The sequence below is a fragment of the Rhinopithecus roxellana genome, chromosome 4 (assembly GCF_007565055.1).
Source record: "Rhinopithecus roxellana isolate Shanxi Qingling chromosome 4, ASM756505v1, whole genome shotgun sequence".
NCBI classification, from domain to species: domain Eukaryota; kingdom Metazoa; phylum Chordata; class Mammalia; order Primates; family Cercopithecidae; genus Rhinopithecus; species Rhinopithecus roxellana.
In genome coordinates this window covers 158,460,433-158,965,087 of record NC_044552.1, presented here as the reverse complement: position 1 = coordinate 158,965,087, position 504,655 = coordinate 158,460,433, and the positions used below count along the sequence as shown (strand labels likewise).

Sequence of the window (504,655 nt, the reverse complement as noted above, 5' to 3'; positions counted from 1 at the left end):
GTGGCCTTAGGTAAAGTGCCTTCAAAGGCTCATTTTAGCTTTGTAATTGTATGAAAAGTTGATATTCTACTCCCTAAGATATCCATCTTTGTCTTCAGATAAAAATTATTTTCCCAAGTCATCAAGTTGTGCCATGTTACCCAGCCTGTAGCTTGTAGTGTCCCTGACGCACCCTTGCATAAGGCAGGGAGCCCGTGTGCCCTGTGTGAGAAGTACAGAGTGAAGATGTTGTCCGTATTGTACATGGAAAAGGTAACATTAGCCCCCTTTAATGTGGACTCTCTCATCCGATTTCCTTTTTTCACCCAGCAAAGTGCCCAGTGACTGAGAATGAGACAGAAGATGAGGGCGTTTGATGATGAGAAGGAAGAGGAAAGCCATCAGAGCCACCTGGAAGTAGAGGTCTGGTCAGGTCGGCCTGCTTAACCAAGATGGCCGCCAGTGGGAGTAGGAAGGATGAAGACATTGCACACATTTGGAGGAAGAAACCAAAGCTGGCATGAGAGGAGTCCTTTCCAGGGCTGTTCAAGGCAACGGGATGCAGGTGGATATGACTGTAGATGGGTGTAAAAACTTACCATTCACTCCTCCAAACTTCCGTTGTATACTTACTATGGGCTAGGCCCTGTGCCTAGCCCCAGAAATTCAAAGAGAGACAATATCCACAGTCTAGTAAGGATGAAGACCCATAAAAATAGTTGCAATAAGCTCTCTTAGATTGAAGCACAGTTGTTAGCCAAGTAGTAACATCTAGCTCAGAATGGGGGTGTGCAGGGGAGGCTTCCTGGAAGAGGTGCTGCCTGACTCTCTTAAAGACAAATGGAAGTAGATTACATAGTGCTTAGTAGGGGCCTACTGCTCCTTGCCTTTGGATTTGTTTCCTTCTGATTTCTAGCCCCTGTTAGGGGTTACCTCATACTTTCAATACAGAAGACGTAAACAAATGGGTCTCAATGAAGAAAAACCAAAAGTACACACACAAGAATCTCAGTTGCTCTCTGTCTCTCTGTTTCTCTCCTCTCTCTCTCTGCCTCTCTCTCCTCTCCCCCGACCCCATTAACAGTGTATATAGGTACACCATTTATTCTGATTAGTGGCCACTAAATAGAGGAAGTGGTAGATAATAGCATTCAGGGACGGAGGAGGGTTTTAGCAGGTTGTTGGCTCCAGTGTCTCGATTAGGATATGGTCTGAAATATATTCATATTCATATTCTCATAAAGTATGAGAATAAAAGAATTGCTAGGAAGAAGCTTGGAATAACAATAGCTCCTCACTGCCTCTCAGTAACAGCTAGTGGGAGGCTTTCTCCTATTTACAAAGGCATTGTCATTTTTCCACTTACTAGCCAGGCTGTTTCTCTTGAATCATCATGCAGTGTGTACATTCATGATGGAAGGTATATTCATGATGGAAGGTATATTCATGATGGAAGGTACATTCATGATGGAAGGTATATTCATGATGGAAGGTACATTCATGATGGAAGGTACATTCATGATGGAAGGTATATTCTTGATGGAAGGTATATTCATGATGGAAGGTATATTCATGATGGAAGGTACATTCATGATGGAAGGTATAGTATATTCATGATGGAAGGTAAATTCATGATGGAAGGTATATTCATGATGGAAGGTACATTCATGATGGAAGGTACATTCATGATGGAAGGTATATTCTTGATGGAAGGTATATTCATGATGGAAGGTATATTCTTGATGGAAGGTATATTCATGATGGAAGGTACATTCATGATGGAAGGTATATTCATGATGGAAAGTACAATCATGATGGAAGGTACATTCATGATGGAAGGTACATTCATGATGGAAGGTATATTCTTGATGGAAGGTATATTCATGATGGAAGGTACATTCATGATGGAAGGTATATTCATGATGGAAAGTACAATCATGATGGAAGGTACATTCATGATGGAAGGTACATTCATGATGGAAGGTATATTCTTGATGGAAGGTATATTCATGATGGAAGGTACATTCATGATGGAAGGTATATTCATGATGGAAAGTACATTCATGATGGAAGGTATATTCATGATGGAAGGTATATTCATGATGGAAGGTATATTCATGATGGAAGGTACATTCATGATGGAAGGTATATTCATGATGGAAGGTATATATACTAGCAGTTGCCTGGTGTTCTGGTTGTTTTGTTCTGGATAGTTTTCCTTTAGTTAATTATCAAATGCTTACTATGTAATAATCAATGAGTAGCTAATTGGAAGCAAGAGAGAATGAAATGGGTATTATTCAGATAGTGTTTTTAATGAAACGCATAGACATAGTCCTGTGGGGAAATATCACTAAATAGCAAGAGATTTCATCTTTTTTTTTTCCCCCTTTGGTGTGTGTTTACAAAGGATTCATTGAAGCCACTCATCAACTAAATCCACGTATGTGAATCCGTTCATTTTTTTTAGACTCCTCCCAAGGGGTAAACATTGGAAGACACCAGGAGGGAAGCCAAGCCTCTGGAGATTGCTCAGGAACCCTAACCACCCCAATGGAGCCGGAAGGTCTGTCAATTCCCAGAGAGGGAGGAAATGGTAAGCAAATGGCAGCAGTTGCCTAGAGAATTAGGGAATGAATAACAATGCTTTCTGGTAAATTAACCATATTACATTGTGCAGAGGAAAGTGATAGGAAAACCCTGTTAAAAATTGAATAATAATTTGCCCACCTCATTTATGCAAAATGCATAATTTTCCTACTTCAGTGGACTTTAGTTTGATTTAAAAGATGAGCAGCTCTAGGACTATTCACCAAAGCATAATTTGTAAGATAATTGGGAAGGGGAAGAGAAATCAGACAGTAATCAGCACAATCTTTCCTAAGCCACTTCACCTTCCTCCTCTCACCTGCAAATTTGGGAAAATATTTGTTTACCCTTTCCTGAAGTTCTCTAAATGAAAGTGCAAAGCATTAATCATTGTCATTGCTACCACTAAACCATGACCTCACCATGAGAGGGGGGAAAGCAATGCTTCATTCTATTCAGTATTTTTCTGCTCTAATTCAAATAAGTACTTGTTTTGAATAGTGGGGGGAAAAAATGGAAATGTAGCAACGCTATAGTTAAAACAGCAAGCCGAGAACAAAAGCAACACGCATGCAGGCAAAGGAGACCTTGGAAGACACACAGATAAAACAAAAAGCTGTGCTTGGCTGGGATTCTGTTTCAGAATCAAATGCAAAATGGAGAATATTGTTCCAATTGTAAAGGTTTTGCAATCTACAATCAGTCGGAATGAAAAGATATCATGTAATCCACCTTGACAGTCAGAAGCTGCTCTGTTGCTATGAATTGTGATATTTGTTCATGACTAATGTAGATTTTCAGACCCAGAATGGTTGAAGGTGGGCAGGAATTTGTAGGTGTACCAGATACCCTTCACTTCAACAGGGCACAGCCATGTCAGCTGAGGTTCATATCTCTTCCTCTCCTCCTTTTCCCTACTCCTCTCCCCTTGCTCCGCAATCTCATTAGAATCATGACATTTTTACTTATATATTCATTAATTCTCTTCATCCCCATCTCTCCACAAAAGATCATTATCTACTTATTAAACTCAGCCCTTACACAGTGTCTCATGCCTGTAATCTCAGCTATTTGGAAGGCTGAGGCGGGAGGATGGCTTGAGGTCAGGGGTTCGAGAACAGCCTGGGCGACATAGCCAGATGTCTCTAAAAAAAATTAAAATCAAAAATGTAGTAGGGTATGGTGGCACACAACTATAGTTCCAGCTACTCAGGAGACTGAGGTGAGAGGGAATCATTGAGCCCTGGAGGTCAAGGCTGCAGCAGTGAGCTGTGATTATGCCACTGCACTCCAGCCTGGGCAAGAAAGCAAGACCCTGTCTCTGAAAAAAAAAAATTTTTTTTTTAATAAATTCAGCCCTTAGAGTTCTACCTTTCAGGGCAAACCTGTTTCCTTTGTTGGACTGATTCCTGTCTCTTCTACAAACTTGCTGGTCCCACAACACTGAACTTTGAACCCCACAAATCTCAACACTTCTTATCTGTTGGGTGCCCATTCTGGTTAAGCAAAAGGACCTTCCCTAATCCTAATACTCCTCCCCACTCCTTCCATCTCTATCCGCAACCACTGCTACTGGCTGAAGATTTATTAGATACTAGTTTTGTACCTATGCCTCCTGCCACTTGCTATAAATCGCCTTTATGCAAATCGAAAAGGCTACCCTGCCTCAAGACATTTTGCTGCCATCTGCCAGGAAATTGTTGTAATAAATATGCAAAAGGATAATGACTAGAATGTGAATATTGCCCCCTAGAATTGTGCAGTACGCAACTGGCACAACTAAATGTGACAACCTTGTTGTTTGAAATCACCTGAACTCTCCTGGAACCCTGTGTAAAAATCACAACCACCATAGGTCAGTCTTGCCTTTTCATGACAGTTTGCCATTTCAAAATCTAAATCTTCCGCCAAGGTCAGAAATTGCTGAGGGGCAGTTTCCGGGAGAGACAGAGTCCCCATGCAGCAGTCAGTACCTATAAGATTATAGGGCTCTTCCAGCATTCCGCCCAAGCTTTGACCTGCTACCTGGCAGATACAACCCACACCACACTTGGTTGATTTTCAGGAAGCATCCAAGTTAGAAAGCTGGTAAGGCTGAATGTTGGGGTGCAGGGGGAGGCGGACCCAGCTTACATTCAGGTCAGCCATTACCCCTCTCTGGCTTTGGCGGCTTCATTTCTTGTCGATTGCCCCATCTGTTCCCCTCCCTCCTTCCCATTCAGCACAACCTGCACATACTGGTGATCTCTCACTACATAACAAACCACTCCAAAACTTAGTAGCAGAAATAGAAACAGTCATTTATTTTGATCACGAATCTGCAATCTGAGCAGGACTCATTGAGGCCAGCCCACCCCTGTTCCATGCGGCCTCAGCTAGGGCAGCTGGGGTGTGGCTGGAGGAGCTGCTGTCACGATGGCTCTCGCATTTCACAATGGCTCTGCATCAACACGCTGCTACGCTGATGCCCGCTGTTGACCTCAGGAGCTCAGTTGGGGCTACCGATAGGGGCTTTGGTTCCTCTCCACTTGGGCTCCCATGTGTGCGTGGACTTGCTCACACGGTGGTGCCTATGTTGAACTACCCCAGCTGACTCATCATTAAGTAGAGACAAGCTGGACCCACCCAGCTCTGCCCAAATTTCAAATTTCTGAACAAAACAAATGACTGTGGCTTTAAGCCATTAAGGCTTGGGATAGTTTACTTTGTAGCAATCAATCACTAGAATGTATACTCCATGCTAAATGTTGCATGAATCCATTCCCACATCTTTCTAGGGTGCCTCCTGGTGCTGCAGAGTCTAGGAAGCTAAAAACTACACTGCCCAGAGTCTCTTTTCATTAGGATCATGATTATGAGTTAAGCTACACCAATTAGACATATTTGCCCAAAGCTTGGAAGGCAGAGGCCAATGTCTCGCAGCTTTTGGCTACTTTCTGCCGCAAAGCAAGATCATGGAGCTACTGATAGCCACTCTCCAGCTTCATGGGCATCAAAAATCTAGTGGATGTGGCAGTGGCTAGGTTCCTCTGCCTAGCAAATGTGGTGGTGGCAGTAATTCATGCTGTTCCTGGCTTTCTGACCACTTTCTGGCCTGGTCTTGCAGCCATGATGTTCTTGCAGTCAACAGTCCCCATGGCAGCTTCCTGAGTCCTCCTTCCTGATTGTGGCAGAGGTGACAGCTCCCCTGGCAGATTGATTTTACCACATTATGGGAGCCATCCTTGGAGGCCCAGCCTAGAGCCCTCTCTTCCAGCCCTTCCAACAAGTTTGCAATGCTTCATGTTATATTCTTTTTTGCTTAAAACCCCTAGCGTGGTTTCTATTTCCTACCCAGAACCCCGTAACAGATATCCACGTGATCCCAAAGTTTTGTCTCTTCTCAGTCTTTCTTTTGTTCTTGCTTGTTTGCTTTCTCTCATTTAATCATTCCTTTAATAAATATTTATGGAATGTCTGCTATGTGCCAGGCACTGCACTAGACCCTGGAGAAAAATCGATGAACTAAACAGACATGGCCTCGCTCTCATAAGATGAGGCAGGGCAAAGACCATGAGGCAGCAAAAGACAACCCTTGGGTCCAGTCGGCCCCTGCTTGTTTTTGTGTATAACATTTCCTTGGAACACAGCACACTCATTCATTTAGATCTTGTCCATCGCTGGTTTTGCCCAACAATGGTAAAGTTGAGTAGTTGCAACAGAGACTGTGTGACCTACAATGCCGAAAATACTTACTGGCCCTTTTCAGAAAAAGGTTGCCAGCTCCTGTATTAGATAAATAAAACGCCAAGTCATACTCCTGGAGTTCCCCACAGCCAGTCAATTGCTCTTTCTGTCAATTCTGCAGACACCAGGGGTCCCCAACCCTTGGGCCGTGGACTGGTACCAATCCGCGTCCTGTTAGGAACCGGGCTGTACAGCAGGAGGCGAGTGGCGGGTGGGTGAGCATTACCGCCTGAGCTCCACCTCCTGTCAGATCAGCAGTGACTTTAGATTCTCATAGGAGCCCGAACCCTATTGTGAACTGTGCATGCGAGGGATCTAGGTTGCAGGCTCCTTATGAGAAGCTAATGCCTGATGATCTGAGGTGGAATGGTTTCATCCCGAAACCCTCCCTCCACCCCCATGCCCACCCCAGGCCATGGAAAAATTGTCTTCCACGAAACTGGTGCTAGTGCCAAAAAGGTTGGGGGCAGCTGGCAACACCATAGCACCATGCGCAGTGCTAAGCACGCCATGAGAATCCTCTAAGTTAATTCTCACAACCACCTTTGTGATTCATTATTATCTCTGTTCTACAGACAAAGAGACTGAGATTTAGAGAGATTTGGGCTTAGGTGACTAAGAGGATGATGATACGGAAGAGGAATAAAAAAGAGGCAGAAGATGACAGGCTCAGTCCGAACTCACACCTCCTGCAGACAGGCACACGGGGCCATCCCAGTAGATTTCCTGCTTGGTGTGGATTTCAAGTCTGGACAGCTTCTAAGTTCAAATCACAATTCTACCATTGACTAACGAGCTGTGTGACTTTGGGCAAATTATTTCACTTTCCCTCCTGGCCTCTTTTATTTTTAATTTATTATTATTATTTTTTTGAGGTAGAGTTTCACTCTTGTTGCCCAGGCTGGAGTGTAATGGCGTGTTCTCAGCTCACTGCAACCTCTGCTTCCCCAGTTCGAGTGATCCTCCTGCCTCAGCCTCCCAAGTAGCTGGGATTACAGGCGCACACCACCACGCCTGGCTAATTTTTTGTATTTTTAGTAAAGACGGTGTTTCACTATGTTGGCCAGGTTGGTCTCGAACTCCTGACCTCAGGCGATCCACCCACCTTGGCCTCTCAAAGTGCTGGGATTACAGGCTTGAGCCACCACGCCTGGGCTATTTTTTAATTTTTTAAAGAGACAGGGTTGCTGTGTCACCCAGGGTGGAATAAAGTGGTACAATCATAGCTCATCACTGTAACCTCTAACTCCTGGGCTCAAGGCGTCCTTCCACCTCAGCCTCTCTGGGGCTAGGACTACAGGCATGCACCATCACACCCAGTGAACTGTGTGTGTGTGTGTGTGTGTGTGTGTGTGTGTGTGTTTTCTTTCTTTGGTCCAGGCAGGTCTCAAACTTCTGGACTCAAGTAATCCTCCCACCTGAACCTCCCAAAGCACTGGGATTACAGTTTTCTCATAAATAAAATGGGCTCTTGTGAAAACTAGGAAAAGTAATATGCAAACAGTATCTAGCATCATAGGGGCTAGGTATACAGTAGATACATGTGCCAAGTATGTGGTACATGGTAGATATTTGATACATGTTGGCAACTTCCCCTTCCCCTTCAGTCTTATCCTTCACATGGTAGAAAGTAATCTTCCAGAATTACAGCCTTAATTATGTTATTTTCCTCCTCAAAAAAAGTGATAGTTCCCACTGACTATCTGTAGTGGAAGGAGACCTGTTTGGAGGATCTGCCCAGCCATGCCTCTTTCTTTCAACTTCCACACACACTATCCCTTCTATTGAAGGGTGAGCCCAGTAGGTTATGTTTTCACTGTATAACACCCCTACCCTGCCCCCCAACCAGAACAGATGATATTCGAGGGGTAGACACCTAACCAGGGGACAGACAGTCCATTGGCCACTGGCTAATCAAATTGTCTCTGTCGAGTTGGAACCAAGAATCAAGAGACTGTGGTGACAGATGCTTGGCCTACAGGTTGGCTTGAGTCAGGGCCAGAGTTGCCCTATGGGGGATCAGAGGACACAGCGTGCAGAGAGAAGCAGTGGCAAGAAACCGTGGGCCACCAGAGAGAGTGACTGGGAACAGCTACTGTCCATACTCTAGCATCTGGAGGTCCAATTACGCTGCCCCGCACCATTTCCGTGAGATTCCTCTGAAGCATTGTGTACATCAGCTCTTTACTTAGCAAATCCGAGGGAGTCTGGCCCACTACAGTCTGGCTCCACTGTCTGGCCAGGCTCATCTGTCCCATCACCTCCACCATCACCCGTGCCTTATCGCCTGGCTACGCTGAGTTACCCACAACTCTGCAAGCATGCTCTGCACTACTCCATTCCTTCCTCCTACCTGGATTGTTCTTTTTCCCTCTCTTCTCCTCTTAAAAGCTTATCCACTCTTTGAGACCCAACTCATACGTCTAGCGATGGCCACCCTCGGAGAACTCCCCGCTCCTGGCTCTGGTCTTTTGAAGGCAGTCCCTGCATAGCACTGCTGGCTGTGGCTGTTAGTATATATACGTCCTTGAGTTTTGCTTCTTGCCACTAAGCTCACTGAGGGTAGGAACCTGGCACACATTAGGACCGATATGACACTGAATTTAATCCAAGGATTGGAATCCTGAAACACAAGCTGAGTTTCTTCCGTAAAGAGGATTGTGCCAGTAGAAGGCAGTGCTCGTTAAAATGGAAATGTGTTTAGAGAATACTTCAGATTGAAGGGATGAGATCAAAGGGCACATTTTTGGCCAGGAGTCCTGAGTCTCAGAGACCTAAATAAATTGTAGACTTTTTATTTCCTGACTTGACTGGAACCATAACACTGGATTTGGCGCTACAATATAAAACTTTCTGGAACTTTTAGCCTGATGGGAAGGCTCTTTGCTGTAAGTGTTAGGATTGCTCCTGTCTAAAATGAAAGCACTCACGCCTATTGCTGAAACTGGCTAGTACACTCAGAAGGCCTGATTTAGACTTCCACGGGTGATCAGGAAACCAGCAGAGCCCTACCTTAGCTGGAGTTACAGACATACCCTGCTTCAGACTTATCAGGAGAGGGAGTGTCTATATTACATGGACACATGTCCACTCCGGTTCGAGATCCTATGGCCCACGTCAAGAATAGAAAGCAGCTGCTCATGCAGACGGTGCGTGAAACATTAGCTGCGTTTTGCAAACATGTAAGAATTTCCCAGTAAGAATCTTGACTGCAGATGTGGGCCTGGCAGCCCCTCCTGGGCCTTGTGCCTGGGGCTCAGCCCTGGGGATGCTGTTCAAGCCGCACTTCCAGCCTGGCTCTGTACCAAGGGGCTGGTTTTGAGGTTCTAGGTCACACGGTGAATCAAGCTCTTGCCCCTTATCCCAGGGAGGGAAACTCCTAACAGCTGAAACAAAGTCTGCTTTCTCACACTGACCTCTGACCCTTCTCAAGCTTTCTGAACAAACCCCAACCAGGTTAACCTAAAATCACCATTCTCAAATCTGCCTGTGCATGATCTAAGAAAATCTTTCAGCCCAGGCTGGAGTGCAATGGCATGATCTCGGCTCACTGCGACCTCCGCCTCCCGTGTTCAAGCGATTCTCCTGCTTTAGCCTCCCAAGTAGCTGGGATTACAGGCAAACACCACCGTGCCCAGCTAATTATTGTATTTTTAGTAGAGATGGGGTTTTGTTATGTTGGCCAGGCTGGTCTCGAACTTCTGACCTCAGGTGATCCTCCCGTCTCAGCCTCCCAAAGTGCTGGGATTACAGGCACGAGCCACCACACCTGGACTAAGATAATCTTTTAAAATGCAGGTTTTGATCCTTTAGTTCTTGAACATGACAATTGGATGTTTATGCATATGTGTGAGATGTGTCACCCTTGAACCTTGTTACCATGTCTGCACATTACCTGTCTGACATGAAAAAAAAAAAGAAGAAAAATGCAGGTTTCTCAGCCCCTCCCAGACTTACTGAATAAGCTTTCTCAGGCAGAAGGTCATGAATTTGTCATTGAACATGTCTTAGTCCATTCGGCTGCTATAACAAAAATACCATAGACTGGGTGGCTTATAAACAACAGAATTTTTTGTTGTTGTTTTTATCTTTGTTTTGTTTTGTTTTTTCGAAGCAGAGTCTCACTTTGTTGCCCAGGCTAGAGTGCAGTGGAGCAATCTCAGCTCACTGCAACCTCCGTCTCCCAGGTTCAAGCAATTCTCCTGCCTCAGCCTCCCCAGTAGCTGGGATTACAGGCATGTGCCACCACACCTGGCTAATTTTTTGTATTTTTAGTAGAGACGAGATTTCACCATATTGGCCAGGCTGGTCTTGAACTCCTAACCTCAGGCTCCTTGAACACCCACCTCAGCCTCCCAAAGTGCTGGGATTACAGGTGTGAGCCACCACGCCTGGCCTGTTTTTACCTTTTTAGAGATGGGGTCTCTCTGTGTTGCCCAGGCTGGTCTCAAACTCCTGGCCTAAAATGATCCCCCTGCCTCAGCCTCACAAGTAGCTGGGATTATAGGTGTGAGCCATCATACCCAGCTAGAAATTTATTTCTTATAACTCTGGAGGCTGGGCAGTCCAAGGTCAAGGCACCAGCAGGTTTGGTGTCTGGTGTGGGCCTGCTTCCTGGTTCAGAGATGGTGGCTTCTTTCTGTGTCCTCACCTGGTGGAAGGGAAGAGGGAGCACTCTGGGGTCTCTTTTATAGGGGCTCTGCTCCCATTCGCAAGGGCTCTGCTCTCATGACCTAATCACCTCCCAAAGTCCCCACCTCCTAATACCGTCACACGGGGGGTTAGGATTCCAACTATGAATTTGGGGGAATAGAGCATTCAGTCATGTATGCCCTTTTCTCCTCTCCTTTGCCTCCTACTGGAAACTTCTGGCCGCAGAAAAATTGCATGGCATACTTTGGGTTCCTTTTCAGTCCCTCTTGCCCCAGCCCCAGTGGCCCAGCCATGGAAGGCTCCTGCCCTCAACTCTGATCTGGACATCCCTGTCAACCATCTCATAGTCTGCCCCTGCTGGCGAGGAGGGACACAGAAGGGGGCTGGTGAGCAGACACGTCAGGCCACAGCTGCAGATCCTCCCCTCCAGGCAGGGCAGCAGGGCAGCCTCAGCATGGGGCCTTCAGCTGTTGGAGAAGCAACCAGGCAGGTCAGGCGGACTTGGCATGACTCAACTGTTGTGAAAGCCAAGTCCCTGATCCAACAGGGACTTATGATCTGTGAGGAGTGTCCTGGGAACAACCATGAAGCTGGGCTGGGGATCTGGGGACCTGAATGCCATCACACTGGGTGAGTGTGCCCAGCTCACAGCTCTTCTCCTACTTGATTTGAGGCTGCAGGGCCTGGGCCTTCACACCAGCATTTCAAGGAGGTGCCATCCTGTTGGGTTTGATGAGCCTGGCCTCCAGCAGAGAGTCCCAGCAGATCACAGACTTACAGGGCACAAGGGACTGTTTTTCAGGGCAAGCCCCTGGTTTTATAGATGAAGCTGTTCAGAAAAGATACTGAAAACTCCCACTAGCTTTATTCCTGTGCCCTAACTCATCCTTGTCAGAATGTCTCCACGTGGAATGGTGGCCAGTGCCCTCTCCCTGGGCTGGCCACACTTCAGGATGCCCCACCTCAATTCTCATGCCCTCTTTTGATAAATGCAACTATCTCAAGTACCTCCTCTTACCCTTCCAAGATTCAGATAAACTCCCCCAGGGGTGGGATCGGACCAGGGTGAGATGGCGATGCCCTGTAGAGGGCATCCTAGACATTAACAGGAACTTTCTCCGGCCGCTGAACGGAGTCTTGCTCTGTCACCCAGACTGGAGTGCAGTGGTGTGATCTCAGCTCACTGCAACCTCCGCCTCCTGGATTCAAGCAATTCTCCTGCCTCAGCCTCCCAAGTAGCTGGGACCACAGGCACCCGCCACCACACCCAGCTAATTTTTTGTATTTTTAGTAGAGATGGGGTTTCACCATGTTAGCCAGGATGGTCTCCATCCCCTGACTTCATGATCTGCCTGCCTCAGCCTCCCAAAGTGCTGGGATTACAGGCATGAGCCACCGCAAAGTGCTGGGATTACAGGCATGAGCCACCGCGCCCGGCCTCGTTTGGCTTTCTTAAAACCGAAAACCCTTAGGCAGAATTCTCCACTGCCTCCCCGACACGGGAAGTCCTGCAGTGTGCCTTTTGCCCAGGCCACATCATGTTTCCAGCTCTTCCCCTGGTTGGCTGCTTCCTCCTGAGCTTGCTGCTGACTCAGGCAACTGAGAGGACAGGGACTGAAAATTTAGTTAAATGTCGATTCCTAGACTCTTCTGATTTGGGGTGAAACCTAAACATCTACATTTAAAATTTTTTTAAAAATTGTTTAGAGACAGGGTCTCACTCTGTCACCTAGGTTGGAGTGCAGTGGCACAATCACAGCTCATGGCAGCCTCAATCACCCGGGCTCAAGTGATCCTCCCACCTCAGCCTCCCTAGTAGCCAAGAATACAGGCGCACACAACTATGCCCGGCTAATTTTAATTTTTTTAATTTTTTGTAGAGACAGGGTCTCACTATGTTGCCCACGTTCGTCAAGCAATCTTCCCACCTCAGCCTCCCAAAGTGCTGGGATTACAGGCATGAGCCACCGTGTTCAGCTGCATTTAAAAATACATAATATTTTTCTTCTTAATGGCACAAATAGTATATGTGTACAGCCTAGTCAGTGTAAAAACAATAAACACTACAGATAAAGCAATGATGCCCCAACACACTTCTCAACAGCATACCTTCCCAAAGGTAATCACTTCTCAACTTGGTTTGTATCATTACAATCTTGTTTTTTTTTTTTTTTTTTTTTTTTTTTTTTTTTTTTTTTTTTTTTTTTTTTTTTTTTTTTGTTGAGATGGAGTCTCGCTCTGTCACCCAGGCTGGAGTGCTGTGGCCGGATCTCAGCTCACTGCAAGCTCCACCTCCCGGGTTCACGCCATTCTCCTGTCTCAGCCTCCCGAGTAGCTGGGACTACAGGCGCCCGCCACCTCGCCCGGCTAGTTTTTTGTAGTTTTTAGTAGAGACGGGGTTTCACCGTGTTAGCCAGGATGGTCTCGATCTCCTGACCTCGTGATCCGCCCGTCTCGGCCTCCCAAAGTGCTGGGATTACAGGCTTGAGCCACCGCGCCCGGCCTACAATCTTGTTTTAATACATTCACATAGACATGTTTTTTCTTTACATAAATGAAATCTTACTGCACATATTGTTCTGCACCTTGACTTTTCACCAAAGAGTATGACCCAGAGAATTTTTCTTACTTCTTTTTAACAAATAATATTTAGTAGTATGCCATAAGGTGGAAATGGCATCATTTAACCATTCTTCTGTTGATGGATATTTAGGTTATTTCCAGATTTTCAGTGTTACAAACAAAGTTACATCCTTGCCCTTTTTATAGACATCTGTAAGGATTTCCCTTGGATAAATATCTAGAAGTGGAATTGCTTCAATATTAATTTTAATATATTCTTAAATTTAGTATCTCCTGCTGACTTGTTCCATTAAACTCCTTAGTGTAAATAAGTAATCATCTTCCTATAATCTTCATTTTTAATAAGTGCCAGATGATTTTGATACCAGTGTCCAAGAACCACATTTTGAATATGTCAAGTAGTGGTATACCAGTTGACTATTGCTACAATAATGCTAAGCTTACAGAAATTACTCCAAACTTAATGGCTTAAAATGACAAGTTGGATTTTTTTTTTTTTTTTTTTTTTTTTTTTGAGACGGAGTCTCGCTCTGTCGCCCAGGCTGGAGTGCAGTGGCCGGATCTCAGCTCACTGCAAGCTCCGCCTCCCGGGTTTACGCCATTCTCCTGCCTCAGCCTCCCGAGTAGCTGGGACTACAGGCGCCCGCCGCCTCGCCCGGCTAGTTTGTTGTTGTTGTTGTCGTATTTTTTAGTAGCGACGGGGTTTCACCGTGTTAGCCAGGATGGTCTCCATCTCCTGACCTCGTGATCCGCCCGTCTCGGCCTCCCAAAGTGCTGGGATTACAGGCTTGAGCCACCGCGCCCGGCGGATTTTTTTTTTTCTCATGGGTCTGCAGGTAGACCAGGACCCTGCTATACTTGACTGGACTCTAGGTTCAGAGTTCTAATTTGCCCACTGCAGAACTTGGCTGTAGGCTTCAGGTCAAGTTCAGATCTGTTTCCCCGTGTTTATTCTGGGCCCAGGCTGAAGGGGGCAGTGGCTTCCTGGGAAATTCGTGTCTTATGCCTATCACAGAAGCCCTCAGAGCTAAGTCAAGCCTTTCAAACTCTTAAGACCTCAGAGTGCATCGCGATGTCTCCAGTTCCACTGGCCAGTCAAATCATGTGGCCAAGCACACATCAATAGGTCAGGACATAGTCCCTGTACTTGAAGGGTGGGCTCTGCAATGTTATGACGAAGGGGACTGAAGAGTCACGACCAAGTCTTTCAGGCCCATCTACTGTAGTGGTGAAGGGCACAGGCTTTGGTGCCAGAAAGAGTTGGTTTGAACCCCTGCTTCTGTGACATTGGGGAAATAACCAAATACAGGGTTACTCTTCCTCAGTGTTGTGTTGAGATGATCCTCACCAAAAATGATTTTTAGGAGTCAACTTTCATATTTGGTTTAGAGGAAACCAATGGAAGTCAAATGTCTTTTTTTTTTTTTTTTTTTTGGCACAGCTTCTCACTCTGTCACCCAAGCTGGAGTGCGGCGGTGTGATCTCGACTCACTGCAACCTCTGCCTACCGAGTACAAGTGATTCTCCTGCCTCAGCCTCCTGAGTAGCTGGGATTACAGGCAAGCACCACCACGCCCAGCTAATTTTTGTATTTTTAGTAGAGATGGGGTTTCACCATGTTGGCCAGGCTGGTCTCAAACTCCTGACCTCAAGTAATCCGCCCACCTTGGCCCCCCCAAAGTGCTGGGATTACAGGCGTGGGTCACTGCGCTCCACCAGAAATCAAATGTCTATTTATAATATGGAGTTTATTAAGCAGATTTCAAAACTGCTTTGCAGCAGCACAGCTCTTCATTTTTCCTGTGAAACACATTACCCTAAGTTAGAAAACCAAGTCATGAGTCCCTCACATGCTCTTGTTAATATGCCGTTCACACTTTCCTTCGTGTTCGTTCATAACCGGAATTTAAAGAGATTCACTTATTTCTCAGTGTTTCGTTCCAAAAGAAAAAAAATACAGTAATTACCATAGTTCCTTAAAAGATTTAGATTTTTAAAAGTACAACCTAAAAATAGATTCATGGTGTCTTCCACTAATTTTTATCTATTTTAATGTTATTTTTGAACTTTGTATTGAACTACAAAGCATTAATATACATAGAAACATGTTTTTTAATTAAACAGAATCAAAGATTTTTTATCATAATTATTTTATGAGATTTAGCTTGAGAATTTTTTTCTTGAGAATTACTGACAATACTGAGTATTTAAATCTTTTATTTTCTCAGTAATTATCCTTACCACCACCCCCACCCCCGCCAAATTTAGAGAATTTCATTTGTCTAGAAGTTTTTAAAGAAAAATACAACCTCAGGAATTCCGAAGTGCTGCTTACCATCAAAATATTTTCAAAAAAGACGACAAGGCTGGGCACAGTGGCTCACGTCTGTAATCCCAGCACTTTGGGAGGCCAAGGCAGGCAGATCACCTGACGTCAGGAGTTCGAGGCCAGCCTGACCAATATGATGAAACCCTGTCTCTACTAAAAATACAAAATTAACCAGGCGTAGTGGCATGCACCTGTAATCCCAGCTACTTGGGAGGCTGAGAGAGGAGAATCACTTGAACCCGGGAGGCGGAGGTTGTGGTTAGCCGAGATCATGTGATTATACTCCAGCCTGGGCAACAAGAGCAAAACTCCATCTCAAAAAAAAGAAAAAAAAAAAAAGACAACGCTTCATGTGCTGAAAACATAGCGTGGTCAGACTTCTCTGTAGACATGGGAAGTTTCTATACTGTTAGAGTTTTAGACTAAATGTGGCATTGAAGATTATAAAAATCAACATAGGGCCGGGCGCGGTGGCTCAAGCCTGTAATCCTAGCACTTTGGGAGGCCGAGACGGGCGGATCACGAGGTCAGGAGATCGAGACCATCCTGGCTAACATGGTGAAACCCCGTATCTACTAAAAAATACAAAAATCTAGCCGGGCGAGGTGGCGGGCGCCTGTAGTCCCAGCTACTCCGGAGGCTGAGGCAGGAAAATGGCGTAAACCCGGAAGGCGGAGCTTGCAGAGAGCTGAAATCCGGCCACTGCACTCCAGCCTGGGCGACAGAGCGAGACTCCGTCTCAAAATAAATAAATAAATAAATAAATAAATAAATAAATAAATAAATAAATAAAATTTTTTTAAAAATCAATATAAATGTATTAGTTTGCTGGGACTGCCATAACAAAGCACCACAGACTGGGTGGCTTAAACAACAGAAATTTCTCACAGTTCTGGAGGCTACAGGTCCAAGGTCAAAGTATCAGCCAGTCTGGTTCTCCTAAGGCCTCTCCTCCAGATTTGAAGCTTCACCATAAAACTGTAAGACAAAGTACTATTGGCCAGGCACAGTGGCTCATGCCTTATAATCCCAGCACTTTGGGAGGTCGAGGCGGACGGATCACCTGAGGTCAGGAGTTTGGTACCAGCCTGGCCAATATGGCGAAACCCCATCTCTACTAAAAATACAAAAAATTAGCCCGGTGTGGTGATGCATGCCTGTAATCCCAGCTACTGGGGAGGCTGAGGCAGGGAGAATTGCTTGAACCTGGGTGGCTGAGGTTGCAGTGAGTTGAGATTGTGCCACTGCACTTCAGCCTGGGTGACAGAGTGAGATTCCATTAAAAAAAAAAAATAGAAAGAAAGAAAGAAAAAGAATTATTGAGACAAGGATAAATACATAGACCAATGGAACAGAACAAAGGCTCCAGAAATAGACCCACACATATATATAGTCGTTTGATTTGCAACAAAGGGACCACGGCAATCCAACAGGAAAACAGTCTTTTCAATATATGGTGTCAAGTCATTTACATACCATGTTGAACAAAAATCTTTCACACTTATTTGACACCACCACAAAAATTAATTTGAGCTTAAGTCATATTCTTAAATGCAAAAGGTAAAACAATTGGCCTCTAGTGAAAAACAGTGGAATATCTTCATGTCTTTGGAGTAGGCAGAGATTTCTTTAAAATATTTCACAATAAAAGTAAAACATGGTAAATTGGACCTTTTCAAAAATAAGAATGTATGTTAATCTTTTTTTTTTTTTTTTTTTTTTTTTTTTTTTGTCGTGTCTCTGCCAGGCTTTGGTATCAGGATGATGCTGGCCTCATAAAATGAGTTAAGGAGGATTCCCTCTTTTTCTATTGATTGGAATAGTTTCAGAAGGAATGGTACCAGCTCCTCTTTGTACCTCTGGTAGAATTCCGCTGTGAATCCATCTGGTCCTGGACTTTTTTTGGTGGGTAGGCTATTAATTATTGCCTCAATTTCAGAGCCTGTTATTGGTCTATTCAGGGATTCAGCTTCTTCCTGGTTTACTCTTGGGAGGGTGTATGTATCCAGGAAATTATCCATTTCTTCTAGATTTTCTAGTTTACTTGGGTAGAGGTGCTTATAGTATTCTCTGATGGTAGTTTGTATTTCCGTGGGATCGGTAGTGATATCCCCTTTATCATTTTTTATTGCTTCTAATTTGATTTTTCTCTGTTTTCTTGTTTATTAGTCTTGGTAGCAGTCTATCAATTTTGTTGATCTTTTCAAAAAACCAGCTCCTGGATTCATTGATTTTTTGAAGGGTTTTTTTTGTGTCTCTATCTCCTTCAGTTCTGCTGTGATCTTAGTTATTTCTTGTCTTCTGCTAGATTTTGAATGTATTTGCTCTTGCTTCTCTCGTTCTTTTAATTGTGACGTTAGAGTGTCAATTTTAGATCTTTCCTGCTTTCTCCTGTGGGCATTTAGTGCTATAAATTTCCCTCTACACACTCCTTTAAATGTGTCCCAGAGATTCTGATATGTTGTGTCTTTGTTCTCATTGGTTTCAAAGAACATCTTTATTTCTGCCTTCTTTTCGTTACGTACCCAGTAGTCATTCAAGAGCAGGTTTGTTCAGTTTCCATGTAGTTGAGCAGTTTTGAATGAGTTTCTTAATCCTGAGTTCTAGTTTGATTACACTGTGGTCTGAGAGACAGTTATAATTTCTGTTCTTTTACATTTGCTGAGGAGTGCTTCACTTACGTAGAGAATTTTAGACCAATATCCCTGATGAACATCGATGCAAAAATCCTCAATATAATACTGGCAAACCGAGTCCGGCAGCACATCAAAAAGCTTATCCACCACGATCAAGTTGGCTTCATCCCTGGGATGCAAGGCTTGTTCAACATATGCAAATCAATAAATGTAATTCATCACATAAACAGAACCAAAGACAAAAACCACATGATTATCTCAATAGATGCAGAAAAGGCCTTCGACAAAATTCAACAGCCCTTCATGCTAAAAACTCTCAATAAATTAGGTATTGATGGGACGTGCCTCAAAATAGTAGGAGTTATTTATGACAAACCCACAGCCAATATCATACTGAATGGGCAAAAACTGGAAGCATTCCCTTTGAAAACTGGCACAAGACAGGGATGCCCTCTCTCACCACTCCTATTCAACATAGTGTTGGAAATTCTGGCCAGGGCAATCAGGCATGAGAAAGAAATAAAGGGTATTCAGTTAGGAAAAGGGGAAGTCAAATTGTCCCTGTTTGCAGATGACATGATTGTATATTTAGAAAACTCCATCGTCTCAGTCCAAAATCTCCTTAAGCTGATAAGCAACTTCAGCAAAGTCTCAGGATACAAAATCAATGTGCAAAAATCACAAGCATTCTTACACACCAATAACAGACAGAGAGCCAAATCATGAGTGAACTCCCATTCACAATTGCTTCAAAGAGAATAAAATACCTAGGAATCCAACTTACAAGGGATGTGAAGGAACTCTTCAAGGAGAAATACAAACCACTGCTCAATGAAATAAAAGAGGACACAAACAAATGGAAGAACATTCCATGCTCATGGATAGGAAGAATCAGTATCGTGAAAATGGCCATACTGCCCAAGATAATTTATAGATTCAATGCCATCCCCATCAAGCTACCAATGACTTTCTTCACAGAATTGGAAAAAACTACTTTAAAGTTCATATGGAACCAAAAAAGAGCCCACATTGCCAAGATAATCCTAAGCCAAAAGAACAAAGCTGGAGGCATTAAGCTACCTGACTTCAAGCTATACTACAAGGCTACAGTAACCAAAACAGCATGGTACTGGTACCAAAACAGAGATATAGACCAATGGAACAGAACAGAGCCCTCAGAAATAACACCAGACATCTACAACCATCTGATCTTTGACAAACCTAACAAAAACAAGAAATGGGGAAATGATTCCCTATTTAATAAATGGTGCTGGGAAAACTGGCTAGCCATAAGTAGAAAGCTGAAACTGGATCCCTTCCTTACACCTTATACAAACATTAATTCAAGATGGATTAAAGACTTACATGTTAGACCTAAAACCATAAAAACCCTAGAAGAAAACCTAGGCAATATCATCCAGGACATAGGCATGGGCAAGGACTTCATGTCTAAAACACCAAAAGCAATGGCAACAAAAGCCAAAATTGACAAATGGGATCTAATTAAACTAAAGAGCTTCTGCACAGCAAAAGAAACTACCATCAGAGTGAACAGGCAACCTACAGAATGGGAGAAAATTTTTACAATCTACCCATCTGACAAAGGGCTAATAATATCCAGAATCTACAAAGAACTTAAACAAATTTACAAGAAAAAATCAAACCCCATCAAAAAGTAAGTAAAGGATATGAACAGACACTTCTCAAAAGAAAGACATTTATGCAGCCAAGAGACACATGAAAAAATGCTCATCATCACTGGCCATCAGAGAAAAGCAAATCAAAACCACAATGAGATACCATCTCACACCAGTTAGAATGGTGATCATTAAAAAGTCAGGAAACAACAGGTACTGGAGAGGATGTGGAGAAATAAGAACACCTTTACACTGTTGGTGGGGCTGTAAACTAGTTCAACCATTGTAGAAGACAGTGTGGCGATTCCTCAAGGATCTAGAACTAAAAATACCATTTCACTCAGCCATCCCATTACTGGGTATACACCCAAAGATTTAAATCATGCTGCTATAAAGACACATGCATATGTAACAAACATGCACGTTGTGCACATGTACCCTAGAACTTAAAGTATAATTTAAAAAAAGAATGTATGTTAATCAAAAATATCATTAAGCAAGTGAATAGGTAAGTCACAGGCTTGGCAAGATATTTGCAATATATATTTCTTACAAAATACTCCTACCCAGAGTATATTAAGAGCTACAAATCTATAAGAAAAGGACAATTCATTTAAAAATTGGCAAAAGATGGGCTGGGCGTGGTGGCTCACGCCTGTAATCACAGTACTTTGGGAGGCTGAGGTGGGTGGATCACGAGGTCAGGAGATTGAGACCATCCTGGCTAACATGGTGAGACCCCGTCTCTACTAAAAATACAATTAGCCAGGTATAGTAGCGGGCACCTGTAGTCTCAGCTACTGGGGAGGCTGAGGCAGGAGAATGGTGTGAACTTGGGAAGCGGAGCTTGCATGAGCCGAGATCGCACCACAGCACTCCAGCCTGGGCAGCAGAGCGAGATTCCGTCTCAAACAAACAAACAGAAAACTTCAGCAAAAGACTTGAAAAGAGGCCCTTCACAAAAGAGGATCTCTTCATGGCCAATAAACATAGAAAAAGATGCTCAACAACGTTACTCACAGGGAAATGCAAATTAAAATCACACTGGGACAGCACTAAACGGCTCAGCAAAAGGAATGACCTTGCTTGGATAAGGATGTGGAGCAATAAAAGGTCATTCATTTTCAATGAGAGTATAAATTTCTCTCACCACTTTGGAAAACTGGCAGTAAAGGTAAGCATATACTTACTACCCTATATCCCATCAACTCCACTCCTAGGTATACATCCAAGAGAAAATTTTGTATACATATGCTTACAAAAAGACTTGTACATGAATATTCAGAACAAGTATATTCATTACAGTCCAAAACTGGAAACAATCCAAATGTTCGTCAACGGAAGAATGAGTCAATGAATTGTGCATAAATTCATACTGTGGAATATATTACACAGCAATAAAAAGGAACAAACTATTGATACAAGTCATAATGTGGATGAAATCTCAGAATTATAATTTGAGACACAGAAAGAAGGAGACACAGAAGAGTCCATTGCGTCTGATTCCATTTGTATGAAGTCCAAAAACAAACAATGCCACAATGGTGACAGAAGTTAAGCTAGTGATTATCTTAGGGTCCAGAGGTAGGCACTGGGAGGGGACACAGGGGAATCTTCTAGAAATGTTCTAAATCTTGATCAGATTAGTGGTTACATTGGTACATATGTAAGTAAAATTCCACTGAGCTATACATCTAAGACTAGTGTACAACTGGCCGGGCGTGTTGACTCACGCTTGTAATCCCAGCACTTTGGGAGGCCGAGGCGGGCAGATCACGAGGCAGGAGTTTGAGACCAGCCTGGCCAACATAGTGGAACCCTGTCTCTACTAAAAATACAAAAAATTAGCTGGGGGTGGTGGCAGGTGCCTGTAGTCCCAGCTACTCGGGAGGCTGAGGCAGGAGAATCGCTTGCAGCCGGGAGGCAGAGGTTGCAGTGAGCCGAGATCGTGCCAGTGCACTCCAGTCTGGGTGGCACTGCGAGACTCCATCTCAAAAAAAAAAAAAAGACTAGTGCACAATACTGATTATAAATTATTTCTCAACAAAAAATAACATAGAGACTACTCATATTAACAGAAAATGTATACAAACTTACATGTCAGTCTCCTCCCTCTTTAAGGGTCTGGTAGAATGTTTAACTTCTCTGAGCCTCAGTTTTTCATCTGTAAATTAAAATACCTATCTCATGTGTACTAATTTGATGAGATAATGTATATAAAATTTGGCATTTAACTTCTCTCTTCCTCAGTTTTCCCATCTGTAAAATGGCTGTAAGAGTACTAACTCATATCAGAAGTAACACTGAGCCACTTCTCATGAGGCACTTATAACATAGGTCTAGTGTCTGACACAAGAAACTCTTTTTTTTTTTTTTTTTTTTTTTTTGAGACGGAGTCTCGCTGTGTCGCCCAGGCTGGAGTGCAGTGGCTGGATCTTGGCTCACTGCAAGCTCCGCCTCCCGGGTTCATGCCATTCTCCTGCCTCAGCCTCCCGAGTAGCTGGGACTACAGGCGCCCACCACCTCGCCCAGCTAGTTTTTTTTTGTTTTTTTTTTTTTTGCATTTTTTAGTAGAGACGGGGTTTCACCGTGTTAGCCAGGATGGTCTCAATCTCCTGACCTCATGATCCGCCCGTCTCGGCCTCCCAAAGTGCTGGGATTACAGGCTTGAGCCACCGCGCCTGGCCCACAAGAAACTCTTAATAAATGCTGACACGGCGGTTGTTACTGCTATTATCCACATAATGAATATGGACTAGATTATCTTCAAGCTCTCACTCCGTTGCTGCAGGAGTCTATGCATAAATGGAAAGCTGGAAGATTGGGTGTGTGAGGTCTGTGGTCCCTGTGACAGGGCTGAGATAAAAGGCAAGTCCTTTGACTCCCTGCCCAGAGTTCTTCCCAGCATGAAAGGGAGGAATCCAGGGAAGTCTGGATTCTGCATTTCTGTCTATGTGCCTGGCCCTTGTGCCTGGCCTTAGCGTTTCTCTGTTTAGGAAGCATCCGGTAGCCACCAGCATGGGGGAGCAGAGGGACTTTCATCTCTTTTGTCCTCCTCTGTGTAGTGCTTAGACTACTAAGTTCCCCTGTATATGCCAGGTTCTGTTCTAACCAGTTACTCACATTAAAGCCTATTATCTTCATTTCATATTTGGGAGAACGGGGACAGGTGTCTGAGTGACTTGCCTAAGGTCACACAGCTAATAAGTGGAGAAGCCAGAAATTGAGCGCAGCCAGCCCAGTGCCAGAACCACCCTCCTCACCTCTGTACTGTGCTGCCTCCACTAACAGGGCGCGGTTTCTGCAGAAACCTTTCTTGGCCGTAAATCACTCCTTGAAGCACTTTGCCCGCTGTGTTCTCAAGATGGAAGGAGCCAAAGCAACATTAGTATTCCAGGACTTCACAAGAGCAGGGTCATTGCCCCAGTGGCCCTCAGCTTTCTCTGAGGCCGCATTGGGTCCACAGCACTCCCTTTATTGTGCTGGCTTCCCTGGGGACCCCTGCTGCCCTGGCTTTTTGACAGATGTTCCAGGTCGAACCCAGAAGTACCACTTTACATTTCTTCAAGATGACACTGCCTTCCTCCACACTCCACCCACCACCACCCCCACGCAGCCTCACCCTCAGGCTTCCAAGGCCAACATCCACTCTTTCCTGGAAAGAATGATTTATAACATGGTCAGCCTGGCAGGTGCCACAAGGAAACCTGTCAAGGCTCCTGTGGTTTGGGATTTCAGTGTGTGAGAAGTCCTTAACCCTGTAGACTTCAGGGTCCCTTTCGTGCACACACGTCAATGTGTGCAATCTCACTAAGACAAAGACGAAGCTGTAGGTGTGGAGCCTGTGGCACATCCTGGGGCACATAGAGAGTGGGGGCGCTGATACTGATTTCACTGTAAAAAGCCTCTAAAAACGTTTGATTTAGTGAGCTATTTTGGAGATTCTCCATCCCAAAACAGAATTTTAAAGTAGAACCATGTACTCATGTGTCAATAGACAGGAGAATAAAATTCTCTCTCTCTCTCTCTCGCTTCCCCCTCCAGCCTCCTTCTTTCTAACCCTGGTTTCTCTGAAATTCACTAAAACCTCCAAAAAGGTGTCTGCTTGGAGTTAGAGGGTGCTGCCTTCAGTGTAATAGGTTTCCTATGCTGAGCACATTCCATAGTAGGAAAAGCAGCTCCAAGTTTGGATTTGGGATGCTAGGTGCTAGCATGGGACTGGCTGTCTCTCTCTCAGATCCTTGTTTTGTGTGTTCTGTTAGGGGCTAGTAAGGCCTCCAGCTGATATCATTTGTGATCCAATAAAGGGGGTGTTTGAGCACCCCAACCCAGCTGCCTGTCACCACAGGGAACCATGCTTTTTCCAGGCCCAAATTTACGTCCATCCTCCATAAACTTTATACTGTGCCTGCCATGCTGCTGTTAAAAGTGATTTACTCACGAGGTGTTGGATCACAGGATGCAGACCTTCAGGAGATTCGTGCTAACTCCATGGGCGTCACATAAAGAAAGCACCTGAGGGTCAGGGCAGTTCTCCAGAGGGTCTTGAATCTCAGAGGTCAGGGGATAGCTTCTCCCCAGCTGAGGTCTTGGAGGCATTCTCCGGCTGGCTCTATAGCCTGACAGCCATGAAATTAGAGGAGGCCACAGAAGTATCTCACTTGGTTTGACCTGGAATGACACCTACTACATGCAATATCTTTCCTTTTCATCCATACATACCCCGAAAAAGTCCATATATACTGGGGGGTTATCTGAAGGGGAAAATGGAGGGAAATGTGTGTATATAGTCATTGAATATATATATTTAATATAAATATACATTTAATATAATTTAAATATGAAGAATAAAGCACTTTAAAAATATTTGTGCATTATATGTGACCAAGGCTATTTCTGCTCATCAGGGAACAATAGAGAGAAGAGTTGAGCCCAGACCTGGAAAGCTCCTCCAGTGGGCAAACGGTGTGGACCGGGGTGGAGCTACCTGAAAGAGCAGGGGCTGGGCTTTGGCAGGGGAAGTGGTCCCTTCTGTCACTTATGCATTCTATTTTGTGCCTCCATGTCAAGCCTCTTTATACAAATCACTAATTCCCAGAAGCGAGAGAAGAACATGTCCTGATGTTTTATTTTCATAGCATCACTGTCTATTCAATGCGGTGACCGGTTTGCCATACTTTGCCCTCCGCACTGGACCATGGTAAATTACTTTGGGACTCAGACATCCCACACTTAAGAGACATAGAACCAAAGAGAACATATGATCTAGCTTCCTCATTCTGACAAGCTCAAACTAAAGGAATAATGAGTACTATCTCTCTGCTATTTAAGCTTAAGAATGAGACTGTCGTAGCGCTCTTAATTTGCACAGGGTATCAGTCAGGGTAATTAACACTAGCTACAGTAACAAAAATTCCAGTTGTATCAGAGGCTTAACAATTCAGTCAGACTCTAGTGCAGTGTGATTTGGCAGCTCTCCAGAGAATCTCTCCTCTAAGCTGTCACTCAGGCTTTTTTCACCTTAGGGCGTCACCATCCTGAGAGCTCCTTTGGAGCCTTCTACTCGATCCCCTACCTTCATCTGGCCATCAGTGAACTGATGGTCTAATGGGATGTTTTAGGGGCCTGATCTGGAAATGACATTTATTACTTCTGCTCAAATTCAATTGACCAGAACTTGTTGCATGCCCCACCTAGAAGCAAGTCTGGGGAATATTTTCTCTTCATGTGCTTGAAAGCAGAAATGGAATTGGTGGCAAGTAGTCAGTCCTAGACACACCTAGGAATGGAGGTGAACTTGAACTAAGAGCTCAAGGCCTGACAGCATCCCTTTCCTGCCTTGAAGCAGCATTTAATAATCCCATCAGTTGTGATATACATTTATGTCATCTACATAGTGTGATTTGTGGACCATTAGAAAGCTGTTCTTCTCCAAAATACCTTCACTAGCCTGCTTATTCTGGAACTTTACCATTAGAAATTCATCCCATTGGGTTCAGCATTGCCTTGATCTTTTCTTTCTCCTTTACAGTGTGTGCTGGTTATAAATTTGTAGCCTCTTGACTTTAAATTCACCATTCATTGCATGATCTTCAAAAATGGAGCTGTGCCCTTCAAACATTTTTCTCGTGCAGTTGGCACAATGTTAAGCTGTGTGTATATATGTTTAGTCATTTAAACATATACTGTGGGTTGGGGCTTCAGTAGAGGGGTCTGGGGAGACACTGCAGGAGGAAGGGGTTTCTGTCCTGGCTCCCTTTTGCTTGCTTGGCAGACACCTGAAGCTTAGAAGACTCTTGTGGCACAAGCAACTTCTCCTATGCCTGGCTCCTATGCCTGGCTCCTATGCCTGGCTCCTATGGCTCCTGTGGTGACCAGAGTCACCCAGTGGCCAGCAGCTTCCTGGGCACTTCCCTCACCTTGGGTGGTTTTGTAGCAGAATGCATCTGGTACAATATCTTCCTGTGATCAGCTTTTCCTGACACCCTAGAGGATGGATTTCCAGGAAGTTTCACCTCTCTGTCCTCTCTGTCATCCCCTGTGCCACAGCTGAGCCTTCTTCAACAAAGTCTGGATCTCAGCCCTAGGGGGCCTCTTCCATGGCCTCTATCTCAGCTCTAAAGGTAGTAGCTGCTCCTTATAGCTGCCATTCTGATATTCTTTGGAGTTCTTTTTACATCTTACCAATCAGTTCTTTGTTACTTTAGTCTCCTGTTATAACGAGTAATTCTTTATGTTACAGTTTCCCTGTTCAAACTACTGTATAGTTTCTCTCTCTTGATTGCATACAGACTGATATGGAACACAAATGTCCTTGGGGTAGAACTCATACGGAGTCGATGACACTTTACTGTAAAATAGTTTGTTTTGTTTTCCTGGTACCTAGAGAGCAATAGTTGTCCTGGAGCTGAGTGAGGAGCAACACCCAGCCAGGGATGATGGGAAAATCCTAGTAAAAAAAACTTTGCCTATTTCACAATTTTGTCATGAGCTTGACTATAGCTATTAAGTGTTATTCTTTATTTCAGTGCAAAATGTCTTTGGCTCCCTAGGGTTAGCCTAACAGCGCTGGAAATAGAATGAAAGCACTAGTTTTTCTGGTGAGGCAGCAACTATTGTACTTTGATAAGCTTAGTACGTTCCTTACTTTGTTGTTTTGTTTATTAATCACACATAAAAATGTGTTGCCATATAAAACATAAAGAGGACAGCTGTGGACGTTTCATTTCATGGAACAGAGCTGGGCTACTCCTGGGTGTACATGATCACCTTCAGGCTGCAAGGAAAATGTGAATCCAAAACATGAGGATCATCAGACAATGAAACAGCTCAGTTCAGGAGAGAATTGTGTTGCCTTTCTCTGGGGGTTGTTATTAAAAATAGGATCTCAGATCATCTCTTTAGAATGGTGGAAATGTGGTCTTAATTAAAAGCTGGAGTAGGAAGAAGACAGCAAAGGTCCCTTCCAACTTAAAAATATTTTATATCAAAGTGATATATCTACATGATTAAAAAAACCAATGGTACAGGAGGACTTATTTGGAAAATCAACTGTCCTCTCTCTTATCTTCCTTCTCTCCCAGTCTACTGATTCCTGTTCCTCAATTCTCTTCATGTTATAGGGCTATACCCTTTTAAAATGCGCTTATTATCATTTCAATGGGGCCTTGGGAGGGAGTGGCAGAAACCCATGTGCCCAGTCCACCATCTTGAAAAATAAGCTTTCCTATTAAAATTGATTTTTTTTCTTAGGCAAGAACATAAGAAACAGAACCCAGTGTTCTGAAAATACCCTGCTTACTAAGTCAAATGCACATATCTGTGCCATTTAAGCCTGTAAAGGAAACATTCTTCTTCTAGCTAGTCCAGTCCTTTTTTCTGAGACAGAGTCTCACTCTGTCACCCAGGCTGGAGTGCAGCGGCACAATCTCCGCTCACTGCAGCCTCCGCCTCCTGGGTTCAAGTGATTCTCCTGCCTCAGCCTCCCAAGTAGCTGGGATTACAGGCGCCCACCACTATGCCTGGCTAATTTTTGTATCTTTAGTAGAGATGGGATTTTACCATGTTGGCCAGGCTGGTCTCAAACTCCTGACCTCAGGTGATCCACCTACCTCGGCCTCCCAAAGTGCTGGGATTATAGGCATGAGCCACTGTGCTCGGCCAGTCCACTCCTTTTGACCTTTTGGATAAGTTTCTCTGTCCTGCTGGCCACTTGGTGTTCTTCTCCTCACCCATCTGGTACTCTTTGGACAAACATTACCTTGAACATCTACATTTTTTTTTTCTTTTTTTGAGACAGAGTCTCGCTCTGTGACTCAGGCTGGAGTGCAGTGCCATGATCTCGGCTCACTGCAACCTCTGCCTCCCAGGTCCAAGTGATTCTCCAGCTTCAGCTCCCGAGTAGCTGGGATTACAGGCATGCACCACCACGCCCAGCTGAGTTTTGTATTTTTAGTAAAGAGGAGGTTTTGCCATGTTGTCCAGGCTGGTCTCGAACTCCCGGCCTTAAGTGATCCACCTGCTTCAGCCTCTCAAAGTGTTGAGACTGCAGGCATGAACACTTGCACCCTGTTGAACTTCTACATTTTAATTAAAACGTTCAATAGAAGTCAACCATTATAATAAGCAGCTTGTATTATTATTACCAAAATTAAAATAGCAGTATTGCAGATAGTGTAATGGCTACAACCCCAAAGTGCTATGTCCTACAAAAAGAGTCACAGCAACAAAGCAGCTAGGACCCAAGGGGCGTTAAGTGTGGAGTCGTCACACTGTGTCCTCCCACCCTCTTGAGTGAGGGTGGTTATCACGTCTCACAATCACTGACTTTTCTACTAGGACAGCTTGTTGTAATCCCCCTACCTCTGCCCTTTGTGACAAAAAAAAATGGAGGGCTGCATGGTACATAAAAGAGAGAAATGAGGCTAAATTGTTCTTCAATCTACTGCTGGTTAATCCATCTACACTTCATCCCAGTTTCTACTTTTCTCCCCAACTGCTGCAACACCACAGAAGGCCCTGCCCAGCAGCCCTGAATGAGCCAAAGCTGTGCTTTAATTAGCCGGCAGCACTTCACTTAAGCTCATGTAATCTCACGGCCATTAGTCTATCATGTTTGTTATTAAGAATTGTTTTCAAGAAGGTCACGTAGAAAACACTCATAGAATGCACGTTTTTCTGGGCTGAAGCACTGGTGTTAGTGTCAGGGAAAGCGCGGGGACATCTTCTTCTCCAAAAAATGCCATCAAAGCTCCTTAGCACATAATACATTTTAGCAATCAGAGCCAGAATCCAAAAGCATAATAAAAAAAGACAAGTGAAAATGCTCATAATCGTCATATTTTAAACGCCTTATTTCCTGCCAATCTTAGATCCGTTCCCAGAGAAGCGTAAGTTGCCCACTCTGCCAGCGCCTTTGTCAGCTGCCAGCTATTACTTCCCTGGAAAAGGGTCAGAAGGCTGCTGGTAGCTAATAGCCAGTCAGAAGCTGCAAGTCAGAGCCGTCCCTTGTGGGTTTTAGCTACTGGCTGATTGTCAGCCGAGAGCTACAAGTTCTGGTTTGATAAAAGCCAGCTATAGATTTCAAACCTTCTTTTTTTTTTTTTTTTTTCCATTTGTGCTCTGAAATTGTTGTGCACTCCAAATGGAACTCCATGAGCACGCGGGCCTTTGTTCTGCCTTGTTAGACACCAACAGTTGGAGCCCTCACTAAACAGTCCCTTTGCAGGGCGGGGGAGCAGGGCGGGGTGAAGCGAGGTGAGGTAGGAGGAGAGGGTTTGGGGTGGGATGAGCCGCACAATGCCGGGTAGCACACGTGCAACCCCGAATGTGGCTGAAGGCAGCTGAGAGTGTTTCATGCTCAATCTGAGAGACACTCAGCCTCTCTGGTTGTTCCTGTGGCAGGCGGCGAGTGGGGGTGGATGTGCTTGTAAGTTCCAGTCAGGTTTCATTGACTGAAGCCCCCTGAAATGAAATGAGTCATCAGTTCCATGAGTCAGGCATGAAACCAAAATCTTAAACTGGCTCTTGGATCCCAACTGTTCCTAGAGACTAGCAGTCAAGAATTGGTTTTTCTGAGTGAGACATGGTGTGGAACTTAGAGAGCTCTCTAGATTTCAGGGGGTCAGGTAAGAGGAACAGGAGGCGGGGGCAGGACCTCTGTAGCATGGTGTGCTTTCGACTCAGAGGCTTAGGGGCTGTCATCTGCAATGCATCAACAGTGAAAAATAAACACCCAGCAGAATTGGGCTTTGAGTTAAGGCGAAGGCACAATAAATTTCAACTGGTTAAATTAATCGCTTGCTGCTTGTTGTGAATATTAATCCCAGGGAGGGAACTGGCTTCCACTCCATCAAAAGACAGGTGAAAACTGAAAACAGCAAAACATTTGGGATCTTCAGAGGGAGGGCTTACCTGTGAGCCAAGTGTTGATGCTGAATCCCAAAGAGAAGCAGAATCTTCAAAACAACCTCTCCTGCTTTATAGGCACAGCTGCGCTGCAGTCACCAGCTCTCCCTGCCCTCAGCCCTCACCTGTCCCCCTCTAGGTCTCTCCAGGGACATGGACATGGAAGGGTGTTGCCTGAGGGTACACAAGATGAAAGAGCCAAGGCTCCTAATTTGTGGGATTTTTTTCATTGTGATAAAATGCACATAACATAAAATTTACCATTTTAACCATTTCCAAATGTACAATTCAGTGGCATTAAGTACATTCACATTGTTGTGCAACCTTCACTGCTATCCATCTCCAGAGCATTTTCATCCAGAACAGTACTGCGTATGCATTGAACAAGTAAATCCCCATTTCTCTCTCTCCCAGCCCCTGGTAGCCTCTATTCTACTTTCTGTCTCTATGAGTTTGACTACTCTAGGTATTTCATATAACTGGAATCATGCAATATCAGCCCTTTTGTGTCTGGCTTATTTACTTAGCATAATGTCTGCAAGGTTCATCCTTGTTGCAGCATGTGTCAAGACTAACTTCCTTTTTAAGGCTGAGTGATGGTCCACTGTATGTATAGACCACATTCTGTTTATCCACCCATCCTCTGATGGATATTTGGGTATTGCAAACAATGCTGCTATAAACACACTGCACAAATATCTGTCCAAGTCCCTGCTTTTAATTCTTTTGGGGACATACCCAGAGGTTGAATTGCTGAATCATGCGGTAATCCTATGTTTAACTTTCTGAGAAACTACCGAACTGTTTCCTAACTTTTTAATATTCCTGAAATTTACGATGTAACAAAGAAAACTATCACTACAAAAACATAAAATGATGGCTTATTTTGGCATTTAGGGAATAGTATTGATCTCAGCGGTAGATGGCTGCTTATGGAATTACCTTGATGGAACACGATCGGTTGAGATCACCAGCAATGGTCAGGAAGGAGACAATTGCTACCAAGGAAAGGAATTCGGTGGTACTGTCTGATAAAGCTACAAGAATCTTGTCTCCTCTGGGTGCTACTAAGACATGGGTCTAGAGCTATGAAAGGAGGGAGAGAAGTTTCTGGACAGAGGTGGCACCGTGGCACCCAGGGGCCCTAAGATGACTGTGAGATATTTGCCATGGCAAGGATGGTCAATGAAGCTTTGAACGTCTTGTAGTCCATTTAATATTTTTAGTAGAGATGGGTTTTCACTATGTTGGCTAGGCTGGTCTCGAACTCCTGACCTCAGGTGATCCATCTGCCTCAGCCTCCCAAAGTGCTGGGATGACAGGCGTGAGCCACGCGCCTGGCCTCATAGTCCATTTTAAATATTTACTTGGTGTGCCCTGAACTGTAATTCCCCTCCATTGTTCCTGTTATGTGGAACAGAATTGTGATAGTGACCCTTTGGGCGAATAGGAAGAATGGGAACAACAGGGAGGTGGGGGAGGGGCTCTCCAAATGGCGGGGAGGGAAGCAGCACCCATATTCAGTGAGAGCAGTAGTCAGAATGTGCGCTGGCTGTGAGGCACTTCAAAAATCCTGCCAGAAATGAGGTGGGACTTGGAGTGGCTGTGAAAGGAAAAGGCAGTTCCAGACAGTGGGAGGACTCGGGGCTTTCCATATTATCCTGAGAGTACCGTGCCTTTGCACAGGAACACGGGAGCCACTGGCTGACTTGAAGGAAGCCCCAGGACCATGTGCCAGGCAGGAAATCCCTGCTTAGTAAATGTTCCAACAGGCCCATAACCAAAACTCACCCCCTCTGAGACAAGTTCTGGCAAAGTACATGGCCCATGAAATAGAAGGCTGTGAGTTTCAGGGAGCTGGGAGACACCGGGACGGCTTAGATTAGATCTAACTTCCCATCACTGTGAGCAACACCCCCAAACGAGTCTCTCCTGAGGCAGGTCAGCCCTGAGCCACGCAGAGCAGAGACTGGCCTTGGAGTGTGGCCTTACTCAGACACAACCACCCCTCACTGCAACAGCAGCATGCCAACGGGCTGCCAGCCTCCGTAAGGCCATGTGGGCATCAGAGCCTTGATTCGGAGAGCAGGTAGGGTCACCTCTATCTGGGTATCCATCTGTATCAACACAGAGGAGGTTTCTTTAACTCAAGACTTTGAGCAACAAAAGATTTGTTAGCCAGGTGTGGTGGCTCATGCCTGTAATCCCAGCACTTTGGGAGGCCAAGGTGGGAGAATTGCTTGAATCCAAGAGTTCCAGGCTGGCCTGAGCAACACAGCAAGACCCTGCCTCTAAAAAATAGAAAATAAATAAATAAAAACCAAAAGATTTGTTGATGGTGACTGATCCCAATACTCTGTAGGAAGAATTGGGTATGATTTTATTAGTCTCTAGTTAGGCTTTTACACAACAATGAGAGGTTCACTATTGTTTTAGTTCTGAGGCGTCTTCTGCTTCTTTTGCCAACAGTCTGGTGGTAACTCTCAGCCTGTGTGACTGAGGGATTCACCACTAGGCTGCTCGGGTCTGGCGCCTCATTGCAGGTCCTCCCTCCTTGTCCCCACCCCACGGGGGCCACTCTATGGAGCTGCGGGTCATTCACACGTGCCTCAGGGCCCTCAGCACTAAGCTCCAGTCTTTACCAATGTAACAGGAAAGGAAAACAAACAACACAAAATAGAAATTATTGTAGTTGTGCATCTAAATTCTAGAGGCGTAAGATGGGTGGGCAGAGGGAGTAGAAGGAAAGGGGCTTGATTGTTTAAGAAAATACCTATTTGGTTATGAAAGCTGAGCCTCCTTTCCACCCTACCCATAGCCTGGCATTGTCTGCAAGGAAAATGGATCTACACAATGAGATGGCAAGAATTGGGGAATTTTCTTCAGGCTTCAAAGAAGACTGGTTTGCCATGACCTAGAATAGGGTAAAAGGGACCAGACTCTGCTCCAAAAAAATTGCTGAGGCCAGGGTTTAAGAAGAAAGATAACTCTGGCCAGGTGCCGTGGCTCACGCCTGTAATCCCAACACTTTGGGAGGCTGAGGTGGGCAGATCACTTGAGGTCAGGAGTTCAAGACCAGCCTGACCAACATGGTGAAACCCCGTCTCTACTAAAATACAGTAAAGCCAGGCATGGTGGCGCATGCCTGTAATCCCTGCTACTGGTGAGGCTGAAGCAGGAGAGAGAATCCCTTGAGCCCTGGAGGCGGATGTTGGAGTGAGCCGAGATTGCGTCACTGCACTCCAGATTCTGTCTCAAAAAAAAAAAAAAAAAGAAGAAAGATAACTCCAGAAATTCCCCATGAGCTGCAAAGCTGAGGTTCCTCAGAATAACAGTATCACCCTTAGGCCCTGTGCTTTAGACCCTTGTTACTCAGATTATGATCCAGAGACCAGCAGCATCAGTAGCACAAGAGAGCTTGTTAGCAATGCAGACTCCCAGGCCCCACCCAGACTTACAGACTAGAACCTGTCATTTAAAAGACCCCCTGGCAATTTATATGTATGCTAAATTTTTTGTTTGTTTGTTTGTTTTGTTTGAGATGGAGTCTCACTCTGTTCCCCAGGCTGGAGTGCAGTGGTGCAATCTCAGCTCACTGCAACCTCCGCCTTTAGGATTCAAACGATTCTCCTGCCTCAGCCTTCAGAGTAGCTGGCATTATAGGCACCTACCACAATGCCTGGTTAATTTTTGTATTCTAGTAGAGATGAGGTTTCACCATGTTGGCCAGGCTGGTCTCAAACTCCTGACCTCAAGCAATCCATCTGCCTCGGCCTCCTAAAGTGCTGGAATTACAGGCGTGCGCCACCACACCCGGCCTTTATGCTAAAGTTTGCTAAGAAATGTTTTAGAGCATTGGTCTGCAATTTGGCTGTGCATTGTGATTTCCTGGGAAGCTCCCTACAACACCGATTTCTCAATTGCCAGAACTCTCAGGTGATTCTATTATGCAGCAAAATCTGAGAACCACTGCCTTGGAGAACTTTGATCTGGCCTTTCTCTGGCTGTGCCCATGTGCATGGAGTGAGGCATCCATGGCACAGTGGTGTGCTGGCAAAATAGCTCCCCAGGAAAATAAAAATCTGATTTACAGTGTTTGTCAATTTCCATAATGTAAATATTCCCACCATCACTGATTTCAAGCTACCACCACGATGTGACTGAAAGTGGAGTTGGAAGATGTACAGAGTTGGTTCCCAAGGGCCTGTCCTAGCCAACACCACTGTGTGGGGCCAATGAGGTACGTCCGCTGGAGCCTCTCCCACTCCATGAGGACCAGGGAATGACCTGATCCCAAAATGGGCAGTAGAGAGTTCACATGTGAGGTCCCTCGTGTGCAGGATGGAGCTGTTGTTGGGACGAGAATGGGGGAGAAGGTGAGGGTTGACGTCTCCCTTTGTGCTCCTGTCCATCCCTGTGGATGTAGGGGTGGGCCTGCAGGACAGTGAGACCTCATTTGGAATTTTCAGTCCTTTCCTGATCACTGCTATGAATAGTGACCCTCTATTATTACGAAACCTCCTCAATCTTTAAGAACACGTTTCCAGGGATTGGCTTGGTTGAGGTATGCTTGGGGGAATGAAGGAAGATGGAGAATGCTCATGCCTTAGGTGAGGGAAGGGGAGAGAGGACAGCAGATGCTGGCAGCAATAAGACTTGAAGGGATGAAGAATTCGGATAGCAGTAACCAGGAGAATATAACCAACCCCCACCTCCCAGGATGCCTTAGAAAGGCTGAGGAGTCTGCTGGACTTCCCACAGGATGTAGGAGATGGACTTAAGACATTTTATCTGTTTGTTAAAGGAAGGGTGAGCCCTGAAGGCTGGAGGATTCAGGGCAAAGAGCCCAGACCCTGGAGTCAGGCTGCCTGGGTTAAAATCCCAGCTCCCCACCTGTAGCCTTGTGGCCTTGAGTAAGTTGCATAAGCTTCCATTTCGTACTCTGTATCTACCTCCTGAGCCTGCGGAGGGTGTGGGGCACCCAGTGTGCACTTGGAAGGCAGAGAGTTGGCCAGATCTGGGGCAGGAAAGGGCAAGGAGGGCAAAGGGCCTGGTGGCAGAGGCCTGGAGGAGGCTGGACAGAGCAGGAAGCCCCTCTGCAAGTGTGTCTTGGGAGGATGGTGTCCTACAGGAAGGGAGCCTGGAACTGCTAAAGGGAATTGATGAATGAAAAGGAGCCTGCCCGGGCGCGTTGGCTCACACCTGTAATCCCAGTGTTTTGGGAGGTTGAGGTGGGTGGTCATCAGAGGTCAGAAGTTCAAGACCAGCCTGGCCAATATGGTGAAACCCCGTCTCTACTAAAAATGCAAAATAAGTAGCTAGGTGTGGTGGTGGGTGCCTGTAATCCCAGCTACTCAGGAGGCTGAGGCAGGAGAATCACTTGAACCCAGGAGGTGGAGGTTGCAGTGAGCTGAGATTGCACCACTGCACTCCAGCCTGGGTTACAGAGCAAGACTCTGTCTCCACAAAAAAAAAAAAAAAAAAAAAAAAAAGAAAGAAAGAAAAGAAAAGAAAAGAAAGAAAGAAAAGAAAAGGAGCCTGAGACAAACACCACCTACTTCCCAGGGGTTAGTAACACAGCTTTGCCTCCCATCCAAATGCCAGGTAGTATTTCCTGTAAAATATTCAAAGTGTATTAGCTGGGCGTGGTGGTGGGTGCCTGTAATCCCAGCTACTTAGGAGGCTAAGGCAGGAGAATCACTTGAACCCGGGAGGTGGAGGTTGCAGTGAGTCGAGATCGTGCTACTGCACTTCAACCTGGGCAACAGAGCGAGACTCCACCTCAAAAAAATAAAAAAAATAAAAAAATAAAAAATATATATATCTATATATTCAGAGTGTGAGGGCTTGAGCTCCACCAATGATTGCCAGAAATTAAGCACTCTCAAAGGGCCTGAGAGCTCCCCAGATACTGACATTTTCCACTATTTGTGCGTGTGTGTGTGTGTGTGTGTGAGAGAGAGAGAGAGAGAGAGTTCCATGGCATCAGGGTCTCGGCTTCAGTCTCCTCATCAGCCCCGGATGCCAGTCGGAAGCAGGCTCCCCTGTGCCTGTCTACTCCCGAATTAGAAACAGCCCATCTTCAGGGAGTCCCAGTCTGTGACTTCCTTTACTCTCCCATTCTGGTCCAAAGCCTGTTTTTGTCTTCAAATCTTTTCTGTAGTTAAGCTTTTCCCAAAATTACTAATAAGAAAAATGCCCACAATCTTCAAGAAAAACCTATTTCCCACCTATAGTGGGAGGTAGTGGAAGGGGATGAGATGTCGTCTTAGTGGGAAAATCCCAATAAGACAAGCAAGTCAGAGTTAAATAGGAGTTTTGTGTGATATGATATACCTAGGATGTGGGTTTTGGTGTTTTCAGGGACCCAGGCTTCTATCCTGTTGCTCCATCATTTCTGGGGTATAACAGCATTATTTGCAATAACCAAGAGGTAGAAAAAATCCAAGTGTTTATCAACAGATGAATAGATACACAAAATGTGGTCCATACATACAATGGAATATTATTCCCAAACACGTGAACCTGACAGCTCACCAGCACCATTACCTCTACATTGGTGCCAACAAGAAAGGGGAAGGAGAAGAGGAAGGCATGCCCCTTTGCTTGAAGGGCATGACTTGAAAGTTGCACACATCACTTCTCATGTCTCATTGATCAGAACTTGGCCATGTGGCCATACTTACCCTACAGGGAAGGCTGGGTAATGGAGCCTTCATTCTAGGAAGCCACTTACCCAACTAAAAATGCTATTAGTATGGCAGGAGAGAATAAATACGAAGGTTCAACTCTCAGCCTCTGCTATAGACACCCACAACCACAACTGGGCTGAACTGCAACAAACTCGGTCCGGTTCCTTGAGATTCTCTGGGGAAGGTGAAGAACCTTACCCTGCCAGGACAGCTGAAGAGAAAAGGTAGAATTGTTATGGAAAAGAGGGTCGTGGGGTTTGGGGAGTTTTTTGTTTTTGTTTTTGTGTTGCATAACCTACAAGTAAAATCAGTCTCTCTCCTCTCTTTCACACACACACACACACACACACACACACGCACACGAGTAAACTTCCTGGCTTTATTGCTGCTATTGTTGTTTTTTGAGACAGAGTCTCACTCTGTCACCCAGGCTGGAGTGCAGTGGCATGATCTTGGCTTACTACAACCGCTACCTCCTGAGCGCAAGTGATTCTTATGCCTCAGCCTCCTGAGTAGCTGGGATTACAGACACGCGCCACCATGCCTGGCTAATTTTTGTATTTTTTTGTGGGGTTTCACCACGTTGGCCAGGCTGGTCTCAAACTCCTGGGCTCAAGTGATCCACCTGTCTCGGCCTCCCAAAGTGTTAGGATTACAGGCATGAGCCACCGTGCCCAGCCTGCTGTTGTTTTGAGACAGGGTCTCACTCTGTTACCCAGGCTGAAGTGCAGTGTGCACTCATGGCTCACTGTAGCCCCAAGCTCCCGGACTCAGGTGATCCTCCCACCTCAGCCTGTCGAGTAGCTGGGACTACAGGCGTATGTCACCACACCCAGCTAATTTTTTGTATTTTTTGCATTTTTTGTATTTTTTGTATTTTTTTTTTTTTTTTGAGATGGAGTCTCGCTCTGTCACCCAGGCTGGAGTGCAGTGGCGTGATCTCGGCTCACTGCAAGCTCCACCTCCTGGGTTCACGCCATTCTCCTGCCTCAGCCTCCGGAGTAGCTGGGACTACAGGCACTTGCCACCACGCGCGGCTATTTTTTTTGTATTTTTAATAGAGACGGGGTTTCACCGTGTTAGCCAGGATGGTCTTGGTCTCCTGACCTCATGATTCGCCCACCTCGGCCTCCCAAAGTGCTGGGATTACAGGCGTGAGCCACCACGCCCAGCTGATTTTTTGTAGACATGAGGTTTTACCATGTTGGCCAGGCTGGTCTTGAACTCCTGGGCTCAAGCAATCCACCTGCCTCAGCTCCCAAAGTGCTGGGATTACAGGTGCAAGCCACCTCACCCGGCCAGCTTAATTGTTTTTAAGATGCAATTCTAAGAACATATTTTCTATAGACAGAATTGCTATCCCCGTTTACTCTTACTTCTATATGCATTCTGCCAACCAGGCAGAGCTGAAAGGGAAAATATTTTAAATTAATAGAACACATAATTTTTCTCCTGCCAGGAAGGTGTGCGTATCCAGGCAGCAGGCTTCGAGAACAAGGACAGCTCTATTTATCCTGGAGCTTTCATGTGGTGGGAGAGGCGCAGTGCTGTGTCTGTCCCAGAGCAGAGCACAGAGCAGGGCAGGCAGCCCCTCTGGAGGTACGTGCTGCTGTCTTTGTTTTCTTCTCAACTGGATCCTCGTGTGTGATTGGGGTCTCTGATTTGTAGTACACTCTCTACCATACAACAATACTCCCTTATTCAATTGTCAGCATAAAAATTCATCTCATTACTACATATGAGTCTTTCTCTCTCTCTCTCTCTCTCTCTCTCTCTCTCTTTTGACAGAATCTTCCTCTGTCACCCAGGCTGGAGTGCAGTGGTGTGATCTTGGCTCACTGTAACCACCACCTCCTGGGTTCAAGCGATTCTCCTACCTCAGCCTCCTGAGTAGCTGGGATTACAGGCGCCCATCACCTCACCTGGTTAATTTTTGTATTTTTAGTAGAGAAGGGCTTTTGCCATGTTGGCCAGGCTGGTCTCAAACTACTGACCTCAGGTGATCCGCCTGCCTTGGCCTCCCAAAGCACTGGGATTACAGGCGTGAGCCACCGTGCCCGGCCCATGTGAGTATTTTCATATTCTTTACTATTTCGTTGAGTTTTTTTCCCCTACAGTATTGACTGATAACTGATTCTTGGTATACTGATTGAGTTATGCATTTATTTAATATTGATTATTATAGTAGCTGGTATTTATTGAGCCAAATGCTGGACGGAGCACGGAGGTCATTTTATCTAATCTTCATGACTATCCCACAGGCTGCTGTGTACAGCTGTGCAGTTTGTGCCTGGCTGAGGGAGGTACAGGAGACTTGGTGGGGCTAAAATCTACTCTGGTCCCCGCTCACGATGCTGTGTGCTTGGGAAGGAGACGTTTTCTTCTCATAAAGGAGGCATCCAGAAGTGGTCCATTCGGAGCCTTGGTTACTCATGAAATAGACATATTACTATCCCCATTAGGCAGATTAAGAAACTGAGATGCAAAGAAATTAAGAAACTTCCCTGGGTCACACAGCTGGCAGTAGATAGAAGGAGGAACTCAGACCAGGAAGCCTGATTAAGATACAGGGGCTTAGCCTGAATGCTGTTGGGAGGGTGTCTTTTCCACTCCCTGGGAACTTTCAGTCTTACTCTGTAAGCACCTGGAAGACAGGCATCAACGTCCGCAGGATTCGCCTTAGGTTCTGTACAGCACAATCTGCCAGTGAGTGTGTGGAATGTATTCTTGACACTAAAGGAATCATTGCTCAGATTCTATGGACAGAGAGCTCCAGCTACCACACCCAGCTGCTTGGCACTGCGATTTCACAGTGCAGAGAGGTGGCATTGAGAACGGTCAGAGAAGTGATCCGCTGAAGAAATCAAGCCCTGGATTCTCTTTTCTAGGATGCACATGGTCCTGGAGTCTGGAAACCAGGCAGCTACGCTTGCTCAGAGGGAGGATTTGAGCATCAACTGTCCATCCTCCCATCTCCCACACACCCACCTCTCACATCTTTGTGGAGCTCTGAAAGATCAGCATGTCCATAAAATCTATCTCCCTTCTAACTGTGTGACCAAAGTTTCACCATTTAATGCCTTTCCTTGGGTTGTCATTGCCCCACCTGCCACCATCACCCTCCCATTTCTCCCCACTTGTTCCTTGATGCCTGAAATTCCTTTAATATGAAACAAAGCCTTTCATTTCGTAAAGGGTGATGAGGCTTAACATGCAAGCACCCCTCAGAAAGGCAGTGCATTGATTTAAATTCACACCATGTAACTTAGGTATAAATGAGTGATCAGGTTTTTCTCTGAGAGAATGTTTTGATGGGGAAAGGCAGAGAAGGGAATAAGGACACTAGAAAATGCAGGGTTGGAGGAAGTACAGTCTAGAGAGAGAAATGCGCAGAAAGGAGAGGCTAGGCCTGCCCAAGATGAATCTCTGTGGCATCAGCTGACACCTAGCACCTCTGCCTCCATTGCTCCCTGAGTGGCTCCTGTGATGCCTGGTGCGGGAGACAGGCGTGGCCTTCATAGGGAGTCAGATCCTGATTTGATGCCCAGCTGTGTAGTCCTAGCAAGGCACCTAACTTCTCTGTGCCTGGATTTTCTCACCTGGGGAATAAGAGTAATAAAACGTATCTTGCACAGCTGCTTTGGGATTGTTTTTTAAACGTGATGAAATACACAGAAAATTTACCATCTTAACCATTTTAAGTTGTACAATTCAGTGGGATTAAGCACATTCCCATTGTTGCATAACCATCACCACAATCCATCTCCAGAACTCTTTTCATCCTGCAAACTGAAACTCCGTACCTGCTGAACAATAACTCCCCATTTTCCTCCTCCCCAGCCCCTGGCAACCACCGTTGACTTTCTGTCTGTGAATTTGACTACTCTAGGTACCTCATATAAGTGTATCATGCAGTATTTGTCCCTCGTCACTTATTTCACTTAGCATAATGTCAAGGTTCATCTGTGCTGTAGCATGTGTCAGAACTTCCTTCCTTTTTAAGGCTGAATAATATTCCATTGTATGTTGGGACCACATTTTGTGTATCCATTCATCTGATGATAAACACTTGGATTGGTTCCTACCTCTGGGTTGTTGCAAATAATGCTGTTATGAACATAGGTGTACAGAGAGCTGTTTGAGCCTCTGCTTTCCTTTCTTTGGGGTGTATATATACATGTATATTCAGAAGCAAAATTGTTGGATCCTATGGTAATTCTGGTTTTAATTTCTGAGGAACTGTCATTGTGTTTTCCGTAGCAGCTGGAGCATTTTACATTCCCACCAACGGTGCACAAGTGTGCCAGTTTCTTCATATCCTTTCCAACATTTGATATTTTCTGGGGTTTTTAATACTAAATATCCTAATTTTAAAATGAGAGCTAAATAAAGCTGTCCATGGACACATCCAAAAGTCATACTGGGTAAATCCAACTACAGAAAACTTGAAGAAGAATGTCGAACTTTATGATAGATTGTCCTGAAGGGCACAAGGATTAATGTAATGGGTCACGTAGCAAAGCATGTTAAAGTTCCTCCCTGTCCTTTCTACTGGTGCTGCCACCCTGTTCCACAAAGTCTGTCACTGCCACACTGCTGTGTCTCCTCCCCTCCTCTGCTGGCCCCATGCTACGTTGTCATTGCCCTTTATCCCTGTCCAAATACCCCCTCTCATCTGACCCACCTATTCACCTGATTTTTGAAGCAAAATTCTGGAATTCTGGTGAGCAAATTTCTCCACTTCATTATACAGATGGTGAAAATCATCTTGCACATATTAGATGTTCAGTGAAAGGTAGCTGATCTCATAGTACCTGCTTCATGGAGGTGTTGTCAACAGTAAACGAGTGACTGCATGCAAAGTGCTCAGAACCCTGCAGATGCTCACTAAGTGCTCTCTCGAGTTTAGTTACTTCTATTGTGCTGGAAATCATGGGGAGCCTAGTGTAGAGAACCTAATCACTTTTTAACAAGAAACGTTGCCAAAACCTTTGGGTCCAGATGACCACGGAGAGTCAGTCATCTCGGAACAGATCATCTTGAACTTTTCCCGAAACCTGAGAGTGCTCCCCGAGTAAGTATGCAAGTGTCAGGTGAACAGGCATCCGTTGCTTAACAGGACCTTTTGTGGGTTGACAAAGCCTGCTGTCCCCAGTATTCCCCTTAGTAGGGGAAGGAGGTTAATAAATTTGTACTGGGGGCTGGGCACAGTAGCTCACATCTGTACTCCCAGCACTTTGGGAGGCTAAGGCAGGTGAATCCCCTGAGGTCAGGAGTTCAAGACCAGCCATGGCAAAACACCATCTCTATTAAAAATACAAAAATTAGCCAGGCATGGTAGCGGGTGCCTGTATCTCAGCTACTCGGGAGGCTGAGGCAGGAGAATCTCTTGAACCCGGGAGGTGGTGGTTGCAGTGAGCCAAGATCATGCCACTGCACTCCAGCCTTGGCTACAGAGCGAGACTCTATCTCAAAATAAATAGATAGATAGATAGATAGATAGATAGATAGATAGATAGATAGATAGATAGATAGATTTGTACGGAGTCAAGGAACCTCGTGGACAGAGAAAACAAGTTGAGAGCTAACTCTTCCATTTTGAGACTCCATGCTGTCAGGACTTCTATTCAGAAGGTCCCCTGACTGAATCTGATGACAGAACAAGACCCCGTTCCAGAGAGGAGCTCACCCAAAGGGAAGGGTCACTAGGAAAGCAGAGCAGGGTCCAGGGGCTCAGCAGGAGATGAAGGAGGAGGGTGGCAGTCAGTTCTGGTATCTTTCAGGGCCCTGCAGAGCAGCCTCTCCGGACTGGAAGCAACCCACAAAAGCAGTGCAACAGAAGCAACTGGTGGATTCTCTAGCTTTGTCGAGTGGCCAGTTTGGAACTGCTTGCATCACCAGTTTTTGCTTCTGAAAGAGACATGTTGAGAATCTTTCCATTTACATGCCTAACACTAAGCACATGCCTGGAATAAGGCAGGTACTCACTGCAGTCTGTGGGACAAGAGTGGGTCTGGTGTGGAGGACCCGACACTGGGAGCCTGAGCATTTCTTCTCTTCCTGTCTCTGCCCCAGCAGCAACTCCTTTGTGGCTATCTCAGTCTGTTCTGGTTGCTATAACAAAATACTTTAAACAAGTAATTTATAAACAACAGAAATGTCGTGCTCACGGTTCTGGAGGTTGGGAAGTCCAAGATCAAGGTGCTAGCAGATCTGGTGTCTGGTGAGGGCCTGTTCCTTACAGATGGTGCCTTCTATGTGTCCTCACCTGGTAGAAGGGGCCAGGAGGCTCCCTTGGGATGTTTTAAAGGGCACTAATCCCATGCCTGAGGGCTCCACCCTCATGACCTAATCACCTCCTACAGGCCCCATGTCTTAATACCATCACATTGCAGATAGGGTTTTCAACATAGATTTTGGGGGGACACAGACATTCGGACCCTAGCAGTGACTGTCCACTGAAGGGCTGTGGGGAGAGTTTGCCTGTTGGTATTTGAGCACACCCGACCCTTTAGACAAGGGCCCTTCTCAGGGAAGAACACGATGGTAATTGTCTTCTCTTCCACATGAAATGTCATAGTTTCACTCTGCCTTTTTAGTGCTTGAAATTATAGTTTTTAAAAATGTAAAATCAAGGTTTGTCCAAGGAATGAATCCTTTCCCTTTTCATTTCTTTCCATATATTTATGCTATAGAATAGAGAGTTTCTAAGCATTAGATCCAAATGGTTTGGTCGGTTTTGTTTATGGGAGTGGGATAAGATATTCTCTATCTTCTTATGCCTTTTTAAAAAATGCTAAGTGATATGGTTTGGCTGTCTCCCCACCCAAATCTCATCTTGAATTTTCACGTGTTGTGGAAGGGACCTGGTGGGAAATTATTGAATCATGGAGGCAGGTTTTTCCCATGCCGTTCTCATGACAGTGAATAAGTCTCATGAGATCTGATGGTTTTAAATAGGGGAGTTTCCCTGCACAAGCCCTCTCTTTGCCAGTTGTCATCCACGTAAGATGTGATTTGCTCCTCGCCTTCTGCCATGATTGTGGGGCCGTCCCAGCCTCATGGAACTGTAAGTTCATTAAACCCTTTTCACTCTATAAATTACCCAGTGCTGGGTATATCTTTATCAGCAGTGTGAAAACGGACTAATACACCAAGTATTACAGACTGAATGTTTTATCCCCCCAAAATTCATCTATTGAAAACCCAACCCCCAATACAATGGTATCAGGAGGTAGGGCTTTTGGGAGGTAATTAAGTCATGAGGTGGAGACCTCATGAATGAGATCAGTGTCCTTATGAAAGAGACCTCAGAGAACTCTTCAGCCCCTTTTCTAACATGTGAGGACACAATGAGAAGACGGCCACTATGAACCAGGAGGTGACACTTCACCAGACACCAGATTTTCCAGTGCCTTGATCTTGGACTTTCCAGCCTCCTGAACTATGAGAAATAAATGTGCGCTGTTTAAGCCACCCAGTCTATGGTCTTCTGTTACAGCAGCTGGAATGGACAATGACACTGAGTGTGATGGTTAGGTATTAACTTGGCTGGATTAAGGAATGTTTGGAAACCTGGTAACGCATTCAATTTGGGTGTGCCTGTGAGGGTATTTCCAGAGGAGATTAGCATGCGAGTCTGAGTGGACCAAGTGGGGAAGAGCCACACTGAATGTGAGTGGATACTATTCAATCTGCTGGGGGTCCAGAGAGAACAAAATCAGAGAAAAGGTGAATGGGTCAATCTGTCTGCTGGAACTGAGTTATACTATTCCTCTCCTGTTATTGGACAAGGACTCCAGGCTCTCAAGCCTTTGGACTCCAGTATTTACACCAGTGGCCCCTGGGTTTTCAGGCCTTTGGCCTTGGCCTGAGAGTTATACCATCAACTCTCCTGGTCCTGAGGCCTTCAGACTGGGATTAAGCCACGCTACCAGCATCCTGGGGTATCTGGCTCGCAGACAGCCTGTCACAGTACTTCTCGGCCTCCATAATCACGGAGGTAATCCTATTGATTCTCTCTCTGCAGAACCCTGACGAATTCACTGCGTAAACTCTAGGACCTGGCAAACACACATGCTCCCCTTCTAGATTTCTAACAGCATGGAGAAGGCTGACCCACATCTTGACTATTCTATTTATGATCTGTACAGCAACCCTTACCATATAAACACAGCACCAGGCTGTGGCACAGTCACAACCCCATCCTTTTATTGTCTACACCGTTTTTTCCCTTCTTGAGAGTTGTCGAGAGTTGTCAAGAGTTGTGCAAAGAAAGCAAGTTACCTGTGTTTCCACCCAAGCATGTAGGAAGAACAGACGGCAACAGGGCAAAGGAGGGTAGGGGTTGGGGGGCTGTGGCGGGGCGCAGGGAGGGGGCAGTAATAACATCCACCTGGAAGGGAGATTGCTCTGGGCTTGACTCCTCCACAGATGAGCTGTGTGACCTTGCAGAAGTTACTCAGTATCTCTGAGCTTCAGAGTCCTCAAAGGTAAAGTGGGAACGACAGTAAACACACTTCACAGGACTGTTTGGAGGATGAGATGTGCTCAGAGGGAGTGTAGGGTAGGTCCTTAGTGAAGAGTTGCTCTCCTGTGACAGCAGCTCAAAAGCTGTATGTGTTCACCTGGGTCACCTGTATTTCACCGTAACTGCCTCAGGCAGGTTCAGAGGAGGTTTCTCCTGTCCAGGATACCTTCTCTAAACAGTGTCCATCCTCAGGCTGCTTTTCAGCCTGGGGCCCCAGCAGAGGCTTCTAGGAGGGAGCCATGAACGCATTCCCTGAAGTGCCTGCCTTTCTGCTCATGATAAATTTAGACAGGAGGCGAGTGGATCACCTGAGGTCAGGAGTTAGAGATCAGCCTGGCTAACATGGTGAAACCCTGTCTCTACTTAAAATACAGAAAATTAGCTGGGTGTGGTGGCGGGCACCTGTAATCCCAGCTATTTGGGAGGCTGAGGTGGGAGAATTGCTTGAACCTAGGAGGAAGAGGTTGCAGTGATCGTGCCACTGCACTCCAGCCTGGGTGACAAAGTGAGACTGTCTCAAAAAAAAAAAAAAAAAAAAAAGTAGACAAGAGGAAGGCCCAGCCAACAGCAATGAAAAGCAGCACTTCAGCACCTGGTGTTCTTCCTACAGGGCCCTCAGGTCGCACACCCAGGAAAACAGTTGGTGGAGAACTGGAGAAAAGTTTCCCTTCGTTCTGCCTGGCAGGCTGTATTTCAGAGGTGGTACTCGGCAGAGCATCTTCAGGCCTTTCCCAATCCATTTAAGGACAACAAAGAGAAATGAAACATATTTCCACTCCCGCTCCCCTTGCTCTCCCTCCTAGCTCCTCCCCTTGCCATTCTTCTTTGCTTTTCTGTTCCCATTTCCTAACTCCAGTAGCTCTTTCAAAGTATCCTGATACCAACTGGACCACAGAAAATGTTATTTTTTCCTACTCTCCAAAAGATGACTCTAATAATAATTTTAAAGCAGAAACTTCAAAGCCAAGGTAATACATTTTTTAAAACAGCTTCATTCTTTTAAATGAAAAAGTCCTATATGTTATTGTGAAAAAAGGAATCAAATAGTCCATATGTATATATCATAAAGCCCTCCATCCTCACTTATTTTCCTCAATTGCATTCCCTTGAAGTGAGCACCACTAAACAGTTTGGCGTACATCTTTCCAGATATTTCTAACTTGGTCACTGAACAGCTACACAGTGATTGCCTACAATGTTCTAGGCAGGGCAGTGTGCTAGGTCCCCTGGGGCCCAGTGGTGAGCAAACACAAATCTATATGTTGGGCTGGGTGCAATGATGCACACCTGTAATCCCAGCACTTTGGGAGGCTGAGGTAGGAGGATCCCTTGAGACCAGGAGTTCAAGACCAACCTCAGCAACACAGTGAGACACTGTCTCTAGAAAAAATTAAAAAATTAGCCAGGTGTGGAGGTGTGTACCTGTAGTCCCAGCTACCCAGGAGACTGAGGCAGGAGGATTGTTTGAGCCCAGGAGGTCAAGGCTGCAGTGAGCTATGATTGCACCACTGCACTCCAGCCTGGGCAACAGACTGAGACCCTGTCTCTTAAAAAAATCGATATACATATCTATGTGTGTGTGTGTCTGTCACATATATTAGCAAAAAATAAGATAATACTTTTCATTAAATAATATCTCAGAGTCACTTTTTCATGTTAGTGGCTCAGATAATACATATTGATGATTTTTAATAGCTGCATCATATTCTGTTGTAAGGATATACCAAAATGCAAACAACCTGTGTATACTGTGTTAACAACAAGCTGCATTTTCTCTGCTTGTGGAATGTTGAGCAACCTGCTTCCTGTATCCTGCTTGAGCAGGACCTGGTACAGTCTGAACAGGGATGCTTTGGGGCCTGTCCCCAGAGTAGAGAGATAGCCGGCTGAGTGGACTGACATTTGGACCCCTTCAACAGGCAGACAAGTCCAGCACCAGGAGCATGGTGTGCCTGCCCAGGGTGCCCAGCTGACCAGTGACATGGCTGAGTTCGTACCCAGGTCCTCCTGACTCCAGAGCTCCAGCTAACACCGCTCCCATCACCCCCTGCTGCCCGGAAAGGCAGTTGTGCGCTCTCTCTCTCTCTCTCTCTCTCTCTCTCTCTCTCTCTCTCTCTCTCTATCTCTTTCTTCACATCGCTGGGTGTCATCCTGCCTGCAGCGCTCCTTCATGCAATAAATTCTGCAGACTACTGATTAAACAAGGGGAAGGGAAGGGGAGAAAATAAACTGGAGGTCAGGAAAATGCAGCCAGAGGAGGTTAGAGTGCATGTGTGCATGTGTACGTATTATGTGTGTGTGTGTTCTTAAAATTAACCACTTTTTTTGTGCCTGACAATGGGGTGGCCTGCGCACAGGCCACAGGCATGTGTGTACACGTGTGTCCAGGGGCATGGTCAGTGAGCACCGCCCCCCCTCAGTGGTTATAGGCAGCAACTACTGATGTTTTAAGCAGTTAGAGGAGATGCAAGAAGCTCCGCTCCCTCTTCCTCCCCATTATCTGCCCCCAATCCCCTCTTTGATGCTGCTAATGATTAGTCATTCTTAGCCCTCAAGTTCAATCTCCTCCCGGAGATACCCTCCTAGGCGAGGGCACTGCGACTACACTGAGGTTCGGCCCACTCCTGGGCAGCTTCTTAGCTGGGTGGCGAAAACAAAAATGCCGCCTAATTGGTCACTGGCCCTTTCTCATGAATGAAGGAGGTTTCTGTTTTAAGAAATAGTGACTCCTCAGCCGTTGATTCACTGCCCACAGGGAGACTTTGAGCAGACGCTTCCTAGGCTCCGTAGAAATTTGCATACAGCTTCCACTTCCTGCTTCAGAGCCTGTTCTTCTACTTACCTGGGCCGGGAGAGGGGAGGGAGGCCCAGGGCGACCCAAGGTGGAGAGAGACGAGAAGCCGCCGAGAGCCGACCACTCTCCGGGCCCGGTCTGTCTGTCCGTGGTGGTTCTAAGGTAAGTTACTCGGAGTTACCACTTGCCTGGTCTTATTTCTTCACCTCTGACCTATTTTCCAAAGCACGCTGTTTCTCCTTTACTGAAACGTTCTGCCTCTCCTTTCCTCTGTCTTCCTCTCCCCTCCTTTAACTTGTTCGCACAGAGACCATCTTAGCTGAGAAAATGACAGCAAAGTTTGTGCTGCAAGGATGCGTTGCTGGTGTAGTATTTCAGGCCTGCGAGCCCCGCCGAGTTAACCCTTTGAGGAGAGGAGGCTCCACACGGGGACAGCTCGGAGCTGCCTGGGAACCATTCGTTTGGGTACTTCGTGTCCCCACACGTTTCTATCAAGAATTCAGGCCCCACTTCTCCAAGGAGAGAGCCAGGGATGGCAAAGATTAAGTAATTGGCTTTCAGCCCCAGAACACGTCAGTGGCAGAGTTTTCTCGATCCCTGTTTCGTGCAGGGGAAAAAGAAAATCAACAGCGCATTCTTGGGCCAGGAAGTTCTGCTGAGCTCTGTGCTGGCTCTGAGCCGCCTCCCGGCCCCTCTCCGCAGCCGCCCTCCAGCCCTCCCAGGCTGGCGCTGGACGGAGCCTTTGGGAACAAGGGGGAGAAATGCCAGAACTTGATCTTAGAAGCTAATCAAGCTTCTTGTGACTTTCAAGTTCAAGATGCTATCTTAGAATAGGGGGCCTTTTTTTTTTTTTTTTGTAAGGAATAGGAGAATAAGAGGCCATTTTTTTTTTAAAAGGACAAGAAACTTGGTTTCAAATTCTTCACGTCTTGTGGTTCCATGGCTTAGGCAATTCACTCTGACTCCACTAAGCCTGGATTTCTTCATCAGTAAATTGATGGGGGGTGGTGATCTAACACGAGTGTGTCAAATTCCCTTATAAAACAAAGCCAGGATAGTCCCAGAGGGGTAGTGGTAGTGGGTGGTCTTCAAGACTTGTTTTGTTTACCGATTATTCACATATTTTATTTTTACCTCCCACTACCAGTTGGTTACCCCCTTGAGGAAAGGACTTTTGTTGCCTGATATTTTTCTACCCCCCAGAATTCAGCATGCTACCAAATGCCTAGTAGCACCCCGCTTCCATGTCAACTGCTTTGATTTCTGTTTCACTCCTCTGCTCTCAAGGCAAAAGGTAAAGCAGCAGTCAGGGTGAAAGGCCGGGAGAGGCTGGGGGACACGTGTCTCTGCCGGAGGGCTGCCTGGAATTGAGGCCTTATTATTGGTTCTAGCCAAATAGGAGAAAACAGGGAGTTTCTCGAATTAGTTCATGTCCCATTTGGGTTACCCAGGAAGGACAGTCCGTGCTATTCCCAACAGAGTTAAGGCAGGCCAGAGAACTGGCAGACAAGCCCAGCTCCAGAAGCCAGAGTTACTGCTGTAGCTGGACCTGGAAACCACTCCTCAGTTGGACCACTCACTGTGTGTGGGGCCTTTAATGGGAGGGGAAGGGAAACTGTGAAACACATCCTAATACCATGTAAGGGTGATGACTGTGATTAGAGACATTATTAGATGGCGGATACACAGAATCCTTAACTTTTTCCAGACCGTGACTTAAAAAAAAAAGTTATTGTTTCTTTCTGGGAATTACTTGCCATCAATACAGTTCAAATAGGCCCTAGCTGACCAGGATGGGCTGGTGCAGAGCTTTTGGTATTGCTAATCTGTTTTTGTGGGATGTCCTGGTGTAGTCTATGTCATGTTTTTAGGCATTTCTGTCTATTCCCCTGGGATGAAAGGACAGGAATTTCAAGATAGTTCACCTGCAATGAGTTCCTGATTTTATTTTCAAACAATGATGCACCATTATCTGAAAGCAGGCTAACTGTTGTGCACTTGCCAGCCTCGCTCTAATCCTTAAAGGCCACACACCACAGTCATTCTTAATCTGCTGCTGCAGCTACCAGTCACTCCATGACGGAGCATCAAAAGATGGATAATGTAGTTACTCTGCTCTGTTCATTGTGTGGGGTGGGCTAAACAGGAGTGAGGTCTGGGTAATGTACCAACATGTCGGATAGAAAGGTTCTTAACTCAGGGTTACTCGTTTTTGGAGGGTGTAGAGACAGGAAATGTTAAAGCCTGCTTCTCCCGGGATTAAGGAGTTAGTGACTTTCAAATGCTCTGAAAATAAAAAGAAGAGGAGAAGACAGTCATATTTGCAGGCATTCTTCCAACAGGCATTCAGAAAGATTATGGTGGGGTAGTTTGTCTAAATTAAATCTATGTTTTACACATTGCAGAATGGAAATCTCAGGAATATCCTGAATTCAAATCATTTTTCTGCTGCAGGCAATTTTAGATGAGCTTCTAAAAACATATATGAATTGCAGGCAACTGCTGCAGGAAAAAAGAGAACACAGATGAGGCACATTCAACTTTAAATTCCTTTCAGAGCCAACGAAATGACCCCTAATGTTTGATCACATTTCCTTATCAAAACAATCCTGCAGTCTGAAGGATTTTTCCGTGAGAAAGTGTCTGAGGATTGGAATCAAGAAGCTGCCCCCCTGGGCCTCTCCTGTTTCTTCCGAATGCGTTGTCACCAAGATATATTTAGTTCATGAAACCCAGGCTGTCCTTTCTCCCACTGACAGTCTTTGCCTCCCGTGTCCAGCAGGCCTCCTAGGAGCACACATGTGCTTGGCCGTGACTAAGCTCACTCTGTAGCTGTGTGTGCACTCCTTGTGTGTGCACAGACTTTCCCGGATACCAGAAGTTGTAGACTGGCTGAAGAAGGGTGGGCTTCCATCCATCGGGTGATCCTTAGGTCTGTGCTGGTTTGGCTTGGCTCCCTGATAAGGCAGCTGAACTCACGCGGAGGGCCAGGACTGACCGAAGTTCCCAGCCTGTGCCCCTCTCCTCGCACCCCACAGACCGAGGCTGCCTGGGGTCTTGGCAGCTCCCTCAGCAATGAGGGATACTTGTCTCCGCTGCCTCATTGTTTCCCTGCAGTCAGGATGTCAATGTTTTTTCCCTTTCCCCTTCCCAGAGTCAACAGGTCTCCCTCCCAGCTCTTAACTTTCTTCCTACTCTGAGCTGTCTGTCCAAACTCTTCCTGGCCTCCCAGCTTACCCTATGATCCTCTTGCCTTTTACCTATATTCATTCTTTCCCTTCCCTTCCAGCTGCCCCTTCTCATACCCAGCACTACATACAAATTACAAGTTAATTAAGTGTCTCTCCTACACCAATAAAAGGCAAATACAAAAAAATCCTTCAGCATTTCCCCACTTTCCTTACTTCTCTTCCATTCTCCTTCCTTCCTTTCTCTCCCTTCCTCTTCCTCTCTTGATTTTTCCTTTCTGCCCCTTCCTCTCCTTCACTCCGTGGCTGGGGCTGAATTTGGGATCACACGTGTGCTTAGAGAAACCGTCTTATCTGAAGAAACAAAGAAAACAAAAACCAAAACAATGACAACGACAAAACAAAACAAAGCAAAACAAAAAACAAAGAAACAAAAAACATGGACTGGTTTGAGGTTGTTCTGTAAATGTTTATTATAACTTCTGATGTGATGGAGTCAGTGTGTTCCCATTAGTCCTTCTCCTCATTTAGTAGCTCAGAGGAGTCCCAGAGCAAACTTCCTCAAATTAGGTCGGTTCACACTGCACTGCCTTCAGCCTGATGTGAGTCTTACTGTGCTGGGTTCTATCCAAGGGCCAGTAAATGTTCCCTTCCTTCCAGGGCTCACCACTGTTTCAAGTCCTCTGGCAAGCCCAGTGGAAGAACTTCTCTGTCTGGGAAATTCTGCAAGTAAACTTGGAAGTATTTGTTCACTGGAGTTTGAATCTGAGCCAAACAGTTCACTCAAAACCAACCTTCCACTCAACAAAACAGCGTTATGAAAGTTTGCATGCATTTGGGCAGTAAACAAAGGACATTAATGAGTTTAGATGTATTTTTTTTTTTTTACAGTCCATGACTTTTGGACATTTATTAAAAAGATTACTCTCTGGGGAATGAAGTATGGCCTTGGGAATCTTGTAATTGAAAGTTTCTGATCCAAAGTAGATCTCAGGATCCTCCCAGCTGTAAATTTATAGATTTCTTTTTAATGTCCACCTGAAATATTCATGCTGTGCGTCTCTAGGACTCTTCAGACCTATTCCTGACTCAAAAAAACCTTAAGAAAAAATCCAAGCAGTTGTGATCACCAAGGCCTGATTATGGAAGAGCTGTTCATACGGTTTATTAATTACTCAGGCTGCTCACTCCTGCCCTTCCTCTGTTCCTTGCTGCGCGATTTGTCTTCTTGTGGGGACATAACACCTTCATTAAATCCCATCCGTCCTTGCCGTAGAGTTGTCCCCTGGAAGATAGCTCCTCTCTAGATGCATCACCATTTATCATCACCCTTTGTTGGTGCTCTGTCAACCAGTTTTCAATTTATTTTGAATTCAGTTTATGATTAAAATTTAATGAGATCCAATCAAATGCTTTTCTCAAATCAAGATGCCTCTGCAGCCTCATCTGTATCCTCTATTGTAATGGCTTGAAGGAAAGCCATGGCAGATTTCCAGCCTGGTGATGCTGTACAGAACACAGGTGGCCTGCTTCCATGCCTCCTCAGCTTCAAGGTGAATGGCTCTGAAGCATATTTATTTCAGAATCGGCTAGGGGTTATGTGAGTGGCTTCCCCATGCCCTTTTTTCCCTCCCAATAGCTGAACCAGTTAGTGCTCCCAACCGAGATGCAAGCAGTTAAGTGCACAGGCTCTGGTGCCAAACCGCTTAGATTTGAATCACAGCTCTGCTACGTAATAGCCATGTGACCTTGGAAAAGTTACTTACCTTCTCTATACCTCGCTTTTCCCTTTCCCCGTCTGTAAAATAAGTCTGACAATAGTACCTATGAAATTAGAGTGGGTGTGAGGATTAAGTAAATTAATACATCTATCACACTGGGAACAGCATTTCCCACATAGTAACCATTCAATAAATATTAGCAATGATTGCTAACAAAGAGTAAAGTTTCTTAAGTATATCAGTTTCATTAGGTTTGTATTCTGGCTTATCAGCATACAATCTATATCAACAGTAAACTACAACCCTAGAGCCAATGGTTACCATGACCTGGTTTTAGCACCAGCCTTTTGCTCAGAATGGTTTTTATATGTTTAAAAGGTGTTTTTTCTTAAAAAAAATAAAAAAGGAGCAGAATATGAAACAGAAACAGCATGTGGCCCATAAGGCGTAAGCTATTTATTATCTGTCCCCTTTGCAGAAAAAGTTTGCCAACCCCTGATTTATATGGTTTAATGGAAAGAGCTTGGAGATCTAAAGGCTTGATTTGGCTTCACTCATCACTTGTTAAGTGGCTATGGAAAAGCTTCTCAATGTGTCAGCCTCTGTACAACAGGAATGGCAAAGTGGTAACACTTACCCTGCTTATGGCCTAGGCGTGTTTTTTAAAATTTTTTAATTAATTATTTATTTATTTATTTATTTATTTATTTATTTATTTATTTATTTTGAGATGGAGTCTCGCTCTGTCACCCAGGCTGGAGTGCAGTGGCCGGATCTCAGCTCACTGCAAGCTCCGCCTCCCGGGTTTACGCCATTCTCCTGCCTCAGCCTCCCAAGTAGCTGGGACTACATTAGCTGGGACTACAGGCGCCCGCCACCTCGCCCGGCTAGTTTTTTGTATTTTTTAGTAGAGACGGGGTTTCACCGTGTTAGCCAGGATGGTCTTGATCTCCTGACCTTGTGATCCGCACGTCTCGGCCTCCCAAAGTGCTGGGATTACAGGCTTGAGCCACCGTGCCCGGCCGGCCTAGGCGTGTTTTAAGGACCAAAGGAGATGATGTGTATCAAATGTGCCGGAAATGACTCATGTATACACGTTTGTTAAAAAGATATGGTCTCTATACATTAGCTTCAAAGAATAGTATTAGCACCTGGGTGTATTAGCACCAGGGAATACTGTCTTTAAAAAGAGAGCTCCAAAGCCAGATAATAACTGCAGTTGTAGCTGCATTAAAAATAACAAAATGGCCATTGCTTTTTGAAAGCTTGATATGGGCCAGGCTCTACATTCAACACTTTATTTACATCTACTCTTTATCCTCACCACACCCCTAAGGAGAAGTGTCGCTCTTCTCCCTATTTTGCAGATGAGAAAAGTGAGGCCCAGAGACGTCAGATAACTTTGTCAGGATCACAAATCTAACCATGCAGCTAGCTGGCACAGGGAGAATTTAACCCTAGGGAGTCTGAACCCAGAGCCTTTGCATTTAAGTATTGCATATTTTCCCACATCCTAGGAATATGTGTTGATTTTGGGTAAGCCCATCTGGAAGGCAGAAGCTGCAGTTCACTGTGGATGTGGGCATGAGGCCTGTTCATGTGTGCCCTGGGAGAGACTTGCTTCCTACACAGGCCACGGTGGAGTCTAATGGACCTGAAGAAAGGGAGGCAGGCATGATGGGAGAAAAGATCAGAAAGGTAGCGCTGTGAAGACTAAGAGGCTCTGATTCAAAAAACTAGTAAGTTAAGGAAGATTGTGCTAGAAGAGGAAAAGATCGCTAGAAACAGACATGAGCAAAGAGTTGGAGGCAGCTCAGGGGGTTGACTGAGAGCTGTGTACAGAAATATAAAAAAAGAGAGAAGGTGAAGCATGGGAAAATCTGTCACTGGGACACCAAGGGAGCATTGTCACATGGACGTCAGGGCTGCTGACATCTGGATGTGATATTATTCGCAAAACTCGGCAGCTCGGGGCAGAGTAGAGGAGCCCAGAGAAAGGTCTCAGGCCCGAGGAGGCAAAAAGGAAGACAAAGCGAGGGACCTGGAGAGAGAAACTGACAGATGTGAGGAAAGATGCCTGTCCGATCCAAAAGCTAGAACCACAGCTCACAGTCCAAATGGTGATGAGAGTCCAGAGATGAAAAGCTCCTGTCGGGCTGGGTGCAGCGGCTCACGCCTGTAATCTCAGCACTTTGGAAGGCCGAGGCAGAAGGATTGCTTGAGTCCAGGAGTTCGAGACCAGCCTGGGCAACATGGCGAGACTCCGTCACTACAAAAAACAAAAAATTAACCAGGCGTGGTGGTGCATGCCCGTGGTCCCAGCAACATGGGAGGCTAAGGTGGGAGGAATACCTGATCCCAGCGGGGCAAGGTGGCAGTGAACTGTGATTGTGCCACTGGGCAACAAAACCTTGTCTCAAAAAAAAAAAAAAAAAAAAAAAGGCCAGAAAGAAAAGCTACTGTTGTCTTTGGGGTTTAGTTGTATGTCCCTGGGAATCACCTCTGTCCCCAGCTCATGCCCACTCATGCTTACCCCAGGCACGTGTTCTCAGCCTCTGCTGAATGGTTTTTGATATTTGAAGAGACTTGTTCACTCTCCTCTGGGCGGTCTCATGAGTTCCTCATTCACATTGGTTCTTAATCTTTGTGAGCATCAGAATCACGAGCAGAGCCTTTCCTTTTCATTTTTTATCTTTTAAGTCAATACAGGCGCCCTTGTGACAAAACTTAAATGGTATAAAATGTTCTGAAAAGCAAACCTCTTTCCAATACCGCATTCCTAGCCATCCAGTTCCCTTCCCAGAGGCAACCACTGTTCCTCATTTGAGATGGCAGATATACGACCTTTTATCATACAAAGGATGGCATACCCTACACACTGTGCTACTCTTGGATTTTTTTTTAACTTAATACATCTTAGAGATAGTTCCATTTCAGTTCACACAGCCCTTCCTCGTTCTTAAAGGATGTGGAGTGCTCATTGTACAGATATACTACAGTTTTAAACATCAGAACCTTTAGACATGTGGGTTGTGTCCGGTCTTTGCTATTTTAAACACTGCGGCGTTGGCTGTTTTCATAGCCTCTTCATTTCATACAAGATATACACACCTCTGCAGGGGAAATTCTTAGAAGTGAAATTACTAGGTCAAAGGGCATATGCTTTTAAAATTCTGATAGTTACTGCCAAATTGCACAGATTACATTTCCCTTGACAAAGTACGAGAGAACTTGTTTACCTGTGAGACTTAAACAAAAATACACTAGTCTTTTACATACGATAAACAAAAATACTCAGAGTCTCTGGGTGTGGGGCCTGGGCATCTGTATCGGGAGCCTCAGAGAGGGATTCTGAGCTAGGAACTCTCCTGGGTTTCCTCGCCCTCCAGCCCTGCTTTCCCCCGAAGATTTGCTGGTGAACCCGAGACGACGCAGGGCACTGCCAACATGGAGGCTCCCAGGGTCCTAGTTGGCAGGTCTCCTGTTCCCCTGAGGAGTCGGTGCTTGCTCCCTGGGTCATGGCTGGAAAACAGGGCTTTTCCACTTCAATCCAGGTGCCGCCCTCTGGTAGAGACTGGAGCAAAGGTCATGCCAGAGTTACAAGCACGTAAATATGGAGAAAGCCTGGAAAGAAAAATGGAAAAACAGAAAAATGGGTCAGGTCAGCCCAAGCAAGAACCAGGCTCACATGCACAGCTGTCCCATCCAGTTGTATGTCCTCAGGACTCACCTCTGTCCCCAGTTCATGCCCACCTGTGCCTACCCGGAATACACACTCTCACCCTCTGCTGAATGGTTTTTTGTATTTTAAAAACACAGTGGTGAGATACTGAGTGGTTTTTTTTTTTTTTTAATGTTTAGTATTTTTACACTATTGTCATTAAAGACAAAACAGATAAAACTGCCATCCCTGACATAACCCATTAATCTGTCTGTGGCCCCCTGATGTGGCATTTGTCATTGTTCTCTATGACTGCCTATGGAGAGTTGGCAGGGTTGCCCATTTTCTGCCAGTTCAGGCAGGGGTCTGAGACTGGAAGGGGCCGTGTAGTAGCGGCAGGCGTGCCCCACCCTTTTCTGTTCTGGGTGGAGCTCTGCAGAGGTACAAGACCAGCACCTCCCTGCCTGGAATCTAAGAGTAGATGTTCCCATCATGACTAATGGCATCACCTTTATTCTGCAAGTGAGGATTGTGGCCAATCCTGCCCATGGACAGGACCTTTGGGCATGGCCCAGACCTAACTTGGGTGCTTGACACATAGTGGGCATTTAATCAATGTTCTTGAGAGGGAAAAAAAAGAAGAGGGAAGTGTCACCCATGTGACATAATTTTAAGAACTCTGAGGACCAGGCCCACCAGATACTCCTTGCTACCCAACATTGTTGTTGACAACATTCTCATTGTCACTGATCCAGCTACATGAACCTGTCTGTCACCTCTCTGAAATAGGCATCAATTATTTATTCATTCAATGAATCTTTATTGAGCACCTACTATGTGCCAGGTGTAGTTCTAGGTGCTGAAAATATAGCTGTAAATAGAACAGTCAAAAATCATGCCCCCAAGCCAGATGTGGTGGCTCACTTACAATCCCAGCACTTTGGGAGGCTGAGGTAGGAGGACTGCTTGAGGTAAAGAGTTCAATACCAGTTGGGGTAGCAAAGTGAGACCTCATCTCTACAAAAAAATTTTAAAAGTCAGGCACGCTGACCAGCAGTGACTCACACCTGTAATCCCAGCACTTTGGGAGGCCGAGGTAGGTGGATCACCTGAGGTCAGGAGTTTGAGACCAGCCTGGCCAACATGGTGAAACTCTGTTTCTACTAAAAATACAAAAATTAGCCGGATGCAGTGGCGCACACCTGTAATCACAGCTACTCAGGAGGCTGAGGCACAAGAATCACTTGAACCTGGGAAGCAGAGGTTGCAGTGAGCCAAGATTGTGCCACTTTACTCCAGCCTGGGCGACAGAGCAAGACTCCATCTCAAAAATAAAAATAAAAAATAAAAAAAATTAGGCACAATGGTGTGCGCCTGTAGTCCTAGCTACTTGTGAGGCTGAGGTGGGAGGATCACTTGAGCTCAGGAGTTTGAGGCTGCAGTGAACCATGATCTAGGTACTGCACTCCAGCCTGGGTGACAGAGCAAGACCCCCATATCACAAATAAAAAGAGAAAACTGCACCCTTAGGAAGTGTATATTCTGGGAGAAGGGAGAGGTGATGAGCAAACAAAGAGATTATTACATATTTGTGTATATCATATACATTTGGGTGATATATGACAGTATGACAGTGATAACTGCTGGAGAAGAAGGTAAAGCAGGGAAGGGAGATGGGAATGAGAGGAGAGTGTAAACATTTTAGAGAGCATGACCAGGGAGACCTCCTTGAGGTGACAGTCAAGAAAAGACCTCACGGAGAAAGGAAGCCAGCCATGCAGCTGTGTGGGGGAAGGGTGCTCGGCCCAGTTTTTTGAAAAATTATTTTTATCTTTTGAGACAGGGTCGCTCTGTCACTCAGGCTGGAGTGCTGCGGCACGATCTCGGCTCCCTGCAGGCTGGACCTCCAGGGCTCAAGTGACCTCTCACCTCAGCCTCTCAAGTAGCTGGGGCTGCAGGTGCATGCCACCGCATCTGGCTAATTTGTTTAATTTTTTTGTACAGACAGGGTCTCATTATGTTGCCAAGGCTGGCCTTGAACTCTTGGGCTTAAGTAATCCTCCTGCCTCAGCCTCCAAAGTGCTGGGGTTACAGGTGTGAGCCACCACGCCCAGCCCCAGACCAGCTTTAACTGCAGAATTCCCACCAGAGGATGACCTCAGATTTCCAGTTATGTGAGATGACTGCCCTCATCGCTTTTTTTTTTTTAAAGCCTCCTCCAAGCCCCCTGATGGCTCCTCAGCTAGAAGAGTGGAATTTGCAACTTTTTTTTTTATTTGGGTGAAAAAGCACTTCTAAGGTATTCACATTGGAAAACCCAGGGAGAATGTAAATAGTTGTGCCTGCATGGGATTGAAAGGGAATCCCATGACAATAGAGTACAGGAATTAGTCCTGCTAGTCAGCTCACTTTTTGCGTCTCTTTGCCTCCCGTTCAGCTGTGGGCCCACAAGTGCATGCAAAAGACGACACTCAGCTAGGCCTTGAAAAAACACTTTTGTTTTCCGACCAGCTGAAGAGCATGTTGTGTGGCACATCCAGTTTCATAACTGTGGAAAAACTGCAAGAAAGAATGGGAAAAAATGGTGAACTTTTTTTTTTTTGAGATAGAGTCTCGCTCTTGTTGCCCAGGCTGGAGTGCAGTGGTGCAATCTCAGCTCACTGCAACCTCCACCTCCCAGGTTCAAGCGATTCTCCTGCCTCAGCCTCCTCAGTATGGGATTACAGCACGTCCCACCACGCCCAGCTAATTTTTGTACTTTTAGTAGAGACGGGGTTTTGCCATGTTGGCCAGGCTGGTCTCGAATACCTGACCTCAAGTGATCCACCCGCCTCAGCCTCCCAAAGCGCTGGGATTACAGGCCTGAGCCACTACGCTCAGCCGAATGTTTTTAAAATAATAAACAGTTGCGATATTGACTGGTGTTTTTGGTAGGCTCTTGTTCATTTTTATAAGGTCTGATCACTTTAGCTGATGAACCAATGAGCAGAGGACATACACAGCCTGAAAACGACAAGGATAGGGAAAGGGAGAGATGGAGGGAAGGAGGGAAGGCCAGCCCGAAATTAGAAGTTGAGTTTTCTGTTGTGTCGGAAAATGGAGCAGGGGTCGTCGTGCGGCAGGTGGGTAAGTTTCATACCAAGTACCAAGTGGGAGGAGAGTGTCAAAGAGCGTTCATTTGGCAGGGACTAGAGAGGTATCTTTCTGGAGGCCGTTAAGTACATTTGGTGGCAAACTGCTGGCCCCATCTGTGTGAAAGGGGAGCATTTCAAGATGCATGCTGTCATAATCGCATTGGATTGGGTACAAGGTGCAAGATAAAGTGAATTCATGCTCTCCGAAACTTGTCTTAGAACCGTAATTTGTGTAACCTGACTTTAGGCACAGTGCGCCCTCAGTGAATGTTTGTGGTTGAAATGCGACATGGATCCAAAGTAAGAATTTTTAAATCCAGACACAATCCCTTTTCTCCCTCTGGTATTTGAAGTATGCTAGGTACTAGCCTTGCATAGAATAACCCTCTGGGATTTCTTCTTTTTCACTTGCTTGCTCTTTTACAACACCTGCTCTTCAGCCTCCTGCAAACCCCCAGTTGCTCCTGTGCAGTCTTGTGGACTGCCTTCTTCCTCCCCCTCCAGTCAAGGCATCACCTCAACCAGTTTAATGATGAGAGAGGGCTGGTTTTCTTCCTCATTGTGTTAGGTTAATTAAGAGTTCTTCTTCTTACAGCTAAAAGCAGTATTGCCTGGACTGTGGGCTAAATGCTCTGCAGGCTAAGGTCTAGTTTAGCGAGCCTTGCTGGTTCAACTACATCACAAACCAGATGGTCATGGCTACCTTTGTTGCAGGCATAGTGCCCAGAGGGAATTAAGTCCTCCAAATGACCTAAAATTAGGTAGAAAATGTCACTCTGACCTTTTTTTGATGTGTTTTAAACTTGGGCTTTCTTTCTTTGCTTAAAAGAAAACACTTTTCTTTTTTAAAATTAGGCAATAGTCAAATGGAACAAAATTATAAAAGTTCAAAAGGTGAAAACTTCCTCCCACTGCTCTCCCCCAGCTTAATTCCATCCTCAAAGGCAACCAGTGTAGCAATGTCTGTGATTCCTCCACACGTTTTATACATATACAAGCAGATATGCACACACAAACACACACACATTCTCCTCTCATTTTTTACGCAAAATAGCAGCATAGTATGCACACTGCTCTGCGCGTGGCTTTTAGAAAAAACTCACTTAATACATCTTAGCCATCATTCCATATCAGTTACTAAGATTTATTTCATCATGTATTCCAAGCACACACGAAGCAGCCTACATTATGATAATTTCTCTTTCCTCAATACTTGGCAGTTGATTTTCATCTGTGTTTTCCCCTTGCTGGTGAATGATTTCTACCACAGGATGGTCCAATCATATTCTTTGAATTGCCTTCCAGATAAAATATCTTAATAAGCATTAGTGCTTTTGCCTGGAGGATAAGTAAACAATTTTATGGATTAGGGCTCTGCAGGCACATTGGTGTCTCAATGTTAATTTAAACCACATCCTGAATGAGGTCCCTTAAGGTCATAAAGTGAGGACTCCAAGAATTGATCTGTCTTCTAAGGCTATGGCATGTTTTCTCTTGTTCCAGAAACTAGAATGAACCGAAGCATTCCTGTGGAGGTTGATGAATCAGAACCATACCCAAGTCAGTTGCTGAAACCAATCCCAGAATATTCCCTAGAAGAGGAATCAGAACCACCTGCTCCAAATATAAGGAACATGGCACCCAACAGCTTGTCTGTACCCACAAAGCCTCACAATTCCTCCGGAGACTTTTCTCAAGCTCACGCAACCCTGAAACTTGCAAATCACCAGCGGCCTGTATCCCAGCAGGCCACCTGCCTGCGCCCTCAAGTTCTGGAGGACAGTGAAGACAGCTTCTGCAGGAGACACCCAGGCCCAGGCAAAGCTTTCCCCTCTGGGTGCTCTGCAGTCAGTGAGCCCGAGTCTGAGTCTGTGGTTGGAGCCCTCCCTGCAGAGCATCAGTTTTCATTTATGGAAAAACGTAATCAATGGCTAGGATCTCAGCTTTCAGCAGCTTCTCCTGACACTGGCCATGACTCAGACAAATCAGACCAAAGTTTACCTAATGCCTCAGCAGACTCCTCGGGCAGTAGCCAGGCAATGGTGCAACGACCCCAGCCTCACAGGAACCGAGCAGGCCTGGATCTGCCAACCATAGACACGGGATATGATTCTCAGCCTCAGGATGTCCTGGGCATCAGGCAGCTGGAAAGGCCCCTGCCCCTCACCTCCGTGTGTTACCCCCAGGACCTCCCCAGACCTCTCAGGTCCAGGGAGTTCCCTCAGTTTGAACCTCAGAGGTATCCAGCATGTGCACTGCCTCCCAATCTTTCCCCACATGCTCCATGGAACTGTCATTACCATTGTCCTGGAAGTCCCGATCAGCAGGTGCCATGTAAGTGATCTTTACCTCCTCTGGGCCTTCTGGGCTGGGTGACTGAAGAGACAAGGGCCTCACATCCATGCTTTGTGTCACTAGACAGGGATGAACAGGTCAGAATGCAGGGAGGGCATTCTGCTTCACCTAGGGGCTTTCCACGTGTGGTTGCATTTGCAAAGGGCCTTCAGAGAATGCTTTTTCTTTTTTTTTGAGACAGTGTCTCACTGTCACCCAGGCTGGAGTGCAGTGGCGCGATCTCGGCTCACTGCAGGCTCCGCCTCCCGGGTTCATGCCATTCTCCTGCCTCAGCCTCCTGAGTACCTGGGACTACAGGCGCCCGCCACCTCGCCCGGCTAATTTTTTTGTATTTTTAGTAGAGACGGGGTTTCACCATGTTAGCCAGGATGGTCTCGATCTCCTGACCTTGTGATCTGCCCACCTCGGCCTCCCAAAGTGCTGGGATTACAGGCTTGAGCCACCGCGCCTGGCCGAGAATGCTTTTTCTTAGCCTAAAGCCTGTCCCACTGGAGTCTTCTTCTCTAGGGACCTTTAAGGACAAAACAGCTTCCTCTGTCTGGATTAGTTTAACAAACCTGCCTAGAAGCAGAGAGATGACCCAAGTGATTTCTAGAAAATGTATTTTTTGTTCTGATCTTTGGGCATATGGGTTCTTCCTTCTCTTCATGTTTCTTCCCCATCTTAGATTTGGCAGAGAAAGGGCTTTGAGTCAAAAACAAAGCAAAACAAAACAAAAAACCAGAAGGTGCCCAGAATGTCATTGAGACTCTGGGATTCGGGCCATCACATGAAAATGAAGTTGCGTCTGTGATTTTGCTGCTTAAACCCTTTTGGACACTTGAGCCATCTACAGCTACCCTACATTCCAGCCACTCTAAAACTAGCAGTCCCCCTACTTGTCGTGATGGTTCACATCTCCATGCGTTTGCCAGGCTCTTCTCTCTATCCGGGATGTTCTTCCCCCTCTGGTGTGTCTGACCCAGTTTCAATACACCTTTTAAAAAACTGCTTTATCGAGATCTAATTTACATACTGTAAGGTTTATCCTTAACCCATTTTAAATACAAAGTTCAATAAATTTTAGTACTTTCACAGAGTTATGCAACCACCATCATACACATTTTTTGAGACTTAGCTCAAGTGTCCCTCTGGAAACCTCCCCAGATCACGTTCTCCTTCAGGTCCTCTCTCTCCCTCCTGCTCTGGTCCTGTTGGGACACCTAACACCAGCATGGCATCTGATTATGTACTTGTCTCCTCTCCTTCCAGACTGCAAGCTTTTGTGCATCTGCAGATGCAAACATGTACTTTCAATTCGTAATTCCTCAGCATTTAAGCACAGTGTCTGGCACATACTAGACTCTCAATAAACTACTTCTGAAATAATAATATGTACCAGTGCAGTAAGCATCTCTGAAAGTGATGAAGTCTTAGATTGAGATAAGAGATTCTATCACCTTTTTTTTTTCCCTACCACCATTCTTGATGTTAAATCTCCGCTGAGGCCCCTGGAACATAACAACAGGGCTTTACAGATGAAACACAGGGCTGTGAGATGTGATATTTTTCTTAGCAAATAAACACTGGACATAAAGTAGGTCAAAGAGTGTAAGAAGTGCCTGACCAAAGGTCTGGTGTGCAGCTTTAAAATAGGCCAGGTGCGGTGGCTCACGCCTGTAATCCCAGCACGTTGGGAGGCCGAGACGGGCGGATCACGAGGTCAGGAGATCGAGACCATCCTGGCTAACACGGTGAAACCCCGTCTCTACTGAAAAAAAAAAAAAAAAAAAAAAATACAAAAAAACTAGCCGGGCGAGGTGGCGGGCGCCTGTAGTCCCAGCTATTCGGGAGGCTGAGGCAGGAGAATGGCGTAAACCCGGGAGGCGGAGCTTGCAGTGAGCTGAGATCTGGCCACTGCACTCCAGCCCGGGCGACAGAGTGAGACTCTGTCTCAGAAAAAAAAAAAAAAAAAAAAATTATAGAAATAATTACAAATGCTGTAATCAACCATAATTTGCAAATTAGTACACGTATACTAAGTATAAAGCTTCCTAAAGTGAAGAGAGCAACGCAGTCATTCATAACTCAGAAAAAAACAACAAAGAGGAGATAGAGAAATGTAACTTGGAAGATGCTTGGAAGAAAGAGGTAAGAATGAGTGTGAGATCAGGAATGAGGGTGGGGGCTGGGGAAGCAGGAGGGTGTAAGGAGAATGGGGCCTTGGGTTGGAGAGGGAGAAAGAGCCCGTGATGCCTAAAACTGGGACGTGGTGTATAAATGTTGGGAAGTCAACAGGGTGGGAGCGCATGGATGCCACCGCCTGCTCTAAGCGCCCAGTCATAGGGTGGGTATGGTGGTGGATTCCCTTAAGTATGAATCACTGAGAACTGAATGTTGGCAAGGTCAGGGCTGTATTTCCCAGTGATTGCCAGGTTTAAAAGGAATAATTTGTGAGAATAATACCATAAACTACTTTTTAACATTCTGTTAATCTGTATTTAAAGGTAAGTTTTCACCAGGCATGGTGGCTCACGCCTGTAATCCCAGCGCTTTGGGAGGCCAAGGTGGGTGGATCACTTGAGGTCAGGAGTTCGAGACTAGCCTGGCCAACATGGTGACACCCTGTCTCTGCTAAAAATACAAAAAAAAAATTAGCCAGGTGTTGTGGCAGGTGCCTGTAATCCCAGCTACTCAGGAGACTGAGGCACGAGAATTGCCTGAACCCAGGAGGCAGAGGTTGCAGTGAGCCGAGATTGTGCCTGGGCGATGACAAAGTGAGACTCCATCTCAAAAAAAAAAAAAAATTTCTGATCATTATAATATTTGGTCACTCTTAAAATTGAAATAATGCCCAGAAGTTCAAAAAAGAAAATAAGAAGTTTTCATATTTCTGCCACCCAAATAGAATTCCCTATTAGGGTTTTGACATATTAATTTTCAGTGTTTTTTTTCTTTGCATATATTTTTAATCTGAAATTAAAATAATTTTCAGTGACATTGAGTGTACTTATTCCAGAATCATTTAAAACTGCTTCATCGTATTTCATCAGATGAATCTACCAAATTATTATTAACCTATTCTTTATTGTCAGACATTTAAAATAGTTTCCAGTTTTCTGATCCAGTAAGCAATGATGTGGCCAACACTGCATACATACGTTTTTAAGTGTACTTCGGATTAACCCCTTAGATTAATGCAAAGAAGTGTGAATACTTAAGTCAAGGCTTTGTGATATAGTCCCAAGCAGCTGACTTTGACTACTAGCAAGGGAAAGCCTCATTGTGATAGACAAAAACAGCACTGACTCATTGTTATAATGGACCCTCTGGAAAATACTTCCCACTGGAAAATACTTTTCCTGTTGTTGCAGCTGAAACGGCGCCATTGGCAATCCAGTCTTTGGAGGTGAGCATTGTCCCGTTGGGGCAGGTTCCTTTAAAAGGCAAACACTCCTGACTGGGAACACTTTTTGTCTCTATTGCCCCAGGACCCGCTTTCTTTCAGCATTTCACCATCCCCTTGCTCTCTGTATTATTTCCTTCTGTTAAGGGGTTGGGGAGAGACATGTAGGATCCTGGGGGCGAAAAGAGGTGTTGAAAGGCAGAGGGAAGAGAATGGGGATAGGAGAGGGGAATAATTCACAGAAGATATACAAATAGCCAATATGAGAATTAAACCAAGCTCAGCATCATTAGATTTAAGAAGTGCAAAATTCTTAAAGACACCTTTTCCCTGATTCGTTGTGCAAAAATTAAAAACTTTGGACAACATCCAGTGTTAGTGGAGTTACAGAGAAATGAATATTCCCAGTCACTCTTGATAGGAGTGTAAATTGGTACAATCTCCCAGAAGGCAATTTCACTATCAAGATTTTATATGTGCTTCCTCTTTGGTCCAGCAGTTTCACTTATAGGAATCTATCCTATAGAAACATTAAATAAGCACATACAAATACAAGAACAAGAATGTTTATGAAAGCATTGTTGCATTAGAGTAAAAACAAAAACAACTACAATACCTAGCAATAAGGGGCCAGATAAGTCATTTGTGATTTATGTATACAATGGACTACTAGGCCCATGTTGCACTGAATACACCTTCTGACATCAAAAAGATTAAAGGCAAGAGCTGCAGTGATGATCCCATCCATGTATTTTTTAATTTAAACTATGTATGTTTATATATACATATTAAGTCTAGCAGGATCTAGTGGTGATCTTGGTGGGGAGGGGAGCAGGGAATTAAGAGGAGATAGGTATAGTTTCCTTCTAATTTCATATACTTTTGTTGATTTTTAAAAATAGCAAATGGCTGGGTGTGGAGCCTCACACCTGTAATCCCGACACCTTGGGAGGCAGAGGAGGGCAGATCACTTGAGGTCAGGAGTTCGAGACCAGCCTGGCCAATATGATGAAATGTTGTCTACTAAAAATACAAAAATTAGCCGGGCATGGTGGCGTGCGCCTGTAATCTCAGCTACTCAGGGAGGCTGAGGCATGAGAATCACTTGAACCCAGAAGGTGGAGGTTGCAGTGAGCTGAGATTGTGCCACTGCACTCCAGCCTGGGCAACAGAATGAGAGTCAGTCTTAAAAACAAAAACAAAACCACATAAAAAATATAAAAATAAAAATAGCAAACAGGTATTACTTCTATAATTAAGAAATGAGTAAAGACTGAAAAGAACAAAGGAAAACTGAGCACATACAGAAGGCAAGCTTGCCCCAATTCACCTTGCATGTCCCTTGGCCTTGGCTCCCATCTAACCACAGAGAAGAGGGTCAGGGTTGCCTGTGCTGATGGCTTTTTTGCAGGGCATTGCAACCCTAGAATATTTATGAGGCCTCCAGCAGCAATGACTCCCATGAAGGTTACTGTGAGGATTAAATGAGATAATGTATTAAAGGCACTAGGAAAGTGGCTGGCTGGTGGTAAGCCCTCAATACTAACAGCTTTTAGTTATTATTGTTATTATTTAAATGCATCTTGCAGCCCAGTTCTGCAGGGTGCTCCTCTACTTCCAGATCCCACTCACTGGCACAGATTTTAAGCATTCAGGGCAGGTGTACAAATGCTTAGTTTCATGTCAGGGCTATAACTGCACTTAATTGCCAACAAAACCACTTCAAAAGAGCTGTTCACCTAAGGGATGCTTGTGCAGTTGGAAACCATGGCTACGTGGCTCTACTCAGCTTTAGAAGAGCATTACTTCCTTACCCATTAATGAATGTATAAATAAATAATAATCACCATGCAAATGGCATACCTAAGCTTTTTGCAAGTTAAAGCAAAAATGGTTATTGGTCACCCCTTTCATGTAAAAAAAAAAAAAAGTTTTCAAAGTAGGTGAAAATAAGAAAGGGAATAAGCCTGTGTTTTCTCCTCACCCCACCCCCTGGAAAAGTCGGCCTCCTGCTGCCTCCGAATCCTTCCACTGAAGGTCACCAGCATGGAGTTCATGGCTGTGCAATCAAATGAAACTCATGATGCAAATATTTGGAAAAAGAGAGGGAATTAAGTCGAGAGCCCTCGTTTTATTATAAAATTATTGCTTTCTCTACCAAGGAGACTGAATAGAATAAATTTCTGGGTACATGGGTACAATTGTACCTGTGGACCAAAAAAAAAAAAAAAAAAAAAAAAAGGGATGATTTGTATGCTAGAATGCATGCACAATTAAAGTGAGGAAAAAAAAGAAACCAGATGGAAGAAATGATAAAGAAGGAGTTGCCTTTCAGGAACCACAGCTGCTTACAGCTGTGGGAGTTCCTGCAACAGTTTATATTGGCCATTTTCTTTCCTGGCTAAACTGATTGCATTATATCACAACGTTTTTTTGACAAGTTGAAAATCAGATTTTATTTCTCTCTCATAAACTCTTTTAATACCATTCTTAATAAGGAAGAAAAATGTTGCATGTTGCGACTGATAAATGGAAAACCTCATTTAGGATTTGGTCTACACATTCCAAGTGGTAAAAGCTCAGTAACACAAAGATCGTGTGTACTCAGGCCAAGAAGATCACAGGATTGACAAATAACATACAGTCCTGGGCGCCCATTCGTGATTGTGCAAGATTTTCATTTCTGCTTTGTGATTAACACTGCCTCTGAACTGAGGAGTTACCATGCTAGCAAATAATTTGTCTATCACATCACCCACCTTCCCGCTCCTACAGAATAAACTCTCTTGATGGAATTGTAGGCACTGGGGACAAGTCCGCAGGGAAGCTATTTTTGAACAGGGATTCTCAAGTAGGTGGCTGTCGACTCATATGTCTCCCCTTCTCACACACTAACTAGTGTGGGTTTGTGTTTAAAAACAGACACCCACAGACACACAGATTTTCTTTCTCTCTCCTTTTATTTTGAGGTACTCCCAAGGGAACTGTATCCTATTTATCTTTGTTCACCAAGTGCCTGGCCATCGAGGTTCAATAAATATTTGTTGAATGAATAAAAAGAAATCTGTTCTCTACTTCCTGGGGAAAGGAGTGAGCCTTAATCATGAGTAGAGTCTTTGTGATATGAAGCCTTGGAAAAGCCATTTTTTTTTTTTTTGGTCTGGGAGGGAAGCAAAGAAGGGAGTCAGTGATATTTGGAAACAGAACCTGTCCATCCACTTATCAATTTATTCAGTAAATAGTCATACACGGTCCTTGTTTTCATGGAATTCACAGTCTACTGAAGAGATGGATAAGAAATAGAAGTCAAAAACAGAAGGACACATTATAAGTGCTATAAGGGAAGTAACTGTTGGAACAGACATTAATAGACAGGTTGGCCAGACAATGTCTCTTTAAGCAGACATCTGAGCTGAAACCTAAAGGATGAGAAGGTCAAGGAAGCAAGGAGCTAAGGAAGCAAGGAGCTTGATGTCATTAAGATATCAAAAGCAAGCCAGTGGGGCCTAGCAGAGTGAGCAAGGAGAGAATGGTGTGCTAGAAGATGAAGGCTACACAGGCCATGGTGAGGAATCTGGATTTGTATTCTGAGTTAAACTTCTTTACGGAAATGGAAAATTGAACTCTATAATTCTCAATACGGAACTTAGAACAGTACTTGACATGTAGCAAGTGATCAATAAATATTAACCCTTATTTTATATGTATAGTATCCAAGTAAATTAGCAAGCCTTCATCATAGTAATTGGAAAAAAATGATTAAAACTTGAGCAATGAAAAAGATGATCATTTACCTGATAAACATAGTTTTTATTTAGCAACTTTTCTTTTTGTGTGTGTGTGTGTTTCTTTTTTTGTAGAGATGGGATTTCACCTTGTTACTCAGGCTAGTCTTAAACTCTTGGGCTCAAGAGCTCCAGCCACCTAGGCCTCCCAAAGTGCTAGGATTACAGGCATGTCCAGCCTATTTAGGAACCTTTTCCATACAACCAGTCAAATTCCAGACAAAGCTGGTCAGATTCCACTTACAAAAGGGAACACTCATTTTTTATTGATGCATTGATATTCAGTTTTCCTTTGTTTTCAACAATAAAAGGACAGCATGGAGGACTATATTGTCAGTACCCTAATTTTAGAAATTGATGAGGTGTATCATTTTCATCTGCTCACATAAACTGGCATAACTTTTTACCACAGGTGGCCATTTCTGAAATGAAAGTTACAGCTAATCAAACACTTAGCCCCACATGCCTTGGTGATTTTAATGATATGATTTGTTGCTATGAGACAAAAACATGTTGTGCAGGAAATAATCTGTTAGAAATCATATGACCTTGATTCAAAGGCTTTTGATTAACAGCACTAACATCCGCTTTCTGGAAAAGAAATAAACCCTGTGATTAGAGCTTGGTAGTCCTTTTAAAGCAAATAAAACATATTAGCCATTCATTAATGGATATAGGAAGCAAAAATGGCTTCAAACATTAAAAACTTCCCAAGATACTTTCAGCTCTTTCCTCATAAAGGCTTTTAAGGCCACTGGCAAAGTTTCTCCTCTTTTACCTTGTCTTTCTCCTTCCTACTTCTGGAGGGAGACACCGATTAAACCAAAAAACCCCCAAAACAGATGGATAGCAGAAGAGAATTAAGACAGTCTAGAGCAGTGGTCCCCAACCTTTTTGGCACCAGGGACCAGTTTCATGGAAGACAATTTTTCCACAGACTGGGGAGGGGGATGGTTTGGGGATGATTCAAGTGCATTACCTTTATTGTGTACTTTATTTCTATTATTGTTACATTGTAATATATAATGAAATAATTATGCAACTCATCATAATGTAGAATCAGTGGGAGCCCTCAGCTTGTTTTCCAGCAGCTAGATCTGGGGGGATGGAAGACAGTGACAGATCATCAGGCCTTGGATTCTCATAAGGAGCATGCAGTCTAGATCCCTCATGTGCGCAGTTCACAAGAGGGTCTGTGCTCCTATGAGAATCTAATGCCGCTGCCGATCTGACAGGAGGCAGAGCTCAGATGGTAATGCAAGTGGTGGGGAGCTGCTGTAAATACAGACAGAGCTTCACTTGCTCACCCACTGCTCACCTCCTACCGTGTGGCCTGGTTCCTAACAGGCGACAGACTGATACCAGCCTGTGGCTTGGGAGTTGGGGGCTCCTAGTATAGGAGACCTGTGCCCCAGAAAGTATTAATAGATTGTGCAGTCCTAAATGGCTTCTCTTTTTCTGTAAGTTGGCTTTGTAACTATTGAGCCTTCATTCATTCATTTATTGAGCATCCCCTGGGTGCCACTGCTATCCTTGGAGACATGGTAGCAAGAGGACACAGTCTATGTTTTCACAGAGCTTATGTTCTAGTAGGGAAGGCAGGCAAGAAGTTAACAGGTAAAAGTCATGCTTACTTATGCAAGCCCATGAGAGGAACTATGAAGGAAGCAAAATAGGGAATGGAATAAAGTAACTGGGCGAAGAGGCAGGCCTCTTTGGACAGGGGATATCTGGGCTGAGCTCTGAATGGCAAGAAGTCAGTTTGAAAATCTAGGGCAAAAACATTCTGGACAAAGAGGGTGGCAAACTCAGGATCCTAAAGGAGAGGACAAGTTTGGGATATTCAAGATGAAGCCAGAGCTTACTGGGCCAGTGAGAGTGTCATGGGAGGCAAGATCTATAGGGGCTGGAACCTGATCAAGCAGGGTAGATTGTAAGTGCAGTCCACCAAGACAGTTCTATCTACAGCTGGGTTTGTAAAGGGTCTGCTCACACAAGGCTCATCAAAAAGCAGGGCTGAGCAGTGGCATTTTTTGCTTTTTTTTTTTTTTGAGATGGAATCTCGTCCTGTCGCCCAGGCTGGAGTGCCGTGGTGCCATCTCGGCTCACTGCACGCTCTGCCTCCTGGGTTCGTGCCATTCTCCTGCCTCAGCCTCCTGAGTACCTGGGACTACAGGCGCCCGCCACCACACCCAGCTAATTTTTTGTATTTTTAGTAGAGACAGGGTTTCACCGTGTTAGCCAGGATGGTCTCGATCTCCTGACCTCATGATCCACCTGCCTTGGTCTCCCAAAGTGCTGGGATTACAGGCGTGAGCCACCGCGCCTGGCCACTTTTTGCTAGTTTTTAAACTGAGGGAAAGGAGCAGTAGTGACCTGCCCTGTTGCCCTGAAACTACAACTGGTGATCTGGATCCCCTGGAATAGATCCGCCCTGCCCTGAGAAGGCTGCCAAGGTGAAGCCTGTGCAGTAGACCTTGTCCTAGACCATAGGAGTCCCTGTGGGCCTGTCTTCCATTCTGAGAGCGGTCCCTTCAAGTCCCGGTCTCGTTTGTCATCCAGGTGCAGGGATAGACCTACGTGGATCTGTTTCTCCTCCTCCCCCTCTTTAAACCCCTACTACTTGTCATGACCAGGCCTAAGCAATATCAGGGCAAGGGTCCTGGGGTGCTGCCAGGAGACAGTCTGGGTTGGAGGGGCATGGTCACTTTGGCCAGAAGCAGCATGATCGGAAGGACCCAGGTGGTGTCATGGGTCAAAGGAGACAATAATAGATTGAGTCCAGGGAATCTGACCACACTTGAGAGACTAGCTTGGGCACATCGCCAGGTCACCCAAACAGTTTTCTGAGTCTAGGCAATGAGAACCTGGAGGAGGCCACACTAGTGAACGTACACATTGTCTTTTGTTCTGTACTTGAGGCCGTCATTCCTCTGAATGTCCCTTTGAAAATGTAGATGGCTCCTGACTGCTTTACCAAACTAAGAATACAGTTCTTTTTTTTTTGTTTTTGAGACGGAGTCTTGCCCTTTTGCCCAGGTCGAGTGCAATGGCACAATCTCACCTCGCTGCAGCCTCTATCTCCCAAGTTCTAGGGATTCTCCTGCCTCAGCCTCCCAAGTAGCTGGGGTTACAGGTGCATGCCATGACGCCCAGCTAATTTTTGTATTTGTAGTAGAGGTGGGGTTTCACCATGTTGGCCTGGCTGGTCTCGAACTCCTGAACTCAGGTGATGTGTCCGCCTCGGCCACCCGAAGTACTGGGATTACAGGTGTGAGCCACCGTGCCTGGCCTTAAGAATCAATTCTTAGCCACATTCTCACCCTTCCCATTTTGGTTTCAACCTACCAGTCACTTTTTTGTTTACTTGCCAGTTTTATTTTGCTGTACATCCCTATATGTACCCTATCTACATGGCAGGCAAACTTGATTATTACTTTTATAATCAGCAAAAGAATTTTAAGATCAATGAGGGTTCATCTTAAAATAATCAAAAGAATTTTAAGATCAATGAGGGTTTTTTTAAGAAAATAAACAAAACAACTTCCTTCTTGTCCTAACTAGTTATGCCTCCTCCTGGATCGTCTTATGCTTATGTGGGTAGCAGGGGCAGTGCTTGGATCACTAGGAGGTGCTTGTTGTTCATCTTGCAGGGCTACCATTTGGCTCTTTTCAGTCCTCTTGCATCTCTCACATTTCCTAACACCTGACCCCCTTTGGGCCTGGGCCATTCCCTCAGAGCTCTTCCCTCTCACCCTTACTTGGTTCCCTGCATCTCTCCTCTGGGCTTTTAGTTCTATTCTTTTGCCTGGTCAGGCAGGCTGCCCTTCCCTGGGGACCCTGCTGCTCCTGGTCCTGGCTGGGACCCACTTTCTCCCAGGTTGCACATTCACATAAGTCACTGCCAGCTCTGGCTCTGCTCTGAGCCCAGCCCTCTTCAAACAGCCCTGGCTCCAGTTGCACGTAGGCTCTAGCAGGAGAGGACCAAGGAAGTTGGAGGGTGTTGCCAATTGGTTGGCTAGTTCCCAGGAGCATGAGCGAAGTTTTCATTCATTTACTTCTTCTTAAGAGGGAGTGGGGGCCGGGCGCGGTGGCTCAAGCCTGTAATCCCAGCACTTTGGGAGGCCGAGACGGGCGGATCACGAGGTCAGGAGATTGAGACCATCCTGGCTAACACGGTGAAAACCCGTCTCTACTAAAAAATACAAAAAACTAGCCGGGCGAGGTGGCGGGTGCCTGTAGTCCCAGCTACTCGGGAGGCTGAGGCAGGAGAATGGCGTGAACCCGGGAGGCGGAGCTTGCAGTGAGCCGAGATCCAGCCACTGCACTCCAGCCTAGGCGACAGAGCGAGACTCCGTCCAAAAAAAAAAAAAAGGGAGTGGGGTGTGTGTGTGTGTGCACATGCACGTGTGTGTCCACTTGGGGGAGGAAAGGACAGAGCAGTGATTCTATATCTATCATACAGATAATTTTTCCCAGCCTTGGGTTTGGGACATGAAGGAAATTATGGTAGGAATGGTGGTGTGAAAGAGGTTCTTCATGGTTGGATTTTCCTAAGTATCTTACGAAAAGAGGAGCCTGTGTAGAGTTTTTTGAAAAGGTTTTTGAGCTTTCCAGTTAGAATACCAAACTGGTGATTTCACATATGTTTTTATTTAGGACACAAAAAAGTGAATTTTGTGAAAACAGTTAAGTAATCAACAATAGAGAAATATGGCAAACATCATAGAGGTGGTAACTGATGTCTGGACCCCTCAGCTGGTATCAAGACACAAATGAGCATGGAGCTTACGACTCCTTTCACACGAAGGAGCTAGAGTTGATGTTCCCTGTTCTCTTTGTCGTCTTCATCTACAGATGGCCATGACTACCCTCGAGCAGCCTACCAGCAAGTGATCCAGCCGGCTCTGCCTGGGCAGCCACTGCCTGGAGCCAGTGCGAGAGGCCTGCACCCTGTGCAGAAGGTTATCCTGAATTATCCCAGCCCCTGGGACCAAGAAGAGAGGCCCGCACAGAGAGACTGCTCCTTTCTGGGGCTTCCAAGGCACCAGTAAGTACGACAGGCCCAATCTTCAGGCATTTTTAACATGGAAAGGAACTATGCCAATGCAAGGAAGATGTAACAGAATTCTCTATAGGTTTGCTAATCCACGTTAGTGAGCAAGTCACACAGTGGAACGCCCAATATAGACTTTTCAGGTCAGGAGGAAATGGAAGCTGATTGACAAGGATCTCTATCAGACACAGAAAGCCACTAGTGACTAGTCGAAATTCTGTTGAAGGAAAGGTTCGTCAGATGTTCTCCAAGTCACACCCCTTTCTTTTATTTTCAGATCATCTGAATTTTTAGTCCACAAAATAGATTTTTGTTTTTACTATGACTGACTTCCGCTGTAGCCAATTCTTTATATATCTAGTGTCTATTCCTGTTTAAGCCTATTTCTTACTTTAAAATGTTAAATTTAATTAATTTTTGGTCAAAATTTAAAATTACCCATTCTTTTCTTTTTTTGAGACAGCATCTTGCTCTGTCACCCAGGCTGGAGTGCAGTGGTGCAAACTTGACTCACTGCAACCTCTACCTTACAGGTTCAAGCGATCCTCCCACCTCAGCTTCCTAAGTAGCTGGGACTAGAAGCATGCGCCACCATGCCCAGCTAACTTTTGTATATTTTGTAGTGATGGGATCTCCCTATGTTGCCCAGCTGGACTTGAACTCCTGGGCTCAAGTGATCCACCCACCTTGGCCTTCCAAAGTGCTGGTATTCAGGCATGAGCCACTGCACCTGGCTTATTATTTTGTTTTGTAATAAAAACATTCATACATGTTGAGTACCATTATTAGGTCTCTCCTATGCTTCTTTAGAAAAACAACTCTGGGCCGGGCGCGGTGGCTCAAGCCTGTAATCCCAGCACTTTGGGAGGCCGAGACGGGCGGATCACGAGGTCAGGAGATCGAGACCATCCTGGCTAACACGGTGAAACCCCGTCTCTACTAAAAATACAAAAAAACTAGCCGGGCGAGGTGGCGAGCGCCTGTAGTCCCAGCTCCTCGGGAGGCTGAGGCAGGAGAATGGCGTGAACCTGGGAGGCGGAGCTTGCAGTGAGCTGAGATCCGGCCACTGCACTCCAGCCTGGGCGACAGAGTGAGACTCCGTCTCAAAAAAAAAAAAAAAAAAAAAGAAAAACAACTCTGTATTTTCATGATTTCAGTTGTATAACTCTTCAATCTTTTCTTTTTTTTTTTTTTTTGAGATGGAGCCTTGCTCTGTCACCCAGGCTGGAGTGCGGTGGCATGATCTTGGCTCACTGCAACCTTCACCTCCCGAGTTCAAGCTGTTCTCCTGCCTCAGCCTCCCAGGTAGCTGCATGCCACCACATCTGGCTAAATTTTGTATTTTTAGTAGAGATGGGATTTCACCATATTGGCCAGGCTAGTCTCGAACTCCTGACCTTGTGGTCTGCCCGCCTAGGCCTCCCAAAGTGCTAGGATTGCAGGCGTGAGCCACCGTGCCCTGCCTCTTTCATCATTTTTTCCCCTTATTCTCTTTGGATTTTCCTTTTCTCTTAATTTATGGATCTAAAATATACAGGTAAAACTCATGTAAATGGAGTGTCCTGATTTATGACAATATTTGGAAGAAAGTAGATTAAATGTTTACTTTTGCTTAAAAACAACTTTTGTATACCACTGTAAAACTAGATTCTGTTTTTACTGCATAGACTAAAATATGAAGTTACTATTAGAGTGGATTTTTCAGAAATACAGAAAGTGGTAATTAGTTTGAAAATTTCATTGAAAGAAAAAAAGTCCACTTTATTAACAATGGTGAAGAGGCACATGCCTGCTTTCTCTTTTGCTCAGAACCCCACCAACCCTCATATTTTCTTTCAAGACAGATCCCTTTTTTCTCTTTTTCTTTCTTTTTTTTTTTTTTTTTTTTTAGTAGAGACGGGGTTTCACCGTGTTAGCCAGGATGGTCTCGATCTCCTGACCTTGTGATCCGCCCGTCTCGGCCTCCCAAAGTGCTGGGATTACAGGCTTGAGCCACCGCGCCCGGCCTTTTTTTTTTTTTTTTTTTTTTTTTTTTTTTTTTTTTTTAGTAGAGACTCTTTTTCTTTTGAGACAGGATCTGGCCCTGTCACTCAGGGTGGAGTGCAGTGGTGCAATCTCGACTCATTGAAACCTCTGCCTCCTGGGCTCAAGCCATCTTCCAACCTCAGCCTCCCAAGAGTAGCTGGAACTACAGGTGCCCGCTACCATACCCAGCTAATTTTTTTATTTTTTGCAGAGAAGGGGTCTCACTTTGTTGCCCAGGCTGGTTTCAAACTCCTGGCCTCAAGTGATCCACCCACATCAGCCTCCCAAAGTGCTAGGATTATGGGTGTGAGCCACCATGCCGGGCCAGATCCCTTGTATTTCTAAACCATAAATACATGGAGTTTAAACAATAGAATTAGGTAAAATGTGATTTTACAGCAGGATAGGCACTCTTTTTTTTTTTTTTTTTTTTTTTTGAGACGGAGTCTCGCTCTGTCGCCCAGGCTGGAGTGCAGTGGCCGGATCTCAGCTCACTGCAAGCTCCGCCTCCCGGGTTCACGCCATTCTCCTGGCTCAGCCTCCCCAGTAGCTGGGACTACAGGCGCCCGCCAGGTCGCCCGGCTAGTTTTTTGTATTTTTAGTAGAGACGGGGTTTCACCATGTTAGCCAGGATGGTCTCGATCTCCTGACCTCGTGATCCGCCCGTCTCGGCCTCCCAAAGTGCTGGGATTACAGGCTTGAGCCACCGCGCCCGGCCAGGATAGGCACTCTTACAGAAGAAATATCTAAAATTCCAGGGAAATAAATAAAATGTTAGCATCTTTATGAAATAAGTTTGGTGTTGAATAGGAAAGAGAATAGTAATTTTTAAAATAAACTTTTATTTTGAAACAATTTTAGACTTATAAAAGAGTTGCAAAGATAATACAGAGTAATTGGTTTTGTAGCATCAATTTAAGCCTGCTCTGGTCTTCTTGATCTATTTTATCATTTTAGGATAATGAAAAATAAGTTCAGGTAAAGGAGCTAGGCTGGGCATGGTAGCTCACACCTGTAATCCCAGCACTTTGGGAGGCAGAGGTGGGTGGATTGTTTGAGCCCAGGAATTTGAGACCAGCTTGGGCAACATAGCGAAAACCCATCTCTACAAAAAAATACAAAAATTAGCCTGGTGTGGTGGCACATACCTGTGGTTCCAGGTACTCAGGAAGCTGAGGCAGAAGAATTGCCTGAACCCAAGAGATCAAGGCTGCAGTGAGCCATGATTGTGCCACTGCACTCCAGCCTGGGTGACAGAGTGAGACTCTGTCTCAAAAACTAACAAACAAACAAAACATACACACACATACCCACAAACCCATCCAACTGAGGCTGGGCATGGTGGCTCATGCCTGTAATCCCAGTACTTTGGGAGGCCAAGGCAGGAAGATCGCTTGAGGCCAGGAGTTCGTGACCAGCTTGGGCAACATGGTGAAACCCCATCTCTACCAAAATAATACAAAAATTAGCCAGGCGTGGTAGCTCATGCCTGTGGTCCCAGCTACTCAGGAGGCTGAGGTGGGAGAATCACCCAAGCCCAGGAGGTCAAGGCTGCAGTGAGCTGTGATTGAGCCTGGGTGACAGAGCAAGACCCTGTCTCAAAAAAAAAAAAAAAAAAAAAAAAAAAAAAAAAAGGTAGCTAAGTCTCCTCTTACTGATAGTTTGAAAGAGAACTTTAATTCGGAAAGTTTACTCTGTCATTAATTTCCACGGTATTGTTTTTATACAGAAGTTTTTGAACATTATCAAGGCCTTAACATTTCTTTATCATATAAGCAATCACCTTCTATAACAACTAAGCAACTTTTGAAACAGTTTTTTTGGTATAAAAGAATTTAATGCAAAATAACTGGAATGGGTTTTTCTTGGAGAAATAAAAAAAAGAAAAAGAGAAAAAAATATGGAATGGGATCCCCCCATTAGATGAAAGCTTATGTTATAGAAATTATTTTCTCTATATTAATAAAAATATAAAATAAAAATAATCTTAAGCATTCATATTTTCAAAATATAGTACAGTTGAGATTCTGTGTAATTTTATTTCAAATCCTGTTACATAAGACTTTTAGAATTCCCGATTACTCTTTGGGTAAAAATAGGAAAAGCATAAGCAACAATCTATAAAAACTGGGCATACACATAGAGATTTTGTAGTCAAAACATTTTTTAAAATTTATAATATGACACAATTTCAAACACACAACAAATAACAACATCCATGTTCCCACTACCCAGATTTTAAGAATGTTAACATATTGTCACATTTGCTTCAGAATTTTTTTAAAGAAATAAAACATTATAGAGACAGTTTTAGTCCTACCACTGGTTCGCACACCACCACACAACAGGGCCACTAAAGAGACTGCCTCCTCTGGCAGCCAGGAAGGTGGAGAATCAGAAAGCCAACACCGCTGTGACCACTGCAATGGTTGGATCAGTTCTGTGCCAGATAGATCTCCACTGGCGAACAATGGATGCCCATGCCCTGCCCTTGATGCTTGTGAAGCTGGTAACAGGACACTGGGAGGCTTTCTGGGGAAAACCCAGCACCTCATCACTGTGCTTACCAACAAAAACACAGAAGCAGCAGAAGCGTGCTCTCCGTTTCCTTCTGCCCTGCAAATCTCACACGAGGTCATCTGATTGTTCATCTCAGCAGAATGCTCGTGGGAATACTGGCAACCAAAATAATAAAGATGCTATCTAATATGGTAACAACTTCTTTAAAGGTTCTTCAAAATCAGATTTCCATTTATATGTCAACAGTACAAATACTTCTAAATCTACATGGTCCTCTTTACCTTTTGATACATAATTAAATGTTACCTATTATGAGCTAAAAGTCATGTCTTTTTATCTGAATGCCTATAACATCAACCATCTGTGTCACCTGTCATACTACTTTGTTTTGTTGGTGACCTTGTCTGCCCTGTGCATGAGACTTGTTTTTCCAATTAAACAAATCTTGAATAGAGAAATCAAATCCTGCTTCCCTCTTTGGAGTCAGAGCACAGGCCTTCACATGTGGCAGCCAGCTGAATTGCTTATTGACTAAAACTCCATGGAGCTCCCTTCTTCCTTCTGTCTCAGATAAGAAATAGAGGCAGAGGAGAGATAGCCCACTGGGATCTTCCCATAATTCTAAAAGGCTTCTGTCCCGGAAGGTTTGGCTTTGTAAAGAATGAAAATTGACTGTAAATGTATTCCTTTCTAGGGAACAGCCGCATCACCAGCCACCTAATAGAGCTGGCACTCCTGGGGAGTCCTTAGAGTGCCCTGCAGAGCTGAGACCACAGGTTCCCCAGCCTCCGTCCCCAGCTGCTGTGCCTAGACCTCCTAGCAACCCTCCAGCCAGAGGAACTCTAAAAACAAGCAATTTGCCAGAAGAATTGCGTAAGTTGTTTGCAACATTGTTCTCTCCTTCTTCTTGTGAGGTCTTGTACTTTGTGATGGCTGAATGATCACTCGTCCCTAATCTCAGATTTTTTTTTTTTTTTTTTTTTTTTAAGGCAGCCTCTCACTCCTGTTGCCTAGGCTGGAGTGCAGTGGTGTGATCATGGCTAACTGCAGCCTCAACCTCCTGGGCTCAGGTGATTCTCCCACCTCAGCCTCCTGAATAGCTGGGGTTACAGGTGCACACCACCACACCCAGCTAATTTGCTTATACTTTTACTAGAGATGGGGTTTTGCCATGTTGCCCAGGCTGGTCTCGAACTGCTGGACTCAAGCGATCCACCCCCGCTTGGCCTCCCAAAGTGCTAGGATTACAGGTGTGAGCTACTGTACCTGGCCTCATAACCTCAGCTATTTCTCATATACACAGTAAAATAAAATGTACTTTTTTTGCTTTTTGCTTAAAAAGTAACCAGCATTTTGTATGAATGTTTTTAGTGATTCTGACACCAGTAGTAACGCTCAAAAACTGCTTACCTCTAGATGTCCTTAAGCACATACTCCAAAAACAAATAACCCCAATGCCTTTTCCCTCTTCTAAATGATGCTTTTGAGTGGACTTGTCCCTGGGTAAATTGATCGGATGTCCATGTGGTATTGGACAGGGACCCAGCGTCTCACCATAAGTTAGCAGCAGCCATCAAGAACGAGGTCATTTCCTGTAGGAATGAGCAATCTCGTTTGGAAAAAACCGTCTCACATTCTCCATACTGCATCACAACCAAATGCAAAGTAAGCCTTTTATTTAAAGAAACATTCGACTAAGCGTAAGGTGATGATTCTTTTTCCACATTTTGCTGCCAGAACCAGAAATGTTGAAATATCACCAAAATGTTCTCATATTAAGGTCAATCAGGACAGTAATTTCCAGAAATCTTAAGAAAACAGCCACTATTTGTGAGATTATTATATGATGTGCTTGCTAGAGAAGCTCAGGTAATTCTAATATGTATTTTCCAAATCTGGGAACCTCTTTGAACCAAACCTGAAACAAAGCCTTTTGCATCTGCTAATTCCTTTTGGGGTTTCTGTGCTGTTTAGTCGTTGACAACTCTGAAAGGTTTCTATGACAATGATTCATTGCTGTTTTCATTCAAAACATTTTATTTCTGAACATTTTCTTTTTTTTTATTTTTTATTTTTTGAACATTTTCTTAAGATCGTAATCATTTTAATTTTGAGCATTTGTGGAGAACAGATGCTGCCCCGCATACGTTATAGTCCTGATATCGGTCTATAGATCATATATATCTTACCACAATCTGTAAAGGAAGTCCTAAAATATGTAAGAATTGGGTGAATGTTAGGTGTTCAGAAGAAAATGGAGTACCATCAATATATCTAGCTGCTTAAATGTATAATATGACCATTATACACACTTCCATTTGGAAGGTGTGTTTCAAAAAACCTCCGAGTAGATACAGATTCGTATTTTCTCTCCAGCCCCCCTTTCTTCTCCATCCTCTGCCCCAAGGGTTTCCTGAGATTTAACTGGTCCATTCCAGACTAAAAGCCAACACACAGAGATTATTCAGCTTTCACATTAAAATGCTAGTCAGACAATTTCCCTAAGACTTTAGCCTGAGAAAACACTGGTTCATCCTGACTGGGTTAAGCTTGTCCAAACGGTACTGTCTGCTGCTCTAAGCTGACCCAGGGATGAGTGATGGAGTCTGTGATGTTGGACTGTCCAGAGGCAGTGTCTCTCCTTCAAGCTGCTGAAGTTTTTTTTTTTTTTTACTAACATTTCTGAGCTGTGCTTTGGTCTACTCCAAACTTCCTGGCCTTTCTCCAAAAGTGAGTGGATTGCGGGGAAGAAGGGAGCGGGGGAACCACTTTCTCACTCTCCTCCCACTTGCTCTTGTCAGAAGAGCGAGCTTTCAGGGCAGCGGAGAGCATCAGGAGATCAAAAGGAGACGCTGCTGGGTGGCCCCTTAGCAAGTTTTAGCTTCTTTGCCTGCTGTGAGAGTATTCCTTGGGCACAGTGCCAAGTGTCTCTAAGAAACTAGGCGGTGCCTGATCTTAAGGGCTCGGGGATTCTGGGTGGTAGATTTCTTGTTAATGCCTCGCGGTTTTTCAGAAGCCCCTTTAGGCTTGTCTGAGCCTGCCAGTGCTCTTCCCTGTCGCTCTGATTTCCATTCTCACTGAGCAGTCTGCACTCCCTTGGACAGACCCGCTGGCATTTTGGGCCTGAGGAGCTGTGCCCTGAGGACAGCAACCCATACAATGCAGGCATAAGCTCTTAGAGCACCCCCAGCCTAAGGTTTCCCTTTATTATTCCAGAAGGACAAAAGATATTACATTTAGAAGTTTGTTTAGAATAGAAAAATTTGACCAGTTTCTAATAAATGTAAAAATTTTCTCTTAGGGAAAGTCTTTATCACTTATTCGATGGACACAGCTATGGAGGTGGTGAAATTCGTGAACTTTTTGTTGGTAAATGGCTTCCAAACTGCAGTAAGTATTTTGTCCAAATAGATAACTGAACAGTTATAGTGAGTACAATGGAGAGAAAAGCAGCAGAAGAAAAAGTGTAATAGCTTTTGGTGTTTTAAATGATATTGTTTGATTTATGTGATTATGCATTGAATGCTTATAGATTTAGGTAATAATTATTTTCTAGATTTTAAACTATCTGAAGTCTCCAGCATTTTTTTCCCTGTATGCTGTTTGAGTGACCCCACGTGCCTCTGAACAGCAAGATCAGCGCTAATGCGGACCACATATGCAGCTAGCCCCCGGCCTGAAGGAAACGCCGGGCTCTTGCTGCACTTTGTAGCTTTACCCTTTCTCACCAGTCATACCCACTTTGGTTGAGCTTCCCATAATCCAGGAAGCTGCAGGCTTCACTATGGTCACCTGCTTATTTAACAAAGTCCTTTTGTTCTGCACTGGGTTATGAAGTTTGAAGTAGAACCCTGCAGCCTGAATCCCCCACTGTGCACAGCTGCTGTTTCCGCACCTTGACACAGTGATGCTTCTGGATGGGCGATACTGGCCAGGTTTGGGGCTGGTCTAATCCAGTTCCAGGGGAGGCTGACCTAACCCAGCCCTGCAGGTCCACTGTGATCTTGGCCCCAGAAATCTCAGGAAACACACACTGCGCCTGTCGCCCGGCGGTCCCTTGACACAGTACAGCTTAAAGCCATGTAAATTTTTCTCTATGATAAATAAAATACCACACGATGCTACTCAGGGGACTGGCTTTCCTCAAACACTGAGATAACTTCTTTTCCTTTCCAGAGCCCTCTTCTAGGCCTCTTCTAGTGAATTCTAGAGAGTGGTGAAAAATTAAGGGAAATATGAATATAAATGTCTATGGGTAAAGAGGGATACTTAGTAACTAAATATCCATTTTTAAAGTTATTTAGTATTGTTTAACAGGAGTTTTTATTTGAAGTTTTCTTTATTCTATAAGATAATTTTTTTTTTCTTTTTGAGACAGAATCTCGAACTGTTGCTGGTGTGCAGTGGCGCAGTCTTGGCTCACTGCAACCTCCGCCTCCCAGGTTCAGCTTCCCAAGTAGCTAGGATTACAGGTGCCCACCACCATGCCTAGCTAATTTTTTTTAATTTTTTAATTTTTTATTTTTAGTAGAGATGGGGTTTCACTATCTTGGCCAGGCTGGTCTCAAACTCCTGACCTCATGATCTGCCCACCTCGGCCTCCTAAAGTGCTGGGAATACAGGTGTGAGCCACCGCACTCGGCCAAGACAATTTTTTTAAAAAAATGAAAATGAAAGTTCTTTTTTAAAAAAAGTATACAACTTATACAATCCAACTCCATAATTATATAGAGACTAATATTTCCCTTACTCATTTCTGGTATAAGAAAGCACTGTAGTGGCCAGGTGTGGCTCATGCCTGTTATCCTAGCACTTTGGGAGGCCAAGGTGGGCAAATTGCCTGAGCTCAGGAGTTCGAGACGAGCCTAGGCAACATGGAGAAACCCCATCTCTACTAAAATACAAAATATGGCCAGGTGCAGTGGCTCACACCTGTAATACTAGCACTCTGTAAGGCTGAGGCAGGCAGATCACCTGAGGTCAGGAGTTCAAGACCAGCCTGGACAACATAGTGAAACCCTATGTCTACAAAAAATACAAAAAAATTAGCCGAGTGTGGTGGCACACGCCTGTAGACCCAGCTACTTGGGAGGCTGAGGCAGGAGAATTGCTTGAATCCTGGAGGTGAAGGTTGTAGTGAGCTGAGATCTTTTCACTGCATTCCAGCCTGGGTGACAGAGCAAGGCTCTGTCTCCAAAAAAAAAAAAAAAAAAAAAAAAAGGCTGGCATGGTGGTGTGCACCTGTAGTCCCAGCTACTTGGGAGGCTGAGGCACAAGAATTGCTTGAATCTGGGAGGTGGAAGTTGCAGTGAGCCAGGATCACATCACTGCACTCCAATCCAGCCTGGGTGATAGAGCAAGACTCTGTCTCCAAAAAAAATAGAAAAAAAGAAAGCACTGTGGCAACTGTGACATAAAATCAAATTACACTGGGTGTGGTGGTGTGCGCCTGTAGTCCCAGCTACTTGGGAGGCAGAGGTAGGAGGATCACTTGAGTCCAGGAGTTGGAGGCCGGCCTGGGCCATATAGCAAGACCATGTCTGTAATATAAATAAATAACAAAACATAAGGCCAACATTTCAGAAAAGATATTACTTTTTGTCATTTCCAAAGGCACATACTGATTGCCCCTGGAGAAGAGCTTAGGTTTTGTTTGTTTGTTTATCTTAGCAACCAGGGGCTGCTTAGGCAGAATTTAAATCTGTCCCTGACCCTCATCTCTATGTAGACTTGTGGTAGAAATCACAGAGCCCGGTCTTGGACAGCTAAGTTATTATGGAAACATCCAGATCCCCTTAGTGGAAAGAAACACTTAATGAGTAATTTAAGGAGAGTGTAATAAAGGGCCTATTACAAAGCTTTGGGTAGGTTTTAGAGAATCCAATTTTATTGGGGATAGTGCAGTATGCTGGCACTAGCAAAAGCAGGGAGTTGTTACTGCCCCTAGTTCTAAAGACGCAAAGGAGGAATTCTTACTGGAACATGAAGAGGATGGCTATAGTAGTTTGCTAGGATTCCCATAAAGTACTACAGACTGGATGGCTTAAGCATAGAAATTTATTTTCACACAGTTCTGGAGGCTGGAAGTCCAAGATCAAAGTTTCAGCAGGGTTGATTTCATCCCGAGGCATTTCTCCTTGACTGGTAGCTGGCTGTCTTCTCCTTCTGTCCTCACATGGTCTGTCCTCTGTGTGGACACATGTCTGTTCTAACCCTGGACACCAGTCTTACTGGATTAGGGCCCACACATATCACCTCTTTTTACCCTAATTACTTCTCTAAAGGTCCTATCTCCAAATACAGTCACATTCTGAGGTACTGGGAGATAGGGCTTCAACATAGGAATTTTGGGAGCACAATTCAGCCCATAATAGTAGCTGTGTGGAGGAATGATCATGACAGAAGCTATGAACTTTGGGAGAGACTTGGAGAAACAAATGGAAGCTATCCAGCTCATTGCACTACCCAGGATGTCCACCTCAGTAGCTGGGAATAATTTAGAGTGCTTGGATAATAACAATAATCACCATTTTTTATTTATTTAATTTTTTGAGACGAGGTCTTGCTCTGTCGCCCAGGCTGGGGTGCAGTGGCATGATCTCAGCTCACTGCAACCTCTGCCTCCCAGGCTCAAGCAATTCTTCTGCCTCAGCCTCCTGCGTAACTGGGATTACAGGCGCCTGCCACCAAGCTCAGCTTATTTTTTTTTTTGTATTTTTAGTAGAGACGGGGTTTCACCATATTGGCCAGGCTGGTCTCACACTCCTAACCTCAAGTGATCTGCCCGCCTCAGCCTCCCAAAGTGCTGGGATTACAGGCGTGAGCCATCATGCCCGGCCAATTATCACCATTTATTGAGTGCTTATTTCCTGCCTGGCATTATGATAGGCCTTTTCCATGTTAACTCATTTAAGTCCTCACAACCACCCTAGGAAGTCAGTTTATTAACCACATATTACAAGTGAAGATAAAATTTAGCGAGTTCTAGTAACATTTCCAAAGTCATGCAGGTGGGAAGTGGCAAAGCCAAGATAGAACCCAAGCTGTCCATTTCTTCTCAACCCTAACACTATATTCCTTCTCTCCCATATAATATCAATGGATTAGCGACACAGTCACAGAAAGCTACAAGAGCGTTCTCAAGAGTAGTCATTGGCCATCACACATTTGAAAACAGGAGTCATCTAAACCAAAATAACAGCCATTCCATTTTTCATGTAAAGACACATATTCTGAACTCTGTACTCTACGTATGTGATAGTTTGGCGTACACAGGGCATAGTCTCTTTCCATAGGAAGCTTAGCATCAGGTTGAAGAGACACAGCAGACATAAATGAAACATGTCCTGAATAAAAGAATGTTATCATATGTGTTCATTGTCCGGTATCATTAGTGGTCACAATGGGGTAGAGTTAGGTGAAGTGAGGAAGAGGAGGAGATTGGCGTGTGGGAAGGATTCACAGAGCAGGGGACCTTGTGCTCTGCTTTTAGGATACAGGGGACACCAATGTGGGGAGTAAAGTAGACAGGATATGTGGGGAAAAGAGAGGCGAGGCTGGATCATGGATGGCACAGAAAGCCTGTTGAAGGGCTGGGACTTGACTTGATCAGTCCTGAACAGTGGAGTGACATTTACTTTTTATTTTTGAGACAGGGTCTTGTTCTTTTGCTCAGGCTGGAATACAGTGGCATGGCCACAGCTCACTGCAGCCTCTACCTCCCATGGTTAACCCATCTTCCTGCCTCACCCTCCCGGGTAGCTGGGACTACAGGTTCATGTCACCATGTCCGGCTAATTTTTTGTATTTTTTGTAGAGATGGAGTCTCACCATATTTCCTAGGCTGGTCTGGAACTCTTGGGTTCAAGTGATCTGCCTGCCACAGCCTCCCAAGTGCTGGGAATACAGGCATGAGCCACCGTGCCTGGCCTGGAGTGACATTTAGGACAAGTAATCTGGGAGCAGTGCAGCTGAATCACATAACCCCTCCCCAGGGACACTCTCGCTGAGTTACCCATTCCAGTATATAATCCCTCTTCCCATCAAGAGCACCTCGTAAAAACACACACACACACACACACACACACACACACACACACACACACACACACACACGCTGCAGTATAAGCCTGAGCCCAAGAAGGGCCTTCTTATTTGGTTTCTTATAAAATAAAAAATAACTGATTTTCTCCTTTTAAAATATCCCTTCAAAAACTTGAACACTGATAGTAAATATCAGCCTTTTCAAGGCCTAAGAGTTCTACTTCTGACTTTCATCATAAACCTCTTCCCTACCATTTCAGTAATTGTTTTTGTGACTATTCCTTGGCTCTGCTCCAAGTTTCATACAATCCTTTTGAAACATATAGATCGAAACTGGACATAATACCATAATAATGACCTCACTAATGCAAGTAAAGCACCACACTTGCATCTCAGTTACTTGTATGCCACACATCCATTAAAATGTTCCAGAATTGGCTGGGCGTGGTGGCTCAAGCCTGTAATCCCAGCACTTTGGGAGGCCGAGACAGGCGGATCACGAGGTCAGGAGATCGAGATCATCCTGGCTAACACAGTGAAACCTTGTCTCTACTGAAAAAATACAAAAAACTAGCCGGGCGAGGTGGCGGGCGCCTGTAGTCCCAGCTACTCGGGAGGCTGAGGCAGGAGAATGGCGTAAACCCGGGAGGCGGAGCTTGCAGTGAGCTGAGATCCGGCCACTGCACTCCAGCCTGGGCGACAGAGCGAGACTCCGTCTCAAAAAAAAAAAAAAAAAAAATAAATAAATAAATAAAAAAAAAAAGTTCCACAATTATGTTTGCCTTTCAAATGTCTAAATTACAGATGTATAATGTATGTATATTACTGGCTTATATCCAACTTAGTGGTATACTGTGTCACTCAGATTTTTAAAAACCTGATTATTGTGTAGTCATAGATATATTTTGATGTGTATCAGAATATCCTAATTATGAACATAATATTAACTACTTAAATGCCTACTAATGTTGAAATAGGGAATATTTTCAGAAAATTATATTTTGTTTTTTAGACCTATGTGCTCCTCCTGGCAAAAAGCATTAGTTAAGTTTTGGAGCTTGAAATGTATATAGTATCGTGTTTTCTTCTGTTCTGCATCTTGAGAGAACCTCTCAGTAAGGGCCAGCTCCCTCATCTTTTTCTTGCAGATTGACATATTTGAGGATAGAATCCGAGGCATTGATATCATTAAATGGATGGAGCGCTACCTTAGGGATGTAAGTACATTCCAAAAATCAGAGGTTGTTTTCTGGTGAGAAAGACAACGAGCTTACGAAGTTGTTTTATGAAAGAAACCCTGGCATACCCACCTAAGTCTGAAGCTGAGAAAGCCCCAACAAAGCCTCCCTTGTTGGAAGCTGTGCAGAGACTTGGAAAGGAAGGATGGGGTCGCCCTCTTGGACATGCACAGGCAGGAAATAACGGTCAAACCAGACACAGGTGGTTGATAACAATCAGAGGAAACAATCTTTTGATGAGAATAGGAAAGAAGGAAATGAAGGCGGAGAGTGGGGAGAGAGCAGCAGAATTCAATTTCATCTGAGGCCACCCCAAGTGTTTTGTAGAAATGGGCTGAAGAGGTTTCCCAGGCAGCCTCGCAGGCTGCACAGCACACCACCCCTGGGGTGCCCACGCGCAGCCCCGTGATTGTTCTCCACTGACAGAATCTATACCGGCCACTGGGACCCGTTGTGCTTTAACAAGATCGAAATTGATTGCTGCCAGCGTGTCCATGTCGGCCGCTTCTTTCGGAGGGAGCTGGTGGGGGACGGGAGTCTCAGCAGGCTGGGGTTTTGCACTTTTCCTTTTGTCTGCAGCCTGATGTTTGCTTTGTGCTGAACGGTCTGTTCCTACCGACTGTGCTAATGTGTACACGCAGAAGACAGGGCAGTCAAGAGTGCAGTGACTGGCAGCTCAGAAGCAGCTGAGGGGAGGAAGGGTGCTGCTCACCGTTGGTGTTGCAGTGCCTTTTTGCCACGACGCAGACTCCGTGATTCAGGCTTTCATTAGAGGTTCATTAATGATGGTTGTGGACAATGGTAGGCAAAAGCACATCTCTTTGGGAGAGCCCCTCTCTGAACGATTTGCTCTGCATGTTCGAGGTGGGGCTGGGCTGGAGACGGAGGGAGAAGCAGAGACAAGAGTCTGCCTGAGTGGGGGCCAGTGCTTCTCTTTCTATGGAGGATGAGCCTGGCCCTCTATCCCCGGTGTGTCAGAGAATCCCCGCAGTCCTGCTGGCCAGTTTCCAGCCCGCCTTCACCAAACAGACCACACTTTACACTTCCATAAACATGCCTTTCTCCCTCTCATTAACAGAAGACCGTGATGATAATCGTAGCAATCAGCCCCAAATACAAACAGGATGTGGAAGGCGCTGAGTCGCAGCTGGACGAGGATGAGCATGGCTTACATACTAAGTACATTCATCGAATGGTGAGTGAGGAGGGGATCACAGCACCTCACTGTCCCCTGGGGATGGATACCTTGTCCAGGGAAGTCCCATTCTTCCCCAGAGACCAACTGAAGGCAGCATGATGCTGGGTGAAGAGCACCAGGCCTGCAGTGTCAGGAGAGGGGCTGTTGTTTCTGGCTCCATCTACCTTAGGGACTGTGGGCAAGGTACTGCACCTCTGGGACTCAGTTGTTCCTATCAGTTGCAAGGGGAGCGCAATCTGTGATCTCTAGGATCCAAGATTCTGGAAAGATGTGCTCTGCTGGCTTAGCTGTTTACCAGCAACTATGAAGTCCTAGGAGGCGGGAGACAGGGCAGTGAGGAGGGCTGGCTCCTGCAGCTGTATCATGTTCTGTGCCCTACCTTTTCAGAAAGACAGGTGGCGTAGTGAAAGGGACACCTGCTGTTGCATCACATGGGCCTGGTTCAAGTTGGCTTCCTCACGTACAGGCTGTGTGATCATGGCTCTACTGCTTAAACTCTTCGTGCCTCAATGTCCCTATTCACAAAATGGGTTGCTAATACTTACAGGTTGTCGTGAAGATGAAATGAAATCATGTTTTCAAAATATCTGGTGCATATCAGATGCTCAGACAAGGGAAGGGAGTGTTCTTAGCTCATGACAGGTGGGAACTATGGGGCCTGGTTATATTCAAATCAGTGGGAGACATTTATGATATTCACCTTGCTCAGCATGGGATCAAACTAGAACATTCTGACCAAAACAATCACCCAGCTTTGGAACTGGCTGTTTTATGGGCTACCACTCCTCCTGCTCCCCGTGATTATAGAGATGCTGTGGAGACAGTTTCTGCTTGACTAGGATACATTGCTACACTTGTGATTTTCAAGCTGTCCTGTGGAGTTCCCAATGGGTGTCCATATGTGCTGGAGGAGGGGCTGGGTCTGTGCCTCCCACCCCCACCTCAGCCAGAGCTGGTTCGTACTTCTCTCAGGCTTGTTAGTTGACCAAGGATTCTGAGATTTTAAAAGGCTTGGAAAATCACTGGACTAGAACTGATAAGCTCCATTTCAGCTCTAACACTCCATGAGGCGGAAGGCACCTGGAATGGGCATAGAGTGTCACTAAGACGGGAAGATGGGGAGGACACAGTCAGGCTGTCTCGGGGCACACAGCTTTATCTCAGGGGAAGCAGACATAGGTCCCAGGTCTGTCCTGTGGATCAGCAGCGTGGGAAAGGAGCAGGGTGGGTGTTCCCATCTGAGTCTTCACGGTCTCTGTCTCCCTTTCCACCAAGTGCAGACCACTCATGTGAGCTCATACCCAAGCCGAAGGAAGAGCCGAGGCAAGGTGATGAGGTTAAAAAGGGAGGTGAGGGAGTCAGGAGATAAGGCTCCCTCCTCTTCTGGTCTCAACCAGTCTCACAGCCCTTGTGCAGTGCTCTGGAAAGGTATCATTTCTGGGAGTAAACTGCCTTAAAAGGTCATGGCTGGCTCTGGGTGCTGCCGGCCCTTGGTTGTCTGATGCACGACCGCATGGCTTCAGAGCACCTGATGTCCTGTCTGCATCTCTAGGAACCTGCCAGTCCCAGAAGCTGACAGCTGGTGCGTGGGAAGGGCTCGAGGTCTCAGCCAGTTCCTAAGGAAACCTGTCTAGCTCTGTGGGTGTGTGGTGTAGCCAGGCAGTAATACACAGCTTGGCCTCAGAGCTTGTCTGACTGTACCAACTGGAACCAGACTGTCTCCAAACTTGGTTTCTTCGGCCACAATGTCTTGGGCCCTTACTCATCACAGAAGGTGTCGAAGAGGTCAGATACAGAAGTGCCTTCCTGCCTGCTGGGCTGACTTCCTGGACCCCTCTAGGCAACAGAAAACCCTGGAACAATAAGAACTTGGCCATGACAGAGGTAGTGCAGAGGTACTGATGAGTAACTGCATCATAGAGTGAATTAGTTTACAGAAGCTCAGTATCTGGAAGGATGAGAGAAAATAAAAATGCACTGCTGCTGGCTGGCACCTCCACAGGCTGGGCAGCCTAGTGCACAAGCCAAACTTCACAGTATACGGAGTCCTTCACAGTATACGGAGTCCTAGAAGTCAGACAAAACTCAGCGCTTCACTCGTAACTAACTAACTTATGTACCCCATCCCCTTCCTTTCATGTGTACTTGGTGCTGGAGTGGTGGGTGCTTCTAGCTGCACAGTACTTGGGTCATTTTAAAATATGTTCTTGGTGTTATCGTCTGGTTTTTGGAGAGAGGTGATTCCGAGAAAACACCCTGTGGAGGATTTGTGTGTGTTGTGTGATCGTGTGTGTGTGTTTGTGTATGCGAGTATGTGAGAGTGTGTGTTTATGAGGGGTTTCTATGGTGATTTCAATAATGGCCATCACCACTGTCACTTTCTTCTCTGCTCTGTTATTTCCATGCACAAAGAAAACTTCTCAGTTATAAAAATGAATTGGAAGATGAAATGGTTGGAAACACATAATTCCTCGTCTCCTTCTCATCAGATGACCGAAAGCTTTGTGCTGATCACAGGATTTGGAAGACTCTAACTCCTATTGAAAATTCTGATTTTTGAGAGAGCTCTTGGTAGCTAAATCTTCTTGGGCTACCGCAGCGTCAGAGCATATTGGAACTGGTGTGAGGAACCTAAAGCCTGGCAGACAGAGCTCTTCACAATTGACAGCCCCTCTCTGCCAAGCCCATCTTGTGCTCTAGCCACAGTGCATTAGTAGCTGGTCCCAACCACATCAACACACTTTCACACCTCCAGACATTTGCTCATGCTGTTGCTTCTGCTATGAAGGTCCTTCCCCTTGCCTCTATTTTCCCTATTTGACCAAAATCTTTTCTTTCAGTGCCCGAATGAACCCTCTTTTGTAACTGTCCTTCCAGTCTCCAATGTGGAATGGATGGCCCCCGCTCTGGGCTTCCAGAGCAGTTGTTCATACTTTTCACCCTGCACTCTGGTTGGTCATTTCCCTTTCTGCCTGCCCACTAGACTGCTGGCTTTGTGAAGATAGGGACTGTATCTGTGGTGTTCTGCTAAGCTGGCTCTCCTGATTTATAGCACTTACCTATTTCCATGGTATAAATACTCTCCAATACCATTGCCAGTTTCAAGCTATCAGTGTAAAGTCACTGAACACAGAATTAGGAAGAGAGGCACACAACCAGCTTTTGTGAGCTGCTGCAAGCCAGTTCCAGCATACCCTGGAGGGTGTACCCTAATCCTTAAAACCCAAAGTCTGACATAGAATGTGACTTCTAATAGGCCCCCAATAATCGACTGATGAGTGAATGGAATAGATGTGTAATGGGGAGGCTTTAAAATGCTAAGTGTGTGGCACTCAAGTATGGAATCAGAAGAAAAATGCCATGGGACGTGCGTGATTATGGGTACCATTAACTCCTCATCCTCATTCCTGAAATTAAACCTTCACATTTGTTTGGTTTCAGATGCAGATTGAGTTCATAAAACAAGGAAGCATGAATTTCAGATTCATCCCTGTGCTCTTCCCAAATGCTAAGAAGGTAAGCAAACAGAGAAACAAAATCCTCATAATTCAATCTTCGGTTTGCTTTGCCATCTGGGATTTTAAGTGGAAAATCTTGTCCATTCTTTTTTTCTTTCTTTTCTTTTTTCTCTTTTTGATATGGAGTCTCGCTGTGTTGCCCAGCCTGGAGTGCAATGGCACGACCTTGACTCACTGCAACCTCTGCCTCCTGGGTTCAAGTGATCCTCCTGCTTCAGCTTCCCAAGTAGCTGGGATTACAGGTCCCCGCCATCACGCTTGGCTAATTTTTGTATTTTTAGTAGAGATGAGGTTTCACCATGTTAGCCAGGCTGGTCTTGAACTCCTGACCTCAGGTGATCTGCCTGCCTCAGCCTCCCAAAGTGCTGGGATTACAGGCGTGATCCACCGTGTCTGCCCTCGATTCTTTATCAATCCTTAAAGATAACAATGTTACCAGAAAGTTCAACAAGTTGTACCACTCAGTTCAGCAGCATGAATCTGAAAGGTTTTAAAGCTATCTGATAGGATCGCTGCTGTCCTAATTGTTCAAAGAACCATTGCACACAAAGTTTCTATTTTAACTCAAGAGAGAAAAAGAGAAGGTTCATGTGATACTTCTTATCTCTTGTACATAAAAGTTAAGATGTGTATGGTTTTTGCTGGCTGTTCCAGGGAGGCATTTCACTGCACATAGTTCAGCTCTCAAAGCTAATGATTACAGGAATTAAATCTACAGTTACCAGAGTGAACTTTGCTGTGATTCATATGAGGCTTTTCACACCAGAAGAGTCTGCCAGTCAGTTTGGAGAATGGGGGCAGAACCATCTGAGGCCACATTCCAGGTTTGGCAAAGGGAAGGTGGTGGTGGAGTAAACATGCTGAGAATCAGACCACAGCACCCTCAACTCAGACCCTGTTTCACCCTGGAGGGATCCTCAGATACCAAGACTGCACTGAGACCTCTGCCCTGGATGAGGGAGGCTCCAGTTTATGGGAATGGGACACTCAGGCTGCATGATGCACAGCCTGTACAATGGCACACCTTTCTATCCTCCCTGCGCTGCCTTTGCCCAGAGTTTCACTGCTCTCACTTACCTGAGTCTCCTTACTGGTCTCATCTCCACTTTGACCTTGTGCTAGCCATCCTCTGCTCTGCCATCAAAGACGAACATCCAAACTGTAGGTCTGATCTGTTTCTTGGTAGCTTAAAAATTGTGTGCTGTTTTCCCATTGACTACAAGATCGTATCTGCCTTTCTTAGCATGAGCTATGAGACCTCTCAGAAGAGGACTGTGTCCCCTTGCGTAGATTTCTCTTATCATTCTCTGTAGATGCTCTGTGCTCTGGTCACCCTGGACCACTTCAGCATGCTCTCACACATGCTGTGTTCTTTTGTATCTCTGTGACTTTGCCTTTTCTGTTCCATCTGCTTGCAATGCTCTTCCCTAACTCACCGGCCTAGTGAACTCTTACTTACCCTTATATCACCTAATCTCTCTAGCCTCCCCAACACCTCTTTTGCTTGTTTGTTTGTTTGTTTGTTTGTTTTGAGATGGGGTCTTGCTCTGTCCTCAGGCTGGAGTGCAGTGGTGTGATCTTGGCTCACTGCAACCTCCGCCTCCCGGATTCAAGCGATTCTCCTCTCACAGCCTCCCAAGTAGCTGGGACTACAGGGACATGCCACTACGCCCAGCTAATTTTTGTGTTTTTCGTGAAGACGGGGTTTCACCATGTTGGACAGGATGGTCTCGTTCTCTTGACGTCATGATCCACCCGCCTAGGCCTCCCAAAGTGTTTCTTTCTTTCTTTCTTTTTTTTTTTTTTTGAGAAAGGGTCTTGCTCTGTCACCCAGGCTGGAGTGCAATGGTGCAATATTGGCTCACTGCAACCTCCACCTCCCAGGTTCCAGCAATTCTCCTGCCTCAGCCTCCCAAGTAGCTGGGGTTATAGGCGCTCGCCACCATGCCTGGCTAATTTTTGTATGTTTAGTAGAGACAGGGTTTCACCATGTTGGCCAGGCTGGTCTTGAACTCCTGATCTCAGGTAATCTGCTTTCCTTAGCCTCCGAAGTGCTGGGATTACAGGCGTGAGCCACTGCGCCCTGCCCTGACACCTCTTTACCTCCATGCCGATATATTTCATCGTCCTTTTCTTTTTCTTTCTTTTTTTTTTTTTTCTGAGACGGAGTCTCGTGCCCAGGCTGGAGTGCAGTGGCCGGATCTCAGCTCACTGCAAGCTCCACCTCCTGGGTTCACGCCACTCTCCTGCCTCAGCCTCCCGAATAGCTGGGACTACAGGCGCCTGCCAAATCGCCCAGCTATTTTTTTTCTATTTTTTAGTAGAGACGGGGTTTCACCGTGTTAGCCAGGATGGTCTCGATCTCCTGACCTCGTGATCCGCCCGTCTTGGCCTCCCAAAGTGCTGGGATTACAGGCTTGAGCCAGCGCGCCCGGCCTGTCCTTTTCTTAAGAGCGCTTAATTCTAGCACCTTGGATCAATGGTATGCGTTTGGGTTGAGGGTACTGGGAATAATTGTTTAGAATTATTGGAGCATGGTGGTATAAAAAATAGACCAAATTTTCATTGGTTTTGCTATTTTTTTTTTTTTTTGAGACGGAGTCTTGCTCTGTCACCCAGGCTGGAGTGCTGTGGCCGGATCTCAGCTCACTGCAAGCTCCGCCTCCCGGGTTCACGCCATTCTCCTGTCTCAGCCTCCGGAGTAGCTGGGACTACAGGCGCCGCCACGTCGCCCGGCTAGTTTTTTGTAGTTTTTAGTAGAGACGGGGTTTCACCGTGTTAGCCAGGATGGTCTCGATCTCCTGACCTCGTGATCCGCCCGTCTCGGCCTCCCAAAGTGCTGGGATTACAGGCTTGAGCCACCGCGCCCGGCCTTGTTATTATTTTTAAATGTCCTTCAGAGAATGCCCATATTGCCTGAGCTCAGCACAGGCCGCTGTCACCACCTGTCCCCTTGGTACACTATTGACTAGAAAATCGTTTGTTGACATTTTGCTTTCATCCTAAGATTTGAAGTCCTTAAGGCAGTCCCTGCGTCCTTTTCATTTGGGCATCCTCAGTACTCAGCGTGATGCCTGCCATGCAGCAGGTGCTGCCTCTAAGCACATCCTATAGTACCTAGAGGAGTCCCGCCCTATAGTCCCTGGGAGTTAGACTCAAAAGCAAAGGCCTTACCGAGGCCTACAGGGCGCTATCTGATACAGCCCCTTCTACTTCCTCCGCACCTACTCACTCTGCTCTACTCACCGTAGCCTTGTTGCTTGTGACTAGGCCCAACACACTCCTCCACAGGGCCTTCGTGCTGGCTCTTCTAGCTGCCTGGACCCAGACAACCACAGAGCTTGCTTCTTCCACTCTTTTAGGTCTTTGCTCATTTTCTCAGTGAGACCTCTCCTAAGCACCCTATTTAAAACTGCAAAGCTTTCACCCTTGCCCCAGCACTCCCTGTCCCCTTTCTTGTTTAATTCTTCTCCACAGCATGCGTCACCGTTGAACACACTATCCATTTTACTTATGATCTGCCTCTCCCCACCAGAATATCCACTCCATGGGGGCAGTCTGACACTGCACCCCCAGGATCCCTGGCTAACAGTTTCTGCCTCTGCCTGATCACTGAGGTCTGATGGGCTCCCTCTACTGCAGGCCAGACCTGGGGCTGGAGTGAAAGGGCAATTAATTGATTTAAGCCTACAGCCCTGGCATACTTCTTCTGAAGTCACAGGGGAATTCACATCACTCTGTGTGACCTCTGTCCTACCCCTTTTATGTGAGGGTGGTGAAAAGCACGTTGAAATGCAAAGGGTAGGTAGCCTGGGAGACTGACAGAAAATGCTATGCACATGTGGTTTTTATAATGAGATATACAGCTTGTACCCAGAGCCAAGAACATTTCACATGCTAAACCTTTCCAAAAGCAAAACAGCACAACTCCCAGGATAGTTTGGTAGGAAACGCCCATGTAGGGAGAGCCAGCAATATTTGGGAACTGAGCCTGGGATCTGGAATCCAGGTTTTTCTCTAATGACCTTTGCTCCTGTCATTCTGTCTCCCATAGGAGCATGTGCCCACCTGGCTTCAGAACACTCACATCTACAGCTGGCCCAAGAATAAAAAAAACATCCTGCTGCGGCTGCTGAGAGAGGAAGAGTATGTGGCTCCTCCACGGGGGCCTCTGCCCACCCTTCAGGTGGTTCCCTTGTGACACTGTTCATCCCCAGATCACCGAGGCTAGGCCATGTTTGGGGCCCTGTTCTGACAGCATTCCAGCTGAGGCTGGTCGGTAGCACTCCTGGCTGGTTTTTAATCTGTTCCTCCCCGAGAGGCCCTCTGGCCCCCAGGAAATCTGCTGTGCAGAGTTCTTCCCCGGAGACCTCCACACACCCTGGCTTTGAAGTAGAGTCTGCGGCTGCTCTGCATTCTCTGCTTTTAAAAAACCCATTGCAGGTGCCAGGGTCCCACATGTTCCTCCTGACAGTTTGATGTGTCCATTCTGGGCTGCTCAGTGCTTAGCAAGTAGATAATGCAAGGAATGTGGCAGCCAATGGAAATGACTACAGTCTCCTGTCACTTCAGGCTACTTTTATGAGTTAGCCAGATGCTTGTGTATCCTCAGACCAAACTGATTCATGTACAAATAATAAAATGTTTACTCTTTTGTAAGATTATGTTTTACTTATCTCAAAGGAGATAGATACATATAATTTATAATGATATGGTTGCTTCCAGGGACATCAACAAAGCTGCTTAGATATAATATTAGATAAATATAACAGACCACTCTGTATTAAAGGATTAAAGCCAGCTAGTTAAACAACCCTTTTGAACCATAATCATGGAAGCTTTATTCTTGCAATAAAGATTTTTAGGCTGGGCGCAGTGGCTCACACCTGTAATCCCAACACTTTGGGAAGCTGAGGCAGGCGGATGATTTGAGGTCAGGAGTTTGAGACCAGCCTGGCCACCATGTTGAAACCCCATCTCTGCTAAAAATCCAAAAAAGTTAGCTGGGCATGATGGTGTGCACCTGTAATCCCAGCTACTTGGGAGGCTGAGGCAGGAGAATAGCTTGAACCTGGGAGGTAGAGGTTGCAGTGAGCCGAGATCATGCCACTGCACTCTAGCTTGGGAGACAGAGCGAGACTCCATCTCAAACAAACAAACAAACAAACAAAAACACCCATTTTTAACAAAACAACTTTATATAGCATATAACCATGATTCTAAATAGTATGATTACGGTTCTCAGATCTGACTACATAGGTAAAAATATTTGCATATGTGTATGAAGTGACGAGGGATGTAGGCCAGAATTATAGTCTGTGTTCTAATTTTGGTTCTACCACCAATTAGCTGTGTGACCTTTAGCAAGTCCTTTCACTTTTCTTAGATTCCAGGGATTCATTTATAAAATGACGTGGACAAAAGCATCTCTAATCACTCTAAAAGATTTGAATTCTAAATTCTAAATATTCTTTTGAGGTGTGACTGAGTTTTCATTTTCATAATTATGTCTTTCAGAGGATAAATTTACATTTTCTTAACAGAGACATTTTCCTCTTCTTCTTTTTTTTTGAGACAGTCTCGCTCTGTCGTTCAAGCTGGAGTGCAGGGGCGCCATCTCGGCTCACTGCAACCTGTGCCTCCTGGGTTCAAGTGATTCTTCTGCCTCAACCTCCCGAGTAGCTGGGCCTACAGGTGCCTGCCACCATGCCCGGCTAATTTTTGTATTTTTAGTAGAGACGGGGTTTCATACTGGCCAGACTGGTCTCGAACTCCTGACCTTGTGATCCGCCCGCCTCGGCCTCCCAAAGTGCTGGGATTATAGGTGTGAGACACCATGCCCAGCCAACATATTCCTCTTTTAAAAAATATCTTCTCACACCTGTAAGCCCAGCACTTTGGGAGGCCGAGGCAGGTGGATCACAAGGTCAGGAGATCAAGACCATCCTGGCTAACACGGTGAAACCCCGTCTCTACTAAAAATAGAAAAAAATTAGCCGGGCATAGTGGCGGGCACCTGTAGTCCCAGCTACTGGGGAGGCTCAGACAGGAGAATGGTGTGAACCCGGGAGGCGGAGCTTGCAGTGAGCCGAGATCATGCCGCTGCACTCCAGCCTGGGTGACAGAGCGAGACTCCGTCTCAAAATAAATAAATAAATAAATCTTCAACAATACCTCGGGTTGATAATTTTGGATATCTATCTGTATCTATGTATCCTGTTTATCTGGTCTCCAGAAAAAGAACACATATACATATCCATATATAAAATATGTATACATGTATCAAATCTACATAAACTATAAAGGTGGGATGGCTTTAATTATGGTCCAAGCTACTAACCCAGTGAAGACTTTTTGGGGCTGAAAGCTGCTGCTTCCCCTTCTTTATCTACTAGCCTCTTAACAAGGCTCACTTGTGCTATAAGACAGTCCACCTTTTCTTTTTCTTTTTTTTTTTGAGACAGGGTCTCACTCTTTCCCAGGCTGCAGTGCAGTGACACAGTCTCAGCTCACTGAAGCTTTGACCTTGCTGGGCTCAGGTGATCTTCCTACTTCAGCCTCCCAAGTAGCTGGGACTATAGGTGTGCATCAACATGCTTGGTTAAGTTTTGTATTTTTTGTAGAGACAGGGTTTTACCATGTTGTCCAGGCTAGCCTCGAACTCCTGGGCTCAAGTGATTCACCTGTGTCAGCCTCCCGAAGTGCTGGGATTACAGACGGGAGCCGCCACACCCAGCCCAGTCCAACTCTTACATGTCAGCACAGGGGAAGGACAAATACTTGTCAACTATAAATAAGAAACATTGCTAATGCGCTGCAAAGAACAATAGTTTCATTTACTTTATAACTTAGATGTCTACTGGGCGAGACGAATGTCTTTGTTCTTTAATAGGAAAAGAGAAGAAAAACCAGCATAACATAAGTACTCATTTGTAAGACTTTATGACATGTAACATAAGTTCCGTAGTGTTGAGACTGGGTAGAACTGACTTTCTTATTTGGATAACCTGGAAAACACCCCAAACACAAATTTCAAGTCTTCTTTCTCTTTTTTCATTATCTTTTGTAGTCTGAGGTGACACCATCATTAAGGATTCGACACACATTTGTAAATAAAATGACATCAGCAATTACTCTGAAATGTTTCTAGCTTGCAAAGATTTAGGAATGTGACGTTATTAACCCTTCCTCCCTTCAGAGACCTGTCCTAAGCTCTGAGCCACTCATTCCTTCCACTCTTCCTACCCCACGAGGTTGATGAACAGTGGTCCCTGGTGTTCCACAAAGAGTCATTAAAGTGTTACAGCTGGTAGCACCGGTAGCAAAAAAACAAACAAAAAGTACACACAGACACACACACACACACACATACATACACACACACGCACTTGGCCAGGTGATGAAAGCTTGGCCCCTGAAATTGCTATGAGATCCAATGACCACCAACATCAAAGCACTTTTTTTTTTTTTTTTTGAGATGGAGTCTCACTCTGTCACCCAGGCTGGAGTGCAGTGGCACAATCACAGCTCACTGCAACCTCTGCCTCCTGGGTTCAAGTGATTTTCCTGCCTCAGCCTCTCGAGTAGCTGGGACTACAGGTGACTGCCACCACGCCCAGCTAATTTGTCTGTATTTTTAGCAGAGACGGGGTTTCACCGTGTTAGCCAGGACGGTCTCCATCTCCTGAGCTCGTGATCTGCCCGCCTCGGTCTCCCAAAGTGCTGGAATTACAGGCGTGAGCCACCGCGACTGGCCCATCAAAGGAATTGTAACAACTATTTGAGAGCACTGACAGTAAGATTAACACTTGGTTGATTTAGATGTTATGCTGGTCCTCAGGCATTCATCTTTAGATACTTTTTGGGGTGGAAGTGGGGTAGGGCTGACTTAGTAAAAATAACCTCTTGGCCCCAAGGCTTTATTCAGACCTACACTGATAGGAGGGGTGGGTTTGTGGAATGAAAGGTTAGGTTCTTATTTAATATTTAATGACTAATTTAGAATTTTAAATGTAATTTTTAATTTTAGTGACTGGTTTCAAATCTATTTTGACTTCTAGATTGTTCAAAGAGGTCTCAGTACATGGCTACAATCATAGCTACGAATAGCTCTTAGACTAGCTGTTTCTCAGCTCAGTGCTCAGAAAAATTATTGCTGTTGATACCGTTTTCTTTGTTTCCTGTTAAATAAATCACCTCTTTAAAGACAGAATTTTTCTCGGAGTCATCTCAGCAAGGGATGCAAGTTCTCCATTTTGAACATTCCACCCTAGTTTCATGATGTTTTGCCAAGAGCATTTTTCTTTACCCCAGCTGCTTCGTCAACTACCTCATCCACTTTGCCAAACACCCCATTGTCACCACCACCTTTGCCAAGTGGATTGCAAAGTCCTATGATCATGGGAAATGATCCAGAAAGAGTCTCTGAAAACACAGGATCTTTCTGTTTCTTCTTAATGAACCAGGAAGAATCAGTGAGACCCACCTCCTAGTGGCAAATGAAAAGAGAAGGAAGGTTACACTGTGGGAAAATACCACAGAGAAGAAATGCCTCTCATCCCAGAGAATTACGCACTATTTTTCAAGATAAATAGTTCTACTTTAGCCTACTAACCAAATAAACAACCACCACCAAAGGGGGAAAAACAGGAAGAAAGCACAAAAATCGATTAAATTATCAGATCATTTATTTCTGTTATAGAACTTTCAGTCTAGAAAGAGACCCTAGAAATCATATACCCCTGCAGCTTTGTTTTATACACAAGGAAAGCAGGGCCCAGAGCAGCCATGGCTTGTCTAAGTTCATCCTAGGACTAGAACCCGGATGTTCTGATTTCCAGACTGCAGACATTTATTTGATGAATCTAGAAAGCTTTCTGGTTTATCACAGTAGATGTGTTCAACAAATGACCTGCCTCCTGAGGAGATACTTCCCTCTCCGAGGGAAGAAGTACCTCCTTTCTCTAGTGACTGGAGGATTAAATGATCATGTTGCAACTTGTTCCGTTGGAAATTCTTTGGGGAATTAATTATTGCTGTGATTATATGAAGTATGACTTTTCTTGAAGTGGCTTGGCATATTTATCTTATACTGGTATTATACGAAACGGAGGCACAATATAAAAGGTCTTGACACTTGCCTGATGCTTACAGGCAAAGTCTGCTATTGGTCAGATCAACTTATGTATTTAGAGCCATGGTCTTGCTCTGCCACGCAGGCTGGAGTGCAGTGGCACGATCACGGCTTACTGAAGCTTCGACCTCCTGGGCTCAAGTGATCCCCCTGCCTCAGCCTCTTGAGTAGCTAGGACCAAAGTGCATGCCACCACAGCCAGTTTATTTTTAAACATTTTTGACTGGGCATGGTGGCTCACACTTGTAATCCCAGCACTTTGGGAGGTCAAGGTGGGCAGGTTGCCTGAGGTCAGGAGTTCGAGACCAGTGAAACCCTGTCTCTACTGAAAATATGAAAAAAATTAGCTGGGCGTGGTGGCACATGCCTGTAATCCCAGCTACTTGGGAGGTTGAGGCAGGGGAATTGCTTGAACCAGGGAGGTGGAGGTTGCAGTGAGCAGAGATCATGCTACTGCACTCCAGCCTGGGCGACAGAGCAAGACTTCGTCTCAAGAAAAAAAAAAATTATTTTGTAGAGACGGGGTCTCATTGTATTGCCCAGGCTTGTCTTGACCCCCTAGCTCAAACAATCCTCCCACCTTGGTCTCCCAAAGTGCTAGGATTACAGATGTGAGCCACCTCACCTGGCCCAGATCAGTTTCTTTTACTTGTATCTGGCCAATCTCCAAAACAAAACATCAACAATGAAAAAGGTTTCTAAATACTGTGATATTCATCTTCCTGTCATCACCATTCTTTTTTTTTTTTTTTTTTTTTTTTAAGACAGTCTCACTCTGTCACCCAGGCTGGAGTACAATAGTGCCGCGATCTCAACTTACTGCAGCCTCTGCCTCCCAGGTTCAAACGATTCTCCTGCCTCAGCCTCCCTAGTAGCTGGGACTACAGGCACCCACCATAAGCCCAGCTAAGTTTTGTACTTTTAGTATAGACTGCATTTCACCATATTGGTCAGGCTAGTCTCGAAATCCTAACTCCTGACCTCAAGTGATCTGCCTGCCTCAGCCTCCCAAAGTGCTGGGATTATAGGTATGAGCCACTATGTCCAGCCCTTCCTATCACAATTCTGATTCCACAAAAATGGCACTTCTTGGAATAATACTTAGCTGTTTGGAACATCTGCATTACCTTTCGGATATAGACATGAGAAATGTATGGTCATGCTGGCTCGCCTTTGCGGGGAGGCTGCACGAGGCACTTTAGCACACAAAGGAGCCTTGCTCAGTCAACACAGCTGGCATGCTGGGAGGTCTTGTGCCCGGGCAGGATAGCATGTTCCTAACTGCATATGACTTCTTCCATTTTCTATTGGAAAATGCTTTAGGACAGGATCACTTTCGAATAGGGTACTTGGTGGCAGGTGAGTGGTTTTTGCAGACCCTGGCAGTCATGTGTTGCCAACTCACTGTGTATTTGCTCCCAAATTCTTAGCCTCAAGCAAGTAGGTGGGATCTGTAAGAGGGACACTCAGTTTACTTTAGTTTTCTACTTAACTTTTCAAGGAACATACGAGCATGGGTCCAGGTTATAGGTATTGGGTGATTAGGAAGTGATATTTGAGGCTTTGCTAAACAAAGAAAGTCTTGGACCAAAGTGTACCTGGGCAGAGGTGACCATGTTCTGAGCCTGCCTGCTTTTTTTCTAGAAACTCTCTTATGGAAGGAGTAACTGCAGCCCCCAGATCTCCTAGGGCTTGTAAACGAAAACCATAAGGGCACACATTTCTTGTCCCTTGCCTGACCTCCCTTTGCTCCCTTCACCAGGAAGGCGCTGATGGAAATCGGCAGCTGGGGAGAAAGGGGAGAGGGAGGGAGCTAGCGCGAGAGAACTCATGCCTGATGGATCCCATTAGGCTTAGTGTGCAAAGCAAGTTGAGATGAAGTAGCTGCTCTGGTATGTATCCAAAACTGCTGTTCTATTTTTAGTCCCTCCCGCGTGCTTCTTAGCCTCGCATTGTATGCGCCTGGGCACCTGGATCAGCAGCAAAACATGGAACTGAGCCACTCGTTTGTAAAAGTGGAAGGCAGGAGGCCATTGATGCAGGGCTTGTTTATTGCTGACAGGGAAGAGGGACCTGGAATGTTAATGAGGATGGCTCTCTGAAGCATGCCTTCATGCTTAGCAAGGAGTTCAAAGGAGACGGCAGACTCAGTCCTGTGCCGAACAAATGTGAACCGTTGATAGAGGGAAGGAGAAATCAATTATGCTGTCGCAGGCTTCCATGTCATTGTGTTGCAGTTGTTAGAAAAGGTAGGACAAGGACCAGATCCCAAAAGGAAACAAAGCCACATGGCCTTGAAGTATAACGAGTTTGCCATGGCAACTGATGGAAATGAGCCTCCCGGGCACCGAGCAGGTGTGTTATCTTACAGAATAAACATACTTCTCTCACTCCCTGGTTTTTATAATAAAACCTGTGTTTGGATTACTTTCCCCTCCTCTTTGTTACCCAGAGAAGTTGGCTGTTGCTCAATTAGCCCAAGGCTCCGGTGAGGGAAATGTAATCAGTGTTATCAAAAGGGCTGCTTTTGAAAAGGCTGGTGCTAGACTTGGCTGCCAGCCTCATCACCGAGCAGCAGCTGGGCCGCAGGTACCTGCCTGGCCTTTACCACCTTCCAGGCGATGCCCTCCACTGCAAGTCACTTGTTCTTGCCTTCATTGAGGCGTAACAGTGAGGCCGGCTCTCACACTGGGCAGTGGTCAAAAGCTGCATTCTTCTCAGGAGAGGAGAAACAGGTTTACGTGAGGCTGGGACCAGACCAATTTTCAGCATCCTGTATTGTCTGGGCTATGGGCCAAGGGTTCCTTGAGTTCAGGGATTAACTGATTCTATCTTCCAATCTGTTGTTATCTACAAGGTTCGGTTACTCAGAAACTTGAAGAGAGCTGCTACTTTCCTGAGCTTTAAATTCCTCTCCAATGGGTTCTGGGGTGGTAGAGTCTCATGTCTGAAATGTACACAAAATGGGGAGATTTTATAAAATCCTCTCGAGTTAAAAAAGTTTACTTTTAATTTTTACAAGGCCAAAATAACAACAGTAAAGTTCAATAGCTGTATTTTCATTGCTCTCCTTTGTAATTAAAAAGTCCACTTTAGCTTCAAATTGATTTTCAAAATAAGATGCCCGTTCCCCATGGGCTCCTAGAACACAGATGGTTTCCAAACAAGGCTGTGGTAAAACCAATGACCTGCGGAGAAATTCTCCAGCCAGGGCCAGCCAGCTGAGGGCCACACGTCAAGCAGCGGCCTGTGCTCGGTAGCACTAAGAGCCCTCCTCTGCTTCTGCCTGTGTTCCTACTTCCCTCCAACCAGATGCCCGGCACCACCCCCCTTATCCCTCCATCGAGCCCTAGCCTCCTGATGAGGCCTCGGCTGCCCCTTCACACGTCACCTTACCTTTGACCCTAAGAAGAAAAAAATGTCTGTCTGAAGAACTAATTCCACCTACGGTGTCAGTGGTGAAAAGGGTTTCATGGGATAATCTTCCAAGCCAAAATAGTATCCCAAGGCTTAGGCACTAAGCCTCCCCACTCTTCTTCCTAACACAACCATCAGACCCTCACCCAGATCACACTTGCTCTTACTTTATATCCATGGTTCTAACAAGTGCACTTTTCTGTTTTTCTAACGCTTGGTAGGTTAGAAGTTGCCAGTTTAGCAGGACAATAGGGGAGAAGGGTTAGAGGACCAGCATCTTGATGGAAATGACAGCCGGCATTTTGACAAAGTGGTTTTGTCATGAAAATATTAATATTTTGAAGCACCCTGAAAAGCACTAGTAAATATTCAGCTTTTAAAAAAAATCACTAAGTAATGTTTGTAAAAGCAACCTTACATCTAATTTTCACCCAGGTCAAATCAAAACAGCCACATTAAAATGTCCAGCTTCACTGATTCAGATCATGTACTATAGCAATAAACACCCCTCAGAAGTCACTGATAACATCACAGCTTTCACAGCAAGTGACTGGTTTTAAAAACAATGTCTTTAATCATCTGGAAAAGGTTACATCATGTTTTCTCTATTTTGTTTAAGAAGGTCATTGTTCATCTCATTTACAAGGTTTCCTTAAGGTGAAGCCATTTGCTCATTCCATTCCTGGATGATACCCCTAATCCAAGCCAGGGCTTGGCTCAGCCTGCCCTACACAGGCCTTGTCGGGCCCTCAGTTCAAAGGAGAAGCTTAAGACTGAGGTCCTCCAGGCACCAAGTAAGGGGAGTATTTAGGGCATTTCATATTGGATCTAATAGGTGGCTGCGGAGTTCACTTCTGATGCTGTAAGGTGAGCTTAACAGGGGCATTCCAAAGTGGGTGGGCAGGTTCTTTCCATATTCAGGTTTTTAAAATTCAAGACTCTAAACTGGTACCATATACTTCGGGTACCAGCGTATTGTTATTATTTCAAAAGACACATGAGGCAGAAGTCCCTGACACCACAGTGTGAGCATGGGAGGTCTGGTTCCATCATGCCTAATAAAACTGTCATTCAAAAGCTAATCCCAGAAAGGCCGCAAGGTGAGAGTTCAGCAGCACCCACAGCAACTAACACATAGCAACCAGACTCCAACTACTCATTAAATGCCTACTGTGTGCAAGGAAATATGCTTGGCACGAAGATGAGTGACACACGCTCTTGCTCTCTAATTGCTTAAAATCTAGCTGGGGTGATATAACATCAACATGTGAAAAGGCCGTTAACAACCCAAGGCAGCATATAGTAAATGATAAGGAAGTGGGTCAGCTGGTCCCTTTTCTCTGCCCCTCACTGAGCTCACATGGATGCAGCTTCAAGGTCAGATCTTTAAAGAAGCAGGGACTGCTGAATTTTCCTAATAAACAAACCTGCTCACTTCCTCCTTCCCACACATACCCTTTAGATTATAATATTCAAAATCTCCATAAATCACCATGTAAATGCAATCAGAGATTAAGAGACAGAATGTAAAAATTTGGAAAAGTATGTAAAAGCACCACAGAATGTGCATATTAAACCAACAGATGATAACGCAGCCCACAGGGCACACATCACATCTTTCTAAAGAGCAGCCTAGAACCATTTCTCAAGAACGGCCAGACAACACTGCAGCAAATGGAGTGGTAAGGATGTGTGTTTTACATTGCAGACCGCACATCTGGAAAGGCAGATGTGGTCAGTGTTAGAACCAGCTGGGAGACAGCAAATGGATTTCTGTACTCTGCTAAGTAGGGTGTGGGAAATGTGTGAAGTTGAGTCCATCAGCTAAGTATACAAATAACTGAGTAAGAAATCAGAAAATGATAATTTGCTGGAATGGGCAAAGAAACTCTATGAATGAATATTGGCATTGTCCAAGTTCCCCAGACAAAATCTGTGGCAGAAAACACTGCTAGTCTGTGAGGTGTTTTCACGTTTCTCACTCACTCAGTGTAGCTACGGAACCAGACAAAGGTGGGCTTGAACCTCAGTTTACTTATTACAAGTTGGGTGACCTTACGCAAATTACTTCTCAGAATTTCAGCCAATGAAATGGGGACGACAGAACTGATTCCCACGGAGATAGTTAGAATAAGTTAAGATGAAGAATAGAAAGCTTCTAGAATAGTGTCTGGCATCTAGTAAATACTCGGTAAACGTTCCTTTCTTTCGTGCTCTTTCCTTCTTGTTTTCTATCCCACAGTTAATGATTATGGGGACTTTGACTATTACCTTATTTCCAAAAAGTTAAATAGCAAATCCTAACAACAACAAAAAAACTTTCATTTTAAAAAGAAAGCCTAGGAGAGGTCAACAGTATCAGTTTTAAGCTGAAAACCTCCATCCAGGTTTCAGGGGAGCTCATCAGCATGGTTTATTTTCTCAATAAGGCCTGGGAGAGGCCACAGCTGACTCACAGAACATTCAGAGCACCTGGAGATGTCTTGCCTCTAACATCCTGCTAAGCAGCAAAGCTCCTAGCAGCACTGGCTAGAATAATTAAAGGTATAACATCAAAATCTGCCAATGATGTTTGACTTTAAAGGAAACTTACTTAAGAGATTCACAATGGGGCTTCAAAAATAGGATAATGGATTCGAAAGTATTTTAAAAAGTAACTTGACAGTATTGTGTTCATATTATACTTATTTTTAAAAAGGAAGATTTGACTTCGGGTGGAACACTGCTAACCTCTCCTCTGGTTCTGCTTTTCCAGGAAATGAGGTATCACTGTCATCTCCAACACAGCCCACTCTGTGAGCTAGCCAAGAAGGAAAAGCCAAGAGGGTTGGTTGAGCAAACACTGAGACTGAAAGAGAGCCACTATGTTGACTAGTGTGTCTCACATCTCTTTTTCTTTAAAGGAAGAAAGTTCTCTTGAAACCCCTCCCCATGTTGACTTAAATAATTTTCATTATATGGTTCCTTAAATATGTACAAATATGTAGTAATTAGGTATAACTGTTTTATGCTTGTAGCTAACTAAAAACTCTACAAACACCAAAGGAAACCGTTCTAGAGATCTGTTGAACAACTATGTGAATATACTTAACACTACTGAACTATATACTTAAATTATCTCAATAATTTACCATCTTAATGGTAAATTTTGTTTTATGTCTTTTTACCACAATTTAAAAAACCACAAGAACAAATCAAATTTATAGATTAAGTGAAAACAAATCATCAAATTCAAATAAAAAAACATTAATTCAGTGTGAAAGTGGTAACATTTGCTGAAACTAAATAACGAATATTGGGTTTAATTATGATTTATACATATAATTATAAAAATATAATATGATGCTTTTATAGATTTTATTTCAATTGTTGACATATATTTGACATATTTATCAAGCATGATAGTCATCTGACTCATAATCATTATCATTATAATTTTTTCCCTCCTACAAGGTTATTCATTGGAAACCATCAGTTCATTGTTTTAATTGGCCCACTTAATTTAAAAATGACATTCTCCAAAATATAATATTGATAAATAATTTTGTTTTATTTTATTTTAATTAATTAATTTTTTTTTTCGAGATGGAGTTTTGCTCTTTTTGCCCATGTTGGAGTGCAATAGTGGGGTCTAGGCTCACTGCAACCTCCGCCTCCAGGCTTTAAGCAGTTCTCCTCCCTCAGCCTCCCAAGTAGCTGGGATTACAGGCACCCACTACCATGCCCAGCTAATTTTAGTAGAGACAGGGTTTCACCATGTTGGCCAGGCTGTTCTCGAACTCCTGACCTCAGATGATCTGCCTGCCTCAGCCTCCCAGAGCGCTGGCATTACAGGCATGAGCCACTGCGCCTGGCCTGATCAATAATTTTAAAAGAACTTTTAACAAAAGTTCTTCATGGAGGATATTTGTAAGTCGGTGTGTCACATAAACACAGAATCAAACCCAATATCCTGCTTATAATCTGAATAAAGTGACTGCTTTGCCTGGCTTCTTTTGAGTTCAGCCTGTGCTACCATGAGCCCTGTAATATTTCAATTTTCTCACTATGTTTCTCTGTTTGAACTACTGTAAAACTTGATTGGTGCTGGGTACCATGACTCACTTGGCCTTCACTTTACATGAATGCATCATTTGTGTACTAAATCAGCCCTGTTCTTTTCTCATTAGTCTATGACAGATTAGCATGTTTATTTTTATAATGGAAAGTCAAAATCAATTTATTAAATAAATGAAGAGACTAAACTCAGTTGCATCTTATCACTGAAAAAGAACAGTTTTAACTTTAAAACTGGTAAGGTAACTCAATGATTCTCTTTAAACAAAAAGCAAGATAGTTATTGTTATTTTGATGACAGGACATGCCAACATAATGACTACCAGACACATTAAAAGTTGAATATTCCCACATAAGTGATCGCATGGTACCAATTCAATTTTAAACACAAAGCACCAATTCAAAAAGCATGCAGTTTTCAAATGAACATCTCAGGTGAGCCAGATAAGTTTATACATTTTTATATAAGTTTTTAAAACGTTGTTGAAATGAAAACACAATGATGTTGCTTACAGCCACAGTCTCCTCCAGTGTAAGGAAAAGCTGGTATTACATACATAGATAGTAGATAGTACTTTTTGTTTGTTTGTTTTTGAGACAGGGTCTCACTCTGTCACCCAGGATGGAGCTGCAAACTCCTGGGCTCCAGCAATCGTCCTGCCTCAGCCTCCAGGGTAGCTGGGACTATAGGTGTGTGCCACCATGCCTGGCTTTTTTTCCTTTTTTTTTTTTGAGACAAGATCTTACTCTGTTGCCCAGGCTGAGTACAGTGGCATGATCATGGCCCACTGCAGCCTCAACTTCCTGGGCTCCAGGGATCCTCCCATTGGAGCCTTCCGAGTAGCTGGGAAAACAGACGTGCGCCACCACACCCTGCTAATTTTTTATTACTTGTAGAGACTGAGTGTATTAGTCTGTTCTTGCACTGCTATAAAGAACTACCTGAGACTGGGTAATTTGTAAAGAAAAGAGGTGTAATTGACTCACAGTTCCACAGGCTGCACAGGAAGCATGGCTGGGGAGGCCTTGGAAAACTTACAATCATGGCAGAAGGCAAAGAGGGATCAAGCATGTCTTACCTGGCTGGAGAAGGAGTAAAAGAGTGAAGGGTGACGTGCCATACACTTTTAAACAACCAGATCTCATGAGAACTCACTATCATGAGAACAGCAAGGGAGAAATCTGCCCCCATGATCCAATCACTTCCCATCAGGCCCCTCCTCCAACATTGGGGATTACAATTCAATATGAGATTTGGGTGGGGACACAAATACAAACCATATCACTGGGTCTCAATATGTTGCTGAGGCTGGTCTCTAACTCCTGGATGTAAGCGATCCTCCTGTCTTATTAACCCAAAGTGTTGGGATTACAGGCATGAGCCACCACACCCGGCCATAATTTTTTTGTATTTTTTTTTGTAGAAACAGGAGCTTGCTCTGTTATCCAGGCTGGTCTTGAACTCTGAGCCTCAAGCAACCCTCCTGCCTCAGTCTCCCAAAGTGCTGAGATTACAGGCATGAGCCACTGTGCCCAAGAAGGATGAAAGGGGTGTCCCTGAAGAGGGTCAGCATGGCTCAGAGTGCCAGAACAAAAGAGGACTGAGAGGATGGCTCAGTACAGAGTACTGGGGCCAGGTGGGTTGAAGGTGGGAGTGCAGGCCGGTATGGGGTTTCAGGGTCCACATGGGGTGAGGACAGTGGTTCTTGCAAAGCAATAACCGAGTGTGGGTTGAAGAGGGGTGGCTTGATGTGGAATGTTAGAGCCTAGGTGGGGTGAGGTAGGTGTCTGTATAGGAAAATGGCACAGCATAGGCTGTTACAGCCAAAGCAGATGTTCCATCTAACGATACAATAAGAACCCATAGTGTCGATTTTGTGGTAGTCTTGATAAGGACATATAACTTAATCATGAGAACACATCAGACAAAAGCAAATGGAGGGATAGTCTACAAAGCGACTGATCCGTATTCTTGAAGTGTTAAGGATATGAAAGTAAAGGAAAGACTGAGGAACTATTTCAGACTAAAGGAAAGATGACAAATAATTGCAATGTGTGGTTCTGAACTGGAATCCTTTGCTATAAATTATACATTATTGAGCAATGGAGAAACTTGACTGTGGTATGAAGATTAGACCACAATGTATCAATGTTAATTTTCCAATTTTGCTGTTTGTACTGGAGTTATGTAGGGGAATGTCTCTGTTGAAGAAATACTAAGATATTTGGGGATGATGGGGAAATCAAATTAACATCTTCCTTTCAAATGGTTCAGGGGAAAAGAAGGTCTTTGTACTTCACTTGCAACTTTTCTGAAAAATTGAGATTGTCTCAAAATGGACATTTTTTAAGTTTAATAAGAAGGGAGTATCATTAAGAGAACTGTAGTATAGTCACATGAATAAACGTTATGCACATATTAAAAATGTTTTGCGAAAATATTAATGATGGAATGTGTTGGGTTTTTTTTGAGGATAAAAATGTATGTATAAAGTATGATCAACTTATGCAGAAATATCTTGTAAAATAGTGAGAGTTCCCATATTGAGTACTTAGTATGGGCCAGATACTGGACAAAGCAATTTGTATATTTTATCTCATTTAAACTTCACCACAATCTTACCAGGCAGGCATTATTAGTTTCACGTTACAGATAAGGAATTTGAGGCACAGAGAGGGTAAGCAGCTTGGCCAGACTCTTAACTAGCCTGTTGTACTGCTAAGAATAAAGACTGGAAAAAAATGCCCAAAATGTTAATAGCAGTAGTTTCTGGGCAGTGGGACTACAAATGACTTTTAGATTCCCCTTTTGTAGTTTTCAGTATTTTCCAAAATATCCATATGGTACGTTGCTTTTGTAATTTGGGAAAAGAGAAAGTTGTTATTTTTAAAGGAAATCATTTGTTGTGGAACAAAGGTGTAAAAATATTCCAATTATTCAAAACCATACTGAGCAACCCAAAGTACTAACAGCAATGGTATCTCTTAATAGTGATACTAGTGGTTATTTCCATTTAAAATTTTTTCCTTCTATGTAATCAAGTTCCTATAATTCATTCATTCATTCAATAAATAGTTAGTGAGCATCTGCTTTTTTTTTATAAGAAGAAAAAAATTTTAAAGCAAAAAATGTGTAAGTCCAGAGTTGTACATTTTAATCAGAAGAGCAGGGAGGAAGGATATTATCCTTAGAAAAGTCTAGGCACTAAAATGTTACTAGCTGCTATGTGTCAGTGGTGAGTTAGTAGAAATTTCATCTTTTCTTTATACTTTTCCATGCTTCTCCAGTCTTCGGCAATATGTATTACATATATATTCTATTCATAGCTGTGACTCCGTTGCCAAGAAGAGTATCTGGCACATCGTAGGAACTCAAGAATATTTATTGAGTAGATGAATGCTTTTGAGTACAAATAGCCTCAAAACACAGTTTTTAAAAACAGCATTGACCTTTATTCATTCCTTTATGATACTTGGCAAACTTTACATTCAACCTATGATCTGCTATGCTAGAGAAGATGTAAGAGAAGGTCTAAGTGTGGTAGGGAGTTCTAGTTACTATTTACTGGCTAATGGTGATGGGGAAAGCCATGTTACAGGAAGGCAGGGTAAGCAGAAAGAGGGACATGCTATTCAGACAAACACCACAGTGTTGTTTTATTGTATGTATTAAGATTTCTATTCAACCTCTTTCCAGGAGAACTGGAGGTGACACATTACTATATGATACATTACTGAGGACAGATCTCACGCTGGAGGAGCTGGGTTTCCTGATACTGATATCTGAGTTTCACAGAGAAATAGAAGGGTGGAGTGAAGTTGGGATGACCCAGGCATAAGCTCCTACTTTGCTTATAATTATGAGGCTAATTTCTCTGGTTTTATAAATTAACTTGAATCATAAACCCTAAGAGAGACTAGATATGAGGCCAATATGGGGGTAGAAGTTCTTAGCTGGTGGATGAATCAAGTCAACTGCCCAGAATCCACATCTGCACTTGGCTATTCAACTCTACTTATTTACAGGGGAGTTTACATGCTATAGCGATACTGCCAAATTTGAAGATTCCCCAAGACCACACGAGGTAGTCCTTACATACATTCAAGGATTACTAGAAAAAATAAACCTTTGAAGTCATCCCTGAATCCTCCCTTTCTCTTACATCCTACCATCTAATACATTGGCAAATTCTGTTGCTCTACCTTCAAACTATATCCAGAATCTGACCACTACTTTCCTCTTACCTGACTTGGGTTATTGAAAAGCCTCTTACTACCCCTTGTTTCACTCCTTCGCCCTCTAGCATGCTTCCCACTCAGCAACCACAGGATCCTTTTAAAAACTAACTCATATCATGTCTTTATACAAAAACCTACAATGGCCACAGCCCTTACAAAAAAGCTGTCTGTGTTCCACAACACTCTGAGCTCATTTTCTATAGCCTTCCCCTTGCTCACTTCTGCTCACTGCACTCTAGGCACTTTGACTTCCTTGCTGTTCCTCAAATATGACAGGTACACTTTGCTCTTGCAGTTTCCTTTGCAGGAAGTTGCCCCCACCTCCATCCAAATGGCTCTCTCTCTTAGAATCTCTCTTCAAATATCACCTTATCAGAGAGAACTTTCCTGATCATCTACGTCCAATAGAAACCTCCTACCCAGACACAGTCTCCTTTACCTTGCTTTTTTTCTTCATAGAACTCATCACTGGGGACAGTTCTGTCCACCAAGTCTGTCTGATTTTCTTGAGCGCATGATATGATTGCACTACCTCACCTTTTGAAGTTGGGTGTAGTTGTGTGACTTGCTTTGGCCAGTGAAATGTTATAGAAGTGCCATGTGTCACTTTCAGGCATAAGCTTTAAGAGGTGGTGTATAATTTATCACTCTGTCTTCTCCATCTCCCACAAAGACAAGCCATACACTAGATGGGGGTTCTCTAGGTGGGTTGGGTCCCAGAGGGAAGGTGCTCCCAGAGCAGAGCCCCCAGCTGACTGGCAACGAACATGCAGTGTAAGTGAGAAATAAACTTGGTTGTTTGAAGCCACTGAGATATTGAGTTGTTTATTGCCACAAAATAACCTAGCCTATCCTGACTGACACACTCTCTGACATATTACCTACTTGTTGACCATCTCCCCTTACCCACCTCTAGATTGTAATCTCTATGATGGTAGGACTCTGTATGTTTACGGCCATGTCTCCAGTGCCTGGAACAGTGCCTGGCACATGGTAGGCATCCAATCGTATTTGTTGGTTAACCGAATGAAATAGGAAGATTTAACAATGGCAAGTGAATCTAATTCTGGGCTTAGCTAAAAAACGTTTATTCCACCTGATCTGAACATGAACAAAATGGGTCCTAATTCAAGATCAGAAGTGTGTCCGTTTATCTCACCAGACACAGTTTGAAAGCATGAATCGCCTATGGGTACATAACGCAGCTAGTCATGAAAGCACATAAAGTAGCTAAAGTTACAACACAAATGGAAATCTGGCATACTGCTGAGGGGACTCAGTGACAATCCATAAATAAAAAGCATTAACAATGTTTGTGTCAATGCTGAATGCTGATGTGGTTTCCTTTCCCTGTGTGGACATTAGCATTTGAAATGAACCAAGCTTCACAGGCCTGGGATTTTATCTGCCGCTATCATAAATCGGTGTATGAGTCCCTCTAAGGACTTTTGCAAAAGCAATGTGTGCTTTTGTGAGCTGCTTTCTTTTCACGTGCTTCCTCCTGGTATGCCAGAATTTGGATGGGGATAATGCATTTCCTGTATCATGTGGCACAGTACAAGGAAACCCATTGTATCCCTACAGAGGAAGAGTACATCTGTAAGTAGTGTTTAAGAGTGTACTGAAGGATCTTGTTAGGGTGACTTATTCTCCCAGTTCCATTTGGTTGATGAAGTGGATCACGTGACAGATGTGCATAATGAACTGCTTCACTTGCTGCCAGTGGGAAGCTCAACCTATAAAATGCAAAATCTCATGGAATCATTGAGGGCATAGCAAGCTGATCACATTAAGGGAGAAGCTGGCCTCATTTGGAGTTGTCATTTCTTATTGCTGTATACAATGCACCAGTGTTACTAGACCGCATTTACTTCCCTTCACCCAAACCACCCTTACTCCCATACCCCCAAAGTAACTGCCTTTCCAATTTGTTCCTAATTCAAACTGGAAAGGCAGTTATTTCTGCATACATTTCCTAAAGAGCAAACATTATGAAGATGTGCAAGTCATCATCCATTAAATGCACTTGCAAGGAGTCTTTATATTTTGTCCCTAGAAAAAGGAAACATATTACATCAGAGAACAGGATTGCTGGTTTTTTTATTCTTTCTCATCTCTTTTCCTCTCACCCCCTTCTATATTTCTTTTCTTTCCCTGTTCCATTAGCACATATATATATATATATATATATACTTTTTTTTGCCTTTATACTAATTGGTGATTCTCTAATGACTGCAATTGTGAAGCATATAATGTGTCCCCTATTTTCCATGGGTGGTACAGAACAGTGATGTTCAAGCCAAAAAATACAAGTTGACCAACTATTCCAGGAGTGGTCCAACTTGCAACTCACTGTGGATGCTCCTGGGTCACTAAGGAACAGATAATGAATGGAAAAATAAAAAGAAATAATGCAAACCCTAGTCCTAGATATGCAAATTCAGGTAATGATGAAAAAGGGTATAAGCCAATTCGATCCACTTCTACCATGGAGCGTCCATCTGTACTAGGCACTACGCTAGGCACTGCAGGGGGAGCTGAAAAGGCAGAGCACATGGCCTTTGCCATGAAAAGTTAGGGAATAAATGGTGGCATATGATGACATACCCAAATGCCATAACAGCTTCACAGATCATAGGGCTTTAGGTGGTCCCAGAGGAAAGATGTCAGTAAGAACTTAAATTGTCAGGAAAGGTTTTGGGCAGGAGGAGAAACTGAGCTAGACCCTGAGGGAAAGGTAGGTTTTAGATGCTGTCAAAAGAGTAAAATACTCTATTAAAGAGGTCAGTTGTGCATGACATCTTGACTGAATTCAGCTCTTTGGGGCAACTCACTCCATAGCCCCAGTTTCCCACCTAACCACACAGTTCAGCCACACAGGTCACCTAAGGAACATTTTAAAAAATATTCATCAGGTGTTAGTATCAGGCAATTAATCACAACATAAAGTACCAAGACATCACAGCTGTACACCTTAAATTGATCATGAAGACAGCAGAATTATTTTTCTTGTATACCAATGAGTGTCATGGATTAAATGTTGCTAAATTTCAGGAAAATAGAAAATATAATCTGGGAAATTAGAGCTTAATCTTCTAACAGCAACAAGAAAGTTTATGAGACTTCCTTTGGAGACTTTAAAGTATGTTAGATTTGGCTTTAGTGAGTTTAGAGAATTCTCCTTTGCAGACAGAAAGCTGGCTTTCGAGCACTATAGAAAGTTCAGTGGCACTTCAGCTACCTCATTCTGACTCTAAGGCTGGCCAGCAGCCACTGGTGAAAAATCCCTGGATCTTTTCTGCAGAGGAATGGCAAGGCCTGGCAGCAACTGTTGAGCTCACACAGACAGGAGTGACTTGTTCTCAGGATCAGCAGGGGTAGAGGTGAGAGGCAGCTCAAGGCCAAGTATTTGACTTTCTGACCCTTCTAGGAAAGTATAGCATTCTCTAATTTATTCCTAATTGGCACACTTTGCTGTGGTTTTCCTGGCCACGAGATGTGCCCTTTTAACCATTTCCTCTCAAAAAACCTTTGTTAGATTTGATCCAGGTTTTTCAATATCAAAATAGCTGCCACCTAAAACTTATTACCAAAAATGTCTCGTATTCCTGTTACATACCTCAATAACACAGCTTCTGAGGTTTTCAGCTTGCGGTTATTAGTCCTTGTGGTTGTGACAGGTGGAAAGAAAAAATAAAAGAGTTTATGAAAAATAGGAACACTTTTGGATCATCTTATTATTATTTTTTTTTTCTTGAGACAGAGTCTCACTCTGTTGCCAGACTGGAGTGCAATGGCGGGATCTCAGCTCACTGCAACCTCTGCCTCCCAGGTTCAAGTGATTCTTCTGCCTCAGCCTCCCGAGTAGCTGGGACTACAGGCATGCGCCATCACACCCAGCTAATTTTTGTATTTTTAGTAGAGATGGAGTTTCACCATGTTGGCCAGGATGGTCTTGATCTCTTGATCTCGTGATCTGCCCACCTTGGCCTCCCAAAGTGTTGGGATTACAGGCGTGAGCCACTGCGCCAGACCGGATCATCTTATTTTGAATGCTGTGAATACTTGAATGTGGGTGCACAAGCACATGGTTTGCACGTGCACACACATGTTCTCACATATCACCTATTTTACTGAAAAATATTATGATAGAAAATTTGATTATTTTAGTTTAAGTCCTGGTTTTAGTCTTTCAATGATGAGCACCTAAAAAGCATATGTTTGCAACTAGCTGAAAGTACAGCTAAGTGGTCTGCTTGAAATCTAAAATTGGACTGAGTCGATGATTCTACTAAGAGATGTTTTTCCCTCTGTTTTTATTCCCAAACATTGCTACCTTCACTTCCTGCAGGGGCTGAAGTCAAGGTAGACACTAGTCAAAGGTTAAGAACTCTTGAGGGATTCCTTCTGAAAAATCAGCACGTGAAAGGCAGCTGGTCCAGAAGTCAAAGACTCTTGGCTACAGCAATAGAATGTTAAAATCACAGAATAGTAAGAGAAATCTGGTTTCCTATCATTTAAAATGTCTATTGTTTCAACCTTAGCATTAGGGAAATCCAAAGAAATGAGTTAATAATTTTGCTTTTACAGCCTTTATATAAAGAAGAGAGTTTTGCTGGTATTCCTAGAAAGATGATGAAAATTAGGTGCTGAAATTTAGATGCCCTCTAAAAATGACTTAAAATAATTATATTTGTTAAATTGGGCAGCCCTGATTTTTTTTTTTGTTTTTTTTTGAGACGGAGTCTCGCTCTGTCTCCCAGGCTGGAGTGCAGTGGCGCGATCTCGGCTCACTGCAAGCTCCGCCTTCCGGGTTCACGCCATTCTCCTGCCTCAGCCTCCTGAGTAGCTGGGACTACAGGCGCCCGCCACTGCGCCCGGCTTTTTGTATTTTTAGTAGAGACGGGGTTTCACCGTGGTCTCGATCTCCTGACCTTGTGATCCGCCCGCCTCGGCCTCCCAAAGTGCTGGGATTACAGGCGTGAGCCACCGCGCCCAGCCTATGCAGCCCTGATACTGTATGCTGTATCAATCAACTTTCATTATTCTTTAATGACTTTTTGCAATTATTTTTTCTAAAACTTTGCAAACTTGACTTGTGTTCACCTTGCTTTGGAATGCTTTAAAGGGCATTTCGTCAAATAGCAGAGGGAAATGATAAATTATAAATGCCAAATCATATAGTAGTGATTTAGATAGCACCAGGGTAAAGTCGTAAGCAATAAAATAAAAAATTTCTCAATCAACCTCTGCGTTAGGAGCAAAAAATAAATAGCTGTCTGCATAATTAAAGAGAGACACATCAACAGGCTTCTTAATGTGCTAATGTGAGGGCTTTTTAAAAAACTTGAAATCATAAAGCCAAATACTGGAAATCGTTATCAGTTTAAGTAAAGAAGTTTTGTATTTATGAATGAGTATGAATTAATTTTATTCTAAGTGTCCTCTGGAAATACAGAAAGAAAAAAAAAAAAAAAACACCTCAGTCTCGATCTCTTAAGCATTTTGGGGGGTCAGGACAATGAATGAGATGAGTAAGTTTGCCTGGGTCTAAATTCTGCCTAAGTCCTTCCTAGCCATGTGCTCTCAGGCAAGTTACTTAACCTCTTTGGACCCGTTTCCTCAGTGTAAAATGGGGAATATAGTGGTTCCTATCGCATACGATTATTGTGAGGATTACAAATAAAGTGCTGAAAATAGAATCTAACAGAGTGAGCGCTCAATAAAAATGGGTGATATAATATCTTACAATTTCTCTGCCCCAACCTCTCTGGTGATTTCTCTTCTTCCTCTGAGTAAATGCCTTAGTCCTTATCAGGTCCTTTAAGGCCTCACACAAGCAGCCCTGTTTTCTCTGTCCTGATCTCGGACCACTTTCCCTGTCTCCCTCAGCTCTGGCACTCTGGCCTCCTTTCTGGGTGTTCCTCTGACACACTAGGCAATATGTGCAATAGCCCCTGCATCCAACCACCAGACAATGTTAGGGCAGGAAGAAATCAGCCAGTTCAACTTCCTAAAATTATAAACAGGGAGACGAACGCCTAGGAGGGATACAGGACTTGTCCATGGTCACAAAACTGGGACCAGGACCCTGGTTTTCTTGGTTCCTTAGTTCTTCATTATACCACACTATCTCTCTTGTCTTTGTCCAGAGTATGTGGATTAAGAAAAAAGCCATCTAGTAAAAGTTGTGAAGGCAACACAGGGGCCTGTAAAGACTGCAGGTGGGCCAGGTACAGTGACTCAGACCTGTAATCCTAGCACTTTGGGAGCCTGAGGCAGGTGAATCGCTTAAGCTCAGGAGTTCAAGGCCAGCCTGGGCAACATGGCAAAACTGTCTCTACAAAAAATACAAAAACTGGCCAGGCATGGTGGCATGCGCCTGTGATCCCAGCTACTTGAGAGGCTTGAGCCTGGGAGGTCGAGGCTGCAGTGAGCTGAGATCGTGGCACTGCACTCCAGCCTGGACTAGAGTGAGACCCTCTCTCTCAAAAAAAGACTGAAGGTTGGGAAAGGACAGCAACAGAAATAAATAGCAATCAGTTTAATGAGGTTGTTAGTAGCAGATATAGAAAAAATGTCAAAGGCACAAAAGATTATGATAATGGATTTGATAGGGCTCACAACTGATTTGGGGGATGAATTTTAAGTCAAAGCTGAAGTGAGAACAAGTATTCATATGCAATATGAATTGAAGGAATTACGGATAACAATAGGTGCTATAATTGAACACTTACTATGCCATAGGTACTGTACTGTACTTTACATGACTTAATCTTCTAACAACCCTACACTAAACTCTTTTTTATTTTATTTATTTTTTGAGATGGAGTCTCACTTTGTTGCCCAGGCTGGAGTGTAGCGGCGTGATCTCAGCTCACTGCAACCTCCGCCTCCCGGGTTCAGGCCATTCTCTGCCTCAGTCTCCTAAGAAGCTGGGATTACAGGCGCCCGCTACCACGCCCAGCTAAATTTTTAGTATTTTTTTAGTAGAGATGGGGTTTCACCATGTTAGCCAGGATGGTCTCAATCTTTTGACCTCGTGATCCCCCGGCCTCAGCCTCCCAAAGAGCTGGGATTACAGGCGTGAGCCACCGTGCCTGGCCCCTACACTCTTATTATCCCATTTTACAGATGAAAATATTGAAGCTCAGACAGGTTCAACCTGGAGTCTGAGCCCAATTAGACTCCAGAGCCAAAGTTTTAATTACTATGTCACTGGTCCTCAACATTAGAATCTTTATGAGAATGTTCACAAAATATTCATGCTTGGGTCCCACTCGCAGAGATTCTGAATTAATTAGTCTGAAGTAGGGTCCAGGGAGGGATACGTTGTAGAAGCATCCAGGTGATTCCACTGCAACTAGTCTGAGAACCAGTTCCATACACAACAGTCTCCATGCTTAAGTATACTATCTAAGGTCAGCTGCTAGTAGGCAGTGAAGCTGGGTTCCAAACTCAAATCTGTATGGGTTTGAAGTCTGGTGCAGTTATCACCATCACCTTGACCACTACTTCCACCATTTCCATTCCAATACCTTTACATTTGAAGAAGATTTACATCTTACATAGCATGCTCAAAGACAGAAAAATAAGGATTCTTCAGCCAGTGAATCTTATGAAAAGTGCTGCTTTCAAGAAATATTTTCAGCTGGGCGCGGTGGCTCACACCTGTAATCCCAGCACTTTCAGAGGCTGAGGCGGGGAAATCACAAGGTCAGGAGATCAGGACCATCCTGGCTGACACGGTGAAACCCCGTCTCTACTAAAAATACAAAAAATTAGCCGGGCGTTGTGGTGGGTGCCGGTAGTACCAGCTACTCCGGAGGCTGAGACAAGAGAATCACTTGAACCCAGGGGGTGGAAGTTGCAGTGAGCGGAGATTGTGCCACCACACTCCAGCCTGGGCGACGGAGCGAGATTCTGTCTCAAAATAAATAAATAAATAAATAAATAAATAGGTACATGGTTTGTAGCTATTAAAATGCAGAAGATAAAGAAAAAATTTTATAACTTCTTAAATAATCTAATGTCTTCTTTCTTTTCTTTTTTTTTTTTTTTAAAGGGTTTGGCTTCTGAAAAGTATTCCAAGTATAACGGTAAAATACTTAATTTTTCTATGAGTTTATAAATTGAAGTGGTTCTTCAGGACAAACAAAAACCCTTTTCATCTAAAATTTTAATTGAGACCAATTTCAGTGCCCTGGGAATTAGTTCCAATGTTTGGCTCAAGTTTTCTGGCACTGAGCACAGGGCTCTGGCCTCAGGCCTGCACTGGGTCACCTTACAGCTGCACCTCAGGGCTACTTGCCAAGAAGCTGGTCTCATGGCAACACTCCCCTATGGCTTAACACCAGAACATTGAGCCTGGATACTCAACCTGGCTGAAAGCAATTCACATGACTGCAACTCTATCTAGCAAGCAACTTGCAGGCATCATCTCGTGTAGCATTGTAACACCCTCTGACATTTCTGGGAGAAAACTAAGACTAATGTTCATTAGTTTGTCTAGGAGTGGAGATAGGTGTTTCTCAAGGTTTAATTTATAGCTAGAAAGTTGTATATTGCTATAACCATCACATAAATGGAGTAAGGTGTCACTTAAAGTTTGTAACCAAGTTTTTAGCAGCTCTTTCAAAAACAGGGAAGATTACAGTCCAGCTATCCTGGTTCAGGAACCAGAAAGATCAGGGTTTGAAATGTGATTTTCCCACTAACCAGGTGGAAGAGTTTGGTTAGTTAACTTAGTCTTAGTGTGCCTCAGTTTCCTCATATATAAAATACAATTTGGGCTCATTAAATGAATTCTAAGTTTCAGTCTTAACATTTTGCTCTATGTATGAATATATATTTATAGTTTTCCTATTTTGGTATACTCACTTGAAACCCATTCTCTTACTAGAGAAATCTAAATTTCCAAAAATCTCAGGTTGCCATTAAATATAGCACCTAAGAACAAAGAATTATAGAGTTTTAGCTGTAAGAGGTACTTAGATAATTTAGTCCAACTTCCTAATTTTATCATCTCTCTTCCTCTTCACTTTCCTTCTTCCTTTTTGCCACACATTTTTTTCTGAGTTCTGGTATATGCAAAGCATTGAGTTAAGTGCTGGGGACTAAGACTGAGTCCTCAGCGTTAAAGAACTTCCAGTACGATAGACACAGACAAGTAAATAGCTGATTAAAATACAATGAAGTAAGTGAACAGAGGTGAGCATAGGGTGCATCGGAAGACAGAGGCCAGTCTTGGGGTGAGGGGAGAAATGACATCTTAGCTGAGACCAGGGGAGGGGGGGCAGTTTTCTAGGCAGAAAAGTAGCATGTCCTTTGTATATCAGAGAGGGACCCAGGGAGCAGTGAGGAGGATTGACCAAGGGTATGCATCTGGCCAGTAGCAGAGCTGGCAGTAAAATGGAGCTCAAGGCCCTAACTAGAAAATCACAGACTTAGATGAATGTCAGTGACACAGATTAAAAGTTCTTGGTTTTGTTTTTTGGTGCAGGTAAAACATCATGGTCCCTGCCTTTGCTGCCACCAACTGAATTCAGATCTGTGGCTCTTGCCTGGGCTCTAGGCTTAGGATTTCCTCTCTGGCTCTAGTGTCTTCAGCAGTAACACATCAACACAACAGAACCACATCACAGGCTTGTGATCTGAGAAGTACCACCACCAATCTACTCTAGGGATGAGGATCTTTCAGTTGCTGAATGGCAAGGATGATAAACTTCCTGGCTCTGATAGGCTCAGGAGACAAGTCTTTGTTAGTGATGGCTCAGTTATAGGACAGTTATGACATGATGATTGTCTTCACATACCTGAAGGATTGTAGGAGGGATTAGTTTATTCTGTGTAGGATGGAGGGGAAGAATGAGAACCAAATGGATACATAGATTACACGATTACAGGTAAATATATTTTCCCTTAATAAGAACTTGAGGGCCAGGTGTGGTGGCTCACACCTGTAATCCCAGCTACTCAGAAGGCTGAAGTGGGGGGTCATTTGAGCGCGGGAGTTTGAGTCTGGGCAACATGGTGAAACCCTGTCGCTATAAAAAATACAAAAATTAACCAGTGTGGTGGCTCGTACTTGTAGTCCTGGCTACTAGGAAGGCTGAAGTGGGAGGATTGCTTGAGCCCAGGAGGTCGAGGCTGCAGTGAGCCATCATCGCACCACTGCACTCAAGCCTGGGCAACAGAGGGAAACCCTGCTTCAATTAAGAAAAAAAAAAAAAAAAAAAAAAAAAAGGACCTGAAGATGGCTGTGTTGGTAAGCACTGAGTATCCCTACACCAAAAGTATAACAAGAAAAGTCTAACAAGTGCAGAATGACCACTTTACTGGGATGCTGCAAAGGCAATTCATGCCTTTAATAAGATTTAGATTGTAGAGGCCCTGATCAAATCCTTCCAGCTCAGAGCTTCTGTGACTTTATATTTTTACAGTTGCCCAGGCTAACTGAGGTCTAATTGTTCTCGTTTTTTATCTATTCCTCACAAAGTATGTACTCTCCAATCTAATTAATTAGCATTTCAAGCACATTATTTTTATATTTATAACAAATATATGCTTATTGTATATTGTAATATTTAAGGAGACAAATTCTTTTTCTCATAATGCATTAACATTTACTGGTAGGTATTGAAACTGCTGTACTTACGTGAGAAAACCAGCAGTTTGGCACGTACACATCTGCGTACACCACACCCGCATATTCAGTCTGACACACACACTTCACCTTATTTTAGGTATATTTCACCTGTGTATTGATATGCTGTGGATGCTAGCATCTATATGCTCACATGCCCAAAGTTAATTTAATACATTCCTTTCCTTTCTTTCAACCTTTGTTTTTTATTGTGTAAACTGTGTGGCTGAAATATCTGTTCCATTTGTCTAAATATATGGAGGGAGTGAAAGGAAAGTCAAGTCAGTGAAAACTGAAGATATTACTGGCAGTTCTGGCAGGTGCAATTTGGATTTTGTAAACTCCAAATTATTTCTGGAGAGCAGCGGTAAAGATGATCTATATTGTTTTGTAAGGCAGGCTACCCTGTTGCCAACATAGTAAAATAAAACTTATAATTTGTTTTTACTTGCTTTCCATGCATGGTGCATGTAATGCGTCATAAATCAAATATATTAAGTAATACTTTGTTTTAAATTAGAATTTGAATAATATATTACCTAAAACCTAAAATATGTATGTTTTAAAACAACATAATAGCTTTTTCAAAAAGAGAAAAAGAATGCAAGCCCATTTTCTAAGTGTACAAAATCAAACAACATTAAAAGGACCAGTCTAAAATGAGTTGGCTCTTCCCCAGGTGCCATGGAGCATAAATTCCTTTATCATATTACGCAAAGGAATTTATCCTGCACTACCTCCTATATTCTACCTTACAGAAAAGTTTATGCTTGACTCTGCTTTTTTGAAGAAAGGTATTCCATAGCTGCTGGTTATAACAGTTTATTGTGCACTGAGAGAAATGCTGGGAGTGGCTTGGCCAGTCCTAAGCACTTTGTGGAAAGTTAGAGAACTGACTCTGGGACAGTGGTTGACTACCCTACGTGCACAGGATGAATAAGCCATTTCTCGCAACGCAATCCTGTGGAGGCCTTCTCCTCAAAGACCATAATCATTGGTCCTCTGCATGTAAATGTAAAATTCTAGCTTTCTGTTGTACTGATAGGGTAGAGCCCATCACCAAAATCAACAGGCAGGACTTGTGGACGCAGCAGCAGCAAGCCGCTGAATATTAGCTGATAAACGCTTTTTTCTTTTCAGTTTTTAAAAATAAGATACAAATGTTTTCACTAATGATCTTTTTACCATACAGAATGCTAAAAGTAAGAGGACACCAGGCAAAATCCCCTGAAATCACTGCAGGGACACAGCCAGACCCCAGGTGGGGCACTGAACAGAAAAGGGCAGCGGGCCATTTTGAAAGCAGGAAAAGGGCGACTGGGCGCGGAAGATGTGGAGCGTAGGAGCAGATGACGCAGAAGATGCTGCAGCTGCTTAGTGCAGCTGCTCTCATGGTCGCCTCTACTTCAGAGTAGGGGCAAATGTGTTTAGAGATGAAAGGCAAGAGAGGGTAAGAAAAATGTACCTTCCATTTCTAACCAACTGCAATATAATCTTCACAAAACTCATTCTGTTCTTATGAAGTGGTTATTTTCAGGATTCAAATATAGGCAAAATACTAACCAGCAAACCCTATGTGTTTCTTAGCTGCAAGCGCAATTGGATACACCCAAATTACTGACAGCACATTGTAATTTCTAAGACAACTTCTAAGGACAAGCTTGTAGTTGGAACCTTGAACATTAGAAATGGCAGTAATTTAGTAATGTGATAGTTTATGGCCTTGCCCAACTGTTTGTGAACTCAAAAAGTGCTTTGTCACATATAACCTTAATGTTTATATGCTTTAGGCCATATAATGACTTTCAGTAGTTATTTCTTGTTTTAGACTCAGTACACGTAAGGGTAGTTGATCCACCCACTCTGAGATGATTTCCTGGAACTCCGAATCCTACTGAATTTTGTACTATCCTAAGGACTGGCTCTGATTGACTTGAAATTCTACCCTGAGGAAATAAATACATGAGTGGGGATCCACAGGGATCCTAAAGAGTAGTTTTCAGCTCCTTGACAGTAGAGGTCATTTACGATTGGACTAAGATGTTCTTCCAAAATGTCAGGAACTGAGAGAAGTCACAAAAGGAAAAAAAGAAAGTTAACAATAACTGCATAGTTATTAGGCTGTTATACAGATTAAAAAATACAACAGACTCATACACATTTGATAATTTGCCTGAAGTCACACAGACTTCAGATTAAGGTCTGTGAGGCTCCAAAGCTGCTTTCTACTATCACAAAATGGCATGGGGATCTGATAATTCTATGGGGTTCTTCCCTTTTAAGATTTATAAAATGCAGAGATTGCACATATCACTGATTTAAAAAAGTTTAAGCCATTTCTTTCTTTCTTCTTCTTTTTTTTTTTTTTCTGAGATGGACTCTTGCTCTGTTGCCCAGGCTGGAGTGCAGTGCCATGATCTCAGCTCACTGCAATCTCCACCTCCCAGGTTCAAGCAATTCTCACGCCTCAGCCTCCCAAGTAGCTGGGACTAAAGGTGTGCACCACCACACCCAGCTAATTTTTGTATTTTTTAGTAAAGGTGGGGTTTTACCACGTTTGTAAGGCTGGTCTCGAACTCCCAGCCTCAAGTGATCTGTCCGCCTTGGCCTCCCAAAGTGCTGGAATTACAGGTGTGAGCCACCGTGCCCAGCCAAGTTTAAGCCATTTCTTAGGCTATATGCCTTCACAGGGCAGTGGCACTCTCCTGCCAACTCTAGTCAGCCACTTAGAATCACTTTAAGCTTGTTCCAAGGCCTCTGGCCAGGGGTGAGTGAAGGCATAGGACTGCATGATCTCCTAGCCTAATTAGGCATGACAGAACTTTGAGTAGAGAATCAGGAAGGGCCAGTGGTCCATAGAGTATGTTGTGATCCAACCAGACTAAAGGATAACAAACATACTACTTAATCCAAAATGCTAAGTTCTGTTGAGATGTATTCTTACAAGCATGTTTAGAGAATTGAGATAATTTCACTGAGCAATTCAATTAATAGAATAATGATGCCAGCCTTCAGCATGCAGCCATATTAATAATCTGACCCCACTCTATCTACTTATAAAGTATATCCCATTACTCCCCCAAACCTATCTGTTCCAGAGGTGAGGTCTCCTCATTGCTTCCACATGCTTCCCTCGTTCCTGCCTTCATGCCCAGCTGATGTTGAATCCTGTCTCAGATGCCTCTTCTTTCCACCACAAACCCTATCCCATCTTTCAAGGTCCATCTTAAAACCCATCTTTTCTACATCATTTGTCTTGATAACTCCAGCCATAGTGGCCTCCAAAATCCTGACCAGCCATAACAATGTCTCCACTCAACATTTTCATATTTGACTATTTTCAACTTAGAACTTGACTGTGAGCTCTGTTAATTCTCATTATCTCATCTTTGTAAATCTCCCCAGTCACCAGACTTCACGCATCTTGAAGGCAGAGGCTTCGCTGACGCTAAAATGAGTGGCAAAAAGGGAGCACCATAGCAGTGTTTCCTACCCCCGAATCTGTTTCTTTACTTTGGTTTTAAACCAGATAGGAGGTGAGGAATGCTGTCCTTTGACACTCAATTAAAGTGGTTCAAATCCTGTTTGTGTAGAGGGGGCTCTATATTCCTTCCTCACGGTTTGGGGGTCCAGGGAGGGAATATGGATGGTTTACAGTTTCTTTTCTAGTCACTGTTAGGTCCAGGCTCTTTGCTTTTGTAGGCTTAGTTCAGAGACTGGACTATTGCTGTCCCTGAGCCCTGTATCTCCCAGACGTGAAACTCAGCTCTTTTTTCTGCTTCAGTAAAATGGGCTGAAGCTGGAGTGATATCAACTTCGACAAAAAGCCAGAAGTAAGGCATGTGTGTACTAGGTCTTGAAATACTAAAACTTTATTGTGGGTACTATTTGCTTTTGAAATTTTAGAAGAATATTTTGTATTAATTAACCCTTTATTATATAGAGTAGCATACCAGAAATTTACTTGGAGTTTTCTTTCCTATTTTTTAAATGACTCTGACTTATTACTTGTGCTACGGTATTACATTGGTGCAAAAGTAATTGCGGTTTTTGCCATGATTTTCAATGGCAAAGAAGAATGAATGAAGCTGCTTCTTTATTTCTCACATATGACAACCTAGTAACTGCTAATTAAACATATGCAGAATTTTCAAGCTAATCATAATTTTATCTCAAATAGATATTACTGTGTCTTCTGTTTCTTTGCTCCAAACTGAATATTTCTTGTTTTTGTGAGGGGCAGTATATATACTGCATAAAAGTTCAGATTCTGGAGTCAGACTGCAGAGCTTCAAATCCTGTTTCACTTACTAGTAATGTGACCCTGGACAGACTACCTAGCCTCCCAGTAACAAATGAGGATAAGGATAGTACCTATCCTCATACGGGTTAAATACACATGTATAGAGTGTTTTGAACACTGTCGCACACATAGTAAACACACATTGAAGGTTAGGTGCTCTTATTTTCACATGCTTTATGCTACATATGCATTGTTATGGGCTGAATATGTCCTCCCCAAATTCCCATGTTGAAGCCCTAACCTGCGATACTTCAGAGACAGGGCCTTTAAAGACGTAATTAAGAGAAATGGAATTGTTACAGTGAGCTGTAATCCAATAGGACTGGTGTCTACATAGAAAGAGGAGATGAGGACACAGACAACACACACAGAAGGACAACCATATGAAGGCACAGCAAGAAGGCAGCTGTCTTAGCCTGCTCAGGCTGCCATAACAAAATGCCATAAACTGGACAACTTAAAAAAACACACAATTACTTCTCACAGTTTGGAGGCCAGAAAATCCAAGACCATGGTGCTGGCAGATTCAGTGTCTGCTAAGGACCCATTTCCTCATAGGCGGTGCCTTCTTGCCCTGTCTTCACGTGGTGGAAAGCGTGAGGGGTCGCTTTGGGCATATCTTATAAGGGAACAAATCTCACTCATGAGGGCTTTGACTTCATGACATAATCACCTCCCAAGGTCCCCATTTCCTAATATCATCACCTTGAGGTTAGGATTTCAACATATGCATTTGTGGCGACATAAATACTCAGACCATAGCAGCAGTCATCTGAAAGTCAAGAAGAGAGATCTCAGAAAAAACCAAACCTGTCAACAGTTTTAACTGGGACTTCTTGCCTCCAGAATTATGAGAAAATAATTTTCTGCAGCTTAAGCCACCCAGTCTGTGGTACTTGGTTATGGCAGCTCTAGCAAATACATGCATCAAAATTAAATATGGACAGAAAAAAATAAATATGATGAGAAACACTAGTGGTTTGTTATTACATTTTCCTTTCTTTTTTATTTATTTATTTATTTTTTATTATACTTTAAGTTCTAGGGTACATGTGCACAACGTGCAGGTTTGTTACATATGTATACATGTGCCATGTTGGTGTGCTTGAGACAGAGTCTCGCTCTGTCGCCCAGGCTGGAGTGTAGTGGTGCACTCTCAGCTCACTACAACTCCGCCTCCTGGGTTCACGCCATTCTCCTGTCCCAGCCTCCCAAGTAGCTGGGATTACAGGTGCCTGCTACCATGCCTGGCAATTTCTTATGCATTTTTAGTAGAGACGGGGTTTCACCGTGTTAGCCAGGATGGTCTTGATTTCCTGACCTCGTGATCCACCCGCCTTGGCCTCCCAAACTGCTGGGATTACAGGTGTGAGCCACTGCGCCCGGCTGTCATTACATTTTCTAACAGCATTAAACTGGTAGGATATCTCTAAGAGATTTTAAATATTGTGAGGCTAAAATCGCAGTAGTTAAGAGCACTGTGCTGTACAGTAGTTTGGCTCTACTACTTCCTACTTACGTAATTTTAGGCAAGTCAAACCCGAAGACATACACAAAGGCTGTGTGAGCTCCAGTACTTCGTATGTGTGTTAGGACTAAATGAGATGTGGAGCACAATGCCTGGCACATAATAAGCATTCAGTTAATAAAATTCCATCTGTCTGTCTAGCTGTCTATCTAAATGTGTTCTGAGAAGGGTAGGGGCAGTGAAGTAACATTTTCTCAGCATCTAACATTTTCTCCCTTCTTTTTTAAAACCAGATAAGGAAGCTGAGACCCACAGAAACTAAGCAATTTTGCTAAGGTTCTACAGAGAGTATGGTGGAGCTGGATTCACAAGTGGGTTTGCCTGACTCCAAGACTCATTCTCTTTTCACTATACCACATTAACTTTCTCATTAATTTCCTAAAACCTATGGGTTCTAGTATGCTGTTCACAGTACGCTCATGCAATACCTGCTTCCTAGTACATTCATCTATTTTATAGGCGAGGGATGACAGAGGCCAGGGCATTAGAAAATTAAATATCATTTTAAAAGAGTCTTCCCATATATGAAAGAAAACAAAAAGAAAAAAAATAAAGCTCAAATGTTACACAGAGGAAATTCTTGCTTTGGTAATTCTACAGAAACTGTGACAACTATGGTTTAATGACCTCGTAAGAATGTGGCATAAGTGATTTATATTCACACTGCGGTGTCCTGATTTGAACTAACAGACTACAGTTTCTAAAGAATAACGTGTGCAGCTATTGGACCAACCTCAATGTCTAATGTTAGCACAAAACTTGCTCCTGAAGTACTTAATCCTAGTTAAATAAACAAAGTGTGTTCTTAATTGCTAAATAATAGCTCTCTGTTTCATTTTGTAACTTTTCCACACCCTAAGTCAGCAATCACAGAACAGCTACCTATGGAGTTATTTTAAGATATCCGAACAAGGCATTTTCCTAACTAGTTTCTTTAACAAAACAAATAACCAAAACATGAAGGTAGTCATTTCTTGAATCATCTGATTTTTATTAAATTACCTCCCAGAAAATGTTTATTTCCTTCATGTGAGCTGTTAACTCACATGTTTATTTTATTTTTGTGAAAAACAGAGTGGCTTAAAGAGGATGATACCATATGCAATACCAGTTTCTAAATGTCTCAACGAGGATGGTCATGTACACATTTCTACCACTTCAATTAAAAACAGAAGACCAAAGCTGAATGATAAGAAAGTATTTTCTAAGCAGAGCTAAGCTGGTTGGTGTGAACTACTTTGCTCCAGCAAGTATACCGACAGGAGCATAGTGTGCAATTTTATTTAGGTATTTGGGCTTGAAATGTGAAACCCCCTATGTTCAAAAACTCTTTAATCCATTGGAAATATTTTAAATCCTACTGTAAATCACAATGCAGTTCACTAGACAGTTCCCTAGATTGTTATTGGCAACAGCATGAAAGAGCAAAAGATTGAAAATTATTTTTTAAAATCTTTGCATCTAAAAGAACATAGATAGAGCAGAGTTCGAGGCAAATGAACAAGTAGAAAGGCTTTTCTTCCTCCTCTTGCCCAAGTTCAGAGGCAGTAACACTCTGGAAAGGCTAGAAAGTTATGACAAAAGGTCTGAAAATCCACACATTCTCCAAGAACAGATTGAGGGTTGCATAAAATAAGGACCCATATCTTCTAAGAGGTTGGAAACCACTGCCCTATCCCCTCTTTAACTTTGTTCCTGCTGCCTCTTCAGGAATGGAGGAATAGGAAAAGGAACGAGAGCAGCTCGAAGCAGAGATGGGGAGGAGATAGGGACACAGAGCACTGTCTGATACCATTCTCATCAACCAGACGTAGGAGGGAGCAAAGCTGGGATGCTATCCCTGTTCTATTCTAACTCAAGCACTGAGTTATGATGCCCTCAAAGAAACAATGAAACCACTATATGGAAAATGACTATATTTCACCTGAATTTCTGGATTTGAGATCCCTCGAAATGACAGGGAGAGTTGGGAGCGTTTCTCAATAAAGCAGGCTGTTAAATTACATTATTTTCTAAATCAAGACAATATCAAATTGAAAAAGAATCAGTAGAATTTCCAATCAAGGTGGCACAGTAAATTCATGTTTCAGCTTATCTTCTATGCTCTAAACACATGGTAATGAGAGATAAAATAGAAAAAAAAGAGAACTAAAAGGCCATTGTTGGGTTCAAAAAACAAAACTAATATCTTTGTGGACCAGAAACACAATAGAAATGCAAAGCAGTAAGCTGGGCTAGAGCCGCAGTTGATCAGGGTCTGGGTCTTGAGGCAGCTAGTGGCAACTGGAAACTCAGCTCTTGTGGAATACGCAGACTAAAATGCTCTGCTCAAGATGAAGACCAATGCCAGCCACGTTACTGGAAGTCAGAAACTGGGGCATGACTGAGGTGATCAGCCATCCTGGTTTTCCCAGGACTCTTCCTGTTGTAGCACTGATCATCCCAAATCCCAAGAAACCCTTTAGTTCCAGGCAAAGAGTGGTTTGTCACCCGGTTTTCCCCAGCCTCATGAAAAGAGGCTGAATAAAACGGCTTCTGATACTGCCTGGGGCTGTGTATTTATGGGAAGCTTTGGACCCAAGAGGGCAAAATGACAAAAGAAAAACATCACCACAGCAACCGAGCCGAGCTAACAGCTGGTTCAGTTACTGAATTGGCCATATTCCCGATATCAGTAAGGAGTAGGAGCCCTCTAAAGCGATTCTAAGAACTGGTTCTGGAATGGGGTATGGAATGGGGAAAAGGGCAGATAGAAATATTCATCAAACTTGAAGACAGGCCAAGAAAGGGTGACAACAAAAATATCTCCCACTCAGAGTGATTATGCTAATCAAAATCCTAAAACTTATAAAGAAGTAAATGCTAAAAAGACAGAATCAGGCCGGGCACAGTGGCTCACGCCTGTAATCCCAGCATTTAGTGAGGCTGAGGCGGGCAGATCATGAGGCCAGGAGATTGAGACCATCCTGGATATCGTGGTGAAACCCTGTCTCTACTAAAAATACAAAAATTAGCCAGGCATGGTGGTGCATGCCTGTAGTCCCAACTACTAGGGAGGCTGAGGCAGGAGGATCGCTTGAACCTGGGAAGTGGAGGTTCCAGTGAGCTGAGATCTCGCCACTGCACTCCAGCCTGGCGACAGAGCGAGACTATGTTTAGAAAAAAAAAAAAGAAAAGAATCAATGATGGAGTAACTAATATGGGACTAGCATCCTGCTATAAAAAATGGTAAAAATAGACAAAATATGTAAAATAACCAGTTCGAAAATCTGAACAACAGGTAGTACAGGACTGTGATCTCTTGGGAAAGAAAAATGAAGTGAGTTCCAGTCTTCTTCCTGGAGGCACTCTGTGGATTGATATACAAAGAAGGAGAACCTAAGCAGAGTACAGTGGTTTTGTTGAGCTTAAGAGAGAGACAGGAACTTAGGAGGGCGACCACAATTTGAGAAAGAGAGCACCACAAGAGACGAGAAAGCTGTCAAGAGACAGAGCTCCAGAAATCTGCATAAAAATCATCTTGAGTCTACATGAATACTAAGATGTACATCCATAAAATGGGACTATGTAAGGCCAGGCAGAGAACAACTACTAGAAGAACAACTCTCAGAGGAAGAACTACTGGGGCACAGAGACCTCAGCAACACTTTCACAGGGCTGACAAGCATTTGAGTTACAACCAGTGGAAATGCCTCTTGAACATATGGGTGCTAAACAACAATCCTCCAAGGCATTTCTGTGTGTCTTGTGACAACTTTTGACCTAGACTGTCTTTCGAAGGGTGTTTGTCTAGCCAATAGCCTTCGGAAGGCATAGTGTCATCCTCCAGCACAGAGGACAGACTTGTTTCCTGACCAGAAAAATAAAGTGAATGGCTCCTTCCAGGACAAAATGTGGCAGATTTACTAGTGGTTACCTTATAAGATGAGAGGTTTCCTAAGCCTGGGGCTCTTCAGATGTGACACAAACCAACTGTATGTATAGCATTTACCTGGACCTACTCACATTGTCCCCATTGTCTTGGTTTGGAGAACAAGGAAAACTAAGAGAACATAAAGCCCATGCTATTTGCTGTAACTGTGAATAATAAGGTTGTCTCTTTCTGACCTGGGAGTCTCATGTCTTCTGCCAGCATCTGTGCAACTGTGGCAAGCTCATTTACTGGCTTTGAAGTAGGGTAAAATCCCAGACCCTGAATAGTCTCTGACTTGACAGAAGAGTATTTAATAACAAAAGTATGGCTAAAGTAGCCCTAAAGAATTCTTTACAACAGCAATTGGTGGCTCCAGCCCACAGGACAAATCCAACCCAAAGCCTGGTTTTGTATGGTTCACAAGCAAAAGATGTTTTTTACATTTTTAAGGTGTTGTACAAACAAATATGCAAAAGGAACTGTAGAAGCTACAATACTATCTGGTTCTTTAAATAAAAACCTTGTCGTCTTTTACTTTAGAACCATCTTAAGAAAGCATATAAACAACCTTGAGGCTGGGTGCAGCAGCTCACGCCTCTAATCCCAATAATTCTTTGGGAGGCCTAGGCAGGCGAATCACCTGAGGTCAGGAGTTCGAGACCAGCCTGACCAATATGTAGAAACCCTGCCTCTACTAATAATACAAAATTATCCTGGCATGGTGGTGCATGCCTGTAATCCCAGCTACTCAGGAGGCTGAGGCAGGAGAACTGCTTGAACCTGGGAGGTGGAGGCTGCAGTGAGCTGAGATTGTGCCATTGCACTCCCGTCTGGGCAACTAGAGCAAAACTCTGTCTCAAAAAATAAACAAAACAACAACAACAACAAAAAACAAGCTTGAAAGGATCAAGTTGACCTTCAACTACCTGCTGGAAGTGAATGTTCTTGGAAAAAAGATAAAATGCAGACACACAACTACATGGTAATCACAGTGTCCAACACCAATAAAAAATTATTAGACATAAAAAGTAGCAAGGAAACATATCCCATAACTAGGATAAAATCAGTCAGCAGAAACAGACTCAGAATTGACAAAGATGACGGAATAGGAAAAGCCTTAAAATAGCTAGTATAAATATGTTCAACATATGATGGAAAACACGAAAAGACAATGGTCTTTCTTGTTGTCTCATGTGCATTGGGGAAAAAAAATGTGTCTCTGACAGTTGTCAGAGTGTCAGTTGCCATTAAGCAAGTCTCAAAAACTTTAAAAGAATTGGCATTATAAAAACATGGGTTCTGAGTATAAAATAAAATTAAATTAGAAATCAATAGAAAATAAATCTGCAAAATTCCCAAATATTTGGAAATTAAGTAACTTAAAATATATAAATTGCAAGGAAAACTATAGAAAAATATTTTGAATTGAATGATAATGAAAAGACAACATATCAAAATGTGTGTAATGCAGTTAAAACAGCACTTAGAGGCAAATGCATAGCAGATCATCTCTAAAGAAGGACCATAGGAAGAATAACTATAAATAGGCTGAATGTCTACATTGAACCAAAGTAATTTTTAACAGCAACCTATTGAAAGTGTAAAAGTTCAGAAAGTATTAAAATACATACTTTTCTCATGGTATACTTCTTTTAAAGTACAGTTGACCCTTGAACAATGCGGGGGTCCCCACACGATGCAGCTCAAAATCTGTATATAACTTTTGACTTTCCTGAAACTTAACTACTAATAGTTTACCACTGACCTGAAGCCTTACCCATAACATAAATAGTCCATTAACACATACTTTGTATTTTGCAAAAAGTGTAAAGTTTTCATGCCCACTGGCATAGTTGCAGTAATGGCTTCACAAGTTCCCTTTTCTTTTATTTAAGAGACAGGGTCTTGCTCTGTTGTCCAGGCTGGAGTGCAGTGGTGCAATCACAGTTCACTGGAGGACAGCCTCTTGAATAGCTGGAACTATAAGTACAAGTGCACACCTCCATGCCTGGCTTTTTTTTTTTTTTTTAACATGAGACTTATTTTATTTAATTTTTTTTCCCATAAAGACAGGAGTCTTGCTATGTTGCTCAGGCTGGTCTTGAACTCCTGGACTCAAGTGATCCTCCCACCTCAGTCTTCCAAAGCATGGGATTACAGTCATGAGCCACTGTGTCTTCTTACAGTGGTCTTTAGGCTGAATTCATTCATCTAGAAATGGCAGGCAGTTGCAGCTGCAGACCTCGATCTCTGGTACGTATCAAGGAATTCAACCTTTTCTCGTAATGTCTTAACTTTTCTCTGCTTATTGGGAGCACTTCCAGCATCACTAGTGGTACTTCATATGGGCCCCATGGTCCCATACATCCAAGGTTTATAGCATTTAACTAAACACGATAAAAAAAAATACTTGAGAACTCCTAGAGATCACTTTTTACTGAGATACGCAATTTACTGGAGGCGAACTGTTCACTCAAAGATGATTGATTAGCATCACATAGAGTTTTAAGTGGATACTCCCAACACATAAGCTCATTGCAACAGCAACAGGAGGTTGCTATAAAACTATTAGAGTAGTACAGTTACTTTTATGCAGTTATGACTTAATACTGTATCTTTCTTTGTTTACATTTCTTTCCACTAGGAATCTTCCATAGTCTGTGTGTAACGTCTGATAAATTTTAAATTTGATAGTGGACTTGTATATACTTTATGTTAGTAAATTATAAAATAGACTAGTATGTACATATATTTTATGCATTCATAACACACTTTTTTCTTAATTTCTTCAATATTTCTGGGTTACACATTCACCTGCAAGTTTTTTCAAATTGTCAAAAATCTCCAAAGAATTTTCCAAGGTATTTATTGAAAAAAAAATCTGTGGGCTGGGCATCGTGGTGTACATGTGTAAATCCCAGCAATTTGGGAGGACAAGGCAGGAGGATCCCTTGAGGCCAAGAGTTTGAGACCAGGTTAGGCAACATAGCGAGACACTATCTCTACAAAATAAAAAAGAAAAATTTAGCTGGGCATGGTGGCGTGAACCTGTAGTCCCAGCTACTCAGGAGGCTGAGGCAGGAGGATCCTTGATCCCAGGAGATCGAGGCTGTAGTGAGCTATGATGGCGCCACTGTACTCCAGGTTGGGTAACAAAGGGAGACTTTGTCTCTAAAAAAAAAAAAAAAAAGAAAGAAAGAAATTTGCATGTAAGTGAACCCATATAGTTCAAACACGTGTTGTTCAAGGGTCAACTGCATATAAGAGGGAGAGTCCCGCAATTCCTAGAAAGAGGAATGCCCATAGTGACTCAACTGAAGCTGAAACTGTATTTAAATTATGTTTATAAAGCAGAATTGGATCCAGCGCGGTGGCTCACGCCTGTAATCCCAGCAGTTTGGGAGGCTGAGGTAGGCGGATCACTTGAGGCTAGGAGTTCAAGACCAACCTGGACAACATGGGAAAAACCTGTCTCTACCAAAAATACAAAAATCAGCTGGGAGTGATGGTGCACGTCTATAGTCCCAGCCACTTGGGGGGCTAAGACAGAAGAATCGTTTGAACCTGGGAGGTGGAGGTTGCAGTGAGCTGAGATCACGCCACTGCTACAGCCTGGGCAACAGAATGAGACCCTATCTTCAAAACAAAACAAACAAACAAACAAAACAGAATTGGTGAAACAGATTAAAAAAAATTCAGTCTGCATGACTGATACTCCTAGGTCATTTTCCAGTTATACTCTTACTGATTCACTCTTTCAAATATTTATAAGTACCTACCATGTTCTAGGAATACACCAGTAATATGGGACAGGAGTAAAAAGGAAAAAAAAATCCCAACCACTCAAGCACCTTACCTGGGGTAGGGTTGAGGGGGGTGACAGACGATAAACAACAATTAACAAGTAAAAAGATATAGTATTTCACAACACGGAGATAAGTGTAACTGAGAAAAATAGAGTAGGGGAGGTGGGGGCAGTTATACTTCTAAAGAGTGGGCAGGAAAGGCCTCATTGATGATATGAAAGATGAAAGGTCAAAAAAGGGTAAGGGAACCAGCTAGATGAAAATCTAGGGCAAGTAGTGGGGGTTCTAGGAAAACTAAAAAATCTGGGGCTAGGTGGAAGTTCTAGCCAGGGTGTTCTAGGAAAAATAAAATCAGTGTGGCTGGTGCAGAAACAGCTGAGGGAGAGGAGTAAGATATAAGGTTAGAGAAGTAAGAAAAGGCAGAGGGCAGGGAAGACCAACTAGGGTTGGGTTTTTTTTTTTTTCTTTAAAGATTTTAACTTTTACACTCAGTGAATGAGAAGCCTCTGGAGGGTTTTGAGCAAGAGTGGATTTTATGGAATCATTCTGGCTATTGCGATGAAAACAGAGTGAAAGGGAGCAGGGGCTAAAAGGAGACCAGGCAGGAGGCTACTGCAAGAATCTGGGAGTGGGCTGATCATTGCTTCCACCAAGCTGGTTGTGGGAATGATCCAATAGAGAGGGTGGGAGTGATGCTGCAGGGGAGAGGAGAAAGTTGCTGAATCACTCTTTGAGTAGGGGAAGGAATGGGATCTAGTGCACAAGTTGCAAGGATACAGCTTGGAACATTTCATTCGTAAGAACAGATGGAAGACAGAGAATACAAGGCACAGTTACAAGTAGGTGACTCTATATGGTGGTGGGGGGAGGTGGTCTGTGGAAGTCTTTCTCTGATTACTCCTGTTTCTCAGGGAAATAGTAAGTAAAACGGAAAAGGAAGATAGGAGAAAAAGTACTGGTGGCTTGAGGATGAGAAGGTATGAAGCAGTGGATGAGGAGAGTAGGAGTATGAGTAGATTAGATTTGATATAGTTGGTATTTTTAACCAAGGCACTTTTGAAACAATTTTCTAACATTTTGTTCCTAAATTTAGGTACACAAAGAAAGCATCATTTTGATGCAAGTAATTATCAATGTCTATCCATCTTTATTATGCATCTGCTACTCCAGAGAGATAGCAAATCCTGCCCTCTAGTAAAGATAGATGTGTCTCAGAAATGTGTAGCTAAATGTGAATGGAACATTGGCAGGTTTGTAGTTTTCTTGCACATTTGCAGAGCTGAAAACAAGTTCTGTTTTGAATTCCTTCCTCATTACAAGACTACCTTCACAAGAGAATCAGTGCATTATACATTTAAATGCGCTTATGTCTATTTCCCATTTACCCTAAGATTACAGCTGAAGAGAAAACTTTAAGGAGTAAATTAATGTCATAGAGGAAAAAATGCTTATTGTTAGAGGCTGGAATATTAGAAATGTTTTCAAAAATACCATGAAGCATTATAATGACCGCCTCATACAGAAAGCTTAGAAAAGATTTTTTTTTCATAGCCTGCAGGTATCACCTAATAAAACCATCTCAAATAAATAAGGGTGGAAGTTATGTCATGAATGTGCTATACATGAAAATTACAAATCCATAAAACCTCTGATGAAGTGACAGGGAGACCAATTGTCATTTTATGTTTTCTCTATTGATGTAACTCAGGAAAATAGAAAAACAATCTTGGTGTATTACGAGACATGAATAGTGTGTTGATTCTCCTAAATTGTCTTATTCTCCTAAAACTTTGTATTTGAGAAACAAAATTACATTGGACTCCTTAGAGGTGTGTGTGTGTGTGTGTGTCTATTTTCCCGCCTAGGAAAAGACTTGTATATATTTTTCCAGAATCCAAACCTTTTGCAAATATCTCATCATACAAAATTCCCTTGTTAAATGGAATCTTTAGGCAGGTGTTCCAAGGCAGGAATCTCCTGCATCTCCCAACATGCTGATTCAAAGGACAGGTATCTCTACAACTGACATACTTTTAACAATAATGATTTTTTTCCGTGTGTGTGTGTGTGTGTGTGTGTGTGTGTGTGTGTGTGTTATCATAGATTATTATTTAAGAAAATTAGGCCACTTCCCATAAGTAATTACTATTCATGTATGGGAACAAGATGTCAAAAAATAATCATTGGGAATATTCAAAACCAACCAAAGACTTAATACTCTCTTTTTTTGTTTTGTTTTGTTTTGGTATGAATGAAGCAAAATTAACCAAACTAAGTCACTGGTTCCTAGAAAACATTTAAGGGTTTAAAAATGTTGTTCTGATTCCTCTTAAGAACAGAGGAAAATGTTATAATTCTTAGGTAGAACTGTTTATTCTGCTTAGTTCAAGTTTTGTTTTTGAATGGCTGTAGGCAGTTTTCACTTTTGGACAAAGTCCATGATGCCATTCTCAGGTAGGTTTGACTGTTTTCAAATCTAGATAATTTTTTAAATATTGGCTGAGAGTGAATAATACAAATGTTCAAATTACGGCCGATCCATGATTACGAGGGCCAGGAGTCTGCACATGTAATGAGCAAGGCTTGTACTCTGAAGTAATTTCCCTACAAGTTAAGAATACATGCCAGGTCAGGCACGGTGGCTCACGCCTATAATCCCAGGACTCTGGGAGGCTGAGGCAGGCAGATCATTTGAAGCCAGGAGTTCAAGGCCAACCTGGCCAACATGGCGAAAACCTGTCTCTACTAAAAATACAAAAATTTGCCAGGTGTGGTGGTGCGCCTGTAATCCCAGCTACTTGGGAAGCTGAGGCAGGAGGAAGCTGAGGCAGGATAATCGCTTGAACTTGGGAGGTGAATTGCAGTGAGCTGAGATGGCACCATTGTACTCCAGCCTGGGCAACAGAGCAAGACTGTCTCAGAAAAAAAAGAAAAAAGAAAAGAAAAAAAGGACACACACCAAAGAAACCTGGATCCCTTTACTAATATATTATAAATGAATGAAATATTATGAGAGGGACCCAGATTTTAACTAAAAAAAAAAAAAAAAAAATCAAAGGGCTATTCATATTTTCAGCCCATTCTACCTCAAAGTAATAAGAATTTTCATAATCACGTTATTATTTATCCCAAATTTGTCTCTTCAATCTTTCACAGAAGGAAAATGTAACTCAAGAACAAATTTCTGTCATAAAGCCTCTGGTATAAGATATTCCTGATGAATAAGTCTTTTAAAATAATAGCTAAAATAAGCATTTTGTTTTATTCATGCTTTTAATCATCTCAGCAATTCTTGTCCCTCATTTGCACATATAATTGAAGGTTGACTATGCTACTGCTACACTCCAAATTTCATTCTGGTACCATCTGTACCATCAACCCTGTTCAAACTTTCAAAGTGTCTCAGGTCTAAATTTCTTTGCTTTCTGATAATAGACGGCATATCTATTTTATGTGGGAAAAGACAGGGAAGAGCATGTTCTACATTGATTTATAAGTAAATAATCCTAAAGCCTTGTTTTTACCATTAATTTAAAACAGAAGCTATAAAGCCTGGGGAAACTTAAAAGTTCTCTTGAGTGGAGCTTCTCTGATTTTTTTTTTCTTTTCTTTTCTTTTTTTTTTTTTGAGAGGGAGTCTTGCTCTGTCGTCCAGGCTGGAGAGCAATGGTATGATCTCAGCTCACCACAACCTCCACCTCACAGGTTCCAGCAACTCTCCTGCCTCAGCCTCCCTAGTAGCTGGGACTACTACAGGCGCCCAACACCACGCCTGGCTAATTTTTTGTATTTTTAGTAGAGACAGGGTTTCACCATGTTAGCCAGGACGGTCTCGATCTCCTGACCTCGTGATCCACCTGCCTTTGCCTCCCAAAGTGCTGGAGCTTCTCTGATTCTTCCTAAAAAAAATTAATCTGGCCGGGCATGGTGGTTCACGCCTGTAATCCCAGCCAAGTTGGGGGGATCACTTGAGGTCAGGAATTCGAAACCAGCCTGGCCAACATGGAGAAACCCCATTTCTACTAAAAATACAAAAATTAGCCAGGTGTGGTGATGGGTGCCTGTAATCCCAGCTACTTGGGAGGGTGGGGCAGGAAAATCGCTTCAATCCAGGAAGCGGAGGTTGCAGTGAGCAGAGATTGTGTCATTGCATTCCAGCCTGGGCGACAAAGTGAGGCTCTGTATCAAAACAAAACAAAAATTTGAGCCCGTATTTGCCTCTGCCTCTGTGTTTGAGGGCACGCCTGTCAGCATGCCTTATAAGTGCTGTTACAGTCTAATACAATCCTTCTTAGCTTCTCCAGGGTAGGCACCTCACCTTACTATCACAGACGTACCTATTCAATACTTACCTAGAATGCATTAAGTACCAAATACATCTTTGCCAGGTTGATAAATAATTCTGTAAGACAAGGGATTTGAACTTGATGACATCAAAGTTCCTTTCCAGGTCAAAATTCTATTATTTCCATTTGTCTCAACTTCCACCTATAGATTTTGAGAATTCCTAGGTATGTTCATATTAATACACAGAAGTTGTCAATTTGGTCTTTAATGGGGTGCTAATCCTTTTCCTGCATTATGTTGGTGATTTAAAACCCAATGTGAAGCTAATACAAGTAAAATCCTATTAACAGTTATTCTAGACCAGCGCTGTCCAATAGCAATAACACAAGCCAAAAATACAAACCACAAATAAAATTTTAAATTTTCTAGTAACTACATTAAAATAGTAAAAAAAAAAAAGTGAAATTAATTTTAATATTCTATTTAACACAATGTGTCAAAAATAGTTTCAATATGTAATCAGTATAAAATAATGATTAAGATATGTTATTCTTTTGTAAAAATTGTCTTCAAAATCCAATGTGTATTTACACTTATAGTACATCTCAATTTAGACTAGCCACATTTCAAGTGCTTAACAGCCTTACGTGGCTAGTTAGTGGCTGCTGTATTGACAGCACAGCCTTGATATTCAAAGTGTGGTCCATGGACCAGCAGCACTGGAATCAAGAGGAAGCTTGTCAAAAATGCAAATCCTTGGAATCATAATCTGCATTTCAACAAGCACTCCAGGTGATGTGTATGGACATCATGTTTGAGAAGCACTATTCTAGGAGTATTCAAATTCTTTTTCAGTGAAACTTTGTTTGGAATATTTTTATAACATCTACATTTCTAATATGTATCAGTTTTTAATATGTATATGCTTGCTGGGTTCCCTCACCCCTGTATTTTAAGATAACTAAGTTTTTTTAGTTACAAAAGTGGAACTTGTTTATACTATAGAAACATTAGAAAATACAAATAAGCAAAAATAAAATAGGCCAGGTGGGGTGGCTCACGCCTGTAATCGCAGCCCTTTGGGAGGCTGAGGCAGGTGGATTGCTTGAGCTCAAGAGCTCAAGACTAGCCTGGGCAAGATGGCAAAACCCCATCTCTACAAAAAATACAAAAAATTAGCCAGGCATGGTGATATGGGCCTATAGTCCCAACTACTCAGGAAGATGATGCAAGAGGATAGCTTGAGCATGGGAGGTCGAGGCTGCAGTGAGCTGAGATTGTGCCACTGCACTCCAGCCTGGGCGATAGACACTGTCTCAGACAAAAAAAAAAAAAAAAAAAAAGAAAGAAAGAAAGAAAAAAATAGAATAAAAGACACTTCTAGCTCCACCAGCCAGAGACAAGTACTATTGACATTTTTGGCGTTTATCCTTCTATTCCCTAAAATGTTGTTTACTTCTTAATTATACAAAACAGAAATATATTCTTATAAATAATTCAAACAGCAACCCATAAACTAAGGTCTCCTTAAATCACTTCCCCAAATTTAGTACCCTCTTAGAGGTAATTGCCATTGTAAGTTTGAAGTATATTCTTTCACATCTTGTTCTAGGCATTTAAATAAATTTATATAATCCAGAGATACATATGAACTTACACACATGTATATGGATGACATTTGTTTTGTTTTTAGAAAAACATTTAACTTGCCTTTTCACTTACGTATGTATCAAGGTACATTTATTCAAGATCACTTTTTAAAAACGTTAGTATATATTTTTAAAAAGTATATTGAGTATACACAGTATATTGTATATTGAGTATGTACAGTAAAATTAACCTTTTTTTAGCATTCAGTCCCATGAGTTTTGATGAATGCATACAATAATGTAACCATCATGATCAAGATATAGAACAGGTCCATCACTCTCAAACTGTCTTTATGCCTGATTGTAGTTTAGAGGCACTTGCTCCTTCTCTAGCAATCACTGAACTATTTTCAATCCCTAGTTTCGCCTTTTTTGCTTTTTTGGAGGCAGAGTCTCACTCTGTCGGCCAGGCTGGAGTGCAGTGGCATGATCTCAGCTCACTGCAACCTCCATCTCCCAGGCTCAAGCAATTCTCCTGTCACAGCCTCCAGAGTAGCTGCAATTACAGGCGCATGTATTTTTAGTAGAGATGGGGTTTCACCATGTTGGCCAGGCTGATCTCAAACTCCTGACCTCAGGTGATCTGCCCACCTTGGCCCCCCCAAAAAGTGCTGGGATTACATGCGTGAGCCACTGGGCCCAGTCCAGTTTTGCCTTTTCTACAATGCTACATAAATGGAATCATACATTTGCCTTTTGAGCCTGGCTTCTTTCACTTAGCCTAATGCCCCTGCAATTCATCCATGTTTTCTGCATATATTTGTAGTTTAGTCCTTTTTATTGCTCAGTAGTATTCTATTCTATGGATGTACATTATATGAATGTTTGTTGATCTGTTTACCAGTTGATAGACAATAGGGTTGTTTCCAGTTTTTGGTAATTATGAATAAAGTTGCTATAAACATTGAATTTCAGGTTTTTGAGTAAATACATAGGAGTGAGATTGCTAATAGAAGACATCTTTTTTAATGGCTGCATTTTACTTCAGGACTGAAATGTATATGTACATTTATTCATTCAATCAACAAATATAAAATACTTACACTATAATAGATAATGAGAGTTCAGTGAACATAGCGTTGGTCGGTGTTAGTCCTAATCCTCATGGAATTTGCTTTTAGGCAAACTCCTATAAATAGGCATGTAAATTACTTCCAATTTCCCCTATCGTATACAATTAATTTTTTTTAACCTTAATTCAATCATTACCAATCATCTGCCATTCTGCCAAATATTTTCCTAGGAGTATTCAAGGAAACAAATGAGGTTCTAGGCAGTAGTCTTGGTTGAGAGAGCTGCATATCTCTAGCAATGGCACTATATTGGAGATGGAGCGGTCGTCTAGCCCCAGGAAACTGTTGCAGTTTAATGCTGTTGCAGTTTAATGTAGGGAACCTGGGATCATTGTTCATAGTCCTAGGACACTTGTTTTCAAAATTTAGTGTACATCAGAATCTTGTTGAAACACAGATTTCTGGGCTCCACTTCTCATTCAGTAGGTCTGGGATGGAGTCCAAGAGCCTGTGTGTGTGTGTGTGTGTGTGTGTGTGTGTGTGTGTGTGTGTATATATATTTTTTTTTTTTGAGATGGAGTCTCGCTCTGTTGCCCAGACTGGACTGCAGTGGCGCGATCTTGACTCACTGCAAACTCCGCCTCTGGGTTCAAGACATTCTCCTGCCTCAGCCTCCCGAGTAGCTGGGACTACAGGTGCCCGTCACCATGCCCAACTAATTTCATTTCTGTATTTTTAGTAGAGACAGGGTTTCACCGTGTTAGCCAGGATGATCTCGATCTCCTGACCTCGTGATCCACCTGCCTCGGCCTCCCAAAGCGCTGGGATTACAGGTGTGAGCCACCGCACCCGGCCAAGAGTCTGTATTTTCAACAAGTTCCCAGGTAAGGCTAATGCTGCTTGTCCCAGGAACATACTTTTGAGATCTAAATTATTCCTGGCAGTGTCTGAGCCTGATAATCTTCAACTTGGATGCTCATCTCCTGTTAGGAATTCGTAGATCTAGGAGTATTAACAGCTATCTTCGAAGTTATTGATGTAGATAAAAACTCCTGTGGGCCAGGGACTCCTCTGCAGGATCACCTGACAACTGTAGTTCTTCAAGATTTTATTTTCATTTCTCTTATCATCTTCAGGTAGGTTTTTCCCTGAGTTGTACTAGTTGGCAGGGTAGCATGTTATCTGGCACCTCTCAGCACCACCAATAGCACAGAAGGGCTTCCTGCTTGGAAGGATTCTACTAGAGCAGGGTCTTAACATCAAACTTAAAGAGTTACATCCTCTAGGTTAGAGGTGCCTAGATTTCCTAGATGGGAAGCCTTGTGAAAGTTCTGGGGTATTCACCTGAAACTTCAGAAGGGCTAGGGGGAACATGCTTATCCCGGATTTAGGGGTAGGGGGAGTCTTGGGCACATGAGTTGGCTGCAGGGGCCAGGTCCCACAGGCAGAGGAGCCAGAGTTGAGTTGCTTGTAGTTGTTGGTGAGTATAAAGCTAACTGCAGGAAAAGGCTTTTTGGTTTCCCTCCCTTAGCTAGTTTGATGGGCAGGTTTAATGAAGGGATCCCTGGTTTCATTCCCTTCATAGGAGGTTTCAAATCAGTTTTACCCTTCACTAGCTCCACCACCAACTAGTTAGTTCTTAGGAAATTTCCTCATCTGTAAAATGAGAACAATCCCCCTACCTCTCAGGGTTATTGTGAAGAATAATGAATAAATGAATAATGAATATAGCAACATATGTAAAGGAGTGTGGTAACTGACATACAGTAGGCCCTTCTTTATCTAATGGGAACAGGGATCCCAGGTGGGAAAGCTGCAGTACGCCATTCGGTGGGAACTCTAGTTGCCTCATCACAAAGTATGCCTAATTCTCCCATATAAGGGTACTGACATTACTGCCTTTGAAAAATGAGGCTAACTAGCTTTGGGGGCCTGCTGTGAAGTCACTCACAAGCACATGCATTCTCTGGAGGACATGTAAAATTGGAGCCTATATTAGCTGACAGGATAAGAGCCACACCACATTAGCACTTGAAGACTTGCAGGATCTAGGACAACTATTCATAATATGGAACTTTCATTTTTGAGCTAGAAGGAACAGAGCTGATTTATTTCAATCACTCATTCTACAGATTATCCAGGGAGGTTAAGTGACCTGCTCAGGGTCACAGAACATTGTAATATTTAGGGTTCCTCCAAGTGGGTCTTGTTTTCGGCCACTGCATTCTTTCGGAATCTTGCCCCTTTTGTCAACAAAGCACTTCCTCTACTACCTTTTTTATTTTATATATACATATACAAAATGAGGAGAAATTCATTAGCACCATTTTGTGGCTCCATAATCTTGCTTAGAAAAGGATTTTGGAAGAGTAGAAATGTAAGGTAAATTGGAAGAGAATGTAGGTTGGTGAGACAGAAGCAGTGGCACTCCTCTCTGCTCCCATCTGTCATTCCCAGATACTAAAAGGTTATACTACTTATAGGCTGACTATAAGCATTATTCCAACAACCTGATTTTAGCTGGCTGGCAGTTTAGTACCTATGCATATATTCCAGTTTTATGTTTTAAGTCAGGAATCTTTTCTTGTTGTCTTAGGCATGTCTTAGCCTGTGAAAATGATTTTTCCCCATATCAGAAACTTAAGACAATCAGCCCTCTTTTTAAAAAGTCTATGAAACATAAGCTTTAGGTATATCACACAGTATTTGTTTTATAAAGGGAGGTTTCCTTTCTGTTCTTTTAAAAAATAGGCTTTTAAAAAAAAAGCACAAACTAACTCTGTCAGCAGAGAAAGTGGTAAATAATTTCAGAATGGTACGGGAGAGTACACTCTTGTCCTCCAACACTCAGTGTTCCTGCTACATTTGCTGAGGGCTAAGGAGCCCTCACAGACAAGACACTTGTTACAGGAGAGCTTGACTCCTCAACTCCCCCTAGCAGAGGAATAATTTCGGAAGGGTATACACGAAGTATACTCTGTCCCTCAACTGTTTACTCTGAGTTCCTGCTACTTTTGCTGAGAGCGCTAAGGACCCATCACAGACAAAATCCCTATTACAAGATCATTTGACTACTCATTTTCCCATCCCCCTTTCTTAACAGAGAGGAAGATGAGTGGTGGTATTCCCTAGTATTCTAATTGCAAAAGAGGCATTTTCTGGCCGAGTGTGGTGGCTCACACCTATAATCCCAGCACTTTGGAAGGTAAAAAGCAAACTTGAGGCCAGGAGTTTGAGACCAACCTGGGCAACAAAGCAAGAGCCCTCCTCTAAAAAACTAAAGAAAAAAAATTTTTTTTAATTAGCCAGGCATTGTGGTGTGCACCTGTAGCCCTAGCTACTCAGCAGGCTGAGGCAAGAGGATCACTTGAGCCTAGGCGTTAGAGGCTGCAGTGAGCTATGATTGTGCCACTGTATTCCAGCCTGGGCGACAGAATGAGAGTCTAATTTAAAAAAAAAAGAAAAAGAAAAAAATTCTTTTTTTTGAGACGTACTTTCACTCTTGTTGCCCAGGCTAGACTGGCGTGATCTTGGCTCAATGCAACCTCCGCCTCCTGGGTTCAAGCAAATCTCCTGCCTCAGCCTCCCAAGTAGCTGGGATTACAGGCATGTACCACCACGCCTGGCTAATTTTGTATTTTTAGTAGAGATGGGGTTTCTGCATGTTGATCAGGCTGGTCTCGAACTCCCAACCTCAGGTGATTACAAAGTGCTTGGATTACAGGCGTGAGTCACTGCGCCCTGCCAGAAAAAAATTTTTTGAAGGAGGCATTTTCTCACTGAAACAATGTTAAAAACGATGGGTAAATTTCCCTGAACTATGAATTAGATAAGTTATGGAGAGCTGGCCTGAAAACCTAATAGCCATTTTAAGATTGTTTCTATGAAAAACACATTTATAGGTCCAAAAATTGGCTTACCACCACATTTTTGCAATATATTCTGTCATAGATTGGGAAATGGAGGGAATTTTAAAAATGTTGATATACACAAATTCTTTCAAGTGGGGGTTTCTGTTCCAAGATGGCCGAATAGGAACAGCTCTGGTCTGCAGCTCCCAGCATGATCGACGTAGAAGTTGCATTTCCAACTGAGGTACCTGGTTCATCTCATTGGGACTGGTTGGACAGTGGGTGCAGCCCACGGAGGGCAAGTCGAAGCAGGGTGGGGTATTGCCTCACCTGGGAAGCACAAGGGGTTGGAGGATTTCCCTTTCCTAGCCAAGGGAAGCAGTGACAGACTGTACCTGGAAAAACGGGACACTCCTACCCTAATACTGCACTTTGCCCACAGTCTTAGCAACCGGCAGACCAGGAGATTTTCTCCTGTGCCTGGCTCAGTGGGTCCCATGCCCACAGAACCTTGCTTACTGCTAGTGCAGCAGTCTGAATCAACCCTGCAAGGCTGCAGCCTGGCTGGGGGAGGGGCGTCTGCCATTACTGAGGCTTGAGCAGGTAAACAAAGCGGCAGGAAGCTCGAACTGGGCAGAGCCCACTGCAGCTCAGCACGGCCTACAGCCTCGGTAGACTCCACCTTTGTGGGCAGGGCATAGCTGAACAAAAGGTAGCAGAAACTTCTGCAGACTTAAATGTCTCTGACAGCTCTGAAGAGAGCAGTGGTTATCCCAGCATGGTGTTTGAACTCTGAGAACGGACAGACTGCCTCCTCAAGTGGGTCTCCGACCCCCGTGTAGCCTAACTGTGAGACACCTCCAGTAGGGGCCAACAGAGACCTCATACAGGTGGGTGGCCCTCTGGGATGAAGCTTCCAGAGGAAGGATCAGGAAGCAATATTTGCTGTTCTGCAATATTTGCTGTTCTGTGGCCTCTGCTGGATACCCAGGCAAATAGGGTCTGGAGTGGACCTCCAGCAAACTCCAACGGTCCTGCAGCTGAGGGACCTAACTGTTAGAAGGAAAACTAACAAACAGAAAGGAATAGCATCAACATAAACAAAAAGGACATCCACACCAAAATGCCATCTGTAGGTCACCAACATCAAAGACCAAAGGTAGATAAAACCACAAAGATGGGGAGAAACCAGAGCAGAAAAGCTGGAAATTCTAAAAACCAGAGCACCTCTTCTCCTCCAAAGGATCACAGCTCCTTGCCAGCAACAGAACAAAGCTGGAGAGAGAATGACTTTGACAAGTTGACAGAAATAGGCTTCAGAAGGTCAGTAATAATAAGCTTCTCCAAGCTAAAGGAGCATGGTCTAACCCATCGCAAGGAAGCTAAAAACATTCAAAAAAGGTTAAACGAATGGCTAACTAGAATAAACAGTGCAGAGAAGACCTTAAATGATCTGATGGAGCTAAAAACCATGGCACGAGAACTTCGTGACACATGCACAAGCTTCAATAGCCGATTCGATGAAGTGGAAGAAAGGGTATCAGTGATTGAAGATCAAATTAATGAAATAAAGCGAGAAGACAAGTTTAGAGAAAAAAGAGTAAAATGAAACAAAGCCTCCAAGAAATATGGGACTATGTGAAAAGACCAAATCTAAGTTTGATTGGTGTACCTGAAAGTGATAGGGAGAATGGAACCACATGGAAAGGAACAACCGGTACCAGCCACTGCAAAAACATGCCAAATTGTAAAGACCATCAATGCTATGAAGAAATTGCATCAATCAATGGGGCAAAATAACCAGCTAACATCATAATGACAGGATCAAATTCAAACATAACAATATTAATCTTAAATGTAAATGGGCCAAATGCCACAGTTAAAAGACACAGACTGGCAAATTGGATAAAGAGTCAAGACCCATCAGCGTGCTGTATTCAGGAGACCCATCTCACGTGCAGAGACACACATAGGCTCAAAATAAAGGGATGGAGGAAGATCTACCAAGCAAATGGAAAGCAAAAAAAAGCAGAAGTTGCAATCCTAGTCTCTGACAAATTCTTTCAAGTGTGCATTAAGCAACGAGCATTTTTTGAGTTCCTGAACATCTGTTGTATCAACAATCACAGTACCTGTAGTAACATATTACTAAAAACTCAAACATAACTTGGAGGTTCATGTTATTTGCTTTATCTTTGTATATGTTTAAAATTTTTCATTAAAAAATTTTTTAAAACCCTTCAAACATAAATTCCACAAATCCCCAAAAGATCAAATTAGGCTGAAATTGGGTGGCAATGTAAAGAACCTCTAATAAAAAGAAAAATCTTGAATTTTGAATTGCATCCACAATATAGACAGCAAACCAACTATCAAAATATTGAAAACATTTGAAATAATGTATCTATATTGGATCTTCCAAAATCTCACATAACTATTGTTCATAATTAAGAATGCCTTTCAAATGCTTACACGACTTTTTTTTTTTTTTTTTTTTTTTTTTTTTTGAGACAGAGTCTCACTCTGTTGCCCAGGCTGGAGTGCAGTGGCATGATCTTGGCTCACTGCAACCACCATCTTCCAGGTTCAAGCGATTCTCCCGCCTCAGCCTCCCAAGTAGCTGGGATTATAGGTGCTTGCCACAACACCCGGCTAAGTTTTGTATTTTTAGTAGAGACGGGGTTTCGCCATGTTGGCCAGGCTGGTCTCAAACTCCTGACCTCAGGTGATCCGCCTGCCTCGGCCTCCCAAAGTGCTGGGATTACAGGCATGAGCCACCACACCTGACCTATTTTTGTATTTTTAGTAGAGAAGGGGTTTCACCGTGTTAGCCAGGATGGTCTTGATCTCCTGACCTCGTGATCCACCCGCCTCAGCCTCCCAAAGTGCTGGGATTACAGGCATAAGCCACCGTACACGTGACATTTTAAAAAATCAATATACACCACAAATAAAACTGAATTGAGGCAAATCTTACTAAATTTGGCACAAATGAAAGATCTCTTAAGTTTCTGAAGAGATTATTTAATTTTAGCTCTTTATTTTAATCTCAACTCCGATCTTTTAATTCAGTTACCAATTAGTACTTTTAGAACCATACAGCAAAATATATATTCCCATTAATTTTTTAAATGTCTCAACACTACTTTTATATATTTCTATATTATTTTAAAGTATCTAAAAATCCACTGCAATTAATATAGAAAGGAAAATTCTTCTTTTTAAGTATCTCTTTTTAGTATATTTATCTTTTTAAGATGTAGGTTAATAAAAGTCTACTGGGCTTCCTAGGATATAATGTTATTAAATTCAGAGTTGAAACTTTTACTCTTTAGATATCTACAGTTAACTAATAAATTTTCTATAACATATTTTACATCTTTTATAAACAGAATATTTTTAAAACCCACAACTGCATGATATAAAACATTAAGTAGACAAAATAATAAATGAAATATGATATGGCTTCTGCTAGGTACCTATGAGTTTTACAGAATAATCATTACAACAGATGTCCTTAGAGAACAAAGGAGAATGAGAAAATGTAAAAGTCGGGGTGGCACGGAAGATATTTTGTTATCTTCTACTGTGTGGTCTTTCATTGCATTATTCTTTAAACAGAAAGAGGCCTCCTCAAGGGCAAGTCCTGTTTCAAACGTCCCCTTCCCCTCCTGACTACAGAATAATGTGTTTGTGTAGTATATGATTACACCAGACAAGACTGTGAACACATGTGATTTACTCAATGATCCTATTCTGCTTCCTTTTAAAGATAAAGAATGCATTTAAGTCGATTGTGTATGAGACTGTGGTAATTCCTTAGAAGGCTCCTTTCAAACAGAGAATAATATTACCTTATTTTAAAACATTAAGAGCATAGCTATTTTCCTGGTCTTCATTTTCCTTCCAGACAACATGAATACTTTCATTTATTTTAGAACAGACAAGTGTAACACATGAGTGATTATTTTAAAAGTTTTAATTTTTCTTTGTATAAGCAAGATGACCCCATAAAACATTCACTTTTCAAAAATCTTTATATGCAAATAACTTACAAAAATCTGTGTAAAAGAAACAACTAAAACAAGACAGCCACCACCACCACAGATCCTAATAGCAGGCCAGATCAAGGTGCAGATCTCATGAAAACAAGCTGCTCACATTCCCAGAACCACAACCCCCTGGGGGTGGAATCTTGTCTTCTTTCACTTGCTGGGTGGTAGAGCCCATAGGAATTACTCAAACTATGAAAATCCCAAAGCATGGTCACCTACAGGGAAATGAGACAGATATGACTTGAGCATAATTATTTTCTTGTAATAACAGTAAAGAAAACAACTTTAAATAGTAAAAGTTGTGTGAGCTTCAACTTCAACAGATAGATAATTGTGCTTGTTTTTACCAAACATAGCATTTGTTAGCTAAGGAGGAAAATATACAATGTACACTTGCCATTTTTTCTTTAAAATAATATTCTCTAAGGCAGTCATATATAGTGATTATAGATACACTTAACCAGACATAGTGTTCTTGGTATTTCACATGGTTTATTTCATTTAATCCTCACAATAACCTTATGGGGTAAGAACCTTTTTTTTTTTTTTTGGAGACAGAGTCTTGCCCTGTCGCCCAGGCTCGAGTGTAATGGCGCGATCTCGGCTCACTGCAACCTCCGCCTCCCAGGTTCAAGTGATTCTCCTGCCTCAGCCTCCCAAGTACCTGGGATTACAGGTGCATGCCACCACACCTGCCTAATTTTTGTATTTTTAGTGGAGACGGGGTTTCACCATGTTGGCCAGGCTAGTCTTGAACTCCTGACCTCAAGTGATCTGCCTGCCTTAGCCTCCCAAAGTGCTGGGATTACAGACATGAGCCACCGTGCCTGGCCCCAAGAACCATTATTATTACTATTTTTCAGATAAAGAGCTAAGACACAGGGAACTTAAATTACTTGGCCAAGATCACACAACCAGAATTCAAAACCAAGTATCTTGTCTCCAGAGCTCTTACTTTCAATTTAGTAAAAGTAAATGTGAAATTGCATTTTTAACCCCATTATCATACAGAACCATTCCTCTAAGACTGTAAATTCTGAGTTTCTTCCCTGTGAACTTCTACTTCTTTGACTCATTGTGACTGCCAAACTCTCAGTCCCTTCTAATTCATCTTCTGGTTTCACTTGCTTTCCTTTACAGCCTGGACTCTAGTCATTTCAATTATGCCCAAATCTCCTGCTCAGGCCTCACAAGCTAGAGTCAAACCAAAGTGGTCCCTTGTACCACAATCTCTGCTATTACTCTTCTTAGCAGTGATTTAATCCAAGAAAAGTCATGCTGCTTCTTTTTAAGTGAGTTCACTACTGCTCAGCAATCCTTTCACTGACACTACACAGCATCTATAGCAGTGGTTCCAAACTTTTTCTAGGACTAAATCCCTGAATATACCCATCTATCCCTTTATAGATTACTGTACCATGGATTTATTTAAAATTCATCCAAAGTAGGGTTGCCAAATACAGGATGCCTAGTTAAATTTGAAATTACAATAATCAAAGAAAATTTTAGTTTAAGTATGTCCCAAATAGAGAAATACATATAGTATTTAAGATAGTAAAAAATACCAAATGTACTGAGCCAAATATTGCATGAGACATACTTTAATACTAAAAAACTGTTTACCTAAAATTCAATTTTAACTGGGCATCTTGGATTTTAATTTGTTAAATTTAATCCAATCAAATTCCTTTCTTTCCATTCTCAGAAGTATCTTTTCTGTTTTCAAAGGTTAATTCTCTGAACTTTTATTTGTCTTTCTCCTTACTTCTCTTTCTTCCTCATTCTACATATTCCTTCTCTGTACTTTCAAGCATGTTTGGGTCATCTCTCCTGTGTTTTATTTTGTTTTGAGACAGGGTCTTGCTTTGCTGTCTCCTATGCTGGAGTGCAATGGTGCAATCACAGCTCACTGAAGCCTCAAATTCCTGGGCTCAAACCATCCTCTCGCCTCAGCCTCCCTAGAAGCTGGGACTACAAGCATGTGCCATCATGCCTGGCTAATTTTAATTGTTTTTGGTAGAGACAGGTTCTCCTTTTGTTGCCCAGACTGGTCTCGAACTCCTGGGCTCAAAGGACCCTCCCACTTTGGCCTCCCAAAGTGCTGGGATTATAGGCAAGGGCCACTACTCCCGGCCTCCTACTGTGGTGTTAAGGGTCCCAATTCTTCATCCCTCTATGAATCCATGCCCTTTGCCACATCACTTTGCAAGTTCTCTAAAGAGGATAATTCTGTTTCTCTGTTCTTTGAATATGGGGTTGGGCACATAAATTGCTTTGGTTATCAGAATGAGGGAGAAGTGCCAGTGTCAGTTTGGAGTCCATGTGTTTCTGTTTGCCCTTTTTCTTTTTTTTTTTTTTTTTGAGACAGAGTCTCACTCTGTCGCCCAGGCTGGAGTGCAGTGGCGCGAATGGGTTCAAGTGATTCTCCTGCCTCAGCCTCCCAAGTAGCTGGGACTACAGGCACGTGCCACCACACCCGGCTAAGTTTTGTATTTTTAGTAGAGACAGGATTTTACCACGTTGGCCAGGTTGGTCTCGAACTCCTGACTTCAGGTGATCTGCCTGCCTCAGCCTCCCAAAGTGCTGGGATTATAGGTGTGAGCCACTGCGCCCGGCCTCTGTTTGCCCTCTTCAACACTTCTTCCATCTTCATAAGATATGCCTAAGTGAGCTGGACAGTCACAGGAGGATGATGATAAGTGTCCAGCCTACAGTAAAGCTCCCAGTAGGTTTGCTGATGTATGAGGAAGCCCAGCTGGGAGGAGCCAATCCTCAGACATGTGAGCTATAATAATAATTATTGTCTTAAGCCACTTTAGAGTGTTTGTTATACAGCAAAAGCTAAATGATGCATCTACCCTGAAAAAACCTCATCCTGACCATACTATTCCAATTCCCTTTGCTGTATTCCCAAACTGCTGCAAAAAGTATCCTTTAGTTTTTGCTTGTATTCCTTTGCCATTTATTCTTATCTGTACCACTTCTCTTTTAACTGATACCAAAATTCTCTTAATGGTCAGTCTTATAGCTCTGGCACTATCCTCATCCATGCTGGCCTCTGTACAGCACCTGACAGTATAGGTCATTTCATACCACTGTTAAATTTCTCCCTCTTTTATTGTACTCTACTAGTTTTTATTTCTTTGATTGCTCCATATACTTCAAGCGCTCATCTTCTCTCTTCCATTCTTCTGGGGAGTTTATTCATTTTCTCAAGAGGGACTGTTATATATCTGACTTACACATCTTTATTTCTACTCCTAATCTCTATTTCAAGCTGTAGTTCAACAGGTCCTCAAACTGCAGTGTGCATCAAAATCACTTGGACAGCTTGTTAATATTCGTATTGCTGGGGCCTTACTCCCAGTTACCTATTCAGGGTAAGTCTGGGGTGGGACCTGATAATTTTCATTTTTTTTTTTTTTCTTTTGAGACGGAATCTCGCTCTGTCGCCCAGGCTGGAGTGCAGTGGCCAGATTTCAGCTCACTGCAAGCTCCGCCTCCCGGGTTTACGTCATTCTCCTGCCTCAACCTCCCTAGTAGCTGGGACTACAGGCGCCCGCCACCTCGCCTGGCTAGCTTTTTTGTATTTTTTAGTAGAGACGGGGTTTCACCATGTTAGCCAGGATGGTCTCGATCTCCTGACCTCGTGATCCACCCGTCTCGGCCTCCCTAAGTGCTGGGATTACAGGCTTGAGCCTCCGCGCCCGGCCTAATTTTCATTTTTAATAAGTTTTCAGGTGATGCTGATGCTGTAGCAGTGACCACACCTTGAGAACCACACTTCTAGTTCCATATTTCCAACTCTCTTAACAGTTTTCTCCTGGTTATCCATAGGTGCTTCAAATATCACATACAATGTCAATTAGAGTGGTTTTTGTTTTGTGTTGTTTTTAATATTGTAACCACTAGTAACTAATGGTCTATGTAATGCAAAATAAAGATTTTTCAGGAAGCTCACTAAAGGCTGCAGAACCATGTTCCAAATAAAAATAGAACCAGAAACTAGACTACGTGACAGTAGGAGCATTACCCCTAAGTCTGAAGTAAACTGAGTGTTTCTTGTTTTTGAATCCCTCAGTCCAAGAGTCAATTCCAAATGAAAGTCACCTATTTATCCCTTAGTTTGTACCAAGAGAGAGACAGAAAGGATTATGGTGGAAGTAGCCACCAAGGACTCCTCTTCTTTTCTTTCACATTGTCTTAGTTCAGGCTCTCTTAATTAAGCAGGTAGATTACTACAACAGCCTCTTAACTAGTTTTCTTGCCCCTAACATAACCTCCAATTCATTCTTCACATCATCTTCAGTTATCTCTTTAAGACACATGTCATTTTCTTCTTTGCCTTACCTGGTGTAGTATTCATGTCTTATCTTAAGTAATAAATTGCTTTTCTCCATATACAAGTGGTTGCAATATTTTTGCCTTAGCTGACACAAAAAATGCAAAAGCAGTTTGAGAGGGTAGGAAACACAACCATTGTAAACTGAGGATCTAATCGCATTGTAAACTGAGGATCTAATCAGGCAAGAGTCAGAAGCAGAGTACCAAATTTTGGATAGAGACCCCTCAAGAAGCCTTTAAGATATCAATGTCTCTGACTAGACTGAAAACTCCCTCATGGCAAGGACCTAGTCCTTGTTCTATCCCCAACACCTAGCTCAGTGCCTCACAAATAATAGGATTTAATGATATGAAGAAAGTCATCTCCAGACCCTCCCCTACTTTAAATTACTAGTTTACAGTCTCTGCTGGCTTATTGCCTCATCACCAAATCCTTCCTACATACCACTGCTAAATCAAGCCAATTATCGTTTCATTTCCTGCTCAAAACCTTCTGACTGTCCAATACATGCTCGCCAACTCTAAACTCTTCACCATTCAAAGCCTTCCAGAACTTGGTTCTAACCAATTTTCCTAAGCTTTCTTCTACTCCTCATTACACTGTCAAACAGTCTGGATAAAAAAGATTTAACATAACATTTTTTCGGAAGGCCGAGATGGGCGGATCACAAGGTCAGGAGATAGAGATCATCCTGACTAACACGGTGAAACCCTGTCTCCACTAAAAATACAAAAAAAATCACACGCCGGGGCCTATTGTCGGTGGGGGGGAGGGATAGCATTAGGAGATGTACCTAATGTAAATGACGAGTTAATGGGTGCAGCACACCAACATGGTACATGTATACATATGTAACAAACTTGCACGTTGTGCACATGTACCCTAGAACTTAAAGTATAATAATTTAAAAAAAAAAGCAATTTGATAAAGTAAAAGAGCTTGTTTCTTAAAAAAAAAAAAAAAAAAAAAAAAAATACAAAAAAAAAATTAGCCAGGCATGGTGGCGGGCGCCTGTAGTCCCAGCTACTCAGGAGGCTGAGGCAGGAAAATGGCATGAACCTGGGAGACAGAGCTTGCAGTGAGTCGAGATCACACCACTGCACTCCAGCCTGGGCAACTGAGCGAGACTCCGACTCCAAACCAAACCAAACAAAACAAAAAACAACAACAAAAAATATTTTTTCTGTTCTTTTTTATAATATTGTAAAATATATTACAAAATATATTTTGGAATATCTGTCTTCCATGATCTCTCCCCTATCTTACCTTCAAAGTCTAGTTAAGATGCCACCTGTCAGTAACCTACCACTCTAGGTTATTGGTAATGTATCCTCGTACCCTATGCTCCTTAATTACTTAAGATCTATTTGAAGCTTTTGTTAATTACTGTCCTGTTTCTATATATAACTTCTAGTAGTTGCACACATACTATCTTAAATTATCATTATGTAGTTGTATTATTTGTCCTATCCGATTTTAAGAGACTTAAGAGCTTTCTGCCGCTAATCTTTTATATCCCCAGAAACTTCTGTAGTGCCTTACACACAGTGGGCAACAAGTAAAATCTGTTAAAAAGATGAATAAATGGATGTTTATAATATAACACTAGTGTTTGGGGCTTGTCCCCTTGAGGTAGCCAGCCTGTGACTGTGCCAGGGATTTCTGAGCTGCTGAGATCAGAGGGTAATAAATCCTAGCAGCTTGGAACTGGATGTTGAGTCTAAATCAAAGATCATCAGGTTGAATGGAGATTCAAATGCCAGGAACAAGCATCAAGTGAAAATGTCCAGAAAACAGAACCTGAGATGAAATGTAGAGCCAAGGGTATGGAATCAGGCAGAGACACAGTAAAGGCAAAAGTAGTCACAACATATTGATGAAGATCTGGAATGGTGGATTTTGGAGGGAAGGCTGTGCAGTGCATTCATCAAGGTGAGTGGTTTGTTATAAAATAATCACCTAAAAATTGGAAGTCAGGTTGGCACCCAATTATCACCTCTAGCAAAGAAACACATACATGAAAATAGAAAATTTATAATAGCAAATATAGAGAAATTAAATAGAACCTGCTTTGAGAGGTAGATTTCATTTGAGCTTCATTTTCTTTTTTTTTTTTTTTTTTTTTTTGAGACGGAGTCTTGCTCTGCCACCCAGGCTGGAGTGCAGTGGCCGGATCTCAGCTCACTGCAAGCTCCGCCTCCCGGGTTTACGCCATTCTCCTGCCTCAGCCTCCCGAGTAGCTGGGACTACAGGCGCCCGCCTCGTCGCCCGGCTAGTTTTTTGTATTTTTAAGTAGAGACAGGGTTTCACCGTATTAGCCAGGATGGTCTCGATCTCCTGACCTCGTGATCCGCCCGTCTCGGCCTCCCAAAGTGCTGGGATTACAGGCTTGAGCCACCGCGCCCGGCCTTGAGCTTCATTTTCTTGCTTCTGCCCTGTCACCTTAATTTGTTTCACACATTTGCACAAGTTCACATACAAGTTGTAATGTATTTTTTGATTCCTCTATATTATGGAAAATGAAAAACATATTTTAAGAGAGAGAATATCACAACACCCAACATCAATACAAAAATCTCAGAACTTATTTTTACTGTATTTTTTAGATTTTTAATCTTTCAGTGAAGCTGCAATAGCAGTGTACATAATAACCACTGATTTTTCTACATGAACTGTTCACAGACTAGAAAATTCTGAGATTATTTTACAAAGTTTTAAAAATCCTTAAAAATGTTTAAGAAACTCTAATCATGAGAAGTACATATTCTGTTATCGAAAGTTCTAAAAAGTTTAATTCCTACAGCTACCTTGCCCTATAAAACATTTGTTTGCCTGTCAATCTGTGAGGTTGGATCAAGCAACTCTGTCCCACACAGTGTTTTCTTGGACTCATTAGTAGTAAGCATTGTGGCAAAGACTAACGTCCTCATGAAAAGGACAGTAAAATTCACTTTAAGTTCTACTATAAAGGTGCAATAGTCCTCTGTATAAATTGTAAATTTCAAAAAAAAAAAAAAAAAATTTTTTTTTTTTTGACACTATCTCACCCTGTTTCCCAGGCTGGAGTGCAGTAGTGTGATCATGGCTCACTGCAGCCTTGATCTCCTGGGCTCAAGCAATCCTTCCAGCTCAGCCTCTCTAGTAGCTGGGAACACAGGTGCACACCACCACACCTGGCTAGTTTTTTTTATTATTTATGGAGATAAAGTCTCACTATGTTGTCCAGGCTAGTCTCAAACTTCTGGCTCCAAGGGATTCTCCCACCTCAGCCTCCCAAAGTGCTGAGATTACAGATGCAAGTCACCATGTCTGGCCAGAAATTTGTTATTTTGATTTAAATGCTGAATAAAGTACGTTTTAAAGCCTATATTATTCTTCCTGATATAACTGACAGAAGGATAAGTTCTCATATTAGGTCCTTTAAAAGTTAATGTATTTGGTGGCAACACAGAAGAATAGGAAGATCGCTTACCAAGGAGGTAGGTAACCTGGATCTCACTTACCCTATGGGATCTTCGGCAAGTCATTTACTTTCTCTGAGTCTCAATTTCATCATCATAAAATCTAAAGACTTGGATTATTTCAATGGTCTTGACAGGAAGACTGCACTGGAATTGCCTGTGGGCATTCTGACTTGGTAGATATGAGAAGAAAGGGCCTAGATAAATGTATCTTTACAACACCTCATAAATGATTCTGATGCATATTACTGGTTAAGAACCAATGGTATAAATAATTTCTTGGGTTATTTGAAATTCTAAGAATCTACTTTTTACATCCAATCAATGGAATTTTAAAAACTCCTACCTTTCACTATTGTATCATTCCTCTTGATGAATAAGTGTATTTTAGGAAATGGAGAAGCTGCCTCTAAATTGTGAATAGCTTACAGTTATTGAGTGCTTAGCAGTCTAAAGTGTTAACTCATTTAATATATGTAATTCAATCTTCACAACGACACTATGAAATAGGTACTACTATTATTATCTGTTTATTACAGACAGAAAAAATGGGGCACAGAAAGTAATTTGCCCAAGTTATGGAGCAGGTAAGTAGGGAAATTGGGCTGCAGAGTTTAAACACTTACCGGAATGCTCTACTATCATTCAATAAATGACCTATACATACCAATAGGCCCCATCACTATTCCCCACCCAAATAGTGCTGTTTTCCCTGCTACTACAGGGGAAAAAAGGGGTATGTTTTTAGAAAATCTTTGAGAGCAGAAGGGGGAAGCTGGGAAACTCAAGAATGAAAAAACTCAAGGGACCTGGGCCTAAGACCTCTGGCCCTGAATTACAACTAGAGATTACTTTGATTTACAAAAGCCTCTTTAAATAGGGTAAGTATTTTTAGGAGTTATTTTCCTTCAGTCATCATTTCATCCCATGATGTCTAAGACATGCTCTTTTTGACTGAATAAATATCAATTTAAAAAAATATTAGAAATGTACCCTATCAGATGAACTAGACCCAAAACTGTAAAGTAAAACAGGAAAGGACAAAAGCTACATTAGAGTCAGAGGGAATGATGATCAAATGATTCAGCCTATTGTTAATTTTGGGTATGCAAAGGAGAATTGTAACACCATACTTTAGCATAAGGTAGAGACTAATACGTAACACGGTATAACCTTCCCTTCCCAATCGTTATTAGATGGGCTGTCTACTTGGGTGATGAATTCACTCAGGATGAGGGCAGGAATTCAGGTGAAGGAGGAAGACTGTAAGCCAAGTGCCAAAGTCTTCAACATCTTTAATAAATTAAGTCTTGAAAGACTATGAATATGCTAAGTACAGGGGAGCAGATATTCTAGAATGAGGATCCTTCCCCTTTCTCTGTGAGTTTTCAGTCTAAAAACATTTTATACAAATGCAGAAGTAAGCAGCTGCTTAAGAAAAATGAGTAGTGTTTTCCTTCATTCATAAAACTAATCTTTGTACTGCTTTGCAGACTTGGCAAGAACCTCTGGTTCACATTTTCATCCTAAGGCCAGATTTTCCCTGCTAAAGAGGAATGGAGAATGAAATTACCTGCTAATTCAAGTAAGAAAAATATCAGCTCTTGTTCTCATAAATTTGTGAAAATAAATTACAACTAGATTACCCCAGTTCTGATTTGAAAACAGCTGGTGAGACTACTAGGTGTAGTTTCTCACTACTTTTTTTTTTTTTTTTTTTTTAAAGCGTAAAAACACACATATACAAAGGTTTTTAAAAATAATCTTAAAAGAACAGAGTAGCATGCTATTTCCTGACAGGCCGACCTTTACACAAAGAATGTTTACTTTCAACAAACTGAAAATTACTCTTACCTATGGCTTCAGAATATCACCATCTACCTCAGAAAGCAGAATGTTTTGTACAAGTCATAAATAAGTGGCTAGACGGACACTATTTGGTCATCAAATGATCAATGTAGAGGGCAGGGGGAAATTATTTCTGCAGTACCAACCATATATCCGGTACTGTGCAAAGGGAAAAAGGAAACAGGCCGGGAATGGTGGTTCATGCCTATCATCCCAGCACTTTGGGAGGCCCAGCTGGGAGGATCCCTTAAGCCTAGGAGTTTAAGACCAGCCTGGGCAACATTGGGAGACTCCATCTCTACAAAAATAAAAAAAACTGGTGGTGGGCGCCTGTAGTCCCAGCTACTCAGGAGGCTGAGGCAGAAGAATGGCATGAACCCAGGAGGTGGAGCTTGCAGTGAGCCGAGATCACGCCACTGCACTCCAGCCTGGGTGACAGAGCAAGACTCAGTCTCAAAAAAAAAAAAGAAAAAAAAAATTGCCAGGAGCAGTAGCACATACCTGTGGCCCCAGTTACTTAGCAGGCTGAGGTGGGAGAATCGTTTAGGCCCAGGAGGTCAAGGCTGCAGTGAAGTGTGATTGCATCACTGCATTCCAGCCTGGGCAACAGAGCAAGACCCTGTCTTAAAAGAAAAAAGGAACTGTAGAATATGATTCCTAATGTCAAGAAACTTACAGCTTATTGGTCAATTATATAACACTGGAGTCTAGGACCATGTCTTACTCTTGAAAAAAAAAAAAAAAAATCAACCACATCATTTAACATAGGATTTTATAAATATCAGTGAGTTAATAAAAAGTTATAACAATACAAAAAACTTAGAACTGAGCAATAAAATGCATGTTTAATATAGGCGACAGGGCCAGGCACAGTGGCTCACACCTGCAATCCCAGCACTTTGGGAGGCTGAGGGAGGCAGATCACCTGAGGTCAGGAATTTGAGATCACACTGGCCAAACACAGCAAAACCCCGTCTCTACTAAAAATACAAAAATTAGCTGGGTGTGGTGTCGGGCACCTGTAATCCCAGCTATCTGGGAGGCTGAGGCAGGAGAATTGCTTGAACTCGGGAGGCAGAGGTTGCAGTGAGCCAAGAATGTGCAACTGCAGTCCAGCCTGTGTGACAGAGTGAGACTCTGGCTCAAAAATAAAATGAAATAAAATAAAATAAAATAAATAGGTGACTGAGTGAAGAGATAACAGTTAAGTTGATGTAATTATAATCTATGAAACCTCTATTAACAATGAGAACACATGGACACAGGGAGGGGAACAACAAACACTGGGGCCTGTTGAGGGGTGGGGGACAAGGGGAGGGAGAGCATTAGGACAAATACTTAATGCAAGCGGGGCTTAAAACCCAGATGATGGATTGATAGGTGCAGCAAACCACCATGGCACATGTATACCTATGTAACAAACCTGCACATTGTGCACATGTACCCCAGAATTTCAAGTAAAAACAGCAAACGAACAACAAAAAAAACTCTACTAAAAAATCTTTTTCCTATTCCAATTTTATAATATTTTGAGTAAGTACTGTCACAGGAAGATCCCTACTCCTACTTACTGAAATCTTTAAGAAAGAAAAGAGTGGGTTAACTGGGCAAAAAGAGACAGGGAAAGGAAGAGCAAACTAGGCAGAATGAGTACCACATGCAATTCTCTCTTCTGTGGAGAAAGAACATGCCATGTACCAAGAACTGGTGATATCAAACAGTGAACTATAAAGTAAGTTCCTTGAAAAATTCAGGATAGGATCCAAAATGGAGCAAAATTTTCAGCCTAAAAATGCTCAGTGTGATATATATGATAATATAAAATTTGAATGATTCTGTTGTTGGCCAACAGTGGGAAAATGGTTAGGTAAATTATCATATGTCCACAACACAGCATATTTTGCAGCCATTAAAACAATGTATATGTAGAGTTTTAATTTACTTGGAAAATGCTTGTTATAATGCAAAGTCAAAAAACTAGGACATTACTTTCTCTATGTAATATATTTACAGAAACATTTTCTAGAAACAGAATGGACTAGAATGTTAATCATGACTTCCACTGGGTGAGACTGAATGTTCTCTATTTTTCTTTATTGTCTTCCATATTTTCCATGCTATGCATTTAAAACTTTTAAAATTGGAAAAATACATTTTATTGAGAAAATGAAGAAATAGGACATCTATATTTACACATCTGAGAATAAGTAGTCTTTTCTGGCTTCTGGAAGGAGGATGTAAAATAAGGCATCTAGGAGAATCCAGTGTCAATAACAAAGTTTTCTGTGTTTGTTTGTTTGTTTTTTGAGACAGGGTCTTGCTCTGTGACCCAGGCTGGAGTGCAGTGGTGATCACGGCTCACTGTGGCCTCAAATTCCTGGGCTCCAGCAATCTTCCTGCCTCAGCCTCCTGAATAGCTGGGACTACAGGCATACATTACCATGCCTGGCTAATTTTTAATTTTTTGTAGAGACAAAGTCTCACTATGTTGCCCAAGCTGGTCTCAAACTTCTGGGCTCAAGTAATTATCTCACCTTGGTCTTCCAAAGTACTGGGATTACAGGGATGAGCCACCCTGCCCAGTCTCAGTAAAAAGCTTTCTAGTGGGAGTTTTTCTGGAATGTGATTTACACTGTGAATATTAAAATGCAATAAACTTTGGGGCCAGGGGAAACTACCCTGAGATATGTTGATCCAAATAGATACCTTGCTTCTGAGATTTTGCATCTTAATTATTTAAATTGGGAATTTTATCTATCCTTACTCTATGTGTGTTTGGTCTCCTCCTGCCTATCTATAATATAATCCATTGGAAATGCTCCGGTATCAATTCCAGATATGTAATTTAAATGAGGGTCCTGGAAAGCTCAGGCATCAGTTCTAATATTACTCTATTCTGAAAGTTTTAAAAATTTTTTGTTCCTCAAACATCATCTTTAATTTATAGGCTCACCGGTCCCTTCCTTAAGACTATTACTGCTAATTTACAGAAGTGGAAGAGTTGTTTCAGAAAAGTTTTGCTTCTCTGAGTAACCGAGCAAATTAATTGGTTAAAACGAATAGAGAGATCCCTGTTCAGGAAATTCATCTCTCACCACATGATAAATCTGACTTTCCTTTAGTTTAAAGAGAAAAAAATAAATGACATGAAATATGACTTTTGGCCAAGAATTATTTTATTACTATTCATTTAGGCAACAAATATTTATGTGCCTACCTTGTACCCAGGAAGGTTCTATGGATAAATTGCAGAAACATGCATAAAGCCTTTTGGGACTTTGTATGGTTGACAGCAATTGCCTCTAACGTTTGCCATACTTATTTAGGCCTTCCAAATCCCTCTGAAAGGGAATGAGTTTCTTTTCCATCATGGTTTTATAAAGGCAAGAGACTGGATGAAGGGGCTGGGTAAAAATTTACTTTAAACTAGGCCAGGGTTTTTCAACACCTGCAATATTGACACTTTGGACCTGATAATTCTTTGTGCTGTAGGGGCTGCCCTATGCATTTTAAGATGTGATAATAAAAAATGCCTCCAGATATTTTGCCAAATGTCCCCTAGGGAGGCAAAAATCACCCCTGGTTGAGGACCACTGGACCAAATGATTCAGACATTTGACCCTACAGTAGTTAAGAAAACTGAGTTATCTAAGAGTGAAGGAAAGAGAAGGGATGACACAAAGAATAATTTAGCTTGAGGCCAGGTGCCATGGCTCACACCTGTAATCCCAGCACTTTGGGAGGCCAAGGCAGGTGGATCACTTGGGCTCAGAAGTTCAAGACCAGCCTGGGCAACATAGTGAAACCCTGTCTCTAAAAACATACGAAAATTAGCTGGGTGTAGAGGTGCACGCCTGTAGTCCCAGCTACTCAGGAGGCTGAGGTGGGAGGATTGCTTGAGCCTGGGAAGTCAAGACTGCAGTGAGTTGAGATTGGGTCACTGCATACCAGCCTGGGTGACAGAGTGAGACCCTGTCTCAAAAAGAATAATTTAGCAGGGCATGGTGGCTCACACCTGTTATCTCAGCACTTTGGGAGGCTGAGACAGGAGGATCGCTTGAGCCCAGGAGTTTGAGACCAGCTTGGACAATATAGTGAGACCTCATCTCTATTAAAATAATTTCTAAAAAAAAAAAAAATTTAGCTTGAACTCAACCAAATTTACTAGAAAACAAAGTATCTAAATGATTGAGTAAGAAAGAAAATACTGCCACTCTTGTCAAGTCACTATGGCCTTCTACCTACTCCTTAAAGATGAATGAAAAAACAGTGATAAGACAAGTCTTTCTGACAACAGAAATGACTACTTATATAGACGTTGCTCAGAAGATTCCCTAAGTATGGGAGTAAAAGTAACAAATCTGGAGTTTGGAGGCATGTGTTCTCACTAAACAGCTTTATTTCTTTGGGTCTTAGCTTACTGCTATGTAATGGAGGGCTGTTGGGCAGGCAGTAGAGAGAGTTGTAAACAGATTTTTAAATTTTTTTAATTCAATAAATGCTGATAACTTATATTCTAGGCATTATACTTGGATCTAGTATATAAAAGATGAAAAGACATGGTCTGCTCCTTCAAGAAGATAACAGTCTATTAGAATGACAGACTAACAAACAACGACAATAATGTAAGCATTATAATAGAAGCATGTACAAAAATAAGTGGAAGGCTGGAAATAACACCTAAATCTGTTTGAGGAAATCAAGGAAACCTTTACATGGAAGTGGCATTTGAGCTAAAACTTGAAAGATAAATAAGAATTTTGCCAGGAAACAAGAAGGGAGAATGTACTAAGGGAGAATGCCAGCTAGAAAGGCAAATGCACAGAGATTTGATAGTTTTTCAAAAAGAATGGCAAGTTTACGAAGCTATAATACCTCAGTGGTACTAGAAGATAAATGGAAAAGGTGAAAAGGTATGAAGCCGAATATCTATCTAGGCCAAATCATGAAGGTGGTATGCCATAAACACTGTGTTCAAGGCAACAGATGATAATTTGACATAGATGATAACTTAAAATTTATGTGGTAGACAGATCACCCTTGCAGTACAGTAGAAAATAAAATTAGTGGGGAATAAGCCAAGAGACCAAACAAGTGACTACTGCAATAGTATACCTAAAGCTAGTGAAAGGCTACAAAAGGACAATGATTATGTGGACAGAAATGGGGAATATTCAGGAGAAAGAATAGGCAGGACTTGAATTATGAATGTTGGCGGGGGGATTACAGCTAAGGTGTATTCAGAATTATGCTAAGTATTTTTGGCAATACTTCATTTAATCCTTATAATATCCCTAATAGGAATGGAAAGCAGTCCAATTTGCTAAAAGGTAATTTGCCAATGAATATGTTTGCTATATTTACCAAATACTTGTTTTAGAGAATATTCACCCTGAATATATTTAATAAATGTATTCTTTTTTTTGAGACATGATCTTGCTCTACCACCCAGGCTGGAGTCCAGTGGTACAGCAACCTCGACCTCTTGGGCTCAAGTGATCCCCCCACCTCTCAACCAAGCAGCCTCTCAGTCCCACAGGGTTTCACCACATTGCCTAGGCTGGTCTCAAACTCTTGGGCTCAAGCAATCCTCCCACCTCTGCCTCCCATCGTGTGAGCCATCATGCCTGGCCAATGAATGTATTCTTGGTAAACTTACTTTTTTAATGAATTCACTTTTGATGAAATGATTTAGAACCTAAGGTAAGTATACTTTTGCCTCTGTTTTATTGCAGAGAAAACTGAGGTTCATAGAAACCAACGTTCATAGTTAGCAAAGGCAGAATCAGGTCTATAGAACTAGAACTTTTTTTTTTGAGACAGGGTCTCCCTCTGTTGCCCAGGCTACAGTACAGTGGCAACACTATGACTCCAGTAACTCAGCCACAGATGTAACATGTTTGTCTTATATTAACTTTATTACTCTTTTGAGTTCTTGCACCTCGTAAGTCCACCAGAATCCTTTGCTCATGAGGCTCAAGGTTCACTGCAGCCTTGACCTCCCCAAGCTCAAGCTATCCTCCTACCTCAGCCCCCACGTAGCTGGAACTACAGGCATGCACCATCACACCCAGCTAAATTTTGTATTTCTTGTAAAGATGGATTTTCGCCATGTTGCCCAGCCTGGTCTCAAACTTCCAGGCTTGGGCAATCCTCCCGCCTTGGCCTCCCAAAGTGCTGTGATTACAGGGTTCAGCCACTGTACCGGCCCTGACAATGTTAATATTCTTAAATGAAGAACTATACCTTAAAAAAAAAATAGACATGACGACACTAAATTCCAAATCCAATGTAGTAAAAGTAGCATATCTCATTATGACAACTTTCTTAGTTTTTCCTGGGGGCTACCTGATGAAGATAATAAAGGTAAGATGGTTCTCTTTGCTTTTCTGTGGTACTCTGCTTTTTTTTTTAAACTATCAGAAATTGCCATCTACCTGGAGTCAACTACCATTTATATGTGACACACAGAACCCACTAACCACCTTTAAATTGTTATCTCAAATATTTGTTTCATCATCAATGAAGGTGGTATTATTTTTCTGACAATAGGAAAAAGTCATCATAATTCTGCTGTCCAGGGTATGAAAATTTGAAATCCTTTTTAACTCCAAATCCTTTTTAACTCAACTCTGTAGTGGCTCATGGTTCATAGCTATACACAGTGGAGTCCACTCTAGGATTTCAGTGGAGAGTGGCAACTTCTCTTTGGGGACATTTAGAAATATATGGGGAATTTTTCATTGTTACAGTGGCATGTAGTGCACAGGGGCCAGGGATGTTAAATGTCCTGCACAATGAAAAACTGTTTCACCCAAATGCCAGAAGTCCCATTTGAGAAACCCAAGAGCTCAGAGTCATCAACTTCATGAACATGCGACATGTGTAGTTACATAGGGCCCAGTGCTTGGTTTAATGCTCTGCAGTCACTGTCTTGAAAATTATAATACTTTTATGTTTGACTACCTGTTTTGTAAGTCCAGTGGTACAGCAGAGCATAACATGCAAGCAGAGGTATGTATGCTTTCTTCCTTGCCATTCTATTTGCATATGGTCTCCATGATGCCTCATGACAAAGGATTCTGGTGGACCTATGAGGTGCAGGAACTCAAGAGAGTAACAAAGTTAATACAAAACAAGCATATAACATCTATGACTGAGTTAGTGGAGGCACAGACAGTTCCAAGAGGCTACAGTTTTCATTCAAATCAGAACTTGCTTCAGGTGCAGAAAGAAGGCAACAGCATCTTTAAGAAACACAAGTGACTACATCACATCCTTCCTTACTCATGTGTTACTTCCCACTATTAGTCAACCATTTATACGAAAAATGATGATACAGAATGAAAGGAAAGTAGGGCAACTCAGCGCTCCCTTTCCTTTCATCCTTCCTTACTCATCAGTAAGCAGAAGACAGAGAATATTGGTAGAATGTGTGCACATCAAGAAGCAAAATAAAAATAGTTGAGTTAGTTTTGTGCAGAGTTTACACTGTTCTGATAGCACAAAATACATACGCATTTACAAGCTATGAATTGTGTAATTTTGGTGATTCCAAATACAATTGAAATGCTTATACTTGCATTTTAAAATGGCATTACATAATATAAGGATGAATGGTAAAATTCATCCTAAGAATTAAAAAATTTAATTTTTTTTCTTGTAGAATGACATTAAAAAGTAAATTTAAAAACACTATGACAAGTGGAGAGAGCAAAGACAGAAGAAAGAAAAAGCTTTATATTTTAGTACGGATAACAGCACATTTTCCCCTGTATTGGAACAAGAGGCCTTACGTTTTCATTTTGCTCTGGGCCCCACAAATTATGTAGCTGGCTGTGACTGGGCTGGTTGAAGCAAAAAGGCATTAAAAGATACTATTTAGCTCACAGATCTCTCAGAGGGCCAGAGAATCAGACTTGGATAAACATAGCTAGAAACAACATCCAAGAAAAACCAAACCACAAAGAACATCCATCCCACATTACAAAGCTATTCTAGTGGAAACCCATCCCAGCACTGCCTGCCAGTCAGCACCTATGACTCTAAAACAGATGCCACAACTCCTCCCTACCTACCCAGAAGAACCTGATACCTCCTTCATGGTATTTGTCAGAAGATACTATCTCCCTGAGTGCAGCTGAAGCATCACGTTGCTTGCTGTCACATCCATGTCCTGAATGGGTACATATGATTGCTGGAAACTAGGTCATTTACTGAAGCCAGCTTCTGACTGTCAGCATCCTTTCCAACTAACTCCACATTTACTGAAGTCACTCTGGTAGGGGGCATATTTGTACCACATAGTCCCAGCTAGTTGGGAGGTTGAAGTGGGAGGAGCCTAGCAGTTCAAGACCAGCCTGGGCAACACCGTAAGACCCTGTTCCTAAAAAAGAAAGCAGGGCCGGGCGCAGTGGCTCAAGCCTGTAATCCCAGCACTTTGGGAGGCTGAGATGGGCGGATCACGAGGTCAGGAGATCGAGACCATCCTGGCTAACACGGTGAAACCCCATCTCTACCAAAAAATACAAAAAACTAGCCGGGCGGTGAAACCCCATCTCTACCAAAAAAATACAAAAAACTAGCCGGGCGTGGTGGCGGGCACCTGTAGTCCCAGCTACTCGGGAGGCTGAGGCAGGAGAATGGCGTAAACCTGGGAGGCGGAGCTTGCAGTGAGCTGAGATCCGGCCACTGCACTCCAGCCTGGGCAACAGAGCGAGACTCCGCCTCAAAAAAAAAAAAAAAAAAAGAAAGCAAACTGAATTGGCCAATGCTACAAATTAGGGCCTTCCCTCTTCTCAAGCCATTGTTAAACATTTACTGATCACACCATTGATCTCACTCCAGCAATCTAGCTGCAAGGGAGTCTGAGAACTGTAGTTTGTTTTCCATCTTTTAAAGTACAGAAAAATAAGCAAAAAGAGGGTTTGATGAATACTGAATAAGCCATCTTATAGTATCTGCCACAAAAGTATGGTAGCTACTACTGTCTATTCTAGATTATAAACTGCTAACAGGCAGATGTTAACAGATATTGAACAGTATCAGTAAAGGAGACTTGGTAGGCTTTTACTAAAGGCAGACATGGTAAGTATACATCAGTGAACTAGAAGAGATGATTAAATGTTAATTGATATAATTAAAACACATTTTTAGGATGCTAGACTATAAACCTTATAAGGGAAGGGACTATGTCTGTTTTGTTTCCCACCATATCTCAAATCTCCTGGCAAGAAATAGCCACTTAAAAAAAAAAAATGCACAGTCGGGCGCGGTGGCTCTCACCTGTAATCCCAGCACTTTGGAAGGCCAAGGTGGGTAGATCACAAGGTCAGGAGTTCGAGACCAGCCTGGCCAACATGGTGAAACCCCCTCTCTACTAATAATACAAAAATTAGCTGGGCATGGTGGCACATGCCTGTAGTACCAGCTCCTCAGGAGGCTGAGGCAGGAGAATTACTCGAACCTGCGGGGGAAGGTTGCGGTGGGCCAAGATTGCGCCACTGGACACCAGCCTGGGCGACAGAGCAAGACTCTGTCTCAAAAAAAAAAGAAAAAGCATTAAGGATATTAAGTATAGAGTTCAATTTTTGCATTTCTCATACTGTATGTAGATAAGGCAATTCCAAGTGATTTTACTGTTTCTCGATGAATCAGACTTCTGGATATGAACACTTTACCGTATTTTCACATACATTATCTTGTTTGAGCCTTATAACATCCCTGAGAAGTTAAAACAGGAATTACTACCCATTTCACAGATGAGGAAAAAAATTCCAAAAAGTAAGTGATCACTTAGCTAAATGATGGTTTAAAGTTCACATTCTCTGACTCAAAATTCCAGAACATTTTCTTACTTCAGGAAGAATATATTTATAAAACCTATTTGATAGTGGTTAATTAGGGGGTTATTGTCAGGTTTTCAATTTGAGCATCAACTTAAAACTAAATTATATGCAATGAACACAACATTCCTAATTCCATGCTGCAAATGTTTTTCTTCAAGAGTGAACATTCTTGGAGTTCTAGAAGGATTTGACTTGTGGTTGCAACTGCCTTTTCTTCTTCTTTTTTTTTTTTTTTGAGATGGAGTCTCGCTCTGTCGCCCGGGCTGGAGTGCAGTGGCCGGATCTCAGCTCACTGCAAGCTCCGCTTCCCGGGTTTACGCCATTCTCCTGCCTCAGCCTCCCAAGTAGCTGGGACTACAGGCGCCCGCCACCTCGCCCGGCTAACAACTGCCTTTTCTTAAAGTAAATAATGTTGATTCAAGAGGTAAGGGGAAAGAAACCCTTTTCTAGAAATAGCAAATCTGTTAATTTGATGCTTTTACCATTTTCTAGTTAGGAATATTATAATTTAAAAGTTATGAATACACTGATTATAACATAGTACAAAGATCCTCAATTTTATTTTGCTTAAGAATCACGGGGTGGCAGGTAGTGTTGCTAACAATACAGATTCCCAGGCCCCATACCCAAAAATGTAATTCAGTAAGAGCCAAAATATTAAGATTTAAAGAATGCTAGGTGTCATGGAACACTGAGAATCACTGGTATTGTGTATCTGACATTCGGCATATACAAAATATTTATTTTACCAAAAATACATTTTAGCATGGTAGTCATATTTTAAAATCACTTCTATAGCCTTCTAAAATTTCAAATTAAGAGATTTTGCCTCTTAAAAATATTAGCTAACTTGCAGCATATTAGTAGAAATCTTGCCACCTATGTTTATAATCATGCTCTGAGGTCAAAAACTACAAGGTAATTTACTGTAGTAATCAGTCTCAAATCCCTCAGAGCGTAAGTTCTTACTAGCATTTATATATTAGGGAATTTATAGACAGCTTCTTACCAGTGACCTGTCCCTTTGGGCCTTTTGATTTTCCTATTTGAAAATCCACAACACTTCCAAACGAGTAGCTCTCACACCACTTCAAATACATGGCAACCTGGTAACTATTCAAAAGCTCCTGTATAAAACATAAATGTAAAAGAACGATCTCTACTTTGGATGGGTTACGAATGTGTCAAGGGTCCTAATTCAGGGGCAAATTTCGAACTTGAACCCACGCTTTCCGCCTCCTACAGCTTACATCTTTTTGTTGAGAAGAAATCCTTCAGGATTAGTTTTTAAGAGAAACCTTCTCGTTTTACATATGTAGAAACTGAGCCCAAAGAAACAAAATTATTTGTCCAAGGTCACGCCCAATATCAGTAGCCAAGTCAGAGAGGAATCCCTTGGTTCCAATGTAATAGCCAAGCCAGTTGCATGTTACTACTGTTTAAAACAAAAATTCCCTAACTGCATCGCTTCACCCTCTCTGGATTTTTGAATAAAGTTGTTTATTCAAAACGGCCCTTCCCCACGGTGGTGCTTTTACGCCTTCGGGTAGTAAAACCCTGCACAACCTGTTAGTGAAAAACACGAGCAGGCCACGTCTAACGCGGTGACTTTCACAGGCCTTTTTCTTTGGCCAAAATTTTCTCGGAAAGGCTGTTAATCCTACATTCCGCTGGGGGAGGAGCGACGAGGGAGGAGGGAGGAGGGAGGTCACCGGGAGCTGACAAGTCCTTACATGTACTTGCGCGTGCCCGGGACGCAGCCTGTGGGGCCGAAGAAACCAACGAAGGCTGTATTAGGGCGAGAGCGAAGGAAGGGGGCGGGAGAAAAACACGGTAGTGGGAAATCCCTGCGCACTGGATATGCCAACCCCTTGCAAAGCTAAGAGCCGTGCGTGAACAAATCTCATTAAATGGACCCGCGCAGACACTGCAGCAGCAGGGAGGAGCGGGCACAGCCGCTCGCGCTGCACGTTCGGGAAGGGAGAGCGCCAGGGCGGCCCTTTTATAGGCCGAAGCCCGCGCCCGCGCGCCCCCACCTTTCGCACCGCCTCCGGGCCACGCGCGGAGCCGCGGCGTTACCTGAGAAGGGCCGGCTGCGTCCGCACCCGGCCCCTCCCGTTCCGCCGCCCGCCCGCCCTTCCCTCCCGCGAGGCCGCAGCGGCACGAGATCTGCGCCTCGCCTCCCTCCTCCCGCGGGCGGGTTTTCTTACCTTGTGAAAAACCGTCTCCGCGGCTGCCCCCGCCTCCTCTGCTGGATGTGAAATGGCGGTCGGCGAGGCAAGTGTGAGCACCGCAGCTCCTGCCAATCCCGCATAGCCGCCAAAACGGCCCCGAACACTGGCGCCCCCCTCCCGCAAGCCCCTCGAAGCCCATCCATGAGATCGGTGCTCTGCCACCCCTTCCGCTGCCCCTCACCCAGGTGACCGTGCCCGCCGGCCGAGTCATCGATCCCGCGCGGGCCCTGTCGGACGCCGGCCGCCTCCCTCACTGCGTGCCCCGGGGGCGGGGGAGAAAGCACCTTCTTGGCCCCCGCCCTCCGTGTTCCGCCCGGGCGCCCGCCCGCTCGCTGCCTTTCCCGCCGAGCCCCCTCCCCCGCACTACTCGCAGCCCTCCCTTCGCCACACACACCCCCCTCTCCCCTCCCCCAGTGGTTGCGTCCGTGACATCATCATCATGGCAACAAGAGCTGCAGCCTGGGACCGAGGAGCCCGTGTGATTCCCGGCGGCCGCGGCAGTGGCGGTAGCACCAGCACCGACGAAAGCTCGAGGGCTTCTCTCCTGCGGCCTCTTGCCGGGTGCTCCTGAGGAGGCAGCGGCAGCAGCGCCTACACCGCCCCGCCCGCCGCCGCTCCTCGAGGTGTCTGTGTGTGAGGGGAGGGGGCCGAGCCGAGAAGGGGAGGGGGCGCCGCCGCCGCTGCGGAGGGAGCCGCCGCCGCTGCTGCTGCCGCTGCCGGGTCGCCAGTGAAGGGAGGCAGTGGCGGCGGCGGCTAACATGTTTTCAGTGAGGATAGTGACTGCAGACTACTACATGGCCAGCCCGCTGCAGGGGCTGGATACCTGCCAATCCCCCCTCACCCAGGCCCCTGTCAAGAAGGTGCCGGTGGTGCGAATCTTCGGAGCGACCCCGGCAGGTAAGCGGGCGCCGGGCGCGGGGCGGGAGCGGGAGTCGGCGGGGCGCCGGGGCCGCCCTCCCCGCCGCGCACACGCGCGCACGCCGCCGGCGCCTGCCGTCTCCGTGGATCGCTGCCGCGTCTTCCCTCCCTTACGCCCTCCTCGCCTTTTCTCTCGCGCGTGACAAGAGGCGCAAAAATGTGGGTCCGCGCGATAGCTGCGCGGCGCCCCCACCCCCGGGCAGGGAGGCGGCGAGCGCCGAGTGTTTACACTGCGTGTGGCGGCCGGGAGCTAGAGCCGCACTCCAGGGCGCGGGCCGGGGGAGCGAAAGCCGCGAGCGCCCCGGACGGCGGGCCAGGTGGCCGCACCATGCCCATCGGTGGACGGGTTCGTAGGGTCCGCTCTGAGGTCGGTCGCTAGTGGGATCCCGGACATCCCTTGTGTCCCTGAAGTGCCGCTTTCTGGAAACGGGGAAGTGTCAGCCTTGTTGTCAGTCGCTCCCCATGGCCTCTTTTCACCCTCGCTCTCCTCTGCCCCTTCCGGAGATGCAGTGGGCCGAAGAGAGTGGCGCCTGGGGCCAGATAATCTTTCTCACTGGGGTGACCGTGTGACTCTGCTGTGAGTGCAGGTCTGACTCCTTAGAGTTTAGTGCCAGAGCGTCTGGGGACAGGGCAGCATCCTCAGGTGCAGTGCTTTCAGGAAATACTCATCTATGGAAGTAGGAAATGCGTGTTTATGTTGCCCAACGTAAAATATCACACTTAACGGGGTGAATTTATTAGGAACCACAGCCAGACTCAGCAGCACAGACATTTTGAAAGGCTCCTAGGCTGGGCTGTAGGCTTGCGTTTTAAGTACAGGTGTATTTTTTAAACACAACTATGTTGAAGAAGGGGTGGGAAGGGGAGAGACAGCAGTGACACAAGGTACGTTCTCAAAAACTCTTGGGGTTTATGATAATTTAAAAAAGATAGAGGGTCAATTTACTAGGTGTTTTAAAATGGTTTTGCTTTTTTGTATGCTTTGAACTGCTTCCATGAAATAATGGAGTTCTAGGAAATAATGCCTCCTAGGAAAGGATGCTCTTCCCTCTAGCTATGAATTGCCCTATGGGATTTTAGATAGCATTTCCCACTTGATGCTCCTTGCCCTCATCACCATTCATCTTGTTACTACAGTCAGTTTCTGTGGACTACCAAGATAATAGCGCTTTCCCAAACACAAGCACTTATTCTAAGCTGTTATCTTTTAATGTGAATTCTCTTTGTTAAAATGTCAATGTCGTGAGATTTGGTAGCATATTCCTTTTTAAACTAGTGAATATGATTTTGATATGAACCTTGAAAGATGGGGAATTTGAGTGCTTTTAACATGTTTAAAGTGTAACACTTGAAACTTTGGAGGCTGGGAAATCGAGGAGATGAAGTGTTCTATAAAACAGGTTTTCTGCCCTTTTAAATGTAGTGGTGCTGTCTTTGTTTCCAGTTGGAATTTCACTGTAATGCTCTGTTCTCACTTCAGATGCAGAGGAAGGATAAGATAGTGAAGTTGATATGGCTCTGTTCAGCCAGATTTCCGAATCATAAAGGGACATACTAATAGGATATACTGTGGCATTTCTGTGTATTACAGCTTGTATGGTTTGAATTACTTTTCCACACATAATTTTTTCTCCTTCACACAAGTCATTAAATATGTTTACCTGAGAGATAGTCAAGCTTTGTTTTATAGGAAAGTTTCATTTGTGGAAATAAATGAGTTTCACTATAAGCTAACTAATTCTATTACGTGAGAAATTGCTCCCTAAAAATATAGAATATTAAATGCTTTTGTTTTTCTGAATATTTTTAAAAAGACACATTAACTATTTCCTATTTCATCCTTCATGGACATCCCACAATAGATTACCAGCCCCTTATTTAAAAAAAAAAAAAAAAAGCACCGAAAAAAAACAAAGACTAAAAAACCCCCACTGTGGTTTTTTTTGTTTTTTTGGTATATACTTTGAAATTTATATTTTAAATGAATTAAAAAGTGACACTTTTTGTATGTACATTGAAAGACATCAAACTTGATACAGAGAAAGTCAAATTTTAAATTAAGGATTATCAAATTTGCTAAATAGTTCACAGTTTGCAACAAAAATGTTTGTTTCAACAAGAAAAACTTTGAAGTCATTGGCATACATTTAGAGTTTACACTTTTCATAAACCAAGCCAGCATTTTTATTAGTACGTCAGAAACTCCCAGTGAGATTAATATTAATTAAACATAATCAAAAACTGCAGAACTATCTGCTTTTGAATTATCTCCCCACGGAAAACTAGTCCAATAAAATAAAACGTGAAAATTATTAATATAAAAGAGAGGCCAGTCTGACTTAGTAAAACTCTGAATGCTGGAATTTTTAATGAAGACAGATTTGTTTAAAAGTAAAGATGTAAACATAATGCAAAGATATAAACGTAGTTTATATTATATTCTTATAGTTTATATCTTTACTAACAAGTAAAATAAGGAAAAAATGTGTAACACATGATAAACCTGTGCTACATAAAATACCATAAACATACTTTTTTCATATATAGGAATTAATTTGGGAGGTCCTTAATGCTTTACCTTGGTTTGGAGAGAAAATGTTTTAAAATTGAGTTTGCCTTACAAATGAGATACTGAAAAATAGCAACCAAAGATATTTTTTCTCAAATGAAGTGGCCATTTCAAAATTATATTACAAATTCTGAACTGATTGGATTAATACCCTTTTACTAGTTTAGTTTTTCTATTACTGCATGAAAAGCATTTTTCTGCTTTAGAAAACAGTCCAGTTGACTTTTGATTGTTCTGTGTTTTGAGGACCTATCTTGAGTAATTTAAGAAATAAAGTGTTTGGGGTTTAAAAACTCCCATGTCTTAAGTTAGTGAAATTTGAAAAGGTATTTTTAAAAAGAGGGATATTCAGGGCTGGGTGCTGTGGCTCATGCCACTAATCCCAACACTTTGGAAGGCAGAGGCAGGAGGATCCCTTGAACCCAGGAGTGGGAGACCAGCCTGGGCAACATAGTCTCTACAAAACGAACAGACAAAGAAACAAAAATTGGCTGGGCGTGGTGGTGTGCACCTGTAGTACTAGCTATTTGGGAAGCTGAGACAGGAGAATCGCTTGAGCCCAGAAGGTTGAGGCTGCAATGAGCCAAGATCCCGCCCCCGCACTCCAGCCTGGGCAACAGCCAGACCCTGCCTTTAAAAAAAAAAAAAAAAAAAGTGGGATATTCAGATTTGAATTGTAAATCCTGAGTGATTTAATCCCTTGCCAACTGAGGATATTGATTCCTAAGGGAATCACGTAAAGTTTCTTCATCTGAGTTATGGAATTTTTTAAAAAACAAAAACAAACTTCCTCTCCATTTCTTTAACTAGTTTTTTAAATGTCTTGAGCATTATTTTGACATAATCAAATTGAGCAATATCATTTGTAGAAGAAATTGTTAATTTTTTCTTTTATAACAACATTTTGGTAACGTATTAATGGAGGGAAGAAAGGTTATGAATAAAGTATAGGACAATGTTTTTTCATTTAGATTTGAATATAGGTGTGAACACTCAGAGAATTCACTGCAGATAAAATCATCAGGCTTCATTTGAGAATTTGACTTAGGTAGACTTGGGAAGCTGTCCATTTTCCACATCTCGACTCTTGCTTAGTTGCTTGATGTAACTCACTTCATGCTGAGTTTAGACAGCTCTCACAGTTTCCTCAGCACCAGGTTAAACAGAACTATCCTTTCAAAGAGCTTCCCTGCTGAGATGCAGAGTAGGAGTAAATAGAAGAGTGTGAGATGTTCACAAAGCAAGTAATTAAACAAAGTAGGCCAGACAGACTATAGAGGGAGCTGCTTGTCTTTAAGATTACTCTAAGGAACTCTACCACTTCCTTTAGCTTAGAGAATATTTTGATAGATCTTTCTAGATGCTGCTAGCCATGAAATCAAACTTTTCAACGTAAGAAATGGATAATTCTGAAATGCTATATAAGTTTACATAGATGCTGATTCAAATTATAAATATATTCTCATTGTTTATATTTTATAAAGTTAAATATAAGAAACTACCAGAATAACCTCTTTTTTTTTTTTTTTTTTGGTAAATTGGAGTTACATTTACAATAAGAATAATTTTAAAAACTAGCGTGTATCAACAACTCAGGTTCAAAAATTTCTCTAATAGAATCTGCTTTGTTCATGCTCTGTTTTTTACTAAGTTATTTAAAAATATTTTAAGATTGTATAACACCTATTTGATTACAATTATTGGAGAGATTTTCAGGAACACTATGGAGATTTGATGACTCTTCACAAGCAAATTAGTCACTTTTTTTTAGTGTGTATTTGAAGCCCTGAGTAGCAGGTTATTTTAGCTTTAAGTGCCTTAAGAACAGCTTTACCCTCCAGAAGCTCACAATGTAGTAGAGATGATGGGCATGTAAACTTAAGTCAAATGCAGTGTGACTGGACTATAGAAATGTGTGTAAGACAGAGCAAGGATTCAGTGGGAGACACGTTCTATATCCAGGCAAAAAGGGGAGTCAGGGAAGACTTCGTGAAGGAAATATGGATTAGTCATGTTAAAGGAATTTTTAAGGAACTTAAAATTTCAGATAGAGGAACAGCTACAAGGTAATTGACAGATTAAGAAAACTGCTCTTTGCAGGGCAGTTTGGCAATGTATATTAGAATCCTTGAAATGTTCTTTTTTGACCCAATAATTATAGTTTTAGGGATTTTAATCTATGAACATAAATCTTTTGGCAAATCTCATTGTCTTTTGAATCCATCTGCTGCTTTTCATAATCATCACCACCCTAAACTACTAGCATTTTTGGTCAGGTTTAGTACAGTAGCCTCCTAATCTTGATTTATCCCAATCTACTTTGTCCCCTTCTGATCTGTTTCCTGTGATCAGAAGGATCTTTTAAAAATGCAAACCTGATTGCATCACCCTACTGTTTGATATGCTTCAGTAACTTTCCATTGCATTCAGGATATGGACAAAACTCTGTGTCTTATATGGTGGCATCTACCTGTCTTACAAGGTCTTGCATAGTCTGGCCATTACCTTTCTGTCTAGTCATGATTTGAGCCATGTTCTTGACTTACTCTTTTTGTTCCAGCCATATTGGCCTTATCTCAGTCCCTTGTTCTTGCCATGCTCCTTCCCACAGTGAGGGCTTTGCTTTGTACCTGCCGTTGCCCCTGCCTAGAATGTTTTTACTTGTCTTTCACCTAAACTTCGATTTATCTTTCCTCAGGGAAGCCTTCCCTATCGTAGACTCTCAAAGCACCATGAACTCTTCTCACAGCACTTGCTGTCATTGTAATTTTATGTCTTAGAGAATAACATGTTTTTCCAAATAGATTGTAAGCTCCAGAAATCCTGATAATGTGTTTCTTTTTCCTCACCATTATAGAGTTAATGTTTACTACAGACCTTGAAACTCATTTGTTGCAAGGATTAATAAATAGATGATAATCATCACAGAGAACAACTCTAAAGGTTCAACAGTTGGTAAATGGTTACATAAACTGGGTATATTCATTTGGCAGGATGTGTTTAAGACATGTTTTAGAAGTATGTGTAATAACATGGGAAAGTGCTGTCATTGTATTATGTGAAAAAAATTACAAAATAGTCACTTATTAAAAGTGTGGAAAAAAATACACGAAAGTATAAAAGTTGGTTATCTCTGGAAGGTATGTTTTATATTTTCAGATTTTTCACAGAGAACATGTACTGATTTTATAATTTAAAAAAATCCATGTGCAAAATTAAGGAAAAATTGGTTTTCTAGATAGGGTTCCAGAAATGTACTAAGAGACATGAGATTCGTAATGGTCTCCAAAACATGTGTCAACCAAAATGTATGATTGCATGATGATTATATTGAACTTAATTATATAAATTGCATTTAGGAACTGCAAAATGATTCATATATTAAAGCAAGCCAGTAATTTCTGGTTTTATTATTCTTACTTGTATGTAAAGTACTTTTTAAAATGTTTTGAAAAGTAACATGGTTTTGGCACATGACAGCACTAAAACAGTAAAGACTAGAATTAACTCAAATATATATGAGAACTTAATACAGGTTGAGCATCCCTTATCCAAAACTCTATAATCTGAAATCCTTCAAAATCTGAAATGTTTTGAGCACTAACATGATGCCACAAGTAGAAAATTCCACACCTGACCTTGTTGTGATGGGTCGCAGTCAAAACTTGGTTTCAGGCTGGATATAGTGGCTCATGTCTGTAATCTCAACACTTTGGGAGGCTAAGGTAGGAGGATTGCTTGAGCCCAGGAATTCGAGACCAGCCTGGGCAACATGGAAAGACCCTATCTCTACAAAAAAATACAAAAATTAGCCAGGCAACTTGGTACACGTTTGTGGTTCCAGGAGGCTGAGGCAGGAGGATCGCTTGAGCCCAGGAGGTGAAGTCCGCAGTGAGTCATGATTGTACGACTGCATTCCAGCCTGGGTGACAGAGCAAGTTCCTGTCTCAAGAACAACCAAAACAGCTTTGTTTCATGTGTAACATTATTTAAAATTATATAAAATTACATTCGGCCGGGCGCGGTGGCTCAAGCCTGTAATCCCAGCACTTTGGGAGGCCGAGACGGGCGGATCACGAGGTCAGGAGATCGAGACCATCCTGGCTAACACGGTGAAACCCCGTCTCTACTAAAAATACAAAAACTAGCCAGGCGAGGTGGCGGGCGCCTGTAGTTCCAGCTACTCCGGAGGCTGAGGCAGGAGAATGGCGTAAACCCGGGAGGCGGAGCTTGCAGTGAGCTGAGATCCGGCCACTGCACTCCAGTCCGGGCGACAGAGCGAGACTCCGCCTCAAAAAAAAAAAAAAAAAAAAAAAAAATTACATTCAGGTTTCGTCCCATCCTCAGGATATCTCATGTATGTGCAAATATTCTAAAATCTGAAAAAATCTGAAACACTTCTAGTCCCAAGCATTTCAGATAAGAGATATTCAACTTGTATATGAAAATGGATCCCACCTTCATTTATGAGTAGGGAAAAGAATAATTATTTAATAAACAGTGTTGGGATAGCCAGTTAGTCATCTGGAAAAATAATGTTGGCTTCCAGAGGAGTTAAAGATTTAAATATGAAACAACGAAACAAAAAATGTAGGGTAATTATTTTTTACATAATCCAGGATTCGTGAAGTCCTTTAATAGCATACTAGATTGCTGGATTTTAGGACATAAAAATAAAATTCTGTATAGGGGAAAAAATCAAACAAAGTTAAAGAGAAACAGACTAGTAAAACTTATTTGTATACTTCACAAAGGGCTAAGTTCCTCTTAATACAAAGAACTAGAAAATAATCCAGTAGAAAAATTAGCAAAGAGAATTCATATGAAAAGATGTACAATTTTATTTATAATATAATAAAGATGTAAATTAAAGCTTCAACATACTCTTTGTCACCTATCAAATGAGCAAAGGTTATGTATAGTATAACTTGGGAAGGGTGAGAAGAAGAGAGAAAATGGTCAGCCTCATACATTGCTGGTGGGATTGTAAAGTGTTCATATTCTATAGAAAGCAGTTTGAAAATGATTTCCAAAATTTAAAACACAGATATATTTTGTTCTGGTAATTCCATTATAGGATTTTATTCTCTAGAAGATTTTGCATATATGTCAAATAAATATGTAAGAATATTTGTGGCAGCATTATTTGTTACTGCAAAAGATTGGAAACAAGCTAAACATATATCAGTAGGGAAGTAGTTGGGTGAATTATGGTATTTGTATTCTACAAAATACTAGTCAGCCTTTAAAAGTAGTGAGAGAATATTATGTGTACTGCTGTGGTGCCATGTCTAAGATACGAGGAAAAAAAGCAAGAGGCATGACTGCATGGGCAGTTTGCTGCCATTTGTGTGGTTAAAATATGTATTTTTTGTATACTATATATGCCTATGTGTTAGAATAAAATTCTTTATTATAATAAAATCCATATATATATATATATGTATATATATATATATATGGGCAGATATAGAATGTAATGTGCATGGGAAGATACAGGAGAGTCTGATGACAGTAGTTGCCTCCAGTGTGTAGACGTGGTTGCCTAGAGGACAAAAGTGGACTAACTTTTTAAGTACACGATTTGGTAATTTTTCAGTATTTTAAAATCACGTGCATGTAATACTATTCAAAGTTAATATTTTTAAGTTATGTTTTGCTTACAGGAATTGGTAAGAAATTAAAAATAAAAGACCATTAATAGTTATTACAAACGAATGATTACTGCAATACTGTTTTTAACTTTAGGTATTGTTAGAAATCTTCTTATTCAAAGTTTTCAGTTGCTGTTACATGGCTCACAGAAGGGTAGTCCTAGTGGAATGGGGGCTGAAGGAAGTCATTGGGGTTCCTGTGAACAGATAGCATGGTGAGTGACAACCAGCAGTTACTGCTCCTTTTGATATTTTAAGTGCATTAAATGAGGTGTGCCTTACTACTTGGAATCTACTTCAGCAGCCAGCCACAGTGTACAGCTGCCTCTTGTGGGAAAGGGATCATGGAATTGTTACTGGAGTTTGTATTCACGGTGCCAAAGGAACATGCCACCTACCACAAGGTGCAACCCACTTACAGTGAGAGGAGAAGGAAGCAGGGAGGGTGTCCCTGGTGGCCCAGCTCCAGGCCTCACTATCTGTATTCACCTCTATTGGATGCTGCTCATCATGTGTGTTTGATGTGCTCTGCAAGGTGACTGCCTAATAGTGCATGTATGTTTGTCAGAAATAAAGCATGATTTTAATTTTGAAATATTCTTGATGGGAAAAAGTTTGGTTTTGAAATTCATATTAAAATTTTCAGCATTACATATGTCAAAAAATATCTACCGTAATACTTTAAATTTTATCTTCTGTAATTAGAAAATATGATAATTTTTTTTCACCAGGCACTATGTAGATGCCTCCAGATGCCCTCCTGTTGTCCCAGTGTGCTAAAATTTTTTTTGCTAACAGGTTTTATTTGCAATGTTAAAAGGGATGAGAAACATCATTCTAGTCAAATGTACTCGTTTTACATAAAGAAAACAAATCTACATAGCAGGCTCAGGGATTTGTCCAGTGTCCTAGTGTTGGTTGGTGTGAGGCTGGATTTGAAAATTGGGGATCTTGGATCTTGACTCTTGAGCTCTCATCTCCTCACACTGACCTCCTCTCCCCGCAAAACATGAGGGAATGTTGGAGGAAGGCATTGATGATAATTGAAAGACAAAAATACAGAACCTCAGAGGAATTATTAAAAGAACTGCACATATGTAGTTTAGAAATCTTTGAGACCCTACGGTGTCTAATAGTGCTTAGAATCTTCTTATATAATAATATATAATATATATTATTATATATAATATTAATCTTCTATAATCTAGAATAGATTACAGTAGGATTTGTTTTATGATGATTTGGCTGTATCTTTAAGAAAACAAGATTATAGCAAAAGGAGTTTAGGGCAAACATAAACAAAAATTGATACTAAAATTGTACGTATGCAATTTCCAAAAAAGGAAGGAGGGAATATATGAGACCTTTCAAGTTCCTCTGGTGCTATAATTAAATTTTCTCTCATCTTGCTTTTGATTGGATTAGAATTCACTCAAAGATAATCTAGGGCTGGGCACCTATAATCCCAGCACTTTGGGAGGCAGAGGCAGGAAGATTGCCTGAGCCCAGGAGTTTGAGACCAGTCTGGGCAACATGGCAAGACCCTGTCTCTTTAAGAAAAAAAAAAAAAGAAAAGATAATCTAAGTGAAAAATGATTCAAGTTTAAATAGGTTGGGTTAAAGTAGGTTTTAGAGGATATTGTCATTGGCGCTGGATATTTCAAAGAAATATAACTTACTTATAAAGTGAGAAATGGGCTGTGGTATGGGGTATGTCACTTTGGTATCTGGCTGCCATTTTAACATCATAGTGATAATAAGAGGAAATAATGGGAGTTAAGGAACAGTGAACTTCGGGTGAAATTGTGTTAACTTGTGGTTTCCATGTAAATACAGATACAGCAGGAATGAGTGTCTTAGGCAATTAGAAAGAACTCTGTCTACTGTCCAAACATAAGTATTTTAAGTAAAAGTAAGACCCTCTTAATGACAGCCTATTTAACCTTTTTAGTGTTTTTGTTTGGGGTGTGTGTGTGTTTTCTGTCGTTCCTTCTAAGTTTTCCAGATGATCTTGTGTTTCTTCCAGCTCTCTGTAGGTTTTTAAATATTTCATTTTATAAATGAAAAATACTTTGTTGCTTAATTAGGATTGGTAAACTGGACTGTTTTCTGTAGCAGAAATTGAATACACACCTAGCAAAGTAAATTCTGAGGAAAATGAGTAGTAATTGTCAATGGAAAATTTCGTGGTTTTTTTTTTTTTTTTTTTTTTGGTCAATTCTATTTTCTTTTTAGATGATAGTTCTGGGAAATACTAAGAATTTGAGCTCAATTTACTTTGGGGCAGTTATTTTCTTTGGGTTCAAAGATCATTACTATATAAACAATTCAAATAATAAAAGAAAGTGTGTTACCTCAAAAATGCCTTGTGTAATATGTAACAGTTCACAAGATTTCTATTTTTCTTCCATTTATTACAATTACCAAGGAAGTATAACAAGAATTAAAATAAATAATATTGTTTTGCATATATATTTTTATACTTCAAAGTAATTTATATACTAAATTAGGTTTTATTTGAGATGGTGAAATGAAAGACTTTGTAAATAAGAATACATGTTGATAAATGAAAAATGTACAGTTAAAACATGTTGGCATACTCCTAGTTTCTCAGAACAAGAAAATGACTAATCTAAATTTCATTTCAGAATAAAACCCAAGACAAGCCACATAAAAGCAACCTAAAAATTAAACTGTCATCATATTATTTGTTTTAAAACTATGGAATAATATATCTGAGGAAGATTTCTCTCAAAATTGTTTTTCTCAATTTCAAGTAAGTAATTTATTTTGGTTAATATATTGGGGGTGAGGGGGGTGGGGGTGAGCCTTGGCATTGAAGTTGGTAAATCCTACTCATCCTGAAGTAACAACTTAAATATCAACCTCTAAAGTCTTCTGTGACTCCTTTGCCCATTCCCAAAGATTATCTCCTTGGTTTTCCAAGTCTTCGTCCCCTTCCACATTGCTGTTAAAGGATCTATTACAATGAATATTGTGTTTGTCTCTAATAATAGTCATGTGGCGCTATCTTCATGGGCCCCACCTCATACTTCTCAACCCCACTGCCTTCTGTTGCTGAGAGATCCCGAGCAGGTTATTATACTTATGTTAGCCTTAATTTCCTCCTCTGTAAAGTGAGTTTTAATCATTTCTACAGCACAGTGTTATTATGATTGAGTAAGATAACCAGCAAATGTCTGGCATATATAGTAACATAAATGTTACTTTCTTTACCTGTCTTATCTCCAGAATCTGCTACATTACCTCATATACTGAATGCTCTTTAAAATGTTTGAATGGAAATGAAAGATGGAATTTTTCCTCACGTTGGGAGAAACTAAAACATGCGCACATTGTGGTGTGAGACTTTTTACATTTGGTTAGTGACATATCTACAGGTTAGGTAATTGCCTGTTTAAAAATACTTTTTTAAAATGTGGCTATATTTTATAAGTGGTCCATCAGGGCCTGAAAAGAACCTTATTTTCCAAAGCCATCAGTAATGCCTTAAAAAAAAAAAAAAAAAAAGTGATTGAACATGTTGAAAGTATGTATGCTAGATGTCACATAAAAGTGACATTGTCAATAGGATTTATTGCTCTCTTCTTGTAAATTTGTAACACACACAAAAATGGAAGCCTTTGTATTTTAAACCTACTTAGGATTGTGGAATGTGGACTAAATGATTTATTATTGCCCAGAGCTTCACCTCTCATCATCATATATTTTCTACATACATTCCTAGGTTTTGTTTAATAACATTGTCTTTTAATTTTTTTTTTTTTTTTTTTGAGATGAAGTCTCACTCTGTCACCCACGCTGGAGTGTAGAGGCGCAATCTCAGCTCCATGCAACCTCCACCTCCCAAGTTCAAATGATTCTCCTGCCTCAGCCTCTCAAGTAGCTGGATTTACAGCCACGTGCCACCACATCCAGCTAATTTTTGTATTTTTAGTAGAGGTGGAATTTCACCATGGACCATGTTGGTCAGGCTGGTTTCAAACTCCTGACCTCAGGTGATCTGCCCACCTCGGCCTCCCAAAGTTCTGGGATTACAGGCGTGAGCCATCACCACACCCCGGCATATCTTTTAATTTTTAAATGAAGTCATTAGAAAGGTATCTAGATTAATTATGATGTCTCACACCTTAGTTGATAATGCTTAATGTTTTGAAAATAGAAACCATGTTATTATACTTAAAAGACCTTAATTTTACATTATTTTACTAAAAGAGGTGGTAAACCATTTATTGAGTAAGGACTGTGTGCCCTGTTCTAAGCTATTTAGTCTTCACAACAGTTCTATAAAATAGGACTGTTATCCCCATTTTACAGTTGAGGAAATGAGGCATAGAGAGGTTAATTTGCCTAAAGTGTTGTAGCATAATGTTTACCTCATACCATGTGAGGATTAAATGAGAAAACATGTATTAGGCCATTACCCACTTAAACAGAAGAAAGAGTGAAGCAAAATCTGAGATGAGTGTCTTCTAACACTTCCAGAATTTGATAATAACCATTATTGAGATGTGACAGTGACCATGAATATACTCTTACTCACATTCGTGTGTGTGTGTGTGTGTGTGTGTGTGTGTTATAGTAAACCCTGGTACTCTATTAACCCATTTTTTTTCTGATGCAATATTAATGTCTCCTCTCAAATTCATGCTCCCATTTGGACTGAATTAATATATATGTGTTTACAAGGTGATAGTAGAATTTTAATATCAATCTGATATGCAATTTTTATGAGTTCAGTGTAATTAAATAGTATGTAGATATATTCTTCATTGTGAAATTTAAAAAGCAGAACAGGTTAGGGAAAAATCTTCTTTGACCACCTATTCCCCTCTCTACTTAGATTAGCTTTTGCTGTATGATAACCCTCCCCAAAACATAGTGCTGTGAAACAATAGGCATTTGTTAGCCTGATTCTGGGCTGGGCTCAGTTAAGCGATTCTGCTGCAGCTTATGTCTGGCCTTGCTGATGTGGCCACAGTCAGCTGATGGGTCAGCTGGGAGCTGGTTGGTCTAGGATGGCTATGTCTGGATAATTCATACCGGTTGTTGGCTTGGGTGATGGGGGCCATGTGTCTCCAACAGGCTAGGCATGGCTCTTTCACCTGGAGGCAGTAGTAAGGTTTACAGAAGTAACTAGTGATGGCAAGCCTCATATATTTTCTCTTGTCCATAGGCCAAAGCAGATCAACATGGCCAATTCCACAGTAGGTATGGGAGGGGTTTCCTAATGGAGTGGGGTTAATTAGGGGGCCATTACTGCAACAATCTATTATCCAACTGTTGCTGGCTAACTCATTTTTCGGGAAGCATGTGCCAGCGTGGCATTGCTCCTTTCTTAAAGTAGTGATTATGTAAGCAATTTATTCAGCAGTTCAGATAAATTTAGCTAATTCCTTATTCTTACTCATTTTTATTCCATTTTCATCAACCTTCAGCATTATTCTTAGTTTCATTCAACTCAACAAATATTTATTGAGCACCCATTAAGTGTACAATAAGGTATCAAGAGGTGAGCAGCAGATGGAGCAAGACTACTCTGTTAATCCAAGTTTTTTTTGTTTTGTTTTGTTTTGTTGTTTGAAACGGAGTCTCCCTCTGTTGCCCAGGCTGGAGTACAATAGTGTGATCTTGGCTCACTGCAACCTCCACCTCCCGGGTTCAAGCTGTTCTCCCACCTCAGCCTCCTGAGTGGCTGGGATTACAGGCATGCACCACACCACCCAGCTAATTTTTTGTATTTTTAGTAGAGATGGGGTTTTACCATATTGGCCAGGCTCGTTTGGAACTCCTGACCTCAAATGATTCACCCACCTCAACCTCCCAAAGTGCTGGGATTACAAGCATGAGCCACTACGCCTGACCAGTCATCCAAGTTTTTAAAAGTGGCCTACCTGTCTGCTTCATCATGTGAACAGAATTCTATAAAAGTAGAAAACTATAACAATTTTTTGAGAATGACCAACAGCCCACACCAGGCTAAATGTACCTTACTTGCTACATTTTTAAACATCTTACAAGGATTTCTTCGAATGAGAAAAACTAATACAGAGGTTGTTTTGATCTGTACTCCCACCAGCAATAGGAGACTTTTTCCATATTTTCATCAAGATTATGTTCTCAAATGTTTTGATCATTGCCAATCTAATAGATACGAAATTGATCTCAGTGTAGTTTTAATTTGCATTCCTTTTATTATGAGTGAGATTGAGTGTTTTTTCATATGCTTGAGAGACCCTTACGGTATTTCCTTATCAGCGTACTGTTTATCTTTTACACATTTTCCTGTCGAGACTCTTGGTCTTTTCCTTACTGATTCCAAAGAGCCTTCATATATTAGGAAAGTTCATCTCCATCTGTAAATTGAGTTCCATATGTTTTCCTCAGTTAGTTCTCTGGTTGATAACTTTTTATTTAAGTAGTATCTTTTTTTTCTTTTCATAAATAATCTTTATATCTGAATTAGGCTTTTAAATCACATTTTAATGAAGCTGGGTTTAAGTATTAGGCATGGGAATGGAAGGAAAAGATCCTGACATTATCAGATCTTCTGTAGAGAACTTTATAAAACTCTTGATAGTTAAAATGAAAAACTTCAAAAGGATCCTGTCTTTGATTTATTTTTTTCCTCTTCTAGATTTGGTTTTATTATGACATCAGTCCTTTTGACCAGGCAGTTCAAGCAGTAGGATCATACCCTCTGGAGGGCTGTTTTTAGATGACGAGATTGTATAGGATAGATGGAAAATACTCTGTGTCACTTAGAATAAATTGTTAATAATGTTGCTTTGAGTCTTGTTAATTTCATTTCGTGTGTGTGTGTTTGTATGTGTGATGTGTATAAAACATACATAGATCATGGTAGTGGTTCTAGCAATGCTCTATGCTTACGTACAGTCTTCCCTCGGTATCCATCCCTTAGTATCTGGGGGATTCGTTGCAGGAACCCCTGAGGATACAAAAATCTACAGATGCTCAAATCCCTTATATAAAATGGTGTAGTATTTGCATAAAATAACCTAAGCTTATTCTCCTGTATAGGACTTGAAATTATCACTTACACCTAATACATTGTAAATGCTGTGTAATAATTGTGATACTGTATTGTTTAAGGTAATAATAACGAGGAAAAAATGTTTGTGCGCATTCAGTACAGATGCAACTATTTCCCTGAATATTTTTGATCCTTGGTTGGTTGAATCCACAGATGTGGAACCCACAGATATGGAGGGCCAGCTATATAATTTTCAATCTGTTCAGCCAACCTTGACCTCATCAACCACATGTTAGGATGGCTATATTAGAGTAGCCCTTAGCAGTGGACCACATAGAAGAAAAACACACAGAATGTAGACTTTTTTGAGAATGCAGTAATGCTACCTACTTCCCAAATAATATCCTAGCTTTTTCTGAGATTGTGGGGAGCCAGGAAGAAGGTGGCAGAGACACCTGTGACCTCTTGTGCCACATCTGACATTATGAAGTACTTTGACCTTTTCCCTTGACTTTTGTATAAAAAGATATTAGAACTGTGAGGCTGGACAGTTAATCATGTTTTGAGTAATTTAATACAGTTTTAAACATTTTAAAGTTGTCAAACCCTTTCTTATATAATTTTACCCAGCAGCATCAAAAACAAATAGGAATCCTTAAGTGATTGGTGGAGCATGACAGAAAGCCAGTATTTTTAACCATGCTTTACATAGTTTTTAGTTTTTAAAAGTTATTGAGGTATTCTTTAGTGTCTGCTTTATTATTAACATCTTTATACATGTTTCACTGAAAATTGAAAGGAAGTTTTTCATTTAATACCAAATTATTGACTTACTGTTATTTTCTTGATTAATCCTTTTTAAACAATTTTAACATTTCTTTTTTCTAATTTTATTTTATTTTTTGAGACAGAGTCTCACTGTGTCTCCCAGGCTAGAGTGCTGTGGTGCGATCTCGACTCACTGCAACCTCCATATCCTGGGTTCAGGCAATTCTTGTGCTTCAGCCTCCCAAGTAGCTGGGACTACAGGCATGTGCCACCACACCTGTTTAATTTTTGTATGTTTCATGGAGATGGGGTTTCGCCATGTTGGCCAGGCTGGTCTTGAACGCCTGACCTCAGGTGATCTGCCTGTCTCAGCCCCTCAAAGTGCTGGGCTTAACAGGCATGAGCCACCTCACCTGGCCCAATTTTAACATTTCTGAGGTTGTAATGTATCTCACAGTATGCACATTTAATTTTCCCTCCTGAAAAGCTGATATTAAACTGATAGGACGTTTATAATCAGTGACTTCTTAGAGAAAACATGACATTTTAAAATTATGTGCTTTTTAAAAAAAAAATCTAATCTAATGTGTCATGGCATGGGTTTGCTTCCCAAATAAACATTTGTCCTTCATTTTTGCCTTGCATCTGTAATTGTTTTAAATTTGTATGTTTTGATGTGTTGTTTGGCACATCCAGCTTCATGACTGATAAGTCTTTTATCACAGTGCTTTTCAAATTATTTGTGGTGAAGAATCAGGTTTTTTTTTAACCCCGATACTTCGTTATAATACATTAAAAAGGAATTACTGGAAAATGAAATAAATGAAATGAGAATAACTGACAAAATAGTAATACAACCTCCATTTTAAAAAATTATTTTATTTAACAGGTATAAAATTTCCCTCTCAGACTGCTGTAAGAGTTCTAAATGCTAAGTTTTGAGCTTTGTACTTGTCTTGTTGCATAGCTGTAGCAAACAGCTAGTTCATAGATGGCATTTGAGTAGCACTGTAGAGATCTTTTTAGTAATATAGAGAGACAAATTCATTTCTTCTTAAAATCTTTTTGTGCTGTGTCAAAATTATTATTCCTATTTCCTTTCAGTTTGACTGTTTCTATGATATATGGTATGTTATTTTTCGTCACTATTTTTAATCATTTTATGTCACTTCAGTTTTAAACCCATCTCAAGATGTTTTAAAAGGGAGATTTTAAAGTTTTTTTTGCTTGTTTGTTTGTTTGTTTGTCTTTTGGTTTTGGTTTTTGAGACGGAGTCTTGCTTTGTTGCCTGGGCTGGAGTGCTCTGGGGTGATCTCAGCTTACTGCGACCTCCTTCTCCCTGGTTCAAGCGATTCTCCTGCCTCAGCCTGCCGAGTAACTGGGATTATAGGCACGCACCACCATGCCCAGCTAATTTTGTATTTTTAGAAGAGACGGGGTTTCACCAATTTGGTCTGGCTCGTCTCAAACTCCTCCGCCTCCTGAGTTCAAGCAGTTCTCCTGCCTCAGCCTCCCGAGTAGCTGGGACTACAAGTGCACACTGCCATGCCCCGTTAGTTTTTTGTATTTTAGTAGAGATGAGGTTTCACTGTGTTGCCCAGGCTGGTCTTGAACTCCTGAGCTCAGGCAGTCCGCCTGCCTAGGCCTCCCAAAGTGCTAGGGTTACAGGCGTGAACTACCACGCCTGGCCATGCTTTCCTTTTTGGAAAACATAGGTAACAGAACTCATTTTAAAAAGTGTATGTACCAAAATGTAGTTTTTATTGTTGTTGTTTCTATTCTTTTTTCTTGTCTCTTAGAGTTCCATTTATATCTTAGAATATAAGTCTGTCTTTTTATTTCTTCCTATAGTATGTTATTGAGAATACACAGCATATACTTTCCACATTTCTTCTGTTTTTAAATATAAATTATCACAGATGCTTTTCTTTGGCATTTTTAAGAAGATGTTTTATCTATGCTGCTGAATATTTGTTTAGGTCCCATTCCATAAGTATCTATGAACAAGGGCTATTTTTCCAAGCCTAGAGTTTGCCAGTAGGTAGGGTGTGGCAAGTTCACTTTAATCATATTTATTTTCTGCTTATAAAATGATAGAATTGCCTTCCTTCGCAAAAAGAACTAATGATCGTATACAACCCACTTAGATGAAAACATTCATTTAGTGTACCTCTACTGGATTGAGGTTTAAGGTTTTCTCCGCTTTTCTCATTGCACAGTTCTCTGGTATATGTCAACTAACATATATATGGGTAACCTGAGACAGTGTTTTTTTTTTTGTTTTTTGTTTTTGTTTTAATTTTGTTATTTATTTATTTATTTATTTTACCAGAGCATTGCATGAAAGCCTCCAGGTTGTAAAGGCCCTTAGGACTTTTAGTGATTTAATCAGTGATGAGAGCTAATTCATTTATTTAGATTTTGGATGCTATTGAACATGCCAGGAAGAAGACAGCTATGCTGCGTCAATTATGTTGATATTGGGTGTTTTGTTTTTAGAGTAGACGAACAGAGGTATTAAGTGAGAGAGTATGACCTTAGTAGATGTCTTAGAAAATTTTTAGTAGGGTACTGGTTTCTGTTGCAGCAGACCGTGTCCCCAAGGTAGAGAATAGAGTTATACAGTAAGTCCTCACTTAATGTCTGTGACAGGTTCTTGGAAACTGTGACTTTAAGTGAAATGACATATAATGAAACCACTTTTTTCTCATTGTTATAATAAAATGAAGTTGAACAAAATGTTATTTGAAGATCTACTATAAAGTTTTGCTTAAAGTTTAGGTTTCCAAGAACCTGTCGACAAAGTTAAATAAAGATTTACTGTATGTCTTAAATATTTTAGTGAAAAATTGGGAGAAGGATTATTCTGTATTTCATCAATTCTAAGAAGTATATTTTCCCTCCATTTGTGCATCTAGGTAATTGGGATATGTCTTACAATTACTAGTGCACCATATTTAATAGCACTTTTCTTAGTAGTAGAAAAATTAATGATGTCATAATCACTGGCATCTTGGATTCAGTGAAATATATTAATAGTTGTTTAGCTTAGTGCCATTCTTAAATGAATCTCTTTATTTGTTGTAACATTAACCTTTCTTCTCTTTGGACAGTTTTGGCCTTGGGTTAACTTCCTAGCTTTGTTCACTTGGAAGCTTGTTAAGGTAGAATGTCAGTTATATAACCAAACACCATTGCTTGTGGTAATAATGATTCATGATTACTAAATTGCATACGGACCAGAGGAAGACTGTGAATGAATTGTAAATACTGGTAGCTATACTGTTAACAGCTTTGGACTTCTCTGAGTGTAATAACTCTTGTAACTAAGCAAATCTGTTGCTGAAGCTCAGGAAGCTATGCCTGTGAGACTGGAGATATTGGTTGCTGTTTGGTACCTGTAAGCTAGAGTAGCTACTGCAAGGGTCTTGTGCTGTCATTCTCTTACACTTGATCTGCCACCTGAGAGGGCCAAAGAGGCTAGCCCCTGAACTGCACTGAGCACTCCTGCCTGACATGTTAAGTACAACCAAGCTGTTTGGGTTATGTGAGTCTCGGTGTCTAGTTAGGCCTAACAGGAGGTGTTGTACTTACATTTTGTGGCTTTATTTATTTTGTTTTTAATATTTACTGAGTGAATCTATATTTACTATTTATTCTTCATAAGAATTTTAAATTATAAATATGAGCACATCTCTACTAAGTAATGCCAGATTGTTTTCCAAAGTGATCATACCAACCTATACTCCCACCAGAAGTATATGAGTTTCTGATGTTCCACATCTTCACCAATATTTAGGATTGTCAGACTCAAGTTTTAAATTAGGAATTAATTTAAAACATCTCATTGTGGGTTTGTATATTTTTCATCACTAGTGAGAAATTGAGTTTCTCCATGTTTATAGCCTACTTGTTCTGTAAAATACTGAGAGATGTGTTGAAGTCTCCAACTTAATAGGTTTGTCTATTTCTCTTTCCAGTTCTATCAGTTTTTGCTTCATGTATTTTGAAAGTTTGTTAGATCCATACATATTTAAGATTGGTATGCCTTTCTGGTGGAACAGCCTCTTTATCTCTGGTAATATTCCTTGTTCTGAAATCTTCTTTGCCTTGTATTAATATAACCACTTCAGCTTTCTTTTGATTAGTATTTACATGGTATATCATGTCAAAAACTGAAGTTTGCCATGAATTTCATAGATGCTAGCAATAGACATGAGATTTCCATCTTTCCATTTTATCACTTATTAATAAGTAGCAACTGCAGAGATGGTTGCAGGCCAGATACTGAGAAGTAGGTTCAAAGGCAGCTACCTCAACAGAGACCCATGGAGAATTGTCTCCCAACATATCTTTTTTTGTTTTTGTTTTTGTTTTTTGTTTTATTTTCACTTTCTTTTTTTTTTTAATTAATTAATTAATTAATTTATTTATTTATTTATTTTATTATACTTTAAGTTCTAGGGTACATGTGCATAACGTGCAGGTTTGTTACATATGTATACTTATGCCATATTGGTGTGCTGCACCCATCAACTCGTCAGCACCCATCAATTCATCATTTATATCATGTATAACTCCCCAATGCAATCCCTCCCTCCTCCCCCCTCCCCCCTCCCCATGATAGGCCCCAGTGCGTGATGTTCCCCTTCCCGAGTCCAAGTGATCTCATTGTTCAGTTCCCACCTATGAGTGAGAACATGCGGTGTTTGGTTTTCTGTTCTTGTGATAGTTTGCTAAGAATGATGGTTTCCAGCTGCATCCATGTCCCTACAAAGGACGCAAACTCATCCTTTTTTATGGCTGCATAGTATTCCATGGTGTATATGTGCCACATTTTCTTAATCCAGTCTGTCACAGATGGATATTTGGGTTGATTCCAAGTCTTTGCTATTGTGAATAGTGCTGCAATAAACATACGTGTGCATGTGTCTTTATAGCAGCATGATTTATAATCCTTTGGGTATATACCCAGTAGTGGGATGGCTGGGTCATATGGTACATCTAGTTCTAGATCCTTGAGGAATTGCCATACTGTTTTCCATAATGGTTGAACTAGTTTACAATCCCACCAACAGTGTAAAAGTGTTCCTATTTCTCCACATCCTCTCCAACACCTGTTGTTTCCTGACTTCTTAATGATTGCCATTCTAACTGGTGTGAGATGGTATCTCATTGTGGTTTTGATTTGCATTTCTCTGATGGCGAGTGACGATGAGCATTTTTTCATGTGTCTGTTGGCTGTATGAATATCTTCTTTTGAGAAATGTCTGTTCATATCCTTTCCCCACTTTTTGATGGGGTTGTTTGTTTTTTTCGTGTAAATTTGTTTGAGTTCTTTGTAGATTCTGGATATTAGCCCTTTGTCAGATGAGTAGGTTGCAAAAATTTTCTCCCATTCTGTAGGTTGCCTGTTCACTCTGATGGTAGTTTCTTTTGCTGTGCAAAAGCTCTTTAGTTTAATGAGATCCCATTTGTCAATTTTGGCTTTTGCTGCCGTTGCTTTTGGTGTTTTAGACATGAAGTCCTTGCCCATGCCTATGTCCTGAATGGTACTACCTAGATTTTCTTCTAGGGTTTTTATGGTATTAGGTCTAACATTTAAGTCTCTAATCCATCTTGAATTAATCTTCGTATAAGGGGTAAGGAAAGGATCCAGTTTCAGCTTTCTACTTATGGCTAGCCAATTTTCCCAGCACCATTTATTAAATAGGGAATCCTTTCCCCATTTCTTGTTTCTCTCAGGTTTGTCAAAGATCAGATGGCTGTAGATGTGCGGTATTATTTCTGAGGACTCTGTTCTGTTCCATTGGTCTATATCTCTGTTTTGGTACCAGTACCATGCTGTTTTGGTTACTGTAGCCTTGTAGTATAGTTTGAAGTCAGGTAGCGTGACGCCTCCAGCTTTATCCTTTTGACGTAGGATTGTCTTGGCAATGCGGGCTCTTTTTTGGTTCCATATGAACTTTAAAGCAGTTTTTTCCAATTCTGTGAAGAAACTCATTGGTAGCTTGATGGGGATGGCATTGAATCTATAAATAACCTTGGGGAGTATGGCCATTTTCACGATATTGATTCTTCCTATCCATGAGCATGATATGTTCTTCCATTTGTTTGTGTCCTCTTTTATTTCACTGAGCAGTGGTTTGTAGTTCTCCTCGAAGAGGTCCTTTACATCCCTTGTAAGTTGGATTCCTAGGTATTTTATTCTCTTTGAAGCAATTGTGAATGGAAGTTCATTCCTGATTTGGCTCTCTGCTTGTCTGTTACTGGTGTATAAGAATGCTTGTGATTTTTGCACATTAATTTTGTATCCTGAGACTTTGCTGAAGTTGCTTATCAGCTTAAGGAGATTTTGGGCTGAGACAATGGGGTTTTCTAAATATACAATCATGTCATCTGCAAACAGGGACAATTTGACTTCTTCTTTTCCCAACTGGATACCCTTGATTTCTTTCTCTTGCCTGATTGCCCTAGCCAGAACTTCCAACAGTATGTTGAATAGGAGTGGTGAGAGAGGGCATCCCTGTCTTGTGCCAGTTTTCAAAGGGAATTTTTCCAGTTTTTGCCCATTCAGTATGATATTAGCTGTGGGTTTGTCATAAATAGCTCTTATTATTTTGAGATACGTTCCATCAATACCGAATTTATTGAGCGTTTTTAGCATGAAGGGCTGTTGAATTTTGTCAAAAGCCTTTTCTGCATCTATTGAGACAATCATGTGGTTCTTGTCTTTGGTTCTGTTTATATGCTGGATTACGTTTATTGATTTGCGAATGTTGAACCAGCCTTGCATCCCAGGGATGAAGCCCACTTGATCATGGTGGATAAGCTTTTTGATGTGCTACTGAATCCGGTTTGCCAGTATTTTATTGAGAATTTTTGCATCAATGTTCATCAGGGATATTGGTCTAAAATTCTCTTTTTTTGTTGTGTCTCTGCCAGGCTTTGGTATCAGGATGATGTTGGCCTCATAAAATGAGTTAGGGAGGATTCCCTCTTTTTCTATTGATTGGAATAGTTTCAGAAGGAATGGTACCAGCTCCTCCTTGTACCTCTGGTAGAATTCAGCTGTGAATCCATCTGGTCCTGGACTTTTTTTGGTGGGTAGGCTATTAATTGTTGCCTCAATTTCAGAGCCTGCTATTGGTCTATTCAGGGATTCAACTTCTTCCTGGTTTAGCCTTGGGAGAGTGTAAGTGTCCAGGAAATTATCCATTTCTTCTAGATTTTCTAGTTGATTTGCATAGAGGCGTTTATAGTATTCTCTGATGGTAGTTTGTATTTCTGTGGGGTCAGTGGTGATATCCCCTTTATCATTTTTTATTGCATCTATTTGATTCCTCTCTCTTTTCTTTTTTATTAGCCTTGCTAGCGGTCTGTCAATTTTGTTGATCTTTTCAAAAAACCAACTCCTGGATTCATTGATTTTTTGGAGGGTTTTTTGTGTCTCTATCTCCTTCAGTTCGGCTCTGATCTTAGTTATTTCTTGCCTTCTGCTAGCTTTTGAATGTGTTTGCTCTTGCCTCTCTAGTTCTTTTAATTGTGATGTTAGAGTGTCAATTTTAGATCTTTCCTGCTTTCTCTTGTGGGCATTTAGTGCTATAAATTTCCCTCTACACACTGCTTTAAATGTGTCCCAGAGATTCTGGTATGTTGTATCTTTGTTCTCATTGGTTTCAAAGAACATCTTTATTTCCGCTTTCATTTCGTTATGTACCCAGTAGTCATTCAGGAGCAGGTTGTTCAGTTTCCATGTAGTTGAGCGGTTTTGATTGAGTTTCTTAGTCCTGAGTTCTAGTTTGATTGCACTGTGGTCTGAGAGACAGTTTGTTATAATTTCTGTTCTTTTACATTTGCTGAGGAGTGCTTTACTTCCAATTATGTGGTCAATTTTGGAATAAGTGCAATGTGGTGCTGAGAAGAATGTATATTCTGTTGAGTTGGGGTGGAGAGTTCTATAGATGTCTATTAGGTCCGCTTGGTGCAGAGATGAGTTCAATTCCTGGATATCCTTGTTAACTTTCTGTCTCGTTGATCTGTCTAATGTTGACAGCGGAGTGTTGAAGTCTCCCATTATTATTGTATGGGAGTCTAAGTCTCTTTGTAAGTCTCTAAGGACTTGCTTTATGAATCTGGGTGCTCCTGTATTGGGTGCATATATATTTAGGAGAGTTAGCTCTTCCTGTTGAATTGATCCCTTTACCATTATGTAATGGCCTTCTTTGTCTCTTTTGATCTTTGATGGTTTAAAGTCTGTTTTATCAGAGACAAGGATTGCAACCCCTGCTTTTTTTTGTTCTCCATTTGCTTGGTAGATCTTCCTCCATCCCTTTATTTTGAGCCTATGTATGTCTCTGCATGTGAGATGGGTCTCCTGAATACAGCAGACTGATGGGTTTTGACTCTTTATCCAGTTTGACAGTCTGTGTCTTTTAATTGGAGCATTTAGTCCATTAACATTTAAGGTTAATATTGTTATGTGTGAACTTGATCCTGCCATTATGATATTAACTGGTTATTTTGCTCATTAGTTGATGCAGTTTCTTCCTAGCCTCGATGGTCTTTACATTTTGGCATGTTTTTGCGATGGCTGGTACCGGTTGTTCCTTTCCATGTTTAGGGCTTCCTTCAGGGTCTCTTGTAAGGCAGGCCTGGTGGTGACAAAATCTCTAAGCATTTGCTTATCTGTAAAGGATTTTATTTCTCCTTCACTTATGAAACTTAGTTTGGCTGGATATGAAATTCTGGGTTTAAAATTCTTTTCTTTAAGAACGTTGAATATTGGCCCCCACTCTCTTCTGGCTTGTCCTTTTCTCCACAGCCCCACTGAGATCTGTTATTTATTGACTTTTTAACAAAAGCTATCCTGACTGGTATGAGATGGTATTTCAATTGTGGTTTTGATTTGCATTTCTCTGATGATTAGTGATGGGCATTTTTTCAATATGTTTTTTGGCCACTTGTATGTCTTCTTTGGAAAGTGTCTGTTCGTGTTCTTTGCTTACGTTTTAATGGGGTTATTTGTTTTTTACTTGTTAAGTTCCTTATAAATTCTGGATATTAGGCCTTTATCAGATACATAGTTTATGAATTTTTTTCTCCCATTCTGTAGATTATCTGTTTACTCTGTTAATAGTTTCTCTTGCTGTATGGAAGCTGTTAGGTCCTACTTCTCAGTTTTTGGTTTTGTCGCAATTGTTTTTGAGGACTTAGCCATAAATTCTTGGACAGGGCTGATGTCGAGAAAAGTATTTCCTGGGTTTTCTTCTAGGATTTTTGTAGTTTTAGGTCTTACAGTTACATCTTTAATGCATCTTCAGTTAATTTTTGTATATGGTGATAGATAAGAGTCCAGTTTCATTCTTCTGCATATGGCTATCCAGTTATCCCAGCACCATATATTGAATAGGGAGTTTTTTCCTTAGTGCTTATTTTTATCAACTTTGTTGAACATCAGATGGTTGTAGGTGTGTAGCTTTATTTCTGGGTTCTCTCTTCTGTTTTATTGGTCCGTGTATCTCTTTTTGTGCCAGTACCATGCTGTTTTGGTTACTCTAACTTTGTGTGTAGTCTGAAGTTGAGTAATGTGATGCCTCCAGGTTTTTTCTTTTTGCTTAGGATTGCTTTGGCTGTTTGGGCTCTTTTTTGGTTCCATATGAATTTTAGAATTGTTTTTTCTGATTCTGTGAAAAATGATATTGGTAGTTTGATAGGAATAATGCTGAATCTGCAAATTACTTTGGGCAGTATGGTCATTTTAATGATACTGATTCTTCCAATCCATGAGCATGAAACATGTTTTCATTTGTGTGTGTCATCTCTGATTCTTTCAGCAGTGTTTCATATTTCTCCTTGTAGAGGTCTTTCATCACTTTCATTAGATGTATTCCTAGGTATTTTATTGTTTTTGTGGCTCTTGTAAATGGGATTGTATTCTTGATGTGACCCTTAGCCTAAGGTTATTGTTATATAGAAATGCTACTGATTTTTGTACATTAATTTTTGTATCCTGAAACTTGACTGAAGTTGTTTATCAGTTCAAGGAGGCTTTTGGTGGCGTCTTTAGAGTTTTCTGGTATAGAATCATACCATTAGCAAAGAAAGATAGTTTGACTTCTTCTTTTCCTATTTGGATACCTTTTATTTCTTTTTCTTGCCTGATTACTCTGTCTAGGACTTCCGTTACTATCTTAAGAGTGGTGAAAGTGAGCATCATTGTCTTCTTCTGTTTCTCAAGGAGAATGTTTCTAGGCTTTGCCTATCCAGTGTGATGTTGGCTGTGGGTGTGTCTTAAATGTCTCTTAGATGTCCTTCGATACCTTAAATGTCCTTCGATATCTTAGTTTGTTGAGGGGTTTTATCATGAAGGGATGTTGGATTTTATCAAAAGTGTTTTCTGCATCTATTGAGATGATCATATGGTTTTTCTTTTTAATTCTGTTTATGTGGTGAATCACAATGATTGATTTTAATATGTTGAACCAACCTTGCATCCCAGGAATAAAGTATACTTGAATATGGTGAATTAAGTTTTAGATGTGCTAATGGGTTTGGTTTGCTGGTATTTTGTTGAGATTTTTTGCATCTGTTACATATTTTTGTCATTTGTCTTTGATTTTCTGCATATAGTATCCTTTGGTCATTTAATTTATTTTTTCTTTGGCTGTCTTTAAGATTTTCTCTGTCTTTAGATATGATGTATCTTAATTTTGAATATGATATGTCTGTTTTCTTTTGTTGGTTTGTTTGGTCTTCACTGAGCTTTTTGGTTCTGTGGTTTGGCATCTTTTACTTAATTTGAAAAATTCTCAGCCATTATCTCTTCATGTATTTCATTTGACCTGTTCTCTCTTCTTCTCTTTCTGTGATTTCAATTACATGTATATGGGCCATTTAATAATTGTCTCATTGCTCTTGTATGCTTTGTTCTGCTTTCATTTTTGTTTTTTTAATACTAGTTTTTTTCCTAATGTGATGAGATTTTTCAGGGAGATTACCTTGATGATAACAGTTATTGTTGCTGTTCCTGAAGCATCAATTATTTCAAAAGATGAAGCTATATTTTAGAGACATAGGCTTCTTGGCATATTTGAGATCTTTCAGATTATTAGTAAAATGTAAGTTTATGTTAATCTTTTTCCCAACTAAAAGCAATCTGCTTAGATTTAGGGAGCGTGAGATATATTATGAACTAAGCTATGTTTTTCATTTTCTGTATCAAAATGTTTTCTTATTTTTCTGTAAGATCACTTGAATGTCGTTTGATTGTCTTCTGAATTATGCTCTAGTTATTATACTGTTATATATTTAATTTGGAATAAAGACTTTACCTGTTATCAAGTAGCTATACCTAGATGTTTTTATTTTTCTCTCCTATAACTATATAGAATTAAATAGACTTGAGGTACAATACAATTAAGGAATTAACAATAATTTTTTTTTTCTGGAGTGTGTTAATTTGCGTTTGTGTTAAGAAAGCAGTTTGGAGGGATAAATGGGATGCCTTTTAAAGAAAGATTTTTGTAATGCATAAAATATTTAAGACCCCTGAAAGGTAATAAACTTGAATTAGTGTAAATAAAACAAACTTAAAACTTGGAAATTTCAAAGCGTGGAGATTTTTTTGAGTAGATTCAGACTTTTCGAACTACTAAAAGTGATGAATGAGAGTTATTCTGATTTCTTTTTAAAATTATATGGTAGTCAAGTGAAAAGGAATATTACCTGAAAAGGAAAACAAGATATGCTTCTATTAAATTTACATCAATTCAGGTATGTCACATTTACCAAAGATTCTTTGGATATGTCTGATTCCAGTGTCTGAAAGTTTAATCATAGAAAACCTTACATTTTAAATCTGAAATTTAATATTGTAGAATGAGTATTAGTATCTGAGAAAAGATTGTTTTCGGGAACTAGTTATTTTATGCATTTTTAAAATGTGATCTCTGCTTTACCTAATAGGATTCATTGTCAAGATGCATAAAACTCTACAGAGAGGAAAGTGTTTTTGTTTGACCCATGTTTCAGTAGCTGGCAGATTTTGAGATGGGGACATCTCCAAGTTGATATTGGAGAACAGCCACAAGAAAAGACAAGGAGCCAAATCCATGAAGCATTTGCTTTTTTGGCAGAAAGCCTCAGTATTTATATACAGATTCTTCTTAAAAATTGAAGTAAACTGGATTATGGACAGTTTCTTGTTTAGTGTGTTAAATTCCCACTACATCCCCAGCACATACTTGAGAACAGAGGGTCAAGCTTCTGTTGACAACTGTAACTCTTTCTGGTACTCCTTTTGCAATTGTAGAACAGAAACAAGGAATTGGTTTTCCTCTGGTAAAAAGGAAGACTCTTTCTAAAATTACTTAAAGTAATTTTACTTGTATGTTGCTTAACGACAAGGATATGTTCTGAGAAATGCATTGGTAGGCGATTTTGTCATTGTGTGAACGTCATAGAGTATATTACACAAACCTAGAAAAAATATATGTGAATAGAAATATATTTGTATGTTACATTAGAAAACTAAATGTCTCAGCACCATTACTGAATATCAGCCATTTCCTCTACTTGATCTGCAGTGTCAATATCAAGTGCCATATATGAGGTTTCGATATTATGCTCTGTTATAATCTTAAGGGACCACCATTACATGTGCAGTCCATCTTGACTGAAACATTGTTATGTGGCACATGATTGTAATTGGAGCCCTGATTCTACACACCCACACATATATAAAAGAAAAGTGAAAATGCATTGTGTTCTTTTATTCTAATATGTTTTTCTCAATAATTTTTAATATATTATGGGGCTTTGATAGATATTTATTGAAGAAGAGAAATTATTTCTTTGTGTTTAATCATAAACAGGTGACAATCATTTACATGTAGATTGTGGACTTTCAGATCCATTCTCTGTCCATTTCCATGGTTACTGCTTTAATTGAGGTGTCATTATTTTTTGCATGGATCATCATAATGACCTCCCAGTTTGTCTCTAACTTTACCTGTTTTCAAATTTAGCCCTTATATATTTTAGATTATAGCCCTGGCCTATAACCTAAAATAAAACTCTAGACAACATAAAGGTTTTTCATGATCGAGCACCTGCCTACCTTTTCAGCCTCATCTTCTGCTTCTTCCCCAAGCACTTTGTTTTTCAGTCTGAACTGCTTGCTCTTGCTCAAATGTATATACCTCATGACTTTGCATGTGATGTTAGCTTAATGAAAGCAGGTACGTTGGCTGTCCTAGGTGTTCAGTGTCTGGTGTGGTGTCATCCCTTATGAAACCACTGAATGCCATTCCTCTGGATGGAATGGCCTTTTCTGTTGGTGAATTCTTCATACTTCAAGACTGTCCTGAGATATAATCTATACTGTGAAGCCTCTCCCGACTTCCCTTAGTCATATCAGTCCTTTGTGCCACCATTGTTCTTTGTACCCCTGTTAAAGCAGTTATCACATTAACTTGCAAGACTTTTTTTTTTTTAACATGTCTGACTTGCCTGTTAGAGTGTGTGTTTCATGAGGGCAGATTCAGTATGCTGCCAGTCTTTGTGTCCTTAGTGCTTATTGCCTACACGTGCTTTAAAAATTAGAAAAAATGGCCGAGCATGTTGACTCACGCCTGTGATCGCAACACTTTGGGAGGCTGAGGTGGGTCTATCACCTGAGGTTGGGAGTTCGAGACCAGCCTGACCAACATGGAGAAACCTTGTCTCTACTAAAAATACAAAGTTAGCCAGGCGTGGTGGTGCATGTCTGTAATCCCAGCTACTCAGGAGGCAGGAGAATCGCTTGAACCTGGGAGGCAGAGGTTGCGGTGAGCTGAGATCGGGCCGTTGCACTCCAGCCTGGGCAACAAGAGGGAAACTCTGTCTCAAAAAAAATTAGAAAAAACTGAGGAAGGAAGGACAAATACATGATTCCACTTATATGAGATACCAAAATAGTCAAATTTATAGAGAAGAAACAATAGTGTTTACCGGGGGTGGGATGGAGGAGGAATGGGGATTTATTATTATTTAATGGATATAGAGTTTGTTTGGGATGATGGAGGAGTTCTGGAGATGAACAGTGGTGATGGTTATACAATAATATGAATGTCCTTAATGCCACTGAATTGTGTACCCAAAAAGGGTTAAAATGGTAAATTTTATGTATATTTTACCACATTTTTTAAAAAGACAAAATTCATGACGGTAAGGACCTTGGCCTGTTTACTCAGCTTTGTTTTCTGTAGTTCCCAACATTGTTTTGTTTTATTGTTAAATTGTTTTCTTTTGACACGGTAGTACTTTATTTCTTTAAATGTTTGAAATTAGGTCCAACATAGTCGCTCAGGCCTGTAATCCCTGCACTTCAGGAAGCTAAGGCGAGAGGATTGCTTCAGGCCAGGTGTTTGACACCCGCCTGGACAACATAGTGAGACCCTGTCTCTATTATTAAAAAAAAAAGTTTGAAATTAAATTGAGTGTAAGCCCATGGGAAACTGTCTAAGAAACCAACTGAATTTGTAAAGTAAAGGAGGAAAGATAGCACATAACTTTTTGTTTGTTGTTTTGAGACTGAGTCTTGCCCTGTAGCCCAGGCTGGAGTGCAATGGCATGATCTTGGCTCACTGCAACCTCTGCCTCCTGGGTTCAAGTCATTCTCTTGCCTCAGCCTCTCAGGTAGCTGGGACTACAAGAATGCGCCACCACACCCGGCTAATTTTTTTGTATTTTTAGTAGAGATGGGGTTTCACTGTGCTGACCAGGCTGTTGTCAGACTCCTGACCTCAAGTGATCACCTGCCTCAACCTCCCAAAGTGCTGGGATTATAGACGTGAGCCACCGTACCCAGCCATAGCACATAACTTTAAAATATCACATATTTAAAGGAAATATTCTTGTGATAGTATAAATATTAACTAAAATTAATAACTAAAGTGGTTGTCACCTGCTACTAAGCAGTATATAGCGGTAAAACAGAGGCAGTATGGCATTGTGGGACTTCAGGCTTGGTAAGATCAAAAAGTCTTTTTTACCTACTTAGAATGATCTTCCTATCCAAGTTGTACTGGGGAGCAGTACAACCTTGAGTATCTCTCATGTTCTAGATAATCCCATTTGAGCCCCCTGCGTCTCCATGAAATGGAGATACCTCTGTTTTCCTATAAGGAGAGCATATGTGCTATTGAATACTATCAACCTGGCATAATTGCAAACCCAGTTGATATGTATGTGTGAGTACACACGTGTACATTAGAACTTCTAATAAAGTCATTCTGTCAGATTAAATTTGCAAAATAATTTATTTGGAAACAGCTTAAAATGGGGTCTTATTTTTACCTAAGAGTGTGTGATGGATGGCGTAGGTCTGGGGTGGTGCCCAGAAATATGTTCATGCCTGTAATTTAGGTAACCCTTAGAATCTACTGTAAGAAATACTGTTTTGATAAAGTAGGTGGTATTTTGGATTGATCAGGGTCTCTTTTAGAATCAGATCGTTATTATTGAATGGTTAAAATATATATATATAACATTAATATATATTAAAATATGTAAAGAATGACTTTTTTTGTCTTGACTGCATAATTTTTATCAATTTCTTGTTCTTTCCAGTGATTTCCACATTTTTACTTTCCTCCCTATTGCTGTTTTCTGTCAGGTGTTGATAAATTCTGGTGAGTGACAGGTAATATGAGGGGCAAATATGTTTATTCCCCTATTCTCTTTAATCACTTTTATTGAGGTGTAATTTACATATAATAAAATGCACCAATTAGACGAGTTATGACAAGCTTATGCTGTCATATAACCATCATCACCACAGTCATGGTATATAAAATATGTCTGTCACCCTAAAAAGTTCCCTTGTGCTCCTTTAAGTAAAACCTCTCTCGCTATTCCTGGTCTCTCACAACCACTTATCTGCTATATCACTGTAATCACTTATAGTTTTGCCATTTTTAGAATTTCATATAAGTGGAACCATATGTTATGTAGTTATGTGTCTTCATCCACATTGTCGTAGGAATTAATGCTTTTTTTTTAATTGCAGAGTAGTATTCCATTATATGGATATACCATTCACTAGGTGCTGAACATTTGGATTGTTTCCAGTTTGGGCTATTATGAATGAAGCATTTATGTACAAGTCTGTGTGATTATATACTTTCATTTCTCTTATAAATACTTAGGAGTGGGATTGTTGGGTTAAATGGTAAGTTTATAAGTTTATTTCATAAGAAACAACCAGACTTTTTTCCCAGTGTAGTTGTACCGTTTTGCATTAGCTCCAACAACTTATGGGAGGTTCAGTTTCTCCTACCCTCTCCAACATTTGTTTATATTTAGTCTTTTAAAATTCTGTCTTTTCTAGTGAAAGTGTAATGATATCTCGTGGTTTTAATTTTCATTTCCCTAAGGTCTAAGAATCTGAACATCTTTTTATGTGCATATTTGCCATTCACGTATCTTCTTTGGTGACGTATCCAAATCTTTTTTACAAAATTGAGTTGGTTTTCTTCTTATTGAGTTGAAAGTGTTCTTTATTCATTCTGGACTCAAGTCCTTTATCAGATATATGTTTTGCAGATATTTTCTCTCAGTCTATGGCTTGCATTCTTATTTTTCTAGTGGTATCTTTTGAAGAGTAAAGTTTTTAAACTGTGATAAAGTCCAATTTCTCTCTTTCTTTTTTCCTTTCGTGATTCATTCTTTTTGGTGACCTAAGAAATCTTTGCCTAATCTAAAATATCAAATGTTTTCTATTTTCTTGTAGAAGTTTTATGTCCTCTGTTCTTACCAGATTGTGGTTTGATTTCTAAGTTATCATTAGGTACTTCTTTTTAGAAGTATTAATGGAGATTATTTTGATCATTTGATTATTTTAAGCTGTGAGGTAGCTTTATAAAAATTCCCTTCAGTATTTGGCCCAAAATTTACTTTAGATATGGGCAGAGTATCAGTAGAAGGCAACACAGAGCTATTCTGTGCCCTAGGATTTTAATTTCTGATCTCCTGGTTATAGTTGGTATCTGCCCGGGGAAAATTGCTCTTAGGGTAACACTTTTAACATGTAAGCCAGCCTGTCAAAAGTGTACCTAAAAATTAGCTTTCAGTCATTTTCTGAGTTACTGATATGAACATAGGTTCTGTGTGAATCAGACCTGAGAGGATTATGAATGTTATAGAATGCCTTTTGTTAGGGAATTTAAGCCTAGAAGAAGTTGGGAAAGTGACAGGTTTATATAAATACGAGTGACAAAACCAGTTAAAATGTTCTGACTCAACTTGAAGTATGTTGGTTTATATAATAAATATAATATTGTGAGATATTCTGAACTAGACTCAACTTTGCTCTGGCTTTTTCTCCTTTGTAATTCCATTACTTGGTCCCTTTCCCCCTTTTCTTCTGTGACCTCTGGCAATTTGGCTTCTTACACTTAGAACTTAACTAACACCCAGCTCAGACCGAGGGTATCCCCTTACACTTCAGGAAGAACTGTGAACCTATAATGTTTTTCATGGAAACTCATTATGATTCTGTCTCCTTTCTGCCTTATCACCTGTGTGGGATAAATTTAATAAACAAATAGCTTCTCTGATTCTTTCTGTTGTGAGCTGACTAGGGTAGTTTATAGGTAATATCTCATTCCACTTTTCCGCATAACACAGACTGGTTGGTTGTCTTTCCCAGCCAAAACAGCATAAGCAACAGATTGGACAAAAGCAGATATGAGAACCCAGATTTCTCTTCTGAAACCCAGACGTTAGAGTGATTTACAAAAATGTAAAACGATTTCTGTCTTTTCACAGTTTTTTTCTTTAATGGTCCAAATGTACAGCTTTTCTCATTACTTTCTTCCTCTCCATAATATGTAATAGTTTGCTCTGTGTACCATTTTAAGCCCATACTTTTCTACCTTTTTTTTTTTTTGGTAATTGTATATAGCACTTAGCTGCCACTGCAGGAATTTAAATTATACATATATAAGCCTGCTTAAAGTTGTAACATAGGAAACTAATGTTTTGTTCTTTTTTTTTTTTTTTTTTTTTTTTCCCAGACAGGGTCTTGCTCTGTCACCCAGGCTGGAGTACAATGGCACAAGCATGGCTCACTGCAGCCTCGAATTCCTGGGCTCAAGCAGTCCTCTTATCTCAGCCTCCTGAGTAGCTGGAACAACAGGTGCGCACCACCGTGCCTGGCCAATTTTTAAATTTTTAATTTTTAGTAGAAATGGGGTCTCACAATGTTGCCCAGGCTGGGCTCTAACTCCTGGCCTCAAGCATTTCTCCTGCCTCAGCCTCCCAAAGTGCTGGGATTACAGGCATGAGCCACCACACCTGCACCCAGCCTTGTTCATGTATTTTCAGGCTTTTTCTGTGCTTCATTTTGGATGGTTTATATGACTTTGTCTTCAAGTTTATTAATCTTTAATTCTGGCATTTCTGATATATTCTTAATTCTACTCATATTTTTCCTCTTCATTTATTTTTCATCCTTCATGAGATGAAAATTTTGATTTTTTTTATTGTCTGCGTCTCTAATACATTTAGGCATTCTTCTACTTCTTGAACATATAGATTACAGTTGCAATAACTATTTTAATATTTTTGCTTACTAATTCCATCATCTGTGTCATTTCCTGGCTTGTTTCTATTGCTACATTTTTTTCCTCATTATGGCTCATATTGTTCTGCTTATTACATGCCTAGATTTTTTCACTGGATGCCAGACGTGGATTTCACCTTGTGTTCTGGATATCATTGTATTTTTAGAAATATTCTTGAGCTTTATTCTGGGACACTGTTAAGTTATTTGGAAATAGTGTAATCCTTCCAAGTCTTTTTATGCTTAGTTGGGTGGGAACAGAGCAAACTTAACTAGAGCTAATTTTGCCCAACTACTGAGTCAGTAATCTTATGATTATTCTACTCAATGTCTTGTGAAGTACGTTTCCTTGCTAGATGAAACATAAATTACTCCTGCTACTGTGTGAGCCCTTGGGATTGTTCCCTCTGCCCATTTTAGTTACTTATTTTTCTACTTTAGGTACATTCCTCACAAAGCACATGCTGATACTTTCAGTAAAAACTTGAGGGAACCCTCTGCAGATCTACTCCTATCTGCCTCTTTGCAATTCTCTTCTCCCGGTACTCTACCAGGCAAATTCTAACAAGCTTGGCCTTCAACTTTGTTTCCTCCACTCAGGGAGATTATAGGCTTCCACCCGGGTTTCTTATCCTTCTGCTCCGTGGAAGCTCTAAGTGAGGAACTATTGAAGAAGGACTTACAATGTTTGTTTCCTGTCTCTCAGGGATTACTGTCCTATGCTGGCCAATGTCTACTGTGTAAAGATCATTGATTTACATGCTTTTCTGTTTGTTAGTTATTTCAGGCAGTGGGCAAATTTATTCCCTGTTACCTCACCTTGACTCAAAACCCTGCCTGCTTATTTTTAAAGTTTAAGCTCAAGCATTAAATCCTCTCCAAAGTGTTTCATATTCCGTTTTCTATTCAGGAATGATTTGTTTGCAAAGACCACAAGCTCTTTCAAAAAAGCTGTAATTGGCCAGGTGTGGTGGCTCACGCCTGTAATCTCAGTCAGCACTTTGGGAGGCTGGGGGAGGAAGATTGCTTGAGGAGTCTCTAACTAACTCCTCAAGCAGGAGTTAGAGACCAGCCTGGGCAACATACCAAGACCTCATCTTTATTAAAAATTAAAAAGAAAAAAAAATGCCAAGTGTGGTGGTGTGCTCCTGTAGTCCCAGCCACTCAGGGGGGCTGAGGTGAGAGGATCATTTAATCCTGGGAGGTTGAGGCTACAGTGAGCCGTGATTGTGCCACGGCACTCCAGCCTGGGTGACAGAGTGAGACCCTGTCTCAGAAAGAAAAGAAAATGACCAGGCACGGTGGCTCACGCCTGTAATCCCAGTACTTTGGGAGGCCGAAGCAGGTGGATCAGTTGAGCCCAGAATTTCAAGACCAGCCTGGGCAACATGGCGAAACCCTGTCTTTCCAAAAAATACAAAAATTAGCTGGGTGTGGTGGCACATGCCTGTGGTCCCAGCTACTCAGGAGGCTGAGGTGGATCATCTGAGCCCAGGAGGCAGAGGTTGCAGTCAGCCAAGATTACCCTATTACACTCCAGCCTGGGCAACAGAGCGAGACCTTGTCTCAAAAAAAAAAAAAAAAAAAAAAAAAAAACCTCTAATAAAAAGGGGATTTATTATTACAATATAGGGAAATCTCACAGATTTTCATTGCATGGTATAAACAAGTCTCACTTCTCTTCCATTGTTTTCTCTGCAGACCAGTTTCCACACAGTTCTTCCCATTTTTCTTTGGCTCTCACTTGCCTGTTAGGGTATTAACTGTGGCCTTAACTCAACATGACCATTCAGCTCTAGTCCTTACACTAGACTGTTGGATTGCTTATTTATAGAAACAGCCCCAAGGAGCCAGAAAATTCATATCTTGGGTGAACAGAGTTCAATACTGACATGATAGTGTTCCATGATTCATAATACAATTAAAATAAAAATTTTAATTAAAAAAATTTTAAAGTAAGGATTTTGTGTGGGAAATAACCTATAAATTCTAACTTAGGAAGTTAAGTCTCAATACTCAATGAACACAGTGTTTGTATAGTAGTGGAGACAATTGGTTAAGTTTTTTGCTTACTAAATAATATGATTAATCAATAAACATTTACAGAGCATCTAGTATGTGTCAAGTACTGCCCAAGGCACTGGGAATACAAAGGAGCTTATATTCTGAAAGAGGGCTTGACCAGCTACAGTCTGTGAGCCAAATCCAGTCCAACCACCTATTTTTCTAAGTAAAACTTTATTGGATCACAGCCCTTCACATTGATTACTTATAATGGCTGTTGTCATGCTTCAGCAGGAGGTCGTTGTACCATAGATTCACTGTGAACCACAGAGCCTAAAATATTTGCCATTTGTCCTGTTACTCCTGATGCCAACCCCTGACATAAGGTGAATTTTTTTTAATGTGAAAAGGTTAACAATTTTTTACAGGGTAAAAACCATCTTAAATTAGGCCTTAGACTTTGACAAAAATTAATAGAGGTTAAATTACTTTCCTCGAGTCCTGACGTTTGAAGTTTTTGGATTCATTTGCTCATTAAGACCATGGGTTTGTTTTGTCTCTTTATTAATTGCTGGTTAGTGAGATTGCATTTTTCTCTATAAGTGTTTTCTGATAGCAAGCATTTGAAAGTTGGATTTGAAATAATCTTACATGAGGGCATCCAGGTTTGCTGGTGATTCAGAACACATGTGGTATGGTATTTGGCAAGAGGCTAAAGGCTAAGTTTTACAACCATCTGTGTTAAGTCTTTTGCAAACCATCAAGTGTATTCTGTAATTTTAGCAATAAACAGATTTTTTTCCCTCAGCATGCTAAAACAAAGATTAATATATTTTGGAATGGTAGGTATATTTGAAAATTAACTGTTTTCAAATATAAAAATTAAACACAAGCTCAGGAAATACCATCTGAATCATTGTACTTGTGAGATTAGTGATCAGTAGTTCTTGTGTCTTCATGGTTGTCATTAGTTAAGGTAAAGAAGTCTCATATAGATTTACACGAAGTTATTCATCCTTCAAGTCTCTGCTACTATACAAAGAGTAGATTTGTTCATGTTTAATATATGCCTATCTCTTTAAAATGCCATAGCCACTAATCTCAGTATTACATACTAGATTCTCCTAAGGCTTTACAAAAGGAGATTCCCACTGGAGGGAATTTGTGGAAGAAAAGTAGAGTCCCTGTGATTTGGGAGTTTTTCGTTTGTTTTGAGACAGAGTCTCGCTCCGTTGCCCAGGCTGGAGCGCAGTGGCGTGGTCTTGGCTCACTGCAACCTCTGCCTCCCGGGTTCAAGCAATTCTCCTGTCTCAACCTCCCGAGTAGCTGGGACTGCAGGTGCCTGCCAACTCACCCGGCTAATTTTTGTATTTTTAGTAGAGATGGAGTTTCACCTTGTTGGTCAGGTTGGTCTCAAACTCCTGACCTCAGGTGATCCACCCACCTCGGCCTCCCAAAGTGCTGGGATTACAGGCGTGAGCCACCATGCCCAGCTGATTTGGGTGTTTTTATAACTAAGGTCACTTCATCCCAGTGTGTTGGGATGTTCCTAATTTACACTAGCATTATTATTAATAGAAACCACCTTTATTCTCAATAATCCAGTTTGTGCAAGAAATTATATTGTCACTCTATTAACAGAATCATATTGACTATAGAGCAACTGGATCTGTTTTAAAATTTAGCATTTAACCAACCTCAGCATTTATTCCGATTAACTGTTAATTCTCATGGGAGTTGGTGGATTGATGACCACAAGACAGCACAAGTTAAAATGAAACTTAACTCATACACAGGCCCATCTGAGAGTAAAGGGCTACGTTATGTATGTCTGTACAGCACAAAATCATTTGAATCCCCACAGCTGAAAATGAACTTTTTATGTTGTGGTAAGGGACTTCCTCAGTCTGTCTCCATTGTTCTTTTCTAGGCTTATTTCCCATTTTTCTTTCTCTTTACCATGAATCTTATATTTCAGCCCCACTCATATGCTTGGCATTTCCTGAATATATCCTATGCTTTTTCTAACTCCCATACCTTTGCTTAAACTGTTCTCTCTGTTTTTTTTGTATACTCTACCTTCTCCAGTCTCCTTTTCCTATGTCTGTTGAATTCCTACCCATCCTTTAAAGACTGGTGTAAATAACACTTCTATGAAGCCTTTCTTGCCACATCCATTCCAGTTAGTTTCTGTTTTTTGGGGGAGCTCCCTAAGCATTTTGTTTCCATCTCTGTCTTGCAGTATAACTTTTTGCACCAACCCCATCCCCAGCTCTTTAAAGTTAGATGTCATACTTAATTCATTTTGAAATCCACATTACCTTTATAAAGCCTTGTACACACTTAGGTGTTCAGTAAAAACATATAGTGAATTGTTGGTATACCCCCCAATTCATTTAGAATAACCAGACAGAAAATATTTTAAAAATGGTTTTCTTTGTAAGGTTTTAAGAGTAACTTTAATACTCCAATTCCTAAATATATTTAATAATTTTAATTTTCTTTATTTTACCTGTTTTTTTTAAAAAAATTGCAATTTATATTTTAGATTCAGGGGTACGTATACAGGTTTGTTACATGGGTATATTGCGTGATGCTGAGGCTTGGGACAAGACTGACCCCCATTACCCAGGTAGTGAGCATAGCACCCAGTGGTTACTTAATCCTTGCCCCACTCCCTACCTTTCCTTTCTAGTAGTTCCCACTGTCTGTTGTTGCCACCTGCATTCTTGTTAACACTTTTTCTTCAGAGAGAAGTATATTCTCAGTGAGTTTTTAAATCCAGCTCAAAAGTTTCTGTTTCTCTTTCCCTTCCAAGGCAGTTTGCCACATGCCAAGAGCTTCCTATATTTCTCTCCTGCTGCCATCTTATTATCTGCAGTTGATTCTTGAAAACAATGAGGTGATCGGTTGCTTGACTGCCTAGGTTAGTTCACTGGGTTAATTATTGCCTTCCATAAATCTCCTTTGCTTTGGCCTCTATACTTCTGGGGAAGTAGTATGAACAGTATTCAGTTCTCTTTGCCTGTTGAGGAAAATATACCTTAAACATTAACTGCTGTGTGAAATTTTTCTAATGACAAAAAGGAAATATTAGCAGATGATATTATCCCTGGCATTTTTTTCCTTTCAAATAAGTCTAATTTTATTGTACTGGAGTAGAGAAAGCCTACACGAAGCAACTAACCTTACGTTAGGCATTTTATCTTGGCTGTATCAAAAAGTTTTGTTCTGAGTGAAGGAAGTTTGTAGGAATTTTCAGAACCTAAAACCTAAAGGTTGATTATCATTTGATATATTATCAGTCATTCTACTTTCCTTTTCTTCCTTTTCTGTGGAAATGGCCCCATCATATTCTTTGACCATTTTTCTTTTGGGTTGCTATCTTTCTTACTGATTTGTAGGAGTTCTTTATATATTCTGGATACTGATCATTTGTGGTTAACTGTATTGGAAACATCTCTTTCAGGTGTTTGTCTTTTAATTTCTGGTATTCGTGTCCATTTTAATTTAAAGTCATAGCTTTTTCTTTTGTAGTTTAAGCCTTTTATGCCTATTTTTAAAAATCTCCTCTAGACAGAGACTTTAAAAATGTTTTGTGTATACTTGGATTTGAATCTATCTGGATTGATTTCTTGGGCAGTATGATTTTGGAAATCTAACCCTACCTTTTTTCCCAGCTTGATAACCAATTGGTCTAGCACTATGCAATGGGCAGTCGATTCCTTTTCTGCTGATCTATAGTTTCATGAACCTGTGTTTTTATCCAGTACTTCCTAATCTGCCAGTAGATGTTTGAAGGCCTGTCTACATGATACACTTCCATGTCAGTTACCATTGCTATACACACTTTGTTAATTCTCTGTTGTTTGCCCATATTTTATAGAGGGAATGGAACATGGACAATAATGGTACTCTGTTTTCTGTTTGGTTTGGAATGTTTCAAATCAGTTCTCTGACCTCAGAGCTTTGGGAAATAGAATTAACTCCTTTTTATAAAACAATTAAGAATTTCTGGCCTACACCATTAAGGTCATGTATCAGACTGAAGGATAGAGTCTCTTCTAAATTCCTTCATGAAATGAATAAGTGAACAGCCTTTGGCTGAATGTTAAGCTGTATATGGACAGGTTAAGACCTTGTGAGGCCAGACAGTTTTCAGTGAAAGGATAACTACTGAAAAACCATAAATTAAGCAACTACCAAAGTTTGCAGACATCTGCAAAATATGAACATTTTGTCTATTCAGAGTATTGAGACCTTCTTGAATACACCAGCCATTCAGTAGAAATTCCAGAAAGGCCGTATCTTATGAGTAGGGCTAATATAGTCCTAGCATAAAGGCTTTCCTGGACCTGCACTCACAAAATTTAAAAACAAGGCTGAAAACAATCACATTGATCTGCAAGTAAATTAGTTGCCTGCTGGGACAAAACTTTCTTGAAAGGAAGACCATAAAATCCACATATAAGCAGGTATCTACACTGCTCACCATCTATTTAAAAATTACTAGATATGGTCAGGCGCGGTGGCTCACGCCTGTAATCCCAGCACTTTGGGAGGCCGAGGCGGGTGGATCGCAAGGTCAGGAGTTGGAGACCAGCCTGGCCAATATGGTGAAACCTCGTCTCTACTAAAAATACAAAAATTAGCTGGGCAAGGTGGCGGCGCCTGTAGTCCCAGCTACTCAGGAGGCTGAGGCAGGAGAATGGCTTGAACCCAGGAAGTAGAGGTTGCAGCGAGCCACTGCACTCCAGCCTGCGCAACAGAGAGAGAGAGACTCTGTCTTAAAAAAACAAAAAACAAACAAACAAAAAAACTAGATATATAAAGAAGTAGGCAAGTGTAATCTGTAAAAAGGAGAAAGTCTTGTGAATAAAAACAGATCCAGAAGTGCAATATATGATCAAATTCAAGGAAAAGGACTTTAAGATAGGTATTATAAGTATGTTTAGTAATTTTAATGAAAGCACACTATAACAAAATCTGTAAATAACAACACAGCCAGCCTGGGCGACAAGGTGAAATCCTGTCCCGGAAACAAAAAACACCACCACATACCCTAAACAAGACACACACACACACACGGACACCACATCATAATTGAATTGTTGAAAATTAATAAAAATCTTTAAAGCAGCCGAGAAAAATCCCTCAAACCATATACAGAGAAACCATCATAAGAATTACTGATGACTTACTAGAAATAAAACATGCCATTTCTGAAAGAAAAACCCTAGAATTCTATATTCAATTAAAATATGCTTCAAAACTTAAGGCAAATTAAAAACATTTTTAAAAGCTGCAAAAATTCATTATTAGCAGATTTGAACTATGAGAAATGTTAAGATGCTCTTCAGGCAAAAGGAAGGATACTATATGGAAACTCAGATCTGCACGAAGAAATGAAGATCACCAGAAATGGTAAATATGTAGGCAAATTTAAAAATCTTATTTTTCTTCTTAATTTCCTTGATAGTTATTTAAAGCAAAAATAATGTCAATGTATTATGTGGCTTATAACATGTAGAAGTAAACTTTATGGGAGCAAAAAACACAAAAGATGGGGGAAAATGGAAGCATATTGTAAATCCTGCAACAACTACTTAAAGACAACCGATAAGGTAGAATTGAATCTAAAATTTTATCAGGCCAAAAGAGAGCAGGTTAGGGAAAAAAGTGATCAATGAATAAGCAGGAAAAATAGAAAACAAAATGGCAAGACATAACTTCAAACCTTACTACTTAAATAATTGGATTAGTTTTACGTGGACTTATTATTCTAACTTAAAATGCAAAGCACTACTATAAGCAGCTCATAAGAATCATACTTAATATATAGACAGTTTAAAAGTAAAACAATGGAGAAATGTACTCTGCAAGGAAAAGTCACTAGGAGCACTGGAGTATCTAAAAATCAGGCAAAGTAGACTTCATGGTAAGATGTATTATCAGAATTAAAGAGGAATATTTAAAAATGATAAGAAGTTCAAGTTTTCAAAAAGACAAAAAGTTCAAAAAACTTGATGAAATACTGACTCAAGGGAGAGACATAGGGGAGAACAAAAGATAGACAAAGATAAAGCCAGTGTTACAGTTGGAGACTTCAACACTGCTCTTTCAGCATTTGATAAAACAAGTAGGTAGAAAATCAGTAAGTATATGAAACACTTGAACAACACTGTGTCAAGGAACTCAGTCTAATTGACATTTTTAGAACCTTACACCTACCTGTTAACTTCAGAATACACATTGTTTACAAGGTCACATGTAACATTCGCCAAGGGAAACCACCAGAGCCTTAACCAACTCAGGGAAAGGGAAGTGTCTAACTCCAGCCTCCTTTTTTCTTCCTGTTTCACCTAAGTGGGGGGAAAAGCTGAAAATCACTTGTGACGGTTACACCCCAGGGGCACAGGCCCCCTTAAAGACTGAAACGTAATCATAGGGCTATAGAACACTTTATCTTCTCATATCCCACATCAGCTTCCCCTCCCCTCATGTCAATAGGCTCCTGTATAATAACAGAAGATTTACCGCTGAAAGAACTGCAAGGCTTAGACTCACACTATGTAAAGAGTTTATAGGGAAACCCAAAGACAGTATGAGACAAAAACAAGGACAGTAGAGAAAATATTAGCCTCTAACACCTGTAACTACAGCAGATAGTAAACATGACAGCCTTAACTCCTAGCTAGATATGGCACAGATTTTAGAATTGTCAGATTGATAGTTTAAAATAATTATGAGTAACATGGTAAGTAAGGTCTGTAATAAAAAATGTAGACAACATACAAGAACAGATGAGTGGCTGGACATGGTGGCTCGCACCTGTAATCTCAGCACTTTGGGAAGCAAGGTGGGAGAATCACTTGAGCCCAGGGGTTCAAGACCAGCCTGGGCGACATAGTGAGACCTCATCTCTACAAGAAATAAAATTAGCTGAGTGTGGTGGTATATGCCCTTGTAGCCCCAGCCATTTGGGAGGCTGAGGTGGGAGAATTGCCTGAGCCCATGAGGTCAAGACTGCATGAGCCAAGATCGCGCCACTGCACTCCAGCCTGAATGACAGAGCGAGACCCTGTCTCAAAAACAATGACAACATCACCACCAATAACAAAAAGAACAGATGGATAATGGAGGCATAGGGATTGTAATTGTAAGAAAAAGAAGTACTAAAAATAAAATCTATAACAGAAATGAAGAATACCTTTGTCTCTTCAGAAGAACAAAATAAATATTTGAAGTAATAATGATTGAGAACTTTCCAAAAGTAAACACCTACACATATCATATTCAAACTGTAGGAAACCAAAGATAAAGAGAAAATTTTGAAAGAAACCAGAGGTGAAAAAACCCACCTTACTTACATGTGAAGAAAGCAAAAATTTCATTGGACTTCTGTTCACAACCCATGCAAGCAAGAAGAGAGGAGTGAAATGTTTAAAGTGTTGAAAGAAAAACACCACCAACCTCGAATTCTGTGTGCAGTGAAATTATCCTTCAAAATGAAGGGGAAATAAAATACTTTCTCAGATGAATAAACATTGAGGGAATCTGTTGCCAGTAAGAAATGTTACTTGCCTTATAAGAAATGTTAGAAGTTCTCCAGAGAAAAGGAAAATGATATAGGTGAGAAACTTGGATCTACATAAAGAAAGGAAGAGTATTAGAGAAGGAATAAGTAAAGTAAAATCTTTTGTTTTCTTGTTCTTAATTGATAGGTAACTGTTCAAAATAATAATAGCAGTAATACATTCAGTTATAGGTTAGGGATAAGTGAAATTAATGGCAGCAATTTTACAAGGGATAGGACGGCTGGTGCAAAAGTCATCACGATTTTGGACCAGGAATTTTAAATCATTGTAACTAGGTTCAGACACATCTTTATTAATCAAAATAGGAACCATTATAATCAACACATTTTTGCCAACAAGAAATAAGGTTGTTTATTTCTGTAGCATAAAAATCTGTGCTTCAGGGCTTGGCACGGTGGCTCACGCCTGTAATCCCAGCACTTTGGGAGGCCAAGGTGGGTGGATCACCTGAGGTCAGGAGTTCGAGACCAGCCTGACCAACATGGAGAAACCCCATCTCTACTAAAAATACAAAATTAGCCAGGCGTGGTAGTGCGTGCCTGTAATCCCAGCTACTCGGAGGGAGACTGAGGTAGGAAAATCACTTTAACCCCAGAGGCAGTGGTTGCAGTGAGCCGAGATTGTGCCATTGTACTCCAGCCTGGGCAACAAGAGCGAAACTCTGTCTCAAAAAAAAAGTTGTGCTTCGGGATTCAGTGAACTCTTGGAAAGCATTTTCTGCATCCTGTGGGTTGTGGAAGCATTTTCCCAGCCAAAAGTTATCCAGATGCTTGAAGAAATTGTAGTCCGCTGGCAGGAGGTCAGATGAATATGGTGGCTGAAGCAAAACTTCATAGCCCAATTTCTTCAACTTTTGAAGCGCTGGTTGCGCAGTCGGGCATTGTCTTGGAGAAGAATTGGGCCCTTTCTGTTTTCAGTGCATCTCATCGATTTGCTGAGCGTACTTTTCAGATATATGGGTTTTTGCCTGGATTCAGAAAGCTGTAGTGGGTCAAACGGGCAGCAGACCACCAAACAGTGACCATGACCTTTTTTTGGTGCAAATTTGGCTTTAGGAAGTGCTTTGGAGCTGCTTCTTGGTCCAGCCACTGAGCTGGTCATCACTGGTTGTCATATAAAATCCATTTTCTGTCACATATTACAATCCAATCGAGAAATGGTTCGTTGTTATTGTGTAGAATAAGAGAAGATGATACTTCAAAACGATTCTTTTTTTTATTTTCATGCAGCTCATAAGGCACCCACTTATTTAGCTTTTTCACTTTTCCAATGTGCTTCAAATGTTGAACAACTGTAGAATGCTCTACATTGAGTTCTTTGGCAACTTTTCATGTAGTTGTAAGAGGATCACCTTTGATGATTGCTCTCAATTGGTTGTTGTCTATTTCTGATGGCCAGCCACCAGGCTCTTTATCTTCAAGATTCTTGTTCCCCTTGCACAACTTCTTGAACCATCACTGCACTGTACATTTGTTAGCAGTTCCTGGGCCAAATGCATTGTTGATGTTGTGAGTTGTCTCTGCTACTTTACAACCCATTTTGAACTCAAATAAGAAAATCATTCAAATTTGCTTTTTGTCTAACATCATTTCCATAGCCTAAAATAAACATAAAATGAACAGCAACTAATAAGTCATTAGCAAAAAAAAAAAGTGAGAAATGCCCATTAAAAGGATGTATAACATAATCACATTTATTTAAGAATGTATTCCAATCAAATGGCAAATTCCAACAATGCAAAAACCACAGTTATGTTTGCACCAATCTAATATAAGCTACCTTTGGGGCAGTATAGTATTATTTGAAAGTGGATTTAGAATAGTCAGACTCCAGGGTAACCACTAAAAAAATTGACTTTTTTTTTCTTTTAATACATTAAAGATGTTGCTCCACTGACTTCTGGTTTGCATTGTTTTTGACAAGTTTAGTTAATATGTTTTTGCCCAAAGCTTTGGTCTTCGGATTTTTATGATTTATCATTTTGCCTTATTCAGGACCCCGTGAGACCAACTGTATGCTTAGTAGAACTCGCTTGCCATATCAATCCAGTACTCTAAGTAATTAAACATAGTCCTAAGAAAACCTTTCTTTAATTCATGTATGAAAGTTACAGGATATCAGGTTGGGATACAGGATTTTGAGGGATATGAGGAGCCTGTGCAAATATTAAGTTGTTTTATTGCCATTTAGTTTTATTGTCTAAGAAGACTTTCTTACATTAACAGTTCTTTCTTAATCTTTAGTTTCTTTGTTTATTTTTTGGTAATGATCACTTTACCTCTCTTTTTTTTTTTAAATCTTAATATGATTCGGGGTTTAAAGCTAGTTGCACTGGTGCACACTTACAGTCCCAGCCTGGGCAGCACAGCAAGATTCTGTCTAAAAAAAATTTAAAATAAAAATACTATATTTAGTGCATCATGAAATAAAAATAAAGATATGTAAGTGGTTTTAGTGGCAAATGATTATATTTCTGTATATTCATAATTCCTATGATATGTTGAATAATTTATTTTAACGAGTGCATTTTCTCTAATGGTATATTCAGAATTAGGTCTTCTCATTAGCATCTGCTAAAGAAAACAGTGAGTATAGATAGGTTTAAAAGATTATATAACAGGTGGGGTGAGGTGGCTGATACCTGTAATCCCAGCACTTTGAGGCAGGGCAGCTACTTAGGAGGCTGAGGCAGGAGGATCACTTGAGCCCAGGAGTTTGAGACCAGCCTAAGCATGTAGTGAGACCCTGTCTCTACAAAAAATAAAACTAAAAGTAAAAAAATTAGGCAGGTGTCACATACCTGTAGTTCCAGCTATTCAAGAAGCTGAGGCAGGAAGATCACTAGAGCCCAGGTTGTCAGACCTGCAGTGAGCTGTGATCCTGCCATTATGCTCCAGCCTGAGTGATAGAGGACGACCTTGTCTCAAAAAAATTACGTAACTTTATTGAGATGTAGTTCACATACTACACATTTTACCTATTTAAAGTATACAATTCATTGATCTTTATTCACAAAGTTGTGCAACCGTAAGTACAATCAATTTTAGAACATTGTCACCCTAAAAAGAAACACCATATCAAATAGCAGTCACTGCTCATTTCCCACCAATTCCCTAAGCCCCAGCAACCATTAATCTCCTTTCTGTCTCTATAAATTTGCTGATTTTGGACATTTCATATAAATGGAGTCATATAATATGTGATTTTTTTGTGTCTGGCTTCTTTAACTTAGCATAATATTTTACAATTTTCTCCATATTTATAATATAAGATTAAAATATTTTAATTAAAAATTGTATACTAAAAATTTTAATACTAAAAGATTAATAAAATACTAAATTAATAAAAATGTTTAGTATACAATTTTTAATTGAAATATTTTAAATATATATAGTATAGCATTTATCAGCACTTCATTCCTTTTTGTGGCTGAATAATATTCTATTCTTTGGATATGCTGTGTTGTATTTATCCATTCATCAACTGGTGGACATCTGAGTTGTTTTTACCTTTTGACCATTATGAATAATGCTGCTATGAATATTGATGTACAAGTATTTGTGTGGACATGTATTTTTATTTCTCTTAGACATATACCTAGAAGTAGAATTGCTGGTCATATAACTCTATTTTTTTAACTTTTCGAGGAACTACCAGACTATTCTATGAAGCACCTACACCATTTAACATTCCTAGAAGTAGTGTATGAAATTTCCAGTTTCTCTACAACACTAGTTATTGTCTGACTTTTTAGTTATAGCTGTCCTAGTGAGCGTGTTGTTCCGATTTGCATTTTGCTGATGGCTGTTGATGTTGAGAATCTTTTAATGTGCTTATTTGCCATTTGATATATCCTCGGGAAAATGTTTATTCACATCCTTTGCCCATTTAAAATATTTAATATTTTTTATTGAGACATAGTAGATATACATATGTTTGGGGTACATGTGATAATTTAATACATTCATATAATTTATAAAGATCAAATCAATGTTATTGGGATATTCATCTCACCTTAAATATTTGTCTTTTCTTTATGCTAGAAATATTTTATTTATGCTCTTCTAGCTATTTTGAAATATACAGCATATTATTATTGTAAACTATAGTCACCCTGCTGATCTACCAAACACTAGGTCTTGTTTCTTCTATCGAACTCTATATTTGTACCCTTAATCAACCTCTCTTCATCCCTCCACCACCACCCTTCTCAGCTTCTGGTAACTACCAGTCTACTCTCTATCTGCATGAGATCCACTTTTTTAGCTGCCGCATATGAATGAGAACATGTGATAATGTCTTTCTGTACTTGGCTTTTTTCACTTAACGTATAATGACTTACAGTTTCACTCATGTTGCTGCAAATGACAGGATTTCATTTTTTTATATGGCTGGATAATATTCCATTATGTATATATACCATATTTTCTTTGTCCATTCGTCCATTGATGGGCACTTATATTGATTCTAGTAACTTTGGTTATTGTGAATATAGTGCTTCAATAAACATGGGAGTACGAAATATCTTCAATATATTGATTTTCTTTTAGGTTTATATTCAAAAATGGAATTGTTGGATTTATGATAGTTCTGTTTTTAGTTTTTTGAGGAATCTCCACAGTTTTCCATAGTCACTGTACTAATTTACATTCCCAACAGTGGTGTACGAGGATTCTCCTTTATCCGCATCCTCACCAGCATCCATTATTTATTGTCTTTTTGATAAAAACCATTCTAACTGGGGTGAGATGATATCTCATTATGATTTTGATTTGTATTTCTCTGATGATTAGTGATGTTGAGCATCTTTTCATGTGTCTGTTGGCCGTAATGTCTTCTTTTGAGAAATATCTATTCAGACCTTTTGCCTGTTTAAAAATCAGATTATTTGTTTTCTTGTTATTGAGTTGTTTGAGCTCCTTATATATTCTGGTTGTTAATCTCTTGTCAGATGAATAGTGTGTGAATATTTTCTTCCATTTTATGAGTTGTCTTTATCACTTCATTGATTGTTTCCTTTGCTCTACAGAAGCTTGATGTGATCCTTTTGTCTATTTTTGGCTTTGTTGCCTGTGCTTTTGAGGTCTTACCCAAAAAAAATCTTTGCACAGACCAATGTCCTGGAGCATTTCCCCATTGTTTTCTTCTGGTAGTTTCATAGTTTCAGGTGTTAAAGTCTTTAATCCATTTTGACTTTTGTATATGGTGAGAGATAAGGTTCAATTTTTAGTTTCATTCTTCTGCATGTGGTTATTCAGTTTTCCCAGCACCATTTGTTAGACTGGTTTTTTCCCCCATTGTATGTTTTGATACCTTTGTTGAAAATGAGTTAGCTGTTAATGTCTGGATTTATATGTAGGTTCTCTGTTCTGTTTCATTGGTCTGTATGTCTGCTTTTATGCCAATAGCATGCTGATTTGGTTTCTATAGCTTTGTAGTATATTCTGAAGTCAGGTAGTGTGATGCCTCCAGCTTTCTTTTTGCTCAAGATTGATTTGGTTTTTCAGGGTCTTTTATGGTTCCATATATATTTTAGGATTGTTTTTTCTATTTCTGTGAAGAATGTCGTTTATACATTGATAGGGATTCCATTGACTTTGTAAATTGCTTTGGGTAGAATTGTTTTGTTCTGTTTTGTTTTGAGACAGGGTCTTGCTGTGTCTTACAGGCTGTAGTACAGTGGTGCAATTATAGTTCACTGCAGCCTTGACTTCTGGTCTCAGGCAATCCTTCCACCTCTCAGCCTCCCCAATAGCTGGGACTACAGGTGTGTGCTAACATGTCCAGCCAATTTTTGTATTTTTTGTAGAGACAGAGTTTCACCATGTTGCCCAGGCTTATCTTGAACTACTGGGCTTAAGCGATCCTTCCGTCTCAGCCTCCCAAAGTGCTGGGATAAGGTGTGAGTTACCATATCAGTCAAAACTGTTGCTTTAACAATATTGGTTCTTCTGATCTGTGAACATGGAATATCTTTTCATTTTTCTGTGTCCTCTTTAATTTCTTTCATCAGTGTTCTATCATTTTTCTAGCAAGATATTTTACCTGTTTGGTTAGATTGATTCTTAGATATTTTCTATTCTTTGTAGTTATTGTAAGTGGGGTTGCCTTCTTGTTTTTTTTTTTTTTTTTTTTTTTCAGATTGTTTGCTGTTGGCATATATAAATGTTACTGATTTTTGTATGTTGATTTTGTATCCTACAACTTTACTGAATTCATTAATCTTTTTTTGTTTTGTTTTGTTTTCTTGAGGCGGAGTCTCGCTCTGTCGCCCAGGGCTGGAGTGCGGTGGCCGGATCTCAGCTCACTGCAAGCTCCGCCTCCCAGATTTACGCCATTCTCCTGCCTCAGCCTCCCAAGCAGCTGGGACTACAGGCGCCCGCCACCCTCGCCCGGCTAGTTTTTTTTTGTATTTTTAGTAGAGATGGGGTTTCACCGTGTTAGCCAGGATGGTCTCGATCTCCTGACCTCGTGATCCGCCCGTCTCGGCCTCCCAAAGTGCTGGGATTACAGGCTTGAGCCACCGCGCCGGCCTGTTTTGTTTTGTTTTTTTGAGACAGAGTCTTGCTCTGTCACCCAGGCTAGAGTGCAGTGGTACGATCTTGGCTTACTGCAAGCTCTGCTACCCGGGTTCACACCATTTTCCTGCCTCAGCCTCCTGAGTAGCTGGGACTACAGGCGCACCATGCCCGGCTAATTGTTTTTTTTGTTTGTTTGTTTGTTTTTGTTTTTTTTTGTATTTTTAGTAGAGACGGGGTTTCACCGTGTTAGCCAGGATGGTCTCGATCTCCTGACCTTGTGATCCGCCCACCTCGGCCTCCCAAAGTGCTGGAATTACAGACGTGAGCCACTGTGCCCGGCCCATTAATCATTTTTAACAGTTTTTTTTGGTTGAGTTCCTGAGGCTTTTCTAAGTATAAGACCATGTCATCTGCAAGCAAGGCTAGTTTGACTTCTTCCTTTCCAATTTGGATGCCCTTTATTTCTCACTCTTGCCTCATTGCTCTGGACAAGACTTCCAGTATTACGTTGAATAAAAGTAGTGAAAGTGGGCATCCTGGTCTTGCTCCAGATCTTAGAGGAAAGGCTTTTAATATTTCCCCATTAAGTACAGTGTTAGCTGTGGGTTTGTAATATATATTCTTTATTATTTCGAGGGATGTTCCTTTGTTGAGGGTTTTTTCATGAAGTGATGTTGAATTTTATTTAATGCTTTTCCAGTATCTGTTGAAAGAGTAATAGGCTTTTTTGTTCATGATTCTGTTAATGTGATGTATCATGTTCACTGATTTGCTTATGTTGAACAATCTGCATCCCTGGGATGAATTCCACTTGATCATGGTGAATGATCTTTCTAATGTGATATTGAATTTGGTTTGCTAGAATTTCGTTGAGGATTTTTGCATCTGTGTTCATCAGGGATGTTGGCCTATAGTCTTCTTTTTTGGTTGTGTCCTTGTCTGGTTTTGGTATCAGGGTAATGCTGGTCTCATAGAATGAGTTTTAAAGTATTCCTTCTGCTTCAATTTTGTTTGCAGAGTTTGAGTAGAATTGGTATTAGTTCTTTATATGTTTGATGGAATTTAGGAATGAAGCCATTAGGTCCTGGGCTCTTCTTTTATGGGAGACTATTATGGCTTCAGTCTCCTTACTCATTATTGGTGTATTAAGATTTCTCTTTCTTCTTGGTTCGATCTTGGTAGGCTGTGTCCAGGAAAGTATCCATTTATTCTAGGTTTTCCAGTTTGTTGGTGTATAGTTCTTCATAATAGTCTGTCACGTATTATCTTCTTCATAATAGTCTCTTTGCATTTCTGTGGTCTCAGTTGTTTTATTTCCTCTTTTGTTTCTGGTTTTATTTGTTTGGATCTTCCCTCTTATTTCTAGCCTAGCTAAAGGTTTGTTAGTTAATTTTGTTTATCTTTTTTAAAAAAACCAACCTTTCATTTTCTTGATGTTCTGTATTGGTTTTTAGTCCCAATTTCATTTATTTCTGATTTGATCTGTACTATTTATTTCCTTCCACTAATTTTGGGTTTGTTTTGTTCTTTTTGTAGTTCTTTCAGGTATATCATTAGGTTGTTTATTTGAAGTCTTTCTACTTTTTGATATAGGTGTTTATTGTTATAAACTTCCTTCTTAGTACCACTTTTGCTGTATCCCATAGGTTTGGGTATGTTGTGTTTTCATTTCCACTGGTTTCAATAAATTTTTAAATTTCCTTCTTAATTTCTTTATTGATCCATTTGTCATCCAGGAGCATGTTGTTTAATTTTCATCTGTTGGTGTATTTTTCGAGCTTCCTTTTGTTACTGATTTCTAGTTTTATTCCATTGTGGCCAGATAAGATACTTGGTATGATTTATACTTTTTTGAATTTGCTGAGACTTGTTTTTTGTCTCAGATATGATCTGTTTCGGAGAATGTTCCATGTGCTGATGAAAAGAACGTGTTTTCTGCAGCATGGGTAAAATGTTCCATAATGTTGATTAGGCCTGTTTGTGTACTGTATAGCTTAACTCCAGTGTTTTCCTTTGTGGTTAGGAGATTTCCTCTGGTAGTATGTTTTAATTCATTGCTTTTTAGTTTTAATGAATCTATTATAGGTTTTTGCATTGTGGTAACCATGAGACTTACAAAAACATCTTAGATTACAGAACAAAGAATAGAAATTTTTTTTAAAAAACTCTTCCCCCCGCCCCCCCACCTCAGGTCCAGCTTTATTACCTAATACAAGTCCAACCTCTGGAACATTCAAATTCACTGTTGCAAAGTTTAATTAAAAACACAATTTACAAATATTTAGTATATTCTAAAAAGCATTTCTAAGTTAAGAATGAAGAAGTATGTACACAATATATAATCAAATACCAGGCGGCCTCAACTTCCACCAGGCCACGTTCGTCTTTTTAAGTTCTTCAGTATCTTCTGTCAAATCCACAAAGTTGTTTGCCATTACGGGGTTAGGAATGGAAGTCCCCATTTTTTTTCAAACTCCATACGTGCTTACAATATCGCCTGTGGAGTTACTTGCTGTGCAAGTTCTTTAAGATTATTGGTCGCTTGTTCAGTGAGATGCATTTCTCTGTATGAGGGACCCAAGAGACAGATTATGTTGGGAGGGGGTCTGGTGTTGAAACGTTCATTCTGGGCTTCCTGGAGCTAGCTCCCTGAGCAATCTGGTGGTCTCATCAAGTTTCTTCTGGAATATTTCAGCTTCTTCAGAGTCAAAAACTTCAACTGGAATGCCAAAGTTTGTTACTGCTTTCAGCGCTATGAGCCTGTCTTGAGTATTGGGTGGCTCTACTTCTATAATCCCCATTTCTTCTGCTGTGTCAAGTGTCCTAGTATGGCCTTCCACCTTCAGGCAATGACATCTACATCTCTTGCAGGGTCCTGGAATGCCCTCCTTTTGTTAAAACATCCAGTAAACTATCTGCTATGACATACGGATAATCTTGGCACGTGGCCAAAAACGCATGGATGCTGAAATCGCTTGGAAGATCAGGGTCTTCCCCATAGGTTGAATAGATTAGAATCATCCTTGCTGATACTTGCATACATGGAGTCATAATGCGGTGCATAAGAACTGTAGGACCCATAATTCAAATACAACACTGGAGTGACTTTGTTCCTTTTATCCTCTTTGAACCCTGGCGGAGTATTCACTCCATATTGAAGTCTTCCAGTTGTCATTCCCAGTCTCACAGAGCAGTAAGCCTGGCTCTCCTACAGTGGGATCCACAGGATGGAGAAGTCCCAACATCGTTGTTCTGTCGGTTTTCTTCTTTCAAATTCGCACTGGCTTCACAAGCCGCCTGGTCAGCTTTCCTCCAGATTTCTTCACGATGCAGTCAAGCTGCTCCTACTATCTGTCTAAATTATTGCTTTTAAACTTATCTTCAAGCATATCTTTATCTTTCTTTTTATTTTCTTTGCTAGGACTCTTGAAAGCGTGTATTTCGGTATCTCCAGAGGCCTCTCTTGGCTAGCAGCCTCTGTCCTCCCCACTCTGCAAGGTGTCTGTTCTTTCTGCTTTCGAGTTTTCTGCAAGTCAGCCATGAAGTCTGTGCTCTGCTTCAGGCTCTGAATTCTTTCCTGGCTAAGAATTTTCATCCCTGAGTGCAACAGTTTCTTTGCAGCTTTGTAATAAATGGTCTCTGGTTTATTGTAAATCATGGCATTAGTACACATTAGTTTGAAGTTATCCTTTAGTTCTTCTATGGACTGGTAGTCATTGTTCTTTTTTTTTATTATTATACTTTAAGTTCTAGGGTACATGTGGATAATGTTCAGGTTTGTTACATATGTATACTTGTGCCATGTTGGTGTGCTGCACCCATCAACCGTCAGCACCCATCAACTCGTCCTTTACATCAGGTGTAACTCCCAATGCAATCCCTCCCCCATCCCCCCTCCCCGTAATAGGCCCCGGTGTGTGATGTTCCCCTTCCCGAGTCCAAGTGATCTCATTGTTCAGTTCCCACCTATGAGTGAGAACATGCAGTGTTTGGTTTTCTGTTCTTGCAATAGTTTGCTGAGAATGATGGTTTCCAGCTGCATCCATGTCCCTACAAAGGACATAAACTCATCCTTTTTTATGGCTGCATAGTATTCCATGGTGTATATGTGCCACGTTTTCTTAATCCAGTCTGTCACTGATGGACATTTGGGTTGATTCCAAGTCTTTGCTATTGTGAATAATGCCGCAATGAACATACGTGTGCATGTGTCTTTATAGCAGCGTGATTTATAATCCTTTGGGTATATACCCAGTAATGGGATGGCTGGGTCATATGGTACTTCTAGTTCTAGATCCTTGAGGAATCGCTATACTGTTTTCCATAATGGTTGAACTAGTTTACAATCCCACTAACAGTGTAAAAGTGTTCGTATTTCTCCACAACCTCTCCAGCACCTGTTGTTTCCTGACTTTTTAATGATTGCCATTCTAACTGGTATGAGATAGTATCTCATTGTGGTTTTGATTTACATTTCTCTGATGGACAGTGATGACGGGCATTTTTTCATGTGTCTGTTGGCTGTATGCATGTCTTCTTTTGAGAAATGTCTGTTCATATCCCTTGCCCACTTCTTGATGGGGTTGTTTGTTTTTTTTCTTGTAAATTTGTTTGAGTTCTTTGTAGGTTCTGGATATTAGCCCTTTGTCAGATGAGTAGATTGCAAAAATTTTCTCCCATTCTGTAGGTTGCCTGTTCACTCTGATGGTAGTTTCTTTTGCTGTGCGGAAGCTCTTTAGTTTACTTAGATCCCATTTGTCAATTTTGGCTTTTGTTGCTGTTGCTTTTGGTGTTTTAGACATGAAGTCCTTGCCCATGCCTATGTCCTGAATGGTATTACCTGGGTTTTCTTTTAGGGTTTTTATGGTATTAGGTCTAACATTTAAGTCTCTAATCCATCTTGAATTAATTTTCGTATAAGGAGTAAGGAAAGATCCAATTTCAGCTTTCTGCTTATGGCTAGCCAATTTTCCCAGCACCATTTATTAAATAGGGAATCCTTTCCCCATTTCTTGTTTTTCTCAGGTTTATCAAAGATCAGATGGCTGTAGATGTATGGTATTATTTCTGAGGACTCTGTTCTGTTCCATTGGTCTGTATCTCTGTTTTGGTACCAGTACCATGCTGTTTTGGTTACTGTAGCCTTGTAGTATAGTTTGAAGTCAGGTAGCGTGATGCCTCCAGCTTTGTTCTTTTGACTTAGGATTGTCTTGGCAATGCGGGCTCTTTTTTGGTTCCATATGAACTTTAAAGCAGTTTTTTCCAATTCTGTGAAGAAACTCATTAGTAGCTTGATGGGGATGGCACTGAATCTATAAATTACCTTGGGCAATATGGCCATTTTCACGATATTGATTCTTCCTGTCCATGTATGTTCTTCTATTTGTTTGTGTCCTCTTTTATTTCACTGAGCAGTGGTTTGTAGTTCTCCTTGAAGAGGTCCTTGATATCCCTTGTGAGTTGGATTCCTAGGTATTTTATTCTCTTTGAAGCAATTGTGAATGGAAGTTCATTCATGATTTGGCTCTCTGTCTGTTACTGGTGTATAAGAATGCTTGTGATTTTTGCACATTAATTTTGTATCCTGAGACTTTGCTAAAGTTGCTTATCAGCTTAAGGAGATTTTGGGCTGAGATGATGGGGTTTTCTAAATGTACAATCACGTCATCTGCAAACAGGGACAATTTGACTTCTTCTTTTCCTAACTGAATACCCTGCTTTAAATGTGTCCCAGAGATTCTGGTATGTTGTATCTTTGTTCTCATTGGTTTCAAAGAACATCTTTATTTCTGCCTTCATTTCGTTATGTACCCAGTAGTCATTCAGGAGCAGGTTGTTCAGTTTCCATGTAGTTGAGCGGTTTTGATTGAGTTTCTTAATCCTCAGTTCTAGTTTGACTGCACTGTGGTCTGAGAGACAGTTTGTTATAATTTCTGGTCTTGTACATTTGCTGAGGAGTGCTTTACTTCCAATTATGTGGTCAGTTTTGGAATAAGTGCGATGTGGTGCTGAGAAGAATGTATATTCTGTTGATTTGGGGTGGAGAGTTCTGTAGGTGTCTATTAGGTCTGCTTGGTGCAGAGATGAGTTCAATTCCTGGATATCCTTGTTAACTTTCTGTCTCGTTGATCTGTCTAATGTTAACAGTGGGGTGTTGAAGTCTCCCATTATTATTGTATGGGAGTCTAAGTCTCTTTGTAAGTCTCTAAGGACTTGCTTTATGAATCTGGGTGCTCCTGTATTGGGTGCATATATGTTTAGATACTGGTTGAATTGATCCCTTTACCATTATGTAATGGCCTTCTTTGTCTCTCTTGATCTTTGGTGGTTTAAAGTCTGTTTTATCAGAGACCAGGATTGCAACCCCTGCTTTTTTTTGTTCTCCATTTGCTTGGTAGATCTTCCTCCATCCCTTTATTTTGAGCCTGTGTGTGTCTCTGCATGTGAGATGGGTCTCTTGAATACAGCAAACTGATGGGTCTTGACTCTTTATCCAGTTTGCCAGTCTGTGTCTTTTAATTGGACCATTTAGTCCATTTACATTTAAGGTTAATATTGTTATGTGTGAACTTGATCCTGTCATTATGATATTAACTGGTTATTTTGCTCGTTAGTTGATGCAGTTTCTTCTTAGCATCGATGGTCTTTACATTTTGGCACGTTTTTGCAATGGCTGGTACCGGTTGTTCCTTTCCATGTTTAGGGCTTCCTTCAGGGTCTCTTGTAAGGCAGGCCTGGTGGTGACAAAATCTCTAAGCATTTGCTTATCTGTGAAGGATTTTATTTCTCCTTCATTTATGAAACTTAGTTTGGCTGGATATGAAATTCTGGGTTGAAAATTCTTTTCTTTAAGAATGTTGAATATTGGCCCCCACTCTCTTCTGGCTTGTAGAGTTTCTGCTGAGAGATCTGCTGTTAGTCTGATGGGCTTCCCTTTGTGGGTAACCCGACCTTTCTCTCTGGCTGCCCTTAAGATTCTTTCCTTCATTTCAACTTTGATGAATCTGAGAATTATGTGTCTTGTATTGCTCTTCTCGAGGAGTATCTTTGTGGCGTTCTCTGTATTTCCTGAATTTGAATGTTGGCCTGCCCTACTAGGTTGGGGAAGTTCTCCTGGATGATATCCTGAAGAGTGTTTTCCAACTTGGTTCCATTTTCCCCCTCACTTTCAGGCACCCCAATCAGACGTAGATTTGGTCTTTTCACATAATCCCATACTTCTTGAAGGCTTTGTTCATTTCTTTTTCCTCTTTTTTCTTTTTCTTTTTTTTTTTTTTTTTGAGACAGAGATTCGCTCTGTCGCCCGGGCTGGAGTGCAGTGGCCGGATCTCAGCTCACTGCAAGCTCCGCCTCCAGGGTTTACACCATTCTCCTGCCTCAGCCTCCCGAGTAGCTGGACTACAGGCGCCCGCAACCTTGCCCGGCTAGTTTTTTGTATTTTTTAGTGGAGACGGGGTTTCACCGTGTTAGCCAGGATGGTCTCAATCTCCTGACCTCGTGATCCGCCCGTCTCGGCCTCCCAAAGTGCTGGGATTACAGGCTTGAGCCACCGCGCCTGGCCCTCTTTTTTCTTTCGACTTCTCTTCTCGCTTCATTTCATTCATTTGATCCTCAGTCGCTGATACTCTTTCTTCCAGTTGCTCGAGTCGGTTACTGAAGCTTGTGCATTTGTCAGGTATTTCTCGTGTCGTGGTTTTTATCTCTGTCAGTTTGTTTATGTCCTTCTCTGCATTGATTATTCTAGTTATCCATTCTTCCATTCTTTTTTCAAGATTTTTAGTTTCTTTGTGCTGGGTACGTAATTCCTCCTTTAGCTCTGAGAAGTTTGATGGACTGAAGCCTTCTTCTCTCAACTCGTCAAAGTTATTCTCCGTCCAGCTTTGATCCGTTGCTGGCAATGAGCTGCGTTCCTTTGGAGGTGGAGATGCACTGTTACCTTTTCAATTTCCAGCTTTTCTGCCCTGCTTTTTCCCCATCTTTATGGTTTTATCTGTCTTTGTTCTTTGGTGATGGTGATGTACTGATGGGGTTTTGGTGTGGATGTCCTTCCTGTTTCTTAGTTTTCCTTCTAACAGTCAGGACCCTTAGCTGTAGGTCTGTTGGAGATTGCTTGAGGTCCACTCCAGACCCTGTTTGCCTGGATATCAGCAACAGAGGCTGCAGAAGATAGAATATTGCTGAACAGCGAGTGTGCCTGTCTGATTCTTGTTTTGGAGTCTTCATCTCAGGGGTGTACCCTGCCGTGTGAGGTGTGGGGTGTCGGTCTACCCCTAGTTGGGGATGTCTCCCATTTAGGCTACTCAGGGATCAGGGACCCACTTGAGCAGGCAGTCTGTCCGTTCTCAGATCTCAGCCTCCGTGTTCGGAGATCCACTACTCTCTTCAAAGCTGTAAGACAGGGTCATTTGCGTCTGCAGAGGTTTCTGCTGCTTTTGTTGTTGTTGTTGTTGTTGTTGTTTAGCTGTGCCCTGTCCCCAGAGGTGGAGTCTAGAGACAGGCATGCCTCCTTGAGCTGCTGTGGGCTCCACCCAGTTCGAACTTCCCAGCGGCTTTTTTTACCTACTTAAGCCTCAGCAATGGCAGGCGCCCCTCCCCCAGCCTCGCTGCTGCCTTGCCGTTAGATCACAGACTGCTCTGCTAGCAAGGAGGGAGGCTCCCCTGACGTGGGACCCTCCCGGCCTGGTGTGGGATATAATCTCCTGGTGTGCCCTTTGCTAAGACCCTTGGTAAAGCGCAGTATTGGAGTGGGAGTTGCCGGATTTTCCAGGTGTTGTGTGTCTCAGTTCCCCTGGCTAGGAAAAGGGATTCCCTTCCCCCTTGTGCTTCCCAGGTGAGGCAATGCTTTCACTCGTCGGGCTGCAGCAGCTGACCAGCACCGATTGTCCGGCACTCCCTAGTGAGATGAACCCAGTGCCTCAGTTGAAAATGCAGAAATCACCTGTCTTCTGTGTCGCTGGCGCTGGGAGCTGGAGACTGGAGCTGTTCCTATTCGGCCATTTTGCTTCTATTCCGTAGTCATTGTTCTTGATCTTTTCTTTCTTTCTTTCATTTAAAATCCACTGGGCGTTTAATGATCATGAAGTAACCAGGGGCAGTAAAATCGGTCACAGGAAATGAAAAGAAAGCACTTGAATCTTTTCTCTGCAATTGTCTTGCCAGTTGATTCAAAGCTTCTTGAAGGGGTGTCTGTTCTTGTTTGGCTAAAGTGCTTGTGAGAGGCTTCTCATGCGGCAAGTCTAATCTCACAGGGGCGTGACACTGGAGGTCTTTTTCCGCCTCATTCTCCACCCTGTCTTGATCTCGCTTCTTTTTATCTTCCTTAACTCTTATATTTTCTCCCCTTTTCTTCCCCTGGAACCTGCTTCTCTCCTTCCTTTCTCTTTTTCTGCTTTCTGTCCTTGTGTTTGTCATGATCGGTTTTTGTCTTTGAAGAGGCTGGAGTCGTGCCCTGAGCTGCTCATGGAGAGTTCGGTGGCTTCGTTCCCTCCTACGTTGAGGACCAGCTTCAAGGGCTTCTCTACATACTCCTCGTAGAGGTGTTTGTCCGACTTGTGCTTCTTGTGCTTCTTGCTCATGTCCGACTGAGCCCCAGTGCCTGCCAGCCGCGCCAGGCCCAGGCCCGCCACTTCCGGTCCGGGAGCAGGGCCTGGGAAGCCCCTCCTGAGAAGCTGAGAAATCCTCTTTACTATAATTCCACCACCCTCCCCTACATTTTGACACTATGTTGTGTTAATTTTTATATTTTTAAATTGCCTCTCTCTTAAGGTTGCTGTAAGTATTGTCTTTGGTAGATTTGTCTTTTGGACTTCATAACAACTAGAGTTACAAATGGATTGTACACCACAAATTACAGTAATAGAGTATTCTGGTTTGTTTGTGTACTTAATTTTACCAGTGGTTTTTATAGCTTTACAAGCTTTCTTTTTGTAAGTTAGTGTTTTTTTCTGTCTGGTGGAAGAACTCCCATGAGCATTTTTTGTAAGATGGTTCTGGTAGTGGTGAATTCTCTTAGCTTAAGTTTGTCTGGGAAAGACTATATATTTGGCTGGGCACAATGGCTCACACCTATAATCCCAGCACTTTGGGAGGCACAGATGGGAGGATTGCTTGAGCTCAGGAGTTCACAACCAGCCTGGTCAACATAGTGTGATCCCATCACTACAAAAGTAGTTTTAAAAAATGAAAAGACAAAACAAAAACCCTCTTTTTTATATTTGAAAGATAGCATTGCTCAATACTTTATTCTTAAGTGGCATTTTTTAAAAGCATGTTGAAGACAGCATTCTACTCTCCTGGCCTTTATAGTTTCTGTTAAGCTGTCTGTTGCCAGACAAGTTAGAGCACTTGTATACATCATTTACTTCTTTTCTCTTGCTGCTTTCTTTGTCCTTGACCTTTGAGTGTTCGATTATTGTATAACTTGTGAGTAGTCTTATTTGTGTCAGATCTACTTGGTGTTGTCTCACCTTTATTCCTGTACCTGAATATTTATCTTTTTCTCAAGTTTTGGGATTATTTTCTGTTATTTCTTGAAATAAGCTTTACCCCTTGCCCTTACTTAACAAGAGCACTTGCTCTTAAATACCAATAAATTTCTTTGATTTTGTCTTTAGAGGTAATTTTCTATGTATTAAAGGCAACCTTCATTCCTTTTCATTGTTTTTTTTCTTTTTTCTCCTCATGTATTTTCAGATAGCCTGTCTTTGAGCTCACTGACTTTTTTTTGTTTCATATATCCTGTGATTGAGAGACTCTAATGAATTTTTCAGTTCACCAAATATATTTCTCAGTTTCAATTTGTTTGTTTTCTTTGTATTGTTTCACTCTCCTTGTTAAATTTCTCTAGTAAATTTCTGTATTACTTTTCTGTGTTGTCTTGTAGGTTATTGAGTTTCCATTGTGCTGTTGAGAGCATCTAATGAATTTTTCTGTTCACCAAATGTGTTTCTCAGTTTTGATTTCTGTTTGATTTTTTTGGTATTATTTCGATCTCCTTGCTAAATTTCTCTAATAAATTTCTTAGTTACTCTTCTGCGTTGTCTTGTAGGTTATTGAATTTCCTTATACCTGGTATTTTAAATTCTTGGTCAGAAAGCTCATGTCACCATCTTTTTAGGGTCAGTCACTGGTTCCTTGGTTTGTCTGTTTGCGGTCATAGTTCCCTGTTTTTGGTTGGTTGTTGTGGATATACATCTGTGTCTTTACATTCAAGGATTACTTATTTATTCTAGTCTTCTCTGTCTGGCTTGTTTTGGTTTTTATTGAATATGCTTGCTTAGAGATTCTTTGAAGTTTACCTGTTAATTTTCTTTTTTTTTATTCTTAAATCTGCTAAGTTGCTGCCTCCTTTTCAGCACTAGGTAGTGCCTTAAGCCCAGGTTTGCATACATTCTAGTAAACAATCAGAATGCTGCCCATCCTGAATGAGGGAGGTCCCAAAGGGGATATCCTGGTAGTGTGTGAAGGCTGGGTAGAGATTCGTGTCCAATGAACCTGTGAAATGAACTTCTTACATTGTGGTACTGCTGAACACCCACTCCAACCTGGCATCTCTTTTGGCTGAGTTACAAAGCAGAGTTTCCAGGACTAGGGATAGTAGTCCCACCTCCCACCTCCTCTCTTTATTTCTGGCTGTTTTCAGGGATATTTCTCCCTGAGGTATTTCCACTGCTCCCGATTATTAGGACAGGGACAGTTCTGTTGCCAACAAACCTAAGATGGTGGAGAAGCCAGTTGTCCACCTCAGTTATACTTTTTCCAGTTTAGCAACTCTGAGTTGGGAAATGCATGCTTGGTGCTGGACAGATTGAGGGGAGGGGCACTGTGATTATGAAAGTCTAATTTGCTTTCTTTTGCTCAGAGTGTTTTTACTTCTTTGTGGTCTTGGGAACTGTCTCCTTCTCATATTTGAGTTCTGGGATATTGCTCATGATCGTGTCAGCACTGTATATGTGGTTTTGGTTTTCTGTGGCAGTGAGTGAAGCCAGCTTACTTCTATACCACCGTTTTAGAACCAGAAGTCTCTGTCCATTTTTAAATTGTATTGTCTTTTTATTATTGAGTTGTAAGAGTTGTTTGTTCTAGATACAAGTCCCTTATCAAATATACAATTCACAATTGTTTTTCAATCTGTGCGTTGTCTTTTCAACTTTCTTTTAGACAGGTAAAAGCTTAAGGTCCTTCAGTATTCAGCTACCATAAAATATGGTTGAATAATTTACTTGACTTGCATATAATGTTGATTACCGATAGTATTTTATTTATTTGCATTTGAAGGAGGATTTAGATATTTATATACAAATTTGACCAGACAGTAAGTTTATCTTAACTTTTAATATTGCTTTAAATTGTCTGAGATGAATTTTCATGTCATAATCAGAATTTTTTTTTGAGACTTTGGTTTATTTACGTTTCAGTTAAAATACCACAAAAATTAATGTGTGTGACCATTCTGGCTAAATTATCTGAAACTAAAAAGTATTTGTCTTAGAAGCCAGAATTTTATTTTTCACTAAGATTAATAATACTAGTTACTTTTATGACATTTAGTCTGAAAGGTGCACATTTTCTTGGAGATTTGTGCTTGAAACTACTATTAGAAGCTTTGTTTTTTAACACTGAGCATTTTAGAAAAAGTTATACCGTGGTGTGTGCCTTTGAGTAGTACCCATATAGTTTCATAGTCATTGAAAATCAAGAGAATTACTGATTTACTTTCTATAACAATAATTGCAGATTAAATTGCTTATGAACTTTGGATGCAGCATTTCATCAGATTTCTGACATATTAATCTTAAAAGAATTATATTAATCATAAAATTACTGTTGTTCAGTTTGGAGGTTGACCCTTAACCCATTTATGGCTAGTGTTCCATTATTGGGCTGCTAAGCTTGTGGGAGTTCTTTATATGCTACTCAAGGTCATCACCAAAGTCTGATTTTTCACACACAAAAAATTGCAATCTCTGGTATAAATAGGTTAATTGATTCCCTTCTAGTTCCCTTACATAAAGGGGAGATGTTAGGACATGATACATATCTTCATTGTTTATAAGGAGAAAAAAATACTTTATAAGGAGAAAGTGAGATTTAAATCCATCAAAATTTCTACTAGACTCAGTTGAAAGCCTTCTTAGAGGCCACCCAATTTGAAAAAGACATCCTGTGCATCAGTTTTACAGTAACAAATTCTTGGTTCTCCGACATCAACTGTGGGTGCTCTACAATTCTATTCAGTTCTGACACTAGCTACTACTAATGCGTACGCTACAGGGTAAGGGTTCTGTCTGATAGTACTGCTCACTTCAGACACCAGCCACAAATGGAGTCCCTAGGCTCCCTGCACTTCTGCCCTACCTGAGGCTATCCAGGAGCCCCTAGCTACCAGCCTTCTCATTGGTACACAGATAAACATTTAACACTTAAAAGAGTCCAAACGTTTTAGGAGCTGTGTATCAGGAACAGGGCAAAGACCAAATATATTTTTCTTCTTTTATCATAGTATCACACCCCCTCTTGTAAATTTTTCATTTTAGTTATTGAACTTTTCAACTCTGGAATTTCCATTTGGTTCTTTTTTATAATTTCTATCTCTTCATTGGTATTCTCTATTTGGTAAGATGTTGGTCTCATACTCTCCTTTAACTCTTTTGACATGGTTTCCTTTAGTTTTTTAAAATACTAATAATAGCTGGCTTGAAATCTTTGTCCAGTAAGTCTGACATCTTGGCTTCTTCATGAACAGTTTCTGTTGTCTGCTTTTATATATATATATGTATGTGTGTGTGTGTATATATATATATATGGCGCCATATTTTCCTGTTTGTGTGTTTTATAATTTTATTTTTGTTGAAAACCAGACATTTTAAATTATGTATCATTTCTGGAAGTTAGATTCCTCCCAACCCCCCCCCCCCCCCCAGTTTGTTTTTGTTGTTGCTGTGGTTTATTTCTTTAGTGATTTTCATGGGCTAATTTTTGTATAGTCCCTATTCTTTGAAGTCTCTGCTCAGCTAGCATAGTGGTCAGTTAATGGTTGTCCAGAGATTGCTTTAAATGCCTCTTTTCTCAGCTTTTGCTGAGGGGCTCTGTGAGTATGTTGGGCCAGAGCCTCGAGATCAACAAGAGGCAAAATATTAGTCATCCTGAGGTCTTTCCTGGGCATGTACATAGCCCTACACATGCTTATGGCCTCCTAAATTCCCTTGACTGTATCAAAGTTTTTCCAAGCCCCGGTGGACATTTCCTTCCTCCATTCCTCAGTTTGTACTTGTGAATTTTTTGGTCAGCCTCTTGTTAGACCCAGCTGGTAAATTCCTCCATGCAGCTACAGTGTTAAATAGTTGCTGTTGATTGTTTTCCACAATGACCCTGCGGCATATAGGGCTCTTCACGTAGAGTGAGCCCTTAGTCAAATCAAACAAAGGCAATGCTGGGAATGGAGTGTTGTTCAGCAAGCTGCCAGACAAGTCCAACAGTGGCAGTTTTCTGAGGGTAGCTACGGCTTTGGAGGAGCTCCAAATGGGTTCCGGCTCGTCCAGTGACTGCCTGGCTGCTAGTTTTTACAGCTACTGTGGATGCAAGGCTTTTACTTTCAAAACTGTTTTGTAGCTGCAGAGGGAGGGATCAGATTAGAACAAGTTAAATGCCACAAAGCTTGCTGTTTTAGCATTCATCTGGTGTTCCTGAATAAATACTCCTTGGATTGTTGCAAACCTTTAATTTCCAGAGTTCTGAAAAAGTTGCTTTTGACAGTTTTTGCCAGTGTTCTTGTTGCTTTTATGGAGGAACAGATATTGAAAGGTCCTTACTCAGCAATTTTGTAAATGCCTCTTTTCAGTCCTATGTACTTTTATCTACATCCTGCCTCCAATCTCTGATCCAGCCTCTTGTTACTTGCCTGTCGCTTATGTTTCTACTGGATCCTTGGAACACTGGTTCCATGGCTAATATGCTTATATTATCAAATTTTCACTATTAGCCTCCCCTTCTTGCCTGGTAGCCCACTCAGGGCTCTGTCTCTCACATCTCACGTAAATGAAAATACTCACGGCCTCTCTTCAATATCAGTATTCCTCAGGATTCTTGCTTAGGTCCCTTCACTTGTATATCCATTCTCCCTGAGAAATCTTACCCAATTATTGCGCATACTGGCAAATCTATCTTCTTCTCTAGTCCAGATCTCTTTCTTAAGCTCCATATCTATATGTGTTTCATTTAAATATCCATTTGGAAATTCTATAGACATGTAAAATTCTATAAATGCAAAACAGAAGTCAACCTGCCCCTCTTTTACAGTTTTCTTTGAATGACATTATCATCCATCCGGTTGCCTAAGCCAAAAATGTAAGAGTCATCTTTGATTCCTTCTGCCTTATCCTACTCTCAAATTCCAGTTACCATAGCCTCTTGATTCACCTCCCTATATCCTTGACCTTTTCTCCAACTCCGCTGACATCTCGACTGAATTCCTCCAGCAGCCTCCTAAACAGATTTTCCTTTCTGTAGTTCTGTTGCCAGTGTCCCCACAATGTGTCCACGGAGAATTTTATAAAATGCGAATCTATACAGGTCATTAGTACATGCATGTGCTCACGCACACAAACACAAGACACACACACACACACACACACATACACACACACACACACACTGTTCCTCTCTCTCATACTCTTTTTTTTTTTGTTTGAGCCGGAGTCTCGCTCTGTCGCCCAGGCTGGAGTGCAGTGGCACGATCTTGGCTCACTGCAAGCTCTGTCTCCCAGATTCATGCCAGTCTCCTGCCTCAGCCTCCCAAGTAGCTGGAACTACAGGCGCCCACCAGCACGCCCAGCTCATTTTTTGTATTTTTTCTTTTTTTAGTAGAGTCGGGGTTTCACTGTGTTAGCCAGGATGATCTTGATCTCCTGACCTCGTGATCCACCCGCCTCGACCTCCCAAAGCGCTGGGATTACAGGCTTGAGCCACTGCACCCGGCCTCATACTCCTTTTCTTTCTCTTCATTGCACTGCTTGTTTCATCCCACCTACACTTTTCCTATTCCCAGATGCCATGTTTCTCTTGCTGTCAGGTTTCTGTACATACTGAAAACATTCTTCTTCATTTGCTTGGCTTAATCTGATTCATAGTTCAGATATCAGCTCAAAAGTCACTTCCTCTGATAAGCCTTCCTAGATGCTCACAAGTCTGAGTTAGATACTTGTGGATATAGCCATAGGATTTTGTACTTACTGAGCACCTGTCATACCATACTGTAATTGCCTATTAATTCATCATTTTCTCCAAGTAAACTGTAAAGTCCATGAAGTCAGTGGCTATTTTATAAGCAGCCTGTAGTTTAGCACTGAACATTGGGTCTCCACAAATTACTTGAGTAGAGAAATCATGACTACATTTATGAATAAAGGAATCAACTATACCCAGCACTATATATACAAAAATACATTAGACAAATTATGAATAAAGTAGACTTTTGAAACATCTGGTATTATTTCAGGGATATAGTTTCTCTTAGTAATGTGGGATTAATCATTTAAAGCCAATGATTCTAGATAAAGTTCTGTATATTTTATTTGAAGAAATAAAATGGCATAAATAAATGTGAAACTCCTAAGTATTATTTACAAATAAAAGGAGAAAATGAAAGGAAACTGTTACATATTATGCTTTGTTTTGCCTTTAAGGCAAAATATATATATATATTTATAGTATAAATATATATATAAAACAATCGGCTATCACCTGGTCTCGTACTATGTTATTTTATAACTAATTTTCATCTGACTATAAATACATCATAAACATTTTCTTATGCTAGGAAATACACTTAAACATCTCCTGTTGCTGAGGTTAGCAAACTTTTTCTATAAAGAACCAGATAGCACATATTTTAGGTTTTGAGGGTTGTAGGGTGTCTGTTGCTGCTACTCAACTCTCTATAGCAGAAGCAGCCATAGACCATTCTAAATGGCTGTGGTGTATTCTAATAAAACTTTATTTACAAAATCAGGCAGCAAGCAGCATTTGCTATAGAGCCACAGAGCTATTATATAGATATAACATAATTTACTTATTTCCCTATTTTTGGAAATTTAGATTATCTTCATTTTTTTTTTCACTATTGTTAGTCATACTTGCCTCACATCTTAGTATCTGAATCTTTGTGTACATTTTGAAGTTTTTCCTTAGGATAAATTCTGAAAGTCTAATTTCTGAGGCTGAGTACATCCTTATGACTTTTTTTTTTTTTCCATGAGAATAGGTAATTTAACACTTTCTGTGACTGAGTTTTGTTTAGTTTGTTTTGTGGTTTTGTGGAGATGGGATAAGAAAGATGGAGTAAAATTTAGAAAGACAGAAGCAAAGAAAGACTGGAAGGAAACAGATTGAGTTAATGATAGTGATATAAAACTTGAGATGTTCCAGGAATAAGAAAATATGAAAATTTTTATAAACATAAATTTTCTTGCTCACATGCCAAGTTTTTCTGTTTTACAGCTCTGTTGAAGTTTGTTTAAAACCTTGTTTAGATTGAATTTGAGATTTGGGAGATGGGATATGCAAATTACACAGTAAATATTTCTTATTCTCCTAAGATACTCTTAGGCTATCACTATTTTGATTTTAATTATACATCAGCTTAAAAAAAAAAAACTTTTCTATTCCAGATGATGATGGAGAAAGAAGTCTAATTAATTAGAGCAGAGATTGGCAAACTACTATCCATGGGCCAAATCCTTCTTGTTGCCTATTTTTGTAAATGAAGTTTTATTTTAACTCAGTCATGCCCATTCACTTAAGTATTGCTTACAGCTGCTTCCAGGCTACAACAGCAGAGTTATGTAATTGTGTCAGATACAGCATGCCCCATAAAACCTAAAATATTTACTGTCACCTTCCAGAAAAAGTTTGCAGACCCCCAAATTAGAGGAATGGTACATTTAGTCTTTGTGTTTATTGAAACTGAATCTACACAAATACCCCAAGTAATTTTGCTACAAATAGGCTAACAAGATTTTAGATGGGCAGTTTAGAGACCAAATCAAGACACCTAAATTGCAGAATAAAATGTTGAAAAATGACATAAGAAATGTTGGGATATAGAGGACTTAATGTTTTGCTTTGTTTTGTTTTTGTTTTTTTGAAACAGAGTCTTGCTCTGTCGCCCAGGCTGGAGTGCAGTGGCGAGATCTCAGCTCACTGCAACCTCCACCTCCTGGGTTCATGCCATTCTCCTGCCTCAGCCTCCCGAGTAGCTGGGACTACAGGCACCCCCCCCCCCGCCCACCACCACACCCAGCTAATTTTTTGTGTTTTTAGTGGAGAGGGGTTTCACCGTGTTAGCCAGGATGGTCTCGATCTCCTGACCTCGTGATCCACCTGCCTCAGCCCCTCAAAGTGCTGGGATTACAAGCGTGAGCCACCATGCCCAGTAGATGACTTAATGTTTAGAATAATTCTGGGTTCTGTGAAAGATGAAATTCAGAGCACCTACATACTTCCTGTTGAAGAGGCATCTGCCTTTTGTTATGTACTTACACACAATGGGAAGTAGCCAACACTACAGAGTTTGTTATGTACTTACACACAGTGGGAAGTAGCCGGCTCCACAGTTTTGCCATGGTGTCAAGTTTTGATGGCGCTTTTTAAAAAAACTTTTGTAGTTCCTGAATTAGGGAACATCAATCAAATTGGAAAATTCAAACTCTTAAATTTTTGAAACCTGTGTACATGGGCTTATTCTCCCAAAGACGATCTTATTTCTGTTGGACTTGTCTCACTTCAGTTTGCCATAATAATAAGAGGGAACCTTCAGAGGAGGTGAAAGGGAGTTGTTGCTTAAAGGGTATGAAGTTCCAGTTAGACGTGATGAATAAGTTCTGGACATCAGTTGTACTGCATGGTGACTATAGTTAATAATGTATTATATACTTGAAAATCGCTAAGAGATTAGATTTTAAATATTCTTACCACAAAATAATAAGTATGTGAGGTAATGGATATGTTAGCTCGATTTATTCATGGTGTGTACATATCAAAGTGTCATGTTGTATACCATATATATGTACAATTTTTATGTATCAGTTTACCTTAATAGAGTTGAGGGAGTAGGGATATTTTCTTTCCTTAAATCTATATGTTACCTAGAAATACCTAATATCCTGAATTCTTTAAGAATCCAAAATCATTTAGTAGAAGGTTTCAAAATACCGTAACTTTCACTAATTTTATAAAAACATTCTTGAAAGCATCTTGTATATGGAACTTCTAGAAGTATAGTGGAAAAGTGCCTGAACTGAAGTCACAAGTTCTTAACTAGACCACTAACTAGATGTTGAAAAAAGCTGGGTTTCTAGTACCAGCTACCTATCTCTGGACTTCTTTTAGGAGAAAAGCCACTAATTTTAATGCTAAATCCACTAATTTGGGGACATTTTCTCACGGTTTAACCTAATCCTTACTAACGAGAGTTGTAGACTAGTTTATCTCTAAGGACTTTACAGTTCTGTATCTCCACACATTTGTGTGAGGTAGAGCTAGTGGAGGGAAATAAATAGAAGTAGTGTGTAGCTTGTCAAGATAAAGCAATGCTATTACAGAACTACAAATTTTATGGTAATAAAAGACATACTATTTCCAAAAAGCAATTGACTCTCATGTTCATTTTTACACATTTCTCTTTCCTTATTTAACTTTTGAGTTTCTTATTTTATCCTGTTTCTTTCATTTTCTCTTTATATCATTCTTATTCTGTATTAGAGCTGTTAGTGCTGTGCCAAGAATTTCTTGTGTTGTGGTTGTTCTTCAGGAGGTTGTTCCTGAGGAAGGTTGATGAGTAAGGCACTGAGCCATCTCTAGCTGCAGGAGGACTGGAGAGACAAGTGTGTCTTTGTTGACAGAGTGACTACAGATTTGGATGGCACTTCAGGTCGTTCAGGGTAGGAAAGTGCAATAAGCTGGGGACCCTTCTCAACCCCACACACCCATGTCCTCCTGTATCCCTGATGGTAGTTATATTAACTGTATCAGAGTCTCTCTTTTTTCATGGATGTGTTTTTTCAGATATTCAAAGGCTTTCACATCATTCCTTTCTCCTTAAGCAGTTATTCTGTTTTGTTGTGGGTTCTTTAATTCATTTAATAAATATTTGTTAAGCACATGCCATGTGTTTTTTGTTGAGTTCTGGGGACATAATGTTCATCACCTCCCTGAGAATTTGCCATCAAATGGGAAAGTCAGATAAGGAAACAGGCAATTTTAATACAAAATAAAAACTGAGGAATTAAGGAAGCCAACATTGACTTTTTTAAAACATTGAACCAGCATGGTTAATGGAAAGAGTATTGGTTTTCGGTTTTGTTGATCTGGATTCTATTGCTTAATAGTTATGTGACTTTGGGAACATTAACCTCCATCAATACTGCAAGATTATCCTAAGTTTTAGAAATTCTTAGGTAAAGCACTTACCCTAGTACCTGCTGAGTACATAATTTCTTCCTTTTTCCTAAGTTGTACATCCCAAAATTGTTGTAATTCTGAAGCCTATAAATGGAAAGGTAATTCCTCTGGCCCCTACTTCATAGGCGATGTGAAAAGTGGATATAAAATTATTTTTAAGACACTTTGTGAACACTCTGCCCATAAAGAAACTGTTAGTACAGTCCAGTTTTATAATTGTTTCTTATAAAATTTATCCAAAATTCCATTATTGAGATATATTGACTATAAACAAATGTCTTAGGAATTTACAGTATTGCTTGTAAAATATGGTGTTGCACTAGTAATTCTGTAATCACTGGTCTTGAATTTGTCAACTTAAGAGGAAATACTTCACTGTCGTCCCACCTCCCTCAACCTGTAGTTTAGCATACCAGTTACTCTTAGTCAAATTGTGATTTTTGTCCAGAAGGGTAATGGTTATAACATTTATTCTTGAGATATTTAAAAAGCAGTCAAGTAAGTCATCAGTAAATTGATTAAATCTATTTTCTTAAGATTCATCAATATAGTTTGGTCTATTTGAAGAATTGAAAAACTATAGAATTTAGGGATTAATACCACGTTGTATTTAGAAATGAAATAGCCAAACTAGAAACTGAAATTGGTATAACAACAACACAGTTTGTAATTTTTCAAAAGTATGACAGTTGGTAGTTCACATCAGAATATTACAGTTTGGAGAATCAAATCTTGTTTCATTATGTGACTGATCTTTCCAATTTTGCTATGCTTTATGTAATAACTGTTCCAGATTTATTTTTCTGTCATAAATATACCTTAAAAATAAGAGAAGCTAATGTTATTCTTTATAAGAAATGTAAACATTAAGATATCAACACAATGTAGAACTATTTTCTATATATTTTGTATAAATCATTCTAAATCATAAATGGGAAATAGTGATCAAACAAATATTTACGTTCCTACCAAAAGAAAAGGCCCAGTGAAGCAGAGTGAGGAGGGATAAGGGGTGGGGAAGAAACCCGAGGCTTGTGTTGGTAGGAGCAGTACAGTGAGAGTGGGTGAGAGAAATGGATGTGTTCTTCCATCACTGCTGTTCTCTCTGTTTGAATTAGACAAATGGCACATACCCAAGGGGAACTAGGGACAATGCTCTGAGGACAGTAACCACTTCCATACAGCCCTGCCAGATTCATGAGAGCAATGGTGCATCTGCTTTTTGTTGCCATTGTTGTTACTTAACCTTGTCATGGACACATTATTGTTTCTGTGGCATTTCTTTTGTGGGTTCTCACTCATATTACTTTCTTTATCATGGCTGTGCTGGATTGTCTGTTGGCAAGTCAGTACCATTTACCCCTTCTGCACCTTGACTGATACACTGGTTTCTGAGAAGTGTGCATGTTGGCTTTTTTCCCCTCATTTTGTCTCCCCTTGTTCCATACCACCAAATATAAAATTTAGATACCCCGAAATCCATTACAGATAATTGATCTGTAGAGATTTTGTTTTGATTTGGTTTTGTCTTTTTTTTTTTTCCTTTTAATGGCAAAATTTCATTTTTACCCTCCTTCCCACTGCAATAGCAAAATTCCACACACTGGAACTGCTTTTACATCCCCCTTTCTCCCAGAGCTGCCTCTCTTTTAAGGAAGACTCTTGTTTGAAAACATTAATGCCAAGAAAGGCATTCATTGATTTATTTAGTAAACTTTTTTGTGAATTTTTGTAACCTTCATAACACTGTGCTAAGTGGTATTTATAGATGATTCAGTGAAGTACACAAAACTAGTTGGATTATGAGGGTTAAATAGTCAAAATAAATTCATCAAAACGACTGTTTAAATCATACTATTATACAAAGCTTGTATTTACAGAATGTTTCCAAATGTTCTCTTGTAAAATGTAGTTAATACTGGTTACTTTCAACTATGGGTTAATTTTTTTCAACTCTTCCCTTAGATAAGCTGTGTTGCCATTATAACATTTAAATGAGTTTCATGCTGAGTTTTGTACTGTTAAACTGTGTCTGGAAACTAAACTTTATAATGTGTTACATTTTAGGTCAGAAGACATGTCTTCATCTACATGGCATCTTTCCTTACCTCTATGTGCCATACGATGGTTATGGACAGCAGCCAGAAAGCTATCTTTCTCAGATGGCATTCAGTATCGACAGAGCACTTAATGTGGCTTTAGGCAATCCATCTTCCACTGCTCAGCATGTGTTCAAAGTGTCATTAGTATCAGGAATGTAAGTATATGATAATATATTTTATAATTTCTGTTTATGTTGCTATTTAGAGGAAAACACATTCCGTTGATATACTCTATTTCTTTTACTTCTTGTCTAATGCAACTGCAGTGAATTTCTTACTCTAACTTTTTAACATGAATTTTTATGTCAGTGGAAGGTAGAGAGGCAACAGTGATTTTTGTTGTTTCCTTTTCCGTTTCTCTGCTTCCTAGAACTGTAGAAATTCATGTAATTTATTCAGCAAATATTTATTAAGTACTTTTTATATGCTAAGCACTGTTCTAGGCACTTGGGATATATTGCTGAACAAAACAAAGATCCCTGCCCATGTGGAAGTTACATTCTACTATGAGAAACAGATAATAACCAATAAATACAACATTACATTAATTTATTTGCTATATGATAATTAGAACTGTGTAAGGAAAGAATCTATACAAGCAGGATAAGAAGGATCAGTAGTGTGGGGTAGGGAAGTAGACCAGTGACAATTTTAGAGTAATCAGGGAATGTGTCATTGACAAAGTAACAACATCTGAACAAAGACCTGACAAAGTAAGGTAGTAGGAACAGCATGGAAGCCAGGTGACTGAAATGGAAGAGTAAAGGAGAGTTGGACTAAATGAGGTAAGAGATATGAGAGGATAGAGATTGTGAGGACCAGTGATTCTCAAAGTGTGGTTTTCATAATTTGGTTTCCTAGTATCACCTACTATCATTACCTTTACCTAGTTTGACAGCCATGAGAATATACCTCTCAGATCTCCAGATACATAGAGAATGAGTGAATGGCCCCAGCTACTATACACCCAATTCCAGTCTCACTCCACATGACCTGCTTTCCATAGGCTACTCTTACCCTGCGACTGAGCATGGCAAAGATACTAAAGCAGGTCTGTAAGACATCCCTCTGTCCACTTGAGATGAGACTGGTATCTAGGTCTGGTGGCTATGCCAGCTTCTTCTGGCTCCCGTCTCATTTTCTCTCACATTTGGCATTTACTTCTTGGAGGACTAACACTCCTGGGAACTTGGTAAAACTACATTCTTGGGGCCCAGCAATTTGTGTTTTAATAAGCCTTTCTGATGATTCTTATGCCTGCTTAAACATTTGGTAATCACTCAGTAGGCTAACATAAGGACTTTGACTTTTACTCTAAGTTATTACGTAATTTCGAGCAGCCAAGATCTGGCTTAAACTGGAAAGGATTACTTTAGCAACTGTATTAATAATAGATTGTAGGGGGACAAGAATAAGAGCAGGGAGAGAATTAGGACATTAATCTGGGTAAGAAAATATGGTGGCTTGATATTAAGGTAGAAAAGACCTAGGAATTAAAATTAAAACAAAAAAGAAAATAGTGTGGCTTTGAACTAGGGTGGTAGCAGGAAAGTAATGTGGAGTCATCAGCTTCTGGATCTATTCTGAAGGTTGAGTTAATATACTAGATTTGCTGTTTGATTGGGTAAGGATTGTGAGAGAGGAATCAAGGTTGACTGCAAAAATTTAAGTGTGTTCTGCTAGTAAGACGGAAGGTGGAGGTGGAGCCAACTGACAGGAAAGATCTGGAGCTCATACAGGAACATTTGAGTTGTTTTATCTCTGTATGAAATCCAAGTGGAGACCTTAAATCTCTGCTTTCTTCCACCGTAATCTAGGCTTTCCTCTGGACCATGATAGTATCATTTTAATTGAATTTTGTTCTATTTTTATCTCATTCCAGAGCAGCAGAAGTACTCTTCTTATACTGTAAATTTAAAATCATTTAAAAATTCTTGAGTGGCTTCATATTGTTAATAGAATACAATTTAAACTTCTAACCATAACCTATGTGACCTCACCCCTGTCTACCTCTGAAACTTTGCTTTCTGTATTCCATTCAGAAACAGTGATCTTCTCTCAGTTACTCTGCTATCCAAGTTGTTTCTCACCTAAGTTCTTTGTATATACAATTTTCTTTCCTTGAGTGTGTTACCCTTCCCCAAGCATTCAGATCATTGACCTCTTCAGAGAAGTTTTCTTTGACTATCCCACTTAAAATAAGGTATTTTAAGTAGAGCATTATTGTTGTTGTTTTTATTATTCTGTATCTCAGCCCATTATTTGTTTTCTTTAGCCCTTAATACAATTTGCAGGTATTTTAATTTTCATTTATTTACTTAATTTTTATGTGTTTCTTCCACTAGCATGTAAACTGCATGCTCGTGCACTAGCATGTTATGAGATGGCTCAATAACTATTTGGTTGGATAAATGAATGAGGTGAAAGTTCACACTCATCCTATAACAGAAGCAATAATTATGTTAGCGATAATTATCTACTTTATCTTTTAGTTTTGTTTATTCTTGATAGTTTCTAATAACTTTCCTGTATATATCCTCATTTCAAAGTTGAGTCTCCAAACAGCCCAGTGAAATGCATAGTCACTAATCTTCCTGTATTTTTGTATTTGTTAAAGACATTGCCACATTTTTGAGAGAAGTTGAATTACAAATCTGGATACATAGGGCAAAAGATGAGCTGCTCGCTCTAATTTTTCATTGCAGTTTTCTTTTTTCTTCTAATTTTTGGTCATTTTCTTCCCTAGATCCCCTTTTTCTTTCTCATTCATTCTACCTTCTCTAATTCCTTTACTCCTTCAATTTTTCCTATTTCTTTAAGTTACATAAAGTTGCATCTAGCTACCAAATTAACATTTATATGAGGTTTAACTCTATTCATTTTAGACTATCACTATCCTGAGGCTGAGTTAAGAGATAGGATCATGACCTTGGGCTAATTTCTGGGCTTTCTTCTCACTCATGATTTTAGAGAATCTTCTATAAAGAGATTCTCAATCCATCAAAATTAATTAGGTGAGATTTTTCACTATCCACACTCATTTTCCTTCCTATTGATATACTTAAAAAACTAACTCTAATTACGAGATACAATTTTTTTAAACATGAAAACAGCTACTTTCAGACTCCTCCATTCTACTTTTTTTCCCCCCAAAGAGTCTCCCTGATAAGGAATTCTTTTGGTAAAACCATTCGTCTGGCTGAAGATAACCCATATTTCCAGAGAGCTACCTTTTTATATATGAAACATACCATAGCAGGAAAGGGCTGTAATTAAGGCTGAATTTGCTAATGAGAGAGAATGATATCATTTATGTAATGTGTCTTTCTTTAACCCATTCTTCATGGCAACAAAATAGGGTGAACAGCAGCAAACTAGACAGGAAGTGGTATTATAAAAAGTTAAGAAAAGGGTGAAGGGTGAGAGGGAGGGACGGTCAGGTGAGACTTTTCTAAGAAGGCAAATTAAGCAGAGTTCTGAATGAAGATTAAACAAGCCATGCGGAAGTCCAGAGCAGAGCTTTCCACTTGAGGGATCGAGTTAGAGGGCCTGAAATGTTAAGAGTGGCTGGAGGAGAAGGAAGAATGGTATGACTTGAGATTGCAGTGAGAGGCAAGGATGAGATGAGGAACCCTTTAGACCTTGGTAAATAGTTGGATTTTTTTTTTTTTTAACAGAGATTACTTTATAGCAATAATACAGATGGCTTAAAACAACTAAAAAAATTGTTTATACCCAAAATAATGACTCTGCTACCACATTAGTCCTTTATTTGATGTCCACTACACTATTAGACATCACAGAGAGGTGGTGTCCTAATGAGAGTAAATTCTATTATCTACTGCCTGTCATAAGGGAACAATGTTTTTAAATGAAGAGTGATTGTGTTTATCCACCTAAAGATTTAACTATGTATTAACAGACCACTTTTAAGCCAATACAAAGCCTTTTATTTCATTCACAAATTTATACCTGTTTATGTATTGTTTCTAATTACATCATCTTTGAAAATAGTGTTCTGTATATCAGCAGTTGTAGTGTAGTTTCAAATCCTCTTGAAATGATGTGAAAGTTCAACTTATTTCATCTTGCACCGAGGATTTCTCTCCCTGTTATGTAGTCTTTTGTTTCCCCCTTTCCTCATTCCAGCTGATACCCTGAGAAAAAACTCAGCCATAACATGATTAGGTTGCTTAAGTAAGTTCATGGTCTTTTTCAGTCTCTTAAGTTCCTGTCTACACAGTTTTTTCACAGGCTTCTCTTGATATGGTTGTGTGTTACAGTTTTACTCGTATCAGCTACTGAAATATATGCTGTGTGTACATATAATAGGTAAATTGTCTCTGCCTGTTGAACTTATAAAATTAATAATAAACAGCTATAGGAAAGTAGTATAAGTGTTGTTAATTAAAGGACTTTGTTGATAAAGAACTTCAGTTTTTGTTTTTCTTTTTGTTTGTTTGTTTATTTTTGAGATGGAGTCTTGCTCTGTTGCCCAGGCTGGAGTGCAGTGGCGCAATCTTGGCTTACTGCAAGCTCTGCCTCCTGGGTTCACGCCATTCTCCTGCCTCAGCCTCCCGAGTAACTGGGACTACAGGCGCCCGCCACTGCGCCCGGCTAATTTTTTATATTTTTAGTAGAGACGGGGTTTCCCCGTGTTAGCCATGATGGTCTCGATCTCCTGACCTTGTGATCCGCTTGCCTCGGCCTCCCAAAGTGCTGGGATTACAGGCGTGAGCCTCTGCGCCCGGCCAGAACTTCAGTTTTTAACAAAAAAATGAGAGCCAGAAGAAGGTGACTGAAAGGTCTGTTTCTCTCATATGTAGAGTAAAGCAAACAAAAATATGTTTTCTTATATGTGGAGTAAAGAAAACAAAAAACCACTTAAAAAGTCTTAATGTTTGAGATTCAGGGTTGGATCGTTTGCTCTTCCTTTTTGTCCGTAGTTTTTTCAGAGTGATAATTTTTAATTCCCATCATCAGTAATGCAAAGAAAGTGATATTTTTTACACTTTTTTAAAAAGCTTCAGTATTTCATATGTTAACCTGTGCTAGGTTTAACTGAAAGGTTTGGTTTTTTTTTAATTGTTTTTTGCGGGGGTGGATAATATTAAACGTAAGACTGAATTTGGCCAGCTGAATCTAATTAGGGCAGTAAGTTGCATTATTTCATCTCTGAATTATGAAAATCATTTGTGTATCTTTTTCTTATATTTCAGGCCTTTTTATGGTTATCATGAGAAGGAAAGACACTTTATGAAGATCTATCTTTACAATCCTGCAGTGGTGAAAAGGTACAAAGATAAATGAAACCAAAACATGAATAACTATCATTTAAGTATTTTAATAATAAAATAATCTAGAAAGAAGGCCTCTATAGTTTGTAGTCTTATTAAAGACAGAGACCGTAAAACACACATGTATGTGTATAGGGAGAGACCAGTGGCTTGAACTCTATGAAGGATATTTTAGAGGTGGAGGCTCCCAACTGCTTCTTTCCTGTTACAGATTAGAGAGTTCATAGAAGTAAGTAAGGAGAGATTATGCTGCCGTGTATGATGTTAGCCCTCTTCTGGCCAGACCTTAGTTCAGCATTAAGGGAAAGTTGCTCTTTAGCTTCAAAGCAAGGAGAAATGTGTAGGGGTGAGTCCAGAGCGAGAGGGCTTCTGAGATCTCAGAAACCTGTTGACTCTACTAGATGTTGGTAAAATTTTATATTCCAGGTTTTTTGTTGGTTTTGGTTTGGGTTGTTTTTTCTTCTCTCAGTTAGTCTCCCTGCCTCTAGTTTATCCTCTCAATCATCTTGGAGCCCAGGTTATTGAGGACAGGGAAGGGCACATATATGGAAGATTTTAATCATCCTTTTAGATTCAAAACAAGGATTTTCACTATGTATAGTAGCAAGCTAGGGTAAAAGTGGCCTTGGAGGTGTACTCAGTACTGTTTTTTCAGGAGGTCTTGGATGTTTTCAAGAATCTCTCCCATCTATTGGCTATTCCATCTTTCTTTCCAATTCTATTTTAATATTAATAAAACTTTGCTAATTATACACACACGTTCATACTCATAGAAACACCTTTCTCTTATAGCCATTCTCCTTGAAAGATTTATCTATACTTTGTGTATCCAACTTCTTACCTCCCATTCATTGTTTGTTTGTTTGTTTTTTGAAACGGAATCTTGCCCTATTGCTCAGGCTGGAGGGCAATGGCACAATCTCAGCTCACTGTAATCTCAGCCTCCCGGGTTCGTGCAATTCTCCTGCCTCAGCCTCCTGAGTAGTTAGGATTACAGGCACCACCACCACGTCCAACTAATTTTTTTGTATTTTTAGTAAAGACAGGGTTTCTCCGTGTTGGCCAGGCTGGTCTAGAACTCCTGACCTCAAGTGATCCGCCTGCCTCAGCCTCCCGAAGTGCTGGGATTACAGGAACGAGCCACTCTTCTCGGTTTTCCCATTCACTCTTTAATTTACTCCAATATGGCTTCTACCCCAACCATTTACTGAAAATTGCTTTCACTAATGACCTCTGTGTCGCGAAATCCAATTTTAGGTCCTTACTTTTTGAACTCATGGTGATGCTTATGATGCCTTAAAACAATCCTAAATGTCAGCTTCTGTGATATATACCACCTCTTGTTTTTCTCATACCAGTCTGATTATTTGTATTTCTGCCATTTTGTTGGTTTCCCTTTTAACATCTATGGTTCCTTAGAATTCTGCCTTAGACTTTCATCTTTTCTCTGCATATTTTCTCTTCCCTCTACAGACTTATCTACTCCCATGGGTTTGTTTGGTTTTGGTTTTTGTTTATCTTTATGCTTTTGACTTCCAAATGAATATGAATAGCCTAATTTCTCTCTAGAGCTTCTAAACAATATATCAAACCACCTACTGGGTAGATGGAATAGCCCAATGGTTATGAGTGAGGGCTCACAAGGCAGAGAAAATTTGATTTGAATTTTAGCCCCTTTGTTTTTTTAAGAGACAGGATCTTGCTCTGTTGCTCAGGATGGAGTGTAGTGGCGCCATCATACCTCACTGTAACCTGGAACTCCTAGGCTCAAGTGAGGTCCTCCCACCTCAGAGCTCTTCTGCCTTTATTTGTGTGATTTTTAAATCTGAGATAATTTCTTTATTTGTAAAATGGAGATGATTGTACCACAGACTTGTAATAAACGTTACTTGTAATAAAGTACTTTAACACAGTATCCAATATATAGTGATCAGAAATATGTTAGTTACCTCTGCTATGTTAATAAAATGATTATTATTTTCTTTGTGATTCTTTTCCAATATTATTATTGGATCCCCACTATACCTAAATGCCCTTGTGTCTAACTTGAGTTTATCCTTATTCCCCTTCCAAAAAATCCCAAACCAATTTTTCTTGCAGTTCTTCCCCTTTCAAATAATTGCAACACCACTAACCAGCTGCTTAAGCCGGAAATCTAGGCATCACCCTCAGCCCCTTTTCTGTCTCACCCTTCACATCTAGTTAGTCATCAAGGCCTGATCATTTCACCTCTTATGTGTTTCCTGAATCAATACATTTCTATGATCCTTGTTGTAGCCACCATCCTTAGTTTTTCCACAACAGCCTATTTACTCCTTACCTGTAGTCTTCTGTGTTCTATAGCTAGTCTGGTGATGTCACTTTTCTGCTATTCACCTCTCAGACAAATTTCACTACCTCTTCAAATGTCTTAACAGGCTCTGCATGCTCACTCTTCTCATTACTTCTCTATCCCTGCCTCTGACACTAGGTCACAGTCTTACTCAGTGGTTTCAGTTCCTGAATAAGCCATGTTTTCTCGTGACCCTTTACATGTGCAGTTTTATTTACATGAATACTCTTCCCTCTCTTTAGAGAAAAAAGTGCCTCTTTTTTAGTCTCTTGCTTAGAGACTTTCTCTAAGGTTTTGCAGAAACATCCTCTGCACCTCTATCTGATTAGTATCTTTTCTAGATGTTTAATATATTTCCCCACGTAGTACTTAACTATGCTGTGTATAATTGTCTGTTGTTTGTATTCGTCATCGTGAAAGAAAAAAAAAACTCAGGAAACAAAAATATCAAAATGGCAATACCTTTGAGTGGTGGGATTATAAGTAATGATTTCTTTCCCTTTTTGAATATTTAATCTTTTCAAAATTATTTGTTATTTTTAAAAGAAAAATTTTATTTTAAAAACCTTTTGGTATTTTAATTTTTAAACATAGTATCAAATTGGCTTAAGACAAAATATTCTTCATCCATGCAGTTTTTGTTATTCAGAACATGTTGTTTACTTTAAAACTTGATTGAAACTTTTAATTTCTAACAAAATACAAATTTCCAGTAAAATTGAGATGAAAATTTTGTGTGCTAATAAGTATTTTGTTCTCTATATTTCTATATTTAACATTTTAGGGAACATAATTTTATGATAAAACTTTTTTTTTTCTAATTTAGGATATGTGAACTTTTGCAAAGTGGAGCCATAATGAATAAATTTTACCAGCCTCATGAAGCGCATATTCCCTACCTCCTACAGCTCTTCATTGACTACAATCTTTATGGCATGAATTTAATAAATCTGGCTGCTGTCAAGTTCCGAAAAGCAAGAAGGAAAAGTAAGGTTAATTTTCAATCAAAGTTTGAAACAAGTGTTGTGTAGTCAGTGATTTATAAAATAATATATATTTAGAAAATAAATATTGAGTGACTAAAGAATGAAAAGAAATATATGCAAAGTGGAATTAGAGATTGTCAGAAAAAGCATCTCAGAAAAACATTTTTTTAGTAGCAGCTTTATTGAGTTATAATTTATATCCATTTAAAGAAGACGGTTTGATGGTTTTTAGTATACAGGCTACCTAAAAGGTATTGTGGGTTTAGTTCCAGACCACTGCAAAAGTGAACCCTTTACATTGCTTAGCAATTGATATGTATTGTGATTCTTTTTTTTTTTTTTAACCTCAGACCTTATGTTACTTTTTATATTTTAGGAATAGTGTATGATATACAATTCTAGAAATCCCTGGAGTTGTTAGAGCCTTGTTACTTTAGTCCAGCACTTCCCTGATGAGGTGAATAGCTGTAAGTTAGTGGAGGTGTTGGTCTCTCAGCATTCCAGACGGATTCCTAAGTCCCTTGAGCCCTCACCTCCACTAATGAACATCCTTGTCCATTTTATCTCAGTGGGCTGTGCAAGCGTTATTATATTTCTTTGTGTGACATGACCTGAAAAATATTGCAAGCAGAGCTTTCTCTGGGTGAATTTGGTTCTGCTTTAAAGTTCTTTATTTATAGAGCCTTTGATATTATGAACAAAACAGAATAACATAGTTATTTCAATAAGTTGATTTCCTCTCAAAACAAATTTATTTCTCCTTTTACATTTGTAATTTTCTGAGGTGAAAATTAGGAGATTCCCAGATTTTTTACTGTTGGAATGAAAAGTTACAGACGAGAGAAGGCTAGTGCATCTTGAATGGTGAATCCTTTCTGGAAGGTTTTCAATATATTTTGCCCAGATCCATCAGTGGAATCACTTTCAGTGACAGCTATAGCCTTATGAAATGCACTTCTTAAATAATAAGACTTGAAAGTCAAAATTACTCTTTGACCCATGGGATGCAGAATGGATGTTGTGTCAGCAGGCAGGGAACCAACATTAGTCTTCTTGTACATCTCCATCAGACCTATTGGGTGACCAGGTACATTGTCAGTGAGCAGAAATAGTTTGAAAAGAATCGTTTTTTGAGCAGTAGGTCTCAACAATGGGCTTAAAATATTCAGTAAACCGTGCTACAACTGCTATACTGTCATCCATGCTTTTTTGATGCACTTATAGAACACAGGCAGAGTAGATTTAGCATAATTTTTAAGGGCCCTAGGATTTTCAGAATGGCAAATGAGCATTGGCTTCAACTTCAAGTTACCAGCAGCATTAACTAACCCTGCCAAGAGAATCCTTTGAAGCTTTGAAATCAGGCATTGACAGCTCTCTAGCAATGAAAGTTCTAAAGAGCGTCTTCTTCACAGATAAGGTTGTTTTCATCTACATTGAAAATCTGTTATTTAGTGTATCCACCTTCATCAGTTATCTTAGCTAGGTATTCCGGAGAACTTGCTGCAGCTTCTGCATCAGCCCTTGCTGTTTCACCTATCTGCAGTAAGGCTGTTTCATATGTTTGTGTGTTCCATTGGAGTAGCACTATTCATTTCCTTCAAGAACTTTTCCTTTGCATTCACTTCTTGGCTAACTGGCACAAGAGACCTAGCCTTTGGCTTATTTTGGCTTCTGATGTGCCTTCGTTGGTAAGCTTAATCATTTCTAGTTTTTTATTTAAAGTGAGAGACCTGTGACTCTTCCTTTCATTTGAACATTTAGAGGCCATCGTAGGGTTACTAATTGGTTACTAATTTTATATTTGAAATCCATAATTGACCCATATAGTCATCTTAACTTTGACAAAGACATAATGGTAATTCAATGGAGGAAACATAGCTTTTTCAACAAATAGTGCTGATATAATTGGATGTCCATATGCCAGAAAATAAAAATAAAAACATATTTTTATATGGTCTTCACACCTTATACATCACATATACTTCACACCTTAAATAATAATTAAAATGCTTCAGAAACTTAAATGTAAATTATGAACATATCAGACTTCTAGCAGAAAATGAAGGGAAAATGTGTCCAATCTTGAGTTTGGCAATGAAGTTGCAGATATGACACCGAAAGCATGATCCAAGAAAAGATAAATTAATGTTAGATTTCATCAAAATTAAAAACTTTTACTTTGTGAAAAACAGTGTTAAAAAAATGAAAAGACAAGTCATGGACTGGGAGAAAATGTTTGCAAATTACCTGTCTGATAGAGGACTTGTGTATAAAATATGTAAGAATTATTAAAAATCAACAATAAGAAAGCAAACAGTCCAATTAAAAATGGTGAAAAGACCTAAACAGACACTTCATCAAAGAAGATATAAGGATGGCAAACACGTGAAAAGATGATATTCACCATTATATGTCATTAGGGAAATGCAGATTAAAGCTACAAAGAACTACCACTATATACCTGTTAGAATGACTACAGTTCACAAGACTAACAATAACAAATATTGACCAGAGGTGAAACAGCAGCACTGACATTCTTTGCTGGTGGGAATGCAAAATAGTACAGTCGCTTTGGAAGACAGATAGTTTCTCAGAACACTAAACATAGAGTACGACCCAGTGATGGCACTCCTAGGTATGTTTACCTAAGTGATTTAGGTCCACCCAAACCTGTATGCAAATGTTTATAGCAACTTTATTCATAATTGCCAAAAATATAAAGCAACCGAGATGTCCACTCAACAGGGAAATGGATAAACTTTGATAACATTTAGTGATAAAAGGGAACAAACAATTGATTCACATAACATGGATGAATCTTTAAAGCATTTTACTAAGTGAAAGAAGCCAGACCTAAAAGGATCCAAACTGTGTGACTTCATTCACATGACATTCTGGAAAAGACAAAACTATAGAAGTAGAAAATGGACTATTGGTTGTTAGGGTTTAGGAGAGAGGGAAGTATTGACTGCAAAGGGGATGTACAGGGGAACTTTTTAAGAGTGAAGGAATTTCTCTGTACAGTTCTGGGTTGGTGGATACATGACTATTCATTCTTCAAACTCTATAACCAAGTGATATACCTTAACCGAGTGATGAAGTTTTAATGTCACCAGTTATTACGTCATGTGGGTGTCATGTGCCCCCTCATTTGATGTGATAACAAAAGTACTTCGCCTCTGTGATATTCTTGCCAAAAACTCATAATCCCATTATACTCATGAGAAAAACATCAGACAAACCCAAATTGTGAGTTGTCCTACAGGTTATCTCATCAGTACTCATGACTGCGAAGGTCATGAAAAGCAAGGAAAGACAGATAAATAGACCAGAGGAGCCTGGGAAGACATGGCAACTGAATGCAGTGTGGTGTCCTAGATTGGATCCTGGAACAGAGAGAGTACATTAGCTGGGTGTGGTGGCATGCACCTGTAGTCCCACCTGCTTGGGAGGCTTAGGTAGGAGGATGGCTTGAGCCCGGGAGGTGGAGGTTACAGTAAGCCGAGATCATGCCACTGTACTCGAGCCTGGGTGGCAGAGTGAGACCCTGTCTCAAAAAAAAACTTATTTCAGGAGTGCCAGGATTGTTCATTATATGCAAATCAATAAATGTGATATATCACATCAACAGAATGAAAGACAAAAACCATATGATCATCTCAGCTAACACAGAAAAGTTATTTGATAAAATTCAATGTCCCTTCATGATAAAAACTCTTGACAAATTAATCACAGAAGGACCATACCTCAAAAGACAAGGATGCCCATTTTTACCACTCCTGCTCAACATAGTACAGAAAGTTCTAGCCATAACAATCAGGCAAGGTAAAGAAAGAAAAGGCACCAAATTGGGAAAAAAGAGGTCAAGTTGTCCCTTTTTTGCAGATGACATGATATGTATGTGGAAAAACCTGAAGACTCCAGCAAAAAAAACTGTTAGAACTGATAAACAAATTTAGTAAAGTTGCAGATTTTTTTTAAAACACACAGAAAATCAATAGCATTTCTGTGCACCAATAACAACTAGCTGAAAAAGAAAACAAGAACACAGTCCCATTTATTATGGCTACCAAAAAGAATACTAATAAATTTAACCAAAGAAGTAAAGGTGCTATAGGAGGAAAACTAGAAATTACTGATGAAATTAACGAAAGTAGACAGTGGAAATAGACAAATGGAGACATCCCATGTTCATGGATCAGAAAAATTAATTAATATTGTTAAAATGGCCATATTTTCCAATACAATCTAAAGATTCATTGCAATTCATAACAAAATACCTATGACATTCTTCATGGAAATAGAAAAAAAATTCTAAACTTCATGTGGAACCACAAAAGAGCCTAAATAACCAAAGCAATCCTGAGCAAAGAGAACAACTGGAGACATCACACTACCTGAAGTCAAAATAATACTAGAAAACTTTGGTAACCAAATCAGTATGGTGTTGGTATAAAAACAGACACACAGGCTGAGCAAAATAATACTACAAAGCTTTAGTAACCAAATCAACATGGTGTTGGTATAAAAACAGACACATAGGCTGAGCAAAATAATACTACAAAGCTTTAGTAACCAAATCAGCATGGTGTTGGTATAAAAACAGACACACAGGCTGAGCATGATGGCCTGCTCTTCTAATCTCAACATTTTGGGAGGCTGAGATGGGCGGATCACTTGAGCCCAGAAATTTGAGTCCAGCCTGGGCAAGATAGTGAAACCCCATCTCTACAAATTAGCAAATCATGGTGGTGCATGCCTGTTGTCCTAGTAGCTTGGGAGGCTGAGATGGGAGGATCATTTGAACCTGGAAGCTCAAGACTGCAGTGAGCCATAATCATACCACTGCATTCCAGCCTGGATGACAGTGAGACCCTGTCTCAAAAAAAAAAAAAAAAAAAAGAAAATTGTAGGACAGATACTCTGGGACATTGGTCTGGGAAAAAATTTTATGGCTAAGACCTCAAAAGCACAGGCAACCAAAGCAAATAGACAAAAGGGACTGAGTAAACTAAAAAGCTTCTGCACAGCAAAGGAAACAACAGAGTAAAGAGACAGCCTACAGAATGAGAGAAAATATTTGCAAACTGTTCATGAAATGAGACTAATATCCAAAATACATAAGGAACTCAACAAGAAAAAAATAGTTTCATATCTGAATAGACATTTCTCAAAAGAAGCCATACAAATGGCCAGCAGATATATTTTTTAAATGCTCAACATCACTAATCATCAGGGAGATGCAAATCAAAACCACAAGCAATCATCTTACCCCAGTTAGAATGGCTGTTATGGAAAAGAGTAACAAATGCTGGTGAGGATGCAAGGAAAAGGAAACTCTTATACACTGTTGGTGGGAATGTAAATTAGTACAGCCATTATGCAAAACAGTACGGAGGTTCCTCAAAAACCTAAAACTAGAACTACCATATGATACAGCAGTCCCACTGCTGGGTATTTATCCAAAGGAAAGGAAATCAATATATCAAAGATAGATACCTACACCCCCATGTTTATTGCAGCACTATTTATAATAGCCAAGATATGGAATCATGACTTAAGTATACATCAGTGGATGAATGGATAAAGAAAATGTGATATATATACACAATGGAATTCTGTTCTGCCTTATTTTTTATGAAAATGAAATTCTGTCATTTGCAGCCACATGGATAGAATTGAGATCATTATGTTAAATAAGCCAGGCCCAGAAAGACAAATATCACATGTTCTTACTGATGTGGGAACTAAAAAAAAGTTCACCTTTAGCCAGGAGTCATGATGCACCCCTCTAGTCCCAGCTGCATGGGAGGCTGAGGTAGGAGGATTGTTTGAGTCCAGGAGATTGATTCCAGTCTGGGCAACATAGCAAGATGCCATCTCAAAAAAATAAATAAAAAGTAGAATGGTAGTTACTAGAGGCTGGGAAGGGTGTATGAGAAGGGTTCCAGGAAGATTTGAAGACAGACTGGTTAATGGATATAGACATACAATTAGACGAAATAAGTTCTAGTGTTTGATAGCACACAGGAGTGACTGTAGTTAACAACAATATATATTTCAAAATAACTAGAAGAGAAGATTTGAAATGTTCTCGACACAAATGAGTAATGTTCGGGCTGATGGACATCTTAAGTACCTTGATTTTGTCATTACATGTTGATACATGTATCAAAATACTACATGTGCCCCATAAATATGTACAAATATTATGTATCAATAAAAAGGGATCTGTAATTTATGAGTAATAAAATTTTTTAAAGATCATTTACTGGCCAGGCCCTGTGGCTCATGCCTGTAATCCCAGCACTTTGGGAGGCCGAGGTGGGTGGATCACGAGGTCAGGAGATCGAGACCATCCTGGCTGACATGGTGAAACTCTGTCTCTACTAAAAATACAAAATAAATTAGCCGGACATGGTGGCGGGTGCCTATAGTCCCAGCTACTCAGGAGACTGAGGCAGGAGAATGGCGTGAACCTGGGAGGTGGAGCTTGCAGTGAGCCAAGATTGTACCACTGCAGTCCAGCCTGGGCGACAGAGCGAGACTCCGTCTCAAAAAAAGACATTTACCTTCTAAAAAGTAATTATATGAAAATTAAAAGTAGAATTATTCCTTTTACTTTTCTATTTCTAGGTAATACATTGTATGCAACTGGATCCTGCAAGAATCATTTATCGAAAAATTCTCTTGCTGGTACTTTATTTCGGTGGGAACAAGATGAAATACCAAGGTTAGTTAATGTTGTAAAGGAGATGAAAATTTTACATAGATCCTAGTTGTGATCAGAAATCAGTGGTTACCATGATTAAATTTTAACCTTTTATTGTGTTGGATCTTTTTAATCTATACACTTATCAAAAAAAAAAAAACCTTGACATTAGTGTGTTACAAGGAATAAACGATTTAAAAAACAGACCATGAAAATGTACCTAGTTATTACCTCCTTAACAAAAGGAATGCGAGGTAGATATTGTTATACTTTTCTGCAGCATTCATCTTCATTGTCCATTCTAATTTGATATCCTATAACTTGTAAAAAAAATTTACATTTGTGATAAAATAGTAGTTTAAAACAAACATCTAAATATTTTTAATAAAAACCCCTAAAATTTATAAATATTAAATATGTAATAAATTATTTTGACATGCTGTTTTTGAATAATATAATATGTAATTTATTTGTTTCATTATTGATTAGACTTTTTGGAGACAGTATATTCCAAATGCGTGGATTTTTCTGTTTCAAAGCAGCTATGTATTTGCTTATGCAAATTTTTTACTCATACATTTTTCTATCTACTGGTGCTAATGTTTAATTAGCTCCTGTTCTGAATGTCTGAAGCAGTTTTGAAATAAGGGCAAGTTATAAATTTCTACTGTGAGATTATATTTTTTGATGTTATTGTTTCCCTCCTTTCTCTCAAATGTGCTACTTCTGCAATATTCATCCTTGACATTTATGACATAGTTATTTCAAATTACAGAACTTTCTTATATAAGAAAACTGTTGATCATAAACATTTTTAAATCTGTTCAATTTCTGTTAAGTTGTATAAATGAAGAGGACAATTCACATTTTGTTGTTGTCGAGACAAGGTCTTGCTCTGTTGCCCAGACCAGAGTTCAGTGGCACAATCTCAGCTCACTGCAACCACTGCCTTCTGGTCTCAAGTGATCCTCCCACCTTAGCCTCCCAAGTATCTAGGACTACAGGTGTGCAACACCATGCCTGGCTAATTTTTACAAATTTTTTGTAGAGATGAGGTCTTACTGTATTGCTCAGCCTTCCAAGTATCTGGGTCTACAGGTGTGCAACAGCATGCCTGACTAATTAAAAAAAATTTTTTGTAGAGATGAGGTCTCACTGTGTTTCTCAGGCTGGCCTCCCAAGCCAAAGTTGGGATCACATTCATGAGCCACCAAGCCCAGCTGACAATCTACATTAAGAAATATTTTTTTCTGAAAGAAAAAGGGATATATTATGATAGGTTGACTAATATATTCCTTGTCTATCAATGGTGAAAAGATATGTGTGTATGAGTGTCTAAATATATACCTGTGAGTACATATATACGTATATTATTTAAGTTGTAAAAATTCTGTGGTTTAACAAACTAACATAAAATATTCCATCAAAATTTCCTTTAAAATAGACAATGGAAAATGAAGTTTTGCTAACATGTTTTTCTTTAAACGTTAAAAAGTGTTTCAAGGCCAGGGCACAATAGCTTACACCTGTAATCCCAGCACTTTGGGAGGCCGAGGTGGGCAGATCACTTGAGGTCAGGAGTTCAAGAACAGCCTGGCCAACATGGTGAAACCCCTTCTCTACTAAAAATACAAAACTTAACTGTGCTTGATGGCACATGCTTGTAATCCCAGTTACTTGGGAGGCTGACGCAGGAGAATCACTTGACCCGGGAGGTGGAGGTTGAGGTGAGCTGAGATCGCACCACTGCACTCCAGCCTGGGCAACAGAGCGAGACTCCATCTCAAAAAAAAAAAAAAAAAAAAACACCAAAGTGTTTCAAATAAAAAGTTAATGAAATGTGTCATCACCCACTTTGTAGTAAAATTATGGATCTCCCCTTTTCCACTTGATGTTCGTTTTTGTACAAGTCCTAAATTTTGGAATGAGTAAACTAGGAGCCACACTAGATGTTATCTCTTCATTCTGTTAAGTAGGGTCAATTATGTGGTATCTTCCTTATCTTCTCTTTTGGGGCACTGATGAAAAGCAAATGCTTTTGAGTCAAAGATCCTGAATGGGAAACAATCCTTTGTAGTTCTTATAAAAATTAATGACCTTGTGGTATTATTCCTTTTCCTAGCTATGATCCCATTGTTGATCATTCATGTAGTTTATCAATTCTGTAGTTATAAAGAATTTTAAAGTATTCCCCATCTCAGCAGTAGTTGAGGGCAGGAAAAATGGTGAATATCATTTGCCCATTTCTCAGTGTGCTCAGCTTCCCTGATCTCTTATTGCACGTTCTCCCTTGTTTTTTTGAATACTGAAGAAGATGTTTCTAGGCAACCGGTTTCATATGTGCATGGTTTTTAATGCATTCCTCTGTGGCTTTTATATGATCCCATCCCATTCTGCCCCGGGTATGACCGTATGCTAAAACGTTTTATATTCCTTTTATATAAAATATAATGAACCAAAATATATAGAATATACTTCACTAGGATCTTAATGGGGTTGTCAGTATATGTTTTGTATTTTTCTCATCCTATTTTTCATTATATATGCACAAAGTATCAATTTTGTCATGAATAATTCTGTATTAATCAGGTTTTCTGGGTACTAGCTAAACATAAGATAATTGTATAAGTAAGAAAAATCTTAGAAAATTTGATCTCACGTAATTATTATGTTTTTTATATCCTTTAATTGCAGTTCTTTAATATTGGAAGGTGTTGAACCACAGAGTACATGTGAATTGGAAGTGGATGCTGTAGCTGCTGATATCTTAAATCGTCTGGACATTGAAGGTTCATACACAATTATTCTTAATATATGTTTTTTTTTTTTTAAATGAATGACCAGCCGAATGTGGTGGCTCACACCTGTAATCCCAGCACTTTGGGAGGCCAAGGTGGGTGGATCATGAGGTCATATCGAGACCATCCTGGCCAACATGGTGAAACCCGGTCTCTACTAAAATACAGAACAAATTAGCTGAGCATGGTGGCGCACGCCTGTAATCCCAGCTACTCGGGAGACTGGCAGGGGAATTGCTTGAGCCTGGGCGGCAGAGGTTGCAGTGAGCCAAGATTGCACCACTCCACTCCAGCCTGGTGACAGAGCAAGACTCTGTCTCAAAAAAAAAAAAAAAAAATTAATGACCAAAGTAGAATAGAAAAAGTAGGAAAGAAAACTTTACAAAGGAACTAAGATATTATAGAAGGAGGATACAAAATGTTATGAAGATTGCTTCTATACTTCTGCTGAGATAGTAATTAATTTTTTGTTTATATTTTTGTCCAAATGACTATATTTGAATAGATACACTAAAATAAGTGTGACACTAAATAAAATTAGCTAATATAAAGCAATTTAATGTACTCTGCCTTTTAATTTCTTAATTTTCATATTACATATCAGCACGGGTACTCTTAGGTCTATTGACTATCATCAGATGTTTAAACTGTATTCACTTGCTGGATTTTGGGGAACCACTAGGAAGAAAGCTAAAAAAGGAGTAACATAATAAGGGTAGGTTGGGATAATTTGTCCACTTTATTACACAAAATATGTGATTGGTTTTTTTAAAGGCAGTATTTATTAAAGAAAAGTTTAGATTTTTTTAGGCATTTTTTTACTTTGACCCTGTAATATTGAAGTATTATTGTGATTACAGCTCAAATTGGTGGGAACCCTGGTCTACAGGCTATATGGGAAGATGAAAAGCAACGGCGAAGAAACAGAAATGAAACTTCTCAAATTAGCCAACCTGAGTCACAAGGTATAAACCTAATAGTGCTTTGATTATTCTTGTAAACCAAATATTTTAATGGGAAAGTTTGTCATTGAGTTGTTCCTTTGACATTAGATTTTACTTTTCAAATGACCTTTTGTTTTGTATGTATTTTTCTTGTCATTGCTGTACAGCCAGTGTTTATCTTTACAGCTGTCTCCAAATTGTCACTTATTATCTCTCTCTCTGTAAGTTGACATTTTTACTATTCTTTGTTTTTAGTGTACCTTGTCCTCTTGCCTCACTTTTTTGTTTTCATTCTCTAGTATGTTCTAGCCCTCTGTATTTCCGAATGAGCTATAGAAAACTCACAGAAGATCATGAATTTCAACTTAGGAACACTGTTTACTACATTAAGCTTTGAAAATGTAGCCATTGAAATGCTGCCCACAGTTTATTTTCTGAGTATGTCATATAAGCTCTCACTTCGTTCATTATGTACAGCTCTAAAGAAATACTTATTACTAAATGGTGCCACATTCAAAAAGAATTTGAGGGGGTTCAGATAATACCATGGATACAACAGAATTTTAAAAATAAAGGTAAAAGAATGAAAGACATCATTCAAAAGACAGATATATTATTTCAAAACACAGCAGTAAGCCTATAGCGAAGTTCAATTAAAATTTTTATATCTTAGGCACTAAAATGTTTTGATAAACTTTGAATGCCTTTTATACTTTTAAAAATAGAAATATATTTTATAAGGGGAATATTTTTAGTTTTAGGATACAATGTATTTATAGGTAGAGAACAGTTTTTCTGTTTCAGATTTAGATTACAATTATAGAACTTAATCTTGAACTGAGTTTAAATGCCTAATTTTGTAACTTTAGTAACAACCATTTCTCTTTTGTGTGATTCTATAGTAAGACTACAGTTAGGTTGTATTATATATATTTAGAGAAAGATAAGAAATTGCTACTATTTTTAAAGCTACTTTAGGAGAAAGGAAAATATTTCTTTCATTTGTTACCTACATTTTTTAATGCACTTTTAAAATTCAAAGATCACAGGTTTGTGCCAGCAACAGAAAGTGAAAAAAAATTTCAGAAGAGACTTCAGGAAATTCTCAAACAGAATGATTTCTCTGTGTAAGTGGTTATTTATTATAGATCTCAGAACTAATTTTATTCCTTTGTTATCTAGTCTGTTATAAAGGATATGTTTTAATTAAGCAGAACATTATCAGGATCTGTGGACTACAGTGATGGATCCCAGGAGTTCTCTGCTGAGTTAACATTGCACTCTGAGGTTCTGTCTCCTGAAATGCTTCAGTGTACACCAGCCAATATGGTAGAGGTTCACAAAGACAAAGAGTCAAGCAAAGGTAAGATTTGCTTTTCATGTATAAAGAAACTACTAGAACATATATCTAGCACTGAGATGTTAATATTTGATTGAGTTTGCTAGGGATTTTTTTCCCTATGAAATAAATATTGTGGATATAGCAAAAATGTCTCCCATTCTGTCACCCTTTCTGCATCTCTAAAGGTAAGCAGTATACTGAAGTTAGTGCAAACTGTTACCATATATAATTTTTATATTTTCTTATAATGTTTGCCCACCATATATACCATTGTTTTAAGTTTTTAATTTTACATAAATGATGTTCTACTAGGCGTAGATGAAGGAACTTGCTTTTTTCAGTCAGCATTATATTTTTAAGCAACTTGAGGTTTAATTTACATAGCATAAAATTCAGTCATTTTAAGTGTATAATTCAGTGATTTATAGTAAATTTACAAAGTTGTGCAAACATCTCCACAATCCAATTTTAGAATGTTTCCATCAGTCCACAGGATCCCTTGCGTCCAGTTTGCAGTTATGCCTGTTTCTACCTCAAACCCCAAGTAACCACTAATAATACATGGGCCTTGTGTAGATACTGTGTATTATGTAAGTGAAACCATACAATATACAGTATTTTGTATCTGGCTTCTTTTACTTAGCATAATACTTTCAAGGTTTATACATGTTGTAGTATCTGTCAGTATGTATGGAGATACCACATTTTGTTAATCCATTTATCAATTGATCAACATTTGAGTTGTTTTCACTTTTGACTGGTAAGAATAGTGCTGCTGGCCGGGTGCAGTGGCTCATGCCTGTAATCTCAGCAATTTGAGAGGCTGAGGCGGGCGGATCACCTGAGGTCAGAAGTTGGCAACCAGCCTGGCCAACATGGTGAAACTCTGTCTCTACTAAAAATACAAAAATTAGCCGGCCGTGGTGGCGCACACCTATAATCCCAGCTACTCAGGAGGCCAAGGCAAGAGAATGGCTTGAACCTGGGAGGTGGAGGTTGCAGTGAGCCAAGATCATGCCACTGCACTCCAGCCTGGGCGACAGAGCAAAATTCCATCTCAAAGACAAAAAACAAACAAAAAACAAAAAAAAAGTGCTGCTATAAGCAGTAAAGCATAAATTTTAGGATAAATATCATAAAAAGAGTTGTAAAATGATATAAATAGTAACAAACGAAACAGTTTAAACTTCACTAAAAAGATTACCTCTGCCAAGCAAAAGAATTGCTAGGGCATGTGGTGTATTTGTGTTTAATTTTAAAATAAACTCCCAAGCTGTTTTTAAAGTGACAGCAATGTTTTACTTTCCCACCAGTAATATAGGAGAGTTTCTCAGGCTCTCCATCCTCACTAACACTTGTTATTATCTGTCTTTTTTAATATAGTCATCCTAGTGTATGAAGTAGAATCTTACTGTGGTTTTAATTTTCATTACCCTCATTACTACTAATGTTGAGTATCTTTTATGTCAACATTATAACTTTGAAATTTATCCTTGTTCATTCATTTTAGCTGCTGATGACTGTTCCATTTTAAGACTAAACAACAGTGTTACCTATTTCTCAACAAGTATTAGATGGTCTTTACTTTTGCACTTAGTGCTATATCTGTCTCCTTATGGCTATGTGCAGGAGTTTCTCTACCGAACACATGCAGAAGAGTGAGTTGCTGAATATTAGGGTGTATGCATTGTACTCTACCTAGATAGCATCTGTTCTAACAGTTTTTTTATAATGCAATTAGCTTATACATGGTTAGTAAACAAGACAATAGTAAAAGTTTTACTCAGAAGTCACATTGTATCATACGCAATTTTACTAGGCAAGCGAAGCCTCAACATTTGATAGCATCAAATAAGTATAAAATAATAGATGTAAAAGATTTGCCGCTCTGATTCTTTGAAATAGTGTCTCTGCATTTTAATCTGCATTTCCTAATTGCTAACGAATTTGAGCATCTTTAAAGGCCATTTGGGTTTCTCTGTGAATTATGTTATTTGCTCATTTTCTATTGAGTCATTTCTTTTTATTTGTAGGAGTTCTTCATATTTTCTAGATATTAAGTCTTTGTCAGTTATACTTATTGTAGAGATATTTTCTCTCCATCTAGGCTTGTCTTGTAAAAATCTTCAAAAAAAATGTTAACTTCTTTTCCCCCCATTTTTAAAAATAAAAGGTTATCCTTGGAGTTTTACATGTCTTCAGTTTTAATGTCAAGTTTACCAATATTCCTTTATGGTTCAGTTTTGGTATGTAATTTATGAGACCTTCCCCACCCTGATGTAATGAAAATTTTCTCTTAAGTATTCATTTTAAGGCTTATGTGTACTTACAATTTGGTTTTTCATATTTAGGTCTTTAATGCATTTGAAATTTTACTTTTTACTTTTAATTTTTGTTAATTTTTTGGGGTACGTAGTAGGCGTATATATTTATGAAGTACATGAGAGATCTTTATACAGGCATACAATGTAATCCCATCAGGATAAATGGGGTATCCATAACCTCAAGCATTTATTTCTTTGTGTTACAAACATTCCAGTTACACTTTTAGTGATTTTTTAATGTACAATAGATTATTGTTGACTGTAGTGACCTTGTTGTGCTATCAAATACTAGATCTTATTCCTTCGACTTTTTTGTACTCATTAACCACCCCCACTTCCCCGCCCCACCCTACAACCCTTCCTAGCTTCTGGTAACCATCATTCTACTCTCTATCTCCATGAGTTCCATTGTTTTAATTATTAATTAGCCCCCACGAGTGAGTGAGAACATGCAAAGTTTGTCTTTCTGTGCCTGGCATATTTCACGTAACATAATGTCCTCCACTTCCATCCATGTTGTTGCAGATGGCATGATCTCATTCTTTTTATGGCTGAGTAGTACTCCATTGTGTAAATGTACTACATTTTCTTTATCCGTTCATCTGTTGATGGACACTTAGATTGCTTCCAAATCTTGGCTGTTGTGAATAGGACTGTGATAAACATGGGAGTGCAGATATCTCTTCAACTCGACATACCAATTTCATTTCCTTTGGATAAATACCGAGTAGAGAGATTGCTGGATTATATGGTAGTTCTATCTTTAGTTTATTAAGGAACCTCCATACTGTTCTCCATAGTGGCTGTACTAATTTACATTTCTACCAGCAGTGTACGAGAGTCCCCTTTCCTCCACATCATTGCCAGCATTCATTATTACCTGTCTTTTGGATAAAAGCCATTTTTACTGGGGTGAGATGATTTCTCATTGTAATTTTGATTTGCATTTCTCTGATGATCAGTGATGTTGAGCACCTTTTCACCTGTTTGCCATTCATATGTCTTCTTTTGAGAAATATCTGTTCAGATCTTTTGCCCATTTTTTAATCGGATTATTAGATTTTTTACTATTGAGTTATATATATATTTTGGTTATTAATTCCTTGTCAGATGGATAGTTTGCCGATATTTTCTCCCACTCTGTGGGTTGTCTCTTCACTTTGTTGATTGTGCCTTTGCTGTGCAGAAGCTTTGTATAATAACTTGATATGATCCCATTTGTCTACTTTTGCTTTGATTGCCTGTGCTTTGGGGATATTTCCCAAAAAATCTTTGCTCAGGCGAATATTCTAGAGAGTTTCCCCAATGTTTTCTTTTAGTAGTTTCATAGTTTGAGTCTTAGATTTAAGTCTTTAATTCATTTTGATTTGATTTCTGTATATGGTGAGAGATCAGGGTCTAGTTTCATTCTTCTGCATGTGGATATCCAGCGTTTTCTCAGCACCATTTATTTGAAGAAATTGTTCTTTCCCCCAAGGTATGTTCTTGGCACCTTCATCAAAAAAGAGTTCACTGTAGTTATGGATTTATTTCAGGGTTCTCTGTTCCATTGGTCTGTGTGCCTGTTTTTATGCCAGTATCATGCTGTTTTGATTACTATTGCTCTGTAGTATAATTTGAAGTCAGGTAATATGACCTCCAGTTTTGTTCTTTTTACTCAGAGTGGCTTTGGTTATTCGGGGTCTTTTATGGTTCCATATAAATTTTAGGATTATTTTTTTCTATTTCTGTGAAGAATAACATTGGTATTTTGATAGGGATTGCATTGAATCTATAGATTGCTCTGGGTAGGTATGGACGTTTTATCAGTATTGATTATTCCAATCCATGAACTTGGAATATCTTTTTCATTTTTTGGTATCCTCTTCAATTTCTTGCATCAATATTTTATAGTTTTCATTGTAGAGATGTTTCACTTCTTTGGTTAAGTTTATTCCTAGGTATCTTATTTGTAGCTATTGTAAATGGGATTACATTCTTGATTTCTTGTTCAGATTGTTCACTGTTGGCATATAGAAATGCTACTGATTTTCATATGTTGATTTTCTATCGTGCAACTTCGCTGAATTTGTTTTTTAGTTGAGTCTGTAGGTTTTTCCGAATATAAGATCATATAAGGATAATTTGACTTCTTCCTTTCCAATTTGGATGCAGTTTATTTATTCCTTTCTTTTGTCTGATTACTCTAACTAGGACTTCCAGTACTGTGTTGAATAACAGTGGTGAAACTAGGCATCCTTGTCTTGTTCCAGATCTTAGAGAACGGGCTTTCAATTGTTCCCAGGGCTGTGAATGCACACCTGAAGTCAGCATGTCCCTCGATCTCACCCGAGGCCTGCAGCAAGTACTGCCTGAGTGTCACTTGTGTTTTCTCAAGGCCAAAGGGCTCTTTAGTGAGCAAGTGATGAACCCTGCCAGGTCTGAGTCCTTCCTTTCAAGGCAGCAGGTTCCCTTCTGGTCCAGGGCGTGGTTAGAGTTGTCATCCAGGAGTTAGGGCCTGGAATATGTGTGTCACGACTCTACCTCCTCTACTGTGGCTGAGCTGGTATCCAAGTTGCAAGATAAAGTCCTCTTCGCTCTTCCCTCTCGTGTCCTCTCGTGGTAGGAAAGAGTCTTCTCGAGCTGTGAGTTGTGCTGCCTGGGACTGTGCGGGGTGGGGAAGGGGGGTCACAAGTAATTCCTTGGCTGCCCCAGCTACTCTCTCACTAGGTGTGTGTACCCCAAGTCTACTGGCTCCGAGCTCAGCACGGCACTGGGACTTGCCCAAGAATTGCAGTCCTTGTGGATAAGACTGCCTTTCAACTTTATTTAGGATCCCAAAGTGCTTTAGCCCATAGTAAGTAGTAAGGCTGGCTGCACCTCAGGTTCTGGACTGCTGGTATTGGGCAGTTTGCCTCTGGCTGGGGCTGGTCAAATCTTCTCCTCATGGGTGCTGGCTAAATTCTGTTCCATGTTGCTTTCCACTGTGACAGGGTAGCACTGAGTTCCAATGCAAAGCCCCACATTCACCGTGTTCTGTCTCTCCCAAGCACACAGATTTCTCTCTCTGTGCCACAAGACCACTGCCTGAGGGGTGGGAGGTGCTATCTACCCTCTTCGCTGTCTCTTTTCTTGATATTTTGTTAAAACCAAGTACTGTGATTGCTCTCCTGATTTTTTATTCTAATGAAGATGTTTGCTTGTGTGGATAGTTCAGTTTGGTGTTCCCACAGGGGACGGCAATTGCTGGAGGGTTCTATATGGCCATATAGACTACTGTTTTTTGATATCATGAAAATATAATGAATGTGATATATAATGAAAGCTTTCTGAGAAATATATAATGTAAAATGAATTTTTTAATTGCTTAACCATTTCTTTGTATTTTTATAGCACTTAAAAACTATTTCTGCCCAGTTATGACAATGAAATGGGAAACCACAACTACAGTTCACAAACAGGCATGAAAAACCAGCACATACCCCATTAGGAATTACACTAAACTCTTTATTTTTTATGCATTCAGAAGAGAGTCCAGTACACATGTGTCAAATAATGAGCACTGTCAATTTTTTTTCTTAGAAGAGTTGAAAAACATTTATTCTAAATTTGTTGTTTTTGAAACATAAAGTATAAAGAATTTTAGTATTCAAATAAGATAGTTTATCTTTTCTTTTCACTTTATATATTTGAATATGCAGTGATTTTTATCAGAGTAATATAACTACACACATTAAGTAGGATTAAAGAGGTTATAAATATTTGGTGATTTATAGATTCAGTGTTTGATTTGATGAATCCATGTGACTGGTTTAATATTTCTGTGGCTTTTTATTATGTTTTTATTTGGCATGCGTCATTATTTTGAAATTTAAAATAGGTTTATATGGTAATGCTTCCAAATTTACACAAATTCTAAATGATAACTTTTGGATTTAGGCCGTTGCTTTAATTTTTTAATTCTTTGTCAAATTAAGGTCACACTAGACACAAAGTAGAAGAAGCTCTTATTAATGAAGAAGCAATTTTGAACCTCATGGAAAATAGTCAGACTTTTCAGCCTTTGACCCAAAGACTGAGTGAGTCACCTGTTTTCAGTAAGTAACAGTGCTACCGTAAATACTCAGTATTGTAATTCAGAGAAAATGTGTGTTGTGAAGAGGTATTTTTTGTATTGACTTGAAGAGGTAAATGTTGCATATTCAATAAGCACTCTACTGAATATGAAAATGAAACCTTGCATTAAATCAAGTAGCGTTGCCTTTTTTCTATACAGCTTAAAAAACTTTGTGAAAGAAAATAGTTTTTTTTAACTGTACTTTGATTCAGGGAAAACCGTATTAGTTTAGAAGGAGAATGCATTTATTTTGAATTAATATTTTGCAAAGTTCAGTACATTACTAAAACACCGTAAGTGGTTCTTTCTTGGTGAGTATCACAGATTTCACTGGAGGAAACATGGGTGGCTAGGGCTGCGGTCCCAGCCTCCTCATCTCGATGGCCAGGGCTGCGCTCAACCAGTCCTTCAGCAGCCTCCCCTTGAATGTAAGGTATCTCAGACTTCTTGCAGCCACTGCCAGCCTTCCCTGGCAAAGCCTTCCAACTAGGGGCTGACAGTGCTGAGCTGTCCCCATGGCCAAGACCCTGTGCAGTCCCAGGCAGCCCTGACTGGAGCACACAACAATGTTATTTTAATGATGTCCCTAAATTACTCTAATGCAGGTGGTCCAAGGATCAACTTTGATAGGAGAGCCAACACCTGGGCCTTTGTACCAGCTGTATTCTTTCAGCCTGTGCCAGTATCTATGATGTTATTTTATTCTAAGTGATCTGAATTGTTGGATTATTAAGAAAACAGGTCGGGCGCGGTGGCTCACGCCTGTAATCCCAGCACTTTGGGAGGCCGAGGCAGGTGGATCATGAGGTCAGGAGATCGAGACCATCCTGGCTAACACGATGAAACCCCATCTCTACTAAAAGTGCAAAAAATTAGCTGGCCTTGATGGCAGGTGCCTATAGTCTCAGCCACTTGGGAGGCTGAGGCAGGAGAATGGCATGAACCCGGGAGGCGGAGCTTGCAGTGAGCCGAGATCTGCCACTGCACTCCAACTCCAGCCTGGGCGACAGAGCAAGACTCCGTGTCAAAAAAAAAAAAGAAAACTTAAGTTATTTGTTGGTGATTATTGTACTTGTTTTATAGTGGACAGTAGTCCTGATGAGGCTCTGGTACATCTTCTTGCTGGTTTGGAAAGTGATGGATATCGGGGGGAAAGAAATAGGATGCCATCACCGTGTCGCTCCTTTGGAAATAATAAATATCCCCAAAATAGTGATGATGAAGAAAATGAACCACAGATTGAAAAAGAGGAAATGGAGCTTAGTTTGGTGATGTCCCAGAGATGGGACAGCAATATTGAAGAACATTGTGCCAAAAAGAGGTAATTTTTTAGTTATTTCAGCTGTTTTATTAACTTCTATCATTATCGTCCTTCAATCAGAAATTACTTGTTACTGTTGTTCAGTGTATAAAATACCCTATGAACTAAATTGGTGTTTTAAAATTCCCTTTTAATGATCTGTTTTTCATGTGGTATATACTCCATATTCCAAGCAAAATAAAGTTCTGCTACATTTTAAAAGATTAACCTAACTTTTAGAAGTTATCCATTTATATATACAGTATTAACATATGTGAGTGATAAATGGGGCAAAATTGGAGTGCCTTCTTATCTTAGAACTAGACAAAAAGAATGCTCTGTGATAGTTGAACTGTTGTTGAGTATCAGAGCAACAATGCACTGAAGACGGGATGACTTTGGGGTCTGATTAGACTAAGGGAACTAAGGTTAAAAACAAATAAATAAAAGACTGAGAAGCAAACACTGGTGTTGTGGTTTGTTTCTCAAAATCAGTGAATAAGTTAGTGTTGTGGTTTTCTAAATCAGTCTCTGTGAACTTGATTGGTTTGAGTCTGCCCTTTAGTTATATGCTCTGTGTATGGAAAAATCTAGGCCTGTGAGCCTGAAAGACTGAGTATGCCTCTCCTTTAAACTTCTGTAGGCTAGATTAGAACTTTTTAAGTCTGTGTTTGAAATTTTCAACCCCAAAGCCATCACTGAAAGGTGAAAGAAGTTAATCCATAAATTCAGGGTTTACATGTATATGACAAAAGTTTTGATTTTTCTGTTTAATAAATCAGATATAGAAATCTCCAGATGTGATGTTAAATTCTTTCCTCTAACATTGTCACTGCTCTAATAATAAGCATTGTCGATCCTATGATTAAATTTATGCTTATATGTTCATTGGCTAAACCAATTTGGTGAAAACCATGCCCACTTTAACCTTGGGAAAACAAACCTAAACATTTTGTACACATTATTAGAGAGAGACTGAATAGTAGAAGCATAGTGTCTAGAAAATGATTTAGTTAATTCTACTCTTTATATTGGATATTATATTCTGTGCTGATTACCATATTTTAAGAATACTGAAAAAGGAAAGGGAAAGAAGAGGAAGAAAACTAGAAGGATCTGTAAACATTCTCACTTTTGAAGAACTTTTGAATGGAGACTGTTTGATCTAATTAGAATTACAAGATGAATGAGAAATGCCTTTATGTATTTTAAAGATTATCATGTGGAAAATGGCATCAACCTGCTGTGTATAGCTACAGAGAACAAAATAGGAATCATGTATGGAAGTTGAAAGAGTTTGTGTATTACAAGAAGACAACTATTAACAATTAAAGCTATTAACAATGGAAAGATTGCCCTGTGAGACAGCAAGCCCCTTATATAGATTATGTAAAAACAGAGATTGCCTCAGGTTCATTAAAAAATCAGGTTTTTGCATTAGGTAGAAAGTTGGACTAGACCTCTGATACCTCTTTCAGCTCTTAAGGGAGTGATTTTTATGATAAATTGTGATTTACAAAGGCTTAATGGAAAAAGAGTTCCAGTATAATATAATAAAATAATAATTTCAAATTGTTGAGATTAGTGAAAGAAAAAATTGGATATGGAAAGGAAAAAAGTTTGCCCATTCAATTAAAAGGGAAAGCATCAAGTTAATATCAATATGAGATGATACTTAAAGAAACTGGACTTCACTGTCCCTCTGAATTTCTCAGTAACCCTACTTTATAGTTACTGTCAGATTGACTGAACACCTTTACTACTTCCTATTCCCTCTCTCTTCTTCAATATTTTCTCTTCAGCCCTGACCTCAATGCCCCTTCACTCATCTCTTTATTCTTATTTCTTGCAATTCGGAATGCAGGAATTGTGGTGTATTTCAGCTCACATGAAAGAGATTATAAAGTGTAATTGTAATAATGCTTTGTAAGTTGCTATAGTGAGACATGTTAATAAAGCAAAGTAAATATACTTTTCTAGAAGTTACAGTTTTCAGGGTTTTTTTTATTGTTTTACTATAGAGTAACTTAGATACATTATTATAGTTAACTTACATTATTATAGAGTTAACTTAGATACATGATTTGCATCTGAGATGGTCTTTTCTAACGATCATGCTCACTAGTGAATTTTAATATTCTCCAGATCACTGTGCAGAGATACCCACAGAAGTTCAACTGAAGATGATGACTCATCTTCAGAAGAAGAAATGGAATGGAGTGATAACAGTTTGCTTCTAGCCAATCTTTCTATACCTCAGTTAGATGGAACTGCAGATGAAAATAGTGGTAAGTAAACAAGTCTACTGTGAGAAATTGGTTATTTAGGATCTAAAAATATATTTGATTTTGAGGTCAGGCGCTCTGGCTCACACCTGTAATCCCAGCATTCTGGGAGTCCAAGGTGAGAGGATCACTTGAATTCAGGAGTTTGAGACCAGCCTAGGCACCATAGTGGGACCCTGTCTCTAAAAAACTAAAAAAAAAAAAATTAGGCCAGCATAATGGTGCATGCCTGTAGTCCCAGCTACTCAGGAGGATGAGGTGGGAGGCTTACTTGAGCCCAAGAGTTTGAGGCTGCAGTGAGCTGTGATTGCTCTACAGCATTCCAGCCTAGGCAACAGAGCAAGACCCTGCCTCCAAAAATAAATAAATAAATACATAAATATGATTTTGAAACTTTAATCATACTTTCTATTGATTTTGAAACTGTAATCGTACTTTCTATATAGTTGGCTAAGTGAGGCTATAGTGATGTTTTGTCCTTCAGGATTTTTTTTCTTTTGAAAGAATGTAGGTACATAGTTTGTTTCTCATTTCTAAAAGGATATAACATATGTTGATCACTGATTTCAAGCTTTGAAAACTTTAATGTTTGTTGTATAAGTAGAATAATAAACTAAAAAATATGCTCAGTTTATTTGAAGTGATAATGTAAAGCATATTACTTTATGAACATTTTTAAAGTGACAATATTTTTCCCTTATTCCCCAAAGGCACTAAATAGTAATATAATCTATTTCTGATCAATTGAATATGTGTTTAAAATGGTGACTCATAATTGTAACTATATTTAGATTGAGTCATTAATGATAAACGTTACCTTTTTGTTAAGATAGCCGTTTTAAACATGCAAACTTAATTTTATGTAATTTTTTTCATAGTGATAGCATTAATATCTTGGTGTGGGAAAATGTCTTAAAAATTAGGAGTAAAATGAAATAAATTGTTTTTCCCTCCTCATTTCAGACAATCCATTGAACAACGAAAATTCTAGAACCCACTCTTCTGTAATTGCAACAAGCAAGCTATCAGTTAAACCCTCCATCTTTCACAAAGATGCTGCTACATTAGAACCCTCATCTTCTGCTAAGATTACCTTTCAGTGTAAACACACAAGTGCCCTTTCTTCCCATGTTTTGAACAAGGAAGATTTAATTGAAGACCTTTCACAGACAAATAAAAATATAGAAAAAGGTCTAGATAATTCAGTCACTTCTTTTACAAACGAAAGCACTTACTCTATGAAATACCCTGGATCTTTAAGCAGTACTGTTCATTCAGAAAATTCTCATAAAGAGAATAGTAAGAAAGAGATCCTCCCAGTGTCTTCCTGTGAAAGTAGTATTTTTGATTATGAAGAAGATATTCCATCTGTTACAAGACAAGTACCAAGTAGAAAATATACAAACATTAGAAAAATCGAAAAGGATTCCCCTTTTATACATATGCACCGTCACCCTAACGAGAATACATTGGGCAAAAATTCTTTCAACTTTTCTGACTTGAATCATTCAAAAAATAAAGTGTCCTCTGAAGGAAATGAAAAAGGAAACAGCACAACTCTGAGTAGTTTATTCCCTTCATCATTTACTGAAAATTGTGAATTGCTGTCATGCTCAGGGGAGAATAGAACTATGGTACATTCTCTTAATAGCACTGCTGATGAAAGTGGACTAAATAAACTTAAAATTAGGTATGAAGAATTTCAAGAACATAAAACAGAAAAGCCAAGCCTCAGCCAGCAAGCAGCACACTATATGTTTTTTCCCAGTGTTGTTCTTTCTAACTGTCTTACTAGACCACAGAAACTGTCTCCTGTCACATATAAATTACAACCTGGCAATAAACCATCCCGGTTAAAATTGAATAAAAAGAAACTTGCAGTTCATCAGGAGACTTTTACCAAAAGTAGTGAGACTGGATCCACAAAAGATAATAGTATACAAAATAATCCTTGTAATAGTAATCCTGAGAAGGATAGTGCATTCACCAGTGATTTAACTAAAACCTCTCGTGGAGCTTTTGAAAATAAAACACCCACAGATGGTTTTATAGACTGTCACTTTGGAGATGGAACGTTAGAAACTGAGCAGTCCTTTGGACTATATGGAAATAAATACACACTTAGAGCCAAACGCAAGGTAAATTATGAGACTGAAGATAGTGAGTCGAGTTTTGTAACACACAACTCAAAAATTAGTCTACCTCATCCCATGGAAATTGGTGAAAGTTTAGATGGCACTCTCAAATCTCGAAAACGAAGAAAAATGTCTAAAAAGCTGCCTCCTGTCATCATAAAGTATATTATTATTAATAGATTTAGAGGGAGAAAAAATATGCTTGTGAAGCTAGGAAAAATAGATGCTAAAGAAAAACAAGTAATATTGACAGAAGAAAAAATGGAACTATATAAAAAGCTTGCACCTTTGAAGGACTTTTGGCCAAAAGTTCCTGACTCCCCTGCAACCAAATATCCCATTTATCCACTAACACCAAAGAAAAGTCACAGAAGAAAGTCAAAACATAAGTCTGCTAAGAAGAAAACTGGTAAGCAACAAAGGACAAATAATGAAAATATTAAAAGAACTTTGTCTTTCAGGAAAAAACGGTCACATGCTATTCTTTCTCCTCCCTCACCATCTTACAATGCTGAAACCGAAGATTGTGACTTGAATTATAGTGATGTTATGTCTAAACTAGGTTTTCTTTCTGAGAGAAGCACAAGTCCCATAAATTCTTCTCCACCTCGCTGCTGGTCTCCCACAGATCCAAGAGCTGAAGAAATCATGGCTGCCGCAGAAAAAGAGGCAGTGCTTTTTAAGGGTCCTAATGTATATAATAAGACTGTTAATTCTCGTATAGGAAAAAATAGTCGCGCAAGAGCACAGGTTAAGAAATCAAAAGCAAAGCTTGTTAATCCCTCTGTAGTTACTAAGAAAAGGAACAAACGAAATCAGACAAGTAAACTAGTAGATGATGGAAAAAAGAAACCAAGAGCAAAACAAAAAACAAATGCGAAAGGTACGTCGAGAAAGCATATAACACTTAAGGATGAAAAAATCAAATCTCAGTCTGGTGCTGAAGTTAAGTTTGTACTGAAACACCAGAATGTGTCTGAATTTGCAAGTAGTTCTGGAGGCGCTCAACTACTTTTTAAACAGAAAGATATGCCACTAATGGGCTCTGCTGTAGATCATCCCCTTTCTGCTCCCCTACCCACTGGAATTAATGCACAACAGAAGTTATCTGGCTGCTTTTCTTCTTTCTTAGAAAGCAAGAAGTCTGTAGATGTGCAGACATTCCCCAGTTCACGAGATGATTTGCATCCATCAGTTGTTTGTAATTCTATAGGACCTGGAATCTCAAAAATTAATGTTCAAAGACCTCATAATCAAAGTGCTATGTTTACTCTAAAGGAATCAACCTTAATTCAGAAAAATGTATTTGACCTTTCCAACCATTTGTCTCAGGCAGCACAGAATACACAGATATCTTCGGGTATGTCTTCAAAGATAGAAGATAATGCAAATAATATACAAAAAAACTATTTGTCATCAATCGGAAAGTTAAGCGAATATCGCAATTCCCTAGAATCAAAGCTGGACCAAGCATATACCCCTAATTTTTTGCATTGCAAAGATAGTCAGCAACAGATTGTGTGCATAGCGGAGCAGTCAAAGCACAGTGAAACTTGTTCTCCGGGAAATGCAGCTTCAGATGAAAGCCAAATGCCTAATAATTGCTTTGTAACTTCCTTGAGAAGTCCGATCAAACAAATAGCATGGGAGCAAAAGCAAAGGGGCTTTATTTTAGATATGTCAAATTTTAAACCTGAAAGAGTAAAACAGAGGTCATTATCAGAAGCAATTTCACAAACCAAAGCACTTTCTCAGTGTAAAAATCGAAATGTGTCAACACCTTCAGCATTTGGTGAAGGACAGTCTGGACTGGCAGTTCTAAAAGAATTGTTACAAAAAAGACAGCAGAAAGCACAAAATGCAAATATTATACAAGACCCATTATCTAATAAACATCAACCAAATAAAAATATTTCTGGTTCTCTTGAACATAACAAAGCAAATAAACGGACACGAGCGGTAACATCCCCAAGAAAACCTCGAACTCCCAGAAGTACAAAACCAAAAGAAAAAATCCCCAAACTTCTCAAAGTAGACTCTTTAAATTTACAAAACTCTAGCCAGTTGGATAACTCCGTATCAGATGATAGTCCCATCTTTTTTTCAGATCCAGGTTTTGAAAGTTGTTATTCACTTGAAGATAGTTTATCTCCTGAACATAATTATAATTTTGATATTAACACAATAGGTCAGACTGGATTTTGTAGCTTTTACTCTGGAAGTCAGTTTGTCCCAGCTGATCAGAATTTGCCTCAGAAGTTCCTAAGTGATGCTGTTCAGGATCTTTTTCCAGGACAAGCTCTAGAAAAAAATGAGTTTTTAAGTCATGACAACCAGAAATGTGAAGAAGACAAGCATCATACCACGGACTCAGCCTCATGGATTAGATCTGGTACTTTAAGTCCTGAAATTTTTGAGAAATCATCCATAGATAGCATTGAGAATCATCGCCACAACCAGTGGAAAAATAGCTTTCATCCTCTAACAACTCGGTCTAACTCAATAATGGATTCTTTCTGTGTTCAGCAGGCAGAAGACTGTCTAAATGAAAAATCTAGATTGAATAGGAGTTCAGTAAGCAAAGAAGTGTTTCTTAGCCTCCCACAGCCAAACAATTCAGACTGGATTCAAGGTCATACCAGAAAAGAAATGGGACAGTCCCTTGACTCAGCGAATACCTCTTTTACTGCAATACTCGCCTCCCCTGATGGTGAACTTGTGGACATGGCCTGTGAAGATTTAGAACTGTATGTTTCAAGAAACAATGATATGTTGACCCCAACTCCTGATAGTTCACCAAGATCTGCTAGTTCTCCTTCACAATCTAAAAATGGCAGTTTCACCCCACGAACTGCTCACATTCTGAAACCACTTATGTCCCCACCAAGTAGGGAAGAAATTATGGCAACTTTGTTGGATCATGACCTTTCAGAGACTATTTACCAGGAACCATTTTGCAGTAATCCTTCTGATGTACCAGAAAAGCCCAGGTAATCAGAGTTATTTTTTCCCTTGGGTCACTCTGAATTACTATGATATATAAAATTATGCTATAGGGATTGAAAAAAAAGAATATAATATGTATATATAAAGACTATAACATTTGGTCACCTGATTACTAGTTTTTTGTGATACTGTATTTTTTAGTACATCATTGTGGAAAGTATTTCTGATTACAGACTTACTAAGAAAATTCAAAAATTAACTGGATGGTTACACCTAGAGAAGTTTATTTAAGTTGACTTGGATCTACCATTATTTAACACTATGTCTTCATTAAAGATTAGAGGTGCTCACTCTAAAGATGTCATGATACTTTAAAAGAATTACAATAATCATTGTTTAAATGGTATTTAATTTTTAAATGTTAAACTTTTATACCATTTTAAAAGAACTTCATTTTCAAGTGTTTTGAAAATGAGCATATATGTATTTTAAGTATTCCTCTGATATATCTCTAAATGAAGATCATTTTACGTTGTTTCTATTATAAACCACTTTTCATGTGGTTTCAATATCTTGCATTATATTGTTATTATAGTTTATGCAGTTATTAGCAAATGGACCTTGGTTTCCATTCTCCTTTAAGAATTTTTTCAGGTGGCCCGGTATGGTGGTGTGCACCTGTAATCCTGGCACTTTGGGAGGCCGAGGTGGGAGGATCGCTTGAGCCCAGGAGTTTGCGAGCAGCCCAGGCAAAAAAGTGAGACTCTGTCTCTACAAAAAATTAGACTGGGCACAGTGGCTCAAGCCTGTAATCCCAGCACTTTGGGAGGCCGAGGTGGGCAGATCACCTGAGGTCAGGAGTTCAAGACCAGCCTGGCCAACATGGTGAAACCCTGTCTCTACTAAAAATACAAAAATTAGCTGGCCATGGTGGCAGGCGCCTGTAGTCCTAACTACTCAGGAGGCTGAGACAGGAGAATCACTTGAACCCAGGAGGTGGAGGTTGCAGTGAGCCGAGATCATGCCACTGCACTTTGTTGCCTGGGCAACAAAGAGGGAAACTCCATCTCAAAAAATATATTAGCTGGGCATGGTGACATGTACCTGTGGTCCCAGCTACTCAGGAGGCTAAGGAAGGAGAATCACTGGAGCCCAGGATGTCAGGGCTGCAGTGAGCTGTGTTCACACCACTGCATTCCAGCTTGGGCAATAGAATGAGACTTTATCTCAAAAAAAAAATCTCTTCAGGGAATTGATAGACAAACGTGAGCACACGCACACATGCAGCAAATAGCAAAATAGAAATCACAGTAGTGGTTTATTTATCTGTAGTTGAGTAATTGTGTGCTACTTTCATCGCCAAGTTAGGACATAACTGATAAAAGCTTAATTGGGTAACGTGGCTTAATCCAGAAAGTTTGAATGATGGTTCTTGTTCCTGCCCCTGTGTCCGTGATCTCATATACTTAACCAGTTGCAGAGCAGGCAGTTCATTTCAACCATCCCTTCAGAAGCAGAAGAGGGTGGCTGGAACTGCTAAGGCAGGCCCTGCCTTAGTCTAAATCTTGGAAAGAGATATGAAGAGCAGCAGAGGCCACACTGCATGTATGCACTGACCTGTGGCAGCACCATGTTCCTGACTCCAGTGGAAAAAAAAAAAGAAAGATACAATATGAATATTACACATTTATTGAAAGCCATAGAAAGTACCACACCAAGAACAAACCCAGATATAATCTGTGGACTTTGGGCAATTATGATGTGTCAACATAGGTTCATTAATTGTAAAACACATGTACCACTCTGGTAGGAGATGGTGATAATGAAGGAGAGCATGTATGTGTGGGCGCAAAAGGAGTATATGGGAACCTCTGTACGTTCCTTTCAATTTTGCCGTCAACCTAAAGCTTTTAAAATATCTTTAAGGCCGGGCGCGGTGGCTCAAGCCTGTAATCCTAGCACTTTGGGAGGCCGAGACAGGCGGATCACGAGGTCAGGAGATCGAGACCATCCTGGCTAACATGGTGAAACCCCGTCTCTACTAAAAATACAAAAAACTAGCCGGGCGAGGTGGCGGGCGCCTGTAGTCCCAGCTACTCGGGAAGCTGAGGCAGGAGAATGGCGTGAACCCGGGAGACGGAGCTTGCAGTGAGCCGAGATTGCGCCACTGCACTCCAGTCTGGGCGACAGAGCGAGACTCCGCCTCAAAAAAAAAAATAAAATAAAATAAAATATCTTTAAAAAAATTTAAATTAAAAAAACACGACAGTGAATGCCAGGCTTTTACCCAGCAGATTCACAGTAATTCCTATAGGAATCCATTTTAAAAAGGGGTGAGAGTGAAATGATTTATATGTTAATTTGTTTCACGGTAAGAACCATTTTACTATATACTACATCTTATTTTATACCTTAAATATACACGATAAAAATTTATTTTTTTAATAAAGGGGTGAGAAAATGTTATCAGAAATGGAGAATAATTTATGTAATTATTGTAATGTAATTAATACATTATTACAATGTAATGTAATAATTATGTAATTACTGTAATGACTTGAAGTGAAGGGTAGAAATGTTCACCTCCCAGCGCCTTTTCAACACAGTTTTGTTTAGTACCCACATGGAACTCTTTATTTTACTGCTGGGGCATATGAAGTCTGTTCCTTAAACATTAGTTTCCATCATTTTGGGGACTTCGGTGTTATCAGTAGTGATTATGGTATATTTACTTTTAGTTACCAAACTTACGTGCTAGTCATTATGTTTGTGTTGTCCAACTTTGACACTTGTCCTACAGCTAAAATAAAAAATAATCATTTTTGAAAAATATTTTTTAAAATATGAAACTGTAGGCTGGGCACAGTGGCTCACGCCTGTAATCCCAGCACTCTGGGAGACCAAGGCAGGCGGATCACGAGGTCCAGAGATCGAGAACATCCTGGCCAACATGGTGAAACCCCGTCTCTACTAAAAGTGCAAAAATTAGCTGACCGTGGTGGCATGTGCCTGTAATCCCTACTCGAGAGTGAGGCAGGAGAATCACTTGAACCAGGGAGTCAGAGGTTGCAATGAGCTGAGATCACACTCCTGCACTCCAGCCTGGTGACAGAGTAAGACTCTGTCTCAAAAAAAAAAGAAACTGTGTATTCAGTATGGAAAATTTAGGTAGTATGAAAGAAGAAGAAATAAAAATTACACCATTTTTCCATGTAGTAACAGCCACCATAATATTTTGATGTGTTTTCTATTTTCTTTTTTTAAAAGTATAGTTTTTAGTTTGTTGTTTTGTGAAGTGTGATCTTATTGTAGTCACAGTATTATCGACATTTTTCACTTAACATTATATTGTAAACATTTTCCAAATGAGTTTCTTGAATATTTTAATCGCTGCATATGTTGCATCATGTATATATTATTGGACAGAAAGATTGTTTGTGATTTTGCCACTATAGATAGTATGTATATTATTATGTATGTTAAGAAGATATTAGCATTTTCTTCTTAAAGCATTTCTTGTAATTTGGAGTTTGTCCTTATAGCCCTAGAAGTAGGATTACTGAAAAATATAAGACTGTTGTTACATATTAGGAGATTTTTTTCCTAGTGAATTATAGCAATTACCATGCTGCTGACAGTATGTAAGAAAACTGAATTCACCACACCTCACCATTTTTTATTCTTGACCTTATTATGATTTCTCTATCCTTAGTATTAGAGTTGGATATGGTCACTTAGTATGTGTATTCATTTCCTTCAACAGCATTAATTCTGTTTCTGATTTTTCACATTGCCAAGAGTGGATGCAGGGACAGTGCTGGATGCTGGTTATGGAGTTAACTAGTAGGGGCTAAAGTCTTTTCATATAAAGGAGACAGGGTAGCCCTAATGCTCTTCCTTCAGCTTCAGATCTGAAAACATGAATCTAGTTAGTGGAGTTTTATGTAGAGAATGATGGGGACATTTGAGGAATCATGCCCTAAGAGAAGTGATTGAAAAAACTATGAATTATCTTTATATCCATAATAAAGTTAACATGAAGAAGTAGAATTATTTCATGTTGCTGTAGTAAGCAGAAATAGTATCAAGGGATTAGGGAAAGAGGTTTCACTTAATATTTATAGCTTTTGGAAATGAAACCAGACTGTTTTCATTAGTGATTTCCCACATATTCATACATTGGTAACATTTAAGCCATGTATCCTGTGGGCTCTGCCAACTCCTAAGTTATGTCAGTGTTAATCCCTACCATGGAATGGGAAGAAAGAATTAGATAATTTACCTCAGTTGGTATTTTTTTTAATGTTTAAGGGATTTGAGAGTACGAAGATTCGTTTGAATTGACTCATTTTGCTAAACTACAAATACTGGAGAATATAGGAAGAAGCTATGAATAATATCCTGGGACATAGTATTTGAAATGATAAATTACTTTATTGTTTTTATTCATATGTGGTAATAATGGAAAATTTACTTTAAGATTAGGAGAGGAAAGGAATCTGAAAAGTTTGTTTCATCTCCTTGAAGGACAGAAGGCTTCATGGGGCATTAAAATAAAACAAAAAATACCTTCTCTCCCTAAGATTAATGGTACCTTTCAAAGGAAATTAAGTAGTCATACACCTGTGAGGAAAAGCATATTGAGACTAAAGATAGAGTGTACCTGCATAAAATAGAGGGAGCAGGGAAGATAGAAATGGACATTTTTGAGACTCCAAAAGGGACTTTATCTAGGACATGGAGTTAAATATTTTAGTAATTGCTCTTTGAAACGAAACAGTTGTTCTAAAATATGTTGTTTATAGGGAGATTGGTGGACGGCTCCTCATGGTAGAAACTCGACTTGCAAATGATCTGGCTGAGTTTGAGGGAGATTTTTCCTTGGAAGGACTTCGTCTTTGGAAAACAGCATTCTCAGCAATGACTCAGAATCCAAGGCCAGGGTCACCCCTTCGCAGTGGCCAAGGAGTTGTCAATAAAGGGTCAAGTAATAGCCCTAAGATGGTTGAAGATAAAAAAATTGTGATTATGCCTTGCAAATGTGCCCCAAGTCGACAACTGGTTCAAGTGTGGCTTCAAGCCAAAGAACAATATGAACGTTCCAAGAAACTGCCTAAAACCAAGCCAACTGGAGTTGTAAAATCTGCTGAGAACTTTAGCTCTTCAGTTAACCCAGATGACAAACCTGTAGTGCCTCCAAAAATGGATGTAAGTCCACGTATACTCCCCACTACAGCACATACCAAGGAGGATGTTAATTCTCAGATTGCTTTACAAGCACCAACCACGGGATGTAGTCAAACTGCAAGTGAAAGTCAGATGCTGCCACCAGTTGCCTCTTCAAGTGATCCTGAAAAAGATGAAGATGATGATAACTATTACAATAATTATAGCTCCCCTGATTCTCCTGTAATTCCCCCTTGGCAACAACCAGTATCCCCAGATTCCAAAGCATTAAATGGAGATGATAGACCCTCATCACCAGTAGAGGAGCTGCCTTCATTGGCTGTTGAGAACTTCTTAAAACCAATAAAAGATAGTATACAAAAAAGCCCCTGCAGTGAGCCTCAAGAGCCTCTAGTGATATCTCCAATTAATGCTAGGCCAAGAACTGAGAAATGTGAATCACTTTGCCTTCATAGTACACCAATCATACAGAGAAAATTTCTGGAAAGGCTTCCTGAAGCAACTGGCCTTAGCCCATTATCAACAGGTAAGTGTACACATAACAGGAAGTCTCCATAATTGTTCTTCAGAAATAGAAATGAAGATAACATTAGACTGAAATGAAAATCAGAGCTTTTTAAATGAAGGTATAGCTCAGCAAATATTTTTTGTCATGTCTTAGAAAGTCGTCACATGACAACTCTCTGCTGTGTAATCTACTTATATTTGCTTCCATCCTGTCTTCCTTGTGGGTGAAATACAGGAGCCCTCTCAAAAGGCTTATCTTCTCAACCTGACTTTCCCATTGGCTTTTATACATATCCAGGTCTCCCACATTTTAAAACAGAAACAAAAACCCTGCCTTGACATCACGTCTCCAGCCAGCTTTTACTCTTTCTCCTCCCCTTCAAAGCCAAATTTCTTAAAAGATTTATCTAATTTGACAACTCCAGTTATTTACCTCCTACTCATTTCTCAGCCCACTCTAAACTGAATTCTGCCCCTGTCATTCTACATTATAGCTCTTATAAATAATCCCAATAAACTTATAGCTAAAACCAGTAGATGTTCCTGAGTCTTATCATATGTCCTCTAAGCAGCCATTTTCTCATTGACCCTACCTTCCTTCTTGGAGCTGCTTCTCCACTTGGCCTTCCTCCTACTTCTCTGTTTTTTCCCAATTGATTTTCTCATTATTCTCAGTTGTCATCTAAACATTGGAGTTTATTAAGGCTTGATCTTAAGTCTTCTTTATATCTTTCTCTAAATGATCTAATTCCTGTCCTCAGGATTACTACAGATAACTTGCAAATTTATATTTCCAGTTCAGACCTCTCTTTTAAGCTCCAGAACACTATGTCCAACTACCTATCTGACATTTCCACTTGAATGCTAAATGGCACCTCAAGATTAGTATTTTAAAAACCAATTCATGATCTCACTGCATACATTCACCACTACTTCCCCAACATACTTATATATACATGCCTCCACATAAAAACCCATCTGGCCTTCTTTCAGTTTTCCTTATTTCAATAAATAGTGCCATCATCTCTCAGTTACACAAGTAAGAAACATAGAATTTATTTTTAATACTCACCTCATTCCCTCACTACCCACCTTGTAGTTTCTAGTCCCTATCCAAGCCTTATCACTTGTTTATCTCCTAAGTAAACCAGATCTATTTACTTTATTGTACTTCTTCCACCACAACCTTAGGCCGTACTGTCATCATCTCTTGTCTGGGCTCCTGCACCAGCCATTTTATCTAAGTAATTTCCAATTCTTTTGCACAGTAATCAGGGAAAAATCCCCACTCTATTCCTAGTTAGTTACTACTCTCTTCAGATTTTACATCCAGGAAAACTTCCCTAATCTCCTTGACCACATAAAAATTCCCAATTGTATTCCCCTTTGTTATATTAATGCAGTTATAAATTTATTTTTCTAGTTTGTTTGATGAATGTCTGATTCTCTCTCTAGACCCCGTGAGGGCACAGATTATGTCTTTTCTTCCTCATCATAGGTACTTGATAAGTAAGTGAATAAATGATTTTTTAAACAGTTCTGTAGGTTAATGACCGGGGTATAAAACTCAGTAATTAAAATATAAACGTATTTAAAATACAAAATGTTAAAGTGTTATTTTGGTGGGTATCAGAGGTTTGAATTTCATTTTTAAATCATGAAATTTTGGGGGGAATTCATAGGACAGCACCCACAAGTGATACTTAAGTTTTTGAAACAGCAAAAGGTTTTTTAAAAACCAGAAGCAGGTAATTTTGATATACATGTTAAATATGAAATTTCTTTCTACAGAACCAAAAACACAGAAGTTGAGTAATAAGAAAGGAAGTAATACTGACACTCTTAGAAGAGTACTCTTAACACAAGCAAAGGTAACTATACTAAACATTTTTAAAGATCAGTGGAAGATCCAGTCTTATTCCTAGATTTCAGTTAGATAATTGATAACTTTGTCTCAATTAAAAAATTTTTGTTACTTAAATTTTTGCATCATTATTTGCATATCTTTGAGACAACAAAAATTTGCCTTTTTTTAGTTTTTTTTTTTTTTTTTTTGCTGTTGGGATCTAAAAGATTCTTATATGTAAATACAAATATTACAGAGAAAGTGAATATGATAGCCAAAATGTGGATTATGAGGATACAAATACATTAACTGATTACTGGCAAAATCAGAACATTCCAATGACAGCAGAGCTCAAGTAAGTGATTTTTGATCCCACCAAAAATATATCCTTTTTCTTGGTTTATTACTTTTTTCTAAAATATAACCTTATTGATTTTTTAAAATTTATTTTACTAAGTAGCAAAAGAAAGCAACATTATTTACTACTGAAACTCTGGAAAGTCACAGATATTTTTATTCAAATACTAAAAAATGACAAAACTTAGAATTATATGGTTATATGAAAGAAGTATACATTAGACATGCATCCTTGGAAATATATGCTATAAATCACTTATATATTGGCCACTTCTTATAAATGTCGTTAACTACATAAAATATATTTTAGTATTTCTTTGAGATTATAAAACTTTTTAAACTTTCATTTATAAAATAGTATTGAATTACAAGCTACATATATTAAAAAATACTATATCAGTGTGTTGTGAACATAACACTTTGGGGGAAACAGTTAATAGATTTAGAAATCAGAAAAAAAAATTTTTGTGAGGAAAGGAAAGATGCCATTTTTTTCTGAATCTTTCAAGATTATTTACATTGTTTTATTTAATTCATCTTTCAGACACATGTTGTATTAGGGTAAAATACAAATCAATATTTCAAATCTTTTTCAAACTTTAGCCAAAGTAGTTGGAAATATATTGATTGCTTGCTTGTCTTACTTTCAAGAAAGGTCAAGATAAATGTCCATGTGGTATAAATCTCAACTCCCTACAAAACTATTATTTTCAGTATTGGGGGCTTCTGAATTGAGAGATAATGGTTTACTTATATTTCCACATATATCCAGTTCTGATATCTTTGTTAGCATGAAAGTAACATTAATAAATACAGTTTCTCCCTGAATTTAGAGATGATATTAGTTTACCATTTATTACCAAACACATAAAGCATATTATGTGGGAATAAGTAATCAAAAGAAAAATGATTGCTCACCTATCTTTTTCTGGCTGTGTGTGTGTGTGTGTGTTTTTTTTATAGAATCAATTTGCAGCAGTAAATACCCCACAGAAAGAAACTTCTCAGATTGATGGACCATCTTTAAACAATACTTACGGTTTCAAAGTCAGCATACAAAACTTACAGGAGGCAAAAGCTTTACATGAGGTAAAACTGCAACAGTAAGGACACATACCTTGTGTTCAATTTAACTCCTCTTTTATTCTATAAAAGTATGGAATTTTTTTAACGAGGAAGGAATATATTGAATTCTATCCTATTAATCTTCATCTTGTTCTCATTTTCTTACTGTTTTGTATATTTACATGTTTATGTACAATAGAGAAACTTAAAGAATTTAAGTTGCTGAGACTGCTTTGTGATTTCATATCTTTCACAAATCTCATAACTGAAATTCAGCTTATGGACATTAAAATAAGAAAAGATTTTTGGGAGGTGAAGGTGGGACGATCCCTTGAGTCGAGGAGTTTAAGACTATCCTGGGCTACGTAAGAAGACCCTGTCTCTACCAAAAAATAAAAATAAATTTAGACATGCACCTATAGTCTCAGCTATTTGGGAGGCTGAGGTGGGAGGATCACTTGACCCTGGGAGTTCAAGGCTGCAGTGAGCTGTGATTGCGCCACTATACTCCAACCCAGGCTACAGACAGAGCAAGACTGTCTCTTTGGGGAGAAACAAAAAAAGACTGTATTTTGGGGATTATTATATTAAGATGTTATATCACATCTGAAATGTGATATTTATTTGTATTTTCTGTTTGATTGGCTCAGTGGATTAAAGCTTGCTACAAAAGAGGATAAATTCATTCATTCACATACTCTCTATATAACCCAGCTATCTTCACAGCACAGGCTGTCTGCCAAAGACTAGGACTTTGCAAAAATATACATCAGCCACAGTATGCATTGGAAAGAATATGTGAATGGGTCACTGTAAATTTATTTGTATGCAGAAAACAAACCCAAAGCACATATCTGACTGGCAGTAAGGTAGAAATCGGAGTGTATTTTCATTGTTTACACTTGTGCTGTCATATGGTAGCCGCTAGCAGCATGGATATTGAGAACTTAAAATTTGGCTTATACAACTGAAGAACTGAATTTTAAACTTTATTTAATTTTAATTTAGATTTTAAAACATAGTTGACTCAAAGTATGTTTGGAACAACTTAGGTATGTAATACTATTTTTTACTCTAAGTTTTATGAAAATAAGTATAGATCAAGTATTTCTGTAGAAAATTTAGCATGCACAGTGAGATACTAGAAGGGTAAAATACATACTGATTTCAAAGACTTCGTGGAAAGAATAAAATATTTTATTAGTAATTTTTATGTTGATTATATGTTGAAAGAATAATATTTTAAATATATTGGATCAAAGTGTTTTTAAATTAATTTAACCTATTTTTATTTTTTTAAATATGACTACTAGAAAACTTTTAAGTTACATGTGACTTTCATTATATTTCTTTTGGACAGTGCTAGTTTTATACAGTCATTTTATGTCTTTGCTCTTAAAGCAGAGGATTAGTAACCACCTTTAAGTTATAATTCAATTTTTAAGTGTAGTTTTTTTTCTCAAGTCAATTCTGTTGTAAACTGTTCTAGGGGTTAGATTAACATAAACTGAGGGAAAATTTTTTTTTTTTTTTTTTTTTTTGAGGCGGAGTCTCGCTCTGTCCTCCAGGCTGGAGTGCAGTGGCAGGATCTCGACTCATTGCAAGCTCCGCCTCCCAGGTTCACGCCATTCTCCTGCCTCAGCCTCCCAAGTAGCTGGGACTACAGGCGCCTGCCACCACGCCCAGCTAATTTTTTGCATTTTTAGTAGAGATGGAGTCTCACCATGTTAGCCAGGATGGTCTCGATCTCCTGACCTCGTGATCCGCCCGCCTCGGCCTCCCAAAGTGCTGGGACTACAAGCGTAAGCCACCGTGCCTGGCCTGAGGGAAAAATTTTAATATTGTCCTCCTTTTTTCTTCAAATTTGAACTGAAAATTATGTTTTTTTAGAATTAGATCGGAATATAGTCTCTTTCTCATTTATTCGTTTGCACATTTTTCTCATTCAACAGCATCCATACAGTTCCTGTTTTATACCTATGTCTATACTGGCCCCTGAAGCCTACATAAATTAAGTGATAAATTCAGTAATACATACCATCAAATGCACACTTGAGATTAGCAAAATTTTTAAAACTATGTATTAAAGCAAATTTGATAGACTATAGCAAAAAGATGTATTACATTTGATTATTCTCTTATTTGAAAAGTATACTTTTCTACATTTTCCTAGGTAACCCTGTTTCAGAACCATGGGCCCTCTGAAAGTTAAAATCACTCAGGAGGTCTCACTAGTTGCTCTGACAGCTTCTTCCTCCAGATAACAGGCTTTCCTCATCTCAAGGCACATTCCGAACTGCCGCCCAGTGGTTGAAACAGGAATAAACCAAAGAAAAACTCAACACTGTTCTCTTCCTTTCTCTAGGAAATTGTGCTTGTGGCATTTTCTCCCTGTTTCCATTACCCTAGGATAATCTTTCTTTCTTCTGCACATCAACACTCAGTGCAGAAGACAAGGGTTGTAATCTTTGTCCCCCTTTCTCACCTCCCTCTTGCCTAGTCACACTCACTAAATCTCTCAAGCCATGTCTTTATATATTTTGCTTTAAAAAAATACTCCCTAAGCACAGTAATGCATTTTGTTATCAAGGAATAGAAATGCAAATTTTGAGTGTGAAAATTTGATCTAGTAAACAAAAATCAACCTCTAAGACCCTTTTAATCTAAAATTGTTTTCAGAGTCTTTATGTCTTTTCAGATGTTCATCCCTTTTTTGTTTGTTTGTTTGTTTTTTTGAAACATAGTCTTACTCTGTCACCCACGCTGGAATGCAGTGGCACGAAATCAGCTCACTTCAACCTCTACCTCCCAGGTTGTCCTGCCTCAGCCTCCCTAGTAGCTGGGATTACAGGCATGCATCACCACACCCGGCTAATTTTTGTATTTAGTGGAGACCGGATTTTGCCACATTAGCCAGGCTGGTCTCGAACTTCTGACCTTAGGTGATCCACCTGCCTCAGCCTCCCAAAGTGCTGGGATTACAGGCATAAGCCACCGTGCCCGGCCTCATATGTTCATCCCTTTCTGATGAAACTGGTTGTTTTGTTTTATTTGGGTTTGTGGGAGGAGTTTTCCATTTAAAAATTTATTTACTAAATTAATGCATGCTTATTGTCAAAATTAAATTCTGAAGAGTATGCATGTAAAAGTTTTTTCCCTTAGCTCTCCATTTCATATGGTTTGATTTTTTTTAATCCTAATATTTTAAAGTAGAAACAGCAGTATATGTTTCTGAGGAAAGTGGTAGATTTGTATTTGTTTTATTATTATGTCTTATACATGCATAATTGATGTTCTTTTTATTTTAAAAAGTATTTAGTGGCCAGGCACAGTGGCTCACGCTGGTAATCCTAGCACTTTGGGAGGTCGAGACAGGAGGATTGCTTGAAGCCAGGAGTTCGAGACCAGCCTGAGCAACAAGGCCCCATCTCTACAGAAAGTTTTATAAATTAGCCGGGCATGGTGATATGTACCTAGAGTCCTAGCTAGTAGGGAAACTGAAGTGAGTGGGTCACTTGAGCCCAGGAGTTCAGGGCTGCAAGTGAGCTATGATCACACCACTGCATTCCAGCCTGGGCAACAGAGAGAGACTCTGTCTCAAAAAAAAAAAAAAAAAAGTCTTTAACAAATTTACTAATGAGCATGTGCAATGGTACATATACCAAAAATAATCAGGACAAAAAATTTTGCAATGAAAAGTAAGCTTCCCTCCTACTTCTTCTACTTTAGGCTAACAGTTTCTTTACCCCAAAGCAATAAGTATGTCTACATTTTTATGTCACTTTTCAGAAATTTTCTATGAATGTGCTTCCATTTTTTCATGTATAGAAGTTTGCTATATTTACTGGTTCCATTTATCAGTGTATTATAGTTTCTTTTTATATTAGGACATATAGATCTGCCTCATTCCCTTGAAAATTTTAAAGGTTACAGAATATTCCATTGTCCTTATCCTTTATGGATACCACATAATTTATGTAACCTGTCCCCAACAGGTAAACTTTAGTTTTTTTCCAGTCTTTGCTATTATATTCTTGAGTAAACATCCTTGTGCATGTATTTTGTCTACATGTATATCTATCTCTAGGATAAATTTTCAGGGATAGGATTGCCACATCAATGAATTTTGATTTTCAGAGATTTACCAAATTCTACTCCTGTCACTAGTGAGAGACTTGAATTTACATTTCTTCAACAGTTTGCATGCAAGATAAATACAAAACACAAATCCTTTGTTAAATTTATATGATCTGAACAATTACCAATATTGTAACAGTAATCTGTTTTCCATTGCCAGGTACATGTACATGATAAAAAGATGAAGTGTAATTCTATCTGTAATCATGAATTTTAACCTATATTTTGTTTATCTTACTCTGTATTGATTTTAGAAAGAAAACTAAGAATTACAGTTAAAAGTTTCTATTGGCATAGAAAAATAAGCATGAAAAGCAAATATTAACATTTTTTGCATTATATGTTAAAGAGAAAATGTGCATGGGTAAAAATCTGGCTGTTGTGTAATTGATACCATAACAGTTCTTTTTTTTTTTTTTCCAGGAAAAACTGTAATTAAAACTCTGCCTAGTGTATGCAAAAGTCTAAGTAGCCCTGAAGTAGTAGTGAATTAATTGGTAGGAAATTTAAATTTTAAAAAAGTTCTCTTTTTACTTTAAACTACAGGTAAAACCATATAGTTTAGCTACCTACATGAAGAGTAAAACGTGACAGACTTTGGTTTCAATGTATAACCACTTGGACTAGTCATTCTCTTTCTCAAACAAGAATTGAGAGATCCTGCATATATTTGAGAAAAATAGTCTAAATATTGTCATTGAGAAATTATGGCAAGAGCAGATTTTCTGAAATAACATCATGAATTGATTTAATCTAATCTTGGGAGTAAAAATCTTTTGTTTTAATCTATGGAGTGCTGAGTTGTGACTTTGTCCTTTATGTCCATTTTTTCTGTAATCTTACATACATATTTCTCTAGAGCCTTAGTGAAACATACTTCTTTGAGCATGTCTTTAAAAAATGTTTTAAAAACATAATATTTATTTGCTTTTATAGATACAAAATCTTACCCTAATCAGTGTGGAGTTGCATGCTCGAACCAGACGAGACTTAGAACCGGATCCTGAATTTGACCCAATCTGTGCTTTGTTTTACTGCATCTCATCTGACACTCCACTGCCAAATACAGAAAAAACAGAACTCACGGGTGTAATAGTGATTGATAAAGACAAGACAGTTTTCAGTCAAGGTATTGTCCGTTTTTATTAATGATATACCTGCCCACTCTAGGAGGAACCTTGTAATGAGGAATTCCTATGCTGAAGATCCAATCTAAGCAAGCCTGAGGACTCTGTTCTAAAATGTTTGCTGAGATAGGAGTAGGAGATTGTGTATAACTTTGTCCTAGATGTATTATTCTTACTTGAATTAGTCAGAAGCAGCCAGGCACAGTGGTGCCTGCCTATAGTCCCAGCTACCTGGGAGGCTGGGCAACAGGATAGCTCGAGCCCAGGAGTTTGGGGCTATAGTGCACTGTGATTGTGCCTATAAATAGTCACTGCACTCCAGCCTGTGTAACATAGCAAGACCCCATTTATTTATTTATTTTTAAGTCAGAAGCAGTGTAATATAAAGATCTCAATATTTATAATTAGCTTATATAATTCATTCCAAGTATTATTTTATAAAAATAATTATTACTAATACAGAGTCCACATTATTATGTATCCCTAGATTAGGTGCACAGTCTTCCTTATGTATGCATATGCAAGTATTTTCTTGCTGATAAGAGAGTTTATCTTACTACTGTAAGTTAATGGTTCATAAGATACTTTTAAGATGTATTCTTACTTTGCTTATATCTCTTTATCTTTCTTTCTAAGTACATATACTTTTGGTTCAGAGGTTCTTCATACAGAATGCCATGTAAGGCATTTTATAAAATACCTACTGTCCCTCTGCAGCTTTCAGTAGTCACCATTACAAGTGAATTCAGTCCACTGAGGAGGAAGTCTTAGCACAGAATACAACCATATTAAGAATTTGCAATTTATTCAGTGATGTGCTTGAGCTGACACATACCCGCTCACAGCCAGTTCTTGGATTTTCGTGAATTTTTCAAACTAGTTGCTGTCACTTTGGCAGTTGGAAATCAGCCATAGGGTCGGGGAGGGGTCCTTACATCATGAAATAGGCCAGCACTACAAATTAAGGCTTTCTTTTTTTTCCTACAGAGGTGGTGGTTAAACATTTTCATCATACCAGAGACTAAAATGTCCTGTGCTAAGCAAAGCTCTCCTGCTAGAAGAGTAAAGACAGAAACAAAGTAATACAGGTTCTTCACAAGTGATATGTTGTTTTCTTTTCTTTTTTTTTTTTTTTGAGATGGAGTCTTGCTCCGTTGCCCAGGTTGGAGTGCAGTGGCATGATCTCAGCTCACTACAAGCTCCGCCTCATGGGTTCATGCCATTCTCTGGGTTCATGCCATTCTCCTGCCTCTGCCTCCCGAGTAGCTGGGACTACAGGCGCCCACCACCACACCCAGCTAATGTTTGTATTTTTTAGTAGAGACAGGGTTTCGCCATGTTAACCAGGATGGTCTTGATCTACTGACCTCATGATCCGCCCACCTCAGCCTCCCAAAGTGCTGGGATTACAGGCTTGAGCCACTGCACCCAGCCAGTGATGTGTCATTTTCTAGGAAATTTTGTGAATGCAGTCTTTTCAGGAGAATAGCTGAAAATACAAAATTTGAATTTTCAGTTGTATGTTAAACTAAAAAATCTTTTGAGAGTTTTTTAAAGACATTGGGTTAATTATGTTTTTACTTAGGGGGATATTTTCTTAATTTGAAATATTTCAGTAGTACAATTTTACTTAAAAGTAAGGGATAATATTACTTTTATATGATGAAGGTATATTATTACATAATGTTATATATAATAGACATTTTGTTTATTTTTTAGATATCAGATATCAGACTCCATTACTTATTAGATCTGGAATTACAGGACTCGAAGTCACCTATGCTGCTGATGAGAAGGCGCTTTTTCATGAAATTGCAAATATAATAAAGAGGTATTGTTTTGTATTATCTGATTTTTCCAGTTTTTATTCAGAGCCGTTTCATGCTATTGCAGATAGTAGTGAAGATGAAAGTGAAGGTAGGAAGAAGACGAATCCCTTCCTATGGCCCTTGAAAGCAGAGTTACTCTTGGAAAAATTTTATATTCACTTCCCACCACCATCACTACTTTCATCAGACAAGATAGGAAAAGCAGTGTTCTGTTCTCAAGATTGAGGGACCAGTGAAAGACAAATATTTGTTTAGCCTCTAACTTCCCAGTTGTTCTTGAGGTTTGTTTTTCTATGGTGCTGAAATAATGGGGAACTGTATAAAGTTCCATTGTATTATTCATTAACTAGGTTTCTACCTTGGGAGCCAGCCACCATTTCAGTACCTTTTTTTTTTCTTAAGGTTTTCTGAGTTCTAAACAAGCCAATATTTTCAAAAAGCTTTGGGATGCATTCTGCATATAAATTTATCTGTTAATAAATGTTGGACTGTCTATTACATACTCTTGTGCACAGAGCTCCTTAAAAAATCTTCTTTTGACCATTTGGTAATTGGTCCTCAGACTGATAGTAGAATCTTGTCCAAGTTTATGAAAAAAAAAATTTTAACGAAAATATTTTAATTTAAAAATAAAATCATTAAGTGGATCATTTTGCATTTTCTCAAGAGTGTAACTCTTGGTAGCCATAGACTCTGTTATTAAATGCTTTACTTTGTAGAAACTTAAGGATTCTGCCCATTGCTAGGTTTAGGTTTTTAGATGTCTAAAGCAAGATAGAAAACACTCTTTGGATCCTGATGTACAGATAAAAGCTGTCCATGAGCATGTTGTTATACTCACCCTTTTTTGTTTTGCTTATATAGTTGAACTTTATCCTATAAAAACTAAATCAGTATTCTACACGAAAGATTAAGATGATATTCTACAGACTTGTCATCAGATTGATTCCCAGATGGGTTAACATAAACCGTTCTGAGAATTAGAAAACCAAAACATGTGTTTTCTACAAAACAAAATTAAATGACAGAGCATCAAAAATAGTATGCTACTACCCATGACTATGAAGGAAAAAAGAGTAAAGTATTTTTACTATTTATAGCACTGGTGACTAGGTAGATTCCCATCTATTTGAGTTTCATCATTGTCAGTCCTACCTTTTATCTTCTCACAGAGGTTGTCATCAACATGTCAGATGCTTTCAGTATCCACACTTCTTTTATTTCTGCAAGCAACTCAGAAAAAGAAATATGTAAGAGTTTCAGTCAGTACTATTTTGTGTACCAGCACATGTCCAGTAACATCCCTGGACTTGTATGCTTGCCTTTTCCTTGTTAGGTATATTCCCAACGATAGGGTTACCTACCAACATTGAGAAATGTGTCAGTCATTTGCAAGTACAACTTTCTTAAATGTCCATAAAATGAAATGTACTAGTAATTAAGGAAAAAGGGGTAAACAAAACTGTCATAAAAAGGAAAATGTTTAAATGTCAACTTTTCAGTTCTATAGTGTTCTTTATATATTTGTCCAAGCAACCCTGCAAAAAGATTGATTATTTCATTCTTTCACCCTATTTGTTGTGTACCTACTCAACACAGCCTTTGGAGTCAGCCAGCCCTGTGTTTCTGTCTTGAATAAGTTGCTTAACTCTCTCAACTTTGTTTTCCTAATCTGTAAGATGGGTAGACAATGCACATAAAACTCTTAAACTCGTGTCTGGTACATAGTGAGTACATAAATGTTAACTGTGTATAAGGGGCAGTGCTAGGTACGCTATAAAAATGAATAAAATATATCTTTATTTTTGCATTTTTAATACTTTCTCAATTGGCAAACACAAAAAGTAATATAAAGTGATATTAAACAAGCAAAACTTAATCTATAATCTTGTCACAATCGTTTTCCTCTTTCTGTATTTCCTTGGACTGTTTACTTTGCCCGGTCTCCCTAACTTAAATATAAACTATGATTCTTCCCTTTTCCTTTTCCCTAAATACTGTTATATTTATTTTACATCATATCCATTTAACCTCAGAATTCTTTTTCAAGATGATTCCTTCCCCTCCGTGCCCCTTGCCTCTACTAGAGTACCCTTATCTATGTGTGTAGATGGTAGTGAGTTATTTAAAATACTAACTGTGAGGCAGCTTCTTTCTACCTAAGCACATAAAACCATTTTCCTATTTCTTCTGCTTCTATTTTATTCACAGTTTTGGGTTGTTTTCACCACTAATCCCAACTACCCAACCTTGTTCTTTCTGTAACTTTCAGAAACCTGATAGAATGAATAAAACCCACTAGAAATTGAAGAACAAGTCATCAAGACCTTGTTATTGACTCCAAATGTTTTTAGAGAAGAAAAATGGAATCCTTTGGCTTTTGAACTTGAAAACAGGTGTTTTATCAGCTTTAAAAGAGTGTCTTAAGACTGAACAGCCTCCAGGTCAAAAAATAAATATATGTAATATATCTGAAAAATATGCCTGAAACAACTTCACAATTCTTCCAAAGGGACAAAATCTGTGAAATAAATATAAGAAGAGAAGCACAGGCTAACTTTTTTCAGCAGTCATTTCTGAGCTATAGCAGTTTATAAAAATAGACAACTTTTTAATTGAAACAGTTATTTTCAATGCATTATTTTTTGGAAAAAAAGTGTACTTAGCTCCATTAGTTGCCACAACAGAACAAATAGCTGACTGGAATAAGTTCTTGCAATAACAAGATGTTGCATAAATGAGAACGATTCAGATGAAGAAATTAGAACTGTCTTTATAATGTTTAAAACAGAAGGTCTGTGTAATCATCTGGCATCCTCTTCATGTTGTAACTGTGTAACTGTGTGATATATAACTATGTGATGTGTGATAGGTAACTATGTGATAGGAACTCCAGGAATCTTCCAAATTCTTAAGATCAAGGTCAACTGTGGCCACATTGTAATGCCTGTTCTGAGCCACTCTGAGTACTTGGCAGTTAACTGTGTGGGTTCTGTTGTGTGTGTATGAGAATTCTTCAACTCTGCGACCCCTGGTGATCCTTAGAGCCACTTGATACTTCTGCCCCAATTCTCAAATGTGGCCATTCATTACACAGTTAGTTTTAAAGGGAGACACACTGGACAAGTAGATAGTCTATCTTTGGACTAAGAAGAGTTTAATGAAAGAGATGAAGTCAGTATCAAAGAGTTGCTTAAGGGTTTGGGTGTTATGTTGGAAGACTAAACAGAAAGAGTATTGGGATATTTCTCCTTGCTTGAGTGCCCTGGGATCTTTCTGGATATTCATGCCATTGTTGCTTATTTCCTTGCTTCAGTAGCTGTTTATTAAATTAAGCCATTTTCTCAGAAGTGTCAACCCTATTTATGTAGAGAAAAGCACATAAATAATATGTTTAATATCTTTTTCTCCTAACAAGCTTGAAGGCTGCTCAGCAAGTCTGTGGTATAACAGTGGATCATGAACAGATCACCAGAAAATTAAAATTTATGCTACAGAATGTACTTTCATAGGGCCTTTAGGGAATAGGAAATTTGCAAGTATGCTGTTGCAGAAGTTTGAACCTAGTTCTTTTGACATCAGCCACTTAAATACTCCAGAATTAAAAATCAGAAAACATCTATTGTGACATTCCGATTGTTATTGACTAGGTAAAAACGAAAGCCATTCAATACCCATTTTTAGAAGACAGCTATGGAATTATGATAAAACATTAACATATTGGTTCTAATAGCAGATCTGGTGATCTGGTCATGATCCATTGTTATGCCAGACTTGCAGAGTAGCCATAGATAGCTTGTATCAGTAAATTAATGTAGTCTAATACTGTAGACATTGGCTGAGGCTTAGGGTATTAAATGCTTTAAATTGGACAGGCTGCACATCTCACAATTCAGTGTTTCATGAGTGGTTATGTAAAACTCAACGATTTCAATTTCTGTGATATTTCACTTGGCCTTTTGGCATTTATAAAGAACAAGCTAATGCTACTATTTGATAGAGCTACTTACTGTAGTTTTTGCTGTCAAAACTTGTAATTAGTTCCTCTCTCCCCCACACAATTTTCCACTCAAGATAAATTTTCATATTTATAACTAAACATTTCTCTATGGTGGTCACAACATGGAGGTTCTAAGAGGAGCCACAAAGAGGCTCCTTCTGGATTAGACACAGGTTGTCGGTTCAGTTTTGCCAGTGCAGCTCTGACCACAAGGAGCACATTTTCCTTCTAGATTCTGATGTTTACTTTCCCCACCTTAATCCCACCTCTATTAATATTTCATTCTTCCATTAAGTCGAATCACCATCCTTTTAAATTTAAAGGACAAACTTGTCATTACTTAGGCCTTATTTTGTATGAGAACCAAGTCATTATTAAAATTAAGTGAGAAAAAGAAGGCATTTTCACTTTTTTTTTCTCAGCATTAAAACTGTTTAAGGGCAGTATAGATTAGAAGGGTAGATAAGTGGCAACAGGAATGACCTAGGGATCTTTTTCAAAATACCATACCTACATACACCCTCACACTTCACCTTCCTCTGCCCACATTATATTCTCACTTGTACCTTTACTCATATACTTCGGTGGTAATGGCCTGCCTTCCACCACAATTTCCATCAGCCTCGTTTCCCACGTGTATCAAACAAATACACAGTCTAAGTAAAAACTCTGCTTACTTTACAAAAGTAGCATCAAATTGCCTATAATCCCAGCACTTTGGGAGGCTGAGGCAGGCAGATCACTGGAAGTCAGGAATTTGAGACCAACCTGATCAACGTAGTGAAACCTCGGCTCTACTAAAAATACAAAAAATTAGCCAAACTTGGTGTGGGGCACCTGTAATCCCAGCTACTTGGGAAGCTGAGGCGGGAGAATCGTTTGAACCTAGGAAGCAGAGGTTGCAGTAAGTTAACATCATGCCACTGCAATCCAGCCTGGACAACAGAGTGAGACTCCATCTCAAAAAAATAAAAGAAAGAAACAAAGAAGCTTTAAATCAAGTACTCTCAACCCTCCATCTCTTTCTGTGTAAAAACTCTGTAGGTACCACTATATCATCCCTTCTCAATCTGGGAACCATTAGAGAACACAGGTTTTTATTTTCATACCTTACATCATGAAGAAACAATTACTCTGGTTAAAGGTTCAAATGTATGGTACTTATATAACTTTTTAATTCCTGTTTTAGGTATGATCCTGATATTCTGCTAGGATATGAGATTCAGATGCATTCCTGGGGTTACCTCTTACAAAGGGCTGCCGCTTTAAGTGTTGACTTATGTCAGATGATCTCTCGGGTACCAGGTATATATCATTGTGAATGTTTTGTCATTCAACTACAGAGCAAATTATGAAGGAAATAAAGACAAAATGTTAAAGGGTACTTGCGTTCTAGCCCAATTTTTAGTATTAAGTTGTGTAAGTTTTAGATACAGCATAACTCCATTGCAGAAAAAATTAAAAATAAAATAAAAATATTCTAGTCTCACTACTATATATACTGTTAGTATAATTGTTGGGTTTTTTCCTTTCAGTCAGTTTTCATATACATATGTAGTGGTTTTTAAATAATCATACCATGTATTCCATTTTTATTATGCTTCCTTCATCTAATGTCTTACCACACATATTTTCTGCATTATGAAATAGTCTTCATAATTATTATGAAGCTACATAGCATTTCTTTGACTTGTTGTACCATAATTTTATTGTGTGCCTGGTTCTGTTTTTTTTGAATCCATTTTGTTGGTGAAGAAGGGCAGGATGGGTTGAAGAACGCTAATAGTTAACTAATCGTTGATTTTTATTTGGATATCAGGCTAAAAATATTGCAGAAATTTTGAAACCCATTCCCCAAAGTTTGATTCTTACTGGAAAAGGGAGTAATAATATTCATACCAAAATTATTTGTAGTTTATAATACATTTTTTAAAACTAGATTTTCTTTATAAACATGGGATTTTTAATAAATTTGTTCCCGAGGGTTCCCACAAGTCTAACTAAAACAAAGTAGTGTATACTTGGGAAAAGTTAAAGCTGGAAGATTCCAAGACAGTAAAGTTTTTTAACTTTGCAAAAAAATTGGAATAAAAAGATCAGGTGCAGTGGCTCACACCTGTAATCCCAACACTTTGGGAGCCCAAGGTGGGAGACTTGCTTGAGCCCTGGAGTTCAAAAGTAGCCCAGGCAACAAAGTGAGACCCCATTTCTACCAAAAAAAAAAAAAAAAAAAGTGTGATAGCATGTGCCTGTAGTCCCAGCTACTCAGGAGACTGAGGTGAAACAATCGCTTGAGCCCACGAGTTTAAGGCTGCAGTGAGCTATGATCGTACCACTGCACCCAAGCTTGGGCAATAGAACAAGACAAAAAGGGAGTGGGGGACAGAGATGCTTTAAGTTTAGCTTTTCATTGCATGAATTTTTGTGTAGCTTGTGTGTCCTTGGCATGATAGGAATAGTGGTATATCTTTTTTTTTTCAACATCTTTTTTGGGATAGGTTTTAAATATCCTTGCCTCAGTTTATTCATCTATAAAATAGGGACAATAGAACTTATTTCATAGGGTGATTGTGAGGAACTTAAAACAGTATCAGAGTATATGTTATATTGTTTGCTAAATGAAAAACAAACTTTTAAACATTATCTCTTTAAAATAAAGAGAATTGGGTGGTTGTACATGGTCGTTTGATTCAGGTAATCCTAGTTTAGAATACTAGTTTTCTTACTGTAAGATCTTGGGCAAAATATAACATTTCTGAGTAGAATTTTCTGTAATACAAAATGAAAATTTTACTAACTTTTTAAGTGGTTGTGTTAAAATAAAGGAAGTAATGTTTGTATTAAAATAAATGATGTTGGTAAAATTCTTAGAACATAATAAACATTCAATATGGTAAATATTTTTATTATTCTGGAACCTTTAATCATCAACATTCACATATACGTAGTGTTATATAGAAGAGACACATTTTAACTTATATTCTAGGTAAAATTCACCTCCTAAGAAACTAGACTCAAAACTCTATTTGCTATGAGGAACTCTTCATCTAGTTCTCCATATGCCTTCTTCTAGTTCTCCATATGCATTCAAGAGAATTTCATCCTGAATATGAACATGATGTCAACAAATTTTCGGAGAATCGTTTAGGTTAAAAATTGAACTATTTTTTTTTCCAAGAAATTACCAGATTAACTGTGGACCTTTCTCATGCTAAAACCAAGCAAATGTTAGCATTAGGTGTTTATAAAGGTAGCATCAGGCAAGGCATGATGTACCTGTAGTCCCAGCTGTTTGAGCAGCTGAGGCGGGGGGATTGGTTTTTTTTTGGATATCAGGCTAAAAATATTGCAGAAATTTTGAAACCCATTACCCAGAGTTTGATTCTGACTGGAAAAGGGAGTAATAATATTCATACCAAAATTATTTGTAGTTTATAATGCCAGGAGTTTAAGGCTGCAGTGTGCTATGATTGCACCTGTGGCTAGCCACTGCAGTCAACCTGGCAACATAGTTGTCTCTTTTAAAAAACAAAGAGAAAAGGTAGTGCCAAAAATTACTAAATTTAAAGAAAAAAGTGTTTCTTATTTAAATATAGAAAGAAAGAGGGAGGGAGAGACTTCAGGTAAACAAAATTTTTTCATCCATTGTGACTTATATTTCATCCTTAATGTTTATTCTCATTTTCCTTGGCATAATTTTATTGAAAGTTGTTTTCTGTGAGCCCTGATACAATCTGTTTTCATTTCTATAGATGACAAAATTGAGAACAGATTTGCAGCTGAAAGAGATGAGTATGGATCATATACAATGAGTGAGATAAATATTGTTGGCCGAATTACACTAAATCTTTGGAGAATCATGAGAAATGAGGTAGGTGATTTATCCAAAATGTTGTTTGGAAATAAGATATTCGGTCAAAATAATGATTTAATCATTATAGAGTATTAGTAAGATTTACTATATAGCTTATGCGTTTGTCAATTACTATTATACTTAAGTAGAGTTAAAATAGTACTTTCTAAAATGCAAAACTACAGAGGTATTAGACTTTAATGTTTCAGGTGAGTTTTATTTTTTTTTCTTTGTGTCTGAGGTAGCAATAATTAGAAAGGTCTAAACTATAATAAAATATTGGGGCCAGGCACGGTGCTCACACCTGTAATCTCAGCACTTTGGGAGGCCCCGGGAGCGGCATCCCTTGAGCCCAGGAGCTCCAGACCAGCCTGAGCAACATGGCAAGACCCTGTCTCTACAAATAATAGCTAAAAAAATTAGCTGGATATGGAGGCGCATGCCTATGGTCCCAGCTACTTGGGAGGCTGAGGTGGGAGAACCATTTGAGCTCAGGCAGCTAAGGTTGCAGTGAGCCATGATCATGCCACTGCACTCAAGCCTGGGTGACAGAGCGAGACCCTGTCTCAAAATAAAATAAAATATTGTGTTGTACACGTTGAATATTGTCTGATTTCACCGTCTTGGTTTTTTTTTTTTTTTTTTTTTTTTTTTTTTTTTTTTTCATTTTTGCACTTAAAGCCGGATGAATTCAGCTTGGCCTCGTTGATTTATTATAGTAAGAAAAATTTAGTCTAGAAATAGGAAGGAGCTTCTCAAACGAACTATATTTAAATACTGGGTCAGATTAATGAGATAAATTAAAGAGACAGTACTTTGAAATAGTTAATAATTAAGGCTTTGGGGGCTCAGATAAGGATTTTTAGTAGAGTAATTTCAATGAACTATCACATTAATTTGCATTCACTTAAAAAAGAATTATTTCACAGAAAAAAAGTAAGATCATGGAATTTTCCTGGATAATATTTGCATCCTTGAAGTTACCCAATTTCTCTTATTTGAAATGTAAAAAAGCCATACATAGTGGCTCACACCTGTAATCCCGACTCTTGGGAAGGCCACGGCAGGAGGGGTTAGCTTGAGGCCAGGAGTTCAATCAAGACCATCTTGGGTAACATAGCGAGACCTTGTCTCTATTAAAAATAAAAAATAAACAATTAGGTTGGGCACGGTGGCTCATACCTGTAATCCCAGCACTTTGGGAGGCCAAGCAGGGTGGATCACTTGAGCCCAGGATTTGAGACTAGCCTGGGCAACACGGCAAAACCCCGTCTTTACCAAAAAATACAAGTTAGCCATGTATGGTAGCGTGTGCCTAGTGTGTAGCCAGGCAGCAGCTACTTGGAAGGCTGAGGTGGGAGGATCACTTGATCCTGAGAGCCAATGGCACACACATATAGTCCCAGCTTCTCAGGAGGCTCAGCCAGGAGGACCTTTTGAGGCCAGGAATTCAAAGCTGCAGTGCTGTGTTATATTATACCTCAGAGGCAGCGTTGCAGTGAACTGAGATTACACCACCACATTTCAGCCTGGGTGACAGAGCTAGAGCCTATCTCAAAAAAGACAAAACAGAAACAAAGATACCTAGTATAAATTGGTCTATTCTTAGACTTTGGACTTTGGATAGTATCAACTAAAATGTTTATATTTCAAAGAAAGCTAATTCTACAGTTGCTTCTGCTCTTTGAAATTACTTTCTCTTTAGACACTTTCTGTTATATACTTATTATTCACTATTATCTTAGCTCTTTGGATTTATATAAAACGTTTGACTTTCTAAGCTGCCATATGCAATATACAACATGACTCTGCTTGAGAATAATTTTATCTTGTTGTGTTGTTCTTAAAATAATAAAAGAGTGTGAGTCCCCAATGATTTAAAGTAATTTCTAGTGATACAGCATAGGATATAGGAGATACAGAGATTGTAATGTATTTGGTGTGTATGTTTCATTTTATATATGTGTGTGTGTGTATATATATATATATATATTTTTTTTTTTTTTTAATTTCATTTGTTTTTGAGATGGAGTCTCGCTCTGTTACCCAGGGTGGAGTGCAGTGGTGCAGTCTCGGCTCACTGCAACCTCCGCCTCCCGGGTTCAAGCGATTCTCCTGTCTCAGCCTCCCGAGTAGCTAGGATTACAGGTGCCCGAACCACACCTGGCTAATTTTTGTATTTTTAGTAGAGACAGGGTTTTTCCTTGTTGGCCAGCCTGGTCACAAACTTAATGACTTCAGGTGATCTGCCCACCTCGGCCTCCCAAAATGCTGGGATTACAGGCATGAGCCACTGCCCCGGCCTCATATGTATTTTAATCTATAGTCTGATATTGCTTGAGATGAACACATACTTTAAGTGTATAAACACAAAAGTAAATTATTGAATCCTAGTTTCAGGGGTCTTTTCATCCCTGTATATCCACTAGTAGCTTAAAATCGCAAATTAGAGAACATATATTTTTTTCAAAGTTTAGGGCCTTGTCTAGTCCTCACTGAAAATTCAGGGTCATATGTTTTCTCTCATTTAGGATGAATATATAATATCTCTGATCTTTATACAAATATGGGAAACAACTATCAGAAAGTTATGAGCTGGATAATTTACCTGTTTTATAAAATTTGGAACTGGGTACAGTGGCACACACATATAGTCCCAGCTACTTAGGAGACTCAGGTGGGAGGACGTTTTGGGGTCAGGAATTCAAGGCTGTAGTGTACTGTTTATTATGCCTGTGAATAGCCACTGTACTCTAGCCTGGGAGATAAAGCAGGACCCCATCTCTTAAAATAATAGTAATAATAAATTTTGTTTGTTTTTTAATATACAGGTACTAAATTTATTTTTCCTACTTTACTTTGAACATAGAACTCCTGCAGTTTCCTTATGGACTTTGAATTCATAGTGACAAACAAAATACCTCTTAAATAGTAATGCTTATTAGATATTTGTTGACTGCTTAAATGACAATAAATGGCTCTCCCCCAGACAATTACACTTAGAGGCCTTCTGGATGTCAACTCAGTCTAGGCTTTTCAAGAATTTGCCAAGTGGGTTGGAAACAGACTTGATTCAATTCAATAAATATTTACTGATTGCCATCTCTAGTGCACTGGTTGAGGGGCCTGGGTTTAAATAAAGTAAGAGTATAGTAACAGACAGGAAGGCAGAATATATGGGTATGGATGTTGGTAGGTAGCGATATGGCAGTGAGAATCTGTGGAAGTTCTCTTGTGATTCATTTTCTCAGTAAAATAGGAATTACTGTTCTTAGCTGAAACTGAGAATTGTGCAGAGGCTTTTGGGGTTTGAGGAGAGATAAGTTTGAAATAGTTACTAGGAGAATTTGAGAGAAAATATAAACACTGGGCCACATTAAGAGTCTATTTGATATTTGGGCTAGGAAATTAAAGTGATATACCCTCCAGCTATGTTTAAATTCACAGATTCAAGTTAGATTTGACCATCACTCACAAATGGTTATGGATTTACCTAAAAAAAAAATAAAAAGAAGGAGCAGCAGAAGCAGGAGAGGGACAAGGGAATGAATGGTACATGCAGGGGAATGATTACCATGATTGACTATGAAATTTAAACTAAATAAGGAGCAGAGAGGTCAGAGCACCAAGGGGAGTAAGCTGGAAGCACAGGAGATGATGGCCAGAGAATGGGATGCATGAGATTTTGGAGGGAGTACACCTATTGATAGATCCTGGGGTATGATTATGGGAGTGGGTAGCGTAGGTAGGATGGAGGACAAAATCATTAGAGAAAAGGAGTCAAGGAGTATCTTTGTTTTCTTCCCACATAATTGTTACACTTACTGCATATAAAATAACAGCAGTCTTTTTCCTTTAAAATTCAAATAGATATAGTGCCATTCACCTCTGGAATGTAGTACTGCAGAGGAGAAATCTAAGGTCCAGCTAATTATATCTTTGATTATTGCTCCTGTCTCCATATTAAGCTTTCCTTTAGGAACCTAATTATATATTAACATTCTGTTCTCTGTTCCCCATATCTTCCCTCTTCTCATTTTCATCTTTTCATTCTCTTTATCTGCATGTTGAGACATTTCCATATTCCTAACTTGACTTTTAGTAGAACTATTCTGCTATTATCTTCTTTCAATATGGGTTTTTTCATTCTGTTAGTGATTTTATAGTCCTTCCTCATTTAATCTTGTGGCATTTTCCTCGTTCTATTACTCTCTACCTTTTTACAACCTATGAGGGGCATCTGTGTATATGTATACATACACAAGTACATGCACACACTGTGAAGTATGCTGCATTGTAGTGCCATTGTTCTGAAGATTGACAGAAATTGTAGATAAAGTAAGACCAATTTGGGTCACTGCACTGAGATAAGATTAAGATTCAGTCCCTATTTTGTACCTCCTGGATCACAGGAGTGGAAAAGAAAGTAATTTAAAATTATAATGTAATATACAGTTGTGAAGTGCTGTTTGAACTATTTCTCACAATCCCAAGTTGACCTAAGAATGGGGACTACTGGTTCCTTAATTTCCATTTTGCATTGAAATACCAGCCGTTGTCTAGATTGCTTTTGTCTTGTAGATATTTCAGAGAAATCATCTAGCTGAAAGTACATATTTATTAATTTGGGCCCTTTTGCAGGATCTTTTACTCATTAACACAGCTTTCACTTACATATTTTGAAGATGGGAAGACATTTCTGACATTTTAATATTTTGCTTTTGGAATGAAATTGAGTGTCTCTATAATGCCTGGTATAGTGGGGTCTAGTAACTAATGTAATTATTGGGAGGAGAATGCCTGCCTTTAACTAGATAACTTATCCTCAAATCTGTGGAATCCCATTAATCAGCATGTCATCAAGAACCAAAAAGTAAGTATGGAAAGAACAAAAAATTAATTTGCTTGACAATGCTTCTGTCAATATGCATATTATCATAGAGTATAAAAATGGTAAGAACTAGGATCTCTTAAAATAAGTCTTATATTACCAAGTTGAATCTCATCAGGTCTGTTTTCTCTAATTAATTTTCCAATTTGTTATGAACATTTCTGTCCAGTAGGCTCTACATAGTTTTGAATTATGATTCAGTTGTACCACACATCAATTTTACAAGTAGCTTTAATATCTACTATGAAAAGGTTAAAGTGATATTAGTATCTTTTAGAACCACATTTGCTACACAAACGTAAGCATTATTATAATGATGTCTTGCCTTTTTGTTTTAGGTGGCTCTAACTAACTACACCTTTGAAAATGTGAGCTTTCATGTTCTTCATCAGCGTTTTCCCCTCTTTACCTTTCGAGTTTTGTCAGATTGGTTTGATAACAAGACAGATCTCTACAGGTACTGTTTTATAACTCTGAAGAAGATAATATAAAATCATCATTGAGATGTAATTTATATGTAATAAAATACACACATTTAAAGTGTATTGTTCAGGCCGGTTGTGGTGGCTTAGATCTGTAATCCTAGCACGTTGGGAGGCCGAGGCAGGCGTGTCACCTGACGTCAGGGGTTCGAGACCAGCCTGGTCAACATGGCAAAACCCCATCTCTACTAAAAATACAAAAATTGGCCAGGTTTGGTGATGCATGCCTGTAATCCCAGCTACTCAGGAGGCTAAGGTAGGAGAATCACTTGAACCTGGGAGGCAGAGGTTGCAGTGAGCCGAGATCTGCCTCTGCACTCTAGCCTGGGCGACAGAGTAAGACTTGTCTCAAAAAATATATAAATAAATGAAATGTATTGTTCAATGACTTTGAAAAATGCATTTATCTTGTAATCATTACTCCAGTCACGATAAGGAGCATATCTGACACCCAGAAGATTCCCTTGTACAGCTTTGCAGTCATCCTACCCATCCCCTAATCATTTAGATAATTACTAGTTGGATTTCTGTTACTGTAGGTTAGTTTTGCCAATTCTAGTACTTCATATTAATGAAAATATTCATAATGAACTTTGGCTTTGAAGAAACTCAAAAAACATACTGTTTTCTGAGATTTTCCCTGTTGCTTGGTTTGTTCATTCTTATTGTTAGATGTATTCAATTATATGAATATAACTTACCCACTCGTTGATGGACATTTGGGTTGTTTCTAGTTTGAGGCTGTTATGAATAAAACTGCAGTAAAGATCTGCATAAAGTCATCGTGTGAACATACATTTTCATATCTCTTAGGAGTAGAATTGCTGGGTCATATGGCTATTGTGTGTTAATATTTTAAGAAACTTAATCTGTTTTCTTTGGCAAGTCTGTCGGCAAACATTATCTCAGCCCTTGTTTGTATGAAAATGTCTTTATTTCACCCTTATTTTTGAAGGATAATTTCTCAGTCTCAGTTGCGTTTTTTTCTTTCACCACTCTAAAGATTTTGTTCCCTTTTCTTTCAGCCTCTCTTTTTGCTGATGAGAAATCAACAGTTATTCTCATTTTTCCAGTATTTGTGATTCGTTTTCTTTCCAAAGTCAGATTTAATGAGTGGCTGACCGATGTTGCTTATGACTCTCTGCAAGGTTTACAGTGGAGGCAGGGGGAGTTTCTCAGTTCTCCTGTCTAACCTCAGTCTTTGGATCTTCCTGTTCTTCTGGGGTTTGCTCAGCACTCCTGCTCTTCCCACAGTGGCAATAGACCTCTGCTTTGTACCACTGCCAGGTCCTGGGCCCAAGTAAACTTCCTGACTCTCCCCCTGGGGCAGATAGCATTTTCTTCTACTCCTTTCTCAATGACACTATTCCTTTGCCTGGAATCTATGACAGGAAGTTTTCCTGCCCCTTTTCCAGTTGCTTATTACGTAGTTCAAAGCCTGTGGTTGGAACAGGCAAGTATACCAGGCCCAAGGTGTTCCTAAGCTTCTCCAACCTGATGTGGGATTCAATCTCCAAACTCTGTCGTCTGTACATATTGTCAGTATTTGGTTTTAAGTTTTATCTAGAGTAGGCCTTTCTGTAGGGCAAAGGCCTCTGTTTTTTCTGGGCTCACAACTGAATGGCAAGGTTGTTAACAAGGGGGTGATGAGGTCTCCACTCTGGCATTGGTGAGCTTCCAACCCCAGCACTATCTGACCATTTCTGCCCACACTCAACCCCCAGTGAGCTGCTCTCTATTCAGCCTCATGTAGTTTCATCCTGCTGGTTTTCAGGACAGCCTTGAGCTGTCACTCATAGGGAATCCACTTGTACTTCTGACCCCCCAACTCCTGCCACTTGCACAACTCCCTTTCTCTCTCATACTCCATCCCACAGATTCCAGCTGTGAGCTGCCTAAATGAACTCTGAGCTCTTCATCTTTGGCTTAGTAGGACAGCCTTGCTCTGTGTAGACTCTGGCACACTGCACTGTGTCTAAGAAAAGTCCTGAAATTAATGTGTCTGATTTTTTAAATGAATTAATCTGTACTTACTGAATTGTAAGGCTGTGTGGTGGTGAGGATGGAAAAAGTATAGCTTTGAAAACAGCTTGGTAATATCTGGGGAAACTGCTTCCTGAGCATGTCATCGCATATTCCAATCCCTTTTGAGGAATCTCAGAAAAGTGAAGTAACAGAGAGCACTTAGCTTCTATCAAAGCTTTATAGAAATAGAAGCTGAGGAGAAGTTGGCCAACTACGATGGCTCACGCCTGTAATTTCAGAACTTTGGGATGCCGAGGTGGGTGGATCACCTGAGGTCAGGAGTTGGAGACCAGTCTGGCCAACGTGGTGAAACCACATCTCTACTAAAAATACAAAAAAATTAGCCGGGCACACCTGTAATCCCAGCTATTCCGGAGGCCGAGGCATGAAAATCACTTGAACCCGGGAGCAGGAGTCAGAGGTTGCAGTGAGCTAAGATCACGCCACTGCACTCCACTCCAGTCTGGGTGACACAGCAAGACTCTATCTCAAAAAAAAAAAAAAAAAAAAAAAAGGAAGCTGAGAAGAAGTTATACACCAATAAATAAAACTTGATATTTAACTTAACATTGAAAACTATATTCAGTGGTTTGTTTATAAGCCCCGGAGTCTCTAAATGCATGTTTTACCACCTTTAATTAGGTATTATCTAGGATGATAACTGTTTTTGACAAGTGAACTAGAGAACTGGAACTAATATTGTATAGAAGGGACTTAGACTAGACATTAGACCATTTATGTCAAATGGATTATGTTATACGAAGAGACTGTATACTCTTTCTTTGAGTAGTCTTGGAAATATCAGACAACTTCATCCTTAAATTTAAGTGAATACTTACGTAAATTTAAATGAATACATCTTAACTTTAAGTGAATACAAAAAAGTAAGTATCACTTACTTTTTTGGTAAGTATGGTAACCCCTTTTGATTTGCATTTGCTTTCTACAGTGTTTTAAGGACATACATATATATTGTAAATCAACTTAAAATGAGAAGAACTTGCTAGCCAAGGATTTTTTGTGTTGAAGCTGTAAAACACAAAGGTACCCTAATTTTTTTTTTAATAAACCCAGATTTTGGTCTTCTGGAAGCACCTGATCTATGCGAATGAGTTACGTACCCAACATTTTATTGTTTCGAGCTTAGAACACGTTTTTTCATAAAATAATGTCTTGTGATTAGATTCCCAAGCCAGCCTATAAAACTTTTCCTAATCTCTAATATTACTAATCTAGATAATTCCTAATACCAGCATGATTTTATCTGTCATCCATGGAATAGTTATTAAATACTATTCCAGTTTCTGAGCTAGGAGGTATATCCTGGGAGCAGAGTTGTGTAGCTGAAGAAGATAATATAAGAAATTTTACTTTCTATTTGCTGAGTATAGAGTCAGTCCACAGAAAAACTTCAGAATAAGTGAATTTTGTACTCGGGATTCTCCTGTCTCCTTTTTTGTCAACCTCTCCCCAGATGAACTATCTTGAAAAGTACCCATGCCTTCAGGATGCTCTAAGTTCGCATTTCAACACTACCCAGGCCTATCCTGAGTAGCATGTGCTCTGTAATTATGCTTCTCTTCCTCCTTTCCCGATCAAAACTTGTATTTATTACCCTTAAGTTTCACAAAGCATTAAGAGGATGGCATAATTCTTTAACAACAATTTTAAAAACTAACAAGAGTCTTATCTTGTCCTTATAAGTAAAGGCTGCAATTACTCATTCTCTTTTATGTTACATGGTTAGTGAGATAGGACCCGAAAGTAGAAATGATGATGATCTTATTTCAGAAAGATCACTGTTTTAAATTAAAAAGTCTACTTTTTAAATACATTTTTTAAAAAATTAGCCGTTCAAAGTATTTTTTTATGTTCATGCCTGTAGGTCAGCAGATTTAGATCAGAAAACAGCAGTTGTTACCTGCTAGATAAATTATACAAGCTAAAATGTCCCTTGTTAAATTAACCTTTAGTTATGAAAGATAAGATGCATCTAATTTGTGTATATTACTTGGTTACCAGTCAGTGGAGAGGAATACATTTAGTGAAATGCTTATTTCACCAAATACTGAATGCTTATTCATTTCACAAAATGGTCTTTTTTTTTAGTTATTTTTTTTTAACCATTTTTGTTAGTGAGGAAGTGAGTAATTTGCTGTGGTGATAGAAATTTAATAAGATAGTTACTCATTTGTAATGTATTATCTTGTTTTCTTTTCATCATGTTTTCGTTTATTTGACCAAAATCTCAGGTTCTAGTGTACAAGGTTTGTAAACTAGGACAGATTAGGCTTACAGTAATCCTCAGTTCTCTTATCTATAATAGAGAGATGTTAATATATTCTACCTCATGGGGTGAAGTAAGAATTAAATGAGATAGTATGAGTCTTGAACACACAGAAGTCTCTCAATAAATATTAATTGGTACATCTTTCTTTTCAGGATAGAGAATTAGATTCTGAATGAAATGAGGAAATAGTAATTGCCATAATTATAATAATAGCTGCAAAGGTTATTAAGTTTTTGCTTTTGCCTAACACCTTACAACAACCTTATTATTACCACTGTTTCACACATACTGAAACTGAGAGCTAGAGAGTTAAATGATTTGCCTAGGTTCACATAGTAGCTTGCAGCAGAGCCGCAATTTGAACCTAGGACTGTCTCACTCCAAAGTCTGTGCTGTCAACCAATATGTGACAAAATGTGAAATAAACCATTTCCACTTTAAAAAAAAAAAAGTTATATATAGTATAGTAAAAATATTTATTTTGAAATATACTATTATACCCATTTAAGTTCTAATAGACTATACTGCCTCAAAAAATGGAGTCGATCTTAGTCAAATAACTTAAATCAGGAGCCTTTAAGATTCCATTTAATCAGTTTTGTGTACAAAGTATTTAGACTTACTTTCACCATTTTTGCCCAAAAACAAACTTTTTGTACCTCATTAAATAACATCAACAAAAGTAAAAAGTTAACATCAACCTAGGAAAACCATTTTCACCATAACAGTTACGTATATTAACTGTATTATATACTTTTAAATTAGTAAAAAAAAAAAAAAATGGGTAAAAGACATGAACAACTATCAAAGAAAAAAATTCTGAAATATTCAAATGTCTACCTCATATACAGTGTATAAATACCTTAATAAATACCTTACTAAAGGAATTCTTAATCTGCTGATTATGTTCTTAATTGTACCATGAATTACAAAAACCTATTGGCAAGATCAGTCTCATTTAAAAAAAAAAAAAAAAAAGGACTTTAGGCTGGAGTAAACAATGAAAATAAACCAGTGTGTTTTAAAACATTTTCCAAAACAAATTATCATCAACATACTTCAATTGGTAACTCTTCTCCTGAATCACCACCTTCAGATTTCAAGGAAGTACTCATGCCTAGTCAGCATGATAATCTGTTGAGACAGATTCTTATTTATATAAGTTTTGTGTAACACATACCTTTTTTAAGTTTTCTGTTAAACCTGTGTTGGTTGAGACTTAACACTTACTTTTCTCATCTTTTACAAATCTCAGCAAAATGCTTGTGTGCTGCCTGGCATTTTCAGAAATTATGTTGTGTCTCACTATTTTGGTACCTCATTTGGCACGTTTCTGCAGGTCAGCTCTCTGTCCATATGTTGAGAGGGCAAAGTGTAAATGTATGTCATTTTTCTGCACTATCCCTAGATAAATCCACACATCCTAAAGGAGTGGTGAGCCATTAAATTCATTTTGTTTTATTTTAAAGGGACTGATTTGATTTATATATAAGGCATTATTTCAGATTTACACTTTGCAGTTTTGTATTGTTGAGGGGGTTACATTAATGATCTGAAACAAAAAAATCAGATTAAAATGTGATACCATTTTTTTGTCTATCAAACTCATAACTTTAAAAACTATGATTTTCATTGTTGACAAATATACAAGGAAACAAGCGCTTTATCATCAGTAGTATGAATATAAATTATTAAAACCTTTCTGGAAAGCAGTGTATTGCTAGGTGTTGAAAACTGACCAAATCTGAGAATTTATTTTAAGGGATTATTTAATCATCTGTACAAAGACTTAGCTTTAAAAATGTTCATCACAGCATTGCTTACAGTAATAAAAGATATTCAGTAAATGTTTTGATTAAGTATGTTATACAATAGCATACTCGATAGCTACAAAACAAATATGGGGAGTCAGTATATTAAGTTAAAAATGTAAATTATGGGCCGGGCGCGGTGGCTCAAGCCTGTAATCCCAGCACTTTGGGAGGCCGAGACGGGCGGATCACGAGGTCAGGAGATCGAGACCATCCTGGCTAACACGGTGAAACCCCGTCTCTACTAAAAATACAAAAAACTAGCCAGGCGAGGTGGCGGGCGCCTGTAGTCCCAGCTACTCAGAGGCTGAGGCAGGAGAATGGCGTGAACCCGGGAGGCGGAGCTTGCAGTGAGCTGAGATCTGGCCACCGCACTCCAGCCTGGGCGACAGAGCAAGACTCCGTCTCAAAAAAAAAAAATGTAAATTATGAAACAGAATTTCTGTTTATTTTGTTAAACAATTATTTATAGAGTTTAGGATTTTTTCATGTTTGCCTGATGTTTTAACAGCTTTATTCAGATATAATTTGTATATCATACAATTCACCCATTTAAAGTATATGACTCACTGGGTTTTAGTATATTCAAAGTTGTACAACAGCATCACAGTAAGTTTTAGAATATTTTAATTACCCTAAATGGAAATCCTGCATCGTGTAGCCCACCACTCTTCAACCTTTCATCACTCCTATCACCCCCTCCACCAGAGTCCCCCCACCCTCTACCTCTTGCCTTAGACAACCACTGATCTATTTTCTGTCCCCATAGATTTGACTATCCTCGACATTTCACGTTAACAGAATCATGCAATATGTAATCTTTTGTGGCTGGCTTCTTTCAGCATAATACTCTCCAGATTTGTCCATGTTATAGCATCTTTCAGTATTTCTTTTATTGCTGAATAATACTGTATTGTATCGATATATACTACATTTTATTTCTTCATCAGTTGATAAACATTTTGGTTGTTTCCACTTTGGGCTACTGTGATTAATACTGTAATGAACATTCATATATAGTTTTTTGTGTTGGTATCTGTTTCATTCCTTTTGGATGTGTACCAAGGAGTAGAATTTTTGGTGGATTATGTGGTAACTCTGTGTTTAACTATTTGAGGAACTGCCAAATTATCTTCCCAAGCAACTATACTATTTTATGTTCCCACCAGCAGTATATGAGGGTTCCAATCTCTCCACTTTCTTGCTAATACCTGTTACTATCTTTTTTATAATAGGGTATTTTTTTTCTTCCTTCACATTCATTTTCTAGTTTTTCTTTTTTTTTTTTTTTTTTTTTTTTTGAGACGGAGTCTCGCTCTGTCGTCCAGGCTGGAGTGCAGTGGCCGGATCTCAGCTCACTGCAAGCTCCGCCCCCCGGGTTCACGCCATTCTCCTGCCTCAGCCTCCGAGTAGCTGGGACTACAGGCGCCGCCACCTCGCCCGGCTAGTTTTTTGTATTTTTTAGTAGAGACGGGGTTTCACCGTGTTAGCCAGGATGGTCTCGATCTCCTGACCTCGTGATCCGCCCGTCTCGGCCTCCCAAAGTGCTGGGATTACAGGCTTGAGCCACCGCGCCCGGCCCCTAGTTTTTCTATTAATTAAGCATTAGTCATGTGTCAGAGGAAAAGGTTTTTAAACACATTTATTGAACAATTATGTGACTATATTGTTCTAAAAGCAATATAATTAAAGATTACAATATATGTGAACCTTAATCTTCAAATGAATAAATTTTATTCCTTATAGTATACTTTTGGATCATTTTTACATTTTATAATATCAAAATTCTTTTTATGGATTTGCTGAGGGCTTTATTGTTTATTTTCTTAAGAAGGTAAGGTAAAGAGGTTAATTTTTTAAGGTTTAAACTGAAAACAGAACTTTTATGTTTTCACAGAAAATAATTATTTGAAATATGTTTAACCCACGTATTATCTCACTAAAAATTATATTACTGATTTTTCTGAATCGTCACCAAATTACTTTTTTTGCCATGAAAAGGTAGTGCATGTTTTTATTTTAGACTTATATTTACAATAATAACCCAGACCCTTCATGTTCTTTAAAAATCTATAGATATGGTAATAATTATTGCATAATCAGTAGCTGTATCTTAAAGGAGAATGTTAATTTTCTATAATAAGAATAGAGCAGCATCAAGCAAAATATTGAAAAATAGTGATCCTTAATCTTACCACCTAATCACAAGTACTATTTTAAATTTTGCTTATTTTTCTTGGCTTTTATGCCCTTGAAATACCTGAAATTTTCTAATGTTTTATTCCTTAACATACTTGGCTTAAAGGCTCATATCATTACTCTTTCCTTAAGTAACCACACTTTTAGCATGTAGATCTTTGGCAGGAAAAAGGTACTGTTTTCAGGTGTCCAAATTTTTCCCTGATGTTCATAATGTGGATTCTTTTTTAACAGATGGAAAATGGTTGATCATTATGTTAGCCGTGTCCGTGGAAATCTCCAAATGTTAGAACAACTGGACCTGATTGGGAAAACCAGTGAGATGGCTAGACTTTTTGGCATTCAGTTTTTACATGTACTGACAAGGGGTTCACAGGTGGGAAATCAGTTTTCTTGCAGACTTGAAAGTTCTGTATGTGTGATACACTTTTGTGATATTTGAAGTGATTTGACTTTTAAACTTTCTGTTTGGTACCAACTAATCAATAGCTGGGTAATAAAATCTTATTTTATTCTCTTTCTATGCCAACTTTCCGGCCACTGCCAAGTGTTTTATGGTATTAAGAAAATAAATGTCCATGCCCTTAAGGATATTATATTCCTGAATATTGTTACTGTGATTAAAGATGCCCCTTAAAACTGGAGAAGCAACAAAGAAAGTCTACCTTCCTTTTGTTTTACATGTTTAATTTTGGCTTCTTAAAACTTCCCATAGTTAATTTTAATATAAAAATAAAAAGCTTGAAAATCAATATAAGTGGACTATGTAACTTTTTAAAATGTTATTAAAAAAAAGAAACCTAAAAAGCTATTTAATTCATATCTTTCTAAGTAATTTCCCAAGGATATAATGAGAGATTTTTACTAAACACCTTACTGAAAGTGATTTTATGTATTAATTCAACAAATATATATTTGAATACCTGGAGTTTGTTAAGCACTGTGGTAGGCATCAGGGATACCATATTAAAACACTCAGATTCCTTAACCTTGTAAAATCCTTAATTGTTTTAATTAACTGTGTCTATAACATTCCTCAATCAACCAGTTCAGTAAATATAGCAAAAATAGAGTTCTAACTAGTTTTACCTGTTTATTTCATTTAATTGCTTATAAGCTATTTATTTTGTTTATACCCATCAAATTTAACAACTATTTGAGCTAGCCTGTAATAAAAGGCAAACATACCTTAAAATCTCATGAGAATACTTCAGTGAACCCAGGCTGGTTCTTGTGAGTAAATTTTTTTTTCTAATACACCAGGCCATCTGCTTAATAGTTATTATTAGAAACAAACATACCAGTAATTGCTTGATTCAGTTTTGCTATGGACCAGTAATAAGCTGATTATTATTCAGTTCTTTTTTTATTATTTTTTAATTATTTCCACAACAAAAGCCACATTCAATACTTTATAATTCTATAATTATATTTGTTTCTTTGAAAAACTGGGATAACGTTTTCTGTCTTAAGTCTTATGACAGCTTTTTCATTCTCTAATTTTCCCAAATAAATTTCTCTAAGATGATTGACCAACTTCTTAAATGAAATTGTCAAACCATACAGCTGTCTGTCCTACACTTTTTTATTATGGTATAACTGTAAATAAAGAGGGCCGGGCACAGTGGCTCACGCCTGTAATCCCAGCAGCTTAGGAGGCCAAGGCGGGGGATCACTTGAGGTCAGGAGTTCAAGACCACCTCGGCCAACATGGTGAAACCCCATCTCTACTAAAAATACAAGAAGTAGCTGGGCATGGTGGCGCAAGCCTGTAATCCGAGCTACTCAGGAGGCTGAGACAGGAGAATCTCTTGAACCCTGGAAGGGGAGGTTGCAGTGAGCCGAGATTGTGCTGTTGCACTCCAGCCTGGACAACAGAGCAAGACTTGATCTCAAAATAAATAAGTAAATAATAAAAATAAAAAGAGATCTAAGTGCATCTGTCCTTTAAAATTGACTTATCTTTTAAGTTATTTGACATGTTTTATAGTTTTTATAAAAGTCATAGGAATAGGAAAAGGATTTACATATATCCCTTTTCACATCTGAAAGCTGACTAAATAACTAGTATTGCAGGCTGAGCACGGTGGCTCACACCTATAATCCCAGCACTTTGGGAGGCCAAGGTGGGCAGATCACCTGAGGTCAGGAGTTCGAGACCAGCCTGGCTAACATGATGAAACCCTGTTTCTACTAAAAATACAAAAAATTAGCCAGACATGGTGGTGTGCGCCTGTAATCCCAGGCTGAGGTGGGAGAATCGCTTGAACCCGGGAGGCGGAGGTTGCAGATTGCTGAAATCGTGCCATTGTACTCCAACTTGGGCAAAAAGAGTGAAACGCCGTCTCAAAAAAAAAAAAAAAAAAACTGGGACCGCAAAAAAAAAAGTCATACAGTCTTATTCTGAAAAGCAGATTATCCTCAAATGATTGTATATTCAAATTACCAGTATATTTAAACTGTGTTTCTTCTCTTCTCACCTCCCTTTCTCCCTGCAGTACCGTGTGGAATCAATGATGTTGCGTATTGCTAAACCAATGAACTATATTCCTGTGACACCTAGTGTTCAGCAAAGATCCCAAATGAGAGCCCCACAGTGTGTTCCTCTAATTATGGAGCCTGAATCTCGCTTCTATAGCAATTCTGTTCTTGTTTTGGATTTCCAATCACTTTATCCTTCCATCGTGATTGCATATAACTACTGCTTTTCCACCTGCCTTGGCCATGTGGAGAACTTGGGAAAGTAAGGTTTTTTTCACATTTACAGTAATGTTGTGCTTTGTACTTCTTACTAAAATTAGACACTTTCTGAGTGTCTCTTTGCTCTTGACACCTTCCCTATGAGCAAGGTAAATGGGCTGTATCCCAGCTAATCCATTCATTGTAGTTGTCTTACAATGGATATGGATCACCGTATGATTAATCCAGCTTCATGGATAGATGACTCATGAAGAGGATTGGGAATAGATCAGCCTTGCAACTGTTTCACTCCATATGTAACTATGGCCTCTTTTAAAATGAAAGTTAAATTGTTGATATAAATTACCTTGCAGTGGAACAGTTTGAGGATTATGATCTTATAACTCCAACTATGACCTCCTCTTTATTTTTCTTATAAATAGTCCAGGATTTTAAAAATTAAATGGTAGGTTTTATTAATTAATGTAAATTAAATTTCATAAACTGATAATAACATTTTAAATTCTCAAAGGATTAGATACTTTTCTTGATTTGTGGGAAATACGGAGTCTTCCTTTTTATTAATTTTTGCGTATTGGAGACCATGTGTTGGTTTTAGTATATGCTATACTCCTTCATAGAAAGCATCTGTGGAAATTATATTAGTAATCCTGTCTTTTTATTAAAAACAGGAATTTGGAAAATTTACAAGATTTATAGTCTTTCTTTAAGGTTTAAATTCTTCTTTAAATATGTTCACAAGGATGTTCAATAAAAATAAATTTTTATTTAAGTAATTTAGTATAAGATGATTAGGCCGCACGCAGTAGCTCACACCTGTAATCCCAGCACTTTGGGAGGTTCAGGCGGGCAGATCACGAGATCAGGAGGTTGAGACCATCCTGGCTAATACAGTGAAACCCTGTCTCTACTAAAAATGTAAAAAATTAGCCCGGCATCATGGTGGGTTCCTGTAGTCCCAGCTACTCGGGAGGCTGAGGCAGGAGAATGGCATGAACCCAGGAGGCAGAGCTTGCAGTGAGCCAAGATCGCACCACTGCACTCCAACCTGGACAACAGAGCGAGACTCCATCTCAAAAAATAATAAAATAAATAAATAAGATGATCAGATGTTGAAATTTGGTTTTCAGTGTAGATTTTACCCATAAATTTTAGGATAGTGCCATTTAAGAAACGTTTCTTGTAATAAATTGTGAATGTTTGAAAAACTGTTTTGGTAATGAGGCAAATAAACATGTTACTAATTACATGAATTCACGTTTAGATGTTTGAAAATGAATTTCTAATGGTGTTAGAAAGAGTTTTTAAATTGCCTAAAATCTCTGTTCTATGATTTGAGGAAGTATTTGCTTAATGTTCTCTTTCTTAACAGGTATGATGAGTTCAAATTTGGCTGTACCTCTCTGAGAGTACCTCCAGATTTACTTTACCAAGTTAGGCATGATATCACAGTGTCCCCCAATGGAGTAGCTTTTGTCAAGGTAATACTCTCTTGTAAATGAAAGATAACAACTATGGCTTAACTTTTGGAGAGCTGATAATGCTTTAGATATTGTTGGCACATAATAGAAAACAAAAACACTGAGTTTGCTTGAATATTTTATCTCAAAAAGTCAAAGATACAAGAATCTTCCAAGAAATCACCTCAGGAACAAACCAGTCACCTTGTTTTTTCTTGAATTTAGGTTTTAAATCTTTAAATTGTTAAATTTTGGTTAATGAAATATTGAAAGAAATAAACGTACGCTTATACCTTCTGCCCTTTATTAGAACCAGGCTGACTTAAATAGCAACTTAATGGTCAAAATATGTTACCTACAGCGATTTAAATTGCTTTAATGTGTAGATGCTACTAGTTGTTCTTCTACATTATTTTAAATTAAGACTATCTTAGAACTGATGATACTGTAATAGGCTTATTTATTATATTTTTAAGAAGATACCCAAACTAAAAATAGGATCCCTTTTTTCTCTCCTGTATCTCCCCTCAAAAGAGACAAAAGAAAACTTTATAAATTAAAGACGAATAAGAGAGATCTAAAAGATGATATTGCCTCTTATATGCCAACTTCATTCCTTTCTTTCCTATTTTCTTAGCAGTGAGTCTGTACTAGAATCATGAAACAGTAGAGTGGTTGATGGTAGAGTGGACCCCACCAGCCCTCAAATTCATTCTGGTGTACTATATCAAAAGTGGCATCATTCTCTATCAGTAAGAGGGAATGCTAAACTAAAATTAGCAATGTAGATGAAGAAAATTTTAACCGAAGAGTTCATGGTATGTTTCTTTTTGGAAAATTTTAAAATGTAGTATTTCTAGGGACTGATGTAGATGAGATCTACTTGGAGAAATGGAAATAGATTTTTTTTAATTAAATGAATGGGTCTTTATATAAAAATCAGTTTTCACATCACATTTCTGCAAATTTGGTCCCTGTTCTTTTTATCTTATGTCTTAAAACATGGCTGCTTCAAAATGTACACCAAATGAATTAGAGGTTAGAATATGTTCTCATTGTCGCATATCTGGCAGCTTATTATCTCCCTTTAACAGCTTTTTTTAAAACTTGCGTCTACTTTTGGACCCAGTGTGTAAAGCTTAATAAAAATAGGATTTTTTCAATATTCAGGTGTGTGATGATCCTATACCTGAGATTTTAGTCGCTAGGTCCGACATGCATTACGTTGCACGTGTCTGTGAATCATCATCAAAGTTAATACTGTTTTGTGGTTTTCATTCCTACTGGAGTTCTCATAAATTCTCCCTAGTCTTGATTAATACAAATGATTTTTTTTTTTTGGCATCAACAAATTTTATCACCTCACTATTCATCCCCTCTTCCAGATTGCTAATAAATATAGGCCGGAGGGGATGGCTTAGTGGTCTAAGCATCAGATTTGAAATACCTAGAGTCCCTGGAACTGCAGGTTTGAATGTCAGCAGAGTCAACCCAGCTCATCATTCTTCCAAGGTAGATAAATGGAGTTCCATGCAGATTTCTGTGTGGGGTCATTAGGATGAGATCTTTAAAAACTGAGTTGGTTATGAATGATACAAGTCCCATCTGTCATTTTGAAAGAATGGGGGTTTCTGTCAAAGTTTTGAACAAAATTTCCCTCTGAACTTGTTGTATGGTCACTTATGCACTAGTTGACATCCTCCTCCCTGGAGGTCTCTGAACTCACATGGAAGTGCTCTATTAGATTTATAAACATTGCAGGAACCGTTTAGGAGAAAAATCCTCTTCCAAGAAATAAAATGTGATGATTTTATATTGACGGCCACTAATACTATGGTCACTCTATTGTTAGCATGTTTCAATTCATGACAGTTGGCCATTATTATATTTTATGCTTCCTTCTTAATTATATAAATCTATAATGTTTGAGGGGTTTTAAACATTTTTTTTTCTTTATAATAGCCTTCAGTAAGAAAAGGTGTACTACCAAGAATGCTTGAAGAAATTTTGAAGACTAGATTTATGGTGAAGCAGTCAATGAAGGCTTACAAGCAAGACAGAGCCCTGTCACGAATGCTTGATGCACGTCAGTTGGGACTTAAGCTGATAGCAAATGTCACATTTGGCTATACAGCTGCTAATTTTTCTGGGAGAATGCCATGCATTGAAGTAAGTGATACAAATCTGTAGTTTTTTCAAAAGAGACTAAAATATAGCAAGGCACAGTGGCACTCACCTGTATTCCCAGTTACTTTGGAAGCTAAGGTGTGATATGTGGGGGGGCTTCAGCCCAGAGTTGAATCCTGCCTGGACAACACAGTGAGACCTCATCTCTTTTTAAAAAGAAAAAAAAAAAAAGGCCAGGCATGGTGGCTCACACATGTAATCCCAACACTTTGGGAGGCCGAGGCGGGTGGATCACATGGGGTCAGGAGTCGCGACCAGTGTGGCCAACATGGTGAAACCCCATCTCTACTAAAAACACAAAAATTAGCTGGGTGTGGTTGTGGACACCTGTAATCCCAGTTATTCAAGAGGCTGAGGCAGGATAATCACTTGAACCCAGGAGGCAGAGGTTGCAGTGAGCCAAGATCGCACTCCAGCCTGGGTGACAGAACAAGACTTGGTCTCAAAAAAGTGGCTCACACCTGTAACCGCAACACTTTGGGAGGCCAAGGCACGTAGATTGAGCTCAGGAGTTTGAGACCAGCCTGGGCAACATGGTGAAACCCTATCTCTAACCAAAAATGCAAAAATTAGCCAGGCATAGTGTTATGTGTCTGTGGTTCCAGTTACTTGGGAGGCTAAGATGGGAGGATCACTAGAGCCCTGGAAGTCAAGGTTGCAGTGAGCCATAATTGCACCACTGCATTCCAGCCTGGGTGACAGAACAAGACCCTGTCTCAAAAAAAAGAGAGAGACTAAAGCAGCATTAAATGAATGCCTGTTCATTCAAGCATTTCATTTTGTTTTAAAACTTTAATAAACCATTTCATTTCTATGATATAGGATCAGTTTTTCTCATACCAAGCCTCAAAATATATATATATTCTTGGGGATCTGTGACTTTTCTCTATATCTCGGTGTCTTTATTCCAATGATCATTTTAGAAATTAGCATACACATATTTCTGCATGATCTTCATAACTATACTTTAACTTTCTATTAGCATGAAATTTCAGTGCCATCTTTGTAGCAGTTTTTACAACAACTTTGGTAGTGCATAATTCATTTTATGTATTGACAAGAGATCTGATTATAGTTATATTGGCTTGTCCAAATGTCACAATTAGCCAGGTGTGGCGGCTCACACTCGTGATCCCAACAACTCAGGAGGCTGAGGTGGGAGGATTGCTTGAGCCCAGGAGTTCAAGACTAGCCTAAGCAACATAGTGAGCTCTTGCCTCTATTAATACATAAAATTAAAAACTAAAAAAAATTTTTAAGTCAGAATAAACAACAATCATTCCATATTTACTAGTATACCAGTAGATATAAAGCAGAACCTTTTTTGCAGTGATGAGTGACAGTTGAAAGACATTTTTCATAGAATAAGAGTTAATTTCATATTTACTAAGTTAAGGTGTTTATTTGATACAAATACAATATAGTGTGACAGGGTAATATAATAATATACTACTGAGTGAGAAAAGAACAGAATAGCTTGTTATACTGTGATCTTTTCATGCCAAATGAAGGCCAGAGGACATTGTGGTGTATCATATTTGCATTAGTTCAGTAAGAGAAAAACAAGGAAAGCATAAAGTCTTCATACAGCTCACAGTAGGCAAAATGAACTCCAAAAACATGAGCAAGGCAGGAGTGGCATATTCACATTGAAAGCAGCAAAATACCATCTATAGTGAAAACTTAATATTGTTAACTTGAATATTTTGGTACAGTAATATGATTTTGTGCTGGATAAATTTTTTTATGGTTGCACTGTAAAGGCTGTAAGCAATAAAAGTTTGTATCTAGGTTTATATTTGTATACTTTTAGGTGAGATAAAAAATACTTTGTCAGTCCTGAGGGTTCATATTAATACATTTGAAAAGCACTGATCGACACGATCTAGCAGAAAAAAAAAATGGAAATGATATTACTAATGGAAAACCAAAAGATATCTTTTTTTTTTTTTTTTTGAAACAGGGTCTTGCTTTGTCACCCAGGCTAGAGTACAGTGTCTTAACCACGGCTCACTGCAGCCTCGACCTCCCAGGCTCAAGCAATCCAAGTAACTAGGACTGCACTGCAGGTGCTTACCTCTATGCCCAGCTAAGTTTTCTATTTTTTGTAGCGATGGGGTTTTGCCATGCTGCCCAGGCTGGTCTTGAACTCCTGGGCTCAAGTGATTCTCCTGCCTTGGTGGGGATTACAGGTGTGAGCCACCATGCTTGTCCCAAATCCTTTCTTAGGGGCCATTTTCACATTTCCCTAATTTCTTCCCTGCCTCTCAGTTTTAAAAGTGTTTATTAATGTATTTTAGTAATAAAACAATGCAGAAATACTATTTTAAAAATATGTAAATACTGTAACTCTAGAATAACCAGAATTTGGGAGGATTTTTGAACCAGCAGTGGAAGTTTAGGAATAGGGTTTCACCAGGGACTACGTTCCTGCTTTGCATGGTGAACTCAGACTGCCAAGCAATACCTGCTTCCTTGACCCTGGTCTTCTCAGCTATTCTCAGGTTAATGATTGCAAGCATGCATTTGGCCCCTCATCATATGCTAACTTCACAACAGTACAGTGTTAACTTCTAGGTGAAATCATGAGTGGAAAAAGCAGCTAAAATCACAGAAAGAGCCTCTCATGAATAAGTGAAAAGTTAGCACCAATCAAGTAACAATGGAAGGTATCAGCCACTTTTTTTTTTAAAGGGCAGATGGCTTCATTCTTTTTTATGGCTATATGATATTCTATTGTACACATAATATGGCATTTCCTTTATCCATTCACCCGTTGATGGACACTTAGGTTGCTTCCATATCTTGACTGCTATTGTGAATAGTGCTGCAGTAAATATGAGAGTGCAGATATCTATTCAATGTCCCAATTTCCTTTTTTTTTTTTTTTTTTTTTTTTTTTTTTTTTTTTTTTTTTTTTTTTTGAGACGGAGTCTCGTTCTGTCCCCTAGGCTGGAGTGCAGTGGCCGGATCTCAGCTCACTGCAAGCTCCGCCTCCCAGGTTTACGCCATTCTCCTGCCTCAGCCTCCCGAGTAGCTGGGACTACAGGCGCCCGCCACCACGCCCGGCTAGTTTTTTGTATTTTTTAGTAGAGACAGGGTTTCACTGTGTTAGCCAGGATGGTCTCGATCTCCTGACCTCGTGATCCGCCTGTCTCGGCCTCCCAAAGTGCTGGGATTACAGGCTTGAGCCACTGCGCCCGGCCCTTTTTTTTCTTTTTCTTTTTTTGGATATATACCCAGCAGTGGGATATCTGGATCATATAGTAGTTGTATTTTTAGATTTTTGCGGCACCTCCATATTGTTCTACATAGTGACTCTACTAATTTACATTCCCACTAACAGTGGGTTCCCCTTTCTCCACATCCTTGCCGGCATTCATTATTGCCTGTTTTTTGGATAAAAGCCATTTTAGCTGGAGTGAGAAGACATCTCATTATAATTTTGATTTGAATTTCTCTGATTAGTAATATTAGTCATTTGTCATCTTTTGAGAAATGTCTGTTCAGACCTTTTGTGCATTTTTAATCAAATTTTTTTTTTTTTTTCCCTACTGAGTTGTTTAAGTTCCTTATGTATTCTGGTTATTAATCCCACGTCAGATGGGTGGTTTGCAGATATTTTCTCCCATTCTGTGGGTTGTCTCTTCACTTTGTTGATTATTTCCTTTACTGTGCAGAAGGTTTTTAGCTTTATGTGATCCCATTTGTCCAATAATCAGCCCTAAAAAAGAATAAAATCCTGTCATTTGCAAAACATGGATGGAACTGAAGGACATTATGCTAAGTGAAATAAGCTAGACAGAGAAAGACAAATATCACATGTTCTCACTCATGTGGAAACTAGAAAAAATAAATGAACTCATGGAGATAGAGAGTAGAATGATGGTTGCCAGAGGCTGTGAGGTGGGGAAGGAGGGAGATAAAGTGGAAATGATTAATGAGGACAAAAATACAATTAGAATGAATAAAATCTAGTATTTGGTAGCACAGTAGAGTAACTATAGTGAACTGCAACTTATTGTATATTTTTAAATAACTAAAAGAATGGAATTGAAATGTCTAATACAAATAAATGATAAATGCTTGAGGTGATGGATATCCCAGTTACCCTGATTTGATCATTACACATTGTCTGCCTGTGTACATCATATGTACAACATACACGTATATATACAAGTTATCCAGAATAATTAAAACCTTTTAAAAGCGGGAGGCGAATGGATTACTGTCTGTGGTCTTCTGCTTTCCTTCAGAGAACACATAATCAAAAAAATGCAGATCTGGACTGTCATAGAGCAAAATAAGACTTTGTAAGCATATAAGGAGAATATAGAGAATAAATAAATGTAGCTAATAGTTGGAGGTTAATGTCTCTGTCTCAGTACTATCATAGAGAAAGACAGACTTTGTCAGCAAAAATTCCTATGAAGAGAATATGGAGAATAAAGTAGCTAATAGTGGAGGTTAATGCCTCTGTCTTAGTTGGACTTCATAAATTAAAATTTTTGTATGTTGACAGTTTTCTACTAAACTATTGGTCATTCATATTTATAATAAAGGTATATTTGTGCCTTTTTAAAAATTGAGCTTTATTTCTCCCTTTTTATGTCTTTTCAGAAAATTAATTTTTACTTAAAAAAATGTGTTTTTATTAACTTTTGAGCATCCCCAGTCATGGCCTAAATTGTGAAACCATTTCTTTTCCTCCTTTAAATCCTCTCTTAGCCCTTTAATGAAGTAATGCTTTTCAGGTTAGGAACCTTGCCATAAAGTAGCAGAATCTGTTAATTCAATTACTTCTCCTTCCCTCTTCTACCTCCCCCTCACTCTAGTGCTGCTGAATTCTTACTACATGGTCTTCAGGGGTAACTGCAGAGTTCTGACTCTTTTGGGTATAACTTTAATGGGTCAGAGTAAGAGCATTAGGCAGACATTTAAGACCGCTATGTGTATGTACAAGTATATACTTACTTGTAAGTATATATCTCAGAAGTGTATTTGACTTTGACACTAAGATGGCTTGCTCATGCAGCTCTTTGTCCTCACATATTTAAAAGTTGACCTTGTCCGGGCACAGTGGCCTGTAATTCCAGCACTTTGGGAGGCCAAGGCGGGCGGATCACGAGGTCAGGAGATCGAGACCATCCTGACTAACACAGTGAAACCCTGCCTCTACTAAAAATACAAAAAAATTAGCCAGGCGTGGTGGCAGGCACCTGTAGTCCCAGCTACTCGGGAGGCTGAGGCAGGAGAATGGTGTGAACCCAGGAGGCGGAGCTTGCAGTGAGCCCAGATCGTGCCACTGCACTCCAGCCTGAGCGACAGAGCAAGACTCCGTCTCAAATAAATAAATAAATAAATAAATAAATAAATAAATAAATAAATAAATAAAATAAAATAAAATAAAATAAAAGTTGACCTTGTTTGAAAGTGGCAGCAGGTAACAGAACATTTTATTCAATTTGAGTTTTATTCAATTTGAGTTTCCATTAGATAACATGATTTTTGTAATGTATTAAGTTATAGTTTACATTCTCAAGATTTTCTAATGTACTAGAGGTCTCAGCAGAATTCATAATGTTAATTTAAAACCCAAGGCCAGGCGTGGTGGCTCACACCTGTAATTCCAACACTTTGGGAGGCTGAGGCGGGTAGATCATTTGAGGCCAGGAGTTCAAGACCAGCCTGGCCATCATGGCAAAACCCCATCTACTAAAAATATGAAAAATAGCAGGGCATGGTGGCACACGCCTATAATCCCAGCTACTCGGGAGACTGAGACATGAGAATTGCTTGAACCCAGGAGGCAGAGGTTGCAGTGAGCCAAGATCACACCACTGCACTCCAGCCTGGGCGACAGAACAAGACTCTGTTTCAAAATAAATAAATAAATCAGAATAAATAAATAAATCCCAACTCGTTTCTACTACCAGTTTTATTATTTATTCCTTTGTTCATATACCTAATATGTCCTTTGTAATGCAACTTTAAACAGCCTTTTAAATACTATTCAATCCTACATTTAGTAATTCAAATTTTACAGTAAAGGGAGAAGGATCATTATTGCTATTGTTTGCTTCTTAACACACACACACACACACAAAAACAATGTGCAGTTTGCATTTTAAAATTGCAAAGGGAATGCTCCGTTTATGTTTTATGTTGAATGGCAACTTTTCGCACTCTTAGCTTCAATGAGTTTAATAAATAAAACAGCATTGTTACATAGTCTCTAATTTATTTAACTGTAAATCTCATTAGCATGCTTCTCATATTTGTCAAGGCCCAGCATCTTTTTGTTTCGTAAATTCATGCCATGGTCACTGTTAAAATTCACTAGTCACAAATGAAAAAACCTTCCTAGATATATATCTACCTATTTAATTTATTGAACACTTTTAATGTATTTCCCATCATATGATTAGATACATTTTTCCTTGTATAACTAGTCACAAGATTGAAGTTCAGCATTAACTTTAATGATATTGAGAAACATTATCATCAACACTTCAACAGAAAAATTTTGAGAGATACATGTACGTATACTCATGCACCCGCAAAGAATGCTTTTCTGCCTAATGAGTTGTAAGGGCACATAAGAAAGTTCTTGAATAGTTCGGGTACGGTGGCTCACACCTGTAATCCCAGTACTTTGGGAGGCCGAGGTGGGCGGATCACGAGGTCAATAGTTCGAGACTAGCCTGGCCAATATGGTGAAACCCCGTCTCTACTAAAAAAAAATAGAAAAATTAACTGGGCATGGTGGCGTGTGCCTGTAGTCCTAGCTACTCAGAAGGCTGAGGCAGGAGAATCGCTTGAACCCAAGAGGCAGAGGTTGCATTGAGCCGAGATCACGCCACTACACTCCAGCCTGGGTGACAGAGTGAGACTCCTCAGAAAGAAAAAAAAAGAGAACTTGAATAAACAAGGATTATTCTTCCAAGAATCCAGTGTAGCTGTGTACCTTGTAACAAGTGCAGTCCACTTACTGTTACACTCAAAGACAAGTCTGCATATCGATTGGTCCTTTCAAATTCTTCACCTCAGTTTCTTCTTGAGTACTTGTAGAAAGAATGATGCACTAATTTCTTTTTTACGTTCTTTTCTCCTTGTTTCGTTTCTGGAAATATTTAGTAATTAAGTGTATTATGTGTTAAAGTTTGTTGACTTACACTGAGCTATGTTAAGAAATTATTTCTAATGTGTTTGTACCAACAGGTTGGCGATAGTATTGTTCACAAAGCCAGAGAGACCTTGGAACGAGCTATTAAACTGGTGAATGATACCAAGAAATGGGGGGCTAGGGTTGTATATGGCGATACTGACAGGTAATGGGTTTTTGGTTTTCTAGTTGTCTTTTTGCATCTCTCCATATCTTCATTTCAGTGTTTAAAATGGCTTACGGGAATCCTTTCTAAAAATAGAATTCTGAGTCCTTTCCAGTCCTTACGATCTCGTGATCAGAGTTAACACAGATCCTGATTTACCAGATATGATCATAAGAGACAGTTTGTGTCCTGAGCCACAAACTGTGAAGATTCCTATGGCTTCCCTCCAAGTAGCTCTTAGCCAAGTAGATAGTGATCTGTAAACTAACTGTGTACACAGGAGTCTAGTTTATTTAAAGAAACTACTTTTAATGTGAATAATTCCTCTAATACAGCTGCAACTGTCTGAATTTAAGTGTATATCTTAAAATAATTAAACTGTTTTTGAAGGATAATTGCCAGAACTGTGAGTGGTTAACTTACCACTCGGCCCCAGAATATGTTGACCTTCTAAGAGAAGTGCATATAGGCAAATACAGTTTTCCATTTGACTCCAGAGGGTCCACAGACTTACTCAAGCCCATTATTTATGGATTGACAAATAATGTGCCTGCATTTGAAGGCACATTATTAAGAATGTAAGTTATTAACACCAGCTTGCATGCTTCCTTGTTTGCTGTGATATTTTTCAGGTTTCAGTTATTTATGTAACATCTTTTTTGCATGGCTTATTGAAATTCTTCTAAAATGTAGGCTCTATGCAAATTTCTTACAGTGAAATTTTTTCCCTATTGGGGACTTAGAGTCACAGTGTGAACATGCTAAGAGCACTTGCCTCAAGACCTCTGATCTCTTTACAGTCCAATAGGAGATAATGCTTCTAATCATTAAATAGCTTATAAGTAATCTTTGAAAAGCATTTAATCTTATCCAGTTCTTTAAAATGTTCATACAGACAGCATAATCATATTAATGCTGAATGAGACTTTGCCTTATAGAGCAGCTGTTTCATTACCAGCAGGTGGGGATAGTTTCAAATTATCCAGGCCCTAATTACCCATATTCTCTCCTGTTCCTCATAGAAAGCCACTTCTTAGTTTGGCTTTCGTTATTTTACTGTTCTGTGAAACTACTTCTGCTGGGTATTCTAGCAAAATAAGAGTTAATAAAATAAGCTCTGCATTTGTTAGCAGAACTTAAAAAATATTTAGGCAAAAATGTTAATCCTTTAACTTACTGATTTTAATTCAGGGGCTATCCATGTTGTTGACAACATTCAGAAGTCAGCATGATTCTGATTGTAGTTACATTATTTACCCTTTAAGATCTATAAGAAGTCAAGCTACAAAAAATAACAGACTAACAGAATGTCAGAGCCGGAAGGGATTTTGATATTATTTAGGCCAGCAGTTTTCATACTATTGGGAGATCTTAGAATGTGCCTCAAATGATGCTTATTAAGAACAACTTTCCCTAAGATAAGAAATTTAAGATCTTGCAAGTAGTCATTAAAGAGCCATAAATTGATATTCAGTGTTTTGATTCCTAACTGATGCTTTCTCTCTACATCAGATTTTATAGTTATTGTATGATTCCAGTCAAAGGAAATTTACTTGCAATGTCATTAAAACTTTTGATCACCATTCACTACCTGATACATTCAACAAACATTGGCCAGGCATGCTGGCTCATACTTGAAATTCTGGCACTTTGGGAGGCCAAGGCAGGTGGATTGCTTGAGCCCAGAAGTTCAAGACCAGCTTGGGCAACAAAGTGCAACCCTGTCTCTACAAAAAATTTAAAAATCAGCCAGACATGGTGGTGTGCACCTGTACTCCTAGCTACTTGGGAGGCTGTGAGGTGGGAAGATCACTTGAACCCGGGAGTTCAAGGCTGTAGTCAACCATGATCATGCCACTGCACTCCAGCCTGGGTGACAGAATGAGACCCTGTCTCAAAACCAAGAAACCCAAATGTTTAGTGACGTCTGTATGAGGGCAGTTCACAACAGTGTCACCCTGGCAGAATACAAGTAAGTTCTTGAAGGGGGACAAAAAAAGAGTACCGTAGTTTTTGGCCCCACAGTGGGCCAACAATATTTTACTCCTTAGTAATTACTTTCTCTTGTTAAATATAATTTAAATTTACTTTTTTTTTTTGCCTTGGAAGGACAATGATGAAAGGTTGAGAAACACTGCTCTTGGGATAATAGGTAATATTTGGTGGAGTGCAAAAGAGTTCCTGGCTGGGCGCAGTCGCTCACGCCTATAATCCCAGCACTTTGGGAGGCTGAGGCAGGCAGATCACCTGAGGTCAGGAGTTTGAGACCAGCCTGACCATATGGAGAAACCCCATCTCTACTAAAAATACAAAATTAGCTGGGTGTGGTGGTGCATGCCTATAATCCCAGTTACTCGGGAGGCTGAGGCAGGAGAATTGCTAGAACCTGGGAGGCAGAAGTTGCAGTGAGCCAAGATTGCACCATTGCACTCCAGCCTGGGCAGCAAGAGTGAAACTGTCTCAAAAGAAAAAAAATAAAAAATGGCCGGCGTGGTGGCACACACCTGTAATCCCTGCACTTTGGGAGGCTGAGACAGGTGGATCACCTGAGGTCAGGAGTTCAAGATCAGCCTGGCCAACGTGATGAAACCCTCTCTCTACTAAAAATTAAAAAAATTAGCTGAGTGTGGTGGCACATGCCTATAATCCTAGCTACTCAGGAGGCTGAGGCAGGAGAATCGTTTGAACGTGGGAAGTGGAGGTTGTAGTGAGCCAAAATTGTACCACTGCACTCCAGCCTGGGCAACAAGAGCGAAACTCCAACTCAGAAAAAAAAGTTCCCAACTGAGAGTGAGGAGATCTGGATTCTCTTTCTAATTATACTCCTAGATGATGGCATAGCCATTAATAAGTCATTTTGCCTCTCTGAGGCTTAGTTGCCTCTTCATCAAAATGAAGGAAATCTGATAGATGAAGGCAAATGACCTTCCAATTATGATGACATTCCAATTATACTTTCAGTTATTCTTAAATGTACAATAAATTATTGTTGACTGTAATCGCTCTGTTGTGCTATCAAATACTAGGTCTTATTCTAACTATATTTTTGTACCCATTAACCATCCGCACTTCCCCACACATACACAGTACCTTTCCCAGCCCCTGGCAACCTAGTAGAAAAAGGCCGGGGCGGTGGCTCACACCTGTAATCCCTGCACTTTGGGAGGCCGAGACAAGTGGATCACCGGAGGAGTGATTGCTCTCTTCATTTTTTTGAGACGGAGTCTCGCTCTGCCCCCAGGCTGGAGTGCAGTGGCGCGATCTTGGCTCACTGCAAGCTCCACCTCCGGGGTTCATGCCGTTCTCCTACCTCAGCCTCCCAAGTAGCTGGGACTACAGGTGGCCGCCACCATCCCCAGCTAATTTTTTGTGTATTTAGTAGAGACGGGGTTTCACCGTGTTAGCCAGGATGGTCTCAATCTCCTGACCTTGTGATCTGCCCACCTCAGCCTCCCAAAGTGCTGGGATTACAGGAGTAGAAACTCATTTTAAAACAGTGTTTCTTATTGTAGGCTAGTCACTTCCATTCTGTCACATGACAAAAAATTTCTGTTTATTCTGTGCAGCCTTCTCGAAGCTTAGCTCCAAATCAAACTGGCCGAAACAGCTTAGATGGATTCAAACAAACTCACATTACTGGGTAAAGTCTCAAATATAGACCCTATAGTAATAACTTTTTTTTTTTGTCTCTGTTGCCCAAGCTGGAGCACAGTGGCACAATCTTGGCTCACTGCAACCTCCACCTCCCGGGTTCAAGTAATTCTCTTGCCTCATCCTCCCAAATAACTGGGACTACAAGCATGCGCCACCATACCCAGCTAAGTTTTGCATTTTTAGTAGAGATGGGGTTTCACCGTGTTGGCCAGACTGGTCTTGAACTCTTGATCTGGTCTGATCTTGAACTGGTCGTGATCCACCCACCTCGGCCTCCCAAAGTGCTGGGATTACAGGCATGAGCCACCGCACCTGGCCAATAATAACTTTTAAGATGTGAAGTATATATACCTTTATCATTTTTATGGAATTATAATTTTTAACATGTATAATATGTAATAAAATATAAGAATGTATAGGCCCAAGTTACCAGCTACCATGCCAGTCAAGATATAGAACACTTTTTATCACCGTAAAAAGTTTTCTCATTCTCCCTTTACAGTGTATCCCTTACCCTCACTCCATGCCCTAGAAAACCACTTACCTGATTTTTATTACCATAGCTTAGTTTTGCCTATTATAAAACTGTATAGAAATATGTGTATGTCCACTGATTTTAAATGTTACATATGGCCGGGCACAGTGGCTCATGCCTGTAATCCCAGCACTTTGGGCAGATAACCTGAGGTCGGGAGTTCAAGACCAGCCTGACCAACAAGGAGAAACCCTGTCTCTACTGAAAATACAAAGTTAGCCGGGTGTGGTGGCGCATGCCTGTAATCCCAGCTACTCAGGGAGCTGAGGCAGGAGAATAGCTTGAACTTGGGAGGCGGAGGTTGCAGTGAGCTGAGATCACACTATTGCACTCCAGCCTGGGCAACAAGAGAAAAAAAAAATGTTGCACTCATCATTGCATCTGAACATTTTAAGAATAATAATCTTACATAAAAACAGTTTGGCAGTTGCACATGAAGTTCAACATACCCTTAGCATATGACCCAGCGATTCCACTCCTTTATGCTTATCTTAGAAAAAAGAAAACCTGGCCGGGCGTGGTGGCTCACACCTGTAATCCCAGCACTTTGGGAGGCCAAGACAGGTGGATCGTGAGGTCAGGAGATCAAGACCATCCCGGCTAACACGGTGAAACCTTGTCTCTACTAAAAATACAAAAAATTAGCCTGGCGTGGTGGTGGGCCGCTGTAGTCCCAGCTACTCAGGAGGCTGAGGCAGGAGAATGGCATGAACCTGGGAGGTGGAGCTTTCAGTGAGCCGAGATCGCGCCACTGCACTCCAGTCTGGATGACAGAGCGAGACTCCGTCTTGAAAAAGTGAAAGGAAAACCTATGTCCACATGAAAACTTGTATACAGTTCTTCATTGGAGCTTTGTTCGTAAAAGTCCAAAACTGCAAAATATCTAAATGTCTATCAGTGAGTGATTGGATAAGCAAATTGTGGTATATCCATACAGTGGAATACTACTCAACAATGGAAACAAACCAGTTGCTGTTATTCTGACACCATGGATGAATCTCAAAATATGCCGAGTGAAAGAAGACAGATGTAAAAGAGTACATACTATATTCTTTCATTTATATAAAATTTTTGTTTATTTACTTACAAACAGGGTCTCACTATTGCCCAGGCCCATCTCAAACTCCTGGCCTCAAGCAGTCCTTCCACTTCAGCCTCCGGAGTTGCTGGGATTACAGGCAAAAGCTACTACACCCAGCCCATTTATATAAAATTCTTGGAAAAAACCTATAGTAACAGAAAGCAAGTCTTATGTATGGAACCTGGGGCCAGGAATAGACTGAAAAATTATTGCGAAGGAGTACAGGGAGGTCGAGGCTGCAGTAACCAATGACTGTGCCACTGCACTTCAGCCTCAGTAATAGAGTGAGACCCTACCTCTTAAAAAAAAAATTAAAATCAGGTAGTATTGGTATAAATGAGCATCAGATGGCCTATAAAGAAACTACAAAAACCTTCAGATGGTTCAAAGTATAGCCTAGATTGAAGGTCTAATTAAGGCATTTTTGTTCTACCTTAGTGAATATTAAAATTAATTCAGATTGAGACAATATTTATTTTAAAGGCTTAGTAGAGTTGAATAAACTACTTTTTTCCTTTCTTTTAATTTTTCTTTTTTTTTTTTTTTTTTTTTTTTTTTGAGACGGAGTTTCGCTCTGTGGCCCAGGCTGGAGTGCAGTGGCCCGATCTCAGCTCACTGCAAGCTCCGCCTCCCGGGTTCACGCCATTCTCCTGCCTCAGCCTCCCAAGTAGCTGGGACTACAGGCGCCCACCACCTCGCCCGGCTAGTTTTTTGTATTGTTAGTAGAGATGGGGTTTCACCGTGTTAGCCAGGATGGTCTGGATCTCCTGACCTCGTGATCCGCCCGTCTCGGCCTCCCAAAGTGCTGGGATTACAGGCTTGAGCCACCGCGCCCGGCCTAATTTTTCATATAGGCTCTCAGGCAAGTACTGTCTCCGATATTAGCAGGAACTTTTTCCAAAGAAACCATCCAAAATGGGACTTAAAAATCCAGTATAAAAACACTTCAGAAATATGAGATTGGTTTATATGGCTAGAAACAGGAATACTTAAAGTCATGTTTCAAGATATCATCCATTTCCACTATTTAATGTCTTTTCACTGGAACTATAAGTGAAAATGAATTTTATAGTCTAGTTTACTTGAATATTAATCATTACTTCTGTTGGTGGTCAGATTGTAGTATATACTGAAATAGAAAAAAATATGCATTTTGTCAGTTATTTTTGAGTATATTTAGTATTGGTATTTTGAGTATATTTTGTATTGGTATTTTTTATTCATATAATACAATATTATTCATTACCAAATAATATCCATTATAGCAAATGAAAAGATTTACAGATATACACAACGTGTTTATAATGTCTTTTTTCTGTACGACATGATTACAGATGTTGATTTTCTTCCTTGTGTCTTTTTATGTTTTTTAACTGTTTTTCAGTTAACATACATTACAGAATATATGTCTTTTTTGTTGTTTTTTGTTTTGTTTTGTTTTGTTTTGTTTTTTGAGACAGAGTCTCACTCTGTCTCACCACCACGTCGGCTAATTTTTGTATTTTTTTAGTGGAGATGGGGTTTCACCATGTTGGCCAGGCTAGTCTCAAAATCCTGACCTCAGGTGATCCACCCGCCTCAGCCTCCCAAAGTGCTGGGATTACAGGTGTGAGCCACAGCGCCCAGCCAATGTCTGTCTTTTTTCTTTTTTTTTTTTTTTTTTGAGACTGAGTCTTGCTCTCACCCAGGCTAGAGTGCAGTGGTGCAATCTCAGCTCACTGCAAGCTCCGCCTCCCAGGTTCATGCCATTCTCCTGCCTCAGCCTCTGGAGTAGCTGGAACTACAGGTGCCCGCCCCCATGCCTAGCTAATTTTTTTTTCTTTTCTTTTTTTTTTTTTTTTTTTTTTTTGTAGAGACGGGGTTTCACTGTGTTAGCCAGGATGATGGTCTCGATCTCCTGACCTCGTGATCTGCCCGCCTCGGCCTCCCAAAGTGCTGGGATAACAGGCATGAGCCACCGCGCCCGGCCCAATGTCTGTCTTTTTTAAGTTGAGTGGTTCTGGCCTTAAGGAAACTTCTCCCATATCACAAGTACATCTTCTATTTTCTTACAATCACACAGTCTCTTATTTTGTGATGTACTTAGCTATGTACCACAGTAGTCCCCAACCTTTTTTTTTTTTTTTTTGAGATGGAGTCCCAGGCTGCAGTGCAGTAGTGTAATCTCAGTTCACTGCAACCTCTGCCTCCCAGACTCAAGCGATTCTCCTGCCTCAGCCTCCCAAATTGCTGGGATTATAGGCATATGCCACCATGCCTGGCTAATTTTTATATTTTAGTAGAGATGGGGTTTCACTATGTTGGTCAGGTTGGTCTCAAACGCCTGACCTCAGATGATCCACTGCCTTGGCCTCCCAAAGTGCTGGGATTACAGGCGTGAGCCACTGTGCCTGGACCACAGTGGTCCCCAACCTTTTGAGCACCAGGGATCGGTTTCATGGAAGACAATTTTTCCGCAGACTGGGTGGTTTGGGGATGAAACTATTCCACCTCAGATCATCAGGCATTAGATTCTCATAAGGTGCACACAACCTAGATTCTTCACTTGTGCGCAGTTCACAATAGGGTTCATGCTCCTATGAGAATCTGATGCTGCCACTGATCTGTCTCATCTGCCACTGATCACAGACTGACTGGTATCAGTCTGCCGCCTCGGGGTTAGTGACCCCTTGTGTACCACACAAAGCCTTAAATGTCCAGGGATGATCCAGGACTTTCTTGACTACTGGGATATCTGAGCTGCTCTGTGTGTAGCTAAGTTAGAAATATTGGATGTCTTAAAAGATTTGTAACAAGATATGAGTACACATGGAAAGTAATAAAACAGGAAAGCTTACATAGGAAGCATCTTAAGAAAGAGTAAATAGGAGAAAGGGAGTTTTCTTTGGCATTAGACAGAGTCATAGCCAGGAGAGTTACTCTTGATAAAATTTTTGTTGTAATGACTTCCTCATTACCTTATTTTTAATCCCCTTAGTATGTTTGTGCTACTGAAAGGAGCCACTAAGGAGCAGTCTTTTAAGATTGGTCAGGAAATTGCTGAAGCTGTAACTGCTACCAATCCTAAACCAGTGAAATTGAAGTTTGAAAAGGTAAGAGGAATGTAATATTAGTAACCACATATAAAACTCACATGTGTTCTAGAGACCTCTGATTTGTTCAGTACATTTTCAGGATCACTGACAGTATATAGGTCTATTAAAGTGTTAAATTTGGGCCAAATGTAGTGGCTCATGTCTGTAATCCTGCTGTGGCCTTGGGAGGCCAAAGCAGGAGGGTTGCTTGAGACCAGGAGTTTGACACCAGCCTGGACAACATAGCCAGACCCCATCTCTACAAAAATTAAAAAGTTAACCAGGCGTAGTGGCACACACCTGTAGTCCCAGCTATTCCAGAGGCTGAAGTGGGAGGATCACTGGAGCCCAGGTGTTCAAGGTTACAGTGAACTGTGATTGGCCAGTGCACTCCAGCCTGGGGAACAAAGTAAGACCCTGTCTTAAAAAAAAAAAAAAAAAATTACATTTTAAGTATTTTCTCTTTTGTATAATTTTCCCAAAATTTGTTTAGTAATGTATATATGTAAGGAAATGAAAACTTTGTTCCAGTAACTATTATTGTGTAACAGATCACCCCAAACTTAATGGTGTAAAACAGCAAACATTTCATTCTGCTCACAGATTTTATGGCTCAGGAATTCAGACAGGGTGCAACTGGAATGGCTTTTCCCTGCTGCACAATGTCTAGGTCCTCAGCTGAGAAGACTGTTAGGGGTTAGGGGTAACCCAACCAACAGCAAAAGGCTGAAACCATCTGAAGCTTGCTTACCAATCATGTCTGTTGATTGATGCTGGCTGCTAGTTGGGACATCAGCCAGAACACCTACCAGTGGCCTCTCACCGGGTCTGCTTGTTTTCCCTCACAACATGAGGGTTGGGTTCTAGGTGTGAACATCCCAAAGAGAAACAGACAAAAGCTGCTTTGTTTTTTATGACCCAGGCTCAAAGTCACAGTGTCACACACCTCTCTGGATTTAAAGGGAGTGAACATAGACCCCACTATTAATAGGAAGAGTGACAAAGTCACAATGGAACAAGACCACATAGGATGGAAGATAAATTCTTTCTTTGCAAAACAAAGTTTACCACAAGGACTTTCAATTCTTTTTCACTTACCTTCGTCTGCTTAAACACTGTGAGAGCACAAAGGAAAGGAGGAATTGTGTCCTCCTGGGCTGGAAAGAGAGACTCCATATAGGAAGTAACGATGAAATGTGTCTTGAAAAATGGTTATGTCTTGAAAAATGGTTAGAATTTCAGTTGGCAGACATGGGGCTGCAATCATTCTGAACAGAAGAAAATGGCATGTATGGAATTGGAAAAGCACAGTATGGAAATACAGGGTAGCAGGAGATCTGGAAAAATAAAGTTGAGACCAGACTATAGACTGTCTTGAATGCCAAGCTAAAGTGTTTATACTTTATTTAGCAAATAAACAAAACTGGTAGTGCAAAAGAAAATTGGTAGTGCAAGAAAAGGAGTGAGCAAGTGGTAACAACTTAAAGACAATTCATTTTGCTCCCACGTCTTATATCATGAATTTGTTGGGCCCTAAGTCATATTTAGAATTTTTTTAATAATGGATATTTGACTAAAGAAAGCACAGAGACATAAAAATAAAATATTCTTGGTGGGGGAAAAATGGTTATTAAGAGGCATTTTATTAATTTTACCACAGGTATATTTGCCCTGTGTTTTACAAACAAAAAAGAGGTATGTGGGTTACATGTATGAAACACTGGATCAGAAGGACCCAGTATTTGATGCAAAAGGAATAGAAACAGTCAGAAGAGATTCCTGCCCTGCTGTTTCTAAGGTAAGGTTTATCTGTCTTGTCATCATCTGTGAGAAAGAAGCGGCTAAAGTATCTGGTGCAAATGTAACTATCCTGAAACATACATCTAGGTGAAGGAACTATAGCCTGTATAATTATATATAAGTATAGAAGAAACTGCATTAATTTTGAGAATTTTATTTGTAATATTTTGTTTTGGTTTTGTTTGTTTGAGACACGGTCTCACTTTGTCACCCAGGCTGGAGTACAGTAGTCCAATCCTGGCTCCCTACAGCCTTGACCTCCTGGGTTCAAGCAATCTTTCTGCCTCAGCCTCCTGAGTAGATAGAATTTTATTTATAATAAAAACAATTTATTTGATTTTAGTACTTAAGTTTCTGACTTCCCCCCATACCTTATGTTTTATCAAAATTACTAAAAAGCAGTACATGAGAGTTTCCTGCCTATTGCCTGGAGATCATATATGTCATATTGTAACAACTCCCAAAAGCAGAGCAGGATAAACAAGAGAAACAGACCCGGTGTGGTGGCCCACACCTGTAATCCCAGCACTTTGGGAGGCCAAGGCAGGCAGATCACTTGAGGTCGGGAGTTCGAGATCAGCCTGGCAAACATAGTGAAACCCCATCTGTACTAAAAATACAAAAATTACCCAGGTGTGGTGGCACATGCCTATAATCCTAGCTACTCGGGAGACCGAGGCGTGAGAATTACTTGAACCTGGGAGGCAGAGGCTGCAGAGAGCCAAGATCACAACACTGCACTCCAGCCTGGACAACAGAGTGAGACTCCATCAAAATAAAAAAAAAGAGAAACAGAGAGATTGCATAAGTAACATAAGCTATTCCAGATTAACTGAACTTTCACTTATTTGGATTATCAAATGCAAATTAGGAAGATTTCCAAACAATTAGCTATAAATTACTCAAATTTCTCAACCATAATAACCATGGTAGTTTGACTTTTTCTTTACTTGGGCCTAGACTCCTGTAGCAAAACAAAAATAAATGGTATAAATGGGAATAGCACTCTATATACTATTTTGTGAGAGCATTAAAAGCATAATGGATTGAATATTATCAATGTATTATGTCATATATATAATATGTGAATTTGGGATTTTTTTCAGCACTATTTCTGGAAGAGATATAATCCAGTACCTTCTTTCTCTGTAGGCAGAATTGCACCCAAGCTAAATTAACAAGATTATTGTATAAATATCCATTGGTTCCAGTATTCAGAATAAGACACAGAGCTTTCACCTAGAATTAACTTAAATTTAATCTACTTGGCCTATAATCCCAGCACTTTGGGAGGCCGAGGCGGGCGGATCACGAGGTCAGGAGATCGAGACCATCCTGGCTAACACTGTGAAACCCCATCTCTACTAAAACAAAAAAGTAGCCGGGTGTGGTGGCATGCACCTGTAGTCCCAGCTACTCAGGAGGCTGAGGCAGGAGAATTGCTTGAACCCGAGAGGCAGAGGTTGCAGTGAGCTGAGATCATGCCATTGCACTTCAGCCTGAGTGACAAAGCAAGACTCCATCTCGGGGGGAAAAAAAAATTAATCTGCTTACATAAATCCACTGCATGTTGGTTATTTCCTAGTAGAAATTTCCAACACAGAAAATTCTGTCACAGTTATTTATCAACACCATAAAAAGTCAAAAAGGCTGATTTGGATTTGACTGCCTGGTAATCTTTAAACTTCTCTGTGCTGCCTGTGACTTAATCAGGACCCTTTCTATACTGGTAAATAAAAAACCAATATGTGAGCTCGTGTCTGGTTTCTTGTACCTAGAGTGCTTTGACTATTAAAAAAAATTGCATGTTTTATGTTGCTTATCACATAGCAAATGTTTATCTGCATGTCATTCTACGTGATTTTCCTCAAACTACATGATATTCTGTTTTTAGAAATAGCAAGCTCTATAAAGTCTCAAATAACTTTCAATTTTTAATAATTTTTATTATTCTATCATTGTAAGTAAGAGATTATTTAGGGAGGTTAGCAAGTTACCCAGTAGTTACATAATTGAAAGTATAATAACAATGGTGAAACATACTAGGAGATATTTTATCTTTACTTGCATATCTGTTTTGTTTTAAGATACTTGAGCGTTCTCTAAAGCTGCTATTTGAAACAAGAGATATAAGTCTAATTAAACAGTATGTTCAGCGACAATGTATGAAGCTTCTGGAAGGAAAGGCCAACATACAAGACTTTATCTTTGCCAAGGAATACAGAGGAAGTTTTTCTTATAAACCAGGAGCTTGTGTGCCAGCCCTTGAACTTACGAGGTAATGATACCCTCAGTACCTTGCCAGGATAGTCCTGGGATTCTGCACAGGTCTAGAGTACAATTGTTTCTTTACCTGCGCACATGAAGCCTCACTGAAGGTTAGTGAATACTCCCTCATACTTTGTAAGGTGTGAAGAGGAAATCCTCTTTTGGGCTTTCCTTCAGAAACTTATGCAAAGAAATTGTGACACAGTGCTTGATTCATTTGTTTTTCGTACATCAAAATGATTAGGTAGTCCTTAATATTGTTCTGCCAAAGCATTTAGATGGTATCATATTGGAATCAGATTAACTGGATAAATTTTCTCTTATCTTTCATGGTAGATTTATGATAGTTCTTATTCTTAGGGGATAAAATACATCTTTTTCCCGCCCCCGGAGGCAGGGTCTCACTCCGTCACCTAGGCTGGAAAGAAGTGGTGCAATCACAGCTCACTGCAGCCTTGACCTCCCAGGCTCAAGCGATCCTCCCATGTTGGCCTCCTAAGTAGCTGGGATAACAGGTGTGCACCATTATGGTGGCTAATTTTTTTGTGGAGATGGGGATCTCACTGTGTTGCCCAAGCTGGTCTCAAACTCCTGGGCTCAGGCGATCCTTGGCCTCCCAAAATGCTAGGATTACAGGCATGAGCCACCACTCCCACCTAAAGTACATCTTAAGCTAGTTGATATCTGCCAACTCATTATTTTCCAGGTAACAATGATTTATGGAGTAATTTTTAAACTCCTGTAGCATATCTATATTGGTGTCAACTAAGCAAAATGTATATTATTCTCAAATAGTAATTATGTTTTGAAAGTGTCTTTTGTAGCTTTTTCATTGTTTTATTGTTGTTTAATTCTGACTTAATTTGCGAGACAGATGGCTTCCGTGACAGTATTTGAGTGTGGTGTTTTTTTTTTTTTTTTTTTGAATTTGAATAGGAAAATGCTGGCTTATGACCGGCGCTCTGAGCCTCAAGTTGGTGAGCGAGTGCCATACGTCATCATTTATGGGACCCCCGGAGTACCACTTATCCAGCTTGTAAGGCGCCCAGTGGAAGTCCTGCAGGACCCAACTCTGAGACTGAATGCCACTTACTATATTACCAAGCAAATCCTTCCACCCTTAGCAAGAATCTTCTCACTTATTGGTATTGATGTCTTCAGCTGGTATCATGAATTACCAAGGGTAAGCTTACCAAATAGTATGTGTACTCTAACTATGGAGAGATTTCACTCCAAATTTTCAGTAGAACTAAAGATTTTTTGTGCTATTGATATGGGAGTGCTGGGAAGGGAAGAGTGTGGTCCCGTTTAATGATACGAATAGGGAGAAGCGAAGTGCTGGGTAGAGAAAGGTGGGTCCCTGGCCAGGGCTCCACCCCCACGGACCTAGGTGAGGATAGGCGCTCCTGCTTTCATGCCCAAATGTTGTATTTTCCAAGACCACCTTGGCCCGCCACGCCCCAGTCCTGGGCCAATAAAAACCCAAGACCCTAGTGGGCAGACACACAAGCGGCTGGACGTCGTGAGGAACACTTCGGTGGAAGACCCAAGTGGCTGGTTGTCAAGAGGAGCATGCCAGCAGAACAGCACACTGAGAGGCACTGGCATGCTGGCAGGCCATTGACCGGCAGAACGAGGTGGAGTTTGGCCAGGGCAGTCGGAGAAGAGACGGGGTCACCTAGCAGCCCAACCCCAGGGGAAAACCATCTCCCTTCTGATTCCACCATCACATGAGAGCTACTTCCACTCAATAAAACATTGTACTCCAAGCCCATGGGTGATCAGATTCTTCTGGTACACCAAGGCAAGAACCCGGGATACAGAAAGCCCTCCATCTTTGAGACAAGCTAGAGGGTCTGATTGAGCTGGTTAACACAAGCCGCCTATAGACAGCAAACTAAAAGAGTACCCTGTAACACACACCCACTGGGGCTTCAGCTGCAAACATTCACCCCTAGACACTGCCGTGGGGCCAGAGCCCCACAACCTGCCCATCTGTATGCTTCCCTAGAGGTTTGAGCAGTGGGACACTAAAAAAGCAAGCCATTCCCCCTGTCGCACACCCTGCGAAGGGAACAAGGGAACCTTTCCTGTTTCACTATGAGAGCAAAGCAGATCCTCTATCCTAAACTGGCAAAGATGCCACGCTCTTCTGGTTTCCTAAAAGAGAAACTTTTAAGTATTCTATAAACACATTCCTAGCTTCTGTCAAGTTGTCCAAATTATAGAAATATTAAAATAAATCCCACAGTTTCAATGGTGAACAGCCACAAAATAACGTAGAATAAACCAGTTAATGGAAAATAAATGGACAGCAAAAATTCCTTCGAAATGAATGTCTAAGAAAAGTGTAGGATTTAGTATCTAGACACACTAGACACAGTCCTGAAGAAACCAGAATTACTGCAATGGTAAAATAGCATTGTAGTTGTTCTCCAACTTATGATGGTTCAACTTAAGATTTTCCTACTTTATGATGGTGCAAAAATAATATGCATTCAGTAGAAACCATAGTTCAAGTACCCATACAACCATTCTGTTTTTCATTTTCAGTACAGTATCCAATAAATTCCATGAGATATTCAACACTTTATTATAAAATAGGCTTCGTATTAGATGATCTTGCCCACCTGTATGTTACTGTAAGTGTTCTAAGCACATATCCTGGCTCTAACACAGGAAATTCATATTCTTTATTACTAATGTTCATTTCATCACCAGCAAGAATGTTAACCCAATGACATTTGTAAGAGGCTAACCTAATAACTTTCTTACAAAGTGATTTATTGCGGCACTATTCACAATAGCAAAGACTTGGAACCAACCCAAATGTCCATCAATGATAGACTAGATTAAGAAAATGTGGCACATATACACCATGGAATCCTATGCAGCTGTAAAAAAGGATGAGTTCATGTCCTTTGCAGGGACATGGTTGAAGCTGGAAACCATCATTCAGCAAACTATCACAAGGACAGAAAACTAAACACCACCTATTCTCACTGATAGGTGGGAATTGAACAACGAGAACACTTGGACACAGGGCGGGGAACATCACACACCAGGGCCTGTCGAGGGGTGGGAGACTAGGGGAGGGATAGCATTAGGAGAAATACCTAATGTAAATAATGAGTTGATGGGTGCAGCAAACCAGCATGGCACATGTATACCTATGTAACCTGCATGTTATGCACATGTACCCTAGAACTTAAATTATAGTAATTAAAAAAAATGTATCTGATAATAAGATGTAAGTTCCATGCAAGCAAGGACTTCATTCATTTCTGTAGCTCCAGTGTCTGGAACAGTGTCTGGCACATAGTAGCTACTCAACATTTGTCCAATGAGTAAGTGAATGAATGAATGAATGAATGAAATAATGCCTGAGTAAACCTGTAATTAGCATGAAAATAACAGCTCTGCTGTGAAACTGACTCAGACTTACTTCTGAATGGATGTTTTTATAGATCCATAAAGCTACCAACTCCTCGCGAAGTGAACCTGAAGGGCGGAAAGGCACTATTTCACAATATTTTACTACCTTACACTGTCCTGTGTGTGATGACCTAACTCAGCATGGCATCTGTAGTAAATGTCGGAGCCAACCTCAGCATGTTGCAGTCATCCTCAACCAAGAAATCCGGGAGTTGGAACGTAAACAGGAGCAACTTGTAAAGGTACAGTTTTGTTCCATAGGCCTGGAATCACAAGCAGTCTGATCTTACAGGAAGATATAGTCAACTCTTGAATTACAGTATGAGATATGAAACTGGTATGTAAAGTGAAATGAAGAGTCTAAATGATAAACTTCGTAAAAATCTCAAAAATATAATTAAACTATTAATAATGGTTTAATTTGTTTTATAACTTTTTTTCAGTGGAATAGTGTATTGTGTTTCTTCATAGCTACAAGAAGAATGGCCATCCTTCCAATTTCTTTTATAATACAGGTTGAGCATCACTAACTGAAAAAAATCAAAATTCAAAATGCTCCAAAATCTGAAAGTTTTTGAGCACCAATGTGACTCCCAAAGGGAATGCTCATCAGAGCATTTCAGAGTTCAAATTTTCAGATTAATGATACTCAACCAGTAAGTATAATGAATGCACTTATTCCAAAACCTGAAAAAATTTGAAATCTGAGACACTTCTGGTCTTAAGCATTTCAAATAAGGGATACTCAATGTACAGTATTAAAAAGAAGGAAAACTCTCAGTTGCTCTATTAGTGCTTACCATTCTTTAAAGGAAAATACCTAGTTGTCTTAGAGAATTGCTTGCTAGTAAACTTGGAAGGTTTACAATTCTGTGAGTCCAGACAGATGATTAATGGCATGATTGAGTCATACTGTGTGCCAGAGACTGTTCTAGGCACCCTTACAGGTGAGTAAACTGACACAAAGAGTTTAAGTGATTTGCATGTTATAGTGCTGATAAGTGGCTGAGGTGGGATATAGACGTAAAATGCAAGGATGATTTTTAAAGTATGGGAATTCTAGCAGAAATAAACAACAAACATCTCGAAGTAAGTTGAATTAAATCTAAAGAAAAATTGGCCACCTCACACCCCCCAATAAAATCATTACTCATTATTGTGGCTGATAAGTCATCTCCATTCTATCCCTACCTGCTATCCCTCTGTCACCATTTCTTGCTCTTCTCTGTGTCACACTCTGTCTACCTCCACCCATACCACACTGAACTTCTCTTAGGTCTATGAATGCTCCTCGCTGTCTCCTCCTGGCCTTTAAACACCCTGCTCCTTCTGCCAGGAACACTTCACCCATCCCACCCCACCCTGCATCATCTGAGGAATTAGCTGAAACCCCTACACTGGGTGAAGCCTTCCCTGCAGCAGACTCCTGCCATAATCTCCTCTGCTTTACTGTGATTTGGGGTTCGTCTGTCTTCCTCACTAAATAGCAAATGAGCCAGTGAGGACAGAGGCCCTGTTCTTTCACTGTCAAGTCAGTTATGCCTAGCATATAGCCAAGTCCATGGGGCTGGTCTGTAAATATTTATTGAGTGTATGAACAAGTTCCTACTTAATGCATGATTAAAGAAGGAATATATCACTGGAGCTATTACCAACCCAACTTTTCAGCCATTTTGTACCAGTTTTGTGGTTCTAGTCAGTACAACCACTGAAGTCACTGGGTGCTCCCAGCTTCTACTTATTTTATAGACTTCAGTCCTGATGGCAGCAGCCAACTCTCATAGAAAATTCCCTTGTTAGATCCTAGTATGAGGCCTAGGTGAGAGCAGGACCTCCAGAGCTCTGCTAAGGTCAGGCTGTTAAATGGTCCTTTTTTTCCTAGACTTTCTTATGTTGTTTCTGCACTCAGTGACAAACACATCACTACTTGGTGCCATCAATTTACCCAGAGCCCATCCTTCTTCAACATTAGGTGTTCATTCTTTTTTCTTTGTATTTATTTATTTTTATTTTATTTTTTAAGGCAGAGTCTCACTTTGTCACCCAGACTGAAGTGCAATGGCATGATCACAGCTCACTGCAGCCTCAACCTCCTGGGCTCACATGATCCTCCCAGTTCAGCCTCCCAAGTAGCTGGGACTACAGGCATATCCCACCATGTTTGACTACTTTTTTAATTTTTTTTTAGACATGGGGTCTCACTATGTTGCCCAGGCTGGTCTCAAACTCTTGGACTCAAGCAGTCCTCCTGCTTCAGCCGCCCAAGGGCTGGGATTACAGGCATGAACCACCATGCCCGGCCATCTTATTTCTTATAAAAATACAGTTTAAAAGAAAGTGATGCCACAGCCATAAAAAAAAAAAAGAACAAAATCAGCCAGGCGTGGTGGTGGGCTCATGCCTGTAAATCCCAGCACTTTGGGAGGCCAAGGCAGGCGGATCACTTGAGGTCAGGAGTTTGAGACCAGCCTCACAAATATGGAGAAACCTCATCTCTACTAAAAAGACACAATTAGCCAGGCATGGTGGCACATGTCTGTAATCCCAGCTACTCAGGAGGCTGAGGCAGGAGAATCACTTGAACCCGGGAGGCAGAGGTTGCAGTGAGCTGAGATCGCAGCATTGCATTCCAGCCTGGGCAACAAGAACAAAACTGTCTCAAAAAAAAAAAAAGTCATGTCCTTTGCAGCAACATGGATGCAGCTGAGGCCATTATCTGAAGCAAATTGACTCAGAAACAGAAAATCAAATACCGCATGTTCTCACATATAAGTTCTCACATATAATAAACATTGGGTACTCATGGACATAAAAATGGGAACGATAAACACTAGGGATTCCAAAAAGGGGGGTGGGGAGAGGAAAAGTTGAAAAACCACTTGTCGGGTACTACATTTACCGCATGGGCAACAGGATCATTAGAAGCTCAAGCCTCAGCATCATACAGTATACCCATGTAACAAACCTATATGTGTACCCTAGGATCTAAAAATAAAATTTTAAAAAAGCGATGCTATTTATAAATAATGATGGTTGTCATCTTTCAAGAGCTATTTTAATTTGAGGTGTTTTTCAAGAATGTTCAAATGAATGTCTCCCATGCACTAATTTGTAGAAATTTTTAATGATGCAGAAATTACTAGAGATGTAATGAGAATTAGAAACACATCCAAACAGGAGATTTTACATCATTCTCAATCCAAGACCAATCAAGTGGTCAGAAATGTGAAATTATGGAAATTCTAAACATTGTAGGTCAGACCTTGTGATTATATGTCAAACTCTGTAACCCAGTACCAAAAAATATACTTCTTAAGTATTTCTAGAATGTTTTTAAAAAGACCGTATCTGGCCAGGCGCGATGGCTCTTGCCTGTAATCCCCACACTTTAGGAGGCCAAGGCAGGTAGATCACCTGAGGTCAGGAGTTTGAGGCATTTGACCAACATGGAGAAACCCCAACTCTACTAAAAAATACAAAAATTAGCCAGGCATGGTGGCACGAGCCTTATACTCCCAACTACTCAGGAGGCTGAGGCAGGAAAATCACTTGAACCCGGGAGGTGGAGGCTGCAGCCAGCCAAGATCACACCACCAAACTCCAGCCTGGGTGACAGAGCAAGTCTCCATCTCAAAAAAAAAAAAAAAGTCATAGTTTAAAGAAACCCTCGGCAGGGCATTGTGGCTCATGCCTAAAATCCCAGCACTTTGGGAGGCCGAGGCAGGAGGATCACTTGAGGTCAGGAGTTTGAGACTAGCATGGCCAACATGGCAAAACCCCATCTCTACTGAAAATACAAAAATTAACAGGGCGTGGTGGCAGGCACCTATAATCCCAGCTACTTGGGAGGCTGAGGTAGGAGAATCACTTGAGCCAGGGAGGCAGAGGTTACAGTGAGCCGAGATTGTGCCACTGCACTCCAGCCTGGGCAACAGAGTAAGACTCTATTTCAAAAATAATAAAATTAAAATAATAAAAATTAAAAATTAGCCAGGCATGGTGGCAGGCACCTACAATCCCAGCTACTACTTAGGAGGCTGAGACAGGAGAATCGCTTGAACCTGGGAAGCAGAGGTTGCAGTGATCTGAGATCATGCCACTGCACTACAGCCTGGGCAACAGAGTGAGACTCCATCTCAAAAAAAAAAAAGGAAAGAAAAGCCTCAATACACTTCAAAAAGTAGAAATATTACAAATGAATGTAATACAATACAATGCTGTAAAAATGGTAATTACAAACTAACAAAACAAAGTGAACTTTCCACTTGCACATTCTGTTAAACAAAATGAAAACACTGCAAATCAGATTCTAGATGGCAGATCGCAGAGAAAAATTCATCACCTAAGCACTTAATCATAAACATGAAAGAATGAAAGCAAATGAAGTAAGCATCTGACTGAAAAATATTTTTTGAGACAAAGTCTCACTCTGTTGCCCAGACTGGGGTGCAGTGGTGCAATCTTGGCTCACTGCAACCTCTGCCTCCCAGGTTCAAGAGATTGTCCTGCCTCAGCCTCCTGAGTAGCTGGGATTACAGGCGTGCACCACCACGCCCAGCTAATTTTTGTATTTTTAGTGGAGACGATTTCACAGTGTTGGCCAGGCTGATCTCAAACTCCTGACCTCAGGTGATCCACTTGCTTCCGCCTCCCAAAGTGCTAGGATTACAGGCATGAGCCACTGTGCCCAGCCTTGACTGAATTTTGTTTATTCTTTTTACTATCCTTTGGCTTTCTTATTTAAAGATTAAAGCAGGTATTTTTTTAAGTGCCTGCCTCCCTATGAGCTACAAAGTAGATGTCCGGGTTGAGGCATTTAAGGTTTTAAATGTAAGCCTGAATCAAGCTATAATTGCTCAGGGTTTAAACCACCAGTAAAGGATCTTGAAACTAAACACTGAGTTAAATTTAGTGCGTCAAGTAATTCCATCCTGGCTTATTTATCAGACAAGCACAGAAAGAGCTTAAATATTTATCAGTTTGTCCTGGCACCTGAATGTAACTGCAATTCATAGAGCTGTAATACAGAAATTCTATATTTGGGAATAGATTTGAGTCTCTTGGCAGAGATCTAATTAGCAAAGGCTTCATCATAGAGCAGCATACTCAGTCTTCATGGAGCATACTGAAGCACATGTTTCTAAGCAGTCTGCTTGTGACAATATCATCATATTGGATACAGTAACCAGTCTCCTTAGAAAACATGTGCCCTTCCCTTGACTGGAAGATAACTGGGGCAAAGAACAAAAATTCATTGGCCTGTGAGCCATCTCTGAAACTGAAACCCTTTGATAAATATAGATCAAAGAATTCACTAGAGCGTATTTGATTTCTCTTAAAAGGCAATCCAGAGTAGTTGCTGCCATTTGGTATTGCTTTTTAAAATCACTTGTCTACACTATTCAGGGGAAAAGTCGGCCTGCATTTTCTTAACCTTTGGAGTCCTCACTGGCATTCTTTTTTTTTTTTTTTTTTTTTTATTTATTATACTTTAAGTTATAGGGTACAGGTGCATAACGTGCAGGTTTGTTACATATGTATACTTGTGCCATGTTGGTGTGCTGCACCCATCAACTCGTCAGCAGCCATCAACTCATCATTTACATCAGGTATAATTCCCAATGCAATCCCTCCCCCCTCCCCCCACCCCATAATAGGCCCCGGTGTGTGATGCTCCCCTTCCCGAGTCCAAGTGATCTCATTGTTCAGTTCCCACCTATGAGTGAGAACATGCAGTGTTTGGTTTTCTATTCTTGCGATAGTTTGCTGAGAATGATGGTTTCCAGCTGCATCCATGTCCCTACAAAGGACACAAATTCATCCTTTTTTATGGCTGCATAGTATTCCATGGTGTATATGTGCCACGTTTTCTTAATCCAGTCTGTCACTGATAGACATTTGGATTGATTCCAAGTCTTTGCTATTGTGAATAATGCTGCAATGAACATACGTGTGCATGTGTCTTTATAGCAGCGTGATTTATAATCCTTTGGGTATATACCCAGTAATGGGATGGCTGGGTCATATGGTACTTCTAGTTCTAGATCCTTGAGGAATCGCCATACTGTTTTCCATAATGGTTGAACTAGTTTACAATCCCACCAACAGTGTAAAAGTGTTCCTATTTCTCCACATCCTCTGCAGCACCTGTTGTTTCCTGACTTTTTAATGATTGCTATTCTAACTGGTGTGAGATGGTATCTCATTGTGGTTTTGATTTGCATTTCTCTGATGGCCAGTGATGACGAGCATTTTTTCATGTGTCTGTTGGCTGTATGCATGTCTTCTTTTGAGAAATGTCTGTTCATATCCTTTGCCCACTTTTTGATGAGGTTGTTTGTTTTTTTCTTGTAAATTTGTTTGAGTTCTTTGTAGGTTCTGGATATTAGCCCTTTGTCAGATGAGCAGATTGAAAAAATTTTCTCCCATTCTATAGGTTGCCTGTTCACTCTGATGGTAGTTTCTTTTGCTGTGCAGAAGCTCTTTAGTTTACTTAGATCCCATTTGTCAATTTTGGCTTTTGTTGCCGTTGCTTTTGGTGTTTTAGACATGAAGTCCTTGCCCATGCCTATGTCCTGAATGGTATTACCTAGGTTTTCTTCTAGGGTTTTTATGGTATTAGGTCTAACATTTAAGTCTCTAAAGGGGATATCACCACCGACCCCACAGAAATACAAACTACCATCAGAGAATACTATAAACACCTCTACACAAATCAACTAGAAAATCTAGAAGAAATGGATAATTTCCTGGACACTTACACTCTCCCAAGACTTAACCAGGAAGAAGTTGAATCCCTGAATAGACCAATAGCAGGCTCTGAAATTGAGGCAATAATTAATAGCCTACCAACCAAAAAAAGTCCAGGACCAGATGGATTCACAGCTGAATTCTACCAAAGGTACAAGGAGGAGCTGGTACCATTCCTTCTGAAACTATTCCAATCAATAGAAAAAGAGGGAATCCTCCCTAACTCATTTTATGAGGCCAACATCATCCTGATACCAAAGCCTGGCAGAGACACAACAAAAAAAGAGAATTTTAGACCAATATCCCTGATGAACATCGATGCAAAAATCCTCAATAAAATACTGGCAAACCGAATCCAGCAGCACATCAAAAAGCTTACCCACCATGATCAAGTGGGCTTCATCCCTGGGATGCAAGGCTGGTTCAACATACACAAATCAATAAATGTAATCCAGCATATAAACAGAACCAAAGACAAAAACCACATGATTATCTCAATAGATGCAGAAAAGGCCTTTGACAAAATTCAACAGCCCTTCACGCTAAAACTCTCAATAAATTCGGTATTGATGGAACGTATCTCAAAATAATAAGAGCTATTTATGACAAACCCACAGCCAATATCATACTGAATGGGCAAAAACTGGAAGCATTCCCTTTGAAAACGGGCACAAGACAGGGATGCCCTCTCTCACCACTCCTATTCAACATAGTGTTGGAAGTTCTGGCTAGGGCAATCAGGCAAGAGAAAGAAATCAAGGGTATTCAGTTAGGAAAAGAAGAAGTCAAATTGTTTCTGTTTGCAGATGACATGATTGTATATTTAGAAAACCTCATTGTCTCAGCCCAAAATCTCCTTAAGCTGATAAGCAACTTCAGCAAAGTCTCAGGATACAAAATTAATGTGCAAAAATCACAAGCATTGTTATACACCAGTAACAGACAAACAGAGAGCCAAATCATGAATGAACTTCCATTCACAATTGCTTCAAAGAGAATCAAATATCTAGGAATCCAACTTACAAGGGATGTAAAGGACCTCTTCAAGGAGAACTACAAACCACTGCTCTGTGAAATAAAAGAAGACACAAACAAATGGAAGAACATACCATGCTCATGGATAGGAAGAATCAATATCATGAAAATGGCCATACTGCCCAAGGTTATTTATAGATTCAATGCCATCCCCATCAAGCTACCAATGAGTTTCTTCACAGAATTGGAAAAAACTGCTTTAAAGTTCATATGGAACCAAAAAAGAGCCAGCATTGCCAAGACAATGCTAAGTCAAAAGAACAAAACTGTAGGCATCACGCTACCTGACTTCAAACTATACTACAAGGCTACAGTAACCAAAACAGCATGGTACTGGTACCAAAACAGAGATATAGACCAATGGAACAGAACAGAGTCCTCAGAAATAATACCACACATCTACAGCCATCTGATCTTTGACAAACCTGAGAAAAACAAGAAATGGGGAAAGGATTCCCTATTTAATAAATGGTGCTAGGAAAATTGGCTAGCCATAAGTAGAAAGCTGAAACTGGATCCTTTCCTTACTCCTTATACGAAAATTAATTCAAGATGGATTAGAGACTTAAATCTTTTTAATTTTTTTATGTTCTTCATGTTTTATAATTTTTTTAACTGTATATGCAACTTGAGACTTTTAAGTATTTTTAAAAATCTGATCATTGTATAAAACATTATAATGCTTCTCTTTTTAAAAATTGCCTTATGATTTATTACTTTCCTTAAGATCAGATCTTATACATTCAGATCATCTGGGAAGCCTTAAGAAGTACAGATTCTTAGCCTTTCATGCCCAGAGAATCTGACTCATTATGGGTCTGGGATGGGGCATTTGTTTATTTTTAAGCTCATTGTTAGCCAGGGTTAAGAACCACTGGTCTGCACCATTACTTTCAAATTCACATTTGATTTTTTTTTTATACTGACTTTTCTCTTCTGGAATAAGAAAAAGAATAACTTTTTTATGATTGGCATATGATAACATAGTCTAGGTAATTTGAAAAAATTGTGTTTATAGTTCATTTAAGAGACATTCTTTGGTAATTGGGTAGTTTATGTGGATTTTAATAGGATTCCATTGTAAATGAAAGTTAATCTTAGGAATTAAATGAATCCTTAGGGAAATTTGTACTCTTATGTTTTCAAAATAGTATCCTTTAGAAATGTGTCATCATAGGGTAGTCTAGGCTTCTAAGAGATTAAACTTAATGAAAGTTTCTATAATGTATGTCTGCCAGTAATCTGTGGTAGTCTAGAAAGTAGGGATTATAGAAATTTGTTGTTTGCATGTGCACATAAAAACTTTCCTGTTATTTTTTGTATTTCTCTTATGCTTTCAGATATGCAAGAACTGTACAGGTTGCTTTGATCGACACATCCCGTGTGTTTCTCTGAACTGCCCAGTACTTTTCAAAGTCTCCCGAGTAAACAGAGAATTGTCCAAGGCACCATATCTCCGGCAATTATTAGACCAGTTTTAAATTGTCAATATCAGAGAACTACAGGTGCTATTTGTTTCAGTGTTTACCACTAAACTGTTGTGCATGGTGCTTTTTAACTTTGATCGAGTCAAGGATATTCACTGTCTGTCTGTTATCTGAAGACTATGAAGACTTCTATGCTAACCGAATTAAAATGTACTTGTTGATCTCTGAATAGCGCACTTCTTACAATGTACAAATTCCTCGTTCTGTCACCTTTTAAACATTGTTTTATAATGCAGGTGTTGGATTTGCTCCAGTGCGTGTACCACCTTGTAAATCCATTTGAGTAGATCATGTTTACTTCCCAGTGGAAGGAGCACTGAAAACCTCTTAAAGAAAAACCATTCGTGTGTTTTCCTTGAACTGTCTGTATCAAGACGTGTTACTTCGAGATATCCATTCACTTTATAATTTTGACTGCAAAATATTTTGTAAATACACTTTTTTACTTTTCAAACAACTGAGTAAAATAATGTGCAATGACTTTTATACAAATGATTTTCAAGTTGTTTGGTATATTTCCTCTAGGTTTTGCTTGACTCAAAGTAGATCGTTATTTTGATCAAACTGTGCAAACAGTAGTACCATGTGTAGCATTTTGCAACATTATTTTTTAAAAAATGCTGTCTTGCTTTAGCTATTAATGGGGCATTGTGAGGAACTGTGCAAAGACATTTTTGTTACAAACCTGTGGGCCTGTTGCAATACTTTAAAAATAAAAAATTTTATTCCATTTGCTTGTTTTGTATAGACATTTCTATTGCTTCTAAATATGCTTAAAATATTTTCTTTCCTTACGTATTGTACAGTTAATCTTATTTGCCATCATCTTGAACACAAAATGTGTATTTAGAATATTTGTATAACTGTGTAAAATAAAAAAGGAATTATGTGGTCAGTGCATTGTTTTTTAAACTGGAAATCATTTTGTTTTAAAAGTTAATAATGGAAACCCTATTAAAATTGAATAAAATATAAAATATAGCAGTGTGACTTCATGTTTTTTATAAGTCTACATTGGTTACATCCTACCCTAGCCTTTTCTGAGTTTTAATGAAGTAAATTTAACACATTTTTATATCCTGTTTGATACTGCAATTTCCTTACCAAAACTTCAGGGTTAAAACAAAAAAAAAAGGCAGCAAAAATAGGAAAATTTAGCACTCATCCTCTTAGAGAGTTCTAAAAGTGTACTTGTCAGTAGATCTTCAGTGTTCATTTTCATTTTGATATAATTAATCTTGGGGTCAGGACTTTCCAGAGGGAAAGCAAAAACTACATTACTTCTTAAAAACTTAAATGCCAATTTTTATATGCCTATTTTTTTCAACAGAAAAAAGTTCTTATTTTGACAGAAATACCTAGTTACTTAACAGAAATAGGTCTCCATTGCCAGAATATGTACTTGCAAATGTTGGGAGGATTCATTTTCTGAAAATTACATGGTAAATATTGGAACCAAAGAGATACATAGCCTGTGTCTGAACATAATTTCTCTCAAGTCTTGCTAAGACATAACAAATTCCCACTTCTGGGGATTTTTTTTGTTTGGGAGGCTCAGCTTTGGGGTTTTCTTTCCCTTATGTGGGTAGATTGATGAAGTTCTATTATTTACAGGTTCTGTGCTGTCAGGACTTCCACATCATAGTGACTTGACACAATATTTTCAACAGAATAACCATTTTTAACCTGATTACAATTGGATACAGCCATATTAACAAATGGTCATTCAACATGAATGCCTAAAACTAGCTCACACTCAGACTGTCTCTGGTTCTGTTTTCTACAGGGAAATTCCTCCTTTGTAACTGTCCTCAGAGTCTGTAGCTTAACTGCCTTTTAGTGAGGTCCATTTGCTATTTGACTAACTTATCTGGGAGGGTGGTGAAATTTGGACCTATTTGACCAAGAAATTTTCTTGTAAGGATCTTTCTATGTTCCATAATTTTCCCTCCATTTTAGATGTCTATTAATAAAATTTTGTCTCTCAGATCACAGGGGAAAAAAAAGTATTGCTGAAGAAACAGTTTCATTCTTTAGGATGTTTTCATTTATCTGAAAAGGAGCCAGAAGCTCAGAGACATCAAATAACTTCATTAAACATTTCCTTGATGTTTAATGAATTAAGCAAAACATTAATATTTGTTAAAGTTGTTTAACATTGTTTTCTCTCATTTTTCTCACTTTCTACTCAAGCTTTTCCCTAGATGAATCATGTAATATTCAATTCTATATGGACACAAAATAGTGTCTTTGAAGAAGGCCAATAAATTTGGAAAAAACATAAAAATGTGAAGAGAGCAGTTAAAGATAGGAAGAATTCTTAGAATAGGTGGCCCTGTGAGGTCATCTTGCCAATGGAGCAGGCCATCCAGAGAGCTTGTGGACTCCGTTCAGCCCCACTGACTGTCACGTGTTATACCCTCAGTCTCAGATGATGCACCCTCCCTGCCATCAAGTGTGCCACCCTGATGACCTAAACATCTCTTCCGGATCTTACCTTAGTTAAGTCTTGTAGCTGTGTAGTCGATCTTTTCATCTCCTCTCTTGCTTTTATTTTTGTGACAGTTGGAGTACAGGAATATTCCTTAAGGCCTATCAAATAAGCTTGTTTTGTTTTGTCTTGAGATAGGGTCTTGCATTGTTGCCCAGCCTGGAGTGGAGTGGGGCGATCTTGGCTCACTGCAACCTCCACCTCCCGGAGTTCAAGCAATCCCCTCACTTCAGCCTCCCAAGTAGCTGGGACTGCAGGCATACACCACCATGATTGGCTAATTTTTGTATTTCTGGTAGAGATGGGGGTCTCACCCTGTTGGCCAGGCTGGTCTGGAATTCCTGAGCTCAACGATCTGGCTACCTCGGGCTCCCAAAGTACTGGGATTACAGGCCTCTGGGAACCACTGCACCCAGCCCAAATAAGCTTTTAAATTGACTTCTCTATTGTAGACTAGTATTTCTTAAAATAGTCACATTTAATTTTCTAAAGTACAAATAAGTCTGGCTGTAAATGACATTGTTAGAGCTCTGCCATCAGCTGTGGGGACTGGGGGAGGTGGCAGTGCACAAGTAGCTACTTTTAGGCTGGATATGTCAGCCCTCTTTTAGTGAGCTCTGTACCTCTGGGAGGATGGTTGGCATTCATGCCCTACTGATTTTTATTCCCATAATACTGTGCCCTTTTCCCATGTGATGCGAATTGTTACCTTTAACCATTTGAGGGTTTTTTGTTTTGTTTGCGACAGGGTCTCGTTCTGTCACCGAGGCTGGAGTGCAGTGGCACGATCTCGGCTCACTGCAACATCTGCTTCCTGCCTCAAGCGATTCTCCTGCTTCAGCCTCCTGAGTAGCTGGGATTACAGGCATGCGCCACCATGCCCAGCTAATTTTTGTATTTTTAGTAAAGATGGAGTTTCTCCATGTTGGCCAGGCTGGTCTTGAACTCCTGACGTCAGGTGACCCACCCGTCTTGGCCTCCCAAAGTGCTGAGATTCCAGGCATGAGCCGCCGTGCCCGGCCCATTTGAGTTTTATAATAATGGATAAAATTCAGTACCATTAATGCCCTAGTTCTGCTTAATAACTAGCTTTGTACAGGCAAATAATAGTCACAGATTATGTCTACATTTGGGATCCAAGGAGGAAATCAGAACACACACACCACCTCATCTACTTCTCTATTTTCCTCACCCTACCCGATAGCTGCATTTTGGCACTTTGGCCAACCTCCAAGAGTGATTTACAAAGCAAAATACCTTGTGGAGGAGTTCTCAGATTCATAAGATCAGGTTGCTTTGTATATCTGGGGAGAAGAGAGTGTAACCAGGAAAGCAGATGAAGGCATTTTTTAAATCAAAAGAACATCTTACTGCCTATGAGTCTTTACCGATCTTGCTACTGATGCCACCACAGGTGTCTTGGTGGGAAGGACAGGAAGATTTTCGGGTAAGTGATGGAGTAAGGAGCTTCCATGCTATGGGCTTCCCCGTGATCACTAATGGCAATGCAACTCTTTGGAAAAGTAACTCATTTGGTCATAGATACTAAGTTTAAAAATATTCACACTCTGAAAACAGAATAATAGCACCTGCCCTCTGATTACCCAAGAGCGGCTTGGTGAATATTAATATGAATACAAAAATAGTTACACAGATTTTAAGTATTTGCCATTCAATAAATATTTACTAAGCATCAAGATGTGCATGGCATTTCACTCATCTGGAGATCTCGAGGTATTCCCCTGCCCTTGTGTATTTCATAGGTATTTGGGAGACAGACATAAGTAAATTGGCATTAGTTACAAGATGATGTGAAGATCTTTGCTGCCGCCTTCTCCCCTACTGGAAGAACCCAAAGTTAAGGAAGACAGGGCCGGGCGCGGTGGCTCAAGCCTGTAATCCCAGCACTTTGGGAGGCCGAGACGGGCGGATCACGAGGTCAGGAGATCGAGACCATCCTGGCTAACACGGTGAAACCCCGTCTCTATTAAAAACACACAAAAAAACTGCCGGGCGAGGTGGCGGGCGCCTGTAGTCCCAGCTACTTGGGAGGCTGAGGCAGGAGAATGGCGTAAACCCGGGAGGCGGAGCTTGCAGTGAGTGGAGATCGCGCCACTGCACTCCAGCCTGGGCGACAGAGCGAGACTTCGTCTCAAAAAAAAAAAAAAAAAAAAAAAGACAAGGTCAGGCCGGGCGCGGTGGCTCACGCCTGTAATCCCAGCACTTTGGGAGGCTGAGGCGGGCGGATCATGAGGCCAGGAGCTCAAGACCGAGGCTGAGGCGGGCGGATCATGAGGCCAGGAGCTCAAGACCATCCTGGCTAACACGGTGAAACCCCGTCTCTACAAAAAATAACAAAAAAAATTAGCTGAGCATGGTGGCACGCGCCTGTAGTCTCAGCTACTCGGGAGGCTGAGGCAGGAGAATGGCGTGAACCCAGGAGGCGGAGCTTGCAGTGAGCTAAGATCACACCACTGCACTCCAGCCTGGGCAACAGAGCGAGACTCCGTCTCAAAAGAAAAATACAAAAATTTAGCCAGACGTGGTGGGGGGGTGCCTGTAATCCTAGCTACTCGGGAGGCTGAGGCAGAAGAATGACTTGAATCCAGGGGGTAGAGGTTGCAGTGAGCTGAGATCATGCCACTGCATTCCAGCCTGGGCAACAGAGTGAGACCTCCTTCTCAAAAAAAGAAAAATACAAAAAATTAGCCAGAAGTTGTGGGGGTTGCCTGTAATCCTAGCTACTCGGGAGGCTGAGGCAGGAGAATCGTTTGAACCCAGGAGGTGGAGGTTGTAGTGAGCAGAGATCGCGCCATTACACTCCAGCCTGGGGGATAAAGTGAGACTCCATCTCAAAAAAAAAAAAAAAAGAAAGAAAAGAAAAACAAAGAGAAGGTCAAACCTGATCATTACTAGAGAACTCAAGAAAGGCTTAGGAACAAAAGGGCCCAGGTGGGAACGGATTGTTTAAAAGGAACAGTTAGACTTCACAGGCCACATTGATTCCACATTTTTAGGTGACCACATCCTGTCTACTCCCCAACACACACACACACACACACACACACACTTTAGGTTTATTTTATAGGGAAAAAGAACCAGAGAGGCACTGAACTGGGGGACACAAGGCACTGAGGAGAGAATGAGGTACCACTGAGAGGAAATGGAGTCGGCATCCTCAAGGGTGAGGTGAGACCTGCTCACCCTTTCCCAAGGTGTGAGATGCCACGGCCAGGGCCATACTCCCATCATCACCGTGTGCTGCTGTGACTCACAGCATCTTACAGTTGATTATCTGTGCCAACATTTAATATCAATCCCTCTATTAGACTTGTGTCCCAACACGACCCAGCACCAGCACAGTGCCTGGATCTTGCTATAGAGAGGATGGTACCTGAGCACCTCAGATAGAACAAAAATACTGGCTAGAGGGAAGCATAGGGATTGTAGCTATATAAAGGCTTAGATTCTTTTTAAAATATGCTTTTATTTTTTTGAGATGGAATTTCGCTCTTGTCACTCAAGCTGGAGTGCAATGGTACAATCTCGGCTCACTGCAACCTCCGCCTCCTGGGTTCAAGTGATTCTCCTGCTTCAGCCTCCTGAGAAGCTGGGATTGCAGGCACACACCACCACACCTGGCTAATTTTTGTAATTTTAGTAGAGACGGGTTTTCACCATGTTGGCCTGGCTGGTCTCCAACTCTTGACCTTAGGTGATCCACCCACCTTGGCCTCCCAAAGTGATGGGATTATAGGCATGAGCTACTGCGCCTGTCCTAAAATATGTTCCTCTTTTATATGTTCTGCTACCAATAATCTATGTTTAAAAATAAAGCAGGGGTAATGCACATGTTAATTCAATTTCGCCTTCCACAATGAATACGTATTTGAAAACATCATGTTGTATACAACAAATACAATTTTGTCAACTAAAATAAATTTAAAATAAAACAGACGAGATGTATATTATACACACACATATAAACACACTTCTGTATATGCACTGATATCTCTGGAAGGTGCACAAAAGGGAGTGGTTACCTTAGTGGGGGTTAAGGCTGGGGGGTCAAAAGTGAGTAAGATCACTTTTCAATTCACCTTTGTACTATTTGATTTTATTACTAAATGAATATATTACCCCCCATTAAAATAATAAAAACAACTTTGTGTCTGTTTCTATTGCTACTGGACTGCAGCTATCAAGGCTACTTGATTCGAGTCCCTTTGGAGGTCATTCTTTGCATGGAGCCCCAACAGAGTTCCCCAAGCAGTGTGCTGAGCTCCCAGCTGCACTGTCTTCCCAGACTTGCCAGGACAACTAAGTGTTTTCATGGCCCATAACCTCATTAGCTTAGTTAGGGTGTCCCACCTGGTTTTCCCAGCTGTAACAATTATGAAAAATGTTTATTACTTCCCTTTTGTGGACAGTCTCTTTTACTAAAATTGTGAGCATTATTTTCTGATTAAAATTCCTCCTTTTGTGGTTGGTTTTATTTTTTCTTGATTGAGTGCCTTGGGAATAATACTAATAGTTGGGTTTTGTTTGTTTTGAGACAGAGTCTTGCTCTGTTGCCCAGGCTGGAGGGCAGTAGTGCAATCTCTGCTCACTGCAAGCTCCGCCTCCTGGGTTCACGACATTCTTCTCCTGAGTAGCTGGAACTACAGGTGCCTACCACCACGCCCAGCTAATTTTTTGTATTTTTAATAGAGACGGGATTTCACTGTGTTAGCCAGGGTGGTCTAGATCTCCTGACCTCATGATCCACCCACCTTGGCCTCCCAAGGTGCTGGGATTACAGGCTTGAGCCACCACGCCTGGCCAATAATGATAGTTATAGTACCGAATATTGTTTGCTTAGTAAGTATATTAGTTTATGAGGCTCCCATAACAAAGCACCACAGACTGGGAGGCTGAAACAAAAGAAATCTATTTTCTCACAGTTCTGGAGGCTAGAAATCTAAGATGTTGGCAGCACTGGTTTCTTCTGAGGCCTCTCTCCTTGGCTTGTAGATGGCCGTCTTCTCCCTGTATCATCGCTTTTGGTCTCCTTCTGTGTCTGTCTGGGTCCAAATTTCCTCCTCTTATCAAGGACACCGGTCCTATTGAATGAGAGCCCACCCTAGAAACCTCATTTTAATTTAATTGGCTCTTTGAAGACACTATCTGCAAATACAGTCACACTCTGAGATACATAGGATTAGAGCTTCAACATATAAATTTGAGGGGGTCAAAATTCAGCCCATAATAATATGTATAAGGCAATATGCTAATTGCTTTACAAAGATCTCATTTAAATCTGACAGCCAATTGCATGCAGGAAAGCTGAAGCATGGAGAGATTAAGCAATAAGATTAGGTAGTAGGCGGTAGAGTCATAATTCAAATCCAGGCAGACAGACTCCAGATCCCACACTCTCCACCACCACCCACACTACATATGGGCTTTCTTCACTCATTCTACCAGATCCATTCAAACTTCCCAAAGGTGGGAAAATAAAGTGCCTGCTGTCACAAGCAAATAGAAAAATACCATTCTCCAAGCCAGTGGGAGGTAACAAAGGGGCCCCGGCTAGTCCTCAAGTCTGTCCTTGTGAACCATAGTCTCTTACTCCATCCTTACCGCCCCAGGGAGCCTCTAGCAGTGAGTGGTGTGGTCAAAGGTAGGCCATTAAGTCTATGCTCATGCCTGACCAAATCCATGAAGATGAAGTAGGAGTGGGATGACAGAGCCAGCCCCTGCTTCCTCATGGAAAGTACAGGGGACAAAACTTGGATATCACATAGTTAGGAGCTTGAAATCCAATCCTCTCCTGCCCAGTGGCAAGACTTCTAGAGTGCTCTTTTAGAAGGAGCCAGAAAAGGTCAAGGTTTGCCCAGCATTATCTGGCATGAGGCAAAGTATCTACAGGATCTCTGCCAGAGCAGCGTGCATAGCTGTAAACTCAAGTCACTGAAAGCAGAGATGGCAGCAGTCAAGGAAGGACACCAGGAGTGTCATTTATTATAATTGCTTAGATAAGACAAGGGAGAGTATAGTCATTTAGTCTCTCTCCACTAAGTTCAACTTCAACTTTTCCACTTATATCTTTTCCTAAGTGATATGGTTTGGCTGTGTCTCCACCCAAATTTCATCTTGAAGCTCCCACAATTCCCAGGTGTTGTGGGAGGAACCAAGTGGGAGGCAACTGAATCACAGGGGCCGGTCTTTCCTGTGCTGTTCTCTGGTAGTGACTCAGTCTCACAAGATCTGATGGTTTTATGAGGGATTTCCCCGTTCTCTTGGCTCTCATTCTCTTGCTGCAGCCACGTAAGACGTGCCTTTCACCTTCCGCCCTGGTTGTGAGGCCTCCCCAGTCACGTGAAACTGTGAGTCCATTAAACCTCTTTTTCTTTATAAATTACCTAGCCTCAGGTATGTCTTTATCAGCAGCGTGAAAACAGACTAAAACAGTGAGTTGGTACCAGTAGAGTGGGGTGCTGCTGTAAAGACACCAAAAAATGTGGAAGCGACTTTGGAACTGGATAACAGGCAGAGAGGGTGGAGCAGTTTGGAGAGCTCCGAAGAAGACAGGAAGATGTGGGAAAGTTTGGAACTTCCTCGAGACTTGTTGAATGGCTTTGACCAAAATGCTGATAATGATATGGAAATCCAGGCTGAGGTGGTCTCAGATGGAGATGAGGAACTTCTTGGGAACTATAGTAAAGGTGATTCTTGCTATGTTTTAGCAAAGAGACTAGTGGCATTTTGCACCTGCTCTAGAGATTTGTGGAACTTTGAATTGAGGGAGGTAATTTAGGGTATCTGGTGGAAGAAATTTCTAAGCAGCAATGCATTCAAGAGATGACTTGGGTGTTGTTAAAAGCATTTGGTTTTAAGTGGCAAACAAAGCACAAAAGTTTGGAAAATTTGCAGACTGATGGTGCAACAGCAAAGAAAAATCCATTTTCTGAGGAGAAATGCAAACTGGCTGCAGATATTTGCATAAGTAACAAGGAGACAAACATTAATCCCCAAGACAATGGAAAAAATGTCTCCAGGTCATGTCAGACATCTTTGCAGCAACCCCTCTCATCACAGGCCCAGAAGCCTAGGAGGAAAAAATGGCTTCATGGGCCAGGCCCAGGGCCCTCCTGCTGTGTGCAGTCTAGGGACTTGGTGCCCTGCTTCTCAGCCGCTCTAGCCATGGCTAAAAGGGGTCAATGTACAGTTCCAGCCATGGCTTCAGAGGGTGCAAACCCCAAGCCTTGGCATCTTCCACATGGTGTTCAGTCTGCAGGTACCCAGAAGTCAAGAACTGAGGTTTAGGAAACTCGCCTAGATTTCAGAGGGTATGTGGAAATGCCTGGATACCTAGGCAGAAGCTTGCTGCATGGGCGGGGCCCTCATGAAGAACCTCTGCCAGGGCAGTATGGAAGGGAAATGTGGGGTGGGAGCCCCACACAGAGTCCCTACTGGGGTAATACCTAGTGAAGCTATGAGAAGAGGGCCACCATCCTCCAGACCCCAGAATGGTAGGTCCACTGACAGCTTACACATGTACCTGGAAAAGCCACAGACACTCAATGCCAGCCTGTGAAAGCAGTCAGGAGGGAGGTTATACCCTGCAAAGTCAGAGGGGCGGAGCTGCCCAAGGCCATGGGAACCCACCTCTTGCATCAGTGACCTGGATGTGAGACATGGAGTCAAAGATCACTTTGGAGCTTTGAGATTTGACTGCCGCTGGGCGCGGTGGCTCAAGCCTGTAATCCCAGCACTTTGGGAGGCCGAGACGGGTGGATCACGAGGTCAGGAGATCGAGACCATCCTGGCTAACATGGTGAAACCCCGTCTCTACTAAAAATACAAAAAACTAGCTGGGCCTGGTGGCGGACGCCTGTAGTCCCAGCTACTCGGAGGCTGAGGCGGGAGAATGGCGTGAACCCGGGAGGCGGAGCTTGCAGTGAGCCGAGATCGCGCCACTGCACTCCAGCCTGGGGACACAGCGAGACTCCATCTCAAAAAAAAAAAAAAAAAAAAAGATTTGACTGCCCTGGCTGGGCATGGGTGGCTCAAGCCTGTAATTCCAGCACTTTGGGAGGCCGAGATGGGTGGATCACAAGGTCAGGAGATCGAGACCATCCTGGCTAACACAGTGAAACCCCATCTCTACCAAAAAATACAAAAAAATAGCCAGGCGAGGTGGCAGGTGCCTGTAGTCCCAGCTACTCTGCTCAGAAGGCTGAGGCAGGAGAACGGCATAAACCCAGGAGGCAGAGCTTGCAGTGGGCTGAGATCGGGCCACTGCACTCCAGCCTGGGCAACAGAGCGAGACTCCATCTCAAAAAAAAAAAAAAAAAAGATTTGACTGCCCTGCTGGATATCAGACTTGCATGGGGTCTCTTGCCCCTTTGTTTTGGCCAATTTCTCCCATTTGGAATGGCTGTATTTACCCAACGCCTGTACCTGCATTGTATCTAGGAAGTAACTAACTTGCTTTTGATTTTACAGGCTCATAGATGGAAGAGACTTGCCTTGTCGCAGAAAAGCCTTTCGACTGTGGACTTCTGAGTTAATGCTGAAATGAGTTATGATTCTGGGGGGCTGTTGGGAAGACATGATTGGTTTTGAAATGTGAGGACATGAGATTGGGAGGGAATGTCCACAGCCGTGGAATGACATGGTTTGGCTGTGTCCCCACCCAAATTTCACCTTGAATTGTAGCTCCCACAATTCCCACGTCATGGGAGGGACCCAGTGGGAGGTAATTGAAATCATGAGGTTGGATCTTTCTCCTGATGTGCTCACGGTGGTAAATAAAGGGTTTCCCCTTTCACTTGCCTCTCATACACCAAGTGTATGAGACTCAGAAAGTGTAAAGGAGGATAGGGAGGTTTTATGGGGAACATGGGGAAACACCTGACTCATGCTCCAAGTTAGAACTGTTTAACCAGATTATCACTATAGTTGTTTTAAACAAGTACAAATAGGGCTGTGGCCACTAGGTGCAGGCTTTCAGCTGCTGGAACCCGCAGGGAAGGGAAGTCAGGAGAAGGATCTCAATTTCTGCCTGACATGCAATTTGAAAACTTTTCCACTCTAAAACAGAAACATCTATCATCATCTCAATTAGGAAATTATTATTCAAGTAAAACATTTACTAAGACATGCAGTGAGTAACAGCTGTTTGGTAGACCGGATGTTACCAAAGATGTTAGATATCACTAGACAACTTATATGTCATTTTCAAAACTCTATGTGAAGTACAAATACTCTTCCTATTTTAGGAACCCAATACAACCATCACATAAATTTTGGAGCACTCACAGTCTAAACTCTGGACATATTATTGACTAAGTTCTGAGGTAGAGATGCCAAACTCATTTTTAAACATGACTGAAACTGGCATAAAAACAGATACATAGGCCAGTGCAACAGGATAGAGAGCCCAGAAATAAATCTAGACATTTACAGCCAACTCATTTTCAACAAAGGTGCCAGGAATATTCAATGGGGAAAGGACAATCTCTGAGAAAAATAGTGCTGGGAAAACTGGGCATCTATATGCAGAATAGTGAAACTAAACCCCTACCTCTCACTCTATACAAAAATCAAGTCCAGATGGATTTAAGACTAAAATATAAGACCTAAAACTATGAAACTACTGAAAGAAAACATGGGTAAACACTTCCAGACATTGGTCTGGGCAAAGACTTTTTGAGGGTAAGGGCTCAAAAGCACAGGTGACAAAAGCAAAACTTGATACATGGAATTACATCAAGCTAAAAAGCTTCTGAACAGCAAAGGAAGCAATCAACAAAGAACCCGCAGAATGGGAGGAAATGTTTGCAAACTACCCATCACAATGACTCACGCCTGTAATCCCAGCACTTTGGGAGGCCAAGGCGGGTGGATCACTTGAGGTCAGGAGTTTGAGACCAGCCTGGCCAACATGGTAAAACCCCGTCTCTACTAAAAATACAAAAATTAGCCAGGTGTGGTGGCACAAGCCTATAGTCCCAGCTACTAGGGAGGCAGAGGTTGCAGTGAGCTGAAATCGTGCCACTGCACTCCAACCTGGGTGACAGAGTGAGACCCCTTCTCAAAAACAAACAAACAAAAGCAAACAAAAAAACCCTACCCACCTGACAAGGGATTAACAATCAGAATACATACGGAGCTCAACAATTCAATAGCAAAAACACACAAGAAACCAAGTAATCTGATTTTTACATAAGATCTGAATAGACCTTTTTATTTTTTATTTTTGAGATGGAGTTTCGCTCTTGTTACCCAGGCTGGAGTGCAATGGCGTGATCTCAGCTCACTGCAACCTCTGCCTCCGGGTTCAAGCACTTCTCCTGCCTCAGCCTGCCTAGTAGCTGGGATTACAGGTGACCACCACCACACCCAGCCAATTTTTTGTGTTTTTAGTGGAGATGGGGTTTCACTGTGTTGGCCAGACTGGTCTCAAAACTCCTGACCTCAGGCGATACACCCGCCTCAGCCTCCCAAAATGCTTGGATTACAGGCATGAGCCACTATGGCTGGCTAAATAGACATTTGTCAAAAGAAAACATACTAGTGGCCAACATGTAATGAAAAATGTTCTGGATAAGCAGAAACTGATTATGAAAAAAAAAAAAAGAAAAGAAAGAAAGAAAATGCCTGACATCACTAATCATCAGTAAAATGCAATCAAAACCACGAGCTATCTCCTCACCCCAGTTACAATGGCTACAATCAAAAGAACAGAAAATAAAGAGATGCTGGCCAGAATGTGGAGAAAGTGGAATGCTCCTACACTGTTGGAGAAATGTAAATTAGTACAGTCACCACATAAAACAGTATGGAGATTCCTCAAAAAACTAAAAATAGAACTACCATATGATGCAGCAATTCCACTGCTGGGTATATATCCAAAGGAAAGGAGATTGGTGTATCAAAGAGATAGCTGCACTCCCATGTTTACTGCAGCAATATTCATAATGACCAAATATGGAATCAATCTAAGTGTCCTTCAGCAGATGAATGGATAAAGAAAATGTGGTATATACATGATGGAATATCATTGTCATAATAAAATAAAATCCTATCATCTGCAGCAACACGGATGAAACTGAAGGACACTATGTTAAGGGAGTTATTTCACTTAACAGAAAGACAAATATTGCATGTTCTCACTCAGACATGGGAGCTAAAAAATTAATCTCATGGAGGTAGTCAGTAGAATGATAATTACCAGAGTCTGGGAAGGGTAGGGGACAGAGCAGAGGGCAGCAGATTGGTTAGCGAATACATAAATACAGTTAAGACAGAAGGAATAAGTTCTAGTGTTTGATAACACAGTAGGGTGACTACAGTTAACACTAATTTATTGTATATTCCAAAACAGCAAGAGGAGATTTGGAATGTTCCCAACACAAAGAAATGATAAATATTTGAGGCGATGGATATCCCAACTACCCTGATTTGCTCATTACACATTGTATGCATGTATCAAATTATCACAGGGAACACATAATTATGCATAACTATTATGTACCAATTCAAAATCAGTGAAACTGAAACATGAATCTTCGACCAACATCACTATTGTTATCAGTATTTTATTCAAACAAGCTTTTATATGGTACAGAGCTATGTAAATAGTGAGTAGTCTATTTTTTCTGTTTGAGATGGAGTCTCGCTCATGCAGTGGTGTGATCATGGCTCACTGAAGTGTTGAACTCCTGGGCTCAAGGTATCCTCCTGCCTTGGCCTCCTAAAGCACTGAGATTACAGGTGTGAGCCACCGCACCCAGCCTAGGTGAGTAGTCTTAAATTCAGATATAGTAAACCTACAAGATCATTCCTACCCCTGTAAGTCCCCCAAATCAAAACTGATTGATGAAAACCTGTCTAGAAGGGCAAGCTCCAAAAGATCTGAGCTTTTGTTTTAGGAAGGACTTCAAACAACAGCGTTGATTATTTCCTGCATTGGACCAAACAGCAGTGGAGGGAATAGAATACAGAAGACCTCTTCCTCTCCAGTTTTCCTTTAAGAAAGTGCACAGAAGTTCAAGGATCTACAAAAGCAGCATAACTTAATCAATCTGTAAATCAGCCTAAGAAAAAACCACTGTGACTAGTAGAAAATCCAGTTTTGTGCACTGATGAAAGCAGTGGTTCTCAATCCTGGCTGCACATTACAATTACAGGGGATTGGGGAAGAGTTACTTTTTAAAATATCCATACTCAGAATCCACTCCAGACCAATCAAATTGGTATTTAAGTTAAAATGCTGGGCATCAGCCATTTTTAAACACTGCCAGGTGATTCTAACAGCACCCAGGTTTAAAAACCACTGGAGTAAAGGTTAATCACTTGGGCAGAGGACAAGAACACATTTTGCAATCACATTTTTCCCTTGGGTCCTCTTTCCTTCTTGAGCTTATGAATTCTGGAGGGTGTAGAAGCAAAATGTCACTTTCCTCTGCTTCAGTAAGACTAAGAACTTTCTATATCACTGTATTAGTGTGTTTTCACGCTGTTGATGAAGACAGACCTGAGACTAGGTAATTTACAAAAGAGGTTTATTGGACTTACAGTTCCACATGGCTGGGGAGGCTTCACAACCATGACGGAAGGCAAGGAGCAGCAATTCACATCTTATATGATGGCAGCAGGCAAAAAGAGGGCTTGTGCAGGAAAACTCGCCCTTATAATAACCATCAGATCTCTATCACAGGAACAGCACGGGAAAGACCTGCTCCCATGATTCAGGTACCTCCCACCAGGTCCCTCCAACAACACACAGGAATTGAGGATGAGATTTGGGTGGGGACACAGCCAAACTGTATCAGTCACCATCAGAAAAGAAAGAATTTGCACCCTGAGACAAAACAAAAACGATAGGGTCATCTAACCGTTTCTGATCTAAAAAACAATAAAACCTTGAATGTTTCCCATAAACCTGGACTCCCTAAGAAATTTTATCCTTGGTTTTTGCTGTACTACATTCTGAAGATGTGCCATGCCTTTGTGAATATAATAATTACGTGAGGCAGTTACTGTTTTTCCACCATGAACAGTCTAATGCAAACTCAGAAACCTTGGTGGTTTTCCATTTTTTCCTTCAAATACTTACGTTTTTTATTTGGCAAGCCAGTCACTCTCTTGCGCTCTTTGCAGGTCAACTTTTCCTTTTCTAAATGCTTCTGTCTCTGAGTGTTTCTTCAACAAGAGTAAAGATTCACAGGGTGCTTGGACACAGAACTGGATACTCTGCTCCTGGGGGCAGAGTTCACTGCAAGTGACAAGGGAAAGGGCTAAGAAATGAGAACCTGCTCTGTCAGCCCAAGGGTCTTTGGAACTGTAATCCAAGATCTAGTTTGACCATAAATATATTCTCTTGGCTGCACTGAATAAATCTCAAAAGTTGGTGTCAGACTCCGTTGTTGTAGGCTTCTTAAGCCTTCTTACCTATATTCACCTCAACTACACGGTTCCAAATAATTTCTACAAAACTCTAAATCAAAAATTGCCCCAGAGACATATACAAGCACTAGAAATGGACAAACAAAAACACACACCAAGGAGCCAAGAGTTCAGCTACTTTCCGTTTCTAAAACTGGGCAAAACCTAGTGCAGTAAGAGCGGCTGGCTCTTCTGCTGACAGAAATTTTGTCATGGCAAATTTTACTCGGAATAGAAAAACATAAGCTTGGTGAAGGCAAGGATCTCATCTGCCTTCTCCTGTTATATTCCCAGGGACCTGGTTACTGAACATGGTAAATACTCAGTAAATATGTTAGATAACTGAAATACATGGATTTGGAAAACCTTCTGGTCCACACAGATAAGAACTGTAATAGTATGTCTTGCAAACTGGGACTCCTCTTAGAGTTCACTCAAGTAGAAATCTTACCCTCTTAGGAGAAAGCTTTCTTTCTTGGTAAAAATCAAACAGTCCACAAACCTTGTCTAATATGCTCTTCCAAAAAAGTCTGCAATTTGGTGTGATTTTGTTTTTCCAGTTCTGATGCAGATGAACCAGGCCATCCATCCCAGGGCCTGCCAACTTGCATCCCATTCAGACATCCATTACCAATATTTATGAAGCCTAGCACTTCTCTGGTACAGAGCAGACAGTGGAAATTCTCTTTTCATGATAACAGCTCCTACATGCAGAGTGGTGGGAGTAGGAGGGTAGAAGTAGCCACTTTCTGGATGGGAACAATGTCATCAACCCAAAGGGAACCCCTTCATAGGCTAACCAGCAACTCCTGAGGCAAGGCCCAATAAGGGCAATGGCATCTACTCAAGTCAAACAGGTTTCCCCTGGAATTGGGACCAGAGATACACAGAGGATAGGCCAGGAATGCAGAAAACATGTGGTCCCAAGGAGGGGCAGAACTGCTGTGAGAGAGGCAGAGAGCAGCCCGTTTATAGTTCTCTGACCATACACCTTCTGGTTCCAAGGTGGTCAGAAGGATCTCTGTTTGTAAATGAATGAGCACAAAACACAGAACCATTCATTTGGCAGAAAACTGAGATCAAAGCTGTACCTGCTACTGCAAGGACAAAAAAGAAAGCTAATTAATACTTAGTCTACAGAACCTCACATGCAGTAAGCCCTCAAGCACTTGTTCAATGACTAAACAAAATTGCAAGCAGAGATAACAAAACTCTGAGGTAGTTGCCCGACATAACCTTTCTTTGAGTTCACTTATTCAGTACATGGGTGCTACTGACATGATCATAGTGGGCCTAAAGTCTGAGATAGTACTTTAAAAGTATGTGTTTCTCTATTCTCTTCCTAAACTTGCTCTCTTCTGGAAAAACTTAAGGGAAAAAGTCTAAGACAAAAAACACAAACACAACAAAATATTAAAAACAAAATTACCGTAAGATCCAGCAATTCCACTTATGGGTATATATCTCAAAAGAACTGAAAACAAGATCTCCAAGACAAAGTTGTACACACATGTTCACAGCAGCGTATTAACAACAGCCAAAATGTAGAAGCAACACAAATGTCCATTGACAGATGAAGAAACAAAATGTAGTATGTATATACAAAGGTATATCATACAGACTTAAAAAGGAAAGAAATTCTAATGCTACATGCTACAATAAGGGTGATCCTTGAAGACATTATGTTAAGTGAAAGAAGCCAGTAATGAAGGGACAAAAACTGTATGACCCCACTTACATGACGTACTCTGAGTAGTCAAATTCATAGACAGACAAAGTAGAACGGTGGTTGCCAAGGCCTGGGATGGGGGCGTAGAATGGCAGTTATTGTTTAAGGGCACAGAGTTTCAGTTTTGCAAGGTAAAAAATGTTCTGTGGATGAGTGGTAGTGATGGTTGCACAACAACGTGAATATACTCAATGCCACTGAACTGTACAATTTAAAATGTTAAAAGGTACATTTTCCATTAAGTATATTTTATCAAAATTAAATAATTTTTATTGGAAAAGTATCATATAATCTCAACAAGTTGTTCTGAGCTGACCGGGTGCAATGGCTCACACCTGTATTCCCAGCACTTTGGGAGGCCGAGGCAGGCAGATCACGGGGTCAGGAATTCGAGACCAGCCTGACCAACATGGTGAAACCCCGTGTTCACTAAAAATACAAAAACTAGCTGGGCATGGTGGTGCACCCCTGTAATCCCAGCTACTCGGGAGGCTAGGGCAGGAGAATCGCTTGAACCCAGGAGCCGGAGGTTGCAGTAAGCCAAGATCATGCCATTGCACTCCAGCCTGGGCGACAGAGCAAGACTCTGTCTAAAAAACAAAAACAAAAAAAGTTATTCTGAGCTAAAAGCCGGCCCCTGTCATCTAACTTCAAAACATTCCTCCAGGCCACCCGTTAACTAAAGCATAACCAAATGTATCAAAGGCAAACTGCAATAAATTTACAGAATCTACTAAACACATTCTGCAATTAAAAATCCAAGCAAAGGAAGACATAAGAGCAATATATAAGAACAGTCACAGGGTGGGGTATGGTGGCTCACACCTGTAATCCTAGCATTTGGGAGGCTAAGGCAGAAGGATTGCTTGAAGCCAGGAGTTTAAGACCAGCCTGGACAACGAAATGAGACCTTGTCTCTGAAAAAAAAAAGCCAGGTAAGGTGGCATGCAACTGTAGTGCCAGCTGCTCAAGAAACTGAGTAGCTGGGATTACAGGTGTGAGCCGTCATGTCCTGCTCTTAGCTCAGTTTCTAGCTCTTTTGAGAATCTCTATTTTGCAGGTACCTGTGCGTGGCAGGCACGCTCTATGGTGACCCCCAGTGAGTCACATCCCTGTTCTAGCCTCTCCCCTTGAGTTTGGGTGGAACTCGTACCTTGCTTCTAGACACTAGAATACGGCAACAGTGATGGGATGTTATTCCCATAATGACATAACGTCATACAAGACTCATTTAGAGATTCTCCTGCTTGCTTTGAAGAAACTGCCATGTTGTGAGAGGCATCTGTGAGAGGGCCACAGGACAAGAACTGTGGGAGGCTTCCCGAAGCTGAGTGGTGCCCAGCTGAGAGTCAGCAAGAAACACGGACCTCAGTCTACAAGAGTAAGGTCCTGTACAGAAGCAGCCCTGTGAGATGGTAAATGTCTGTTGTTTTAAGGTGTTCAATTTGTGGTAATGTGTTACCCAGCAATAGAACACTTGGGTATTAATTACTTAGGTATCAGCAGACACTTACCTAAGAACTGAATGCTAACTCTTAGAATTGCACTAAGTCTTTTCCTTCCAATATGGAACTTTAACAATGCCTATGATCTCGTATGACCATTCACTTTTTGGTTTGTGGAATCATAGTGAATTTTCCAGTGTGGATTTTGAGATTTTTCTGCCATGTTCTTATCATCCTTCTCTCCCTGAGCTGCATCTGCTACCCTGTAACAGTAAATGCAGAAGGTAGAATTCCTATTCTAGCAAGCCTCCTAGCTGCCAAGTAACTGCTGCTGCCTAGGTTCCAACAACCTGAGAAAAAGCAGTAAGTGAAGCAGAAGTAATTTCCAAGTTCTAACTATGGGAAAAGTACACCATAAAAACAGCAAAAGGGCCAGGCACGGTGGCTCACGCCTGCAATCTCAACACTTTGGGAGGCTGAGGTGGGCGGATCACTTGAGATCAGGAGTTTGAGATCAGCCTGGGTAACATGTGAAACCCCCTCTCTACTAAAAATACAAAAATTAGCTGGGCATGGTGGTGCACGCCTGTAATCCCAGCTACTCAGGAGGCTGAGGCAGAAGAATCACTTGAACCAGGGAGGCAGAGGTTGCAGTGAGCTCTGAGATCACACAATTGCCTCTAGCCTAGCGACAGAGTGAGAGAGACACTGTCCCCCACCCCCAATAAATAAATAAAAATAAAAAGAGCAAGAGAGTTTTTACCATTAACGTCACCGCCCTCTCCAAAGCTGTTAGGTCATGACATGAACCAAGACTGTGGCAGGCATATATGGTGAATGGGCCATGGTCAAGAAAGACGTTGTATTTTACTTAAGATAAAACAACGGCAAATTTATAGAAATTAAGTAAGAGAAAGGAAGCCTACTCCAATCAGGTAGAAATGAGAAGTTACTCAACATAAAATTGGAGGAAGTAAACAAAATTCCATCAATTCTAGTCATTTTTCAAAGGATCACCTGCACCAATTCTGCCATATACACATGAAGTACCCTTTCTGATCCTTGACTTCTAGGTCACCAAGTCACCTTCTAATTGGTTTCCCAGGTATTTCAGACTCAGGAAAGAGAAAGCCTGGATGGGTGACACAAGTATTCCATCATTGGAAAAGACTGTGCCTCACTGTAAATTACACTTGCAGCGCGGTTTACAGTAACTGTGATATGATTACCACCCAGACCTGGTGAAAAGCTAATCTTGAGCAAGGCTCAGACTTAGCCTCTGTTCCTAAGGTAGGCAAAGGACCTCGAAAGACTCCATTGACAGCCCTACTACTAATCTAGTAACACTGAAACAGCTCTTAAAATTAGAACACAGTGTCTCCAAATCTCATTTGAACAGAGAATACTAGCATATAAAAATAACTTCTTTTTAAAATGTCTGTAAAGATAGTATCATCTCCATAATTGAATGAAATAACTGTATTTCACTGAATCTAAGCCACTGATTGTAAAACACATTATTTTATATATACATATGGGAAAAAACTGTCAATTAAACTATGTCACAATGTTAAATGATTACTTTCAAGACATGTCCTGATTTCAGAGATATTAACAGTATGGGGGCAAAAAGCGCAACTTAGAGTCAATGAAATGCAGTACTAAAAAAATATATTCTTCAGGTAATTATTCAAATAAGTTATTAAACATTAAGTACTTTAAACTGACGTAATCATTTATCATTAGCACTTTCCTAAAGCTATTTATCATTTTGGTTTCACTTCTCATTTGAAATGAAGAACGCGCTGTCACTTGTACTAATTTCTAGCAGACATTTTGCACAAACTTTAAAACTTATGGATTCCCAATTTGGAAATCATCTCATTTTCATTTCTAGAATCACAGATCAGGAGGCCAGATAAACAAGGCCTATGTTAAACGACAGAGTGCAGGGCTAGGAGTCAAGGCTTGGAGCCAGGCCCCTTGGGCCCTGTTCTGTGTTCTCTTCATTGAAATGAGAAATCAAATGAGTCATTAGCATTCTTTGATCCAACCCTACAGATAAGGTAAAGCAATTAATAAAAGTCTCTCTCCATTTCTCTTTTATGAAACTATTCTCAACTTTCCTGGAAAAATATTGATACCTGATAATTTGTTAACCAATCAATTCAACTCCTACATGGTCTCATTCTGTGAGAACAATACCCACCTTCTCAAAAACAAATGCCTTCTTTGCGTGGTCTGAGGGGTGGAGACCATAAAATACTTCCTGATCAGTCACACGTGAAATACTAGCCTTATAACAAGATCCTATTGCATGTGTACGAGACCATTTGGTTACTTACGGAAGACCCTGGGAATTACAGAACATTTCAAAACTTTTTAGCATTTGCTACAATTTGGACCTAAAAATTTTAATCGCCAAAGCATGGTGAAAATCTGCTAATGCTCTGCTCTGAATGACCTCCTTAGAAGTGGCAATTATTCAAAGATGTCAGTGAGTAATCCATCTTCTCTAAGTGTTCGTCCCTTTCGTCCTGGTTTCTGGCAAGTGCTTCATATGGAACTGCCAGTATTAGCAGGAGAAGACTCAAACACCAGTGGATTGGACAGATATTGGTTCTAGATTTCAGCTGTGGGCTCCGTCGAACTACTTCCAGATGTCTCTATTATAGAATGCCTCATTGTATCATCCGTTTCAATCATTTCAAAATCCATTTCATTCCATTTTTCTGCCTCCTCCTCTTCATTCTCTTCCTCATATTCATTTAGCCCAGAGCGAGAAAGCAAAGCTTTCTGGTCCTCACTCTTTCTGTTTTCTTTTCGCTGGTGATCAAGAGGTGAAGTGGCTAATTTATATAGCACAGGAAATAAAACACCAGTGGCTATTGATGCTCCCAAAGAGGTATACAGAACTACAGGCAAATCAGGGTATTTTCCTTGAAGAATTCCAATGACTGCAGGAATAGCCATTTCTCCCAGGGCAGCACCAATTACAAAAAACGCTGCAGATTTCCCATGGATAGTCGTGTACTGCTCAATCCAAGAAATACCACTGGGAAACGTGGTTGCCATTGAAGCCCCATACACTGCAGTTGCTATCCAGAGACAAAATGGGTTCTTGTCAAAAAGCACCAGAAACAAAGATGAAGTCAGGCTGCCAATGTTGCTCAACACAATCATGGTTCCAGGCTGTAAACAGGTAGCAAAAAAGATTGCCAGTCCCCTGCAGACTGCAAATGTCCCCCAGAAGATGGAGTTCAACCCAGCGGCTTCACTTTCTTTCATGCCAGCATGGGTGGTTGCAAATGAGAAAACATAAGAGCCATATGTTACCTCGGCTCCAACATAAAAAAAGAAGAACAGAAAAAGGAGACAAAGAAGGGCGTTGTGATATTTTGCTCTTCGAGATGTCTGAGCAGATGCTGTTGTTTTTTCCTGCTTTGAGCTATTCTTGAAAAACAGACCAAACAAAATAACAGAAACTAAGAACATGTAAGTACCAATAATGGCATAAGCCCACAGTAAATTCGTATCATTAGGTACTCCAAACAGAGCTTCTGAGTCAGCCTCAGATGATCGGTTGAGTGCAGGATGATGAAAGTCAGACTCTGTGCAGTTTTCAGCAGACGCTGTCGGACCCAGTGCCAGTTTCGCTAGCAGTGGAGCCAAAAAGGCACCCAAGGCAAAACAGAAGTGTAAGGCCTGCATATGTGGGGCTCCTTTGTCCCCCCAAAGAGCCAAGATAAGGACATTACCACCTGTCAATGAAAGATGGGAAAAGCTATTTAAGTTAGACACAGTAACCTATCTTAAAAAAAAAAAAAAGTTCACTTATCAGAAAGGGGTGAGTCTATTTTACACAGCATAAGCATATAATATTCTAATTATCAAACACTGCAACTAAATCAATTCTGAGTAAGGAACTCTAACCCACTACCATCAGACAACTCTAGGCATTATAACATCACATACTCACAAATCGAATTCTACAGTCTAGTAGACTACTACCTCCTAGAGCCAAGCACATTAGCAAGAAGCTTTTTATAATAAAGTTCTAACACCAGACTGGGGAAGAAATATTTATATATTTATTAATATTTTAAATATACATTTAAAAGCCAAATTTTCTCATCAGCTAGTAGCCAGATTACCAAAGCTTTCTGTACTTGCTCTTGGGAGCCACTTGAGGAAAATTACTTACGTATGTAACAGATGCAAAATGCACATCCAGGAACCTGAATACGCCAAGATTCTGGTGTGCCCATTAGAGGAAATAAGGACACCATTTAGCATCTGAATTTATACTGTCTAAATATCTAGAAGGAGAAAGGCAAGAAGCAGCACATCTTGGGCTATCTTCTTTTTTTTAACAGATATTTTCAGATAAATATATAATTTTACCCTATAATTTCATAACTACATTAAGCCTGAAGTAAAACAAAATATTTCCCCAACAGATCATGTAACAGCAGAGCAGGGAAGGGAGGGATAGAAAGCTGGTTTTAGGGAGTAAACAAATGTCACCTATGTTATTTAGTAGGTTTTTTGTTTGTTTGTTTTGAGACCCAGGCTGGCGTGCAATGGCGCGATCAAGCAATTCTCCGGCCTCAGCCTCCCGAGCAGCTGGGATTACAGGCACACACCACCATGCCTGGCTAATTTTGTATTTTTAGTAGAGATGTGGTTTCTCCATGTTGGTCAGGCTGGTCTTGAACTCCTGACCTCAGGTGATCCGCCCGCCTCGGCCTCCCAAAGTGTTAGGATTACAGGCGTGAACTACCTGGCAGTTATTTAGTAGGTGTTAAAAGACATGACGATAGGGGAAAGAATCTACTGCAGGAGGGCAGGAACTTTGGGGACAGAAAAGAAAAAGAGCCTAGTCCACACCATGGATCTCTCTTGGCTTGGAAGTCAGGGTACATGTCAAGTTGGATTGCTGCTTCTATGCTTTCACAGCCAAATAACGGTTCCAAACTTGGTTTAACCTATTAAACCACCAATTCCTCCCATACTAGCATGATAAAGTTCTACCTAAGATGAAAGCCTATTCACCTGCACTGTAATTACCCACATAGGGGCCCTTCCCTGTTTGAGCACTGTAAATCAACTATCGCTCATGGAACAAAATTCTTTAAGTTCATTTCAGAGTTGGCTGCTCAGAAACACTCCCCTTAATTGGTAAGAAGAGCTGCTAGAAGGGTGATTCATTCTGAGTGACTCATGACCAACTTAGTAGGTATGTGTCATTTTAGGGGGCATTGCAAGTGACAGCTGAATATCATCTGCCGGACTTCTTCTAGCAGAAAGTCCCTACTCCCAGAGATGACATTGTAAGAGCTCACTCACCTGTATCCAGAACGCCAATTGAAGTGCCAAAGACACACATCATGACAGTGAGTAATACTGCTGTCTTGCAAAAAGGAACAAGATAAAGACCAACTGTGGTAGCCAACATTGAGATTCCTGAGAAGGTAGAAAGTCAGCTATAAAAAATAATATCCATGCAGTTATGGATCAAGTCAACATCATAAATGTCCAAACATGCAAAATCAGGTCAAATTTAAATTAGGTAATGAGTGGATCAGAGTTTTTGCTTCTAAAAGTGGTTATTTCATTTTAATCTTTTATAATCTTTATGGATTATGAAATATAAGTAATTATAACGCAAATACATTTCCAGCACTGCTAGTAATCAAACTGTAAATTATACCATAAGGCCAAGTTTTATACCAAAAGAGACAAGCCAAAATTAATTAAATGACTCACATTTAAGAACCTATCAGGGATTTTTAGACATGAGGAAAAAAATTAAAAGGACAAAAATAAAATGCAATTACTACAGTAGTTTGTAGTAAAATTTACTAAATAAATTAGTTTGGGAAGTAGAGAGGAAAATACAAGAAATATGTTCTTTCAACCCACTTTGGAAAAAGAGGGATTATTTATTAATTACAATAACAAATTATTATTCTTGCTTCCAAAGAATTTTATCATATTAATCTAAATTTTCTCTAAATATTCCAATTTATTCAAAAAAAGTATATGTTAAAAGCTTTGCCAGGCCAGGTGTGGTGGGTCACACCTGTAATCCCAACACTTTGGGAGGCTGATCCTTTGAGCTCAGGAGTTCCAGACCAACCTGGGCAACAAGGTGAAACCCTGGCTCTACTACAAATACAAAACCTAGCCAGGCATGGTGGCATGCACCTGTGGTCCCAGTTAACTGGGAGGCTGAGATGGGAGGATTGCTTGAGCCCAGGAGGTGGAGGTTGCAGTGAGCAGAGATCGCACCACTGCACTTCAGCCTGGGCAACAGAGGAAGAGGAAACCCTGTCTCGAAAAAAAAAAAAGAAGCTTTGCCACCTATTTCCAGGGTGAGACAGAGCACTCTGGGGTTGTCCAACGACAACATGGGGCAGCAGGGACAAAAAGATAGCCTACATCAGTCCACCCAACCTCCCCTCCCCTCTTCATTCCCAATCCAGTGTGTAGCCTGGGCAGGTTCAAGGAGCTCATTCTAATCTGCGGTGACCCCAGGAAATCTGCGCTAAACCCTGATAAGCAGAGTTTTTTGGACAATCAGTGTGTGATCCAGGAGTGGTATCTAAATTACAGTGGTTGGGAAGGCTAAGGATTGCTAACACATTCTAGAGCTAATCGAAATTTCCAGAGGGCCCCAGCACAGATTCCCTCTGTCAAGGTGAAAGCAGGTACCAGGGAAACTCAACTGCCATTGAGAACACCTAAACACTACCCATTTCAGTTGCCAACCATTCTGCATGCTAGTATTTTCACATTTTCAAGGACAACTTGTAAATTCCCCGACAGTCATAAAGAAGCTAAAATTAGCATTTACTTACCCAAAAGTAAAAAGTAATTCATGACATAAACAAGCAATCCACCAATCACAGAGCCACTCAAATATCCAAAGGCACGACCCACAAAAATGAAAGACAGGCTACTGATATTTCGGTTCACGTTTGCTGCCAAATCTTGAAGCGTGGGTCCCACGATAGCAACACTCAATCCCTAAAATTTAAAAAGACAAAAGTTTTTACTTATTAAAATAATGTCTGACTATGTGGTAGTTTCTTCCACTATAAAAAAAAAAAAAAGGGGGTGGAGGGTCTGGGATTTACAATGTGATATAGGGAATTAGACCACTGTTTTTTCAGTTTGGACTAAAATTCTCCTTTTTTTTTTTAAGTTTTGACACCTCTCAATTTAAAAAAAATTTTTTTTTTGTTGCAATCCTGTTTCCTTTCTGAACAATACCTTTAAAATACTACTCTGGATTAATAAAATGTATTAAAACTATTCTTGAAATGGTTTCGTGGCCGGGTGCGGTGCCTCAAGCCTGTAATCCCAGCACTTTGGGAGGCCGAGACGGGCGGATCACGAGGTCAGGAGATCGAGACCATCCTGGCTAACACGGTGAAACCCCGTCTCTACTAAAAAAAATACAAAAAAGCTAGCCGCGCAAGGTGGCGGGGGCCTGTAGTCCCAGCTACTCGGGAGGCTGAGGCAGGAGAATGGCGTGAACCCGGGAGGCGGAGCTTGCAGTGAGCCGAGATCCGGCCACTGCACTCCAGCCTGGGTGACAGAGCAAGACTCCATCTCAAAAAAAAAAAAAGAAATGGTTTCGTATATTTTGAAATACACTACATGCACAAATAAGAATTTGGGTGTTAAAAATTTAAATTGGTTGGGCACGGTGGCTCACGCCTGTAATCTCAGCATTTTGGGAGGCCAAGGCAGGCGGATCACGAGGTCAGGAGTTTGAGATCAGCGTGGCTAACACAGTGAAACCCCATCTCTATTAAAAATACAAAAATTAGCTGGGCATGGTGGTGGGCGCCTGTAGTCCCAGATACTTGGGAGGCTGAGGCAGGAGAATCACTTGAACATGGGAGGCAGAGGTTGCAGTGAGCCGAGACTGCAGCACTGCACTCCAGCCTGGGCGACAGAGCAAGACTCTGTCTCAAAAAAAAAAAATCATAATTAATTAAATTAAGTCAGGTGTGGTTGCTTTCACCTGTAATCCCAGCAATTTGGGAGGGAGAGGTGGTAGGATTGCTTGAGCTCAGGATTTTGAGATCAACCTAGGCAACCATCTCTACAAAAATAAAAATAAAAAAATCAGTCAGGCGTGGTGCCACATGCCTGTAGTCCCAGTTACTAGGGAGGCTGAGATGGAAGGACCGCTTAAGCCGTGAGGTCGAGACTATAGTTGAGTTCTGACTGAGCCACTGGAAAACATCAAAACATTGATCAAAACATCAAAATATGATTCCTGTTTTTTATGTGGTTAAACAGCAATACTTCTGGATGCACATGGGGTTCTTCCCCTGAACTATACATATAAAACATACAGGAGATAAACAATTTAAATGTTTCTAAATCTACACTTTTCTTCCAAGTCATCAGAATTAGTCAGTAAAGGTTGCTTAGAAAATATTACACGCCCAAATATAGAATGACTCTAATAATAAAACTTTACTCAAAGACAATGCAGTGTCAGCAAGAAGGATTACAGTTGACTTTCAGAGGAAATTCACTGGACAATTAGAGAAAAAAATGTTTCCAATCAGTCTACATTTCCAGAATAACTGATTCTAATTGCCCTGCTCTGCTCTAAATGCATGGGGTGCGCCCCCTGCTCAACCCGTAACAGTCCAAGACTAAGGACCAATGTGGGCCCAGGTGCACAGCAAGCACCTAGTACTTCGAGAGAAGCCTGAGCACAGATTCTAATCAAATTAATGTTTTCAAAGGATTTACAACAGGACCTGATAGTCAGTGACGACTCACCAAAAGTCTGAAGTGATTTCTTTCTTCACCCCTCCCCACAGCCCCCAATCAAAATACTCTAAGAAACAATTGTAGCTCAGAGTCCCTGAGATGGTAAGTGACCACAAATGACTCTTGGGAGGACTCATCCTCTCAACTCCCCCAGGATCATAATTATCAAGTGATAAGAAGGAGGTTTCCGAAAAGTGAATTGAGCGGCGGCCCAGGGGTTTGGCAAAAGGCGCTTCTAGGCTTGCCCTTTGCTCCAAGAAAAACATTTAAGAATCTCAAGGTTGGTTTTATTAATAAATAGGACTGTGGGCAGAGTAAGAGACAAATTTCTGGCTCTATCACTTAACCAGCTGTGTGATCCAGAAAGTCACTTTCCCCTCCGGGCCTATTTCCTTATCTGCAAAATTAAGCGGTTGGCTGAATTCAGTTAGACCACCAGGAAGAAATTCCAGAAAAGTGGTTTTTCTGTGTAATAATTTGGGGGTTGAGTGGGTGGGTGCGGAGAGCAGCGGCCAAAGATCTGGGCAACCCTTCTTGCAACCTTCCCATTCCAAGAAGGAGCTGTATGAAGGCTTGTTGGGCCGGGCGCGGTGGCTCACGCCTGTAATACCAGTACTTTGGGAGGCAGAGGCGGGCGGATCACTTGAGGTCAGGAGTTCGAAACCAGCCTGGCCAACATGGCGAAACCCTGTCTCTACTAAAAATACAAAAATTAGCCGGGCTTAGTGGCAGGCGCCTGTAATCCCAGCTACTCGGAAGGCTGACGCAGAAGAAGAGCTTGAACCCGGGAGGCGGAGGTTGCAGTGAGCCGAGATGTGCCACTGCACTCTAGCCTGGGCAACAGAGCAAGACTCCGTCAAAAAAAAAAAAAAAAAAAAAAGCCTTGCTGGAGCTGAAAAACGCATTCAGAAAATCTATTTTGCACTTGACAATAACCCTCCAAGATTAGAATTGTGCCCAATTTCCAGATGATGAAACTGAGGTCCAGACAGATTAGGTAACGCGCCCAAGGTCAGTTTGCAAGTGGCGAAGGCGAGACTCGAACGCCCCGGCCTGGGAGAGTTGGAGAACCGGCTCTCACCAGACCCAGGAAGGAAGCAAACAGCATCGAGGTGGTGAACCACCGCAGCATGCTCCCGGTCGCACCGCTCTGCTGGGAGACCACCACCACCTCCGGCTCCGGCTCATTATCCGCCGGGGCCTCCGCCTGCAGGAGCCGCTGCCCCGCAGCCGGGGGCCCAGCCCCACGGAGCTCCACTTCTAATTCCAGCTCGGCGGCTCCGGAGAAGTCGTCTTGCTGCCGCCGTGCTTCTCAGCGGAACCTCTGGAGCTCCGAGACGAGCAGCGGCCCCGCCCCGAGGCACGGCTGTCCCTCCCGGCGCCACCTCCCAGCGGACCGCCCCGAGCCGGGGCAGAGAAGGCGAACTTCAGAACGCAGCAGGTGTTCAGATCAACGGACGCTGGCGCTCCAGCAAGCAGGCGCATGCGTGGGTCACGTGGCGGAAATGTGGCCTCTCGCCAACTGGGATCGCCCCTCAAGCCGGAAGTTGATGTGGTTGCCTAGGAGACCGGACGGGGCCCTCTAGCCTAGGTATCGTACTTAGCTGAGCCCATAGAGGCTGGCGGACTTGCGCCCCATGGCGGAGCGAGCTGAAGCTGCAGTCTGAGACCAGAGAATCAAGAGGTAAAAATGCGCCAAACCACTATGAGGAAAATGGGCCAAGAATTGCACCGTAGCGCCTCGCGCCGGCTCCCCGGTCTCCTGGGGAGCGGAGGGAGCCTGAAGGTCTGGTCCTTATACGGCCTTCTGAAATCCCTGCGATCTGTCGATGAGTCGCTCATCTTTCACTCCACAAGTATTTGTTGAACGTCATTGTGTAAGTTATCACGTATATTATCTCAATCAACCCTCACAACACCCCAAATTCCACGTTATCCCCGTTGTACAGATAGAAAGATTAAGTCATGGAAAATAGTTAACAATTTGCCCAAGCTCAGTCATCGAATTAGTGGCCATATATAAAAGTGTAACAGTAGCTCAAGAAAGAAATCGGGATCCAAAGCTGTGGTTTCAAACACAATTCCTGAAATAATTCCATCGTTGTAAAGAAGTGGAGCGTGGCATCGATTTGAGGTATTGTTTCCTTTTGCTCTTTAACAAAGCGGACCACAGCCTCAAAATGTTATATACTTTTCTTTGTCGTCCATTGGAAATGTTCTTTTCCACCTAATTCTTCCAACTTTCATCCACTTAGCCTCCCAGACTACAAAACTTAGTCTCATCATTCTTTGCAACCCGTCTCTCCAGACTTATTCATTCAGTCGTTAAGTCTTCCCCCTACCTGCACCCCCGCTTTTTTGTTTTGTTTTGTTTTTTCCTTTTTTGAGACAGAGCCTATGTCTCTCGGGCTGGAGTGCTGTGGCGCTTTTTGGTAGAGACGAGGTTTCACCATGTTGGCCAGGCTGGTCTTGAACTCCTGACCTCAAGTGATCTGCCTGCCTTGGCCTCCCAAAGTGCTGGGATTACAAGTATGAGCCACCATGCCCCTTCAAGCATTTCTTTTTTCTTTCTTTCTTTTCTTAACTTTTTTTTTTTTTTTTTTTTTTTTTGAGACGGAGTCTCGCTCTGTCGCCCAGGCTGGAGTGCAATGGTGCGATCTTGGCTCACTGCAACTTCCGCCTCCTGAGTTCAAGAGATTCTCCTGCCGCAGCCTCCTGAGTAGCTGGGATTTACAGGCACGCACCACCATGCCCGGCTAATTTTTGTATTTAGTAGAGACGGGTTTTCACCATGTTGGTCCAGGCTGGTCTCGAACTCCTAACCTCGTGATCCGCCGGCCTCGGTCTCCCAAAGTGCTAGGATTACAGGTGTGGGCCACCGCGCCCAGCCCGCCAAGCATTTATTTTAAAGCAGGTCAGCTGGCATTCCTTCATATGAGAATGTCTTTATTTCACTTTGATTCCTGAAAATATTTTCACTGAAAATAGAGTTCTGGGCTAACAGTTATTTCCTTTCAGCACAGAAACATGGGATTTCTATTCGAGTTTTAGCTACCCATGCCACCCGACAGTTCCCAGCTGAGGTCTCCTCAGGACAAACCACAAGATAAAAAAGCCAGGAAATTCATCCCCTTGCAGGTTTCTAAGTTTTGACTCCCTACCTCAATTCTTTATTTACTTTTCAGAGTCTGCAGGCGGTTGCCATTTGTGTTTTGTCATGAGTCTTTTAGTTGTAATCAGTGAGAGAGGGGCTGAAGTAGACTAATGGCGCCAAACCAGGATGTTTTCTACCTATCTTTGGAGAATCCATGTTTAAAAAAAAAAACAAAAAACAAAAAAACAAAACAAAATAAAACAAAAAAACCTACTTTGGTGTCAGTCTTTTCTGACCTGCCTTTCAGTCTTGATGCTGGTTTAGTTTCACTAATTCCTACTTAGTTGTGCTGCTCCTAAATCTTGTCACAGGTTTCACCTCGTGTTCTTTTAGCACTTACCTTCAGTTCCTTAGTAGATTATAAACTCAATGAGATTGAAACTGTTAGTGTCATATGTCTCTCCCCTAACATTGTATTACATACTTAATAACTATTACCTAACAGAATCGATGTATTGCCTAACTGAATTGAGGTTCAGTAAAGCCATTTTAAAATTAAATATTTTAATTCACCCTGACTAAACGTAGAAAAAGACCTTCTCTAAATGGAAAGCTCTACTTTCCGATTCTTCATTCCCCACTTCACTCTTGAAAGCAGCAGGATATTTTTTCCAGTTGCCTCCAGAGGTCACCCATCACCTTCCAGGAAAAAAAAAAAAAAAAAGCATAAACTACAGCATTGCTTCATGCAGATTTCTCTTAGATCAATAGTAAGGATCACGTTTTTTCCTGAGAGGCAGTTTCAGAGAAACAAAAGTGTTTATGAGCCACATTTTCTACTGAAAATGAATATAGCTTTATTGATTCTCTTAAAAAATAAGTATTTTACAATGTATATGACTTAATTTATCTAAAAGGAAAATATCTGGATTTTAGTCACTAATGTGGTACTATCTGTGTTATTTGTGAAACAGTAACAAGGAGGCAGGTTTTAATCTTTCAACTTAACTTTTTATCTTGGGTGAGACAGAGAAATTAGATGATGTTTGGAGACTGCATATCACTGTGAGGACCTATTTAATTTTTATTTGCCCAGAAGGACCATCCTTTTTACTTATCATATGATGTCCAATTTGTGCTTACAGTGCATCATGAAGAACTAAGTGTCACCTTAACTGCTTCTTTCTGTTTACTAAACTATCATTCTTTAACTTCACTGCTAAAAACCCAGTCTATTAAAACCATCTCTCACGAAGATTTAATTTCAGTAAGACAACTTTTATGGTTTATGCTATGTACTTTGAAAAGTTAGAAATGATGTTGACATTGGTGATGTTTGATAGAATAAATTATTTATCTTATTAAAAATTAAAACTTACTGATTTTTAAGTTTCCTTTTTTAAAAGGTATAAACTTAAAATTTACTTCTCTCTCTCTCTCTCTCTCTCTCTCTCTCTCTCTCTCTCTCTCTCTCTCTCTCTCTCTTTCTTTTATTTTTTGACAGTCTTGATTAGTCACCCAGCCTGGAGTGCAGTGACATGATCATGGCTCACTGCAGCCTCGACCTCCGGGGCTCAATCAATCCTCTGTCCTCAGCCTCCCAGTAGCTGGGACTACAGGCATGTGCCTCATGCCTGGCTAATTTTTGTATTTTTTGTAGAGATGGGGTTTTGCCATGTTGCCCAGGCTGGTAGAATTTTAACTGGATTCACTGTAACATTTAGGTCTACAGCATTCTTTGACTACCAACATACGGGTATCCTGTTGCTGTAATGATCAGATAAAATCTTTGCTGACTGTCCTATTAATAACCAAGATCGGAGATTAAGAAAATAAAAACAATGCAACCAAAAGTGAGAACATGGCAACTGTAGGCGCTATGAGAACAAAAACGGACTCATGTTTTTTTAAGAGTGCTTCAGAAGTAATTAGGATCATCTGCATAAAAAAGGAAACCACTTTAGGGTTGTCAGCATCTTCTAAGCAGAATGATCTTTCTCTGTCTGTCTGTAGAGGAGGCCACTTACTCAAAGGGCCGAATACTTGGTCATGTATTTAGTCACTAGTTATTGAATACCTAAGATGTGCAAGGCATTGCTCTAACAGTGAAAAAATAGACAAAATTCCTGCCCTTGTGGATAGACAATGAAGACATACATTTGTAGCACGATGTCAGATAGTAATAAGTTCTCAAAAGAAAAATAAAGCAGGATAAACGGGATAGAAAGTGATGACAGGGGTTTATTTTAGATCAAGGTAGTGTTGGGGGAAGGCTCCTGTGAGGGCGAGTGACATGAACAGAAGCCGTGCAAGAGGAGCATTCTGGAGAGAACAGCAGGTGCAGGGATCCCATCGCAGAAATGAACTTGGTGTGTGGGAAAAATCAAAAAGCCCAGAGTGGCTGGAGCAGCATGAAGAGAGAGTTGGTAGAAAATGACACAGGAGAGCAAGTAAGGTCCCGATCATGCAAGGCCTTATGTTAAAGACTTTCTGGATGCATGTGGAAGAGTACTCTGGGGAGAAGGGCAAGTTGAAGAGCACAGAGAACAGAGATCTAATTAGGAAGCTAATTGATTAGGCTAGATTTGTGTAGGTAGTCAGAGTGGTCAGATTTGGGAAATCTACTGAAGATAAAACAAAGAAAAAGCAGCATTTGCTAATGGGCTGGGTGTATGACAGAAGGAGTACCAAGGATGACTGCAAGGATTTTGACCTGAGCAACTGGTGAGCAGTGGATCCCATGGAAAAGATTATGGAATGAGCACGGATTGTCCTGGACATGGAAGAAAATCAGGAATTCAGGTTGAACATGTTAAGATTAAGGTATTTATTAGATCATTAAATGAAGGTATCAAGTGGACAGCTGGATAGCCAGTTCAGTAGAAGGATCAGAGCAATAGATACAAACTGGGAGCCATCAGCATGTAGATGATATTTAGTACCATGAGACCAGTTGAGATCACCTAAAGTGTAAGTATAGATATTAATAGAAGAGGATCAAGGACTAAGCCCTGAAAACATCTCATATATACAGGTGCGAAAGATGAGGAGTATCCTGCAAGGAAGACTAAGATCAGAGGAAAATCAGGAGAGTGTGTACAGTGTAAACAAAAATTCAAGAAGGCAGGGGTGACCAACTATAACTTCCTATGGAGAAGACATTGGATATGTAGAACAAGCACATATTCTTGAATCATTGTGTAATTTAGCCTTACTTTCCAAATGCATGGGTTGAACTAGATGATCTTTGAGGTTGCTTGTAATTCTAAGTTTGACAAGAGCAGCAAATAACTTAATAATTTAAAACTATCCCTTAAAACAAACAAACAAACAAAAACTGTCCCTTACTCTCATTTTTGTCCTGAAGGTAAAAAAGCAACTCGAAACTGGTGTTGTAGTACCATTTTTCCCTTTTCCCCAGATTGGGTTATCGTTCAAAGTTACATTTTACATCATTATTTGAGGCCAGGAGTTTGAGACCAGCCTGGCCAACATGACGAGATCCCATCTCTACTAAAAATACAAAATGAAAATTGCTTGAACCCAGGAAGCGGAGGTTACACTGAGCTGAGAATGCACCACTGCACTCCAGCTTGGGCAACAGAGTGACGCTGTCTCCAAAAAAAACAGAATGAGGCGTGGTGGTTAAATTTGACACATGCAAAATAGCGTGTTCATAAATGCAAACTTACATATGACTATGTCAGTTGCCACTAGATGTCAAACTTACATATGACTATGTCAAACTTACATATGACTATGTCAGTTGCCACTAGTTTATAATATTACTATATTTCTTGACAATTAGAGAACATTAATTATATAATCTAAAAAATTACTGAATAATTTTATTGAATCTCCCTTTTTACATTCCCAACTGTTTCCTGGCCTCTTCGATGATAATTTCATTAAGAAGCAAAATAATCTTTCACAATATTGTTTTGTGTTTTTAATGCAGGTAACAAATCTTCATGATAGTTACTTGTTATAATGGAATAATTTCTCTCATTTATATGCTCAAATATTTTAAATAGAGACCATAGTTATTAAACCTAAAAAAAGCTCTGTTTGTGGTGAGTAGTACATATTAAATTCTATTAATAATAAAAATAAAAGTCTGTATATTGGTGCTGTCATTTAGAGATGACAAAAAGAGGAAGAGAGATTAAGGGGGAAAGAATGATGAATGAGTGAAACATATCAGCCAGCTACTCAGGCTAGACCCCAAGGCTAGATCCCTTCAGAGCTCAGCTTTCCAAGGTCAGGAACTCAGTTACTAGTTCTTTTTAGCTCATCCAGAACTGATCAGCTCCCAGAGAACTGACTGTTATGACCAGGCCTACAAGATAGGAATTAAACAGAGTGACATGCCCCATGTCTAATATTCCCAACGCACCCCTTCCTGGTGAGTCTGACCAGTCTGGAAGCCAAATGAGAAGTCAGACAAGGGTCAGCAAACTATCACCTACTGGCCATATCTAGCCACATCCTGATCTTGTAAATAAAGTTTTATTGGAACATAGCCTGTTTATGTACACATTATCTATGGCTGAGTTTACGTTGAGTAACAGTGACAGAGACCTCATGGCCCAAAAAGCCTAAATTATTTACCATCTGGCCCTTTCCAGAAATAGTTTGCCAACAACTTTATTAAAAGATCCTGTATGAAAGCAAAATTGAAGCAGAAGGGATTACGTATGTCCTTAAAGTTTTGAAACCAGATAAATTGTTCTTTTCCACTGTCAAGCTAATTTTTTAGCTATGTTAAAAAAAATCAGGATCCTAGAAGTTTTGGGGAATATACTTATGAATTCTTATCATCTAATACTCTTTAAAATATATATATATATCCCCAGCACAAAGAAAGAACAAAAAATAAATAAATAAAAAGAAAAAATATGTAACCTTGACTTTTGAATTGTAAGTCTTCTCACTAGTTTATCTTCCATTATTATGATTTTAAGTCACTGTCTGTCCTTCCAGGGAGCTAATTTTGGTCTGTGCTAAGATTTAGATGGCACCCTAGTTTTATGACCAATATTCTTACAAATCATTTCTTTCTGTGTTGTTTTCTCAGCTTTCCACGGGTAGCTACTTCTATGCATTTAAAGTTGGTTTTTGTTAATTTAAAAATGTGACATTTGGCCGGGCGCGGTGACTCAGGCCTGTAATCCCAGCACTTTGGGAGTCCGTGGCAGGCGGATCACTAGGTCAGGAGATCAAGACCATCCTGGCTAACATGGTGAAACCCCGTCTCTACTAAAAAATACAAAAAATTAGCCGGGCGTGGTGGCGGACGCCTGTAGTCCCAGCTACTCGGGACGCTGGGGCTGGAGAATGGCATGAATCGAGGAGTCGGAGCTTGCAGTCAGCCGAAATTGTGCCACTGCGCTCCAGACTAGACGACAGAGCAAGACTCCAAATCAAAAAAAAAAAAAAAAAAAAAAAGAGTGACATTTGCCCCACATTTCAGGAGTGATGTTTTCTGACTTTGTCTACAAATTCTTGAGTGTACGGTATCTGTGGTTATCAGATCAAGAGTGTCCCATAACATGCAATGACCATCCCAATTTCTCAATATTCAATCATATAAAGAGGTAAATTTTACTGTAGGTCAAAGAGGTTCAAATGAGTTATTGTTAGTAACGTTTAGGCTTCATGGCAGCTAGCTATCAATTTATTGCCTCTCTGCTCCAAATTCAGCCTTAAGTACCTGCTCTGCCATAATGGAATGGGCTCCTTTCCAGAGAGCACCATGTTACACTTCTCACTATAGGACACTAGAGGGACATTATAGGAGGAAGGGGCTTCTTGTCTTGGTTCTCATGGGCTGCATTTTTCATTTTCTTGCTTCTGCTGCACAGTCCCACAACCAAGAGTATAAGGGGCTGGTGGGGAGGGAGGGACACATCCCATGGTGCTCTGCCACATCTGTGCTCAATTCAGCCTGAAGTCTTCTTGCTAGCAGTAGCTCCCTAATTCCTTCTGCACACCTGCCCACCAGCCTCAACTAACCTTAGCTCCAAAGGTTGTTTTCCATAGCCCTCCTGACACACACCTCACACACCCCTGGCCACAGCACCCTGCCAGAAAGCAGACCCTGATACTCTGACTCTACACATACCTACTCTCGAGTTTATCAGCAAAGATGGAATTCTAATTCTAAAAAATATCTAAATCATTGATGTTTATTTATAATTTGATGAAAATGACCACATTTGCATCACATCTTTGTATCCATTACTTAGATTGAAAATCTTAGAAACCATATGTGCACTAAAAAAACATAAAAGTAATCATTTGTCTTACTTTAGTAATTCCATTCTAGGAAATCCAGCTTAAGGAGATTATCAGAAATGTAGAAGAAAATGTTTACTAAAATGATCGTAGCAGCTTTCTTTTTAATAGAAACATCTAAAGCAATGCAAATGTCTAAAATGGAAAAATGGGTCAGGTGTGGCGGCTCACGCGTGTAATCCCAGAGCTTTGGGAAGCGAGGCAGGAGGATCCCTTGAGGCTAGGAGTGTGAGACCAGCCTGGGCAACATAGCCAGACCCTGTCTCTAGTTTAAAAACACTAAAAAAAATTTTTTTTAATGTAACAATGATAAAATTTAAAAAAAGGATGGTAATGGTTCTACAACATTGTAAATGTACTTAATGCCACTGAAGTGTACAGTTAAAAATGGTTAAAATGGGCCAGGCATGGTGGCTCACACCTGTAATCTCAGCACTTTGGGAGGCTGAAGCAGGAGGAGCGCTTGAGCCCAGCCTGGGCAACATGGTAAGACTTCATCTCTACAAATAATGAGCGACTGAACAGCTGGGCCAAGCTCAGGCCAACTGCCTAGCTCTCAAGGTCATTTTTCAACGTTCAATAACTCTTCATGTTCTTTGGCTAACTTCCTTGACTTCAGTTGCAAATGGATTAGTCACCCAATCTGGTAAAGTTCCTCTAAATCTTTAAATCTAATCATCGCATCTTTTTAAATAGCACCCAAATAAGAACAATATATTTCAAATTTGACATCTTCATTTTTTTCTTGTTGTTGAGACAGCGTCTCACTCTGTCACCCAGGCTGGGATGCAATAGTGCGATCTCAGCTCACTGCAACCTCTGCCTCCCAGGTTCAAGTGATTCTCTTGCCTCAGCCTCCTGAGTAGCTGGGACTGCAGGCACCCACTACCATGCCCAGCTAATTTTTGTATTTTTAGTAGAGATGGGGTTTCACCATGTTGGCCAGGCTGGTCCCGAACTCCCGACCTCAGGTGATCGGCCTGCCTTAGCTTCCCAAAGTGCTGGGATTACAGCCTTTATGATTTTTAAATTCCTGCCGGGTACAGTGGCTCACGCCTGCAATCCCAGCACTTTGGGAGGCCGAGGCGGGAGGATCATGAGATCAGGATTTCAAGACCAGCCCGGCCAACATGGTGAAACCCCATCTCCATGAAAAATACAAAAATTAGCCAGGCATGGTGGCAGGCGCCTGTAATCCCTGCTACTCGGGAGGCTGAGGCAGGAGAATCACTTGAACCCGGGAGGTGGAGGTTGCAGTGAGCCGAGATCGCACCACTGCACTCCAGCCTGAGTGACAGAGCAAGACTCCATCTCAGAAAAAAAAATAAAATCCTTATGAATATTACATATACATGTAATAAAGATTAATTTAATTATGCAGAATGCTTTCATCCATTTGTAATGAAATTGACTTGACTGCAAGTCATAACATGGCTAATTTTCCAAAATCTTTTTCGCCATCTCAAGTCTTGAAACAGTACCATTGCTCAGTGACATAGAAGAAATCATTTCAATTTGATTTCTTTTTATCTTCATACTAATAACCTCTTAAGCAACCGGCAAAATCAATTTTTCCTTAACGTTGTGTGGCTTACCACATTTTTCAATCATCATGCTATTCTGAAAGAAACAATAAAACCATCTTTCTGATTAGGAAAAATTTGTTAAACATTCCAATGATAGTAAGACAGCTTTCAAAGTTCTCAGGATGCTGTATCTCTGCCAACTTACTGCTCTGTTTTCTTTGTAAAGTGGTCGCTTAATCTTCATAGTTTCATTACTTCCTGAGAGAAAAACATGTTAACAAAATGGAAATATTGGTAACTGTTCATTTGTGGACAAAGATATAAGACCTAATTTGAAATATCCTACTGAATGTTGATACTTTTCTTCATAATTAATGAAATAAGGACTGAATAAATATACTAATTTAGGTAGAGAAAATCGCTGTAAGTGCAACATTGTAAGTACAGGCTGAGTTGTAGTAGGTGAGTGTCAGCTACTCAAATACCATGGGTGACATCATTGCCTCTGATGATTTTCCAAAATGGAGAACCTAAAACAAAATGCAACCTTCCCTTGTGTTACATGATATTTTACTTTCTTGGAAAACTCATTTATTGAAACTATGCTAAAAATATTTGGTGCCTATATATACGAGAGAGTCTGGGCTCAGATAATCAAAAACAAATATTTTTCCTTCATATGAATATTTAGCAGGACATTAAAAATTGGACAGTATGTGGGACTCTCCCACACAGGTGGAGCTCTAGCATCTCGAGCCTCTGCCCACTAAATGCTAACAGCAGAGTTACTATGACACCCTCACACATTTTCAAAGCACCCCCTGCAGCCTGCAGGACTTCGTCTTTTTTATTTATTTAATTTATTTATTTATTCAAAACAGAGTCTCGCTCTGTCAACAGGCTGGAGTGCAGTGGCGCGATCTCGGCTCACTGCATCCTCCACCTTCAGGGTTCAAGCGATTCTCCTGCCTCAGCTTCCCAAGTAGCAGGGACTACAGGTGCGCACCACCTATGCCCAGCTAATTATTGTATTTTTTGTAGAGATGGGTTTTTACCATATTGGCTAGGATGGTCTCGATCTCCTGCCTCGTGATCCACCCACCTTGGCCTCCCAAAGTGTTGGGATTACAGGCGTGAGCCACCACATCTGGCCTCATCTTTTTTTTTTTTTTTTTAACTGCTCCTTCAATTGAGAATCACAAGATAAAAGCATCTGCCTCAAAGCTCAGCAAATAGTATTTTCTCAAATGGCCAGGGGCGACAGAAGAGAGTGGTATTCTCTCTAAATGCTATGAGGAGTCTAGATAAAAGTCTTCTTTTCCAAGTTACTTCTTGATAAAAGTTCATATATCATAAGACATTCAGAGGTACTTTTTTTCTTCGTAAGCGCCAAAGCTCTTTTGGATTTGTACGCATAGGATGAAGAATGGCAAGTGCTAGGCAGTGGAGCCTCAACAATGAAAGCTGTTTGCTTTCCAGTATCTGAAGAGACTAGTCTTTGTTTGAAAACCTTGTGATAATGTCACTTGGGGCAGACACCTTGAAAGAGGATGCCCATTCTCTTCAAGACCCATACTGAGCATCCTTTATTGCCACTAGCCCCATAACTGGGATCAAATCTTGACATGTCCAGCTGGGCGGGTACACACTATGATCCAGGAGGAAATAACACCAAAATAACTGCAATATTTTGTTAATATATATGAATGGAAACCTGGTGAATGTGTGGAAGTGGATGCTAAAGGTATTAAACCAAGGAGAACAGAATCGAACACTAGATCCCCCTGAATTCATCGCTGTGGATACACTTTACTAGGGACTGCGGGCTCAAAATATCAGTCCACGCAGCTGGAGATGGCTGTAAAGCTTACCTGGTTGGTTGCCTAAAAATTCCAACTCAATGGTGGTCTACAGTTAATGAGGTTGAAATGCTGGAGCTTCCTTGGCATGATGTGGAGGAAGTAATCCAAAGGCTAGCCTCAGTCTTTTTCCATAGCAAACTTCAATGCTGGAAGATTTTTGAGCAATGGCTACAAAATCCCAGAAGAAAGAAAATGTGAGCCAGATGTTTTCAGGTGTAAAGACAAAGGATAAATAGTTTGAACATGAAAGAACTCTGGGAATATTATTTTTATAAATCCATTTGAGAAATGTTAGAAGATTCAGCAGACCAAGAGATGAGTGGAGAAACAATTGCAGACGGGATTGGCAGTGAGCTTTGGTGCAAATCACAGGACAAAGACAAATATGAGGATTACGGTGGAAAGATGGAATTTAAATGTTATTAGCCCTGATGATGTAGAAATGATAGAGCAAATGAAAGGTGGAAAGCAAAGGATGGAAAAGGATGAAAATATACTGATTTTTTTCCCCCCGCTGGATACAGCGGCATGTGCCTGTAATCCCAGCTACTTGAGGGGCTGAGGCAGGAGGATTGTTTGAGCTCAGGAATTCGAGACTAGCCTAAGCAAAATAGTAAGACCCCATCTCTAAACAATTAAAAAATTATATATATGAAATAAAGTATACTGATTCCTCATCTTTAATAACTAGAGGTCAAAAGTTATTACTTAAAGCTAATTAAATGAATAGTAGAGTTATAAGTATTATATGGAATAATACAGAGGTAAAATAATTAGAGGTAAACATGAAGAAAGATAATATTACTAAAATCAGGTGATAGAGAAGAGAGGGGGAGATGGAGGAAAAAATATATTCATTCTGTCATTGTAAATAGAAGAAAACTATGATATACTGTTGGATTGGGGGAAGGAAGAGAAGATGAATTATTCAGTGAGTAGTAACTGGTATCAAGAAAACTGGAAAAATCCAGTTGACCCTTCAACAGCACAGGTTTGAACTGCATGAGTCCACTTATGTGTGAATTTTTTTCAATAAATATATGCAAATTTGGGGGAGATATTTACAACAATTATAAAAAAACTTGCAGACAAACCACATAGGCTAGAAATATGGAAAAAAGAAAATGTTAGGTATGTCATCAATGCATAAAAATATGTACATACTTGTCTATTTTTATCATATACTACCATAAAATGTACACGAATCTATTATTAAAATGTTAAAATGTATCAAAATTTACACACACAAACATAGACTACACATGGCACCATTTGCAGTCCAGAGAAATGGAAACAAATGTGAAGATGCAGTATTAAATCATAACTGCGTACAACTCACTGTAGTACACACTGTACTGCTGGAATAATTTTGCAGCCGCCTCCCGTTGCTGTCATGGTGGGCTCAAGTGTTGTGAGTATCCACCCTAAACGTTGTGTGACGCTCGTCGGTCATCTCCACTTGCACAGTTCGTCTCTCCAGTAAATTCCATTGAAGTAAAAAGTAATTTCTCTCAGTTCTTGCATTTTTTGTGTGTGTTTAGTGTGAGAAAAATGAAATCCTAAGCCCCCCAACCAACTGAACAGACTCTCTCAGCCAAAACTCAGTTCCAGCTGTGACGAGATGGGGGCCTCATTACACCTGCTCCTGCTGTAACTGCCCGTAGGTTTTCTTCCCTAAGGGTTACAGAGAAGCCAGCCCTTCTGAGAGACTCACTCCACTACTGATAGCCACCAACCACCTGTCGCTGCCCCTCCATTTGGCAGTTTGGACAAAGCTTTCCTTCCTTTATAAGAGACCAGGGCCCACGGAGTGGTTCTGGCCAGTCTACCAAGGATGAGCAGAGAGGTTTTCGTGTTGTCTGCTTCACCACTTGACATCAGAGGGCCAAAAACTCTGCCCTTGGATCATGCTAACACTGCCACTTCTTGAACATGGGTCCCTTGGAGAGACATGAAGCTCTGTTGTGCATGTGTTTCTCCTTTCATAAATATTCATAACTCTTCCTATAGCTTATTAAGTACGTATATTTGGCCACCTGGTTCAGCAAATCTCTGTCTTACTCTTCCCCCTGTCAAAGTGTCTGTTTTTGGCTTCTGGCTGAAGGCTGTGCTTCCCAGCCTGTCAGAATGGCCACCCTACAAGCTGCAACCCTTTATAAGAAAGCTCTCCTTTCCAAATGTATGAACCTCCATCGTTCTTCAGTTGACAAGTGCAATACTGTAAACCTTGAATAACACCATGGGACCCATACAAAGTGCCATTAGTGATGCCTGATATGCACCCAAGAAGCAGGTAAAAGTCATGGTATCACAAGAAAAAGCTGAATTCCTTGATATGAACCTTCGATTGAGGTCTGGAGCCATAGGTGCTGATCATTTCAGACAGACGATTCATCTTGTAAACAGACAATGTGAACTTGGTTTTGATGAATACAGTGAAGTACTGTACACGCATTTTCTCTTAAGATTTTTGTAGCTGGGCACAGTGGCTCACATCTGTAATCCCAGCACTTTGGAAGGTCGAGGCAAGAGGATTGCTTGAGCCCAGGAGTTCGAGACCAGCCTAGGCAACATAGTGAGACCTCCCATCTCTATCAAAAAAAAAAAAAAAAAAGAGGCTGAGGCAGGAGGATTGCTTGAGCCCAGGAGGTCAAGGCTGCAGGGAGCCATGATTGAGCCACTGCACTCCAGCCTGGGTGACAGAGCGAGACCCTGTCTTAAAAACAAAAACATAAAAAGGTTTTCTTAATGACATTTTCTTTTTTCTATGTTATTTTAAGAATACAGTATATAATACATATATAAAATATGTATTAGTTGACTGTTTATGTTATGAGTAAGGCTCTGGTCAATAACAGGCTATTAGGAGTTAAGTTTTGGGGGAGTCAAAATATTATGCATGGATTTTTGACTGCATGGAGTGTAGGTACCCCAATCCCTGCATTGTTCAATGGCCATTATTTTTTAAAACAGGTTTTTGCTCCGCCACCCAGGCTGGAGTACAGTTGCATGACCTTGGCTTACTGCAGCCTCTGCCTCCCAGGCTCAATCAATCCTCCCACCTTCGCCTCCCTAGTAGCTGGGACAACAGGTGCACACCACCACACCTGGCTAATTTTTTTATCTTATGTAGAGACAAGATTTCACTGTGTTGCCCAGGCTGGTCTTGAACTCCTGGGCCCAAGCTATCTGCCCGCCACAGTCTCCCAAAGTGCTGGAATTATAGGTGTGAGCCACCACACCCAGCCCAATTGTACCTTTTTTTTTTTTTTTTTTGAGACGGAGTCTTGCTCTGTTGCCAGGCTGGAGTGCAGTGGCACAATCTCTGCTCATTGCAAGCTCTGCCTCCTGGGTTCAAGCCATTCTCCTGCCTCAGCCTCCTGAGTAGCTAGGACTACAGGCACCCGCCACCACGCCTGGCTAATTTTTTGTATTTTTGGTAGAGATGGGGTTTCACGGTGTTAGCCAGGGTGGTCTTGATCTCCTGACCTTGTGATCCTCCTGCCTCAGCCTCCCAAAGTGCTGGGATTACAGGTGTGAGCCACCGCGCCTGGCTGCCCAATTGTGCTTTTCAAAAAATGGTTAGAATTCAACTTTATACCATATGTCAAAATAAATAATAACTTAGGGATTTAATGTAAAAATGAAGCCCTAAAGATATCAGAAGGAGTTTTAAGAACGTATTTATATAGAAGAGTGGGGAAGGCCTATCTAAACACGTCAGCAATGACAGTGTTATAGCCTGAATGTGTCCCCCACCAAATTCATATGTTGATACTTAATCACCAGTGTGATAGTATCAAGAGGTGGTGGACAGGAGCGGTGGCTCACGCCTGTAATCCCAGCAATTTGGGAGGCCGAGGCAGGCAGATCACCTCAGGTCAGTAGTTCGAGACCAGCCTGGCCTACATGGTGAAACCTTGTCTCTACTAAAATATACAAAAATTAGCTGGACATGGTGGCACACGCCAATAATCCCAGTTACTCAGGAGGCTGAGGCACAAGAATCACTTGAACCCAGGAGGTTGAGGTTGCAGTGAGCTGAGATCATGCCACTGCACTCCAGCCTGGGTGACAGAGCGAGACTCTGTCTCAAAAAAAAAGGAGGCGGGACCTTGAGATGATTAAGTTATGAGAGTAGAGTGTTCAGGAAGGAGACAGCACCCTTGTAAAATAGACTGAAAGGAGCTAGCTTGCCCTTCCACTATGTGAGAACTCAACAAGGTGTCATCTTTGAAGCAGGGAAGGCAAGCTCTTACCAGATGCTCAATCTGTTGGTGACTTGACCTTGGGCTGCTCAGTCCCCAGAACTGTGTGCAATACATTTCTATTGTTTATAAATTACCCAGTCTAGGCCAGGTGCGGTGGCTCACGCCTGTAATCCCAGCACTTTGGAAGGCCAAGGCAGGTGAATCACCTGAGGTCAGAAGTTTGAGACCAGCCTGGCCAACATGCTGAAGCCCCATCTCTACTAAAATTAAAAAAAAAAAAAAAATTAGCCAGGCATGGTGGCGGGCACCTATAATCCCAGCTACTCAGGAGGCTGAGGCAGGAGGATCGCTTGAGCCCGGGAGGCAGAAGCTGCAGTGAGCCAAGATTGTGCCAGTGCACTACAACCTGGGTGACAGAGCGAGACTGTCTCAAAATTATAATAATAAAATAATAAATTACCCAGTTTAGCTGGGCATGGTGGCTTACGCCTGTAATCTCAGCACTTGATGGGAGGCCAAGGCAAATGGGTTGCTTGAGCCCAGGAGTTTAAGACCAGCCTGGGCAACATAGTGAGACCCCATCTCTAAAGAAAATACAAAAATTAGGCAAGTGTGGTGGCTCATGCCTGTGGTCCCAGCTACCTGGGAGGCTGAGGTGGGAGGATAGATTGAGCCTGGAAGGTCAAGGCTACAGTGAGCCATAATCATGCCACTGCACTATAGCTTGCGTGAGAGAGTGAGATCCTGTCTCGCCATAATCATGCCACTGCACTATAGCTTGCGTGAGAGAGTGAGATCCTGTCTCGCCATAATCATGCCACTGCACTATAGCTTGGGTGAGAGAGTGAGATCCTGTCTCGCCATAATCATGCCACTGCACTATAGCTTGCGTGAGAGAGTGAGATCCTGTCTCGCCATAATCATGCCACTGCACTATAGCTTGCGTGAGAGAGTGAGATCCTGTCTCACTAAATAAATAAATAACCCAGTCTAAGGTGTTTCGTTATAACAGTCAAAAAGGACTAAGACAGAATCTATAAAATTAAAATTTTAACTAAAAAAAAAAAAAAAAAAAACTGCAGGAGTCTTTCTGGGCCTACTCTGGCTCAGGAGGCTGCCAAATAAAATAAAATTTTAAATTAAAAAAATTAAAAACACCACAATCAATGTAAAAAGACAAATAACAAATGGGGAAAAATTTTAGCAATGCATATGAGAGTCACAGCTAATACAGTATATGAAGAAAGTTCACAAACCGAACAGAAAAATAAACGAAGGAGAAGAACAAACCCCCAAAGAGGAAGTGCAAATAGCTGAGTGATTTAGGAAAAAAAATTACACTTATTAGTAATAAAAATGCAAATTTAGACAAATGCTGTATGATTTCATTATATAAGGTTCTAAAGTAGTTAGATTTGTAGAGACAAAGTAGAATGGTGATTGCCAAGGCCTGAGCGGTGGCGGTGGGGGAAATGGGGAGTTAGTGTTTAATGGGTATGGAGTTTCAGTTTGGGAAGATGAAAAGTTCTGGAGATGGAAGGTAGTGATAGTTACATAACAATGGCAATGTACGTGATGCTGTAGCACACTTAAAAATGATTAAAATGAGCCTGGTGTAGTGGGTATAGCTATAGTTCCAGCCTGGAGGCTGAGGTGGGAAGACTGCTAGAGCCCACGAGTTTAAGACCAGCCTGGCAGCATAGTGAGACCCCATCTCAAAAAAAAAAGGTTATATAAAATGGAAAATCTTATGTATATGTACCGCAATTCAAAAAAAAACCCCAATGCAATTTTTAAATGAAGCCTTTTTAAAGTATGTAAACCGTTCAGTCTCTGTAATTAAAAAATAACTATATAATATCATGAAGATTCAGAGAAAGCATATAGTAATGCAACTTGGCAAAACACAGTAAGGCAAAAATACTAATCTTTCTACTCAGAAATTCTACCACTAGGAATTTTGCCTAAAGGAAATAAAGATGAGCATAAAGATTTATCTATTAGAGTGTTCATAGCAGTGATGTTTATCACTGTGAAACAGGAAACAAATCTACATGTCCAACAATAGAGTTACAACAAATTAAAGATTCATCCATTTCATGGGATAACTGTGGAAACCATCAAAATAATGATGTAGAATTATACTGAATGACACATGTGGTAAACTTCTGCTATTTTTCTGCACAGAATCAATTCACTTTTCCAGGCAACAGGACCCTAGTTTTCTTTGAAGGGACCACCATCCTTCCTCTTCTCATTTCATGAAGTGAGTTAGTCATTACCCCGCCTCAGGGCGGCATGATTCATGTCTGTTGAGTCCGCATCTCCTGACTCCTGGCTCAGTGATGGGTTCTGAGATGAGCACCTGACCTGTGTTAGACCAGTGTGTTTTGATCCCAGGACTTTTTGTCCAAAAAGATTGGGAAAGGGAAGTTCTTTCTCATCTGCTAGAGTTGATACAAAAGATAGCCTATTGATAGTTGTGGGAAAGAGGTCCCTTGAACAATGCCTACCAAAAAGAAAGCACCTGAACTTTTCACTCTTTTTCTTAAACCAGTTTAATTTGATTTTGGTTTTTCTCACTAGCCAAAAAAAAAAAAAAAAAAAAAAAAAAAGTCATAAAGGATATGGCATAGAAAGATGTTACAAGTCTTAAGTGAAAAAAGCATGTTGCAGAATAGTATGTGTAGCATTTCTACAAATCATTTCCATAAATACCCATAAATATAGTCTAAAGGGATATAGTCTGTAATGATAAAGTATGAGCATTTTTTTCTTCTTGTTTAATGTCTCAAGATGAACTTTTCATTTCTGTAAGATCAGAAGGCACTGTAGGCTCTCCATGAGTGTCCCTTCAGTTCCATTATGCTAGCATTCTATTTTAGGTTGAAAATTTTTACAGGAGCTTCTCTTTAGTGAAGTATCCGTCATCTGAGTCTCTGCTGTTGAATATGGAGGTAGACTCAGAGTTGTTACTATAGTGTCATTGCTTCTAGACACTGTCTGTGGACAGAGTTAGGAAACATATGCATGACTACACACACACACACACACACACACACACTCCACATTTAATTCCAATCCATCACCATAGTGTTTATTCACTTTACACCTTCCACATATGTACCTCCCTACTCCAATAGTGAGAAACCTGGCTCCCATTTTCCTCAGTATATTTACTTATTTGTTCAAGCCCCTGTAAATAGACGCAATCTCCCAATTATGTGGCCTTCTCCTTGGCCCTGGAGCAGCCATGCCAGCCAAGCTCTCCCTGATTCAACACTGATACTGTGGACTCACTCCAGCTGCACTGGCTGAGTTGCACTGGCTAAGTTTTCTAGGGAAATCCTTAAAAGCACTAAAATAAAGTCAACATGTTCATACTGACAAGTTTGGAAACCATTCATTTATTCAAAAAATCATCGTTGAGCACTTATTCTGTGCCAGGCACTTTTCTAAATGTTGGAGATGAAATGCTAAAACAGACAAAAAGCTCTACTTTTGTGGAACTCGCAGTCTAGCTGGGGAGACAATAAAGATAAATTGTGCATGGTGGTTCATACCTGGGATCCCAGCACTTTGGGAGGCCCAGGTGAGAGGATCACTTGAGCCCAGTAGGTCAAGTTCAGCCTGGGCAATACAGTGAAACTCTGTCTCTACGAAAAGTCAAAAAATTAGCCAGGCTTTGTGGTACATGCCTGTGGTCCCAGCTACTCAGGAGGCTGAGGTGGGAGGATCCCTTGAAGCCAGGGGTTTGAGGCTGCAGTGAGCTGTGATCAAACCACTGCACTTTTGTCTGGGTGACTGAGTGTGACCCTGTGTCAAGGAAAACCCAAAAACAAACAAAAAATAAATAAATAAGACCAGCCGTAGTGGCTCATGCCTATAATCCCAGTACTTTGGGAAGTCAAGGTGCGAGGATCACTTGAGGCCAGGAGGTCAAGACTAGCCTGGGCAACATAGTGAGACCTCATCTCTACCAAAAATTAAAAATTAAAAAAATTAGCCAGCATGGCACATACCTGTAGTCCCTGCGTTTCAGGAGGCTGAGGTGGGAGAATCACTGGAGCCCAGGAGATGGAGGCTGCAGTGAGCCACAATTGCACCACTGCACTCCAGCCTAGGTAACAGAGTGAGACCCTATCTCAAAAAAAAAAAAAAAAAAAAAAAAAAAAAAGAAAGAGAGAAAATAAATGGTATGCTAGTGATAACTGCTAAGAAGAAAAAAATTAAGTTGGGAAGGGGGATATGAATTGCCTGGGGAAGGGGATTAAATTTTAGATGATCAGGGGAGGCTTAATAGAGGAGACTTAAAAAAAAAAAAATGTGGCCGGGCGCAGTGGCTCACGCCTGTGATCCAGCACTTTGGGAGGCCAAGGTGGGCGGATCACCTGAGGTTGGGAGTTTGAGACCAGCCTGACCAATATGGTGAAACTCCATCTATACTAAAAATACAAAAATTAGCTGGGTGTGGTGGTGCACACCTGTATTCCCAGCTACTCGGGAGGCTGAGGCAGGAGAATCGCTTGAACCCAGGAGGCAGAGTTTTCAGTGAATTGAGATCGTGCCACTGCACTCCAGCCTGGCAACGGAGTGAGACGCCGTCTCAAAAAAAAAAGGAAAAAAAAGATCCAATGGAGTTTTTGGGGAACACGTGGTGTTTGGTTACATGAGTAAGCACTTTAGTGTGATTTCTGAGATTTTGGTGCACCCGTCACCCAAGCAGTATACACTGTACCAAATGTGTAGTCCTTTATCCCTCACCCCACTCTTACCCTTTGCCCTGAGTCCCCAAAGTCCATTGTATCATTCTTATGCCTTTGTGTCCTCATTGCTTAGCTCCCACTTATGACTGAGAACATATGATATTTGGTTTTCCATTCCTGAGTTACTTCACTTCGAATAATGGTCTCCAATTCCATCCAGGTTGCTGCAGATGCCATTATTTTGTTCCTTTTTATGGCTGAGTAGTATTCATGGCATATATAGACCACATTTTCTTTATCTACTTGTTGCTTGATGGCCATTTAGGCTGGTTCCATATTTTTGTAGTTGTGCATTGTGCTGTTATAAACATGCGTGTGCAAGTATCTTTTTTGTGTAATGACTTCTTTTCCTCTGGGTAGATTCCCAGGTGAGGGATTACTGGATCAAATGGTAAATTTTTTTTTAGTTCTTTAAGGAATCTCTGCACTGTTTTCCACAGAGGTTGTACTAGTTTACTTTTCCACCAACAGTGTAAAAGTGTTCCCTTTTCACCACATCCATGCCAACTCCATTATTTTATTTTTTATTTTTTGGTGGTTGTTATTATGGCCATTCTTGCAGGAGTAAGGTGGTTTCACATCATGGTTTTGATTTGCATTGCCCTATCATTAGTGATGTGGAGCATTTTTCATGTTTCTTGGCCATTTGTATATCTTCTTTTGATATTGTCTATTTTGTCCTTAGCCCACTTTTTGATGGGATTATTTTTTTTTTTCTTGCTGATTGGTTTAAGTTCCTTGTAGATTCTGGCTATTAGTCCTTTGTCAGATGCATAGATTGCGAAGATTTTCTCCTACTCTGTAAGTTGTCTGTTTACTTTGCTGTTTGTTTCTTTTGCTGTGCAGAAGCTTCTTAGTTTAAGTCCCATCTATTTATCTTTGTTTTTATTGGGTTTGCTTTTGGGTTCTTGGTCATGAAGTCTTTGCCTAAGCCAATGTCTAGAATGTTTTTTTCAATGTTATCTTCTAGAATTTGTATGGCTTCAGGTCTTAGATTTAAGTCTTTGATCGATTTTCCATTTTGAGTTGATTTTTGTATAAGGTGAGGGATCAGAATCCAGTTTCATTCTTCTACATGTGGCTTGCCCAGTATCCCAGCACCATTTGTTGAATAGGGTGTCCTTTCCTCACTTCACGTTTTTGCTTTGTTGAAGATCAGTTGACTATAAGTATTTGGCTTTATTTCTGGGTTCTGTATTCTGTTCCATTGGTCTATATGCCTGTTTTTATACAAGTACCATGCTGTTTTGGTGACTCTGGCCTTTTAGTGTAGTTTGAAGTCAGGTAGTGTAATGCCTGTAATGCCTCCAGATTTTTTTTTTTTTTTCTTAGTCTTCCTTTGGCTATGCAGGCTCTTTTTTGGTTCCATATGAATTTTAGGACTGTTTTTTAATTCTGTGAAGAATGGTGGTGGTATTTTGATAGGATTTGCATTTAATTTGTAGATTGCTTTTGGCAGAATGGTCATTTTCACAATATTGATTCTACCCATCCATGAGCATGGGATGTGTTTTCATTTGCTTGTGTTGTCTATATTTCTTTCAGCAGTGTTTTGTAGTTTTCCTTGTAAAGGTCTTTCACCTCACAGAGGGGACTTTCGAGTAGACCTGAAGGAGGTAAGGGAGCAATCAAAGAGGATAGCGGGGGAAAGAGCACCCCAGGCAGGGGCAGTGATACAAGGATGGAAGTGGAGAGAGGCCAGAGTGAAACAGGAGAGAGCAGGAGATAAGGTCAGAGATGTAGGAGGGACCAGAACATGTGGTGAAGCTGTGCTGGTCATGGTAAGGATTTTGGTTTTCTGTGAGGGATAAAGGGAGCCACAGGAAGCAAAGGGGCTGATTTCATCTGACTTGTTTTGACAGGATCATGCTGGCTGCTGTGTAGAGAAAAGACTGAGGGGAAGTAGAAGAACAAAGAACAAAAGAGAACATGATGACTTGGATCAAAGTGGTGTCAGTGGTGATAGTGAGAAGTGGAGAAATTCTGGTATATTTTGGAAGCAGAGCCTGTAGGATTTGCTTGCAGAACAAGAGATGTTTGGTTGCAGATAGAAGGCTCTGGAGTTCAAAGGGGAGGTTTGGGCTTCATCAGCATCTAGGTAGTAATTCAAGGCATGAGATAGGACGAGATCATGTAGGCAGTGAATAGGGATAAAAAAGAGAAGGGGTCCAAGAACTAGGCCCTGATGGCCTCCCAATATTTAAAGGTTAGAAGATGAGTAGGACCCAGTAAAACAGCGGCTAGAAAGATAGGAGAAAAACCAGGTAAGTATGGTGTCCTGGAAGCCTGATTCAGAGATCAGGAATTGATATATTGTACCAAATACTTTAGAGAAATCAAATAAAATGAGGACTGAAAAATGACTATTGGATTTAGTGACTGTGGAGGTCAGTGGTAATCTAGTGATGAGAAGGGCAGTTTCAGTGGAGTGGTGGGGCAAAATCCTGATAGAGTGGAATCAAAAGAGAACACAAGATAAAACGGAAGATAGTAAATACACATTTTTTCAGGAAAAAGAATTTGGTTATTTAGTCTTTTGTGAATGGATAGAAAAAAGTGATGCAAGGCTGGGCACGGCGGCTCATGCCTGTAACCCCAGCACTTTGGGAGGCTGACATGGGAGGATTGCTTGAGTCCAGGAGTTGAAGACCAGCCTGAGCAACATGGCAAGACCCTGTCTCTATAAAAAATGATAACAAGGCCGGGTGCGGTGGCTCACACCTGTAATCTCAGCACTCTGGGAGGCCGAGGCAGGTGGATCACGAGGTCAGGAGTTTGAGACCAGCCTGTCCAACATAGTGAAACCCCGTCTCTACTAAAAATACAAAAATTAGCTGGCCGCATGATGGCAGGTGCCTGTAGTCCCAGCTACTTGAGAGGCTGAGGCGGGAGAATAGCTTGAACCCGGGAGGTGGAGGTTGCAGTGAGCCGAGACCACGCCATTGTATTCCAGTCTGGGTGACAGAGTGAGACTCCATCTCAAAAAAAAAAAAAAAAAAAAAGATAACAAAATTAAAAAGTCTTTTTTGTTTTCAAGATGAGAGAAATAATAGCATGTATATATGGGAATGCTGGTGGAAATGATCCAATAGAGGGGGGGAAATTGATAATATGAAGAGAAGAAATGGTTGGAGAAGCTGGAAGTATTTAATTTGGAAAAGGAACGGTATAGGGGCAATAGTAAGCGGAGTACTGTGGGGTGGTGGGGGCGGGGTTGCGGTTTTGTAGATCCTAGGGTTAGGATTAGGGAGGAAACAAAGTAAAAACTGGAAAGACCTGGGAAGTTTTGGTAAGAGGCAGGAGTATTGGTATTTAAGATTTCAAAGATGAAGCCATTTCCAGAGATGAGAAGGCTCCAAGTGCCTCTGTTAAATTAGTGGAAATAAAGTTGCTCCCCATGAATACTGAGCCTTGAACCAAAAGCCATTTGCTGGAGTAACAGATGGATAATATGAGAATGACCAAGCGGGTCCACAGATGACTGTGACACAGACACTAGAAGGTGGTGGAGCTGGATGGGGTAAGAAAGAGAAGCAGAGGGCCCAGCTGTGGAGGGGACCACCATGTAGGCTGGTGAGCTTCCTATCTCTGGAAGAAAACACTGGTGACTCTGATTCAAAGATTTATAAAAAGAACTCCTGAATTTAAAAAGTATTAGGTTCATCTATAGGAGACTCTGAGAAGAGAACTTTCAGTCCTAAAAGGCTGATACTATGATAATTGGTATGTCTCTTAAATTGGGTTTTCTGTATAAATTAGGATTCTTCTGTTTTTTTTCTATAAAAATTATTTTCTAGCCGGGCGTGGTGGCTCATGCCTGTAATCCCACACTTTAGGAGGCCAAGGTTGATGGATCACCTGAGGTCAGGAGTTCGAGACCACCCTGGCCAACATGGTGAAACCCCCTCTCTGCTAAAAATGTAGAAATTAGCCGGGCGTGGTGATGGGCATCTATAATCTCAGCTTCTTGGGAGGCTGAGACAGGAGTATCACTTGAATCCGGGAGGCAGAGGTTGCAGTGAGCCAAGATCACACCATTGCACTCCAGCCTGGGTGACAAGAGCGAAACTCCATCTCAAAAAAAAAAAAAAAAAAAAAAAAATTTCCTCAGGAGAATGAATGTTATACTGTTTAACATCAGTAACAATTGATCGCATCTATTCTCTCCTCAGTTCCCTCAAAGGTCTTCTCATGGCCTGCACATTCTGACATGTAAATACTTTTTGGATTAAATGACATATCACAAATGCCAAGTTCTTGAGTTTAATGTATTAAATCTCATTAGTACTATTAAACATAAATAATGATTTGCTTTGTAGTTAAGGCTCATCAAATCATAAACATCTTCTGATGCCAGAGTCAGTTTTTATCCAAGCAAGCAATCCACAGTAATGGGACTGCTTTGTACATTTCCAGCCTGGTTCTTGACTATCCCCTAAAATTGTCGATCAGTCGAAGCTCACTGAGTATCATCTGAATTTGATAAGTTTAATCAATGTAAGAAAATGGTAATGTAAGTCAGCTACAAAAAGAAGTAAGCATCAAATATAAATGGTTTTTAGACTGTCTAAAGCTTTTGGATCATTTCTATCCCTGTTCCCTGCTCCGGGGAAATAGCAATACCCAAATGCATGCAGAATACAGATATGCAATGTAAAAAGCACACAGCTTATTTCTTTTATTCAACACAAACTATTTCCTTCATTTCAGTAATTTCCCTTCCCCCACCCTCCAGAGAATTCCATAAACATAATCATAAAGCCTTATAGGAATTTGCTAAAACGTTTTTATTGCATTTACTGAGAGTATCACATTATCCTCCAAGCCATTGTAAAGATCTTTTCATTAAAAAGGTTTGGGTTATCTATATTAAATTGCACATTATAAAAAAAATTGTAAATTGTAGCCTTCAAAAAGAAACATACATTTTTTAAAAAGTACTAAAATACTGCATACTGGTCAAATCCAGCATGATCATTCAGCATAATGATCTACATTTGAACAACTATTGTGCCAAAAATGGCCCCGGTGTAGGTAGGGAGAGAAGCAGAGCCACACTGCGGTGTATAGCATACACTTGGAATAATTTGGCTTTGATGTCTAAGATAAAGTATGTTTTTCTAACTTTCAAATATACAAAATAATTTAAAAAGTAATTTTCAAATAAACATTAAAATAAGTCCACATGAACAATGTCATATTATACTAGGAGATACTTAAAATATCCACACTCTCTCTTAGTAATACTACAAGGTTCAGTTTGTTGTAGCTATAACTTTAAGGCTAAAATAAACTGGTGGAAGAAAAAAAGCAAAATGCAACTTTTATCAAGCATTGTGCAATGCCTTTACAATCTTACACATCTCAAACCACATTAAGTTACATCAGAAGTTATTATTAGAGTGATGCTTAATCTCACTCTAATGTAACTTCTGATTAGCAAGCTTCCATTCTCTCTTCCAAATATAACTCATGTTAACATAGAAAAGTATTATCATTAGTTACCAGAGCAAATCCAGTATACTGGATTTTAAGTCAGGGTCTTTAAAAGAGAGAAGAATTCAACTGAAACCTGTCATTCTCTAGCTGGGCATGGTGGCTCATTCCTGTAATTCCAGCACTTTGGGAGGCTGAGAGGGGTGGATCACTTAAGGCTCGTCTGGCCAACATGGTGAAACCCCATCTCCACTAAAAATACAAAATTAGCTGGTGTGGCAGTGGCCACCTGTAGTCCCAGCTGCTCAGAAGACTGAGGCACAAGAATCACTTGAGCCCAGGAGGCGGAGGTTGCAGTGAGCTGAGATCGTGCCACTGCACTGGAGCCTGGCATTAGAGCGAGACTCCAAAAAAGAAAAGAAAAGAGAAGAGAGAAAGGAAAAGTAAAGAAAAGAAAAAAGAAAAGAAAGAGAAAGAAAGAGAAAAAGGAAAAGAAAAAGAGAAGAAAGACCTGTCATTCTCAATTCATCTGAATCCTACCTACAGAACATTAAGGAGACCCTTATGTCTCAAACTCCTGGCCTTGAGCAATCCGCCTGCCTCGGCCTCCCAAAGTGTTGGGATTACAGGTGTGAGCCACAGCGCCTGGCCAAGGAGACCCATATGTAATTTTACGTAAGTGTTACACAATCAGACCAACGATGGTGCTTGATAAATCATAGATCTGAGATTTGCTGACACTGACCCAGCGGTAGTACTTATTGTTTATGTTAAATCTTAAAACATGGATAATGAGTTACTTGCACAGTTATGTTTTAAGATTGATGACTCTCAAAACTCTGATTTTAGCCTGAAAATTGCAAAATAGCTTCAAATGTCCAAATGTCTGCATAAGCAAGCTCAATAGGAAGCAATTATATATAATTTTTTTCACATTGCCTCAAAGTTACAGAATATATTTGAGTCGCTCACTTTGTGTTAGAAACATTGACAAGGGACTTTTTCTTTAAAGTTATTATCTTGGGAGGTTGTGTTCATTGGAACGTTCTCATTTGGTGATCATTTTCTTGTGAGTTTCATAATTTAAAGCCTTACATGTTAACAAAAACTGCATACTTCTAAGTATATACTGGAACTCAATAATCACTGTATAGGTGAGCTTTTTTCCTCAGTCATGTATGTATACATTTTCTATTGGGTTGTATATTAATTTTTTTTTTTTTTTTTTTTTTGAGACAGAGTCTTGCTCTGTCACCCAGGCTGGAGGGCAGTGGCCAGATTTCAGCTCACTGCAAGCTCCACCTCCCGGGTTCGCGCCATTCTCCTGCCTCAGCCTCCTGAGCAGCTGGGACTACAGGCGTCCGCCACCACGCCCGGCTAATTTTTTTTATATTTTCAGTAGAGACGGGGTTTCACCATGTTAGCCAGGATGGTCTCAATCTCCTGACCTCGTGATCCGCCCGCCTCGGCCTCCCAAAGTGCTGGGATCACAGACGTGAGCCCTCACGTCTGGCTGTATATTAATATTTTTAAAAGAAAAATAATTTTGAAAGGAACATGAAGTATAGCACCAATCTTGATTTAATAATCTTTGGTAGAAAAAAAAAGAGGCACCAACTATACAGTCTGTTCATAGTCCAGGGTCAAAATACAGCACTTTTTTTTTTTTTTCTTTTGAGACAGCGTTTTGCTCTTGTCGCCCAGGCTGGAGTGCAGTGGCGCGATCTCGGCTCACTGCAAGCTCCGCCTCCCAGGTTCACGCCATTCTCCTGCCTCAGCCTCTCGAGTAACTAGGATTACAGCATGGAGCCACCACGCCCGACTAATTTTGTATTTTTGGCAGAGACAGGGTTTCTCCGTGTTGGTCAGGCTGGTCTCCAACTCTCGACTTCAGGTGATTCACCCGCCTCGGCCTCCCAAAGTGCTGGGATTACAGGCATGAGTCACCGTGCCCGGCCCAGCACTATTAATAACAAGCCCTCCATTCCTGAAATAACATTTCAATATAGACTGAATTATGAAAGATACTTGGACTCATTACGGGAGATCACAGTAGAAAGGTTTTATGCGTTTACACATTTAAAATATTTAACAAACGGACTCTTCTAATGACAGATACTGAAAAATATCTAGTAAAGAATAAAAGTCATACATCAGGCTCCACAATAGTATTACAGATCTAATTTGAGTTCTCAGTGTTATTTTATACTGGTAGTTCCTATCGCATACATGTTTAGGGACATTCAACTCCAAAATCCTCTTCTTAAAGCACTCATGTTGAAAGGCAAAGCAACTTCTTTAGGTAGACTGGGTTAACTCCTACACTATTGCCACACTCAAGAACAGCATTTTAAAAAACTCCAGTGAGTCAAAAATTCATTGTCCCAGTCCTTGTTCTACTAGGAAGGAGTGTCTCTTACAGGAGTTTAATGTGTAAGTTGTAAGGTTCAGGCACAGCTGTACAATCTGTACATCACTGATTATCTACCCTCTTGCCAATGAAAACAGAACTTTTTCATAATCAAGCTTCCAGTGTAATTCGAAAAGCCACTGGCGAAGCATTGTAAGTGTTCATTAGAATCTAAGTGGGTCTACTTTAGGATCTAAGCGTATCTAGATTCTGAATTTCTTCAGGTTTTTCTTTGTCAGATCCACAGGCCATATTAGTTGTTATTCCTTTTTCGTTACTTTTACAACCATTTATCAGAACAAAGCACTTAAGAAATTTTACTGATACTTTGACCCTACTAACATTTTACACCCCCTTGCTTTTTAATCCTAGAATCACCATTAGCTCCCTTTTGATGAAGCAGGAGTTGATTCAGCTGCGCTTTTAGCTGGGCTTTCAGCTGGACACGGAAAGCGGAGGTAGATGAATTGTCATGATCAAGTGGGTGTCATCAGGTACTTAGGTTTTATTTTGTTCTTACTGTCTTTCCAACTTACTAATAAAAATATTGAAATCTATTTCAAAAATGAGGTAGCCTCCTGTTATTTTATATCTGTCAGGAATATAGTACCATGGGGAATTTTATTTCCCCAGAAAGCAAGATTGCACCCCTTTAGTATGGTACATTGAACTTTAAAAGAGGTGCCCTTGAATGTGTGGTAGTGAAGACGAAGTTTATGATTTAAAATTTGATAATTTTTAAAAAGGCGAGCTAAGTAAACTACGTCCTAAGTTTCCAGGTTTTTCTGAGTGATTCAAAGATGTAATGAATTTTCCATGGGTGTTTACTGTCTCAGGAGTCATCATCTGATAAAATGCACATTGATGACAGGTCCATAATTGTGGTTCTGACATTTATGCAAGCTTCACACTTAACTGTGAGCATTCAGCCCTTTGTTCTTAAGAATCGTGACCTATTGCTCTATAGTATATTTATACCACAAGGCATTAATCTCTGCCAACTAATAATAAACATGTCATGGCTATGAAAGTATAGTGAGCCCAGGGCCTATCTGTCTACCTTGTTATTATTTGCCCCTGGAACCATTCTTAAATTCAGCTCTAGACAGTCTTTTTAGACCAAGCTATCAACAAAAATCAGCATGTATAGTAGAGTAGAACTAATTTTTTTTTCTTTTCTTAGACAAGGTCTCATTTTGTCACCCAGGCTGGAGTGCAGTGGTACAACCACGGCTCACTGCAGCCTTGACCTGCTATGCTCAAGCAATCCTCCTGTCTCAGCCTCCTGAGTAGCTGGGACTACAGGCATGTGCCACCAAGCTGGCTAAATTTTTTTTGTAGAAATAAAATCTCACTATGTTGCCCAGGCTGAGTCTTGAACCCTGGGCTCTGGCGATCCTATCGCCTTGGACTCCCAAAGTGCTGGGATTACAGGCGTGGGCCCCCACACATAGCCTTAGAACTAATGATTAAGTCAGTAAAGTAGCAAGTCTTCCTTCTATGATGTATTATTCCACATTACCATTATGAATGACAAATTGCCTTTTGTTTTCATAACAAGACAAAAAGCTTGTCTTTTTAAGGCTTAATTAAATTGTTAGGGATGATGCATTTCTCATTCGCCAAGATACTACTTGCCTTTTAAATTATAAAAACACATAGATGTAAAAAGAAGGTAATAGTTTCATTTCCTTCTCTTTTTAAGACAACACACCAGAAAAGCAACAATCTTTGACCTAACGTAAAAGTTGCTCCTTAATGTACCAGCAACAATACCTTTTTTCAGTGTTAGAGACTTCCTAAAAAGTTTTAAATACTAGTTTAAATTGTTGACATATTATAAAATTGGAGCTAATTAGCTTATGCATTTCCACTCGTATCTCTAAACTCTGGGAATGTATTCTAACACCATTCACCAGACAATGTAACCCAACCTAAGGAAGGTTCCTGAAGAACAGTCATTAGGAACTGCATCAGAGAGGCACACTACATTCCCAGTCACCCTTCATGCTGGGCTCTCAGGACTAAGATTTAATGAAACCTTAGTGAAACTGGAAATCAAAGTAAAAAATTACACTCTCTGAAAATATGCTAAGGACTTGGCAAGGTTTTTTTTTTTTTTTTTTTTTCTCGAAGCATTTACCTTAAAATTTTAAATAAAGTTTCAAATGTTAGCATAAAAGACACTAATTTTTATGAAATTTATTTCTTCCCTTAAATATTTTAGTCATGTGATTTAAAATTAAATTCAATGTAGACTATTAGAACTAAGTTGAAGACTGAGAGAAAACCATTCTCCAGGATACATGAAATTGGGTGGGGATCCATTCAGTGAAACGGCAGGGATCAGTAGGAAGTGCAGCCACGCAACCAGTGGAGCTAAGCATGGATGTTAATGAACTCTTCAGGAGGTTTTCGAAGGATAGGAGGAAGTAAAGGGCAATGAAAAAATGATGAGGATAAGAATAATGTAAGAAGAGTAAGACAAAAGGTACATAAGAAAGGGCTTGAAAGTGCACCACCAGGAACTCCTCAGAGCCACCCATGCTATAGGTTGCCTTCCCCCGACAATCTCATGTCATATTTTCTATTCAGTTTTCCACTGATTTAATGTCAAAAGTCATCTGGACATAGGCCAATTTAGAGTAACATTGCTATAAATTAAAATATTCTTAAATGCAGCTAAAAGGATTAGAATCATCCGAAGTAAATTGCTTTTACACGATGTGTACTTTTACTTTTTTTTTTTTTTTTTTTTTTTTTGAGACAGTCTCGCTCTGTGCCCCAGGCTGGAGTGCAGTGGCACAATCTCAGCTCACTGCCACCTCTGCTTCCCAGGTTCTTCTCCTGCCTCAGCCTCCCGAATAACTGGGACTACAGGCACCCACCGCCATGCCTGGCTAATTTTTTGTATTTTAGTAGAGACGGGGTTTCACCGTGTTTCCCACGCTGGTTGCGAACTCCTGAACTCAGGCAATCCGCCCGCCTCGGCCTCCCAAAGTGCTGAGATTACAGGTGTGAGCCACCGTGCCCGGCTAGAATTTGAATCTTAATCAGGAATTATGCAATTTTCAGTGGAAATTACAAGTCTTATAGCAGGGCTATGGAATAAGCATTGTAAATATGATCAAAGGGATGAACACATCTTGCATAAAGTATCAATAATCTGGGTGGTATATTACTGCTTAAATGGATGGATCCCAGCAATATCCATGGCAATCAAATTTAACCAAAATGTTTCTGGAAGTTTCTTGGCCATCTGATACATTATTATCCAATCGAGTTTCTATAACAAGGAATGTTACTCCCTTTCATACTTTTCTTGGCCTCAAATGCCAGAACCTTTTGAATTTGAGAATTTTCTGAGTCTTATCAAAAACAGGATGAGGAGATAAAAGCAGAGTTTTGACTCTGTATTCTTTTCAGACTCTCAGAAACATGTCTGGATTGAACACAAAAAAATTAGGCTTATCAGGTCACATTTTTGCAGCAGTAACACTTCATTCAGAAATTAGGACTTAGTTTGACTAGATTAAACCACAAATTTTTATATTAGTATTTTTCATTTTCTTTGTGTATTTTAAACTTTAAATCTTTTCCCACAAATAGTATTAAATATGTATTTATGGAATTTAGCATCTTACCTTTATATTTTTCTTAATTTTATATTATTATAGCAGAGTATTCTCCATATGAGTCTTTGACAACAGAGCTTTTTCAGTGTTATAATCCAGTCTGATTCATTCCATTAAACTGAAAACTACGTATGTGAAGTTTAATATACAAATACATATGCTGAGATCTAAGTTATATTATATATACTTAAGTCACTGCTATTTTAATATGGAAACTAACCAAGCAATTTCTTTTAGTTTCAGATTATCTTTTTTCCTAAAATCAGCCAAATTTTGAAGAAAAAAAAAACATTGTAGAGGTCTTTACAGAGGTAAGTTTTCATTTTTGAATTACTTTCTATGAAATTGGGGAGAAGGTGTTTTAAGGGGAGTCTGTGCTAAAACTTTTTTTTTTTTTTTGAGACTGAATCTCACTGTATCGCTCAGGCTGGAGTGCAGTGGCGTGATCTCTGCTCACTGCAAGCACCACCTCCTGGGTTCACGCCATTCTCCTGCCTCAGCCTCCCAAGTAGCTGGGACTACAGGCGCACGTCACCACACCCAGCTAATTTTTTTATTTTTAGTAGAGACGGGGTTTCACCACATTGGCCAGGCTGGTCTCAAACTCCTGACCTCGTGATCCACCTGCCTCTGCCTCCCAAAGTACTGGGATTACAGGTGTGAGTCACTGCGCCCGGCCTAAAACTTTTAAAAAAATTAACAGTTTTTGTTTTTTATTTTCTTTTACAGACTGGGTCCTGCTCAGTTGAACAGGCTAGAGTACAGTGGCATAGCTCACTGCAGCCTCCATCTCTTAGGCTTGAGCAATCCTTCCACTACCTCAGCTTCTGAGTAGCTGGGGCTGCAGGTGGGCACCATCATGCCTGGCTAATTTTTAAATATTTTGTAGAGACAAGGTCTCATGTTACCCAAGCTGGTCTTGAACTTCTGGGCTCAAGTGATCCCCCTGCCTTGGACTGCCAAAGTGCTAGGATTACAGGCATGAGCCGCCACACTTGGCCTAATTTTTTTTATTTTTAGTAGAGACAGGATCTTGCTATGTTGCCCAAGCCGGTCTCAAACTCCTGGGCTCAAGCGATCTTCCCTCCTCAGCCTCCCAAAGTGCTGAGATTTTAGGCATGAGCCACCTTACCCAGCCAAAATGAACATTTATAATAGTGGGTTTGATGATTGGTCTTAGTTGTATGTTTTGTTGAACTTCTCAAAAATGAGAAAGTAACATTTTATATAACTGGACATGAGTGAATGAAATCATTTTCTAAAAACTTATAAGAACATGAAAAGGTAGTATGGTCAAAATGTAGATTTTTTTTTCACAGGCAAATTATCTAAGTCCCCTGAATATGAAATATGAAACTATTAGAAGTGGTAAGGTACAACTGCGTGTATGACAAAGTAAGTTGCTGAATGTCTTCACGATGAAAAGCACTACCTTTTAAAGGTCTCAAGCACTAAAGCATAATTTTAGGGATATAGGAAAGTGTTCTTGTTTTTGTAAATGAGTATGGGTCACAGCATGACTTTGGTTTTAATTTTTGGTCCTCAAACTGAAAGCTTTCTTATGATAATCTGTATATAAATAGCAAAAATATAATGGGAAAGTTCATAGGGAACACACTAGTGTTCATAATATGAGTGAAAATTTTTGTCAGAAAGTTCTGGAAATGTAGGACTTGGTTCTTTTTATAAGTGCTTTTAACCTTTTCAGACTCATTAATTTCATAAACCAATTTAAGCAATTATTTCTATCAGCTACAGATATTTTCTTCACAAATATAAAGGGTTTTGCCCCCCTCCCCATCCTCCGGCCTCCACCAATTTCTGCCTATAACTGCCACTTGATAACTGCTAAGTAAGACTTTGTTTAAATATCAGGTTCTAGGGCTAACAAATCTGGAAGTCAGAAGATTTCTAAGTTACAATTGCCAGAATATCTTTCATGCATTCTATTTTACTTTATTGTTACAATTTAAACAATTCAGAAACGTAGGGTGTTTCTGGCTACTTGAGTAAAACACACTGCAAACGCAAAGGGAACAATGCTGTAAACTTAAATGATTTCTGAACAGCTCAGGATCCTCCTGAAGAGGATCCTTTTCATTTCACGTATTGATTCTGAACACATTGGTAGCACCTGCTCCCAGAAGAGCCCTTGACACTGGAGCAAGTCAGAATATCTTAATATCATAGCTTATTTAACAGCAGGAAAGCAACTTTAACACAAACTGGAGGTTTAAGTAGATCTGGTATTACCTAGAACCCAGGCTTAAATTTTGCAAAAAGTTTCCAAAGAGCATAAGAAAGTAAAACAGAGGTACCAGAACTGAAGACATCATTAATAAACAAAATATTTCCACTCCTAACCAAACTGCAACCCTTTCAGTATAGCTTGAGGTATTTTTAAATATTTGTACAAGCTAAAGATCATTCACAGTTTCCAAAGTTGCTTTTTACTGAGATAGCTTCAAATTTTCACAATATGTGACTTTCAGACATGTTTTCATATACCAGAGTCTCTGCCCTCAGACTCATGGAAAGATCAGAGATATTCAGTGGCAGAAAATGGTTCTTGCAGTGATAAGGGTTCTATTTCCCAATTATTGTGCTATTCCTAGGATGTGATTAAAAAAATATGAAATTTGCAATTCGTATAAAAGGAAAGGAAACTTGCTTAAAATTCAAAAAGCAAGTCCAGTCTGGTGGAGGTATGTAAGATATTAAATAATAGAGTCAGATTCTTTCTTGAACACTCCAGATGAACTTGACAGCAGAGAGTTCTGGTTTTCCAACATTTTCTCCATCTTTTCTTTTCCAGTGGTTTTACTGATCTCTCTTTGCTTCTTACTATGGATCCATGGGATAAAACAAAGCACAGCACCTCCAACAAGGGGAGGGACTCCAGCAAGGTAGAATGCCACATCATAGGAGCCCAGCTTGTCACGAAGTAACCCTGAGAAGGGAAAAAGCTGTCACCAAGGGAGAACAAGTGTGGCTCTGTAAGGGGTCTAGATCAGTCACAGGGATGGCCTAGTCCCAGCCTAATTTCACCTCCACAGGACTGGTGCAAACATCTCAGATATCAGACTTTTTTTTTTTTTTTTTTTTTTTTTAAAGGAAACAGATCTGAAATATAAACCTTTATTGATAGAAAAAAAAAGATCTCATATATTTAACGTTGTCATAAAGTACAGGCCTCTGGATTTTCATACCAAGACATTACTTGAAAAGCTGGAAAGGCAGACTTTTTTTTTTTTTTTTTTTTTGAGACAGGGTCTCACTGTGTCACCCAGGCTGGAGTATGGTGGCATAATCACGGCTCACTGCAGGACTTGACTTCCCAAGCTCAACTGATCCTCCCAGCTCAGCCTCTTGAGTAGCTGGGACTACAGGTGCATGCTACCATGCCTGGCTAATTTTTATATGTTTTGTAGAGATGAGGTTTTGTCACATTGCCCAGGCTGGTCTTAAGCTCCTGGGCTAAAGCAATCCTCCCACCTCAGCCTCCCAAAATGCTGGGATTACAGGCATGAGCCACCATGCCCAGCTTTCAAACTACTCTTTGGTCTATTTGGTTTTTATGAAATAACATGAAACTATTTAACATTATAATTCAAAATTGAGAAAAATTGTAAATTTAATAATGTGGATGAAAGTTAGGTTATTAAATACATTTTGGAAAGAGACTAAGGTTTGTAAGTACCTGGAAGAAAATATAAGTATATAAGAATTATTAATGGCATTCTATATTTGGGTTCTGCTTCTGAAAACTATTATTTAGGGTACTCAACATTTCCAATTTCTCTAACAAATTCCAGGACTCATGGTTTTAAAAGTTATCTTAGTGTTTTTAAACTTTTATAACTTATACAACCTAAGTTATCTAAAATGTCCAGGGAACATACTATACTAAATATCTATCTGACTTTGTTAAATAAATAGCTGACCATTTGTCTAATTAAGTACCAACACATAAAAATGTGTATATCCATTCTGCATAAATAAAATAGACAGTATCTGTAAATGCACAAGTTTTCTATCTTTGGAATCAGACCATTCCATACATAACTGAACTCTTCCTCCTTATGAACACTCATGATTATGTTCTGCTGTAATACTATGATGTCCTCAGAGCCTCCTGGTGAGCCAGCAGCTTTCTGCTGCCAGGTGCTGTGTGGTGGTGTTCTGCCTGCTTCAGAAGTTTCCTGTTACCTCCCTTATTCTTGCTCTGTTAACTGTCACTTCTGGTAGCAAAACTATTTACTACTAGAGTGCTGCTTATATAAAATCTGCTGTGGACTTAGAAACTGTAAAACTAAGCTTGTAGGGTATAATAAGAAGAGTGAACAGTATATTAGCTGCGGGAGAGAAGGAGGAATGGAGGATTCTCCTACAGGGAGACCGTGACCTTTTGAACTTAAACTGTGTTTGGTCTGCTCAGTAGTAACTCAGCTTGCTTGATTCATGACTAGGAATGCAGTTCAGGATATAAGAATGCATTGAGCTAAACCTTCACTAAGCGTCTCATGTGCCAAACACAGATGACAGTACATACATTTACATTTTATCATATTTATATTGAATCTTCTAATACTAATTGACACAGGCACCCAAGTAATACTGAACATGAGACATCTTTATAGTATCATTCAGAGAATTTCTAGAGGTGGAATTCACATGAGATAGAATTAACCATTTGAAAGTGAACAATTCAGTGGCATTTAGCACATACACAATGTTGTGCACCCACCGCTTCTATTCCAAAATATTTTCATCGTGCCAAAAGGACACTTCATCCCAATTAAGTAGTTACTTCCCAATCCTCTTTCTCTCCAGCCCCTGGCAATCACCAATCTGTTTTCTATCTGTATTTATTTACCTATTTTGGACATTTCACATGAAATAAATCATACGATATACGACCTTTTAGAGTGAGACAGGGTCTCACTCTGTCACCCAGGCTGGAGTGCAGTGGTGCTCTCACGGCTCTGCAGACTTGATCTCCCAGGCGCAAGAGATCCTCTCACCTCTGGAGTTGGTGGGATTACACTACTATTAGTATGTGCCACCACGCCAGGCTAATTTTTTTTATTTTTAGTAGAGACAAGGTCTTGCTATGTTGCCCAAGCTAGTCTGGAACTCCTGAGCTCAAATGATCCTCCTGCCTTGGCCTCTCAAAGTGCTGGGATTACAGGTGTGAGCCACCATGCCCAGCCATGTCACCTTCTATGTCTGGCTTCTTTCACTTAGTATAATGTTCTTGAGGTCCATTCACCTGGTAGCATCAGTTCTGTACTTTACTCCTTTTTATGGCTGAATAATATTGCACTGCAGATATTCCACATTTTGCTTACCCAATTAGCTATTTACGGGCATTTGGTTTTTTTCTATTATGTTATTTTTCATCAACTACTCCTCAGGGGGATGTATGATCTCTTACCAAAAGCTGACATATTTAGAAATCTTCCAGAATCTTCATCTCTTTTTTTTTTTTTTTTTTTAATAGGGTTTTGCCCAGGCTGGGGTACAGTGGTATGATCACAGCTCACTGCAGCCTTGACCTCTGGGCTCAAGCAATCCTCCCACCTCAGCCTCCTGTGCGTCCGGGACTGCAGATGCATGCCACCATGCTTGGCTAATGTTTTTATTTTTTATTTTTTGTAGAGATAGTATCTCACTATGTTGCCCAGGCTGGTCTCAAGCTCCTGAGCTCAGGTGATCTTCCCGCCTCAGCCTCCCAGAGTGCTGCTATTGCAGGTGTGAGTCACTGCGCCTGGCCCACTGTTACATATTTTATTCAGTGGTTTAGCTGCCAGTAAGGACAAGAGGGACTTTTCAGCAAACTTTTTCGACATACCGTTTATAGCTAGTCTTATTAAAAATGTTACCAGTTACCGGTAAGGCACACATGAAAGCAAAAGACCAGTAATCAATAACCTGTAATACGTTTTACATATAAGTGAGACTCAATTAAGACCTGAAGTAGAAAATACTATGGATTAATATAATTACTGGAGAATCATTATATTTACCTGCAATGGGTGGGCCAACAGTCATGGGTATAGACATAAATCCGAGCAGAAATCCAATTGCTTGGGAGACATCCTGGGCACCAACCAACTCAAAGGCTATGGGAGCCATAATGGAAATGAAGCATCCATCGAAGAGACCCATGATGAGACACACAGCAATGAGGGCCCCAAAGATGCTACACAGAGGAATCATCATGGACATCAGACCAATGAAGAAAAAGGAGAGTACCTAGGATGGACACCACAACGTCAGCTCCACTCAAAGGAAGTGAATGTCACAATCACCATGCAACATGCTTAGGACTTCTAAGTCATTACTGGTTCCCCTTTTCCCCCGATGCCACTGCCCCATTCACTTTGATTTTACATACCTAATCAACTCCTATAATCATCTCCTTCGAGTTCCCCTAGCACTTTCTTAATATTTCCACTACGGGACAAGAAGAAAATAACTTTTTGTTTTGAGCCGGAGTCTCTCTCTGTTGCCCAGGCTGGAGTCCAGTGGTGTGATCTCGGCTCATTATAACCTCCACTTTCCAGGTTCAAGCAATTCTTCTGCCTTAGCCTCCTGAGTAGCTGGGACTACAGGCAAGCACCACCACGTCTGGCTAATTTTTGTATTTTTAGTAGAGACGGGGCTTCACCATGTTGGCCAGGCTGGTCTTGAACTCCTGACCTCCAGTAATCTGCCTGCCTCAGCCTCCCAAGTGCTGGGATTACAGGCATGAGCCACACCGCCCAGCCAAAAATGACTTTTTATATATTTACTTTCCCTCCCAGCCTGCAAACCCCTTGAAGTCAGAATCTGTACCAAAAAAAAAAAAAAAAAAAAAAAAAAAAATCATCTTTGGACTAGATATTATGAAGTTTAAGGATCCTGTATCTGGTCAGTGCTCAATCAGCTCAAATTCATTAAACACTTGATTTTTTTTTAACCTTTAAAACTATATATACTTCACTGGCAGACATTATAAATTTAAGTACCCCAGAGTTAAGGCTTGTTATACTTATTTTGAGCCATTGAACACTTTCATTTCAGTGTTAGGGTAGTTAATAGAATCGAACACCTGATTTTGCCTAGTATTTGGTAGGCACTGTGCTATGTACGAGAGATTTCAACAATGAGTAAGACTTCGTTCCTATCCTTGGGTTATGGAAAGATGGACATTTAAATACGTAAGTGCAAGTGAAGTGTTTATATGCTGCTGTAGTTATATATTCAAAGTATGATGGGTACAAAAAAGGAGGAAACAGTTAATTTAATAACTTTTTAAAGGCACAGAACGTTTTAAAACTGAACAATTCACTAGTCAGCAGAAAAAATGTTTTTAAAAGCATCAGGTTTTTTAAAAGTATGCATATAATGGCAACTATCATTTATTTAGTGTTTACTAAGTGCCAAGCACTGTTGTAAGCTTTACATTGATTATCTCACTGGTGATCCTCCTAACAACTTTATGAGGTGGTTACTAATGTTATCGCTGATGAAGATAGCGATGCTGGGAGAGGTTAAGTAATGTGCCCAAAGCACAGAAGATGGAGCCATCCCAGAACCCATGGTCCACGTGGGCAGCAGCAGGCCGTCAACAGAACTGTGCCTGGAAAGTGCCCTCCAATAACAGTGAGGAAGGAGAGACCAGATAAAGCAGCTGTATGCATCACTGTCTTCATCGGTTCTGTTTTTCCATAGACCTACAGAAGCCGGAGGTTGGTAGTACGCCTCAGGGCAGCCACTCACAATCTGAGGATCTCTGAAGGTGCAGAGTGTGAGTTCTGGGTGGAATTCAGGAGTGTTGGTTTTCACAACTTTAACACAAGTGGTCCACTGACATCAAAATAGGAAACATGCTCTTGAAAAATGTTTCATATTGGGTTAGTTCTTTTTGACACCATCATATCATACAGTTCGGTACATTTTTTTCTTCAATCACTAAAATATGGTCTTATGGTAAAATTATGATTAGTTTAAGAATATGAGTTGGCCAACTGGACCTGTAATCCCAGCACTTTGGGAGGCCGAGGCGGGCGGATCAGGAGGTCAGGAGCTCAAGACCATCCTGGCTAACACGGTGAAACCCCGTCTCTACTAAAAATACAAAAAAAAAAAAAAAATTAGCCGGGCGTGGTGGCGGGTGCCTGTAGTCCCAGCTACTCAGGAGGCTGAGGCAGGAGAATGGCGTGAACCCGGGAGGCAGAGCTTGCAGTGAACTGAGATCGCGCCACTGCACTCCAGCCTGGGCAAGAGAGCGAGACTCCGTCTCAAAACAAAAGAAAAAGAAAAAGAAAAAGAAAAGAATACCAGTTGACCATTTGAAAAATAAGCCTACCACGTCACACTAGCATTTCTAAAGAACAAAATCTCCCATTCTTCTTTTATTTGCCAGCTAAATATCCTTTTCTCCAATGCAACTTCCATGACAGCACAAGCATAATTATTAGCAGTGAGTAACTGCTGGGCCTACAGCCTGGCAGGTTGGAAAGAACTGGGGCTCAGAGGGACACTATCAGGTTCTAAGCTCTCTCTGACCTTGAGCAAGTAAAAAGACTTCCTGATACTTCCCATTTATTGAGACAAAAAGAGATCTAAAGATAAATCAAAATGTAGAAAGGGGTTTGAAATTAACAAGTAGGTAAAGATTTAAGTAGTCGTTTGTATTGAAAATCTAAGTGGATAAACCCCAATTTTTTATTTTTTATTTTTGAAACAGGTCTCTCACTTTGTTACCTAGGCTGGAATGCAGTGGTGCAATCACAGCTCACTGCAGCCTCAACCTCCTGGGCTCCAAGTGATCCTCCCACTTCAGTCTCCCAAGTAGCTGGGACATGCCATTATGCCCAGCTAATTTTTTATTTTTTGTAGAGATGGGGTCTTACTATGTTGCCCAGGCCATTCTTGAACTCCTGCGCTCAAACAAACTACTTGCTTTGGTCTCCCAAAGTGCTGAGATTACAGGTGTGAACCACTGCATCCAACCCTAATATTCTCAACAATAGAAACATTTTTATTCTATGTACAAACATAAAAGGAGATAAACATGGAAAGTTACTTAAATCTTAGAAACATACCTATAATCACAAACTCCAGAGAATCTAGAATAAAACTTTAGGATGGCACGAGGCCAGATTCAATGGATTTAATTGTTAAAACTATAGACCAAACATTCCCAACCATGCCGCTGTAATTATACAAGGTTTTCAGGAATATATATTTTTTCTTTTAATGTGCTTCATATTTTTTTCTATTTTGGTCAGTACATACTTCCTTTTTTTTTCCTCTAACACCAGTACCACTTGCCAACAACTTTCTTTAAAGATAAGAAAACCAGTTCTGTAGAATTTTATACTTAGTGAATGTTAGAAGCCTAGTACAATACTTGGCTTTGTTAACTGTTCAACTTTGTTAAGTGCTTATGTTGTTTTAGAACAATGTGTAACATGATTCCTGGAACTTGGCCTCTTCATATTTTTGTTCTTTGGTCAGTTTTGTAAAAAATTATTCAAGTAAAAGTTTCCAACTTATTGCTATATATTTTGAGCATACTATTTCTTTCGTTCTTTTTTTTTGTTTTTGAGACGGAGTCCTCGCTCTGTGGCCCAGGCTGGAGTGCAGTGGTGCGATCTCGGCTCACTGCAAGCTCTGCTTCCCGGTTCACGCCATTCTCCTGCCTCAGCCTCCCAAGTAGCTGGGACCACAGGCGCCCGCCATCACACCTGGCTAGTTTTTTGTATTTTTAGTAGAGACGGGGTTTCACCGTGTTAGCCAGGATGGTCTCGATCTCCTGACCTCGTGATCCACCTGCCTCGGCCTCCCAAAGTGCTGGGATTACAGGCTTGAGCCACCGCGCCCAGCTTGAGCCTATTATTTCTTAATACTTTCCCTGACTGCAAGTCATCCTTTTCTCCATTCAAGTTATATTAAGTTATATTCTTATTAAAATTAGACAATGATTTCTGTAGTTATTTAAATGTAAAAATTTTTCATTTTCCTGTAAGACTTGTGTTTATAGAAATTTACACACCTATTCTTTAAGTACTTCTCAGAAGAATACTTTGCTTCCTTCACCTTATTTGTAGCTGCCGTAGTGATGCTCTTTCCCAGCAGATGTTAATATGCAGAATCTGGCTAAATGTGGAGGTAAGTAGAGGAGGCTGGTGAGAACACATGCATTCCTTACACGCAGGGATGCCTGGGCTGCAAGGAGCACATGCCGACGTTTGGCAGACTACACACATAGCAGGTTCAGTGCCTCATCACTCCCCAGAATAAATACTGATCCAGGCATCAAATGCTGATCTGATGATGCTGGGACTCAGTGTGAAAGATGAATAAACGGCCGGGCGCGGTGGCTCAAGCCTGTAATCCCAGCACTTTGGGAGGCCGAGGCGGGCGGATCACGAGGTCAGGAGATCGAGACCATCCTGGCTAACACGGTGAAACCCCCGTCTCTACTAAAAAAATACAAAAAACTAGCCGGGCGAGGTGGCGGGCGCCTGTAGTCCCAGCTACTCGGGAGGCTGAGGCAGGAGAATGGCGTAAACCCGGGAGGCAGAGCTTGCAGTGAGCTGAGATCTGGCCACTGCACTCCAGCCCGGGCGACAGAGCGAGACTCCATCTCAAAAAAAAAAAAAAAAAGAAAGATGAATAAACTTAGTATTACATACAATCTTTTAAAACTTGCTCTCAAACACAGCAGCTCTGGGTAGATTCAAATAAGGGATTCACAGGCTCCTTATTTTCTCCTAGGCTCTGGCACTGACACTTAATAAGCCAGTGACAGTTTAGATGTCTATATTGCTTTTGTTTTCTTTAAGGAACTATATCACAAATATATAAATACATTTTATAATATCACAGGCTATAGAAGAATTAACCTTCTATGAGTTAGTGTATGTACATGAGAGCAAAAGATTCCTTTTGCTCTTACCTTTCTCATTTCTATCGAGGAGAGCATTGCTGGAGAAATGTCAGTTTAGGTTTTGCTTAAGAATATTAAGTGTAGCTCAAGAGGAAACAATGAGCTGCACCTGACTAAGAGAAGGCATCTTGGAGGTGGACATATAATTGACGTTCCTAAAGTTTAGTCAATATAAAGTCTCCAGACTTTCAGAGCCTCTGGCTGGGTACCCAGGACAGAAAACAGTTGGCAACAGAGTTCTGTTGGCCCACCAAAAACTAAAGGAAAATGTCAGGCCATAGAGCAGGTGGCTGGATTCTTCTGAAGCACACAGAGGCCGGTGTCACTTCAAAGTGCTTCACAGGGAGTCTGTCAACCTTCTCCATGGCACATGGTTACTCTCATTTCTGCCTGATGGAGAATCGGGCATTTGATATGTTCATACTCCGTGCCACAGTCTAGATGAGACTGAGTACGGAGCCTCTGATCATTTACTTAGGCTGGGAAATTGTTAAGTATTTGGATATTACTTTGGAAATAGCTTAATTTGGTAAAGTATATACCCTCATCCCAAGATATCTTCAGGTGAATGTAAAATGCTAAAAAGGAAAGTGGAGCAACACTGATCCAGTTCATTCTACCTGAACTGGAAGAGGAAGCTTACGCAGACGGATGGATAGGAAAGTCATTAATATTTCTACGTTACAAAAGTAACTCATGAATATATTTTTAAAAATTCAAACCTTAGAGAAATGTACACAGTAATATATGAAAGTCTTCCTACAACGTCTTCTCACCCTCAACCCATGCGCGTTCACCTCCTCAGGAATCAACACTTCACAGTTGGGTTTGCATCCTTCAGAGCGTTCCTGTGCACATGTGTGTGTCGTCTGGGTTGTCTGCTTTATGTGCATGGACATGATGTCCATGCTTCAATACATCCATGTCACAGAGAAATATGACACAATGGAAAAGTGATCTAAATTCCAAGTTTTCAATTCTTTCATACAAAGTTTTAACTTTCAAACCTTTGAAATATTCTCACCCTTCCAAAACACTTACATATTACATTAAAGACACAAATCTGTAGTAATTTAATGGTGACTAGAAACACAGGCCTATAAGGTTAAGAAAATGGTAAAAAGATACCATGATACACGTAGCCTCTCCTGTCCCAATAAAGTATATACTCTGGGAACTTTTGCCAAGCTTTTCTTTAACCATTATTATTCTATGTAATGCATTTCAATCATCTCTTCTGGCAGGAGCAGTAGACTTGACTCAACATTTATTTTTTATTTTTATTTTTTGGAGACAAAGTCTTACTCTGCCATCCAGATTGGTGTGCAGTGGCATGATCACAGCTCACTGCAGCCTCAACCTCCCCGGCTCAAGCAATCTTCCCATCTCAATCTCCCAATAGCTGGGACTACAGGTGCAGGCCACCATGTCCAGCTAATTTTTTAAGTTTTTGTAGAGATAAGGTCTCACTATGTTGCCCAGGCTGGTCTTGCATTCCTGGGGTCAAGAGATCCTTCTGCCTTGGCCTCCCAAAGTGCTGGGATTATAGGCATAAGCTACTGCAACCAATCACTCAATATTTAGAATTATTCGGTTGAAAATACCTAGGACCCAGGACCTTGATGGAAGTTTAAATTCAGAACTCTTCAGCCAAACTGTGAGATAAATTCCTAAATTCTTTGTTACCTATAAGCAAAGATTCTAATTCAGGATTAACTAGGGTCTCCTTTCTTGAGACCTATTCCAAATCAGGATCTGCTTTCAGTATTTAATGGAATAGTAAAGCATAACAAATGCAAGGATTTATTAATCATCCAGTCTGGGCTAGGCACTTTATATAACCTGCCACCAAGAATGAATCCTCACCACATCCCTCTGTTGGTTCTCAAGTTGGTGGTAGAACTGGGGTGAACTGGTGTCTCACTCCAGAGCCTGTGCTCTTGGGCTCAGCAGCCTCCTAGACTGGAGATTACCATGATCTGAAACTAGACCATGTGGAAAGGCTGTGAAGTGTGTCTGTGTCACCAGTGTTCTAGGCCTGGCTGCTACTCAGAACTGGCTTCCAGGGGACAAGGAGGGAAGAGTTGTCACAGCCCCATGAGGTTGAAAGATGAAAGCAGGGAGCAGGTGTGTCTGAGAAAACACATCACCAATGAACAGAAAGAAGGTAAGCCCAAGAGCATTCCAAGCCTTAAAGGATGGGCCAAAAGGCAGACAGCCAGGGACAGAGAAAGAGGAATAAACAAACAGGCAGAGCTGGAGTCAACTGCAGCTGAGAAAAGTCAAGAATCAAAAACCACACTGTGTGTTTGGGAAGTTGGGGCAGGGAAGCCAGGAAAAAGGAGAGAGAGAGGTAGTGAATAAGGGAACGAGTCCAGCATCCTGCATGGGTTAGGCCTGTGCTGTGTCCTGTGCCACTGTGTTTACAAGGTGGAGTCCATGGGTGGCTCCTCTCAGCCACAGGACACATGGAAGGGCTTTCTTTCTCCTTCCCAGGCTTGTTTGAAATGCAGCTGTCACACCTGTGACTCAGCAGGTACTACTGGCTGCCACAAATGATGCTCCACATTTGGATGAAAAAAATTAGATATGGCCTAACAGAAGCCAGATTGTGGCTAAACTTTCATCTAAAGTGAAATATTTGACCCCCAATACTAACTTTTTTTTTTTTTTGAGACAGAGTCTTGCTCTGTCACCCAGGCTGGAGTGCAGTGGCTGGATCTCAGCTCACTGCAAGCTCCGCCTCCCGGGTTCACGCCATTCTCCTGCCTCAGCCTCCCGAGTAGCTGGGACTACAGGTGCCCACCACCTCACCCGGCTAGTTTTTTTGTATTTTTTTTAGTAGAGACGGGGTTTCACCGTATTAGCCCCAATACTAACTTTTAACTTACTGCTGTGTAAATGCAGACCAACATGGGACAAGTTAGGAAAGGCTATATTTTCTTTTGTAAATTACTGGAAACACTCAGGTATTAAAATGTGCTCCAAAAATGTTACAGATAATCTGTCTGCCCTATCTAGGGTAGGAGGACATTCAAAAATTGTTTTGGAATAAAATGCTGATATATGAAATATATCATGAGTTTATCTATTACAGCACCATAGTCCATCATCTCTCACCTGGACCTTGAATTAACTGATCTCCTACCAGGTCTTCCTCCCCTCTTGCACTCTCGTTTCCCTCCCTGTAATCCATCCTCCACACACAGAATAACCACAGTGACTTTAAAAACATAAAATCAGACCTATGTCCTCCAACAAAGGTCCACTACTCTTTTTTTTTGGTCTCACTCTGTCACCCAGGCTGGAGTGCAGTGGTGCGATCTTGGCTCACTGCAACCTCTGCCTCCTAGATTCAAGCGATTCTGCTGCCTCAGCCTCCCCAGCAGCTGGGACTACAGGCGCGTGCCGCCAAGCCCGGCTAATCTTTTGTAATTATAGTAGAGACGAGGTTTCACTGTGTTTCGATCTCCCGACCTCGTGATCCACCAGCCTTGGCCTCCCAAAGTGCTGGGATTACAGGCGTGAACCACCACACCTGGCCAAAATCCACCACTCTTAAAGCAAAGTCTCTTCATCTTTGCTTTCAAGGCTCTGTCCAATCTGACCCACTCTAACTTTCCAGTCTCTTCCCATGCCACTTTCCTGTCTTCTTGGGCTTCCAAACACATTCGGCTTCTTCCTGCCTCAGTCTTGCTTTAGGAACTCAGGGACCATGTCTGTCTTGTTTGCATCAACCCTAAGGGCATCTGAGCTGGTGGTTGGGGCACGGGGAGGCACTGAACTTTTTGAAGGAATGAAAGCTGAAAGTCTGTAGTGCAACAAATGTCCATTAGAGGGCTCCCTTGACACTAGAGAACAAAACTAAATGTTAGATGAGGACGTCCACAGTGAGGTATTGACAAAGTGATCATGACACCATAAATACCTTTTTAAAAGCAGCACATTACCAACTCTCTTCACTTCCTTCCCGCTGTGTGACCAGACTGTCCTGCGACTGCCTGGATCTCTATACACACAGACACCCATGATGAGGTAGGCTTTCTGTTCCTCAGTGTTCACATCTCTAAGTGGAAATAACAATGGTACCTCCTCTCTTAAAGGGCTGGGACAAGGATCAATGAGATAATGCATGTAGAGCCCTTAGTTCATTGTCTGGCACATGAAAGTCCTCAATAAATGGTTGACTGTTATTACTTCAAGTCAATTAATAGAAGTTAACTTTATCTGTAATGCCTTTTCCAATCATTTTCCTGTGTCCAAATTTCACCTCCTTTTCAAGGCACTGCTCAAACACTGCCTCTCATGTATAATATAATTAGACAGGCTTAATCCCCAAATCCTAAGGCCCCCCTTGTGGCTCACCTTTACCTTCCTTCCACAGCCAAGCATTTGGACAAAGTTGTCTATATTTCCATTTGTTCAAATGATCATGATCAATTTTCTGCACCTGTACCTGCCATCCACTGAAACCACTCTCTGTAAGGTCACTCATAGCCTCCCTGTTCTAAATTCAATGAAAACCTTTCAGCCTCTTTGTCACTAGCTACTGACACTGCTGACCAGTCCTGCCCCTAGAAACACTCTCGTCCCTGTTTTACCCCCTGCCTATCTGGCCACTCCCTTTCGGTCTCCCTAGTCCTCCACTTCCTTCATGCAGCCCATGAATGCCAAACTCACAGGCCTCTTAACCCACAGCCTCTTATCCAGACTCCTCCATGAGTTCTAAACTCAACTTGGCTTTCCTACAGGCATCACAAACTTCACGTGGCAAAAACAAACTCATCACTGCGGCAAGGGCAGGTAGGTTGGGTGAAAAAAATTTTTTTTAATTTAAAAAACCCAATTCATCATCATACTTAGATCGACTGCATATTGATCTTGATAAGATGGAAAAATCATCTACTCCATTACCTGAGCCACAAATCTCAGATCCAGCCTAAGTGGCTTCATCAAATTTTCATTCTCTATGTCCCTAGCTTATTCCATTTGATCTCTGTATCTCTGCCTTGGTTCTTCCTGCCTAGATGCCTAGACTACTTTAAAATAGTTTCCAACTAGTTCCTGGACCTCCACTCTTTTTTTCTAAATTTTAGAGACATGGTGTCACTCTGTTGCCTAGGCTGGAGTACAGTGGCATGGCCATACTCCCCTGTAACCTCAAAGTCCTAGGCTCAAAGTCCTCCCAGCTCAGCCTCCTGCATAGCTAAGACTATAGGCATGGGCCACCATGCCTGGCTAACTTAAAAAAATTTTTTTTTTCTTGTAGAGATGAGATCTCACTATGATTCCAGGATTGTCTCAAACTGGCCTCAAGTGATCCTCCTGCTTCAGCCTCCTAAAGTGTTGACATTACGGTCATGAGCCGCCATGCCTGGCCGTTTTTAAAAATAGCTTTATTGAGATATAATTCATATTCTATGAAATTCACCCACTCAAAGTGTACACTTCAGTGAGTTTCATCACTATCTAATTTTATAACATTTTCATTACCCTACAAAGAAACCCAGTAGCAGTTACTCCCCATTCCCTCCTTTCCCTAGCCCCTAGAACCACAAATCTCCCTTCTTTCTCTATGGAAAGAGACAGAAATTCCTATTCTGGACACTTCATATAAATGGAATCATTCAGTATGTGGCCTTTTGTGACTATCTCAACTCTTGTCCCCTCCTCCACTCCATTCCACTCTTCACAGTTACCAGATTGATTTTTTTGTTGTTTTCTGAGATGGAGTCTTGCTCTGTCACCCAGTCGGGAGTGCAGTGGCACAATCTCAGCTCACTGTAACCTCTGCCTCTCAGGTTCAAGTGATTCTCCTGCTTCAGCCTGCTGAGTAGCTGGGATTACAGGAATGTGCCACCATGCCTGGATAAGTTTTGTATTTTTAGTAGAGATGGGGTTTTACCATGTCTAATCTCAAACTCCTGGCCTCAGGTGATCTACCTGCCTCAGCCTCCCAAAGTGCTGGGATTGCAGGCATGAGCCACCACACACAGCCAAGATTGATCTTTATAAAACGCAACTCAGGCTGGGCATGGCTCACACCTATAACCCCAGCATTTTGGGAGGCTGAAGTGGGTGGATCATTTGAGTTCAGGAGTTCAAGACCAGCCTGGACAACACAACGAAACTCTGTTACTACAAAAAAAAAAAAAAAACGAAAATTAGCCAGGCATGGTGGCATGCACCTGTAGTCCCAGTTACTCAGGAGTTTGAGGTGGGAGGATTGCTTGAGCCTGGGAGGTCGAGGTTGCAGTGAGCCGTGATGGCACCACTGTACTCCAGCCTGGGAAACCTTGCCTCAAAAAACAAAAAAACACCAACCCCCGCCGCCCCAACTTATGTCATTCTCTGGCTTAAAATCCTTTAATAGCTCCTGGTAGGTTGCAGGATAGTGCTCATGTACATAACGGCCCTTCCCAAGCTGCTTCCTGTCCATCCCCCCAACCAATCCAACCACTATTCTCCCTTTATTCCATTCAAACATTCGTTTCCCAGATATAACATCCCATGTCACACCTCCACAGCTTTCCCATGTGTTTGTCTTTGCTCGGAGCATGCTTCTCTGTCTTCCTTATCTACATACTTGGTCCTCACTTCTTAACTCTACTCAGACCTCGCTAGTGACTCAGATGCATGGTGCCTATGTTGCCATGGCACCCATCTAGCAAACCCGTTTTTAAAGCTGCAACACCACTTTATCTTCTCCCATGAGACCATTAGATACTAGCTGAGGGCACGTGTCACTTAAGTCTTCAGCATTTAGTTAAGTGTGTGACATGAAGGAGTCACTTCAATACCTGTTCTGTTGATTGTCAGTAATGATCTTGGAATTAGCATTTGTTTATGCTCACCCCAAAAACACAGGAGGCAATTTGCAGTAAAGAAGCTCAAAAGTCACACACACAACCAAATTTCCTAAGACATGCAAAGGGCACAGGATCTGCACATGACTATGAGAACTACACCAAAAAACATTCTTCATAGAAAAAGCAATGGACGAAAACCATTCTGGTTTGGTGGAGTTCCATGACAAAACAAAGAAATTGTTTCATTACCAATTTTTCATGTTTAAAACCCAAACTAATAACTGACTTTGTCCTTGAAAAACTGCCTAAAGAAGTTATGTTGTAGAAAATATTTCTCATTTTTATAGAAGAATTTAAGCCACTTTGGGAGGCCGAGGTGGGCAGATCACCTGAGGTCGGGAGTTCGAGACCAGCCTGACCGACATGGAGAAATACCATCTCTACTAAAAAATACAAAACTTAGCCTGGTGTGGTAGCACATGCCTGTAATCTCAGCTACTTGGAAGGCTGAGGCAGGAGAATCCCTTAAACCCAGGAGGTGGAGGTTGCGGAGAGCTGAGATTGCACCATTGTACTCCAGCCTGGGCAACAAGAGCGAAACTCCATCTCAAAAAGAAAAAGAAGAAGATAAAAAATAATTTAGGGGCCGGGCGCGGTGGCTCAAGCCTGTAATCCCAGCACTTTGGGAGGCCGAGACGGGCGGATCACAAGGTCAGGAGATCGAGACCATCCTGGCTAACACAGTGAAACCCCGTCTCTACTAAAAATACAAAAAACTAGCCGGGCGAGGTGGCGGGCGCCTGTAGTCCCAGCTACTCGGGAGGCTGAGGCAGGAGAATGGCGTGAACCTGGGAGGCGGAGCTTGCAGTGAGCTGAGATCTGGCCACTGCACTCCAGCCCGGGTGACAGAGCAAGACTCCGTCTCAAAAAAAAAAAAAAAAAAAAAATAATTTAAGCGTGTAAGTACATTTAATGAGCCATCGGGTGATGAGAGTATTTTCTGATAGGTGAGAAGTGTAAAAAAGTACCTGTAGGTAAACCTTCTTCACACCAGGCACATAATCTGCAATCCGGCCAAAGAGTAGTCGTCCAACTCCTGAAGTGATGCCAATGCACATGAGAACAACCTCTTTATTTTTTTCATCTTGAAATCTTTCATTTACATGTTTCATCTGTAGGCCAAAGAGAAAGAAACCACACTAAATATGGTAGAAAAACTTGGCAAGTTTGAGGCTTTGCATCAAATGCATTTGCTTCTCTGCAATGTTATGGGCTCTCAACTTTTTCCAAATTCGATATTTATGAAATTTGTCCTGTGATAATTTTTCATGAAAACATATGAAAAAAATTTAACATGTTTTAGTTTTCATTTTAAAAAGCATTTTTATGGCTGGGCACGATGGCTCATGCCTGTAATCCTAGCACTTTGGGAGGCCGAGGTGGGTGGATCACCTGAGGTCAGGAGTTCGAGACCAGCCTGGCCAAACATGGTTAAACCTCATCTCTACAAAAAATTCAAAAATTAGCCAGGCGTGGTGGCACATGCCTGTAGTCTCAGCTACTTGGGAGGCTGAGACAGGAGAATCACTTGAACCCAGGAGGCAGAGGTTGCCGTGAGCTGACTGCACAACTGGACTCCAGCCTGGGCGACAGAGCAAGACTCCTTCTCCAAAAAAAAAAAAAAAAGAGCATTTTTATAAGAGTTTTTATTTTTCAACAAAGGGTTAGAAGCATACAGTTATAAGCTATACTGAGCCATTAGCTAAAGGAAGAGAACAGACATTTGAACATACCTATTCTCTCAAGGTCACCCAAGGACCCGTTATATTATCTGCTCCCTAAGAGACAGTTCAAGGGTCAATTCTGAAGTTTTATTTCTTCTAGGAGGACCTGAACCAAATTGACACCCCTGAAATGAGTTATAACAGAGCTTCCAGAATGAAAGCATAAGGTTCTCTACCTGTAAAGTTGCCTATTTGTGTAGCATTAGAACAGATTAAAAAAAAAAAAAATGCAGGGGCAGCTTAACAGAGCAGTTAAAAGATAAACCACTGGAGAGGCAGACTGCTTGCCTTCAAGTCCTGGTTCTGTTCTTATCAGCCTTGTGGCTTTGAGTAAGTTCTTAACCTCTAGGGTTTCAGTTTCTTTGTCTGTAAAATGGAAATTGGAGTAGTACCTACTGCAGAAATTGGTTGTGAGGATTAAATGTCTGTGTAAAGAGCTTAAAACAGTGTTTGGCACACAGTTAATAACAATCAGATATTAATTTTAGCCTTCTTTTTTTCAAAGGACCTTTCTCCTCCATGTACAGTGTACATATAACAGAGACTACAGTGACCTGTGGGCCATAGATAACCCGTGAGCATATTTTGTTTGACGTTTCCATAATGCCCGACAATCACCATCCCCCACACCACACATGGGTCTCAGTTCTGGAAATCTGCAGGCAAATTTCCCACCAAATACAACTACCCATATAGTGCCCATGTGGCAGTGAATAGCCTTCCTGGATGATATCTCTTTAAAACCCTTCTCGTTTTGCATTTTAAAAGCTCATTTATGTATCCCAACACCATCTCCTTTTTCTCTTCTCTTTCAAAACTATTAACTATTTTCCCTAACTTCTGTGTTTTCATACTGGTCCAGAATAATCCTCCTAAATATGGCTTTAATCTCATCAATTCCTTATTCAAAGGCGGCCCACTGCCTACATTTACACTCCTTAGTTTGGTATTCAAAGCCTTCCGTAATCTGTTGCTAATCCATCTCTGTACCTTTATTACCTACTGATCTTTGACTCAGAAGTAGAAAATTCATCTGACTTATAAGCCTGTGTTAAACAAAACAAAACAGTAGAAAATTAAATGTCTAAGGGCCCAGCGAAAGAACACAAAAAAGTAAAACATGTTCACTGGAGAGAAAGGACATATATTTCAGTCGATTATTATCATATAGGTCTACCAGTGTTGCCAGATCTACCTCTAGGATCCCTTTAATTTAAAAGAAAAGTCAGAAATCCGGATTTTGTGTGGAAATGTTGGCACCTAATTTAAATTTAGGACACTGTGTGATCCAGCTCTACAAAAGTCACACAAAGCACATCTGCAAACTGCATTAGGCCTGCTTTGATCTCAGCCCTAATCCCATCTGGCCCAGTAGGACAGGTTTATTCACAATGTCACTTAAACATGCCAAGATGTTCTTACCCATCTACATTTCTGCTGCCTCTTCTACCCTCTTCAACTTTCTAACTTCTTGTTATTGCCAAAAGTTTTCATTTGGCACCTGAGATATTCCGTGTTCCTACCCAGCCCTGTTAGTGTCTCTACACATTCTCTTAAGCAGACACTTCACGTAAAATTAGACATACCCACTCCTGTTTCAAAGGCACCTCAAAGTCAACAGGCCCCATGCTGAACTCAACTCACCCTCACAAATTGCCTGCCCCCCATTTCAGTTAATACACTACTATTAGCCCAACTACCCATGGCAGAAACTGACAGCTACCCTAGACTCTTCCCTTTCCCTCTTCAAATCCGAATCACCACTGAATCCTGATGATTACTTTCTAAATCTCTCAGACTTGCTTCCTTGGGCCCACGTTCCTCATGGTATTTTAGTTCCGTTCTTATCACTCCTCACCGGGACCACTACAGCAGCCTTCTAACATGCTTCTTGCTTGAGCCCTCACTACTAAGTCTCTCCCCTCTAACCTATGTTCCCTGAGAACACCAGGTTAGGTTCAAAAGGAACCTGTCTCAAACAAACAAAAATAAGAGACATTACTTAGTATTCATAAAAGACTGAATCTACCAGGCATCTTTTTTTATGAAACGAAGAACACCTGTCTGTCAAATGGCTATTATTCCTTATTAGTGGTTTCTTTTCCCCCTGCTCTACTTTGTAATCCTTAAAAGCAATAATAAGGTGAAATGTTTGAGGTATTTTGAAAGAAGATAAATTGGGTAAATTCAAATTATGCTTAGGTGGGAACTTAGGTCTTCAACTAGAAGGGGCATTATTTATTTATTTATTTGAGATGGAGTTTCACTCTGTCGCCCAGGCTGGAGTGCAGTGGCGCCATCTCAGCTCACTGCAACCTCCACCTCCCCAGTTCAAGCGATTCTCCTACCTCAGCCTCCAGAGTAGCTGGGATTACAGGTGTGCGCCACCACGCCCAGCTACTTTTTGTATTTTTAGTAGAGATGAAGTTTCACCATGTTGGCCAGGCTGGTCTCAAACTCCTGACCTCAAGTGATCTGCCTGCTTCGGCCTCCTAAAGTGCTGGGATTACAGGCATGAGCCACCACGCCTGGCCTAGAAAGGGGCATTATTTAACTGAATTTTGTTCATGTCATGATTATTTAAATAAAGCAAGAACTTCAGCTTCTAATACTCCCTCCCTATTCCCACCAAAATCTGCAAACTAAAAAAGTTTCTTTGGTCAGTATGTGAGGGAATCTGGGGATGCTGGATCTCTGGATCCTTTCTCACTGAGGCAGTAGTTACCCAAGAGGTCTGGTACGTTCTACTTGTATTCTGGGCCATCCATGACTGCTGCTGTTTTATAAATTTCTGCCCATCTGTCATCCTCTGGAGACTGGCATGCCCTTTAGTTCAGCAGAAAGGGAATACAGGACAAAATGGATATTTCTAACAAAGAGTTGCAGAGATATGGAAATGCTGAAGAGATGTTTTCATACTTAATCTAATTTATTTTTTAAACCAATTCAAAGCTTATACTAGAGGCCACTGTCTACACAGGGGATAATATTATGTTGTAGAGCAGTTGTTTAAAGTTAACTTTAAAGATAAGTTAGACTTTATCTAAATGTATTAAGTGTCAGGAATTCATCTTTTTTTTTTTTTTTTTTTTTGATGGAGTCTCACTCTGTCGCCCAGGCTGGAGTGCAGTGGTGCGATCTCGGCTCACTGCAACCTCTGCCTTCTGGGTTCAAGCGATTCTCCTGCCTCAGCCTCCTGAGTAGCTGGGATTACAGGTGCCCACCACCAAGCCTGGCTTATTTTTGTATTTTTAGTAGAGACGGGGTTTCACCATGTTGGTCAGGCTGGTCTCAAACTCCTGACCTCGTTAAACACCTGCCTTGGCCTCCCAAAGTGCTGGGATTACAGGTGTGAGCCACTGCACCTGGCCAGGGATTCATCTTTTATTTATGTTCTTAAACATCTGTTTAATTCTGGGTTGCACACTTCCAGGGGATTAACAAAACCCTGCTAATTGACATCTTCAACACTGACTGTGTCTGAAACATTTTTTTTTTTGAGACAGAGTTTCACTCTGTTGCCCAGGCTGGAGTACACTGGCGCAATCACAGCTCACTGCAGCCTCGACCTCCTGGGCTTAAGCGATCCTTAGCCTCCTGAGTAGCTGGGACCACAGGTATATGCCACCACACCCAGCTAATTTTTAAATCATTTTTGTAGAGACATGGTCCTGTTATGTTGTCCAGGCTGGTCTCAAACTGCTGGGCTTAAGCAATCCTCCACCCTTGCCCTCCCAAAGTGCTGGAATTACAGGCATGAACCACTACACCTGGCCCTGGGTAACTGTTTCTGACCAGCCAACTGAAGGCAGGTTCCTCTCCCCTCACTAAAGCCCACGGACAGATTCTGTTTTTTGAGAGGTCTCAGGCAGTAGCCCAAGAAAGTGATCATCTCACTGGAATGGCCTCAGCCCTGGCCTCTCTCCTCTCCACCTCTCTTACAGGGGAGCCACAGTATAAGACATTTGGAGACATCAGATGGTGTTCTGGTGAAGAAGCTAAGGCAGAGTCCTCTAGCTCTCAGATATCAACCACAGAGGAAGTTAAATGGGTGGCCACAGTACAAAAGCAGCTCCAATAAAGCCGATGAACATGCATTAGAAACTCAAGCTTCTCATCACCAAATGGTTTCATGATAGAAGAATGCCCAACAGAAGGGAAGCCCAAATCACTTTATTTACAGACACCTGTGAGGTGCAGTGGTGGTACACATCTGCAAAGCAAGCATGCCATTGATCAAAAAGGTCCAATAATTACCTACTGTACTGTGTTCTAAGATTGTGTAATTTGGCCATGCCTTGATGGTCATTATCTTCCTCCTTTTAAGGGGGTACTTTTTGTTTAATGTCTTTCATGTAAGGTTTATGGAATTTATTAAATAAATATGATAAAATACTGGTGCACAAAAGTTAGACTATATATCTTTGGGGAGTCATAGTTTAAAAAGAAGGGGGATTACTGGAGACTCTTCAAACAAAAGTAACTATTTCTGACAGAGGACTTGGAGTAACAGCTGACTGACAACTACAAAGTGCTAACAAAGGCCGTATACAGAGGCCAGGAAAGCAGGGCAAAAACAGGCCCAGGGGAGGAGTGGAGACTGTGGGACTAAAATAATTACAACTGTCTTCTAGGCAGAACTGAACAAAGCAACCCCTCCACCCCCACCCAATAGTTATCATCCACTGCTGTTGCAGTTAACTATGCTCTTTGGGAGATAAGATTTCAGTCACCCAGTCATCATCTGTATTCGTTTATAATTATTTTGATTCATCTCTGTCCTTCCTCATCAGATACACATCATCAAACTGAAAAGAGGTGGACAATAGCTAGGCATGTACATTCATTTTATGTCTAGGAGAATGAACTCTTTGGGGGAGGGAGGGAATCCGTACGTTTTACATTTACATGGTACATCAAAACATGGGATAATAAATCCTACATAATATTTACAGCAATTATGGAATTTAAACTGATTCTTTTAACTTCCTACTTTCCAATACGGACACTAAGTTCAAAGCACCTTTACTCACTGCTGTTCATATTGGCAGCTTCAGCTTGTTGCCTCTCATTTACTGCATTTTGGAGTAATTCTAAGAAAATATCCATCCAACATTTGAAAAGCTATTCCGTAACTCTAGAAGACCATTCTGCCTAAATATGCTTTTTTGAAAGGTAAACTCAAAAAGCCTGGGCCCTTTAAAAAATAGATGTACATTTGAAAGGGAACAGAAACCCTGCAAGAGTGAGTTAATGGATAATCTGAGTTTGTTACAAATCAAAACTTAACACTACCCTTTGACTTAAAAGTAGGATTAACAGAAATCTTCTGAATGAAATGAGACAGTTTATTTTGTTTTTTTCTTTCTTTTTTAAACGACTGTGTTTCCTCTGGCTGTGTTTTTGCTAGAGGAAGTAAATTAAAACAAGTGGGGCACTCCCTTAGAAAGTTCTGCATGAGCACTGCACACCAGCAAGCCGAGCAAGGTGATTAAAGGTGGAAGAAAACTAACTCCATAGATTTGAGTACATAAAATTAATCCCTTTACACCAGAAAACACTAAAATAAAACTTTATGGCCACTGATAGATATTCATTGATTAGACTAGCCCCAAAATGTCATCTTAGCTTCTTTAATCTGATGAACTGTGCCTTGAGACTAAGGTATCTCTAAGATATGCTTGAAAGGAAAAATTTCTTTGCTTGCCAACATGTTTAAGGACTGACATCTTTTGGCAGCCCAGTGTCTATTTTTTAATGATATTTCTGTTGTGGCTAAACTGTGGTGCAGGTACCTGCTCCCTCCTCAGCAGCTGACCAGGTGGAAAGCAGACCTTTGGCCTAACAGGACTGTAGGAGGCATGGGTGGTTGGTTCTGTTTGTTTTTTTAAACAGCTGATCTTTCCATTTCATTAAGATGGGTTTCCATGGTGTAGATAATCACGCATATCTACTGTTAAGACATGAAAAAGTACTGTTTCTGTAGTGCAGATTATTTAATAGCTACCAAAGGGCAGAAGAAAAAAAAAAGTTCAGAAGGAAGAGATGGCTAATGGTTTAAAGAACCTAATTTTGAAAAATTTCTAACTCTAAAAATTCTTTAAAAGCCTTTGTTATTTCTACTTGTTTTTTTTAAAACAATTTTCCCTGGATTACAAACAAAACAAACAGTCCACCTATGACATAGCATCATTTAGATAAGATCAAGATTTAGTAAAATGTCCTAGAGGGATTACCAACCAAAACCAAGTTGGATTTAGATGCCAGTTTAAATAACCCTGTATTTTAGAAGTTTAAAGTAGACTTCATCTTAAAATAGAAAATAAATCACTAGGATTTTTAGGTAACTTGAAATTATTTAGTGGCTCTAAATAATTTCTGTGCCAGATATTTCACAAGTTATCGAAAATTGTTTTGTTCCTTCCTGAACAATGAAAGATTTAGTCTGTTACTTTGTTTAAATTTTTTTTTTTTTTTTTTACAATTACTTTTTTTTTTTTTCTTTTTTTTTTTATTATACTTTAAGTTCTAGGGTACATGTGCATAACGTGCAGGTTTGTTACATATGTATACTTCTGCCATGTTGGTGTGCTGCACCCATCAACTCGTCAGCACCCATCAATTCATCATTTATATCATGTATAACTCCCCAGTGCAATCCCTCCCTCCTCCCCCCTCCCCATGATAGGCCCCAGTGTGTGATGTTCCCCTTCCCGAGTCCATGTGATCTCATTGTTCAGTTCCCACCTATGAGTGAGAACATGCGGTGTTTGGTTTTCTGTTCTTGTGATAGTTTGCTAAGAATGATGGTTTCCAGCTGCATCCATGTCCCTACAAAGGACGCAAACTCATCCTTTTTTATGGCTGCATAGTATTCCATGGTGTATATGTGCCACATTTTCATAATCCAGTCTGTCACAGATGGACATTTGGGTTGATTCCAAGTCTTTGCTATTGTGAATAAATTTTTATTAATTCCACCTACATTCGATTTTTTTTTTTTTTTTTTTTTTTTTTTTTTTTTGAGATTGCTTTTCAGCCTTGTTGCCCAGGCTGGAGTGCAATGGTGTGATCTCGGCTCACTGCAACCTCCGCCTCCTGGATTCAAGCGATTCTCCTGCGTCAGTCTCCCATTTAACTGGGATTACAGGTGTCCGCCACCATACCTAGCTAATTTTGTATTTTTAGTAGAAACAGGATTTCACCATGTTGCCCAGGCTGGTCTTGAACTCCTGACCTCAGGTGATCTGCCCACCTCAGCCTCCCAAAGCGCTGGGACTACTGGTGTGAGCCACCACACCCAGCCTAAATTCAAATTTGATTCGGAAGTTTCTTTTCTGGAGTTTCATTCTTGGCACACCAGACTTACCACTCTCTCAGATCCTTGGTTCCTGGCAAGTTTGAATGAACACAACAGACTGCGTCTATGCTGGTCATCAACATGGCTCCTGAGGGCTCAGCCATGGTGGCAGCCTATCTGCATGACTGACTGACTCCAATACTTTGGTAGAGCACTTTGAAGATAAAAAGTGGTTGCAAAGGCTCTGTAGATGTGGGCTCCTGTCTGTGATTCGTGCTCCTTTGAGGTATCATGTACTTCCATGTTTTACATTTATTTAAAAACAAGAAAAGGGGACATGCTCTTTAAAGTTATTCTTGGGTTGATCTGGTGATAAAGTCACCTATCGGCTAAATGTGCATGCAAATGAACAGACAGGTGTGGGTTATGGAGTCTCCAATCAATAGTGGAATTACAGTCATGTGCTACTTAATAACATTTCTGGTCAAAGATGAACCACATATACAACAGCAATTCCATAAGATTATAATCCTGTACTTTCACGGTACCTCCTCTATGTTTAGATACACAAATACCATGTGTTACAACTGCCTACAGCATTCAGCACAGTAACATGCTGTACAGGTTTGTAGCCCAGGAGCAATAGGCTATACCTATGCCATATAGCCTAGGTATGTAGTGACTACACCATGTAGGTTTGTCTAAGTACATTCTCTGATGTTTGCACAACATGCATTTCTCAGAACATATCCTCATTGTTAAGAGATGCATGACTGTATATGAATTTGGAAAAATAGTCCAAAGTGAACAAATGCACCCAACAAAAGGCTAGTTGAAATGGTATAAAATTTTAGAAGTTTAATATAGGCTCTTTATCTTTTTTAGATGGAGCCTCGCTCTGTTGCCCAGACGAGTGCAGGGGCAGAATCTCAGTTCACTGCAACCTCCACCTGCGGGTCTCAGCCTCCCAAGTAGCTGGGATTACAGGCGTGTGCCACCATGCCTAGCTAGTTTTTGTATTTTTAGTAGAGATGGGGTTTCACCATGTTGCCCATGCTGGTCTCAAACTCCTGACCTCAAGTGATCTGCCTGCCTCGGCCTCTCAAAGTGCTGCGATTACAGGTGTGAGCCACCATGCCTGGCTTAAGATAGGCTTCTGATATGGTTTGAACGTTTGTCCCTTCCATATCTCATGTTGAAATGTGATTCCCAGCGTTAGAGGTGGGACCTGGCGGGAGGTGACTGGATTTTGGAGGTGGATCTATCACGAGTGGCTTAGCACCATTCCCTTGATGATAAATTGCTTGAGTTCAACAGAGATTGGGTTAAGAGGGTGGCAGCTCCCCACCGACACTGTTGCTCCCAATCTCATCAAGTGACCTGCTGCTCCCACTCTGCTTTTGCCATGAGTAAAAGCTCCCTGAGACCTCACCAGAAACTGAGCAGATGCTGGGGCCATGCTTCCTACACAGCCTGTAGAATCGCGAACCAAGGAAACCTCTTTTCTTTATAAATCATCCAGCCTTGGGTATTTCTTTATAGGAACACAAGAACCTAATACAGCTTCTTTTTAAAACAGAAAAGGATACATTCAGAAAGTATTATTTAAATTATTGGGATCTGAGGTAATTTGATAACTTATTTAATGACCTTGGCAGTAGTGTCAATAAGCAAGTATTTTGTAAATTCACAAAAAATTGGTTCTACCTTATTCTGTTGGTTATTGAAATTTTAACTTAGTTTAAGATTTGGCCGGGCGCGGTGGCTCAAGCCTGTAATCCCAGCACTTTGGGAGCCTGAGACGGGTGGATCACAAGGTTTCAGGAGATCGAGACCATCCTGGCGAACACAGTGAAACCCTGCCTCTACTAAAAAATACAAAAAACTAGCCGGGCGTGGTGGCGGGCGCCTGTGGTCCCAGCTACTTGGGAGGCTGAGGCAGGAGAATGGCGTGAACCCGGGAGGCGGAGCTTGCAGTGAGCTGAGATACGGCCATTGCACTCCAGCCTGGGGTGACAGAGCGAGACTCCATCTCAAAAAAAAAAAAAAAAAAAAAAGATTTGATTTTAGAAAGAAACAAATAAATTAGGCCATTAGTTCTTATTCAGCTTCCTAATTTTTCCCTTAATTCTGAAGTGAAGAAAAATGGATCCTTCCATGAAAATTCCACCTTCTAACCTCTCTTCACTAAGATTTAGGCTAATAATGTTGGCTAAAGTGCTATTTGCAAAGTCTCCTATCTATCTTTCTCTTTCCCTCAGTCTTTGGAAGGCATGGTGTTCAGTCTTTTTTATTAATCCTAAGAGCCATCTAATTGCTGGCTCAAATTTGCATCCATAAATCTAATTTGTTTTTACCAGAATGAAGATTAAAATTTGTTGAGTAGGCCTAGATCAGCTTTCCTTCCACTGTTATCATTTCCACATACTTCTGATATTGTCTATCCCAACTGTTCCTTTTCTTATTCTTATTTCAGAGTTCTGTCGTGGGGGTTGGGGAAATGAAATTAACATTAGTCTCTTTGTATCCATTGGGAACTGAACCCACACCTCCTCGGATACCCCTATCTATGGATACTCAAGTCCCTGATATAAAATGGTGTAGTATTTGCATGTAACCTATGTATATCCTCCTGTATACTTTAATCTCTAGATTACTTATAATAACCAATACCATGTAAATGCTATGTAAATAGTTATTCTGCATTTTTATATTTCAACGCTCTACACAGAAAAACTTCTCTAGTAACAAACTATGATCCCCAGAAATGGTCCCTGAAAGTACAGTCTCCTGTTGTTGTTGTTGTTGTTGTTTGTAGAGATGTGGTCTCGCCGTGTTACCCAGGCTGATCTCGAACTCCTGAGCACAAGCAATTCTCCCACCTTGGCCTCTCAAAGTCCTGGGATACAGGCATAAGCCACTGAGCCCAGCCTGCATTTTGTTTTTAACCTGTGTTCTTTTTTATTGTTTTTGTTTTGAGATGGGGTCTCGCTGTTGCCTAGGCTGGAGTACAGTGGTATGATCACGGCTCACTGCCACCTCACCCTCCCAAGTAACTGGGACCATGGGCACATGCCACTATGCTCAGCTAATTTTTTATTTATTTATTTTTATTTTTTTTTGAGAAGGAGTCTCGCTCTGTCACCCAGGCTGCAGTGCAGTGGCGGGATCTTGGCTAACTGCAACCTCTGCTTCCCGGGTTCAAGAAATTTTCCCTGCCTCAGCCTCCTGAGTAGCTGGGACTACAGGCAGCTGCGATCATGCCTGGCTAATTTTTGTATTTTTAGTACAGACAGGGTTTTGCCATGTTGGCCAGTCTGGTCTCGAACTCCTGACCTCAGGTGATCTGCCTGCCTCGGCCTCCCAAAGTGCTGGAATGCTCAGCTAATTTTTTATGTTTTTGTAGAGATGGCATCTCACTATGCTGCCCAGGCCAGTGTTATTTTTATTGTTTTTCCCCCCAAATATTTTCAATCCATGGTTGGTTGAATCCAAGGATGTGGAATCTTGGATATAGAGGACTGCTTATATTTTAAATATGTTTAGTTTTGTCTGGTAATTATACAGTGTTCAGGAAGAAAAGGACCACACCTTGGTAGGAGGACAGATAAGAAAGTGGAAAGCCTGGGTACTCTGGATTAAGGCAGCCTACAGAGCAGAGAGAAAACTTCTTTGGACAGGGAATCAGATGGCCTTGGCACGGTAGTGAAAGAAATGTCTTTGGAGTCAAATTATGAACTCTACTCCTTATTGAGGCTAAAATCTTGGGCATCAGTTTCCCAGTCTCAAATACTACACATTGTTTCACAATTTGGTTCACAATCTAGTTCACAATTTAGGCAGCAACACCTCATTAGGGTTGTTTTGGAAATTTGTGGGGACTATTTTTATCTTTCTGATATGCTTTTGCCCAAGCAGTAGCTTTTCTTACTTTTTAATTTTTTATTGTGATAAATTCCTATCTCATAAAATTTGCCATTTTAACCAGTTTAAGTGTACTATATTAAGTACATTTACATTGTTGTACAACTGTCACCACCATTCTGCTCCAGAACTTTTTCATTTTCTCAAGCTGAAACTCTTCACCCATTAAATAACTTCTCATTTCCCCCTCCCCTTGGAGACCACCATACAACTTTCAGTATTTATGAATGTGACTTCTCTGGGTACTGCATCTAAGCGGAACCATACAGTATTTGTGCTTTTGTGCCTGGACTATTTCACTTGGTGTAGTGTCCTCATGGTTCATCCCTGTTGTAGCACGTATCCCAAGCATTATCTTACTTCTTTTATTTCTCCTTACTGTAACAAGTGGGACGTTACTGAGGTTTAAAAACATTATGTATATAGGTAGGTTTTCTTTTTTTCTAAAATCAAAGACAAGGCCTGGAATATAGAGGTCTTCTTATCTAGGAATTTTATTTCGGGAGAGAAAAGGAGGCACTGAGTATGACACTGCTTTGGGTACGTTACAGGGTTGCTGTGAAGGTGAAAGGGATGCAGAGTTGAGAAAGTGCCACACAAGGAAGCGGGGATGGTGGGGACATGAGGTGATTCCTAATCTTGGGCAATTCTGACTCCATAATTCAGCTCTGAGGGCTCAAGAGTCTAGCAAGGAAATACCTGGCAGTAAAAGCAATTAATGCTTGAGGGATCAACAGGGAGCTAAGAATTGTCCTCTGAGAAAATGCTGAAAAGGACAGGGTCAGGAACTGAGAAGTCCCTGAGAGAGCTCCTGAGGAGTAAGGAGCACATAAAAGAAAACATGTGTTCACAGAAGCAGAGATAACAAGTTGGGACAGGGACACGTGGTTTATTATTGAGGATATTATAATGCTTCATAAATTCAATCATCAATATGTGGCAGCATTCCAAATCCCACTGATATGTGTGTGGGTCAAGAGGGGCGTGGGCATCTGTTAACCTACTTGTTGGGTGATGTTCACACTCAGACACCCCATTCTTCTGGAAGCAGCAGCTGGGAGAAGGCACAGGGCATTATTTTACTCCAGCAAGACTGACTATACCTCTTGGCATCCACTTCCATACCTTTAAGTTATTTCACATTGAAACTAGTCAAGATAATTATAAAATCACTTTTATTTCTATGAAGGTTTAAACCTCACCCTGTCATTAACTACATGTGTGTGACCTGAGAAAGTCTCTTAACTAGCTCTTCTCCCTGCAAGATGGAGATAAAACTGTTCTCACCTTATTATACATTGAAGAACAAAGAAAAAAAGCACTTGAAGAACATAAAGTGCTATTAGAATGTAAAGTAGTCATGAGCAGAGAAATTAGTAGACCTTGCACTCTACCAGCCTATAAACTCAACCTGAAATCAGTTAAAAAAAAAAAAAAAAGAAAAGACGGAGTGCCAGGCACATGCTAGGTGCTGGGGCTAGAGCAATGAAGAGAAGACGCTCTCCTACCCTTGTGGAATGTTCAGTCTGCCTTACCCATTTCTTCCTTAGCATTTCCTGAGGTGTTAGGACACTTCCCACACAAAACTCCCCAATGTACTAATGTATTTTGTAGATAAATCCACAGTTTTCACCAGCCTTTCCCATACTTACATAGACTATATTACCCAATATAAGGGCCTAACAAAAAATACACTACTGCTGTTTTTCAACTTAAGCTAAAATTAGATATTTTCACATGTTTGTGGGTTTATTTCTCCCTCACAAATTTAAAATATTTTAGAAGTTTGGGGCCTACATTACAGGGATAATTTCCACCCCTGAGAAATCCATGAATCATTTCTTAAAACTACTATTCAATTATCTATAAATATTTATTTTTGGCTAAGTGTAATTTGGAACACAGGACAAACTTGGTCTACCTTACTATAAGCAGCAGCGTTGTTTTAGTTTAATTATTTCTACACGATCAGTTCTCTAGATTTCTTCTGTATTATCACCTCTTCTCTCAAGTTCCTATGCTAGGATAGTATATTTTGAAAAGAAAAAACTAGCTTGTTTTGATGAAAGTGTTCTGTAAATATTAAACTTTGCATGAATGAGTAAACAAGTAGTCAGAGAAATAAAGATCCTTATTCATCTCAAGTAGGAGAATGCTGGTGAATACTGCCTAAGGCACAAAACTGACAAATGGGCAAATTGTCACTAACCTGAATAGTCAAATTGCAGCAGATGTTGAGATCTGAAGGAAAATAAATGCAACATTAGAAAAGCTAGAAAACAAGAAAAGCATAGACATCACTGAAAAAAATCTGAGAAAACGTAGGGACAAAGTAAAGGAGAGAAGGTATCTTAATCATTCACTGTAATAACCATATGAGGCTGGGTATGATGGCTCACATCTGTAATCCCAGCACTTTGGGAGGCAACCATGGGAGGATGGCTCATGCCCAGGAGTTTGAGACTAGCTTGGGCAACATAGTGAGACTTCATCTCCAAAAAAGGTAATAAGAAGAATAACCACATGAGAACCAAGTAACACTAGTATATTATTAGAAGAGGTAAGTTAATAAAGTACATAATATGGCTTGGCTGTGTTCCCATCCAGATCTCATCTTGAATTGTAACTCCCATAATCCCCATGTGTCCTAGGAGGAACCTGGTGGGAGGTAATTAAATCATGGGGGTGGGTTTTTCCTGTGCTGTTCTCATGATAGTTTCATAAAGGGCAGTTCCTCTGCATGCACACTCTTGCCTCCTGCCACGTAAGACTTGGTTGTGCTCCTCCTCTGCCTTCTGCCATGATTGTGCAGCCTCCCCAGCCGTATGGAACTGTGAGTCCATTAAACCTCTTTTTCTTTATAAATTACCCAGTCTCGGGTATGTCTTTATTAGCAGCATGAGAACAGACTAATACAGTAAATTGGTACTGGGTAGAGAGGTGCTGCTGTAAAGAAACCCAAACATGTGGAAGCAACTTTGGAACTGGGTAACAGGCAGAGGCTGGAACAGTTTGGAAGGCTCAGAAGAAGACAGAAAAATGTGGGAAAGTTTGGAACTTCCCAGAGACTTGGAGGGCTCAGAAGAAAGGAAGATGTGGGAAAGTTTGGAACTTCCTAGAGACCTGTTGAATGGCTTCTGAGGTGGTCTCAGATGGAGATGAGGAATTTGTCGGGAACTGGAGTAAAGGTCACACTTGCTATACAAAGAGACTGGTGGCATTTTGTTGCTGCCCTAGAGATCTGTGGAACTTTGAACTTGAGAGGATGATTTGGGGTATCTGTTGGAAGAAATTTCTAAGCAGCAAAGTGTTCAAGAGGAAGCAGAGCATAAAAGTTTGGAAAATTTGCAGCCTGTTGATGCAATGGAACCATAAACACCCTAGAAGAAAACCTAGGTAATACCATTCAGGACATAGGCATGGGCAAAGACTTCATGACTAAAACACCAAAAGCAATGGCAACAAAAGCCAAAATTGACAAATGGGATATAATTAAACTAAAGAGCTTCTGCACAGCAAAAGGAACTACCATCAGAGTGAACAGGCAACCTACAGAATGGGAGAACATTTTTGCAATCTATCCATCTGACAAAAGGCTAATATCCACAATCTACAAGGAACTTAAACAAATTTACAAGAAAAAAACAACCCCATCAAAAAGTAGGTGAAGGATATGAACAGACACTTTTCAAAAGAAGACATTTATGCAGCCAACAAACATATATAAAAAAAGATCATCACTGGTCATTACAGAAATGCAAATCAAAACCACAATGAGATACCATCTCATGCCAGTTAGAACGGCAATCATTAAAATATCAGCAAACAACAGATGCTGGAGAGGATGTGGAGAAATAGGAACGCTTTTACACTGTTCGTGGGAGTGTAAATTAGTTCAACTATTGTGGAAGACAGTGTGGCAATTCCTTAAGGAACTAGAACCAGAAATACCATTTGACCCAGCAATCCTATTACTGGATATATATCCAAAGGATTATAAATCATTCTACTATAAAGACATGCACATGTATGTTTATTGCAGCACTATTCACAATAGCAAAGACTTGGAACCAACCCAAATGCCCATCAATGACAGACTGAATATAGAAAAAGTGGCACATCTATACCATGGAATACTATGCAGCCATAAAAAGGATGAGTTCCTGTTCTTTGCAGGGACATGGATGAAGCTGGAAACCATCATTCTCAGGAAACTAAGACAGGAACAGAAAACCAAACACCGCATGCTCTCACTCGTAAGTGGGAGCTGAAAAATCAAAACACAAGGACACAGGGAGGGGAACATCACACACCAGGGCTGGTCAGGGGGATGGGGGGCTACAGGAGGGATAGCATAAGGAGAAATACCTAATGTAGCTGACAGGTTGATGGGTACAGCAAACCACCATGGCTGGCACATGTATACCTATGTAATAAACCTGCACATTCTGCACATGTATTCCAGAACTTAAAGTATAATAAAATGAGAAGAAGAAAAAGAAAAACCCATTTTCTGGGGAGGAATTCAAGCCAGCTGCAGAAATTTGCGGAATTTCCATAAGTGAGAAGAAGCCCAATGTTAATTGCCAAGACAATGGTGAAAATGTCCCCAGGGCATGCCACAGACCTTCAAGGTAGCCCCTCCCATTACAGGCCTGAAGATCTAGGAGGAAAAAATGGTTTCATAGGCCAGGCCCAGAGGCCCCCCATGCTGTGTGCAGCTTAGGGACTTAGTGTACTGTATCCTAGCTGCTCCAGCCATGGCTAAAAGGGGCTAAGATACAGCTCAGGCCATGGCTTCAGAGGGTGCAAGCCCCAAGCCTTGGCAGCTTCCACATGGTGTTGAGTCTGTGGGTGCACAGAAGTCAAGAATTGAGGTTTGGGAACCTCCACCTAGATTTCAGAGGATGTATGGAAATGCCTGGATATACAGACAGAAGTTTGCTGCAGGGGTAGGGCCCTCATGAAGAACCTCTGCTAGGGCAGTGTGGAAGGGAAATGTGGGATCGGAGCCCCTACAGAGTCCCCAGTGGGGCACTGCCTAGTGGAGCTATGAGAAGAGGGATACTGTCCTCCAGACCCCAGAATAGTAGATCCACCAACAGCCTACATTGTGCATCTGGAAAAGCTGCAGACCCTCAATGTCAGCCCATGAAAGCAGCTGGAAGGGGGGCTGTACCCTGCAAAGCCACAGGGGCAGAGCTTCCCAAGGCCATGGGAGCACACCTCTTGCATCAATGTGCCCTGAATGTGAGACATGGAATCAAAGAAGATCATTTTGGAACTTTAAAGTTTAATAACTGCCCTACTGGATTTCGGACTTGCATGGGGCCTGTAGCCCCTTTGTTTTGGCCAATTTCTCCCACTTGGAATGGGTGTATTTACCCAATGCTTGTATCCTTATTGTATCTAGGAAGTAACTAACTTGCTTTTGATTTCACAGATTCATAGGCAGAAGGGACTTGCCTTGTCTCAGATAAGACTTTGGACTGTGGACTTTTGAGTTAATGCTGAAATGAGTTAAGACTTTGAGGGACTATTGGGAAGGCATAATTGGTTTTGAAATATGAGGACATGAGATGTGGGAGGAGCCAGGGGCAGTATGATATGGTTTGGCTGTGTTTCCTACCCAAATTTCATCTTGAATTATAGCTCCCATAATCCCCACATGTCGTGGGAGCAAGCTGGTGGGAGGTAATTAAATCTTGGGGGTGGGTTTTTCTTGTGCTATTCTCATGATCGTGAATAAGTCTCATGATATCTGATGGTTTTATAAAGGGCAGTTCCCCTGCACATACTCCCTTGCCTGCCACCATGTAAGACATGCCTTTGCTCCTTCTCCATCTTCCACCATGACTGTGAATCCTCCCCAGCCATGTGGAACTGTGAGTCCATTAAACCTCTTTTTCTTTATAAATTACCCAGTCTTGGGTAAGTCTTTATTAGCAGTGTGAAAACAGACTAATACAGTATATGAAGAAGAAACAATGATTGGGTCCTACAGCAAAGTATGCAAGATATTTTCATTTTTGACATGCAGATTTTTAATAATACATCAAATAAACATAAGTTGGATTAAAAAATCTAACTCTTGATTGCCTTAGAGACTTGAGAAATTCTGTTACAGGCCTCCCAAGGGCAACAGAAAGCTGTCTTATTTTTGTATCTTCAAAGTACCTAATACTACCCTTCACCCAAAGGATGTACTTACTATCAGCTTTTCAATGAGGTTGTCCCTGACTGGCTAAAGTTGTCTCTTACCATTTCTTACCATCACCTTCCATCTCATTTTGTTTTCTTTGAAGAAAATATCACTATTTGAAAATTACTTTGTTTCTTTATGAACTTACTTGTTTATTGAGCTATGTGTGAGAAAGTATCTGTTCTTAGCATTGTATCCCCACATCTAGAATGTCTGTGGCACACAACAGACACTCAAATGAATGCTTGAATCTGTTTAACTGATTTATAATTAGAGCAAATCAAACAACAATAAATTAATTTAAATATAATTTATTCTAATGGCAACCCTGTTACTTAACTGTGCAACCTTAGGCAAACCTTTTAAACCTCTCTGAGCCTCAGTGTTCATATCTATTAGTAGGAGAACCACAATTAGCGCTGCTTTCCTGATAAAAGGTTACCATGAGAGTTGAATCAAAAAACGTATATGTGCGTAAATACCGAAGGGAATGAATAAATAAAGGAAACATTTTCAGGCCACATAACAACAACAACAAAAATACAAGAAATACATATAGGGATTAAGAGTAAATTTAATCAGCACACATGAATCTCAGTGGGTAAATTATCATATTTAGATTAACAAAGGCTGAGTACAGTGGCTCATGCCTGTGATCCCAGCACTTGCGGAGGTTGAGACAGGAGGATCACTTGACACCAGGAGTTCAAGGCCAGCCTGAACAACATAGCAAGACCCAGTCTCTAAATATATATATATATCCTGGTGTCAAGGAAATGTTGTAAGCCTATTTTTGAATGAAAAATAGAAAAACAAAATTACTTAAATTTGAAAATCTTGATGAAAAAGCAATGTAATTACTCTTTGTTTTGCAAAGTAGCAAAGCATTCTGTATAGCTAAGAAAAAGGAAAAAGGGAAGAAGGGAGGGAGGGAAGAAAGAAGGGAGGGAGGAAAAGAGGGAGAGAGAAAGTAAATGAAACTTTTAAACCCTAGTATTTAAGCCTCTAGGCCAAAAACAGAATTAACATTCTAAGCCTTTCTATTTTAATTGGTTGCAGTGCTACGAAGACAGAGATAGGGCAACTCTTCAGTTACATAACTCCATTTTAAATCAATAAAAACATTTCCAGCACTCTACAACCATCATCCACCAAGCTGGGGACATGTAATGGGGCACAAGACTTTGCTTCTGTCAGAACCTTATAGTGAACAGAGATAAACACAACCAACCAACAGAGGTAAACCAACCAACATGAAGGAGAGGTCACCTTCAGCAGTCCATTCCTGGCCGAGTGTACAGTGACCTTTGGTTTACAAGGATACAATTGTGAGCCTTGCATTGTCAGGGACAATCTGCTGCACAACAACCTTGTCCCTGAGCTCCAAATAGATTCATGAAAGAAAGACAACAAAGACAGTGCAACTGCTGTTGGCAACTCTGAGAAAATGCATCATGTCAAAATGGCAAAGCAACCTCCTGATTCGGAAATGAACCCTATGAGTTGACCAGGGTTAGGACAGAAACTAATTTCACTCCTGTAATAATTTTGTTTCTACATACACATTCTGTTTCTACGTACATATTTACAGGCTGGGCTGTAATAAGCTTCCATTTATTTTCCATGGATGTTCTTGGGGGTTACACCCAGTTCTGCTACTTTTATAACTGGCTTTTGGCCAGCAACTTAACCGTTCCGTGTCTTAGTTCCTTTACCTTTCTTTTTTTGTAGGGCAGAGGGAGGAGTGCAAATACGTGACCTGTACAATGCCTTTCAGGTCCTAAGTTACTGTTATACTTTTTTGGCAGGCACTTAAGTATGTTATTTAAAAGCCACACTTGTAAGAAGACCCAAGCTCAAGCCCTGGTTGCACCATGTACCATCCTTGCAACCCTGAGCAGTTGTTCCGCCACCCCAACTCTGGTTCTTTTCTTGCTAGACAGAAGCCCTGATATTGCCCATTTCACATGGTGGTCCGACACTCCAGTGACAGATAATGTGGAAGCATCTTGTAGACTAAAATGTTAATAAAAACATTAACTAAAAGGTTAAAAAATGTTAAATCAAAAAGAAATGCGGGAAATAAATGTTATATTTGTCTACAAGAAACCTGTGGTTTTCTTTTAGACAAACCACACCATTGCATGGGTTGGCGGATTGGGCAAAAATCTTAAACTATGCTCTGAAGCCTAGATGTTGCCATTGTTCTTACCATTTTACTTCAAAAAAGCATCAATTCAATTTAACATGGATACAGAGATACGGGGATTACATAACAGAGACAGAGGGATTCCATGTTTGCAATTATACACCTCCAAATGGGTGCATGTTGCCCTTTAAATGAGCACTTTTACAATCTGTTATGAGGGAACATAAACTTTGTAATTACAAGTAAGCTGCCCAAGGGGAGAGGGGCAAAAGAGCCAGAGAGCTAACGATAGGGATAGAAAGGGGGGAAGCACAGGGGGAAACAGATGTAACATGAGCAGCCGAGGGCTAACACATCAGCAGTGTACAGCCGCTAGAACTCTGGGTGCTGAAGACCCTTCCTGACAGCATGAATACATAAGAAGGCCTGTTTACGCTTATGCTCTATGATCCTTAGAGTTAGTGACTGCAAGGGCTTCTCCCAAAGGATGCCCTAGACATTGAAGGTAAGAAATGTACTCTCAATGGATCAGACAACTCTCTCCACAACCCAAAACCACCTTGTCAATGTCAGGCAAAAGCCACTTAGGATAGCCTCACAAGGGGAAGATTCTTCAAATTAAGATTTCTATTTCTATTCATCCCATATCGTAACAATTTATTTTCTAGTTGACATAAAAACATGAAAGGACCCTTATCTAATTGGTTAAATTTAGGTTCCTCAAACTTGAACAAACTTTAATTTGATTATGAATCCAAAGATTTGAGACATGCCAATGTCCATATTAGAAATGAAATTTGAGATGATTCAAAGTATACTGCATTTTATCAAATAAAACCTGAGATACATGCAAAACAAAATGAAAAACCTAGTGAAGGCCAGGTGCAGTGGCTTGCACCTGTCATCCCAGTGCTTTGGTGGGGAGCCAAGGCAGGAGGATTGTTTGAGCCCAGAAGTTTGAGACCAGACTGGGCAATGTGGTGAGAACCCCATCTCCCCCCAAAATTTAAAAATTAGCCATGTGTGGTAGTGTGCACCTCTGCTCTTAGCTACTTGGGAGGCTGAGGTGGGAGTATTGCTTGAGCCCAGGAGGTCGAGGCTACAGTGAGGAATGATTGCACCCCTGCATTCCAGCCTGGACAAAAGAGTGAGGCCCTGTCTTAAAAAAAAAAAAAAACCCCACTGGTGAAATTTACACACTAGCAAGAGGGAACAGTTTTCCAACACACTAATTCTTTAGAGCTCTCTCAGGAGACTAATGATCCACCAGTGGCCTCAGAGCGTTTATATGTGACTAAATTTCAAGCAGTTTACCTTTTTCCATTTTCCTAAAATAGTATTTATGTTAATCAAAGAAAGGATAGATCTTGCTATAAATTTGTATATGTCCATTTTTGTTCTTCTGCTACACTTAATGTTTACTGTAGAAAGCAAAATTGAACACGAAGCTATGTATGGTCCATGTTCTGTTTGTCACAGGTTGTAAAAAGTAACTTTGCATGGCCTCAGTTTTCTCATATTCACAACGTACTAGAGATCAAAAGAGAAGTTGGGGCTGAAAATAAGGGTATAGATATTTTCTCATTCCCATTAATTATATCAAAACAAAAGCTGGTTTCCTCCAGAGTTTTCTCCCTTGCTGTGAAGCATGCTCTGAGTGCTGGAACAACTCAACATGGGCTCTGTTCTTAGTTTTGAGAGAATAGAAGGGAAACATGCAAAGCAATCTTTGGTGTAGGCCCAGTGTGGCTGAAAATAGCAGCACTCCCATCTCTGGATTAGTCATGAAGGAATGCAGACTCCTTCATAAAAAGAGTATATTTCAGACATATTTGTCTGAAACCTGTATTCAAATCCCAGCTTTAAGCATAAAGCGAATGACTCTGAACAAGCACAGCTTTGCAGAATTGTTTCCTTGGCTCTAAGTATGTGTTTGCTATTACACTCATCCTTGTGGTGGTTCTGTGAGATTTTGGGGAAGTGCTTGACACATAATCAATTCTTGGCAAACGTTACATGAATCTGCCTCTGAGGAAGCCACAGAGAGATGAAGGCTTGTATGCTGGTCCTATTTGCATGGCTCAGTGCCCTTAGCTCTGGCTTGGAGCAGTACTGCTGCTCTGACCACAATGTAAATGGAGGTGCTCTGCCTAGCAAGGTCCAATAGCTACATTCCAGTGTTGACTGACCCTTGGCAGCATCTGGCACTACTGAAAGCTAAAAAATACCTTTTGAGGTTCACATGCTCCTTGTACTGACTTATTAGCCTCAAATTTTCATTTCTGGTTTAAAAATACAATTCGTGGCCAGGACAGTGGCTAATGCCTGTAATTCAGCACTTTGGGAGGCCAAGGCAGGCAGATCACCTGAGGTCAGGAGTTTGAGACCAACCTGGCCAACATGGTGAAACCCCATCTCTACCAAAAAATTCAAAAATTAGCTAGGCGTGGTGGCAGGTGCCTGTAATCCCAGCTACTTGGGAGGCTAAGGTGGGAGAATTGCTTGAACCCAGGAGGCGGAGGTTGCAGTGAGCCAAGATCACGCCACTGCCCTCCAGCCTAGGTGACAGAATGCGACTCAGTCTCAAAAAACAAAAAAAATTCATTTCCAATTATTAGCGGACTTCAAGTCCACCTAATTGCCCTGCTAGCAAGCAAATGATCTGTCTGTCTTTAATCATAGCATCAGGTAAATGGGATCTTCCTACCAGGTCAAAATTTCTTTTGAGAACAGTCAATTACTATCTGCCACAAAGTCAACCCACTTATAAGGGAGTTTTTAAAAAACAGGCTAATGAATACATATTTTACAGATTTCAATATATGAGTCAGTCATCTTCTTGACAGAGAACCATGTGGACCTCAAATTTAAAAACTGAAATTTGACCCAATGATACGGTCTAGAGTCGAAGAACACAGGTACTAAGTAGCTGATTTTCAAGTTGAGTAGCAGGGGAGAGAGAAGAGAGTAACCGAAACTAAATCATCAGCTTCATATTGGGGATGGAGCATTTCATGCCAATGAGAACAGTTACCATCATTTTTGGTAACTTCATTATCTTTGCCACTGTCATTCTTTAGCATTTATCATTGTCATATTTGGCATTTATCACTGTCATGTTTGGCATTTATCAGTTACCTCATGAAGCCCTATGTGCAATGCTCAACCAAAGCTATGTAGACCTGAGGCCTGGCTATGGTTCTGCATCCTGTAACCTATTCTTACACACACCACTCCAGACTCTTTGAGATTTTTCAGTGGCTACTGAAGACACAGTTGCTTGAGGGACCAGAAATTTCTTCTATTTATCTTAAAATTTCAGTAAAGGCATAAGTGAATCAGAGCAAAACACACCAACTCTCCTCCATCAACGGACAGCATTACTGGTTACTCAATTATTCTGAGGTTTGCTTAGTTTGAGCTTATTTGTTGAACAGGTATTGAATAAATATGAATAACACCATGTCTTGCAAGTACAGAATGTGAAAAATCAGTATAGGATCAAAGTGGAGAAGTTTAAAGATCCAAATGGTGAAAAAGTGAACATTACTTATACAGTGTCACTTTAGACTGATCCAGAATATATGTAGTCATTCAACAAATATTTGAGCACCCAGTGTATGCTAGGCACTGCGCTAGATGCTTGGGATCTACCATTGAATGAAACAGATCCTTACCCTTGTGGGGTTTACATTCTAGCAGACATGTAAATATACAGATAGTAAGCAATGACCACAATAAAGAAGTAAAATAGATAATATGTTAGAAAGTATTAAGTGCTACACAAAAAGAAAAGGAGTAATAGGAGGGGTTTGGGAATACTCAGGGGAAAAGGGACAGAGGAAGCTTCAAGCAGGTAGTCAGGGTGAGCCCCATGAAAAGGTGAATGGCAGAAGCAGAGTGGGCAAGGGGACAGGGATGGAAGCTTGGAGAGGCAGTGAGGGCCAGATTGTGGAGGACCTTGTAGGCCACTGTAAGGATACTGGTTTTTACTCTTAGAGAAATGGGAAGCCATTGAAGGATTCTGAGCAGAGTGCCTTAGTGTAGAAAGAATGCCTGTGGCTTCTTTATAAAGAACAAACTACGCGGGCCAGAGAAGGAACAGGGAGACCAGTTAGGAGGCTCTGGCAGTGATCCAGGCTAGGGGTACGTGGTAGCCTGGGCTAAGGTATGAGTAGTGAGGATGGTGAGAGGTGGTCAGATCCTGGATATATTTTGAAAGAAAAGCCACCAGGATTTCTTGACTGGATCAGGACTGTGGTGTACAAGAAAGAAGAGCCAAGGGTGACTCCAAAGTTTTGAGTCTGATCCACTGAAAGGGTGGAATTGCCAACTCCTGAGATGAGGATGACTGGGGGCAGAGTAAGTTTTAGGGGGTAAGATCAAGACGTCAGGGTTAGGATATGTGTGAAAGAATCTAGCAGTTACCCAAGTGGAGATACTAAGTAAGCAGCTGGATATACAGCTCTGGCGGAGGATTCAGGGAAAAGGTCTGGACTAGAATTAGAAATGTGAAGTCATTGACATAAACATGATGTATGAACTTAGGAGACTGGATGAAACCGCCAGTAGAATACATGGAGAAAAAGATCAGGGACAAGCCCTAGGACATGCTGACATTCAGGGGTCAGTGGGAAAAAGAAGAAGTGAGCAAAGAAACTAAGGAGGAGTGATGTGGAGGCAGGCAGAAAACCAAGACAGTTTATGTTCCTGAAAGCTAAATGGAGAAAAACTGGAGTCAGAGGAGTCATAAAACAAAAAAAAAAAAGAAAAGAAAAGAAAAGAAAAGAAACCCAGAGGCCAGGCACGGTGGCTCACACCTGTAATACCAGCACTTTGGGAGGCCTAGGCATGTGGATCACTTGAGGTCAGGAGTTCCAGACCAGCCTGGCCAACATGGCAAAACCCTGTCTCTACTACAAATACAAAAAATTAAGTCAGGCGTGGCGACAGGCGCCTGTAATCCCAGCTACTGGGAGGCTGAGGCAGGAGAATCACTTGAATCTGGGAAGTGGAGATTGCAGTGAGCCAAGATTGCATCACTGCACTACAGCCTGGGAGACAGAGCAAGACTCCATCTCAAAAAAAAACCAAAAATAACACAAAACAAAATAAAAAGATTCCAGAAAACAAAACAAAACAACTCTCAGGCAAAAGGGGCAATTCATAAAAACTGACACAGCCGCTACTAGGAATCGTTTTTAGAAAGTTAGGCCTCATCTAAATCGATCTATAAGATTTGTACCCTTCTAAAAAAGATTTTAAGTGGGTAGGCCTAAAAGAGAGAGGTGAATTAGCTTCCAGGAGGCAATCTAATTCTTCATTGTGAAAAGTCAACTACAGCAAGATCAAACCTCCAACCTCACTTTGAAAGCAAGCATACATATTCTCTCTCAAATCATCATGTACAATCTAATAAGATCTTAGAATTTTTAACATAGCAGTGACAGCACTCCCTTGTACTCCTGAATCTTCAAAGACCTAAACTGGTAAGTTAGTTTCCTAGTTGATCAAAGATCTGATTTGTACACAAAATCTCATGCTCAAGGCCCAACTCCAATGCTATGAAACTTTTTTTTTTTTTTTTGAGTGCAGTGGCCCGATCTTGGCTCACTGCAAGCTCCACCTCCTGGGTTCATGCCATTCTCCTGCCTCAGCCTTCCGAGTAGCTGGGACTACAGGCACCCGCCACCACGCCCGGCTAATTTTTTTGTATTTTTAGTAGAGACGGAGTTCCACCGTGTTAGCCAGGATGGCCTCGATCTCCTGACCTCATGATCCGCCCACCTCGGCCTCCCAAAGTGCTGGGATTACAGACGTGAGCCACCACACCTGGCCCACTATGAAACTTTTTAAAACCACTTTTCCAAATAAATATTATCTTTCTCCTTTTAAAATCTTCTATCTCATTCCTTAAAACCACTCAGCTGGCAATCACATTGTCTTACATTAAAATAACTCCCATTTTTTGCCAGAACTCAGATGTTTCACACATATTTTATCTAATCCTCACAATTCTGCAAAACTGGGTTTATCTCCATAGATGAGGAAACTGATGCTTACAGAGGATGTCCAGGGTTATGCAACTAGCAAGAAATAAAACCAGGATTTAAACCCAGATCTGTCTTACTTCAGAACCTTCACTTTTTTTTTTTTTTTTTTGAGATGGAATTTCGCTCTTGTCACCCAGGTTGGAGTGCAATGGCGCGATCTTAGCTCACTGCAGCCTCTGCCTCCCAGTTCAAGCGATTCTCCTGTTTCAGTCTCCTGAGTAGCTGAGATTACAGCTGCAAGCCATCACGCCCAGCTAATTTTTGTATTTTTAGTAGAGATGGGATTTCACCATGTTGGCCAGGCTGGTCATGAACTCCTGACCTCTGGTGATCCACCTGCCTTGGCCTCCCAAAGTGCTGGGATTACAGGGGTGAGCCACTGCACCAGGCCCAGAACCTTCACTATTAAACCACTATACAATACTGCCACTTACATAAAAGTACTACACTAATAATTATCAGTCACTATCTCTGTGATCTTGAGCAAGTTACTTCTTTATTTATTATTTGTTTTTTAGGGACAGAGTCTCACTCTGTAACCCAGGCTGGCGTGCAGTGGCACAATCATAGCACACCGCAGCCTTGAACTCCTGGGCTCCAGTGATCCTCCTGCCTCAGCCTCCTGAGTAGTTAGGACTACAGGTGTGTACCACCACACCTGGCTCTTTATTTCTTCACCTTCCATATTTAAAAGCCTGCCACTAGGAGGAGACAAATAAATTAAAAGTTGTTCAATCTGTTCTTCCTTTAGAATACTTTTTAATTTATTTTAGAGATAGGGTCTCACTCAGTCACCCAGGCTGGAGTGCAGTCGCACCATCACGGCTCACTGCAGCCTTGACCTCCTGAGCTCACGCGATCCTTCTACCTCAGCCTCCCAAGTAGCTGGGACTACAGGCATGCACCACCATGCCCGGATCATTTTTTTAAATTACTTTTTGTAGATATGGAATCTCACTATGTTGCTCAAGTTGGTCTTGAACTGCTGGGCTCAAGTGATCCTTCCACCTCATTCTCCCAAAGTGGTGAGATTATAGGCGTGAGCCACTGTGCCTGGCTGAGCAAGTTATGTAATCTTTCCGGGCCTTAGTCTTCCCATCCATGAAATAAAAAGGATATGCCACAGGTACTGCATCGTTGTGAATATTAAATGAGAGAATGTATGTAAAAGTGTTTTGTAAACTATAGCCATTTTTAATTACACGTACTAGGTTTATGCTCCTTCAGAGCAAATTTTTATGCCTCATATATGTGTCCCCTCAACAGTCAATAAAGGGCTTAGTAGGAATTGAACATCATCTACTTTACTAGTCTTTTGAAGGATATGAGACATCTTTTCCCTGTATAAGTAGGAAACTAGTGTCCCATTCCTGGTTAAGTATCCATAATTCAAACCTTAAATTACAACAAAGTGACAAACTCAGTACATCACCAAAGAGGAGCTTTAAACACCTATATGGCATTTAGCTGTCTGATCTTTCCTCTACCGTGCTGCATTTGGTGCCATAATGGGTTGAGAAAGAGAAAATCTCAAATGAAAAGTATCAACATATTTTGTAAGAAAACATGCCTGGAAGAAGGCAGAGCAGAAAAAAGGCATGGTTTATTAACAGAATTAACAGAAACTTTATCGTTCTGTGCACCATCTGATTTGCCATCTCCTGATCACAAAAGTATCTGTAACACTGTCTAACTCACCTTCTACTATGAAATTTGACTTACCTGAAGAAATAACATGTTTATTAAATTTCCTTAGGCATACTCATTTTTTCCCCCAGTAAGATGGACACATTTGGTAATATATCCAGGGAAGTGGCCCAATATGCTATTAAGACTGTAGACTGAGTTTGCTACCAGATAAGCACAGTGGAAGAGAACTAACTCCTGCTCTGCTGTTTACTGACATGTAATTCTTGGAAAATCACTAACGTCTCTATTAACGATAGATCTGTTTTTTAGTCTGTAAAATTGGAGCTAATATTTATTTTATCTGCTTTACTGGTTTATTGTGAAAGTCACATGAAGTAATACATGTGAAATTAATTTACAAATTATAAATATATAACCAAAAATAATTAGGCAGTCATCTACCACTTTTCCTTTGGTAAATGTCCAGTATTAGCAAAGCTGAGTTACTGATTTCTGTGGGTGTGTTCACGTAGTAGTACCAAAGATAATTTTTTTTTAAAGCTGGGTGTGGTGGCTTGCACCTGTAATCCCAGCTGAGGCAGGAGGATTGCTTGAAGCCAGCCTGAGCAACTTAACAAGACCCTGTCTGGAAAAAAGAAAAAAAGAAAAAGGAAAAGAATTTCTACTCATCTTTTTGAGAAAGGACACAATAAATGTTCTCTTGACTACAGAAGCTATGAAAGAGGTTGGCTGGTAAAGTTAATCCTGTCACAACAGATCTGTATTTCAGGAAACTTAGCTTAAGGTGGTTCAGCTATACCTTCCTAACAGTATGCAAATGGACTATCAGATCAGGATGTAGCCTGATGATCCATAAATAAGTTATATTTATACTTATTTCTTAACTAAAGAAAAACTGCACAAATCTCCAAAAGTAGACTGTAAGCTAGAAAAAAATCCAAGTTCACAAACATACAAATATGTGTGCCAATGTCAGTTTTGTTTATCATTTACGGTGAACTGTGAATACATTTTCAGCCATAAAAGTAAGAAAAAAGGAAGAAACATAATGAATACTTTTGAACAAACGTTGCCAGGGGCAGATACTTTAGACACTGCTTCTTCCTTCTATTTTTTTTCTTCCCCAGGTAGGGATGAAGTCTCCCTATGTTGCCCACGCTGGTCTTGAACTCCTGCATCAGCTCCCCAAAGTGGTGGGATTACAAGCGTGAGCCACCAACCCCTACCTAGACACTAATTATTCTGATTTCAGTATAACGAAGCTGAATTTTGCCTTGGAAATAGAAATAAACAATATAAACTGCTTTAGCACTTGAAATACTCATTTCCTATAAAACTGTAGCTCTCTTTCCTCATTTAGAACTTGAGTAACTTTTCTCAGATATTCCTCTGAACAGAATTCCCATTTTCCCAGAAGTGTACCATAAGTAGACGTAATGTTTCTTTGTATCAAAGTCATGGCTTTTTTTGCTAATTACCTAATTTCTACACCCTTTGGTTGAAAAACAATTTACTTACGGTAGCAAAATCACAGCGCTAACTTTGTCCCTGATGAAAGCCATATGAAGAAAAAGAGACCTATCAAATGTTTTATACTGAATGCAATTTGTTCCAAGATTTTGGCCTTACTTTTTTTAAAAAAAAAAAATTGCGTTTGTTTGGGGACTTTTATTTTATTTTTAGAGGTAGAGTCTCTCTATGTTGTCTAGGCTGGATTTGAACTCCTGGGGTCAAGCGATCCTCCTGCCTCAGCTTAGTAGCTGGGACCACAGAAAGGCACCATGGCGTCTGGCTGGGTTTGCGGGGTTTTTAAAATACCAAAGCACACTATGAAACATACTCTCTCTGTTTAGTGGTCTGATGGTGTATTGACATTGTCTTGAGAGACCTTTCATTTCAAAAATACCCAAATTACAACCAGGATAATGTTTGAGGCCAACTTTAACTTGACCTATCTTTCTCTTCAAAGAAGTTTTTCTTTATGAAATAGTAATATTCATGATCAGTGAAGGAGCATACTCACCAAGTGAACATAAGGCACAAAGTATCCAAAAAGTGCAAGTGGTATTCCAACTGCCCACACTGCATAAGCTGTCACCTTGAAGATGGCAAAATTGAAAATTTTTTTTGGAGGACTGAACTTTCTCCTGGAAAAGAGGGAGGATCCGCTACCTCCACTCTCTTTATCTTTGGTACTGGTAGCAAGAGGTCGGTAAGTAAAGCCAGCCAGAAAGAGAACAAACATGAAGATGCAGAGCACCCTCAGTGTGTGAAAGAGGCCCACGCTGTCAATCAGAACCCTTAAGAGCAAAGGCAGCAGGATTGTGAAGACACTGCTGCCAGCAGTGACAATGCCATTCACCAGTCCAAGGCGCTTCTTGAAATAGTGTCCCAAAATGACCAATGAAGGCTGGTATGCAAAGGAGCAGCCGCAGGCAAATATGATTCCATAGGTAAGGTACAGAGGCTCGATGGAACTGTATAAAGATGAAAAAGATGGAAAGCAGTTTTCAATATTGTTACTGTGTGCTTGGTAGAATAAAACCTTATAGTAAAAGTGGGTTTTTGTTCATCAACATATTTTCTACAAGTAAAAGTTAACCAAAATAGAGGGAAAAACTCAGTAAGTCAAGAATGTAGCAATAAACATATTTTAATTTAATCTGAATGTGTGAAAAATAACCATTAAGGTCGTCAGTGATTTTGTTCTGCCTCCTGTTTCTGTGGATTTCAGGTGACGCCCACAGCACTGAGTAAGAACTGTGCTCTCCACAGCTCAGAAATAAAGGTTGGTGCCAGGAAGGGTAAAATCAACAGTGATTCAATTAACAAACCAAAAACCTAGTCTCAATGAAACACTTTTTTAAAAAGTTAGAATTAACTATGAAAACTAATTATTTCATGGAGTTTTTCCAGGTACTTACCAAACAAGGTAGTAAAAGAAAAGGCCGCATTTTATATTTTTTCCCCAAGGTTATGTCAGGAACATTTGCACAGAGGCGCAGTTGTGCCTGTTTTTGCTGGCCTAAGGGCTGCAGACCAACCTTCGCCCTGTGTTGCACTGTTCCCAATATTGTGCAAGAAAACAAGAAATCATATTCTGACTGCAGAAAGACTAAATTACGTGTATTCCTTTTAGTGATCTCAGTTTGTAAGCTGTAAGGCCATGCGTGTGTCAAAAGAATAATGGATTAAATAATCTTATAGTTTGACCAAATAATTGCACATTTCTTAGGAAGATAAAGGACCATATCATTATGTTCTTTGAAACAATTACGGTAAAGAACAAAAACTAGTTAAAGTTTTTTGAAAAGGCTATCAGTAGTAAAAGCAAACAATTTATTAGAAAGTAAGATAGATAAAGTTGGTTAATAATTAAATTTTGGACAATAATGCTAGTCTAGCAACATGCTGAGGTAATCATAAGGAACTCTAGAATCTGATAAAAGTAAGGCATGTTGGCAATCCTCTCTCTGAGATGCCCTTCTCCCTCTATTTATCCACAGCTAGCACCACCTTCAAATCAGGCTCAAGAGTCACTTCCAGGCTTTCCCAAATTAATCTCACCTCACTCTGATCACCCTTTACTGAATCTCCACTCTTTGTTTAGCCAACATATTAAGCAACTACTATGTACCAGATACGTTGTGGAAAAGAATATTAGAAATTTGGTCCTTGGCCAGACATGGTGGCTCACACTTGTAATCCCAACACTTTGGGTGGCCAAAGCAGGAGGATGGCTTGAACCCAGTCTGGCAACATAGCAAAACCTCATCTTTACTTAAAAAAAAAAAATTAGCTGAAATTAGCTGGGTGTGATGGCATGCGCCCGTAGTCCTAGCTACTCAGGAAGCTGGGGCAGGAGGATGGCTTGAACCCAGGAATCCAGGCTGCAGTGAGCTATGATCACACCACTGCATTCTGGCCTGGGTAATAGTGAGACCCTGTCTCCAAAAAAAAAAAAAATGCGGTTCTGCCTTCAAGATACTCATAGTCTGCTTAGTGAAACAAGACATCTATCTCAAATAATAATAATATAACACAGAACAAAACAGAAATTAATACTTCATTCATTCTGTATCGGTTTTTCCACCTAAGTAGTTTTCCAGATAATTGTAACTTACGTAAAGTGCTTATTTGTTTTTATTTAACAATTTTAAAGAAAAAAATTTTAAGTCTATTGTACATTCCTCTCTGCCTTCTTCAAAGTATATATTAAAAATACTGTTCACCCCAGCACTTTGGGAGGCCGAGACGGGCGGATCACGAGGTCAGGAGATCGAGACCATCCTGGCTAACACGGTGAAACCCCGTCTCTACTAAAAATACAAAAAATTAGCCGGGCGAGGCGGCGGGCGCCTGTGGTCCCAGCTACTCGGGAGGCTGAGGCAGGAGAATGGCGTGAACCCGGGAGGCGGAGCTTGCAGTGAGCTGAGATCCAGCCACTGCACTCCAGCCTGGGCGACAGAGCAAGACTCCGTCTCAAAAAAAAAAAAAAAAAATACTGTTCACAGCAGAATCATCAGGAATATCAGTTCCTGTACAGTTGTACCACTGTGCTGTAATGCTCTCAGCCGGAAAACCAGAGCCTCTCCCTTCTACAGAGTGAAGTATATGAGCTTTGTGATGGCATTTTCACTGCTGCTGAACTCTTTTCACTTCCAGGTTTTCCCTTCAGGAACAGATGGTTCCAGTTTGTGATGTTTGGCAGCCAAGTAAGTGCAATGTAAATGAGTAAGGCTGTCGGATACCACTCATACGTGCAAAAAGGATTCACAGAAGGCACATGGGTGTGATTGACCTAAGTTGCTGGAGAAGGTTTTCCTCAGAAGGCAGAATGGGAACTAGAGGAAAAATGGACCTGCCACCCGACACTCAGAATCTATACCACATTTCCCCTTGCTCCTGTATCTTGCTCTCAAGTTTCAGTAGCCTTTGACCAGCAGGCTAAATAATGACATTTTATAGAAAATATGAGAATATTACATGTAGTAAGGGAATTTTGGTTTCAATAAATTTTGTTTCACTTAGAGGGTACAGAAAAGAGAGAGAGAACTGGGTCACATCAAAATATATGTCATAATTTTTATTGCTCAGTGGTCAGAAAAATTTGAAAAACATTGCTTTGTATGTGTGTTTGGTTAACAAACTAGGTAGTAGATTACATAAGCTGTCTACCTCTCAGTCCCCTCTCGACCACAGCTGGAGTTGTAATACATTTGGCAAGTAGCAGAGCCACAGGTACTGACAATAGGTACCTGTAAGCTTCCAGATCAAAGAAGCTATCTGATGAGGCATTAATAACATTAATTACATTAATAATAATGTAAATATTATATTGCTGCTAAAATAAATCATCTCATGGAATTACCTTCACAGAATCTTATTCCAATCAAAACTTTTTTAAAACAAACAATTTTAGAAGAAAAAACCCATCAAAGTATTTTAAAGATGAAAATATCTATTTTCTACAAAGAAATAAATATAATTTTTAAAAATCCAACTAGAATTTCTTTTTTTTTTTTTTTTTTTGAGATGGAGTCTCGCTCTGCCGCCCAGGCTGGAGTCTAAATTAGATGGAAGAAAATACGAAAGAATGAGGCTCACTTTAGAGTTGAAGAAGGGATGTGTGTTGGGGGGTGGGGAGCGGCAATGAGTAAAACCAAGGATTCTGTTGATTAAATATTTAAAAATAAAAAGTCAAATGTAAATTTGACTTATTTTTCCTTAATGACCACATTCATGCTTTTCAACGAAAGCAGCATGAAGACACTAGGGACAGGAAAGAGGCAGGAAATGAAGATAAACCACTAAAGTAGAGACAAAGGATAGAAATGATCTTAAGAGGTTTTCTTCTTAAGCAGCTCCTGTTAGCCAGAGCCACATATTAAATCAGTGTTTCTCTAACTGAGGATTATTCTACCAACAAGCAAGGGACTTACAAGGAGAACCAAAGCTGCAGGGAGAGGTGTTCCATGCAGTTACGTGCCCATCTGCTCCTTATGGTTAGTCCCTCTTCAGTGCACTGCATCTTTTCTTCTAATACAGGAGTCCCCAATCTTTTTGGCACCAGAGACCAGTTTCAGGAAGAATGTTTCCATGGATGGGGCCGGGGGAGGGTGGTTAGGGATGATTCAAGTGCATTACATTTATTGTGCACTTTATTTCTATTATTATCACATTGTAATATATAATGAAATAATGATACAACTCATCATAATGTAGAATCAGTGGGAGCCCTGGGCTTGTTTTCCTGAAACTAGACGGTAACATCTGGGTGTTACGGAAGAAAGTGACAGATCATCAGGCATTTAGATTCTCATAAGGGGAGTGCAACCTAGATCCCTCATATGGACAGTTCACAATAGGGTTTGCACTCCTAGGAGAATTTAATGCTGCCGCTGATCTGACAGCAGGTGGAGCTCAGGTGGTAATGCAAGTAATAGGAAGCAGCTATAAATAAAGAGGAAGCTTTGCTTGCTCACCCACAGCTCACCTCCTGCTGTGCAGCCCAGTTCCTAACAGGCCATGGACCCATAACAGTCTGTGGCACAGGGGCTGGGGATCCCTATTCTAATAGATACAGGAGAAGTACACTGACATTAAGTTTTATTTTAAGGTACATTGGACCACTTCATTTTGCCATGCTATTTTAAAATTTTAGCATGTTCTTTTTCTTTTTTTTTTTTTTTTTTTTTTGAGACGGAGTCTCGCTCTGTCGCCCAGGCTGGAGTGCAGTGGCCAGATCTCAGCTCACTGCAAGCTCCACCTCCCGGGTTCACGCCATTCTCCTGCCTCAGCCTCCCAAGTAGCTGGGACTACAGGCGCCCGCCAGGTCGCCCGGCTAGTTTTTTGTATTTTTAGTAGAGACGGGGTTTCACCGTGTTAGCCAGGATGGTCTTGATCTCCTGACCTCGTGATCCGCCCGTCTCGGCCTCCCAAAGTGCTGGGATTACAGGCTTGAGCCACCGCGCCCGGCAGCATGTTCTTTTTTTAAAGGACAGACAGGAATTCTCTATCTGGGTTGGAATAAATGGCAAGGTTTTGGTCTCATTAATAAAAATATTTCATGTCAAGCCTATGAACAGCTACTTTAAAACACCACGTATTGTAACCCATGGGCCTCAGACTGAAGCGACCTTAAACTAAGGCCGCTATTTTAGATAACTTATTGTTCTAACTTGAGTGCCATTGGGATTTTTATGTGAATAGAAGAAAAAGGTAAGGAGAAACATTTTTCCATGCACCAGGAAACACACATATCCTGATTGATGTCTAAGTCTTAGGCATTATAAGAAAAAAAAGCATTCAAATTCTCAAGCTCTGATTTGCTGCTATGGATAACAGTTTGTTTTATAAGTCATACTGCTTAAAGTTTTAAGAAATGAAAAGGAGGAGCTTTGCTTGTAAATAACAGAGTTTCTTAAATTAAAACTTTAAGGTATTTAACAGTTTTTAAAAAGCAACATGAAAAAACCAAGTCCTTACCTGACAAAAGAACTGGACATGAGCCCAACAAATCCAACAGCAGCACCCATGACAGCTGTTTTCCGACAACCAAATAGGTCTGTGAAGACGCTGACTATTGGGCAGCAAAAGAAAATCATCCCCATGGAGAGAGAACCTACCCATGCTGTAAAAGAGGGGAAAGGGTGGGAGGAATTATGACATGGTAAGTTATACTTATACTTATTCCATTGATATAATACACATTTAGGAAAATTTTATTTTTAGTTTTTTTTTTTTTTTTTTGAGTATAGTGCCTAAGCTTAGTTCTTTTGCCATGGAAATTGACTCATACACTAGTAGAATATTTGCTGACCTGGATAATAGTTACTGGGTATTTATAATTATTTATAAAACCATACATATGTTTAATCTTCTTTTCTGAAGGTACGTCATATTTCACAATAAAAAAATTGAGAATCAGAAGTCAGATTCCATAAAAACCCAAAAAATGAAAACCAACAAGAAAAAAAGAAATATTAAATACAAATAATCATAATTATGTGCCAAAGAAATGAGTGATCTGACTTCGCCGAGGAAATCAAGTCTGTAAGTCCTCCTAAAAAAGTAAAATAAACTAATGGAACCTAAGTGAAAATGAGCTGTGGAAAAAACGGACATGAGTCATATTCCCAGCTCTACAACTACAACATATCCTTGGTCAAGTTACTTCCCCTCTGAATGAGTTTTCTTATCTTGAAAATGGATCAAACAACTACCTTTCTAGAATTATTAAAGATTAGAGAAAGTGCACATAAACCTCAGTATCTGGCACATAAGCACTTAATAATTTAGAGTTTTAACAATGATGATGACAACAAATTGTCTGTCTTGGTAGATGACCCTGAAGCTCTGCGAAGCTCTGGAAGTCTCCCAGTATATTACTCTATTTTCTTAGCAAAGGAAGTTAAGCCCTATGCAAATGATCATCATTTCTAGTAATGAATTTCATATTAAGTCCAAATGAAACTTTATCATACTAATAATTTAATTTTTTGCTTTTTTTTTTTTTTTGAGAAATGATCTCGCTCCATTGCCCATGCTGGAGTACAGTGGTGCGATCTCAGCTCACTGTGATCTCGACAGCCCAGGCTCAAGCAAATTTCCCACCTCAACCTTCCAAGTAGCTGGAACCACAGATGTGCAGCACCATGCCTGGCTAATTTTTGTATTTTTTGTAGAAATGAGGTTTTGCCAGGTTGCCGAGGCTGGTCTTGAACTCCTGGGCTTAAGCGATCACCCACCTTGAGCCCAGAAATTTTTTGCCTTCTTACATTTTAAATTATTATGAAAATTATATGCATTTTAGTCAGTCGTATTTCTTTTTTGTGTGTTTCTTTTGTAGAGACAGGGTCTCACTTTGTTACTCAAGCTGGTCTTGAACTCCTGGCTTCCAGCAATCCTCCCACCTCGGCCTCTAAAGTGCTGGGTTGCAGGCGTGAGCCATGGTCTAGTCAGTCAGCCATATTTCTATTATCTGTCTTCCCTCACCAGAAAGAAGACTAATCTTAAAACACAATGAAGAGACTGTGTAAACACTGTCATCTTGACTTAGATGGTGGTGATAGGGATTCAAAAGTAGATGGTAGGAAGGAGCTGATTGGCCAAATATATTACCACAATCCAACCAAGACGTTTAGAGCCTTACAGTATGGGGAGCTTGAAACAGGTTAAATTTTCTTTTTTTAATGAGACAGGGTCTTGCTGTGTCACCCAGGCTGGAGTGTGGTGATGCAATCTTGGCTCACTGCAACCTCTGCCTTCTGGGCTCAAGCCATCCTCCCACCTAAGCCTCCTCAGCAGCTAGGACTACAGGTGTGTGCTACCATACCAGTTAATTTTTGTATCTTTTGTAGAGACAAGGTTTCACCATGTTGCCCAGGCTGGTCTCAAACTCCTGGGCTTAAGCGGTTGGCCCACTTTGGCCTCCCAAATTGCTGGCATTACAGGCATGAGCCACCATACCCAGCCTAGTAAGAATTTTTTAGTCTACTATCTTATACAAAATTTTACTAATCTCTAATAATTTAATTTCATTCAAAAAAGTTCAGACATCTGTGGTGTTTAAGAAACAATCTAGGCTGGGTGCAGTGGCTCACATCTGTAATCCTAGCACTTTGGGAGGCTGAGGTAGGTTGATCACCTGAGGTCAGGAGTTCCAGACAAGGCTGGCCAACATGGTGAAACCCTGTCTGTACTAAAATACAAAAATTAGCCAGGCATGGTGGCAGGTGCCTGTAGTCCCAGCTACTCAGGGGGCTGAAATGGGAGAATCACCTGAACCCGGGAGATGGTGGTTGCAGTGAGCCGAGATCGTGCGACTGCACACTGCAGCCTGGGCAGCTGAGAGAGAAAGAAAAGGAAGGAAGGGAGGGAGGGAGGGAAAGAAAAGGAAGGAAGGGAGGGAGGGAGGGAAAGAAAAGGAAGGAAGGGAGGGAGGGAGGGAGGGAAAGAAAAGGAAGGAAGGGAGGGAGGGAGGGAGGGAAAGAAAAGGAAGGAAGGAAGGGAGGGAGGGAGGGAGGGAAAGAAAAGGAAGGAAGGAAGGGAGGGAGGGAGGGAGGGAAAGAAAAGGAAGGAAGGAAGGAAGGGAGGGAGGGAGGGAGGGAGGGAGGGAGGGAAAGAAAAGGAAGGAAGGGAGGGAGGGAGGGAGGGAAAGAAAAGGAAGGAAGGGAGGGAGGGAGGGAGGGAGGGAAAGGAAGGAAGGAAGAAAGGAAGGAAGGAAGGAAGGAAGGAAGAAAGGAAGGAAGGAAGGAAGGAAGAAAGGAAGGAAGGAAGGAAGGAAGGAAGGAAGAAAGGAAGGAAGGAAGGAGGGAAGGAAGGGGAAAAAAAGAAAGAGAGAGAGAGAGAAAGAAAGAAAGAAAGAAAGAACGAAAGAAAGAAAGAGAAAGAAAAGGAAACAGAAAGGAAGGAAGGAAGGAAGGAAGGAAGGAAGGAAGGAAGGAAGGAAGGAAGGAAAGAGGAAAGAAAGGAAGAAAGAAAAGAAAGAATCTAATATAAATACTAGGTAGGCCAGAAGAAAACATCCTAACATCTACTTTTATTTTTTATTTAATTTTTTTTTATAGCAAACATTGCCTGACAACTAACATCTACTTTTAGATAAAAGCACTTTTATAATTAAGTAAGGGGCTAACACTAAATATTAGACCACATCAAGAAACCCAAGAGCATATCCTTATATTGCATATACTGCTCATATGAGTGAAGATTTTTCAAGAAAAAATACCTTGGCCGAGCACGGTGGCTCAAGCCTGTAATTCCAGCACTTTGGGAGGTCAAGGCAGGCAAATCACCTGAGGTCAGGATCAAGACCAGCCTGGCCAACATGGAGAAACCTCGTCTCTACTAAAAATACAAAAATTAGCTGGCCTTGTTGGCTCATGCTTGTAATCCCAGCTATTCAGGAGGCTGAGGCACAAGAATTGCTTGAACCTGGGAGGTGGAGGCTACGGTGAGTCGAGGTCATCCTACTGTACTCCAACCTGGGGAACAGAGTGAGATTCTGTCTCAAAAAAACAAAACAAAACAAAAAAACCTTGCATAAGTTTTTGTGAATTACTGTGGATTTCAATCTACTGTTATACCAATATTAAAAATTACAGACTTATGTGTTTACTGAATAAGCACTAAAGGATATAATCAAATACAGTTTCTTGTCTTGACTGTCTTCTTAAAATTTATTTAGTGGGGAAAAATTTTCCTTTGCCACTAGACCACTTCAGCAGGCCCATTTGATTGTTTTGGTCAGTGTTAAATAAAGGAAAGCTTATGGTCACTTTAGGTAACAAACCAATCTCCACTAGGTAATCAAATGTTTTCCCCAGCCCCAGGGAACCTGGGAAGGGATTGAATCAGCTGCTTCTCTTCTCTTCCACAACTTTCACCATCACTAGCTGTGGGATCTTTCCAAAGTAGGCATGGGAGACAGGGAGGCTGGGGAAGGAAGGCAAAGAGATGCCAACATGGGCCTTCCTGCCAAAACACCTGTCTGCTGATGTTTGAAGCTAACTCTTTTTTCTCAGATGCACTTTCATGGGTTATTCAGAGTCTCACCTCTGGTCATAGCTCCACTTACTTGGATAATTCATTCTTCTCCTGGCTTTTTGGCTGTCATTCAAAAGACTCACCACTGGAACCTCACTGCCCTTTCAGGCATCTATTCGGACAGGAGTCCAACTCCAAGCTATCCCTCTCCTCCACTAGGCCCACCTCTAATCTGCAGGAAATACATTTCCTTTGCCCTGACAAAGGCTGGAGTGTAGGCAAATTCAACACAGCCACCATTATAGTATAGTTCTTTCTGTGGGAACAGTAAGCCAGCCACAGTTCTCTCCTTGTTGGGTATCTCAGAGAGTCAGACCCTGGTCCTCTGTTCCCCGCAACTGGGGGGAATCCTTTAAATCTCTGAAGTCGTCCCTCTCAAGCCCCTCTCACTCGATACCAAGTGAGAGAACAATGGGAGATACCAAGTAAGAGAACAAGTGAGAGTAACCTCCACTTACACCATGGTGGAGGGGACACAGCACCGTTTTCTCAGGAGTCCTCATAAAATGCTATTCCTGACCCATAGTATCCTTCTTAATGGGTTTTAGAGCCTTTAACTGGTTTGAAACCCTACTTTAAAAAGCCACATAAAATATCTCACTTTTGAAATTCACTCTATTGTACTGTAGTGCCTACACTGAAATTCTAATAGATTTTGCTACAATAATAATTGGCAATAGATGAAGTTAGGTCTGTCTTCTGATCAAATTCAAGAATAAATTAATTATCGGATTAGTTATTACCTGCTATTGCACACTCACAACATTTCTAGTTTTTGTCAAGTTTTAACATGGCATCTAAATAATCCAAAGTCTTATGACCTATGATATATATGTCACAAAAATAAAATAGACTGTTGTTCTCTTTCACCCCTTCCAAGTCTGACTATTACTACTATTATAATAATAAAGACTCAGTAGAGCTAGCTGTTGTACTGATAATATATTTGTTGCGCTCAGAAGATTATTTCATTTAATCTCCAGAATTCTATAAGGTAGTACTTCTATTAAGTTCGTTCAACAATTGGGAAACTGAAGTACATAGTTACTGTAATATATCCAGCATGGTAAAATTTTTATCTTAAAAATGCAAACAGCCAGGTGTGGTGGTTCATGCCTGTAATCCCAGCACTTTGGGAGCCCAAGGCCGGTGGATCACCTGAGGTCAGGAGTTCAAACCAGCCTGGCCAATGGCCAACAGGGCAAAACCCCGTCTCTACTGAAAGTACAAAAATTAGCTGGGTGTGGTGGCAGGTGCCTGTAATCCCAGCTATTTGGGAGGCTGAGTAACGAGAATCGCTTGAACCTGGGAGGTGAAGGTTGCAGTGAGCTAAGATTGCGCCACTGCACTCCAGCCTGGGCAACAGAGTAAGACTCCGTCTCAGGGAAAAAAAAAAGCATTAAACCAGACCAGGAACAGTGGCATATAAGTATAATCCCAGCACTTTGGGAGGCTGAGGTAGGAGGATTACTTGAAGCCAGGAGTTCAAGCCCAGTGTGGGCAACAAAGCAAGAACCCATCTCTACAAAAAAAAATACTTTAGAAACTAGCTGGGCATGGCAGCAAACAACAGTAGTCCCAGCTACTCGGGAGGCTGGGACTCCTGGGAGGCAGGGAGGCAGGAGACTCCCTGGAGCCCAGGAGTTTGAGGCTGCAGTAAGGTATGATGGTGCCACTGCACTCCAGCCTGGGCAACAGAGCAAGACCTTCTCTCTCAATAAATAAATAAATAAATAAATAATAAATAAATAAATAAATAAATAAATAGCAATCGAGCCCTACTCCCTCTATGTTCTTCTACAAAACACCCAGACAGGACTTCCGAATTGTGCCCCCAAGTATCCCTCCTCGAAAGTTGACAGTCGATTTGCAGACCAAAGCATGCCCCCACAGAACTATCCACAGGGTCATCTCAGAGCTCATGCCCACTAGGAGGGCATGTTGAAAGCACGCCCACTTGGCCACTTTTACAACCTACTTCTGCCCAAGAAGGTGCCAGCTCGGATACCTGCCCAGGAGCAGAGGGACCCTTGCCCTTGCTCATTTCCTCCCCTACCTTATAAAAATGCCCACTTTTTGCTCCAAAGGTGAAGTGGCACACTTAGGCAGGAGGCTTTGTCCCTCTTCCTCTAAGCTAGTTTTGAAACAAATACACTTCTTTGTATCAGAACTTGCTCTTGTTAATTGGACTCTACATGCAGTGACCAACTAACCTGCTTTTCAATTACACTATTAAAATGTTAGTGTTCTTTAATGTTCTAGGTTCTATCCTAGGCTGTCGGGAATATAAAAACAAATAAGAGATTTCTCTACCTTCCAAAAATGTTCAGTCTAGTAATAACATATGCAAAAGTGGTCTGATCAGAACACCAGATAGAATGTCCTGTGTCTTAAGAGACATAGATGCCAAAAATGTATAAGATGTGCTTGTATAACTCTTATTTGAATATGTGTGTATGTTTGACATCAGAGAGACACATCCAAGAAGACATGTTAAGAAATCTTTTTACAGAAAAATACCAGGAAGCTTTTCAATTTCCCTGTCTAGATCCTATTTGTTTGCTACTCCATTCTGAGAAAAAATCCCAAGGCTCTAAATGTATGACAAAAGCAGGATGCAAATCACTCAAAGTGGTTAGGTTTGATATTTAAGAAGATTTTCCTGCATGCCAAATAAAGCAAAGGTGTTGTAATTATGCAGATGTAAATGACTGCAAGGGCAACGTGTTTACAAATGAAAATACCCAAAGGGAAGATTTACTGTAGTTAAAGGTTGATAAATAGTTTTTTGCCCTTTGGTAGTTCCAACCTGCATTTCCACTCCATCTTGGCCTCTTTCAAGATATCTATGCTCTGTAATAATCAATATTGGTCTAATAGCCTTAAATTATATAAAATAATTGTATGCAAAACTGAGATTAAAATGCAATATGTTAATATTATTGAGCAGAGTCCCAGTAACTCCTGGAGCATGAAACTATCTGGCAGCTACACAAAAATTCAGGAATGGGTAGACTGTACTCTTGCTTTGACCATTTTATTGCCATCCTAAAGGTTATTTGGTAGTTATATTGCACTTAGGAGTGGCTTTAAAAATATTTGCTAATCGGCTGGGCACAGTGGCTCACACTTGTAATCCCAGCACTTTGGGAGGCCGAGGTGGGCAGATCACGAGGTCAGAAGATCGCGATCATCCTCACTAACACAGTGAAACTCTGTCTCTACTAAACCCCGTCTCTACTAAAAATACAAATCTATCTATATATATATATATATTAGCTGGGCGTGGTGGCGGGCACCTGTAGTCCCAGCTAATTGGGAGGCTGAGGCAAGAAAATGGCGTGAATCCGGGAGGCAGAGCTTGCAGTGAGCCCAGATCGCACCACTGCACTCCAGCCTGGGTGACACAGTGAGACTCCATCTAAAAAAAAAAAGAAGTTGCTAATCAACTTCTGTTTATGGCATTGGAATAAAGTGGTCATGCAAACCCTACTACAGATAACTATTATTAAATCTGAGCTAAACAAAACTAAACATACTGGAAAATATCTTAAAAACTGATAGAAATTGGGGGAGAGTTTGAAAAGCTACAGTTGCAAGAAGAATTACAAAGTTGTGGGCTTTCTAGAGGGCCAATAAAATGTGCAGATGCTCAGTAGACTGAACAGAAGCCAGAATAAAGAAAGGCAGCATCTGAAAATTGTAAGAACTAAGCAGAGATATCAGCTGCCGCACACCAAAGTGAGACAGGATTTGCAATGTGAGCAAGCTATCTGCTAGGAACAAAAACTCAATAATCCTTGGATTAACACAGTAGAATCAAAGTTATTTCAAAAGATTATCTACACGTTCAAGTTTCAACCAAAATTATGAGGCATGCAAACAAACAGGCAATCAAAAAAATAGACTGTGAATGGGCTCAGCTGTTGTATTTAGCAAATAAAGATTTCAAAATTTCTATTATAAATATGTTAGATGAATTAGAAAATAATATTTTTCAAAGAATTTAAGATAAGAAGTGATCTTACTTAGTGAAGAGATAGGGAATCTCAACAACAAAATGTAAACTATAAAAAAAAGAGAAAATTCTAGAGATGAAAAGTATGTATCTAAAGATTGGGTAATTTCTGTTTTCCAAGTTCCCAGACCTTTCTTATCTTTCATCTCCAATCTGCTAAGTGAACCTATTGAATGTATTTTCCAGTCATACTTTTGAAGTATATTGGTATCTTTCCTCTGTAATAACTCAATATTGGTCTAATAGCCTAAATTATATAATATAATAATATGCAAAACTGATATTAAAATGCAAAATATTATTTACCAAAGTCCCAATAATTCCTGGGGCATGAAGCTGTCTGGAAACTATACAAGAATTCAGGAGTGGATAGACTGTACTCTTGCCTTGACCATTTTATTGCCATCCTAAAGGTTATTCGGCAGTTATATTTTACTTGAGAGTGGCTTTTAAAATATTTGTTAATCAACCTATGTTTATGGCATTGGAATAAAGTGGTCACACAAACCCTACTACAGATAACTACTGAATGCATTTTTCAGTCACACTTTTAAAGGATGAAGTACTGGAGATAGAAAATACCCAATCTAAAGACAGCTAGCCTTTTCTCACATTGCAAATCCTGTCTCACTGTAAGAGAATAATATTAAACAAAATTAACTAAGTCTTAGAGACCTATGGATCTCTAGGAAAAAAAATGTGAGTCTTTCTGAAGAAATAATGGGGCTGGACACAGTGGCTCATACTTATATATTTTGGGAGGCCAAGGCCGGAGGATCACTTGAGCCCAGATACTCAAGACCAGCCTGAGCAAAATAGTGAGACCTCATCTTTACAGGAAAAAAAAAAAAGCTAGGTGTGATGATAGCATGCACCACCTGTGGTCCCAACTACTCTGGAAGCCAAGGGGAGGATCACTTGAGCCTGGGAGGTTGAGGCTTCAGTGAGCTACGATTGTGCCGCTGCACTCCAGCCTGGATGACAGAGGAAGACATTGTAAAAAGCAAACAAATAAAAAGAAATAACAGCCCAAAATAAAAATTGCAAATTGTGTGAAAAACTTTAACTTGTAGATCCAAGAAGTTCAAAGACCACCCCCAGCAGGATAAACACTAAGAAAACGATTCCTAAGCTCATCAGAGTCAAACTGCTGAATGCCAAAAAGAAAATTCTGAAAGCAGAGAAAAATAATATATTATATCTAGAGGGAACAATTATATCATTAACAGGTGGCCTCTTGTAAATAATAAGGGACAGAAGACATTGGAACTTTCATATTGATAGTGCTGAAAGTGAGGGAAAATAACCAAGAATTCTATATCCAGCCTTTTGAAGTAGCCTTCAAAAATGAAAGCAAAATAAAGATTTTTTAAATGGAGAGAATTTGTCACTAGGAAATTTACACTACAAGAATGTTAAATAAAGTTCTTCAGGCTGAAGGGAAATGACACTACTGGCAACTTGGGTCCAAAGGAAGGATTAACACACACACACACACTTTTCCTCATAATTTGTTTACGAGGATAACTTTAAATTACTGTTTAAACAAAAACTGTAACACTATATGCAGATGTTATAATAAATAAATAAGTGAAAATAACAGCATTAAAGATGGATGTAAATAGGTAAATACTGTAATAAGGCTCCTGTATTTTACCTGAATTCTATATTAACTTAAAATAGATTCGGATGACTTAAAGATGCATATCGTAATACTCAAAGAAAGCACTAAAAAATTATGCACAGAGATACAGCTAGAAAGCCAATCAATTAATTAAAATTGATTACTAAAAATTATTTGATTAATGCAAAGGCAGGCAGAAAAGAAAGAACAGAAGAACAACAGGTAGATGAGACAAATAGAAAACAAACAGCAAAATGGCAGACCTAAATGATATGGCCATATCAATTATTATATTAAATACAAATTGACCTAAATGTCATTAAATTTAAAAAGACCTAAATTGATATGGCCATATCATTTTTTTCTTTTGAGATGGAGTCTTGCTCTGTCACCCAAGCTGGAGTGCAGTGGTGCGATCTCAGCTCACTGCAACCTCCACCTCCCGGGTTCAAGTGATTCTCCTGCCTCGGCCTCTTGAGTAGCTGGGATTACAGGCACGTGCCACTGCACCCAGCTAATTTTTGTATTTTTAATAGAGATTGGATTTCACCATGTTGGCCAGGCTGGTCTCAAACTCCTGACCTCAAGTGATCCACCCACCTCGGCTTCCCAAAGTGCTGGGACTAGAGGCATGAACCACCGTGCCTGGCCTCAATTTTTACATTAAATAAAAATAGACTAAAGACTCTAATCAAATGGCAAAGATTGTCTGACTGCATAAAGACACAAGAACTAATTATATTCTGTTTAGAGATATATTTTAAATTCAAAGGCAAATAAGTTAAAAATAAAAAGATGGAAAAAGATATCACATGTGAACAGTAGGCCTAAAAGCCTAAGGTGGCTATACTAATATTAGACAAGACAGACTTTGAGACAAGAAATATTACTAGAAATGAAGAGGAATACTTCACAGTGGTAAAAGTGTCAAGGCATCAGGAAACTATAAGAATTATAAATGTAATATACCTAATAACAGAGCTTTAAAAATATAGGAAGCAATGAAATTTGATCCCTACCTTACACCATATAAAACATCACCTCAAAATGGATCATAGAACTTAAATATAAAACTGAAAACCACAAAACTTCTAGAAGAAAATATTGGAATCCAGGCATGATGGCTCACAACTGTAATCTCAGTCTCAGGGCTCATCCAGGATCCCTGAAGGGTGAGTAAATGCGGATCTAAACTCTTTCACTTCCATTTCCAAGGCTTCTTGTCCTCAGACTTTGTGCTGAAGGCGGATGAAGCACCAAACCTCTGGTGAGCCAATTAAGAGTGACTGGTGCAGATACAGAAGACAGGATGCCAGAGAGGACCCCAACACCCACCCTTCACCCCATTGCTCTCAAGGGTTGGGAGTGTCAACCTCGTTCTAATCCAGTTTTTTCTACCACACTTTCCTTCTTTTTGGGGGGTCTGTCATGGCACCTATCTCTTCTTTTACAATGTTAAGAGTGTTGCTGCAAACTACAGAGATATTACTGGGTAGAATGAGCATTTGGCCAAGCCATCAGACAAGCAATTCAGAACAATGCAGTTTCCATCTGTTCTTAGAGGCAAGGAGGATATAGGGATTAGAAGTGTCTTTTTTTTTCCCCTGTTGAAGGAACTCATTTGCATACAGCAAGAAGATTTTACCCCCAGGCACTTCCCCCTTCTTGTACTTAAGCTGTTCTTTTGTCTTTTCTCCACAACATCAGGAGTTAAACACAGCCCTGTGAATACAGGGAGCTTTTCTATGCAAGGGTTTTCTTTTGTCCTTTTGGAAGGTATCTTACTAGGCCAGGACCCAAATTCATGGGACTCCCTAACTTAATGAGTCCGTGCACCCTCCTGAGGCACCTTTTTGTCCCAAACTCAATTTCAAGCTTCAGGTTGAAGCCCTAGAAATAAAAACTGGATCTGAGGGATCGAGAAGCAGATGGCAATGAAAGTCAAGGGACACAGCACTGTGAGTAGGACTAATTCCTGCCAATTAAACCCCTGCTTCATGGAAGGAGGTCATGCTTTTATCTATGGCATAGATGAGGTCTAGGAAACTCAAAGATTACTGACAGCAGGGAGGATAGGCAGTGCGTAGCTGAGTACAGATAATTCCTACCCTCTAGGCCTCCCTGTTCCACATGGGTGAAAGCTGTGTTGGCACCCATGGGCAGCACCTGCCAAGGTCACCGGGACTCGGAGATACAAAGATGGAAGAAAGAAAGGGGACACCTTTTCTTTCTCCTCCTCATGTACCCTAGGTATATGCTGGGAGGAGAAAGGAACTAAAAGATGTCTTTTCCCCCTCTTTCCAGATGGGTAACCAGCCATCTTCAGTCTGTACTTCTTTTGAATGCATCCTGAATCACTGGGACTCCTTTGAATAAATGTCTTCTTTTTCATCTTCTGTCTTCTCTTCATGGATGGATAATTGGGTCCCTGTACCACAGGGTACTGCCCTTGGATGCATCCCCCAAACTGTGAAAAGTTTAATTTCCCCAAACCTTAAACTACTTGGCTTAAAATTGAACTGGGAAGGGAACCCAGAAGCCCGACATGCCAGGAAAAGAGTAAAAGTTCTTACCATTCAGACTTCTGGCCTCTTTCTCCCTGTGCAAACCAGTAAAAGGAAGGATAAAAATCACTGTTTACTCTTCTGTAAAGTTTTAATTAATGGAAAAAAGGATTTGTGAGGCTAATCTTAAGCTGTAGCCAATCTGGTATGCTTTGTGCATCTTTCTGTATAGTTCTGTCATAAGGAGTAAGACAGGATAGAACACGGATCTAGGACCCCATAAGCCCACTGTTCAAGCCAGCCCTGCAAACTGGTCAGTTACAAACTTGGCTACAGGTCTCTGAAGGAAAAATACTGAATAAGGTCTCCATCTTGTTTTATGTCCTTGGGAGCTTGACCTTGTAACCACATGGCAGTACTTTCTTTTGGTCTCTGCCATTTTCCAATGGCAGCCCAGGTTCCGTCCTGGCTTAGGGAATGAGTACTTTCTGGCTAACATCTGTGTGACTTTTATCATTTGTTGATTCTCTTTCCCTCCATGAACAACTTCTAGCTTCCTTTCTGAAATCTTCCTTTCTCTGAGTTATCTTAAAAGATTCTAGATTTTGTAAAAACTGCTTACCACCTCTTTGAAAATACCTTGTATACAGGTGGTTAAGTCACAACCTTACTTAAGTCTTGTTGGTTTCACCTGTCAGGTTACTTTTGAAAAAGTTCAAAAGTCAGAAATATTGGCCACTTGGTGAGGCTAAAGTTGGGTAACAAGGGATTTAAAATGATTTTTTTTTCTTTTCAGACAGAGTCTCACTCTGTCGCCCAGGCTAGAGTGCAGTGGCACGATCTCGGCTCACTGCAAGCTCCACCTCCTGGGTTCACGCCATTCTCCTGCCTCAGCCTTCCGAGTAGCTGGGACTACAGGCGCCCGCCACCACGCCCAGCTAATTTTTTGTATTTTTAGTAGAGACGGGGTTTCACCATGTTAGCCAGGATGGTTTCAATCTCCTGACCTCATGATCCACCTGCCTCGGCCTCCCAAAGTGCTGGGATTACAGGTGGATTTTTTAAAATAAGAGCACTGTGGTCAAAAGTCAGTTTAATTAAAAGTGGATATCCAAGCTATAGGCGTATTTAAAAGGCCTTTATGTTTTTCTCTTCTTACATCTTGTTTTGCTGGAAAAAGATTTTCTTTCTCAGTCAACTGAATTACTTTTCTCCATTTTTGTGTTGCCACTCTTAATGCATGCATGAGAGGCCCTAAGATAACTTCTGATAGCCTGGGACTCCCTGGAAAAAATGGAAGAGGCACCACTGACCCCGTTTTAGAAAAAAAACTCTGTTTTCCTCATGAAACTCCAATAATTAAAAGCAGATAAATTCATCTCAAAATCTGTTTTTGTCTTCCAGCTATAACTGTTTATTAGGCTCTAGAAACTGCATGCTTTCCCAGTCCTGCTCTTGAAGGGCTCTATCCTGAGGTCAGTAATCTAATTAGGAGATTGGCCAATGAAAAATCTTACAACTACTGGATCCTCTGTCTGTGTAGTTATATATGTGTAACATATGCGATGTTTGTATAAAAAAGAACTCTAATTAATTGGCTTAGAGAAAAATAAGCACTTAGCTCAAATATTTTTTGAAGGAAAAATAAAAGCTATAATACCTTTTAGTTCACACAATTTTAATATTTGAAAAATAAAAGGTTTTAGAGATTATCAGTAAAATACAAATGTCTTCAAAATGTAAACGTGGTCTAAATTATGCAGGTCAGATACTAGGTTTACTAAATGCTTTAAAGTTACAAACTGTTTCTTTGGCTTTTTTTTTTCCTCTTTTTTTGTTTTCTCAACAGTATCACTCTGTTGCCCAGGATGGAGTGCAGTGGCATGACTTGGTTGCCTCTGCCTCCCAGGTTCAAATGATTCTCCTGCCTCACCTTCCTGAGTAGCTGGGACTACAGGTATGCACCACAATGACCACTAATTTTTCTATATATATATATATATTTTTTTTTTTTTTTTAGCAGAGACGAGTTTTCACCATGTTAGCCAGGTTGGTCTTGAACTCTTGACCTCAGGTGATCCACCTGCCTTGGCCTCCCAAAGTGCTGGGATTACAGGTGTGAGGCACTGCACCCAGCCTGCTTCTTCTGCTTTTGAAAATTGTTCACCTTGCTTGCTTTACAGTTTCGTAACGCCATATTACCAATAGCACACCAGAGTGGCTACAGCTTAAGCTACAATTGGTAGCACATAATTAAAATAACTTACCAGGCTTTACATTAAAATTAAAAATTGCTAAGGTTTACCATTATACCATGTAATTGAGACTACTGAAAACAGATTTTTATCAAGGTGTGTGAGGAAAGTAAAATGTGTTTTTAGTAAAGGATTATAAGAAGGCATAGGAATGTAAATTTTTGTCTAGTTTAGAGGATTAAATAATTGTTTTAAGTTGGATAAGATAAAGTCGAAGGTTTAAACAAGTTCTGGAAGGTCTGTAAACATTAATCTTGCAAAAGAAATTCTGTGTGTGAACATACTGACTAAATTCAAAAGGGTATTACATGGTTTTTCTGTAAATTGAACATTAGAATAAAAGCACAACAAGGTTTTCTTAAGGCACTGACCTACTCTTTAACAAAAATTTGTAAAGGTTTATAAGAATCTTACTGCATGGTCAAACTGGTTAAGATTGGACAGAATTATCTAAAGATTTCATCAAAAAATAAAGGGTGTGGGAGAGACCAGAGACGTATTGTTTGGAAAGCTGTCTTCACTCTTAATGAGTAAAGGTTTTTACATTTTTTAAAATTTTTGAGTCATCATTTTGGCTAAATAAATGACTTATGGTAATATGCAATTGTATTTCATAATATAAAGTGTTTTAAACCTCCAATGTATTTAACAGGCTTCCCAAAATCAAACTTCAGTTTCAAGGTTGTCTTTTCTGACATATTACTTTTGAATACTACAGAGGGCTCCTGGATTATTCAAAAAGAGAGGTAAACAGGATTAACTGACATGTTTAGTTATGTGGGATTGCCAAAATAAAAATAATGTTTAATCTTCTTCAGGTTATATTTTAGTGAAAAATACTAACATATGTTCCAACATTGTATGTGGTTTCTAAAATTCTAATGTCTGAGTATATGCTATCAATCATAATTAAGATTATTATGTTGTTATTGTAAACCACAGAAATAACCAAATTTCTTTGTCAATCACGGTTTTGACTGTGATTACCCAAAGACATTTTGTGATTCACAGACAATTGTCTTATTTTGATCCTTTTCAAAAGATGGTTTATAATCAGCTCTAGGACTTTGACAGGTGGTCTCAAATGCAAGTTTCTGATAACTTTGGAGATTGTGATATTGGAATAGAGGGAAAATGTACAGGACTCATGAAGAGCTGAAATGTTTGTGAATATCAAGCAGAACAAGAGTTAACAGAATGTACTGAACTAATAGAAAGCTGAAGTAATCTTTTTTGCTTAAAACATTGTTGATCCTTATTGTTTTTCAGAGTCAAGGAAACTTTTATGTTGAACTATCTACAGCTTTTAACAATTGAGTAAACTATACTCCAGTGAACAAAATTTGGAGCACATTTATTTCCTTCTGTCTGGTTTCCCCAGAAGTTGGAAACTATTTGTGAGTATTCTTAATTTGCAGCAATACAGTTATTTGCATCAGTGCAATAAGAATCCATTTTCTTTTGCAACAGGACACAATTGGAGAAACTGGTTGTTTTACCAAGGCTTTGACTAGAAGGGTGTGCTTACCTTTAAGAAATCAAGTTTGACTTGCAGAACCAATAAAATCCCCTTGGGAAAACTGGTCTCATACTTTGTCTTCTACACAGTCCCTGTACAGGGTTTCTAACCTGTGGTGAGTAAAGAACATCACATTCTAATAGGCCCAGGAAACCCATGTTATCTTGGGACCTCAAGAAGAGAGGAATTTACCCAACTCACAGGTATTTGAGGATACAAACCCATGGCTGGGCTCAGCTTTAAAAGGTCTTATCTGAAATTCCTTGTGGAACAGAGTTCCATCAAAGCCAATTTTAGAAGCCTGTGTGAAAAATAATTATTCTTGCTGTACTTTATGCAAATAACCAGGCCAAATATAAGACTAAAGTTTATTCTGCACACAACTCAGTCCTATCATGATTTGTTTTTAACAAAAATGAGGACTGGAGAGAGAAAAATTATGTTTCAAAATTATCATACACTTGTTATTGAATTCTAGTCTCATTAGTTGTTTTTAAGTTTTTGTCTGCATTTTAGACTAACCCTGCTTATTTCTGTGAACCAACCAGTGATCATCAGCTGCAGCTCAGAAGAAACAAAAGGGATGGGTGATGTAAAAATCTGGATCAATATTCTAGTTCTGGGCAATTATCCTGCAAAGCTTGCCAGGTGATAGGAGTAAATAGGGTGCCCATAACCTGGAGGTTTCTTTGTTTGGGAAAATAAGACCAAAGAAGCTGACCAAAGCCAAGACTCATGCACCCAAATCTTAACAGGCATAACTATAGCCACCTGTTATCTGGGCATGTTGGTAGCCGTGGGATTTTTGAGCTGTCCTTACCCCCTTATTTTGTTTTGATACATGTCTTCTAATAATCTGGTTTGTCTTTTCTCATTTTCAGGTCGTCAAACTCCAGTCATGCAACTGGAGCCTCAGTCGATGGCTCTCTTTTACTGGGGACCCTAAGATAGGCCTCTGAGGGAGATCTGACTGCCATTTTCCCAAAACAGCATCCCTGTCAGCAGGAAGCAGCTAGTATCAGTCATCATCCCTATTCTAATGGCAGTTAGATGTACCTCTTCAGAGGGGAGAATTGATAACAGCAGGAGGTAGACAAATGCCTAGGCAGACAGGAGTGTAGGAACGGGTCCCTGGTGAAACCTGGCCTTCAAGGTGAAGACAGTTTAAAGCCTAGCTACAAGTCTCAGGTAAATCCATGGACTGGATTGAGAACCTGTCTTCCCATTTGGCAGTGCTTTCCTCTGATTGATCCCCACCCTTCACCTATTTTACACATACCTATCCTTTCTTTTCTTTTCTTTTCTTTTCTTTTCTTTTTTTTTTTTTGAGACAGAGTCTTGCTATGTCAGCCAGGCAGAAGTGCCATGGTGCAATCTTGGCTCACTGCAACCTCTGCCTCCCAAGTTCAAGCAATTCTCCTGCCTCAGCCTCCCAAGTAGTTGGGACTACAGGTACGTGCCACCACACCCTGCTAATTTTTGTATTTTTAGTACAGATGGGGTTTCACCATGTTAGTCAGGCTTGTTTCAAACTCCTGACCTCAGGTGATCCGCCTACCTTGGCCTCCCAAAGTGCTGGGATTACAGGCATGAGCCACCATGCCAGGCTACATACCTACCCTTTCCTAACTGGTTTTCTACACTATCGTGCCCACCTTTGAGTGTTGTCTTCACTTTAACCTTCATTGCATACTCACAAACCAATCTGTACGTACTCCCCATTCTGAGTCCATAAAAAGCCCCAGACCCAGACACACATATGCAGAGAGAAACCACCTGACTGTGGGGGTGAGGGACCACCCACTGCGTCCCCTCTCTGCTGAGAGCTGTTCCATCACTCAGTAAAATTCTTCTCCACCCATCCTCACACTTCAAATTGCCAGCATATCCTCCTTCTTTTTAGATGTGTGGCAAGAGCTCAGGATACCACAGGTGGACCAAGTGAGTGGGGTGCCTCAGCCCATGGCCGAGTGAGTACCTGGTTGGCAAAGTAGCTGAGAAAAATCCTGTGTTACCAGCACTTTGGGAGGCTGAGTTGGGCAGATCACCTGAGGTTAGGAGTTGAAGACCAGCCTTCCCAACATGGTGAAACCCTGTCTCTACTAAAAAAAATACAAAAATTGCTGAGCATGGTGGCACACACCTGTAATCTCAGTTACTCAGGAGGCTGAAGCACAAGAATCACTCGAACCCAGGAGGTGGAGGTTGCAGTGAGCCAAGATAGAACCACTGCACTCCAGCCTGGGCGACAGAGTGAGACTCTGTCTCAAATAAAAGAAGAAGAAAATATTGGAGAAAATCTTTGTGATTTTAGTTTAGGCAAAGATTTCTTAGATATAACATCAAAAACCTAAATGCCCATACAAGAAATCCATTCAAGAAAATGTTGATAAACTAAACTTCGTCAAAACTAAGAACTTCTCTTTGAAAGACACTGCTAAGAAAGTAAAAAGACAAGCCACAAACTGAGAGAGAAGATTTGCAAATTACATATCCAGTAAAGAACTTGTATATAAATTACATACAGAATTTTCAGAACTCAATATAAACCAAGCAACTCAATTTTAAAAATGGGCAAAAAATTTGAACTTTACAGAAAAGATATATAAATGGAAAATATGCATATGACACCCAATATCATTAGTCATCAGGGAACTGTCAACTAAAACAATGAAAAACCACACACATAGGATATCTAAAAATGACTAATCATACCAAGCGTTGGTGAGGATGTACAGCAACACGAACTTTCACATATTGCTACTGGGAATATAAAACAGTACAAACACTTTGGAAAGCAGTTCAGGACTGTCTTAAAAAGTTTAACATAAACCTACCATATGACCCAGCTATTCCTCCATTCCCAGGGGGCTCCCAGCCCTCGAGCCTAAGAGAAACCAAAGCATATACCTATACAAAAACCTATATACAAATGTTTATAGCTGCTTTATTTCTAAAATTAAAAAAAAAAAAAAAACCCCAGGAAGAACCCAAATATCTATAAATAAGTGATTAGATAAACAAATTATGGTATATCTATGTAATGGTATACACAGCAATAAATAAGAGTGAACTATTGATAAATACAACAACATGTACATGCACCACATTCTAGTAATTCTACCCCCAGGTATGTACTCCAGAGAAATTTTGCACATGTGCACAAGGAGAAATGAGTAAGGATGTTCACAGAAGCATCTGTAATAGTAAAAATCTGGAAATAACCTAAATTGCCCATCGGCAGTAAAATGAATGAAACAATGTTACTGTTGGTATTAACATACAATGGATAGATTCACACATTTGTAGTCATAGCATAAAACATGATGTGAATAACTAAAGTAAATTTGGAATAGTGACTACCTGTGGGAAAGTGTGCACGAAGGGGATTAGGAATGGAGAAGTGTACACAGGGGACCACAGCTGGGCCTGTGATGTTTACATCCTTTTTTTTTTTTTTTTTTTTTTTTTTTTGAGTCAGGGTCTTGCTTTGTCACCCAGACTGGAGTGCAGTGTGCAGTGGCAGGATCACAGCTCACTATAGCCTCTGGTCAATTGATCCTGCTACCTCAGGCTCCCGAGTAACTGGAACTACAGGTGCATGCCATCACACCTAACTATTGTTTGTAGAGATGAGGTTTTGCCTTATAGCCCAGGCTGGTCTCTAACTCCTGGATTCAAGTGATCTGCCCTCCTTGGCCTCCCAAAGTGTTGACATTATAGGCATGAGCCACCATGACTGGCCTACATCTTTTCAAAATTGAGCATGTTAGGATCTGAGTAAAGAGTAGTGGATATGTAGAAAATACATTTGTTATGTTACTCTCTAGATTTTTGTTTGTTTAAAATATTGAATAAATACAAAAAAATACTGAAGTTAATTTGCATATCTTCAAAATGTTATTTAGAGCAGGGGTCCCCAGCCCCGGAGTCTGTTAGGAACACAGCAGGAGATGAGTGGCAGGTGAGCCAGCATTACCAGCTGAGCTCCACCTCCTGTCAGATCAGCACAGCATTCGATTCTTATAGGAGCACAAACCCTATTGTGAACTGCGCATGCAGGGGATCTAGGTTACACACTCCTTATGATAATCTAATGCCTGACGATCTGAGATAGAACAGTTTTATCCTGAAACCATCTCCCACCCCATTCGTCAAAAAATTGTCCTCCATGAAACCAGTCCCTAGTGCCAAAAAGTTTGGGACTGCCGATCTAGAAGAGGTAAAATCACTTTACCAGAAAAAAGCTAAAAATAGGGAAAATGTGCACTGTAATTGTCATGTCAGAAAAGCAAATTTTTAAAATAAATAAATATTAATAATAGGGAAATAATCTCAAACTCTTTTCATTATAAAGCTCACTTTAAAAATGACAGACTATTTTTGCAAAAATAATCTTAAAATCCAAACATCCCATTCCTCTGAAATTAAAACTTCTCTTCACATTATATTATTAATAGTTCTTTTAAAACATCAAATAAAAATACAACAGAATAGCTCTCTGTTATCCCCTCTCATTTCTGCATACTGATAGCATTTCATGATGCTTTCAAATAAGACAGTCATCTTTTTTGGCTATAAGCCAACATTAGCAACTGGGCTCACAGTGCTTTTCCTTTTTTTTTTTTTTTAGTCAGATATAGCATTGTAGGAAGGATCATAGTGCTGATACTCTCTGAAGTATTTACCTACATAAATTATTTGGAATTCTTCTGCAGGGGAGATTTGTCTAGTCTCCCACATTTACTTATTTATTCAATCACTTGTTTATATCATTATGGACTCATAGATGTTTGTTTTATATTTTGATTTAAATTCAAATACTTCTCTGTGGCATAGATCTGCCTTAAAACCACAAGTAGTCTGAAGTTATATTCTATGGTTTCACTGATACTGACTACTTAGCTAACTTGTATCTTCAATTCTTGGAAACCTCATTCTCAGATAAAAATAGCAAGTATGGCCTGGCGCAGTGGCTCACGCCTGTAATCCCAGCACTTTGGGAGGCCAAGGTAGGTGGATCACGAGGTCAGGATTTCCAGACCAGCCTGACCAACATAATGAAACCCATCTCTACTAAAAATATAAAAATTAGCTGGGTGCAGTGGCACATGCCTGTAATCCCAGCTACTTGGGAGGCTGAGGCAAGAGAATCACTTGAACCTGGGAGGTGGAGGTTGCAGTGAGCCGAGATTGCACCATTATACTCCAGACTGGGCGACAGAGCAAGACTCCGTCTCAAAAAAATAAAATAAAATAAAACAAACTTTCATTTTAGAATAGTTTCAGATTTACATAACAATTGTGAAGACAGTACAGAGAGTGCCCACATACCTCACATCCAGTTTCCTCTATTAGTAACATCTTATGATAGTATGTTACATTTGTCACAATTAATGAACTAACATTGATACATTGTTACTAATGAACATCTATACTTTATTCAGATTTCCTCAGTTTTAACTAATATCCTTTTTCTATTCCAACATCCCATCCAGGATACCACATTATATTTAGTCATCATGTCTCCTTAGTCTCCTCTTGACTGTGACAGTTTGCCACTTTTCTTGTTTCAGATGACCTTGACAGCATTGATGAGTGCTTTTCAGGAATTATGTAGCATGTCCCTCAATGAGGATTTGCCTGGTGTTCTTCCCATGATTGGTCTAGGACTATGAGGTTTTTTTGGAAGCACGACTCCACAAAGTGCCATTTCATCCTGTTATATCAAGGGAACACAGTGCAATATCAACATGGCTTAGTGCTTTCGATGTAAACCTTGATCATCTGGGTGGGATAGAGTTTGCCAGATTCCTCCACTGTGAAGTTGTCTTCTTTTCCCTGTTTATACTGCACTCCTGGAACAGCCCACACTTATAGGAGTAGGGAATTAATTATGCTCCATATTTACCTGCATAAATTACTTGGAATTCTTCTGCATGGGGGATTTGTCTAGTCTCCCACATTTATTTATTTATTCAATCACTTGTTTATATCATTATGGACTCATAGATATTTATTTTATACTTTGATTTAAATTCAAATACTTCTTCATTTTGTTGGCTATTGCAAACTCTTTCACATGGCTCCTGTGACCCTTTGACATACTCCCATTATTGGGGAGCAATTTATTGTTTTTAGTTTTTGAGCACTCCCTTGCTTTCTGATACATAAGATGCTCCAGGCTAATCTTATATATTATCATCGGCCCTTTCTGCAAGGAGCCCTGGTTGCTTTTACTGGATGATAGTATTACAAACCAAGATAAATGGGTGCTAGGTATGCTTGTTGCTACAGGGATGCCACGGCTTCTGCGCCCTCTACCCCATGGAGGTAGAAAAGACATGTGCATATACCAACCTATCTATGCATATCTATAAATATTTTCCATGTGTAACCACCTGTATCTATATTAAGCTAAACAAAAATTCATGCTGAGCATACTTATATACACCTCCAACTCTAATTCATTATCACATGGGTTATTCTACCTCCTTCCTTGCTTGTCTATAATCTTTCATTACAACAATGAAAAATCTGGGAATTTCCTACTTTTCACCTCAGAAAGTTACAACAGTAAAAGAAGAAATGAATTTATGTTTTGAGAGGAAATCACTTCTTCAAATAACCACATTATTATGTTTTTTTGGGCCAGGCATGGTGGCTCACATCTGTAATCCCAATACTTTGGGAGCCCAAGACTGGAGAACTGCTTGAGGTCAGGAGTTTGAGGCCAGCCTGGACAATCTAGGGAGACTCTGTCTCTACAGAAAAAAACAAAAACAAAACAAAACAAAACTTTTTTTTTAATTAGCCAGGCATGGTGGCATGCACCTGTTGTCCCAGCTACTCGAAAGGCTGAGCTGGGAGGTCAACGCTGCAGTGAGCCATGATCATGCCACTGCCCTCCAACCTGGGTGACAGGGCAGGGCAAGACCCTGTTTCAAAAAAAAAAAAAAAAGGCCCTGTTGAAAGCAGTGATATTTAAAGATGACAGGAAGATTGTGCAGCATACCCTCTGTGTGTCACCCTTAGATGAGGCCAAACCTAGAATCCGTAACCCAGATGAGATCATCCTGGCCCCTGGTAAAACCACTTACCACTTTCAGAATTGTCTTTTTTTTTTTTTTTTTTTTGAGCCGGAGTCTTGTTCTGTCACCCAAGCTGGAGTGCAGTGGTGTGATTTCAGTTCACTGCAACCTCCACCTACTGAGTTCAAGCAATTCTCCTGCCTCAGCCTCCCAAGTAGCCAAGATTACAGGTACCGCCACCATGCCTGGCTAATTTTTGTATTTTTAGTAAAGACAGGGCTTCTGATTTTTGTATTTTCAGTAGAGATGGGGTTTCCATGTTGGTCAGGCTGGTCTCAAACTCCTGACCTCAAGTCATCTGCCTGCCTTGGCTTCTCAAAGTGCTGGGATTACTTTGGGAGCCATCGTGCCCGGCCTCAGAATTGTCTGTTGATGTCATAGCCTCATCTTTCATCAAGAGATACTTACAGAAACTGCCGGATAAAATCCATTATTACCTCCACTATAAGGCCAATGCCAACATTACTTCATTACTCAGCGTCTCCTATGAGAAACAAAGGGGCAAAAAATACTTGCTTCCTTGAGTAAAGTAACAAGTAAATTGTGTCTTATTTAACCACATCCATCATGCTTCCCTTTTCATGTTGTTTGCCAGCAGCTTAGAGCCAAATTTGCTATGGGATTGTAACAACTATATAGGCCCTGATTGGTGATGTGTTTATACCCCCCAGTCTTAACAACATGTACTAGGTCATATTTTTCATGGTTGCTGAAATTTTATTTTCTACTCCTATCCTACCATTTTATTTGTGTAGTGTTTTATGCTTCTAAAAACTACCTCAAATCCTTTGCGGAATGAAGTAATATAAATTAATGCACATATAATCCTATTATTACTGTAGTTGTTTAATCTTTGAAATAATAACAGGATTAATGGCCTATAGTGGGAAACTAGTTAAGAAGAAAAATTTTTACAAGGTTCTTATATAAGATATTGAAAAATATTCTCAAAAATAGAGGGGAAATAATAAACTGTTCTTAACCTGAGCATTATCATTTTCTCATAAGACTGATATAATTTTAAATTCTGGACCACCAGGAAAAATACTTTCCTAATTAGATCCCCTTCAAACATCTACTTTCTCTACACCCATTTCTGTCCTTTCCCCCAATAGTGAACCTTTGCCTCTTTTGTTAACTGCAGGAACCATATGGGTGGTGGCTGGACCAAGATTTAAAATCATAACCAATAATGATCAGGAAGCCTAAAAATATACTCAAAGCAAGCATCTTATCTTTGTAAGGAGAAAGGGAAACTAACATTACTTGAGGACCTGCCACATGGCAGATGATGTTTAGGAGCACTTTATATATACCATTTCATTCAATCTTTGAAGCAACCTCAGGTGAAATAGGTTCAGAGGTTCAAAGCTCAGAGGTTAAGTGATTTGCCTAAGGGCTCCCTGCTATTTAAATGGAAACTTCTAGATTTATACCCCAGCCTTACCTGACCATCTAGCCCAAAAACCTCCTCTGTCCATTCCATCACTCCTTAAAAGCAACCACGCTGCTTTTATTGTTTTTATTTAATTTTTTTTTTGAGACAGGGTCTCACTCTGTTGCCCAGGCTGCAGTGTAGTGGCACAATCTCAGCTAACTGCAACCTCTGCCTCCCAGGCTCAAGCCAACCTCCCACCTTAGCCTCCTGACTAGCTGGGGCTAGAGGCACATGCCACTGCTCCCAGCTAATTTTTGTATTTTTGTAGAGGCAGGGTTTCACCATGTTGTCCAGGCTGGTCTCAGACTCCTGAGCTCAAGCAACCCTCGTGCCTTGGCCTCCCAAAGTGCTGGGATTACAGGCAGGAGCCACCATGCCTGGCCATGCTGCTTTTATAATTTCTCCTCAGTGCACCTAAGCTAGGGAACCTTTTAAAGATGGGAGAACAATTTAATAATGCTTAACAGAATAAGGACACAAAAAAGCTATTTAGAATGCCTTTCTGTGGAGGAATACATCAGAACCCAGCTCTTCCAAAAATGTTCCATCCTACTGGCTCTCAGCACTCTCCCTCCCTTGCACTTCTCCAGCACTTACCACCAGTGCTATTCATTGTCACTGACCCAAGGTTCTTTTTTTTTTTTTTTTTTTTTTTTTTTTTGAGACGGATTCTCGCTCTGTGGCCCAGGCTGGAGTGCAGTGGCCAGATCTCAACTCACTGCAAGCTCCGCCTCCCGTGACCCAAGGTTCTTTACCCTGTGCATTGTATTTAAATGCACACACATGCATGTGCACATACACACCTTGTATCCCCAAATCTGGGTTTCTTAAATGTCGCCACCATGCCTTATACATGCATTTCCCTCTTCTATTCTTCACATTGCAGTAGATGCACAAAAAGTATCACATGATTGAATGAGAACACTCAGGCTTCGAAAGGGAAGTTACCGCTGGATATGTAATAGTTGACCTCTTTGCTTTTCTCAAAGAAGGCTGTATCTAAATCTATCCCCTCGGTCCACAATAAGGCATTCCTCTCTTACTCCAACAGCATGTTCTGGGAAGCCAGAGAAAAGTACTTACACGTAAAATAAAACTACTTACAGCATACTATCAACCATTTCTATACTCTCTCACAATGAAAGAACCCTGATTCACTAAGGTGTTCCTTGAATTTCTCAGTATAGCCTTGTTCTGTAAGATTCATGGAACTAACTTTTAGGTGACAAGGAAGATTTTTTTAAGGTTATCTCTAATAAAAATATTGAACGGAATGGAGCTAAGGATTAATATTTGAAAGAAAACTTAAGTTTTATTTATCAAATTTGTATGCGATGCCTTCATTCATTCAATAAATACTTTTTGAATATCTATAATATATATGCCAGCACTATCCTAGATGCTGAGAAGACAGCGGTGAACAAAGCAGACACTAATCCCTGTCTTCATGGAGCTGCCATTCTACTGGGGGACAAAAAGCTAGAAAGAACTGTTGATATGCTGGTTGACAAAATTAGGACTCAAAATCCATATAAAGAGGAAACTGAAACCAATAAAACCAAATTTAATGGAGAAAAATACAGCACTTAGAGTTCAGAAATTAAATGGATAAGTATGAACAGGAAGGGGATATACAGCTTTATTCATGCAATACACATTTATCTGTGGGTTCTCTTCTCTAGGAGTAGTTACTGAGGGGGTGGAAAGGCCCTATCTGCTGGGCACTGGGGATCTCAAGTCCCTAATCTCAAGAAACTCATATTCGAGGGACACAAACAGCAAGGGCAGAACAACGAACAGTGTGATAACTGACTAAGGTGTGTACTGTGTGTTGTGGGACAACTTAGGAGGGGTATCCAGCCTAGATGGGCAGTGAAAAAACAACCACTCTTTCCTCAGGGTTACACCCAAAGTGACATGAAGGATGAATAGGCTTTCATCAGGCAAGGGATGGGGGAAAGAGGAGGCAGGACCATTCCATGTAAAATTAATAGCACATGCAAAATTAATATCTGTAAGTGATTCTCTAAGGATGCAGCCAGAATCACAGCAAAGCCATGTCAGTCATCCCAAGAAATACGGACTTTATTCTTTAAATGTCAGAGAGTCAACATGAGGTTTTTAAAATCTGGGAATTACATGATCAAACAGTATTTTAGAAACTCCTCTTTGGCAACAGTTTGAAGAACAGGATGCTCATAGGGGAGATTGGGAAGAAGGCAGCTGGAAGGCTGCTGCAAGTGACAAATGACAATTGTCTGAAATCAGAAGTAGCAAGATATCCAAGGAGACAGATATGAGAGATGTGAGTGATGGAATCAATAGGACTTATGATCCATTAGATTAAAAAAGATGAAGGGAGTGGCAATAGGTTGGCTCTTAAGAGATTTAGCTACGTGGTAAAGTGAGGGGAAGACAGATGCAGAGTTTAAGAATGAAGAAAACGAACAAGTTTGGAGAATGGGGAAGAGAGAGGTGATGAATTTGTCTGAAAATGAAAGCAACTTACTCAATATGCCTGAATATAAGGCAAATTTATTTTCCCAAAACTATTCCTCAGAGGAAAAAAATAGTTATTTTACATTAAATTCTCCGTAAAAATTTTCTCATCATGGGGTACTTTCCAAATTTCTGTATTTTTAACAAATTATTGTTTGGGAAAAACAAGCCAGAAACTACCTTTAATTGTTGCTGAGTATGTGTGCTACTAGAGGTCACCTGATGAATGGAAGTGTCCTAAAAGGAGCAAAGAATCTAATTTTCCTGAGAGCATACCTCACATTTGCAAATTTAGATGTTATAAATTTCAAAAAGCAACACAGTGAGTAAGTAGGTATGTTGTGGAGATCAAAAATATGCACCCACAGAACCAATTTAAAAAACAGCTGTCCTGGCCGGGCGCGGTGGCTCAAGCCTGTAATCCCAGCACTTTGGGAGGCCGAGACGGGCAGATCACGAGGTCAGGAGATCAAGACCATCCTGGCTAACACGGTGAAACCCCGTCTCTACTAAAAAATACAAAAAACTAGCCAGGCGAGGTGGCGGGCGCCTGTAGTCCCAGCTACTCGGGAGGCTGAGGCAGGAGAATGGCGTAAACCCGGGAGGCGGAGCTTACAGTGAGCTGAGATCAGGCCACTGCACTCCAGCCTGGGCGACAGAGCGAGACTCCGTCTCAAAAACAAAACAAAACAAAACAAAAACAGCTGTCCTAATATTGTACAAGTAGAGACCTGACACAAGGAAATTCCTTAATTCCCTGGCTGGTATCCATTCAGGGACTTCCCAGTGGAGTCAACTCAGAGCCTGTTTCCACCCACTCAGTGTCTGCTCCTGGGAAAGAGAATCTGTCTGATTGATGCCTTTGCTAGAAAGAACTGAGCATGCTCAGTCAGCTCCCTCTGGGCTTTTCTTGTCAGTGGCCTGTCATTAGGAGGTCCAAATTCTTTGATTATCCATGATATAAGTTTACGGCAAAGCCTATAGGAGAGGTTTATAGCCAACTAGTTCACTTGTATTAATAGCTGCTATGCCAGCCCTCATCCTTTAAATGCACAGGGAGGTATTATAC

General features: G+C 40.4%; 4 protein-coding genes, 1 long non-coding RNA gene, 1 other non-coding gene and 1 pseudogene across 18 annotated transcripts in view; 4 read left to right on the top strand and 3 right to left on the bottom strand.

Moving 5' to 3' along the window:
* Positions 1 to 10,098: 10,098 nt before the first annotated feature.
* Positions 10,099 to 10,199, top strand: LOC115897209. The gene has a single exon (XR_004057137.1). It is a non-coding gene; the product is annotated as a small nucleolar RNA U13 (small nucleolar RNA).
* Positions 10,200 to 38,716: 28,517 nt separating this feature from the next.
* Positions 38,717 to 98,041, top strand: TRAF3IP2 (TRAF3 interacting protein 2). 5 transcript variants are annotated; one of them, XM_030929598.1, is made up of 10 exons: positions 47,895 to 48,020; positions 48,517 to 48,717; positions 61,763 to 62,593; positions 74,642 to 74,834; positions 80,080 to 80,258; positions 82,687 to 82,775; positions 88,577 to 88,645; positions 89,745 to 89,861; positions 93,306 to 93,380; positions 97,437 to 98,041. In XM_030929598.1, the coding sequence occupies exons 3-10, from the start codon at positions 61,771 to 61,773 to the stop codon at positions 97,581 to 97,583; spliced, it is 1,692 nt and encodes a 563-aa protein (XP_030785458.1). In that variant the 5' UTR covers positions 47,895 to 48,020; positions 48,517 to 48,717; positions 61,763 to 61,770; the 3' UTR covers positions 97,584 to 98,041. The 5 variants fall into 5 exon arrangements, with proteins under 5 accessions (XP_030785459.1, XP_030785458.1, XP_010369954.1 ...); XM_030929599.1 differs by lacking the exons at positions 47,895 to 48,020; positions 48,517 to 48,717 and adding an exon at positions 38,717 to 38,830; XM_010371652.2 differs by lacking the exon at positions 47,895 to 48,020 and having other exon boundaries at positions 48,227 to 48,717.
* On the bottom strand, positions 52,192 to 175,250 carry LOC104668857. 6 transcript variants are annotated; one of them, XR_004056983.1, is made up of 4 exons: positions 174,989 to 175,107; positions 59,535 to 59,684; positions 55,998 to 57,088; positions 52,192 to 53,306 (listed from the first exon to the last, which is right to left on the bottom strand). It is a non-coding gene; the product is annotated as an uncharacterized LOC104668857 (long non-coding RNA). The 6 variants fall into 6 exon arrangements; XR_004056982.1 differs by lacking the exon at positions 52,192 to 53,306 and having other exon boundaries at positions 55,883 to 57,088; XR_748902.2 differs by lacking the exons at positions 52,192 to 53,306; positions 55,998 to 57,088; positions 59,535 to 59,684 and adding exons at positions 153,183 to 153,491; positions 173,788 to 173,905 and having other exon boundaries at positions 174,512 to 174,989.
* On the top strand, positions 162,299 to 163,034 carry LOC104668856 (annotated as a pseudogene).
* Positions 175,251 to 175,426: 176 nt separating the features above from the next.
* REV3L (REV3 like, DNA directed polymerase zeta catalytic subunit) lies at positions 175,427 to 362,107 on the top strand. Of its 4 annotated transcripts, none has more exons than XM_030929595.1 (33): positions 175,427 to 175,909; positions 186,802 to 186,929; positions 249,191 to 249,380; positions 254,445 to 254,519; positions 257,681 to 257,841; positions 264,480 to 264,576; positions 267,250 to 267,344; positions 268,214 to 268,318; positions 269,340 to 269,424; positions 269,512 to 269,660; positions 275,920 to 276,039; positions 277,143 to 277,380; positions 279,505 to 279,647; positions 280,608 to 284,769; positions 289,531 to 290,438; positions 292,211 to 292,290; positions 293,586 to 293,711; positions 298,761 to 298,953; positions 300,671 to 300,782; positions 305,970 to 306,085; positions 308,533 to 308,651; positions 313,863 to 313,981; positions 322,566 to 322,707; positions 324,830 to 325,074; positions 326,404 to 326,512; positions 328,454 to 328,660; positions 335,900 to 336,009; positions 344,257 to 344,371; positions 346,014 to 346,151; positions 348,241 to 348,431; positions 349,358 to 349,604; positions 351,889 to 352,098; positions 360,982 to 362,107. In XM_030929595.1, exons 3-33 carry the CDS (start codon positions 249,286 to 249,288, stop codon positions 361,120 to 361,122), a joined length of 9,153 nt encoding a protein of 3,050 aa, XP_030785455.1. In that variant the 5' UTR covers positions 175,427 to 175,909; positions 186,802 to 186,929; positions 249,191 to 249,285; the 3' UTR covers positions 361,123 to 362,107. The 4 variants fall into 4 exon arrangements, with proteins under 4 accessions (XP_030785455.1, XP_010369952.2, XP_030785457.1 ...); XM_030929596.1 differs by lacking the exon at positions 175,427 to 175,909 and adding an exon at positions 184,579 to 184,688 and having other exon boundaries at positions 360,982 to 361,858; XM_010371650.2 differs by lacking the exon at positions 186,802 to 186,929.
* An 18,988-nt stretch (positions 362,108 to 381,095) lies between these two features.
* MFSD4B (major facilitator superfamily domain containing 4B) lies at positions 381,096 to 390,565 on the bottom strand. Its single transcript, XM_010371657.2, has 4 exons — positions 390,117 to 390,565; positions 387,094 to 387,262; positions 385,580 to 385,696; positions 381,096 to 383,991 (listed from the first exon to the last, which is right to left on the bottom strand). The coding sequence occupies exons 1-4, from the start codon at positions 390,165 to 390,167 to the stop codon at positions 382,853 to 382,855; spliced, it is 1,476 nt and encodes a 491-aa protein (XP_010369959.2). The 5' UTR covers positions 390,168 to 390,565; the 3' UTR covers positions 381,096 to 382,852.
* Positions 390,566 to 423,288: 32,723 nt separating this feature from the next.
* The window catches only part of SLC16A10 (solute carrier family 16 member 10), a 141,294-nt gene continuing 59,927 nt past the window's right edge, over positions 423,289 to 504,655 (bottom strand). The window contains exons 2-6 of the mRNA XM_030929438.1: positions 476,577 to 476,721; positions 471,112 to 471,565; positions 441,055 to 441,198; positions 428,302 to 428,530; positions 423,289 to 425,222 (exon numbers count right to left, since the gene is read on the bottom strand). Of these exons, the coding sequence (XP_030785298.1) occupies positions 424,990 to 425,222; positions 428,302 to 428,530; positions 441,055 to 441,198; positions 471,112 to 471,565; positions 476,577 to 476,721 (1,205 nt within the window). The 3' untranslated portion in view covers positions 423,289 to 424,989. The remainder of the gene's footprint in view (positions 425,223 to 428,301; positions 428,531 to 441,054; positions 441,199 to 471,111; positions 471,566 to 476,576; positions 476,722 to 504,655) is intronic.

Coding starts and splice junctions, on each gene's coding strand:
- TRAF3IP2 (XM_030929599.1), top strand. CDS start 61,771: ATGAACCGAAGCATTCCTGTGGAGGTTGATGAATCAGAACCATACCCA. Junction 82,776..88,576: donor TAAATGGCTTCCAAACTGCA/GTAAGTATTTTG, acceptor TTTTTCTTGCAG/ATTGACATATTTGAGGATAG. Junction 93,381..97,436: donor TCTTCCCAAATGCTAAGAAG/GTAAGCAAACAG, acceptor TGTCTCCCATAG/GAGCATGTGCCCACCTGGCT.
- REV3L (XM_010371650.2), top strand. CDS start 175,771: ATGTTTTCAGTGAGGATAGTGACTGCAGACTACTACATGGCCAGCCCG. Junction 269,661..275,919: donor AGACAAAGAGTCAAGCAAAG/GTAAGATTTGCT, acceptor TGTCAAATTAAG/GTCACACTAGACACAAAGTA. Junction 306,086..308,532: donor GATGATCTCTCGGGTACCAG/GTATATATCATT, acceptor TCATTTCTATAG/ATGACAAAATTGAGAACAGA.
- MFSD4B (XM_010371657.2), bottom strand. CDS start 390,167: ATGCTGCGGTGGTTCACCACCTCGATGCTGTTTGCTTCCTTCCTGGGT. Junction 387,263..390,116: donor TTGCTTCCTTCCTGGGTCTG/GTGAGAGCCGGT, acceptor TTTAAATTTTAG/GGATTGAGTGTTGCTATCGT. Junction 383,992..385,579: donor AATTGGCGTTCTGGATACAG/GTGAGTGAGCTC, acceptor TTTCATTGACAG/GTGGTAATGTCCTTATCTTG.